This window comes from Macrotis lagotis, chromosome 3 (assembly GCF_037893015.1).
Source record: "Macrotis lagotis isolate mMagLag1 chromosome 3, bilby.v1.9.chrom.fasta, whole genome shotgun sequence".
In the NCBI taxonomy this organism is placed as follows: domain Eukaryota; kingdom Metazoa; phylum Chordata; class Mammalia; order Peramelemorphia; family Peramelidae; genus Macrotis; species Macrotis lagotis.
In genome coordinates this window covers 234173811-234750526 of record NC_133660.1, presented here as the reverse complement: position 1 = coordinate 234750526, position 576716 = coordinate 234173811, and the positions used below count along the sequence as shown (strand labels likewise).

At 39.0% G+C, this 576716-nt stretch overlaps 4 protein-coding genes and 1 pseudogene across 17 annotated transcripts in view; 2 read left to right on the top strand and 3 right to left on the bottom strand.

Annotated features, from left to right (window-relative positions):
• Positions 1-181623, bottom strand: part of SOX6 (SRY-box transcription factor 6) — a 640189-nt gene extending 458566 nt beyond the window's left edge. Inside the window, exons 1-2 of one of the 4 annotated variants that reach the window (XM_074230208.1) lie at positions 181472-181623; positions 71500-71570 (exon numbers count right to left, since the gene is read on the bottom strand). Coding sequence is in view for 1 of the 4 variants with exons in the window: in XM_074230205.1 (XP_074086306.1) it covers positions 40413-40423 (11 nt within the window). In the remaining 3 variants the exon portion in view is untranslated. Of the gene's footprint in view, positions 1-40412; positions 40831-71499; positions 71571-103563; positions 103619-177922; positions 177978-181471 lie in introns of those variants that run through there. The other 3 variants (XM_074230209.1, XM_074230207.1, XM_074230205.1) reach the window with 3 other exon arrangements.
• An 87747-nt stretch (positions 181624-269370) lies between these two features.
• C3H11orf58 (chromosome 3 C11orf58 homolog) lies at positions 269371-282341 on the top strand. Of its 2 annotated transcripts, none has more exons than XM_074230217.1 (5): positions 269371-269592; positions 272098-272181; positions 278790-278850; positions 280885-280994; positions 281852-282341. In XM_074230217.1, exons 1-5 carry the CDS (start codon positions 269530-269532, stop codon positions 282083-282085), a joined length of 552 nt encoding a protein of 183 aa, XP_074086318.1. In that variant the 5' UTR covers positions 269371-269529; the 3' UTR covers positions 282086-282341. The 2 variants fall into 2 exon arrangements, with proteins under 2 accessions (XP_074086318.1, XP_074086319.1); XM_074230218.1 differs by lacking the exon at positions 269371-269592 and adding an exon at positions 270082-270212.
• A 19962-nt stretch (positions 282342-302303) lies between these two features.
• On the bottom strand, positions 302304-542780 carry PLEKHA7 (pleckstrin homology domain containing A7). Of its 10 annotated transcripts, XM_074230191.1 has the most exons (29): positions 542692-542780; positions 542514-542590; positions 542296-542353; positions 398791-398874; positions 374596-374710; positions 372647-372748; positions 372007-372079; positions 368286-368386; positions 360884-361059; positions 351818-352303; positions 343516-344041; positions 341512-341598; positions 340959-341078; positions 336316-336369; positions 331182-331247; positions 330715-330795; positions 328816-328965; positions 327148-327252; positions 326425-326533; positions 325958-326211; positions 322554-322742; positions 322256-322373; positions 320179-320270; positions 317399-317599; positions 314223-314375; positions 309570-309703; positions 308738-308880; positions 304761-304863; positions 302304-303120 (listed from the first exon to the last, which is right to left on the bottom strand). In XM_074230191.1, the coding sequence occupies exons 1-28, from the start codon at positions 542778-542780 to the stop codon at positions 304772-304774; spliced, it is 4035 nt and encodes a 1344-aa protein (XP_074086292.1). In that variant the 3' UTR covers positions 302304-303120; positions 304761-304771. The 10 variants fall into 10 exon arrangements, with proteins under 10 accessions (XP_074086292.1, XP_074086294.1, XP_074086296.1 ...); XM_074230193.1 differs by lacking the exon at positions 304761-304863; XM_074230195.1 differs by lacking the exon at positions 340959-341078.
• Positions 542781-571065: 28285 nt separating this feature from the next.
• Positions 571066-572046, top strand: LOC141518304 (large ribosomal subunit protein eL6-like; annotated as a pseudogene).
• A 543-nt stretch (positions 572047-572589) lies between these two features.
• Positions 572590-575181, bottom strand: RPS13 (ribosomal protein S13). The gene is made up of 6 exons (XM_074230190.1): positions 575094-575181; positions 574955-575003; positions 574766-574844; positions 573586-573755; positions 572873-572973; positions 572590-572667 (listed from the first exon to the last, which is right to left on the bottom strand). Exons 1-6 carry the CDS (start codon positions 575114-575116, stop codon positions 572634-572636), a joined length of 456 nt encoding a protein of 151 aa, XP_074086291.1. The 5' UTR covers positions 575117-575181; the 3' UTR covers positions 572590-572633.
• Positions 575182-576716: the final 1535 nt, after the last annotated feature.

The window sequence follows — 576716 nt, the reverse complement described above, 5'->3', positions numbered from 1 at the left end:
ATTCAAGGCTCTACAGTGAATTCAGTAAAAAAAAAAAAAAAAAAAAATATATATATATATATATATATATATATATATATATATATATATATATATATGAGTTTCCCATGAAAGTCACAAAAGGATTTCTAGAGACAAGGACCTATATTTTCCCCAGCTATCTCATGTACTCTAAGCTTGTCTCTGAATACACATGCACTGATGTGAGAATATGTCACAGACTGGGGAGAAAGAGAATGTTCTATACTAAATATACTTATGTATCATCTTAAAAAACTCCCTTTCCAAATTCTAATTAGGTCTGACTTAAAAAATATCAACAACTAATCAAGGGGAGGAAGGAGCATCCTGGTGGGTGGTTTTTTTTTCTATAACATAAAAGCAACCCCCTAATCATTCAGGGATCTCTCTAGAACTCTGAAGATAAATGTAGTAGCCATGCTTTGAGACCCCAACTTAGTAGCCATGCTTTGAGACCCCAACTTATCACGGCAATGAAAGTTGGAAGAATCATCAAAGAACATAAGCTACATTCATACACATACATACACACAGAGTAAATATCAGTTAAATAAGGAGGAATGACACCAATATTTAGAAGGTTCAAGAAAAGCATCATATAAAATGTACTGCTTGAACTCCATTTTGAAGGAAGTAAAATTCTGTGAGGCAGAGATGAAGGAGTGATTTTCAAGTAGAGGAGACTAGGCCAAGGCAAAAGCACAAGGATAAGCAAGAGATAGAGTGCTGTGAATGAGGGGAAATAAGAGAGAAAACCCATTTGCATGATCAGAAGAATCGATGGCTGGATAGAAAGATGGATGAAAAAAATGATTTTACTAAGCAATCTACTACATGCTAAGCACTGTGTTCAGTGATGTAGGGATACATACAAAATGCAAAAGTGAAGGCAATACATGAATTCAAGAAGTTTGCATTCTACTAGACATAGGAGAGTATGGTGTTCAGCGAGGTGGCTATACCTATCAATATTCTGGTATTGAATATTACAGGTATAATCATTGAAGTCATAGTCTGACATATTTTTCCAGGAATCAACATGATATGTTTCCAGAACCGAAAGGGTAAAGATGATAAAAAAGTGCACATGAATACGTGCGCACACACACACACACACACACACACACACACACACACATGCATACAGCCAGTACCTGATGAGGAAAAATGTAGGGAACGAAGTGAAGCATAGCTGGAGCCCGGGGATACATGCTGTGAGTGTCTGAGGCAATAATCAATGAAGACAACTTCAGGGTAGGAGTTCCAGGCAGCAAATGTTAAGTCCTCCAGGGCTTAGTTTCTGGACCAGACAGCATGGAAGCGATGAGGAAAAGTCTGAGGAATGAAGTATGCCTAGAGTCCAGGTCTAGATATAAGGGTTGGGATGGGAATGGAACTGAGGTAATGACTAGGAGAGTTATGTATGAGACTAGAATGTAAGTAGGGCCAAGTTCTGAAGAACTTTAAATGTCTAAAACCATTTTTATTTTATCTTAGAGGCAAGTAACTGAACTTTAATGGGTAGGGAAGTGATATGGTCAAATTCAAGCTTAAGAAAAATCTTTTTGACTTGCTCAAGATCAAGTAAGAGGTTCATGGCAGAACAGGGATTAAAGTCTAAGGATTTTTACTCCAAATCCAGCACATTTTCCATATAAAGAAAGTAGTACAAAATATCTAAAGGACAAACTCTTCTCTTGAAGTTTTTACAATCCAGTTTTGGTGGACAAGGCAAAGTGTGTGTGTGTGTGTGTGTGTGTGTGTGTGTGTGTGTGTACACATATATACATATATATTTATGGAGAGGGGAAAAGGGAAGAAGAGATACAGACAAAGAGAAAGGAAGAAGAAAGAGAGACAGAGAGGAGAGGAGGGGAAAGGAAGGAAGATGGTATAGAATAAGTATCAATTCATTGGTAGAAAAGTGCTGCAGGATTTGAGAAGTGATCATCAACCAAAGACCAAAGGTAAATATATTGAATTTGGAGTCACAGGACTTAAGTCTTAATTCTGGCTCTGCCATTTATTATTGTACCTATTTAGTCTTTCAGAACCTGAGGTTCCTACTCTGAAAAATGAGGGAACTAGACTATTTCTAAGGGATTCCATCTAGCTTTAACCCATGACTGGAATGGTTGAAGAGCATTTCAATGAAGATGTGGGCCATTAAGTTCTACCCGAATAAAGTATTTCATTGCTGTGGGTACTCACTCCCTCAACAGAAATTCACACTATACCTTCTGATCCTATCTACTACTTGTTGAGGTTCTCCCATAAATCTGTTACCTATCCTTGCTAAGCATGGCTCTCAGCTTGCTCTTCTTCCCTCTTAAGTAGTACCAGCCAATGGAAAATTTATAAAAGTAGTAAAGTTTTTATTTGAATATACTAGCTTTGTCTTTTGGATGCCTTTCCTCACACTCTACTCATAGAATTCTTTCCCCTAGATTATATCAGATTCTCATGCCACTTAACTAATTTCTCCCCTTAATAAAACTTGACCTTAGAAATTATCTCTGAGGTCAATCACTTATACTTTACTGTGAATTTGAGTTAAAAAAAACATATAAGGGCTGGAAATGATTTTAGTAATTGGCTAGTCCAACCCCATAATTTTACAGGTGAAGAAGAGACTTGCTTAAAGTAAAGCAGACATCTAATGGCATAGCCAGGACTAATATACAGTGTCCTGACTCTGTCTAATGCCTCTATTATATACTTCATATTACCTTTTGTTTACTTTCTAAGGGCTATTTGCATTTTAAGTCTCTCTTTACTTTTGGAATGGAAGAGGTTTGCCTCTACCTAGAAAATAAATTTAAGCACAGCACAGGTTCTGTCATCATTTTCATGAACCCCTATTTGCACTAGCAGGTTGTTCCCTCAGAGAGCAGCTATCTATATCTCCCCCTCAGATTTCTAGAAATAAGTTTAGGGATGATTTTCTAATGATATAGTTCATGAGCCCCTACCAGTGTATTCTCTCATTATCATTCAATCTCAATTAGTCAGTCAGACAATTAGCTTTTGGAAACAGCTATTTACTAAAGTGGTATTGCTAAAAATAATAGCTATTATAAATTCTCTACTCCTCACCCACTCAAACCAAGAACACATTCTCCCTCATATATATTATAGAATCCATGGAAAAGAGGATTCAAATTTATCTCAACAGACCTCTTATACAGCATCACTACATCTTATGAAATTATGCTCCTTCCAAATTTGTCCAGGTCATCTCAAACTTCATCCAATATTATTGATTAACCAATTCAATAGTGATTTTCTCATCTAATAGAGGTAACCAAGGCCCATGCCTATCTTTTTAGTTACTTGAATTACAAAGCATGATTACTTGACTCGACACACACACACACACACACACACACACACACAAAGTTAAATAAGCATCAGAAAGCAACCCAAGCTTCCCTTGGTGAGAATGAGCCAGAGAAATTTTGTCAGATTTTGATTTCCAAAATTACACCTGGGAGCTCATGTCAGAAGGGATGCTCTAACACGAGAATCAGGTATTGCAAAATATTATGGTATGTGCTGTCCTGTTTCCAATTATATTTCAAATAATGATAAGCATTTAGCTGACCTCAAGAAGTTGTGGGGTTTATCTTCAAGGAATTGTCTCTGAAGATTCCAAAAATTCTTCTCTTTTTTGAAAAAAGATACTTTGGAATTCACCATATTCTAATTACACTGTAGATCTATGGTAAAAAGTTTAGTTATTCATATGTTTTAACAGTTTTGATAAACAAATAGAATTAAATTCTATATTGACTAGCTTAGGTAGAGAAAAGTGTAACCAGGAAAGGCACTGTGCAAAAAGCACTGGCTTGGATGCTCAAAGGGAACTGAGTTCAAATTCTCTTTCTCTGACATTTACTAGCTGTATGTTCATGACCAAGTCATTTAACTATTTGAGTTTCTGTTTTTGCATATATGAAATGTTTATAATACTTGTATCATAGGGTTGTTCAAAGAAAGGTGCTTTGTAAACTTTAAGGTACTATAAAACGAAATTATTCAATACTGAAAGAGCCCCTGGTCACCTGCTAGCTCAAAAAACCGTAATGCATGTATCAGACTTATTCACAAAATTTGATATCAAAATCTACTCCTGAACTGGCATTACCATGGAAATGAAAAGTACTTTCTCAAAAGTCCATCAGTCATTGATGTCATAGGATTGAGGTAAGGAGGGAAAGAATCCAAATCAAGAAGTGGATCCATCCTGATGACATGCAGACTGTGCAGAGCAATTGAACTCTTCTGTACCTTCTTACAAAGACCTTGCCAGTTTCTGTTCAAAGCCCCCACTGCCAGAGAAACAATCAGGGTCCTTGCCATACTGAGATACTGGCACAGATTGAGCAATGATTGAGTGAGATGACCTCCATCTTGCCCTCCTTGTCTCAGAGTTGGGAAAGATACTCCTACTCTGTAACTGATAATACTAGAAGTGAACAGTTCTGGATACAAGTGGAACACACATCAAGTACCTAGATGAGGTATAAAGTCGCGAAACTAAAGAATGATTATCTCACCTTTAGGGTAGGAGTCACAAAGCTGTGGGCTGCTCTACAATTCTTTTCCTTGATCATCTCAAGATGATAAACAGGAGAAGAAATGAGCAGGAAAAGATTATAAATCTGATAAGAATCAAAGAAATTTCCCTAGATTACTGGATAAGATATTTTGTAAAAGGCACAACCCTTAATGGCATCTTCTGTTGGATGTACATATCCTTTGATTTCCTTCCTCTCACTCCTGCATTTACCCTAATGATTCATAAGACAAATTCCCTGTAACAATCTTAGTAAGAACCTTTCCATTAACATGGCATGTGAAGGTGGTTAGAAAGTGAGGAATCATTCTTATCCATTGATATCCATCAACCTGCATTGTCTCATATTGGGAAAAGGAGGGGAACCTGTCTTATTTCTATACTATAATTCATGTTCTTGTTACAATTTATTACAAGATCATGGTGTTAAGATGGTCAGTTCCTAAGGCAAAGTGATACAGTGAAAAGGGCAAAGTATTTGGAGTTAAGACAGCTAAATTATGGAGGTACTACTTACTACCTCCATAACCTTAAGCAAGTCATCAGATCATAGATAGCAAACTGGAAAGAGACCTCAAAAGTCACTGAATCCTGAAAAAGTAACTAGAGTCCCTGGAAAGTTCAGTGACTTACCCCAGGTCACTTGGCTAATAAGGAACAGAGCTGGCATTCAAATTCAGTACTCTGCCCAAGTCACTCTTTTCACCTTTTTAAATACATGCTATAAAATTATGACTTGTCTATAATCTATAAACAAATGTCTTAAGGTCAAGATCATGCAGAACAGGTACCAACTAAAAATTTGCTGCTAATGATTAAGTTTTACTATAATCTAATGTGAGGGTACAAATTTTTTATCACTTTCAAGTATGTATAGGTGTTGAAGGAGGAGAAAAGGGGTTAACATATAATACTTTGGGGGAAATACCAAAGTAAATGAAGCCAAAAAGCATAGTAAAACTCAGACTTAGCCAAGGGAAGAGGAATATGAAAGTGGAACTCATTAATGTGAAGAAAAAATGGTAGCAGATCAGGGTCCATTTTAACTTTTTAAAAGACATTGTTATTATCCCCCTATTGAGTCCATTGCTTATTCATAGAATCAAACAACTGGAAGGGGGATTAGAAAGGATCTCATATATTCCCTCATTTTTATAAATAGTGAAACATCCAAAATTTTTATGGACCTCAAGTTTGCAAATATACAAGCTCAAGTTGACATGAATAAAAAATGTATCAGATACTGTCCCAGGTTGTATAGCTAGAAAGTGATAGGTGTTGGCTGAGAGTACACAAATATAAAGCAGTTAATTTTATTAGAATTCAAATCCAGGTCCTCTGACTTCAAATACAATTATTATTCTATTCTGACTCCAATCCAACAATTTAATCCAACATTTGTTAAGTACCAGTTGTTTACTGGACACTGGAAAAGATGTGATATTTAAATGAAGATGTCATTCTGACATGTCACAGACATACAAAAAAGACTTCATTTCTATACTGGAAATGCACTTATACTAAAGAGATATCCACAGGACAAGAGAAGAAAAGTCTCTGTGCAGATGGCTACAACATTAATAGCCTGTTAAGACTGTGGCTAAAATGTTGAGGGACCTTGTTTTAACATCATATGTCTTTGTTCCAGCAATGACAATTCTGCAGAATATCAAGCAAATGGACTGTCCTTGAGTTCCTTTCAATCGTTACATCAATGACCCCTATATTGTGCAGAGATGAGAAGGGGGAAGGAATTCTCAGGCTCACGCTGATATCACTCAGCAGTTGCTGCTTATGGTGTTAGATGATGCATATTTTCCTCTATGGAATTCACTGCCCAGAGAAGCCAAAAGGGCAAACCTTTTTGTCAGTTGGTGAAGTCTGGTGAAGCTTAAGGATATCATTTTTTAAAAATAAAAGTTACAGTCCTTAAAATCTGGGCCCTAGAGTAGGAGAGTTCTACAGCATCCAGAAACTTTTGAGAGGAGATTAATTAGAAAAGAAGTTCAATTGGGTGAGGGTACAACATTTTTATCACTTTCAACACTTAGGTGTTGAGGGAGGAGAAAAGGGGCAGTTAGATGCAGGCTTCCCCCCCACACTTTGGGGGGGGAGGGTCATTTTGCACAGATTTCTCTGTGGGGAAAGCTGTGAAAAAGCATATTCTAGATAGAAAGGCATCAATATCAATGCCACAAAATTCTTTTCCCAGACTTGTTACTAGACTGGGACCTTCCAAAGTATAGAATCTCTTCAGGACTTGGTCTCATTCTCAATTATATTTAAAATAAAAATTGTTTAGTTCAGCCTTACAGAGAATTGATAGTTACATTCCAGTGTTTTCTAGGTGGCAAAACACCTGACAAACATTATTTTCTTTACAACAATTTTTTCCTCATAACAAACCTGAGATAAGTCATATGGACATTATTGTCCTAGTTTTGCAGATGAAATAACTGAGGTTCAGTGAAGTTAATTGATTTTTGCAAGGTCACACACACTAGGAAAAATTATGGCTAAAGTATATAGATTTTGTTTTAACTGCATATGCCTTATTCCCACATTAGCTATAACCAACTATATTTGAAGAACCCAGATTTGAACCTTGGACTTCTAACTCAAAAGCAAATGGCCTGTTCATTACATAATAGCTGCCTCTTTAGTATGAAGGGGGAAGACTGGAGACATGTAAGGTCAAATACATTCTCAGGCAAAATAGTTCCTGGATTTCTTCAAACTTCCCAAATACACAACCATTCTCTCTACATGCTATTTCAGTCAATACTCAGGCATATACAACATGTAACATTATCCTGATCAGTATAAGTTTGCAATTTCACTAACATATGATTAAATCTCACTGTGACATCATAAAAACTATAACATCATTCATAACAGCCTTCCTATGTAACTAATTCTCCCCATTATGTTATTCTCCCAACTTCATGTTTCCATAGAACCAAGCAATCAATGGGATCATGTCTTTGTAAAAGGGATATAAAGAAATAATAATGGTATTAAGTAAATACTTTAAAATTTGCAAAACACTTTATAGAATACTATCTCACTGAGTCTCAAAAATAAACCTGTGAAATAGGTACTAAAAATATTTTCATCCCCATTTCACAGATGAGGAAATAGAAGTTGAACAAGGAAAAACAACTTACATAGCTAGTTACATAGCTAGTAATTTTCAAAGGTAAGATTAGAATCCAGGTCTTTCTTACTCCATGACCAGCACTATTCCATAGTGCCTCTAAGGACTAATCCATGACTTAAAAGAAAATAACTTTTCAGAAATATCCTTTAAACACTGGTGTTGGGGACAAGGCCAACACCTGTGCTTTCTATGTTACAGTGAGAGGGTTACACTATACATCATTATGTACACAAGGGACATAATTTAGCCAATGGTGTAACAGAATCCAGGGTACAGCCAGGACCTTTATAACAGGGTTTTATTGTACAATGATGGTATTCCAGAATTGGGTTATTTTTCATGTCTACATGACTCTCATGAGAGTCATAAAATACAAAATGCCCCCAAAAATGCCTAATAAAAGCAAATTTCAAAACTTGCCTTGAATTTACTCCTATGATTTGTATATGTTATTTTTTCCATACAGAAAAAGAAGGGCAAAATTCTCTCAAGTAAAAACAAAGTAATTCTTTCTTACTTAGTAAAAAAAAAAGAAGATCGTCAAAGTTTGAAAGGAAAGCACTGTATAGTCAAAACTTGTCAGACTCCATAAAGGAGACCAAGAAGATTCTCATTCTGGTCAGTCATTAGCTCTATTTCCAAAGGGCTGAAGACCTTTTTTTATTATCATATCTCAGAAAAGTTCAAATTGTTCAGGTTACCCTGCATGCAGTTAAACATACAAAAAATAAAAATAATATTCTTTTGAGATAGCTTTAACTCTTGACCCCAGCTACGGACAAAATACAGCATAGTATCAGAGGGGCAGATCAAAAGTTGAAAGAAATCTCAGAGGCCCTGTAGACCAAGCTCATAACCAGACAAGAAGCTCTTGCATACAGCTAAAGAAAGGATTCAGGTAGACCTAAGCACATCACTAGCAGCACAGATAGATCCATCCATTCATTATTCATCAAATATGAATTCAACAAATATGTAATTGATATTCTAGTAATTGTCACTGTGAAGAACATAACAAAAATAATTGAGGGAAATAAAAGCAGATTTTATTTATTAGCTCTCCACTAAAGTTGTTCTCTAATGCCTTACCTAGGTCGGTAAAGGCAATACTTTCAGAGCATAAACTTTAGGAGGTCTTATAAAACTGGAGAAGTTTCCAGAATGAGTCTAGCAACAGACTGCCAAATGAGGACCTAAGATCAAACTAAAAGAAAAGAAGCTACTCATCAAAACATTGGTCAGAACTAACCATCAGGTTCTAGTCACTCTAATGCATAAACATATCTATGTCATGGAATACATACTCATGTCAATTATTTCAGAGTTGAAAGATTTCTTCTAAGTCCCTTAACACACATCACTACCAAATCCTAGCCATTCTATTCGTCCTTTATTTAATGATTATCAATTTGATTATATTTTCCTCCACCTTTCCTATTCCTTCTCAAGTTACAGCAATAGATAAAGCAAACGATAAAGATAGACAAGAGTATTACCTCACTTCATTTGGGAAAAAGTTCTGAGATCCACCCAGTGACTAAGGTTCAATGAAAAGCATTTGCCCACCATTTTAAAAAGCTCTTTAAGAACACCGGGAACACTATGTTCTTAATTCAAAGGCACATGCCAAGTTAATTATGGTCTTATGCTTTAACCAAAAGTAGATTTGTGGGATTTTCTGTCTCTAAGTCAAAGGATTCAAAAGTAATTTATGAATGATACTGAAATAATGTTCGAATTAGCTGCTCACATGCTGGTACTTTGGAGAGTTTGAAACAACAAAAAAAAAGTACTGGAAGGTTCACTTTTCAATGTCATGGTTGTTTTAAAACTCCTTAGCTACACAAACTACGTTAACCAAAGCTTTGATTTTCATTCTTCCTATTTGTGTAAGATTTCAGCTCTTCACTAAATTTCTTATCTATACAGATCACATACCAATTGTATGCTACTTTTTTTCAAACTTCAAAAAAAAAATTCCACCAAGCTAGAAATCTTCCACCTGGACTTTATATCCCACTTTAACCAGAGAGCTTTAAAGTTGGAAGAGACCAGAAAGATTATCCTTCTGGGTTAATCTCCCTCCTTTTACAGAAAAAAAAGGCCAAAGTCAATCAATCTATCAACAACCATTTGTCAGTCCACCAGTATTTAATAAGTTCTTATTATGTGCCTGCCATTGTTTCAATCACTGGGGATACAAAGAAAATCAAAAGAGAGTCACAACTATGAAAGAGCATAAAACACAACATTCCAAGCACTGTAGTAAGGACAGGTACTTAGATTCTAATAGTGACATGTACGTAAATGTATATACTCAAAGTTCACATAAAATAATTGGAAAATAAGCTTAAAAGAGTTCATATGAACATCTGAGGGTTTCAGGAAAGGCCTCTTGAAGAAAAAAGTATTTAGTTGAGTCATGAAGGAAGTCAAAGATCTTAAGAGTAGAAAATAAAAGAGGAGAGCATTCTAACCATAAGGGATAGTGCAAAAGCACAGCCATTGAAAATGAAGCCCAGTGTGTGAGAAACAGCAAGCAGGACAATGGAATGTGTGAATGGGAATAATATGAAAAAACTTAGAAATACAGGAAGGAACTAGGTTATGAAAAGCTTTAACTTTCAAATAGAAGAGTTATTAGAGTGCAGAAGCAATAAAGAGCTACCAGAGTTGATTGAGCAAGTTACATGGTCAGACTTCTGCCTTAGGAAAATAACTTTGGTAACCATGTAGGAGATGGACTAGAGTGGAGAGATTTGATACAAGGGGACCAATTAGGATGACTTATGTGGAGAGATAATTTGGGACTACCTAAATTGAGGTGGTAGCAGTCTGAATGGAGAGGTGAACATTTTTAAGAAAAGTAGAAATAGAAATGACAAGATCTGACAACTCAATGGATAGATGGATGAATGAAAGTAGAGAGGAAATGAAGATGGAAACAAGTTAAGACAAGCTGGGTGAAGATTGGTGATACATTCAATAGTAATAAGGAAAGCCAGAGAAAAGAGTGGGTTTAGAGGAAAAGAAATTGAGTTCTATTGAGTTCTGTATGTTGGGATTGAGATGTTTCTGGGCAATTTAGCTAAAATGTTCCATAGGCAATGGTGATACTACAGAAACTAGAGCTTTATATAAATCTAGGAATCATCTCTCTGCATAGAGATGATAACTAAATTCATGGGTTCTGATGCAGTCACCAAGTGAGAAAGTATTTTTTTAAAAAGATGACCTAAGACAGAGTCTAAGGCAATACTCAAGGTTAGTAGAAATTATATGAATAAAAATCTATCAAAGGAAAATGAGGAGGAAGGAGTCAGACAAGTAGGAGAACGGAGAAAACAGAATCGTGAAAACTTAAGAATAGGAAATATCCAGGTACAGAAGGTAATCAAAAGTGTCAAATGCTGTGAAAAGTTCAAGAAGTATTGGAATTGAGAAAAGAGAGAGTCAATGAGACAGACAAAGATAGAGACAGAAATAAGAGACAGCAAAAGAGAGACAGACAGACAGAGAGAGAGAGAGAGAGCAATTTCAGCAGAATAATACCAAGCAGAGGGTTTAGCTGAGTAGGGAAGAACTATAGGATGATAGCTAGTAGAGAAACCAGGATCTAGTGAGGAATTTTTATGGATAGAGAACCTATCTTATTGCCATATAGCTAGTTTTTGAAAGATTGAGGACTAGAACCTAGATTGCCTCACTCCATTCCTGTATTCTCTTCACCTTACCAAGCTTCCCTCATTCACTACACATTTGTTACTTTGATGTCAAATTATTTCATTCAACAAGCATTTATGGAGAGGTTCTTAATTATCATAATCTACTGATGATTTAGGAGATTGGAAAGACAGAGAACCTGCCCTTGAAAAGTTTATGTTAGTTAAAAAAACAAGCATCACAAAAAAGTTATAAATCATTCTTATAACATTACCACATAAAAATGGAAATGTCCTGACAAAACTGAAAGGCTTCATATTTTAATCTGAAAACTTACCTAGATTCAGACACTCATCACCAAAAGCTTTACCACCAATTTGATTTGACTTTTTTTATCCATGATCCATAAAATGATTTACTAAATTGTGGAAGAGTTTCCATCTGCATAGGTTTAAGTAAAGACCACATTTCACAGGACAATGAAAGTACTAAAGAATTTAAATATGCATAAAAAACAATTATAACATTCAATCACAAACATTTTTATTGATTAATATTAGAAGACATTAATCTAGGTATAAGAGTTCACTATCTAAAAGATGATCCTAACTGAGGCAGCTTTGATGTATGTCTTAAAACTTTTATGCTGTCATTCTTTTTTTTCCTAATATCAAAAAAGTAGATAATTCATTTTTGTTCCTTATTTTTAGCATAATGTATTGTCAAGCTTATTGAAGGGTCTACACTTTGTGGACATTTTAATTACTAACTTGTAATTATTAATTTTTTGGACATTTTGATCGTACAAGTAGCATCTCTTTGACATCTTTCTTTTCTTAACATTTTTCCTCTTCTATATTTAGCACTTAACCCTTTCCCTAAGTTCAAGAAGACTCACTAAGGAACTACTATTCTAAAGTCATATTCCTTCTTCATGGAGTAATTTAAAGAAACATATTGAGACAGAAACTAGATTGAGAATACTGAACTTTCCCAATGGTAATAATTATAAACATAGAACTAATTAAATTTATGAAATTTTTGATCCCTGCCTCAGAAGAGGTTTTATATCCAAGTAATGACTATTCAGAAACAAGCTAATATTGAATATTAATCTCCAAGGCCATCTAATTTTTTATAAATATCAAAAAATATCCCAGTAAACATAAAAAATTTAAGTTTAGAAAACTTGTTCCCAAGAAAAATTAAAAGGTGTGTTGACACCTCAGATATCCATTGTCTACTTATAGTATAATGGAAAGAGTACTTGGTTAGAACTCAAGCAACTTCAGTTCTAGTCCTTGCAATACCAGTAACTAGATATCTGACCATTACCAAGTCCCTTCATATATCAGTCTGCTTATCTACAAAAAATGGAATATTTGTACTAAATGATCATCAGGTCGTGCTGAGCTTTAACTTTATGGTAATACATACTACATTGAGCATCAGATATCAGCTAGATACTCTGCACATTAACCTCTTATGAGACAACGGAAACAACAGTATTGGGATAAAAGATATCTATTACAAATTGTCATTATTCAGTGTGTAAAAAAATTGGAACTACTCATAATGATTAAAACTCAAAGTTATTATCAATCGAATCTCAGCTGCACTGCTAATGAAATCACAAGCATTATTTCTTTGATGTTTGGTTGCAATAGCATAGAAAATAACTATTGATTATAAATTAAGATACAGGAATACCAATAAATATGCAATGTGTTAAGGATATGCATATGCATATTTTCTGTTAAATCATATGATTTTAAATGTAATCAAAAATTTAATTTCTTCTGAAAACAGTTATAGTTTGGGGAACTGAAAGGATAGCCTTAGAACAAATTTAATCACTTGCTTTTTCCAAATTTTAGGTATCAAATTTAGCCCAATATGTTTTCCTATATTACTACATTTATGCAGATAAACTTCTATAAAAGTTTTCATAGAAACACAGAGTTAAAGAATTTTAGAATTGTAAAGAAACTTAAGAACACTAACTCATATCTGAAGAAAAATGCCCATTCAAATATAGTGGTCATCTAGCCCCTTTTTGAAAACTCCCAATAAAAGGTAATCCATCATCTCTTTAAGGTAGCCTATTTCACATTTTTGACAGGTCAAATTCTAAAAGATTTTCTCTGACATCAAACCTAAATCTATCTCTCTGTATTTTCCACCTATGATGCTTCACCATGGAATAGAGGTTACTGCTGGTTATGAATGATGATACCAGTGGAGAGTAAGCTCTAGGAAATGCTACAAGTTGGAAAGGCTTTGAGTAATGAAAGGCTGTCATATGCATAGATAGACACTAATAAAGCCATGGACTTTTTAAAGTATTCCAAGTATTCACATCAAATTTAAATCAAATTATTAAGAATCAAAGATCACATACATTCAAGTTTTTAAGCTATACCAAAACATAAAAATAAGGTCTGAATTAACTTGTCTATCAGAATAATTAGAATATGAGATAGAGGTCCTGAAAAATTTGGATAGTATTTTCAACTTCCTTTGCCTCAGTTCTATGATATCAATGACTGGTAGACTTCTGCGAAAGTACTTTCTCAAACTTATGTCATTATCCTTCTTTTCCTACTCAATAAGCTGAATTGGTTATTTGAATAGAATAAGGTCTATTGATTGATTATTTCTTTTTTTTTAGGTTTTTTTTTCTGGCTAGGCAATGGAGTTAAGTGGCTTGCCCAAGGCCACACAGCTAGGTAATTATTAAGTGTCTGAGACCGGATTTGAACCCAGGTACTCCTGACTCCAGGGTTGGTGCTTTATCCACTGCGCCACCTAGCCGCCCCAATTGATTATTTCTAAGATAAATATAGGAAAGGTTTGTAACAAGAAACACACCTACAATGGACTCAAACCAACTAGGAAAAAGAACTGTCAAGGAATCTCTGGTTAGCAAGTTATTGCTAATTTTGCTGGATCCAAACAAGGAACTGCTATTTTTGAAATCATATTTTTTCACAATAAGAAAATATTCTCATCTTCATTCCATTCTTTGCTATATGTAAAGGTTTACAAACAATGACCAGAGATGATTTGGCACAACTATAATGGCAAGCACTATGGTAGATTCTGTGGAGGATACAAATAATTCTAAAACACATTTCTATCCTTAAAGAAATTGTAGTCAAGTTGGAAAGATAAAATACATGTGCACAACGAAAAGTAATTCTACCAGCCAGTGTGGAACCAATGCCAAATTAGTGATTCAGATAAGTGCCAAATACTACATTTTAATAGTTATGGTTTAGAGAAGGAAGTACCAAAATAATTTCCTAGGTATTTCTAAATCAATCTATCCAGTAAATAAGGAAGCCTAACTAAGCAAGCTTAGTATCACCAACAAAAGGCTAACCACTAAGGGTTTTTATACACAACTCACAAAGATCATCTATTATCTTACATTACGAGAGCAAATAATAGTCATAATTTTGTATTGTTACTATATATAATAACATAAATCATACATCAATTTTACTCTGTTTCTCCTAAAAATTGTACTTACCTACTACAGAACTCATCAGTTAAGACTAGATTCACCTGAAGGTGAACCCAGTTCTGTATCAACAGACAAAACTTAATATCATTACCTTCTCAAACCTCCCATTTTATTCAGTTCATTATTTACTGTCAATATTAGCTGTTATTAACTATAATAATAATAATAATAATAACAGTAAAATATAATGGAAGAAAACCAGTCTCTAAACTAGGAATATTTGGTTCTAGTTCTGCCTCAGATTCATGCTCTGTGAACCCAGGCAAGTCTCATTCACTAAGCTCCAGGCAACTCCCTGAGGCTCAAATTGCTAAGAAGGTGCTGACCTGCACTGATAAAAAGAGATTCCTCACCTAAGTGTTTCCTAATCAAATGAAATCACAAGCCCAGTTCCTATTCTAATTATAACTTTCATTTCTACAGCATTTTAATGCTTACAAAATACTTCTTCATAACAACTGCAGGAAATAACTCTTACTAACCACTCTGACAATCATACATTTTAAAAGACAAGCTATAGAGTGACCTATTTTAAAAATGTGCCATCTAACTATCTTGTGACTTTAACTGAAGTTATTTTTAATTTGCCAAACAGTGGGCTAATTTCCAATGCCAGGGTGGCCATTTGAATCAATGAATGAATGAAAATCATTTATTAAATGATTATTGTGAGCCAATTTTTATGTTCAGTGGAGAATCAAGATAATCCCAACTCTCAGAAAACTCACACTCTAATTGGGGAGACAACACAAATCCAAGGATAGCAATGCTCAGGGCTCCTTAAAAGTGTAAAGTCTATAAAGGAGAGTAATGTGAGATAAGACTTCAAGGTCAATTCAGAGGCATAGAATGTTTTTACATAGTGGAGTGATGTGTTGAAAGTAATAATGCCTTAGGAAAATTACTCAGTGCTATGAAGAACGTATTAAAAAGGAAAGAAATGATACCATAGGAAGAGAGATCATTAATATTTCTGAATGTTAACATAGCCTATGACAATAGTCCAGACAAGAGGTGAGAAGAACCTTCACTAAAGAGATTGCACAAAAAAAAGAGAGATTGCACTTAGAGTGAAAATGAAAGACAAGATATGAAAAATATTATAGTAGGATGGACAAAATTTAGCTGTTTATTGAACCAAAAAAACCCAAAAATGACTTTAAAATTTGAATCTGGGTAACAAGGAGTACAGTGACTACATCAACAGAGACAGAGAAGTTAGTCGGACAGTTAAATTTTTGAGTGAAAGATAATGAATCACATTTTGTAGATACTGAGTTTGACATACATTGAGAGATATTCATAAAGTAGTTAAGAATTTGAATCTAGGAGAAAAACAAAAGAAAGAAATAGAAGAGTGATGATCTTCATAGAAGAAATTATTGAAACTATACTAATGTGAAAAGAGTGTAGAGAGGAAAAAAGAGCACCAAGGACAAAGCATTGGGAAACATGTTTAGAAGATGGGAGTAAGTCAGAAAACAAAGGGAGAAGCAATAAAAGGAAAGGTCATATTTTATTTCTTCAAGGTTCAGTCCTCTGTGATGAATTCCCAGCTAAGATCTCCTTGCTCAGCTAAAAATAAACCCATCTTCTTCAAATATCTCATAGCACTTTTTCTTGGTTCTCACCTCCAAGCAATCCTTGTGTTGACAAGCTAATATTTATTAGGTATAGATCTTCTGTAATTTCTCTTCCAGTATAAGTTGTTTTCCATGCCTATAGAGTTAAGTTAAAATTCCTTTGTCTGACAATTAATGAGACAAAATCTTTCTGGCTTGATTGAAAATTAATTCCTTCTATATGACCTTACAAGCTGGATTATTCTCCGTACTCCAAATATGTCCTGTACCTTTACATATACTATTCTCTCCCCTGTACTGCTCCCCTTCCTTCATATACTGACTACACTGTACATTAGTCCTGCAAGGTAGTCTTCTCTGATCCTTTCTTCCTCTATAACAAATCCTCCTCCTCCTCTACCCCCATCAAGAAAACCTTGTAGTACTTGAATTTATGCCTTTCTAATGTATTGTAAAATTGCACATTACAGCATTTTAAACTGTTGATTTCATGAAAAGAAGGGACTTCATCTCATCTAAACTTTGTTTTTCCCTATCTATATGTTAAGATCATACAAAACTCCTTATTGAATGTAACCACTGAAAAGACTTTGCTGGAGTGATCTTTTGATTTTATCAATAATTAGTAAGGTATGAAAGTAAGGTATAAAGGTAAGGTATAAAACAAACAAAATATGCATATACTTGATCCTTAGAGTGTACCATGGAAGATATGCTACAATATTCAAATAAGAAGGAATTCTTAAAGGAACTCAATTCTCCAGATGTTCTATCATACAGAAATGATAACCACGGCATCAAACCAATAAACAGGATACACAGCCACCTAAAAGAAATCTGTCCAGTAATAAACACAGAAAAAACCAAACAAGATTGTTCTTCCTAAAACTTAATAAAACATTGTCAATATACTGCCTGGTGCAGTAAAACTATTATCTTCCTCCATATAGACATTATGCTTCCATCAAAGAAGCCTCAGATCCCATTAGGTTGGAAGGCAGAGGTTGTCACAATATATTGTTGACTCTATTGAGCTTTCAATCCCCTGAAAACTCTAGGGGCTTATTTTTTATTTCAATTATTGTCTATATATGCCTTCCTCATCATATACTTATACAGCTGATTTTCTCCACACACATATAGAAAGGTGTGTTGATCTATATTAAACTTCATCCAATGCCATACAGCCCATAAGTTCTGTCAATATATTAACACTAGGGACTACAATCCTTCATAGCACTCAGAGAATTATCTGTACTCAAGAGCTCACAGCACATGGAGATTATAGATAGATAGATAGATAGATAGATAGATAGATAGATAGATAGATAGATAGATATAGATAGATAAAATAAGGCAAATAAAAAATTGGCTCCAAAGTCAGCAAGAAATGAAATTAAGTAACACTTGTGAAATGTTCTGGTAGGGTCATCTTAGACAAGTCATCTCAGGGTTCCTAGGCTCCCAGATGACAAATTACAGACTGCAATGATAGAGGTTGTTTCCTAATCAGGAGTTCCCTATAATGAAAATCTCTGGTCTGAACAAATACACAGTAGTATCCAGTCACAGAATCAGAGAAAACTAATATGGTGGTTATTCCTTTTGCAGATGGGTTGGATTAGATTGAATAAGGTCCCTTTCAATTCTCAAATTCCTTGATTCATGGTGGAATGTTAGAACCTGGAGGAATTTTAGTGGTAATCTAGTCAAATACTGTTTTTTAATAGATAGGAAAACTGTGGGCCAAAGAGGTTTTAAAAAATTTTCCTTAACATGCAGTTTGAATGAAATAATATTAATAAATTGTACATATATGTATGTATATATTATAATAACACAATTCATATTAATATCCATAGCAGGTAATACCAGTTAACAAATTAATGAATCAGTGTTCTTCCATTGTTAATCATCTTTTTTATTAGTATACAAAAGACTTTATATCTTGATTAGAGACATCAGTATAAAAACTCTCAGATGAAACTACATTAATATACAAAATGTATGTGACATTCAAGCATGTTGCAGAGAATTCAACTGGCTTCATTTGCTCATGGTTATTAAAGGTCTTTGTGAAGGAAGAGAACATTAAAATAAAAAACTGTAAATAGAACCTCCATTAATGAATTTGTTTATTGTTTTCCTTGTTGCTGACTGAATAAATGTAGGCCTTTGTACAAGACTACTAGGGGAAGTATGACAAACAGTTTTTTAAAAAAGTAATAATATTTACAATCTTCTGATTAAAAAAAGTTATACCTTTCAAAGAAGTCCAGATTTAAGGAATATCACAAATATTATTTAAAATGATTAGTATTTGTGAAATACATTAAATCTGGGGCATTTTGCTAGATATAACTTAGAAATAATAGATTTTTAAAATTAACTGATCATAAATTCCACTGCACTGTTAAGATTAATTTAAGTTTCAAAGTCTGAATATTTGCCTCTTCACATTTATTGTTTTTATTCATTGAAATGTCCTATAATCTATTAGAGGAGAATGAATAGTTAGTTTTTCTTTTTTTTTCCTCCAGGAAAAAAAAATGGAACTGTTTACATGATCTGCTTTGCAGCGTTCCAGGGTTTTGGAGATCAATATGATCTCACAAAGATTTCCTCTTTTAACTTTGTATCTGTTTTACACCTCTCTGATAGAAATTTTTTATTCCCATCACCCCTAAACCTTCTCTTTTATTCCAATATTTCTGTGGTTAAAGTGAAGAAAATGGATCAAAAAAGAGAACGATTAAGGGAAAAGCTATTTTTCATTCATTCACTCAGAGTTTAACATGCAGAGTTTTAAAAATGTCTTCATATCACTTCTGGGGGCAGAGATAAGATAGCAGAATAGAGAAAGTGCTAAGCTAAATTCTCTCAATATTCTCTCAAACAATTTTAAAATAATGCCTCAAACAGAATTTTGGAGTGGCAGAGCCAACAAAAGGTCAGAGTGAGACATTTTTTTTAGCACAAGACAACTTAGAAGTATGAAGAGAGAAATCTGTGATACCAGGGTGGAGGCTGGCCCAGAACCAATTTGGATGAAAGATCAATGGTGAGATTAGGTGGTGGCAACAGAAGCAAAAACAGTTTTAGGAGCTACCAAGTCAGAGATGGTAAGGGGACCTATCACATGGTCAGAAAAGACTATAGGGAAACTCTGTACTAGCACTGAACATAGGGCCAGATGCTATTTGGGAATTCTATTGCTTATGCTCACTTCTGGATCATAGTTCAAGGGAAAGAAGGAACATTTTTGTCCAAGTGGGAGTCAAAGCCCTGAGCTGCAAGATCACTTCCAGTCCCAAGAAATTAGTTATCCCGAGGAGCAGTATTGATTGCAATCCCAAAGGAAAAGAAGCCCTTTCTGAATCAGGACCAAATACAGACTAGGAGTCTAGTGACCACATCTCTACATCTCTTGGAAGAACCCAAAAACATCTAAATCCCAAGAACTAATTATGAAAACAGCAATATGAAAAAAAGTATATGGAAATAAAAAAAGCAAATCAATGAACTGGAAACTTGGAAGTCTTTTGCTAAGACAAACCCAAGGATTATATGAAAACAGTTATTAAACAATTTTGCACTCAAATAAAGACAGATCTAAACAATCAGAGTAAACAAACTTGTATTGGCTAAGAAATAGATGGATAGATCAGTGGAATAGATTAGAGACACAATATTAAATGACCAAAGTATCTGATAAACACAAAGATCTAAGTTTTCACAAAGATCATTATTTGACCAAAATTGCTGAGAAAATTGAAAATCATTTTGGCAGAAAATAAGCATTGACTAACATTCATACCACATACTAAGATAAAGTAAAACTGAATAAATTATTTAGACATAAAGGGTAATTTCACAAATAAATTTAGGGGAGAATGGGAAAATGTGCCTGTCAAATTAATGTATAAGGGAAGAGTTCATGACCAAATAAGAGCTAGAGATGAAAAAGGAAATAAAGTCAAACATATTAGTTATATGAAATAAAAAACAAACTTTTGCACAAACAAAACTAATGTAGCCAAAATTAAAAGGAAAAGATGAAACTAGGGGGAAGGCAAATTATAAGAAGTTTCTCTGATAAAAGTCCTAATCTCATAAAAATTGAGAACTGGGCTAAATTTATAAAAGATAATAGTCATTAGGGCAGCTAGGTGGCACAGTGAATAGAGTACAGGCCCTGGAGTCAGGAAAACCTGAGTTCAAATGTGGCCTCAGACACTTAACAATCACCTAGCAGTGTGGCCTTGGGCAAGCCACTTAACCCTACTGCCTTGCAATAAATAAATAAATACATAAATGAATAAATAAATGAATGAATAAACAAACGAATAAATAAATAAATAAATGTCATTCCCAAGTTGATAAATGGTCAAAGGATATGAACAGGAAGTTTTCAGAAGAAGAAATCAAAGCTATCAGTATTCATATGAAAAAATACTCTAAATTACTATTGATTCAAGAAATATAAATTAAAACAACTATGAAATACTACATCACACCCTGGCTAACAATGACAAGAAAGGAAAATAACATATGTTGGAGGAGATGTAAGAAAATATTTTACTGCTGGTTGAGTTGTGAACTTATCCAACCATTCTGGAGAACAATTTGGGACTACACCTAAAAAGCTATAAAACTGCATTCACTTTGACACATAAGTAAAACTATTCATCTGTATCCCAAAGAGATCAAAAAAAGAAGGGAAAGGATCTTTTTATACAAAAATATTTATAGCAGCTCTTTTTTGTGGTGACCAAGAATTGAAAATTAAGAGGATATCAGTTAAATGGAGAAAGGCTAAACAAGTTGTGTCATGACTGTGGTGGAACTCTATGGTGCTATAAGAAATGATGAGCAAGATGATGTCAGAAAAACCTGGGAAGATTTATAAGAACATGTGCAAAATGAAGTGAACAAAACCAGAAGACCAGTGTATATAGTAACAGTAATTATTTAAGAATGATTGGCTATGGAAGACTTAGCTACTCTGATTAAAACAATTCCAAGGGACCCATGATGCAAAAGATACTATCCATCTCCAATGAAAGAACTGAAGAACTCTGATAACAGGGTGAAGCATATTTTGTCTATTTTTATTGTTTTATTTTGTTTTTTCTTTAGTAACATAACTACATATGTTTTGTTTGTAAAACATACATGTAAAACAATATCAAACTGTTTGCCTTTTCAAAGAACAGGGTGAGGCAGGAAAGAGGGAGGAAATCTGGAACTCAAGATTTTTAAAAATTAGTGCTAAAAATATTTCAATGTAATTGAGAAATATTTAATGAAAGAAATAAAATATTTTTAAAAATTTCATAACCCCCATACAAGCACTGTCCAGGAAAAGACATGCCTCAAACTGCCTCTATCCTCACCTGACCACCAGAAATCTTGCCTGAAAAACTCAAAAAAGCTCAATATCAGAGGGATTGCCAAGGAAAGAATTTCCATAGGTTGCCATCATCTCCTATCATGATGAGACATGAGAACTTTGCACTTTATGAGAGTTATCATACAGCTAGACAGAACCATTGTTCTCCCTGCCACCCTTGGAAGGGTCAAATGACAGAGAAAATGTCAAAGATTTCTGGTTACTTTGTTCCACTCAAAGGATTCTGAAACAAGAGATGCCATGGCAATGTAAATATGGTCCCCCTCTCTATGAGCTAAAGCTGAGAATAGGCAAGCACCAGACTGATGGATAGTGAAAGTAAATCTCTAGCAGCTGAATAGTTGGCAGAACAAATATGGCTCATATTAATGCTATTCAGCAAACTGATTATTTGACCCACCCCACCCCCTCCTAGTGTCAGCCTTAACTGTACATCTAAGTTACATCTTTGGCATTGCTTAAGCATAGCATCATCAAATTAGATTTTAAAATTGGCATTTGAAACAAAAATACAAAAACAGATCAACAGCAAGCCTTTATTACAGCCTCCCTCCACTTTCCTCAAATCTAATTCTGTTTCTTATGTTCTAAAGATTTTTTTTAATTTGTCTCTTCTTAACTTTAAATAGACCTCATCTGTTTATTTTTCTTTTTTATCAACTAATGGTTATCCTTATTAGCAACTATTTATTAGTGAAATAAAAACATTAGATTAGTGCTAACTCAATTGATTGATTTTATTTAGGAAATATATTCACTATCCACACATAAAAGAGTACAGTTTTTTAAAAAATTCCCTAACAATCAAAACTTTTCAAAAATGTTATCAATTTCATATGGAAATAGTGAGGTCTTCATCTTTAGAAGTCCTCAAGTGAAGGACAGATGACCACTTTTCAGGGATATTATAAAAGGGATTCTTGTTCTAATACAGTTTGATTTAGATTTTTCTAAGACTCCTTATGATTCTGAAATTCTGTGAATAAGTAGCAAGAAGTTTTTAATCCTCTGTGTTTTCCAGGCAGTCTTAGAATAGAAAGACACTTGCTTCTTTACCAGAATAGAATAACTTGGCCCTAGTTATGCTTCTGAATTGCCAAGGTTTTTCTATTCATTAATTCAACAAATATTTATTGAGGACCTACTATGTGCAAGGTTATTTAAACATTAAATGTTCCTATAAGAGAGTATTGAACTTGCCTAAACAAGTAAATCGTCAACTTAAAGGGATTTTTTTTTTTTACTAAACTTCTTATGCTATGGATTAAAAGCATCTCTAGTATTATACTAATTGCTAGAACAGTCCACACGATGGTATGGTCCTTGGGTCCATTCCAGACATCAAAATCACCTAAGAGATATGCCCAGCAATACCTTAAACTAACAGAATTAAGAAATCTCAGAAATAGAAGGGAGCTATGGAATAATAATCCTGTTTAACATTCTCAGAAATCATACAGTCTCTACTTGAAAATCTTAGTGACAGGGAACTCACTGCCTCCCAAAATGGTCCATTCCACTTGTGGACACCATCAAGAAATGTGCCCTCCTATCAAACCTTAATCTGACTCTCTTCACCTAAATCTCTTCCCCAGCTACTTTAACCAGTTGTTCTATGGCATGCTGTCAATTCCTCTCACCATTTTGGTCACTGTCCTCTGGAAATGGTGCATCTTGTCCATGTCCTTCCTATGACCTTGTGACCTGTTAGGCATGAAAATATCCATGTATATAGCACTTTGGGCTTTGGAAAATGCTCTTCCAATGCTAAGTCCGTGAAGTGGGCAATGCAAGTAATACTACCCCCCATTTTACTGATTCTGAGAATTGGAGCTATCTGTCCAAGATCACCAGTGAGTGAATGACAACAGTGGCACTTGAGACAAAAATCTCATAATTTCAAATCCAATACTCTACCCAACTATACTATAGCCCTTCTCTACTGACCACCCATTCCTTGATGGAGCTCAAAACTTAGGCTGCTACTCACTCCACAAATTGATTTCCCATAGCAAAGTCACATTCTGTTTCAAGAAACTGAGTTTTTATAACTGAAATTTATATCAGGGCAACAGAGAGCATAGTCGTCTGTTCGCAGCCAGACTATCCCAATAATTCCTCCACTATATAATTTCAGTTAAAGCTGCTAACTATAGTCTATAATTAAGTTAACAGTCTAGACCTGGATGCATATCTCTGTCTCTCTGTCTCTCTCTGTCTCTCTCTGTCTCTCTGTCTCTCTCTGTCTCTCTCTCTCTCTCTCTCTCTCTCTCTCTCTCTCTCTCTCTCTCTCTCTCTCTCTCCCTCTCTCTCTCTTTCTTCTTCCTCTTTCCTTCTTTCTTGTAAACATCATCTGGTCACAAGTGGTACTTCCAAGGGGAATGGCTTCCCTCTGACTCCAACCTTCTCTACCTACACTATACACATGTTAAGTTTTTTATTTTGCAACATGAAAACCAAAGCATCCAAGGAAATAGGAAACACTGCGCTAACATGACTATAGTATTGATGAATAAAAAAACATAACCCCCAGGCTAAGCTGCCAAATAAGTAGTGAATTAATTTCCGTAAAGTACTCCAATATTACAAAGGTGTGTTGAAAGGTGTCTGCTCATGTTTCAAATTAAACGCACTGCTGGTCAGCATTAGCACCTCGGCTTTGAACAGCAGCCATTTGCCTCTAACACTTCAGGGGCTGGGAAAAACGGATTTGCCGTTCACACTGGAATAATTAGAACATGTCAGGAAGAATTAATTTCCTCATTTTTCAAAAGGATACACAGAAATTACCATGTTATTATATGACAGGGTCCCTTGGAGAATTGTATTAAATTTAATTTCTAGCGCAGCCCACACAACAAATTAAAGTCATAAATAAGATGGAAAGAAGGGGGACGCAGAGCATATGTTTATGGCGATGAGTGAAGCCAAGGGACCAGAAACAACTATCTTCATTTCATTTTATTTAAATCAGCCAGACACTGTGTATCTGAATGACAGCACTTGTTAATGGTGCTGAGATTATAGGCTCCTTAATTTCAGAATACAGAAGCAGTCAGTCAGTATTTGAAATGGTACCATTTTCTACAATGCAAAAATTAGTATAAATTTACTTCCCTTTCAAGGCAGCTTCTTTTTGCCCTGCAGCAAGTTGGACAAAGATGAACTTATTTTTAATAATAGGATGCCTTGCCATTTTCATTCTCGTTGGGGGAGGGGGAGGAGGTTATGTTCTTTGGGAAAATGAAGGGGGGAAGACATAGAAAGTATCATCAAGTCAGCTGATGTTTTAAGCAAAGGGTTTGGGCTTAATTTTCCAGGAATCTGAGACTGGAAGAGAACAAATTATTTCCAAAAAGAAATAGTTCCTCACACTAAATAAATGCTAGGAAGTTTACCCTGCTTATCTGTTTGGGGAGGCAATTTGAAAAGCAAGAGTTAAATATAATCAATCAGCTGGAAATATCTGCTCTGAAGTGGTCACCAAATGCTAAAGCCCACAACACCCAACCACCCACAAGCTGGGGGAGTCACAGGTCTTCTTTACTCAGCCTTCCAAGTCTTTGCGCAGCATGGACATTCATGTGCAGCCTTAATCCTCACTTGCACAGAGTATGGCCACTCTCACTGATGGTCAAATCATTCAACACTAAAGTTGACTCAAGCTCAATTGAATGACATTAATGAAACTTTAATAAACACATTATAAAATATTAATACTGTCTGAAAACTGCTTCTCCTCCCCTCCCGTATACAGCCCTACATTGTTACTTGTACAAGTTATAGGCTAAAATATTCAAACCAGATGAAATTATGTGCAACACTTGAATAAACTATAATGGGCTCAACAATTTATTATCAAAAACATGAATTAGAAATGTTTTCTCTCCTTAGGGGTTTAGAATAGCAACTTATTATTTTTAGGGGGTAGAACTCAGACTTGCTTTTTCTTTGGTATAAGGGGATTCCTAGGGTGAAAACTCCTTCTACCCATGCTGACAGGCAACTCCTTTGTAATTGATGGAGTTAGAGAGTTGCCCTGAGGCAGTGAGAGGTTTAAGTGACTTTGCCCAGGGTCATACAACCAGGATATGTCAGTGACTGGACTTGAACTTTCATTTTCCTAACTCCAAGGCCAACCCACTACCAATACATCACACTGTCACTCAAAATATATTTATTAATACATTTCAAAATCCATTATGATCACATTTATTTAATCTGATCCCTTTTTGTATTCTAAAGGAATTGTGATAACACATTAAAATTTTTTTATTAAATACATCTAGTCATAGGATCATGAATTTAAAACTGGAAAGGACCTTAGAAATCATCTATTCCAGTCCTATTGTTATACCCTTGAGGAACTGAAGCCAAGAGGTCCTACCATTGTCTCTTATCTATAACCCTCTCCTGTAAGAGCAAATTCCAACCACAAGAGTAAAGATCACTAAACTATTTAGATTTATCAAGGTAAACAAATTTGGGGGGGGGGAAGAAAACACAAAAATGAATGGGCTTGTTTACTGACCATTTTTTCTCCCTGATACAAACTTTAATTTTCATAAGAATGACTTTTGGACAAGTTCAAATGCTTAAATTTCAGTTTTATGACACAGACTTACAAAGATTCCAAACATTCTCCTGCTTATGAGGCTGAAGAAGACATTTACAAGGTGAAAAAAAGAGTTTGAATACTTTAAGAAATGACTGTCAGGAAATAGAGCCCTCCCTTGGGGGCAGCAAACTTTAAATAATTTGTGAATCAATTAACTGGCGACTCCCTACATAACACAGATTTCACACTCTCAGGTCACTGCATTATCAGTCTGATACGAATCATAACATTTTGGAGAAAAGTTCATAATTGAAATCATTAATTAATTTAACAGGACTTTTAGTTATGCATTGCATTACACAGCTGTAAAGGAGCAGAGATTAATTAGTTGTTTCTCTGACAATTTTCACTGCAGTTATGACTTGGTTACAAACTTTTCAACCTGTGAAGTATGTCATGCCAGGTATCATTTGGAATTGACCAAGTAAAATAAAGTTAGCTGTCAGAAACTAGCATTTTTCTCCATATGAGAAGGTTAATCTTTGAGATATTTCTCTACAAGTCAAAACGGTAAATATTTTAAACTCTATCCTTTAGAAATGAAATGAATATTGCACAGGAATTTATCCTTAAAAATACAGCTAACAAAAGTGGAAGATGTCATCAATTCATCCTCTCTTCTACAAGCTGATGGAGAAAATCTGAATTCAAGTTAGTTAGCATGTTCAGAACCCCAAAGAGGAATGTGAAGGAAAAAATATTTAATGTTACCAAAAACACCTGTACTGTACAGCTCACCTCCAACTCTTAGAACTCCTGGCTTCCTTCACTCAATTCAGGTGCCACTTTCTAATATAAATTCTTCCTCCACCCCTTAGGATTTGAGCTTTCTCCCTTGTCCTCAAATCATCATGCCTATATCTGTGTGTTCTCAAAAAAATGTAAGTTCCTCACTAGCAGTATCATGGTTTATGGGTTTTATCTTTATATTTTCCAGTAAGGAATATCATGTCTTATACAAAGCAGGCATTTATTAAAAGCTGTTGGATAAGATTGAATTGAATTAATCAAAGTTTCATAGTTTAGAGAACTAGGCATTGATGGCTTGTTTAGCAAAATAAATCAGTTAAAGTTTAGGAATAAATTAAGAAAATAGCTCAAAAAATGTAACCTACCATTCCAAATGAACCATTTCCATTCTCCTTCCCATCATGTCACATCATGTGTCATAGCATTGTGGTATCTTTTTAACAGATTAAGTTCTCATTTATTATATTCTAGGTGCCAAGATATAGACAACTAAGATGCTAATAAAATGGGCACTTTATTATTTTTCTAGGAAAGTTTTATGACTGGATTTTACTGTATGCAGCTGGTAGAAAATGAACTTTTTTATTTCAGAAGCATGTCAGAATGTGCCAAATTTCATTTCTCCAAACCTTTCAGATTCATTATTCTTTCTTTCTATCATTTTTTCTAAAATTTTCTACCACTTCAAATTATATATATATAGACATATATAATAAATGATATAAATATTAACTATAAAAATATATTATCCATAACAAGATCCTACATACTCTAATCCTAAACCTAGTACCAAAAGGCTAGAAAGCAATACAACTACAGAAAAGAGACCTCAAAGATCAAATATTCAATGTGCATATGAGGATAGAGAAGCCCAGAGAAGGCAGGAAGCTGTCCAAAATCCAACAGGGAATAAGTGGCAAATTTGGAATTCAAATCTAAATCCTCTGACCCCAGTTCCTAGACTCCATTAAATCATGTTGCTTCTCACGTTTGAAGATGGCATCTATTCTAGACCCTCTATTTAAAAAAACACAACAAGCAGAGGGCGGAGATAACTATTAAAATGACCAGCACATTTGGGTTAAGTTCATTGTTGTTGTTCCTTCGTTCTCAAAGAGAACCATGACATAAGGGAGGTGATGCCATGATATATAAGCGAATTGGGTTTAAATGAGGGAGGGTGATCTAGGACCCGTAGCAAGGTATAGATCAGGATGAATGGAGATGACCCTGGATGAGGTGAGACAAATAAAGTACACTTATAGAGTATTATTAATTTGTCATTAAGTCTTCATCTACTTCTTCCCAGGGGCTCCATTAAATACAAATAGTAGCCACAGCTTTGATTAGGGGTTTTCCTTGTGCTCCCTATGTTATCTAATCTACATTAAAAAATATCTTAGCTGGGGCAGCTGGGTGGCACAGTGGACAGAGTACCAGCCCTGGAATCAGAAGGACCTGATTTCAAATCTGACCTCAGACACTCAATAATTACCTAGCTGTGTGTCCTTGGGCAAGTCACTTAACCCCATTGCCTTGCAAAAACAAAAAAAAATAGATTAGCAACAAAATTGCTTTACTTCATCTCTTTCTTCCTCTTCACAATTAAAATATCCTTATCATCCACACAGACAATAATCTCCTTCTTTATCATCTTGTCTTTACTTTCTGTCCCTCCAATCTACCTTCAACACTACCTCCTAAATACAGAATTATGGTCATGTTTTTCATCTATTGAAAAATCTTCAATGCTCTCTACCACCTACCAAGGAAAATTCAAATTCTCTTCAGTATAGTGCTACCCTCCAAAGATAGATTTATTTCATATTACCCTTTTGACATAAATAACATGCATATGACAAATTACTCTCACTAACCCTACTTCAAATATGCCCTATGACATAACATTCTCTGCTTGAAATTTCTTCCATCTTTATCTTTGGCACATTGCATGGCACACTGAAGGCAATTAATGTGTGTTGAATGAATGAATAATGAATCTCTGTTTTGCTTTGTGAGTTAGAATTAGGAGTGTTATAACTGCTTATCAGGGTTCTTTCCATTGCTTTTTTCCCCATTAGACTCCCCATTCCCAAAAATATACCTATAAAATTAAGAAGAAAAGTGATGTGCATCTCATAGGAGCCACAGTCTCCTCCCAAGTGATATATGTCTTGAAATGAATTAACTATATATCAAACTCTTAGTTTAAATTGTTATGTATGTTGTTGTACAGTGGAGAGAAAAATGCATTTGGAATCAAAAGTCCTGGGTTCTAATTCAGACTCTGCCATTTACTATCTGGATAACTTTGGGCAAGTCCCTTCTGTTCTTAGGGACTCATTTTCTCTACTTGTAAAACTGGAGATTTGAATTAAATTATTTCTAAGGTTCCTTCAAACTCTGACATTCTAGGAGTCTAGGACCACCAAGGTTTTGAGCTAAGTGCTATAGAACCTGAGCACATGAGCTATTATTGTCTTTCATTTGCTCTGACATGGTCTGGGAGGTGATAGGAGGAAAGGGAAAAGTCAGGGAAAGAAGAAATAGACCTCCATCATTTCATCCATACAAGAAAGCCGCTACTACCAGACATGGTGGTAGAGGATTCTCTACCATTGCACATGAAGACCATCCTAAACCATCAATTCTTAGTTACTCAGTTAACTAGAGCATTAAGCAGTTAAAATAATTGGTGTAAAGTCACAAAGTCAAAGACAGTATGTATGTAAATGTCAGTGACTGGTCTTGACTACATGTCTTCTTGACTGTGAAGGCAGCCCTTCATCCTTCTGTCATACTGTTTCTCTGTGAAGCCCCAAAAGTCTTGACAGTCTGAGTCTGATTCTAATATATATTTAAGAGATGGCTTCCCTGGTCCACAGGCATATAGACTAGTAAGAGGGGCAAAAAGAAAAGCCAACCAGCTAAAGAGCAGAGAGAGTTATAACCTTGTGACTTTAACCAACTGGTCTATCAAGTAATAGAAAAGCACTGGTAATCTCCTTAAACCTACATGGAATTAAAAAGTAGAGCAGAAGGATTTTAGATCAGGGATTGTGGGTTTGAATCCCATCTCCATAGTGCATTAAACAGGGTGTACCACAAATCTTAGCAAAATTTTGAACTATAAATCTTATCAGTTGTTAATGTTTAAAATTCCCCTACAATTTTTTGGACACAATGCATATGTGAGGTTGAGTTAGCTACTTACCCCCTCAGACCATCATTTGAAAAATGAGTGAGTTGGGCTAAATTGGAGGTGCTAAAAATGTTACCTTTGAACCACACCCATCCCACCACACTACACCCTTCAATCCAAATTAGATTAAAATGTAATTGGGAATTGGCAAAACTAATGATAATACAATAAAATATTGATGATGTCAACATGTGGCTTTCTAAGTCAATATGCCACCCACAGGAATCCTTTAGGAAGCCTTGGTTTCCTTTTGGTGACCACTGGACTAAAAGACAGACTCTAATGTCCTTCAAACTCCAAATCTAGACAACCCCCCAAAAAAATATTCTTTGATGTCTCTTCCCAGAGTCTTCTAGTTATAATAGGCAGCTAGTTGGTGCCCCAGACAGAGTTTTAGACTTAAGATCAGCAAGACAATTTCAAATCTCCTCTCATAAACTCAATTTTCTCATCTGTAAAATAGGGATAAAATGCCCCCTACCTTTCACAATTGTTGTGGAATCAAACAAGGGCATGCATGAAAAAAAGATTGGCAAACTTTTAAGTTCTAAGTTAAATGCCAGTCATGATTATTAGTTCCTAAAAACTGCCAGTAGATAAAAATCTCTGGTTGGTAAGTTCTTCCAAGCTGAAAAGTCTTTGAAAATGGCCCCAGTGAAGGACTCATATTTATCATCCAACCCGGCTAGGTACAGAAAGGCCTGCTGCTAGGAGGCTGAGCACCAAGTGATGTGGCCCCAGTAACTCCTGAAGATTAGAATGGGTGATATCAGAAATCAGAGGATCAACTCTAAAGAAATCACTGATCTTGCACTGTTTCAAAATGCCATAAAAACAAATAACTGGATGTTGAAGTGGATAATATACTGGGCTTGGAGTCAGGAAGACATGAGTACAAATCTGGATTCAGATACTTTTTAGCCATATAGCCCTGGACAAGTCACTTAATTCTGCCTCATACTCATCTGTAAAATGAGTCAGAGAAGGAAATGACAAACCACTCCAGTATACTTGCCAAGAAAACCCCAAATGGGGTCTGAAATAGTCCAGTAGGACTGTTAACAACTCAACAACAACAAAGACTTAGAGCTTATTCAAGTCTTAAGATGTAAAAAAACTGAATTTTAAGAACTCTTCCTTGTATTGGTTTAGGACAGTGAAGTCCATGGAATGGAGTGGTTTGAGTTTTCTGGAGGAAGCCTATTCCACAGATGACAATGGCAGACTGATCATTCAGCAGTCTCCAAATTAGTCTCCCAGTTTTGAGTTTCTTATTTTCCAATTTATCCTCTGCACAACTGCCAAAACCATTTTCTTAAAGTACAGGTCTAACCACATCAACTCCCTTGATCAGAAAATGGAAGTGCCTCCCTATTGCTGCTAGGATAAAATACAAACTCTTTAGACTGGCTTTTTTTAAAAGTTCTCCATAAAGTTTCACCAACCTACCTGTTCTGAATTAATTTCATGTTACTCTCCTTCACGCACACTGCCTGCTAGCCAAACTGGCCTAATTACTGTTCCCAGAAGTCAAAATGCCATCTTCTTGTATGCCTTCTACTTAAGGCTCCAATACACTGCCTCCCCACTGCTAAGTCTTAGAATTTTGAGTTTCCTTCAGGGATTAGGTCAGAAACCAAACCTGAGTGCAATCTTTTGTGGTCCATTATGCAATTGTATTTTTACTCTCTTCAAATGATCTTGTATTTACTTATTTGTATAGAGTATAATCTTCTTGAGAGCATGAACTGCTTTCCTTTACTTTATAGTCCTCATAATTAGCATAGTTCCTTGCACAAATAGGAAGCTTAATAAGTATTTGTTCAATTGAACTGAATCATTTATCTTCATATATGATCACTTTATCTAAACAGCATTTGCAAGTGCTTAAAGTAATTCTTCAGAGAATTCTAATAAAGAAAACTAAAGGAAACAAGAATAGAAAAATTTGGTCTACTCAATGGGTCTTGGTCTGGGAAAGATGGCACATTGGGTCTTAAAAGCATGACTTGCTTTCCTTTTTTGCTTTATAGTCCTTATAATTAGCATAGTTCTTTGCACAAATTGGAACACACCATCACTGCCAATTTGGCAGATGTCTAAATTTTGGAATGGAGGTAGGCTTTGTACATAGTCAATTCATGTGTCAATAGCTGGCATAAGAATGACCTCTGAGCTTGAAAAAAACCTGAGGCAGAATTTGATCTATGGTTTTCCAGAACACCCTATAAATGGGGGCAATACCAAAGAGAAAGATTCAAAGGAATACTTCCTCTGGCACACCATAAAGCAGAGATATTAGCCAAAGGAAAATTTCACCTGATAAGTGAAGACTCCCTTGCCTTCATTTATGCAATTTAAAGTTTGTAATCCACATCAAAGTCTGTGGGGAAGTAGGTAGGATCACAAGCCCAAGTGAATCCATAAAGATTCTATGAAATCATCCCTCTCTCAGAAAAGTGAAGAAATATTTAACTCTCATCTTTTTCAGTATTACACGAATATATATACACAAATATACATTTGCAAAAGACTCAGCCCTACACCAGAACTTACATGCAATTTCATGACCTCCAAAAATAAAGTGCCTTCTCCTACATTCAGCCTTTCCTGATTCCCTCCACTGGGAAATATTCTTACCACTACCCCACCCTGAAAGCCTTTGTATTACCGTTTTGTACATGGAGTGAAAGGAGCTACATGTATAATTTGGACTCAACTTCTCCAGTTGTTTCCCTCCATTAGAATAGTCTCTTGAGAAGCAGCAACTGTCTCATTTTTACCCCCAGTATGTAGTCTTGTGACCAGCACATAGTAGGCACTTAATAAAATATTTATGAACTAAATGCATATATTTGGTTTATTTCTAGGGAAAGTATACCAAAAGTCTTAGTGCATATGAAGGGGTTTTTTAACAGAAAACTGCACTAAGACTTCTGGGCCACACATACACATATATGTATGTGTACATAATTACACACATGCACAATTATACATAAGCATGCCCATATATACATATGTTTTCTGACAGAAAACTGCACTGAGACTTCTGGGACATCCCTTTTTGTACATATATGTATATGTGCATATATATATGCACACAAATATATACATGTGTGAATATGCCCATAAAAGTCTAATTTCCTTGTTCATAAACAATATTCATTTTATATGGTAAAATTACATAGGATAGAAATCACATCACATTCATACACATTCATTTATAACACTTAACAGAGTACAGAAAGATCTAGAAGCTCTGGAAGATGTTATCAAGTCTTTTTTAATGACCTAAACATATGGCTTACAGCAACCATATTATTTTTAAATGAACATCACTATTATTATAATTCATCATAATAGCATCTATCTTTATGCAACATAAAGGATTTTTATCCACACTAGACCTATGAGTGCAAATATTATCATCCTCATTTGACAGATGAGGAAATTGATCTCAGGCTGTGATTTACCTAGGACCTTATAACTAGTAAGTGGTAAAGTCCAGACTAAAACCCAGGTGTTCTGACAATCATTTCAAAGTTCTGAACCACTCTGCTGCAACCTTCCTGGCTTTGGAATAGTTCTGTGTGAAAATCATATAAATACATCTTTATCTTTCACCTTATTATGAGAATTGTTTGTGAGTCCTGACCTTGAGTTCAATGAGGCTTGAATCTGGCACACATGCCCACTTTTAGACTCTCCTCTGGAGTAGTATCACATAGTGATTACACGCTTATGAGGAAAACTTCCTCCACTTATATCAGTGTCCATGGAAAGATATGTTTATACTCAGTGTGGCAGGAACTACCTGGACCAGTATTAGATTTGGGTTTCTCATTGATGGTCATACAATGAATAAAGATTCAAAGTGGTTTGATGTAAAAAGTATGATTTTTGAGGGAAAAAAAAAACATTTAAACTAGAGGTTCTAAACTGGGTCTGTGAACTTGTTTTGCTTTGATTTTAGATATTTTTGATAAGTATTTGTTTTCTTATAATCCTAGGCATTTTATTTTATGCATATAAAAGCATTCAGAGAATAGATCCAGAAGCTTTTCCAGACTGCCAAAGGGGTCCTTGACAAAAAAATGGCTAAGAATTATCCTTTAAACCCAATTGACATCTGCCCAGGCAATCAATCTTCGACATAATCCCTCAATGACAAAAAGAGCTTTGAGAGCCTAACTTAATACAACTTCAGACAAAGAAAAAGATGACTAGGTTTCTTTTTACAAAGAAGGAAGGAAGGAAGGAAAGGAGGAAGGGAGGAAGGGAAGGAGGGAAGAAAAAGAATAATAAGGATTATTTCCTTAGTTAAACTTTTTGATAGAATAGATACAAAACTCATTGAGATCTCTCCCAGTTAACATAAACCTCATTCATCTAGGAATGGAGAGAAATCATGTCACTACAGTACTCAGTAGCATTCAATATCTCCCAATTGACTCCCTTAGTCTATATTCCTCAGAGTAGCACTCAAGTTATGCCAGGGACTCCATGCTATGTCCCTCAACCACCTTTTTTTTTCCACTTCTCTCCTACACAAATCCCATGTTCCAGACAAACCGGCAATGAATACTTTTCAAATTCCTACTTGGTCTTCAAGTCCCAGATCAAATGTCACTTCTTCAGGAATCCTCTCTGATCACACAACCTCTTCTCCTCAGGGGAATTTGATCTTTCTCATCTCTAAATCCCCAATACTTTGTACCTCTCTTAAGACACTTTATACATTCTTCCTTATATTACAGTTATGTGCCTGCCTTATTTCTCCTACCAAATTGCAATATTCTTGAAGTCAGAAGCTCTGTATTATTTCATTTTATATTCCTAAGAGTTGAATACACTACTTTGTGAGTCCTGATGTATAATAGATGTTTAACAAACATTGGTAGAATGAGTGAATGAATGGATTTTTAATTAATTCAGTTTCTTGCTGTGTGCATATATGTATATGTGAATGACTTGGAAAATCTGTCCAAGATTCAAGCTAAATCGTCCTGCATAAACTCTCCTTACTAAAAATACTTTTTCTTTTTTCAGAAGTCTTAAAGGGGGGGGCTAGGTAAACTATCCTCACAGAGACTCATTCATATAGAATGGTACATAGTCTTAGGCAGCTGATAGCCCCACATCTTACCTAAGATGTGGCCTAAAATTTTCAGTGGCCACATTTTTGCATGGTCGAAATGTTCTCAAACAATGTCTCCAATGTCTGACGCACATAAACAAGTTTTTCTTCAAAACCAGGCATGACGGTCATTTTTTCCTCCTTTTTCTCTTCAACAAACATAGTTATTGTAGAAAACGAAAGGAAAATTCCACTCTTCATTCATGTTTGAGCTCCTCTGTCCCACTAGAACATCACATCCTGGCCAGTAATGTAGCATAAGATGTAATTCTACTTATATCTATTTTATTTTCTTTAAAAAGGAGTCTGTTTCAAGTCTTTAATGTTTGCAATAGAGTGTGTGCTCTTTTCTCTCACTGTTTTGATCTGGGTTTTTGTTTTGTTTTTGTTTTTCTTGAAAGCAAACAAGGATTTGATCAATAATCTCAATTCATATTAGTAGAAATGTGCCACAATTGATTCACAATTGCAGGCATCTTTTTCTTTACCTTTGGGTTGTATAGTTGTAAGTTTCTTTTGATGGTCATTTCTTTCCTGGTCCCAAACTTAAAAGTGTTGCTAGAACTGAGGCAAAGGGTGAACAGTTCAGAGCATAATTCACCAGAATATCATTATGCACAGGACTTACCTTCCTAATGGTCTCATGGAGGCAAGCCCTGGGCTTTATATCCTGAAGCATAAGCTTAGTTCTTCTTTGTAAGTCAAGGTGACAATTTCAGCTCCTCCTCCCTCCAAAACAAAGAAACAAACAAATGCTTTCTCTAATGGAAACCAGAAATCATGAATTGATGGAATTTAGTAAACTGAACAGCCATCAACAACCTTGGCCCAGACAATGGTTTTGTTATTTTGGGTTTTTGTTTTTCTTTTTCTGATTCACAAAATCCACTGGCATCTCCTGAGTTACATCACACTTATTGAATTTCAAGTCAATTCAACTCAATTCAGAAAGTATTTAAGACACCAACTATGTACCAGACATTGCTAGATACTAAAACTGCAAAGACAAAAATACAAAAATTAAAACTTTTCTGTGCTCAAGAAGTTTATATTCTTGGGGGAAATGCTGTGTACACAGCTAAGTAAATCCAAAATGAATACTAAGTAATCGAGGAAGGCAAGGTTAACAAGGGAGGAGGGGAGGAAAGGCTGGTTAGCAGAACTTAAAAAGTGGTAGCTATACCCACCTATCAGAGACTTTCCAAATTAAAGACAGAATGGAATATACCAGATAGCTGCTTTTTTTTTTAATGATCCCGCTAGAAGGCTAGGATTCTATGAATCAAGCAGTGATTTCAAATGAAGAAAAGAAAAGTTAATCCCATTAATAGGGTTGAATACATCTTCCTCCTTACATTCCAGAAATTCAGGTTCTTACAAATAGGAGTCTCTAGAAGATGCCGCTGGAAATGTCTGTGATCCTGACAGCTCTTCAAGTTTGCCAAGTAGAGGGAAAGGCAGGGTAAAACCCAACCACTTAACTTTAGTACTGGGGCCTTCTGTGGTGTGAGTCAATCTATTTCTTTCTTCCTTTTTGGAGTGTGGAGGGTACAGAGGAGTAGAGATGGAAGAACTCACAGTGAGCATCCTGCTGCAAATCTAAGCAATTTGGTGGTTCAAAGTCAGTCAATCTAAATGAATGGGAATCAGAACCAAGCCAGACCAGCCAAGATCTTATTTCATGGTACAGCCTCCAGCAATGGCACAGTAAAGATTAGAGGGATTTTGATAGGGCATTTATGATTTGAATTCACAGTTGGCTCCCAGCCAGAACAATGTACATTCTGGAGAGCCTTACTTGTCAGGTACCCAACTATATTACTAAGATAACAAAGTCATATTTTTCTCTTGGAAGGCATGAAGTCACCTAACTTTTCAGTTTGCCAAACTTTTTCAAACACTCTGGATTCAGAAAAAATATAAAGTTTATGTTGCCAAATACTTTTCCCCTCTACTTTCAGTCTATATGTGTTCTAGGGGAAACTAATTTCTTTCTGACTCATTTGCCCATAACTCATTAAACCACTGTTTTCTAACAGCCAACAGCCAAAATCTCTGGAGTCATTTTAAACCCACTCCCAGCCCTGGCCACAGTTTTTTTGTCCCCTTAGCAACAAAAAAATTCACTTTTCCACTGAACAAATCAGAATCCAAAGTGAAACATTTTGGTATGAATTATGTAGTATTTTAAAATACTATCAAGGTGACAAAGGGGTTTTCTCCATTCCTTGGTTGTCTCAAAAAGAGATGGCATATTGGGAAACAGCTCTGGGATGATGCCCTAAGTACTGGGGGCTTACTATCATCTTGGTCACCTGGTAAAAATGCCATCCTAATCATACCCAAATGAAAATATGTATTGGGCACATTTTTAAGTGATTCTCAAATAGTCGCCAGAAAGCCAGTTACTCTCACTACTGCTATAGTTTACCAAGGACAGGAAGGGGATTCTAGTTTAACTAAACTCTTTCCTCTAGCCCACAGTTCATAGATCCACTGGCCTTTTCCCATTCAAACCTGTGAATTGTGCTTGGCCAATCACTTTAGATTTGTTCGTGCTGAGGAAAATGTAGAACAACATTTTCTGGAAGTGGAAAGGGCCTCTAGGGGAATCACATGAGAGGGCTTTAGGGAATCTGAGTTCAACCATTCCAAACCTAAGGGCCTGGCCAACCATATCCAAAAAGCAGTTGCCAATTTGTTCAGATGCTCCTGGATTATTTAATCTAGCTAGGTGGGCTACTTCTGCTCTTTTTGTTTCATTTCAGTCAGTCAAGTTGGAATCTCAAGGTCCTTTCCATCCCCAAACATAGCCAACTAGAAACTTCAGTCAACAAGGCTACTTGGATCCCTCTGGTCATAAAAGTGTTACACCCAGAATGGGAAATGCTTGTCATTCTGTTCTCTCTCCAGTAATCTGGGAAAATAGCTGTGAAGAGTATTTATCTTCCTGAATGTGTAAATGATGAATGAGAATTTTCAATAGCTAAGAAGTCAATCTCTGTGTTTGTTTTGAGAGTCACAAATAATGACCAGGGTACTTTTCAGCTTGTGAACTGTACTGGACATATCAAATACATTTCCAAGTTTGTTGGTTTTGACTGAATCTCTTCAGGAATAGCTTCCTTCTTCTATTGAAGGTATGAAGGACCTGAAATTGGAAGACCATCTGCCTATCTGCCTTTCCTCTTTTAAATGGTACTTTTCCCTCCCAAGCTCATTGAGTCTTCTGGATCTACACATTAAACATCTATATATCTGTACAGCATGTTCTGTCTGGTGAATAACCTGAACACTAAGCTATAGCTATTAGATTTCACTTCATTTTAATGTTACAGAAATAATTTTGCTGCAGGAAAAAAATATATATATATATATTTGTTTACATTTAAGTAGATGTGAATGTATTCATATATTTACATATATACTGAGAATATAAAAGTTACCTGAAACAGTAGAAAGAGCTCAGAATTTATATTCAAAGGGCCTGGATTCAAATCCTGACTTTGTAAACTAATACCTGTGTGTTCCTGAATAAATTACTAAATCTCTCTGGGTCTGTTTCCTCATTTGTTAAAAAAAGGGGGGGAGGAATGTTGGACTTCTAAGGTATTTTTATCTTTAAGCCTTTACATCTATAATAATTCTATGAATATTCTTTCTCTACTACCCTCCCAGCTGCTGAGAGATGGATAATGATGATGATGATGACTATGTTATTAGCAAACATTTGTAAAGCTAATTGTATAACTCTTTAAGATTTGAGAAGTACTTCCCCATTATTACAGATGAGGAAACTGAGGAAGACAGAAGTTAAGTGTCTTGCCCAGGGTAACCCAGGTATATATGAGGCTAGATTGAACTCAAGTCTTCCTACCCTCAGGTCCAGTTCTCTATCTGCAATAAATCACTTCTGTTGTCTGGGTCGCATCAGAAGAGATGGTTTCTTGGATCCCTATACAAAAACTTAGAATTCATTTTCCCATAGGAATATTGTAAATGGTAATTGTGTTGAACTACAGTAGTTTAGCCTCAAAACTTAACCACTATGATACTTTTGTTGTGTAGAAAAAATAAACTCCAAATTCCAAACAACTGACTTGCAAACGTTTTAAATCTCTTTTGTGAATTATGGATGACTACCTTCTCTTCTAATATGTAAGTACCCTCACATGCATACATAAGTTTTTCAAGAGGAGTTTTCCATGATCTCAGCTCACATAACATCTGATTCTTCTCCCTAGAACAGTAGTCCTGAAGATCTGGGGCATGGAAATGACATCTGCAGGATTTAATCTAGGTAGTCAATCTTCTGCTTTCTATAAGTAGGTTTCATAGTAGTTCTAGTAGAACTTTAATAGAAAGTTTGACCACTAATAGTAGTGTTAAATGTGAAAGTTACCAATTACTGCCTCATTTGCTACACCTGTAGTCCAGGAAGTTTAAGTACTTGGGAACATTTTATAAGCTGAATGAATAGATAATTAACATTAGCCATGGCCTATTATTAATATGTTGGCAGTAAGGATGATTTCCCTATGCCAATTCTGTATAATATAGGAAATGAAGAAAATATTAACAGTTTCCAAGATGATGACTGCCTTTCCATCAATCTAAGTAGCTCAGATATCTCCTGGACCAAAGTGTCTAAGTCAAGAGCACTTGGGAAACTAACCCAGATTCAAGCTTATCCATCCCACATGCAAATATCAATGAGGTGACCAAATGCACACTTACCCATCTGTGCATCTCATTACCTTGTTTTCATCTATGAGTAAGACTGCATAGATCCATGAGCAAATCCACTGTGCAAAGCTTTTAACACCTGGCCCTAGAACTTTCCATGAAGTCACCATAGGCACTGGATTCCTAGGTGCCCAAGAGATATATAACAAATTCAAAGATTTAGAGCAAGCTAGTTCATCTTGGGAAGACTGACACTGTTGACAGGTTACAACAGGATCAGGAGGGAAAAGTGGATGTAAAGACGTGGGTGTTTGTGGAAAAGAAAAACCATAGGATTGCTGTCAGGAAGTAGAACAAAATTTCATTTGTCTAAAAAAGCTGAAAAACATCAGGACTTCTGATTCATGACTGAACTGGGAACCAGCTTGGCATCACTATTATTTTTCAAGAAAGATTTTGTAGCATTTAGATAGAAGAGTCCCAGCTAGCATTGTTTGCATCTTCACCTTCTTGCTGGTCTACCAGGATAGAAATCTCACAGCAGTTGTTGGCCCTGGTTGTCCCACTTCCAAAGACCTCTTCCCTGGATATTTGTGTTCTCCAACACCAGACTCCATGTCATTCACTCATCCTTTGCCTCTTCCTGCCACCTATCTCCTGCCATCATTAATCTCTTTTCACCAGATTACTCTGTGACTTGCAGTAGCCTCTAATCATAGAAGTTACAGGTTATAGTAACAGGACTGCCTATTACCACTTCTAGTGCTACTGAGGCCTCGGGTCCACTTGTCCAACTGCAACAATGGGAAAAATTCATCATAATGGGGAGAATACATTCTAACCAATTGTGACAGTCTCTCCTAGAAACTTGTACACATGCTTTGTCTGTGGGTATCGGGTCCATAACATCACTCGAGTAAGTGTTTCATGTAATATTGACTACATCTAATGACTCTGGCAGATTCTATACACACACTTTATGCATCCCAAATCTCAATAGGACAAGAGCTAAGGTAGTGGTAACTCAGAGTATAGAGTACTGAACCTGGGCTCAGGAAGTCCTGGATTCAAATATGGCCTCAGATACTTCTAACTGAGAAAATCACTTAACCTCTCCACCTCAGTTTTCTCATCTGTAAAATGGGGACAATAATAGCACCTGCCTTCCAGGTATGTTGTGAGGATTTATAAAGTGCTTTGTGAACCTTAAAGTACTATAGAAATGCTAATTAACTATTGATCATTTTTGCCTTAATGTATATCACAAAGACAAGCTAAGCTTTGGTATTATATACTACAAATTGTTTTCTTTGAATGACTGGGCTTATACGCAAAATAGGTCTCTTTCTAAAGAGGATTAGTCATAGGAATAAGACTATATTCTCTCTTTGCTTATACTATAATAAAAACCTTAATGTGAGTTCTGTGTAGAGCAGATAAATGTTCCATGTGGGAGCATTCCTACACTGTACCTCTTCACACCTAAAGATTGGCTTAGGTATTTGCATTTCAATGCTTTTTAATACCCTTTCCATTTCAAACAAACACTTCAAACAAAATTCAAAACTTGAGTTTTCCAATAAAGGAAAACTTGTGACCAGTCTTCTGTTCAGATCTTATCTTTGTCAATAAGTCAGACCACATTCTCCTGGGAGGAGTATCCTTCCCCAGAGAATGTAAATAAACCTAACATTGCCCATTTTAAGATAGTCTTCATAAGGGCTAAAATGCCCAGGCAGCAGGAGTTTGTAGCAGAATGCCAGTTCTTAAACCCTTGAGGGTCCATGGAGAGGTTTGAGGGAATCCATGAACTTTGACAGGAAAAAATGGCATAATTATTTTTACTAACCTCTCTGTGAAATTCAGCATTTCAATTATTTAAAAACTTTTTTTAAAAAATTCTAAGTTGAGGTCCATGGGCCTCACCGACTGTCAAAGGGGACTATGACACACAAAAAAAGATTAAGAACCCTATGGACTAGAGATTCTAGATAATGCAAAGATTATGTGAAATGATTTTAAGCAGGGATGCAATAAAAGTAGTTTCAAATGCAATGTGGAGGCCTTTTATTTTTTCTGAAACAGGGATAGAGAAGAAATTATTTAAGGGATTTGCTACATAGGACATAGACACAAAAAGATCAGCTGACTCACCATAAAGAAATTCCTGTAAATTAAGGAATTATGTCCCAGATTCGGTAAACTATGGAGACAAAATGACATAATGATTTGGAATCAGAGGACTGTTTGGTTTATTAGTTGAGATAACATGGACAAGTTCCTTTCTCTGCTCTGGGACTCAATTTCTACTCATCTGTAAAATAAGGAAGTTGGATTAGATAATCTCTTTTATTTTATTTTATTTTATTTAGGTTTTTGCAAGGCAAACAGGGTTAAGTGGTTTGCCCAAGGCCACACAGCTAGGTGAATTATTAAGTGTTTGAGACTGGATTTGAACTCAGGTACTCCTGACTCCAGGGCTGGTGCTTTATCCACTATGCCACCTAACCGCCCCTAGAACCACCCCTAGATAATCTCTTAAATTCCTTTAGCTCTAAAGTTTGATCCTTAAACCTTTGTGTGCGCACACACACACACACACACACACACACACACACACACTCCTTCCGAGGACTCTGCTTCTTTGAATATCCCCCCAAAAAACATGGAATGAGCCCTGCAAAAGTGGGAAATAAACTAAGACATTCCATGGCAGGTAAAGACATTTGCTTCCACTAGAATAATTCTTCTTCAGTGTCCTCATGACATAAGCAGGACAGGTGATGACATCCAATGAAATGCAGTCTTTATTCCCATATTCCTGACATCCAGAGATACATAACTCACTCAGCTCTCATGAATTATTTGCTCTGAAGTCATGAGTGCTTTATTTTTTTAGAATGTCATCACCAACTGTGCAGAACAGTTAAGTGACTGGGGTGGGGGTGGGGGTTGGGGGGAGGATAGGAAGGAATGAGAATGACATTCCTCAAGGCTACCTAATTTTATTGGAGAGCCCAGGCAAAGAGCTATCACATGAGCCAGGTGAAGAAGGTTGTTTCACTTCCATTTTCAAAAGTTAAAATTCTGCAGTTTGATTTTTATGCAGCACCTGTAATTGTACATGAAGGCCTATCTCCAAACCTCAGGCAACTTGTCAAGGACTTGCCCAGAAAAAGATGGAGGCATCACAATCCCATATCCTACCAAATAATTTCCCAACTCTAATTCATTAGTGACTTATTCCAAAAACATATGAATACTTACAAGATGGTTAATCCTCATTAAAAACTAAGATTACATGACATAATTACATGTAAATAAGAAAAATGAATTAAACTCTTACCCTTTCCTATGTCGGGCACTCCGTTGTGAATCATGTACACAATTAGAGTTATATTGCTAAGCTAAAAATATTGGTAAAGATCTAAAAATGACAAACAGTGCCTTTTAAATTAATGTCTTATTAGTTGAGTGAAGTACACTGACAAAGAATAATTTATGCTTATTCAAACTGCTCTCGACATCTTCAGGTGTTTCCAAATGAGCTCACAGAAGAGTGATTAAATGCATCTGATAACAAGCCACACATTGCTGAAATTACTTACCGCCTCATTTTATGATTAATTAAACATGTAGATTAAAGTTGCAAAAGAATTTAGATTAATGAGCAAGTTAAGTCTTGCTGATATAAGTGAATTGGGAATTGGATGCTCTGTGGAACTTTATAAACATGCATTTTATAATGAGTAAGACAAGGCTACATGCAGAATCCTGGCCACCAGGGCCTTTTGACGATGCAGTCTTTTTTAACATGGTTTGACAGCTTTCAAATAACATTCTACTATAGGCTTTAAACTTTGTGCATTGCTGTAAAACACGAGGCTACATAACTCATGTACCAGGAGTGCGATTATTTCCAAGCTCTCCAAGGTAATGACCCCCTGTAGCAGCAGCTGCTCAGAAAAATTACAAGCTCAATTGTTATTTTAATCAGAGATAGTTTAGTAGTTAAAAGCAGTTATGCAACTTGTAAAATTATATGACATTTCATCAGTAGCTTCTCTCCAACACGCCTTCATCCAAAAGAAAAACCACAGCCTTCCAGAGAACTTATTAGTAAAGCAGGGTGCTCAGTCATTCATAAAAAATTCAAAGCCATTTATTAGTGTGGTTTCTGTGCTAGGCAAGGTAATGTTTAAATTTATGACGACTCTTATCAGCTCCAAGAGTATGTCAAAATATCTGCTGGGGTTTGCTGAGTATCCAATTTTTCTCTTTTAAGATCAGCTTTACCTAATCCAAGTAGCTTAGTCAGTGTCAAAAGCCAAGTTGGACTTTATGATTTTCCAGGGCAAGAGCAATTCAGGTTGTTCATAGAGATGTAATGCAGTCTCAGCTGTGCAGGGATGCTCAGGTGGAAGTGAAGGAGTAAAAGTTGTTAAACTAGCTCATGGTTTAAAATACACAAGTTTTATTCCAGTACAATGCCATTTATTGTATCCAAGCTTTACAATATGCATGGCCTGCTTCACACTCCTTTGGTCCCCTCTGAAGGGCTCAATTTGCCACCTAAAATAGAACTGCAATTCCTTTCTTAGTTGATTCCAGAACCTCTGCATGATTATACTTTCCCAGCAAGAAAAACCTTTTCTATATCAAAGGCCTGTAAAGTGTGTGTGTGTGTGTGTGTGTGTGTGTGTGTATGTAACACATGTTTTGGCCCTTCTAAAGAACCACCAAAAAATAAAGTAAGGAGAGAAATATACAGAAAAATTGGCTTCATGACAAAGGCAGGAATTGAGGTTCATATCAACCTAATAGGTTTGTTTACCATGTGGACATAATGACCTATTTGAAATTTTATATCAATGGGAATACAATATCACAAGGAAAGATCTTAGAAAACCTTTGTGGTTTTCATTGGACTTGCTGATTAAATGTCACTAAAGTTATGAAAATACTGAAAATGTCTTTTAAAAAAGTTAAAACATGCCTTGTATAGAAGAGCCAAAACAAAGTACCAAACTCTCCCTTTTAATTTACTTATTTCCGCTTAGTTTTATTTAAGTCAATGTCTTTCACTGGGTAATCTAAACCACATTTCATCACCACAGAGAGTGACTTTAAATTTACAGAATTCTTTCCATGGATATCTAGGTGAGGAGAATGATAATGGGTCCTCAGTTTAAGGACCAAATAGGATGTCCCCTTTGGACATGTTTAAATTCCTTGTGTCAATTCAATAGATAAAGAAAAATAGCACAAGAAAATTTGCAAGAAACTAATGAAATTTTCTTTTCCAGCCTACCAGGAGAAAATTGGGCAAGAAGATTCTTAAATACTACTCTCTTGAGGCCATAAGTCTTATTTGCAGGCCCTCTAGAGAAGAGGACAGCTCAGACAGCTTCCATACTGGGAGCCATGTCTTTAACTCTAGCTATTGCTTCATCATTTCCAGGTCCCACTAATCACAGGGTGTGTCTTGGGTCTATTAATAATTTAATAGAAATTATGTTGTTCTTATGACACAGTCTTAAGATGCAAGGCAGATAAAATTACTTCCAGATGATAGCAATTCTTTGGTAATAATTTTAGATCCTCAATATTGAGAGCATTTAGCCAACATACATATCCACATTTTGAGTAGAATTATCTCATTTCAGATATTTTATGGGCATACTCATATATATTTGGTTATTAGGAATTAGAACTTTGTCAATGATGTGGTGAACCAAAAATAGAGATAATGTGATCAACTTGAAGGACAGAGGATGAATGACTTGTTCCATCTGCAACTAACGTTGACCAAGAGTCTGCCTTCATTCCACCTCTAATGATAAGTAATGATTCAAACGATAATTGCATGACATCAAGATGGTGGTTTCTTGTTATGTGTGCATTTTCTTTCTTTCTCAAAGTCATGCTTCTAAAGGGGGAGATGCTTGCCAATCTAAAGCGAGAGGTACAGTCCCTGGCTTCTACTCATAGACTTGGTAAGGTACCCAAATGCCCACCAGAGACTGAAATGAGACCACGAAATGAGACCACTAAACTAATTTTCACAGGTGAATCAGCCTAGGCTTGTCAAGGTGAAATGCGAGTGCATTAATAGCTATAGTGCCACCACATGCTGAATTATTAATACTGTCAGGTTCCTTTGCTTCGGTCCATGCCAGTTAGACAAGGAGTGTGCTCTGAGGTTCATCAAAGCTCAGCCTCTCAACACATTTCCAAGCATCCTGGAGGCAACATGAGTTGAACTGAAACCAAGCTGCCTCCCAACCAAGCAAATTACCATCAGGACCCAGACTGAGGCTGATAAATGCAAAAGAAGAGCCTGTCCACAGGGAAGGCAGAGCCTGATTGCCAGTTGCCACCCAATGGCAGATCTTTGCCAGCTCAGCAGCCAGCACAGCTGAGGTGCCAGGCAGGTGATGAGAGGTGGCTCTTCATTTGGCAGGAACAGAAAGACGTGCTGCACCTGTTTGCTGGGTGTGAAAACGCTTTGAAATATTCAGCAACAAAAGACAGTGCTGAAAAGTAGGTCCAAATGAAAACTGCTTCATCACTTGCTTCCTTCTTGACCGTGTAGGTTCAATAATTATTTTAACCAAATCAAAGGATTTAGCTTTCTATTAGAATCTTACCTTGCATTTTTTGTAAGAAGTACTTTCTCAAAATGTCCCATTTTCTACATTAATTACTGTGAAACCATTTTCAAAGCTCCTGTGAGGCCCAAAAATGTTTCAGAGGGAAGCATAGACTAATAGCCATCATCTATTACCTATTTGGGGAACCCAAGGGATGAACTGTTAAAAGCCAAATGTTGTCACATCTTACACTTGTGTTTATATTCCACAATTTCTGTGATGAGAAAAGGAAGGGCGTGAGGGAAGTAACAGGGGACAGTGGGAAAAGCATTGAATTAAGGGTCTAAAGTCTGTGGCTCCTATTTATATGACCTTCAGTAAATCACTTCACTTCCAAATCCTCAAGATTCTTCGGCTCTACAAGGAGAATGATAATACCCAAAGAATTATTATTTAAAGTCAAATGGGATGATAATATAAGGTACTTTGGAAACCTTAAAGTTCTGCATAGATGTAAACTGCCATTATTATTTTTATAAATTTAAGCACCAATGCAAGTGGATTCCAGTCAGTAGAAAACATCATTCTCTCTGCTCAATTTGCACAAGATTTTTGCTTCTTTAACATGTTATTCACAGAATTACATTCTTAAAATTCTTAATTAATAAATGAACCACAATACTAAAATAATTCCTGTGGTCTTAATCATAGGTAAATATGGAAGAACTCATGGAATACAAGTGCATATATGAGAATCCACCTTTAAGCAATCATAAAGATGCACAGAATTTCCGTTAAGAAGATGGTGTGAAAAGTCATAGAGGAAGTCATCTCTCCTACATATATATACTCTAGCAATGAAGAAAATAAGGCACTATAGTGAATAATAAGAAATCCAAAAAGATACATCAGTAAGCTTCTTTGTCCATCCTAAAATTATAAAAAAATGGCAGCAAGAAGTCACATATGTAGGAAGAGACATTCTATCAGGAAAGTTAGCATAAGATTTAGAATATAGATATCTCAGATTATAGATCAGAAGCTCTCTGAAGTGAGCTTGGACAAGGAAAGTCTCAAAGCAGGGAAGTCCCAGGAGGTATGATGGCCCAATGTAGCCTCAGATGAGACCAGTCCAGAGGGACTGTCAGACGGTAGCAATGCTCTGACTATAGACAACCATTCACAAAACTCTAATCGTGGGAGACATAGAAACCTACAGTAAACATCCAGGAAATAGAAGTCAAAAAGAAAAAAGAAAAAAAATAGATTGATTATTCTGTACAAGACTGGAAGTAGAGGGAAAGGATGAAGGGAGGAGGAAAGAAGATAACTTAGAATGAAAGGCAGAATATTTTACTCAGGTTATGGATGCCATGAAAATTACAATAGGTCAAACAATATTCAATGATTCCAAAAGACAACCAAAAAATTAAAACAATTCAAAAAGATAAAAAATAGAAGAGAATGTACTTTCAAAAACAAATGTCCTGGAAAGCAAATCAATAAGCAATCATATAAGAATCATGAAACTATCTGAAAACCATTACCAAAAAGCCTGAATATCATATTACAAATAAATTAAAACTACACAGATTTACTAGAACCAAAAGGGCAAAGTGAAAATAGAATTTATTGGTCACCTCCTAAAAAACAACAGGAAAATCAAAACGCCCAGGAAGATCAAAATCCAAAGGTTATAGATAAAAGAAAAATATTACATGCGTCCAGAAAGAATGATTCCAAATACACAAGAACCAAAGTCAAGATCGCACAAGATTTGGCAACCATTATTTAAAGGAGGAAAAAAATAACACTGAGAATACAGTATTTGAAAAGGCAAAAGATAAAACCATATCAACAAAAATAATTTACTCTGCAGGTCTGAGTATTATCCTACAGGGGGGAAAATGAGTCTTTCATTGAACAGATGACTTTCAAGGATTCCTGACAGAACTGAGATGAAATTCTGAATTATAAATTTACATAGATATCAAGAGCAACCTAGAAAGGCCAATATATATTGAAGCAATTGGAAGGGGCGTAATGATTAAGTGATTAAATTCTAATGAGGGAAAAGATACAAATATCTCCTTAATGTTCTAATATATTCAAAAGTAACAGAGGGAATTAAGTAGGACCAAAAAAGGGGCAGCTAGGTGGTGCAGTGGATAGAGCACCAGCCCTGGAGTCAGGAGTACCTGAGTTCAAATCTGGCATCAGACACTTAATAATTACCTAGCTGTGTGGCCTTGGGCAAGCCACTTAACCCCACTGCCTTGCAAAAAAAAAAAAAAGTAGGACCAAAAAGAGAAACTTAAAGTGGTTGTGTTCTGTTCTGATGGTCTTTTTAAAACAAAAAGGAGGGGGTTGGAAAAGGAATACACTGTTATCAGTCAAAAAATATTTATTAGACTTCAATGATGTTCCAGACAACAAAGTCACAAAAGAGGCAAAAATTAATAACTTCCCTGAAGATTTTCATAATCTAACTAGGAAAGAAATGAGAGAAAAGAGGTTACATGAGAAGAGTATATAAACATGGAAGAAAGGCTGGAGGAAGTATGCATCAAAAGGGCCTTACTCTTAACTGAACCAAAGAAGGGCTCATCACAATCATACACACACACACACACACACACACACACACACACACACACAAACATCTTGAGTTTGATCTAGTAATATACATTATCCTCAAAATAGAAACATATAGGAATAAGAAAAGGGGAAATAGGGATTTCACAGCAAGGTAACACCAGTGAAAGATTATATAATAATTGGTTCTTAAAAGAAGAAATGAAAATATTGACTATACAAAAAATGCTTAAATCACTATTAATTAGAAAAGAGAAAATTACAATTCTGGCATAATACCACAGATCCAAAAATTTGAAAAAAATAAAACAAAATAAAGCAGTGATTGTTGGGGCAAATACAAGAAGATAAGCATCAATGCACTATTGGTAGAGCTATAAATTGGTCCAGCCATTGCAATAAACAATTTTGAAACTATCCCCAAAAGTCATTAAGTTGTGCATACTCTCTGATCCAATAGTGCCATTATCAAACATAATCCAAAATATCAAAGAAAAAGATAAAAGAACTATATATTTAAAATATTCATATACATATGTAAGTATATAGTATATAATATATATATGTATATATATATATATATATAATAACTACCAACTAAGGTATAGAGTGCTCCTCAGTTGTGAAAAAGTTAATCAAATTAACAACATAATATATTGGATATAGAGCTGAACTTGAAGTCATGAAATTGCAGATTTGAATAATTTCTCAGATATTATAGATATGTGAATCTAGGCAAGTCACCTATCCTCTCTGACCCCCTTCATTTTTAGAATTAGGGACTGGACTAGATGATTTCTAAAACCTCTTCAAGCCTTAAATCTATGATTATTAATTATACAAGTTACTATTTTGATAAAACATCAAAACCTTGGAGACTCTGGGATCTCTAAGACATCATCATCGGGGCACAAGTTCTGTCAGGTCTTAACATGATAGAAGGACTTGGAGTATAGTTCTGGGAACAGACTGTAACTACTTTCTGAGGTTCAATCTTGCTAAGTAAAAAGAACTCATCACTGGTAGACTGATCACTAAGTGCTGGATTATTTGGTCAAGGTAAATGCAAAACTGATCTCCATTATATAAGGTTCATGGTTTTATTTTGTGTTGATAGTGGCCATGGTTGGGGAAAGGGAAGAAATTGCTAAGAAATCCATTGTTTAGACAATCTATAAACATTACCTTCACTGTTGGTATGCCCCATGTAAGATCCTTATCTAATAACCAATAAAATAGCATCCTACTAAAGAAAAAACTATTGAGTCATCTCAATATTAAAATTTTTTCTATAAATGAAATCAGATGTCAAAAGGAAGTAACAGCTCATTGATTTTTCTAATAAAGGCAATGGTAAATTTAAATTGATCACGCATCCAAAAGCAACAAGAAAAGACATTTTCATGGGGTTCTTGGTATCCCAATATAATAGAGATTGTGATTTATATTTTTAATATCACCCTGAAAATAAGTTCATATATTGAAATATATAAAAAACTGTTGTACCAAAATCTGATCTACCAAAAATTGTTACAGAAGATGAAGTCGAAGAAATCTAAGAATTCAATAAACCTCTATTAGTTAAATCAATGTATATGTTCACATTTGGTGACTTCAGTGCAAAGTTGAGTATAAAGAAGGATGGCAAAGAAAAATGTGTTGGAAAAATATAACTCAAGAGCAAGAAAACTGAAAAGGCCAAAAGCCCCTAAACTACAGGGAAACATCAAAACTATAGGCTACACAGATATTTCTTCAAAAAGAGCAATTTAGAATGAAAATGAGGAGGACAATATCGAATCATAAAAAATGAAATTTAAAAACAGGAAACTACTGGTTACTAATAAAAAGGTAGTCATATTTCAATCAACTGTGTATAGTTAAATGACCATTTTGCTGAAGTAAAGATCAAAATCAATGCCAAAAACAAGAATATATGTAAAATTAAAACAACCCCAATCCATTCTATTGAAATGATATTGATGCTTAAAAAATGGGAATAAAAATGAATTAAAGAACTGACACTTGCATAGACTATTATAATTTCTTAAAGAACTTTGTTGTGTATTAATCACCACAATGAGAAGACCAAGAGAATCTAACTATTATACAAAGATAATATTAGTTTAGAGCTTAAACTTATTTGTAAAAATCTTATAGGAGAATGATGGAAAATTATGACTAGTATTGTCTCATAAAATAGCAAGAAGCTATTTATAGATAGTAAAAGACATATAGATAGTAAGAGACATAATTAAATCAGAACACCCCAAATCAAAGAAGAAAAATGAAAGGTCAACAAACTTGAAAAAAAATCTGGTCAAATTATTATAATAAATTATTCTCCCCAATAAAGATAATGGAACTACCACAGTTGGACTCCAACATTATAGCTCCTAATGAGTATCATGTGGAAGAACAACCATACTAAACAAAGTATACAGAGAGAAGGGTCATGCTAAAGACAACTCAATTTTTAGGGTGCTAAGGGATCCAATCTCAAGATGTCTGAAAGAAGGAAGAATATCAAATCTCTGGGGGAAATACATATATTATACTATCAAAAAAACCATAGTGACTGATAACATATCAATAACCACTGACCCATATGCTTATATTGTCATGTTTACAAAATATGAGAATAAACTACTTATGTATCACAAACATTCTTGATGAAAGTATTCTAGTGACCACATATTTACATTCATACAACTGACTGACAAGAACAGAGAATACATTGTGTTCCCTCTTTATTGGTTATTTACATATATATATATATATTTACATATATATATATATTTGATTCAGTAGAGCAAAACAATATCTTAAAGGCTTTTTTCCAACAATGTCCTCCCTGCATAGTTTTAAATAACACAAAATTCTTTGAAAGACAGTAACAAAAGTGGCAACATTATTCACTGGAGCTCTGCTTAAAAATATCAAGTGATATATAAAACATATGCTCAACAAAAGTGGTTAATATGGAAGATATCTAAGGTAAAATCTAATTAGAGTAGGAGTTCCCTATAGACAGTGAGGTTCTCTGAGTACTCTGGTTTGCAGATGACACCATGCTAATTGCATCATGGCCTAGAACTCTGCAAAATCTCTTAATTCATGATCACTCAAGAAAATTCAGTCTGTCAATACAGTAAGTAAAATCCAAATGTACAAAGAAAACCTACCATTTCTAGAGTTCATTGGACAACCTATACAGATAGAGAGGATAAACTGGCCTCAGAACTGAATAGTAGAAAGGTGTTTTAGGAAACTGCTGAGTGCTTTTAATAGGTTCTCTGAGGCAAATTCTTCTAAACAATGATAAGCTTTTGGAGATGCTACTGACTGTAATTCATGCAATATATAGCCATCTCCTGAATTATGGGTCATACCAAGAACAATGGAGAGGTAGATTGTGAATAAGCTATGGCATACTAGCAATTTAGAACTACACAGGAGAAACAATTCAAAAGATATAATAAAAAAGTATTATTAGAAAAAGAAGTCTAATCATGTAGCAACATACCAGATGACCAGAACATATACTCCATTGGAATCTGCATAATAGAAATAGGAAGATTCTTAGAATTTGGGAAGCCTTTATAGGACGATATGAATTAAGAGTTATGTGAGATTAATCAGTTTGTTGTAATGTATACTAAACCATACTGACATTGAAAAGATCACATGAATAAATATTTCAGTACTTTGTACATGAAATAAGATTACCAAATCTTGATCAAAGATCCTTGTCCCCTCTTTCCAAAGATGATACTTCTAGTTTCCAGATGATTTTCAAGAGCTGTTTGGTTCCCAGGAAAGAAACTCTTTCCGTTAATGGAGATAAGCAAATGCTCTGAACTTATAGACTTGGGTGGATAGCCACTATGTGTTTGAGACAAAATTTAAACCCAGGTTATCCTGACTCTAGAGTCCTTCCTATATTCAATATACCAGGGAGGTCAAACTCAGGTAGAAATGGGACTGCTGATGGCCATATATTAACTAAGAAAACCACATATTCATATTAATTATAATTTGCAACATTTTTATTTATTCTGTAATTTTCCAGTTATATTTTAATCTGGTTCAGGCTGTACTCAGGAGCACACTACCTCTCCTTCAGGAATATATCCCCAATTTAACTATTTCCATAGTACTACTATTTTGAGAAGGAAAAAAATAAACTTTTTTCTGGAATGATTGGAACACGTTTCTAATCTAATGTATTATTTCTTACATTCTAAATATGGCTTTTCATATTTGCATAGCTTATCTTCCCAACTCAATTGAAAATTCTTGAGAGAATAAACCAAATCTTTCATTTTGTTTTTTATTATTATTATTATTATTGATTTTAATTTCCCATAGGAAGATCAGTACCTTACCTCTGAGATTATCTACAACTTTTAAATGTTTATATGCATATATATGCATAAATGTATATGTGCACATACATGTACAAATATATATGTATATGTGTGTGTCTCACTTGTATGTAATTGTTTGCATGTGTCTACTACATCAAACTTCAAGCTCTTTGTGGTTAGGAACCATCTTGCCATTCTACTTCTTGTATTTAGAATAGTACCACACTTAAAGTAAATGTTTAATAAATGATTGTTGACTTGACTAGACTAGGATCATGAATAAGCTTAGACAAAAAATAGAACTTTAAGTGTTAGTGTAATGAATGGATTTTGTGAGCATCCAAATTCCTGCTTCATAAAGTATTTCCATAAAGTGCCTCTGACTTGGTTCATTCTAGGATTCTTCAGCTTTTTGGTTTTGTGGATCTCTTGACAATTTAGTAAATCAATCCATCAATAAGCATTTATTAAATGCCTACTCTGTACCAAACATTTTTCTAAAGCATCTGGTGAAATCTAGAATTGTGTTTTGAGTGAATAGAACATTATAAAATTACATTATAAAATAAACCAATTGTATTGAAATGTCAATTTTTTTGCCAAATATTACCAAAGTATTTTTTTAAAAAACAAGTTCCTCGGTCCCAAGCTCAAAACCCTTGTGTCTAAGAGGAAACCAATGCTCCTTTAGCTGGTTGGCTTTTGAAATGAGTAACTCTTTTCTAACCTTCTTCAACAGATTGCTCAGCCTTTAAACAGAATGAGTATGAAGGATTTGTTAGTGACCCAGCTCCTTGCCAGGCATGATTTTCTCAGCTACATTCTGCTACTCTTAGTATCACTCTTTGGGCAAGGTCAGAATGTGACAATATAATGAAGGATCTGTGGCCATCACTTAACCTAAGAGAGTCTTACAAGTAACCAAGCTCTATCTGCACCTATTTTGCTGCTTATGGGTATCATGTGCTAAACACCATGTGAAAACCTCCTAATAGGAATGCCATAATCATGAATATTCTCTTTTTTGCACACATGTATAGGAGTCAAACTTTACCTTGAATTTTTGAATGAAACAGAATTCTCCCATGAAGCCTGAACCTTCCCATTTTATATTTAAGCTCTTCCAACAGTCATTTCTCATCCACCCTCACCATTTCTTCATGTTTAAGCACTTCCTCTAAATCCATAAAATTATAGTAATCATGGAACTTAATCTTATTCTTTAAAATCTTCCGCTGGATAGCATAAGCAAGTCCAGCAATAACCAGAGATTTAGATTTTCCCAATTCTTCATAAAAGAAAAAAATAAATAAAACTTTAATCTGAGTAAGTGAAGATAAGAGTGGGATGCCCAAAGATTTCAGGTTTACACACAGTATCACAGATTTGGAGCTAGAAAGAACCTTTTGATTTTAAAGATGATGAACCTGAGGTCCAGAGACTGGACCAAGGTCACAGAGGCAGAATAAGTGGTCCATTCAGGATTTCAATCCAAGTTCTCTAATCCAGTACTCTTCAGTTATATCTGCATTTATTTTTTAGATTTTTTTTTTATTTTACTGTGACAAGAAATAGGGAGTAGATAGAAGACAACCATCCTAGAAAAGAGAGTCTGCTACCAAAATGAATTCTCTCCTTGCTAGAAAAACGAAGATGAATCCCTTTGATAAATCAAGGCCAGGTTGGATCTTGAACTCATTTTGACAAAAGATCCTAATGGCGCTAGACCTTCCCTTAAAGGGGTTACTTACTATCTCCTATAAAGCCAAGTTACTCCTGAATTGGAATTTTCCCTGTGGCCAGGAGCTTCCAGGGTAATAATCTTGGCCTCTGTCCAGGTGAGAATGGTTATTGCTTCATGTTACATTAATCTGTTTCTTATCCCCTCTCACAGGTTTACATTGGACACTTTCAGCTGACCTCAGGGTCTAAAGATCCATGTAGCCAATATATCTTAGGGGAATAAACACTTCCTGTTGGTCCAAACCACATCTACAAAGCTACATATGTATGCCTTCGAGGCTACACAGTGGTGCTGAAAGCTGGGGAACAATGAGAGCTTTCTGCACTGTGAGATTGGCCAGACTCAGTACTTTACTTGCATGGGGTTCACATTTCCTCTCTTCCTGGGAAGCTGTATGGAAAGAAACAGCAAGTCTTTTTTTTTAAAGATGGCATCAGGAATGAAGGGAAATGGAAGTGGTCAATAATCCTATACAAAACAAAACAAAACAAAATAAAACAAAAAACTTCAACAATGAAATTGACTAAAGACAAGAAGAAAATCAATGAGCTCAACCAAATTGAGTAGCAAGAACACTACATGTTTGAACCAAGTCCAAGTGTCCTGCCTACAAGGCAGAAGACCTGGATTCAAGTCCCAAATATTCTAACCAGTTAAATAATTTGTCTGAGCCTCAATTGGATAAAGCACCAGCCCTGGAGTCAGGAGTACCTAGGTTCAAATCCGGTCTCAGACACTGAATAATTACCTAGCTGTGTGGCCTTGGGCAAGCCACTTAACTCCATTTGCCTTGCAAAAACCTAAAAAATAAAAAATAAAAAAATAAATGGTTTGTGGGAAAAGGGAGATGGTCCAATGCCAAGGGCTTGAAATGTGTGTATTTGTGGAGTGTCCCTGAGAGAAGGAGGTTGAAGTATTGTCACCAAATAGGAGAAGAAGTCAGAGAAAAAGGAGAAATTTTTGTCATAGAATTAACCACTTTTTACAAATTCTGGAGACAGAGCAACTTTGTGAAAAGAACATTGAAGGGACTGAATTTGAATCATTGTCTGCTGCTTCCTAGCCGGGTGATCTGGACAAGTCTCTCCCTAATCTGAGTGAAGCATTAGGACAAAGGGAAGGCAGCATGGTGCACTGGAAGGGGGGGGGGGGGTTAGATTTGGAGTCAAAGGATCTGAACTTGAATCTCATCAACTTTCCTAGTTGAACAATCTAGTTGAACAATTTAGCTTCTCTTGAGACTCCATTTCTCCTATCCAAGGCCTGAAAGGTTCAAATTAGGATCATTTATAAGAAATACTTTGCAAGCCTTCAAGTCCTACAGAAATGTCAATTGTTGTTCTCTGAGATATTTGTTTCTTGTGGCAAAGACGTCATAGATTCCAAACAAAATTGAAGAAATTTGATGTCTATGTATGATTAACACAGCACAGACCTCTCTAAGGCCTTGTTTAACTACTTGTCTAAAAAATATGCAAGCATGAAAAAAGTGAAAACTTTTGTTCCATAAAACATTTTATACTGGATTCTTCAGTGACTTGGGCAGGTTTGGAGACTATGGAGACATGGGATTGCAATACAGTTCAGAGACTAAGGAGACCAATAGTTTAATATCAAAGCAAAATCAGGAGTGATAGACTTGAATCAGAGGAAATGAGTTAGGATCCTAACTCTGCCACCTGAAAGTTGTGTGACTTAGTGGAAGTCACTTTACCTCTTTGGGATCCAGCTATCTTTAAAATGAGGAAGTGACTTAAATGACCTCAAAAATGCCTTCTAATTTTAAATTCCATGATCAAAGATTCTATGACTGACATTTAGAAGATCAATTTTGGAAAATTTGGTGGGGGGGGGAGTGACCTTTTCCATTCTAAGTAACAAATGGGTCTGTGGAATTAAAGTTAGATAAGCTAAATAAATTCATCAATGAAGGTGTTATTCTTTCTTGCTATAAACCAATATGCAGAGCTAACCACAGGTTGGGTACAAACCACTACTGTCTGTTATCCATCCAATCATCCTCTGTTATAAATACAGGCAAACACTAGAAGCATTGTGGGTGTTGTGTGAGAGGGGAAGCAGCTAGCACCTTCATGTTATTCCTTCAGAATGCTGCAAACTTGGCCATTTCATCAGCTTTCTGTACAAATTCAGCATTCATTAGATGGTCCTTTTCTTCTAGGCACATCTGGGTTTGATGTACTGTTTCAAGCTTTAGCATTACATTCATCCCCTAAATTCCTTCTTTTGTTTTATCCCTTGAAAACAAGTTAAACCATTCACAGGGAATCATTCTTCACCAAGAATCCTTAGTGAAGTAGTCACAGTCCTCCAAAAGGTCTGCAACCCACCCTTTTCACCCTTATCTCTCACTCTTTCCCACAAGATTTCCCTTAAGATTCTTCAGATCCTTCCAATCAATAATGAATTTTCCCATCTTCCACACAAACTTAACTAGTGTCTTGATTCCATGTAAGCATTTATCAAAGGAGCGTAAATATAGAGCTGGAAGGCTTCAAAGGTGATCTAATTCAGTGGTTCTCAAACTTTTTGGTCTCAGGATCTTTTTTCAAATCTTAAAAAAAAATTTATTGAGGGAAAGTTAGGTGACAGTAGAGAGAGCACTGGCTCTGAAGTCAGAAGGATCTGAGTTCAAAAGTGACCTCAAACATTTGATACTCACTAGCTGCATGACCTTGGGCAAGTCACTTAACCCCAATAACACAAAAACAAAAAAATATTGAAAACCCCAACTTTTGTTCATATGAATTATATCTAGCAAAATTTATAATATTAGAAATTAAAACTGGTATTACTATGAAATAATAAATAAATGACAGTGTTATATATATGCATATATATATATATATATATATATAATAGATAGATGAACTGGAAAAGGAAATGGCAAAATATTCCAGTATTTTTGCCTAGAACCCCTCAAATGAGATCACAAAGAGTCAGATTCAACTAAAACAAGTGAACAAAATTATTTTAAAAGTTTTGAGCTCATAGACTCTCTAAAAGAGTCTCAGGGAAAGGGGGAGGTATTTCTGGGCCACACTTTAAGAATCTCTGATAATCCAACCCTTATATAAGAGGAAACTGAGACTCAGAGAGATTAATGATTTGTCCAAGGTCATACACCTGTAGTAAACATTAGAATTGGGATTTGAATCCAATCCTCTGGTCCCAGAGTCTCTTTTACTCTTTTGGGACTTAAGTAAAACCTACTAAATATATAAATAACCATGAGTAAGTCATTCACTCCATTTATCTCAGACCTACTTGTCTCCTCTATTGAATGGAGATAATAATAATAAAGGAAGTATCTCATTCACAATACTGTTGTGAAGCTGAAAGGAGATGGTGTATAAAGCCTCTTATAAGTGCTATATATTGTCTGATATTCTTGTTAGATACTATGTCAAATTCTAGCTGACAAACTGATATCTACTTGAAATTTTGCATCTTCCCTAGCACCTTCCACAATGCTCTGTATTGAAGAAACAGTCATTAAATGTTTATCTTGTTGAATCAAATTATCACACCCCCAAGGCTTAGTATAGTACCATGCTCATGACAGGAGGTTCATCAATCTTTGTTGAATCAAATTAACTTTGGTAGAATTGGACTCAATTACATGGAGGAAATGAAGAGGAACATGGAAAGAGATGGGGTCTGTCTGATTGTAGGTTTTTAGGTATATAATATAGAACTGTGGCACATTGCCATACAGCAGACCCAGGATCAATATCTAATCCAGAAGACCTGAGTTCAAATCCTGCTCTGACATATTAGTGACATAATCCTAAACTAGTCACCTTGCCTCTTGGTAGTTAGTTACCAGCACCTCTCTAAAGACTGAGAGCTGCCAGTTTTTAATCTGCATCTGTGGAATAAATGTGTTCAGGTCATCTTGTCCTAGATTGGTGAAATCATGGGACCAAAAAAAAAGTAGTATACAAGAGGTCTTCTAATTAAAACCAATACATTTTTTAGTTATTTCCTTTTTTTATTCATAGAAGACAAGGTCATCTATATCCTTCAAATTCTATCAAATCCTAAATCAGCATTTAGTAGCCTTCTGGAGAAAAGTAGATTTTAATTTTGCTCAAACTATCTTATCTCCCGACTCAGAAGAGTAAAATTAGTTCCAACAATTTCTCAGATTCTTTGCACAAAATGAAGAGTAAGGTACACCGAGAAGGGTTTTACAAGGATAATACTTGGTATGGTGTTGCTATCATCACTTATCCAAAAGGGTGTCTCTGCCTGGGACTCCAGGCAGACAGGTGTTAAGGATCAGTTGCAAATGGGAAGGCAGAAGAAAGACAAATGGAGAATGACTTAAGTATCTTTTGTAGACAGCAAGGAGCATAGTACATAGAGCCCTAGGCCTTAAGTCAGGAAAACTCATTTCACTGAGTTCAAATCTGGCCTCAGACACTTACTAAGCTATGTGACCTTAGGCAAGGCACTTAACCCTGTTTGTCTCAGTTTCCTCATCTGTAAAATGAGCTGGAGAAGGAAATGGCAAACCATGCCGGTATCTTTTTTCAAGAAAACTTCAAATGGAATCACAAAGAATCAGAAAAAATTCATCAATTTAAAAAAACCCTGCCTTTTTAATATTTCTTAAAAAGAAGTAAGAAGTAGTAAGTAGATGACCCACCTTAGAGTCAGGAAGAGCTGAGTTCAAGTAAATTCTTTGACACCTAGTAGCTGGGTGACCTTGGCAAACCACTTAAACTTTCAATCATACCAGGCAACTGTCTGAAACTATATGTTACAAATGAGTTACTGACCTATCTCAGTGGAGATTTCCACATGCAGAACTCCCTTTGCTGATAAAATTATAGATCTGGAACAAAAATGAAATACTTGTCTATGAAAAACTAAAGTTGGGGATTACCCTAAAAGATGATGGAAAATGCATGGGAGGTCAAACAGGTTGCAACCATTATTAACTGCAAATCAAAAATGGCATAAAAGAGACCAAAGAAAAGAATGAACTTCAGAAAAGGAGAGTGGTTCATGTAGTCTGAGCAAGGGAGAACAGGGAGGTAGAAAGCCTGTGCATAGCATTGAGACCTTCATAATGTTAAGAGACCTGGAGGAAATCTCTCCAGGACTTTAGGGAAATATATGAAAGGGACAATGAGAATAAAAAACTTTCTGAAAAAGGCTTCCCAAAGGCTAGAATTCCCATTGAAGTCAAAGGGGGTCATATAACAAGCCTCAATTCTTCCTTCTCTAAAGAAATATTTAGATACAAGGACACAGGTTCATGGAACTATCAACTTCATGACACAGAGGATGAAATATTAAACTTGGAATCAGGAAGAACTGAGTTCAAACCTGCTCTCAGATAATTCCTATCTGTGTGACTCTGGGCAAGTCACTTAACCTCTGTCTGCCTCAGTTTTTCCTCTGTAAAAAATGGAGATAATAATAGCACCCATGTCCCAGAATTGTAAAGAAAAAATTAGATATTTTTAAATCTTTTTTATATAGATTATTATAGATTTTTGAGTTGGAAAATGGTCATCTAACCCAACTCTTTTATTTTATATATATGAAGAAACTAAGGCCCTCAGATTAAATGACTTGCCAATATTTATATAAGTAGTAAGAAGAAGGGATGGGATTTATATGCCCTCTTCTCTTTTCTCTCATATCCCCTTGATTAAACTCTTCAGCTCCTATGAGCTCAAATATCACATTTATACAGATGACTTCTAAGTCATTATTCTATATTATTTTTCGTGAATACCAGTCCTAGCTCACCAACTGCCTGCTAAAACATCTACACTTAGATGTCCAGTTAGCCTTCCAACTCAATTGTCATAAACAAAACTAATTATATTTAATTTCAAATCTTTCCACAAACATATTCTATTTTTGGTGGAAGGCACAGCCTTCAGACTCCAAATCATACTCAAATCTTACTCTTTTCTTTAGTCCCCTAGGTCCAATCAGTTACCAAGTCTTACCCATTCCACCTCCAGAGAATCCATCCCATTTGGTCCCTTCTCTCCACTCACAAGCCATTATCCTAGTTTCAATCCTTATACCATCTCACCTGGACAATAGCTACCAGATTGGTTTCCCATTCTCTCCCCTTTCCAATTCATTCTCCCCATTGTTACCAAATTCTCTTCAGTCAAAGATATACCCGTGTCATTCACTGTTCCAAAATCTTCAATAACTTCCAATTGTCTCTGGTATAAAATACAAATTTCTTAACAAGATATTTAAGCAAATTATAATAAAATTATAATAAATGAATAGACTACTATAGAAATGATGAACATGATGAATATAGAAAAGCACAGAAAGACTCAGGAACTGATGCAAAGTGAAGGAAGCAGAATTAGGAAAACAATACATATATATACATTATACATATGCATATATATACATATATAATATATATAGTGATTGCAACAATGTAAGTGGAAAATATAACCACCACAAAATAATCTGAACTGAATGTTGTAGAAGCATAAATGACAAATTTAGTCTCAAAGAAGAAGAGATAAGAATCTATCTTCTCCTCACTCCTTTGCATGGGAAGAAGGAGGGCTCACAAGTATGGAAAACTACATATAACATCAGAATTTTTCTATGGATGGTTCAGTTTTATTGATTTTCTTCTTCATTCTCTCCCTTTTTTTGGTCATTTAATTCTTTACTATAAGAAAAAACTGGGAGGATAGACAGAAAGGAATACAATGGGAAATCTAAACAATGTAAAAAGAAAATATATAACTTAAAATTTCTATTAAAAAAGGAATTACAATAAAATCCTCATTTATCTTGCTTTCTATCTTTCCAGACATATTTCATATTGCTCATCTCATATGCTCTGTTTTAACCACTTGCCCTACTTGCTGGGCCTCATCTCCTGTCTCTAGTCTCCATAATCGGAAGGCACTCCTTTCTAAAGTCATCTCTCAGAATTCCTAGCTTCTTTCAAGGTTCAGTTCAAATTGCAACTACTTAATGAAAACTTTTTCTAATTCCTCCAGTTATTAGTGTCCTCTCTAGCCAAAAATTAATTGGTATTTACTTATCTATTTATGTTTTATCAACCCAGCAAACTTGTAGAATCCTTGAGAGTAGTGATTATATTGATTTTTTCCTGATATCTATTTAGTATTCTGCGACAAACAAATATTTGCTGAATTAAATTTGAAAACTTGCTTTCTTCTATGTCTGCATACATTCTTCACTGAAATTAAAAGTACTGGTAGATTTTTTTCTGACAATTTCTTTACATAGCAAGGTCTATTTCCCTAGACCCCTGCAGTTTAATTCAATTAAATTCAATAAATGTATTATGTTCCAGGTCTTGTACTAAAACACGAGGGATACAAAGACAAAAATGAAACAATCTCTGCCTTCAAGAAGGCTACAGTCTACACGAGTATCATTTAAAATACATTTTAATAAAATAAAATTCAATAAACCACAGAGAAGGAAGAAATATAATATATAACCTTATTGAAATCACTACTTGACCCTAAACAGTATTTCTATATCACAAACTAGTCTTCTGCTCCATTTTTTGACTCATCAGACATATCCTACTTCAATCATGTTTATTTATAGCCATTCCCTTTCCTCCTCTTTCCCCAATCTCCATAGTCCACACAGATTCCTCTAGTAAGTTAAGAGAAATAATTTTTTCTTCTGCAATTTCACCTACATCCACAGATCTTGTTCTCAATATGTTTTTCACATTACTTTTAAAATCTTCAGCGAATTCCCTATTTCTTCTTAATGCAGATCACCACCCACCATTCTCTTTTCTTCTTCCTCTCTTCCCTTCCTTTTGTTTCTCTTCCACAAATCCTCCATCTGTAAATTCCTCTCCATTACCAACTACCCAGACTTGATTTCAGCTTCTTATGCCTTTCTTAAATCAACCCCAATCCTTGCTTTCCTCTTTCCATGAATTCCTAACAACAACATTTCTAGCTTCAATTCTTTAACGTTTTTAGTTATTCATTGATTCTGCACTTGATACTATTTTAGATGGGAAATTTGTGGAGACATCAGTTGCTATCAATTGTTTCATCTCTCTATTGTATGTAAATATGCACATTGGAATGTATATAAAATATATAGAAAGGTTAGAAAAGCACTACTTGTGGGAGGACTGACATCTGAATTCTACATTTCATTTTATTATATACTTTAACTCATAAAAGCCATGACAACAATAAAAATCCCAGCCAGCACTGTATTATCTACCTGCCACCACATAAAAAGAAATATCCTATTTTCATTTTTAAACTATTTTTCTGTCTGTTATAGGCAGTTATAAGGGCACAAACTTTGATTCCATTCCTGCTGTTTCTTAATTACCTGCCGTGCTAGATTTCAAGGGGGAAAATAATAATTAACTGTCAGACATACCTTTTTGTTGTGTTTGTGTATTCCAAAGGTAGAAAAGAGCCCAGAGGTGAATTAAAAATAGAAAAACTGCTTTTATTAATGGATTCATTCAACTGAGTTTAAATAAAACTATGTGAGCAGAAGAAAAAGAAAGAAAGAAAGAGAGAGCTAACTCCAGTCCAGTCTGTTTCCAAAGAAAACTCCACCCACATAAACTCTCTAGTAACATATCATGTTTTAAGCCTTTAGGGCAGAGACCATCTCTTCTTCTCTTAGTCTCTCTTCAACCGAGTGCCAAACTTTCTGTCAGTACTGAACAAATAATAATAATAATAACAGGCATTACATCATAAGAATAAACTCTTCCTAGCTGATTAAACTTTGAGGGCAAGGCCTCCTTGCCAGTTGTCTATGGAATCTCAGGCTTTAGAAATTAACCCTTTCACACCACAAGGGCTGCAATCACTTTTGAAAAAACTCCAGATCAAGATGCATACATATTTGATACCACAAAAGGCATGATTTCTACACTGGAAATATTTATTTCCATGAAAAATGGAAGCACAGTCCTTTTGCTTAAGCACCAACAAGGACTCAGTGGAGAGGGTGGAGGGAAAGGGAAAAGTACTGTGTTTATGTTTTAGATTAGACTATAAAAAAATGTTTCAGGAAATGGAACACTGAAGGCAATGTGTTGTAGAGCAACAAGGACAGTTGAATGTGTTGGTCACCAAGAGAATATTAACAAAAGGAATGCTCTGGCTAGAGAATATAACTTGGTTCCCAATTACAAGCACAGTACTTCTGTTCTTATGGACCCTTTCCTCATTATTTGCTGGGGAGGGATAGAAGGGAGGAATGAAAGAATATGTTACTTCAAAGAGGTCATTATCTCCAGGTAAAAAGCAATCTTCTCTTGCTGGAACCCTTTTACCTCTTTACTTCTGGGACCAGAATCCTATTTGACCACTGACTCTTTTTCTTTCCGAAACAGATATGTAATTCCGATAAATGCTAATGAGATTTATTTGAGAGTAAAGGAAGGAAAGCAGGCCACTCTGTTCAGTTAAAAAAAAAAGTTGAAAAAGCAGCTTTTGTTGGCAATATTCAAATTTATTAGTAGCTCTTATAAAATTGCCCCCAAGCCCCATATTGTATCCAATCTCAAGTTAAGAAGACTTTTCCTCCAAAGGGCAGTGAATCACTTTAATGTTGACTCTTGTGCAGCTTCACTCCACCTTCGAATGTAGCTAGTAAATTCAGCTTTACTACAGTACTATAAAAATAGTACTATAATAGCATCTAAAAAATGAGCTGTTAGCACTACTTTAGAGAAAACCCTAAACTGAATACTAATGCAAAAACCTAATGATACTTTGCCTAGCTTCCAAAAGAGTTGCAATAATTATTTTGCCATGATATGTAAGCTAAGCGAACCTGGAGGCTTATGACAACATTATCATGCAGCATTCAGAGTAAGTTCCCAAAGGGCTCCCAATGTACTTTCCATCCATTTAAAAAATTTGGACAAATTATCAATTCACTGGAGCCTCACTATAACAATCTCCTCAGGGTCAATGCCACAGAACAGTCTTTTGGGTGAATCCACTCAACTCCCTTGGATAGCATCCAAGATGGATCTATCTTCCACCAAGCTCTCCTCAACAATGAAGAGCATTCTTGTAAGGTTCCAATGTCACCTTTAGATAGGCAATAAGGCTTTGCTTCTCTTCTTCTTTTCAAGCCATTACAAGTTTTTTGACAGTTGTGAGGCAAACCAGGGTCAGATTTAGATATGATGCTTGAAAATTAGTGAAGATGAACCATTTCAACACCAAACAAAAGCTCTGATTTTAAGAGTAGGTTTTTGCCTTCCCTGAAATGCCTCGCTGTGTATTTTTATGCCTGCAGATACTGGCGTATTTCATATTTAAGATTATGAAATACCAACCTATTTTGAAATTTTTTGAATCTTCAAGTGCGCATGTGTCAAGTGCTTTATGACTATCACTGATAATTGAGCAATTAACTTGAAATTACCGAATGTGCTGGGGTAGCACAATATGTAGCATGCAACATGAAAGAATAAAGAATTCGGAAGCCTGGATCCCTGGGAGAGATTAATGAAGATTAAAAATAGATCAGAGCATCTATATTGGGTGACCCTTACCTAATGGTCCCATGCACTCAATGGGTACATCCTGTGGCAGTCTAGTCCTTCCTTTAATGAAGTTATTCCAACACATTGTAAATGACTGCTCTTTGGAGCAGTTCATTCTGATGCCTACTGGAAAGAAAGCTTCTGTCTGTCTGGTCTTGTGCAATCCTCAGAGCTTAGCCTGAGAGGTAAGTGTGGGAGTTTCATTAGGCAACCAGCACAAAACAATTAGGTTAGAAATCCTGACAGGCAGATTCCCATAGTTGATGAGCTTGCAAAAAAAAGGGGGGGGGGGGAGACTTTCAATTTTATTTTAAGGAGCCTGAAAAAGAAAACACAGAGTCCAGAGACTGGAAAAAGCATTCCAGAGGCCATCTAGTCCATCCCCATGACAAAAGGAATCTATGCCTCAAACTGTGATAAAGAGATAAGCTCAATCTATCTGTCTTTTTCTCAAATTTCTCATTCCCATGCTTAAAGACTTTCAAGGAAGTAAATTTCACAGCCTACATCCTACCATCCTAAAAATGAACAATTCTTCTATTACTAAGGTACAGAAGGTTTATAGGATAAAAAAAGAATTTGTCAGAAGTAAAAGGATATTCAATATCAATAACTACCATGTCAAATAGAAGAAGCTATCAGGAATTTCTTTTGAAAAGTTATATAGAATATATGTATTTAGCACCTAAACATCTCTGGGAGACTAAGAAAATAGCTGGGCTTTCAAATGAGCATAAATTAGAAACAGAAAGGAAGATTAGATAGAAAGAAGAACAAGTAGCCACAGACCCTAGTCTATAAAAGCTAAATGCTTAAAATGTAATAGCTATACACATTCAGATTAGCAAACTGCTTTCAATTATAGTAGATTTCTGGGCCCAGTTCACAAATGTATAGTAGCTGTGTATATTAATGTAGATACTTCAAATGTCAGTATATCTCTAATTAACATGAGCATACAACAGTAAAACTGAGAAGGCACAATTTTAAATTCCTTACATTCCCAGCATTAATGCTTTCATGGGGCAGTGCCCGTTGTCATGGAAAATGGCATTCAAGACCTATTTGTGGATTTTCACAGCTCATCTTTTTTATTTACCTGCTCTATGTCAAGATTATCCTAGAATAATATTTTGTAAAAGATGATGCACTAGGACTCACTTGTCTTTGGAATCACAGTCTTTTCTCTGCAGAATTTCTTAAATGAATTTCTTTTCATTTTAAAACACAATTTTTAAAGAGAGGATAGTTTTATTTTTTATATTTTAAAAATCTATGTAATTTTTAAAAGTTCAATTGGAATGCATTTTGGCATGCTTATAGTTATGGCCCATGTAACTGTACTGAGGAAGAAGAAAACAGTTTATTAGACAAGTGTTGTATCACGGGGAATAGAATGCTAGACTTGGGGTCACTTGGGACACTTACTGTGTGAGTCTGTACAAGTCATTTAACAACCCAGTTTCAGTTTCCTCAACTAGAAAATGTAGATGATAATAAAAACTGCCCCATAGGGTTGTTATGAGAATCAAAAGAAATATATCTGACAGGGGAGGCTAGGTGGCGCAGTGGATAAAGCACCGGCCCTGGAGTCCGGAGTACCTGGGTTCAAATCCGGTCTCAGACACTTAATAATTACCTAGCTGTGTGGCCTTGGGCAAGCCACTTAACCCCATTTGCCTTGCAAAATCCTAAAAAAAAAAAAAAAGAAAGAAAGAAAGAAAGAAATATATCTGACAAACCTTCTGCAAACTTTAAAGTTTTATACAAATATCTGTTGTTATTATCATCATCATCATCATCATCATTATCACAAGATGAGATAGTACAGAGTATGTGCTGGGGAAAGAGTAGTATGATGCACAAGAGCTGGGGGACAGAAACAGTACCAGAAAGAGAGCTTGAGATCTTGCCTGAAGACTAGTGACACTTTCCAGTTAGCTTTGGAATAAAGCAATAAAATCCTGGGCAGAGAGGTCTTGCCAAGAGCATTGGGGGTGATATGCAAAAATAAATGAGGAGTCTAAGCTTAAAAAAGGCTTTTTGAAGAGGAATCAGCTGTCAGATTGCTAGAATACACAGCTTAGTTCATTCTATAGAACTAGCATGTCTAATGAGCTATGGAATGTTTTACTGATCACTAGGTACTCCCATAAAAATGAATGAATGGAATATGGCTGAGCTCCTCTGTTTTTACATATATACCTGTAGTGCACAGTCATTGACATATAGTCCATTGGCTGTTTAATATTTTTTACATCCTTAAGAAGAAAGAATGTTTTAAGGAAAAGGAAAAATTAGAATCAGGTATAGCTCCTGAAAAGATAGCCACTTCCCTCAGTATATTTTCTTCTTCTGATCTATGTAGCTGATTTGAATTGCTAAGATGGTGATCAGCCCTCATACACCCTTGGTGTTGCCCATTCATTATAGATGTGCAAAACAATATCCCACATCCTTATCTCCTAGCCTAGCTTCTGCAGCCTTACTAAGAAACTTTCTTGTGCTCTGGGGTATAACTTTCTACCTTAGATCATGTAGCAGCTAAGTAGTTCCAGGCTATAGAAACTGAAGGCCCTAAAAAAGAAGCCAGGGTCATTGATCCTTTCAGATTGTCTACAACAGAGAGTCGATAAGAATTTGTATTGATGGAGCTGCCTCACCAGACTCTGTCAATGTTGGGCAGATCCCTCAGTAGCTCTGAGAATTGAGATCTCTGGAAAGTTCTTGGAGTCATGCTAATTTCATATGGTTGGTTAATCTTAAGGCTAGCCATGTTGGACCACTTTGATAGCTTGGGGAAGCAAATAGATCCCTTCCCAGAATATTTTAATTGTAGAAAATAAAATGCATAGAAATACAAAGGAAATTTATTATACTAAAATATTGTTATCAAAATATTTTTTGAAAAAAAAATTTTGATCTCTAAGTGAAAAACCCTTGCTTTAAAATATCCTTTTTTCAACCTCCCTGCTAAAAGGTTTTTGATCAAGATGCTACTTCACTAATTTCTCAGTGCTTTGTGAGAAGAACACTAACAGTTCTTCTTTGACACTAATACAGGGCTATTTTTATATTTAGAAAACAAGTTCTTTGGATCATTCTTTCTCCAGAACAGATACCACACAAGCATCCAGATGAAATTCACCTGAAGATTTAAAAAAAAAAAAAGAATCATTCATTCCAAGAAGTTTCAGAAGGGGAATTGATTTGAAAGTCCCCTTCTTACTGCTCTGAGTTTCTTAGTTATCAGGCCATGAGAAAATTCCCGGAGATAGATCTGAGGTATCATGGAAGAAGTTGGAAACACTATCTAGTCAGATTGTCTTTTAGGTGTTCACTCAAGTGTCCCCATAAAAGGAATAATGAGGAATTTGTAATAAGTTACTGATAAACACCATTTCAGCTGGAAAGCTAACAAATATTGTATCTTTTTAAAAAGGATAAAATCATCTCAAGATAAAAATTAATAAATATAAACAGATTATTAACAATATTGAATCAAAGTACAATAGAGGATGAAAAGAGTATAGTGGAAGAGAGAGAAAAAGAGACAGAAAGATAAAGATTGTATTTTTAAAAAGAAATAATGTAGACCAGGAAAGCAATATTTTCATTCAGTCAGATCTCTAAAACAAGATAAGCTCAAATCCTCAGAATTATCTGTTTTCAAGAAGAGCCCTTCAAAGATACTTTATCTACATTTATTTCTCCATCTACTTTGCTTCATAATCCTTGCCATGATACTGTGCACAAATTAAAAGCTTATTTTTAATCCAAATGCACCACATAGTTAATACAGCTCTATGTTTCCCATAAGAGTTGTGTCTTCAAACAATAAAATATAAGTAGTGAGTATTTTTTAGGAAAAAATAACAGTAAGTACTTGTTCATTTCTAAAAGGGCTTAAAACAGCAACTTTGGTAAAGCCATTTTAAATTTTCTTATCTATTATAAAATGTTGGTTCTAAAAACTTAATGCTAATATGAAAAATAAATCTTGCTCTGAATACATTTTGTTGCTGTATACTTTAAAACAGATTCACTTAAGCACAAGTTCATCACTTGATTTTTTTACATGAGAGAGACAAACGCTTTACTAAAAGAATTTTCTACTAAAGTCCTTTATAGCAGTGTACTAGCAGACTAATATTCCTGTAACTACTGATATCAATTGAAAAGAGCTTTTAATTTAACATCAATGCTCACACTTTAATTAAGCATATCTTAATTTTAAAATACTTGAACACATAAATATTATGTTTTCTATACTCATATTTATAGACACTAACTTTTGACATACTACCTTTTCTATTTTTGCATTAATGAACACATATGGAAATATAAGAAAGGCAATGTTACACAGAAAATCAGCTTTGGTGTCATGAAAGTCTGGCCCATCATACATATTAGTTGCATGACCACTGGCAAGTCACTTAAACTTTAAGTTTTCTAGTAAATCATTCAAAACTCTAAATTGTAAATGAGCTGTCTATGCATCAGTGGGGGTAGTTATTTATACTGATAAAATCACTGATATGGATGCATGTCCCCTTCCCAAAAAATAAAGGAAAAAGGGAAAGAAATTTTAATTACAATAATGAATTATTGAAAGGTGTCTGATTTTTTTAATGTTAAATGTATTTTCTTAACAAGTATCATAGGATACCAAATCATCCTTCTACCCCTAAGACAACTGTATTTTAAATCTGTTGTTAGATTATGAAGAAGTTAGAAGTCCTAAAGTTTAGTATACAAAATATTCATCCATCTTGATTTCCATGACACAAAAACATGAGGTAATGAAGACACATATCAGTGGGATCCTATGAATAAAGGCATGTTTTAACCTCCAAGACAAGATTACCAATGACCAATAGACTGTAGACATTTAATAAGGTAAATTAGTAGTGTGATAGAAAGCCCAGGCATTTTGAAAAAAAAAAATCCTTTCCTCTAAATGAGTTTTGGCCCTACATGGTAGGAAATCAACCTTTTAGTATATTATAATGTGGCCTGCTCCAAAGAGGTTCACTTGGAAAGGACTGAAAAACCTAAGAGTTTTCTATGTACACTATATTTCACTCAAGAAAATAAAATTTCTCTCTGAGTAAGAACTTCCACTTTGCTTCCCACAACTCCAAAACCTCCCAGTTTGACAAATAAAACCTCTTCTTCCTGAGGACAGCTTTCATTTAGAAGATATTAGTGGCATTCAGCATTGTGCTTGTCTACAACTTAAAAACCATTTCATATCAAAGAAAGGAAGGAAATAAAACCAATACTTACAAATACACAAGAAAATCAGCCCCAGCACCCAGAAATCACTGATAAGTTGCTTTTGAATTCATGAAAGTGACCTGAAAATTTAGACAGAAAAAAAAACCAAAGTGAAAAAAGGGGAGAGAAATCAGTAGCAGTCACATGTTTTGTTAAAGAAGAAATGCACTTTCTGACTACAAATTAAACTATTTTCAACTCACTGTTGTCGCCATTTGATCTGACAATTTTTTTTTCCAGGAAGTTAAAACCATGAGAAACAATTATTTCATTGTTCTACATCTACGAACACAATATCCCCATCTATTATGGCTTTTTTTTCTTTTTTAACAAACTGTCAGTAGTATAAGTAGTGTTCTATTTTTTTAAAGAAAAAACAAAACAATTTTTAAAACACCTCAAAGGACCAAAGATTATATATATATATATATATATATATATATATATATATATATATATATGAAAAACATCTTTAGTTTATTACTCCTGCAAGTTAAAACTTAATTGGATTAATAGAGTGACTTGGTGTGCTCAAATGGGAATATGTCTTAAGTGGAATTCATACAATAAGAAAGACTGAACTTTTTGTTCTACCTTAGGTTCACATCTCATTTAGAAACTCTAGGGAAGTACAAGGCATTCTGTATGAGGCACGATTCAATCCAACATTCTTTTCCCTGCATACCCCTCGGTTCTGGCTGAAAAGGTAACAGATGCAACTCAAACCCACAGAGCTAGCCTTATAAAATTCTTTAACTAGCACAATGAGTCACTTTATGCCTCTAAATACCCATGGTTTCCTCTCTCCAGAACCCCCATGCATTAGAAGGTAGTTTGGTAGTTTATTTTTATTGTTTGGTCTAAATACAGCACATTTTTAGTTCAGTGAAAACAAAGGAACTTTGTTGCAAGGGCTATGTTTTCTTTCCAAAATGTGGGGATGGATATGGGTAAGGTTCAACTGAAAATAATAATGGTGCTTGGACTACTGCTAATTTAGGTCAGAATCTGTTAGAGATGCTGGGGATTATCTCAAGTCAATTTTCATTTTTACAAAATAACCAGTATACATTTTTCCTTAGTTAAAACTAACCAAATTAAAATCATTTTGGTAAAATGTAATTTTTTCCAATATTAGCTTTAAAAATCATTGTCCTGGTTTATTTCGTATTACAAAATGACTTCCATGGTCCTAACATCACCAACTAAAGCAAGGAAGTAGATGAGGGGGCAGTTAAATTCATTCTCTAACTCATTTTAGGTCCCTCTGTCCATATATTTTCTTTTTCCTTAATTACTCAGATCATTGATTCAGTTTTCTGGCTTATTTTGCTAATAAAGGTCTGGTAATTTCAAGAAACTTGGTCATAGATGTTTAGCATACTTTTAATAACCCCTCCACATAAAAGCTGGAATAGTGGGACCCTAATGACTGAGGTCTCCCCACTGAAATCTAATTCCTTCATATTCATATAACACCAGCTCCCCTGGGTCCTGGAGTTCTGAGAGTATCCAGTTGGATGGAAGTTGATGACTATACTCATTGTGAGTTTACTCATAACCTTCCTTCTCTTCTGGTTCTCCCAACCTAGTACTAGGGTTCAAGAAATTGATTGTGTCATAGTCATCATCATCATCATCATCATCATCATCATCATCCTCAGATCATAGGTTTAGAGGTAAAAGGTCATTTGAGGTTAATTAGTTCAACCTCTCATTTTTCACATGAGTTAACAGAGACCTGGTGAGGTTAACAAGTTACATTTATATAGTACTTTCAGATTTACAAGGCACTTTCCTAATAGTCCTGTGTGGTATATATATACATACATACATATATATATATATATATGTATATATATATATATATTCCAAGTATTATTATTCCCATTTTACAGATGAAAAAAATAAGATTTAGATAAACGGAGTTACTTGATTGACTATGGCCATACAATTAGCCAAGACAAAACTGACCTTTAGGCATCCAAATCTGACCATACTGTTCCTTGTCAAAAACCAACAACTAGGCTTAGCTATGACAGACAATTCTCACAAACAACCCACCACTGAGCTGCGCCACACAGCTTCTTACCCCACCGTGACTCATCCCTCCACACCAGGATAAAGTCCACATCCTCATTTGCCACATCAACAAAACATTTTTTATTGTATTCACAGTAACTTAAAGCTCATTATCAACTCATCTGAGCCATCAGAGCACTGGAGCAACCAATTAAATAAGGACAAAAGTTCCTTGAGGTCACATTAATTAATTTGAAAGGGAATAATAACATCTTAGAGTTCTAGAGTTGGCAAAGGTCTTAGTGGTCCTATGATCCAATCCCCTGCCTCAAGACAAGTTCTCATATGGCTTCTTTTTGAACACTTTCAGTGACAGAGACTTCAATATCATAAGAGACAATCCATTCCATTTTTAGGCAACTCAAAGTTGGAAAATTCTTCTCATATTGAACCAAAATCTTCCTCCTTAGTACTCACTTTAAAAAGTCCTTAGTTCTGCCCTCAGTTGCCCATCAGAACAAGCCTAATCCCTCTTTCATATACTAGCTCTACAAAGACTTGACAGTTTCTTTTAATTCTCATCTTCTCCAGGTTCAACACCCCTCAACTCCATCACATTTTATACTTTCTACCCCCAATAAATTATCATTACAGGAAGAAACAAGCATCAACTTTCATATAGTAGGCACTAAATAAATGCTTGGTTTTATTTTTTTCAGTAGATTGATCAGGAATACCTAATGTCCTAGTGCCAATGAAAACTTTGTTCATTTTAATTGTCAGATGCAATGTCTACATAACCATGTTGACTCCTTTAAAAATTCCATTGGATATTATCAGCCTCAGTTTATGTCTTGGTTATTTTTTACTGAGCTACTGTTTCTCTCTTTATAAATTCTTTGTCTACATTAGACAGTTTTCTGGACAGGGAAAGAGAATAGCTATATTTGGAGTTAGTCATATAAAAACAAAAGATATTGATTTTAAAAGATTTAAAGAAAATTAATTTTAAAAAGAATTATATTAGAAAATAATATTGTTGACACTATAGAATACAAGATTCTCAGAAGCTCAGAGACAAAAAGAACTTAAGAGGGTACCTCATTTATTCTGTAAATGACAAAGAATCATTCCCCTCCACAACTTCTCTCATATACAGTAAATCAGTTGTTGAGATAGAACCTACTATCTAGGGGCACATCATTTCACTCTGAGATGGCTCTCACTATTAAGAAAGTTTTTCTTAAATTGAAAAATATACTTAAAAAACTGGAAAATTAAGTGGGAACCTGTATGTGTAGGGCCTCAATTCCATCTTAAGGAGTTTGTATCTTACTATACAGAAGCATAGGGAGCCAGTGATAGCTTCTGAGCAAAAGAAATACCCAAGTTCTGCCTCTCTGAATGCTGCCTGAGCCTGCATGAGAACTATGGAATTATTCTCACTTCCTCTGAGTTTCCAATGCCCAAATCTTTTTTTTTATATTTGCTGCTATCAATTTATGCCCCCCCCCCAAATCTGGCATTGTCAGTTTTAAACCCAATTATGAGTACAGTTTTCTCTTTTAAATTTTGTCTTATCAGAGTCAGCCCAATATCCCTGACCCTGTCATCCAGTGTGTTAGATAGTTATCTCTCATAGCTTTTGTGCCACCTGAAAATTTTATAAACATATCATTGATGCCTACATCAAAGTCATTTATAAGAAGGTTAAGTAGCTGTTCCCTGGGGCAACCAATAGAGATATCTTCCAAGGTAACATTGAACTACTAATCACATCTATGCCAATAACTCTCAGATCTATATATCCAACTCTAATCTCTCTCCTGAATCTTAGTCCCACTTCACCCACTGTCAATGAGTGTCTCTTGGACAGGTTAACTGCAACAAGTTCAAAACAAAACTCTGTATCTTGTCCCCTAGATTGCCCTCCTCCACATTCCTCTGTTTCTTTTTAAATTCTCCCAGCCATTGAGTTTGGCAACTTTGGAATCATCCTTGAATCTTCTCTCTCTCTTATCTCCCTTATCCAATCAATTGCTAGATCTTATCAATTCTACCTCCTAAACATCTCTTGTATTCATTTCCTTCTCTCCTACTCACTTGGCCATCATCACCTCCTAATTGTAAAACCTCTTGTTTTGATTAAAAACTTCTTGTTTAATAGCCCTGCTTCTAGTCTCTCCTCCTCTATAATTCATCCTCCTCACAGTTCCCAGGGGCAGCTAGGTGGCACAATGGATAGAGCACCAGCCCTGGAGTCATGAATACCTGAGTTCAAATCTGACCTCAGACACTTAATAATTACCTAGCTATGTGGCCTTGGGCAAGCCACTTAACCCCATTGCCTTGTAAAAAAAAAAAAAAACAACAACAACAACCCCCCCCCCCCAAAAAAGTCTTCAATTTGGTCTCTTAAAAAGAGAAAGGATGTCATGAGAGTGATATCATCCTCAGCAAATGCTTTGATAAAATAGAAGAATCATCAACTTTTAGAGCCTGAAGGCACTTTAAAACTCCTCTAGTCCAACTCTTATTGTTGTTATAGATGAGGAAACTGAGGCCCAGAGAGGTTAAGGGGCTTGTTCAAACCTCTGGTGCTGAAGGCAGTGCTGAAATTTGAGCCCGAGTCCTCTGGTGCCAAATCCAAAGATTTTTCCACTGAATCATTAGATGCCAAGAAATAGAATAATGATGACAACAATACAAATATATTCATTAAGTATTTTATGGTTAGAAAGTGCTGTGTAAATATATCATTTGATCTTTACAGTATCCCTGAGAGATAGGCATGGTGAACATTATTTTCCCCATTTTACAGTGAGAGACCAAGTGATTTGCTCAAGGCCAAACAATAAATAGCAAAGCCAGAACAAATATAGTTTAAAGAATAGTACCTTAGGTACAGAATTTAGGAACAGAGTAGTGATTCTTTATGCTGGTTTGAGCAATTAGGAGTGCAAGTTTACATCCACAATATCAGTGTTCAAGTACTATTTTAATGACTAGAAAAGCTAAGACCATGGAAGACAGTATACAAAAATGTCAGTGTTCACCTTGAAGCTCTGGGCAGTAGCACCAGTGAAAAAGCAGAGAAAGGAAATACCTGCCCAGTGACCCTGAGACAATCAAGGCCTGTTGTCCAAATAACACCTCAGAACTGGGAATTGGCTGCAGGCTGCCCCATTACATACTTAGTCAGGCTGAAAACAAAATCAATGGTCCAGTCCATTCCAGGTTATTGTCTCTGACCATATGGGTGACATTGTTCAGACCACATCAAGTCTACAAACTATTTTTACCTGCCCTTGATTTTACTAAGTTAAAAAGAACATCACTTATGACACATTCAAAGGAAGTCAACCAAATCTGTAGTAATAGACCATTAGTCTGGCAGCAAAACCAGAATATTAACATTAATGAACAAAACTCAAACCTAATTGAGGCATACATTTGCTTACTTACAGGACAAATTCAAACATGTGCTTTGACAGTAAGTGAAGGAAACAAACAGTTTCTGCTAAAGCGTGTCCCACTCTGCCAGGCTGAGGTCTTGTATCAAAGGTAAACAACATGGCAAATACACAAACACAACCACTCCCAATAATTAGATCTTAAAGATTACAGATTAAGGTTTTTGATCCTGCTCAAAAGCTCTTCCTCTAAACAATACCCTTTCTCTCTTTGACTTAATTTGGTTTAAAAAAAAAAACACAATAAAATGACTACAAAAAAGGACCTGTAACAGGAACTTCCCCCCTCCCTACCAAACTGAAAGTGCTAATAAAGCACCTCTAAAACTCAAGTGTTCAATAGCATTTATTTTATTATTTGTATTGATTCATTGAGGTTATACACACTGAGCTTGCAAGATGGAAAAATTAGCTCCAAGGCATATTCTCCTTTCAGAATGATAGCAAAAGCTGGTCATCTACATGATGACCAAAGAAAGAATATCAGAAAGGTTTTGTTTATTTTTTAAAGCAGTCTGCATGTACCTTTAGGTGACTTTTTCTTGAAATGTATTTTCATAAATAAATCTGTTTTCCCCAAATGCTGCATCAATGAGAAAAGTTCTTGTCTCACTACTATTATTGCTCAGACTGGTAAGAACTTTATTATGCCAAAAGGCAAATGAAACTGGAAAGTCTCTAGTTCTGATCCCATATTTTTACTTAATGACTAAGGAATTTTAAAGTTACTAAAAAACTAAATTGCACATAGCTTTATTTTCCAAGCCAACACTTGGAGTTGGATATCAAATTTGACATTTTTAACTTTCAAAGTAATTTGGCAAGTATATTTAAAAGAATCCATATAGCTGACCACCAAATTTAACTGACACTAAAATGAAAAATGAAGACTTGGTAACTTTCAGGCAAAAGGTGGTAGTAATTCTTAGCTGAAGAGAATGACCAATCATGATGCTGTCTCATCCAACACTTTGTTTCTAGACTAGATAAATTCTAAATAGTCAAAAAAGACAGGTATCCTTTCCTATTCTTCAAGTTCTCTAGAATAGAGCAATTTGGAACTATGCCCAAAGGACTATAAAACCATGTATACTCTTTGATCCAGCACCACTTCTAAGTCTATATCCCAAAGAGATCATAAAAAAAGGCAAAAGAACCCATCTGTACAAAAATATTTATAGCAGCTCTTTTTGTTGTGGCAAAGAATTGGAAATTGAGAGGATGCCCATCAATTGGGGAATGATAGAACAAGTAGTTGTATAGAAATATAATGAAAGACTATTGTGCTACAAGAAATAATAAACAGCTTTTTATAATGGCAAAGAATTGGAAATCAAGGGGATGCCCATCAATTGAGGAATGGTTGAACAAATTGTGTTATATGTATATGATGGAACACTAATATTCTATAAGAAATCAAGAGGGATAGGATTTCAGGAAAAGCGTAGAAAGCAAGGTGAAATGAGCAGAACCAGAACATTTGACATACTAACAACAACATGGGGTAATGGCTTGTTCATTTCAACAGTACAATAATCAAAGACAATTTATGATGGAAAACACTATCCATATCCAGAGAAGAAACTGGAATTTAAATAAAGATCAAAACTTATTATCCTCAGTTTTTAAAAGTTTGTGCATTATGTCTTTTTTTTTTATCTCTCTAATGTTTTCTTCTTCCTTTGGATTTGATTCTTCTCTCACAACATGATCAATATGGACCTACTATTTAGTATGTTTATAAATATAGAACCTTTATCAGATTGCTTTCTATCAGGGAGAAGAGGGAGGGGAGAGAGAGAGAGGGAGAAAAATGGAGAACTCAAATCCTTGCAAAAAATTGATTGGTAAAAATTACTGTTGCATGTAGTTGGAAATAAAATAAATTAAAAAAATATAAAATAAAAAGAAATGATGAGCTGGTAGTTTTCAGAAAAACCTGAACTTACATGAACTGATGCTAAATAAAGTGAGCAGAACCAGGAGAACATTGTACATAGTAACAGCAACAGTGTATGATGATCACTATAATAGACTTAGTTCTTTTCTGCAATACAGTGATCCAAGATAATTACAAAGACTCATAATGGAAAATGCTATCCACAGCCAGAGAAACAAATACTGTTTTCACTTTTTAGTTTTTTTCTTTCTCATGATTTTTTTCCTTCTGTTTAGATTCTTCTATCACAACATGACTAATACATTAATATGTTTGTCATGATTATACAATCATAACACATGTGCTAGCTTGGGGGGAAAAGAGAAGTGAGTTAGGGAAAAAATTGGAACTCTAATCTTTTTTTAAAAAATGAATGTTAAAAGCTAAAATGAAGGGGAAAAGGGGAGGGAGCAAAAAAAAAATCCCCAGAATCCTGTGAAACTCAGGGCCCAACACTGATGTTCAAAGAACTCTGTCTAGATCACAGGAGATAACAATTCCAATGTAGTAAATAGTCAGCCTACATCTAGATGCTGTATTCAGTTCTGACAAACATAATTTAGAAGAGACAAACTAGAATGTCCAGAAGGAAGATGGACAGGATGATGAGGATCTGCAAACTAGGTCAGACCAGAAGCAGTTGGATAAGCTTTAGAGCAGGGAAGAACTTTATAGATCATCAACCCCAACACCTTGATGTAACATTGAGGAAAGAAGATAGTTGTCTTCATGTAGTTGAAGTGCTGTCAAATATAAAAATACTAATTCTAGAGAGCAGAACTGGATAGAATATAACAGGGAGACAATTTCCAGTTTCGTCAGAGAGGATTTTCTACCTTTTAGAAATGCCCCATAATGGAATAGGACATCTCCAAGGGTAGTGAACTCTCTCCCATTAGAGATGTTCTACAAAAATTAAATAAATATTTCTGAGGGGTACTGGGGAAGAGATTCTTGCATTGAGAAAGAAGATGGATTATTTAACCTCTAAGATTCCTTCCAAATCAAATGTTATGATTCATTCCCACCATTAGAAAGTTCTTCCTAAAGAAAAATACCATTGCCAAGGAAAAGGGTTTTTGACAAAAAAAAAAGGAATAAAAAAGATCATAAAAAAATAAAATGGACCATTTTAATTGAATAAAATTGAAATTTTTAAAAACAAAATCAATATTAGAAAAGAAAAGTTAACTAGGAAAAATCTTTATAGCAAATTTCTATGATAAGGAACTGATAAATAAAATATATGAGAAACTGATTTATATTTATAAAATTAGAACCATTTTCCAAAAAAATAGTCCTTGGATATGAATAGGCAGTTCTCAAAGTCATCAATAATGTAAAATAAAAAGCTAAAACACTAATAATGAGAAATACAAATTAAAACAACTTTGAGGGCTTACATCAAACCTATCAAATTAGAAAAAAAGACAAAAAAATTAAAATGTCAATTGATTTGGAAAAGGAAGGACTGTTTGAAGACAGATCCACTAGTATATTTTTGATAAAACTGTAAATTGGTTCAGCCATTCTGGAAAAGAATCAAGTGTCACTTGGTAAAAGTGATATCAATATTTGTAGGGAAGGGAAAGTCACTAAAACATGAGTACACTTTAAACCAATGATGTTACTACTTAGCTTATACCCCCCAAAAGATCCAAGAAAGGAAAAAAAGAAAGATTCAAATATACAAAAATATTTATAGATGATCTTTTGGTCATTGCAAATAACTAGAAGAAAAAGATCTCCCATCAATTAAGAAATAACTGAACAAATTATGGTGAATAAACATAATGGAATACCACTGTACCAAAAAAAAATGACAGTTTTGGGAAACCTGAGAATACTAGTTTGAACTGATGCAGAGTGAAGGGAACAGCACCAGCAAAACAAATTATATAACAATAACTTTGTAGAGAAAACAACTTTGAAAGATTGGAGAATCAGTCCAAAAACCAACCACATTTCCAGAGCACCAATGATTAATCTCTCTACCTACAGTCTCACAGAGGTCTATGTGCTGAATAAGGCATAAATTTTTGGACATGGAAAATATATACATTTGTATTGCTTGTATATGCTTATTTGCCATGTTTTCTTTTTTTCATTGGGGGGGAAAGCTTTGGTGAAGACACAAGAACCATAAATAATGTTACCAAAAAGAAGCAAGAAAAGAGAGTCATAGAAGCATTTTTAAATGCACAGAACAGAACAAAATGAAGTTCAGAAGGAAACTGAAACAAATAGAACAATTTTGAAAGTAATTTGTTGAATTAATTATATATATTTATTTTAAACAAATAAACTCTGTATAATAGAGATTTGGGGTAGTTTTTTTTTTATTCTTTCTACATAGAAATGTTCATGTTTTGTTTGCTAAGTTTAAAGTAAAAAATAAAATTTAATTTAAGCAAAGTGTTTTTATTCCTTCTTGCCCCCTATGAGTCTTTGCTAGCATCCATTTTGATAAATAAGGAATAGACAAAGACTTCTTAATTCCTCCCACACAGCTCCACTCTTCAAAAATTTGTCTATAACCTATCATTCTGGATTGATTTCACATTGATTTTTCTCCTCCTCAGACTGGCCCACTTGTTATTGCCCAATCAGAAGATTCCTTTTTCTTCCACCATGTCTTTTCCACCTGCCTAGAATGTTCACTCCAGATCTCCATCTCCTATGATCCTTAGCTCCCTGCAGACCTCACATCAAGTCCCACATTCTATAAAAAGTCTTTCTTATCTCCCTGACATTCCCCCCCCCAATCCCAAAATGAGCTTGTATAGATTTTGTATTTGATTTATCTACATACATATTGCCTTCTCTCCCCTCACTGTAGAATGTGAACTCCATGAAAATCTGTTGGAGGCTTGTTTGGAGGGTTTGGGTTTTTGTTTTTTTTTTTAGTCTTCATATCTTCATATCTTCAATTCATGGCATAATGTAGTAGGCATTTAACTACATTCTGTTGATTTTCATTGAATTACAAGATGCTAAATCTTGGGAAGGCTTCATGAGTGCTGTTCTTTGGGATACCTTCCCTTCCTCTACCAACAGTCACAACAGAAATGTCAGTCTAGGAGACAGAGGAAAAATGACACCAGTTGTGAATCTTTCACAAGTTTAGTAGCCATTGTATTCCCAAGACAGAGGTTCAGATCAGATCCACACAGGAAAAATAAGTGCATCTTAGATCAACATTACCTCCTATCACTGTAGGATGAGACCAAAATAGACATCACTCAATTCCTAAAAAGTTTCCAGAGATACTACATGATTTGGTTGTGTGTGTGTGTGTGTGCGTGTGTGTATTTAACATTGGATGTCTGTTTTGGAGAGGGTGGGTGGAAGGTTAAGCAAAAGGCAATAAAATCTTACATCTTATGGTCCTGGCTGCAGAGCACAATCAAATTCTTCAAGTACTAATTTGTATAAATTAAACCATCCTCTTATTAGTAGGCTAAAGGAAAGCTGAGTAAACTCCAGTCAGTTCTTTGCTCTCAAAGAAGATACTGAGATACATATAATCCATCTTTTTCTTTCTTTTTTTTTGGGGGGGGGGTCTCCTCTTTCTCTATTCTATGTTCTGGTCACATTTATGAGTTTTGTGTGTGTGTGTGTGTGTGTGTGTGTGTGTGTGTGCACACATGCTTGTGGGCATGTCCAGGGCTTGCAAGGATCTGACTCTTAGACCATATTGTGACAAAACACAAGAGGGAGTTTGAGAAGCAATCAGTGAATAGAAGATAACTTTGGTAAAAGTGAGTAGATATTAATAATTGTAGGAAAAGGAACATTTTTGGAATACTTTCAGAATATTTGTTTTTTCAGGCATCAAAGACCAAACCTAAGGAAACTATATTTCTGATCCCTCCCCTCTTTTTTTTTTGCTTAATTTTAAACATTTAGAATATATTTTAACATTTTTGTTGGTCAGTTTTTACAGTTTTCATCAACATCTATACCATCCACAAATGAAAAGGAAGCTCTCTCTCTTAGAGAAAGAGTTGACTGCATCAAGAAGCTAAATGACCTTGTCCAAGGACATCAAACCAGGTCTTCTCAACTTTTAGAACAGTCTATTTTCTACTAATTTACACTATTGTCTGTATTTTTAAAAGACTTTTAAATGATATGGAAATATTTGTAAGACCGCCTTACTAACTAGAAGTTTCTGTTATCATGAACTATTAACACAAACAAGAACAGATAGATTACTGAAGATATTGAAAACTAGAAAAGGATAAAACTCTTAGTTGCTGTAATTATATTTTTAATTTAGTTATTTTTCCACCAATTTGCCCAACCCATGTGGAATGTCCATGGAACTGTGACACTGAATTAGTTCCCCTGGAGATAATCTAGAACAATAAATCACAGGTGTTATAAAATACTGCATAAAATTGGATTATAAGTAAAGTAAAAATGGCTATTACAATGTCAACATTTGCAAGATCTAAGAGAATCCAGAAGATAGCTGCCGCTGTCCAGTGAAGCAATGATGCAACATCTCACATGCCATCAAAACCTCAATCCACTTTTTTTTCCTTAACCAACTATTGTTTCACATGGTATAAAACAGAAAAATGATTGAAACAGACATTCCCTTTTCATAATACTTTTCTGCTCTAGCTATATAGGAGAACAAGGGAGAAAGATTCTAAATTAAAGTCCCAGGCTCATCACTCTTAAAAGTGGCTACAGTTTAATAGTCTCCACCTTTAAAAGTTCTTCTTGCTACAACTCCCTCAAATCCTTAGTCATTATTATTGACCTTAATTATCATGCTCTGTAATTTAAAGCATCAGGCAGCCAACCTCAAAAAGACTTAAGATGAGCAGACACCACCTATTGTGCAAATATATACTCAGACAATTATTAAAATACACTCTGCATTATCAACTGGATATAGACCAGAACAGCTTATTAGGGGAGGACAGAGTCAACATGGTATAATACTGCACTTATATTTCACTTTTTTTTTACTTTTTTAAGTATTTCTCAGTTAGAAGCAAAAATTAAGGTAGAAGCAAGGATGGACAATGTTGAGAGAGGAAATATGTTAGAAATCAGTCAACTCTCAGAACACATAGAACTTTATAGATGCTCTAACATGGAGTCAGGGATTCCAGAGTAAGTCATAACTATCCTACTATAACCATTAGTTAATGCACATCATACAAGTTGGGGAAAAGAAGACTTGGGGAAAGAAATGATATCTATCTTCAAGAAATGTGAAGGACTTTGAGTTAGAAAACAGTTTATACTGTTTGGTATATACTGATTGGTCTCAAAAAGGCAAAACTAGGAGTAATGTATAAAATTAAGAAGACACACTTTTTGCTTGAATTAAGGAAAAATTTTCTAACAATTAAAGCTATCCAAAAGTAGAATGGGCTGCCAGTGGGATGGTGGGTTCCTCCTAATTGGAGATGCCAGCCAAAGACTGGATATCATCCTGAGGCTATGCAGTAAAGGGAATTCTTTACAGGTACTTGTTTAGATAGAACTAAATGGTCTCTGGCATTTCAGCCAACTTGAAGAGACTGAAATTCTCATTCCTTCTCAACCTCAATGTACCTTACCCATGATGATCTTTTTTTTAAAGAAAGTTGAGTCCCTCTGTAAGCAGGCAGTCCATGAAAGTTATCTGGAACAGTTTGCAGGTTATCATCCTTAAGAAATAATCAAAAAGATGGAAGAGAGTCCTTCCATTCTTTAGGCCTCCTGCCCTCCCCCCAACAATGAAGAAAAGAATCAAGTAACATGAGAAGAAATCATTGCTTCTCCTGGGATGAGGTGAGAAGAAAAAGAAATATGAATAGAGACACCTCATTGCTGACCTAGTCTTCCTCTTCATTAATGTTCCATGCTTTTGCTCTGTCCAATGAAGTCAGTGCCTTTTCAAAAAAATTTCTGAGGGATAAAAGCATTAAGATTCCCTAGCACTCTATTATCACTTACAGCAATTCTGACATGGTTCTTCAAATGGTTAGGAAAAGTACATTCATTTATTCATTCATTCATTCATTCATTCATCCATTCATTCTCTCTCTCTCTCTACATATATGTATACATATATATATACATATATATTAAGTACACATACACATATACATTATGTGTATAATGCATATATGCATTATTATATACATCCCACACATATGTGTTGTTCTGCTGAGGTTGAGGGAAGGGAAAGAACTTGAGTGTCACACTGCCTTAGCCTACTTTTCTATACCTAGATTCCTATCATAAAACTTACTTGAAAGACCAGTGAGTCTTAGGACCCAGAACATTAGAACTCAGAAATTATCTCCCTTCCTTGGGTCAAAAAAAGCAGAATAAATCACCACAGCAAGGCAAGAGGACAGTACAATCCCAATTTTTGCAAGCAGTGAGACAGTCATCACTTAAGACCACACAGCAGAAGAGTGACAGAGCTAGCATTATGACTCAAAGTTTCCAATTCCTGGGCTTCTATCCATTATATGAGACACATAAATGACTCCGGTTACCTCATCTGTAAAATGGGAACAACAACATTGACTTCCCTCACAAGGATCTTGGAATTTAGCTAATATTACCACAGTGCTGAACCCCTAGAACAAAAAACACTTTGTAAACAGAGAGTGCTCAAATGGTTCTGTTTTTAATGCTTGGAGCTTTACTCAGGCAGACCTCCACTATAACTTCTCCCTCTTTGGCTTTCTGTTTGTTCTCCATGCTCAAAATAGGAACAAGCGCCTAGTATCTCAGATTCCAGACCTTTAAATAAGCATATTTCATGTTTGAATTATATAAAGAGGGAAAGAATAAGGAAATTAGAAAAACTGAGCTAACTTAGTACCTAAAAAGAAAAAAAGCAATTCCATTTTTAAAATACAAGATAAGAGAAAATGGGCATGATGAGGAGACAGATGAAAACACAATTGCCCAGCTCTGTTAGAGCTTATTAGAACTTATTGGAACTATATTCTTATCCACTGAAGTCCTGTTGCAATGTCTCATCATGTCAAAGAAGTGACCCTTGGGTTCCAGAAAGTAAATTTCAGGGAAGTGCAAATTCTAGAGGGTTCTACCAAAATTGTAAATGTTTTGATTATAGGTCAATTGGCAAACTATGTGTCAGTTTACTGAGGGCAACATAACCAAGTTTTGAGAGGTTCATTATTAGAAAGCTGACCACCAAATAATGAGTTTCAGTCATAAACAGCAACTTATCAAACCATCTATTCATGTATAAGAGTATTGGTAGAAGGAGAGCCTACACCTAAGAAAATTACAATTCTTTTGTAGTATGAAAGTATATACTAGATTGGGAAAGAAAGGCTAATGGAAAGAAAAAAGGAAGGAAGGAAGGAAGGATGGAAAGAAAAAAGGAAGGAAGGAAGGAAGGAAGGAAGGAAGGAAGGAAGGAAGGAAGGAAGGAGGGAAGAGAAAGGAAAGGAAGGGAAAAAAGTATTGTGTGTGTGGAATAGTAAGCTACTGTGAAGTACCCCTTTCTCTCCTTCCATAGCTTCTCTGGCACTTCTCATCTTGTCTGTATGTCTGTCTAAGCTCTTGATGGATAATTATATATTTCCACTGATTAAATGTGATTGTTCCCCATAACTCAGACCTAGGTATTTATCACTTCTCTTTGCATTCTCTTTCCTGGTAATCTCATCAAATCACATAAATTCAATGATCTCTATGCAGAGGACTCTTAAATCTGTATGTCTTCCCCAATCTCTCCCAAGAGGTCCAGGTCCATTTAACAAATTCCTGATCTCTACCTAGATGTCTCATTTGCATCAGATGTATGAGTCTCTCTGTGTCTTTGTATCTGTGTCTCTTCTCTCAGTCTTTGTCTGCCTACTTCTGTCTGTCTTTGTCTCTATCTCCTGTCTGTCTGTCTCCTTTCTTTCTCTTTTTATCTCTCTCTCTCTCTCTCTCTCTCTCTCTCTCTCTCTCTCTCTCTCTCTCTCTCTCTCTCTCCCTCTCTCTCAGCAATTTGAAGAAAGTTCTTTCTTACATGGAAAGAAAATTTGCTTCTGTATAACTCCCATCTAATTGATCCTGTTTTAGCCTATTCTACATACAGTCCTAAATAGTACTAGATTTAGAATAAAAGATCTAAGTTTCAGTCCAGGCTCTGTTACTTGTGAAGTCTTAGGTGAGTTATTTAATCTCTCTGGATGTCAGTTTTCTCATCTCTAAATAAAAATGTTGAATTAGACAACTTCTGAAGTGCCTCCTGGCTCTAAACCAATGATTCCATGATCACCTTAAGCCTTCTTTCTCTAGTCAGACCATTCTCATTCTCTTCATCGGTTGTTCTTATGAGTTGTGGACATGGGCTACTGTCTCCCTGATATATCCTAATTCCCATAGACAGATATAAGAAGTGCAATCAAGAGAAGAGACTATATTTTCCATATATGGTTTCTTCAGTACAGAATATAATGATATTATTTATTTCTATCATCAAATTACTAGAAGACTATTTATGCAATATAAGATTGTATTAGCTTTTTTAAAAAATATATTGTATTAAATTTTTATTTCAGTTTAACTTGTGATGCCTTATACAGGGAACAGTTTCAATAAATATTTGTTGAATTGATGATTTATCAATGGAAATGAATGAATGGTCAATTAAAACCTTTTCACATGAACTGCTGCCAAGCCAGGACTCTTTTTTTTTTATCATGCTTGTACAACTGCAGTTTTTTAATTTAAATTAAGGATTTTACATTTATCCCTGCTAAGTTTCATCTTGTTGGTTCCAAGCCCAGCATTCCAGTTTGTCAAATCCTTGTGAATCTTGTGCACTTCACATGCTGTATTAGCTCTCTCTACTAGCTCTATGTTATCTCTAAATTTAATTAGTGTAACTTCCATGTCTTCAAGTAATCAGTAAAAATGTTGAACTGTCAATGGCCAAGGACAGAGCCCTGTGGCAATCTATTAGCATATTATTTTCAAGCTGCCATATGTCTTAGTCAACACTTTAAGGGCACAATTGTTCAATCTGATTCAAATCTACTTCCTATCATCCTACAAGTTATATTTAACCATTACATCTACAAGAAAGATTAATATAACAGAGACTCTAAGTAGATCACAACTGTAACTATCAAAAAACTCCATGAATAAACATACAACCCATAGATAAGCCTAAATCAGCCAAAGCTAATGATAACTGACTAAGTGGTAATAGCTTCAGCTAATTAAAGTTTTTATAAAAAAGATCCTTCCTCTCAGAATTATGATTCTGAGGACACTGAACTCAAATCACTGTCAACTTTGATGTTACTGTGACCATCAAAAGGATAATCCACATGTTCCTTTGGCTACTACATAATATCAGGAGGACTAAAGAAAGACCTCTCACCATCTCCACACCCCTCAACATATTCCTGTCCACCCTTAGCACAATAGATGGTCCCTCTGCCCAATTGAGGTTTTGTGTCTATAAGAAAAAGAAAAGAGTCTCATTAGATGGACAGGTATTGATGGGTTATGACCTGTACCACTGGCGGGATGAAATAAATCCCTCCCACAGTGATGAAATAAAAAATCTACTCAAGTATCAAAGTTTAGTATGTGTAAAGCTAATGGGAGAGATGAAAGCTCACTTGTCTGACCAGAAGAGAGATGTTCCTAGCTTCCTGGATGGAAATGTGAGTGAATCTAGCTAAAGGGACTGAGACACTACCAAAAGGTAACCTAGTCTTTCATACCACTAGTATCTAGGGCACTAAGACTACATAATTATTATTGCCACTTACCTATATAGTTATATCAATAACAATGGCTGCTTCAGGTTCCCAGGGAAAGAAAAAATGAATGGCAGAAGTTACCAACACAAATACCCCCTTCAAAGGAGTTTGGCAAATTCAAGATACCCACTGTTCTTATTCTCATTTGGCTTTCATTCAGAAAGTTAAATATGGTTCCCAATCTTAATAACCATGTCTTCTACAAAACTGAAATTAGGAGTGGGGAGGGACATTCCAGGGAGCCATCAATGAGGCCAAATCTACTATAGCTGCTGGCACCATGTCTATGGCTGCTGTATTTCTGCAGCAGAACAAGTTCAGAAATGGATGCCAAAGAGTCCCAACTAGCTACTTTATCAACATAACCTCTAGAATGCAGGCTAGTTATCAAATTCTCCCAATTTATTTCCATTCTAATAGAAAAGCTAGGACAGGAAGAGTATCCCAAACTCCTATTTCTGCCAACATGGCCTGATACATAGAAATCTAGCCTTGGTATGTGTCCCCTCTGCCCTTTCATTTCATCACTGACTGGTTTGACTTCTTTTTGCATTATCAAGATTTGAGTTACCTGATGTGGTCAAACCTTTTATATCTTTATCATAAGTTTTAAACGTTGGTATAAAATATTATGTTCTGGATAAGCAGCTCATAAAGTGTGATCCAAAGAGACCCAGGGACTTTATAAGAGGAGATGATGAAAAAGCTGTAAGAAATTTCTCTTCTGACTTATTGAATGGAATAAATTCATTCTTGGAAAAATAAATGTTTTAAGAGAAAAACACAAAAAGCAGAATCCAAACCTGTGTCAAAAGATAAAAATAGATACAATAGTATTTCAAGAACGTTAAAGTATTGTTAGAGATGAATTATTATTATTATTATTATTATTATTATTATTATTATTAACCCATGAACTCAAGTAGCTTGAAGCAAGCAGCTACAGGTCTCCCTCAGCCTCAGATTCTCCATACAGTTTTTCATCCCAGAGACATCTAGAAAAATGAAACTTTACTCCAATGGTAGATAACATCTACATTTGCTACATCTTCTTACTACCTAGCTTGCATAGTTCTTTCACTTCTCCAAGACTGCAGATTCAGACCCCAAATTGATCATTTAACAGAGTGCTCTGTCATCAAAAATAGACCTACTGATTAAGGAAAAAAACTTTTGCCAGTTCATGCTTGGTTAAGCTTTAGGAAGGAAAAAAAAAAGAATTGATATAACCTGACTTCCTTTTTCTGGAAGTTTTCCCATGCCACTAGAATGCCCTTTGACAAGCAATTACTCAGTTTCTACTCAAATACCTCCAGTAATGCATAACTCTCTACCCTCTGAAGCAACAATCTATTCTACTCTGGCAAATCAGCAAACAGCTAAAATATCAGTAGGCTCTACTTCTCCAAGTTCTCAGAAATCACCATATCATAAGGCCAAAACAGAATTATATTCGAACTTTAGGTTACCCAAGCCTGGTTGGACTCAAGCTGTAGACCAATCACCCCTGTATCACCAGTTCCTTTTCCTTCTGGTTCATAGTAGAAACAACAGAAACAAGAACAAGTAATATAGTTCTCCAGAGGTGTGACATTCTCTAAAAGTAAAATGCTACCAAAGCACCAGCCTGGAGTCACACAAACAAATGCACACATGCACATGCACATGCACACACACACATACACACATGCACCCACATACACACACATATCCAGACACAGCTGAGTGCACAGCAATTTCATCTAGAAAATACTTGTTGTAAAAACAGACCTACCTCAGGCAATGATTGCCTCCTGTGGTGAACATCTCCTATTTACAGTCAGACACCAAATGCTGTCAATTTTTCTGTCTAAACTTCTCTCAGATCCAACCCTCCCTCTCTGTCATGCTGCCACTATCCTAATCCAACCCTCATGGTTTCATGGCTTTATTACTGTAATTGTGATCACAATCAGGAAGACTAAGCAGTTGATCTTTGGGGCAAGACAGCAGCAGCTGGTGCCAATAGTCCTGATGAGGACACCAGCCCTTCACCCACTCTAAAGCTGACTGCAGGCAGGAGAAAACAGTAGAGAGGACTCTGGTTTGTGAGCTACTGTTTTGGCTGGTCCATAGTATCAGAGTTAAGTAGGAAGTCTTCCCAAGTGGGAGTATAAAAAACCAGGTAAAGTCTTGTGGCATAGCAATGAGGGCTTGAAGATGCTAGTTACCTGGGTGCTTACCCTCTGTATTTCAGTTTCTCTTTGGGGGTCTCTATACTGGGTAAGGTCAGGGGAAATCTTGTACCTTAGTTATATTGAAATCTGTCTAAGACTTAGAAACCTTCAAAGGGTATGAGTGATTATCACTGTATCACAAGACCAATGGCAAATGTGGCCTTGGATATATCTATCTTAGAGGTCATGGACTGTGAGGCCCTTGCAAAGGCAATAGTATTCCTGTTGTTTTGCCATCTCTCCCAATCTATTCTGCAAACTAATGCCAGACTAATATTCCTGAAGCACCATTTTCATGTTATCATTCCCCAAACAGAAATGTACAATAGCTCCTGGCTGGACTGAGAACAAGGTTTTCAAGGTCTTTTCTAACCTATCTTGGGTATTGCTGTCTACTCCCTAGCAGCCCTCCAATTCAGTCAAGCCAATCTCCTTGCTATCCCTCAAACATACCAAGCTCCTTCCCTTTCCTTTGCTGTTGTTCATGCTGATCCCTTAGTTTCATATAACCATCCAGTCTCTCTTGTATCCAAATCCTACTCATTCCAGCTCAAGTCTTTCATGATGATTCCAACTCACATTGATTTCTTCTTTCTCTGAACTATTGTTATTGTCTCATTTCTATCACACACAATTTACCCCTTGATTATAAATTGTCATTGTCATTCACTAATGACTTCATTTTTTTCAGCCTAAAGAATATAAACTCCTTGAAAGCAAGGAATATATCATATATGTGTGTGTGTGTATATTTGTGTATACATATATATGTATATTACACCTCACAGAAGCTCCATACATAGCCAGTTTCTAATGGGTTTTGACTGATTGATTGATTCATTGATTAACAACAATCAGCCTGGATTAAGCAGCTAATTACATGTCATGTTCTATTCTTTGTAATACAAAAAGAATGGCAGAGATACCACCCATGCTCTCTTTTCAATGAGATGGGCCACCCGGAATAGAAGACAAACCATCCTAGGTTATCCTAAAAATCCATTGAACTGCACATTGTTTGAGAGTGTCATTGGGAGAAGACTATGGTTGCTTTTCATCACAGAGACATTAGGTAGAGACAGCAATTATCCCTTATACTCCCTTTTATAGACTCTTATGGATTCATCAGGAAGGAGTTTGACTAAAATAGCTTCTAAACCTATTCAAATTTTCTGCCTGTCCCATAATCTGAAGTGACATATCATATAGAGACATGCAAGATTTGAATTTAGGAAGTCAGGAGTTTACATATCCCTCTGACCCTTAAGGACTGGTGTAATTTCATCTCTCTGAGCCTCAATTTCCTCATTTATAAAATATAAATATTAATATCTATTATATTGTGGTGAAATTCAAATGAGATAATATATGTAAGTTTTTATGAATATATCAGATATAATAATAATTATCATGAATAACTAATTCCACAGGGCCCTAAGCAACATATCCTTCATAAGTCTGAAAACTATTGCATTCAAGCTTCTATGGGTAGTCTTTCAATATGGGATCCTATGAAGTGAAGAAGTCCTATATTTACACTCTCCATATTCTTTTTTTTTTTAGGTTTTTGCAAGGCAATGGGGTTAAGTGGCTTGCCCAAGGCCACATGGCTAGGTAATTATTAAGTGTCTGAGGCTGGATTTGAACTCAGGTACTCCTGACTCCAAGGCCAGTACTCTATCCACTGCCCCACCTAGCCACCCCATACTCTCCATATTCTTGCTAGTTTTTATAGACAGTTTAAAGCTGCATAAAGACTTTAGGGACACTGTAGATGGAGTACCAGTCCTGGAGTCAGGAGGACCTGACTTCAAATCCAACCTAAGATACTTACCATATTTCCCCATGTAGAAGACATACCCTTTCTCAGAAAATTTGAGGTCTAAAAACTGGGAGCATCTTTTATCCAGTGGTTGTAAGGTTTTTTTACCTGCATTTCCCACTTTTTTCATGCTTGCTTTTGAGCTCATTGTTTTGCATTCATTACCTGTATATTAGGTTATGTTTTGCCACTTTCTGCCCAGAAATGACTCAGCAAAGATTTTCATATAGTGCTGAATTAAAGTTCAAAGTGATCCAGTTTGCAAAAGTAAATGGAAATCGTGCTGCTGAACAAGTCAGTTTGGTCCTCCTTCAGCTGAGAAAACAATCTGAGATTGGCTAAAATGCCACAAGGAAGAAGGCCATGAGAGGCAGGTCAGCCAAATGGCCTGAGTTAGAGAGGGACTCGAAGAGATGGATTAAACTGCAAAGGGCCATTGGAATTCCTATGTCCACAAAGACAGTTCAGCAGGAGGCAAGAAGAATTGCTGATGAAAAAGAAGTGACTGATTTCCAAGGAGGACACAATGGATGCTTTAGGTTCATGAAACCAAATGGATTAAGCATGCACCAGACTTGCCTGGGGAGTGTTTGTAGTCAACCATGGACCAGAGCACAGGCAGGGGAGCAGGCAGAGCCTCTCCTAAGACAGTGATACACTATCAAATGCAGATGAGGACAAGCTTATAGATGTGAGTTTTGACAGTGATAAGGAGTTGTATGAATTTGATGATGACTAAAACATTTTTTTCAAATTTTGGTCCCCAAAATTAAGGTATGTCTTATACATGAAGAAATATTATAATAATTATCTAACTGTGTATGTAACCTAGGGCAAGTCACTTAACCCCACTGCCTTGCAAAAAAAAAAGACTTTGGGGACACTGGTATTTCAATCATAATCCTTTCCAAAGAGTCTTAATTTTTTTTATACTATTTTAAGACACATCATTCATTTCTATGATCATTTCAGTCACCCTTTTCTGAATGTTCTCAAATCTGTCCTGTATATGCTGTAGTGTTATAGTGAAAGCTCTTGAAAATGATTAAACTGGAAAATCAGATGATTGTTGTAATGCTGGGATTCGTAACCTTTTTTGTGACCCGGACCTCTTGGGCATTCTGGTGAAATATAAGGATACCTTCTCACAATGAGGTTTTTCACTGCATAATAAAAAAAAAAAACAAAGGAAACCAATTATATTGAAATACAGCTATCAAAATATTTTTAAAAGTTCACAGATTACTGGTTAACAACCCATGCATACATATATCTTATCTAGATTTTAGCAAAGCATTTCACAGCCCCTTGTGCTATTTTTGTGTGGATAAGATGGAGAAATGTTGGCTAAGTGACCATATATTTAGGTACATTAAGAAAATGATCAGGGGCGGCTAGGTGGTGCACTGGATAGAGCACTGGCCCTGGAGTCAGGAGGACCTGAGTTCAAATCCTGCCTCAGACACTTAATAATTACCTAGCTGTGTGGCCTTGGGCAAGCCACTTAACCCCATTTACCTTGCAAAAAAAAACTAAAAAAAATTATCAACTTGCTTAAACTCAAAAGCAGTATGCATGCTATGGAAATACAATGGTTTTAGAGTAGTTCTTCTATTAACTGATATCAGAAAGCTATATGTGCTACAGAAACTTAGGTGAAGAAAAGAACCCATTCCCTCTTTAAAAAAGAGACAGACCAAAAAGATAGCTAGGTCACTAGAGATACAACTGGAAGGGACCTTTTACTAGGTTAACTCCTTGTTTTAAAGATAAAAAATAAAACTCAGGAAAAGGGACTGACTTTTCCAAATTCTCTTAAGTAGTAAGTTGGAAAAGTATCCCTCAGGTTACATGGTTATCAGCTTAGTAGGTTTCAAATATAAGTATTTTTTTGAGTACCTACTGCATGCCAGATATCAGCCTCCACCCAAATATATACAAAATAAATACAAGATAATTTGGAAAAAAAGGCACTAGCAGCTAAGATTAGGAAAGGCTTTATTGAAGTTCTGAGCTGAGTTTAAAATAAAGCAAGAGATTCTAATACATTGGAGTGAGTAGGAAGTATATTCCAGGCTTGGAAAATAGTTTGAGCAAAAGAAGAGATGAAAGATGGAGGATTATACTAGAGAAGTAACAAATAGGCTGCTTATTTCACAGTATAAAATAAAGCTGAAAAGGTGGAATGGAAATAGGGTATTTCAGTGTCAAACAGGAGTTTTCATGGGATTCTAGAAGAGTCAGTGGAGTTTCCTAAACAAGGGAGTGAGATGGTTTGGCCTGTACTCAGGTATATCACTTGGGAGCTGTGTGTAGAATAGATTGTTTAGAGAAAAGACTTGAATTAAGAAGACAAATTAGAGGGCTGTGGCAGGAGTTCAGGCAAAGAGTGAGGCCATGTGAATAGAGAGAGTTCAGAGATGAGAAATATTGTGGAGGTAAAATTCAATTGCCAATATATTGGATATGTAGGATATGGGAAAGTGAAATAGGAAGGATGACTATAAGGCTATTGACATGTAGGATAGTAAGAATGGTGGTACTCTCAAGAAAGATTCAGAAGTTTGAATAGGTTTAGGATAGGATTTGGATAAGGGAGGATAGTGAGCTCTGCTATTGTTCAGAGTGTACAACAAGCATAGAGCTTTGCAGAAAAAAGATTAGGATAGAATATATAGATATGGGAGTCATCTGCACAGAGATACTAATAATATCCAAGGGAGCTGATAAAAAGAAGAAATAATAAAACTTGGTTCATGGGTTCAGGACAGAACCTTGGGATACACCAACAGCTAGGGAGCATGAATCAGATCACAATACAGCAAAGGAAAATGAGGCGTGAACAAACAGGTAGAAAAAAAAAAACAAGAATGAACAGAACAAAAAATTCTGAAAAGAGTATCCACAAAGAGAAAATGGTCAACAGTGTCAAATACTACAGAGAAATAAAGGATGAATATTGAACAAAGCGATATGATATGGCAATTAAGAGATAATTAATAACTTTGGAGAGATCAGGTCAGCCTGAAAAATAAGATGAGTGATCACCTACATGTGTGATTTTCCTCTCTTCTTAACCAATCCAAATCCAAACCATCCTTTCAAGGTCTACCTTCCTCATGAAGTCCATCAACAAGGGATAATGACAAACATAATCAAGTTCAAAGACGACCAACCTGAACAGGAAGTAAATCACAAAATATGTAATGTGAAGAATAGTTGAAGTAGCTGTGAAAGGACAGGTATTTTATAGAGAGGAAAAATCACTGACAGTTGAGAACCATGGAATAGACACAAGAACTTGAAAAATCTGATGCTAGAGACTTACAGACCAGAAAATATTTCAGTTATCTGGAAATTTCACTTATGTAGAATATCTTGAAATATTCTGAGTGATGTTTGATTAGACTATTTAAGTATAGTTCAATACCAAACCTGTATGGTATAATAAAATATATTTAAGATAATTCCAAAAGATTGTAGAATATTCTTCAGCAAAACAAAGAAGACTCTGCTATTTTGGCTTTGTTTTAATGAATACCAGAGTAAACACTATAGAAAAAGTCTATATAAGTGACAGGAGAACAAGTTATAACTACTCCCAGACAGGTCTATTGAAAATACTCCTCCTTTCTCTGCGATTTTTTTTATTTCTTTATTTTATTCTAGCCAGGCATACTTTACTCCCTTAAGCAAGAATGATTCCTTTTTTTTTCAGTTGCCCTTGCCCTCCTTCTAGCATACACACCCTTTTGGAATGCAGCAGCAACTTAACCATTTGTGCAGAAATAAAATGGTCACTACAAAGGAGGTCAAATCCACCAGGTCATTCCTTCTGGGTCACCTCCTTCCTCCATGATCGATAGGCAATGAATTTGACATCATTCCATGTACATTTTAACAGAGCTTTTCATTTTAATTCTCCTGAATCCTACTCAATCACCACTTTAATGAATATTGCCTTCATCGCAATTAATCTCATGCCCGTCTTTCTAAGCTCATTTGGCTACCTCTGCACCCCATTTTGTGCACAGACATCCAAGGGATGAAAGATTTACCAATCTTGTGTCACATCAGAGCTAACCAGAATGAATGACATCTGAGAAAAAGAAAATGTGCAGAAGGATGAAAGATTCAGAATGTGCTAATTGAGAGGGCTGAGCAAAAAGCAGTATGCTTGGCACATTTGCCCTATTCTGTGTATTTGGGAGAAGGCATACTCCTGAAATCACACTACAACCTTGCAGGTAGTTACTTGCCTCCCTATTTGCCAAGAGCCAGGGAAATTCTAAGATTCTGGACCAGCCAAAAGAAATGACTTTATTTATTTCACTTCCTGTGTGATACAGAAGGTAAGTTGAGAGAGAAAGGGAAGCTAAATACCCCTATGTCAAATGGTAAAAGCAAGAAAAGGTGGTCAGTCTTTCATGACATTATGATTTCACTCTTAGGGTCTCTCAAATCTCCTTTCTGGGAGTTCAAAGAGTCTTCAAATTATCATGTATATTGTCACTGGTTTACATGTTGAATCCTACCCTATACTTCACCAAAACAGAATATAAACTTGAGGGCAGGGACTATTTTGTTAATGTCTTTGTATCTCCAGCAGCCTAGCATAGTGCCTGATCAGAAAGAATAGCATAATTGGATTGGATTAGATTTAGATACCCCAATTCTCTTCCTTTAAAACATAACTGCCCTTTATCCTGTGATATTGGAATCTTGTCTTCTGTAAGGAAATGGATCAATTAATCTGGCACTAGTGAACCAATGGTAATGGGCCCATATGTTACTCCTCTCAGGTCAGATGTTTTCATTTAAAATGGCACTTTTTCCATTAACTCCAAGAAGTGTCCAATGATAAGAATGGCAGTATTTCTATGGTATGGTTTGCATATGGTAGGCATTTGGTCAACATCATTAACTGACCAAAGGTGTTCAATAATGGGAGGGAAGGGAAGAGAATAAACATTATATAGCATGTACCATATTCTACCAGACATTAGAAACCCTTTTTACAGTATTATCTCATTTGTTCCTTACAACAACCCTGGAAGGTAGGTATTGTTATTATTACCATTTTGCAGTTGAGGAAACTGAGGAAGGCAAAGGTTAAATGACTTTCCCAGCTTTACACAGCTAGTAAATGTCTGAGGTCTTCCTGACTGAGTTCAGAGCTCTATGTATTGAGGTGCCACCTAACAGTCTCATTAAATATGAGGTACAGAAAAAGAAAATGCTATAAGAACAAATAGCCACAATTTTTGAAAATCAGTTTACTGTGCATAGTGGGGCAACTCTTTTAAAAGAAGTATTCATAAACAAAAATAATATGCACTAATAATCTAAAGGCACAGGGTGGGGGGCTCTTGTTATAAGGGCAGAACAACACAAAGTTCTATCCCCTGGGTTGATCTTAGTTTGGAACCAAGACATGACCTCATATTGTACACTGTGGGGCAACGGAGATATATCAGGCCAGAACCGTGCCACTACTACTGTGGATTCTATTAAATTCTGTCCTTTCCAGAGTCCTTTCTCTCACAATGTTTCATTTACACTCACAAACTGCCAATGAGGAACATCAGAGAGTCATTCATGAAACCAAATAGACTTTCTTTCCAGAGGACTAGCATGAGGCAAATAGAGTTTCATGGGTCATTGTTACCAAAGATGTCATTAACTGGCAACAAGTCCTTTGTTAATGAGCTTCTCCACACAAAGAGAGCCTGAGATTGAAAGATAATGTAGAGCCGGAATTAAACAAATTCAGAACTGGCTGAATGACTAGAACCAGACTTGGAGTTTTTTTGTAGCTTTGGAAGGCCCTGTGAGGAAGGACCCTCTCCTCTCCTGATTTCCCTCAGGACTTCTCCTTGACCTCTTTGCTTGCTCCTTTGTTCATCAATATTGATCAACATGTTGAGCAATGCCTTGCAGAAAAGTATAAATGGAATACATCTATTGCACAGATGACCCAAACTTGGGAGGGGAAATAAAAACACCCTTTGTTTACAGATTCAAGATTCAAAAATAGTTGGAGTCATATCAAAAAAGAAGAAATTCAATAGAGACAGATGTAAATGAGTTCAAATAAACTCATGTTTACAAATACATTATGGGGCTAGCATATTAGACAATTACCATTGGCTACAACATCTTCAGTTGTGTCCAACTCTTCATGACCCCATTTGGAATTTTCTTGGCAGAGTTACTGGAATGGGTTTTCATTTCCTTCTCCAGCTCATTCAGTAGATGATGAAATTGAGACAAAAGGGGTTAAGTGACTTCTCCAGAATCATACAGCTAGAAGTGTTTGAGACCAGATTCAGACTCAGGAAGATGAATCTTCTTGACTCCAGATCCTATACTCTATCCACTGTGCCACCTAGTTGCCCATATTAGATAGTAGTCATCTGAAAAAGATGTTGGTATTTTCATAGACCACAAGCTTCAGATGAATCTGCACCAGAGTCTGGCAACCAAGAAAGTCAATGTGACCTTCATAAGGCATGTCAATCCCCAATGCTCTTATCAGGTTTGGACATCACATTTTAGGAAGAGCATTGTTAACTTGGAAAGTAGCCAAAGGAGAGAAGCCAACATGGTGAAGGACCCTGAAATCATGCCATGTGAGATTTGGTTGAAGGACCTGGAAATGCTAAGCTGGGGAAGGGTGAGGTGCAGAGGAATGCACATGATGGCAGCTGTCATGGGAAAGAGACTAGATTAGTTCTCCTTGATCCAAAGGGGTAAAACTAGGAGCAAGATATAGAAGCTCCAAAGAGGCAAATTTAGGTTTGATGCCAGGAAATACGTCTTAACACAGCTCCCCTCAAAGTTGAAATGGTATGACCCTCACTGCCACCCCCCCACCTCTTAATGGAGGGCTCTAAAGAAAGGTTAACTAATGACTTATCAGGTAAGTTATCAAAGGATTATTTTCAGGTATGAGTTAGACTAGATGGCTAGCAAGGTCCCTTCCAATTCTTACATTCTGTGATTTTGTGATTTTGTTTACCTCTAGGCCTATAATTAAAGAATACCTCTACTACTTGGCAGAACGTGCTAGAGCATGCATATCACAGGCTTAGCCTCCAAGCATTATGGGCCACCTCCTTTCACAATCAGAGCGAGCCTTGTCAAAGTCCTAAATGAATTTGTCCTACTACTCATTAGAATTTAATTCCTCAATAGAATGTAAGTTCCTTATGAGTAGAGATTGTCTCTTTCTTTGAATGCATGTCCCTATAAGGCTTCATCCCTATTCTAACAAACTATCGTACACAGTAGGTGCCACAGAGGATTATACATAAATATATATGTAAATATATAAACTATCTATGTAATTATATGAGAAAGAGATATTAACCTAGATACAGAAGCAAATTTTGATCCTAATGAGGCCAAAAACTGGGGAGATGATAATAGGACCAAGGAGAAAGGGTAATGAGAGGAAAACGTTAAACTTCCCAGGAAACCTCTATCTATACTATACTGGACAAACATAGTAAGTAGGAATGTCCCTTGTTCCTTCTTACACCTTACACCCTTGTTATATCTTCTTGGTGTGCAAAGACATTTGTGTCATGGGGGTATATATGTATGTATGTATATGTGGATAACCTGGACTCTTGCCTGAGTTTTTATTTTAACTTTAAAAATGTTTTTAATAGTCTGTTCCTCTGTGACAAAAGCACATGTTGCTATGGATGCTGATGATTATAGGTCTGTGGAGTTTACCACAGCCTCAGTCACCAGGGCTCCCACCCAGAGTGTCATCCTCAGGAACCATCTGGTGTTCCTTCTGCATAATTACCAAAATATTGACTTGGCACATGTACTCTAGAAAAATTTAAGCCAGGTTTAAAAGGGGGGGGGGGGTTCCAGCCCAGATGAAACAGAATTGTCATTCATCAAAAGTTTGTTTAAAAGAGATTTTTCATAATGGAGGCCTGTCGGCTGCAGCTCCTGAGTTCTTCTTCACATAACTCTGGAGAAGCGAATCGAGTGCCAGCCAAGCAGATGTTCCCCTCACCTCAACAGACTGGACGGTTGTTCCCAGCCTGGTTCTTGACTCCTGTCTGCCCTGATGAATCAGAGCAAGGTGACTAATGACAAGAACCACCACAAGTAGCTGACATGTGAAGCTCCCCTGGCCTTGTGGTGTTTGCTCAGAAAGCAGGCTGTTAAGCTCCCTCAATTTAAAAGCACTAGAGCTGGCCTTAATGCAAAGTAACATTCAGGGTGAGCCCTCTGCATCATAATTTCTCCCTAATTGTTTTTCCTAAAGCAGATGGGTAAGCCATCTGACACATGGCAAACACAAGGGAGGAGCCTCGGCTTGGGCTATCCCCTCGGAGAGCACTTCTGAGGGCACTTGGGGTATTGGAGTCATTGGAGTGTATTCATGAGGAAGGGAAGAGCCAGGACAGAATATGGCACAGCAGAATAGAACTATGAAATACTCATAATGTAAGAAACCAAAAGAGAAACCTTTATTTTTCTCCCCTAAACTTCTAATGAACAAATTCTTGACTAAGGTCCTGAGCAACTCTTGACCATCCACATCAACCCCAACCATCTCCTTAGAAAACCAAGGCTTAGCCATACAAAGAAATCAGATGAACATTAAATAAAAGTTAACAGTGGTAAATGGCAGTCAAGCAAAGATTCTATTTTTTAGCAACTAGGTATACCTTGAGACATTAGTAGCAAGTCTTATTTACCATAAAGGATAACAAAGTGATCCCAGTCTACTCAGAAGTGTAACGTTACCAGAATCCGAAATACAGTTACTATATTATCTTATGCTGAATACTTAGTCATTAGATCTGATCTTATATTTAGGTTAGAGCAGATGGACATGTTTACATGATGAAACCAAAAGTTCCAAGTCCTCCCCCTACCCCACTTGCCCTACAGTTCTACCATTAGAGTAGGTGTAGATACAACACTGTTTCCAAGAAACCCTGTTAAAATACTAAAATACAAGTGCGCTACCTAAAAATTATATATATATATATATATATACATATATATATATATATATACACAAACCCACAAGTTCCTATTATGACAAGATCATGGATTAGCTTATTTTCTTATCTGGAAATGTAGGAAAGGTACATAACAGCTCATATTTATATAGCATTTTCAATTTTACAAAATATTTTCCCCCAAAAAAATCATTATTTCCTATTTTACAGATGAAAAACTTAGGCTCTGATAGGTAAGGTAATTAGCCCAAAGTCACATGGCCATCAAGTACTAAATCAATGATTAGAACACAAATCTCTTCACTCCAAACCAAACATTCTTTCCACTACAATGCATTTCCTTCTTAATGGGAGGAGAGGAGAAAGTGGAGGTCAAAATTATACAACACACCTTCAGTGGAGCAGACCCAGGTGGGAGTACTCTATAATTCGGAGTTAGGGAACAGCCAGTAGGGAAAGTCTACTAAGAGAAATATTAAAGAGAAAACAAAGGAACAACAAAGACAAACTCCATCTCCTTCACAACTTTATCTGGGAAGATATTTTAATATCTTTTAAGATATATTCTGAGATTTTCATTAATAGAATACATTAGGGAGATAATGTTAATAGGAAATAAAATTACCAAAACCAATGATAAAATATTCAACTATTCACTTCTTACTGGAAGAGGTGATTGACTCAAAGTGCAGAATAAAACATATTTTTGGACTCAGCCAACATCAGAATTTATTGTGCATATCTAGGCATATTTGTTACAAAACTGCTTTTGGGTTTTTTCCCAATCTGAGACTCTGAGACTTCAGTTTATGCTTCTATAAAATTTAAGGAAAAGGACTAGATGATCTTTGAAGGTCCTTTCCGGCTTGACATCTATGAGCTCAAGACCACCTTCATTTTGTTAATGAAGTTCCCAACATCCAAACTGGGGATTGAAAGTCAGTAAATATAACCCATATCCAAATTAACCTACTCCAGTGCCAAATTAACCTACTTAGTGCCTTTTGTAAGGGAGTAAGTACACTAAGCACTGGAGATACAAAGACAAAAATACAATTGCCTTCAAACAATTAAAGGAATAGATGGTAATGGAGGAAATTGGAGGCACAGTGCCTAAAGTCAATGGACTTCTTATCAAAATAAAAATTTTAAATACATAAAATAAAATAAATGAAATTACAAATGAAACCAGTAATATAGAAATGCAATTATAAAAAAAAAAATTTTGGCAAGGCAATGGGTTAGTGATTTGCACAAGGTTACACACCTTTATCAAAATATTTTTAAACAAGTTCATGTTCCCCCAGTTGTGAGCTGCTGGATTTGAGAGTTCAGGAGATGGCCCATTAATTGGACCTTGGGTCAAACTAAGAATTCTAAGAGATCCAAGAACAACCATTCCCCCTTTACTGCCTTCTTAGTTCAAGTCAAAAAAGGTAGGGACAAGGAACAGTAGAAAAAAGTCAAAATAACTCTAATACCTATTAACATATGACTGATATCAGGCAAAGATTCTCTGAAAACCTAAGTGATGAGTAAGTAATTCAAAGGAAGAAACAAAGGAGTAGGAAGAGATGAGACAGACATGATAGAAAGCACTTTTGTCAGAGGTAACCTTGGACTAGGAGAAAATAAATCAGAAAAATTCCATGTACTCCAATAGGTAGAAAAATATGACTGAAAACACCATGGAATAAGGTTAGCAAGTGGCAGTGGCAAAGAGAAACAAGCATTCTGGTAATCTAATACACAGAAGTGGCCTTGTATTTTAAAAAAGCCTAAAGTTAGAGTGAAAATTAAGGACAAACAAAACAAAACATCTCACCCCTACTACTTACTATCTATATGACTTTGGGGAAGTCATTTCACTTCTGTGGGCCCCAGTTTTCTCCTCTGTAAAATGAAAAAGGTCAGGTTAAATAATCTTTAAGGTGCCATACTGCTCTGAAGTTCTGATCTGGCAGTCTACTTCCCAAAAGATAACCTAGGCTATGACTGATGGCTGATGGACCAGGCAGAGGGTTTTTTTTTTAATATTTATTCTCATTTTGTACAAGTAGTGGTTTTTTTACATTAATAAAATATTCTTGTTTAAGAGTAAATGAAATACCCCCTCCAGCCCATAAATATAAACTTGCTTGAGCGATCAAGTAAAGGGGAGAGAAAAAAATTAAAATTAAAAAAAATAATAGTAATACTTGTAGGTAATGGCCAGGTGGCACAATGGACGGAGCACCAGCCCTGGACCCGGGTGCTCCTGGCTCAGGCAGAGGGTTAAAAGGAAGTTAAAGTTTCAAGATTTTTATTCTCCCCCTTCCCCCAAACAAGAAAAAAATTACAGTTGGGAAAGGACCCTGTCATCACAGAAAATTAATCACAAGAAAATGAGTTCTTCCCCAATTGATAAATAGCCAAAACATATGGATAGGTGGTTTCTGGAGAAAAAAAAAATCAAAGTTATCCATAGCCATAAAAATAGTTCCAAAGAACTAATAATTAGAGAAATCAAATAAAAACAACTCTAAGACAATACCTCACATCACGTTGGCTAACAGTATTTAATAAAAGAAAAATTATAAATACTGCAGGAGCTATCAAAACAGGTCCACTTTGGTGAAAAGTCCATTCTGGAAAGCAATTTGAAACTATGCCCCCCAAACCATTAAACTATGCACCCTCTTTGACTCAGCAATTCCTCTACTAGTTCTATATCCCAAATTTATTAAAGAAAGAGAGAAAAGACCATATTGAGAGAAATATTTATAGCAATCCTTTCTGTGGTGGCAAAGAATTGGAAATTGAGGGGTTACCCATCAAATAGAGAATGGCTGAACAAGTTATGTTGCATGAATATGAGGGAATACAGTTTTACTGTAAGATATGAAGATGGAGATGGCTTCAGAGGGGGGAAAAAACCTGGGGAGACCTAAAGTAAAATGAATGAAACTAATTCAATGGCAACAACATTATAAAGATCTTTGAAAGACTTAAGAACTCTGATCAATGCAATCAGAATGTAGATTGAAACATTTTCTTCTCTTTTTTCCCTTTTTTTTTTACATGGCTATTATGGGATTTGGTTATCTTGCCTTCTCATTAGGTGGGTGGAAAGGGAGAGAGAGAAAAGTCAAGACTGACAAATAAAATTGAATTTAAGAAAAAAAAAGAAAAACATCACAAAGCAGAAGTAACAAATATACCTATAATTTGAAAGCAGAAGGGAAAGTGAAATGGAAGACGAAAGAGTGTTGGGAAAGGAGAAAAGTACTGAGAGAGAAGAGAAAAAATGTGGCAGACAACTCCATAATGTTATAGAATTCCTAACCAGAATGAAAACTGGGACTAAAACATAGTATTCACTGAAAAGTTGAAATGTCCTGGTAGTCACAAAGGATCAACACACAAGTTCAGATCCAAACTTGATGCTTTCCCATTCAAAGACATACAATAGCTGAGTACTTACTATATGACAAGCATGGTTCTGTCATGGACACCCAGGGTTGGAGTTGGTAGCACCAAACCAAGACTCTTTCTTAATATAGGAATGGAAGCAAAAAAAAAAAAGAAAGTCTGTAATAGACATATATTAACAAATTGCCCATCCACCCACCCCTGCCCATGACAAACTGTGGTGATTTTGTTTTTTTAGCTATTTAAATGACTCAGAGTCAGTCTGAAAGGAACATCAGGATATTTTATGAAGAGTCATGGGATCTAAAGGGGGTAGGGACCTATTAAATGATCTACTCCAATCCTCAGATATTACAGATAAGAAGTTGCAAAGATAGGAAATGACTTCCCAAGATGACAATTATGGCAGACAAATTAGTTTTGAATCCATCTTCCCTGGATCCAATCCTTGTGTGATTGCTACTCTGTCATTCAATTGCATTGAATCTGTATCAGACAAGGAAGAAAAGGTCAGTCCCTTTAACTAAACCCCCTCCCAGGAAAGGCATGGGTTCTTTTCTCATTCTCTATATCAATAAGGATCATGGGATCACAGAATTTGAGCTAGGAGAGACTTTAGAGATCATTTAGTCCAACCCCTTCATTTTTCAAATGAGGAAACTAAGGTTCAATTTCTTGTCCAAGGTCAAACAGGTATCAAGCCAGGAACTGAGTCCAGGACTCCTGACCTCAAGGAAGGCACTACTTATACTACATCTCACTTCCTCTCCACTTGTGTGATCTTAGACAAATAACTTAAATCTCCCTGTTCTCTCTCAGTTTCCCTGTTCATCAAATAGGCTTGATGATAATAACTGCTGTCTATGTCCTGGGGGTGGTTATATGGAGATAATGAGATAGTAGATAGAAGAGTGCCATACCACTGTAAGGTACCGTCATTCAATCTACTGCTGGGCCTCCTGTAATGTTGTAAAATCCAAGAAGGGTCAAGTACAACAGGCAATTAGGTGGCAGAGTAGAGTGTTGGACTTAAAACCAGGAAGATCTGAATTCAAATCCCATCTCAGACTGGACAAGTCATTTAACTTCTCTAAAATTCAATTTTCTCATCTGTGAGAGTGGGGATAACAATAAGTAACTATGTCACTGAGTCATTGTGAGGAACAAGTGAGATAACATATGAACAATGCTTTGCAAACCTTAAAGCACCATATAATATTAATATTGCATAGTTTCTATGATCCTTACAGATGACACCAACAACATGGAAAATAGTTCTCAATGCTGCCATCATAGGTAAAAAATGACATACAAGGAAATCATCAATCCAAATACCACATCATTCTCACTTCCAAAGATGGTTCAATATGCAGACAAACCAAACCCAGGAAAATCACAAGGAGAGTAAGAATATGAATACCTCCACCAGATAGGAAGCACTACACTTTATTATTTTAAATGACCTTCCTAAAATCCACCCTGTGGTATGCAGTGCCACATGATGAGAGGAAATCATTGGTCCACAGTCATATAAAGGGTAGACCCAGGCCCCAGACCCAGATCTTCAGTCTCCAAGCCCAACACGCTACAGTAAGTTGCCTCTGGAAACCTATGAAGCTTTGCTTCAACCAAAGAAGGCTATGTCTCCCTGGTCTTCCTGGATTTCCATTCACCACTAGTGGTTTTCCAAGAACACAAACAAGACTGTTCAAATAAATTGTCCTTGTTTCCCTGGCTTTACTAAAGTACAACACTGTTCCTTCCTATCCCTCAATTTTCAAGACCAAACTATGTGGATGTCATTGGAAAACTATTCCTAGAACATGCTTCATGAACAAATACTAATGTCCTTCAAGAGTGGGACAAGCATGGGACAAGAAAACAAATTCATCATGGTGGCAATCAACTTATCTGTAAATGCTTATTTGTTTTGAATTTAACAATCAATACATACACCAACATTTCAATATTCAAAGAACAATAAAGGGCTATATGGGAATCCATAGACTTAAGAAAAGTTTGTTTCATGTAGAATATATCTATGTATAACTTAACAAAGATAATAATGTAATTGTTCTATTTGTTTCTGTCCACTTCATTTCATTTTCTTTTCTTCTGTGCATATTTTAAATGTTGAATTGATACTTGTGTTGAGATCACCACTCTTTAAACTCCCATCCATCCCTTTAAATAGAAGCACTTCCTTATAATATGGTTAGCCAAGAAAAGCCATGTCCCATATTGGACCTATCTGAGAACACATGTCTCATGCTTCTCTATCACTTACAATGTACTTTCTTTCTTGTGTTTATTGTTATTGTTCCCCTACACCATGGTCCAGTCATAATAGCCTGCTTGTTTCTCCTCAGAAACAATGTCCCACTTCCCTTTTCTGTTCCTTTGTACAGTTGTCTTTCATACTCATAATATATATCATCCTCACCTCCATCTCTAATCTCCCTAGTTGCTAATTTCCTCCACCCTCCTTAAATATGATGTTGTATATATATATATACATACATACATATAAACATGTATGTAGAGATATATGTATGTATTTATACATATAAACATATTTAATTGTCTTATTTGTGAAGGTATTACTTCACAAATAAAATATAAATGCCTTGAGGGCAAAAACTTTTGGTTTTGTCCCAGCACAGTGTCTGGAAGTAAATAAATAAGTGAACAATTCAAGATCTATTCTTCTCCCCTTTCTAATCATCATTGCCTAAAACCTAGAACACCATTGTGCCTTTTCAAAAGGGCAAAATATTTCCTTGTATTTTCTATTGCTATGCATCTTCCCCATCATTTCTGGTCCGATTTTACCTCCTTTTCTTTGAAATCTTCACTGATCTTCCCCAACCAGAAAAGAATCTCCATCTCCTTGGATTTTTCATTGCATATTTCACAACCCTCTCCTAGGTACTTATCACATTCTAATATTAAATGACCATTCCATTCACTTGTGTGCCTATTTTCTCTCACCTACAGAAAAGCAGACTCAGGAAGGCAGAGACCCTGCTATTCATCTCTGTAGTCCCTACAGTGCATACCACAGTGCATACCACATACATAAAGTATGCATTCAAAAATTATATGCATTGAATTGAACATAAAAAATTCAAAGACAAAGACACTAAAGGAACAAGAAAAAAGAAGGAAACTAAGAAACTGAAGACTAAATGAGACAATAAGGGCTATCCACGTTGTAATGCTGTCAAGGTTCTCCTAGCATCCCTCTAAGTCACTCCAGCACCATATATGTAAAATTTCCATATTTGCAAGGCTGTTCAAAGAATACACCTCCATGCCAAACAAGCCAGAACCCCATGGTATGAACTTTAATGCTTCAGGGAGACACATACTAGGTCAAGAAAGAAGCTTCAGTAGTCAGAGAAATTTTTCTTTCAGGAGCCAAGCAACAATCACCTAGACAGGCCCCACTCAAGGCAACTGTCCTGTTGACCTCTTAGGTACTCAGAGGTCCATAAAAAGTCCTGGAGAACTATCAAGGTGTAACAAAAATCATTATCTGCACATTAGTCAAACTGAAAGGGTTCCTAGCCCAGAAGTTGCTCCTTAGAACCTTATCCTTGCTTGTGTCATAAAAGATATACAGATAAGATGGAGAAGTAGCCTTGGGACTTCCTGAAGATCTCAAGCCACTAACTTTGAACTATGCACTCCCTCACTTCCTCAGAGACTATCAGCAGCACACAGTAGAAGACTCTCTTGGGTACCTCCCCTTGCTCTTTTCCTCCTCCATGGTACTTTTCCCTTGCTTCCCTACCTCCGTATACAGTTCCTTCCCTTAAGCACACTTTACAATGAGGCACAGTTCCCAGTCCTGTAATAATCATCTGTAAGCCAGAGACCCTTTTGTAAGGACTGAGTCTGATCCTTCCTTGGTCACATAAGCCAAGAATTTCATGAAAGAACAGAAGCTCTCTTTCTGTTTTCTGTACTCAGAGAAGAATATAATTCTTAACCTTTACACCTTAGTTTAAGTTTAATGTTCATTACTTAGAATCAAAGATGTAGAGCTGGAAGAGAAAACCTTGGTGATGAACTAGTCCAAATTGCCCATTTTTCCAGTTGAGGAAACTGAGGTCCAGGGAGGTGAAGGAATCTACTCAATATCATCTCAAGTACAAAATACTAGAGTCAGGACTGGAACCCAGATTTCTGACTCCAAATTCTGTATTCTTTGCACTATTCCAACTCCTGGAAAAACAGGCCTGGGAGTAGAAAAGAAAACAGATATAAAGGACAAAAAAGAGGGCATGAGTGTGAGAAAGCCAACAATAAAAATCCAGAGGGGTATGAAGGAAGATTTTTTTTAATGGGCAATGGGAGAAGAACTGGGATTATACATCCTCACTCCTCCAGAGTGCTTTATGGAAAAGACTAGCCCTCGGGGAAAACATTTCAGATTCTGATTTCACAGGCTCAAGAAAAACAGCAGGGTGTTGCCCTTTCCTTTAAAAAGTTTACACCCAGTTTTGGGGGAGCTGACAAAATACCATCTTACTCTAACACACTGTGTACTCACTCCCCTGCCTTTTTGGGATTGGCGGATTATTCGCTTATGGGCAGCAAGTGCTTTCTAAAAATCTATGAAAAAACACCATTTCTGCTCTGCACCTGGTTAGACTCCTTTCAACACATTTAAGGAGTCATTTTTCGTCTGAGTCATGTCTTTGGGGCTCCCTCCAGTCTATGGTTTACTCTCTCTGCCAACTTCCATTGCACTTCTAATTCTAGTTGATATATTAAATATATAGCAATGCAACACCTACTGTGTTGGGTTTAGGTTTTTTGTTTGCTTAAAAAAATCAAAGATTCAAAGCTGAGTCTATGTCTAATTAGACTGGGGGGGGGGGGGGAAGGGGACTTTCTAACCACCAGGTAAGTGAGAATAAAAGCTGTAGAGCAGTCACAGGATGGATTACACTTGCCTCAGTGAACTGGAAAAGCTTAGTAAGCCTCTGAGCCAGTCGGCCAGACCACATTTGGAGGCAAGGATTCCAAAACGCCCCCAAACTCCACACTTGCTTGCAGAGGCAGCAATTTCAGAAAAGACAGAATGGCCCTGAGTGGTCAGCCCACTGCTTCTGACTAAGTCTTGTTCACAAGGACTCCATGCTGTTTCCTTTATATATTTATGAAGCCCCTGCTTAAACATTGCTTAATTAAAATACAAGGTAGGAAAACAAAACAGGGAAATCCTAGAAGGACAGCAGACAGAAAACTGGGACCTCATAGCAAAGTACGCATTTCTTCTTTTCCCACATTGTTGTGGGGATGTACATATACATCTTGACCGATATCCCTGCCTAGCTACTGGCTTATCCCCTGAAATGATGAAGCTATTTTTAACCAAGTTTACTGTGGGTATTCAGAATTGCAAGTCAATCATATGGTAAATTAAACCAGAATAGAATCAATTGATCCATAAATGATCAGGTTACAGTGAGCCATATCAGTCTCAGGAAATTATTGTGTTGTCCATATTTAGGCATTAGTATGTTTTACTGGTTGACACTAAAACCAGAACTACAGTTTCACTGGACCCTTTGATAAAAACACAAACAAAAACAAATACACACACACACACACACACACACACATCAAGATGGAAGAATTTCACCTCCATGGTGTTTACCCACATGTCTGTATACAATCTATTACAGATACACAAATAAAATATTTATGTATATTTATCATATTCATACACAAAAAATTTTAAATCATAAATGATCATAAATTAGAGTAGCAGACATGCCTATAAAATAAATTACCATAACGTCTCATTTATTTGTAGATCCCAAACTATGAATTTTTGCACCTGGAACAAGAGAGGTAGGTAGTAGCTCATTCACCCTGGATATAGTTCTGTGGGGTGTTATGGGGAAATGACACAGGTGGGAAAGAAGAGAAATCATTCTGGGCTGTCAGTTTAGGACAAGGAAAGGATTGTTCAGAGGATAGTACTCTTGGCACCCTTTAAATTTCATACTCTAGGTTAAAGCCCCAGTTATCCCACCTTAGTTAGAGTCTAGTCATTTGTACCTCCATAATTCAGACAGTATGATAAGGAAAACATGGTCTGAGCTAAAGGGAATGTTAAAAAGATAAATAAGAAATAGTGCTAGTCCTTATTGAGCTAGGAGTCTAGTAGACGAAATGTGAAATATATACAAATATGACACAAGAAAAATGCAGGATTCGATATTTTCAAAGAGGTGCAAGCAAAGTACTATGTTAAGGTTGAAGGTCAAAAAGTGACCAACTAGGGGAGTCAGGGAAGGTTTGAATAGGATTTAAAGGATGTATAGGAATTCAAAAGGTAGAACTGAGAGGTCCTTGAAGACTTCCCTTTGGGAAGAGCATCAGCAAAGGCAGAGGGGAAGAAGAAAACAGAGCATGTTTGGGAGATCAGCAAGTAGGGTCCTTGTCTGAAGCATAAAGTAAACAGCAGGAAATCATAAGATAAGATGGAACAGTACCAGAATGTGGAAGGCCTTGAATGCCAAGCAAAGAAGTTTAAACTTGTCAATTTGTTTAAAAGCAAACTCCTCATCTTTCCTTATAAATCATCTTCTTATTTCCATTGTTAACACAAAAATATTTTAAATCATTTAAATTCAAAAGATTAATCATCTTTATCTCTTTCCTCTCCTTCACCAGCAGCATTCAATTAATAGCCAGATTATCTACAAAACCTGGGGAACTCTCCCTTCTCCCATTCATCTAGGCTCTAACATAAACCTAATTATTAGTTTCATTGTCTTGTCTCTCTCCTTATCTTGTCCATAATATTCACATTGATATCAAAGTAACTTTCCTAATTCACAAGCTGATCATATCACTTTTCCCCTTAAAAGCACTGAATGAATTCATCCCTCTGATTAAGAGAATAGTATACAAATTCTTCTGCCTATTAAACCCTTCTGTAATCTGGGTCCAACCTTCCTGTCAGGTCTTCTTTCTCCCATTACGTTGCTTGAAGCATTCTACCTTCCATATCATCTAGCTCCTTCTGGTTTTCCTCTTGCCTTCCCTACTGACAATGGCTATCCCCCAAACCTACAAATCCTACCAAACCTATTCCTCATCTGTCTCTTTCAGAATCCTTTTCCTCCAAAATTCAAGTCAGGTACTACTTTTTTAGTATGGTTTTTCCATAGTATATCTTAGTAAATATATCTTAGTATATCACTTAGTGTATCTTAGATAGTAAATAGTAAGTTTTTAAAAGCAGAAACTTTTTTTTTCACTTTATATTACTAGCTACAGTTCCTGCTGCAGTGACTTTAACATAGTAGGTGCTTGATTAATATTAGCTGCATTGCAACTGATCTTTATTGGGTAGACTATAACGAACCATACATACATACATACAAACATCATAATAGAGTTCCTAATCTTTAAAATGATTAAATAACTTGAGAGAACAAACTTTTTTTTAGTTTTTTTGCAAGGCAATGGGGTTAAGTGACTTGTCCAAGGCCACACAGCTAGGTAATTAATACGTGTCTGAGTCCGGATTTGAACTCGGGGATTCCTGACTCCAGGGTCGGTGCTCTATCCACTGTGCCACCTAGCTGCCCCCGAGAACAAACTTTTAGATTAATTATTTACATAAAAATAAATGATGTACTGATCACCAAATACTCTTATCAGTTCTTCAAAACAGATATCCTAGAATCTATTCAATATAAGATTATAAAAGCCTCTTTCTATTGTCTTAAGACAATATTCATTTTGTTGTAGCTTTCATTTTGTAACAAAGTTCATTAATTGTGCAACTCAGGGATGAAATCTGCATCTCATTGGTTCTGTTATTTAATATGAATGCTGTTAAAGGACATGATTTATGGCATTTAAAGTATTTACTTATGACAGCAACAGTTTTATTATGTAAAAAATCAATTAACATATTCTTTTACCTTCAAAAAAGTGAAATCTCCAAACTTTAGAAAGTCAAAGTCTGGAAAGTACCTGATTGGGGATCTTTCTTTCTTTTTTTTTTTTTTTTTGGAGAGGGGGAGCTTTCTCTTAAAGATAGAAAAGTGGGAATATCAAAAGGAGTCAGACTCTTCACATACTCCTTTGAAAGAAAAACCAAACCTGAAGAAAAGGAAGAAAACAGAAATCAACCAAAATAGAGAATTAACAAAGTAAATAAAAGCATTTATATATGTATATATATATATATGCATGTAGATTAGATATAGATATAGATATTTTAATAATGTGGATAAGCTGAATCATCCAAAAACCAGAAGCAATGAAAATATAAAAAGGACTAATGCAAGATAAGCAAGAGATGCTCTCCAATAAATAAATAACACATTCAAAGAATTTAAATAAGAGCTGATGAGGGCCAGAAAATCATAAGACAAAAATAAAAGAGATAGCATGATACAATAGAAAGAAAACTGGATTTGAACTCAAAGGACCTAGGTTCAAATCTCAGTTCTGCTACTAGTTACCATCTGTCTGACCTTAAACATAACCTCTCTATACCTCATCATCTATAAAAAGGGCAGGGACAGGGGTTGAACTGAATGAACCATGCTTCCCCCCAACTCTAACTCTATGACCCATGTGAAGAGGGGAGGGGAACTCAATTTAGAATTAAAAGATGTGGACAAAAAACCAAAAGTAAATAGTGAAAACACTAGAAGTCTTCAAACAGAAGTGAATGAGCACTTAATCACTTATCAATGATGTTGTGGATAGCATTCACACGTTTTGATAAGAGTTGGAATAGATGGTATCTAAATTTCCTTCCAAATCTCTGCTTCTCTTTTTTCATAAAAATAATCAATATGGAAACTAAAGAGAAAGCAAAAAAATCCAGTTTTATTATAGAAGAAAATTGAATCACATGCAATACAAAACTCCTAGAAATATAGCCACCCCCCCAAAAAAATAAACCATAAGGGCTTTTTTTGAGATATTCAGGTTCAAAGCTGGAGAATAGATCATCATGCAGCATCCTCATAATTACTGAAATCCAAGAAAATTTGCTAAAATAAAATAATCTATTTGAGGGTAAAGCAAAACTTCCCTGAATAAGAAAAAACTAAACAGTAAAATATAATTAGGAAAAATCCCTGGGCCTCCAACATTAAAGAATTCAAAATTTAGCTCACCAATGCACACATTAGTCAAGTTTTATTTTGTCATTATAGGGACAAGAAAAAAAACCCTTTAAGCTGCCAAAACAAATACAGAAATATCTCTTTTAAAGAAAACAAAAGCATATTTCAGGATAACAAAAGATGAATTTAAGAAATTAGAATATAATAGAAAAAAGCTAAAAGCAGATATGTTTAAAATGCTCATATAGTACATCATGGTACTCATGTATAGGATCAATCCAAAGACATAGCCACCACAACAGTTGTTTTGAGAAGACAAGTATTGGTCATTATCACATTGTACTCTAAGGTGGGTCATGTTTTCATAGCCTGTAAGTAGTAACTAGTATCTAAGATAGTAACTAGTATCTATCTATATCTATCTATCTATATCTATATCTATATCTATATCTATATCTATCATCTACATCTATATCTATATCTATACCTACATCCATATCCATATCCATATATATATCTATATGCATATATATATACATATATAAGTGCTTTTATTTACTTTGTCAATTCTCTATTTTGGTTGATTTCTATTTTCTTTCTTCAGGTTTGGTTTTTCTTTCAAAGGAATATGTGAAGAGTCTGACTCCTTTTGATATTCCCATTTTTCTCTCTTTAAGAGAAAGCTCCCCTCTCCAAAAAACAATTGTATAGCATAAAGAGCTAGAAATTGTTGAATATTAGAGCTGGAATGCACAAAGATATAATTTGATATAGCTTGGCTGCTTTACAGATAAAGAAATAAAGGTTAGAGAGGAAATTAATTGCTCAAGGTCACAAAAATAATTTTTGTGACAGAGCTGAGACTAGCAAATGGAATATCAGAACCTGAGAGGGACCTTTGAATAGGAAATATAAGATGTCAGGGCTATAATCAGTCTCAGAAATCATCTAGTCTAGTCTTCTCAATTTAGAGAAGAAGACACTTCACCTACAGAGATAATGTGAATTGTCTCCAGTCACAGAATTTCATCTAGCCCAGGCCAGAGAAGAAAAGGCAGTCTTGCCACTGGATAAGAAATATGAAAGAATGAATGGATGAAGGATTTATTAAGCACTTGCTAAGTACCAAGTCATGCTAATAATATATAATTCTGCTTCTATTTGATATGTCTTAAATAGACTAGAAGGAAAAAATCCAAGACCGCATTAAATTCAGTCATGTCTTCCATATAATAGGTGCTTAACAATTATTTATTGAAGAAATGATTTAATATAGCAAGACTCCTTTATATACAGGAACTGACAAACTCATTCTTGGAAGTTAAATAAAAATGTCTGTGTACTCACAAAAAGCCTAGGAGAACAACAACTAAAAGAGACTCAGCATAGCATTTTTCAGATATCTCTAAAGCCAAGGATGAATAATATATCTGACATTAAGAAAATAGATAGGTTTATGTAATAAACCTCATGAAAATGGCAAGGGCAACATAGGTGAAACTGGTGAACAATTTTAGGCTATTAGCACACGCCTTTTCAAAAGCTGGGAAATACATGGAACATCATGGTTTTCAGGGTCTAAGTGAATGCACTGAATTGGTCTCTAAAAGCCCTCCTTTGCATTTGTTTCTCTCTCTGTGAGTCACCTTTCACTAAAAATTAAATTTGACCAATGGCTGATTCGGTCTGCCTTTGTGCCATCATCATTAAGTCCCAACACAGGTAAATGGGATGAAAGACCAAAGGGCACAACTTTAAATATTTTATTTATTATGAGTCTTCCTGACTCCAGACCCAGCATTCTGCCCAGTGTACCACCCGTTCCTCTCAATACGATAAGAATATGATGGTTATCAAAATATTTGAAGGGATATCTTATGGAAGAAGAATCAGATTAATTCTCTTTGGTTACCAATGAAAAATATTAAGAACAGTAGCTCTAAGATATAGAGAGGTTGATTTTGATTGAGTGCAGGAAAAGATGCTTAAAAACCAATAAATACATTTCTTAAAGACTCTCTAATAATTAAAGGCATCTAATATTTATTATTTAATTTATTCAATGAATTTGATTAACTATCATAAAACAAACAGTTAACTACCAAATACATTGGTCCCCGAAGACGTGAGTAATATCATTTAAAATTCTGGTGAACACAAACACTAAATGTTATGTTTGAGTTAATATAGACTGGGCTACTTTGGTAGAGCTAAATGGACATGTGTTCCACACTTAAAGATAACAAGCTATCCACACCTTAGGTTATGATATCTGTGAATGGTCATGACCCAAAGCACCCAACTTTCTGGTGATGAACTCTTCACACTTTGGAGTAGCTCAGAATCATCCCTGAATTCACTCTACATTAAATCTGTTTAATTTAGGAGAGTCTACTAAGCATTTGCACTCTGCTAGCCTGATCTTAAAGATTTCAAGATTACCTCCAAACCAGGAAGAGATATCAGAGGGCATGAGTGAAAACAATACCATCTTAGAGATGGACTCAAGGCAGCTTGGTGGTGCAGTAGATAGAGTACCAGCCCTGGAGTCAGGAGGACCTGAGTTCAAATCCAGCCTCAGACACTTAATAATTATCTAGCTGTTGGACCTTGAGCAAGTCACTTACCCCATTGCCTTAAGTAAAAGAGAGAGAGAGAGAGAGAGAGAGAGAGAGATCCAAACCTATGCCCCTATCCTTCATCCAAGAAGATGTCAATCTTACTAATGTCACATGACATTAGGAAGGCAAGATGCTAAGACAGTCATTTTACCCATCATATATAATGTCACCTAACAGTCATAAAACTAGTCAAGCAGGGGGTTTCTTGACAAAGATACTGGAGTGGTTTGCCATTTCCTCCTCCAACTTATTTTACAGATGAAGAAATTGAGGCAAACATGATGATGTGATTTGCTCAGGGTTACATAACTAATAAGTGTCTAGGGCTAGATTTGAACTCATCAAGATGAGTCTTCCTGACTCCAGGCCCAGTACACTACCCAATTTGCTAACCATCCCTCCCAATATGATATGAATAGCATAGTTATCAAACTTTTTGAAGGGATATCTTGTGGAAGAAGAATTTTATTAGTTCCATTTGGTTACCAAAGACAAAATTAAGAGCAGTAGCTCTAAAATATGGAGAGTTAGATTTTGAATGAATGTCAGAAAAAGATGGCTTTAAGTCAATAAATTCATTTCTTAAAGACTTCCTAATAATTAGAGGCATCTTATAGTTAAATGGGTTGTTACCACAGGGAGTAGACTTCCCCAATCTCCAATGGAAGGCCAAATGGATACTTGCCAATTGTTGCATAAGCGATTCCAACAAAGTCATTGAAGTGTCTTCCAGCTCTAATTTTTGACACCCTGAAAAATAACTTCTATCAAAGTTGATTTTACCTCAATTTTTAAATACATCTGTATTGTGCTAGACAGACAGATATAGTGAAGCCTTTGTGCTCCTATCAATGCAAATCAACTGTTCTTCAACTTATAGTCTTAGAGGAATGTCTTGGGAACTGAGAGATTCACACTGAACATAGTTCTTCTTGTCTCTCCATCCCCTTCGCCATGATACTTCTCTCTCCATTGTTGAAAGTACCTCTAAGTTTCATTATAAAATTAGTTGGAGTTCATCTATTCTCTTTTTATTTCATTTTGGATTTTTCCTCAATGATATCTTTATACCTTCTGGCATATAGGTCACCACTCTCTGCAGCCTACATGGGACCTCTAGAGGCAATGGAGGTGGATTGGTCATGTGGCAAGAATGAAGGATAAGGGGAAGCTAGGTGGTGCAGTGGATAGAATACCAGCCCTGGAGTCAGGAGGACCTGAGTTCAAATGGGGCCTCAGACACTTAATAATTGCTTAGCTGTATGATCCTTGGGTAAGTCACTTAACCCCATTGTCTTAAAATAAAATTTTCTAAAAAATGAAGGATAAAACTTGGACACATTGAGTGCTCATCTGACACCTAGGAAAGTATAAAAAGACAAGAAAGTAAGTCCTTCAACATATTAAATGGGTTCTTTGTGTAGGAGCTATGCAAGAACTTTGGCAAGAATCACATACATGAAAAAGGCCTAAATGTCTTCCAGTCCAGACCAGTAATAATAGCCAACATTAAAAGAATATTTACCATTGTGCTAGCCACTATGCTAAGCACTTTTAAATTATTATCAAACTTGATCTTCACAACAATCCCAGGAAGTAGGAGCTATTATTATCCCCATTGTACAAATGAGGAAATCAAGGCAAGCAGAGTTTAAATGATTTGCCCAGGGTCACACAGCTGATGAATAAAGCTGCCCCAGACTAGTGAAAGGAATACTAAAACAATGAGATTCCAGACCTACTCACATACTGACATATAATCTACTCTGATTCTATGAACACCAAGTTTGTTTAAAAACAAAAACAAAAAAAAGACCCTAGGAGCCTTGGAGTCTGAAGACCTGAGAACCAAACACAGGTCTGTCTCCTAATGTGTGATTCTTTTCAAGTCACTTGACTTTGTTCAGTCTCAGTTTCCTCAGCTATATAATAGAGAAAATTAACACCTTTGCTCCTTATCTTAGAGAGTAGTTTAATCAATTGATACTTGAATATCTATCAAGGACTGAATGAACATAAGCAGTTGTTTCTGCCATCTAATAGAATTATGAATTCTTATAACTGAAAGAGACTTAGAGATGGTAGAGTCTAACCCTTCATGGTGCAAATGAGGAAACTAAAGACCTGAGAAATTAAATTTCTTCAACAATCATGCAGGATGTGAGTATCAAAGGTCGTATTTAAACTCAGGGCTCTTTCAACTGTGCTATGTTGTCACTTTTTACAAGCCAAGTCAAATGGAGAAAGACAAATTGAAAAACCAAGTTCTAAATAGGTGTGCAAGCACAAAACATATGCCAAAGGCTGGCAGATTGAAAACAAAAACATGGGACCAAAAGATACTGTCTCTTATAAACAGGAATAATATGATAAACATAAGGAATTGCAAATACATCATTGGATTGGACCAGCAGTCATTATCTCTCTCCTCAGCTTCAGAAGCATTATGCCAAACAACAAACACTTACTGAGACTGAAATTATATAAGAACCTGCTATAGGAATCATATACAATAAAAAGATAAATCAAATACCTGTCACCCAACAACTTAGCATCTATCTGGAAAGACAAGACAAGGTCATGATGGCAGATATGAGGAGATGACTACATTCACCCATCATTGCAGCTGAGGCATCAGTCATCATAATGCTTTCAAGTTTCTTTCCTGTACTAGAAACTAGAAAGTCTTCCACCTCTCCAAGGAAAGAGGTCAATAGTAACTTTTGTCAATGCATACCAGAGCAGGCTCATATATACAGTCACAGTTGTGAGCACACAAGCACTTGAGAGGAAGGAAATTATGTAAACTTTCTGAACCTCTATCTCTTCCTTTCTAAAATGAGGATAATCCATAGCTGCACTTACCTCACAGTGCTGTTGTGGAAAAAAAAAAAAGGATTTCATTAACTTGAGCCATAAAGAACCATGGCAATGAACACCATGCCTTGAATGTACTCTTTCCTCAACTGTGCCTCTTGTAATCCCTAGCTTCCTTCCAAGTTCAGCTCAGAAGCCACCATTTTTGCCTTGAAAGGCTTAGAAAGGCCTAGATAAGGAGATGATCCCACCAAACTTAATTTGCTTTCTATTTACTGTGTATCATTTTGAAGGTACTCATGCATGTAGTAAGTGATTAACAAATGCTGATTGATGATATAATATAAATGTTGTCTCTCTCCTTCCCCATCCTCCCACTAAATGTAAGTTGCTTTTGTTCCCATTTTTTGTCTTTGAATTTCTGGCATCTAGCTTAATGTTCTATAAATACCTGTTGAATTGAATATGAACTATCATAAAAACCCTATGATGATGATGATAAATCATTCATTCATATACACTTTCTCCTTATGACTAATATCATGCAGCCATATAATAACTGGCTAGTATTTCAGGGGGAGACCAGATCCCAGAGGAGAGCAAAGTTAACTGATTCCCAAAAAGAGGCATTTAAACTTATTAACAAGATGTCAACTAACTGAATTACCTAACCAGTCTCAGTTTCACTTAAGTTAATTCCACCAAAATTCTCAATATGTTGACTCCTTATAGGTATACATTGAAGTGACAATCTTTGAAGAGCTAAGAAAGTTGAGTTACTGAGTTAATTCAGTCAGCCATCATCCTTTGGGACACAGCTACTGAATCCTGGGTCTAAAATTTTTTAATGACAAACTTTCCAAAACCAGTTCAAAACTAAAGTACCACACAAAAGCAGACATTTTTATTAAGATGTAATACATCTGATTAATATGTAGATCCAACAATATAAAATGCAAAGTCAATAATAATCTTTGTGGATATTATCTGCAATAGTAATCTGCATTTAAGAAATGAAGGCTGTCACTGTAAAAATTATTTTTGAAATCTGTGATGTCTGCTATTTTTAAACCCTTAGAAGGGTAAGACAGGATAGTGCTGGTGAATTACTAAGGTCAAAAGCACAGATTCAAAAGATATCGGAATTAAAAGGTACCTCAGAGATTCTTTTGTCCAACCCCTCTTTTAGCATAAGGAATGGGTGATGGTATTTAGTGATCAGGGCACTCTGCCAATCAGATCCAGAGGGAAATTGATTTGAACTAGAATCTCAAGTGATAATAAATCAAACCAAAGGAAGATGCTCCAAACACTTACCTATGAGACACTGAGTGTGTCCAATATAGCTCTCCCCAAAATCCAAGGTTTTGTTTTGTAGCTGCACAAAAGGTAAACTGATTACCTCCCAAATGGTACACACTCCCCCCCACACACACACACCCCTAGGACCCATCTCTATCTCTCTATCTAGAGCAAAGATTTCATCATTGTTCTCTTTGTAAGTAGTACTGATTGTATTGAGGATCAAAGGAATAGCTTAGCTTCTACTGGAAAATATGCCTCCACAATGTATGCCTATAAGGAGTCAACATATTGAAAATTTTGATGGAATTAAGTGAAACTGACGGGCTAGTTAGTTGGCATCTTGTTTAAGTGATTATGCTAATAACAATAACATTCTGCATTTATTTACATGCCACTTTTTTCTTTTATCAAATCATAAAATGTGAGAGCTAAAAAGACTTTTTGGAAAAAATTCTTCTTCATCCTTCTCATTTTACAAAGAAGGAAACAGAGTCCAAGAGGCAAAGTGATCTGTCTAATGTACTACAGCTGGAGGTCCTGGATTGGAGCTTATAGAATCATAGAATGTTGCAGCTGGAATAGATCTAAGGATAACTTCTTTTTGAAGCAGGAGGAAACTGAGGCTCAGAGAAGGAAAGAGAATTACTCAAGGTCAAATAACCAGTCAGTGGTACAAATTTTTTTTTAATCTTGACAAATTTAGTCAGTGTAATCATCCTTCACAGGTGAGGTATTCTGTTTATTCTATGGAGAATCATTTCAGTTTAAATTAAACTCTTTAAATGTTTTGATGATTGCTGGAATAAGGACACAACAGGGAAAAGCAAAGAGAGCATGCTCGTCAAGTTCAACATAATACAAATATAGCATGAATTTCTGAAAGAAATATTTTCTAGAAAGTAAAATCACCAACTAAAATTTCATTTAATATTGATGCTCTGTATCATAGAAAGATACTTAGGCACAGATTGCAGACTGGCATCAGCTTAAGACATAATGCTTAGCATACTAATTATATTCATTCAGCAAAAAAAGATTCATAAAAATATGCACCCTAAATCAAAAGAGTTTAATATCAGTATCTAGTAATAGAAACATAACTGATAACATTTTAAACTAGATGAATAAATACTTAATATTTGGGGGGGCATAATTTGACCTGTGAAATTAGGTTGGAGGCTAACTAGAGGTCTGAGGAGTTTCAAATCCTGATGTGGTGCCAGGAATAAGACAGGAATTTAAAGGAATACTTAATAGAAAGAATTAAGATCCATAGCATTTAAACTCTTGAATCTGTGCTCATATTCTTCCAAGAGGTCAAAAGTGAAAATGTATTTCTAATCATGTCCTAATTTACCCCTATCTTTTTTTATTTGTGGAATTAGGAATGATTACAAACTTTTCACACATAAAAAAAATGAGTGAGGTGATAATTTAAAACCATGCTGATGCTAGGGACAAAATTAGTCTTTCACATAAGGATAGTTAGCAATGACTATTATTTCTGTGACCTGGGGAAAGTCAGTTAATGTCCACCAGGGTTGTTTTCTCAGATATAAAATACAGGGCTCGGACTAGATGACCTGTTAAGTCCCTTTTAGTTCTAAATATTTTAGATCTATGATTCTACAGACTTTCTCATTTGCATTCTTTTTGAGGATGTTTTAATCTGCTTTTTAACTTCTTTTTGAAATAAGAGGAAACTAAGGCTCAAAGGAAGAATAAGTGGACACCAAAGCTGTGAAGGAGAAAAGGTACAATTTCATGGGAAGACCACTAGACTTGGAATCTTGCGGTTTGGTTTTGAATCTCTGATCTACCATTTCCTAGCTACTTGACCTTGAGCAGTTCCCTTGTCCTCTCTGATCCTCAGTTTAGTTTCCTGTTAGATAAAGGGATTGATAATCTCTAAAGTCCTTTCCAGTTCTAATATTCCCTCTTATAAAATACAATTTGGTGGCAATGAATAGTTTTAATTGTTCTTCAAAAACAAAAACCCATTAAATATCAGAAGCACCTAAATCTACATAATGTATATCACCAAATGAACAAAAATTTTAAAAATATGCTTCATCTCGATTTTCTCCATTGCAGTTTTGATAGATCATAGGTGGGCAAAAGAAATTAAATGGGAATTGTTAGGCAGTTTTAAAGAAGCTGCAGAAGATATACAAAGGCTCCTACAGTATATAGAAAAAGGTTAGGAACCCAGAAATGCATAAAAATATGTATAATATCAGCTTATTTTATCTTTTGATACCATAAGAGACTTTTTCTCTGATATAAAGGAGGGGCCAAAAAATTTAATGCAGTTTTTTTTTCTCTGGATTGAGAGAGAGCACTGTGCTTTCAATCACTTTGTGGAAAGGATAACAGTAGTTATGAAGCCATGGCATGATGATCATTTTCTAGCTACTATCAATTTTGAAAAAGTTAGCAGTTTCTCCTGTTTGTGAAAATGCATCTATGATGCAACACAAGAGAACACAGAAAACGCATGGCCTCAATGTTTCAGGTCAAAGCATGTTCAAGTTTCAAGTAAATACATAATTGGGCATGAAAAATTCTATTAACTCAGGATCAATAACCAACCATTTAAATCTATGCCCTATTTTTCATAATAAATTTTAATTTCTCATTTCAATTAATCAGCACAATATGATACAGATAAAAACCAACTGGCCTCCAAAAATTCCAGTTCATAGGCTCATTCCTGCTGCATTCTGAAATCTCTAACTTCCTTCAAAACATAACTCAGATTCTGATTCCCTCCCCCCCACTACACCCTAATTGTTAAATCTGTCTCTTGAAATTTCTTTACCTTATTGTTTATAGCTTCTATTAACTTATATGTGAAGGTTGTGTCCTTCTAGTAGGACTTAAGTGTGCTAGGGTGGATAGACTCAGAGAGTTGGAACCAGAAGAATTCAAATCCTGTCTCAGACACTTAGTAACTATCTGACCCTGGGACAATCACTTAATCTCTTTGAACCTCAGTTCCTTCCTTTTAAAAACGAGTAAAATGAACCCACCTCAGGTATTTTGGGGATTATCAAATGAGGTATCATAGATAAAGGATTTGTTTTTGTTTTGTTTTGTTTAGCAGTACACAATGATGCACACCTGGAATCCCTTCTCTCTTTTTTTTTTTTTTTTTTAGATTTTGCAAGGCAATGGGGTTAAGTGGCTTGCCCAAGCCCACACAGCTAGGTAATTATTAAGTGTCTGAGGTCAGATTTGAACCCAGGTACTCATGACTCCAAGGCTGGTGCTCTATCCACTGTGCCACCTAGGCACCCCCTTGGAATCCCTTCTTACCAGGAAGCTAAAGCTGAAAAGTCATTGGGGTTCTGGGTTCTGAGCAGCACAAGGTAAAGTGCAGGTATCTCTGCCAACTTTGACATGGATACTGTAAACCCCCAGGAGTGAGAGGCCACCAAATTGCCTAAAGAGAGATATACAAACCCAACTCAAAATCTGAATAGGTCAAAACTCCCATGCTGGTGAGAATGGAAATGGATCCAAGAGTAGCCCCTCTACTGCAGCTTGGGCAAGATAGGAAGATGTGGTTTTGTTTTAAGTGGTTTTTAAATTTTAAAATCTATATAAATAGAAGTTATTATTACTATAATTGAGAGCAGAAATTGTTTTGTTATTTTCTGCCTTTTCAGTCTCCTTACTTTGTGCAAAGCCCAACACATTAGCTAATGCTTAATAAATGTTTAATAAATTGACTTGAATTCATGTACCATTTTGATGATCATCATTGAATCACTAATAAACAAGTTGGACCAGCACTCTCATGTAACCATAAGAATCATTATAAACTAATAGGTCAGAGACTAGAAGATAAAACAAGCTTAGGCAAAAAAAAAATGGAAAAATGTTCAAACTAGGAAATAAAAACCTGGTTCACTATAATTCTTTGTTCCATTCAAATGGTTCCTCACTTGTCATAAGAAGGAAATAGATTAAATGACCAGAAGGGTCCTTTAATCTATTTCCTTCTTATGACAAGTGCATTCCAATATCCTATAATTATCTGAAATACTAAAAATCCCAAAAAAAGATGTTTTCCAGTATTTCCCTGGTCATTAGTGACTGGTGGTTCATCATATCTTCCTTTCACAAAAGACTATTACCTCATAATGTAACAGAAATGAACTGTTGCTCTAGGGGGAAAAATTGGTTAATAATTGTTTCTATGGGAAAATATGTTTCCCCACATGGGAGAATGCCAAAAGTACATGCCCCCCCAGGGCTTAGTATACCCCTAAGTTCCATAGTTTGCAGAGATGTGGTACTGGGAAAGTTGAGGCCATTATTTCCACACTCTCTTTTGTCTTCATCTCTAACAGCCTTTGCTCTACTCGTTGGAGCCTTTTCAGAAGGATGCCTCTGGTTCTAAACTTTAATCCCTTGCTACCAAAGCCCACAATGTCAGAAACTGTATCTCACAGGAGCCCCAGGAACCAGATTCCCCAAGATGGAATCAACGCTGATGGACATTCCAATGGGTAACTTCCAAAAGTGCTTTAGTCAGCAAAGGACCATGCCAAGTTCAAATCCTTCATAAATTAGCTATTCGTTATACATAGACTGCCTATAAATTGAGTTACATGTTGGAATTTAGTAGTAGTAAAAATATTTTTGCAAATATGTGAATTTATATTATAAAGGCACTATGCTGAGCAGTCACATCAGACTTATGAGCAGTTCTGGTCCTTGGGCAAACATCACAAAATATGACTGGTACAAATAGCTTGAAAAGTCATATGGGTAGAAACCCTGCAATACTCTAACACTATCACCAGAAGAAGCTCTAGAATGGGGCCAGATCAAAAAGTAGTACACCTAAAGTAGAGCTGCTATCAGTGATGAGAGGCAAAAAGAACTGTGTGCTATCTAGTATTTTCTAGTTTAACTATTTATTCTTGCTAACTAGATACCATCTTCTGAAGGAGTACAAGATCTGATAATATTCTCTAAATTTTGGTGACCATGGGCAAAACTCAGATCACTCATCCCTGATGGTGGTTCTTAATTAAATAATACTTCTTCAAGTTTACAGAATTAAGGAAATTTCAGGACTGTAAAGAACCTTGAAGATAAACTAATTTTAATCAGTTGGCAAGTAAGGAAACTAAGACTGGCTCATGACCAGTGTTTGCATCATTACTAGGACCTTCATGAGTAGAAAGTGCTAGGGAACATTTTGCAAAGTGGTGACAGGACTTTTAAATTTATCTCCAAATGCTTATGCAAGTCTTCTGTTGGCAGATCGCTATCCAGGTAAATGCAGCCCAGATGTGGTCTAACAAGCTAAGCCTGCAATGAACGCACATTCCAGCATCACATTTGCAATCTCTTTTTCAAAGGTGGTTTAGAAAATATATTCTGCTTCCTTTTTTTCTGTCAAAATAACAATTGAGCTACAAAATATTTTAATTAATTATTTTTTCCTCTTAAAAAATTTACAACTACCCACCCCCACCCCCAAATTTCCCAAACTTAGGTCTTCCATGTCATGCCATTAGAGGTTTAAAAATGACCTAATAATTCTATCGAAGAAGTCCTTTCCTTTTCAAGGGGCCTTATTGACAAGTCTTCCAAAACAAATGGTACAAGCCATGCATCTGAGACCATCTTCTCTCCTCAGAATATTTGGTTAGATAAGTTGTTTTTATTTCTTTCGTCTCAGGCCTGAACCAAAGCCATTTCTATTTCTGCAGCCTGAGTGTGTCAATGTTATTTTCCATGGCGCTGGCATGTTGTTATTCTCCAGATCACCCTCACATGAGGGGACTATTATCGATTGTGAAAGCACAACAGGTGGGTCACATGAGAGGTCACATTAGTTTTGTTCACAGGCCCAGACACAAGGTTTTCATTATCCTTAATAAAAACAGAAGCAAGTAATAAAAACATATCACTGCAATAACATCTTTCTCCATTCATAGGCAATAATCTCAGACATTAGAACCGACTGTTTCCAAACTTGGCTGCTGGCTCTAGTAGCACGATTATTTTTGTGGCGTTAGTTATGAAAATAATGGTATAAATCACGACTTCACAAGCAAATTTCTCCAACAATTGTTTGAAATGTTAAGTAAAAATGTCTATTACAAGAACCCCCCCCTCCCATCTCCACCACGCTTCAAATTCAGCAGGGCGCTCCTGGAGCACAAGAAGCCATGAGGGGGCTACAATTTTTAATAAGGCCGGTCCAGAGGGTAACAGCAAATCTTGATGACCTCAGACACAGCTAAGCACCACATTTCAATCCTGATGCCAAAGGAAAACAGAGGCATAACTCAGCCCTAACATAGCATGAACAAAAAATATGCAATCCTCACCCAGGGCCCCTGCTCCACACCATTTAAGCTGGGTTGGCCTTTCTCCACCCTGGTGTGACCAACAGATTTTACTGGGACAATTGCAACCAATTCCCTGTTTTGTAGCCCTTTGTACTAGGTCTCCAAAGCCAATTATTCATACTGTCCATAGGTACCTCTGCTCATTCAAATGATCTTCTCAAAAGATTGTTCCAAAAAAAAAAAAATCATAGTTCGCAAAAAATCACACATGGGCAAGTAGATAAATACATGGAGGACTAGACCTTACTAGAGAAGATCAGAATAACTCACAAAACATATAAAAAGGAATGTATATCTTGCTTGACAAAAAGATCTTTTACTTTGTAAAAAGGGGCCTTTTTTAATAGTGATCTCTAATGCAATAGGGGAAGCTAATCTTTATTTTTTCTTTTGGTTTTTGCAAGGCAATGGGGTTAAATGACTTGTCCAAGGTCACACAGCTAGATAATTATTAAGTGTCTGAGGCCAGATTGGAGCTCAGGTCCTCCTGACTCCAGGGCTGTGCTCTATCCACTGTGCCACCTAGCTGCCAGTAATAATAATATTAATATTAATTTTAATAGTGATTTAATAATGTAAGAAGTCATGATTTACAAAAATTCAATTTGCAACAGAAAAAAAAATACTAACTTTGGGGCCCAAGACCTGAGTTCAAATTTTAGTTCAGTAACTATTTGTATGCTCATGTATAAAAGGAGGAAGTTTGGACTGAATGGTTTCTAAGCTTCCTTTGGGCACCAAATCTTAAACCCAAGGAAACCTGAATATGTTAATAAAAATTTTCCATCAGGCTGGGATGTTGTTATTCTCTAGGCTGTCTTCATAAAAGGAGTGTATTCACGAGCAATTGTGAAAAGCAAGGTACGACTGCATTTTAATTGAGGCATTTTTTCCTCTTCTATATCTATAAAATCCCTTGAACAATAACATCTCTTAGACTCCTTTTTCCACTTGAAGGGCAACCATTTAGTCCCTTCTCGTTTTAAGCCAATATAAGCCTGGCTTTATTTATTTCCTTTCAGGCATTTGTATAATTGATGTTCCCAGTGATGTCACCATAAAAAAAGTTTGCTAGTTAACGTCCAAATTTCATGGGGCCAAATTCCACATTCGGCTAATCCAAGACCAAGTTCATATGTAAGGGAAATGGGCATCAACATCTCCACTCGAATTGTGACTTTTAAATACGTATAAATATTTTTTGAGTTTTAAAGGCCAAGAACAAATTACCTCCTACCTGCCCCAAGCAACATACAAACATTCGTGTCAAAAAACAAGAACAACAAAAAACCAATACAGTTTAATGGATAGAGTGCTGAACTTGGGGTAAAACCTGAGTTAAGAGGACAGCTAGGTGGCACAGTGGATAAAGCACCAGCCCTGGAATCAGGAGGACCTGAGTTTAAATGTGACCTCAGACACATAATAATAATAATAATAATAATGATAATGATAATGATAATGATAATGATAATAATGATAATAATTGCCCAACTGTATGACCTTGAGCAAGTCATTCTTAACCTCGTTGCCTTAAATAAATAATAAAAAAAAATCTTATAAAAAAAAAACCTGAGTTAAAATTCACCTTCTTATACTTATTAGCTGTGTGATTCTGGGAAAATCAATTACCCGCTCTGAGTCTCATTCTCCTCTATATGTGAAAATAATAATATCTCACTGGTGTATAAGAGGTTCAAATGGAATGCTCCACTGTATGCAAAGCATTCTGTAACCCTTAACATGTTTTATAAATGCCAGTTGTAATTATTTTTTCACACTCATGCATAGTTACAATACTCTCATTACCTTCACTTACTTTTACTTTTAAAGAGAAAATAAAAATAATTCACTTATTAATGTTTTCTTTCCTTTCACTTACAGAGAAGCACAATGGCAGCAAGCTATTGTTTCCATGATATAATTTATAATGGCAATAAAAACTCTTGAGAAATTTGAGTGACCCTCTGATAGTAAAGATTGAAGTCATTTCTAAGTGAGATCTATATGGAAATGCATGTATTTAAGAGCATTCTAAAGGTGGATGAAAGGAGAGTTAAGAGGGTGTCCTATTCATTTTAAATCAGAAAAGGCTCACCTTGATTCTTCTTTTGATACAGAGAAATTCGTACTGGGTAGTATTCCCCTATTGGTAGTAGATGCCAGAACATTTATAGATAATGTGTTAAGTGACAAGCGGAGGAATGTAAAAACCTTGGATGGGGAAAACCTCCCTGAAAGCAGAGCTTGACCAAACAGAACATGTTTTATGCATTCTGTGTTTAGGCTAAACATTCCAAGAGCTCGCTACAAGTATTCCAGTCGATTTATTTAACCAGATTCGTAGTTCACATTTATCTTGCACTTCAACAAATTGTTCTTTCTTTTTCCCAATTTTGCATATGGCATGGGAGCTGACCACCAGAGAGATGAAAGATCACAGTGACAACTCAGATTGTCTCGGACATTTTGGAAGTGAATGCATAAGGAAATCAGTTTCTTTCTGGGTTTGGTTTGGTTTTGCTTTGTTTTTCCACACACAAAAAAACTATTTTAGGTATGAAATGGTAAGAAAATGTTACTCGGGTTTCTTCTGAAGGAGTGTTAGGGGACCTGAGGAAATAGCTGGAATCTCTATGAAACACAAAAAATCCATTGAGTCAAAATAAAAACAGAAAATACATGGTGCATAGTTGACATTTTCCAAATAAAGTCCACTGGAAAAACTAAAATGTATGAGGTAAAGTCTCTAGGACAATAATATGATTTATGTAATTCACAAAGGTCAGTCTCATTTACCCCTTGAAAAAAATGTGTGCAATCAAAATATGACTTACTCCATGGGTCAGTGCAGTCTGACTAGTTTCATTCTCAAGGTTTTAAACTACTTACCCTTTAGGTTCTATACTATATACCTTAAACACCTGCTAATGTCAGTGAGTCAAATTTAGTTCACTGTGCACATGGGACCCATGAGGTCTATTGAACTGGCCTCTATTTTTAATAAAAAGAATTATTTTATTAAATGAAACCATTATCATTTCTCATAGAATTGAAATTCTTCTACAAATAAATATAACAACTAAGAAGGTTTTCCTATCATGATTTTGGTTCCCTTGAGGGTCAGCAAAGTATAAAAGAAAGAGCCCTAGGAGTTAAGGAGATAAGGACAGACCTTGGTTCTGTCACTGAGCAGTTGGGTGATGATGAATAGGTCACGTAGTCAAAGTGACCTTCTTCCTCTTCTTCTATCTCTAAATCCCAAGATCCAAGGAACTTCTTTGAGCTTCAGTTTCTATAAACTGGAATAAGAACAATTTCATTCTTTCCTTCACAGGGTGGTTGTCAAGACAGGGCTTTGTAAATGTGAGTTATTATTAGATACCCTAACAAAGGATTAAGTTCCTCATATCACACAGTCCTGTGAACTTTAGAAAGGGAATAGTCTCTCTGCATACCAGAGATTTTTATTTTAACAAGTCACACTACTCCCCCAAAGCAGAAAGACCAGGGATTCAAGTCCCAGCATGGCTACTAACAAATGTGATATTAGGCACATAGGCTTGTCTAAAGGTTCTTCATCTGCTTCTCCACGCTATGGAAGGATCCCTTCAATAAATTAGAGTCATTAAATTTACCTTACTTATCTCAGTGAATTGCTTAAAAGCAGTTAAAGCAGCATTTGGAAAGTAGTACCATATTTAATTTAAAAAATCTGGTAATCACTTAAAATGCACAAGGAATGTCACTAGTTACTATTAGGTTGTATATTATATATACATATATAATTTATCCCCTATAGAATATTGAATATATTTTTGCAAGGATCATGTTCAATATAAATTTGAATATTCCAAAGTTCTAGAACTCTTTCAGTGTGATTTTTCTCTGGTGATACAGATCTCAACCCTTTCATAAAGAAATAGAAGGTCTTCAAAAATTCATTCCCCCTATAGTAAATCTATTGATGGGCCTCTCCAAACTTAGCTAGGACTACTCAAAGGCTTTCCATCTTGGTAGGAACTGAAAAATTAGCCTTCCTCTCCACACCAGACAAGGATTTTAGTGAAATCACTTATCATGTATCATTAATAACAACAGTTATCAGTAACATCATCAGTGGATTAAAAATTGGGACTTTGAACCAGGAATTTATTTTCAATCTGAACAAATGTCTATTTTTTTTCATTTCTTTTTCCCTTTATAGGAATAAAACCAAATAAGAAGAGAAGGCATTTGATATAGCCACAATTAAAAAAAAATAACAGGATCAAGCAATAGTCAATATTTATTTAGTGCCCACTACCTGCTAAGTAGTGGGAACATCAATAAAAACAAAGATTATCACTGCCCTCAAGAAGCTCACAATTTAGGGGTGGCTAGGTGGTGCAGTGGACAGAGCTCTGGTCCTGGAGTCAGGAGCCCCTGAGTTCAAATTCGGCCTCAGACTCTTAATAATTACCTTTCTGTGTGACCTTATGTAATTCACTTAACCCCATTGTCTTGCCAAAATTAAAAAAAAAAGAAGAAGAAGCTCACAATTTAATGTGAGAGTGTCCTTAAGATGTATCCAGTACTCCTGGTGGAGACTAACTTTAAAGAGACTTGGATGCTAGATCTGTCTACCACAGATTGATGCCCTGAATACCTGAGCACAAATTTAGATCTAGTAACAGTGAATGGAATAGTGATCAGCACGTAGGAAGGTGAGGATGCTTATCTGTAGCCCTACCTTCAAGAGGAAAAAAAAAAAGAAATAAATGACTTCTCAAGGTCCTTCCTGGTCCTGTAGATGTAAAAATCCTTTCATTCATGAATATTAATACAAAATGAGAAAACTGTATCAGTCACTGGCCATCAAAAGTAATTCTCAGACTATGTGGAATGCCTTGGGATAATCATGAGAACACCTATCTAATAAGAATTATTAGTCCCCAATGTGTGGCTGAAACCAGCAAGGAGATGCAATAAGGAAGGAGAATGGTCTCTATGATCTGGAGCTTTAAGAAAAAATTGTATACATTAGTCATTATCATTGCTCTACTGAGAATGACATTATACCCAGTCCCATACATTCTAAAGCTACTTGAAAGAAAGAAAGAAAGAAAGAAAGAAAGAAAGGAAGGAAGGAAGGAAGGAAGGAAGGAAGGAAGGAAGGAAGGAAGGAAGGAAGGAAGGAAGGAAGGAAGGAAGGAAGGAAGGAAGGAAGAAAGAAAGAAAGGAAGGAAGGAAGGAAGAAAGAAAGAAAGAAAAAGAAAGGCTAAGGTCCTCAGCTAGTGATTATTGGCATGGGCTCCCATGTGACAATAGGCTCTCAGTGGCCATACCAATGAAGTCCAAGATCTATAATAAACTATCAAGCTAAAAAGGATCTGGAATATAGGCCCAACAATTGACTGTTTAAGGATTAGTCTAGAAAATGGGAAGAATCTTATTACTAGTGGGGTTGCTACCAAGAAATGAATTTTTCCAACTAAATAAATCATAGGTATAGAAAGGAGTGTGATCTGTGTTGGTAGATAGAGTTTTCATACTTAACAAGATCACAGAACCTGAAATTATTGAAGTAAAAAGAGAATTAAATCACTATGGACAGCTGACAAAATCTACTACACCAACCCCCCCCCACCCAGTGATTTGGGATTTTTTTTCCAGCTTTGTGCTACTCAGTGTGAAGGCCACTGCTGAGGATGAGAGATGCATTGGGAAGAGTCAAACACAGCAGAGTCAAACAGCTTTTCAACTTCCACTCAGGCAATTTCACACTGTGGCTCAGTTCTGCTTCCCCAATGGCAGTAATCGACAGATAATGAGATGGCACAAGGTCCATGCCCATTTCCCAAGAATTGCTTAAGGCCACCTGAGAGCCAACCCTCACTTTGTGAAAAGCAATGAGGACCTGGAGGAATATGAACCAGGCATGGGAATACTAACTTCTCTTAGCTCCTCTACGTATTCCTATAAACTAACTCCTAGAATTGTAATAGGAGTTTTTTTCCAAGGAAAGGTCAGTCTGAGCTGTTCCAGTGCATTCTACATGTGCTGAAAAACAGGAAGGGGGAGGGAGAGGGAGAAGGAGAAGGGGGCAAAGAAAAACCCTTTGTACCTGCCAAAATTCAGCAGTGGTGTGATCTCTTAAAAATCAGTTGTTCTGCACGTACTGATATAATGACAGGAAAAAAGTAATTATAATTAGGTGTCTATTTTGATTCCTCTCTCCATAGTATCAGTATTGAATGTCATTTGATTTTGGCAAAAGATAAGGTCATTTGCTGCTTGGAAGATGTGCCGGCTTACTTCTCTGAATGTTTCACATGAAACCACATAAATGTCTAAAAAGGAAAAACGTCTCAGTTTCAATCATCCCCCAGCCAACAGAGTGGTTTATGAAATTCTGCACCAAAATTTAAAATAAAATAAAATAAAATTGTGGTCTAAATGATATGAAAGAATTCAAAATTATGAAAAGGGAGAGGTTTTAAAAAACTAATCCTGTACATTAAAAAGTTGACAATGCTGTGGAAACTCATTAAATCTTTCAGTGTGTACACTTATTGAATCTAAATTACTACTAATTAGCTGATCAGCAGCAAAGATAACTATAATTATGTCTTTCTTTTTTTTTGCCCAGGTAGGATAGGAAATATAAGCTGCATATGTATTCTCTGAATAATGTATATTATTGTTATTATTACACAGAAAATCTTGTACAGATGAAAAATTAAACAAGAAATTCTCTCACTTGGAAAACCAAAACACTCAATGAGGACTTGGATATGATGAACACCTTAACCAAAAGAAGACTAGCCCTCCCTCTGATACTGAACTAGTGGAAGAAAAGCTGGAAGTTCAGATTTACCAGTTTGGAAACTATAATGTAAACAGGGAATGCAATCTGGATAGGCTGCTGATTGGGGATTTCTTTGATAAATGATGATAGAGTTATTAATATTATTTTGAAAACCACCTATACCAATTCTAATTTATGTCATTTTTTCATGTTTGAAAAAAGAAACAAACAAGGAAAGAGCCAAGGGACTTTAGAGATTAGCTAACTTCCACTTTATAGATGCAGATACAAAGAGGCATAAAGCTTACATGGCTTAACCAATGTCAAAAGATAATAGAGAGACAAGGTCTAAATGCAAGTTTTCTCACTCCAGATCCCAAAGCTTTTTTTTCCCCACTGTAGTATGATCTCTTGTTCAAGACTCAATTATCTAAGACAATTCAACAAATATTTATGAAATTCCTAATATGTGTAAGACCCTGAACTAGAAAAGACAGAAAAAAGAAAAATAGTGTCTGCCTTCAAAAAACTGACATTCTACTTGGAAGGAAAGAAAGAGAGGCAATGCATCTACGAGTGAGGAAACGTAAGTATATACAAATAAAAATAGCAAGTTAAAGGAGAAAATGTTAATAACTGAGGGAAACAAGAAAAGCCTCTCACACTTGCTCAAAAATATCATTCATAAAATTCTATTTTTTGAAAGTTAATACATCAAACTTCCAAGAAAAAAACTCCTTAAATGAATTCATTAAACTCCTTAAGGGATATATACCACTCTATAAGAGACTTCATTGACCAAAATGACTAAGGATATAACTTAGTCATGAAAAGCTAAGGTCTCTGTATAACCAGAGCCTGACAGTAGACAATTAAGAAATCATTGGAAGTTCAACTCATGTCACCTCCTCCATGAAATCTTTACTAATGCTCTGTCTTTCATTAGTCAATAATGATTTTCACCTTCACATAGCACCTTTATTTATACACTTATCATATAAGATTGCATATTATTATGATCTGTGTTATCTTAACCAAAAATCCAAAAATCTCAGGAGTAAAATAAATCTCAGACATCTGATACCCATCATCATGAATTCCCTCTACATTACCATAAGCAAAGATAATTTTCTTTTATTTGAAAAATACAAATGATGGGGAGCCTACTCTAACTTCAGATAGCCTGTTCTACTTTGACACAGCTCTTATTTCTAGTATTTTTTTTTCCTCCTGTCATGCAGATAGCTTCCCAATAAGTTTGCAACCACCATAAATGCATGGATTGTGTCTTATCTGAATTTTAATATCTCATATGCCATCTAATGTAGTACTTTGTCTTCATGCAGGAATCACTTAAACAGTGTCAAATAGCCGAAAGATCATATGGATTTTTTTGAATCAGAGAAGCTGGGTTCAAATTCAAGTTTTCTCACTTATCACCCATATGATTTTGGACATTGTCTTTTCCAGACTGCTGTTCTATAAAATGAAAAGATTAGATTAATAATAATAACAATAACAATAGTAATGATGATGATAATGATACAAACATTTATATAGCATCAATTTGTGAAGTATCCTATTTTTTACATACTATATCATTTAAAGCTCCCTTTGAGGTAAGTATCCCAGGCATCATTATCCTCGTTTTAGAGAAGATAAGAGAAAATTTAGGCTCAGAGGGATGAAGGGACTTGCTCCCTGATGCACAGCCAGTCTGTGATACTGATGGTTTTCCAGAATCCCTTACATTAGAGCTAGTCAAAGTGCAATGGACTGCCTTAGAAGACCCCCGATTTAGGGTCTTCAAGCACAGAATAAATGAATATCATTCCACAGGTATTCTGAAGAAGGGCAAGATGAGCTGGGGGCCTCTGAGGGACCTTCCATCTCTCAGATTCTGCAGTTCTGTGAAGCCAAGTCAAACACATTCCCCATATCCCCACAGTGTCTCTCCAGAGCCTCACGAAAGTCCTTTCCAGCTCTAAATCTATGATCCCTGGAATGAGAATTAGGTCAAGGACATTGTTCATATAGGACTTCTACATATCAGCAAAACTCCCTGGCCATCAGATACAGATGATTATAAGTTTCTTCTTTAAAAAATCCTTTCACATTTCCACAGGGTTTTTTGGTTGTGTGTATTTTTTAAGACTACCTGAAATGCTGGTGTAACATTTTTTTTTGTTCCCCATAAAAAAGTGACATGTCTGACTCCCCTAAGTGCTAAAGTAGAAGAGAACTTTTAGAATGCCAGCTACATCTGTTGGCACAAATAGGTGAACGCACCCGAAGCACACCTAACAACAGCCGCTTCATTCATGGGGACATTTCAAGTATGACCACAAGCCCATAGACAGACAGACCAAAAAAAAAAGTGACCACAATATTATTAGTTATTTAATCTGGCACAAAATAGTGCTGTAACACTTTCTTTGTTGATTTAATTACTCAACATTCCAAGTTGACCAAGGAGCAAGTATCAAGTTTCCTGTAATTTTCTTTAAGCATTATAGTCAAAATAAAGGAAAGTATATGGAAGGAAAAATATGGTTTTCATCATAATCATAAATAACCCTATTGGTTTTCCTTCCAATGAGTGCTAATCTATCTATATTTTATTATTCCTTGTTGTCTAGTCTTTTTGAATTATCAAATAGGATGGTGGATATTCATTCCCAAAAATAAATTGGCAGACATTCTAATCTCCAGTTGAGCAACTTAAGACAACTCACAGGTGTCAGCAGAGCTAACTTCTTTATTCAAGTAAGTTGCCTCATTCCATAAACAACTAACGACAGACATCCTCCCACCTATTACTCTTCCTTCCTTCCTAAGCTGTCCTAATGCCACACATTCTTCCTTCTGTGGTAGTTAAATGCTCTCCTTCCTGACCAAAGACTCCCAGCACTTCCTAAGGAACTTTCAAGATGTTCGTCACAGTGTCTATAAATTTCTGAATGCTGACCATTGAAAATGCATACTATTAAAGGCAATTTACAGATGAGGAAATCAAAGCAATCCATAGTCAAATGAAAAATTGCTCTAAATAATTACTCATCAGAGAAATGCAAATTAAAGTATCTCTGAGATACCTCCTCACACCTCTCAGACTGGCCAATATGACCAGAAAGGACAATGATCAATGTTGGAAGAGATGTGGGAAATATGGGACACTAATGCATTGTTGGTGGAGTTGAGTTGTGAACTCATCCATCCTTTCTGGAGACCAATTTGGAAATACGTCCAATGGGTAACAGCAATGTGCATACCCTTTGACCCAGCAATACCACTACTGGGTCTATACCCTGAAGAAATGATGAAAAAGGGTAAAAACATCACTTATACAAAAATATTCATAGCAGCTCTGTTTGTGGTGGCAAAGAATTTCAAACTGGGTAAATGTCCTTCAATTGGGGAATGGCTTAATAAACTGTGGTATATGTATGTCATGGAACACTATTGTTCTATTAGAAATCAGGAGGGATGGGAATTCAGGAAGCCTGGAAGGATTTGCATGAACTGATGCTGAGTGAGATGAGCAGAACCAGAAAGACATTGAACAGCCACATGGAGGTGATAATCAACCTTAATGGACTTGCTCATTACATCAGTGTAACAACCAGGGACAATTTTGGGGTATCTGTGATGGAGAATACCATCTGTATCCAGAGAAAAAATCGTGGAGCTTGAACAAAGACCAAAACCTATTACTTTTAATTTAGAAAAAAAAAACCTGTTATCTTATTATATAATTTCACTATCTCTTATACTTTATTTTTCCTTCCTTAAGGATATTATTTCTCTCTCACATCACATTCAATGTATACCATGAAAACATTCTAAAAACTAACAATCTGTCTTCTGTGGGAGGGGGAGGGAAAGGAAGATGGGGGGGGGGAATTGTAAAACTCAAAATATATAAAATCTTAAAAAAAGATAAAGTAAAAAAAAATTTTAAATCCATGCTATTATTTTGCCTATTTATGCCCTGAACCCCAATACACAGACAGAGAGTACATGTACATGCACAGATACATGTACACCTACATGGAAATCTTATCCAAGTTTCAAAATATTTTCTCCAGATCTCATTGAAGAATTTCAATGGCAATTGGATTGTAGATGTGGAGAAAAAAAGAAAGCCTGGGCTCTGACATAGACACCTTACTTCCACTTCTCTCCACTGTCTTTAACTCTTCTTTTCTCCTATTTAAAAATTCAAGAACTCAAATCTGATTAGTGCCAAAGCTTTCCCAGCAGCCCTGAGGGATTAAATGGCATTGGTATTATTAAGAGGAATCAATATTATTAGTCCATTTTACAGATTAGGAAATTGAGACTCAGAGAACTGAAGCAACAGTAAACCAAGTTCTCCAGAGAGGGAGACAGAGTTCTCACTCCCCTACTCCCCTACTGCTCATCCTCTCAACTTCTCCCAAGCAATAAATGTACCTTATGTTGATTTTATCTAACCATCCCATTGCTTCCTTCAATCTTCCTCTGAGACATATCCTAACCCTAGAATCATAATAAGTGGCATTTCTATATTGTTTTAAAGTTTACAAAACACTTAATATAATACTAACAACAATATTATATAAATACTAGCTACCATAATAATAACACCTTAAGATTTGCAAAGGGATTTGCAAATGTTATCTCATTTTGTTCTCACAACAACCATGGGAGATAAAAGCTATTACTATTTTCATTTTATATATAATAATATTGAGACAGGCAGAGAGATTAGGTGACTTGCCCAGGGTCATATGGAGTCTAAGGTGGGATATGAATTCAGGTCTTCCTGACTCCAAGTCTATCACTCTATAGAATCTACATAATAATGCTGTGAAGTAGATACTTACAATTATTATTATTATTCCTATTTTAAGATAAGAAACTGTCTCATTGAGATTATAATATATATAAATCTCATAATTATTATATGGTCCTTTATGGATATATTATTTTTATGTAAATTGAATTCAACTGCCTACCCAATTTTGTCTTCATCTATGCCATTTTGTACTCATCTTTAAAAATAATGCAAAATCCTATCATGACTGGCATATTCTTTCCAAAAATCTTCTACAGTACATGCTAGTTTGATATAATTTATGGGATGTCAGAGTTGAAGGAAGATGAGCCATTTTATAGATGAGGAAATGATAATAATGTTTGTCCTCCATCTTCTTTTTTTTTAGGGTGTTTTTTTAATAAGGCAAACGGGGTTAAGTGGCTTGCCCTGAGACTGGATTTGAACCCAGGTACTCCTGACTCCAAGGCTGGTGCTTTATCCACTATGCCACCTAGCTGCCCCTGTCCTCCATTTTCAAAGAAGACCATGACATCAGGGAGGTGATGTCATGACAAGCATGCGAATTGGATTGGAGTGAGGAGGATGCTATGCTAAGTTACCTCTCTTCCAGAGCCATCTGGATCCAGTGGCCAGATATAAATCAGAATGACTGCAGATGGCCTTGGATGGGAGACAATCAGGATTAAAGAGATTTGCCCAAGGTCACAAAGGTAGTAGGAGTTAAGGGTCTCCTGTCCCCCTGACTCCTAGAATCTCTTCCCACTGTGCTACCTAGCTAGAAATTAAGGCCCAGGGAGAGGAAGGAGTTTGCCCTGGGTCCCAAATTGTAATACTCAGAAGGTGGAGCAATGAAGTAAATGGAGAAGCATAGGGAAAGGCCAGTTCTTCTGGCATTCTTTCTCCTGTCTTTTCAGTTCTATACTTCAGTGAAAGAGAGAGAGAGAGAGAGAGAGAGAGAGAGAGAGAGAGAGAGAGAGAGAGAGAGAGAGAGAGAGAACCAGTTGTGAAACATAACCCTCATGGGCAAACTAGCCTGCTTAGCAATCCAGCAAATGTAGACGCTTCTGATTTTCCATATGGAGCACCAATTAAAAAATGAGAATCCTCAGCTAAATAGCAGCTTTTCTCTTTCAAAGTAAAAAACAAAACCCATCTCACAGTGCTTAAATTTGTGATACATCTGTAAAAAAGTGATTTTTTAGCATCAGAAAGCATTTTAATTGTAGTAAACGGAACAATGTGGAGATTGTTTGAAGACGAGATTAAATTTAATGAAATTCACAAACAACCCCTTTTAGAAAGTAACAACAATTTTTTGAACATTAAAGAGGAGCTCATTATATCAAGACAACTCCACTGTAGAAAGCAGTCTGACTTCAATCACTGCATATCTACATGTTAATGAACTTGCAGTGTGCAGCAGGGGCTGAGCAAAGAAAGTAATGGGCCAGGAGGCTGTCTTCAAGCCCCCAAGCTGGAGAAGAAAAAAATCTAAAGCAAACCAAACAAAACATCCCCTTTAATCACTGAAACACCTTTTCACTGGTCCTTTAATAGGAACTGCAATGACTTCAAATGTAACACAAAAGGAAGATGCTACTTAGTGATGGTTACCCGAAGCCCACCATTTTTGTGCACATTCTTAGAAGGTTTGCATGCTGTCAGTATCACTGCAGCCAAGACTTTCAAGTTCTACCAGACAGATACCGCCTAGTACAAAGTCTTTGTCATAATAATTTCAGAGCAGCCCCCTGATCAAACATCCAGACCAATCTAAGACTGAAAAGTGAGCACCAACCAGTGACCTTTGATTAGAACCACAGAGCCCAGGCTTTAATAAAATGCCTCATTCATTGCTCTGCTGTGCCAACAAGGAAGGTGTGTTAGAGCCTGAAAAGAGCAGTCAATATACCATTTACACCCATATAATGATTCTCATTATTCACAGTTGGAATCTGTGATTGTAGCAAGTGAAACACAGACATCTCAAAATAGCTAAATGAAAACACCCAAATGCAGCCTTCTACCTTTAAAATAAATAAAGTCACTCTCCCTCTGGCTTTTCTGTTGCCCGCTACTGGCTTTCGTGCCTTACTAATCGTATTGTAATAGTCTTTCCAAAACCATAATTTACACAATATTTGGTTTGTTGCTATTCCTTAAAGTGTAAGAAGTGCTGGCAATATTTACTTTGAACTCTTACTTTTTCCAGGCTAACAGTAAGCCATTCAAATGCATGACTGTAAAGCTTATTTTAATTAAAGCAAAAGTTTTGAAATTGGGGGTCATTTTGTTTAGCTAGACTTTTTTTGCACCTTTTTTTTTGGCTGAGAGAAAAGACTTCCAGAGGGGACCAGTAGGTGAACATGGTTTGGCATCAAATATTTCAAACTATGACTCTTTAAAAAGCTATGGTCCAAGGAAATATGATCTAAATCCATAAGTTAAACTTCTTGCCAGGGAAGAGAGGAGTTGAGAAGGAAAGAGGGGAACCCAAACGCGGTATTTTCCAATAAAAATAACAAAATATCACAACTGTATCAATCAAAATACTGGTCAGGAAGACAGACAGAGAAGAAAATGATGCTATGCAACTGAGACCTACCTATGGAGGATAAGTAGGTCCTCACAAGAAATAGGACATATGTTTCTTAAGTCTCTGCCATGTGCAAGTATGTAACAACAATGGAATGACTGTGGAACTTGTGGGTATTCCTCTCTCCCTGTCCCAGTATTCTGCAAATTAGCCTGTGATTCTCCAAGTATTACTTCAAGGCTTATGAATGACAGAGACATTAATTAGGGTGGGACAGTCAGAGTTTTGCCCCAGGGTGCAAAATTTAGACACTCTGACAGTGCTTCAGCAATATAGAAACAGCAGAGCTTAGCACCTGGTTAGCAAGAATAATCAGTTAAAATGGGAAACTACCAGATGGCACTGGGGGGGGGGGGTACCATTTCTCTTGCCCCACTCACAAAGCCAAGACTTCCCTACCCCTTCCCAAGTCTCATGCTTGGGTCCTGGAGTTTCTGTCTTCTTTACAACCTGGCTATATCCCACCCACATTCAATAAAGGGTCTCTTTTATATTGCTTGTCAAGGCTACAAAATCTCTACTTACACCTTTAGTGAATGATCTAGGCATGTTTGCCAAGGGTAAGATAAATTTTCCATACAACATGCAGATTTATGACAAATAGAAACCATTTCCCCTTGACCCTCACTATTAGGAAGATGTGAGATAAGCCTTAGAGGGTTTACTAGAGTTTTTTTTTTTTCAGTTTCAATATCACCTATACCACAGAAAAATATATCTAAGCTTCTGGTCTTTAAATTACTATGGAGATATTTTTAAATATGAAACTATGGGAAATGGCAAGTTTTGGAGAGTTTATCAATCACAAGAGAGAGAAAACCCCAATTGCCACTATCACCCCCCCAATTAGAACCCAATATGGAACCTTTTACAGGTCAGTATTAATAAGGAAGAAGCCACATGGAATAGTAGATGAGAAAGATGAGCATGGGGTCCTGGGTTCAAATACTGTCTCTAACTTAAAATGTGATTAGGGGCAAATATCACTATATTAACAGGAAATTCTAGGAGTATAGAATATTTTTTACCTCTAGCTAGAGGTGTCTGGGGTACAGTAGTAGAGAAGAAAAATTGAAGTAGGAATGAAGAGGCAAAAATCCTTTCCAGTGGGCAAGAATAAATAGCAAACTCAGTCTGGACACCAGCAAAAGTTTCCTGGAATATATTCATTGTTGCTAATAGAAGCCAGTCTCTCCTTATAACACCACTACAACCAAAAATATAGTGTCCCAAAGTGGAACAAAGGTCCTAAACAATGTGAATATTTCACTGATCTGAATAACAATTGACCCGACACCCATGATTTTTAACATGCATATTAAACACGCAGTTTTACTTTATAAAATGAAACAAAGCAAAACACAGGAGTTGAAATAAATACTTACATCATAGGTACTAAGGAACTAGATCAAAGGTCCTTAACCTGGGGGCTATAGCCTATTCCTCATCCTACCTCCATTCCCCCCAAAAACCTTGTGAACCTGGAAGGGAAAAAATTTACTAACTCTAACTAAAATGTAACATTTCTTTCCATTTTAAAGTTAAGCAAGACAGTAATATTAGTATTACCCAATTTTTAATCACCAGTAGAAATCATAGATATTTTCATATTACATTATAGTTGTTATAGACATCTCAAAATAATATTTATATATCATTACTCTGAAATTATTGTCATTATTATACCCATTGCTAGTTCACAGTGATCCCAGTCTTATATCAACTACTGGCTAATACAATATAATTCATTTGCTTTGTAATCCCCTACATTTTAGTTTATGTATTTAAAAGCATGAGTCTGTGAAGGGCTCAGGGGACTTCACCAGACAGACAAAGGGATTCAAGACACAAAAAAAGGTTAAGGCAGTAGATCCTTTCTCTGGAATTTGATCCTACTTACTAGTCAGAATGATTAGAAGTCAGATTTTAGAGTTGCATTTAGAGACCTAATTATCCATTTTTTGGTCACAGATAGAAAAAGTAGACAAGAGGCCCAGTGAGAGTGCAAGGCTTTACCTAGTGAGTTAGAATAGGATGAGAAGGTATTTATCTGTGCTATAATCTGTGGGAGTATGGTGGGGGAAGAAGCACCCCTCTGTGGGACCACTTATTACATGGCTGCCTCTAGGAGGCAAGTGACAAAGTCAGATGAAGGAGTAACTCAGAAGTGATATAGGATGAAGAGGGAGAGAGAAGTTGTACATATTCCATATGAAGCTTTCCTAGTTTAATTAGTCTTGTTAGTAGGTGCTAAATTCAATTATGCCTATGCTGAAGTACTATCAGTCCCATCTGCACCCTGAATCAAAGGCCTAATCACTCTGCTCTAGTTACGTTACCAGTTGCATTCAATTACTATGTACTCACTTAGGACAAGTAAGAGTTTACACCAAACAAGGTCTAAGGTCCTTCCTTAGTTTATTCATCAATTCAAGTGCTTGGAAATAGTTCAGTTGTTCAGGATTTCAGTTGTGTCCAATTCTTCGTGGCTCCATTTGGGGTTTTCTTGGTAAAACCATTGGAGTGATTTACCATTTCCTTCTCCAGCTCATTTTACAAATGAGGAAACTGAGGCAAAGAGGATTAAGTGACTTACAAAAACAGCTAGTGTCTAAGGCTAGATTTGAACCTAAGAAGAGTCATCTTCCTGACTCTAGGCTCAGCACTCTATCCACAACACCATTGGGTGGCTAAATGTTACTACTATCAGTCCCATCCTAGGACTTCAGGACTGGAAAGGACCTTTCTGATTAGCTAGTCCAATGCCTTCATTTTTGAAGAATGGAAACTGAAGCCTAAGGAGGTAAAATGTCTTGACAAAACTCAAACAAATGGAACCCCAGTTCTCAAACATCAAAGCCAATTATTTCTGCACATGGGGTGAGTATTCATTATGCCAATGAATCCCAGTTCTGGTTTTTCAATACCTCAGGGTATCTCTGATTATCTCAAAAGGGTCTTGCAAACTTCTCCCCCTCAAAAAAAAAAGTCAAGCCTAAATTAATTTTAATTCACTCTAATATTTAAAATAAGCAAATGTCATATATCACTTTTCCAGAAGACAGGGAATGAATCAGAATCAACCCACCCCCACCAAAAAAAAATAGAATGCTGCATTTCCAAATAAGTGAGACTATTAAGGGTCCATTCAGAAGTCCTTGAGTACTTGTCACCTAATGAAGAGAGTCTGATCTGGACAAAATGTGATTATAATGATCTCTTCTAGTTTCCATAATATCATAATATACTAAGATCAGATTAGTCTGAGCAACAGAAATTAAATAATATTGCATCATCCTTTTAACTGCATCTTCATTGATAAACAAATAAATGTATTTTTCTCAGAATCACAGGTTACTAGGACTAGAAAGGACTGAAAAAATTATATAGGCCCATTCTTTCATTTAAAAAGGAAAGAAACTATGACTTGCTCAAAACCACCCTGCATATCTCTCTACAAGGATCCACTTTTCAGAGACAAACAAAACTGGTTATTGCAATATTAAGGATAAGTTTTATTGACAGCTTTTTTTAACTATTGTCAAAAAAGAGATCAATGCTAAAGTATAAGGAGAAGCCAGAAAATCAGAAGTGTGAATCCTTAGCTCACACCTCAATAATTTTTAAAATTTTATTTAATTCAAGGATGAACTATTAGCCTTAACATTCGAATATCTTGGCATTCAGTAGTTCTATACTTATAATGTTATAAAAACACAATTTCTGGTATTGAATAGTAATAACAGTCTATGTTCCAGAGAATGGTGACAATTTGCCAAGAACTACATATTCCAATTTTAAGATTTTTCATATACAGATTTGAAACAGACTTATTATAGCATATTAAATGTGTTTTATTTGCTGGGGCAAAGCTAAGATAGGCATATCACTTCTCTGTAATCCTTTGGAGAAAAGTTTTTTTTTCAGGAGCCCAGTTGCCAAACAGGAGAAATTTGGGTATTGAACATTTATTTGCTATAAGAAGTTAAACAACTATATAGTGTTAGGTCTATAAAGTAAGATTCTTTTCCCCCTTGCAATTTATTTCAGTAGAAATAAAGATAGAGAATTAGCCAACAAAATTTTCTCTACTGAAAACCAGACTTCTGGGTTTTTATCAGGAAGTCTTCTAAAGGCATTTCCTTTCCTTAAATTCAATCATGACTCTGAAGGCAGATGAAAGCACAGCATAAAGAAATGCCCATAGCAACATAGAGAGCCCGCCTACCTTGGGATGCCCTCCTACCTCTTTCCCACCTACTCACGTCTGATACTTCCTTCAAGGCACATTTCAAGTGTCTGCCTCTTTAACCTTTTCTTTGTCATGGACCCCTCTGGCAGCCAGTTGAAACCCAGGGATCCATTCTCAGAATATTGTTTTAAAATGCATTTTAAAAAATACATAGAATTACAAGGAAAGCCAATGATACTGAAATACAGTTATCAAAATGATTTTAAAACAACTTCAGAGACTTGAGGTTGAGGAGTCCTTCTTCCACCATGAAGTTTATCCATACTAGCCCAGTCTAAACTATTCTTCACCTCTTTGAATTCCTGTAACTATTTATCCCATATTCTAACCTTTGATAACATATAGTCTTAGGTTATTCTCAAAGCATTTCAAGCATAGAAATCATACCTTCCCACTTAAATGCTAAAAGCCAAGAAGATGACTATGCTTCATTCTACTGACTGGCAGTTTGATACAATGCACAGGACAATAGGGGGGAGGTGATCATATGCTGGATCTCTAAGTCTGGCACTACTACTAAGCCTGGTGATATTGGGCCACTCACCCCACTTCTCATAACCTCTTCAGTTTCCTCCTTTATTAAATAGGGATAATAATAAAATTTTTACTCTAACTTCTCACAGGATTATCATGGTACAGAAAGTACTGTAGAAAAGAGAGTTATGTTTCCTTTTGCTGTATCCCCACCAGTCTAAAACAGTGCTAAGCACACCTAATAGATGACCTTAGAAGTAATCTAGTTCAGCTCTCTCATTTTTCAGATGAATTAAAATGAGGTCCAGAAAGGTTAAGATCACTTGAACCCATGTCCCCGATACCAGACACTGTCTCCTCTAATAGGCACCTAATAAATTGGAGAAAAAAAACAATATGACTTTTTTAAATAAAGAAATGAATTAGTTTAAAATATAAGATAGACTGGAATGGCCCTGTACAAATATAAAAGGGGGCGGGGAGAAGAAAGGTAGTCAATGTAAATAATTTCTTAAAATTTTTCTCAAATGGTTTTTCCTGGTATCACACATATACCCCACCCACCCCTTAATTCCCTCTGCATTTTTTTCTTTAGTATTCATTTAGCATTCTCTCGTTAAGGGCTGACTCTATCTATAATCAGACACTCCTGGGAGTATTAGAACTAATCAATAGCAAATGTTTCACAGCCACTGTAGTTAACTAGATCTTAAAGGCTTTACATACCAGTTCAAATTCGTTAGAAACGCTTGTACTTTCTTTCCACAATCCCAAGAAAAAGAATAGAATTCCATAGGTGTCCAATCTTTACTTGGTCCTTCAGCTAATGCTAAGAATACTATAAACTCCAAGTATTCTCCTAGAATGCTTTGGCCAGCTATAATCTCCCTAATGGAAATAGGGCTAAACTACAAGTATCAGGTTACCTTGCAGAATAGCTATTGGAACAATCTCACAGAAGTTTTAGACTGAGATTCCAACTTCTAGGTAAGTGGGGGATTAAAAAAAAAATTTACATGCTCTCATGCTTGAAGTTGTGCAGAAAAGGGAAAGAGGAAGCAAAACTGTTTGCTTCATTCAAGATATTTGGGCAGAATTTTCTCTAGGAGATCAGTGAATTTCTAACCTATTCTCCTCATCTTTTTCTGTCTATAAAACGCAGTAGAACTTCAGATCTTGGTTGATATAAGGATCATTTCAGCAGAATTAGGGGCTTCCCACATGGAAATTACCTTCTAAGGAAGACTCAGCTCTTGGTCAATAATTTATAGCCAGAGAGAGTTGCCCCAGGGATACTGAGAAATCCAATGACTTGCCCATGGTCACACAGTTGATGTTCATCAGAGAGAGGTACTGAACCCAAGGTTTCTTGACTATAAGGCAAGTCCTCTGCCCTCTTGGCTATCCCCAAAGCTGCTGTCCTACCTTCAAACTATAAAATGAAACATCTTTAAGTTCCTTTTATCCAGGTTTCAAAGAACATTCCTTCAGAACAATGCTTCACCTTTCCTAAGGTTGGTTGGAAAAGAAGAGACTTTTACTTTTCCCCTTTTCACCTACTTCTTTCTATTTCTGACACTGCATTTCTCTATCCAATGAAATAATTTTAAAGCAAATTATATTTGCAAATAATCTGTTTTATTATAGACCTGTATATAAAGAAGATTTTATTTGTCTATAATTAAATGCATTTCATGAGTATCTAATTCTGAACAAGTGAGATAAAAAGGACATAGATCATTAAGCAATTTCTTTTGGATTTTATTTTTTAAAATGGAATAGAAGGATATAGATATAGATACCTATGTATTTTTGATTCTTATGAATAGAAATGTAAGCTGCATGCCAAAGCACAACCCTTTAAATTCACTTCACAAAATGATTGTTTTCACAACTATTTAAATGGATTGCTTTGATCTAGAAGAAAATTACCTTGAAACAAGATCAAACATACAGGAACCTATAAAGAAAACTTTTTTTATTCAATGACTTTTCAACTGACAGTATCAGCATTATATTATTAAAAGCAAATTTATAGCAATATGCCTCGTTTATAATTGAAATAAGTGTTCCGTTTATTACTACTTTAGCCGAAAAGAGACCGCAACACAGAGGGTGTATTCACTGGAGTGGATGATTCAGTTGCCTCATCTTAAACAGAGCTAGCTGTTTCAGTAACACAGTCAAAAAACGCCCAGACCCTGAATCGTGCTTCTAAAATTAATTCCAATATTTCCTGTTACTGAACTTGCCTCATCAGAACATAATAGTAATTTCATAGTTACAGCCATGCTGATTTCACTCTAAAAGTATTTAAGCCAACAGTGAAAACCACAATGCTCAGGAATTTACTCTTCTTATCCAGAAAAACCTATAGGAGGAGGGTGAGCAATAAGCTGTATCAATATGCTTGTGACTAATCATATTTCTCAATGTCAGTCAGCAAACTCCAAACTTTCAAAAGAAACCCTGGAGTCTGGTTTTTTTTTAATTTTGTTATTTTTCCCACTGATTTATATGCCACCATATAAAGTTAAAAGTCCTTCCGGTTGCAAGAATTTTTACCTCTTTGCTTGCCATTGAAATTACGCTCCTGCTACTTTAATAAAGAATGTGGTTTGATCCTTTTAAGTGATTAGTGTATCAGCAAGAAGGAAGTCAGGCCATTACAATTATTGTCCACAGTTTAATTTATACCATAGATTCCACAGGTCAAGCTAAGCATTTTTATTTCATAAAAAGCTATTTTTTCTTTCCCCATAATGTCTTTCTGAAAATGATCAACTGCCGGAGTGTTAACATAATGACCATTTTTTTGGTAGCTGTAGAAATTAAAGGTAATAAAAACTGCCTTGGACAAGCTGGGCCAGAGAGGCCAACCCAAAGACGCATCACTCTTGCACCTTTCCTTCAGTTGGCTCCCATTTGCTATTCCGTTTCCTATCTCTCATATTAAGTCTGATCATATATATTTAATTCCATTCTTTAAAATTTCAGTAGACAACTACAGTGCTAACCTACAGCTGCCCTGTCAGAAAATCTTTGATGTCAAAGCATAATAGTTCCTGAAAGAACAGCACTAATACTTAATGTAACATGAAACCCAGGCCCTGCAGTGGGGCTGTCTGCTGTCAGGAACAAACAATTTCACTGCTGTTCCCCAGAAGCGACAGGGTTGGGACCTAACTGTGCGGTGCCTCCTCACTACCGATTGAGACTCATGTTGTCTTAGTCGCTAGGAACACTAGTTTCATGCACTGAAATAAAACATGTTCTACTTTAAGAAGAAAAGGCAAATAATGTTTTCATGCCAAACAACACACGAAGTTCAATTCTCTGTAGTGCCTCAGGTCTTGTAAGTTATTTAACTCCTGAATGGTGGCCTGAATGTATTAATATGCCAACTTGAATTGGCTTAATTTACCAACTGATGGGGGCAGAGGGGGGATTTAAACACCCAGGATAATCTGACTTCTTATTTCCAAGTTTTATATGAATCAGAACATTCCTATAACACATTGGGTTGAAAATGAAAATATACATAATATTCTAAGAGTGGGTCTGCTGGATCCCAAGATAAATGACCAGTCCATTTCAGGCAAAAAAAGCAATGTATAGGATCACTGCATAAAGAATGTACTTCATTTTCTTCTTTTGGAACTGTGACTTCATAAGTCATGGTATTTCACCCCCCCAAAAATTATGATTGCTTCAGAGCATCCCTTTTCCATCACTATGTTGAGCATTATTTTATCTGGTTCCTAAATATAAAGGCAACGTACATAAAATTTTGCTCCTTTGTTATACCATTAAGGTTTTAGGATGCACAATCAAAAGTAGAGTACATAGGCACAGTAAAATAATCACAGAATCACAGCATCAAAAAAAAAAAAGGTTAGAGCTGGATCAGACCTGTGAGAAGTGATAACACATTTCCCAGAGTGTCACATCCAGTTGAATTGAATTGAGAGGGCCATAACCAAAGAAATATCTAGGAAACTCGAAAAATGTTCAGAATAAAAAGCAACAAAGAAATAATACCCATAAGATAATGTTAAAAGGAACAGGAGTTATTAATTCAAGAAAATAAAAGGTTGAGGGACTATCAAATAATAAGAGAGACTTTTGCCTTAACTTTGTGTGTGTCATGGACACTCCTTTAAGCACAGGTAGTATGGATCTTTTATTAAAATAATATTTTTTATTTTATTAAAGTAATATTTTTTTAAAAATATTAATTGAAAGGAATGCTAATTTTCCATTGGAATTTAGTACAAATAATAAAAATGTAATTTTTCTATAGAAGTTCACCAACCTCCTGAAATCTCTCTTACCTAAAAGGATGGAAACTATTTGGAATGGCTCACATATGATTTTTCATCCCTAAACTTTTTTTTTAATATTTTTTTAGGTTTTTTTGCAAGGCAAATGGGGTTAAGTGGCTTGCCCAAGGCCACACAGCTAGGTAATTATTAAGTGTCTGAGACAGGATTTGAACCCGGGTACTCCTGACTCCAGGGCCGGTGCTTTATCCACTGCGCCACCTAGCCGCTGCCCCACTAAGGTTTTTTCATATAATAAAACCTCCATTAAACAATATTCTAAGGGAATGGGCTTGGGTAAAATTAGGACAGAAGCAACTGAGACCTAAGATTGCAGTAAGGAAGCTCTGTCTACAATCAAACCAACAACCTGAAGTTTTGCTAGGGTATCAAAGGACTTGACCACAGTCACAAAGTTAGAAATATCTAAGCAAATCTTGAACGCTGAATTCTCTGGCTCAGAGGCTGCCTCATTGTTAGTGTTGTCTTGAATTATTTGTTATTCAATAAATTGAACTGAATTTATGAATGAGAAAATATATCTCCTTTTATACATTGGAGAGGCAAGAGACTATAGGTAAGAACTGGCCTTGGAGGCAGGAGTACCTGAGTTCAAATTTGACCTCAGACACTTAATTACCTAGCTGTGTGGCCTTGGGCAAGTCACTTAACCCCATTGCCTTGAAAAATCTAAAAAAAAAAATTGTAAAAAAAAAAGAATGTTTCATGCACTGTCAGATCCCATATCTGTTTTGTTTAACTGTCTTTCTCTGTTACATGGGAAGGGCTCTCTGGGTGTAGGGGAGGAAAATAGATATTGAAAAGGGACCACGATGTAGAAATACAAAGCACATATCAACTTATTGCTAAGTTTTCATCTTTTCACATCTTGTCTACCCAGCTAATTGTATTTTTGTATCATTGTACCCCCCAAAAAAAATCTTTCATGGGGTTTAAGGGTTTTGTTTGGGAGATTTTACTTTTTTTGCTATTGAAAAAAACAATGCTTCTGTATCTTCATTTTGAATGTAAATTACTTCCATAAGCAACTACTGTAGATAAATAGCAGACCCTTGGCATTTGCAGGATTCTAAAGGTCCCTTGAGTAAGGAAATCCCATGAATACTTGATTGTACCAACGAATAATAAAGAAAGGGGCTGAGAGGAAGACTGTACTTATGCTTTTTTTCTCTTTCCTTTCCTCCCTCCTTCTTCTTGTTAGAAGGTCGAATTAGAGAGAATGAAGCAGTTTGGAATGGAGATACTGGGCTCAACCAGGATGAACCAGTCAAGGCTGACATTATGGAGTAGTGGAAAGAGCCTTGGCTTTTGAAGTAGAGGAGCTAAGTTCAAACCCTAGCTCTGCTCTTTACTACCCATATGAACTTGAGTGAATTGCCTAATGTCATTGAACTTCTCAAAATTATAGATTTAGAGCTAGAAGAAACCTTAAAAGTCATCTATTCAAATTCTTTCGCTTCATAAATGAGGAAAACAAATTCCAAAGGGACTTAGTGACTTATCCAAAGTGAAAAATTTAAAAAAATGGCATTAAAATACATTACATACATTATATTACTTGCAATTCAAACCCAGATTCTCTGACCCCAAACAAAATCCAGGGCTCTTTCCTGATTCCAGAAAATAAGATGGCTAGACTCAATCACAGTTCTTAGCCTTTTTCTGTGTTATAGTCCTCTTTAAACAATCTGGGGAATTTTATGAACCCTTCCTCAGAATGATGTGTTTAAATGCATAAAATACATAGGAATACAAAGGAAATCAATTATATTGAAAAGCAATTATCAAAATATTTTTAAAACAAGTTTAGGGATCCCAGGTAAGAACCTAGATGATTTCTAAGGACCCTATCCTCTATTTCTATGCTCCTGTGAAATTATGTTAAGCTTCTGTGGTTCTTTTGCATGTGATTATGATCTATTTAGAGGCAGATCAAGTGCCCTATAAAATTAGGAAATCAATATATACTAAGACATTAAAACAAGAACAAAACATTTAAAAGGAACTATAAGCTATGAAATTGTAATTATAATTGTTATTGTAATATGTGTGTCAATCTCAAGAAGCTATAAGGAAATATACCTCCCTCCTTTTCTTTGGAAAAATGAGTTACTAGGGGTGCGGATTGTGGCAGCCATTGGTCAGACCCTGGTCTGTTTTGCTCAACTCTTTTTCTGTGTTATATGGGAAGGCTCCCTAGGAGAAATGGGAGCACATAGGTATCTCCAAATGAAGATGATATAAAAGCCAATAAAACTTTTTATTAAATAAAAATAAGTTAGCCCTGATACAGTAATGCAGGCATTGGTGTATATGAATAATCAAAGTCTTAAGAAAAACCCACAAAATATCTCAAGTTTCTAATTGTCACTCCTATCTTGATTTTTGGGCCTTTCTCTTGGCTCTCATTTCCAGAGTTTTCACTGTGCACTATTTCAACCAGAGGTAAGCCCTGGCTCTAAAATTTCTACTTTTTCTCCTAAACCAAATAAAAATTTATCTGAAGTTACTAAAATATATATATAGATATATATAGATATATATATATATATATAACTGATTGCTAATTAGAGTAATTCACACTAAAGTATTAATGTCTGTCCAAGCCTAGCAAAGTGGCTTGCATGTAGTCATACATACCACTTAAGAAATGATTGTTGAATTAAATTAAATGTGGTTTTATCTTACTAGGAAGTCATATGCCTTTTGAAAGAGGATCTTGTTAACCCATGAAATGTTATTTTGTAGAATATATGAGACATATTTTTGAGCAACAGGCCTTTCCTACTCCTTACCTACTTCTCTCTATCATCATTCACTCTACAATAGACTATCAACTTCATCTATCAAAGAATTAAATTACTAAATTGACTATTATTGTTATATGCCATCTACAGCCTGCCCTGCCTTTACTCACTTTTGCCAGCCAAGCCCCACAGAGAGCAGAAAAAAAAAAGTTAGCACTCAGGGACCAAGAAATCTAGGAGAATCTATATGGCAAAATCAATAGGGCATTCACTGAATATCTGAAAATGTTGTTGAATTAGATTCAAATCAGAGACAAGTCATTTTCCTTATCTGAATTCAGTATCCTCTGAAAAAGAGGGGGTTGGACTAACAGATCATCTCTAAAAGCTGTTCCAGCTCAAATGTATTGTAAGTCAAATGAAATAGCATTTGTTCAGCATTTTGAAAACCTGAAAGTGCTATATTTCATTATTGTTGTTGTTGTTGTTGTTGTTGTCTTCTAAAAGAGCAATGCTAATTGCTAAAGTTCCCTGCTGAATGTTATCTTCCCTCTGGATAATGTGACTAATTTATTTTATACATAAAATGCTCTTATCTTTTAAGTTTTTTTTTAAAACCTGGATCCTAGAGAACTTGTATAGCGGGAACATATTACTATTCTGTTCACCAAAAAAAAAATCCTCCACTTGATCTAATAAGGAATGTAGAGTTACAATGGAAATCCACACCCAAAACTTTGCTATTAACTTTAGTAACAAAGGCTACATTCCAAAGATAAACTTCAGGAATAATTGTAATAGGTAGGAACAATATAGGAAATGTGCATAGGAACTCAAACCATCACTTGCCTTCTCTGGAGGGGCCCTGAAATGGGACAGCATTGTACCTCCTTCCTTACTCCTTTCTCTTCCACCATGATGGTCTCCTCTTCAGTCACCACTTCTGGTGCCAACACAGTGCAGAGTACAGCAGGAATTCCTCTCTATGGCCCCTGACCCCAAACTATATCCCTACCAAGTTTCCTTCCCTAATGAATAAAGTTCTTTCTCCTTTCTTTAACTGGGCAGATTTATTTATAAAGAAATATCAGGCTCAGAGGACTTATTAATCAAGGTCCAAGTTTAAAAGACTCTAGGGAGTTTGATTTTTTTCAAAGTTCACCAGGTTCTCTTAAAATAAGTCTCAATTCAAGTGCTACCCCCTACAGGAAACCCATCCTTATTCCTTCTACTGAAGTTGCTAGTAATCTCCATCCTTCAATCCATATACTCCAAATCATCCTGTATTTATGTACTGACCTCTACACATGTTAGCTCCCCCAACAGCAAAGAAGCTTTTTGAGAACAGAGATAGTTTGATTTTTTTTGTTTATTCCTAGTAACCAGTCCATTGTAACCATCTAATAAATGATTAATTAATTAATTTATGACTGTTGAATTAAATTGATTAGTATAGATGAAATTCTCAAGGGAAACCTGAAGTAGTAAATGACTGTTCTGATAGTTTTCACAGTGATTCCCAGCCTGGCTTACTTCTAGGACTTGGAATGAGAAAACCTGAATCTTAACTCTTAGACCCTACTCTCACTCTGTAACTCTTAACACTCTCTTTGTACTGTGTAAGGAAGGTAGTAACACTTCTCTCCTCCTTAGCAAGTCAGTAAAAGAAGTACAAAAAAGTGAGAAAAGAAAAAAAAAATACAAACATAGTCTTAAAAGGAAACCAGAAAAATTCAAAAGAGAGACAAATCAGTAGCAAAAGAACAATACACATTTTCTGAGACCTATAAACAGACAGTCTACTTCTATATAACTGGCTCCATAAAAAAAAAAGAAGAAAATGGCTTAAATGTAGAAGAAAATCAGAGCTCTAAGGAGAATATAAAATAAATGAGAATGTCACCAGAGTAGGATAATAATTTTGGAGTCAGAAATGACATTAGAGAGAATCTAGTCCACCCATTTCATTTTACAGAAACCTAACAAGATAAAGAGATTATTCACTTTGATTATTTCCATTTAATCTTGTTTGATTTTAATTGCAGTTGAAATTTATAGGATATCTTAAAGTTTGCAGAGTACTTTACATTATCTCATTTTATCCTCATACAAACCTTATGGGATAGGTGCTACAGTTATCCTCATTTCACAGAACAGGTTAAGTGACTTGCCCAAGTTCACAGAGCTAGTAAGTAGCTGAAGTGGGGTTCAAACCCAGGTTTCCTCCAAGTCAATGGCTCTATCTGAAACAGTATTTGAACTCAGTTTCTCCTTCTCCAAATCCAATGCCTCTTGATTTTCTGGACCATTAGTTCCTTTCTGAAACAAGCTCTGAGTCTTATGTCATGAAAAGTATCTGTATACTGTGCCAAGATCTTAGTAGGAGTAAAACAGACACAATCCCTCTAATATCTGGGGGCATACAATCTACTATAATTCAGCAACACTTTTCATATTATAAAAAAATGGCAAGAACTTGAATAGTATTTAAGATTTATAAAGTACTAAATATCTGATTTAATTTGCTCCTCCCTACAGTCCTGTGAGATACATGCTACTGTTATCCCCTTACTACAGATGAGGAAACTAAGGCAGACAGAGGTTAAGTGGGCAAATCCAGGGTCACATAGCTAGGAAATGTCTGAGAATGGTTCCTTATTTCTAATCTGATATTCTAAACTGATCTCCAGTGCCTTTTCCTGTCTGTTTCTGGAAGAAGATATGACATACATCATTTCAGAAGGAGGTTAAGAAAGGCATTTGAAAACCCCAGTTGTTTCTAGCTAATCCCACAAAGAGATCTATACATATATCTCCAACACATGTCGGCAGTGCTATGTCTACAGGGCAGAGAGGATTCGCTGGTAGCTAGCAAAAATGACATAAGATGCAATGCTCTCCTCTTAGCAAAGGGCAGACCCTTGGGAAGCTGAAGGGGCACTGAGGACTTGATTCATCAGATGAAGATCATCTATCTAAGCAGTCTAAGATAAGGGAAACTGAATAGCAAATCTATTTTTTAAAATATTTTATTTTGTCTTTAATTTTATGTTTAAGACAGATTAGAGCTCTAGCCATTAACTCAGCTGTTAGCAATACTAATGACACCTATTTCAACTGTAATAAGAGTGTAAACTCTTGATTATTTAGGGGTTAGTTATCCAGCCTGTATACTGGGCATGGATCTCAGTTCTCCATTTGCCTTTGAACCATTTCATTGTTCATTATTATCCCCTTCAGTGACTGCACAGGGAAAATTAAAGGTGAGAAAATCTGAAATGTGCTCACTTCCTTATTAGCAGCACTGATTGTTGCTAATGCCTGATGGAAAACAAGACTGAAATGACTGAGTATTAATTGGAATTTAGGATCATATGCATATCTTCATTTATTCCTTTCTAATAGTGCTGAGTGTGGGCTGTTTCATACTTCTAGGTCAGGTCAGATGACATGGTTCAAGGGCATACAGCTTTGCTGAAGATAATGGCCTCACACAAAGTAGTATCAGTCACTACTCCAAGACTGATCTTAAACATAAGAGAATGAGATAGATATAATAGGGTTCCATCTAGTTGCAACCCCCATTTATACCAGCCTACCATAGTATAAATACCTGACCCCATATTCTCACCATTAGAGATGCTGCTTTGAGTTAGAAAAGTAATTGAAAACATTGTCATTAAAATATGTGTTTCCAAGGAAAGAATTATGCTATTGTTTCCTTGCAGAATGACTACTACCTCATATTCCAAGACAGTTTCCCTTGCTTTGACCTGCTCCCTCCAGGTTCTCCTTCTACCTATTTAGCTATTCCTTTTTCTGTCTCTTTTTCTTCCAAAATATAGCTATTCTAAAGACCCTGTCCTGGTCCCTGTATTCTGCCTTGCATGTCATTTCTGAATCATCTCTTCCATTTCTATGTTTTCTATTTCAAGTTCTATTCAGATAACACCTAATATCTTTATTTCTGGCCCCAATATTCCCCTGAGCTCCAGGATCTTGTGCCTAACATCCATCTAGATATTTCTGTCTGAATATTCTACTAATACCTCAAATTCAAAACTGAACTCAACAAACTTAACCCAGAGCTACCCTTTCTCCAAATTTCCCTAGGAGTCACTCCTATCCTCCTAGTCAGAATCTACCAAACCACCCAGTTGATTGACTAATCTTGTCAATTCTGCCTTCAGCATCTCTCTCTCTCTCTCTCTCATGGATCCCTCTTTCTCACACTGCCATCACCATCCTTCCCACAATAACCTAAAAAAGTCTTTTGGATGCCCAGATCTATCAAGGCCGCAGTCAGCTAAGAAACCTTCATTGATTTCCTGTTATCTAGAGCTTGGACTCTTAACCTTTTCTGTGTCATGAATTCCTTTGGCAGTCTGGTGAAAACCATAGATCCCTTCTCATAATCATGTATTTATATTCAAGAAATAAAATATAGAGGGATTATAAAGGAAATCAATGATACTGACATTCAATTATCAAAATAAGTTGAGGCTTTTTAAAGTTCATGGCTCCCAGATTAAAATCCCCTGATTTAGAATATAGGCAGGAAAACCTCCTGTATCTGGTATATCCACTATTATAGGTCCAAATACCTTGGCAGTCCTTACACACTCTACATTGCAATCAAATTCAATCTTCCCTGATCTTGACCTCATGTCTCCTGCCTCCATAAATCTGAACAAATTGACACCTATGCCAGAATGTACTCCCTCATCATCTGCTTGTAATAAAATAATGCTAAAATCCTTCTCAGCTCATCCTCATATTTTAAACCTCCTCAGATTATCCCCATCGCCACACCCATTCTCTCCCTCCCCAGTTGAAAGCTCTCTACCAAAATAATCTTAGAGTTGCGGAAGTTTTTAACCTAAGAACCACAGCATCTTCATCCCCAACAATCATCTATGGATAGATTTCAGAGGGTTCTGTGAACTTGGATGGGGAAAAGGACATCTTTATTTTCATTAACCTCCAGCTGTAATATAGCATTTTCTTCAATTATTTACAAACATAATTCTAAGGAGGACTCACAGGCTTCATCAAACTGTCAAAAGGGTCCATGGCATAGAAAAAGTTAGAGAACCTTGACCTGGGCTCCTATCTTGACTATCTCCTACTGTGGATTAAACCTAACTTTGAATATATCAAGGCCCTCCAGATAGAGTATAATTTTTTTTCATGTGTTTACCCCATACCAAGTGGGATACATAGGTGTTTGGTCAATGAATATTGACCAATTTGATGATTGATTGAAGACAGAGAGTAAAAAAATTTGGAAAGTCCTGGGTGACTACAGTATCAACTAGGGTGTGTGGGAAAAGAACAGCACAGAAAACCAAAGTTACGAGGACCTTTGACATCACTGAGCTTATCATTTTAGAAAATGAGAAACTAGAAAGCTAAAGAGCTGAGTCGCATAACTATTTAGAGGCAGAGTAAGATTAGAACCCTGATCACCTGGCTTCCAGTACAATGCTTTTGTTACTATATAGCTTTGCTGAAGTTATATAGGAGACACCCTAAAAAGCTGGAGGAGGAAGAGACAGGACAAAAGAGAAAAGAAATGGGAAAGGCTAAGACATGGAAGACATACAAGCTTCATCATTTTGCCCATGACCAATCTTAATTGCTGCCTTACTCACCTTCCCCAGCTTCTGATCTGTTCTTATATGGATCCAAGGGAGGCTGAGAAGGTAGGAACACTAGCAACAAAGAGCCCTACCAGGCCTTCTGAGAAGCAGTGATCCTCCACTTGGCCACCTCTTCTGAAATTTGATAGACATTAATATGTAGCTATGTAATTTCAGTTAATTCTTCCATTGCCTCAAAAGGATTCAAAGTGGCTTTCTAAAAGGGTAACAAAGGCTAAAAGTGGCAACCTTCCTCAATGCAGGAGACACTAGATTTGTCCCTTCCTCACCTCCCCACTCAAGTGAATTGGCTGAACTCCAAGAGGTCCTCTGAGTCAGATCTTTAGTAACCAATCTCCAGTAGAACACCCTTCCCTTTAACTTACCACTCCACCCAAAGAAGTACCCTCACATTCAGTAGACAATATTATTCCTTCTATTAAGAAGTATTACAATCCTGATTGTTTTTTTCCTACCCAAAAAGTCTTTTCTTTCTCAGTTTTAGCCTTGAATCATGAATATACCTCCTACAAATAAATGTTCCCATCTTACGATCAACAAACACTTTTAAGTGTCTATTTACATTGGTACTGCGGATAGAAGCATGATAAATGGTTTAGTCCCAGCCCCAAGGATGTAGAATTCTATTAGGAGAAGATAGGACAGGTACACAGAAGAGTGTAATCCATGGAAGGGACGGATGATAGCAAAGAATAGATCCCAAAGAAAACACTATAGGAAAATCTAGAGGGATCAAGGAAAGTTTTATGGAGAATGTGGTCCCTGAGTAGAACTTTGAAGAATAAAAAGGATTCTGATATGAAGAGAAGGCACTCCAGATACCAGGGATTGACTACATGAATACTTAGAACTTAACATGTTGAGTTTGGGGAACAACTAGTAGTCTCATTTGGTTAGAATCATGGGAAATGAGGCTTTAAAGATGGGCTACAGTCCTATTTGGAGAGCTGTCAATGCTGAGGTGTGGGGATATTCTTTCAGGAGGAGTCATAAGCCACAGAAGGAGAACAACATGAACAGACCTGTGCATTACTCTTTCAAGGAAATTTGACCTTTGACAAGACCAGAGGTTAAGTAAAGAGATAAAAGACCAGGGCTGGCTGGAGACCAGATGCTGATAGTTATCTTCTGTGTCTTCTCCTCACATCTCAAACCTTTCACTGCCTAGCTACCAGGCAATAATAATAATAACAATAATAATAGTAATAGTAATAATCACTCATATTAATGCAGCATTTTAAGGTTAGTAAAATGCTTTGCAAATATTACCTCATTTGATCCTTACCACAACAACCTTGTGAGGTAAGTGCTGCTATTATTCCTATTTTTCAGATAAGGACTATTAAGGCAGATAGAGGCTAGGTGACTTGTTCAAGGTCGCAAAGTTAGTAAATATCTGAGATGGGATTTGAACTCAGATCTTCCTAACCCCAGGACCAACATTCTAGTCAATGAACCACTGAGCTGCTTCTGTCAAGCAGCAAGTCACTTCCATTCTTTGAGACTAAGTTTTTTCAGTTAAAAAACATGCAGGGAGGACATTGAAGGCCCTTGTCTCCTCTTGTCTTCTTTCAAGTCTCTCCACCTTGACCCTTAGCACTGAGAAATTTTCACACAGTCAAATTTTAAAAATCCAACCTGCAAAACTACTGTGTAAGACACTGAAGCAAACTATTCCTAACAGTAATTTATGAAATGAATCATAACAGCAAATGATTAAATCTAAATAAATGATTAAATCTTCAGCTGATGTCATTTAGGGTAACCAAATAATTTAAGCTATACCCCAACTAAATTTAATTAAAAGTGATTTGAGAATTAAATTTGCTTCTGAGCTGGTCTGAAAGTAAAAATCATCATGGTCACTTTTTTTTATTTTAAAGAAAAGGATGTAGCCATGAATGTCCTACTTTATTAAAAGGAGGAGAAGAAAAAACCTAGGAAACCAAGCAGTATACAAAGAGGAGTGAGGAAAATAGTAACAGACCCAAAATGAGGAAGTAAAGTAAGTGAAAGTGAAAAAAGTCTGAAGAGACACCAGAAAGGGAGGCATTTTCCTCTCCATTTTATAGACCTAGAGCCTGGTGACATTAATGAGCGTTCCATGTGTAAAGCCAGGGGAAATGAAAGCCCCAAGTTTACAACTAAGACAGGGATGGTTCTCCTGGCTATTTAGGAATAAGGCCCAGGGATGGCCAAAAATAACTTTAGTTTTAAACTTTGGTTTTAAATTAAATCTTTTTTGTAACATAGCTGTAATTATATATAAAGTGAATTGTCAATGGTTCTCTGGCCACTCCATATATAAGAATTAATGATGCCCAATTTTACTAGACCCCCCAAATTTAGGTCTATACCTACCTTAGAAAAAGTAAATCGCAAATGCTGAAAATAACTTTTGAAAATATAGACACCTTCCCAACCCACCTAAAGCATTTATTCTTTGAGTAACTCTATGCTGTTGGTTACAGACATAATCAATTAACAATTTCATAAATATATATTACTTGTCTTGGAGGCACTATAAGACACAAAGAAGAAGGAAAAAAAGGCTTAATTCGTGTCCTCTAAGAGCTTTGAAATCCAATGGAGAAAATGTGATATAATAAAAATAGCTTCTTTTTATGTAGGTTAAAGGTTTCTAACTTGCTAAGCACAATGCCTGGGACAAAGGAGGTGCTTAATAGATACTTCTTGACTTATCTTTGAATACATTGTCTCAATTGAGTCTCACAACAATTCTGGAAGGGAAGCACTATTATCTTCATTTTCCAGATGAGAAAACTGAAGCTGAGTGAGGTGACTTACCTAAAGAGACACAGCTAGTAAGTTGCTGAGGCAAGATGTAAACACAGGTCTTCCTTGTTCCACATGCAATACTTTTCTCTACTATGGCTTGTTATCTCTCACTCATAAGCTATCTACAGAAGTAGATGTATGACATGTTAGAAAATGAGATACGGCATAGGAGAGGTCCAACAGAAAGACATGAAAGATTCAAAGAGGAAGCTGTGGGTGAAAAGGTGAGCAAGAGAATTAGGAAAGGCTTCATGAAGGAAGCAGAACCTATTAAAACGTAAAGGAGGGAAATGATTTCAATGTAGGCAGAAATAGGGGTGAGAGACAACTAAGTGGCACAGTAGATAGAGTGTGAGGGTTAGGAATACCTTAGATTGGGATGGCTAGGTGGCACAGAGGATAGAGCACCAGCCCTTGGAGTCTGGAATACCTGAGTTCAAATACGACCTCAGACACTTAATAATGACCTAGCTGTGTGGCCTTGGGCAAGCCACTTAACCCCACTGCCTTGCCAAAAAAAATAATACCTGAGATCAAATCCTCCCTCAACTGTATGATCCTGGGCATGTCATTTAACTTCTTTCAGCCTTAATTTCTTAATCTACAAAATGGAAATAATAATATTCCTTACAATAAATAGTTGTCATGAGGATCAAATGAGATAATATATGTAAGTTCTTGGTAAGCCTTAAACTTATATAAATTGACATTATTATTCATATATCATCCATCCAAACATCCTCATCATTCATTCTTTCATTCCAGAGGAAAGCATGGTATACCCCAAGATTTAGAAACATAAAAAGTCAGAACCATGATTATTCCAATTTGGTTGGAAATAAGACTAGAAAGGTAGACTTTGAATGCCAAAGTCAAAAAGTTGATTATTCATCAAGTAGTCAGTGGTGAATCACTGATGGTTTTTGAACAGAGGAAGGATGTCATCAGATCTGCTCGTTATGGAAGATCTCTGAGGTGGTGGAGGATGAATTATCTGACAACTCCCTCAACCCCCCAACCCAAGTGTAATAATACTCTACCCATCTGATATCAGTTCAATTCAAAGTAATTCAACAAACACTGGTTAGGCATATGATGTGTCAGCCCTGGTCAGTCAACATTGTGTGGAGTACCAGGTACCACATTTTAGGATGTTACTGATGAGCAGGAGAATGTCCAGTGTAAGAACAATGAGGATGGTGGAGAACCTCAAGATTAAACCATATAGGAATTGGCTAAAGAAGATAAGGAAATTTAGCCCTGAAGAAGAGAAGGCTCAGCTTTAAAGAATTTATAAGAGCTGCCTTCTGGATTTGAAAGGTTATCATATGAAAGAAAAGGTAGAATTCTTTTTGCTTGCAGATGGTAACACTAGAAATAAGGGACTGATTTTATAGAAAGGTTTTCAACTTGACCTAAGTGTAAGCTTCCTGACAATCATAGCTCTTCCACAGTGAAATGGGTTGCCTTGGGAAGGGACGGATTTCTCCTTCCTGGAGCTCACTTGATGAGCATTCATGTCATATATTATTGAGAGAAATCTTGTTCAAATGTGGTTGGATTTGATGGACTCTAAGTGGACAGAAGGCTGAATTTTGATCCAGGGGTCCTGGATTCATAATCCCAACTCTGCCACTTAGTATTTGTATAATCTGAGCAAGTCATTAAAGTTCTCTGAGCCTCTTTTTCCTCATCTGAAAAATTCAGAATCTCATGATCCCATCAGACTTGGAGTGGTAATCATGTGAGTCAAGACATCAGAACAAATAGGAGAGAAAATGGGTGATCCAAGCACAAAGTATAGATCATATATTTAGAGTTGGCAGGTTCTCATTTTACCCACTCATTTTACAGATGAGAAAACTGGGACCCAAAGAATTTCAGTGACTTGCCTAGGGCCACACAGCTAATAAGTGTGGGAGGAAGGATTTGAACCCAATCTTCCTGACTTCAAGTCCAACACTTTAACCACTGGGTCAGACACAAATAAAAACAGTACTTGCTTTTATTATATAATCATATATTTAGTTTATAACATATGCCATACAATATTCTCTGAACATCTCTGGTTGGCTACAAAGCCCTTTAAATACAAAGCAGAAGGGCCTGACTATTCTCAGAGAAACTGACGATTTTCTTTAGATGGGATAGCGAGAGCAGCTAGGTGGTGCAGTGAAAAGAGCACCGGCCCTGGAGTCAGGAGTACCTGAGTTCAAATCTGGCTTCAGACACTTAATAATTACCTAGCTGTATGGCCTTGGGCAAGCCACTTAACTCCATTTGCCTTGCAAAAAAAAAAAACCTAAAAAAAATGGATAATGGAACAGCATCATTTTGAGACAAGCAGTCCATCGCAAAGAATTTAAATTTAACTTTGTATAGCTTTAGAGATTCTAGAATTAAAATATTTTTAATTTTTAGAAGAAATCAGCCCATCTATTTTCAGGAATCATTTTTTTATGGTAAAATTGGACAACTAAGAAATTTAATGATATTAAAATCTCTATCCATTACAAATTTCAGCCTTCAAAAGCTTCCTGAAACTTAGTTAACAGATATGCCTGGGCTCCATATTAAGAAAGCATTATATCCAGCTACTATATTGTCTCAGAATTTAAATATTTGTTCTTTTTTGTTTGGGGGTCTGGCTTATTGTTAAAGAACTCATCTTACAACATTAAAGGAAAATGTACTCTGGACCAAAAAGATGCATCATTGCTAATAGGATACAATGATAAGTGATCTTTTAAAACTATTTAATAGAACTGTTCTATCTATGCTGTCTTTTTTTTCTTTCCTCCTTTTCTCAGCACTGGAAACTCTATTGCCTTCTAATTTTCATCAGTGTTTTGTGGCATTATCAACACAGCAGGGCTCCTGCTAGTCAGGGCCCTGGTGAGGAAAATCATAGAAAAAGCCGGAAGGAGACAGAGAACCTGCAGTAGCTCAGTTTCTCCTGGCCATGCCATTGCTTAGGCTCTTTTGGGGGGGGGGAGGAAATCTGGGATAGGGAAAGGAAGTCTGGACCAGTGACTTCATTGGCATCTCACTCTCCCCCCACTCAAAAATTGTGGTTTCTTATTAATTCCAGGATCTAATATAAAAACCTTATTTTTGGCATTTAAAGTCCTTTACAACCTGATCCTTCCTAAACTCTTTCATTTGACTGAATGTATGGATTCTACAATCCAGGTACATTGGCCTACTTGTTGTTCCACACACACACAATCCTCAGACTTCCAATTCGGTCTTTTTACTGCCTGCATCCCCTCTTTCTCCTATCCTCCATCTCCTGGTTTTCTTCAAAACTCAGTTCAAATTCCAGCTTCTGAAAAAGACCTTTCCTGGCCCCCTGCTTCCCAGTCACTCTTCCAACTCCCACTGCTAGTGCTTTCCTGCTTTACCTTCCTGTATACTGCATATATCTTGGATGTCTACATTTGGACATCACGTACTCCAGCAGATCACACCCTACCTACAGACAGAACTATTTTATTACTTTTCTTTGTTTCCTTAATGCTTAGCAATGCCTAGTAAATAATAAGTGATGAATAAATGCTTTGTTGACTGATGGACATGCTCATTTCCCCACATAATATTTGCTCCCACAAAGCTTTGTTCCTCAAATAAGACCCTCCATCTCTCAGCTCCAGCCATTTTTTCTGGTTTTCACCCATGCCTAGACTTCTCTCCCTCCTTATTTCTGCCTCTTGGTTCCCCTGGCTCCTTTCAAAGTTCAAGTTAAAATCCCACCTTCTACAGGAATTCTTTCCCAATCCCTCTTCATTCGTGAGCCTTCCCTCTGTAGATCATTTCCTATTTTTCCTGTATGTAGCTTGATTGTTTGCATGTTGTCTCCCTTTTTATATAGAGAGCCCCTAAAAGGCAGGGTGTATCTTTTGCCCTTGTGTACCACCAGTGCATAGTTCAGAGTCTGGTACACAGCAGGTGATTAATAAATGCCCATTGCCTGACTAATCGACCACTCCTAGAATGCTCTCCATCCCTACCTCTACTTCTTAATTTCCCTGGCTTCCCTCAAGACTTAGCATGCATCCTATTTTCTACAAAAGCTAGTGCTTCTTTTCTAGCTGCTAGTGCCTCTCTGTGAGATTCCCTTTTATCTATATCTAATGTGTCCCTTGTATTTCTATGTTGTCTCTCCTATTAGAATGTGAGTTCCTACGCCCAAAAGGGCAACAAAAATGTGCATACCCTTTGATCCAGCAATACCACTACTGGGTCTATACCCTGAAGAGATGATGAAAAAGGGTAAAAACATCACTTGTACAAAAATATTCATAGCAGCCCTGTTTGTGGTGGCAAAGAATTAGAAATCAAATAAATGTCCTCCAATTGGGGAATGGCTTAACAAACTGTGGTATATGTATGTCATGGAACGCTATTGTTCTATTAGAAACCAGGAAGGATGGGAATTCAGGGAAACCTGGAGGGATTTGCATGAACTGATGCTGAGTGAGATGAGCAGAACCAAAATAAAAACAATGTACACCCTAACAGCAACATGGGGGTGATGTTCAATCTTGATGGGCTTACTTATTCCATCAATGCAACAATCAGGGACAATTTGGTGCTCTGTGCATTGGAGAATACCATCTGTATCCAGAGAAAGAATCGTGGAGTTTGAACAAAGACCAAGGACTATTACCTTTAATTTAGGAAAAAAACTGATATCTTATTGTCTGATCTTGCTATCTCTTGTACTCTATGTTACTTCCTTAGGGATATGATTTCTCTCTCATCACATTCAATTTAGATCAATGTATACCATGGAAACAATGGAAAGACTGGCAAATTGCCTTCTGTGGCGGGGGGGGGGGAGTAGGATTAGGGTAAAAATTGTAAAACTCAAATAAAATCTTTAAAAAAAATAAATTATTGACTTTCTGATTCAAAAAAAAAAAAAAAAGAATGTGAGTTCCTTGAGGGCAGGAACTCTTTTTATCTTTCTTGATATCCCCAAGTACTTAGCAGTACCTGATATCTAGTATCCTGAATGAAGACATGTTGACTACTAGTTGCCTGACCTTGCCTGACCGACTGACTCCCGGAGAGAAAATTTCCTCCATCCCTTTGGCTGATCGGCAAGTTGCATGAGAACATGGAGGGGCTGAGAAACTCATTCTAATTAGAATCAGAATTTGAACTCAGGTCTTCTTAACTCCCAGAATGGCTCCCTAGTGAGTCTATGTAATCAGAAAATGTGGCCACAAAATATGACTGTGCTACAAAATCACATATATTGGAACCATTCTCTGAAACTCTTTTTTGGTGAATTTTAATTTGCTCATCTAAAAATTCAAAATTTTCAGGCAGCCAGAGACCCAATAACTGGCCCCTATGGCAGAAGGGGAGACTACCAGAGCTCAGAAAAAAGGAATCAGAAAACTAACAGGAACTAGGGAATTCCAGATGACTTAGAAAGGGGGTTGTTTCAGGAAGAAGGATCTATTCATGAGGAGAGATAGGCAGTTTTTTTTGGTTTTTTTTCCTACAGCAGCAGTATCATTACAATAATAATACTACCTTGAATTTCTTCCAAGTAGCTCAAACTACTTTGCCAAATGATCTCATTAATTCTTACAATAACCCTCTCGCTAAGGGAGGGGCTATGAATTATACCACTTTTTAAAATGGAGAAGTTGAGCCATGAAGGTAGTATGCCTAAAATCAAACAAGTCCCTGACAGAGTCAGAGCTAGCACCCTACTCAAGAAATTTCCAAACAAGAGTTCTTTCTTCAGGCCCAGCCTTAACCATGCTGCTTCCCACCCCTCACCCCCCACCCAAATAAATAAATAAATGGATTTATAGTGAGACTTGCAAGATATTACCAAATCTCAGCACTGAGCCTTGGTTCATAAATTAATAAGCTCCCTTTTGCTATGGTTATTTGACGAGATTTGAGAAAAATAATAACTTATGCTCATTTCTGGTGCCTTTCAAACTCAAATTTGCTCAAGATGTCCCTGACCACAAAACAAAGAAAGAAAAATGGGAGGTTAAGCTGCTAGCTAGCAGCCACATCACATACACTGACAGACAGCTGTTGCTTCTCTGAAAGTAGCAAAGTAACAAGGATGTGATATTTCAGTTTCTGACCTACAGTATGTTGACAAGGATGTAAAAGAATGTTCCGCCGCATATCCAAAGTTCCTCCAAGCATTGGAGCCACAGACTCACTCACTCAAAAGACTGTAGTGTACAGTTCCAAGGTGCTTGGACTCAGAGCTCAGACCCTTTCCCTATCCTTGTTTCCTTCACCAAACATTCTTATGCTTTTGGATCTCCTCACTCAACTTCATAGATATTAATGTTAGAGGAAACTTCCAGATTGTCTAGTGGACTCCTATCATTCAATTGAAGGAGGAAATAATAATAACAAATTATAGAACATGAGTCCACAACATACTTATCCTAAAAGTATGAGATGGATGCCATTGTTATTCCCATTTTACATATAAGGAAACCAAGATAGAATGAGATGACAGGACTTGCCCTCTGAGGCAGGATTCAAGTCCAGGTTTTCCTAACTCCAAGTTCAAAGTTCTATCTACCAAGCTACACTGAGTCCCTAGAAAAGTTAGATGGCTTACCTAAGGTCACATAACTACTTTCCTTTTCCTTCAGAACATCTTTCATGATTCAAGAGCAATGGATCAACTTCCCATTCCTCCTCCACATTCTTTACCTGGAACATGCCACAAAAAAAAAAAAATTCCCTGCTCTTACATTCTTTTCTGTTTTTCAGCCTCAAGCCAATTTTAATCCTGCTTAGAATACAGAATAAATCTCCATATTGTTGGAAAAACACTATATAGCTAGCAACACAAATTGCTAACATTTCTGTAATTCATTAAGGCTTACAAAGACTTTGTGAATATAATTTTATTTAATGTTTAAAACAACCCTGGGAGGTAGGTACCTTTATTATCCCCATTTTACAGACAAGGAAGGAAGTCAGAGAGGCTAAGAAAATTGCCCCGAAGTGGTAGAAATAAAACCTAAGACAATAACCAATGTACTTGTTGACACTGATGTGTTGGGATCTGGAAGGCTGGACTTTCAAAAAAAGCATTGATGTAAAGCACCTGTGAATTCATACCTGACCCTGAGTTCAACAGCATATAGGCAGGTAAGAAAGACTCCAAAGTCAGGTCCCAGAAGAAGGCAAATTTTGTTTGGCACTGATACTGGGAGGGAAGTAAGTACCAGTCTTAATGCCTGGATAATGCTGCTGTCAATTTGTGTTATCCTGAATAGATGATTCAAGTCTTATATCCCTTGTAAAACTGAGAAAGAGAAGGGAAGAGCTAAGAGTAGAAGTGCTTTGGAACCACTGTTGTCAGTCAATAGTTGAAATTCCAATCTCATGGTCACCACAAAGCACTAAGAAATACCTGACAATACCTGATATCCTCTAAGGCCTAACTGAGCCTTATCTACAGGATATATATTCCTTAGTCTGATACTTAGGTTCTTGAAAGAATGACCTCAATGATATGATTATTCCCTCCAATAATATAATTCACTACCCATAAATATCCACAAGATTCTTATCCAGGCCTTTCATTAATTCTTCCACAGAGGGTCCATCCAACAAAGTAGCAGATTTCCTCTAGATCTTGAAAAAAGAATGTTGTGATATTTTTAAGAAAAGTTACCAAATAATTATTTGAGCATTCTCATTGAGCAGTGATCACCCATGGCATTCAGAGTACTTAGGAGTCCTCTAGAGGAGAGTACCAATAACAGATGAACAGTGGAATATAAGCTATTGGAGGGTAGAGACTTTTTCTAATAATAATTATTAATAATAATAGCTAGCATTTATGTAGCTCTTTAAAGTTTGCAAAACACCTGACAAATATTATGTCATATTAGCCTCATACTACTTTGGAAAGGAGATGCCATTCTCCCCATTTTACAGATGAGGAAACTAGAACAAGGAGAAGTTAAATAATTTGCCCAGGGTCACATAGTATCTGATATCAGATCACCTAATTCAGTTCCTGGAACATACTAGACTCTTTACATACACACACACATACACACACACACACACACACACACACATACACACACATCATGAATCGAATTGAACTTGATAAGTACTGAAGTACTAAGTACTAAAAGAAGCAGAGGAAGACTTACAGAGTATGGGCTGGATCTTCAGAGGATTTTTAGAAAGATATGGCTGAGAAGGGCTTGGTTTGAAATACCATGGATAGATTGTGATTTACAACAGAAGCAAGGATATTTCTGTGGATCAGATCACAAATCCATCCATGAATGGAGCAGCTCAATGTGAGGGACTGAGGCAAATTCCAAGTTTCAAATGAAGACTTATGAGAATTTTGAGAAACAAAATCTACTTAGCCTATAGAAGACAGAATGATGCCTTAACATAGGATCTTCATATAATTAATGAAAAATATCAGCTTCCTAAGACCGGAGCATGACAAAAGGGGGCTGAAAAATTCAGTATATAAGGAATTTTCTGATAATGACAGTTCCTAGTTTTCTGGTCAGTTTTCCAGGGGAACTCATAGAATCTTCTACTTTCCAAGCTTTTAAAACAAGGAAAGATCCCCATCTATTTAGAATGGGTTAATGTGAGCAGCCCTAAAAGAAAGGAAGAGTATTGAAATGACCTCTTGAAATCCCTTCCAATCCTAGAGATTCTGCAATTTTTTTTTAAATTTCTAAAATCTAGACTTCTATACTGTCCTTCTAAGCCCCCAAAAGAAAACTAATTTCTATTCCTCAGTAAGGTGACAGAGGGTTTCCCTTTACATAAAAACTAAAAACATGATCAGGTGGATGAAGTTCCTTCTCCTACAGAAAAAGCCTAGGAAGGTTACTAGGGGTACAATTCTTTAGCCCTTTGTAATTGCTTTCAGGGCAAGAGCATAAGGAATTCTCTTCTAGTGGAAGATATCATTTTGCAATTTTACTAGAAGCCCTTAATGGTGTCTTCCCTAAACGCAAGATAATAGTTTATTCATAAAGCAAGAATAATGATTAACATTTACATAGTACTTTATGGTTTCTAAGATTTTATATTATATTATATTATATATAATATATACATGTATGTGTATATATAATTACATATACCACAACAAGTCTGTGACATACTGTAAATAGTATTCATTCATTTTATGACTAGAGAAACTGAGGATGAGAGAAGGTAAGCAATGCCATGGTTAAAAGACTAGCCAAGTGTCAGTCTTCCAGGCTCCAAAGCCAATGTGATTTCCCCCAGACCTTAGAAACCTAATTGCTAAAAGGAAAGAACAAGACTTGTAACACTCTACAGAGAACCTGGCACATTACAGGTGCTCAATCAATATTACTTAATTATTTCTTTGCAAAGTACAAAAAGAAACACTTGCAACCGCACCTCAAAATTACTTTAAATTTACTCTTTTCCTTTCAATAAAACTTCAGTTCTATTTTGTTGTTGTTGCTGTTGATGATGTAATGGGCTCTTATCATTATAGGAAAATACAGATCTTTCATTTTCTTTTTCTAATTTTGTAAAGACAGAGTTTTTCCCCCAAAAATGGTAGGGGATGGGACATGGGGTATGAAACAAGGGATCTATCTATGATTAGTAAAGTTAAAATATGTGGAAAGAACTCTTGAAATATAACCAAAGCAACTCTCTGCACAGAAGTTAACTTTTATCTTTCCTATTAACTATTTTATCCTCCCTCTTTCTTTCACTTTATGATTTGACTATCAGAATACCTGTTTGCCCAGAGTCCTACAGCTTATATTTTCCCCAACAGAATTCCATTAATTAATTAATTAATTAAGACAGACACTCATGTATAAATAATTCTATCATTCATTCATTCATTCATTCCTTCACCATAAAAACAATATAACAGTTTCTATCATGGTGCAGTAGTAAATAAATAAATATATAAATAAATATAACTTCCCAATTTTGGGAATTGGGGTTCTGCCACTTAATATCTCTATATACCTTAAGTAAGTCATATGACCTAACTAGGTCTTAGTTCCCTTATCTGTTGAGTGAGGGAATTGGACCAGATCAACTCTCAGGTCCCTTCTAGATCTAACTCTTTGATCTTGTGTGCAAACTTTGTTATATGCAGTGTAGGAAACATAAATAAGAAGACATGTAAGCTCTTAGAGGACAGGCATCATTTCTCCTTTGTGCCTTTGGTATCCCCGGTACCTAGTGAAATGTATGGCATAGAGTATGTGCCAGTCAATTGAATTATGTCCCCTTCTTGGATTTTTACAATGAAGTATATTTCACAGATTCCAAAGACTAAATAAATTGTTTTTGAAAATCACCACATAGTCGTTTTCTCTTCTAAGAATTTTTGATTTTGTTTTAGATACACTTTAAATTGTTCTATTTGTATATCATTAATCCAGCTACCATCTTTGCTGTTTGTTCTTCTCTCCCTCTTGAAACCAAAATAGAAGGAAAGATAAAAATGTGTCTCAATGTGGACATATTACTTAAGCTTCTTCATAACAAAATTTGGGTTGACTTGCTTTTCAATGGAAAGATAAAAACTAAAATTTCATCATAGGGAATCAACACTCCTTGGAATTGCTAGGAATTTTATGTCATTGAAAGCAATAGGTGGTAAAAAGAGTATTTGGGAAGGCATCTTTTGAAAATTTCAAGGAAAGAAAAGATTGAGGGAAAAACTGGAACATGAGACAAAAATCCAGGTTAGAAAACAGAACCCTAGTTTATATACTACACTGACCATTTTATAATGCATGCTGAATTAACCAGGTATTGTATGTGCCTTTATAGGTTATGTCAATGACAGAAACTGTTCAGTATCAAGTTAATATGTTTAAGCAATTTGTTCCAAAATATTCGTCCCTTTTAAAGGCTATCATAATAGCACATGATGACTTTTATTTACCTATGCTTCCATCCCCCCAAAATCTCACAGGGCTTTACAGAATACCATTTACCAGGAAATGAAGCTTGGAACCGATGAAACACACCAACCAATCCCATGTAGACCATAAGTATTTTATGAGAGATGGCAAAGTAAGAAAATGAAATTTAAAAAAAAACCAACAGTAGCATGAAGAAGCAAATATAATTGCAAACTGAGAATCTAATCTAAAGATCAAGATTGATTACAAAAGGGACTACTAGGTATGAAAGTTTGACCACAATATAAGGGACTTTGGTTTTCCCATAGCCCCCATACTTAGCATTTGAGCCTATTTAATTTTCTCAAACTTTGTCTGATGTTCTATTGTGTTCTGTCAGAACATAATGGGGAGAGAGAGCAAACTCACAATTCCCATCAAAGGACAAAGAGACATTTTAAAGGGTTAGAATGAAAATTTCTCTATGATTTCCAAAGAATGCTTTCTTTGTAAGTTTGGGATTAAATGTGAAAATAGCATGAAAAAAGTCTAGCATATACTTACTACCTTTGCTAGAAGGTGATAGAAGGTATTGAGAGAATCTTGTCTGTTCATTTTAAAAATCTGAGTTTGGGGAAATCATATGCATGGAAATGAGGATTAGGGAATGTATTTGTATTGTCAAACAAAAGGAACTATGCCTAAGTATACCCTGTCGGTTTCTTTTTAATATGGTTTATTAGTTTATAATAGATTCTAATGTTGACAATTAACCTCAGAAAATAATTCACATTGTGCACCAGCACCACCCTTCCAAAATCAAATGCCATTTTTTTTTTGAAGAAAGGAGTAAAATGTGAGTGATATATGAGGGGGTCTCAGAGAAACAAGAAGAGATTCTGAATATAAACAAGCTATCATTCTGGTAAAAGGAAATACAAACAACCAGAATAAAAATAGTTGATGCACAAAAGCCATAATGAGGGGGTAGCTCAAAAAATAACTTCTACTTTGAATGGTTTGGATGAAATACAAATTATCCACAGAAAAGTGTGGACTGGCATAAATGTTTGTACAAAATTATAAGTGTATTTTGAGAAGTATGCAAGAGGCAACCGCCTGCATGATGCACAAGGTCCCAGCAACGCTCTGCCTAAGTGCTGGTGCAGAGTCCAAACCACTGCATTTTAATTACCATGCAGCCTCAGATATATTGCCTTTGATATGGAAATGTTCTTGTTCTCTCATCTTCACATATGGTCTCATGCACAGAAATCTTTATCTGATTCATAAAAAATAAACTAGAATCCAATCTCAACACCTGACCTCAGTGCTTAGAAGTTTTTTACTAAGCATGGTGTCACTATAAAAAGAATGGCTAATATTGGTGTAAAGTTGGATATTTTGAGCAATGATATTAAGGATTTGCTGTTAAGGACTGAATCAATACTGTATCTCTGAGGTTTGAGGGTTTCATGTTGCCTTATGTTAGACTACCACAGATAGGAGGAATAACAGACCAGCCCCTGTTTGGAGGTGAGGGAGTCAATAGCAGATTTAAATGAGATCCCATCTTCTGACCTCCACCCACAAAGCTTCCATGGATATTTTGCCTTAACTACAGTCAACGAAAGCTCAACACCTGAAAAGCTCCAAATACATCTTCTAGTTTAAGCCAAAAGGCAAATATTAAACTGAGTTGCCCTATCTAAGCAAAATAATTCTCTGAGAGATGGAGTTAACATTTGAGGAGATTAAGTCGTTCACCCTCTTGTACAGAATTGGGAAAATGAGTATACTGCTCCTATAAGTGGATAATTAATATATAATAAGAAACTTGTGAAAGGAATGAAGTTTCTTGATCAAATGCATATCAAAATAATTGATTTTCAGACCAAAACTGAGGGACCCCAGACTGAGAAGTATGCACTATGTGTGTAAATGTGTTTCCTTCTAATGGGACTTACTTTCTCATTTAAAAAAAAAATGAACCATGATAAGGTATAGAAACCTTTTTTTTTTTTTTTTTTTTTTTTTTTTAGAATTAAGTATTTTCACAGTCCTTAGAATGCTGGCTGTTGTGAAGGAAGGGAGCCTAACAAGTTCTGATTCTTTTTGAGGTGTTTTTTTTTGAGGGGGGGGAGTGAGAGGAAAGGAAAGACACTCCTTAAAATAATAAGCAATCCAGATCCAGGGATGTAAGATCCATTTCTTGCTCTAAGAGACAAGGGTTTTTAAAATATGCCCTTACTCTTCCTCAAAATTCCCACTGCATATCTGTTCACCCTGATTCTAAATAACCAATATAACCTAATAATTTTGAAATCACCAAGATTGATTTTAATATGGAATGATATGACCCACATAACCTCATGACAGCAGATAAGCCAGCCCATCTGTAAATCATCTTGCTTCAGGTTATCTGTGTTTTATCATTTCTAGTACCTGTCTGTGCCTGATATGGTACTCTCAGACACATTAGTCTGATGGAATGTTTCACCTGACTTCAAAAACGCCAATTGATATATGGGCATCTCATACTGTATTTAAACAAATAGCTCTTTGATAAACCCAATTTTCAGGCAACCTCACTTTTATGCAATGTCTAGTCTGTGAAGTTTACAAAGGCTGAAACAAATCTGAATATAATTCTGCTATGGTTGCTTTCTCTAGCAAGCAAAAGTATTCCAACTCAGAGGAAGAAAAATAGCCTGACAAAAATGAAGAGTTGAGACAATATAAAAAAAGGATGGCAAAAGCCAGTGTGTGTACTGACTCCTGTTCAAAAGGAAATTCATTTATTCTGTACCTATTGTACTAATTGAAAGAGAATTATTTAAAACTTCACTGACTCCTTGAATATAAGATGGATATATGGAGCAGTTTCATCAATACCAAATAACCCAGTGGCTCCTAAAAGAGGTCAAACTAGAAAATGACATGAAACAACAACCATGTCACGAACATTTATTATTTATCTTTTAAAGAAATAACATGTATCTGAAATCATTTTTAAGTCATAAATGCTAGTTATGGTAAGTATGTATCTAAAGTATTTTGTTTTTATGAGGGGAAAAATACGTTCTTTTCTAAAACTAAAGAAAAAATATATGTAATAAATTAGATATATTCACTTTCAATCATATAATCCATGGTAGCTTCAGTTGAAAGGTTCTGGCATCTGATATTCCTTTATTAATTTCTGGTTTTTATCAGAAATTAATGTTTTTACAATATAAATGTCATAGAGTGACTATGCAATGTGCAGTAATAGGATTGTCACCCCCACCCCACAGCTCCCCTGCAAAAAATATCAGCAAATTTTGCTATATTAAAAAACCAAACATATGATATACATATATATTATATAATATGTACACACATATAAAGCCTTCCCTTGTCTTTGGTTCATCAGTATAGTATCTTTATTACCCAGGTTTATCATTGTGTCTAAAAGAATAAGGGGGAAGGGGGATGGGAGGTGTTAGCAAGAGTGAGAAAGAGGCAAAAAAGGATGTCAGTTTGCTTAAGGGATTAAGGCCCTACCATTTGATGTCTGCATTTCTGGTCCCTGCTTTAGTAGTAATAAGCTGCATCCTAACTCCTGGAACATATATGCCTTGGAGTTTTTTCAGACTGGGCAAGGAACTACCTGAGATCCGATCTCCTAATTTATTAGGCCTTCATAAGCCTGGTGCCTGTGGCTCACATGGGCACAGGAAGATTGTCACGAGATCCCAGACATCACACGTATGTGGTATGGATGTCTGGCTGTATCTTCACCGGCCCATGAGAATCCCAGTGAAAACTTTTGCTTACTGTTCACTGCCATATAAAAATTATAATGGGGGAGGGAGGAGTGCAGCTCCTTGGTCCATTAGCATTGTAAACTGTCCCTCTATTTTAACTGCAATCTTCCTTAGCAGTGGAGAGAAAGGCCAGTCCCTATAGCTCCCCCTTTTAAAATGGGGAGGGGGGAGAGCGGAAAGGGGAGACACACGAACGCACAGAGAACCACCAGGAGCTCGGGAAGTGTGGCCTAGACACTTAGAGGAACTCAAGCAAGGAGGGGAAGGGCAAGCCAAAGTGTTGGCCCTCTTTCCAAGGTGCCTGAAGCGAGTGACCCGCCAAAGGTCACGGTCACGGTTACAGAAAACTACTCCTAGGTCAGACCCCGGAGGCTGGAAACTAAAGGGGGCGGGGCCCCGGGCCTGGGGAGAGCCAGGGCCACCAGGCTGGGTGGGGACAATGGGGACAAGCAGCTGCTGTTCCCCCCGTGCCAAGGAGGCCGGGGAGTGGGACTGAGGTTAAGGAATGGGGGGAATGAGGACAATGGGAGGAGGAGGGAAGGCTCGAGGCCGATGTGGGAGCCGAGGCGGCCCCGAGCAGGCTCGCAGCCTTTCTTCCCTCCCCTCCCCCGGCCCCACACTGGCCGCACCCGCTCGGCCTCGAGGGGGAAACTTGATGCGGCAATCAGGACAGCGAGATTTACTGGGACAGGGGCCCGCCGGCTCCGGGCGCATCTCCTGGGATGCTGGCCGCCTTGAGCTCGTGCCGGCTCGCCTGTCCTGCCCCGTCTGGAAGGCGTGCAGGGGATTCACCGCGAAGGGAGAGGGGCAGGGAGCGCACCCCAGCTAAGTCCGGGAGCTCCAAGTCGGGCCCTCCCCAGCCCCTCGGACTGCCCAGGCGCCCGCCCGGCTGCCTGCGGGGAAGTCCCAGGGCTTTTAGCTAGCGGCAGCCCCGCTCTCCGGGACTGGCCCGAGCTGGGAGGAAGGACACCTCCTTCCTGACGGGCTGTTTCGCTTTTTATTTCTTTTCTCTCCTCTTCCGTCTTTTAACCTGGACCGGGCCGAGGTCCGCTGCCCACCCGGCTGGAAGTTGAGCCGCTCCTCCTCCTCCTCCTCCCCGGGGCTCTTCCCTGCCCGGGGTGGGGGGGTAAAGGAGGATGGAAGCGGGCCGGCGAGCCTGGCCCGGCCGGTGGCTCTCCCGGTGCCCAGCGTGGCCGGCCCGGTCGGAGCGAACCGGACCCGCCGCAAGGGGCCGGCCCCAAGTCCCTCGCAGCTCTAGCCGGGGGGCGCAGGGGACTATGTGCTGAGTGCGCAGGCTAATTATATACGTGGCATTTGGGTCCTGGACAGCCCACGGCCACCTTACCTTATGAGGAATAGTCAGCCCCAGCAACTGTTCAAAACAAAATGCCATCGCGGGATCAGCTGCGCCCGCACCGGCCAGCCCGCCCGCCCGCCCGCCAGTCCGGCCGGCCGGCCGGGACCCGCTTCCCCCCCACACGCGGTCCGGTCACACTCAGCGCAAGAGTGTGGCCTGGGGAAACAAAGTTGTGGGCAGCGGCAGGGACCGGGACGATCGGGTCGGGCCGGAGCGGGCCGGGCCGGGCCGGGAGGCGGGCACACAAGCCGTGCCTGCCAGGTGGCCCGCTCCCTCCGGGCACTCTGGAGCCCCAGCCGCTGACCTCATTATTTTCCCCTAAAATCCACCTCCTATAAATAGGCTAGGTAGTGGGTGGTGGTGTTTTTTTCTTCTTGGTACTAGAATGAAATGCTAGGTATGGGTTACTATTTATAATGAGCGGATGATAATGCAAACTGAGACCCACCAAAGGGAGAAGGTGCGGGGGGGGGGGGGGGAGACGTCCACACCCCCTCCAGCCTAAGCGCAAAGCCCGCAGGAGACAGTGAGCAATGCCGGCGAAAGTAGTGCGAATGAAGCAGCCTTGGCCCGGGCTCGGAGGGCACAGCGGCGGCCGCCGAGAGGCTGGAATGCACTGGGAGGGCACAGTTGACTAGGAAACTGGTTGCAGTCTGAGCCCTCCGCCGGCCCAGCAGCACCCCCGGCAGCGCGGCCGGGAGAACTTGTCTGCGCCAGGGGAATGCCCAGAGGCTCCAACTTGAAGAATAAAGTAGCCTGGAAGGAAAAAGGATCCCCGGGGCTGGAACTCAAGCCGGCCTTTCCCGGACCACCTGAAACGTCCGGCCGTTTTAACAAAATGAAGGTTTTCAAATTAACCAATGCTCCAATAAACCAAAAAAAAAAAATAGCCGGAAACAAATTCCTCTCCTCTGCTCCAAACATGTCATTTTTCTTTCAAAAACAAAACAAAAACAAAAAAATCAAAGCCCCAAAATGTTGACCGGACAGCACCAGAGATCAACCAGAGCACGGCTGATCCGGCCTCTGCGGTACCCTTCTCCATCAACACCCCCCCCCCAACCCCCGCGCACCCAGACCGCTGCTCCCCGGCGCCCAGACACAACACTAACAGCCTTTTCACAAGCCATTTCCAATCTCTGTCCAGTTCTAGAAAAGAGAGGGAAAGCAATTCCCCGAGGAGCACAGCAGTCTGTTCAGCACCGGAGGAGCTGAGCTCCCCCGCCCCCCAGTTAGGGCCCCGAGGCCCTGCACAATTTAGCCCAGCCCAGGAGAACTGGGAGCAGAACTGGCTGCAGCGTGCAGCCCCGCAGAAGCCCCGGGCGACGGAGCCACGGGCTTTAGTCCCCCGCAGGGAACTCGAAGTGGAAGGGAGGGTAGAAGGGAAATGCCCCAGCCCCTAGCTGCTCTGCAGTCAATGTGTCGGGCCGGACCCCCTTTCCTACCACCATCAGACACACACGCGGCCAGAGGCAGCCACTGGAGAGTTGTCCCCTCCTCTAACATCAGCAGGCAGCTGTCCTGGAAGGACTTAGAAGAATTACCACCAATTCTGGATCTGACTTGTTTAGGGTTCGGTGTGTTTATTCCGGGGGAAGGGTAGCTCATGAATGAAATATCAGAAAATTGAGTGGGGGGCGATGGGGAGGGGGGGCAGGAGAGAGGAAGGGGAGCCAGAAAACTGGGAAGAAGCGAAGCGTACAGGAGGCAGGTTGCACCGTGTCCAGGCAGCTAAGGTGGCTAAGGCCACGAGGAAAGTGGGGTGGGGGGAAAAGGGGGAGGCATATATTTTCTAGCGATCCGGGTTTTCCAGAAACTCAAAGCAAACCTGGCTACAGATAAACCCCGGAGGAAGCTACATCACTCTATTTCTTATAGTAACCGCAAACAGCATCCCAAGTTTACAAACCAAATTGAGGGGGAGGGAAGGGGGGCGTCGATGGGGGGGGGGCGAGTAAGGAAGTAGAGTGATAAGAAGCAGAGAAGCCCAGCCCCTTCCTACCCGGCAAACACCAATGGCTTCCGCAAACTATACCCATGAACTCTGGAGGAGAAACATCTCAAAACTTTGAAGGAAAACAAAACCCCTAGAAAACTTATTTTTGTATTTAGTCTGTAATTGGGAAGGGGTGAAGGGGGGGGGTTGTTCACAGCTCACCCGGAAAGCCCGATTTGTCCAGGTTTGGGTATTGTCTACTTACTTTCGGATCAGCCCCAGAGAAAGGGTTTTCTCTTAATTTACGGCTTATGCATTCTTTTAAGGTCGATTTACATGACCTCCGGCTACAACTAAGGCAGCCCAGAAAGGCTCTGCAGCCGTCAGTCGGCCAAACCCTCAATTAAAACAATCTTCCCTCCCCCCCTTCTGCTGGTGTGGATGGATAGGCCTCTCCAGGGGTGAGTCTCTTGGTCTGCTTTGTTGAAGCTCGGTTTTAGTTTCGTTGAGATTGTTGTTACTGTTTAATATCACCGACAGGGATGTGGTATTAGTTAGAAAGTTTTGCAGTCTAACTTTCTCCAAACCTCTGCCTGCAGAGAGATAAGAAGGCTCCAGGCTGACAAAGCCCCCGGACGCTGCCCTCTGGCGGGAACACGAGGCACTGCCGCCCAGGGGTCCAGTCTGAACACAGAGGACACACGCACGTACAGGGCTGGCTGGCTAGCTGGCTACACCACACACACACACACACACACACACACACACACACACACACACACGGAACTACAACCGAGAGCTACGTCCTATTCCTCGATTAGACACTTGAAGGCAAACTGGGACGAAATCACCTACCTCAAACTTCTGGGAGACTTAGGAGAGAGGCACAGCCACCTGACCTCTTTTCCATATCATTTGTATCGATCTCTTTCCCATGTAGGTAAACAAATCCTTGCGGGCAGGGGAGCCGAAGGATGGGTAAGGGGGCCGGAAAGAAAGGACAGATTTGCAGCCGGATACTTGGGATGGCGATACCAGCTTTCTGGGGTCTGGGGTGGCCGGCTCTGGCTCTCTCCCTGCCCCTCTCCCTGCCCCTCTCCCTAGTTTCTTAAGCACAGTTATCCGCTGCTAGACCATGTGTTTTCTCGCGGCCGGGGATCTTAAGGGGGGGTGGGGGGAGGGAGGGAGGGGGGCGGAATAAGAAAGACCGAAGCCCGCCACACGGGTCTGTCAGCTCCTCGGAAACAGGGCGCAACTCTCCGGGAGGGAGACCCGGCAGCCCCCCCCCCCGCCCTCCGCCGCCCCAACTCCCCCTACCCCCCGCAGCCACCCGCCCCGCCGAAGTCCGGAGAACCGAGCTGCTCCGGCCGCCGCCGCTCCCCGCTCATCCCCACTCCGGGCCCGGGCAACTGCCCCCAGAGCCCCGGGGGAGGCCGGGGAGGACCGGAGCCGGGAGCGCCGAGCGGCCGGAGCCGCCGCGAGGCCCGGCTCGGCCTGGCTCCCCGGCCCCATCCCCCTCCGGCGCCCCAACAGGTAGCGAGCGCACAAAGAGGCCGCGCTCTCTGGCTCCGGCTCTTCCTCGCTCGCTCCGTCCCGGTTACCTGGGCGGGCTCCAGGATGGTACCGCACCGGAGGGCTCCTTGTGCGCTGCGCCTCGGAAGTCAATGGCATTAAGGAAAGGGGGAAAGAGACAAATAAAAAATAAAAAGAAAAAAAGAAAAGAAAAGGGGGGGATCGATGCTAAGTCAATTAGGCACACGCCCGGGGTGGGGGTGGGGGCGAGTAACCCTCCCCCCCCCCCGCGCCACAGCCAGCCCAGCCCGTTAACTCGAGTCTGCGGGGGGCGTCCGGGCCGGGAGCGGGGCTCACTGGCTGGCAGAAGTTTGAGAGCGGGGTGCCGGGAGGTGGGCGCGGAGCGGGGTTACTAAGGGCTTTTCCCCCTGAAACAAGTGAAGGCGATGGTTAGTGCTGTCAATCTTGGCAATCAATGTGAGCGGCCATGTCGTAAGTATTCAAAGCATTTCCCGTCGTGCAACATCAGAAAGTGAGTGGCCAGGGCATTGATCTGAGAGAGGGAGAGGAGGCAGGGCTCCCCTCCCAGACAACACAGGCAAGATGAGACAAGAGGCAGAGGGAGGGAGCCAGCCAGGCAGGCAGGCAGGCAGGCAAGCAGGCAGGCAAGGAGGGAGGGAAGGAGGGAGGGAGAGAGGGAGAAAGGAAGAGAGGGAGGGAGAGAGACACACAGAGGGAGAGAGACTGGGGAGGCGAAGGGAAGGGAGAGCCAGCAGGGCAGAGAGCGGCGGCGGGAGACTGCAGGCTGGAACAGGAGAAAGAGAGAGAAAACCCAAAGGGAGGACAAGGAGAAAATTAGAGAGTGAAGAGGTGACAAAGAGGAAGAAGAGGCAGGTTCAAGTGGGGCGGGACAGAGAAGGGGAAAAGATTAAGGAGAAAGGGGAGCCAAGCAGAATAAAGACTGTGAGAAAGTGGAAAAAAAACACGATCGAGTGCGAGAATAGCAAGCGTTCAACTGAAGGAGAGGGAGAAGGTGAGCAAAAAAAGAAAGAAAGAACAGCTGGAGTGGAAGAGGAAGGAGATGCCCAAACGGAGAAAAGTTTAAGGGAGGGGAGGGAGGGAGAAAAAAGTAAAAGGGAGCTGGAGACAAAGTACGGAGAAAGATGGAGAAAGAAGGAGGGCAAGGAATAAGAAGGGATTTGATTAAAACAAAAAAAGAAAAAAGAAACGTTAAGTCGTGGAAGGGAAAAAAGAGAAGGTACAGGTACAGATAAAAAGGAGGAGAGGGAAAAGCAACAATCAAGGAGAGGGGAGGTCAAAAGGGAGGAGGAAGGAAAAAGTAGAAAAAAATTGAAAAGGAAAAATAAGGAGGTAGAGGGAAGAGAAGGAAGATAAATAGAAGGAAGCAAGAAAGAGTCAGAGACAGAGTAAGAGAAACAAAAGAAAAAAACAGGCAATAGAGAAAGGGAATGAAATGTCAGTAAGGGGGATAGAAGTAAATGGGAAAACAGAGAGATGGAAAGGCTGGAGGAAAGAACCCAAAGTAAAGGAGGATTTGATGGAAGAGAAATCTAAGTATGGGCAAAGCATGAATCTGCATAAATTATGGAACTGACTGTACCCTGCCCTCTAGAAGCTTACAGGCTAAAATTAATCTCATAAGAGATATGCACAAATATATAACCAAGAAATTATTGTAAGCATATGGTAACAGCTAAATAGTAGCTTACTACTTAGAGTATGTACATGTTCTATTCTGTGAGAATTATGGAGAGGGGATAATGCTCAGATCTTATTTTAATTTCCTAAGTAGAAGGATTTTGCTAGAGAATAAAATAATGAAGTCTAGTTTTGCTCGAGAATAAAATAATAAAGCCTGCTAACAGAGTAAGCAAAAACAATTGAGTTTGTTGTAGGAAAATTAAGACTTCTTTGGGTGGATCCCAGGGTGCCTGCAAAAGAAATAAAGAAGTGAGGAAGAACAGGATGTCCTAGAAAAGGAGAAGCTGGCATCTGAAAGTAAGGAGTTTGATCTGTGAGCAAAAGGAGAAGCCACAACAGAGATAGGTAAGAAAGGTGACAGAGTGCAAAAGATATTTAGAAGCTAAAAAGGCTAGCGAGACTTTATGCCATAAATAAGAAAGTGGTGGTAGTCCAGATCCAAGAGAATGGCATATCTGACAAGTGAAGCTAAGACGAGGAGTCAAGGATGAGATAAAGTTTCAAAAAGTTGGGCCTGAAGTCACAGAAACTTTGAAGGAGGAGATAGTATTTCTTTGTTTAAGCTGATATGAAATAGAACTGGATATGAAATGAATTTTAGGTAGAAAGAAGGGGGGTCAAGCATATGTTAACCCAAGGGCAACACCACAGGTTAAATTGCCAAGAGATCACTGTTGAAGGAAGCAGTGGGAAGGAGAAAAAGATAGAGATTGCTTCATCTTGGAAGAAAGTCTTTAGGATGCACGAAGATAAGACAGAGGATAGAGTAGGCAAAAAAGGTTAAATGATTGTTTCAAATCTGGCTGAAACTGAATGCCAGGGATGATATAGGAAAGTGTTGGAAGATTGAAAAGAGCTGGAAGGTTGAAGAAGAGTTGAAACAGAATGGGGCAAGTCTTGATGAAGGAGGGAACAAGAGAGAGAAAGTTCAGCTAGTTGGTGATCACTTTCCTTTTCTCTTTGGACATGTGGAGTAAGGATTGGTCTAGGGCTTGTGAATCGACCAACCTTGACAGCTAGGGATCTCAATGCCCCAAGACTCCTCTGACCTGGGGTCTTAGGATCAGAGTGCCTGGGGGTAGAGTATCAAGGAAAAGGCTCCGTATCTTTCGATTGCCACCTAAATGAGAAGATATGGAACTCCCTCCTGCCACCTACAAAAACCGATGTTTTGAGGGAGGAAGAAAAACTCTTCTGTGCTCCCTCCCGAATGGAACTTTTAAAAGTTGTCCGATTTACAAAAGGGGTTGATGCCTTAAGGAAAAAAAAAAGTGAACAGGAAGGCTGGCCAGAGAATCCCTGGGACCTCTGTCGTCTGCGTATATGTGCATACACCCAGGACTGGGGACTGAAAGACCCCCTCTTGATCCGCTAGGCCTATAGTTCCACCTAACATTTAGAACCCAATCTCTCTGAACCAGTGTCCCTCCTATGTGTGTATTTATATTCCGTCCTTGCCAGAAAAGTACGATCTGGTCTGACCAGAGGCTGACCTCCTCCTGTTTCTGGCCCTCACCAGGTGCTCTCCTACAGCCCACAATGGAACCAGGGCACTTGGGCCCGGCGACAGCCCTCTTTTCTCAACCAAGCAGTTGAAAAGCAAACGGCCTGGTCCCCCCAATCCTTGGAATACAGCCGAGGGCTTAGAGGAAGGAAGGAGTGTGAGGTAGCAGATTCGGCCGGAGAGGTGAAACTCGGGGTGCCAGCCACACTAAGGGCACGCAGGCTTTCTTGCAAGGTGCTCAGACAGTTCTGACTTCCGAGTCAGCGTGTTCGCCGCCACTCGGCTCTTGAGCCGGAGGATGACTGGATGTGTCCCTCGGAGACTGGTGGAAGGGGGAGAGGAACAGGAGAAGTTACAAAGTCCACTGACTTAGGATCTGGGGAAGAGCAGGCTCTGATGGGCCCTTGACCCTGGCCAGAGGGGAACCTTTCTGGGTTTCGTCCTTTAGATTTCATCAGATAAATGACTAAGGCAGGAAAAGACCCCCGAGGAATTACGAAATTTTCCCTAGGGAGTAAAGAAGAGGGTCTTTCTACACGATCAGAATATAAGTGAGGTACAAAGGAGGTGATCTCCATCTCCTTGGGGATGTGTGTAGTTCGGGGGCACCTGCCCCTTGGTATCTGGTAGTGAGAATCCGCCGAGGAGAAAGAACGACCCCGCTTCTGAAGGAGAGCAAAGAGCATTGCGAAATTCCCACCCTTCACCCGACAGGGATGCTGCCGGACCTAAGCTATTCCGATTCCGTTTGGTCCCTCTCCCCCTCTCTCCTCCCTCCCGCTCTCCACCTCGGGCTGGCTGTTCAGGAATGCAAAACTGGAATGCCAAGCCTTTGGCCCAGGGAGGGCACTTTACCTGCTCGCAGCTGCTCCTGAGTTCGACACTGTGACAGGCGCCCCCACCCCAAGGCTAAACCAACAGTTTGACAAGGAGCAAAGAAAGGCAAGGTATCTAAGAAGTTTTTGCTTCGCACCTCCTCCGGAAGAAAAGCAAGAACCAAAAAGGAAGGCGGGTAAAAGGGTCCTGGAGAAGAAATCCCCCCCACCCCCCGCCCCAGGTTTGGCTATGACGAGTAGTGTTTTGTGCAAGAAATTAAAATGTAAGGCACTCCCCACCCCCAAAAGTACGAATCTCCCCCCCAGGTGGTGTCATTGTGGGATTCTTCTTACACCAGCAGCCAATTAAGAGCCATCTGCGACTTCTTCTCAAAGATAGTGCTACTCTGTCGCTAACTTTCCGCGGAAAAGGTTTTCGAGCTACTGTTACAAATAGAACGAATACAAATGTCATTTATTCCGAACTACTGGAGGTGAGGGGCAGGGATGACTGTGGCTGAAACGAAGAATGAGTGAGATTGGTGTGAAAGCCAAAAGGGAGGGAGTGGGAAACTTTCCATCTGATCCGCAGAAAAGTTTTGGGGGCCGTTTTACTGCAACAACAAACCGATAAACAACAGCAACTTGCCTGCACAGTTTACTCTGAATTCGCTCTCACCGGGTTGGGAGGGTGAAAGAAGTCGAGCTCCCCAAATAACTGCCCCCAGTGAGTGCCTCCAAGAGCGCGCGATTGTGTTTCAAGAACAAAAAAACAAACTGAGAATAATGCCCTGCATTCTTGAAGGAGACGTTTGCCAAAGGACGAACTATTGTCCCTTGAACGGAAATGGTTTGGGGAGGGGGGGAACCTTTAATTTCATTTAAATCTGCCCATCAGGCTGATAGGAAGAGAAAGCAGCAGCAGCAACACCACAAAGAGGAGTTGGGGTGAGAGGAGAGGGAAGTGACCCAAAAGCATCAACTTTTTCCCCCCAGGGAAAAATAAAGAAATCCAAAACAAGTTTCGCGGGCATGCTCTCCCAGTCTGGGAAAGTTCATTTTGTAACGGCGTTTGCTGGGTTTTGAAAGTGCAAACCCGAGGCTAACGTAGTGAGTGGCTGGAATCTGCATGCTGATAAGAGAAGACTGTTGTACTTACAGTGACAGAGGGCAGGCTGCGGGAGAAAAGCTGTTTGTGTTAGCCTGCGAGTCACCCTGGGTTGCAATGAGCGGAGCAGAGAGGAGTGGGAGTGCCAGGCTGCGTACACCTTCACCGCGTCTCATTACATCTGCCAGCCTCTCTCTCCCTCTCTCTTTCATTTCCACATTCCCTTTGTTCCTGAAAAAAAAATCTACACGTCACATCAGAGTCCCCAGATGCAGTCTACACCAAAGAAAAAAAAATGAATAATTCAATCAAACTGTGCATAGTCTCTCAGGCAATAAATCTATTGCACTTAAAGAAACGAAGGGTAATTACCGCTATGGAATTAGAATAAGGCCAAAGACCGAAGGAGTCCCAGGGTCTGGATGTAAACTCCACGGTCAAATAAAGTTTCATTTATTTAATCCTTCTACACATCTCAGAGGGAAAGTGAGAGGGAGCAAAACTGATTTCTGGAGGGGGGGGGGTCTTCCCCCGCTTTTCAATTTAAAGAAGAACGGGGGAATGAATCAGGGGAAAACAAGTCTATTTGCAACCCTGCTGGAAGAAGCAGGCGCGTGAACCCGGCCAAACCCCACGAAGAAGTCCTGTGGCAGTGGATCCTTTCCAGGGTCCATTTCTCCCCCACCCCACTCCACCCTACTCCACCCCCTAGAAGGAGCTGAGGATCGCCCTCCACTCTCACCGGCTCCTGCAGATCTGCACAAGTGCAGTTGATACCATGGACAACCTTACCTGCTCCAAGAGCTGAAAAAAGCCCACGCTTCCCTCCCTGCCCATCGCCGCCCCGAGCAGCCCTTAGGTGTGCCACCCTCCTCCCCACCCCCAGGTCCCTATAACCTGCTATTTGTTCCATCTGGCTAAAAGAAACTCTAAAAGGATTTTTTTTTTTCCACGATTGAATGGAAGCTCTGTACTGTACCGACTTCTGGATTTGTCCTGGGCTGAGTTTAGGGAATGTCTGGAAGGAAAGGGGGAGGGAGAAAAAAAAAGGAAGCAACTCGAGCCCTGATCCAAGTTAGTCAGAAGAAAGCGATTGTTGGTCAGGAACGCTCCTGCGGGAGAAACAGCTGGGATGTAGGATGGCTGCAAGGAGATCCCAGCCCGGCAAGCCCAGCCCTTTCGTCTCCGAGGTAAGATCACTAACTACCTGACTATCGCACGTTGATCCTGGGTCCCTCTTTCCCCACTATCAGCCTCTACCCTCCCCTGCACCCTACCCCGCTCCACCTCGGGTCAAAAAGGGTTCTCCGGGGTGAGGGGTACTGTACTCAGTGAGGTGGCACTGAAAGAGACCAAGTGTATTGTATCTCCAGCTACAGCTCTCTTTGCATCGGGATTCTCAGCCTCTTCTCAGGAGTGCAGACAGATTCTCCCCCCTCCCACCCCCGCCGCTATCCCCACCTTTCCACCCCGGGCTCTGAGCTGTCAGGGAGGGCACCCCAGAAGCCAGCTCGCTTTCATACCTTCCCCTCCCAGCCCCAACACACACGCACACGCACACACACACACACACACACACACACACACATCACACACATCACACACCCTGTTCTACAACTTGAGTCCTTTTAATAGTCAGTTCTTAGGGATCTGAAGCTGGCACAGAAAGAAAGCTCAGCTAGCTATTGTCATCAGGTAAACTCGAAAGCCTCTCGGCATCCTCAGTGGTCCCCTGCTTTGTTGACGTGCCTCAGACGCCACCTTGAGGTCAAGGCGGAGACTGCGCCTCGGGGCCAGGCAGTGGGCTCTGCGCTCGGCTCAGCCGGGCACTCGTTCTGGCTTTGCAGCTGTTCAGCTAGCCGCAAGGAGGACTGGGCCCGGCCAAGGAGGGGACAGTGAGGCAAGGGGCAGAAGGGAGGACAGGGGCCCGCGGAGCTTGCCTTGGCTTCTGGGTGGAGGGGAGGTGGAGATGCAAACGGAAACTCAAGCAAATGCCAGTGTGGAGAAAAAGAGGAGAAAGGGAAACTCTCCGAGGTTCCCTGCAGCCTCCAACTTCTCAAAGTAAACTTCCCCAGAGGGAGCCTTACGGGTTAGGGCTGGCCTCTGGGGCTCCTGCTCATCCTGGAGAGGAATTAGTGTCTCACACCAAGGCTTCCGAGATATCTCCCCTGGCCCCAGGAGGGATTACCTGGGCTGTATGCCAGTTCACCTCTGGACCAATTTGATGGGGGACAGTTATTTGAGGCCCAGTGTCTGTAAGTGAAACAAAACTGTGTCTTCAGCAGGACTCAGTTAAATAGGTCAGCTGCTGCTCTGACCTGGGCACTTCTGGGTCAATCCTCCACCCATTTTAAAGGAAATAATTGTTTCTAGATGCCAACCAACAGTTTTCAAGGAATACTGTTGTCATGACTGTATTGTTGCTATTATAATTGTTTTTATTAATTACTGTAAAGTCCTATTGTAATTTAGCTCTGTAGGGCCCTCCTTCCTACCTTTTTCTCTAGCCTCACACACAAAGAAAAGGATAGCAAGTCTAGGATTCTCTATAGCTGAATTCTATAATAATCCTCTTTTTTATTCCGGGACACCAGCACAGAGTCCTTTTCAAGATCCCTGAAGCCCCCACCTCCATTCTGCTCCTCCCCACCTCCCAAAACTGGCACACACCTACATATATACTAGTATACATACTTAAATTTCTGACATATAAATACATGTATAGACACAAATGCATACATCTTTATCCTTTCCCACAGTCGGCCCTAGAGTTGTCTCCCCAGTAGCCATTCAGGTGCTTCGACAAGGAGATTGTTTAAATATGGAGCTTTACAAAAGGAGAAAAATAGCTAGGTATTGCTTAACTGCAAAAAGACTCAGGAATAGTTCCATATATCATCCAGGGTTTTAAGCCTGTCCAAGCTGGTCCTAGTTGAAGCCACTTTACTACGTTACATGTTCAGAGAGGGAAAGTCTCAGCACTAATGGACAACAGGGAATGCCTGTTCAAAGAAGAGATGCAACAGGCCCCAAGCTATACCCCCATTCCCATGTTTCATACCATAGCCTAGCAAATTAACAGCGGATCGCTATTCCACTCATGTGGAAAGCTGAGTGTTATTGAATACTGAATTTTCCAAGGGAATCCCAATTATAGAAACACCTGTGCTAAGTAATGTTATTCTAATCCACTATGAAAACCTTAAGTGTGTAATAGCCCTCAAAACATCTCATTTCTTAGTCACAGTGGGGTGGGCCAACCTCATGGTGGAAAACTAGATGTTTGGAGAGCCCTATCTGAGAGATACCTTGGCTCACCTGCCTGTGTAATGCAATCACTCTCTGGGCTTTCAATACATTTAAAATGGGAGGGAATCGATATAATAACTCTAACTCAAGTAACATAAGCCAAAACTGGGTAGAAAATCTCACTTAGAAGAGAAATTAAATATAGGAAGCCAATGACTTCAAAACACATCTGCAAATAGGCAGTAATGATCCAATCTTAAAGGTTTTCTTAAGATTTTTCACTCTACAAAGTCACTATCTTACTTTATAATATGCAGGAATTTAAATTAAAATAACAAAAAAAGCAAAGGGAAGTCAAGCAGTCAAGCTCCAGTTTCTTCTATGTCCACCCAAAACAAAATATCATCTCAATTTAAGAGTTGGGGGGGGGGGGGAGTATATATGGTCTGAAATTCCATGAGATGACATGGGGGGAGGGAAGAAGATTTATTAGTAGAAAGTCTTATAGCCAAAGACTGTCTAAATTTGTCCATTTAAAAAACCAATGAAAAGCAAAATTTTTAATCAATCATTGAGATTATTTTCCAAGGATATTGCATCTGATTTAGGGATTTTTCTCCCTAACTAAATGTGATCTAGTTGTTTATAAAGGTACAGTACGCATATGTAGCACAAAGATTGAAGAAGGTAAAAAGTTGATGAGGAGTTATAAGGTAGTTCAATAAGATCAATGAAGTTCATCCTTTAGGATTAAAGGTGCCCAGCATTATGATGGATGCTATGACATTCTCCTGAGTAGTCATGTTACCTTTTCATCACCAAATAACATTTATAAAGCATTTATGTTTCTTCATCTTTGCCTTTCTCAGTCAGTTCATGGAAGAAAACTTATCGACCCAAATCTGTCCTTTATAATTCAATGACATTATTTCACCAAAACAAAGCATAACTCAACTATTTTAAAAGTAACAATGATATTACAAATATAGATCCATTTCTATTTTTAACACAAAGCAAACAAAGAAACAATTGAAATATTTTGGTAAAATATCTATCAATCACAAAAGAGCAACTAATATCTCTCTAGTATACTTTTTCCAAAAAAAACCCTTAATATTTTAGCTTAATTTTTCATTGTTTTTCATTTTTAAATTTCACTTATGGATCTTTAATAATGAATTTCCTTTAAAATCTCTCATTTGAAATTTGAAATTATTAAAGAATCTTTATTTGAAAATTCAAAATGGCATTTCTAAATTTTCAAAACTGAAAGCAGATCTGTACCTGAACATTCAAATGAGACTAGATTTTTTTATTTGTTTAGTTTTTTACATTTCCTTATTTTGTATGTTTATTTTGTAATTTATATTATCTGTAAATAAATAAAAAAATTTAAATTTCAAAATTTGAAAACATTATATAAACAAGGATTTTACTTTTGTGAATAATAAATGTGGTCAAAAGCCAACTGCATGTATATTAGTGACTGATTTTGTAGTAAACATTCTAACAGAAGAATTATAAAACATTCGGGATAATGAGAAGTAAAATATTATTTATTTCAATTTACTTAGCATACCATTTTAGACTATTTCAAGTTTTCACCAAATCTATTTTTTAACTTAAAAATAAACTATATTTTTTTAAAGTACAGTTTATTTTCTGATTAAAGATTATATCTAAAAATTTTTGTTTTGCAATAGTGAAACTCCATAGTTCTAAACAAACTTCCAGACAATGCATCTTTTTAACACATTTTGCAAGTATACCATTTCTAGAATCAGTCTCTAAATAATAACATTTAAGGTGCCTCCATATACATGTGTGTAGATATGTGAAATGGGTGTATATATATATGTGTGAAGACAACAGTTCTCAATCTGGTCAAAATTTCTGTCCCCTTCTCTTTACATGGAGTACCTATAAAACTAATATTTTATATCTATTAAAAAGTAGTATATCCTCAAAAAAGCAACAAAGTCGCCTAATATTCTCAAATATCCATATGTTTGAATCACAAAAATAAACCTAGGTGTTTCCTGGATCATATTTTATCAACATATTTTATATCATATCTAAATATAATATTTAAGTATTTGTATTAAAGTTAAAGGCAATATTCAAAAGTCTAATAATCTTGATGTTTATATATGTTCTTTTGGGGGTTATAATAATTTATTTTCCAATGAAATGCATAACACCTAAATCATAGAATGGCAATATTCTAGGAAACACATTTAAAATCAGAGCTCAAGTAAAAAATGACAAACCTCTTTAACCATATATTATTAACCTACTTCTAAAGATAGGACAAAGTTTAGTTCTAAACTGAATATTAAACAAATAAGTGTTAACTCTGTTCACTAGAATTAGCATATTTCAGATTGTAGTTTATAAATTTTTGAGAGCATCAGCATCATGATATGGTTGTCATAGAAACTGCAACAATATGTCATTTCAATTAATTTTGCATGCAGTGATAAGGCCTACTTCTGTATCACTTCAATACAACTTTGAAAAGTAAAAACTGAAAAGCAAAAAAAAAGATATATATATATAAGTTTCTTATTTCTATGAGTTTAGAAACTGATGAAAGTATAATGCTATTTTAAAAAATACACACATGTAAGTTGCACTGAAAGATAGCATTTTAATAAGTGTCTTTCACTTTCTGTTGAGAAATTTTTAATGACCAATGATCCAGATCTGTTAGCATTTCCAATTATGTTATTTATTTATTCTTGGTTGACAAATATATGGACTATTATCTACTTTTTAATTAGCAAATTATGAATGTTCTTTCTCTACTACGCATTTTAAATAGCAAATTTCAGATAATGATAGTGGAACTTAAACATTTTTTTAAAGGTAGAAAATGAAATCGAATGTTTTTGCATATAATGAAGATGCAATGTTATGGTAAAAGCCCTCTCAGTATATCACTGCCAGAGAGAGTCAGCTGATATTAATGGCTCAATAACTGGAACAGAAAAAGTCTATGAAAATGAAGGATATATTTCCTTAAGTATAATAATGGCAAAAGACTTGTAACTTGTGCTAATCTGATTTTGGTTACCAAATACCAGTTCTCTCTCTTGCATATTTTGTGAAATTATCCATTTTATCTATTTTTCCATAAGCATGACAAAGATAAAAAGCATTGAGAAGCTTTCAGAAAGACAGTAAAATGGTGTCTGCATATTTATTATGTACCTTTTAAAGAATATGCAAGTATACAACCCCCTTCTTATTCATTCAATGAGCTGCTACACAGTCTATCACATACAGTATCAACCAAATACATCTAAAATATTGAAATAAAAGAAGTTTTTAGAAAATGAATGGAGATTATAAGTGACCCCCAAAACTGAGTCTAAAGGACTCTGTAAGGGAGGAGAGATAAACCTATGCAACTATTCTCCTTGACAGGATTAAGGAGGGTTACAAAAGAAGGATTTAAATCTCCAGTTTTTCCTGACAATTAACAATGAAAAGCAGATGTTTACAAAGCTGTTTTATATGCTGTCTTATAAGATGCTCAAAGATGGTTTGTGGATGGTAAGAAGGAAGAGATGTATAACTGCTTGCCTGGTGTATATTTAAAAGCATTTTCATTGGCTCAGTTATTGTTAATAATGAAAGAAAACACTTTGTGCTACACACACTGTATGACTGTGACTATAGAAAACTGCTATCATAAAGTCCTCAAAAACTCTTAAGATGTAATTTACAAAGATAATAATAACACAGAATTATTTCACTTCTCTGAATGCTACACATTTGCATACCAGGACTGTGTACAATATACTCATAATGCACATTCATAATAACAAGGACTTCTTAACACTGTAACTACAGCACAAGTTCCGTGCATTAAACAATCTACTGTACCAAGTTCTTCTTTTTGGTTAGGCTCGTTAAGCCAGGTGTTAGCTGCCTACACAATTGGAAACCACATTAAATTCTACACCACCATTGTGCAAGAAAATATAGTGACAATACTGAAAATCACGGAGCATTGCAAAGCAACAACAGTACTAGCTAACCAATGTCATTCTAGAAAATGCTAATTTGCCTTTTAAAAATGTTTTGTGGAATAATTAAGAGACTATATTGCATGTAAAATTAAATATTTCAATGTTTTAGCAAATTATAAAATTGCATTACATTTCTATTTTCTAAAAATAATTCTTAAGAATTAATCTTCATAATGAGACTCAAGTATCAGTTATCACCTGTGTACATCATCCTAAGGATAACAGTCTTTGGTTTTCACCTTAGCTACTGACTAAATTCTAAATTTGGTTGGTGCCAACATTATCTGTTATTTATTCAATCATAAATAAATGCATGGCCAAAAATATAAATATGTTTTTACTATTATTAATATATATTGAATAGGTATTTTTTCTTTAAAAAAACAAAACAAAACAAAAAACTCCTGGGCTTCTCTGACAGTAAAAATGAGATAGTTTTTTTTTTTTGGAATGAAATAGAAAAATCTTTAAACAACATGTAGAACACCAAGATAACTACAACAAAAAGTCCATGGTGCTTTCACAATTAATTTTCAAAACTTATTTAAAGATTAGTATAACTTCTAGTATATTAAATATGCAACAGTACATCAGTACATATATATATATAAATATATATGTATGTATATACATATATATTACTATTAACTGGATTTCAGGGATGTTTCTGTTATCTCCAAAGATAATTATTATAAAATGAGAGTCATAAATTCATGGGGGGTGGATTTAAAAACAAAGGGTTAAAAATATGTAAGATGTTTGCTTATCTGAGCAACCCAATACAGATGAAGAGGATGGTTAGAATTAAAAGTCCAAATGTGAGAAGAACTAAAGGAAACTACTTTGAAGCAACGTTACTTGAGTTCATATTATCATGCAAGTTGGCAGCAATTTCCTCATTGCTGTCTCTTTAAATTTCAGGTTTGATATATTGTACAATAGAAAAAAATTAATAGTTATTTAAAATTTCAAAACAAATACTACTGAATGAATCTCTTGTGCATTTACTTTTCATGGACATTTCAAGATTTTTTATTCTGAGTCTATTTCTAGAGTGTAATATAAATTTAATTTAATCCTTAAATTTTGAAATCATTTTGTAGAGAGAGCAAGAGATTTGACTATTGATATATTCAAAGTAACACACATTATCTATCTGGAAAGAATGATGAATTTCTAGAATTTACAGGATGGCAAGAAGTAGAATCTTCTATGATCAAAAAGGTCAGGGGAGTCACTGAGACAACATGGCAAGATATAGTCAAGGTTTTCACTGAAAGTAAATAATTACATTTAATAAGACACTAGGAGGAAATAAGAGAGAATAAGCAGACTCCCTTCTTCTAAGAAATTATTCTGCATTTTCACCTCTTGACCTATAGGGGTTGTTTTGGAGGTTTTGGGGCATATAATTTAATTCTTAATATTTTTTAAATCAAAATATAGGGCCAGAAAAAAAGGATTTATTCAACTTCTTTGGAACTTTCAAATTAGTACATGTGATTCCAATCTGGAAGGAGTTATACAGTGTCAAGCTTACTCTGGGATTTTAAAAATTCATTTTCCATAATTTTGCCTCTTGTGTGGGCAAAAAAAAATCACATTTAATTTTGAAGTGTTATTCAGATTTCTTCTCTTCAGTGAGTAACATTGTTCCCTTTTCTTGTTTTATTAATTTTATCACCTGAAATGAGTCTTTTGTTTGTTTCATATGGATACACCCAGAATTTTAATGCAATAGCCCTGTGACTATGGATAAGTCTTTTAACCTTTCAAAGACTGTTTTCATAAGTAAGAAAGGGGATAAATTTTATTTGTAGAGGCAGCTCTACAACCTGTTTTGAAAACTGAAGATTGTGAGTGTGTGTGTGTGTGTGTTGTGTGTGTTTTCATTAAGAATCATAAATCTAGAATTAGAAGTGATTCTCAGAGATCATCTACTCCTACCTTTTCTGAAAAAGGAGAAAATTGAGGCCTAGGGAATATTAAGTGACTTGTCAAAGGTCACACAGATAGGAAACATCAAAAGGACCACTGATTATAAAGCCAAGGCTCTTTCTATTATACTACTTTGCGTCCTATAACATGCTTCCTAACCAAACCCTCAAAAGCTATTTAAATGTCAGATGTTATTGATGGTAATGGTGTTAGATAAATCTGGACACTTCCTTTGGGGGACAGGTGATGGTCTATAAGCCCCCCTACACATGGGTAGGTCTGGTCCTCCAGAGGGTAGTTGACCACTGCTCTCCTCAGAGTCAAGGTAAAACCTCAGAGGATTGAGTATCTAATACTATTGCTCAACCCCATCCCTCACTAGAATGCCTACCATTAATATCATTCAGCCATACCTCAACTGGAATTTTTTTTTTTAAAAAAGAGTATTTACCAAGATTACAGTACAGTAAGAACAACAGTGTGAGTTCAAAATATGCTAAAAGCTCAGAACTCTTCCACAAGTATTCAGCAGTCACTGGAACAGTGGATTCTTAATTGTAGAGAGCATATATGGTCAAAGGATAAACTCACAATTTAGTGCAAGTCCTTTCTTGAATCTATAGCTGATGCTTCTCTCTGATGTAAGAGATTATATTTCCTAAAGCTGTCTGTCTTTCTATACCTAGCTCTACACCTATCTCTTTTCCCTTCCTGTGTCTTTCTCTACTCTTGATTAGATACATTGCTTCTTACTGATCCAGTTTCTACAATAACATAGCCAATGGGGTTTTAGGAAGGAGACATAACAATCTTTCTATAATCACTTAGCCATATATTTGATTTATTAAGGCACTGGTAAATCCAGAGTTCTCTATGCCTGGATATGTCACTTCTAATCTCTTTCAATGGTAAAATCCTTCTACTATATAAACCCCCAGGGTTGTGCTTGGTTTGTTTGGTTAGCCAAATCTTGACTCAACTAAAGAGGAATTCACACCTTGTAAAGAGATCACAGAACATAAGCCATCTTGTTCACACATTTTAAACTTCATCAAATGTGACCAACCTTATATTTAGCACCTTGTAATTTCGCTAATTGGCCTATTTACCCAACTTCAACCCACATTGGGGACTAGGTCCCCAGAGAGTAGCTCCCCACTATTCCCATTCTTTTTAGGAGCAAACCTAAGGAGTTAGCTTTCTAGTACTATTGCTCATGAGCCCCTACCAGTGTGTTACTAATTGATTATCAGGCAGTAGCCTCAATTAGCTTTTAGAAAAGGGAATTTACTGAAGTACAAAACAACTTCCCTCCATGATACTCAAGGTCCCTGTGGAGAATGGGATCAAACTTAAAATAAAAAGATAGTAAAGCATATGGATAAGGATTACATATGGCAAAATACCTTGTATGTGTTGACACTGGGAGCTCATTTCTCTTTTTTGTGGAGTAATTATGTATTTCTCTTTAGGTACAGCTCTCTCCAGGACTCTGGTGATCAATACCTTCCTAGAATCCTATAGCTGATTCTCTTTACCATGAGGTAAAGAACCTGACATAGTCCTTAGTCTTTCCACATCTATATGCAGGGGCTTTATCTGTCAAGGGTCATTATCAATCCAGGAGTCACTGCTACTGTCTCTATTCAACAATAACACTTCTGACTGTATCCCTGAACACACACAGTCACTTGTGTAGGGACTCAAAGAGAGAAGTTCTCTCCTCCCGCTGAGCAATTCCCTCTCCAAGGCTTGACTAAAAACTCTCTCATTACTAGACTGGTCTAATCCTGGATGCATATTCCAAAATGGTATGTTGTTTTTTTGCAATGGAACGCAAGACATGGCTGATACTTTAAGTAAAAGATATTTCCTATGTAGCACCATTTTTCTTTATATGATAATCAAAGCTTTTATTATTCTCAAACTGACTAAGGACTTGTTCAGATATATAATTTGTTTTTCCTATTCTAACTTAAAGTTTGTGTTGCTCTAACTAACCCATGTTCTCCTTATTTTTTGACATGAAATTGAGACATAGAAAATGTGTAGGCAAGAAATGAACAAAGAATATTACAGCGTTATTGGACAAGGATAAGAAGGGAAAGCTGGGGCAGCTAGGTAGTGCAGTGGATAGAGTACCGGCCCTGAAGTCAGAAGGACCTGAGTTCAGATCTGACCTCAGACACTTAATAATTAAATAGCTGTGTGGTCTTGGGCAAACCACTTAACCCCATTTGCCTTGCAAAAACCTAAAAAAGAAAAAAGAAAGCTGGGGAAAGAGTAAGCCTATTTGGAGAAGTTTCTTTAGTCCTTGAAAAGGTGATTAAAATCAATAGCATCAATCTTCTATTCTAAAATGTTTGTAAGATTTACTGGCCTACTTTGTTCTTTCCCTTCCCTGCTAAAGCTCATTCCTTCTTTCAATTTTTTTCTTTCACTTTCTCCTTTGAGTTGTTGCCTCTATGCAGATCTCTTTAGCTTATTAAGTCCCTGGAGGGTCTATGAATGTCATTTCCCAGAAGCTACTTCTGTTGCTGCTCAATTCTTGCAGTCCCTACTCCTTCCTATCAGTTTGTCTCTTATAGACTCATATGTGTGTGTAAATTTGTGTCTTTTTAAGAACATCAAGGCATGACCCAAGTCTGCTCAAAGATCTCAAAAGTCCTAACTTGCTTTTAGAAATGAAAGGGAATGTTTGTTATTTTGAACTATAAATCTCAGAAAACTAGTCAGCTCCCCAAAACTTATTGCATTTCTCCCCATGGTTTAGAACTTTGCAATCCATTGGAAAATCAGATGCAGTATACTTTGGCATCTAGATATTCAAAACTGAATTTTCAGTCTAGTTTTCATATACAAACTTAAAAAAAAAAGCTAGGCACACCACAGCTCATGTCTTACAATTACATCATTATACTGAACAAAAACATGCATTTATGAAAGTACACCAGAAGAAGTATATTTTTACTTGTATCTTTTGTAGTATTCACAAGAAAATTAAAACTTAAAATCAAACAGATAAAAAAACCTACAAGGCCAAACTAGGTCCCATATACTTAACAGGATTAGTCAAAAAGTCATGATACAAAATTGATTCAGGAGGACTGATAGTAGGACATTTCACTTTTGCTTTCTTATGGTGTCCTAAGATGTTTCTGTTTTCTGTTCACTAGCTGTGGTGAATTAGAATACCTAGGTATTGATGCAACCATAGACAGACACAATGCACATCAGCCTCATGCAAAATTCACAAAATTATTCAATTACAAAATTTTATTTAGCTGTACAAATATTAGCTTGTTAACTTCTACTAACATCCTTCCTTTTTGATCATTACATTTCCCACCAATTTCTGCTTCTGTCTATTAAGAAAATATAAGCACTATATGACAGAAAATATTCCTCATAAAAACACAGGCTCCCATAAGCTTCAAATGAAAAGAAAAGCAGAAAACATTTCATTTCTTTTAAGCTCACAATCTGATTTTGATCTGTGATCTTAGTTCTTCTGACATAGGACCTAATTTCTTTTATCTATTAGGCAAATGGCAATTTTCACATACATCCATGGAAATTATTATATGATATGATTGGAGAGGTCATTGCATCCTCCTCTGCCTATAGGTAAGAATACATACAGTTTAATCACCTCAGTAAAAACAAAAAGCAGAATTATTCTTAAGGCTAATAAGGAGACTTCATTCCTTTATTTAGCAAGCTCTGCTGTCAGGAAATTTTTTGTTTTGTCTAATTTTAAATAACCCATGCTTCAGGATGAATTTTAGAGTGGGGGGGAAACCCTAGAGATCATCAAGATTCTATTTTCTCTTAGAACATCTGGTCACTAACTCTGCAGAACAGCCCTTTAGAGACTTTAAGATAGTAGTAATTAAGCTTTCTCTCAACTTTCCCCTTTCTGGACCCAATGATTTCTGTTCTTTCAACCTTGGTCTATAGGTTTAATCACCCAGATCTTTAATTACCCACATAGCTTTCTTCTGAACCCAATCCTCTTAAATCGTGGGGCTCAGAACTGGCTCTTATAAGGAACCAATAAATGCTCACTATAATAAGAGGATTACAGCATGATTCCCTTCTTATACATTATATAATTATAAAGTTACTATCCATAACCCCACCCCCTTTTAACAACCATGCTCCACTAATGAATTATGTTCAGCTTGTAATGCACTGACCTTAGAGCTTTTATAGTGCACTTAATACACATGACCAATCATTTTCCCGTCTTGTATCTGAACAATTTGTTTTTTCTTCTTATATGAGTTATTCTCCAAATCTCTATTAAATTTTGTTCTGAACACTTGTGACAAGTACTCAACTTACTAATGTAATTTTTATTCTAATCCTATCTTTTAAAGTACTAGTCATCTTTACCATTCTTCTGCTTCATGCCATCTGCAAACTTCATGAATGTGCAAACTGTATTGCATCATCCAAATCACTTAGGAAAATATTAAACAACCTAGGCTGAGAACAAGTGTTTTTGCTTAGACATGTAATATCCCTACAAAGTGGTAGGAATACATAATCAATCTCTGAATATAGTTCTTCATCCCACTATGTACCCATCTAATGGCATGTAGCTAATTGCTACCGTTACTGTATGATTTGTTTGTTTGTGCCTTTGTAAAATATTTCTGGTTGTAATCACCAAGTTCTAGAGATCACTGATACAGAAAGCTTTATGAAATCATACCTTATCACCAGTTTGGATTTATGCCAGAAATGCAGAGTTGGTGCCACATTAAGAAAATTATAAATATGAAATAGTATCTTAATAACAAAAACAATAAAATTATTGTACCAGTAGATGTACTGACTTACTGCCAATAGATTGCCAACACAAGAAAAACATTAAGAGAATAAGCATAGCCAAATAAGAAATAAAAACTTACTTTTTTGAAGATAATATGATAGTCTACATAGTGAAGACCAAAGGGTCAACTATTAAAACTAATTAGAGTAATAACTTTTGCAAAGTAGAGAATACAAAATAAACCAATATAAATCATCTGACTGAATATTATAATAAAACCCAGTAACAGGGGCAGCTAGGTGTTCAGTGGCCAGAGCACCAACCCTAAAGGCAGGAGAACCTGAGTTCAAATCCAGCCTCAGATATTTAATTAATTACCTAGTTGTGTAACCTTGGGCAAGTCACTTAACCCTATTACCTTGAAAAAACCCTCAGAAACAAATGATAAATAAATTGCATTCAAAAATAACTACAGAATGTATATAATATTAGGAAGTTCATTTATTAAGACCCAGGAACTAAATGAATATAACTACAAAGCACTGTAGAAATTAAAAAAGAATGAAATAATTGAAGAAATATTAATTGTTAGTGATTGGGCTGTGTTAATATAATAAACATGAAAGACTCAGACAAGATAACTGTCTAAACAAAAGCAAGCAGATGAGCTTCTCCATACCTACTCTAGAAAAACTCTAAAAATTATGAACCAAAAGAGAGGCAAAGCCAAGATGATGGAGAGAAGCCAGGAAATTCCAAGTTTTTCCCAGTTTCCCTCTGAAGCAACTTTAAATAAAAAATCTAAATAGATTCTGGAGTAACACAACACACACAAAAAAAGAAGTGAAATAATTTTCCAAATAGAGATATCTTAGAGGGATTTCAGGAAAGGTCTGTCTTGCTTGGGTAAAAAAGGAGAGCAGCCTAGTGCAAGCAGGGTGACAGGAAGTCAGGGGAGGCTCTTGGGCACAACCTTTGGTCCTGGTTCAGCAGGCCAGAGATACAGCAGACCAGCAGGGAGGGCCCCAGCCCTAGCACAGAAGGCATAGTGAGAGCTCCAAATACTGGTACAACAGAGAGAAAAACATTGGACTAGTACAGGAAGAAAGTCACCAATATCTGAGGTCCCGATGCAGAAAGTCAATGACCAGACCCTGACACACAGAATAAGAAGTTTGTGATTGTGCCCACTATGTCCTCAGAGTAGAGTTCAAGTTTTAAAAATGAGCAAAATATAAAAAAGAACCCTAACCATAGAAAACTACTATGACAACCAAGATCAAAATACTATCTCAAAAGAGGAAAACAGTGGCTATATACCTACATATGAAGCTTCAAAGGGGATTGTGAATTAGTATTGAAAGAGCTCTAAAATAATTTTTAAAATCAAGTAAGAGGTGTAGAAGAACAATGGGAAAAATGAAAGTTATGCAGTAGAATTATGAAAAAAGGGACAACAGCTTGGAAAGGTAAACAAAAAATTAAAGAAAAAAAACAGAATTGAAAAAATGAAAAAAAAACCTATTGAAAACAATACCTTTAAAAACAGAATTAGCCAAATAGAAAAAGAGATACAAAAGCTAACTGAAGAATATAAAACCTTAAAAATTAGAATTGGGCAAATGGAAGCTAATTACTATCTAAAACAAGAATCCATCAAATAAAATCAAAAGACTGGAAAAATAGAAGAAAATGTAAAGTACCTCATAAGAAAAACAACTAACCTGGAAAATAGGTCCAGGAAAGATAATTTAAGAATTATTGGACTACCTGAAAACCATGATAAAAGAAGAATTTATACACTATCTTTCAGGAAATTATCAAGGAAAACTGACCTAATATCCTAGAATGAGAGGGTAAAGTTCTTGAAAAAATCTACTAATTAATGCCTTAAAAAATCCTAAAATTAAAACTCCAAGGAATAGTATAGCCAAATTCCAGAATTATCACATCAAGGAGAAAGTACTATAATCAACTGTAAAGAAATAATTCAAATATCAAGGAGTCACAGTCAAGATTACACAGAATTTAGCAGCTTCAGTATGAAATGATGGAAGGACCTGGAATATGATATTCAAGAAGGCAAAGGAGCTTCAACTATAACCAAAAATCAACAACCCAACAAAACTGAGCATAATCACTCAGAGGAAAAGATGGACACTCCAATAAACAGGGAATTTTCCAACTTTCCTGATTAAAAGAACAGAGCTGAACTGAAAAAATTAATCTTTAAACATAAGATCCAAGAGATTCATAAAAAGTTAAATAGGAAAGGGGAAAAAACATATTATTCAATAAGATTAAACTATTTACATTGCTGAATGAGAAGATAATACTTATAACTCTTGAGAATGGTATTTCTATTAGGATAGTTAGGAGGCACATATTTAGACAGAGGGTTTGGTCATGATTAGTATAGATTATATCTGAAGAGGCACAAAGGGCTTATTACAATAGAAGAAAAGAAGGAAGGGGATAAGCACTGATTAAATCTTATTATCAATGGATTTGACTCAAAGAGGAAATAAGATTGCTTTAGAAAGTTATCTTACTCTTCAGGGAAGTAGGAGGGTAAGAAATGGGAAGAAAAAGGGGAAAAGACTGATAGAAAAGAAGGTAGAAAGAAGAGCAGAGGCAGGAGGGGAAAGGGAAAAGAAAAAGAAAAAGGACTAATAGAAGGAGGGTAGATTGAGATAGATAGTAATCAAACAAAGTACTGGTGAGAAGAAATAAGGTGAAAGAAGAAAGAAAAGTATACAGGGGAAAATAGGATGGAGGGGAAATACAGAGTTTGTAATCATAACTGTGAATGTGTAGGGGATGAATTCTCGCATAAAACAGAAGTGATCAGAAGAATGGATTAAAAAACAGAATCCTACAATATGTTGTTTAGAAGAAACACATTTGAAAAAGAGATATACACACAGACTAAAGGTATAAAACTGGAACAGATTATATTTTGCCTCAGCTGAAGTTAAAAAGAAAGCAGGAGTGGCAATCCTGACCTCAGACAAAGAAAAAAGCAAAAATAAACCAAATTAAAAGTGATAAGGAAGAAAACTACAGTTTGCTAAAAGGGATCAAAGAAAATGAAGCAATATCAATACTTATCATATATTCACCAAGTCCTAAGGCATCCAGATTCTTAGAAGAAAAGTTAAGTGAGTTACAGGAAGAAGTAGACAACAAAACTAGACTAGTAGGGGATCTCAATATTCCTCTTTCAGAATTAGATAAATGTAAACATGCACATGCATGCACACACACACACACACACACACACAACACAACACAACACAAAGAAGTGAAGGAGGTGAATAGAATTTTAAAAAATTAGATATAATAGACCTCTGGAGAAAACTGAATGGAGATATAGTGGTACATGGCACATAAATATTGACTATGAATTAGGGAATAAAAACCTCAAAAGGAAATATAGAAAGGCAGAAATATTAAATGCATCTTTCTCAGAGCATGATGCAATGAAAATTACATGTACCTTATTTTCCCATGTATAAGATGCATTTTTTTGAAAAATTTGGGATCTAAAACCCAGGAGCATCTTATTCAGTAGTTAGATTTTTCACTTGCATTTCCTGCTTTTTTGTGCTTGTTGTCTTTGAGCTCATTGTTTGGCATTTGTTACCAGTATATTGGGTTACATTTTGCTATGCTCTGCCCATAAATGGTTCAGAAAAGATTTTTGTATAGTGCTGAATTCAAATTAAAAGTGATCCATTTTGCAAAAGTAAATGGAAATCATTATGCTGAACAGTAAGTTTGATCCTCCTCCAACTGAGAAAAAAATCTGAGACTGGCTATGAGAAGAAGAAACCCTACTGAAAACACCCTGGCACAAGAAGGCCACAAGAGACAAGTCAGCAAAATGGCCTAATTTAGAGAAATTAAAGAGATGGATTGAGGAGCAAAGGGCAATTGGAATTCCTGTGTCTACAAAGATTGATCAGTATGAGGCAAGAAGAATAGCTGATGAAGATGAAATTACAGATTTCAAAGGAGAACACAAGTGGTATTTCAGATTTATGAAATGGAATGGACTAAGCATGTGTCCAAGCACCAGACTTGCCCAGAGAGTTCTTGTGGTCAACCACAGACCAGAGCACAGACAGGATAGCAGTCAGAGCCTCTCCTAAGACAGTGATTCATCATCAAACATAGATGAGGACAAGCTAATAGATGGGAGTTTTGACAGTGATGAGGAGTTGTATGAATTTTATGTTGAACAAATTGTATGAATTTTTATGTTGAATAAAACTTGAGTTCAATAACTTTATGTAATACATTTTTTTTTCAAATTTCAGACCCCAAAATAAAGTTACATCTTATACATGGCAAAATATGGTAATAAAGACCTTGGAAAGATAGAAGGGAAATTAACCTAATTCCAAAGAATGAGTGGGTCAAACAACAAATCATAGAAAAAATCAATTTCATCCAAGAGAATGACAATAATAAGACAACTTATCAAAATAAATGAGATGTAGTCAAATCAGTTCTTGGGGGGGGGGGGTTTTATATCTCTAAATTCTTACATGAACAAAACAGAGAAAGGAAATCAATGAATTGGGTATGGAACTAAAAAGCTAGAAAAAAGAACAAAATGAAAATCACCACATAAATACCAATTAGAAATCCTGAAAAATCAAAAAAGGAATTAATAAAATTGGAAGTAACTAAACTATTTAACTGGAAAATAAAACTAAGAGTTGGTTTTATGAAAAAACCAACAAAATACACCTTTGTTTAATTTGATTTTTTTTAAAAAAAAGAAAGAAGAAAACCAAACTACCAGTTCCTGAAAAATCAAAAAAGGAATTAATAAAATTGGAAGTAAGAAAACTATTTAACTGGAAAATAAAACTAAGAGTTGGTTTTATGAAAAAAACCAACAAAATACACCTTTGTTTAATTTGATTTTTTTTAAAAAAAAGAAAGAAGAAAACCAAACTACCAGTATCACAAATGAAAGGGATGAATTCACTACCAATGAAAAGGAAATTAAAGCATTAATTCAGTGTGATTTTTGCACAATTGCTTGCCAATAAATATGAAAATCTCAGTGAAATGGATGAATTTTCCAAATTTCTAAACTTCCCAAATTGGCAGATTAAATAACCCCATGTCAGAAAAAGAAATTGAACAAGTCATCAATGAACTCCCTAAGAAAAAATCTCCAAGGTCAGATTTACTTACAAGTAAATTCTACCAAACATTTAAAGAATGATTAATTCTAATACTATAACATTATTTGGAAAAACAGGTAAAGAAGAAATCTTACCAAATTCCTACTATGAAACAAATATGGTACTGATACTTAAAACTAGGAAGTGCCAAAATAGAGGAAAAAATTATAGATCAATTTTTTAATGAATATTGAAGCAAAAATTTAAATAAAATATTATCATAGACATTACTGGGTAGGTGGCGCAGTGAATAGAGCATCAGCCCTGGAGTCAGGAGGATCTGAGTTCAAATCCAGTCTCAGACACTTAATAATTGCTTAGCTATGCAACTTTGTGTAAGTCATTTAACCCCATTGCCTTAAATAAAATAAAATTAAAAAAAAAAGGCATTAGAGCAATTTATCATTAGGCTCATACACTATGACCAGGTAGGATTTATACCAGAATACAAAGTTGGTTCAGTATTAGGAAAATAATCAGAATAATTGACCATATCAATAACAACACTAACAGAAATCATATGATTATCTCAATGGAAGCTGAAAAAGCTTTTGATAAAATATAGCATTCTTTCCTATTAAAAACCCTAGAGAGCCTAGGAAGAAATGGAGTTTTCCTTAAAATAACAAGCAGTATCTATCTAAAACCATAAGCAAGCCTTATATGGAATGATGATAAATTAGAAGCATTCCCAAGAAAATCAGGGGTAAAAACATGGATGCCTGTTATCACCATTATTATAGTGATAATTATAATATTATGCATTATTATATCAGAAATGCTAGCTTTAGTAAAAAGAGAAGAAAAAGGAATTAAAATTGGCAATGAAGAAATAAAACTATCACTCCTTGCAGATGATATAATGGTATAATAAGATAATCCTAGAGAATCAACTAAAAAACTTCTTGAAACAATTAACAACTTTTTCAAAGTTTATCAGAGTTTAACAGAATCTTCAGAATTTCTAGATATTACCAACAAAGCCCAGAAGCAAGTGACAGAAAGAGAAATTCCATTCAAAATAACTTTAACAGTAGTATCTGTCAAGTATCTGGCAAGAGTCTGTTTGCTAAGATAAAACCAGGAATGATATGAATACAATTACAAAACATTTTTCATACAAATAAAGTCATATCTAAACAGCTGGAAAAATATCAACTACTCATGGCTAGGCTAAGATAATATAACAAAAAATAACAAATCTGCCTAAATTAATCTATACATTCAGTGACATACCAATCAAATGACCAAAAATTACTTCACAGAGCTAGAAAGAAATACTATCAAAATTTACTTGGAAGAACAAGGGAATTAATAAAAGAAAATGGAAAGGAAGGTAGTCTGGCCATACCAGATCTAAAACTAAATTATAAAACAGCAATTATTAAAATTATTTGGAACTGATTAAGAAAGAGTGATGGGGGCAGCTAGGTGGAGCAGTGGATAGAGCACTGGCCCTGGAGTCAGGAGGACCTGAGTTCAATCTGGACTCAGACACTTAAAAATGTGTGACCTTAAGCAATCACTTAACTACATTGCCTTGCAAAAAAAACCAAAAAAAAAAATAGAGTGATGGATCAGTGGAATAGAATTAAAAGTATCTACAAGTATATGAAAAAATGTTCTAAATCACTACTAATTAGAGCAATGAAAATTAAAACAACTCTGAGATGGCATCTCATATCTATAAGATTGGCTAATATGACAGAAAAGGGAAATGATACATATTGGAGGAGATGTGGGAACACTAGAATATTAATGCACTGTTGGGTTGGTTGTGAACTGATTCAACCATTCTGGAGAGTAATTTGTAACTATGAAAAAGGACTCTTTGATACTCTTTGATTCAGCAATACTACTCCTAAGGTTGTATCCCAAAGAGATCATTAAAAAGAGGGATAGAGGGGATGGAGCCAAGATGGAGGAGTAAAGGCAGGGACTCCCATGAGCTCCCCCCAAATGACTCCAAATACCTTTAAATAATGACTCTAACCAAAGTCTAGAATGGCAGAACCCACCAAAAGACTAAGTGAAACAATTTTCCACCCCAGGACAACCTGGAAGATCCAAGAGAAGGATCTGTTACACTGAGGTTAGAGAGGACCTGAAGCACAGCCTGGGTCTCACCAGAGAGAACCAACTCCAGCCATCCAGGAATAGACCTTGGTTCCTAACCTCTCAGCCCAGGGATGGCCAAAGACAACTTGAAAGGTCAGCAGGACAACTCTACTGCACCAGAATGAAAAATGGAGCCCAGTCCAGGGCAGGCATCAGAGCAGACCAAGTCCAAAGACCAGGAACAGGCCTGGGGTGGGGGCACCCAGTAGCTGCTTCCAGAGCACTCAGCCCACTATGGTAAGGGAGATTGCAGAGGTGTCTTTGCTAACCCTGAAGCAGGATATGTTGCTTTGTCTATTTATGTGATCTGTGGTGCAATCTGGGTCCCAGTCCCAGGAGGTAGAACAGAGGCACAAAAGAGCTTACTGACTGCAGTGGAGCAGGGACCCTCCTCCACAGTTCCAGGGCAGAGGGGAGTACTTGTTATCATCCAAAGACTAGAGCACAGACCAGGAGAGCAGTCAGAGCCTCTCGTAAAATACTCGAGAAATTAAGGTGTCTGGGGGGAGTGTCCTTGAAAAAAGCTGCAAAAACCTTCAAAAGCTTGGGAGAGTGCAGAGTCCCATCTTATCAGTCAAGTCTTAGGCTGAAGAAATGAGCAAATGATAGAAGAAAAAAAGTTCGACCACAGAAAATTGCTTTGGTTCTATAGGGGATCAAAATACACACTCTGAACATATCAGAGTCAAAGCTTCTGAATCCAAAGTCACCAAAAAGAATATGAACTGATTTCAGGCTAAAGAAGAACTCAAAAAATATTTTGAAAATCAAGTAAGGGAGATAGAGGAAAAATTGGGAAAAGAATTGAGAGCAATAAGAAAAGTCATAAAACCCAAGTCAGCAGTTTGATGAAGGAGATACAAAAAATACTGAAGAAAATAGTATCTTATAAATCAGTATGAGTCAATTGAAAAAAGCAGTCCTTAAATGCTTTAATGTCTTAAAAATCAGAATTGGCTACATGGAAAAGGGGATATAAAAGTTCTTTGAAGAAAATAATTCCTTAAATTGTAGAATGGAACTAAAGGGAGTTGATGACTTTGTGAAGAATCAAGAAACAAATCAAAACCAAAAGAATGAAAAACTTGAAGAATATGTGAAATATCTCATTGGAAAATCAACTGACTTGGAAAACAGATCCAGTAAAGATAATTTGAAAATTATTGGACTACCTGTAAATCATGACCAAAAGAAAAGCCTAGACTTCATTTTTCAAGAAATAATCCAGGAAAACTGCCCTGATATCCTAGATGCAGAGGGTAAAATAGAAATTGAGGGAATCCAGTGAACACCTCTTGAAAGAGATCCCAAAATGTAAACTCCCAGGAAAATTATAGCCAAATTTCAGAACTCCTAAATCAAGATGAAAATATTACAAGCAGCCAGAAAGGAACAATTCAAATATAATGGTGCTGCAGTCAGGATTACACAAGATTTAGCGGCTTCTACATTATAGGTTTGTAAAGTTTGGAATATGATATTCTGTAAGGCAAAAAAGCTTGGATTACCACTGAGAATCAACTACTCAGCAAAACTGAACATCCTCTTTCAGGGGATAAGATGGACTTTCAATGAAGTAGAGGACTTCCAACTTTCCTAATGAAACAGCCAGAGCTGAACAGAAAGTTTAATCTTCAAGTACAGGATTTAGGTGAAGGATCAAGAGGGTGGAAAGAAAGGGAAAATTATGAGGGATTTGAGGGTAGCTATGTGGCACAATGGACAGAGCACTGGCCCTGGAAACAGGAAGACCTGAGTTCAAATCTAGCCTCAAACACTTAATAATTACCTAGTTGTGTTATCTTGGGCAAGTCACTTAACCCCATTGCTTTGCAACCCCCCCAAAAAAATTATGAGGGATTTAAAGATGTTGAACTGCTTGCTTTCCTGCATGGAAAAATGATATTGATAACTCTTAAGAACCTTCCCAAGCATTAGAGTAGTTATAAGAAGCCTATCTAGACAAGGCTCAGGAGGGAGTTGAATTTGAAGGTATAATATATTAAAAAGATGGAGTTAATGGGGGATAAAGGAATATACTGGGAGAAAGGGAAAGGAGAGGTAGAATGGGATAAGTTATTTTACATAAAAGAGGCAAGAAAAAACTTCTGTTGTGGAGTAGAAGAGGGGGAAAGTGAGGGGGGAGTGAGTAAGCCTTACTTTCATTGGAAGCACCTTAGAGAGGAGATAATACACACACTCAAATGAGTATAAAAATCCATCTTACCCTAGAAGAAAATCATAGAGGAAAGGGATAAAAGAAATGGGATTAGGGGGAGGTGATAGAAGAGAGGGAGGATTGTGGGAAAGAGTAGTCAGATGCAACACATTTTTGAGGAGGGACAGGGAGATAGAAGAGAGAGCTTAGAATAAAAGAGAGAGTGGGGAGAATATGATGAAGGGAAATGCAGTCAGTAATAGCAACTATGGGAAAAATATTGAAGCAATTTGTCTGATGGACTTATGATAAAGAATGCTATCCATCCCAAAGACAGAACTGATGTGTCTGAATAAATAAGGAAGCATATTTTTTCTCACTTTATTTTTCTTGAAGTTTCTCTTTCTTTGTGAGGGGAGTAGATTATGTTTACTTTTACAACATGACTATTTTAGTAATGTTTTTCATGACTACATATTTTTAACCTACACCAAGTAACTTGCTTTCCCAATGGGGGAAATGGGTTGGGGGGAGAATTTGGAACTCAATGTTTTGGAAGTAAATGTTGAAACTTACTTTTTCATGTAGCTGGGGGGGGGGAAATTAAAAACAAAACAAAAGACCATTTAAAAAAGAGGGAAAGACCCACACCCACATGTACAAAAATAGTCCTAGCAGCTCTTTTTGTGGTGGCAAAGAATTGGAAATTGATGGGATGTCCATAAATAAGGGAATAGCTGAACAAATTGTGATATATAAATGTAATGGAATATTATAGCTTTATGAACAGGCAGATTTCAGAAAAAACTGAAAAGAATTACAAGAACTGAAGCTGAGTAAAGTGAGTAGTACCAGGAGTACATTGTACACAGTAACAAAAAAAAATGTGTAATGATCCATTATGATAGACTTAGCTTTTCTCAGGAATACAGTGATCCATTTCAATTTTAAATTCTAGAAAGCCTCTGATGAGAAATGTCATCCACATAGAAAGAATTATGGAGGTCAAAGTATACTATTTTCACTTTTTTAAATGAGATTTTCCCCTTTTATTCTGATTCTTCTTTCACATAATAATATGGAAAATGTGTGACATGATTACTTTCAATCTTAAGAGCAGGTAGGGGAGGAAATGTTGAAAACAACCTTTACATATAATTAGAAAAACACATAAATAAACAAACTGGAAATTACCCTATGGTTAAATAATGATCAAAAAATCTAATGACAGATATTGGTCAGTGAAATCTTACACTTCAGAATTTAACAGAAATTCATCCAAAAGCCCAAGGGAAACAGGAATAAGGGAGAAAAGCAAAACCAGCAATAGCAAAAACAAACAAGGGCATTCCTAAATAATTCAAGAGAAAGCTAAGAATGATGAAAGCAGAATTTCTGGTCTTCCCAGAAGAAATAGTTTGCAAAATAGAAAAAAACAAATCCACAGGGGCAAGTTTCTCCAAAGAAATGAAAAAGAGAACAACTGTGGGAATGTGAATGTATAGAGGTGAAGAACAATTTGGAAGAAGAGAAAGAAAAATGAATAATATTAAAAGAATGCATGCTCTTTGTACAAGCAAAACAGTGATTTTGATAAAAGACTACACAGAGAAAATTATATGTCCCACAGAAAAACATGACATTAAAAATCTAAAAATAATAATTCAAAAAATGATGCAAGAAAATTGCCCAGAACTTCTGAACACAAAAAACAAAATGCCAATGGAACAGATCCACAAATCTCCTCCAACTCTAAGATACACAGTGCTTAAATTTAACAATTCCAATGTCAAAAAAAATGCTGCAAGTATAAAATCAGTAAAAAGACTTTCAAATATAAAGGAAAGGAAATTTGAATAATAGAAAGCTATTTTTTTTATATTTTAGAAACTGTTAAAAGGAATAGAATAACATGTTCCTAAGAGAAAAAGAATTCAAGTTGCAATATAAAGTGACAAAACCTTCAAACCTGAGTTTAATCATCAATGAAAAAATATGGACATTGAATAAAAAAGGCATTTGAAGCATTCCTGGCAAAACACAAAGAAATAGCCCTCTAGATCTAAGCAGATTATAAAAATACAGGAAAAAATGAAAAAAGATATAGCTACCAAGAAAAGCACAAATGACAAACTAAAAGCAGAAAAAACCTAAAACCAAAACAAAAATTATGGGCCCAAAGAAGACTTAACAATTAAATCCTAAATAATGAGTAGATCAAAGAAAAAAAATCATAGAAATAATAATTTTGTGAAAGAAAGTGATAAAGATAAAAATATTAAAACTTCTGGGATGTAGCAAAAGCAATCTACAGAGGAAAAAATATATCCCTAATAATCTATATTAACAACATATGTAAATGTAGTTAACTAATATTCCTTTTCTATTTTTTTATTAAAAAGAATTCCTATATAAAGCTTGAAAACACTTTGTTGAATCATTTCATTTTATTCTTCAAACCATTGAGGACTGAATAAGAGAAGGAAGCTAAAGTTTGGTGAGCTAAGGTTTATCCCTAGCTCTTCTGAATCTAAATCAGGAGCTGATAAAAAATGGGAACCATGAATTTTTACAATTTAATTGTGATAACTATATTTGAATTAATTAATTTCCTTGTAAGCATATGCATTTTAGGTTTGATGCATTAAAAAACATCCTGAGAAAGGATGCATTTGTTTCACCAATCTGCCAAAGATATATAATACAAAAACAAAAGATTAAATATCTTAATCTAATCTAGTATTCTTTCAGCTATTATATCACATACCCAAATAATCAAAATCAAAATGAAAATCTCCTAGAATAACAAAATATTCAATACTCCAAGAAAACAATAACAAGCCTAATCTAGACCTCCCCCCAAGAAGTACACAGAGTTTGGTCCAAACATAAAATTCAAAATCTTATAAGTTGGAAGAATAAGCAAATAAAAAAATACTACATAAAGAGCTCTTACAAGAATTAAAATGCTCAAGCTATAAATCCAAAAGAGAATGATTCTAAATAATCTATAAGATCGAAGCATACTATTAGTCCTTTTTTATGTTTTTTTCTTTTATTCTGATTCTTCTTTCACAGCATGACTAATATGAAATATGTTTTACATGGTTTCATATATAAATATATATATATATATATTCTATAATAAATTGTTTACCATCTTAGGGAAGAGTGAAGGGAGGAGAAAATTTGGAAGACAAAATTTTACTTAAAATAAATGTTAAGGGGGTGGCTAGGTGGTGTAGTGGATAAAGCACCGGCCCTGGAGTCAGGAGTACCTGGGTTCAAATCTGGTCTCAGACATTTAATAATTACCTAGCTGTGTGGCCTTGGGCAAGCCACTTAACCCCGTTTGCCTTGCAAAAACCTAAAATAATAATAAAATAAAATAAAATAAATGTTAAGGGGTGGCTAGGTAGCCCAGTAGATAGAGCACCGGCCCTGGAGTTGGGAGAATCTGAGTTTAAATCCGGCCTCAGACACTTAATAATTACCTAGCTGTGTGGCCTTGGGTAAGCCACTTAACCCCATTTGCCTTGCAAAAACCTAAAAAAATAAAATAAAATAAACATTAAAAATTATCTTTATATTTATATTAAAAAATTTTTAACTGCAAGAAAAACCAGATAAGGAACAAATTCTAAAATTTTAAGACAAGTTTAAAATGTTTTATAAATAAAATGAAAGTATTAGAAGGAAAACTGATGATGATGATGTTTGTCCTTCATTCTCAAAGAAGACCACAACATCAAGGAAGGTGATGTCATGATAAGCACATGAATTGGATTTGAATAAGGATGGGCTGTGCTATGTCACCAGTCTTACTTTCTCCTCCAGGGTCATCTGGTTCCAGTGGCCAGACATGAATCAGGATGACTGGTGATGTTCCTGGATCCTATCAATGTTAAGTGACTTGCCCAAAATCACTTAGTAAGTGTCAAATGTCTGAGACTGATTTCGAACTCCTGTCCTCTTGACTCCAAGGTCAGTTCCCTAACCACTGTACCATCTAGCTGCCCAAAGGGAAAAAAAGAAAAAGAAAAAATGAGAAAAGGAAGAAAAAATTATCAAAGGAATTAACAGCATGGTCTGAGAGATACAAAACCACTTCTAAGTAACTCCCTGAACATTAGAATAATCCAACTAAAAGTTCCATTGGAATAATCTGAAAAATTCCTAAAACTGAAAAAACAGAAGAAAATATAAAGTATTGGGGCAGCTAGGTGGTGCAGTGGATAGAGCACCAGCTGCAAGAAACTTTAAAAAGAAAGAAAGAAAGAAAGAAAGAAAGAAAGAAGGAAAGAAAGAAAGAAAGAAAGAAAGGAAGGAAGGAAGGAAGGAAGGAAGGAAGGAAGGAAGGAAGAAAGAAAGAAAGAAAGAAAGAAAGAAAGAAAGAAAGAAAGAAAGAAAGAAAGAAAGAAAGAAAGAAAGAAAGAAAAAGAAAGAAAGAAAGAAAGAAAGAGAAAGAAAGACAGAAAGAAAGACAGAAAGAAAGAAAGAAAGAAAGAAAGAAAGAAAGAAAGAAAGAAAGAAAGAAAGAAAGAAAGAAAGAAAGAAGAAAATATAAAGTATCTCTTCAAAAAAAAAATTGCCCTGGAAAACAGACTGGTGAGAGATAATTTCATCTGACTACCTGAAAGCTATGACCAAAACAAGAGTCTAGATATCATATTTGAAGAAATCTTTTTTGTTATTGTTTTTATTTTTACAAGGCAATGGGGTTAAGTGACTTGCCTAAAGTCACACCGCTAGATAATTATTAAGTGTCTGAGGTCATATTTGAACTCAGGTCCTTCTGACTCCAGGCCAGTGCTCTATCCACTGCACCACTTAGCTGCCCCATTTCAAGAAATCTTAAAAGGAAATGGTATAAATTTCTTAGAACCAGAGGTACTAGTGGTAATAGAATTTACCAATTATATTCTAAAAGAAACCCCCCAATGAAAACTCCCAGGAATTATATAGCCAAATTCCAGAGATTACAGTTTTAAAAAAACCCATACAAAAGCATTCATTATATCTCTTTTAATAATAGACAAAAATTGGGAATGTCTTCCTATCGGAGAATATCTAAACAAATTGGAGTATATTAATGGAACAGAATACCATTGCTCTATAAGAAATGATGAAATGCTGAGCACATTTTTTATTATCTGAAGCACATTTATTATTATTATTATTATTATTATTATTATTATTATTATTATTATTATTATTATTATTATTATTTTCTGCAGAGGTGGGGTGCAGGGCAAATGGGGTTGGATGGCTTGCCCAGGGGGTGGTTGTTGGGTGTCTGAGGCCGGATTTGAACTCAGGTGGCTCCAGGATCCAGGGCTGGTGCTCTGTCTACTGTGCCACCTAGCGACCCTTATCATTATTATTATTATTATTATTGTTGTTGTTGTTGTTGTTGTTGTTGCTATTGTTATTGTTGTTATTATTATTATTTTATTTTATTGTTTTTTTCAGGGCAGTGGGGTTGGGGTGGCTTGCCCAGGGTCACACAGCTGGGTGATTGTTGGGTGTCTGGGGCCAGATTTGGTCTCGGGTGCTCCTGACTTCAGGACCTTTGCTCTGTCCACTGCGCCACCTAGCTGCCTCTGTTATTATTTTTCAATTTTAATTTTAATTTTTTCTTTATTGCTCATGAGGCTCTATTTTTTAGAAGGAGGGGGTATTATGTTTATTCTTAAACAAGAATATTTTAATAATGTATAAAAATCATTTGTACAAAAAATATAATTTAGAAAGGAAAAAGAAATGATGAAATGGACAATTACAGAAAAAACCAAGATTTAATAAACTGATACATAGTAGAATCAGAAGAACTAGAAGAACAATGTATATGATGACAACAACATTATAGATATAATTTTTAAAGACTTTTTAAAAATTCAATTTTATTTTATATTCATTTCCAAATTCCATTCCCTCCCCTCCTCTACTTATTATGAAAGCAAGAAAAATAAAACTCATTACAAATAAGTATAGACATTTTTTAAGCCATGTTCCAAGAAAAGACAAAGAAAAAATAGAAAATAATATGTACTCTAAGTCCATCAGTTCTCTTTTGGAGATGTTTCATTATGAATTCTTTGAAACTATAGTTGGTCATGTATTGATCAGAATTACTAAGCTTTTCAGAGTTAGTTATCTTTACAATTTTTCTGTATACATTGTTCTGGTTCTGCTTACTTTACTTTACATCAGTTTATACAAATCTTCCTAGTTATTTTTTGAAAGATTTTATAACTCTGATAATTACAATGGTAAACCATGAGTGCAAAGAATAAAGATTAAATGTAGGGGCAGCTAGGTGGCATAGTGGATAAAGCACCGGCCTTGGAGTCAGGAGTACCTGGGTTCAAATCCGGTCTCAGACACTTAATAATTACCTAGCTGTGTGGCCTTGGGCAAGCCACTTAACCCCATTTCCCTTGCAAAAACCTAAAAAAAAAAAAGATTAAATATATCATTCTATCATTCACCTCCTGAAAGAGAGGCAATGAGCTTAAAATACAGAAAAGAACACATTTTTAGACATGATTAAAGTAGAAAATTTTTTGCTGACCTATGTAAATATGAATTGAGACATTTATTTTTTGTTTTGTTTTGTTTTTGAATTTGGGAGAAGTGAAATAGTAGAAACAAATTAATTTTTTAAATGTACTTGATACTTGATTTTTTTAAAAATTTGACAGGGATAAAAAAAACTCTACCAGACTCCTTTTATAAGACAAAAGTATCCTTAATACTGAAACCAGGAAAAGATAAAACAAAGGAGAATAATTAACCTATATCATTCCTGAATATTATTCCAAAAATTTTAAATAAAGTCCTATCAAACAAATTATAGCAATTCATCTAAGAAGTCATTCATTCTAATCAAGATGATTTATTCTAAGGAAGCAAGGATGGTTCAAATATTAGGAAAACAATCAACATAATTAATCACATTAAAAGCAAAAATATTCAAGGCAGAAAAAGACTTTGACAAAGTACAACATTAATTTATACTAATATTCTACAAAATATAAGCATAGTGAACCCTTTTTAGCTATCATAAAAAAGTATCTATCTAAAACCAAAAGCAAGTACCATATACAATGGAAATACAATAGAAGCATTTCCAGTTTATACAGGAGTAAAGCATAAATGCCAATGCTTCCCACTGCTATTTTAAATAGTTATAGAAATACTAGCAAGGCCAATAAACAAGAGAAAAAGAATAAAGACAGAAAGGTAGACCAAGAGGAGATAAAACTATACCTATTTGCTTTTGATATGTTGTTTTATTTAGGAAATCCTACAGAATCAGCAAAGATAATAATTGACGCAATGGGATCAGTAGAATGATAGGTTACAAAATAAATCCACAAAAATGATGGCATATATATATATATATATATATATATATATATATATATACATATGTATATATATATACAAAATCCAAGATGAATTCAAAATTCAATAATAGGGAACTAAAATTCAAAAATAGTTATAAAACACATAATATTTAGGAATTAATCTGGAGCAGCTAGGTGGTGCAGTGGATAAAGCACAGGCCCTGGAGTCAGGAGTACCTGTGTTCAAATCCAGTCTCAGACACCTAACTGTGTGGCCTTGGGCAAACCACTTAACCCCATTTGCCTTGCAAAAAAAAAAGGAATTAATCTACCAAATCAGACAACATACCTTAAAAGATTCAGCTACAAAGTGCACTTTAAAGAAAAAAAAATAGCTTAATTAGAGAACTATTCAGTGTTAATGACTTGGCTAGGTGGATATAATAAAAAATGATAATACTATCAAAGTTAATTTACAATTCTATGCTATACAAATTAGACTATCAAAATGATACTTTATGGAATTCAATAAAATAATAATAAAATTCATTTGGATAAAAAAAGATACAGTCCATCAAGGAAAACAATTTTTAAAAGTAAGAATAATAGCATTTCCCAATCTTAAATGATGTTATAAAGAAGTAGACATTTTAAAATAAAGAAGTAGAACAATAAAACAGAACAAAACAAAGGAGAATCTGAAACAATGACACTCATACCAATGTTCAATAAGATAGAAAACAAATTATTTATAAATGCATTTCTTATTTGATTAAAAACACTTCTGGAGAGGCAGCTAGGTGGCGTAGTGGATAAAGCACCAGCCTTGGAGTCAGGAGTACCTGGGTTCAAATCTGATCTCAGACACTTAATAATTACCTAGCTGTGTGGCCTTGGGCAAGTCACTTAACCCCATTTGCCTTGCAAAAAAAAACCTAAAAAAACACTTCTGGGAAAATTGGCTATCAGTTTCATATTTTCTTAAATTCACTCACACATATATGTGTGCCTATATACATAGATAGATAGATAGGTAGATAGATAGATAGGAGATCCAAGCCACTTCCCAATAGATAAGTATTCAAAGAATATAAACAAAGATTTCTCTAAAGAAGTGCAAACTATTAGCAACAATGTGAGAGAATACTCCAAAGCATTAATAATGAGAAATGCAAGCCGAAACAACCTTCAGCTTTCACATCACACACTGAAAAGGTGACAAAAGATGAGAATAGTCAGTGTCAGAAAACTGGTGAGAAGATAGGCATGTTGATGTATTGTTAATGGAACTATAAATCAGAGCCACCATTTTAGAAAGTAATTTGGATTTATACAAATAAATCAACTAAAATGTCCTTATCATTTTACCCAGAGATTTTACTACTAGACTTTTATACCAAAGAAGTTATTAAGAAGAAGGAAGTTCCCATATGGCTGTTCATTGATTAAGAAAATGACTAAATAAACTGAGGTACATGAATATAATAGAATATTACTGTAAATGTGGAAATGATATTGTAAATATAGAAAAGCCTAGTGGACTTACATGATCTGAGGTAGAATGAAGCAGCAAAGTCAAGAAAACTAAGTTCACAAAGTCTCCAACAATGTAAATGGGAAACAAAATTACAAGACAATTCAAAGTTATTACTAAAGATACAAAGAACAAGCCTAGACTCAAAGAAGAAAGGCATATGAGCAGACAATTTCTCCTCACTCTTTTGTAGGGTGGGTAGTCCATGGGTTTGAAGCATTATATATTTTTTCAAACTTTATTGAAGTATTGATCTGCTTTGCTTTTTGTTTTTTCTCCTCTTCAGATGAAGATACTGGAGAAAATTTTAGTGATGTAGAAAACAAAAAATATCAATAAAATTTATTTTAAAAAACAAATCACGAAAAGGATCTCAAAACAAATAGATAATTTTGATGGCATGAAATATGAACGTTTTGGCACTAATCAAATAAATGCAGTTAAAATTAGAATAAAAAGATCATTGGAAAAAATAATTTTATTAAATGTATCTATTAAATAATAATAGCTAGCATTTACATAGCATTTTAAGGTTTGGAAAGTGCCTTACTTTATCCTCAGAACAACCTTAGAAGGTAGGTGCTATCGTTAATTCCCATTTTAAAGATAAGACAAAATGAGCCCAGGATCATACAACTGTCTGTCTGAATGAGGCCCCACAACAGGCCACAAATTCTAGAAAACTGAGGATGACAAGTCTCAGGATCTGTGCAGCAGTGGAAGAAGATGCACCAAAAAATAGAGGCAAAGCAGTGGTTAGAAATTTTAAAAAAAAGCTGAAAGTTCATGGGACAAAGCCTGAATTAAAACCTAGCTAATAAAAATGTAAACCAAAAGTGAAATTCATAAAAACAAAAGAACTTCCCAATTAGCAAATTATAAGATTGTTTATTTTTAAAAACTCCAAGGAATCAGCAAAGGAACTAATTAAAATAATTAGTTGCTATAGTAAAGCCAGATACAAAATAAATCAATATCATTTCTATTAAAATCAGGAAGAATAGAAGAGTAAATATGATTCAAAATAATCAAAAAATTCATAAAACTTCAGGAACTTGATTTTCCAGAACTTTCTCAAGATACATACCCATACACACACACATAAACACACACACACACACGCACACAAACACACAATCTGAAATCATTAACAATTATTTCTGAATCTGACCATATAACCCCTTCTGAATTCACGTTATAATCTAATCCACATTATCACCATTTCTACCAAAAGGATACAAGATAGTTTTATAAAAACTTTTATCAAAATCTAGTTAAGCTTTATCTACAATATTCCCCTCATCTACTAGTCTAGTAACCTAATTTAAAAAAAAAAAGGAAATGAGGTTAATCTGCTATGTCTTAAGCCACACTGGCACTACTTTCTAGGTGTTTAATGATCTTTTATAGTAGATACTCAGGAATGGAAGACAGGCTCGCTGTCTTTGGAACTTTTTAAGTTTTGTTTTCTTTACTTTTTAAAAAGCAGATAACATTTACCGGTCATTAATCTTGTGGGACCTCTCCCAGTTTCCATACTCTTTCAAATATGATTTTCTCATTATTATTCTTGGGTTTGTTTTGATTTTTTTTTATATTTTTAGTAACTCTGAATTTAGCTCTGGTGAGCCACTGGTACGACTATACAGACAGCCAACCCAAGGATAAGTCCCATGTAAATAGCAAGTCTTTTCCTGTCTGTTAAAATATACTCTGTTTTTCTCTTTACAGTTATTTAGTACTCACCATTTTCAGCACTTACCATTTGATCCTAACAACAGCCCTTTGAGGTAGGTGCTATTATTATGACCATTTTACATAGAAAAAAACTCAAGCTGAAAGAGAGTAACTTATTTAGGATCACACAACCTATATCTGAAGTACAATTTGAACTCAGATCTTCCTAATTCTCAGACCAGCACTTTACCCTCCAAGTCAATTTTTGCTCAGTAACTACTGGAGTACATGCAAACTTTCCTTTCTATGCAAAATCCTGATAAGTCATCAATACTTGAAGGCAGTCTCATGAGGGAACAATTTTGCTAGCAATATCCAAAAAGAACCTATATCCTTTCCATTTCACAATTAACTGAAGCTTATAAAACAGTTTACATTTAAGGTTTGCAAATAACTTTTTGTATATAATCTCATAGCATCCCATTGTGCTTATTGATTACAAAAATTAAAACTAAAACTGCATCCGACAGTCTTTTTTACATAAAGGTGTTTCTCTTATTGTAACAAATTGATTCAAGATTCATCAAGATTAAAATTGAGGAGATGCACATCAATTGGGGAATGGCTGAACAAATTGTGGTATGAATATTATGGAACACTATTGTTCTATAAGAAATCATGAGGGTGGGACTTCAGAATAGACTGGAAAGATTTGCATGAACTAATGCTGAGTGAAGTGAGCAGAACCAGAATAGTGTACACATTAACAGCAACATTGTATGATGAGCAACCATGATGGACTTGTTCATTTCAGCAATACAATAATAAAAAGACAATTTTTAAAAAAAAGGTTTTATTTATTTTGAATTTTACAATTTTCCCCCTATTTTTGCTTCCCTCTCCCCATTCCCCACAAAATGCAGTTTGTTAGTCTTTACATTGTTTCCATGGTATACATTGATCTAAGTTGAATGTGATGAGAGAGAAATCATATCCTTAAGGAAGAAAAGTAAAGTATAAGAGATAGCAAAATTACATAATAAGAGAACAGCTTTTACCCTAAATTGAAGGTAATATTCAGTAAAAACCTGGAAATTCTTTTGTTCTTCCCTAAATGATTCACTGTTGTGCTCACCACAAATTCCAATTCTCAAGTGAAAAAAAAGTAGGAATGAAGAAGTAATAGAACTATTTGGTATTAGTTACAAAATAAAAAAGTAAGTCAATGGAATAAACTCAGTAAGTAAAATGAGAATCAAATGAACTTAAAACCTCCTATAAAATAAAGTATTTGTGGAAATATTTGACAAGAAATTCTGAGAAAACTGTAGACAAATTTGGCATAAATTAAGTTTAGACCAAAAATTTGTAACATATACTACAATGGGTACATAATCTCAATATTAAAGATCATATTTTTTAAAAAAATAAAAGAGCAAGATTAGATATCTTTTGCAGTTCTAGCTAACAGGAGAATTCTTAAACAAGAGATAGAAGTAATAACAAAAAATAAAACAAATATTTTCAAATTGATGAAATTGAAAAGCTTTTGTACAAAAAAAATCAGAAGCTAGGATAAGAAAGCAAAACTGCATCCAATATCTGTTAAAGGTCTTTTTTTCCTAAGATATATAGGAAATTAAAACAATATATAATACCAAGAACCTTTCTCTAATGGATAGTCAAATGATATGAACAAACAATTCTCAAGAGAAATGCAGAATATTAACAACCACATCAAAAGTTGTTCCAAATCTTTAATAAAAACCAATTATTCAATCAACATACATTTTTCAAGCATCTATTATATATCAAACAATGCTCTAGGTGATAAAAAAAAAATGAAACAAAGACTGTACTGCTGATTAGCACTAGAGGAAACCATGTAACCAGGGATGTCCTGAAGCTAGCTTATATTGACTGGAGAGATTAAATTATTAAACTTTTATGTGAACATTTATACATTAAATATTGGTCACAGCTACAAAAAGTGTGTTATACTCAGAAAAATGATTGATAAAAATTTACAAACATACCCCTACATAACCCATGTTGTTTGGGGACACTAAAAGTATTTAGGTAATCTAAACTCATCCAGGTCTTCAGTAAAAGCCTGGAAATTCTTTTGTTCTTCCCTAAATGATTCACTGTTGTGCTCACCACAAATTCCAAACCTTATTCATTGCCCTGCAATGAGCTCCCTCAGAAACTTTCTACATCCCATAAACCCTTAATATTATCCTTGATTCTCTCCTAATTTATTCCAGTTTCTGAGAAGGAGCCCTTTACCTCAAAAAGACCAAGACCTCCATCCTCTATCCTGTCATCCTCCTCCATCTCCACCAGCATATAATTCTCATAGTCAATCCATTTTTTTTAATCTTCCATCTCTCCTGCCTTACTGGTTCATTCCCTGCTATTTACAAACCCATCTAGTACCCTTCAGTCCTAAAAATCACTTATTTGACCAACACACATTCTTTTAAACTGTAGAATATATGGAGGATTTATAATCTCCATTTCTTCTCTTACTCATTTCATATCTTACTGCAATCTAGTTCCAAACAAATCACTAAATCAAAACTATTCTCTCCAAAATTACCAAGAACCTTTAATTATCAAAATTAGATGGCTTTTTCTCTAGCTTCTTGGATACTCCTTCCTTCTTTTGATTTTGTGAAACTTCTTTCTTGGCTCCCTTTCTACCTTTCTGATCACTCCTCAGTCTCTTTTTGTTGGCTTATCTTCCATGCACTGCTTCATAACTGTGGGTTGTACTGCACTGTTCTGTCCTAGACCCTCTTCTGTTCTTTCTCTACTCTTTTGTTGACCTCATCAGCTATAATAATGCTACTGTTCTGTCCTAGGCCCTCTTCTGTTCTTTCTCTACTCTTTTGTTGACCTCATCAGCTATTAATAGGTTAAATTAGCATTCTATAAAGCAGATTCATAAATGTACATAGTTAGCCTTGACTTCTCTTCCGGATTCTTATCCCAAATGAAAACTTAGACATTTTGAACTCAGATGTTCTGTTTCAAACTAAACAAAACAGAACTCATTATCGTTTCACAAAAACCCACCCCTTCTCCTAATGTCTATTTCTCTTGTCTTCTACTGTCAATGTCCTTTTCCTATTGTCTATTTTTAAAGATGACACTAACATCTTTAAAATTAAACAAATTTACAGGAGGACCTGAGTTCAAATTTGACCTCACTTAATTGCCTAGCTGTGTGACCTTGGGTAAGTCACTTAATGCCATTACCTTAAATAAATAAAAAAAATTTAAATTAAACATTTAAAACCTTAGAGTCATCTCTGACTCTTCATTTTCCTCCATCCCATATATTTAATTCATGAAAAAGCTTTATTAATTCTACTACCATACAACTGTCTTCTCTCTTTGCTCATATGGCCAACACCCTAGTTCAGGATCTCATTAACTTTAGCATGAATCATTGCAATAGACTCCTAATATGTCTCTCTGCATTGTCTCTTCCTACTCAGTCTGTTTTCCATATAGCTATTGAAGTGATCAACCAAAAATATACTTGGTGGAGGCTGAATTACCTTATCCTATGGATCAATCACTCATGGCTCCCTGGGAAACTTTTGAGGATTTCAAAGACATAGTGTCTTGAGTCTTGAGTCTTGAAAGGATAATGAACTATTTGGATGCTCCTGGACCTATACTGGTCCAACAGAGAAAGAATTTGTCACTTTGTTATGGCCTAAAAAAACCCTGAGTAGTCCCTTGGTTCTTACCTGTCCCATAGCACTGGTTCCTTAATACTGCATGTCAGACTAATTTCTTTGAGAAAACTTTTTCAAGGTAGGTTATATAACTATTAAAATCTATTGTATTTCTATATCCATCATGAATATGAAAACTAATGCAATCAGTATGGAGTTGGCATCCTTGGGAGATTGGTTACTAGCAATTCAGTCAAGCATACAATGGGAGTTCATTCATGTTCTTTTTTTAAAATAATATTATATATACCTAAGAATGTTTGCTTTACTTTGACAAGAGTTCAGATCCTTTTAAACTGTAGGTCTATAAGATAAAATTTTCCTATTAGCCTAAAAACACAAAATTCTTTGAGGAGTTTCTGAATTTTTCTTTTTTTTTTTAAAGTAAGCTGCTTTCACATTCAATTTAGATCAATGTATACCATGAAAACAATGTAAAGACTAACAGACTGCCTTCTGTCAGGGGTGGGGGGAGGGAAATGAGATTAGGGGGAAAATTATACAATTCAAAATAAATAAATAAATTTTAAAAAATAAATAAACTAAGTTGCTTGCCCTAATAAAGGGTGATATCAGACTTCTAATTGGATTACCTGTAAAAGGAACCTCTGCAGGAGGAGGAGGAGGGAATTATCCTACAATCCCCAACTCCCATTGGTTGGGTAGCTCTGAAATGGAGTTACTAAAATAGAGGGCAACATTGAACCTTTAGGTTGCAGAGAAACACATATCAAATAGATAGGTCTACAGAAAGACCCAAGGGAAGAACTTCAAAAACTGAGCACCTTGATGACAGAGAACAAAGAAGGTCCTCGGAAAGGAGAAGATTCTGGGAATTCAGTTGTGCAACTGAATTGTGCAACCTACCCAGAATAGATATTTCACCTCAGGGGAACTCTGTAAGATCTCCCTGAGGAAGGAGAAGGACTTCCAAGCTCTACCAACAACCAGGAGATATGAATCTGTCACATTTGTAGCTTACATGTGATACCATTCTACTCTATTTAGAGTCTCTCTTTCCATGGATAACATGTATTTGTAAGAGAGTCTCAGGTTTAAGGGAGGAATGTTTTGCAAGTACTTTTCTTGCTATGCCATTTGGATAAATGACTTTATTAAGAGCTAATTGAGACCACTTGCCATTTGTTTAAGGGAAGCATTCCTTGGGGTTTGTGAAATATTATATTAGAATGTGGACCCACATTACACTTGGAATCTAAGGTAGCAGCAATCCTTGAGTGCAAGTGCAAATTGGGGGAGTAGTGCTCTCACCACAGTAGCTGTTCTGAATATTCTGGTCTCTCTTCAAGCCTCCCACAGCACTACCTATCCCTCACATTCTCAGCTAAGAATTTCACCTCAAATTCACCAAAACAATTGAGATCATTTGCTCAGTTCCCTTTTCTTCCTCTTTTCTCACATCAGTCAAACATCTTTCCCCTTTATCTTGTCCTCCACCCCTGTCTCATATGAAAAGGTAAACTTTCCTATTGCTTGGCAAACTCTTCAACAGTCACCCTTAATCCCATCCTTTCCCATGTCTCCAGCAAATCCCTTTCCCTTGCTTATCATACCTAATATACCTAATCTTCAATCTTTCCCTAATAGGGAAATATTTCCCTTATTTCCCAATCTATAAATGTTCCCGTATCTTTTTCATCCTTAAAAAAATATTATTACTTGATCCAACTGCCCCTGCTGGCTACTGTTCTATAGCCCATTCTTCTCTAAAACCTTTGACTCTATCAATCATCCTCTTTTCCTAGATACAATTTCCATTCTAGGTTTGTATGACATTACCTTCTCCTGGTGCTTCTCTTACTTGTCTGACCTTTCTTTCTAAGTCTCCTTTGCTCTATCTTTATCCAGGTCACTCTAACCACAGACATCCCCCAAGGAGTTGTCCTGGGCTCTTCTATTCTCCCTACTGTTTCACTTAGTGGTCTTGTCAACTTTCATGGGTTCAGGTATCATTTCTTTGCAGATAATTAACAACTCTATATTTCCACCCCATTTCTCATGAAATCCAATTCTATATTATCAACTTTACTCCATACTACTACCCTCTGGCCTTCTAAACTTTCTTATTTCTGTCAAAAGTACCACCATTCTCCCAAGTCATCCTAGATCAAAAACCTTGGTGTCATCCTCAACTCCTCACTTGTATTTACTCCAAATATCCAGTCTATTGTCAAGTCTTGTTTCTACCTCACAACAACTCTTCTATACATATCTTCTCCATTTACATAGCTATCAGTCTAATGCTGGCCCTCATTGCTTCATGTCTGGACTTCTATAATAGACTATTTTCCCTTACCACAACTCTCTTCAATCCAAACTGCATTCTGCTGCTAAAGTGCAGGTCTGCTTTTTCCTCATTGCAGGGTCTGATCATGTTAACTCCTTATTCAGCAAACTCCAGTGGCTCCCTTGTACCTCTAGAATAAAAATAAAATAATCTGGCATTTAAAGTTCTTCAAAACCTGATACCTTCCTCCCTTTCCAGTCTTATTCTTTACTCTTATCTTTGAACTTTAAGCAATCTGTGATGATGTTCTGGGTGCTGTACTCAATACCAAGAATAAAAAACCCAAAAATTTAATCAATCTCTTCTCTGGAGGAGCTTAAATTATACTAATAAAGTAACTAAAATATCCAGATCCTTTGGCCAAAAGATTCCACCATTAGGTTTATTCACTGATAAAGTCAAAGGCAGAAAAAAACGTCCCATATATACTAAAATGTTTATTTTATTATTACTTATGATTAAAGGCTGATCATAATATAGATATGAATGTTAAGAAAAGAACATAAAGAATTCAGAGAAGTTTAAAAAGACTTCTATGATGAACTGATATGGAGTTAAGTAAATGAACCCAGGAAGATGATAAGTACATATGACTACAAATCCAAGTACTACCTCAACAACCAATAGTACTTATTATAAAATTATAATGATTAATCTTGACCCTAGAAAATGTCTCTCTCTCATCCTTCATTGCATGGAGACGGGGGACAGTGAAAGACTACCAGTAAGAAATGTTATATCAACTGTCAGATATGATGTGTTAAAATTTTTTGGTTTTGTTATAAGAGATTGCTGTGTAGGAGAAGAATGAAATATTCAGAAACAAATGTGTTTAAAAATAATTCTATAGAATAAGAGATTTTAATAAACAATAACTCATACTTACATAATACTTTAATGATACAGATCATTTTCCTTACATCAATTTTTTTTCAAATAGATTTTGTGAATATTTTTATCCCCATTTTACAGATGAGGTCACTGTGGTTCATAGAGGTTATAACACATAGCTAATAAATGAAGGAGTCAGAATTTAGACTCAAATCTCTCCTAATGCAAGTTTTCATTGCATTATGCTGCCACCAAAAGGAAAGACATTCATATGACACTTTACAATTTAGAACTTGCTGTGCATACCTATTTCCTTTAATCCTTGCAACAACCCTGGGAGTTTGATCCTATAGAGATCACCAATGTGAGTTCCTATGCTATCAACAAGCAAAATTAAATTTTGGCCCAAAGGATAGAATGTAGACTTGGAATAAGAAATAATATGACCTGTGTGATCAAGGGCAAGTCCTAAATATCTGCATCCACACAAAAGAATATAATAATACTTCACCAAGAGCTGAGAACTTCAAATGAGATTATAAAGCACTTCATAAATTTACAAGCCTGTCAGTTGGGGCAGCTAGGTGGTGCAGTGAATAGAGCACTGGCCCTGGAGTCAGGAGAACCTGAGTTCAAATCCAACCTCAGACACTTAATAATTATATAGCTGTGTGACCTTGGGCAAGTCACTTAACACCATTGTATTGCAAAAACCTAAAAAAAAGGCCCATCAGTTACTGTTATTATTTTTGTTATTCAGTCCTGTCTGACAGTTTTGCTGGCAAAAATATTAGAGTGATTTGCTATTTCCTTCTCCAGTGTGTCCCCATTTTACATCTGAGGCAAACAGAGGTAGTGACTTGCCCAGGATCACACAAGTAATAAGCATCTGAAGGCTTATTTGAAATCAGATCTTATTGATTTCAGGATGAGGCGCCCATTGTTATTATTATTACTTAACCTTTCATCCTTGGGGATGCCTGTAGTTAGAGTGAGTGCCCTGGATAAAGATGTAGCAAAGGAGACTTAGAAAGAAGGGTCAGATAAGTAAGAAGAGTACCAGGAGAAAGTAATGTCATACAAACCTAGAATGGAGATTATATCTAAGAAAAGAGGTGCATTGATAGAGTCAATTCAGAACAGAGTCATTCAGAAAACAAAAAAACATATCTGCAGATTAAAATAAAATATGAAATTCTTTAACTCCATTTTGAGAAGATACAAAGATGAGTAAGACAGGGCCTGCCCTTAAGGAACTCACAATCTAATAGGCTTAATAAAAACACTTTAACTAGACATGGAGTCAATTGATCACCCTGAAACTCTTCAGGTCTCTGGAAATTACTATATGGCCATATTGCCATGATAACCACTTTTACCTATTCTCTTTACCTTCCTTAACTGTATGTAATTTCTTCCTTCTGAGTGATTTTAAAAAACTTATTTTTACTGTTAAAATTGTACTTTGATTCTTCAAAGTCTGATCACTTATATTAAACTTAAAACAAATAAAAAAGAAATTGAAAACTGATTCTAATAAACAAGATTAATCCAGGGAGATAGTAATGAGAGATTGAACCTGGTATTTCATTAAAATAGTTAACTCCCAGGTAAGGAAACTCCCTCTATCCATATAGGTTGGCACCTTCTCTGAGGACATAATCTTAGAGGGTTGCCTAGGATACTGAGAAGTTAAGTGACTCATCCAGTTAGAGATAGGAGAATATGGATGTGAAGTATCATATATATATATATATATATATATATATATATATATATTGTGAGACAAGGTCAGTGACTAATTGGTTCTATTGAACTACCTTTTCCCCATCTTTCCTTTTTTAATTTTTGTTATAAGAGATGGTTCATTACAGTAGGGAAATAAGGAATAGATTTAGAAATGAGAGGTAAAGAAGAACAAAAGATATGAATAATTTTTTAAATTGCTTGAATGGATTTAAAGAATTATACATGAAATGTTTTAATTTTGCAAAGAAAAGAAGCATTAGAGTCTAACCACTTACTATCTCCTAACTCACAAATTTTAATTTAGAATCATTTTCTTAAATGTTACATATTTCTTCCCCACACTGACTTTCTTTTTGTTTTTTTTTTTTTGGAAGGCATTAAAGGATTAAGTTATTTTACCAAGATCACACAGCTAAGTAATTATTAAGTGACAGAAATCAAATTTGAACTCAGGTTCTCCTGACTGTAGGGCTGGTGCTCCATCCACTGTGCCATCTAGCTGTCTCAGCACATTCTGAGTTTCTATTAAACATATCAAAATTAATTTCAATTTTACTCCTAAATCTTCTGGTCTATTGTAAGGGACTGTTGTGTGTGGGAGTACTGGCCTGAGGAAGTAACCCTTTATTACCTGGTGTCCTCAAGTACCAGAGCATTGTTTTACTGGCAGGGGAGTGCCATGTAAGTGGGAGTGGACTAGGGACTGGGGAGGATATTTAAGCACTTGTATTTGGTTTAATAAATGGAGAACTTGCCATCTTTGTCTCCTGCCTCTTCAATGTTCGCCTGAGAACTTGACTACAGCTGAACTGAGTCAAGTCATAGTTTATAAATAAAGGATAAGCTAGCTGATAGGCACACAACAGTATGATGATGTAAGAAATTTAATTTTGCAAAACAAAAGGATTGTTACATTCATTATGATAAACAATCAGTTCTAAACTGGTTCAAGATCAAAAGCTCTAGTTTGAAATGGAAATTATTTTATTTGGTTGACGGGGTTTGTCTAAAAGCAAATGTAGAAGAAAAATATTTCATAATCTTGTAAAATTTTGGAAAACATAATGATTGGCAAACAAATGGAAGCTAAAGGTAATGACTGATTATAGGATCATAGGGTTTTCTTACAACCTCAGAATAAAGTGTAAAAGAAATTCCTAAATCAACTTGAGATAATTATAGGGCTTTGGTCATTGGATGAAGGCAACTGACAATGTACTGAAAATATCTAGTAGCTAGCTGAGAGAATAAATCATACTTCATGGACCCATACAAAAAAAAATCAAGACTTCCAGCAGTTCTAGATGGCTATTGAGGAGAGTGCACACCGAGAAGGTACCCTTCTCTCCACTAGCCATGGAGTATAGTATGAGAACTATTTGCTCAGAAACAGTCCAATCCAGTTGAAATGTCAGTTTAAACTAACAGAAGAAGAGGAAGTAAACTCCAAAAAGGAAATCAATCTTAAGAGGGGAACAAATGGCTTTTTCCTTCTCCTCCCTTTTGTCCTCTTCATTCATGTCCAGTATATCCAATTGGGAACTAAGATATGTTCTCCAGACAAACATAAGTAAGTAGTCAAAAGAAGAAACAGCATCCAAGAGCAGGACAATTAGCTCCAGAAAGGGAAGTCAACTATGGACCCACAAGAGAGCTGGCTCTTTCAGCTAACACCTAGACATCAAAGGACACCCCCCCAAAAGAGAAAGGACTTCTAGGCCCCACAATAGCAGCGTCATTTTAATAAAAGCCCTTTCTTTGATCTAGTTGAGTCTACTAGCTGACTGCTAATGGGAATCAGATTGGTAGAAACTCATGTTCTGTAGTTCTGAAAGAATAGTGTCATAGCCTATAACATGGGGTAGCACACACCCAATCCAGGAGTGTTAGAGTCGGGGTAGAGGGGATATGAGAAGAGAGAGAGAGAGAGAGAGAAAAGCTAGAAGACCCCCTCCTCTTACCCCTTATACAGGCACTAAGCTGAAGAGGCTTAGTTTCTCATCTAAAGGTGAGGTAATGACTTTTCATTAGTCCAGAATCCCAATTCCTATGGAGAGAGAGGCACTGTTAGGGATTACACTTTCCTTCTGCAGCAAAGAAACTTGATTTTGAGAGAGAACAACATAGAGTAAGTGATACAATTGCATTATAAATCTAAACATGGCAATGCTAATTTTGAAGTGAATTCTCTCAATTTTGGAGTTACTCGTCTATGCAATAAAATAAAATTCTTCTGTAAGATAACAGAATGCTGTAAATAATAAGTATGCTACTTTTAGAAGAGAGGGAACATATGTAAATACTGAAAAATAAAAGCCATACAAATGATTTCCTGAGTCCAGACACTGGCATGTACTTCACTCCACTCTACAAAGAGTCAGAGTTCTAGACCCCCTCACCTTCCTCCAGCCCAAGGGTACGGGCTAGTTCTTTGTCATTTCTCTGCATTAATCTAACTCTCTCACCTCCTTGCCCCGTGGGCAAGGAAAAGCTAGAGGGCCCTTCTTCAGAGCTCACTGGACAGCTTTCCTATTTTACTGAATCCCCAATCTTTTGAAGGTTTTTGATGTCCCAGCGACCTTCAGAAAACCAGCGTTGCACTGTAATATTTTATGAACAAGGAAGAAGAGTCCTGAATATTGTATTTTACATTTCAACTGAAATAGTCAATGCCATAGAAACTACCTAAGCAATAAACATACATATATACATATGTTTGTGTATATGTTTGCATACATATATTAAAACCTTTCTCTTAATCTGTTTATGAAATAGATTTCCCTTTGAATATACAGTAAAAATCAATTAGAATAAAGCTCCAAATCCAGGAAATTCTAAATTAACCACAGCGTTTTAATACAAGCCTATGTGTTTGCATTATGATAGGGTCACAATGTTTCAGTATATGATGAAAAAAACACTAGGGAATATGATATACTATTTGGATAATATATAGTACACAAATACAGATTAACCACTATGCGAGTACAAGGAAATATTTCACATACTAGTTATAAATTATATTACACTGTAAACTGACAAATTACACTGGCAAATTTTGAGAACATCAGGTATTTTTGATGAAAAAGATGATTCATATCAGAGATATGACTAATTACTAAGACTTAGGTCTCTTAAAAATAAAAGTCAAATGCTCATTTTTACTCTTTAGTGTTCAAATATCTTTTGTAATAATATAAACTTCATTCTCATAAAGGAACAGATATTTAGATGGGTAAAACACTTTTAAAGTAGAATTAAACCTTGAGTTCTATGATTTTTAAAAAACTGATATTAGGGGCTGCTAGGTGGCGCAGTGAATAGAGCACCGGCCTTGGAGTCAAGAGTACCTGGGTTCAAATCCAGTCTCAGACACTTAATAATTACCTAGCCATGTGGCCTTGGGCAAGCCACTTAACCCCATTGCCTTGAAAAATCTAAAAATAAAAACTGATATTATCCCCCAATAACAACATACTGGAATTCTTTTTTCTATTATAGAAATGTTATTTATTTTAAAATTTATTTATATAACTCTTTACTCAACAGAATTTATTCAAAAAAGTATTATTTATGGAATAATACTTCGTGTTAAGTTTTGACAGAAGGAATATTATCACTTATCAATAAATCTCTTTAAGGAAGAGTCTGGCTGTCATAGATCCTGGCAAATAGTTTTATCCTTATTTCTCAACTAAGGTTTGGGGGATATGGGAGTAGAGGTACAGATATAAGAGAAAGCAGATTTCATTGATAGAAAAATACAAAATTTATTTTTAAAAAATCAGGAAGTGTAGTCAGCCTTTTAGCATGTAACTACCTTGATCCTGAATGGCAAAACTGAGTCAATGAGGATTTCTAACTGAAGAATCTGCAGCATTTATGTTTAGCTAGAATAAATCTTAAAAGTCCTAGAGAGGGGTTCTTAATCTTTTTGTGTATTATAGAACTCTTTGATAGTCCAATAAAACCAATAAAAGCCCTTCTCAGAATAATGTTTTTGAAATGCATAAAATTAAATACATAGAAATATAAAGAAAATTAATTAGATTATAATATTTATTTTAAAAAAATTTTAAGTTCACAAACCTCATGTTAATAATCTCTATTTAGAAGAACCTTGACTCCACTAAGGAGCATCAGAGAACTTTAAGTGAGATTATTAATCACCAGATAATTAAAGAGTAAGACAATAAATACAAAGCAACAAATTAGTGGTAGAAAAATGGGCTAAAAATATTCAATAGCAATATTCAAACAGATTCTCATAAAAATAAAATTTAAAAGCAATAAAGATGATGGTTGAAATATATTACATTTCCTCTTGGATCGGCAAGCTGATTCTCTTTCGACTTGCCCCAAATTCTTATAGTCATTGGGCACACAGTCCAGTGTTTACTTTCCTGACCACTGTAATAGCAACAGAATATACAGAAAATATTTGGATAAATTGTATGACCTTTTCTTTGGCAGTATTGACCTGGAGTTAGCACAAATCCAAGTTCAAGTAAGAGTCAGAGCATCTTCCTTCCATTATAATGTATTCACTAAGTTCTTAATCACAATCAATCAGCTGTTTCTTTGAACCTACCATATACAAAGAATTCTCCTGAGTGCTGGCTGAGAGATACAAAGAGTCTTTGCCTTTAAAGAGTTTATAATCTAGCTAAGTAGAAAAACATAGGGGGCAATTGTGGTATAATAGAGTACAAGATCTGAAGGAAAAACTGCTTTTAAATCTATATCAACTACTTATCCACCTACATGTTCTTGAGTAAGTCATTCAACTTCGAAGGATCTCAGTTTCTCTATAAAATCAGAAGGTTGGACTGGAATACTTCTAAATCCCTTCTAGCTCTAAATCCCATAATCCTAAAGATAAAACAAGCAGCTCACTATGATTCCTTATACATAATAAACATTAATTGAATTGAAATGCTCATTGAATTGGATAAAATATGGTACTATATAAATGTCAGATAAATTCTATAACAATAAGTACTATGAGAGTTCTGAGAAGTTAAGGAAATATAAGAGAACACTTCATGGAAAATTTAGGAATTGGGATAGTACTTGAAGTCTAAGTAGGATTCAATAGAAAGAAATTATAAAGCTATTCCAGGAAGGGAACCATGACAATGTCTATGTATTCTGGGTTTGCTGGATTTATTCTTTCATTGAATAAACCAAGGGTCAATCTAATTTATGGTTAAATAAAAATATTTATATTCTTCATAGTCTGAAAGAAGCATTTCAGAAGTTATCTCTATCTAGCAATTCCAAGATGATATTGGTGCTTCAGAATTATTCTAACTTTCTATCAAAATTCTTATATAACCTTTGCAAAATAAAGGTTCATTTTTTTACATATAATCTACATGGGAAATCTTATGAAACTATCATTAATTTAATCTGCTTTTCATTTCTCACAAGTAAAAAACTATTTTTATTTCTTGATTCCTAAGAAATCCAGACACTCTAAGCATGATAATAAAATTCTCTAATGTCTGGTTCTCTATTATTTTAAAATTTAGAGAAAAGAGCTTTATAAAACATAATACATTATATTTTATATTTCAACTCCTGAGGAAACCAGGAGGAGAAAGTATAAAGAAAGTTGGTTTCATGTTGGCCAATAACCTCTTCTGGGAACCTCTGGTATATAAAGAGAACAAAGACTAGAAAACTTCTCCCTGATAAAAAGCAAATTGAGGACTCTTTAAACATACAGAGTCTATGATCTACCATACTCAGTAAAAAAGGACCATACCCCTCTCCCATTTACAACTCAGACTTATATCTATCTATCTATCTATCTATCTATCTATCTATCTATCTATCTATTTACCTATCTATCTACACTTATACACCCATATGTTCTTTTTTTTAGGTCTTTGCAAGGCAAATGGGGTTTAGTGGCTTGCCCATGGCCACAAGGCTAGGTAATTATTAAGTGTCTGAGATCGGACTTGAACCCAAGTACTCCTGACTCCAGGACTGGTGCTTTATCCACTGCACCACCTAGCTGCCCCGTACACCCATATGTTCTAACCCTAAATTTCTTCTTACCCTTCCATTTAATAATACACCATTGTGTGAATAAGTTTACAGATTCCTTTTCATGAAGGATGGTCTAAGGTACCTGGAAAACTATGAAAATATTCTGAAAAGGGGAAAAAAACAGAGATCCAGGGATGATAGTACACACTTCACAGTTTTGCTCTAACCAAATATTTACTTTCTTAAACACCTGCTTGGTCCTCCTTCCATTCCTTATTCACTTCTCCATCAAAGTCTTACTTCCTGTTCTTCTCAAATATCAGTTTTCTCCTAACTCAACCTCTTTGTATCTCACTCACAAACACATTTATTTTAATTTATCTAATTACAATCTCCCTAACAAAGAGCTAGTCCTAAATTATAGGATGAAGTAGGTGAAATTTGTCTTTAGGAGTCTCAGCCTCTTTTTATCACCTGTTACCCTCATGCTGTCTAATCTCCTCTGCAACACTACCAAGTTAATGTCTTCTGATCCAAATGTCTTCTGATCTTGGAAGATTAGAAATATAGTATATCCAGTCTTGAACAAATTTCTAAATATATTATTTGATATTCTCAATCTCTCTTGCCCTATCAATGTTATATTCCTATCCAAATGTAAATTCCTCAAACTTACCTATCTAGTGTCTTTGTCTACCCACCTCCCTACACACACACACACACACACACACACACACACAACCCTCTGTAAAAGGTAACAACTATCTGATTTGATAAAATAAACCTAATGTGACAACTAATACTAAGTAGGTCCTCATCATCAGATAAACACATTCTCAGACTTCTCCCTTCCCAGATATCATCTAATTATTTAAAATACTATAGACTTCTCTTGCCAATATCCCTGCCCTAGTGGCTCAAAGAAGTAAATTTAATGGTAGGAATTTTAGGCCTCTTAGGTGGGAAAGTACTCTGACATATTTTAATTGATAGGGGGCATTTCAAACTACTTTGCTTATGGATTTTTTAAAAAAAATTGTCTATTCGTTTATATTCTTAAGTACTATATAAATGCTGTTAAAATAATAGAAACTCCATTTACCTAGTTCCCATCAGCCATATATCTATCTTCTTTTCAATGTTTTTTTTTCATTTTCTTTTTTTACTTTGTCTACTTGTAGGTTATTACTTTCCTTATGGCTAGCTTACTTTTATCCTATGTATCTGGTACAGTAAACTGGATTCAAAATCAGTTGAATGACTAGCCCCAAAAATAATGCTTAATGGATCAATATCAACCTAGAAGAAAGTCTCTAGCAGACTTCTACAAGGCTTTGTCCTTACACTATTCTGTTCAACATTTTTTATTAAAGTCTTGGATTAAGACATAGATGGGATACTTAGATTTTCAGAGGACATGAAACTGAGAGGGATAGCCAATATAGTAAGTAAATGAGATGAATCAATATCGAAAAAATCTTAAGAGGCTAAAATGATGGTTCTAATCTAATGAGATGAGATTTAGTAGGAATGATTATAATATCCTACATTTAAATTCATAAAATTATCTACATAAATATAGGATAGGAGAATTAAAGCTAGACACTGTCTCACTTGAAAAAAGATTAGTGGCTTACAAATTTACTATGAGACTTTATGAGTGTGACATGGTAATACAAATAGCAAACAAAATCTTATACTGAATTCTTAACTGCATAGTGATCAGAAAATGAGAGGCTATAATCTTGATCTGCTCTGTTCTGGTCAGATTGTTCAATTACATTTTAAAAAAGAAATTGAAAAGCTGCAGAAAGACCAGATGGAAGACAACCTTAACAGTAAGAGAGATATAAGGATGAACATAAAAGGATTAATTAAAAGAATTGGGCATTTTTGGGCTAGAGAAGAAAAGATTTAATATGCAATGAAAGCTGTCTTTGAATATCTGAAGGATTTTAGAAGTGGTATTAGACTCTTTTGCTTCATCCTGAAGTACAGGACTGTGTAAAAGTTTCAGAAGGATAGATTTTGTCTTGAAAGAGATGCCACCACATAAAAGGAAAAACTTCCTAAGAATTAGAGCTATCCAAAAGCAGAATGTTTTGTCTCTGGAGATAATGAATTTCCCAATCATTAACAGTCTCCTAAAAGAAATAAGTCTTCTTCTCAGGAATGTTGTAGCAGAGATTCTGGCTTGGGTATAAGTTCAAGTAGATAAACTATGAGATCCCTTCTGACTGAGATTCTAGGTTCTAACCAACCACCTGGTAGAAACTTATTACTTCACCTCATTTTTTAAACCTCCTTTTTGGGATCTTTATCACTGGATAATAAAATGACAAAATCTCAGAGTTCAAAGAAGCCACTGAAGTTGAAGAAGTTGTATTCATTTATCCAGTTTTTACCTTTTCTTTGACCCAGCATTTCCTCTAAGGGTTTGAACTCAACTTCTCAAATTGTTTCTGAAAAGCATGCCAGACCAGCTCTCCACAGAAACTGATAACATAAGCCAAAGACTCCATTCATTCATTCATTCATCAGGTATTCAGTAAATATGCCAGACACTAGGCATACAATGACAAAACTACAAATAGCCCCTACTCTGAAGGAGTTTCGTGGGTACCTTGGCTTCTAGACAGGCCAACTATTCCTTCCAGTATTCAATCTCTCTTTCTCTTTTTCTTTTCTGTCTCTGTCTCTTATCTCTCTTTCTCTATCACAGGCACACAAATATACACATACATATACACATACTTATCTGAAGCTGAGTGTAAGCAGGGAAACACTTTAGGTTCCACAATCTTTTATGACATAATGAGAGTGAAGAAAACTGAGAAAGGGAGATACTGATTGATAACTATTATAATCAACCATTATGGCTCCCAAGACTATATCTAGCTATTTGCATGACTATGGATGGATGAATATTTGGGTTTAACAAATTGTGTTTAACAAAAATATAAGATAATATAAAAACAGTTCTTTCTTTTTATAAAGAAAATTTGCTTCAAATTGATTATATAGTGAAACAAGTTTTAAATTCAGTCCCCAGACTGATGAGACTTGATTCATAAATTCCTTAAATATTCTAGAAGAAATAGTATGGTCTTCTATGGATTCCAGAGACAAGCCAAAGGGAAAAAAATCCTCATTGATGACAGGGTTCTTCAAATGATAATTACTCTGTATCAAAACTTTTCACTGAAAGTAAAATAAATTGAAATCAATCATACAGAAATATCCTCAGCAAAGTAAGAAATGCCCTTGAATTCATCTTAATCCACAGTTTCAAGTTTATTTATTTGCAAGCTGCATCTGTTGGGGAGACTGATAAAGGTCAGTGTTCAAACAGAGAATTAAACCTAAGGGGAATTTCAAAATAACTCCACAAAGGGTGAAAAGGATTGGCACTGCTAGTTTTGTGAGATAACCCTTTGCCACACAGGATCCTAATACATGTGCTCCACTACTTTTGGACTTCAAATTTGAGCCCAACCTCTTCAGGACTTTGTATATGCAAGGTCAAATAATGACTCAGTTTGGAGGGTCAGTGTGGTAGAATATTTTGAACCACCTTTTTTTACTCTACTATCTTAGTAAATAACCTCTTCTAAAAGTTAATTGATGCTATTTGCTGATAATCACACTAATGGGTGTTCAGAAAGAAGCCATAAACCCTCAAGATTATCTCCTAGAGGGGTGGCTAGGTGGCTTAGTGGATAAAGCACCCGCCCTGGAGTCAGGAGGACCTGGGTTCAAATCCCATCTCAGACACTTAATAATTACCTAGCTGTGTGGCCCTGGGCAAGCCACTTAACCCCGTTTGCCTTGCAAAAACCTAAAAAAAAAAAAGATTATCCCCTAGAACCTAGATTTTGCAAGGCAAATGGGGTTAAGTGGCTTACCCAAGACCACACAGCTTGGTAATTAAGTGTCTGAGGTCAAATCTGAACTCAGGTCCTCCTGACTCCAGGGACAGTGCTCTATCCACTGTGCCACCTAACTGCCCCTACCCCGCCCAGAACCTTGAGGGAAAGAACAATCAAATAACATCTGGGGATGCAGACTGCCTGTACTCTGCATCTGGGGAAGTAGCCCCCAAAGGGATGCTATGATTATGTGTGTAAATATATATCTACATATATTCACATATGCTTGTACATGTGTGAATATATGATAGGCACTTTTTTTTGGACAATAACATAGGCCCCAAATTGAATAAGAGAAAACAGAGAAAGACTTCATTTGGGAAATTATGCAATATTTTCAATGAACCCAAACTGCTTGATACCCCATAAGCCTGTCTCATAGAATCATAGATTATTAGAACTGAAAGAGACCTCTGAGACCATTTAATTCAACTCCCTTCATCATAATTAAGGTGGGGAATAGGAACAATGAGACAAAATGACTCTTTAACAATAATAACCCTCTAATGATGCTATACCACTGCAGATCATTGAACCTGATTGTTTCAGAAGAATCAAAGTTACATGTAAATCCAAAATTAATCAAAAAGCATTTTATGAAAGATGTACTTTAAGTCAGACACTTTGTTTAGCACTGGGAATACAAAAAAAGACAAAAAAAAATTCTTGCCTTCCAGGAGTCACATTCTAATGAAGAATATTATATGTGAATGATTATTCATATACAAAATATAAATCAAAATTAATCTCAGTGGGAAGATGCTAGTAGTGGAGTGGGTAGAAAAGAGAAGGGCAGAGGATGAGAAAAAAATCTTGCAGAAGGTAGGATTTGAGATGAGTGTGGAAGAGTAAGAAAGGAGAATGTTTCATAGTGTCATTGTAAGGAACAACAAGTAGACTAAATATGTTAGTCTATAAAAGTATGTGGAGGAGAGTAAAATCAGGAAAGAGAGAAAGAGTCAGCTTGTAAAGAACTTTAAATTCCAAGTTGGACATTGTATATTTGATCCCAGAGAGATAAGCCATTTGAGCTTATTGAGCAGGAGTCTGAAATGGTCAGACTGTGCTTTACATAAATTGCTTTGGGAGATGAATGGGAGATTAATAGGAATAAGAAGAGACTTGAGGCAAAGAGACCGATAATCTATAACAACAGTGTGATAGAGAGGCAATGAGGACCTGAACTAGAGTGCTGGTGAAAATAAGACTGGCAATGGATTGAGTAAGAGAGAGAAGAAGATTGCTCAAGAAGATGGTGGTTCCCTAAATAGAAAAAGGAAAGTTTAAAAGAAAAGAGGGGAAACCATTATAAACTCTGTTCTGGACAAAATGAGTTTGAGATGCTAGGGACTTCCAGTTCAAGATGTCTAAAAGTAATGTGAGATGGAAGTTCAGAAGGGAAGTTAGGACCAAATAGCTTGACATCTCTGAGAATTCATTGCATAGAGAGGTATGGTGGGTATAAGTAGGCTACAACATATTTTCAATAATGACTTCAACATGCAAAGTGGCAAAAAAAATGTTATTGAGATGTTTCATCAGAAAAAAAAGGTAAGGTAGTCTTGTCAGAAGAAAGAGATAAGATACAGACAGCTAGAATGTCACTTTGGTACCTTCTAGGTACTAATAGGCACCAGAGGCTTCCAATGTGTCAGATATATCCTCTATGGGGAATTCATAGAAAGTCATGTTTAAAAATAGCACAGGAAAAGAAACTCAGATGAGCTACTGTCTACTTTGGTAGACAGAGCACCCACATCACTGAAGTTAGGAATTCATTAAAAAAAATCAAAGTATAAATAGATATATTGTACAGTAACTAAATTATTCCAAGATACAAAAATTTAAATGAATTATTTGTAGTTTAATAGTTTACTATTTGTAGTTTAATAAATTACTTTCTTCCCATAAACATCACTGAAAAACCTGAGTAGCCCAACCTTTTCCTCCCAGGTAATGATGCTTTCTTACTCTCTATTCTATTTGTCACTTTTACAATCATTCCTTTCTCAATAGATTTAGTTTATTTTTTTTTCTTGTTGAGATTTCTTTTCTTGCTTAGGAAAAAGCTAAACAGACCTTTCTTTCTTTAGCAAATGTGCCTCTTCATAATACCATTGTGTCTTAAAAGCAAAATTTTGAAATAAAAGCCCTTTCTTAAAGTGACAGTGGTGAACTTCCTGTTTGTGAAACAGTATTTTACTTTTTCCCAGTACTCTCAAGTAGGTGCCAAATAAAATCCTTAATATGGAATTTCAGCCTAAATGGTCACAAATTAAGCAAAGAGAGCAGTATTTTATTTGAAATAATTTACTCACTTTTTCCATTTTTTGGTTTCTACCATAAGAAATGAGATACGGCTAATTTTAAATGTAAAACTTTGTACACTATGCAAATCATGTCTGTGTGTCAAAGAAAAATAACAAACCTAATGAGGAATGTTAAAAAAGCAGAACCCATTAGTTTAAAGATACATGGGAGCAGCCAAAGATGACAAACATGCATAAAATTCAAAACATGGTGGGAAAGGGAATAGGCACTGAAACACATAAATCAGTGTTTTGAATTCTTTTTCTCTGTGGGTATAATTGTACCTTAGTTTCCTATAATGATTTATTGAGGTAAATATTCTGTATGGTTTAACAGCTACAGCTTCAAAGTGTCAGGCACAGGCTCTCCTTTATTCATGAGGCAGCTGAGTATTGGGATGTGAATTCACTTCTGTATTCTGGGACTTGGCAAAGTTTGTTTTTAAGGTCCTTATAAAGAATTCATGTTGATGCAGCCTATTCAAATGTGAAAAACACTGTGCTATAATGAGTGAAATAGAAAACCTTTATAGTAATTCTGAAGAAAAAAGTAAATAAATTGAAATAAGCCTTAAAGAAATATCTTCAGCAAAGTAAGAAATGCCCTTGAGTTAATCTTAATCTACTTTTTTTAAGTTTAGGTACTCTACAAACTCCATCTTTGGGTAGGACTAACAAAGCCAGGCACTGGATTTAGAATCATTACCAAAAAAAAAAAGTAAAAATCATGAAAGAGAAAAAAATTTTAGTTAGCAATAGAAAGAAAGAAAGAAATTCTTTTGAAGATTTTAACTTTAGAGTTCATAATTATTTGGATGTAGAAGAAGTGATTTTACAAACTCACTTGCCTTGTATTGCTTTTATCCATAAGTATTATTTGGAACAGAACTTCTACATGAATTTCCATGATGTGGAAGACAATGTGAACCATGAAAATCTCTGAGATGACCTATATCTTGGATCAGGTTCCTCAACAGGAAGTACAGATTTTCCCTAGATCCACATGTGTCATTGATGTGGACCATGAACCAGACAATGGTTCTTTACCATACCCATGCTCCTGCCCCATGCCACAGGGGTTCAATACTTCTCCACAAGATGCTCCACCAAGGTCAGGACACAGGTGCTAATTAAAAATGAGTATAATATAGTGAAAAAGAGCCTGGATTTCTGTAATAAAATACTTATTACTAAGTAAGAAATGCTGGTAAAGTTCACAAACTTTGCAAAGAAAACTGTTATTATATTTTTCAAAATAATAAAATTATGTATTTCATAATAAATCCCTTTTGATTGTACTTTTTACCTAGACCCTGTCCTTGATTGAAACTGTTGTAAAATTATAAACAAATGAAAACACTTCTTTAGAAAAGTATGGAACATACACTGTCTTCAGTAAACATATGAGGATTGATTTCCTACCCACAATCATTATCAAGTTTTTTTTTAATTTTTTTTTTTTAGTTTTTGCAAGGCAAATGGGGTTAAGTGGCTTGCCCAAGGCCACACAGATTGGTAATTAAGTGTCTGCGGTTGGTTTTGACCTCAGGTACTCCTGACTCCAGGGCTGGTGCTCTATCCACTGCACCACCTAGCCGCCCTATCAAAAGTTTCTTAAGAAATTGAATTAATGCCAACACCAGAAGAATGTAGTTTTCTGCTAAAATTAACTAGTCAATATCACTGCTCAAGAGCTAAATAACCTTCTTCCACCTTGGATAACATAGAAGTGGGGGAGGGAGAATATTATAATCTACTCAGGACTGCAAACATACATTCAATCACTAAATTTGGCATGGAATTTTTTATCGTTTCAAAAGAAAAGTCTGGAAATCTAGACAAAATTTTTCTCTATATCATATCAAACATTGATTTTGCAATTTGAACATAAAATTCTATTCGATAAAGTCAACAAATTTGGATACTCCCAAAGATACCATACATTGTCCCTAAAAATTATCATACTTTTCAGTAAGTTAGACTATACTTTTTCCTTCAATATTAAAGGGTATGAGGTCCAGTTTCAAATTCTGATTAATTTGAGATATATTGAAATATATTTAAGAAGATATCTATAAGAGGTAGGAGGGATGACAACTCAAAATCTGGGAATAGATTAATGGAAGAACACAGGTATCACCCTATCTAATAGAAAGTTTTCTGAGTCTGGGCCTTCAGAGGAAGTTTACTTAGTCGTATGAAATTTATTCAGTTCAAAAAACACACCTACAGGTTAGGAACAGCAAGGGTTACACTCGGTTTCCTTTTCCTCACCTAGCTAGAGGCCACACCAGAGAGAACTAAGCTGCCCTGGATTTATGACATCTCCTGCTGACTAGCAGTAGAAAATGTTTATCCAATATCTTTTTCCAACTTCCTCTTATTCTCTTCTCTGTATCCCCACCCCCCATCACTTTCCTCTCTCTTTCACCATTTACTGTATTATTTTTCAAAAGATCTGTGGTTTTATCAATAAGAATACTACTCCCTCCCCTGATCCAGATAACAACACTTCTATATCTTAATTTCATGAGCTGTCATGGCCCCCAAAATAATGACCTAGTGACCCACCTTTGGTTGATGAGCGTCTCCTAATGTGGATAGGCTGGTCCTTGGACTGTTAACAGTCTGTGGCCTGGCCTGCATTCCAAACCTCTTTAAGTTGATAGTCTACATTAGAGCTTCCTTCTGGCACACCACAATGAAGTGATAGAGTAGGATGACAACTCATTTCATTCCACTTTAGGTAATCTCTTCTATCAACACAGAAACTCAATTTATTGTTTTTCTTCTTTTCTTTTTCCAAAATCAGGAAAATCTCTATTCTTCCCTTTATTTTTAAAATAATGATAATAATAATAATAATAATAGAAGTCCACATTGATAGCACCCCTTTTTTCTACTTCCCCAACTTGACCTCGTTGGTTTGGACGATGGATCCAGAGAGGTGGCTACTACCAGAAGGGTTCGAGGATACAGTCTATGGGTTCTGTATTTCTAAAACTACAACTTGGTGAATATATCTTGCCTTGGGTTAGTCAATAGACAAAATCATGTCAAAACAAAGATATTTTGTAGGCATGATAAACATGTTAAGCACAAAACATGCTTTTCATAGATCTGGTGAACATTATCCTATAAACATATAGAAAAGTCCACACTTAGAATCTCATTGAGATAGAGATAACACTTAAGGACAATATGACCATTTCTACTCATGCATATGGTAATACAGCAGTTTCTCAGTGCCCTTGCCTTCCTGCGTGGAGCCATCTCATACCACTCTGCCACTTGGGCACAGGGTCTCCATTCAGTTCTGGGTGAACCATTAAAATAGAGTTCCAGTCTGTTCTTTTCTGAAGCTCAGCATTTAATGGCCTGGGTTAATTATTTCTACCCCAGAATGGGCTGGCTCACTTCTCTGCAGATGGAAGTCTCTCTCTAGGAAGCTGCTTCCTGTCTGGATGATGAGGATGTTTGTGTCCTTCATTCTGGAAGAGAACCATGACATCAGGGAGATGATGCCCCAACAAGCACATGAATTGGATTTGAGTGAGGAGGGACTGTGCAAAGTCACCAGTCTCACTTTCTCCTCTGGAGCCATTTGGCCAGATATGAATCAGGACAACTGGAGATGGCCTTGGAAGGAAGGCAGTTCGAGTTAAGTGACTTGCCTGAGGTCACACAGCTAATAAGTGTCTGAGGTTGGATTTGAATTCAGATCCTCCTGACTCCAGGGTCAGTCTCTACTCATTGCACCATCTAGCTGCCAGGATACTACTCCTGTCAATGTCTGCATCTCCACTGGCCCCTGGATGCTTCTCATCCCTGCTGTGCCTCCCAGGAGGTCTACTGCAAAGCACCATGGCTAACAGGAGCTGAGGGAAAGGAAAGAGAAAAATTCCCACCCAGCTTCTGTCCCCAGGCGAAGGGATAAGGATCACTCTCTTTGGCTGCTCATTCCAGAGCTGCCTTAAGGGCTCAACTCCCAAGCCGGTGCTCCGAGGTGGCAGACTGGTAGTTTAAAAGCCCACCATGAAACACGCCCAAACTTTTCCTGAGCAGTGGTCAGATGCCCTTTTAATTCTAGCAGAGTTTATTTACTTTGTAAAGGGATACAGGATTTCAATACCTAGTTACAGTTTATATCTGTCTCTTACTATCTATGATTACAACCTGGACTGGGGGGTTTGAACTAGCACCAACTCCCCACCCCACTTTAGGCACTTCTATGTAGTTCTTTACAGCAAATAAAACTTTTTCTTCATAGTAAACATGTGAAACATGTGGTGCAAAGGTTATTAGCTTTATTTTAAAGTTGAGGAAATATAACCCAGAGAGATTATCTTGTTCCTAGTCACATAACTGACAAGTATCAAAATCTGGATTTGAACCCAGGTTTTCTGACTTCAGGGAAGCTAGGTGGTGCAGGAGATAGAACACTGGACCTAGAATCAAGAAAAATCATCCTGAGTTCTGGCTTCATACAGTTACTAGATATGTGACCCAGGGCAAGTCACCTTATCCTGTTTACCTCAGTTTCCTCAACTGAAAATGAGCTAGGGAAGGAAATGGCAATCTACTTCAGTTTCTCTGCCAAGAAAACTCCAAATGAGGTCATGAAGAGTCAGACACAAATGTGAAAACAACTAAAAACGTTTCTGACTCCAGATCTGGCTAGACACTTTTGTCATGACACATTCCTTTTATTCTATTTGTGGATCCAAAAAAATGATAGTGATAAGCACCAGAACACTATAAATGATGATGATCTTTTATCATAAAAAAGGAAACCTAAATTTAGGAAGCCAGAAGATTTGGTCTCCAGATTTGTTAGAATTTAGTTATGTGACTTTGGACAAATTCCTTCAGTTCTGTGGGCTTCAGTTTTTCCACCTATAAAATGGTAACATCGGACTGAAACACTTCTAAAGTCCTTTCTAGATCTGTAAAATTATGATTCTATGAAATGAGATATAATAAAGAACTAGGGTTCAAATCTGGTCTCAGACACTTAATAATTACCTAGCTGTGTGGCCCTGGGCAAGCCACTTAACCCCATTTGCCTTGCAAAAACCTAAATAATAATAATAATAATAATAATAATAATAATAAAGAACTAGTTTCATTAGCATCTAAAAACCATGAAAATGTCTAGAAATCCCACTTAGAATCCTCACATATTTAAAGTTAAAATAGATTTAATCAAAAGAGAAAAATAGGGAAACTATGCATGTGTTAGCAATATTAGTCAATATTGGTTTAGACCATTTAAAATAACTAGACAGTATAAAATACCTGACAGTTTACCTGCCAAAACAGGAACAGGAACTATATGAAATAAACAAATATTTTTTATATAAAAGGTCAGATCTAATAATTGGAACAATATTTATTGTTCATGAGGAGGTAAAATCCATATAATTTTTTAAATCAAATTTTATCTAATATTTTTATTTAATATCATGCCAATTAAATTACTAAAAAAATCTTAATGAGTCAGAAAAAATAATAGCAAAGATCATTTGGAAGAACAAATGAAATCGGGGGGGGGGGGAGATGTAAAAGAAGATTCAGTTGTATCAGACTTGAAACTATATTACAAGGTAAGAGTATTTTTGAAGTATAAAATAGATAATTTTGGTTATTTTAAATTGAAATTTTGTTATATAAATAAAACTAATATAACCAAGAATAAAAGGAGTGAAGAAAACAGGGGAAACTTTCATGGAAAATATCTTGAATAGGATGTAATTGTGTTAGAATATTGCAATGGTGTAGCAAGTGATGAGCTGGTTAATTTAGAAAAACATGGAAAGAATTGGACATAAGAAAGAAGACTCATTCTCTCCACCTCCAGAGATAACACAAATGGAAATATGCATAAAAGGTCTTACTTATATGTATATGAGTATATATGTATATATTTATAGATATTTATGTACATACACATATGTGTTTAATTGTAGCCTTCTTTAGGGCGGAGTCAGGGGAATATAGTAAAAAATGCACAGCAGAGAACAAAAGAAAATGTACATGAAACAAAGTAAAGCTGGGTAGCTTTGAAAACTATGTGTAGCATTTATTATATAGCTTATTTGAAATGGAAATTTATTATTTTATATTGAATCCTTTCTTATGTTCTACTGTATACATTAGCAATGTTCTTTCTTTCTCATTGATTTTAAAAAATAAAAAATTTACAAAAAAAGTGTTGATGATATATATAAAAAAAATTCTCACAGAAATTTCCATCTATCACCTTCTAATTAAATCCACTATTCCTGAAGGGTAAGAATTCAAGATAACATCCTATTTATTAATTATACTTTCATTTTCCGTTTCCATCTACCTTTCCATCCCGTCAGCCAGTCTAGGAAGTTCTGTGAATCACAGGGATTATAGATGTCTCTGTAGTGAGGGAAGAAGTTAAAAAGAAAAGGGAAAAGGGGCTCTCAACTCTGTGGGCACAGGTATCATTCTGTTCTGTGTCTTTTAATGTGTAAATAAAATCTATTCTATGCTTCCTATATTGTTGATGATCTGGTGCTGTGGGAGTTCTTGACACTCAGTACAATCTTTCCTCCCATATCATTGGGGTACCTTGGCATTCCAGCAATGCCAGGCAAAGTGCTAGCTTGTGATATCTGGTGACAAAATAGCAACCCATATGAGGGCCACGATGTTTCGGCAACATAAGTCTGCAACAATATGGCCAATACAAACCTGTCTTTTGATGGATTAACCCTCAGTACAGCCCTTACTCTCAACAAGATGTAAGTGACAATTGCCACTCACAGGTCTCTGTGTGCTGCTTGGTTATTATACTCCCCTGAGTCATTGGATGCTTCCAGAACCTAGATTCTCCCCAAGTCTCAGGTCCCTCTCTCAAGCCAACCCATTAAAGGGGTTCTTTGAGTTCTCATTCTTTTTAAAGGGTAGGGCCCCCTAAGAAGTTAGGACCAAGCACTCGGAGGTCAAGTAACTAGCTAACACACTAGCATCTCCTCTTTATCAGAATTAACCAAACAAATCACTCCACCAACAAAAAACAACCATGACCACTGGCAGAATCAAGGAAGAACTATCAATCTGTCAATCCTTTCATGTCCAGAACAGGTGATATTTCCCGTGTTGAGTCAAATTAAGCTACAGACTCCACTCCTGCTGGTGCCCTTCCATCAATTCCTTTAAGTTTCAGCTTTGCAGAACCCAAAGACTTTGGTTTCCTAGAAGCTGAGCAGTGGATCGTGAGAATAATACTGGACTGCTAGTGGCATTATTTATAGTCAGAACTACAACAGTATCTGAGCATCTTCCAACCTCCATCATTCTTGATTAGTGAAAAAATTCTTAGCAAATGCTTTCATTTAATCCATCTTGCTCAGTCTAAGAATTCCACCTCTAGGAACACATATTAGGGAATGGATAAGCAAGTTATGGTATATGAATGTGATGGAATACTCTAGTACTATAAGAAATGATGGAGGGGGTGGTTTCAGAAAATTTGAAAAGGTTTTTGAAGAAGAGTCAAGTGAACAAAACAAACTTAGGAATGTAAGATTAAAGGCTTAGGAGCCTCCCAATTTTATCTGTTGCCAATAGGCTGCCTGCTTCAAAAAAAAAAAAAGCCTTTATGCTTTTGTATTAACAGACTGCAACTCCTGCTCTTGGCCCCTAAAGTTCCACTGATTGTGATATCTACTATAATCTTTCTTACTCACTTCAGTAAATCACTTAAGAGGATTACTGTTAACGAGAGAATTTAGTTAAAAAAATAATTTCCATGCAGGCCATAAATTTAGCTGTAATCTGAAGCAAGATATGTCCCATGTGTTTCTCTCATCTTTACAATGAAAGCTTACATAGAGAACATTATACATGTCTCCATTACCAATGCTATTAGTAGGGATCAACTATATTAACCTACCTAGAATGCTATTTTGCTTAAATATCTACAGTTAACCAGAAACTTCTATTAATTCCCTTGATCCACATTCTTTTCCTTAAAAAAAATTATACAGCTCCACAACCCTCACTTTCACATTCATGCAGAGATTGAAACAGGATTATCTGAAGACAAATGTACATTATGTTGGAACATAGCTGCTAAAACATAGTCATATCTCAAATGGCTAACTAATTTCCAAAAGTATAACTGGAAAAAAAGTACAACAAATACAGCCACAATATTGATTCTTGTTTAGACTATGACTGAGTATCATGTAGGAGGCAAGGTCCCAAGAATTGATGCTTTGAATGAAAAATAACTAGAAGAGGTCAGTGAAATAGAGAAAAGGATAGTGCAAATTTTGCAATAATTTGCCTTCTTCCCATTCAAAAAAGGGGGCACTATTCCACTCAAATTCTGCTAAAGGAATTTCCTTCTCTAAGTGCTAATTAGGAAGGAAAAAATACAAAGGAAATAACATATAATAAATAGTCCAATAAATTTTAAGATTTTCTTTTCTTCTGGCATTCTCAATTCCCTAAAGATGTTCTAGTCACCAAGTACCATGGCAATATTACTGTAGTGTGTCTGTTGTGTTCAAGGCCCTGTGCTAAGCCAGTAAACTACTCATATTGCAAAGCATAAATGGTTTATTATAAACTACTTTTCTTCCGAAAGGTTTAACTACCATTACCATAAGCATGAAGGGGCAATTCAAAGCCCTTGGTTATAAAAGAATTTTGTTGAATCAAATATTGTTCACAATGAAATGAATACTATATAAAATATGAACAACAGTATTTTCTGGGGTAGGAAAGAATTTGAAACAAGTATTGCCCATTGTGGAGTGTGTAAACAAACTGTAATATTTGGAATAATCGGAATATTATTGTGCTACAAGAAATGATGACTAGGAAAAATTCAGAATAACACAGAAAGACTAATGGGAATTAATGAAGTGAAATAAACAGGAATCAGGAAAACAATATTGAAATACCTCAGGCTTCTGATTGGGTGACCAATTGTGGCTTCAGAGATCTGTTGTGAAGCATTTTTTTATTCGTCCTGGTAGGGAGGCTTTGGTGGACCCTAAATGCAGAATGGGGAATAAAGCCCACATTACTTATGACAAAACATGTTTGTTTTAACTGTACTTTGTTGTTTGAAAAGGAAGATTCTGGGTGGAGCAAGTTAATTGGGAAATGACAGCAATGTATTTTCAAAGTATTAAAGATTTATTTTTAATCAATAATTAATAAATGAAACCACTTAGAACTTGAAAATATTTTTAGTGTTTAGCTTTTTGTCACTGTTACATTTGTTGATGGGAGATTTAAGTCATATAATATCCTTGATGTTAACTAGGTAGAAATAAAAAATGTTTGAAGTTACAATCCAGCTCCTAGAAAGATTATTGAGACTTTTCCAAGAATTAAAATTAAGAATACAGATCTGCAGACTTCTGGGGCAGAGCCAAGATGGCAGCGTGAAGCTAGCTAGCATGTTCTGGGAGTTTTTCCCTATACAACGCTAAAAGAAGGCTCTACAGAGACTTTAAAGCTACAGATTACACCAAAAATTAAAAGACAAGATTGAAAAAAGTTTTCAATTGTAGACATTGTGGAGGACCGTCAGTGAAAATCTGTATCTTCCCAGGAAAGAGAAAGTAAAACCCAGCAAGTTGGGAGAGTGAGAAAGCCAGTAGGAGTCTTTTAGCCACAGTGCAGTCCAAGACCCAGCAGCTAGCTAGCAAGTCAGCAGGAAGGGTCCTAACCCCAAACAAAGTCTGAACCCTGGGTACCCTGGGACAAAAGACACTGGGTTGGGAACAAACCACTGCATAGGCAGAACCTGGACATAAAGGAAGAAACAAATCTCTGCAAAGGTAATACTTGGAATGCATAGACAACATTTTGGCCAACAAAAAGCCAGGATCAGACCCCAGCCCTAGCACAAAAATCTTGGATCTATACTCCCTACTCCCCAGGAGCAGAGCTCAAACAATCAAAATGAGCAAAAAAAGCTGAAAAAGCTCTAACCATAGAAAGCTACTATGGAGATAGAGCTGATAAAAATGCTACCTCAGAAAAATAAAGCCGTGAAAAATTAACCACATTGGAAGTCTCAAAGGAGTCTATGAATTGGACTCAAATCCAAAACCTCATAGAGGAGCTTTAGAAAGAATTTAAAAACCAAAGAAGAGAGAATGAAAAAAAATGGAAAAAAGAAATGAGAGCCAGGCAGGAAAAATTATGAAAAATTGACCAAAGAAATCAACTCCTTTAAAAGTAAAAATAACCAACTGAAAAAAGAATATAACTCTTCAAAAAATAAAATTGATCAGCTGGAAAAGGAATGCAATTCAACTAAAACTTCAATCGACCAATTGGAAAGGGAATGCAACTCAGCAAAAAGTAAAATTAACCAACTGAACACAAAAGCTAGTTGAAGAAAATAAAACCCTAAAAATTAGAATTGGAAAAACAGAAACTTTAAGAGTCTACAAGATTCCATCAAACAAAATAAAAAGACTGAAAAAAATGAAGAAAATATAATTTTTAGGAAATACAATCAACATGGAAAATAGATTCAGAGGAGATAGTTTACAAATTATTAGTCTCTCCTAGATTGAAAAAAGAGCCTAGAAAATATCTTTCAGGAAATTATCAGGGAAAACTGTCCAAAGCTGCTAAATCAAGAAGACAAAATAGCCATTGAAAGAATACACAGTGGGTGGCTAGGTGGCGTAGTGGATAAAGCACCGGCCCTGGAGTCAGGAGTACCTGGGTTCAAATCCGGCCTCAGACACTTAATAATTACCTAGCTGTGTGGCCTTGGGCAAGCCACTTAACCCTGTTTGCCTTGCAAAAACCTAAAAAAAAAAAAAAAGAATACACAGAACCCCTCTAGAAAGACTCCAGGTTAAAAACTCCAAAGGCTATCATAGTCAAATTCCAGAATTCTCAAATAAAGGAGACAATACTACAAGTAGAAAAAATGAAACAATTTACTTTTTTTTAAGGTAATGGGATAAAGTGACTTGTCCAAGGTCATACAGCTAGTGTCTGAGGCCAGATTTGAACTCAAATATTCCTGACTCCAGGGCCAGTGCTCTATCCACTGCACCACTTAACTGCTCCAAAAAAGAAGCAATTTAAATACAAAGGAAGCATATTCACATTTACACAGGACTTATGCCTTCAACACTGAAGGACTGGGGGACCTGGAATACCATATTCCAGAGGGCAAAGGACCTTGGATTACAACCAAGAATTTACTACCCTGCAAAATTCAGCATCTTCTGTCAGGGGAAAAGATGAATATACAATGAAAAAAGAACTTCCAAAAATTTTCTGAATTGAACAGAGAATTCAATAACCAAATACAAGACTCAAGAGATGCATAAAAAGATAAACAGAAGGGGGAAAGCAAATGTTGGTCAAGAACATTAAATTGTATACAATCCTACAAGAAAAGATATTACTCAAAACTTTTGAGAGTTGTGTTTCTCTTAGAAGAGTTAAAGGGTTGAATATAGTTGAAGAGACTGAATTTAGAGGACATAGTATAGTTGATTCTTGTCCTTCTACTGAACCAAAATGAAATTAGCCCAGGTGAAAAGCTGGGGTGTTTACTCTAAATTTATGTGTCTCAGCTTCCTTTGACCTAGTTCAATTCTGTCATGCTCATGGAACTCAGCACTTTCTCTGATGAGAGCATCCTAAACTGGGTGGTCCTAAACCAGTGTCTCCCATACTTTATAATGTAAAGTTCTTAAGAGAGACTTTTAGATCAAAGTAACTTCAGACAATATAAAACACCCGGGAGTCTACCTGTCAAGGCAGACTCAGAAACTTTTTGAAAACAATTACAAAACACTTCTCATGTAAATAAAATTAGATTTAAATAACAGGGTAACTATCAACTGCTCATGGATAGCCCAAGCAAATATAATAAAAATGACAATTCTACCAAAATTAAACTACTTTAGTGCCCTACCAATCAAAATTCCAATAAATTACTTTAATGAGTTAGAAAAAAATTGTAAGTAAATTCATATGGAGAAATAAAAAGTTGAGAATCTCCAGGGATTTAATGAAAAAGGTACAAAAGAAGGTAGCTTAGCCCTACCAGATCTAAAATTATATTATAATGTATCAAAACTTTCTGGTATTGGCTAAGAAATAGAGTGGTGGATCAGTGGAATAGACTATGTGTAATAGCAGGAATTGATTATAGTAATCTGCTGTATGATAAACCTAAAGAGTCCAGCTATTGGGATAAAAACTCTCTCTTCAATAAAAACTGTTGGGGAAAATTGGAAGTTAGTATGGCACAAACTCGAATTAGATCAACACCTCACACCCTATACCAAGATAAGATCAAAATGCATACAGTATCTAGACATAAAAAACAGTATTATAAGCAAGCTAGAAGATCAAGGAATGGTTTATGGGTCAGATCTATGTCAAGGGAAGCAGTTTATGGCCAAGTAAGAGATGGAGAACACCATTAAAAATAAACTAGACAATTTTGATTACATTAAATTAAAAAGCTTTTACACAGACAAAACCACTGTAACCAAGATCAAAAGAAATGTAGTAAATTGGGAAACAATTTTTACAACTAGTATTTCCAACAAAAGACTCATTTCTAAAATATACAGAGAACTGAGTCAAATTTAAAAAAAAGACAAGCCATTACCCAATTGAAAATAATACATTGTTGGTGGAGCTGTAAACCCATCCAACCTTTCTGGAGAGCAATTTGGAATTACGTCCAAATGGCAACAAAAATGTGCAAACCCCGGGGTGGCTAGGTGGCACAGTGGGGCGGCTAGGTGGTGCAGTGACTAGAGCACCCGCCTTGGAGTCAGGTGTACCTGAGTACAAATCCAACGTCAGACACTTAATAATTACCAAGCTGTGTGGCCTTGGGCAAGCCACTTAACCCCATTGCCTTGAAAAAAAATCTAAAAAAAAAGTTCCAACCCTTTGATCCAGCAATACCACTACTGGGTCTATACCCTGAAGAGATTATGAAAAAAAGGATAAAAACATCACTTGTACAAAACATATTCATAGCAGACCTATTTGTGGTGGCAAAGAATTGGAAATTAAGTGAATGTCCTTCAATTGGGGAATGACTTAACAAACTGTGGTATATGTATGTCATGGAACACTATTGTTCTATTAGAAACCAGGAGGAATGGAATTCAGAGAAGCATGAAAGGATTTGCATGAACTGATGCTGAGTGAGATGAGCAGAACCAGAAGAATTTCGCATACCTAACAACAACATGGGTGTGATGATCAACATTAATGAACTTGCTCATACCAACAAGGCAACAATCAGACACAATTTTGGGGTATTTGTGATGAAGAATGTCATCTGTATCCTGAGAGAGAATTGTGGAGTTTGAACAAAGACCAAAGACTATTACCTTTAATTTTTAAAAAATGTTATCTGAGGGTTGGCTAGGTGGCGCAGTGGATAAAGCACCAGCCCTGGAGTCAGGAGTACCTGGGTTCAAATCCAGTCTCAGACACTTAATAATTACCTAGCTGTGTGGCCTTGGGCAAGCCACTTAACCCCATTGCCTTGCAAAGACCTAAAAAAAACAACAACAAAATGTTATCTTATTATGTAATTCTGCTATATCTCATGCTTTATGTTTCTTTTTTTTCCTTTTCTTTCTTTTTTATTTTCCAGGTGAATTGGAAAAGAAGGGAGAGTGTGAACACCAAGTAAATCCTATTCAATAGATTGGACCCAGAGAGGAAAAAAAAACTCAATTGAGTTTAAAAAGTGTGGTGGGGAAAGAAGAGAGAAGGAAGGGAAAGATAAGGGAAGAAGGGACTGATCAAAGGGAAGAAGGTAGAAGTGAAAGTAAACTGAAAGTTAAAATTTAGAAGAAAAGTTAAAGGAAAAAGGGAGCAAAACATTGGTGAGGAGGAATAAGAGGAAAGGAAAGAGAAAAGTACTAATGGGGAAAGATAACATGGATAGAAATAAAGAATTAGTAATCTTCACTGTAAATGTGAGTGGGATGAGCTCTACCATAAAATGGAAATGGATAGCAAAATGGATTAAAAATGTGGTTTACAACAAACACATTGAAGTAGAGAGATACCCATAGGGTAAAGATAAAAGGTTGGAGCAAAATATATTATGCTTCAATGAAGGAAAAAATTCAGGAGTAGCAATCTTGATCTCAGAGAAAGCAAAAGCAAAAATAGATCTCACTGAAAGGGATAAGGAAGAAAACTACATCTTCTTAAAGGATACCATAGGTAATGAAGTTATATCATTATTAAACAAAATGCACCTAGTAATATAGTATCTAAATTCATAGAGGAGAAGCTGAACGAATTACAAGGAGACATAGATAGCAAAACTTTAATAATGGGGAACTTCAACTGCCCTATCTCCGAACTATATAAATCTAATCACAAAACAAACAAAAATGAAGTTAAGAAGATGAATAAAATCCTAGAAAATTTAGATATGATAGGTCTCTGGAGAAAAGTGAATGGGAATAGAAAAGAATATACCTTTTTCTCTGCAATACATAGCAGCTATACCAAAACTGACCATTAAAATAATCAAAAGCAGAAAAGCATTTACAATCTGCATTTATAATCCAATGCAGAAAAGCAGAAATAATAAATACAAACTTTCAGATCATGATGCAATAAAAATTATATATAATAAAGTATCATAGAAAGATAAATCAAAAATTAATTGGAAACTAAATAACTTAATTTTAAATAATGAATGGATCAAACAACAAATCACAGAAATGATCAATCATTTCATCCAAGAAAATGATAACAATAAGACATCATATCAAAATTTATTGGATTCTTTCAAATCAGTTTTTAGGGGGAAATTTTATATCTCTAAATGCTTACATGAACAAAATAGAGAAAGAAGAAATTGGTGAATTGGGTATGCAACTAAAGAGCTAGAAAAGAACAAATTAAAAATTTCTAATTAATATCAAATTAGAAATTTTAAAAATCAAGGGAGAGAGATTAATAAAATAGAAAGCAAGAAAACCATTAATCTAATCAATGAAACTAAGAGTTGGTTTTATGAAAAAAACTAACAAAATAGATAAACCTTTGGTTAATCTGATTTAAAAAAAGAAATCAAATTACGAATATTAAAAATAAAAAGTGAACTCACCACCAATGAGGAGGAAATTAAAGAGATAATTTGGAGCTATTTTTCCAAATTGTATGTCAATAAATTTGATAACCTGAGTTAAATGAATGTTTACAAAAATACAAACTACCCAGTTATCAGAAGAGGAAATAAAATACTTAAATAACCTCATTTCAGAAAAAGAAATTGAGGAAACCGTCAATAAACTCCCTAAGAAAAAAGTCTCCAGGTCCAGATGGATTTATTTTTTTTTAGATTTTTTTGCAAGGCAATGGGGTTAAGTGGCTTGCCCAAGGCCACATGGCTAGGTAATTATTAAGTGTCTGAGGTCAGATTTGAACCCAGGTACTCCTGACTCCAAGGCTGGTGCTCTATCCACTGTGCCACATAGCCGCCCCCAGATGGATTTATAGGTGAATTAACAAACATTGAAGGAACTATTAATTCCTATTCTACATAAACTATTTTAAAAAATAGGAGGAGTTCTGCCAAATTCCTTTTATGATACTAATATGGTGCTGTTATCTAAACTAGGAAGAAACAAAACAGACAAAGAAAATTATAGACCAATCTCCCTAATGAACATTGATGCAAAACTCTTAAATAAAATTTTAGGAAAGAGATTACATCAAGTTATTACTAGGATAATATACCATGATCAGGTAGGATTTATACCAGGTAGGTAGGGATGGTTCAATATTAGGAAAACCCTCATCATAATTGAACAAATCAATAATAAAACCATCAAAAAATCATATGATTATCTCAATAGATGTTGAAAAAGCCTTTGACAAAATACATTCATTCCTATTAAAAACACCAGAGAATATAGGAATAAATAGAATTTTCCTTAAAATAATAAATAGTATCTACCTAAAATCATCAACAAATATTATATGTAATGGGGACAAACTAGGAGCATTTTTAATAAAATCAGAGGTGAAACAAGGATGCCCATTATCACCATTACTATTCAATATAGTATTAGAAATGTTAGCTTTCGAAATAAGAGAAGAAAAAGAAATTGAAGGAATCAGAATTGGCAATGAAGAAGCAAAGTTTTCACTCTCTACAGATGACATGATGGTATACTTAAAGACCTGAGAAAATCATTTTAAAAACTACTTGAAAGAATTACCAAATTCAACAAAGTAGCAGGATATAAAATAAACCTACATAAATCATTAGTATTTCTATAAATAAACCACAAAGCTCAAGAGCAAGAGATAGAAGGAGAAATTCCATTTAAAGTAACTGCAGACATTAAATTCTTGGAAATCTAACTCCCAGACAAACTCAGAAATTGTATGAACACAAGTACAAAATAATTATCACCCAAATAAAGGCAGATCTAAACAATTGGAAAATGGCAATTGCTCAAGGTCAAGCTAATATAATAAAAATGAGGATTCTACCCAAATTAAATTACTTATTCAGTGCCAAACCAATCAAACTATCAAATAACTTTTTTATCAAGGTAGAAAATAGTGACAAAATTCATATGGTGCAACAAAAGATCAAGAATATCAAGGGAACTGATGAAAAAATGTAAAGGAAGGTACTCTTGCTCTACTATGGCAAAATCTATGTATAGACCCACATCTCACACATTATACCAAAATAAAGTCAAAATGGGTACAGGATTTAGACAAAGGGTGATACCATGGACCAATGAACAGATCAAAAATATTCTGTTAGATTTATGAAAAGGGGAGAAATTTATGACCAAATAAGAAACAGAGTACACTAAAAATTTCAAAATGAATGATTCTGACTGTATTAAATTAAAAAAGGTTTTGCACAATAAAACCAATGCAGCCAAGAATAGAAGAAACACAGAAAGCTGTGAAACAATTTTCGCAGTTGGAGGTTCTGATAAAGGTCTCATTTCTAAAAATATGTAGAGAATTGCATCAAATTGCATCAAGGTTACAAGTCATTCCCCAAAATTGATAAATGATCAAAGGATATGAACAGGCAGTTTTCGAATGAAGAAATTAATGAAAAAAAATGCTCCAAATCATTACTGATTGGAGAAATGCAAATTAAAATAACTATGAGGTTCACCTCACACTTATCAGGGAAAATGATCAAAGTTGGAGAGATTGTAGGAGATTGGGACATTAATGAATTGTTAATGGAGTTGTGAACTGATCCAATCATCCTGGAGAACAATATGGAACTATGTCCAAAGAGCAATAAAACTGATCATACCTTTTGATTCAACAATATTAATACTAGGCCTATATCCAGAAGAAATCATAAAATTGGGAAAAGTCCCACATGCTCCAAAATATTCATCTCAGCTGTTTTTGTGGTGGCAAAGAACCGGAAATTGAGGGGATGCCCATCAATTGGGAAATGACTGGACAAGTAATAGTATATGAATGTTATGGAGTACTACTGTTCTATAAAAAGCCATGAATAGTTGGACTCTAGAGAAGCATGGAATGAATTACAGGAACTGATGCTGAGTGAAGGGAACAGGACCAAGAGAACATTGTACACATTAACAATATTGGGAAGTGATCAACCTTGATGGATACAACTTCTCTCAGCAGTTCAGAGAGCTAGGACAACACTAGGAGACCTGCTATGGACAATGCTATCCACGTTCAGAAGAAGAAAAATAAAACAAAACAAGCCTACAGAATCTGAACGAACATTACATTCACTTTTTAAAATTTCTCTTACGTTTTTCTTTTTCTCTTAATTCTAGTTCCTCTGGGGGGGCAGCTAGGTGGCACAGTGTATAGAGCACCAGCCCTGGAGTCAAGAGAACCTGAGATCAAATCCAGCCTCAGACACGTAATAGTTGTCCAGCTATGTGGCCTTGGGCAAGTCACTAAACCCCATTGTCTTGCAAAAACAAACCAAAAAAAAAAATCCCAATACCTCATACAGAAAATGACTAACCTGTAAACATGTTCAACACAAATGCGTAAGTACAATATGCACCAGACTGTTCACCACTGAGGGGAGGGAGTTGGGAAGGGGGGGGGTGGAAGGAAATTATATAATTTAAAAATATGTATATGCATGTGGATGAATGTTGAAAAACTTTCATTACATGTAATTGGGAAAATAAAATATCAATTGAAAAAATATAGGGGCGGCTAGGTGGTGCAGTGTATAGAGCACTGGCCCTGGAGTCAGGAGTACCTACATTCAAATCTGGCCTCAGACACTTAATAATTACCTAGCTACATGGCCTTGGGCAAGCCACTTAATCCCATTGCCTAGCCCCCCAAAAAAAACCTAAAAAAAAAGAGATTTTTAGGTATACCTCCTTAAGCTTTCAGTAAAGATGGAGACCTGCAAAGATGCCAAAATAAGAGGGAGCAATATAGCTTCGCATATACACTGCAACAAAGATCACAAAATAGCACCAGACCAAGTAATGATTAGAAAATCCAAAGGGTAAACTCTGGCCAAGGTGGCGGAAAGAAGGCAAGAACTTTCTTAATGTTTCCTGAGTTTCATTCAGAAATGACATTAATTAAATCTCTTAACAGATTTTGGAGTCATAGAACTCACAAAAGAATAGAATGAGAAATATCTTCCAGCGGGGAGCATGAGTGTACCCAGGGCATAAATCCAGTGTACCTATGGCAGGGTTAGATCCTCTGCTGTGAAGGAGATATTAGTGGAGGCTTTCACAATTCAGACTCGGTGGGTCAGCCGTGCTGTGAGCAAGCTGGAAGGTCTCCAACATGGGTTCCCAAGTGGGTGTTAAAGTGCAGACCAAACCAACACAGCCCCGGGTGTTTCCATGTTTCTCAATAAGATGGTCCAGAGAGAGAACTTATGGCATTACTTTCCCATAGGTCCACTAACCAACTGCCTAGAGTTCCTAACATTGATTAGAGATTATTAGGGTTTATTGAGTCCTTTTCAGTGCTTCTCACCCACTTTTCAGTCAACTCTCACCTGTCATTCCAAGAAGCTGTAACTACACAGCTCTACCTCACTTAAATCCAATGCACAGGTAAGTCAAGACATCACCCCATGGACAAACAACCTGAACTCATAAAGATTTCCACTTAGAGAACAGGGAATGAAAAGAAAACCCCAAATGAAAACTACTAGGAACATCATAGGCAAAATCTAAAGCTCTTAGTCAAAATGAAAATATTACAAAGAGCCAGAAAGAAAAAGAAACTATAGTCAGGATTACACAAGATCTAGAAGTTACTATATTCAAGAGAGAAAAGCTTGGAATATTTTATTCCAATAGGCAAAATATATAGGCCTACAATATAGAATAACTTACTCAGGAAAACTGAGCATAATCCTTCTAGATGACTTGCAAGTATTCCTGATGAAAAGACCAGAGTAGAATACAGAAAAAACTTTGAAATGAGAACATAGAAGAGAAACATAAAAAGGTAGTTATGTTCAGCAATTAGAAGAGATGATACAAGGATGAAGGGTTTCCAGGGAAAAAAGAAATAATAACAGGCATCTTAGAAAAAAATTAAATAATTTTGATATGTTTTATGGATCTTAAAAGAAGAAAATAAAGGGGGAAAAGAATATATTAGAGAAGAAATGAAGAATGGGTGGATGATTTACCATCTCATCATTTGGATATATAAATAGAAAATTAGAAAAAGTAGGAAGAGGTAGAGAAAGCAGGTATGAACCCCATTTTCATATGAACTGGTCAAAGTTCAGATATAAATACACATAGACACACACACACACACACACACACACATGCAATGTCTCAACAGAGAAAAAGGAGGGAACTTGGATAAAGGAGAGGGATAGTAGACTTCAAGGAAGAAAACAAAATCCATTCTCAAAAGGAGAACAGTTTAAAAAACAAGTTTAAAAGGAAAGAAAGGGTAAGAACCTGATTTGTGTCTGGGTGAGGGAAAAAGAAGAGGGGTAAGTGGAATGGCAATTGCACCAAGCATAGATCACTAATGCTGAGCACACTGCTGCTCTTTCATAGCCCCATTCCTTCTAAAGAAGGGGTCTGCAGGCAAAGAAAGAGAGAGAAAAAAAAAACCAGATCAGCAAAAGTGAGCGTTACAAAGGGCAAAGATAAAGATAAGTGAGAGATCCTTTCAGAAATACCTGAAGTGTTCCATAACTTAAAGAGAAGTTAATGCATTATAAACTCAAATTTCTAAAACTGAACTTATCTTCTTCTCTAATCCTTCCCTTTTAATTTAGAAAAAAAATTGGTATCTTATTGTCTGATCTTGTTATCTCTCATACTTTATGCTTCTTCCTTAAGGATATGATTTTTCTCTCATCACATTCAATTTGGATCAATGTACAACATGGAAACAATGTAAAGACTGACAAATTGTTTTCTGTGGGTGGGGGGAGGGAAGTAAGATTGGGGGAAAAATTGTAAAACTCAAAATAAATAAAAATCTTTAATAATAAAAAAAATCCTTCCCTTTTATCAGACTTCCCAATTTCAATACCAGTATTTTCTTTGACTATTGACTCTCACTCACCACATGGACTAAGTCAGTATCTTTTCCTTAATAACCCATTTACTTTGCAGAGATGAAGATTTGGACAATGTATTGGATACTTTTTTCTTTCCCAGGTACATGACCCTTTATTTCATCAGAAATTAAGGTCAGAGAGCTCTCAACAAGGGAACCTAGCTCTGAACCAGGAAGAATATTCAAAAGGAGCTGATTATACTTCTCCAACCTCCTACCTGTGAGGTGATAAACCTCAAAACTGAGGCCCTGTGGGAGCAGAACTAGAGAGACTTCCATTCTAAAATAGCATGGTAACACCACAACCAAAAAAAAAAAAAAAAACAGAGCAAAACTCTTCAAGCCTGAAGCTAGGAGACAATCAATGAGCCTAGAAGTTCAAAAAATTGAGTTGTTTAGCACAAATATAATTTCCTAAAGTATCAACTCAAAAGTCAAGTGATATGCCTAGCCCAGCCCAGAGGAGCAATGGATCTACCCATAGAGCAAAAATGACATACCCTTTGAGAAATCTGTCTAGAAGAGAGGTCAGCTCACATATAATGATGAATTTCATGCCCTGATATTCCAGTTGTGAATTTCCAGAGCCATAAGAACTCCTTTGTGGGGAGTTGTGCCTCAAACTTAAACTCCATCATCATGGATTACTAATGTGATTGTACCATGATGCACCCCAGGATTTGGGGGTAGGGGAAACATGTGATAACTACTGTTTCTACTATTCTGATTGAATAAGTGCCTTTTCTGAGAGCTAAATAAGTGTACTGTATGATTGATCATGGGAAGCACAAAGGGGGGTGGGCGGGGAAGGAGGGGTATGGGAATGCATGAACTACAATGAAGAGTCCCTCTGGGTTACTCATAGAACCCAAGGCATCAGTAGTTCCTCTGGGGAATTAGATTGCCGATGTGACTGCAAATTTGGGACAATAGCTCAGAGGAGAAAGATGCATCATTGTACTGGTATTTGAATGTCATTAAAACTATAGAATTTAGGTACCTGGAAAGGGCACACAATATCATTCACAAACCTCTGTTTCTCTCATTTTTTTCTTCCACTTCAGCACAAGGCTAAGTAGAAATCAGTCATACCTTGACCTCTTGGTGGAGAGTTGTCAAAAAAAAAAAAAACCCTGTTATTTTGTTTGAAACTTCTGCTAAAAAAAACTACTTCTGTTTGAAGGTTGCATCTGTCAGTATTCAACTAAATATGTCACAAAAATGTCATTTTTTTATCACATGGTTTTCTTTCTTCAACTATGTTTGTAAACAAGTTCAAGATTAATGGATTCCTCCTGGAAATGTACCATGATTTGAGCTGCCCAGCAATTCAGAAAATTCAAGGAAATAAATATTTGCTCCCTTTGTTTCTTTCATACTTTAATATTTAAGACCTCTTCTTTTTTGTTCAGTAAAATAAATGATTGTTCTTTTGACTTGTAAGTATATCTTGTATTTACGATTTTAAAAATGTTTTAGTTTTAGGGGAGGATAAAGATTGTAAGAAAGGCTTTTATTAACAGGTTCAAAAGTACAAAGGCCATTTCAAGCTCCAGACATTTGTAGCCTTTATTTCTTTAGTCCTTGAAAGGGCTTTTTAAATGTTAACAGTCAGGACTGCTTTCCTGCGCTAATGCTTCCCAGTCTTTTTTCCTTTGTAGTTGTAGTGGGGGATTTTTAGTTTTGTTTTGTTAGGATTTTTTTTTTTTTTTGCCTCTCTCCACCTTCCTTAGCTTCTTTTTTTCAAAACAAAAGCTATCATCCAAGGCTTTAACTTCTAGTTCTTCATGACCTGGATAGCTGTGGGTTTCTAAGCAAATGTCCTTTATAAAAACTCAGAATAAAAGAAAATTTTAAAGAATCCCCAGAAGACATCCAATCTGAAAACTAGGCCTCAAATACAACTTTTACTTGATTTTCCCATATTTGATGAGTTTTTATTTTATTAATTTTAAGTATTGATAACAAATATCTTTAAAAAACAAAAATACTCAGGATAAATTATCTCATAGATTTTTTTGGCTGGCTCTCTTATCTCAATCTTTAGAAAGATTATATTTGATATAAAGATGTAATTACCAACTTTGGTCATGTATATGTCTCTGTACAATATTGTTTATATAGTATTTTAGTTAGCAGCAATCCAATAATATATTTAGTGCAAGTATTATTATTCCCATTTGTGGAATCCAAACCTGTAATTTTCTTTGTACTGGGACTTTTAGTGAGGTTGCGACTTGCTCAGGGACACACATCTAGTAAGTGTGTGAGACTGAATTTGGCCTTGCAGCATCCTGACACCTGACTCAACATTCAAGCATCATCTAGCTAAGAGAATTCATTAACCTCAGCCTGTGAAATAATAAAATAATTATGTAACTGTATTTAAAATCATGTTTAAACTTTGGTGTTCTGGTAGAATGTCCACTCATGGGAGGGGGGGGATGGTATTAACCTTCTTGTCAATCATTTTTAATCACTATGTGGAAAGCATTGATTTAGATCTGGTCACATAGGCTATTATTTATATTGTTTATTCAACCTCTTGACTGGTTTTACCTCTCTGCCTACTTCTGAAATAACTGTCTCAAACTATTTTTTTTCAGTCTTAGACAAGAAGCCACAGATATATCAATGCAGAACAAATACCTTAAAGCTCTTGTTTCTTCTAGAGGTATATTATCCATGCTCAGTTCAAGGTGATGGTCCCTGTGAACATTACATTAGATATTCAGTTTCTTTTGTTAAATCCTTCTCCCTCATTCTGCACTACGTAAGAATACACTCCATCTGCTCCATTGTCTCAATTTACCTCACCTGGTCTTCTGTGTGAGGCGGATAATGAGATAAATTGTTGACAGTTACATTTTTTCATATGTGACAGTTTAGCATGTTCTCTTTTCATGATTGCGCAGGCAGGTTTCCACAATTCTTTTAAAGAGGGTAACAGAGCAAAACTACTGATTTCTTAATGACTTAGCTTTCACCTGTTGGTGACTTTAGAACTATTTAGGACACAATTAAGAGGATTTTTTGAGGGGTGATTATTTTATTATTAGTATAAAAGTATGTGGGAAAGTCCTTAGTTTAAAAAGCCCAAAGTCTCCCACTGAGCCCAGGGCCATCATCAGGCATCCTGACACGTCTTATCCCCAGACTCCAATGACTCTGGAGGAGAGAGTGGGGCTGATGACACTTCCAGCCCCATCCCACTTCCACTCAAGTCACTTGCAAGTCAAAACCTCACCTTTGTGCGTCTTTGGTCCTCCAACCACAATAACAACACAAATGTATAAAGAGCACTGCCATGAAGGGAGGCCTGGGTGTTTGTCCTGGCTCCTGTCTAATTGCTTGTCCTTTGGCAAGTGATATCACCTCTCAGCACCTCAGTTTCATCATCAGCAAAGTGTGGATAACAATACTTTTAGTCCCTTCACCAGTTGCTGTGAAGTAAATTGTAAACCTTTATATATGTATACACACACACACACAAACACACTTTTACTCTTTCAATTCATCCTTCTAAGGCTCTTTTGTTGGACTTATTAGTGTCCCATGAGGCTTTGTCACTCTTGGTGAATTAGGTCCAGTCACTTTGGTTTTCTTCTATTTCCTTGCTTGAAAAATGGAAGTGGGGTGGAGGTGGGGTGCCAGGAAGCGCTTAGATTTTATCTTGATGTTCATATCAGTTTCATCCCTGTGCAGATGATTCTCAAGTCTATAAATCCTAATCTTTCTCCTAAATTCAAGGCCAGCCCAACCCCTACTACTAGTTCAGGCTCTCTTCAACTCTCACCTAGACTACAATAATTGCCTCCTAATTGGTCTCCCTGCTTCCAAACTCTCCCCAGTCCCATACATCTTTTTTTTTATATGCTGCCAAAGTAATCTTTCTAGCCCACAGGTCTGCCCTGGCTCCTGGTTCCCACTGCCAGAAGTCCCCTCTTTTTGCCTCCAGGACAAAATACAAAATCCTCAGCTTGGCCCTTAGGGATCTTCACAATATATGGCAAGATTTGTTTTATGTTATACCCTTTGATACATATTTCCAGTTAAATAAACAAGGAAAATATTTAATTTTGCATCCCACCTCACCTCCTTTCATGAGAGGACACTGGATTTGGACTTAAGGGAGATCCTCTGATCTTATTCCCACCTTGCTTAGAATGAATTTCCTACTTGATTCTTGTCTTTTAGAAACCCTAATTTCCTTTAAAGTTCAGCTCAGATTCTACCTCCTACAGGAAACCTTTCCTGATCCTCCTGCTTGTTGGTTCTTTCCCCATCCTCAGATTCACTAGTATTTATTTATGAATAAGGGATATTCCATAGTAGAAATAAACTCCTAAGAGTTTAGTATTTTTCATTTTTGTCTTTATCTTCTGGTTTCCTTATATATAAAATGGAGATAGTAATCATCTCTATCTCACAGGACTACTAGTATGACTAGAAGTGATGATTCTGCATAGTGCTTTCCATTCCTTAAAATGTTGTATATTGAATGGACTTGCTCATTCTATCAGTACAACAATCAGGCACAATTTTGGGGTATCTGCGATGGAGAATATCATCTGTATCCAGAGAAAGAATTGTGGAGTTTGAACAAAGAGCAAAGAATATTGCCTTTAATTAAAAAAAAACACATCTTACTATGTAATTTTGTTATCTCTTATACTTTATGTTTCTTCCTTAAGGATATTTTTTTCTCTCTCATCATTCAATTTAGATCAATGTATACTATGCAAACAATGCAAAGACTAACAGACTGCCTTCTGGGTGGGGGGGAAGGAAGCAAGATTGGGGGAAAATTGTAAAATTCAAATAAATAAAATCTTTCTTTAAAAAAAATGTTAGGACGGCTAGGTGGTGCAGTGGATAGAGCACTGGCCCTGGACTCAGGAGTACCTGAGTTCAAATCAGGCCTCAGACACTTAATAATTACCTAGCTGTGTGGCCTTGGGCAAGCCACTTAACCCCATTGCCTTGCAAAAAACTAAAAAAAAAAAAAAAAGTTGTATATTGATTGTAAGGAATTGAATAAGGTCATATACAAATATAGCCTTCAGGTCTCAGCTCAGCTTTAGTGATAATGAACATCTCTTAAATGGTGGAGGACAGTTAGGGAGTCTGAGAGAGAGAGTACATCCCAAGGATTGGGGGAAAGGTAATACCAATTTCAGGGTAGCTAGGCAAGTGCAGTGCATAGAGTAAGGTTCATCTTGCTGAGTTCGAATCTGGTCTCAGACACTTACTGACTAGGAGACTCTGGGCAACACAAGAAACTTTCGCTTCACTTTACAGATAACCTGTAATATGAGCTGGAAAAGGAAACGGCAAATTACTGTAGTATCTTTGCCAAGAAACCCTGGGGTCACAAAGACCTGGACAGAACTGAACAACAACAAACAAAAATACCAATGTCAGTAAAGAACAAGAGGGCAGCTGGGCAATTTTGTAAACAGAGCACTAGTCCTGGAGTCAGGGGGTTCTGAGTTCAAATTTGACCTCATACACATGATAACCTTGGGCAAGTCACATGACTGCATTTTTCCACTAAAAAAGGAGGGAGGAAATAACAAGCCAGTGTGGCATGAAAGTTGGTCTTGTGAAATAGGCCTGAAAATGTCGGCTAAAGACAGATTGTGAAGACTTGGCTTAGCTGAGGAGTTCGTATTGGAGACTTTTGAACATACTATTATGGCCACCAAATTGAGGTGAGGAAAGCCCTGAATCTGACATCAGAGGTTCTGCTTTCACTTTTTGGCTCTGCTACTTACTCCCTGGCTCCTTGGAAAAGATCTCTAGCTTATTCGGAAGTTTTTTAGTTGATCTCCTGAAGCCACCTCCAAACTGCCTTCATCACAGTTTGTCAAGTAAGATTCCTATAAACACAGATCTCACAGGTCAGGCTTCTATTCACGAATAGAATCCTGTTTCCTCGGGGATAAAATTCAAACTCAAAATTTAGGAATTGAAGCCCTTCATAACGTAGTTTATCCTTCCAGGATGATCATATATCATCTTGCCCCACCCCAAACCCATGCACCTTACTTTCCTGATGAACTGTCCTGCTTGCTTGTCCTTTGCTCTGGCCATTCCATGGTCAATCTCAGTGACTTTCCCCAGGTTATCCCTAAAGCCTAGATCAAACTCCTACTTTCTCCATGCTTCTTAGAACCCCTAGCTTCCTAAGGTTAGCTCAAGTGCCACCTCCAGCATGAGGCCTTTTCTTATTCCAACCCCAATTCTTTTGCATTTATTCTGTATTCTCTTCTGCGCTTAGCTGTTCTCTTTCTCCAGCAGAATACAAGCTGGGCTCTTTCCATTTAGCACTTAAAGCTCCTATATTTATGGAGACCTACAGCTTCCGCCCTGCCTCACTCAGACTCTTGGATGATTCTAGGAAAAGTGACTCGACCTGTCTCCCCAATTGCAAAATGAGAAGTAGATGAAATAACAGGCCGATTGCAACCATTCAAGAAAACGCTATCCTCATTATTGTCTGCACAAACCCCGAGACCCAGCAGGGCCTTGGCGCCTGCGGATTATTAGCTAAGCAGCTAGGGGGGCAGCAGGCTACACCTGCTCCAAATTCTAGGCTTTCTGTGCCTCGGTTTCTTCATTTGTAAAGTGGGAAGGCGACGGCCCCCTCCTTCCAGAGGCAGAGGATGAAGTTTAGGTGATATACCAGGGCGGTTTGCACACTCTAGAGAGGTGGAGGAGATGGTCCCAAAGTCAGATGCTATTAAAAGCGAAAAAGAGGGCGTCATCCCCAAGGGGGCCTTCCCGCGGCACGAGTCTCTTCGGCCTCTCCGTCTTCGGGGCTGAGCTGGCACCGTGCCCTTATGGGCAGCTAACATTTGTTGCTCCGTGCCCCCCGCCCCGCCGGGTCCCCGGGCCCGCACAGCCGCCTAGGCCACTGTGGGGCCGGGGCTCCGCAGGTCAGGAGCCATTTTCTTTCTTTAAAGCTTTTCTCCGGGGCCCCTGAGGATGAGCGTGTGCCGCTGAATTTGGATCCCGAGGGACCCATAACGACAAGCAGCGGCGGCCGGGGGCACGGCTCCGCCTTAAAGGGAGAGCGAGGAGCCGGCTGGGGCGGGCACGGAGCAAGTCCCAAACCTCCATCTCGGGCGCAGCCTCGAGAATGGCCGAAGCGGGAGAAGCTTCCGAGGGCGCTCCCGGCGCTCGGCGCGCTCCCGCCGCATGGCTTCCTGGGAGTTGTAGTCCCTCTCCTCGCCGGCCCCCTTTGTTCCTGTCACAGACGATCGAGCCGGAGAACTACCATTCCCAGAGCGCCTCGGCCGGGGGGGAAGGGAAAGGAAGAGCGTGGCGTGGGCGGCGTGGGCGGAGCGCGGCGGCGACGCTCGCGGAGGAGGCCCGCTTCGGCCCGCGTTCCCGAGCGGCGCTGAGTTGGGGCTGCCGCGGCCGGCTCCGGGGGCCGGCGCCAGAGGAGGAGAGCGGTGGGCGGTGTCGGCGGGAGGATGAGCGCGGCCAGGGAGTCCCACCCTCACGGGGTGAAGCGCTCGGCCTCCCCTGACGACGATGTAAATAACAATGGCGGGGGAGGGGAAGGCGCAGGCCGGCGAGGCGAGGCGAGGCCTACCCGGCGGTTCGAGGCCGGGGCGGGGGCTGAGAGAGCGGCCTCCCGGGTGGGGGTGGGGAGGTGAAGGGGTTCCCCGCCCCGGCGGTCAGGGGCCCGGGCGCGTGCGCCGCCCGGCTTCCCCGTGGTGGGGGGGGGGGGGCCGCAAGCACGAGCCCGGGACGTTGCACCCCGGTAGTGAGGCCGGGCCGGGGCGGGGCGGGGCGGCCCCGGGGGTCGGCGCTTGTGCGTGCAACAAAGGGCGCCCAGAGCCGGGGCGGGGGGCGGCGGCGCTGACCTCGGCCCGGAGTCGCGGGCACCCGCAGCCCCCGGGCCCGGCAGCTCGGCCTTTCAAAAAACTCGTTTTTAGAAGACCGTTTTGGTGATTTTACAGCTTGCTCCCAAAACTCTGAGCAGTGAAGCTTCATTTTTTCCAGTGTAAATTGGTATAAATTTTCCCACGCTTCAGACTAGCCCGGCTTCCCTGTTAAAGAAAGCGTTTCACCGTATCTCCTCGGTTAAATATAAAGTGACCGTTGAAATATGTGCTATTCCCTCAAGTTGGACGCACCCGGAGAATTGGAGGTTAACTCAGAAAATAACCATGGGCAAATGCAATACATATGATTTAGCAGAATCTTGAGAGAGAGTCAAGTCAACAGACGTTTATTATGCAGAAAACAAAAAAGTTGGGCTGTGATACTTAAGAGGATGTAGGCCTGGGATCTTGCCGCACAAACCTAAAGTTTGATATTTAACGACTATTATGTATACCATAGAAATGTCTAAACTTTTTAGGAAGATGGATTCTTGTTATTTGATAGAATATATGTTTATCTTTGAAGGAACCTTAACCAAAAAGTTGAATTACTAAAGAATGACAACGTTTACTAAGTTATTTGATAGAATATATATTTATATTTATCTCTTAAGGAACCTTAGCCATAAAGTTGAATTATTAAAGAATGACAGAGTTTACTAAGTTATTTGATAGAATATATATATGTTTATCTGTTAAAGAACCTTAACCAGAAAGTTGAATTACTAAAGAATGACAACGTTTACTTAGTTATTTGATAGAATATATATTTATCTCTTAAGGAACCTTAACCATAAAGTTGAATTACTAAAGAATGACAGAGTTTACTAAGTTATTTGATAGAATATATATATTTATGTTTATCTGTTGAAGAACTTAACCAAAAAGTTGAATTACTAAAGGATGACAACGTTTACTAAGTTATTTGATAGAATATATCTCTTAAGGAACCTTAACCAAAAAAGTTGAATTACTAAAGAATGACAAAATTTACTAAATATAAACATATTCTTTAAAACATGTATTAAAATTAATTTACAATTAATATCAACCAGGAGTTAGACTACATCAAGGTCAACAGTTTTTCTTTTGATTGAGTGCTTATTGCTTGTTATTGTAAAAGATATCAGAATAGACCCAAAATAGTTCAGCCACATATAAATCTAGACGTGCTTGCTGTTGGAATATGGAAGTAGAGGGTGACTTCCAGGTGAGTTTGAATAGGTCAGGGAACTCCCTCCTTATGGGAGAGAAGATATTTCAGTAATGAAATCTTGAATGTCACACTATTGGTATGAGGACTGATGAGACAGATGGTCGATCAGCAGGAGGAATTTGAGTCTGTATAATAGTCAAGTGAAATATTTGGAAGTAACTCGTTTCCAAGAGGAGTTGGATTAAAAGTGGCAATTTATATGATCTTGAAAAGTGTACTAGAGAGATGAGTATCTGCATTGTGCATTTCCAGTCAGGAAAGTAAATAATATAACACTTGGAGTGAATTCTTGCTGTTGATTCTGAAAGATTGCAGAGTTGGTGACAGTTGGATGACATGAGGTTAAAATTTGAAGATTATTCCCAAAGAAAGGATGTTGATTCTGTTCAGGGAAATGGGTAGTTGGAAGGGGTCATAGTTTAAGTTATGATACTTATATTTATATATATGTATACATATTCTTTAAAACATGTTAAGCATTAGGTTTAGGAAAAGTAAAGGATCAGAAAAAAACATCCAGGAGCTCATGTGGGGATAATAAATTTAGGAGATACCTAAATCTAAGTGGTAGTCAAAACCATAGGAGTAGATAAACCCTTCAAAGAAAGGTTAAGAGCAAAGAAAACATCCATTGCATATGCAGTAAAACAGAATCATCAGTCAAAATTTAGTTTTGGTAATATTTTATTGAGTGACTTATGTGTCCAGCCTGGAAAAGAGAAGTGTAAAATGGTAAATGGCAGTCTTTTCTCATGATAATATTTAAAAATATTTGATTTTAAATAGTGATGTTCACAATAAATTTAGTTATGGTTTTCATGGATAATAAAATACATAGAAAATTTAGACTATGTAAATTTTTTATTTCCAAGTACATGTTGTTATCCTTGCTCTACCTCCCAAAAAAGGTCCTAATCTGGTTATTTCTTGTCTAGATTGGATCTAGCAATTGGGAGGCAGCTGATCTGGGCAATGAAGAGAGAAAACAAAAGTTCTTAAGACTAATGGGAGCTGGAAAGGTGAGTAATGGCAGTGAAGGAGAGGGTGAAAATAACTTAATTTTTTCAAAAATATTTGTTTCATCAAAAATTTTTAAAATATTACAAGGTGAAAGCAATTTGCTCAAAAGGAGAGAGGACTGTTGTTCTCCATTCCATTCTTTTGTGTCATATTAGTTAGTCAAAAATGTTATAAAATTTGGGGAGAAAACTGGCTGGCCTGGGAATACCTTATCCATTCTCTCTATATCTCAAATCCTGAGATTATTTTATTGATAGAGGATTTGACAAGAGTCTACTTCTCTTTCCCAAGCAACAGATCATTATATTTTGTGAATGAATATATACAGGTATATTTCATATAATGATGTTATTCAGCCATTATGGGGGGCATCCAAATTGTATGACAGATGGAATCCTGAAGACCCACGCTATGTTCAAAGTCTGCTTTAGATGCTTAAAAGACATGTGACCCTGGGAAAGTCTTAACTTTATTCTGTTTCCTTGGGGGGGGGTGATCATAACATGTACCTCTCAGGGTGGTTATGAGGATCAAATGAAATTTTATATGTGCATGTGTACACAAATACACGTGTGTGTGTGTGTGTGTCACTGCAAATCTTAAAGATGCTAGAGAAAGAATAGCTCTTTTTGACACATACCTAAATCCTACTGTAACACTACCAGTCAGACAAATTAGATGGTGCTAATTTTACAAAACAGAAAGCTTGAAAAAAAATTTCTTGCTTTACAATCATCTAGAAAGTCTCTCCCTAGAAAAGCTTCTCTGCACTGAAAGTAGAAACACATCTTGTCAGCCTTGTGGAATGTCCCATAACAAAGCCAGTGCCCCACCTACCCCATCATGTTCTGTCAAGAAGTTAGGTTTTGTGACTGACCTTCCCAGGCCAGCAGTGATTGCAGAGAAGTTCTGTTTAGCACTGCTTTTCCTACTCCCAGACTTGCCTCTGCTTTCTCACTGTCTTGCAAAGCAGGTAGGAGGAGCAGTAATCAGAATCCCAACTACTTCTTTCACATTAGTGCTCTTAATTTCTCCTCAGAGGAAGTAATGGCTCTGCATCTCTTAACCTGCTTCTGTCATGGCATAGCAGACGACAAGTAGGGCAACCAGGATTGGGAGGACAAGTTGAATCGGAGAATTGGGTGGTATATAATAGATTTGTGATAACAAGTGGTGCAGATAGATAGATTAGTACTCTGGAAAATCTAAGATTGCCTCCCAGAGTTCAAAAAGCCCATAAAATAATGGGTGTCCCAACAGCTAATAAAGCAACCAGCTATGGAGTATTCTTCCCCTCCCATCCTCCAAAAAATTTCCATCTTAATCATATTTTTAATAAAAAGATATTTACTAGCCTAAAAAGAACTTTGAGCTAATTGTTATCTATAATATTTAGCAGTTATCCTCTCCTGTATATCCTTCCATCAATTTCTGAATTTGTGTAAATTGAATGGCTGTGTTGTCATATATGTTGGAATTGTATATGAATGTGAGACACTGTTTCAAGAACAGTTTTTAAAAATAGATATGGCAGCTTTTTATACTTGAGTTATTTGTGTAGTTTTAAAATACAATCTATAAAACAGTAAATTCTAAAGCATATCAGTTCCCTTCCTGTTTTGATCAGGAAAATCTTTTCAATATTCACATACAATTCTAAAAAAAATTATTGAAATGATAAGCTAGGCTTTGGGGTATTGTTTATTCCATTTCAACTTTGTTTTTTCTGCTAGTTGCTGATACCATCTTATTGGGGGAGGGGGGAGCATGGAGAATGCAATATCTGTGGTGTTTACTTTGGGAATCTTTTTTTTTTAAATGAGTAATATTCAAAGTAATCCTTGAGTACCTTTAGAATTAGGTTGTAGTAATCAGGTTTAGTCTCTTCCCGATTTCATCTTAAGTATTGTGCTTAGGTGGTCAAGTCTACTTGTGGTAGTTCACTGTTATCATTGAGTTTGGTCAAGGCAGAAACATTGGAAGATGTGTCTTATTTCATATCTTGTTTGTTCTCCTTCCAGTATGTTAATTTTCTGTGGTAAGCTCAATTAGATCTCAAAACCAAGTCTTATTCTTTTTTAATTAAAAGATTTTCCACTATCTAATGAATATATTGTTGATAGTCTTATATCATTTTCCATTTAATATTTTAATTATTGATATTCCATAAATAGACGTGACTTTTAGTTCCTGTATTTTTCTATTCTGTATGATAAGGAGGCTGTTTGTTCTCAAAAGCAGTTTTCAGAACTTTGAGCTGTCTTAGTTTAGCTGCTGTTTTCTGTTTATTTCTTTTTGAGAAATGGTTAAAAATTGAGTCTGTATTTTACCATTGTCCATTTCCTATTTTTTAGTCTTATTTGGAGCTGCTAATGTATCAGCTCAAATTCAAAACATTTTCAAATTTGGTTATTTGCTTTGAATTTTGCTCTAACCTAGTCAGTAATATTTATAGAGACATAACTGATTCACAAATGACTGCTCTATATAAATTCCATTTAGCTATAGCTATAACTTTTATGTCTAATTTATAGCAGGATATTTGTAGATGAGAGTCTAAGATACAGTCGTTTTCATTTTTTTATGAAGCTTAATTGATGCTCGTCACATCAGAACTTTTTTTGTAAAGCAGATCTTGATGGTATAATGCAGTGAAGCTTCTGAATAGTCTGCTCATCTTTTGCTTCTTTGATGTCTTAATATCAGATCTTATTGTAGCCACAAAGATTTTTGCTATCTTCTCTTGATAGACCTTGTTGAAAACCTCTAGTATCAGGCTTTGTGTTAGTTCAGTTGGGTGCCTCTTTGTGAGATCTTCTCCTTAATTCTCTGCAGTAGATAATAGCATATATTGTAATTATATCTTAAGATATATTTGCTTACATTTATCACAAATACCATAAGACAAGATGAGTAGATGTTGTTTGAAATAGTTCCTTGTCTTTGGACAAACTCCTTTATTTGCTTCTCTTGAGGAAAACTGAGAAGTCCTTCTCACCGATCTGTAACTTGTTTATGTATTCCAGTTTTAATATGGGGGGGGGCTAGGTGGCACAGTGCATAGAGCACTGGCCCTGGAGTCAGGAGGACCTGAGATCAAATCCGGCCTCAGACACCTAATAATTAGCTAGCTGTGTGGCCTTAGGCAAGTCACTTAACCCCACTGCCTTGCAAACCCCCCCCCCCCCCAAAAAAAGATAAGACCATCAGTATGGATATAGTTTGGTTGCTCATGGATATAGTCAGTTGTTGGTTTAAAAAAATTACACATTAAGGGTATAAATAGTAAAATTAATGTTTTTAGGCTATAACTCAGCACTTTTTGCCCCCCTTTTTCCCCACTGTTACTTCAGAAGCATAAATAGGCCATGAAGATCAAAGCCTATTTTGTATTTTTATCCATTTGTGGTTAACCATGAAAGAAAAAAATAATCTCCTCTTGGTAAGTCTTCTTGTAGATAGTTTTACGTTAGCTATGTATTTGAAACTTAGCTTGGTAAAACCTACCAAAACTTGTACTGTGGCATAACCTTCAAAAACCCAGGGTCATCTCTGTCATTTGAGGCATTTTTTCTAGAAAGGAAAAAAAAAGATAAGTAAAAGTGCAGAACCACATTTAAAAAAAAACCCTAAAAACCCCAGGATGGGGGGAAATGTGGTAAAGCAGTGATTAACAGACCAAGCCCTGAGTGGTTTTTTTCCCCCTTTTCTTTTTTTAACTTAAAGCAAATTGATTAGTTTTACATAAGGACAACAATATAAAAGATTTGTGCAATAGGATAAAGGAAGCTAAAGTTTAGATTGATTCTACAGAGTTTCAGTGTATGGTATTGATTTTAAGGTCTAGCGAAGACAACATTAAAAAAAATTCTTACATTCACAAGTCTTCTCATTTTTACCACCATTTAACAAAGAAGTAGAAATATAAGCAATCTCATTAAGTCAGGGAAAGAATTAGATTAACTTTGGGAATGAGATCAAAATATTATCTGCTAGTGTCATAATTGCATACCTAGAAAAATCAGTATTGTTTAATAATAGGTGAGTTTAGCGAGATTGCAATATTTTTTAAAATCATTCAGATACCTCATTGATTGCTCTGAGTTCATCAATGTCAGTATTCCCTCCAAAGGCCAAATCACAGCCCTTCAATCCCATTTCAGGCTGAACAGAATTTGTCCTGACATGGACAAAATCCTCTACCACTCACACACCATTATAGTATATCTTTTGATAATAGCATGAATGTGAATAGAGCACTCTCCCTATATATCATTGACATTTTTAAGTAATATTTTCCAATTAAGGAAAAATGCATTTTAGCAACAAAACCAGAAGACGTTAAAAATTAGAGAATTAACTGGCACACATATAATGTAACTTAAATCCAACAAAATCACAAATTTCTGTTGTTTAACCAGAAATATTTATCACTCCCATATGGGGCCAGTATCTGATAATAAAACCTCTCTGCCAGAATTTCTGCTTGATGGTAATTACAATGTTAGGAAAGGACTCCAAGGGTGTTACAGAAAAGGTGGGGGGGGGGATTATTCAGTCAAAATGTTTTTTGTAGCAACAGTGCTGATAATAAAAAAGAAAAAACCCTGACAGAAACCTAAATGTCCATGTCCTTAAGAGTAGGAGTGAAATAACAATACATTATTTGGATTAGAATGCTGAGATAAAACTGGTAAATGGAAGGAACATAATAAAAAGTATATTGTTTATGAAATAAGAAAATAGAATGAGAATAGTATATGCTATAACTATATTAAAAGAAATATGGGAATAAATGAACAAAGAAATATGGAGAATAGAATCTTGGAGAAGCAACTGAAAAATAGGTATTATAGTAATAAATATTAGCCCTTCAGAATTTGCTGAGTGTTTTAGGGTACATTTTCATTTGATCCTTACATTAACCATAGCAGGAGGGAGGTATCAAAAGTACTTTCCCAACTTTAGAGATAAGAAAATTATTGAGAGGTTGTGATTCATTAGGTGGCAGAAACAGGTTTTGAACACAGGTCTTCCTGGCTACAAATCTAGCAAACTAAACTACTCCATTGACATTATTATTATTTTAAATTTATTATAAGCAAACTATCAAACAAGACTGACAATCAAATAAATACATAATACTGAATAAGAAGTTGTTGCTTAGTTTGTAATGTTTGGTTGGAAATTAATGAGACCTGACTTCAGATCTGATCCTTATACCTAATGAAGTACCATTATGTGATCCCCTAAGGTAGAAAAAATGTAAATAACAAAAGAAGAAAAGCTTAGTGTTTGTCATAATTTCCCTTAACCAGCATTGAAGGAAGTAAAATGTTTTTGATTATTGAAAGTTAAACTGTGTAAGCATTTGTCTCCAGAAAAAATCAAAGTATAGATAGCATGCCCAGTAGATTAATATCTTATCATCCAGGTTGGCATTCCTTCCAAAGAAGCATCTTGAAAATAAAAGACTAAGATATGGTAACATTAGCAAAGTAAAATAAATATGGAAAAAGAGAAAGAGGAAAACGTTAGATGATTAAAAAGATAGGAATTTAAAAACACAAGTAACTGGTAATAAGAATTTTGATGATGTTGAATCAAAGTAATTCTATAAGGAGATAAAAAGAATGTCAGGAAAACTGTAAATCAGATGTTTTGTCTACTTAGTTGTGTTCCCAACCTGATCTCTGCCTATTTTTTCCATCTTAAATCTCTCTCCTTACACATAAGGGCTCCATCCATAACTTCACTGATGACGTGCCATCTCTACCAGCTGCTAGTGCACTCTCCTAACTACCTTTTTTTTTCTTTGGGGATTCGATACATTGTTTGGCATATTCCTATTACTTTCCTCAATAGAATCTCAGATTCATTAAATTAGGGACATTTCATTTCTGTTTCTTTATTCCCTGCACTTAGTGCAGGGCCTGTCACATGGGCACACTTAATGAAGTACAAATGACTGGATTGAACTAGATGATTTAAGGTACCTGTGAAGGGGGAAGGGAAGAGAACAAGCATTAAGTGTCTGCTATGTACTAGGGACTGTTCTAAGCACTTTACAGATATTTCATTTGGTCCTTATAACAACCATAGGAGGTAAGTGATCTTATGATCTCCATTTTACAATTGAAGAAACTAAGATAGACAAGTGAACTCAAGTTTTCTTTGACTCCAGATCCAGTCCTCTGGAGCTATGACTTTAAGAATAGTTTGGGAAATCGTAGGGAAAATCATTATGTTTAACTCTTATTTAATACTCTCTACTCTTAAAACAAAAGATCTAACTTTTGGTAGATTTAGCTAATCTGCAGATTTTTAGGGTTCTCTAGGCTTATTTTATGACCAAAATTCATTTTTGAAAGTCTTGCAAAGTGGATTTGTCTTGTGAGTCTGAAAACTAAAAATCAAAACTTTAGTTATTTTTTTTGAATGCAAGTTTTGGGGACTCCTGGCTAATCAAGAGGCTAATTACATTGGGGTCCTAAATGATTTAAGATTAAGAGCACAGTTATGGACATCAGAAGCTTTTTAAACCACATAGGACATCTGTGTGTAAAACTATTTGACAACTTATAATTTTCCATCTTTTTTAAAATAGAAAGAACACACTGGCCGACTTGTTATAGGAGATCATAGATCAACATCTCACTTCAGAACAGGTAAGAATTGCAATAAATTTGATGTAGGGATGTTTAAATGTTAAATCAAAAATCTGTGAATTAATTAACCTGGTGACCATGGAATGTCAGTCAAAGTAATGATAACTTTGATTTTTAATTTAATATGAAAATGTAGGTGTTGGTTATTTTTCAGTTTTGCTTCTGTTATTTTGCCATTGGTATATTTCTCCTTAATAAGATCGTGTTACTGTTGATTTTACTTGTATAAAGATTTCTTTTGCCATTATATTAGCATCTGTAATTATCCTAGTCATAATCAATTAGTAAGGTCACACATTCAGAACTGGCAGGCACCTTATGAACCATCTGGTCCAACATGAAACTACCTAAATCCAAAAAAAATAAAGTGAGTTGCCCAAGGTCACAGAAGTGTTATATAGTGTTGGACCCCAGTTTTTCCAATGAAACCTTTCCATCATGCCATCTGCCTACCAATAAATTGAAATTAAATCTCCTAATCAGAGTCCAGAATTAAGGTCTAAAGAAAATGCCTGAAAATTCTCAAGAAATTAATGTGATTTTCCAGTTGCAGAGAAAAATGAAAATTGTAGCATGAATTTTAACGAGCAAAACTGTATAGGTAGGAGACTGAAATATGAGGGTGAAAGAGTAAAGACAGTTCATGCTTTATGTAAGTGCAGCATTCCACAGGTCTTTATGTAAAGCAATTTTTACATAATGGGAATTGCCCCCAGACATGAAAAAAGAGGGAATGGAGAGAGTTAGGAAGGGATCCCACAAACACATGGATGAAGGGGCTGCATGTAGTTTAAAGATATATGGGGCCAGGGACAGAAAAGCAAGAGCAGGATGAGGAACACATTGGAGTCCCAACACAGCCAAGTGGGAGTAGATATTATTCAGAGGGGAGGGGAGGCATTCAGGGGCCCTCTCAACTCCACAGTATGAAGCACCTCAATTCTTCTGCTTTTACTTAGGGTGGGGGTGTGTGTTATGGTTTAGGTGAGTATGGGGGGGGTTAATTATTTTGAATTTTGTTTTTATTACTGACATTACTTTGAATCCTTGGTCCTACTTCTTATACATATAACTGGGACCAAATCATTTAGCCTCTCTAGACCTCAGTTTGCTCATCTGTAGAATGAATAGGTAGAACTACATGATTTCCTAAATGTTTTGTAGCACTAAATCCTGTGATTTTTCTTATTTAAAATTGCTCTTTAAATAAAAGAAAACTTTGTTTAACTTTACACTGCAGAATACTTGAGTCCACAGTATATTTTATGGATTGATAGGCCTACCCTATTAGTTACCTACTCCTGAACTAAATTTAAATTTTTTGTGGTTTAACTGAAAAAGTTCTAGTTCTTGACTCATCTAGAAGATACAGGGTTTTGCTGCTAATATTCTTTTAAATTGAGAACTTTGTGAATCAAACAAATAGTAACGACACAGTAAAGTTGATTGTTGTTTGGGTTACTAAAGGTTGAAATTCTTTTTATATAGTTTCATATATAAAAATGGGTATTAGTAAATATATTAACTTACCATAATAAATTTTCATGCAGAGGAAACAAAAGGAAAATAGAAGGAATTTTGGAGTTTAGGGGATGTATAAGACAGTTTATTGACAGTTGAATTTTCAAAAGAAAATACAAACAAAATTAACTTCTTGCCCTTACCTCTTTCATTTTTTTAATCAAAAAAAAAAGGGTAACCACAACCAATATTCTGAGACTGTACAACCTTATGATACCTGATTTGCCTGGTTAGAGTTGTTGGGTTGAACACTTTTTTGACATTGAGAATGCTGATTCAACAATTAATCATAAGTATAGAAAAAAAAGTTCTTTGATAGTTCAATTTGAACATTTTGGTCTATTGGGTAAATTCTTGTGGAGTTCCAGTACATCCATGAATTTACAGTTATTAAATCATTACTTTTAAAAATCAGCCCTGTATATTATAGCCATCTGTATTATGGTTGTTTTGTGTAATCAAATGTTTTTATTAATTTGACTGAAACATAACCAAAGTACACTGGACATGCAGGGGAAGAAGATAAGAAAATGAATGAAGAACTGGAGTCACAGTATCAACAGAGTATGGACAGTAAATTATCAGGGAGATATCGACGACATTGTGGACTTGGCTTCAGTGAGGTAGTGATTAACTTATTTTCATTCATTGGGAAGACAGCAACCAAATAAAATTGATGAGTGTTAATTAATACTAACCTGGGGATTGTTGGCAATACAAAAAAAAAGATTCAGCTTGAACAACCTAATATGATGAGAGGCTACATATATTTAAAAAAAAGGGTTCCTGCCCTCAGATCATCTAGAACAGTGATGTGAAACTATTTGAAATGGCCACTATACCATAGTTACTGATACCAACAGGCCATATATTGACTTAGAAAACTACACACTTCTATATAAAGTTGCATTTTTAATCAAGTTCAGGCTTCACTCTGGAGTATTATGGGATCTATGTGACCCTTTTGGATTTGATACCTTACCTAGGATTGTTTTATAAATAAGATACCTTAAAATTGGACTTTCCTTATGCTGAATTCTGCTTTATCTATATTTCAAGTGCTTTCTAAGAGTAATCCTAATATGATATGTTCTAGTAATTTTAAAAATTGGAACTGACTATTGAAGGGTCCATTTTTTTTTTTGTCCTCATGTCACTTTGGGTTCTATATTAATCCTTAATATTATTTTAAAACTTGGAATTGAATAGTGATAATCCATTAAGGTTTCATAATTTATTAACTACCAGAAAGTAATATTTTATGCATAAGGTCTCGTTATAAAATAATTAAGCTAAAGTTGATTTTTTTTTTTGTCCTTCAAAACATGTAGACTGGGATAATAACGTTGAAAAAGGAAAGTAAGTTAAATCTTTGGCAGAGATTACTTTACCTTACTTCTGCCAGGCTTTTCAGATTCCTGTGGTGAGTCTTCTAAAAGAAGATAGCATTATGAAAAGGATGTACCTTTTTTATTTTTAGTTAGAGGATCCTGATGGGGAAGGTGATGCTGCTGGAAATGATGACGATGACGATGATGATTCACCTGACCCTGAAAGTCCAGAGGACTCTGAGAGTGATTCAGAGTCTGAGAAAGAGGAGTCTGCCGAAGAACTACAAGCTGCTGAACAGCCAGAGGAAGTGGAGGACCCCAAAGCTAAGAAGGATGCAAAGAGCAATTACAAAATGATGTTTGTTAAATCCAGTGGTTCCTAACTCTGAATGTGTGATTAGTCTTTGTATTCAAAGTAAGCCTTATTGTTATAATGCACAGTGGAGGACTGCTTCTCTAGCACAGACCTTTGTATTATAATTTTAAAAAAGGCCCTTCTTTTAAATAATTACAGAGTGTTTGCTTTCAGATGCCATGGATTACAATTTTATGGGCATGATTATATCCATTTTTGTAAAATATAAGAGTTACATTGTACAAAAGACAAATAAATATGATTCCCAGCTTCCTTTCACATTATCATCATCTACCCTCTAACTCCTCCTCCCCCACTTTTTTTTTTTAGTCCCTTCTAATGAAATTATGTGGGGAACATTGTTGAAACTTCTTAGTGCTATTTTGTGGGTGTTTCTGTTTTTGACAGCTGTATGTTCCATTCTTTTTATTTTTGTCCCTAATGTTTTATCTTATAAAAGTTAATTTGATAATGTGATGGTGCGTTTATGAGAAAAATACCTCTTTAATTATAATACTTTGATGTAGTAGAACTGTTCATCATGGAAATTTCTCCTGGCATTGATATATTATAATTATTATTATTAGCTGGCAAAAAGACTGGGTCTTTAGTTTATTGTTACTTTTCTAGCTCTACTTTTGGGCCCAAAGAATCGTGGCAGCAGATACTTATTAGGATGGAAATCATAGAAGGAAAAGATTTATTTTTATTTTTTTATTTATCCACTATTTTCTTATCCCTCTGTTGTCATTCTAAAACTTAAAAATATCTCATAATTTGGTAAAACTATCAAGAATGAGGCTAAAAAATAGTGTGTCCTCTTCCAATTCCATTACATGAACTATTGTTTGGTTAAGTTCTTTTCTAATTTCATTGTTACTTCTCTTGTGAGATTAGAATACCCTAATTTAGAAATAATAGTTTGCATTTTTTTGTGCTTTATGATTTGAAGAAGCTCTTTGATATAATCTTATTTGCTTCTTGAAATAATCTTGTGAGATGGCCAATATAAATATTTTACATCTAGAGAAAAGTAAAACCCAGCAGAGCAATTTTCCCCACTTGGAGTAGCTTTACCATGGCCAATAATAAATGAGAGGTCAATCAGTATAATGAGAAAGTAGCTAAGACAAAATTTTTTAATTGTCTGTTTTCATAACAAGGTTTTGGCCTTTTTTTAAGCTGAAAATTTACCTTAACAATCCAGTTGAGATTATATTTTTATTTCACTGTCACTTGGGATACTTAGGAAAATCCCCTCTCCTCTTAATCTCTTTAGGTGAGATATCTTTACTAGTAAAACATAAAATTCTGTTTTCCAACTTGAGTTTATGAGCATAGTTCCTATCTCTTAGTGACTTTTTTCTATTTTCCCCCTAGAAATTTTCTGGGTGGCACAATGAGTAAAATTATAATACACCTAAGTTCAAACCTATCCTCAGATACTAGTTGTATGAGCCTAGGCAAATCACTTAGTCTTTGCCTCAGTTTCCATATCTGTAAAAAGGATGGCACTTAAGTCCTAGGGGTATTGTGAAGGTCAAATGAAATAACATTTATTTATAAGCACTTGGTACACAGTTGGCAGTTTCTAAATGCATGTTCTCTACCACCACCCCCAACTTGCTGAATAATCTTGGTGGGACACCTCATTTCCCTGGTCTCTGGTGTCCCTCATTTGTAGAATGAGGTAAGGTTAGTTAGTAGTGTCATACTCAGAAAGGCAAGGACTAGGGTTCCCTGACAATCCCATATTTGTATTGAAAGCCACATATTAGCATTTTTTAAGAAACTGTTTGCTTATTCCATTTGAATGTGGTTATGGGAAGGTGTGTGTTTGGCTACCCTGGACTAGATAAGACTCCAAGGGTCCCTTTCAATTTTAAAGTTCTGTGATTTACTTTTCACACATTTAAATTTCAACACCATTATAAAAAAAGTTCTTTGTACTTGAAAACATCTATGCATGGTTTGATCAGTATAGTTTCTCCTGCCACTGACAGCTCCTTGCCCCTTTATATGTTTTATGAGTTGATGTTGCTGCTGCTAAGATTTTGGGGGTCACCAGATAAGCATAAGAATTTGGGGGCCACTGAAAAGCAAAAGAATTTGTACCTTCTCTGGGATGTTAAAGCTGCTCAGGATTTTATTATGGAAATATAACAAAGTAAACAGATAAAAGAAACTTTTCCTCTGGAAGAGTCTACTAGCACTTAAGACAGAATGAATAACAAAAGCCTGGTTGCTTGGTAGGCAGAGGGGGAGAGAGATGAGGAAAGACAGAGGGTGGCCTGTAGCTGAGGTTCAACTCTGGTTTTATAGCCTTGACCCTTCTCTGGGCGCATAGGGCAAAAGAATCAATAGAGGTCGTCTTCGATTTGGGGGTTGGAAATGGGACTGGATTCAAATTTTACATTAAACAATAAGAGTCAATTTACATCTCAAGAGCAAAAAGACCTTTCCATACCCTTAACAAGATTCCCTGATTTCAACAGCATTAAAAGATTACAGATTTTGTTTTTTGCTACAGCCATAATTCTCTACATCAATATGACCAATGCCCCTTCCTCTCAGAAGTCACTTTGTAGGCAATCCTATGCTTGTGGTGGCTGGAGAACAGGCGCCATCCTTGAGACCCTGGTAGCAGGACCTCAAAAACTGGCCATCCATTGAGTCAGCTTTTCTAAACCACATCCGCACTATAAAAAGCAATCTTTGGTGAAGGTCACATAGCCAGTATGACCTTAAATGTAGGACCACTGGCCTCTGCTGTTTTTCCTAGACCATTGTTGGTCACTCAAACAGAATCGATGAGATAGCTGCTCCTAATGAAAACCTGGAAGCTCTAGTGACCTATAAACTCAGTATGGGCTTACACAGGCACCCACAGTGAGGGAAGTGGTCATCCCTCTGTGCCCCTGTCAACACATTTAGAGTATGGGGTAAATTCACTGAGTGGAATTTCAAGAAGAGGTTTTGACAGGCCAGTCTGGGTGGGAGGGCTTGTAGACAGGACTGGGAATGTTATCCTTGCTGTGGAAGGGGGTTGGGAGGATTAAATGTGATGTGGCATCAGTAGACTGAAATAGGCTCCTTTGTGTTCTGAACCACTTGGGTAGACTAGTGAAGCCTTTAAGACCCCCTTCTCTGGAGTTGGGATAATACTAAATTCAGATCCCAGGGTCAGAACTGTGGCTGTCTGTCTTTAGGGAGCTTCCCATCAGTAAGGGAGGTAAAAGGCAGAGCTGAGATCCAGGTTGTAGGACAATGAAGAAAGAAGGAGTAGCTAGGTGGTGCAGTGAATAGAGCACTAGCCCTAGAGTCAGGAGAACCTGAATTCAAATTCATTTTCAGATAGTAATTAACCTAGCTTGGGCAATCCTATTGCCTTAAAAGAATAAGAGAAAAAAGGAGAAATAGGCTTCCTAGGAAGTACTGAACTGAGCAGCCTGAGGGGATGTTGGCGAAGGAGCTGGGCATTGGAAGCAGACTTGTATGGAACCCATGAAGCTTCTCACAGAGCACAACCCTGGCTTCAAGGTGACTTACATTCTGCTTGGGTTCTTCCAGGAGTGGTTCCCAAGGGGCAGAGTCCTCCCTGTATGGAGTGACAGCCAGGACAGCCTTGTAGCCCTGTCTTCATCTTGAAAGGAACTGGACCATTCATAGGCTTGATGGTGATGGGCAAGAGAAAATGAGACAGGGACCTCCCTTCCTACAGTGGAAAGAGCTCTCTGGCTCACCTTGGACATGAAGTGACCTTGACCAAGTCAGTATACCTTCCAGGGCCTCTGTTTCCTCCTCCGTATCAAGAAGAGGTGGATCTAGAATGGTCATGTCCCTTCCAGCTCTAGGGCCAATGTACCAAGCAGAAAGGTAGTTGGGGGCTGTAGCTGCTCCAGAAGTCAGGGACACTGTTTCAAGTCCTGACTGAGAGGTTCTGGCCAACTGTGTGACCCTGGGTTCTGGTACCTTTGCCTCTATGCCCCCAGAAAGCACTGACATACATTGGTAGAGGGAAGTTCTTTAACCAGAAAATCTCTTACAAATGAAGCCACAGCTCATCTCATCCCTATCATGCGTTCAGCATTGTTAGGCAGTGAGAATACAAAGATGAAATTGGGCCCTTGCACATAAGAAACAAAGACAGTTCCCTCCCCATAAAGTAAATTGTAGGCTAATGGTAAGGAAAAGACAACTAGAACATAGGACTGAATGGGAAACCCAGATCAATGAGGCAGCTGTCTTGTCTTGGTTAGATGAGGCTTTTCTGAGTTTGTTCTTGGGAGAGAAACCAGTTGTTGAATGGGAATGGCCTAGAGCCTGAGAGCAGTCTCAGCCTGTGGCACTGCCAAGAGTCTCCAACTTGCTCTGACCAGAGGTGACTCCTCCCATGTTTCAAGGCATCATCTTAGTGAAACTGCAGTTTATAAACCCCAAAGAAAATTAAACAGTAACGGCATTTTGCTCAAATTGGTGTAGAAAATAGTAATAACATCTGCCCCATAAAGCGAGCTTCCCTGGCCCATACCTGTCAAAAGCCTGAGTACAAACAGTACAAGAAGTGAGGCAACTTATTCCTAGATGTCTCTTCATTCAAAACTGGCTTGCTGTATGGGACAATTTGCTCAGCTGGGCTTACTTGTTAGTGGACAGGTTCTAGCATCAGGTTCAGCCAGAATCCTTGGCTGGGCTATTAAACTGCTGTACTCTGTAAGAAGGTTCAAGGAATTGGAAGTCTCTCCAGTTCTGCTTCCTCGGAGGCTTGACTTTGGGGCTTGTCATCTCCCAGGCATCAAGGGAAAGTAGACAGTCTGTGCTTTTGACCGAAATTCTTGGCTCAGGGTTGGGTCTTCTCAGTAAGCTTCACCCTAACTTAAGATGACCCAGTCTACTTACATCCCAAATCTTCATCTGTAAAAACTAGGCTATAACCAGACAAACAGATCTGGGGATCAGAATTCTCTAGTTTTTTAATTCTAAAGTTTCATCATTTGGTATATAAAAATCAATGACTAAGCTTTTTTGCCTTAGGGTCAAGTCCATTGTCCCTGCGGACTTTTTCATGTGTAAAGTAAACTCAAAAGTCTCATCCTTTTGTAGGAATAGAATTATCCACTCAATTCTGAAGAACCTCATGGCCCAGAAAAAGACAAATACTGTCTGAGTGGAATCCTCCATAATTTGCCCTTTAAAAACCTGCAGATTTTCTAGTCTGAAAGGGGTACATTCTTACAATTTTAACTTTTTTGTAATATAAATATTCATAGTTGATGTTGTTTATCTATTAATTGAATCAATTGTGGGGGGGGGGGGTGCTGAAGAGGAATTCCCAAGACAGCATTTTATTATTAGGTGCTGAAGTCCTCTTCCCCACACTTCATTCTAACAAATTCATGTGCCACTTCCTCCACATAGCCCCTCCCTGATTCCAGCCCAGGCCTAGTTGCCCTCATCCTAGGGAGATGGTTTGCAGCTGCTGCTGTTGGTGCTGCAACCATATCTGCTAAAAACCCTCATCACCAAAATCTTTAACTAGAGTAAATGCTTCAGCATTATAAACTAAGGAGATTTAATCAGTGGGAATGACATTAATGAAAGGAGACATTCCTATCTGCTTTGTGGCCACTTAAGATCCAGGTAGAATCTTTCTGTCTGACCTACACTAAAACCTTCCATACATATGAGTTATCTCCCCAGATTAGATTGAACTCTTTTTTTTTTTTTTTTTTTTTTTGCTTTTTTGCAAGGCAATGGAGTTAAGTGTCTTGCCCAAAGTGACACAGCTAGATAATCATTAAGTGTCTGAGGCTGGATTTGTACTCAGGTCCTCCTGACTTCAGGACTCATCACACCACCTAACTGCCCTAACCCAGCTCTTTGAGAAAAGAAAACTTTTATATTTATATCCCCAGCACTTTGCACATAATAAGGGATAATAAATGCTTTTTCATTCTTTTAATTCATTCACTGCAAATAAATAATACTCTTCTGGTCTTCCTGGACCATCCATAGCACTTTATTCTGACAATGTGAGTATTAAGAGTTTTCCTTACTTGTATCTTTACCCTCACCTGGACTGTAAGCTAGGGGCCGTGCCTTATCCAAATATTGCATTTTCCCCCAAAACTCATCACCAGCTTATCAATATTTGTTGCTGTTCATTTATGGCAAAAAAAAAAAAAAAATAGAAATAGTGTCCTGTGCCAAAGACTTGTATTTCTCTAAGCTGAATCTGAGCCAAGTCTCCTTGGTCCTCCAGATCCTACATGTTCCTGTTATCACGAAGTACTGAACCTCGTTGAAATCCAAAGTAAGGAAGGCCCTGGATGCTCTTCCACTGTTGGGTAGCTCCTGTTCCTCAGTCCAACCCCCAAAGGAACAAGGCAGGCCCCAGATTCCTTCTTGAGATTGGCACAGTTAAGAACAATGCCCATCTGCTGTCAGGGTTTCTCTGAGGCCCCGCTGCGCTCAATCTACACCAAGTTTGTGTCACAAAATATGTCAAAAATGGACCAGTCCCTGACCTCCAGGAGCTTATAGTCTATAAAAGGGCAGTGGATTTGGGACAAGTGAGTGGAGAGAGGGAGGGAAAGAATAGTGTAGGACCATATTAAGGGGGTTGGCTAGTGCTTACTTTTTTTTAAGGTTTTGGCTTTTTTTTTTTGCAAGGCAAATAGGGTTATATGGCTTGCCCAAGGCCACACAACTAGGTAATTAGTAAATGTCTGAGACTGGATTTGAACTCTGGTACTCCTGACTCCAGGGCCTGTGCTCTATCCACTGTGCCACCTAGCCGCCCCGAGGGCTTACACTTAACACTAGATTCCCCAGAGGGCCAGGACCAACATTCTCCGCTCACTGGGTGCAACTTACAAATGGTAGAGGAACTGAGATGCCATCATCCTTTTTTTTTTACAATGCCCCTCAGATTGGGAGCTCTTGCTTTCCACCCCTTCCCCTAGTCTGTTACACAAATACACGTTCCAGCATCCTTTTATATATTCTTTCACCATTAGAAAATAAGCTCCGGGGGGGGGGGGGGGGATTGTCCTTCCAGGAGGTGATTGAATGATGAATATGTAAATTGGATTTACGGAAGGACGGCTGGGCAAAGTCACCAGCCACCCTTTCTGGTCTTCTTTCCAATCTGACTAGAGTCCACCCTCACTCAGACCTTATCTAGTTCTGTCTAGTCTTATCTCCATTTCAGCCTACTTGAATGGACTCTGCCATTTCTGCGAACTGAAATCGTCCCTTCTAATACTAAGTTCAGATACCAGCTCTTCTCTGAAATTTTTCCTGAACCTAGCTAGAAGGATAGAAGGAAATAAGCATTTAACAAATGCCTATTATGTCATTCAATCTGTGAATAAATATTTAGTAAGCTCCTACTGTGACCTCTGTGCTATGGATATAGATACAGGTTCCTTAGTTCAAGGAGTTTACAATCTATGATGCCTGACCTTGGGCAATGTTCTTTTTTAAAAAGTTATTCCAACTATGTGTTTGAAACATTCGTCTTTTTTTGTAAGATTTTGAGTGTTATAATTTTCTCCCTTCCCTTCACTTCCCTTGGCAGTGAGTTATACATCCAAAACTATGTTAAACATATTTCCATATTCATCATGTTGGGAAAGAAGAATCAGAACAAAAGGGAACAAAAAATCGTGAGATAGCAAAAGAAAAATGTTTTTTAATGGAAAATAGTATGTGTTGGTCTGCATTCAGATTCCCTAATTCTTTTTCTGGATGTGGATAGTATTTTCCATGCCAAGTCCCTTAGAATTATCTTTGATTATTGTACTGCTGAGGAGAGCTGAGCCTATCATGGTCGATCATCACCTTGGGCTAAAGTTCTTTTCCAATCTGTAAGGTAGGAGCTGTTACAATCCTCATTTGTACCAGTTGAGGAAACTGAGACAAATAGGTTAAATGACTTGCCCAGGGTAACCCAGCCAGTCAGCTACAGTGGAACTCGGGTCTTCTTGACTGCAGGCTCACTGCACTGCTTGACTTACCTATGATGACAGGTAGGTGAAGGAAGAGAAGAAGGGGTGGGAAATAAGGCAGGGAGAGAGTGGGGGAAACGATTCTAGAAATAGTGGGTCCCCTCCCCCAAGGAAGTGGCAGCAAGTGAATTCGGGGGCCACCCAAGCATCTGCAGGGAAAAGACTTGAAAAGGCTCCCCCAAACTCAAAACTCAATTAAAAAGGGTCAGTGGTTTTTCCACCCCCTTTAAATGGAAAGAATCCTTCTAGGTCCCAGAAAGAATTATTTATCAGGTGTTCCTGACTTTCTTCAACAGCTTTAGAGGTGCACCGTGGTCCATCCACTCTGTGAAGGAGGCAGACAACTTTATTTCTGAAAGCTCAGTTTATAGGCCAGCTTCAAAGCTCCCAGTCCCTCCGAGCCCCCATGGAGGCGCTGGTTTGGGATTTGACATCAAAGGGGACCTGCTCCTGTTGTTCTGATGTTGCCTGGACGCTTGGGAGAGGCCTCTGTGGATTTCCTCCCGTCCCTGAAACTCGGGGTGAATTATGCACTGAGGTTGGCTCTGCAGGCCCGAGGAGACAGTGGGGGCGGGGGAGGTGGCACTGAGACCCCTGCAAACATCAAAAAGCCCCCGCCTGTCAGCACTGGCAGCAGCAGGGGTTTGGTGAGAGCAGAGGAAGGGCAGTGATCAGACCCCTGGCAGGGAGCAGACCCTGGTCAGCGAGCAGACCCTGGGCAGGATCAGACACCCCCTCACCCCCCCATCAGGGATCAGATCTGGGGCAGCCAGCCTTCTTGCACACTCAAGCCCCGTCTTCCCCTATTGGGGGGGCGGAACGCTGCAGTCTCTGAGCACTCACTGCTCAAGTGGAAGGTTATAGGAAGAGCCCACCCAGGCTGCAGAAGGAAGAGAGAAGGACCGCTTAGTAAACCCATACTATGTATCGGCATGTGCAGAATTCTGGAGTTAGAAATAAAAAATTAAGATCATTCCCTTACATGCAAGCAGGGTCTACCCTCCCCATGGATGGCCCTGGACCCCTCCCCTCCTTCCTCACCTCATTCAAACTTTCTTGCCCTAAATAAGACCATTTTCCTTAAAACCAGCTCTCCGTCACCTGCAGGCTACAACATTTAAGGGCCTGCTTACCATGTGCTGAGTTCCGGGGCTAGAAACAGAGAAGTGAGACAGTCCTTGCTCATAAGGTTCACACATTTAGGGAGGACAGCATAGGAGGGTAAATGGGAAAGCCCTATGCTACTTAGTGTCATATGTGTATGTAATGATCCATGTGTGTATGTGTGTGTTTATATTTATACACATAGGCATATGGATGGGCATCTAGATGGTGCAGTGGATAGAGAGCACCAGGCCTCATATCTGAGTTCAAAACTGGATGAAATCTGTGTTTGCCTCAGTTTTCTCATCTGTAAAATGAGCTGGAAAAGGAAAAGGCAAAGCATTCTTGTAGCTTTGCCAAGAAAACCCCAAATGGGGTCAGGCACAACTGAAAACAATTGAACAACAAAAGCATCTCTATCCACATTGTGTGTTTAGGGATCTCTATACATATTGAATATGTGTGTGTGTGTGTGTGTGTGTGTGTGTGTGTGTGTGTGTCCACCTATTTATTTAAATGTTGCCTTATGCCCACCCCTACCCCTCAAGGGTCTTCTCAAGACAATGTCAAGATAGAAATTTTAGGCACTAGGGTTGGTTAGTAGGGATGGATGCTATCTGTGGGGATAGAAGAAAATAGGAAGACAAATGTAGTATAGTTAGCTCCTTGGGCAGCTAGGTAGTGCAGTGGATAGAGCACTGACCTTAGATTCAGGAGGATGGGAGTTCGAATGTGGCCTCAGACACTTGCCACTTACTAGCTGTGTGACCTTGGGCAAGTCGCATGTGGGTCAAACATTACTACTTATCTCCTAGAACACCACTTGTATCCAGTTTATAGCTAAACCTGGGCTCAGCCCCTCGTTAACCTTTCCCACTGAGGAGTCAAGAAAGTGAGCAGATTGAACATTTGTGGAAAGGCTCCCTCTGGTTAAAAGGGGCATAAAAGATTGGAAACCACAGAAGTTGGCTGCCCCCTCCTCACTTGAACTCTTATTTAGGGAGCAATGTAAAAGAGGTTGAGGAGGGAGAAGGGAGTCTTCTTCTAGGAGGAGGTTGTCTTTGGTATCTCCCACTTCTCTCTTTGTACCCCATCTTCCTCATACTGGTTCCAAGTATATCCAGACAGGGTACATTTCAACTTCCCAGATTAATATGGTGACAACATATTACTCTTTCTTATCCTCTTTCCTTGGATGGGCAAAGCTGTTAGGAAAATAAAAACCAGGAGTTTAAGTCCCTGGCTTCTGGGATTTTATCTTCCCATTCTGAAAATGAGGCATCATTTCGGGCTGGATGGAAGCCAGAAACCATTTCCTGAATCCCAGCATAGCTTTGGAGAGATGAAGAAGAGGAAGAGCCATTCAGGGCTGTACAGGAACTCATTCAACTCATTTCAGAAGTATGGCCATGCATCCTTCATGGAAGAATGAGGCTAGGGGCAGCTAGGTGACATAGTGGACAGAGCACCAGCCCCTGGAGGCAGGAGGACCCGATTCAAATCCAGCCTCAGACACAATAATTGACTGGCTGTGTGACCTTGGGCAAGTCACTTAACTCCATTGCCTTATAAATAAATAAAATTTTAAAAAAAAGAAACAAAAGAATGAGGCTATTGTAACATGGTGGCATCTTTGAATTAGGAGAGATCCCAGGAGTCAATTGGAGCAAATGCCCCAGCGCAGGAAGTTCCTTCTTCAACACTCTTGATAAACAAGGTTCACCAAGAATGGGAATGAAACACAACATCAGCAATGGCAGCAGCAAACACATTATGCAGATGTAGCTCAAACCCCCCAACCAGTCCATTCTCTCCCAACAGACTAAAGAAGAACCATAAGTCAAACAGTTAAATATTTAATGAGGACAGAAGAGCAAAGGACAAAGCAAGAGAAAACGACAGCAGAATTATAGAGCTAGTCCTGGAAGCAACTCAGAATCTACTGCATCCAATCCTCTCATTTTGCAGATGAGAAAACTGAGTCCCAGGAAAGTTGTGACCCAAATTCAGAAAGGGAGAAAGCATCAGAGGTGGTGCTTGAACTCAGGTCCTTTGATTGTTTTTCCACTGTGCACAATGTTGCCTAGTGGAGTTATTCTACCATGTTAATAATAAATAGTATATGACACTTAAAGGTTTTCAAAGAACTATACAGATACCTTATTTGATCATCACAACAACCCTAGGGTGTAGGTGCTTTTATTATCACCACTTTACATATGAGGAAACTGAGGCCTACAGTAGCACATGACTTGTCCAGGGTGTGTCAGGGGCCATTCTTTGAAAACATATTCACCGCAGCCATATAGTTGTCCTATCTAAAAAACCTTCACACATGAATCCACAAGCGGGAGGAAATAATTCCTAAACAAGTGATTGTCCTAAAGTCTTGTCTTTGCTACAGTGCCTTCTTGGAACTGTTTCCCAACAACTGGTCATAGCTCATTGCGAACTCCACTCTGCCTTTAGGTGATTCTTAGGCTTATCATCATGTATTGCTTTTTTGCAAAGTTGCTATCCCCTTCTGCCACTTCTTCCTTCATAGGTGGAATTATCTCTTTTGTAAGCTTGCCCAAGAGAACCTGCCTGGGGACTAAACAACCTTTTTATGGGGGGGGGGGTTGTCTTTGGTTAATCAGGTCCAAAATCCCCAAAGGGCAGTGTCACACTGTCTGTCCTAACTGGAGACCAAACACACTTCATTTTGCATGTCCCCAGTGTAAAGTTCCCCAAGCTGTCATAAAATTTCCTTTTGAGGAGGCTAAGGGTCCTTGTCACTGTATTTTTTGTCTTAATAATTAGTTTTTTCCAACTAGATGGAGAAATGTTTTCAATATTCATTTTTTCTACCAATCATTTCTTGTCACTGCATTTTGACAAGTTGGAATATGTCCAGAGGTTTTCAACTAGGGTGAGAAGAGAATTGGGTGCCATATTCCATGAACAGAAATTGAAGGAACTGGGGGTTGTTAGCTTGATAGACAGGGGTCTCCAAGAGTCAGACAATCCTGAAACACAGCATCACCACCAGCAGCAACAAACAACATTATACAGATGTAGCTCAAACACCCAACAGTCCATTCTCTTCCAACAGCCCAGAAAAGAACCCTAAGTCAAATACTATGGTATTTGTCACAAGGTCACACAGCTACCAGCAGAGCCACGACATGTGCCCAGGACTCATCTCTAACTCAACTGTACCTTCAAGGATCACTACTAACTATTCTGCAATCACAGTAAACTTGCTTAGAATTTGTTCAAGTTGGGAGACTTCAGTTGCTTGAGGTTCAAATACAGCCTAATCTATCTTGACTTCTATCCACATTTATTCTGCTCAGTCCAGGCTTCCTTCTAACCACCATTCTCCTTGGGAAAAAAAAGACCAAAGCCAGTCCTGGTTCTGCTTTCACTCTGCGGTCTCTGAGCCCTCCTCTGTCCCAGCAGTATGTCTAATCCTGCCTTGTTCCCTTCATGACTCTAAACAACTTAGAAACATAGATCAAAAAATACCGTGTGTATGGACCATCTCATCCAAGGCATATTGTCAGCCTCTGTCCTTTTAAACATAAGTTAGGGGGAAGGGAGAAAGGGAACCTTCTGGGATTTCTCTGATTCCATGACAGCCTCTCTGGCTCTGTGTCCTGGAGGAGGAGGAGGAGGAGGAGGAGGAGGAGAAGGAGAGATGGTTGCAGAATCACTCATTTTAAAAACAGCAGACCAAATAATTGGTACATATGCTTAGAATGTAACTTCTATCTTAAGCTGGTCCAGGGCCACACTAACTAGGCCACTTTACACTTTCTTATCCTTTTTCTATGACTGGTCAAAGATCTAGAAAAAAGACAAATCACTGGGCTTCTGGGATATTATTCTCCCTTCCCAATGAAACATCATTTGGGACTAGATGGAAGCCAAAAACCATTTTCTGAGTCCCAGCATGGCCTTGGGATTCTTAGAGATCCAAGGAGAGATGAAGAAGAAGAGCCACTCAGGGCTGTTCAGGAACTCATCAAATCATCCCTGGGCAAATCCAGAAGGAAGGCCAGCCATGCATCCTTCATTGAAAAAATGAGATTGTGTCGAAGCATATGAATGCATGGGTGATTCCTCTCCTGGGGAAGTAAGGAAGGCCACATCGCTCTAGAACTTGTCCTGTTGGGGTGGCTAGGTGGCACAGTGGATAGAGCGCCGGCCCTGGAGTCAGGAGGACCAGAGTTCAAATCCGGCCTCAGACACTTAATAATTACCTAGCTGTGTGGCCTTGGGCAAGCCACTTAACCCCATTGTCTAGAAAAAAAAAGACTAGTTATAACTTGTCCTATTGGGGTAAGGAAAGCTGGAGCAGGGAAATGGAGGAACAAGCATTGTGCTGAGCACTTGACAAATATTATCTCCGTTGATCTTTAAACAACCCTGGGATGCAGGTGCTATTATTAATTAGTAACTTTTATATTAGTAATAATAAATGGCATTATTAATAATTATTATTTTTAGTTAAAGAAACTGAAGCAGACAGCAATTAAGTCAACTGCCCAGGATCAAGGTCGTAAGTATCTGAGGTTGGCTTTGAACTCGTCTTCCTGATTCTAGTTTCAGGACAATGGATACACTTGATCTTAAATTCAGTATTGCATTAAAGGGATCATAACTCATAGCTGTTGGTTTTTTGCAAGGCAGTGGGGTTAAGTGACTTCTCCAAGGCCACACAGCTCGGTAATTATTAAGTGAACTGAGGTCACATTTGAACTCAGGTCCTCCTGACTCCAGGGCCTGTGCTCTATCCACTGAGCCACCTAGCTGCCCTATAACTCAAAGTTTTAAAAATTTTTACATGTAACGATAATAATAAATAAATAACAATAAGTAACAATAAAATGCTAAATTAAAAAAGAACAAAAAACCCCCCAAAAACAAAAAAAACTATCATCCTAAAGAGGGGGGGCAGCTAGGTGGTGTAGTGGATAGAGCACCGGTCCTGGAGCCAGGAGTACCTGGGTTCAAATCCAACCTCAGACACTTAATAATTACCTAGCTGTGTGGCCTTGGGCAAGCCACTTAACCCTGTGTGCCTTACAAAAATCTAAAAAAAAATCCCAAACAAACAAAAAAAAAACTATCATCCTAAAAAAATAACAATTTCTACTTGTAATTGGGCAAAAATTTAAAAATAAACTAAAATATACAGATGTCTATAAACATGTATAAAGGATCATATATCAAAGATATGTATATATTCATTTACAAATATAAATCCATACACATATATGAAAGGTACCATTCATCCCTTTATAATTGAAGGAGTTAAGTTCTATAAGAGGTTAAGGAATTTAACAAAGGCTACATAGCTAATGATCAGCAGAGGCAAAATTCGAACTTGGGTTCTGTGGCTTCGATTTCAGCACATCTCACACCGCCCTAGACGGCTTGTTTATCAGCATCTCTAAGATGAGGATCCTGGCACTAAGAGCCAGTCACACCGCACTGAGTTCATCCCCCCCCCCTTTTTTAGCAGGGTTACTATATAGGCAGATACTTCAGCCTTGGCTTGCATAACCTTTCAGCTAGGTTTGCAAAAAGTCAAAATAAAAAAAACAACTTTCTCCTCTCCTCCAGCCTACTGCCCCCTGCACCTGTACACCAGGGACCGGTTTGCCGAAGGTCATTCGCTACCTGCCCCACAGATTCTACAATGACGGCATGAAATCAGCAGCCAGGAAGCCAGAGTTTTCAGGGAGAGGTGGAGCTGGGGACAAAGGCCTTGCTCACAAGGTCATAGACTTTTGGGGAAAAAATCCCCCAAGGTCTTCCAGGACACCTTAAGGTGAATGGACATACCGATGCTCCCTCTAGCTAGGAAATGGGGTAGATGAGGGGGAATTCTGTTACCCAGATTAGCAGCTATCCTGGCTTCCTATAGCTTAGGGGAAAAAGTAAAGGAGAAGGGTATACTCTTCAATTTTTTAAAAATTTTTATTTATTTAAGGCAATGGGGTTGCTTGCCCAAGGTCACACAGCTAGGCAATTATTAAGTGTCTGAGGTCGGATTTGAAGTCAGGGACTCCTGACTCCAGGGCCAGTGCTCTATCCAACGTGCCACCTAGCCACCCCATACTCTTCATTTCTAAGGTAGCTTAAGGTATGAATTTCAGCAGATGGAAGTCCTTGTCTATAGCAGGAACTTGGTCCACAGGGAAAGAAGTCTAAATTATTGATTTTAAAACAGGAGCAAAGAAAGAGAAACAGGACTCAAATATAATATATATATATATATATGTATTGAAAAATTTACATAATAATATCCCTGTAAAAATGAAAAATTTTAAAAGATGCTGAAAGACTGAAAAATGCAATGAATGTGGAGGATTAGGGATGAAGGATGCCATCCTTTTCAAATTTCACATGAATGAGGCACACATATTTTTGGACATCCCATCGATGTGGGAATTTGTTTTGCTTGACCATGCTCAATTGTCTCAAGGGTTCCTGCCATCCCCATCATTCTCCATTTGGGAGAAGAGAGAAGACAAAGGGGGAAAAAAATAAATGCTTGTTAGTAGAAAAAAATAATTTTTAAAAGTAGAAGCAATCAGTGGTTGAAAATTGCAAGAAAGCAGACCAGTTTAACATAAGGAAAATATTTTCTAACAATTAAAGATGTTCAAAAATGGAGTGAGAAATTGGGAGATCCAGAGTCACAAAGGTTCCTCCAATAAAGGTGAAATGAGCCCTTGAGAAAGGACTTCCTGCCCTCAGTGGTCCTTGCCTGAAAATTCATATTCTACTAAAAAAAAAGACCATTTTTTCCCCTGGTGGAAATGGGGGTGGGGAGAGAGATAAGAAGTGGTGCTCCCAGATCCAGGGAGCAAGAATCAGCAGTGGGGTGGGGGGTGGGAGGGTAGGTTCATGCTTTAGGACTACAGAAAGATCTACCATTCCTGATTAGGGTGTATTTGTAGGCTCCAAGAGCTGTACATTTTGCACTTTTCCCCAAACTGCCCAGGACTGAGGATTTTTCTTGGTGCTTTTTGATGGTCTGGGCGACGATCAGCCATTCTCTGCCTTTTCAGTTCAACCGACTACCTCTGTCTTTCCAGGTTTATGAGGAATTTAGCATCCAAAGTGGCAGAGCATCCTTCGGCAGGCTTATATTAAAAATGCCCTTTAAAATTCCAAAGCTTTGAACTAAAGAAATACCTCAAGAAGTTTTCATGGAAAGTTCAGACCCACCAGTTCAATTCACTACACTTAGATGAACCTTTTCAAATAATAGGAAAAAACTGTAAAGGGGTCAGCACCAATCAATACGCGTGTTCAAACAGAATTCCGGGGGCTGTGATGTACGTGCATTTTGTATTTTTCCTTTGTACCGCACCCCTCTGAAGAAAGGTTTCTTTTGCTAGGAGAGCAATGAGAATGTTAGCCTTTTGAGTAGAGCCAGCTAACCAATGGCGCTGTTTACCGGTGGAAAGGATATTGCCATTTTTTCATGTTTCTTTCCTGTACATGGCTTTGTTCTTTTTATAACCATGAGCAACCCACCCAGGCAAATTCTTTCACATACTCACAACATTAGACATTAATCAGAAGCAGAGGGACCAGGGTTTTCAAGTTCCCAGTCTCGGGAAAATTTGGTCAGAGGATTCAAGGAATAACCTTTACTCATCAGTGAATTTTTCCTCAGTTGTAAGAAAACCCCAAGCCTGAAATGTTACTTTGTTGGTGAGTTATCATGAGGACCTGGAAAGAGAGACCCAACACAGGTGCTGCGGTCAGACAACCAGGTCAAGGATGGCTGGGACCTTGAGACTGAGGCCTTATTAGCTCAGTAAAACTCAATGCAATAGCTAGGAAGGGGCCTGGAATCTTTGAACCCAACAAAAGGTCTCCAATGCCAAGTTGCCCCAAGAGGTCAGCTAATATCCAGTTCTCAATATCTGGCAAGACAAGGCAAATGATATATCTGGAATATACATGCATACATAACCTCAACATGATAATGAATGGATTTAGGGACTCTGTATTGCAATAGAATATTTGCATAGAATAGAAATTTCAATAGATTAGGCAAAGCTATTAAATTAAAATTTTTCATTTGAGATATTTACTTTTGGTGATTGATGAAATTAGCCACTAAATATTATTCCAGATCTTAGAGTTGTTAAGAACCAAAGCCAAGCTCCATATCATTATCCAGGCAGTGACTATTACTAACTCATGGACTGGAGCCATATTTTCTCAACAGTCGTCAATTGGAATCATTTGTTTTACCTGAGGTTTCTTTAGGTTGATTACAGTTTTCACCAATTGTTAATATGCAACACCCTTAATTTTCTCAGTAGGCATGACTTGCCATGGTCTCATTTCCTTGCCAAAGAATCAATTTCATCTGGATTTTCATAGAATGACAGTGGTCAGAAAGGTATAATCATGCTTAAATTAACAAATGATTAATTAGACTAACACTTGTAAACAATAACACATTACAGGGGTGGCTAGGTGGCACAGTGGATAGAGCATCAGCTCTGGAGTCAGGAGGACCTGAATTCAAATCCGATCTCAGACACTTAATAATTACCTAGCTGTGTGGCCTTGGGCAAGTCACTTAACCCCATTGCCTTGTCAAAAAAACCCTTAAAAAACCAATAACACATTTACAGACCCCTGATAATGATCACTAGCCCAACTTAGGCAGACCCTAAAAATATATGTGCATATGCACACCCATGTAGATTCATACATACACATTCACATTCCATGGGGCAAAGTCAAATCACTGAATTGAATCTGTTATTTGGCTGAAGTGTGGACAATAATTCACACGAACATAGGGACTGCTTTCTCCTTGAATATGATTGAGCAAGAAATAAGGAGAAAAAGGGAAGGGAAGAGAGGGGAGGAGAAAAGGAGAAGAGAGAAAGGAGAGGAGGAAGATAAGGGAAAAGAAGGGAAGAGAAGAGAGAAAGAGGGAAGAGGGCAGCTAGGTGGTGAAGTGGATAGAGCATCGGCCCTGGAGTCAGGAGGACCTGAATTCAAATCTGTCCTCAGACACTTAATACTTGCCTAGCTGTGTGGCCTTGGGCAAGCCACTTAACCCCATTGCCTTAAATAAAAAGCAAATTTAAAAAGGGAAGAGAGGAGAGGAAAGGTAGAGGAAAGAGGAAGTAATAAAGAAAGAGGGAGAAAGAAAAGAGATGGGAGAAGAAAACTAGGAAGCAAACGGGAGAGAAAGGGAAAAAGGAGGGGGGAAAGGAGAGGGAGAGGGGGGAGAAAGGAGAGGAAGAAAGGAAAGAGTAAAGAAGCGAAGAGAAAGAAAGAAAATAGGAAGCAGAGGGGAGAGAAAAGGAAAGAGGGAGAGGAAAAGAACGAGGGAGAAAGATTATAGTAGAGAGAAGGGAAAAAGAGACAAGGGCATGAGAGGAAAAGACGAGATAGTAAAGAGGGAAAGAGAGAGAAAAAAGGAAGAAAGAAGAAAGATCAGAGACATATAAATATATGTCCTAGAGTTGTATCTGATGAGTTGCCAGCAGAGGGCTCAAGAACATTAGAAATACTAACAGGCAATGAAAAGGGTGGCTTGTGGTGTGGTTCTTATTTTTCAAGGTCATCTCCTGACTTTCTTCTTTAAAACTGGCTTCGAATCATGGATACGGAGAGACTTCACCAAGAGCAACTTGAAGTCAGGCTTACTTCCATTTTCCCCCCCAGTCTTAGCTCAGAGACCTAAGAGAGTAGCCTCCTGAGTTTATTAAACTCCTTGGAATCTCATTTCCCCACTTCAAATAGTTGGAAGATCACTTTGAAGCATTGGCGTTCAACTTGGGATTGATCCTCCTTTAACATTTCATGATACCTTGGTTCCTGAAGCATTTGGTAAATGCAAGCAAATACATATTGTTTGTGTGTGTGTGTGTGTGTGTGTGTGTGTGTGTGTGTGTGTGTGTGTGTGTGTATGGGATTCTTGTTTTCTTTTGCTGGGGTTAAAAAAAAAAGCCCTCCAATCTTACCCCAGTCTTCAGTGTTCTTAGCATCCCCATTTGATGGGTCTCCAGGATCAGGTCTGGAGTGAGACCTGCTTCTCCTTGCTTCCTGCTCAGCTAAAAAGAGCCTGTTCTCAGAGTGGCTTAGCAGCTGCAGAATGACCAGTTGAACCCTGGGAACATGTGTTTTTTCTACCCCTCCCCCATTTCTTATTAAACTAATATCAATAAATTGCTAGGAGGAAGGGGTGCCCTCTAAGGCTGAGTCAAAGCATATGGGAGGCACATAACATTAGGCTGACAGAGTAGATTTCAAAATATGTGGAAAAATCCATTAACAGCCATTTACTAGGATTCCCAGAAAGAGCCAGGAAACGTGTCTGGTTAATATTTTAATCTGTACATACTTTTTTTTTTTTGCAAACCATTACACTTTTATTTAAATTAACTTTTTCTTGCAAAATATTCATTTCCTTTTTTTCCAACAAAATTTTTTATAAAGGCAAAAATAAAACCATTTCATTTTGGCAAGAGTTACGAAGTTGACACTGGCAGTAACTGGAGTGAGTTAAAAATAGACTACATCTTCTAAATAGCTTCAAGAATAATTTTTTCTGAAAAAAGTCAAAAAAACAATAGGAATTTTCATATTAATCAGCAAATTGTAGTTCCACTCACTAGATTTTTTTTTAAAAAAACAACTTTTTTTTCAATTCAGGAAAACATAACTGGAACACGTTAACAGTTTTGCAAAACACTGCAAACATCTTGGTGACCTGCTCCCTCTTCTTTCCGGGTTGACTGCTTAACCCAAAGTCCTGATGTATCACTCTGACTTTCATTTCTGTAGAAACCAATGTATTTATTCTTTCGCCAATGCACTAATATGGTTCCTTGGGAGTCCAGTGGCCTGCCTTCATCAATTGACCCAAGATGACCACCCAAGGAGGAGAGGCTCTTGAAGCAAACCTCAGAGTGAAGGTCGAGGCCCCAGAACCATAGGGTCTCTGGCAGGACATCAAAGGCCCATTAACACCCCAGCAGGCCATATCTCACATTTGAAGACAACTGAAGAGAAAATCAAGATGGTTGGTCAAGTATCCCCTGGGTTCAGTTATTGCTTACTATACAGTTTGAATTGCTTCTCTCTCCATTTGGTATTTCCAAATGTTATTTATTCATTTCTTAAAAGTGATTAAAAAAAAATTCTTGTAGAAGACCCATTTCCTTCTAAAGGTACATACATCGCTACCCAGCCAGGCAGAATCCAGCCTCTGCACACCTCTGACCCAAGGGCAACTAGAGTCTGGGGCCTCTGCTAACAATACTGGCTGCTCAGCATAAAGGACATTCAAGGCGGGCTGTGGTCCTTGTCTCCAGTGAGACAGTCTCCTCCTCGGAGAATCCTTTGGGGTCTTTTGGCTCCAGCTCCCAGAAGCTAAATTCTCACCTGGGTTCACCTCAAGCATAATGTGATATTCAAGCATTCAACAATGATTGGTGATTCCATCCCTCCCCAACTCACCCCCCCAAATGTGTACCTGAACCTGTGTGTGCCCCCCCCAAGCCTCCTACATCTGTATAAATACCTTTCCATCCACTCAGCCCTTGAGATTTGTTAAAAAAGATATTGTTTCTAAAATACAGTGTCAATATTTTACAGCATGTATTAAAAGTGCCTCTTTATACAGATATAAAAGTCAGAGCTAAAATAAAAGAGTGTGTGTGTGTGTGTGTGTGTGTGTGTGTGTGTGTATGTGTGTGTAACTAGTCTACAGTGATTCATTCACAGGATGATTGAGAGGGTGGGAGTGTCCTTTCCCCCCTTCCCCCTTTAGAACACCTCCCCCTGGGCTCTTGGAATTTCCTTTGGGGAAAGGACGCGATCTTCTCCAAGGGCATTGGCTCCATGGGCTCTCCTCTCCTGGCCTCTCTTCGGGATACGGGTCACTGGTCATTTACTGCTTGAGCTGGCACAAAGTAAATCAGAATACAGTTAGGAGCCAGGAGTGGTCAGTGCCATCGGACGCAGGAGTAGGGCGAGAAGCAGGTCTGTGACCGTGAGCACCCACATGTGCACACACACACACGCACGCACACGCACACACACGCACATGCACACGCAACAGGAGGGTCAGCAGTGATAGTGACATGATGGGTCCCACAAGCGGGGGTGGGGGCTGGATGAGACCCATTCATCCACGGCTGTGACCCCCAGACTCCCGCCTGGTCCGGCTCCCCTCAAGTTCTGGGCAACTCCAAAGACGTTGGCCCCTGGAGTGGAGCTAAACCTTGAGAGGGAGAGGGATGAAGGAAGACGAAGATGAAAAGGCATCAAGAGACTAGATTCTAAGTTACGGCATTGCTCCTAGATATCTGTGTGATCTTGGGTCAGTCTCTTAACCCCCCTATGCCTCAGTTTGCTCATCTGGAAAATTAGGATAGATGATCTCAAATGTCTTTTTTGGCTCCAAGAATATAAATCTATGAGTTAAAAAAAAGTGGGTCATAGTCTTGGATGGACCATGAACAATCTGTGTGACTTTGGGCAACTGACTTCATCTCCCCAGGCTCAATTTCCTTCTCTGTAAAATGAGCTTAGCTGGCCAGCCATGTGGCCGAGGCAGAAATCTAACTTTTCCTTCCCTCCTAAACCTAGGGAACAACAAGGAACCATCCTCCAAGCGATCCAACCTTGCTGTTAGACCCGCAGCCTCCGGCACCTGCTTATTAAATTGAACCTGGGTTATTAGGAAAGAGACAAATTCAGAGTTTATAGAGTTTTCCAGGTGGTAAGAGACCATCCACAGAGATCTGATTGCATCATGCAATAAGACCCTACTGGCCTTTCCCATTTATAGAGCACCGAACTGAGTCGGTGGCAATTCCTTTTCAGGCATGAATAACACCGGACAAGTCACTGGATTCCCTTTGAACTCTGAGATTCTGTGACGAATGTTGGTCTCAGAGGATAGAAGGATGTTTTTTCTCATAGTTTTCAAAGTGTTTTTCTCTGCTACTGACTTATTTGATCTCTGTGACAACAACCCCGAGGGTTTGCTAGGGCTGGGATCATCATTTCTCTATTTTTTTTCCCTGTCTTTTTTTTATGGGGTGTGTGTGTGTGTGTGTGTGTGTGTGTGTGTGTGTGTGTGTGTGTATGAATGTGTGTGTCAGCATGTGTGTGTGTATGAATGTGCAAATGTGCTGAGTGTGTATGAATGTATGAGCGTGTGTGAGTGTGTGTATGGATATGTGTGTTCTGTGAGAGTATGTGTATATGAATATATGCAAATGTGTTGTGTGAAAGTGTATGAATGTGTGTGAGAATGTGTGTGTGTGTGTGTGTGTGTATAAAGCTTGGCAAGGTTAAGGGACTCACCCAAAGACACAACTAATAAGGAGAGGAGCCTAAAGAGACTAGAGCTTTCTCTCCTAGCTATGGTCCATCTCACCAGGAGAGAAGCTTGGCTCCAGAGAGTTCACTACTTCGAGGAGAAGCATCTAGAAAGAGCCATGCTCCACACTGCAGGGCAACGAAGCATCCAGAACAGAGGCACCACAGAGGCCAAGCCAGGCACGCCAAGCAGACGCAATCATTAGTGCTTACTTGGAAGGTGCTTAGACAAACGTGTAGTGAAATCCATTGCTTAAGGGGGGCTGTGGTACAGAAGGTGAGGGGAGGCCCTTGGACAGCAAGGCTGACTGTTGAGCTAGACACAGGAATTAAGCAGCGTGTTAGACATAGGATTGATACAAGCTATCGACACAAGTCCCCAACAATCAACCGGACACCCCAAAGACTGGCGTGGGAAGGCAGCAAGCACCAGAAGGGTAGGATGGGTGACCTCACCAAGGCCACCTGGTCTCAAATCCCAGGGCAGTAAGGGGGTGGTGGGAAGGGGCAGTGAGGCAGGGAGTCACCTCCAAGGTTGGCTCCTTCTATTGGGAACCCCCGTGCCCGCTGGGGTCAGGAAGCCCTGAAGGTGGCCAAGGACAAGGGTAGCGGATGACATGCAGGAAAGACATCGGAACATTTCTTTGTCCATGCTAGCCCTGGTCCAAGTGGACTTTAAAATTAAATGAGTGGCAAATATTCAAAGCACAGGCTAGAGAGGGAATAAGAATTCTCCTCACCCCAGTCTTCCTCATAATTAGCCCTGTAGCTCAGCTTCCAGACCAAATAGCTGTCTAATGCAGAAGGTGTCTGAGGCTGTAAAGCCTTGGGAGGGGACTGGGGCAGTGGTGCGGGAGCATGGGTTGGGAGAAACATATCAGGTGTGGGTAGTCCTGGACTGGTAAAGGGATGAGAAACCTGAGGATTTGGGGCCAAATTGGATAAAAAAGAAATTTAATAGGAATGAGGGTGAAGTCATAGGCTTGGGTACCCTCCCCCCAAAAATCAACTATATAGATATATGGAATTCATATTGAAAATCTGGAAGATTTTAATAGATTGAAAGTTCAGTGAATCAGAAATTTCTCTGCATCCACTACATCTAATGGGATCTTAGGTTATGCAAAGATCTCTCTCCAGCCTGAATTCCCTCCTGTTAAAGACTTTGGATTCAAATTGAGACCTGCACGATTTCAGATGCCGTGGTCACTGGAAAGTCCTAGCTGGGAAGGGGTTTGTTCACACTAGGACGGAGAAAGGTCCCTTCAAATGATACAGATCCTAGGTTGGTCAACATTTGTGGCCATGAGATAGATTCAGGAATTAATGGCAGTGGCTGTCAGATTTGCAGATGACACCAATGACCCAGTAGAAGGTTAGCTCCTTGTTCACATTTGTCTTTGTCATCTCCCAACATCAAGCCTTGTTCCTTGAGCATAGAAGAACCCATGTTGAATCAAGGAAGAAGAACTAGTTTTGGGGTTTTTTCCCTGCAAGGGTTAAGTGGCTTGCCCAAGACCACACAGCTAGGTAATTATTAAGTGTCTGAGGCCGGATTTGAACTCAGGTCCTCCTGACTCCAAGGCCGGTGCTCTATCCACTGTGCCACCTAGTTGCCCCAAGGAAGGGTAACTAAAAGAAATCCTTAACAAAATATTCTAGAAGAATAATAAGAAATCTAATAGAATAAAATTTAATAGGAATAAATGTGAAGTCCTAAGTTCCAAAAAGAAAAATCAATTGTGAATAATGAGGTCCATATGAAAAAAGATCAGGGGGTTTAGTGGACCCAAAGCCTGATATGAGTGAGCTGTATAGAAGGCCCCCCCCCCAAAATCTCACCATGAAAACTATCCCTCTGCTTTTTTTCTGATTCTTCTTTCCCAACATGGCTAATATGGGAAAATGTTTAACACAGATGTATATGCATAAGCTATTTCAGCTTACTTGCAGTCAAGGGGAGGGTGGAGGGAAGGGAGGGATGGAGAAAAATATAGAACTCAAAATCTTGAATGTTGAAAACTATGTAACTTGAAAAAATAAAATTAAAAAATATGAAATAAAAAAACTAATGGGACCTTATGTTGCCCTAAGGGAAGTGGGGTGGTGGTGGTTCAGAAGTAGGGAGGTTTCCATCATTAGATCATGCCTTGAATATTATGTTCAACTTTGGGTCCACAATTTGGGATGAAGATTGAAAAACTGGAGCATGACTAAAAGGACTACGCTGTACCAGGCTCCCTGGAATAAACCATGTTTGTTCAGCCTAGAGTAGTGGTTGTCAGATTTTGGGATCTTATATTCCTTAAAATTTTTCCCCTTCCCTGCAAAGATCATTTGTTTGCAGAGGTTATATCTATTGATATTTACATATTAGAAACCAAAACGTCTGAGTATAATTTTGAAGAGTTTAGATCTCACTGACCCCCCCACTCCGGGAATATTTTGAAAATCACTGACCGAGAGAAAAGACTTGAAGGGAAGAGGATGGTCCATGATCACTGTCTTCTGATATGTGAAAGGAAGTTCTGGGGAATAGGGACTGACTTGGCCTCAAAGGGCAGACCAAGAAACATCAAGTTGAAATTGCAAAGAAGCAGATTTTGGCTCAATGTAAGAGAGTTTTTTAGCAATTAAGACTGACAAATTAATGGGCTGCCATGAGAGGTAGTGAGTTTGACATAGTGGTGGAAACCTCATAGAAGGGATGTCTGCTCACACAGAGGAGACTTTAGAGTACTTCCAGTTTTGAGACTCTAGGATTCTACATTCTGGCCTTTCTGCCCTTCACTAGCCTCTCCTGAAGCCCAGGGGACAATTGTCCAGCAAGGTCTTCTCATCCTCTCGAACACTCTGGAAGCTGTCTACACTGGCTTCCCAAAAAACCCATCCCAAGGAGCCCAGGAATCATTAAGGAAGACAATCTAGGAAATGAAGGCCGGAGCCTTGGACGACCGCAGCACCTGTGGGGCTTCAATATGGGAGCAGAGAGGCCCAATGCTGAATGATCCAGGTGTCCTAGAATGAATAACCTTCTTCTAGATTCTGTAATCCATCTCTCAGGAAGAGAGAGGCCTCATTTCTGGCCAAATAGTATTTAAGGAGCTGAACAATGTTCACAACGATGGAATTGTTCCAAGGAAAAAGTCAACATTACTTTTGGAATAATTTCCAACTTTCTCTCATGAATGTGTTGGGGAAGGATGGGGTCATCTACATAAGGGGTGTTCACTCAAAAATATTACTAACTCATATCTAAGGATGCCGCCAGGCCATATTGGCTCAGAAAAACCACATATTAACATCCTGCATGTTCTGTTGTGTTTTTTATGTACTCTGTTAAATATTTCCCAACTACATTTTAAACTGGCCTTGACTTTCAGGAGTGCTGCCAGCCCCAATGATGCTGAATGTTTAACAGCTCTGATCTGTATATGGACAGTCCAAAAGTGCTGTTGTGGCCACCACTGTGGAGAAGGAGGTAGAAAAACTAGAAAAACTCAGCTTTAGTGGACAGAAAAGGAAGTGTCTAATCAGGAACATTATGAATGGACAGGCATTCAGTAGGCCAAGAAGTTATGGCCTACATCAGACAAGGGACAGATGGGCAGGTAGCCCACCTGCTGGGCTTGACCCCTTTCCTCCTGCTTAGCCCCAACAGAGAGTCTCAAAACACTGTCTCTCCAGTTCATCCATCATAAGCACAAAATCCCATAGTTCACCGTGACAGACCCAGAGACAGAACTAAAGTTTTAAATTTTCCTTTTGAGAGCAAAGTTGACACACTGATAATCTCAGTAAGAGGTTGAAAAATGCTCCATCTCCTCCCTCCTCTCTGCCCCAACCACAACCCCCTTCCGTGCTTCTCAACTCCCTCAGCAAAACAACCCTACACCACCCAATACTTGAGATTGGCAGATATATTACTTGATTATTTCTTTCTTCTCGGGAATAAGTCTGGCCTAGGACAGTGTCTTCTTGCCTTTTGTAAAGAAATGAATTCTCCCTTGGTATAAAGCTCATGTCCCCAGGGGAGAACACCCCAGTCAGGGGCTCTCTGTTCTCAAGAGAGGGTGGTAGATACAGGATGAGTGGGGCGACATGTGAGAAGCCAACCTGGCTGGTTCTCAGAACTCAGGAAGGGGCCCGGCCATAAGTGGTCCCTTGGGAAGGGAAGCGGTGAGGCTCACCTGCCACCTGTTTGCTCCGTTGGGAGGCTTCAGAAGCCAGGGTGTGGGAGATGTGAAAGATGCGTTCTTGTTCCTGAAGCTGGGAGTCCAGGTCCATTGAGCGGTGCCTGTCCTGGGTGGTTGGAGGTTGGAGGTTGTGCATGCTGGAAGCCAAGAAGTAAAGGGAGCTGATCACCTACCCGGCAGAGAAGCCCCCTCTCTCCATAGCCAGATTTCTTTTTTTTAATAGATATTTTATGCTCATGCCAACAGAGGCAGGTGGAGGAGGATGAAAAATAGGGGGTGTCTCTTAGGCTGCCCTGGTTTAGGGTCTATATATAAAACTAATTGCCAAGCTGCCCCACCATTCCCCATAAGAATCTGGGTATGACTCAATTTTGATCAATGTATGGCATGGAAACAATGTAAGGATTATCAGACTGCCTTCAGTTGGGGAGGGAAGGGGGGGAAATTGTAAAATTAAAAAATTAAAAAAATGATAGGTAGAAACTACTATTGTATATAATTGGAAAACAAATAAAATATTTTTTAAACAAAATAATTCCTACCTTAGAAGTCAACCTCTCTGAAATCAGTTAGTAGTCTTTGGATGACCATATGGTGCACTCTGCTTTGAGAGAATTTGCCCATGTGGGTCTTCTGTAAGAAGAGCCTCTTAGGACCCAGGGACAACTCAACAAATCTATCAAGGCAGTGGAGGAGTGTCAAGGCACTTCTTAATGTTGGGAGGATATGTGGAGATGGGTCTGCAGTCTGAGGCTCCCCTCATGTTTGCCTGACCTGGACATAATCAATATGTGGTTGGGGCTGAGTGTGAGGATGAGGAGCTGACCTTGAGCGGGTGAGGAGGTTGCGGATCTTCTCAGCTTTGCGGAACCTCGCCTCTAACTCTTCCAGGCTGAGCGGCTCCTCGGGCTCCAAGTCCACATAGCGTTCGGGGATGGACACCTTATCTGGCTTGGACAGCTAGATAAACAGGAGAAATAACGAGAAACTCTGAAGGCGGGCGTCTGTCCCCCACTGCCTTTCCCTCTCTGGTTACTGTCCATCTACTAGCACCATAGCTGCTATTTATGGATTTTTGTACACCCAGTGTCTCTCCTTCATTAGAATGTAAGGTCCCAGAGAGCAGGACCTAGCTTTTGCCCTTCCATCGTCTCTCAGGATTAGCACAGTGACTGAGATCTGGTAGTAAGGACTTGATGCATATTAGTTTATTGGTCAGTCATATCTGACAAATCCTTTGTCTATCTCAAGACTAGGAGTCATGATAAGAAGGATGACAGAAAGACAAGGGGGAAAAGGAAGGGAGTCAGTCCAGGGAGGTTCTAGCCTAGAAAATTAATCTCAGGTATTAATTGCTAAAGTCACTCAGCTCACACTTGATACATTTCTTTAGTCATGACCCCTTATATATTCTGTTGAGACAGGGCAGGTAGAAGGGCCACACTTGTGTTTTGATGCGTATAGGCAACTCCCTGGGGTGGAAAACTCCTTCTACTAATAAATACCACAATGAATTCTTTTGGAGAACTTACAGAAGCTCTGAGAGTTTTGATTTTCTTTCTTTCTTTTTTTGTTTTTGTTTTTGCAAGGCAACGGGATTAAGTGGCTTGCCCAAGGTCACACAGCTAGGTAATTATTAAGTGTCTGAGACCAGATTTGGACTAGGTCCTCCTGACTCCAGGGCTGGTGCTCTACCCACTGTGCCACCTAGCTGCCCTCGATTTTGTTTTATTTTTAATTTTCATTTATTTAAGGCAATAAGGTTAAGTGACTTGCCCAAGGTCACACAGCTAGGCAATTATTAAGTGTCTGGGGCCAGATTTTAACTCAGGTCTTCATGACTCCAGGGCACTCTATCCATTGTACCATCTGGCAGCCCCAAGCTCTGAGAGTTTTAATGACTTGTCCAGAGCCAGTACGAGTCTGAAATTGAGCTTGAACCCAACTCCAGTCTCCAAGGCCAGTTTTCTGGTGACTATTTCTGAATTCTGAATATTTTTTCCCCTCAGGAAAAAAGCTCCAGGAAAGACACACTGAGGTTTGCTAGTATTTTAGCAGAGGGGGAAAGGAAAGAGGGGGAGAGAGATGGGAGCAGGGGATCTGGGCAGCTAATGGGCAGTGGAAGATGTATTAGAAGATTAGAAGATTAGAAACTGAGGTGTGGCCAGGGTGTGGAACTGGAAATGTTTTCAAGCAGCAAAGACAAAAGCCATAGAGGAGATTTGGGTTTGAATCCTAGCTCTGATAATAATTACCTACAGAACATATCCCACAGCAAATTATTAAGCCACTCTGAGTCATCTCCTCCTCATTAGTAAAACAAAGTGAAGAACACCTATAAAGTTCCACCTCACGGGGATATTCATGCAACCATATTTTGAGCTGAAGAGATCCTAGAAATCATCAAGTTCTCATTTTACAGAGAGGGAAACTGAGGTCCAGAGTTGGGAAACTACTTGCCCAATATTGTTAAGCCAGGTTTGGTTGTGAATTCAGATTCTCTTACCCAGAACTTTTTGAGGATTAAATGAAGTAATATTAATGAAGTGCTTTGTAAAAATATCACCTGTTATCCCCATCATTATAATTGTTTTTGTTGAGATAGGTAGTTTCAAAGTCCTAAGCTATGGGTTCAAATATTGACAGGAAGACTGAGGAAAAGAAAACCAGGGGCCAAGGTAGGGAGGGGTTTCTTAAATTGGGAAGAGACTTGGAAGAGTGGTCCAAATCACATTATTATGATTTTCTGGGTTGCCCGGAACTGGAGAGAATCCTTCCAACAATGGGTGGAGTCATGGCAGCCACAACTGAGGACAACAGCCCCAGAGTGGGAGGCTCATCCTCAGGTTGGCTGGTGAGGAGCGATCCAGGATAGGCTTAGCGGGCAGGTTTTTCCTTAATCTTCAAAGAGTGAATTTGATCATGTTTGAACAAAATTTTTAAAAACCAAATTAAATCCAGCTTAAGGACACAGTTAGACTTTGATTCCTAATTGTTACCTTTCTCCTGGAGGAGAGAGTCAACAAACTCTTCTCTGTTTCTAATGGGGCCAGATGGAGAGGAAGCGTGACTTCATTACCACTGGAGGGATTTAGGGTAGAGATAAGAAAGGACTTCCTGACTGGCAGGACTATTTGTGAATGACAGCAGACTGCCAGGACAGGATATGGGAGTTTGTTTCCAGAAGGGCACCTATAACTGAACAAGCTCCTGGCTGTCTCAAATAGCAAGAAGAAAGGCTCCATGGCCAGGGGATTGGCCCGGATAACTCCTGGGGCCAGTGGGGCCTGGATGTAAATGATTCTGCCCAAACACTGCTCTATTGTTGGGTAATTCAGTGAACTGGTCAATAATTATAATCATAATGTCGCACGCAGTTGGCGGTTTGCATAGTGCTTTCTCTATGACCGATATCTCATTTGATCTGTTGAACAAACCTTCTTTGTTGAGTTCTGATTGACTCTTGGTGACCCCAATTGGGGTTTTCTTGGCAAAGGCACTGGAGTGGTTTTCCACTTCCTTCTCCAGTTCATTTTATAGATGAGGAAACTGAGGCAAACAGGATGAAATGATTTGCCCAAGAATACACAACTAGAGTTGAAGGCCAGATTTTAACTCATGAAGATAAATCTTCCTGACTCCAGGCCTGGTACTCTCTCCATTGTGTCACCCAGCTGCTGATCCTTTGAGGTGGGTCTTATTATTTTCTTTATTTTACAGATGAAGAAAATGAGAATTGGAGAGTCCAAGTGACCGATGAGGATCACATAGCTAGTAAATGTCAGAGATTCAAACCCAAGTTCTTTTGACTCTATACCAAGTCAGTAGGGGCTTTTCTCCTCACAACAGTCCTGTGAAGAAGATGGCATGTGTATGTGTGAGGTATTAGTATGTGTATGTGTGAGGAGGGACAACCAATATGGTCTTGGCTCAAGATGAAGGATGTAGCAATTCTTTTGGGGGGAATCTACTTACTATATATATTTAATACTGGTCATTCTTATATATCATTTAATAACTTTTATAAAATATCATTTAATAACTTTTATAAAATGTTATTTAATAATAATTACACATTTCACAAACACTAATGGCTAGTAAATGTTATTGAATCATGTAATTATTACACAGTATCAACTCATTTTTACATAGTATTTGAAACTTTGCAAAGTACATGTTATTTGATCAACACAATAACTTTCTGAAGGGTTTAATAATATTGAATATTATTTAATGATTGCATATTGCTTCATAATTACTAAATAACAGTCAATAAGTGACAGCGAATCATTTAGGATCTAATGATAGTAGCTCATATTTATAGAGTAATTGAAACTTTGCAAAATCCTATATATATCTTATTTGATCTTCACAAAAAACCCTGTGAAGGCTATAATAATATTGAATGATTAATAATTATTCAATTTTGTTTAACTATTAAATATTCTCATTTAAGATCCCCTTTGGATGAATAATTTCACTTTAAAAGGATTAGAAATGTGGAGCCACATATGAAGTTATATTGGAGCTGCCTCTTTCATTTGTTCATTCACTTTACCAACACTAATTAGGTACCCATTCTATATAAAAAGCACTATGCTTAGTTCCAGATTCAGAAAAATTAAAACACCTTGTTCAGCATCAAAAGAACTTGTACCAATGAGAACTTATTATCTTGCCCCCTGGGCCCACTCTTCATTCAAATGCTCCGATTTCCACTGAAGGCATCCTTCTGGTGACCCCAGGGTAGGCTCAACATCATCCTTGTCTCCTCATCATCTCCATCATCTCCACCTTCTCGCCCTCACCCCTTTTCCCAGAGGTATTGCAGAAGCCCCTATATGGTCGCTCTCTTTTCAGCTTCTTCTTCCTCTTATCCAGATCACTCTTTGGCTGAACAATCTTCAATGACTTCTTATCACCTTCAGGGCACCTTTAAATCCCTCTATAATTTAATTTTCCTCTCCACCTTTCCAGGGTGATTTTACATCATTGAGCTCAAATCTATCTTCTAACCCGTAATGGTTGTACAATAATCTTGGACAAATAGCAAAGGGAGATAGAGAGCTGAGCTGGGAGTCAGGAAGACTTGAGCTCAAATCCAGTCTCAGACACCATGCAACCATAGGTAGTTCACTTAGCTTCTGTCTACCTCAGTTTCTCTGAAGAAGGCTGTTGTGAGGACCAAATGAAATTTTTGTAAAATGCTTAGTTCCCCCAATTCAAGGCATGCCTCTAGCTTTGAACTGGAGATCATTTCTTTGAAAGATCTTGAGTTGACATCTCCTCTATAGTAATTTCTGTCCTTATGCCAGCTTTGAGATACTAGGTTTATATTTGGAGCCAGACTTGGTTCTTTTTTGTGGGATTATCTGGGAAATACTTTATTGTGACCTACACCCAGTCTGAGAAGACCCTATAGAGAAGACCATGGAAGATGATGCTTCCATCAGTGAGGTGACAGTTTGAACAACTTTACCTCTCTGTTGATGTCTATGTCATAGTCTTGAGGTTCTAGGTCCATTTCCATCATGGGAGTAGCCTGTACTTTCAGCCATCCATCCTCGTCTTTCTCTCCTCCTTGCATGGCTCTCTCAAGTAATTGCAAATCAAACTCCTGTTCTCGCTTCCACTGGTAACAGACAAAAAGAGTTAAAAAGTGGTCACTGCCCCCTGCCAATTGAACCCTTCCATTCCTTTTGGGGGACCCAGGCTGCTAGGAGTCATTATTGAAAAGCTCCAGAGGAAAATGAAAATCTCTGACCCTTTCAACAACAGCCTGCTTCCCAAGGCTTAGCGTCTTAAGTAGTAAATAGCTGATGCCTATCTGAAACCCTGGGATTAACTACATTTATAAAATGCAACTGGAGCCACGGCTAGACCCAAGGGATGTCTGTTCACTCTAGGATCCCGACTCAGAGTCATTCACCTCTGCTGGGATGAGGGCAAGCTGGAAACCCTCAGCCAGGGACTTGATCCAAATCTCCCAATCTGCTGTTCTGAATAAGCACCTTAGAGGATTGCCAGCTGGGGAAGCTAACAAATGTGGATTGTCAGAGTGATATGGTAGAAACAGTGATGACTTTGGAGTCTGAGGACATAGATTCAAACACTGACTCTGCTTCTTATTATACATGTAAACCTTCACCTTTCTTTAGACCTCAGTGTTCTCCTCTACAAAATGAGGGAATAGAATTAAATAACTTCTAAGGTGCTTCTTTCCTCTAAATCTTTGGTGCTATGACAATTTCTACCAGGCCATGTGGGTCCATGGGCTCCTTTCTCAATGAAAGGATTGGACTTGAAAATATATATTGGTCTTGGAAATAGGGAAAAACAGAGATCTTCACTGATCTTTTGGTACAATGGGGATATTAGGGAATTCTTTCCTTATATGAGAGCTGTTAAGATCAACTCATTAGACAGGCCCATGGCTAAGCCTACAGAACCCTAAGGTAGCTTTGGAGCTGAGTCACTTTGAAATTAGAATGAATCCATATTAGAATCAGCGAGGCCGCTTTTAATTCGATGGCAAAACCACAGGCACCTTGAAAATTATGCCCAATGTGAGTTTCCTAATAATCATCTTTCTGGATGAAGGTGAATCTCCTCAGAATGTATAAAGCATAAATATCAGAGAAGCAAAGGTCAGTTTTACTCCTTGTATCCTAAAAAGTGTTAACACTGACTGTAATTGTGAATTGTGAATAGGGCTTCTCCATGCCTTTCCTCTATTAGTCAGTAGCCCTTCCCCTCTCCCCTCTGCTCATCCATTTTTCAGATACCCAAAGAGTCCTGGGAACATCTGTCAACAATGCTAATGACAAGAGTAATGAAGCTCAAATCAGCCAATTCCAACCCATTCATGCACAAGTTCTCCATACTATATATCATCGCTCTCTGGTGAATGATTCAGAATGTTTGAAATGATTGGATGTTGAAGCTCCAGTGATAGAGAAATGATTTAATGATCCACCAAGAAGACATACAGTTTCTTCCAGTCTTGGAAGAGTGGCAGCTATTCGTGTTTAAGCCAGGCTTGATTGTTTCCATAAAAACAAAAGGGTCACTTTATTCTATGGTGCGGTCTAGTAAGAAACACATCAATCCATTATTATCAAGCAACATTTTTATTGATGTCAGCATAGAGACTTGTACATGTGTTTCTTCAAAAAAAAACAACAATAAAAAACCCACAAGAAGCTACTCAAGAGTCACTCTGTATCTTTCTACATTTTGAGACATCTGGTTGCAAAAAAAAGGAAAAAAAAAGAGAAGACAAGGTAATGTTATCTTATTTGTCAGTATCCCACACACCGAGGCTGAGAGAGCCAGTGCACATCTGCAGCTCTGTACACATCAGTGTCCTGGACCTCTCTGGCCACTAACTAACTACAGACAGGTTGCTTGACTATAGGTGGGGGGGAGTGTTTTGATATTCACTCCAATCATTAATTCTTGTCAACACAACAACAAAAGGTGTCATTCAGAAACTGTGCATATACTGGATGAACTAGAATGACAAAAAAAAAATACTTAGACTCGGCGTAGCTTACTGGAATGTGCAAAGATTGTGAATATATTTATACTTTCCAGGGTGAAGGATTTCACTCAGATAAACGTGTGATGCCCAGCTCTCCACTAGCATTCCCTGGCAGGGAAGAGATCAGCAATGCAGAGACTAGAGACAAGTGAACCACAAATCAGCATTACTGGGCTGGGGAGGAGAGGAGACTAAGCGGGACGGATGGAGAGGGAGAAGTCACATTTGGGGTGGGGGTTTGGCTAAGCTAGTAAGGCAGAGCTGCTAACACAATGAAGCCTGGTCAAAACAGAGTAGGCTAGTTATGAAATGTCCAACACAAATTAAAAGCTTCTGTAAACAAAACAGGCAGCATTAGAGACATGATGAGCGATAATGCTAAAGCAAGAAAACTTGTGCAATGAATTAGGTAAGGAAGAATCAGGCTAAACATCTAGGAAAACACATTATTAAAGACAAAACAAGACAACTGAATTAAATTTTTTTGGTGGGGGGAGAGAGAGCGCAAGAGATATCTAATACTAAAAGAGTGCTGTTTGGACTCCCTTTGTTAGCTCAGCTCTGGTCAGCAACCCGGGGGGAGCATCACAGACTCACACATTCTATGCTTGAGCCCAAACCTGTTCTGCCTTTTGAAGGAACCATCCAGATCCTGACTCAAGCCATAGTTCATAAAAAGAGTCCCTCCTGGGACACACATTTTGGTTTCCAAGGATGGTTTATTATGCTCCTTCTCTAACAAATCACTGGAATCCCTCTTCATCCACCATACAAGACCAGTCATAAGATTCTGAAAGGCTGGTAGATAATTCCTAGGACAGCCTCTCCAAGGGATTCTTGAAATGAATTCTAGACCATCTCTAGACATCTATCTACTGAGAATCTCTCTCTCTCTCTTTTTCTCATTCATCTCTCTGTCTCTCTTTCTGTCTCTCACATCCCCCATCCCATTCTTTGACTATCTTTCCCCGGCTCCTCATTTTGAGGAGAAAACCCTAACTAGCACTACCAGCCTCAGCTCACTGAGGCAGAGTTGAGAAAACCCTGCCTTAAAGTGCGAAGGGGGAGGAACCACAGCTCTCACACCCAGCCCAGTCCTCCTAGTAACATACTGAGCCAAGGTCTCCAGGGCTGGGACGGCTGAAGGTGTGGGACGAGGCCATGCTCTGTTTCTCGCCTTGGCTCAGCGTCCTCTTGCGTTCTCGGACAAGGGCCTTCTGGTGACGCTTCATTCTCTCCAGTTGCTCTTCGGCACTCATCTTACCCCTCAGGTGGTCTCCGGAATATAGGCGTTCCAAGGCACTCTTGGGTCTCTGGGAAAGAAGCATCAAACAAACAGAATATCCCACCTCAGTGACTGGACCTAAAACCCAAAAAGACTCAGATGGCTTCTTCAAAACACTTTCACAGAGAATAATCTCAGGACTGGAAAACAGTTCAGAGGTTTTATAATCCACTTTAGCAAGCCTTTATTAAACACTAATTAACAGTGGAGATAGAAGTTAAAATTCTAAAAGGCAGTCCCTATCCTCATGGAGCTTACATTCTAGTGGGGGAAAATAACTCAACAAAACAAGCTCATGTATGATTATTTGAGGAGGATGAAGCAAACATAAGAACTAGGGGAAATGAGGAGAGTCTCTCTCTAAATATTGGTACAAGAGCTGAACTTGTGGGGGGAGAGTCTAGGCATAAGCATGGATGATGGGGAGCTAAGATTAAGGACAAATAGGTAGGTCAGTTTGGGTATAATATGGAATGTGGGAAAGAGAAGTATATGAAATAAGGCTGAAGAGATTAGCTGGAACCTGGATATGAAGGGCAGGGGAGAGAAGGGCATGGCATGGTTCAGCTTGTGATAGAGGGAATTTATTTCAGTAGCTGTCTCGGGGATGGTTTGGACCCATTTGTACCCAACCAGGGAAACATCTACATTATGGGAAAAAAAAATCAAGAATATGAAGTCAACTGAAGAAGGAAATGGAAAACCACTCCAGTATCTTTGCCAAGAAATGGGGTCATGAAAAGTCAGACATGACTGGAAAATGAGTGAACTAAACTAACTCAAAATACCATTATTGGTGCAGATGATGAGGTAACACAACTCATAAATCCCAACCCAGGGAGATATTCATTAGATTTATAGTGTTTCTTAATCTGGGAACTACATTGTGGTAACTTTTTTTTAATGTATTTGGTTTCTTTTGTAATCCTCTGCATTTTATTTTATCCGTTTTAAAAACATTATCCAGAGGATAATAAAAAAGGTTAAGGACAGAATTAGAATTTGCTGGCTGAAAAAGAATTATGGTTGGGTCACATAAACAGATAAGGGCCTACTTGCACTTCTACATAGCTTCTCTCTTTTGCAGACAACAGAGAGGCAGGATGGTGAAGGAATTAGCTATTCTTCTGTCCCACACTCACTGTGGCACCCTGGGTAACTCTCAAAATCTCAGGAAACTAATTAAAGGAAGGTTTAAGATAATTAGGTTTTTTTAAAGTATTTGTTCGATGCTTACTTCCTTTTTTTCTTTAAGGTGTTTACAAGGCAAATGGGGTTAAGTGGCTTGCCCAAGGCCACACAGATAGATAATTCTTAAGCGTCTGAGGCTGGATTTGAACTCAGGTACTCCTGACTCCAGGGCCAGTGCTCTATCCACTGCAGCTACCTAGCTGCCCACTCAAGATGCTTACATTCTAATGGGAATGATAACCCATTAATTTGTAATTCATTCTTTTTTTTTTTAGGTCTTTGCAAGGCAAATGGGGTTAAGTGGCTTGCCCAAGGCCACACAGCTAGGCAATTACTAAGTGTCTGAGGCCGGATTTGAACCCAGGCACTCCTGACTCCAAGGCTGGTGCTTCATCCACTATGCCACCTAGCCGCCGGTAATTCATTCTTGAAAAAGACCATGACATCAGGGGGGATTGCAATGATATGGAAGTGAATTGGATTTAAATGGGGGAGGGCTGTGCAAATCACCATCCTCACTCCCTTCTCCAGAGCCATCTGGGTCCAGTGACCAGATATGGATCAAGAGAAAGGCAGTCTGAAAGGAGAAGGCATGAGCAGCCAGGTAGAACAGGAAAGGCTTGCAGAAAATGGGATTTAAATTGTGTAAAAAAAAAACTAGGGGTTGGGGAAGGGGCAATATATTTTGGGCATCAGAAGAAAAATATAGATAAGCATTGGTGGAGGAAGGCTATCAGGAGTTATCTGAAACAATTAACCATAAGTCCCAATCTGTTCCCCTGTATCAAATGTAGATAGAGCAGACTTGCCACAATCTGGGCCCCATCCTGGACCAGGCAAGTAGGTCATCTAGAAAATTTCATGCCCTGAACCCAAGTTCAAATGAACCTTTTCTACTCTAATTCCCACAACTGGGAAGTCTTGGCTCCCAGGAAGTCTTTGGGAGATTTTAGGGCTGGGAAGGCAGAAGGAGAGAGTGAGAAGTTCCCTGACTTTGGAATCAGAGGACCTCTCTTTAAATTCTGATCCTATTAACCTTGTGTCCTCTGGCTTCTTTATCTTTCTCAGTTTCTTCATCTATGAAAAAATGGTATATAAACTAGGTTGCCTTGGAGATGCCTTCCAGCTTTAGCTCTATGAGCTTGTGGGTTTTTTAAAAACAATTTTCATTTTTAAAAAGTCTTATAGTTGTTCTTTTTTCCCCTCCATATCTATCATTGCCCACCAACTAGTCTTCTGATCTTAAGAAGGTTTTCCCTGCCTCCAAGGAGGACCCTATCTTAGATAACCAAGAGAGGGTTTGGATGATGGTTCCCCCAAAAGAAATATGATTAGAGCACAGGACAAGGAAAGTGAAAGCCCTGATAGGGCCACAAGCAAGTTTCTGACCACTCTGGGTCATCCAGCTGAGGTTACCTTTGAGCCATCTGCATTTAATCCTCTCCTGAGGGTCACGTAGGAAGGAATGGAAGAGGATTGCTGGAGCCTGGAGGTGGAGCCGGAAAAACCTTTATGATGGAAGGAGAAGGAGAAAAAGAAATGGGCTTGGATGCCCTGGAAAAGAGGAATTGTACACAGACAACGTGCCCACCCATCCACTTTTCCTAAAGCCCAGTCCAGATCTGCCCTGGAGCAGGAGAAGCTGATGGAGCTCCAGCCAAGGATTCTCCCTCTGCCCTTCTTCCTCTCATTTAAGAGTCCTGCAAGTGTCCAGGAATAACCTGCAAAACCTATACAGTCCGGTGTGGTCAGCGGCTTACCCTTCTCCACATGGAAGGGGGGTCAAAAGGAAAGGACAGGCAGCCCCAAATAAATAAATATCCTCAAGAAGAAATACTATGACTCAGTGGGAAGAGAAGCTGATGGGTGATGAAAATCCCTGGTTTTTCATGTTAGGGATGCCCCTAAGGAGTTATGTGTCTTTGAGCAAGTCACTTTTCTTCTCTTTGGGACTCAGTTTACTTCTTCAGGAAAAGATGCAGAATCAGTACATTTGAGATGCCTGACCAATGGGATCCACCCAGCCTCTCTGGTCACAGTTCACAGCACCCTGACTATTTTGTATGATTTCATACGTATAATTGATATCAAATCACTTGCCTTCTCAAGGAGGGAGGAGAGAGAATTTGGAACTAAAACATTTTTTAAATGATTGATAAAAAATTTCATGTAATTGGAAAATATGTCTTTATAGACAGAAAGAGATAGATAGATAGATGGATGGATGGATGGATGGATAGATAGATAGATAGATAGATATAGAAGGCCACTAAGGTTCCCTCCAGTTCTCTCATTTTAAAGAGAAATAAATAAATAAGCATCCAGGTGTCTACTATGTTTAAATATTCATATATTTAAATACTCATCTATCAATAGATAGATAGATATAGATATAGATAACCACCAAGGTCTCCTCTAGTTCTCTCATTTTTGAGAGAAGTGTCTACTATATCCAAATCTACATGTATTTAAATATTCATCCTTGGATAGTTCTCTCATTCTAGAGAAAAGGAAATTAATAAGTAAGTCTATTTCTTTTTTAGCTAAGTGACAGAAACTGTGACTCAGAAAGCTTAGGAGACTTTTGAATATCACACAGGTAGCTAATAGTAGAGCAAAGACTTTAAACCAGGACATCTATCTCCAAAGCAAATACTCCAGGTGTGTATGTGAGTAGCTAGGAAATTCCTTAATGGACTAGACTGGGAGGCAGCCCCTAGGATACTTGCTGCCAAATCAGCTTTTCCCATGATGGGGGGGACCTTTCTTGGGTTTCACATTGATGAAGGAGAAAGCTTCTCTCTCAACTCCTGGCTTGAACCCCACTCTATGGCTTTTATCAAGTTCCATTCTCAGGGGAATTCAATGAATATGTCATAGAGGTGGGGGGTGGGGGGGTAACTCTAAGGCCAAAGATCCTAGACTGGGACCTGGAGTTAGAAGAAGAATTTCTGAACCCCTCAGCTACATTCTATTGCTATGCTTTCAAGTCCCAAGAAAGTTGATGTCTTAGACGTAGAAGATAGCTACCTTCACTACCCAGACAAAACTTGAGCCTGCAGTGGAGAGGTCCAGGTGCTGATCCCAAATATCACACAAATACATATATACACACCCCTACCTTTCCCCAAACCCAAAAAAGGTTTTTGCCCAGTCCAAAAAAGGGTATTAAATATTTAACAAAAGGAGGTAGCTACATGGGATAGTATACATACAAAGTGCTGAGCTTGGGGTCTAGAAGACATGAGTTCAAATTCTGTCTCACATACTTAATACCTATGGATTCTGGACAAGTCTCAAGTCTTAGCCTGCTCATCTAAAAAATGGATAGCATAATAGAATCTGCCTCACAGGGTAGCTATGAAGATCCAATTAGATAATATTTGTAAATTATATTTCTATGCAATGTTAATTATCATCATCATCATCATCATCATTATTAGAAGGATGAAAATTAGCTCTCCTCCCCACCAATAACTCGGGGTCACATTACCTCTCCCAGGGAGGGTCTGGTAGCCACTATCTGGGCCCACAAATCCAAGGGAAGGCTGGTTCATGTCACCACTGAGGGATGCCAGTTCTGGCTCACTCATATATGAACGGAGCTCAACCTATAGAAAACAGATGCAAAGCTGCTCATTCCTAAGCTCAGGGTTAATATAAAGATCTTAACAAATGTAACAAGACCCATAACCCTCCAATTCATCCCCCAGAGCTTCTGTTGTCTGTCTCTTCTTGGCTCCCAGATTCTATTGTGAGTGGCCCGGGTCCATCTCCTATCCGACTCTCACCTTGGAATCCCCATTCACACACTGCCCCAGCTCCCGGTCTCTCTTTCTCTCGTCAGACTGCCGCTTGAGGCCCCTCACGGAGGTGTGGCGGATGATGGTGGCTTCCCGAGGAAGAGGAGGCACGGCTGGAGGTGGGTCTTCGGGGCTGTATTGCTCAGGAAGGGGGGGTCGCGGTGGCGCCTCATCTTCCTGCTCAGGAGAATAAAGGTGGAATAATCACTTGCTATCCATCACTTGAAAATGAACCACTCAAGATGGGCCAGGAATTCCTTTTTCCTCCTCTCATTTCAGCAAACATTTATTTTTTTTCTCCGTTCCACCTTGGCACCCACCTCCCATTTAAAACAAATTCTCCACAGCAGCCAAAGCTCACAATATATACCTTGTTCTACCTCTCTACCTCATTCTACCCCTGAGTTCATTCCCTTTCTGTCAGGAGACAGTCATCCCTGGAATGTCCCCCTGTAATCACGGTTGGTCAGTGCATTGGTCAGAGCTCTGAAAATTTTCAGAGTTGTAAGCCTTGTTCTCCTAGTTCTTCTCACTTCACTTTGCATCAGTTCCTACGAACCTTCCAACTGCCCCATTTGTTATGGAACAATAGTATTTCATTTCATTCATATGTCGAAATTGGTTTACAATTTTCCTTTAGTTTTCAGTCCTTGGTTACTGCAAAAAGAGTTGCTATAAATATTTGGGCTTAGGAATTCAAACAATATAAAAGAAGGTCATGGGGGGGCATTGTCATTAAAATAGAAAAGCATCAATACTCTGCCTTTCTTCACCACCATCCATGCCAATCCAGTAATATTTTATGCCAGGATATTTACCTTTGGGGGCCCAACCCCTCCCTAATGAGGTATAAATAAGATAAGAAAACTCAAGAATCAGAGAGAAATGGCTTAAACTCAGGACACAGGATGAGTTCATAGCAACCCCAGGGCTGAGAGCCGACTGAGCAAAATGATGCCTTATTCCTCTCATCTACTCTCTTCATGATGACCTCCCTAGGGTAGGGAACAGATCAGCAAATCATTCCCCCTTATTAAAAAAAAAACTTAGAATACCATTTTATGAAAGATCTCTAGCCAACAGCCTAGGTCCTTTAGGATGTAGGCTCCCTGTTATTCCTAGAACAGTAAATCTTTTAACCAGCCTTGGTGCAATGTGCAGCAGGGGATGGATAAAAAGTCTCTAGGTCTTTGCAGGGTCCTGGTCTTTCCCTCTGCTCTGTGTGTGTGTGTGTGTGTGTGGCTACAAACCTTTTTGTGATCCAGAGTCTGTGGGTTGAAACTTCAGCCCTTGTGGGTGGCTAACAACACACAAACTGGACATCCCACATTTTCTGATGTGAATATGCCTGCTTTTCCTAAAATGCTCTGTCTACGGTATTTGATGAGGGCTGTGGTTTCTTGATACATCAATGAAACAACAGTTGGCTGCCACAAAGGGTCAAGGTGGGAGGGTTCTTCCTAACCCCCGGGATCCCCCTCTCCTCCCTAGTCTTACTTTTCTTTCTCCTTTGATGGAGTTCTGCCCCGTTCAACACAGGAATCTGGAGTCTCCCTTTGCCTTGCTTACTTCTCTGATGCTAGCATATTTTTAAAATTTATGGGATTAAAGTCCATATTGGAAATGATTGCTTCCTTTCTTTTCCAATAGCTCTATGGGTTATGATTTAAGTGAGGACAATACATCTTCCTGAAGAGTTCTTGAGAAGATTTTGGCATCAACAGTGCCCAGTCTGGGGACATTCCGAGGACTGTCCAAATGATATGGCCCTATCGGTCACATCCTGGCAATAGATTCAGGTCTTTTTCATCATGGTGTTCATTTCAACCTGTTTCCAGGCCAGGTTAATCTCTGTGTCATCCAAACCCATGGGCTCTGATCCATATGGGTTCTGTCTTCCAGGCCCTCGTTCTGGAGGGACTTCACCTTGACTACATGTTGAGTTCAGTCCTGAGTGGAAGGAGCACCTCTGTAGTCAGGAAGGCCAGAATCATCCCCATGGACATGAAAGATAACTATTTCATGCCATTTTTATGACTGTCTATGACTTCACAGATGATTCAATGGGCAGTAGAGAGATATATATACATCATTAAGTAGGTTAGAAGACCTTACCAAGGATGTCCTGGGCATGAGAAGTGTCCTAAGAGATATCATTAAGTGTGGAATGGCAAAAAATAGGCTGGATTTGGAGTCAAAAGCCCTGGGTTCTAATATTGATTCTTCCACTTAATACTTGTGTGATCTTGGGATAATTACTTAAACCTCTTTGAGGTTTCTCTATTAGATGGTAGAGGGGATAGACAAGAAAGCCTTTGAGATTCTTTCTAGCTATTTATGAGCCCATGATTCTCTAACAAACAGAATCAGAAATGCAGAAGGATCAGTCCTGTAATGAAAGTGAGGACCAGCTCAACTGGTACTCCATTGGTTCCTCAAAATATGAGGAAGGGTTATGGGACATTTGGTGGGTTTTCTGTGGAAGAGTGATAGGAGGACAATGGAAAAGAATTCCATGGAATGAGAAAGTGCTGAAAAAGTTGCGAACTCTCTCAACAGAGGAAAGAGGCTCATCGAGGAGATCTCTGACCCCATCACCTAGATTGTTAAGTGAAGGAGGCTATTTATCATTGATTGCCTCCCAGTCAGCTGGAATTTCTACTTCTGATCCATGTCTCACATTTCCCCATAGTTTTAATCAGAGAGGGTAAATGGGGCCAGCAGCTGAGTAGCAAAGGTGTGAAACATAAGACAGTAGAGCTCAGTCCTCAGAATATAGTAAGTGCTTAATAAATGCTCACTGACAGCCAGCTTGGCCCCAAATAAGAGCTATAGGAAGACACCTGCTCCACTCCTTTGCAGAGGTGGGAGGAGAGAAAAGGATTGGACCCCTGAATATAATATCAGATCTTTTAAATGTATTAGGTTACTTTGACTGAATTTTTCCCCATTTTTTTTCTTTTTGATTAAAAAAAAAGCAATAAAGGGGAGCATCTAGGAGGACATGAGTTCAAATCCAGCCTCAGGTGCAATGATGGCCCAAGTCTTGTTGCTTACCACAGCATTTACAAATGGTCACTTCCCCTGACCGTCTTTATGATGAACCAATTTACTCCTATGCCAATTAAGGCCTATTTTCTCCTTTCTGTAAAGATGGCAGACAAAAGAGTCAGGGAAGTGGAATCTGTTACCATCCCTTGGCTTCCTAACACAACGGACCTGTTCTTACTACCTGAAGCACTGACCAGGAAGGAAGTAGGTAACCACATGGCCATGTCCAACATCACTTGGAACAGTTTAACAAACGGCAACCATCTTATTTTAGAGAAGGGATGGATGCCCTAGATAAGGAGGACCAGCTGGTGGGTCAGCTCCTGGTCAGTCATACTTACAGCCTTTGGCGTCAGCTTTGTTGGGGACTGGACGGGAGAGGTCACTTTTCTCAGCTGTAGTGGATGGGTTCTGTAGGGCACATATGTCTGCAGCTGCGGAAAGAGGCGAACCTCCAGGGGCGTCTTGGCGGGGCTGGTCCACGGAGGGCTGTTTGGAGGGCTAGTTGGAGGGACTCGCTTGCTCTCTGAAGTGCTAAGAGACTTGAGGACTGAAGGCACAGGCGTGTGAAGGAACAAAGGCACTGTTTTTCTTTCTAAGGGACAAAGAGACAGACTGAGAAATAAAGGGCAGGGTTTTTCTTCCCAAATGTCAACCTTCATGACTCACTACTGTACAATGCCCCATTGCTTGCTAGTGGTCATCCCACACCTCTGAGGACCCTGGGCCCCCCTCCCCTCCCGTGCCTCCCATGCCAGCTCAGCCAAACCGGCTCCTCAGCAGGTCAGAAGGGGCACTTTCCTCCCACCTGGATTCTTGAAGGATTCCACTAAGATTTTGAAGTTTGCTTTATTTGTGCTCAGGCCAGCAGTGACATCTTCAATCCTCCAAAGATCCTTCTGTATCTGAGCTCTCTCCTGAAGATGAAAAAAAAAGGCTTGACTTTCCCCCATGAGATCTGACTTTTCAATACTACTTAGATATCCTTAAGAAAATGCAAGTGGCACAATAGATACAGAGCTAGACCTGCATCAGGAAGACCTGAGTTCAAATTTGACCTCAGAAACTTTACTAGCTGTGGGACCTGGGCATGTTAGCACCTTTCCCAGACTCAGTTTCTTCATCTATAAAAGGGAAAGGAATAATAATTTATGCAGTATCTTCTATGTACTTAGTACTTTTTACAAATAACATCTCATTTGGTTCATTCCACACTGCTGTTATTATCATCCCCATTTTGTAGTTTTGTAGTTGAAGAAACTGAGGTTAAGTGACTTGCCCAAGATCACACAATTAGTAAATGTCTGAGGCCTGATTTGAATTTAGGTCCTCTTGACTCTAGGTGGTGATAGATGGGGCGGGGGGAGAGAGAGAGAGAGATAAACGTGCATCTATGTCTTCCTGAACCCTGGGTGCCCCAGAACAGTGACTATGGTCAAAGGGGAGGTTTTCAGAGGAAAGCAGACTATGAAGGAAAAGGTTTATTCGGGGGAGGATAATTAACTGGTAGCGGACTTCGCTGGTGGATCACCTGAGGCAGAAAGAAGGATCTTCGACTTTGCCTCTGTAAAGTTTGTTTCAGCTGATTAACATCATTTTCCAGCTTCAGGTATTCATTCCAGGCATTTTCCATTTCCTGGTGACAAAAGGAAATGTGGTCAGCTGTTGTCAGGACACACCCTGGGCCTAACTGAACCAATGGGTTGCAACTAGACCTGTTTCCAAAGAGGGAGGGGAACCTGCTAAGGGAGGCTTCTGTTTTTATCAGATGAAACTCTGGTCAGAGGGATGCTCTGTTGCACCTGGATTCAGTCATTACATAAAAAATTTTTAAGTACTAACTATGTACCAGATCTTTTGTCAGATACTAAGGATACACAGATAAAAAGTATATTACACAATTCTGTTGCACTGAAGAAGGAGGCGAAAACAACTTGTACCCAGAATAGATGAAGTCATTTCAGGGTATGGGGGTGGGTAGGAAGGAGGGCATGACTGACTGGGTGGGTTCCATCAGCTTTGAAGGAAACTTAGGGTTTTGTGGTATCTTGAGAAGGAAGTACATTCCAGGCACCAGGGACAGGGTGGAGGCAAGAGATGGGGAGAGAGAGAGGCAGAGAGAAACAGAGACAAACAGACAGAGGGAGACAGAGAGAAAGAAAGAAACAGAGAGAGAGAGAGAGAGAGAGAGAGAGAGAGAGAGAGAGAGAGAGAGAGAGAGAAAACAGGGGTTTACCTACCTTTCCAACTACTCTACTAAATGCTTGGAATAGCTGAGTCATGCATGCTTCACAAAAATCATAGATGATATCTCAACCACCCCAAACCTATCCCTCCATACACATCATGAATGGATAAAGAAACTCCAGTTTGTAGACTATAGAGTCTGGGCTCCCTTTCTTTTGGGCATTCCACAGTGCCACATAGGGTGCCAGTATAGAATAGTATCCTAGTCAGGTAAAGAAAAGAGAAAGATCAACCTCCCTCAGGAGGAGTGAGGTGCCATTAATTCAAATGAATTTGGAAATTCCCAGCTAATGGAGGGATAGTCTTTACCTTCTTATACATTACTGTAATCCTTGTGGTAGGAGACTTTCCAGTGACCCCCCACAACCCCCAAATATCACAATCCTTTGTTATAGACAAAAGGGACTGAATTCAAAATAATTTTAAAAGACAAAAGAAATATTTGCATTCCCTGGTTCTGTGCTTTGCAGAGAGCATATACTTAATAAATATATATTCAGTTGAATTCCATGAGTTATTTGCACATGTAAAACTAGGTGCTGTACTGAAACACAAAATCCTCAGGTGTGTTGTATACCCTGGTCCCAACCAAGGCTTTAAATGTCCCATTAGTGTCTCTGGGACATCTTCAAGGAAAGATCAAGGAATAGATTTGGAAGAAGAGAATATGACAGGAGAGCTGATGAGACAAAGAGATGATTGGATTAATGCCACAAGTCCTAGATCCAGCTCCTCTAAAGCAGACACAGAGTAATTCCCTGGGACTTTCGAATTCTAGATTGAAGACCAACAACTGATGTGTCATCATCACTCCTAGATGAATTCTTCTACTCCTTGTGACTTTTGAAAAGCAGTTCCCCTCTCAAATAATAGGAAGTGTGAGGGGGTGAGCAGCTCTTGATCTTTTTTCTCTGGTTTCTGTTCCCCCATATTCCCTCCATCCCATACATACTGTTGAAAGCTTGGATATCTCTGCTCGTATGTGAACAAGGTCCTCTTGCAGTAGCCTTTGTTGGTAAGAAATCTTTTCCAAATGCTGGGGCTGGTCTTTGTATTGTTCCATCTGTCTGTGTAAGACCTCCAGGACTGACTCCAACTGGTCCTGTTCAAAGGAGAATCAGGTTATTATAGAGACTCAAGTAGTAAAAGTCCTCCAGGATAACCTTTCAATGCAATAATGGTCCATGATTATTTGTGCATTATGGCAAAGTCCATGGACCCATTCTCAGAATAATATTTGATGCCTACATTCACAATGGAAGGAAATTATAAATTTCAGTTACAGGTTAGTGAAAATAAAGTCAATTTTTTTCTCTTATCCAATTTCACAGACCCCCATCCCCTTGAATTCTATCCAATGATTTCAGTTAAGAACTCATGCTCTCTAGGGGTGGCTAGGTGGTGCAGTGGATAGAGCACCGGCCCTGGAGTCAGGAAAACCTGAGTTCAAATCTGGCCTCAGACACTTAATAATTATTTAACTGTGTGGCCTTGGGCAAGACACTTAACCCCATTGCCTTGCAAAAAAAAAAAAAAACTAAAAAAAAAAAAAAGAACTCATGCTCTCCATCACCTCTGACAGTGTTTAGCCAACTTCTGCATGAATGCCTACAGAGATGACAGTGTCCTACTATCATGATGAAAGGAACAAGATAACAGACTCACAGGTTCACCCCTAGCATCTTCTTCTAGAAGGTAGTAGTAGTGATGGTAGTAGTAGTAGTAACAGTGATAATGATGATGATGATAACTAGTATTTGTATATCACTTAAAATTTTTTTTTAATTTATTTAAGGCAATGGTGTTAAGTGACTTGCCCAAGGTCACAACAGCTAGGCAATTATTAAATGTCTGAGGCCGAATTTGAACTCAGGTCCCCTGACTCCAGGATCGGTGCTCTATCCACTGCGCCACCTAGCTGCCCTTTGTATATAATTTTAAGATTTCTAAATCATTTTGCATATGCTAGCTCATTTGATATAACAACCCTTTGAGGTAAGTACTTTTATCATCCCCTTTTTACAAATGAGAAACTAAGATTATAAGAAGGTAAAGAATTTGTGGGAGGCTAGATTCAAACTCAGATCTCTTGATTCCAAGTTCCATACTCATCCACTGCACCCCTAGTCTCAAAAAAAAAACCTACCTGGGGGGCAGCTAGGTAGCACAGTGGATAGAGCACTGGCCCTGGAGTCAGGAGTACCTGAGTTCAAATACAGTCTCATACACTCAATAATTAACTAGCTGTGTGGCCTTGGGCAAGTCACTTAACCCCATTGCCTTAAATAAATAAAAAAAATTTAAATCTTTTTTTAAAAAAACCTACTTGCCTTTTTATTAGAAACTATGAGTTACACAATTAACTCCACTGATGTCTTCCTCCAATCTCTTCTTACCAATGCTCTCCCAAGGTCTGCCAGTGAAGAATAATCTCTGGGTGTTTCCAGTATACCAGTACCCGAGTGATACAGAAGTCTCACACTCTCCAGGTGAGAGTCTCACCTCTCCCCAAGAGCGGGGACTCCAGGCAAGCTTAAGATCATCGACTTAGACAGGACTTCAGGCTAACCCATAGGAAAACTTGAGAAAACTCTAAATTCCCACAAGTTATTAATAAATCTCTCAGGAAGAACACTCCTTGAGACTGCTGCGACATGTTTTAAAGAGATCCAATGCAGATTTTTTGTTTCAGGAAAAGTAAGACAAAAACAACAGAATGTTCACTTTCCTCTTACTGTTTAAAAAAATTAGGTATATATAATATATAAATATAGAGATAATGTATAATATAAACACACATTTATATATAAAGACATACACACACACACACATATATATCTTAAACTCTTACTTTATTTTCCTTGAGGGCTCTTATTTTGTCTTCTAAGTCCTGCAGGACCCTGTCTTGTTCACATAGAATACTCAGTTTTACCTATAAACAAAGAAAAATTAGATATAAAATGAAATCACATAAAAAGCTAGCATGTGATACCCACTGTCCCATCAAGTTTGCCCTCATCCTAGCCCTGAAATAACCTTGTCTTAGCTTTCAAAGGCTCAGTAAGACTTGACACACTGGAAATGGTGTGTGACTGGTGGCTGGGAGCAGTAGGCTAGCTAAGTCTGGTTATTAGGGGACTAATTTTTATAGCTTCAGAAATTCCTTAAGACTACATGCTAAGGTGTGACTGGGGATTACACACCTTTGAAGGAATGAAACCAGACCTTCAGACCTCGCAATGATCATTCTTAGACTTCTACTCAGCTTTGGGGAGCGGGGCAAGGAAGATGATGGGGAAAAGGTGGTGAGAGACTCACATCAATATCACTCTCAGCTACTTTCACAGGCTTCAGACTTCGATCCTTGAGAGTATCTCGGGTCATCTGCAAAGGAAGCAAATTAAAAGATAAGTTAGGAAATGAGACTGCTGAAGGTCAAGTCCCTGAGAGTAGACACACCATTTTTGCCTTAGCAAACATGAGAAGGAAAATTCACTGTCTTTGAAAGTATTGGGAGGTGGATGGGAAGGGGAAAAGAAATAGGGGGAAAAAATTGAGTGCTTTAGGTCAAGGGGATGTATTATATCAATATAATATACATGTATTACGATGATTATGATTACTAGTAATACTTTCATTACCTGCTTCATGAGTTTAAGGGGAACAAATTGCTTTAAGAACAAAATATTTAAAAAACATGAACAATTACTCTTGTTACTATTCTGACCATAATACTAATATTTCCCAACCCAGAGAAGGTGCCTGGGGCATGGAGAGCTGACCTTCAAAGTACTCCAAAGACTCAGAGAAATCGTTGCTGTATTTCCTTGACCTGAAGCACTCAGTTTCTCTCCCCTATATTTTTTCCCCTTCCCATCCCCATCCTACCTAATAGTTCTCAGACAATGATTTTCCTTCTCTAAACTGCTGAGGCAACAACTAAGAAATCTGAAGCCAACCCAGTCAAGTGAGGTCTGCTCATCAGACTGACTGACCAGGAAAAAAGACTTCCTTTAAGGACTAGATCCAGTACAAAAGAGTAGCATGTGTCTAAGATGTCTGACAACTTTCCCTCCTGGCCACTGGATAAGGCTGATGACAGAAATGTGATTTTATTACTCTAAACCTGCCCTATGCTGGAAGAAAGAGTCCAACCACATCTCAATAAACTAGCACCAGATTTCAAATTCAACTTGCTGAGGGTCAAAAGATTTAGATGATCTAAATCCCTTATGGAGCTCAGAGAAAAGGCTTTGCCTTTTGGTTGTAGTTTCACAGAATTCATAGAATCATTGAATTTCAGAAGGTAACAACATCAGCAAAAATAATAGCAATGGACATGGTATCTAAATGTGTGTATTCTATATTTTAGATAGCACTTGAAATATAACAACCTTGGAAACCATTTATTTCACTATTGTGCTGGAAGAAATGAAGAACAGGAGAATTTCAGAAAATCTTGGATTTACATGAACAAATACAAAGTGAAGTAAGCAGAATCAAGAGAATATCGTACCCAATAACAGATGGCAAGTAGTAGATGTGAGATTTGAACACAACTCCTAACTCAAATCAAAGCTTTTCCTTCACTACTTCATTTCTCAAGACCACAGGACCCTAGATTTTGAACTGGAAGGTACCTTAGATATCTTTGAAGCCAACATCCTTGTTTTTACAGATGAGAACACTTTTGTTAAGAGACATTAAATGACTTGTTCAGAGGAAAAGAACAGGATTTGAGACTCATATCTTTCCAACTCCCAGACCAGAATTCTTATCAAACGCATCAACTAGTTATAGGACCAGGTAGAGTTCTACACTGATGTAGCAACTTTCTACTGAAGGAAATTTCCTAGAGACAAAGACAATTTCCAGGAAATCCAGTTCTTATTCACCATTCCCATGGAGCAAGTCATTTATTAATGCAAATAAAGCCTAGTTACAGTTACCCAGCTATCCTGCAAACAGTGAATTCCCAAACCCTAGGGTCTGTCCAAAGCATAAGTAGGCAGACCATTTTTGCAGCAAAAAGTCAAGTTCTCAAGGATGATGAAACTCCAGGCTAAGCTTCTTCAAAGAAAGTACCTCGCAAGTTGATATTCCCCTGCTTTTCATTCTGGTGTTGCTGTGAACAACACCATTTAATGACCTGTTGGGAAAGCCAAGTGTTGGACAGTAAAGTGCCTGGGCAACCTAAGGCCATTACTCACTGGACCCTCTCTTGACTCTAGTTTCATAGAATTACAGAATTTCAGAAGGTAACAACAAAAATAATAATAGCAATTGACGCAGATAGGAGTTATCTATATATTATATAGGTGTTTTTATACTTGAGATACAACAACCTCAGAAATCATTTATTCTGACTCACATCTGAATAGGAATCCCCCTGAAAACATCCCCAAATTATTATCTAGTTTTCACTTGAAGACTTCCAGAGATGGAAACACACTATTTTCTGAAATAGCCTATACTACTCTAATTGTAAGAATATCTTTTCTTATGCTGAGTTAAAATATAATGCCTATACCATTCACTAACACATTTTTTAAAATTAAATTTATTTTATAATTTATGTTGGTTTATTTCTGGCACCTTACTATACTGGTGTCAGCCTTAGTACAGAAACACAATGGGGCTTTAGTCTAGGTAATTCTCCAGTCTCAATTTCCCCAAGAGACAGGGATTATAGTCATGCCTATTACAGTACCTAACATACAATAGGCACTTAATAAATGCTCACTGATTGATTGTGTCTCCCACATAATGCAAATTCTTTGAGGGCAGGGGCTATTTCATTTTATTTTTTTAGTATCTCAAATACCTGGGACAGGAACTATATTGAACACTTAATAAAACTTGTTAATTGATAGATTTATGTTGTCTCTTCCAACAGAACATAAGCTCTCCTTAAGAGAAAGAATGTTTCATTCTTATTTTTATAAATCTGGGATCTAGCATAGAGCCTGGCAACTGTCAATCAACAACAAATGCTTACAGGTTGATTAATGAAAAGGATAAATTCTTTTGGCCACAGACCCATAGGCAGTCTTCTTCCTTCCAAGCAAAGGAAACATTTGATGCCCTCATGGGGCAGACAGTCCTGACTATCCTAGGTATAAGGGTTTTGCTATTGTTGTTTTTAAAAATTTCCCTTGCATTGAACTGATGAAATACTGCATTGATAATTTGAACAATGAATTCATAAAAATGCAGGACAAACACTCAAGAAACTTCCAATGAGCTTTCTCCAAGAAATGGGCTGGAAGGCTTGGAAAAATTCTTTCTTCCCAACCCCTCAAGGAGAATGCTAGAAAAATGTCCCTGGGAATAAGAAGTAACAGTGAAAATACCCTCTATGGTCTGTTACAGCTGAAAAGAAAAGCAAGAAATGCTACAAACCCAATGAAAATATGAGGGTTAACTATTTCAGTAAACAGCTGTTTTAGGTTCCATGAAATGTAACCACTGAAGGCTTCAGTAGGTTGGTTTGTCATCAACTGAGGCTTTCAGCAGGACCCTGAATCTTTTGGGGAGGTCATCAGCACCATGGACAGGTAGCATGCATTGAAGATTAAATTAATATGTCACATCCTTTTGGGGGACTTCCAGTCTAATTGGATCTACCCAGTTAAGACTGACATTTTATCTTTTGAGATCATTCTCAGTTACAAGAATATTTTTTTTTAGGTTTTTTTGCAAGGCAAATGGGGTTAAAGTGGCTTGCCCAAGGCCACACAGCTAGGTAATTATTAAGTGTCTGAGACCGGATTTGAACCCAGATACTCCTGACTCCAAGGCCGGTGCTTTATCCACTACACCACCTAGCCGCCCCTACAAGAATATTTTAATGAAAGATACAATGAGAATATTATTAATGGCACTAAATTTTGAGAAACTGCTAAAAACCAAGCTCATCTTTCTTATTAATCATGCTATTATGATTATTATTTTGTTAAAACTATAAACAAAATGTTTTTCAGGAAACATATGCTGCTTTATCTTTATTATATGTTTAAGATTTGTTATAAAACCTGTATTAATATTTAATTGTATTTTAATTAATTACACACTAAGGAAATTACATAGATTATCTTATGAAAAAGGGAGAGTTTTTTTAAAGGCAGAGGTTTCTGTTAAAGTTCAGAAACTACAATGTAAGAGATTAATGCTATTACTATAATTATTATCTAGCAGTAAATAATTGCTGACTCCCTGACCTCCCTCCTTCAGAAAAGATAAAGGGTAGGCAGAGCAGCGGATGATTACTAGGAGGTGAGTGGCAGAGGGGAGGCTAGCAAATGATCACAGGTTATACTAAGATTCTAACCACTCTTCAGTGACTGCCATCTGAACAATAGAAAGATTTTAGGGAATGGAGGTGGAAAAAATCCTATTCTTTTCTTTTCTTTTTTGCTTTTTTTTGCAAGGCAAATGGGGTTAAGGGGGCTTGCCCAAGGCCACACAGCTAGGTAATTATTAAGTGTCTGAGGCTGGATTTGAACCCAGGTACTCCTGACTCCAGGGCCAGTGCTCTTTCCACTGTGCCACCTAGCCGCCCCTAAAAAATCCTATTCTTACTAGAGGTGTTTATATTGTTCCCATTGATATTTCCTTAATGACCAGTATCAACCTCACTAACAAAACAGAAAAAATGCAAATTACTTTCACAAGAAAATTTGTGGGAGGGTTGGGGATTCTTAGGAAGATGTTACACAAACCACAGTGATTACGAGAGATTACTTCCCATTTATCATGTGTGTGTATATATATATTATTTGCACAGGGTTTTTTGCATATATTGTATATGATTGGTACTGGCTAAGAAACAGCATGATGGATTAGTGAAAGAAATTAGGGAAAAAAAGAAACAGTGTTAATCTACTGTTTGATAAAACCAAGGACTCTGGTTAAAGAGTTTACTCTTTAACAAAAATTGCTAAGAAAGGCTGAAAATAGCATGGCATAGAAATACTATTTCCAGGGTGGCTAAGATAGAGCAGTGGTACAGTACTGGCCCTGGAGTCAGGAGGACCTGAGCTCAAATCTGGCCTCAGACACCTAATAATTGCCTATCTGTGTGACCTTGGGCAAGTCACTTAACCCCAATTGCCTTAAATAAATAAAATTATATAAAAATAGCATTTCCTTAAATCAGTTGTATTTATTACACAGTGAAAAAAATTGCAAGTGCCATTTAACAGATAAGCAAACTGAGTCTCAAAGATGTTAAGTGATTGGCCCATGGTTCGGAAGAATAAGAGCCATATCTTTCCATTTTTTTAACTCTTCCATGTTGCTTCCAAATAAAAAGGAGAGATAAATACAAAAACATTCAATTTATCTTTCTCTTAGCCTTCAAACCACTGGGACTGACAGCCTGTAGGCTGAGAAGTCATAGAAAAGGATAACAAGGAGGGGATTGAGTGAAGTAGGTTCTGAATCTGCTCACCTTTAGGTCTAGATACTCCAAGTCTTTCTTCAGTTGAAGGTAGGTATCATCAGCCTTTAAGGAAGCAAGAGAAAAAAAAAAGTTATACACCAAGGATCTCCTCACATCCTCTGACAAGTAGCAGCAGCGGTAGCAGCAGCAGCAGCAACAGGTCAAGGCTTCTTGGATGATTCGGCCACATTGCACATTTTCACAAAGAAATGAGAGAAATCCAACACAACAGAAGCAGCTCATGTTTCTCCTGCAGCAAAGCGCTAGAGACATGATCCAATGGGAGATGTCCATGAGGGACTGGGGGGACTGTCATATCTCATTTACTCATTCTCAGATCACAACAGGATGTGATGCTGACACCCAGAAGAAGCTCACCCTACAACCAAATTCTATAACTGTTGATTACCCTGGGCTAGATCTGGAGAGCTGTTTCAGAGGAAGAGTCTGCATCTGGCTCTTCATTCTGACAAAATCCATCAATGAACTTGGGACATAAGCAGAGAGTGTGGCTGACTTGGATTCAGCAAGATTGGGTTTCAGATCCCTCTTCTGACACTTACTAGCTATGTAACCATAGGCAAGTCACTGTGCTTGACTTTTACCTAGCTTTCCCCATTTGTAAAATGAGGGAAAATCATAGCTCCAGGGTGATAGTGAGGCTTGAATGAGATAATATCTGTTAAAGGGCTCTGCAAATTTTAAAGTTCTGGAAGCCAACTCCTATTTACAATCCTGAATCCCAAAGGTGCCTAAATGGAAGGGGTAGGGAAAAGAGCTACCCTAATCTTGCCTCCCTCCCCTTCCTCCTATGGTCACCCTTTGTAGATAAATGGAAGTCTCCCTGACTTTCCCTTATTGTGGCTCTGTCACAGCAGTTCTGGTGACAGCAATGCCATTTGAACCCTCATTCCTGAAAGAGATGAGATGTCTTGGAAGACAGAATAGTGAAGGCTGGATTGTCCTGCTTTCTTTACCCTACCTCAACTACAGATCCTGACCTGACCCCTACTCTATGAATACTCCCCTATCTGCTTATTTTATGACCCGTTTCCTCCAACCTAATTCAATCCTTGTTCCCTGGATCTGAATTCATGTCTAGAATCCCCTGGGCTTCTTTCAGATTTGTAATCTGGAAGTCATCCATGACTCTTCACATTCCCCATATCTAATCTGTTACCAAGGCTTTACAATTCTACTTTCTCCACACCTCTCTTATCTGAACCCTTCTCTCCATTCACACTACAAACAACTTAATCTGGGTCCTTAGCACTTCTCTCCAGGGCTGTTGTAATAGCTCCTAATTGATCTTCCTGTATCCAGTCCTTCACTTTACCAAAGCATCTTTCAGATAGTTTCCAGATGGATTTTCCTATAACACAGGATTGACACTGTTATGCCTTTGACTGAATTTCAGTGGCTTTCCATTGCTTTAGGCTAAAATACAAATTCTTCAATCTGGCATTTAAAGCCTTTCACAATCTAGTTCCAATCTATTTTCCCAGACTGATCACACATGGCTCCTTTTCTAGAGCTCTGTGCTCCTAACAAGTCTGTACTCCCTGTTCTGAGTATGAACCATTCCTTTTCCTGCTACCTTGGTGCTACTACCTAGGTTTTCTCTCCTCAGCTCTACCTCTTGGAACCCCCGGATCTTTTCAAGGTTCAGCTCAAATTACTGTTCCAATAACTTCTGACTGATAACCCCAATGGTTATCCTCAAACCTAAATAAGCATAGTTCAGTGGAAATATCAAAGGTTATGGAGTCAGAGAACTTAGATTAAAATCCCATCTCTGCCACTTAAAGAACCTATGTGACCTTGGATAAATCATTTGAATCTCAGTTGCAGGAAGCTCAGTTTCCTTATCTATAAAATGAAGGGGTTGGGCTAGATGTCCTCTGAGTTCACTAGATCTCTGATTCTAGGATCTTCTCTTTTTTTTTTCTGTGATTATGTATTCCTTCAAGTAGACTGTAAACTCTTAAAAGTGGGCTCTTCCTCTCTTCCAATCTGTCTCCCTATTCCTACCCCTATTCTTTCTCCCACCCCATCCCCTAGGTAGATGGATAGATAGATTTCACTTTTATATTAGTATATTAGGCACTGCTAGAGACAACTAGGTGGCTCAGTGAATTGAGCAGTGAAACTATTGTCAGAAATACCTAAGTTCAAATTCAGCCTGGGCAAGTCACTTAACCTCTGTCTGCCTTGGTTACCTCATCTGTAAAATGGGGATAATGATATCGCCAAGATTGTCATGATGATCAAAAGAGGTAATACTTGTAAAGAGCATTATATAAACTCTAATTTCTCTTCATCTTCTTGTCCTATGACCACTATAACCACTACCACCACCACCACCACCACAACTACCACCACAATTACTAACACTACCTGAAATGGCAGGGGTGGGGGGTGGGGTGGGGTTCATACCTGTGATTTCATTGCTGTCAAGAGCTCTCAATACAAAAATTTAATAGGTGCTTATGGAAAACTCCTCTGTAAGTTAAAACCTTATATAGCTGCTAGAGGCAGGGACAGGTTAAATGCCTTACCCCTGATCAAATGGTCAATATGAGTCAGATGCAGGACTTGACCCTGGCTTGTCCTGACTCCAAGGACAATCCTCTACCTACTACAGCACTATGACAGTTACTGTTATTCACAAATTTTTGAGTGGAAGCATAATAGAAAATGAGCTACTTGATGGTTTGAACATATTCTTATCTGAAAAGAAGAGAGTGGGCTAACTACCCCCCAACTCCCCCAGGCCCTTGACCAGGTCCAGGCTTGTAAAATAATCACTCCTCCAAAGCTTCAAGAAGTCCCTTATTCAATGCCCATTGTGCTGCTCAGCACTAAGCCTGGGTTATGTGTCAATGGCTAAACCCAGGAAATCTGCTCCCACCAGGCTTATCTCCTGGGGCTTCAAATAAAACCTAGTGGCATCTGCAAAAGTCAGTCTCACTCACTGATAGAATTATCAGGAACAGGAAGAACCATCATCCTCTGAACTGAAAAAAAAGGTACTCTGATTTCTGATAACTGGGAAAAACAGTCATCTCCCGGCAGGCACAGCAAGGGTGGGTAAGGACATGAGAGAAGTTACTAGGAATCTCAGCTTCTACATTCTCTGCAGCCAGAAACATTGTCTGGGTGAGCAAAGCATAGCTGAGGAGGAAGCTATGGGTGAACCAGATCCATGTCAGCTGTCCTTTGGAGGACCAAAACCCTCCTAAAACACATAAGGTCTTGGGGGCGAAGCTCAGAAACTGTTTAGGGCCATAGATCAAGGGTATGAAGGAAGAAGAGAGGGTTTTTGGAGGTCCATGTCCTCAACCCAGGGAACAAGAGGAACAACACTCTGGCTAACAAGTCTTTGTCCTGTTCAAACTCAGGATCCCTAAGATGTCATTCTTCGACATTAACTCTGGCCCTAATTATTGTCTTCTTCCCAGAAATAGGGTTCTCCACTAGTCACTTGAAGAGCTAACCTTTTGGTAAGGGATGACCACACTGTTCCACCAAAAAACCCCAACAACAAAAACCCCGAAGGAGACAAAAGAGATGCTTCTCTTTGGCTTAAAACAAAACAAAAAACAACATCCAAATTTAGCCCTTATTTAAAAATTTACATACATTCCCCTAAACCATATTTCACTAGTTATCTTCCAAAAGCAAATGATTCTTATCATAAAAGAAAGGAAAGATGAGGCAGTTAAATGGTCTCCATCCTCATCAGGAGACCTAATTCTGTCATCACTCACTGTGTAACCCTAAGCAGATGACTTCCTTCTTCTCTGGTACTCCGATACCTCAGTGGTCAAAGGGCAAAACCAGGCCCTTGCCACTTCAGACTTCTATAATTCTATCTCATCCAGATCACATGGACAGAACATGGTCTCTGAAGTCAGAGGATTCAGGTTCAGACTCTTTGTGACCTTGGGGAAAATGGCAGAACCGAATTTCCTCATTTATAAAATGGGGGGGGAACCTTGAGGGTCCTCCCAGCTCTGCAGCTTTGAATCTATGACCTTGAGAATTGAGAGATACTTTAAAGAGCTCTAGTCCACTCTGAGAATTCAGAGAATGACCACCACCTCTTACAACTGATTGTTTTCCAGCCTGGGCACAGGTTGATGAGCTATATACTAAAATGCCACCTGAGGAGCCTCTACAAGCAATTCAAGCCATGGGAAGGGAAACAAGCCACCCCTCACTAGCCAAGCCCATGGATTATTAGTCTGTGTGGCACCAGTGCCTCATAATCTGCCCAGCTGGGCTTTCCTCCAAGAGCTCTGGGGCACTGGTGGCAACATCAGCCCTTGGAGACTCGAGGATGTCCCCACATTGACAAGGCTCCAGAATGCTAGCCATTCCATTCACTCAGGAGAAGCAGCCCCCAGCTCCCTTAGCTCCACATGCAGCCCCCTTCCCTTGTGGCTGTCCCTTGCCAGGACCACTGGGAAGCAGGATAGCTAGCGCTCTATGACATTATAGGGGTATGGAGGACAAGCTGGAAAGAAAGCAAAGCAAATCAAGAAGGCTGGCAGAAGAAGGCATATTGCTCCAAGCATGGCACTTCCCAGCTCCCGGGTGGATCCCCACAAGATAATGCATGGATTAGGTGGGGCCCATCAGCAGCTGACCTGGTAGGTGGGAATTGTTGGCTCATGTTGCAGTAATTGGGCGATTGTGTAATTTCGAACACTAGCCAACTTAGCCTGATGTCTCCTTAATCGAATGAGAAGTAATGTTAACTCTTCAGGCTGCGGGTATGTAGACACATTGTAAAGAGGAAATTAGCCACTGCATGCAGCAAGGATCACCATAATCACGCTCTCCACCGCAGTACCAGAGAAGCATGGCACTGGATGCCATTAAGCAATTACTCATTAATTCTAACATTTAGCCCAGAAGAGTGCAAGAGCAGATAAAGAGGTTGCCTGAAGCCCAATGTGAGGCTCAAAACCACCAGCCAGTGCACATGGCCAGAGAGTCCACAGTTAATGGTAATTTGAGTTAGAGTCAAAGGAAGAAAAGTTTGTGACCAAAAAATACCACAAGCTCTTAAGAATCTGCCCTGGGAAGAGAAATCAGTTCAATTTTGCAATTTCCCCTTCACTCACCCCACCAACAACATAGGTTTCCACTGGCATTCCCCACTCCCCAACCAGCTCAGCCCCATATATAACTACTCACCGACTTTCCATGTAAACTGGGAGCACTAACAGTGTGGGTCATATACCCCATGGATGGCATAGAGCGTCTATCCACATGGGAGGAATTCTGTAGAAGGGAAGATGGGGAAATCACACAGAGAGCAACCCTAGCTATAGGAAAAATGTAATGTCACCGTGTTGGGCGGGGGCAAAACAAAGCAGTACTAGATTAGGAATTGGGAGATATGGATTCTCAGGAAGAAAGATTAGGATTGGAAGGGGTTATTCAATCCAATCTCCTCACTTTATATGAGGAAAGTAAGGGTCAGAGATATTTAATGACTTTCCCAGATTCATCCAGCTTATCAAGGTTATAGGAAGGATTTGACCCCAAGACTTTCATCTAGCTCCAAGTCCAGCACTCTGTTGTACCACAATGCCTATCTACTCTTGCCTCAGTTGTTAGTTTGTTGTCTACCTTTGGAAAACTGACTTCCCCTCTCTGGGTCACATTACCTTCATCTAGAAATTAAAGATAATCATCATCATATATATACTTTACAGGGCTGCATATGCTGCAGAAATGAAATAGTAAGATATATGACAGCCCTCTAGAAGGACAACCCTAAGATAGGGTCATGATTAAAAATAATCATAAGCCTCTACAAAAAGCAGTTCTTTTTATTCATCTGTTTGGTGGAACATAGAACATTAAATAACATCAGGACTGCAACTTGTCCCAGAACCACTTCTAGTGGAGCTTCATCAAAAAAAATGAAATAACCAAATTACAAAATAAAGAGCCATGATGTTCACACAAAGTATCCAATCTTCTGAAAAATACCTCCTTGAGGATAGAGGTTCTAAGGATAATATCAGTGAAATGCAAGCACTAGAAGGGCTTACTGAGTTAGAAAGATTTTAATATGGGTCTGGGGGTAGACTGCACATCTGCTTTCTGAAAACCAGTCTGATTCAGTACAAAGAAGGTCATCACCAGATGGGTTGCGGGAGGATGAAACATTCAACCAGAGAAATCATTTAAAAAGTCATGGGGGGGGGGGGGGCTTCAATCCATATTGGTGAAGGGAGCAACTAAGCCAGTGAAACAGCAGATCTGTGGAGCAGGTTGTTAATATTACTAACAATAATTGCCTTTCTTTGCTTTTAAAAAATTATTAATATACTTATTTTTCCAATTATATGCAAGGATAGTTTTCAACAATCATTTTTTTAAATAACTGCCTTTCTTAAGAATCTCCCTAGTTGGGGCAGCTAGGTGGTGCAGTGGATAAAGCACTGGCCCTGGAGTCAGGAGTACCTGGGTTCAAATCTAGTCTCAGACACTTAATAATTACCTAGCTGTGTGGCCTTGGGCAAGTCACTTAACCCCACTTGCCTTGCAAAAAGAAAAAGAATCTCCCTAGTTCCCTGCTATCATCTCCAATTAACCTGTCTAGATTTGTTTGCATGCTGTTTCCTCAATCAGTCCCTCATACACCTTGAGATCAGGGCTATCTTTTGCCTTTATTTTTATCTCCAACATTTAGCTCCCAGTTGGTACTTCATAAATGTTTGCTAATTGATACCACACATGATTTTATTTCATCCTTACAAGTCCACGAAATAGGCAAAAATTATCATTAAGTCAACAAACATTTTTGAAAAGCCTACCATGCAGTCAGGAAGTGGGTTAGATACTGGAGATACAAAACCAAAAACAATCCCTACCCTCAAGAAACTTCCATTTGGCAAGAAGAGAGAACTATATGATGTTTCTAATACAAAAAAGTAGAAACAAAACAAATACAAATCATCCCTGTTTTATAGATAATGAAACTGGGGCTTGGAGAAGTTATTAACTTGTTCAAAGCTAAGTAATCACAATACTATGATAGACACTCTTTTTTTTTCAGTGGCTCAAACCCTTAGTCCACAAGGGTCAATGCTTTCAATTTCCAGTTTACCCTCAGCCAGAGGACTGCATAAATCAAAAGGGATAAGAGAGGGGCTGCAGGCTCTGTAGAGGTTTCCCTGCTCTCACCTTAAGAGTGTGGCCCCGGACCTTCCTGGGTGACCCCCCTAGGGAAATGTCCACACTCTGTCTCTGCTCCAGTGGTTTCACAGTGACCCGATCAGCTGGCGTGTGTGGCCTCCGTGTTGGAAAGAGTCGGGGTGGGCCTAGGGGAGGGATGTCTGATGGAGAGGGTGGTACAGAGATGGATCGAGGCACCTCCAACATGCTTTTGCTGCGACCCTGGTCGGCAAACTCTGGGGAGCCTGCATAGATGGGAGCCGTGGGATTCCCATGCTTGAACTGCTGCCTTTGTTGCCATTCATATAGCTGCCAGACGGTGCCATCTCGGTGTGCCCGGCGCTCCTCATTGGACATCTTCAGGTGACTGGCTCGGTCCTGGGCATATTTATAATCACTGGGTAAGTTGCGGAGTGGAGGTGGGGAACTGCCCGAGGAATGTCGGGTGTTCTTGGGCAGGGTCTGGTAGTTCTCTGAGAAGGATAAGGACTGGCCAGGACCCTGCTGGAGGTATCGTATCTGGTCTGAGACAAGGCTGAAGAGAAGAAAGAAGGGATTTGTCAGTCAACTTTATCACAGCTGTCAATCAGAGACTTGGAAGAAAACAGACAGAAATAACCATACAAAGGCATGTCCACCATAAGAATGTTGTTTCATTCTTATACAGTCTTGCATATTAAGAATTCAGTCCTGCAGATCAGAATTTTAGTGAGATTAAAACCCTAAACCCATGGTCACTTCTTTAGCCTTTTTCTTCCTTGGAAGCAACTCCAAAAACTTTCTCCAATTCCATAAAATAAACATTTATTAAACATCTACCTTGGGCAAAATCTCTCTCTCTAATTCCATTAATTACACATTTATTTAGTACCTGCTATGGGCAAAATCTTTCTTTCTCTCTCTAATTAAAAAAAAAACATTTATTAAGCACCCACTATAGGCAAGGAACCAATAAAAAATAACAAATTCTTCTGTGTCTGTGTGTGTGTGTGTGTAAACATATATATACAAGTATGTGAAATATGAAATGAGCAATGAAGAAAATGAATAATTATTCCCAATAAGAAGGTTTGAGAAAGGAGAGATCACTTTAATGGGTGGGGAAGGAGGAATCAGAGATAACTTCATGAAGTCAAGAGTTAATGGAAATGGACCTTCAAGTCAGAAAGATTTTTGACAGGCTGAGAAGAGAAGGGAACATGATTGAAGAATGGAGTGACCCCCAAAGGAGGGAGAGGACAGGATGAGACCATGGAGGGATGAAGAGTCCAGTTGAGCTTGAACACTCACCCTGTAAAGACAAACAATGAGAAATCAGGATGGAGCCATTTTGTTACTCTAGGTTCTTTCTTACAGGGATTCTTTCTCTGGTGCCACCTATATCCTCACCTGCCGGTTAAGTATTTCCATTTGAGCATTCTTCGCCTAGTCTCCTGCTATCAGCTCATGTTCAATGAATAAAACTGAATTCAGTATCTCCCCCTACCCATCCACTCTTCCTCCTTATCTTGGATTAATGGTGTCACCATTCTGCCACTCAATGACACCTCATAATCACCTCTGACTCCTTTCTCATCTCTAGCATCCAATGAGTTGCCTGGTACTCTTGGACTCAGTGTGGGGTGGTGTATAATGCCTTGACTTAAAGTTAAAATAACTAAGGTTCTTGTTTTGACTCTATTGGTAATCATTTGATCCCTCTGGGCCTCAGTTTTTTCCTTCTGTAAAACGGGGATAATAATCCCTTTACTCTACTTATTGCTATAAAGAAAGTGCCTCTTTTTGTATCCCCAGTAATTAGTACAGTGGCTGATACATAGTAAGTGTTTTATTAATGTTTATTGAATTGAAAGTGTTCTATGAACTATTCTTATTTATTTTCAATTCATGCCTTCCTTTCTTTTCTGTCATTTTCCTAATTCAAATCCTAATCAACTCTCAGACTATTCCTAATTGTCTCCTTTTTTCCTAGTCTTTTTTCAACTCTAATCTAAACCACTAGAGTAATCTTTTTCATTTATGATTTTACTGACCTCACTCTGCTGCTCAAAACTCCTAAGTGACAACCCACTGCCTAGAGGATAAAGATTAGGAGAAAATAGAAAAGAATAAGGGAAAATAGAAAGGCTAGCCTGGAACTCAAAACTCTCTGAGGCTTGGATGATACCTCTCTATCTGTGCAGAAATGTAAATCAGAACATAGAGTATGGATGATAGATTGGGAGAAGAGGGAGCAATAGAGAGCCTGGTGGTCATAGTGGAATAAAGAAAAGATTGTTAGGAAGAATGAGGCAAAGGGAGACATTGCAAGATAGTAGGTCATAATCTCTCAACCTTGCTTTTCCCCTATTCCTCTTAAATGTTCCATTCACTTTATCCAAGCCCATCACTTCACTGCTTTGTGTATACTCTTTGCATCTTGCCCCCCCAAAACAGCATCCCTTCTCTATTCTTTGTGAAATTCCACATACTCTTCAAGATCTCGATGAAATAATACTTTGTCAAAGAAGCCTCTTTTGATAGTTTCATTCTTCCTTCCACTCTCTGCCCTAATACTTGGCACCTGCAGCATAAAGGCTCAAGTCATTTTGAACCAACTGGCTTCCCAACTCGACTTCCTAAACTCTTATGATCTCCAACTTTACTCCATCTCAACCATATAGTGGGATGGTCATAGACTTGATTCAGTCATTGCCTAAAGTCAATCTACCGCTATGAATAAGTTCCACTTTGACCTACTACCTTGTCTCATTCTTCCTAACAATCTTTTCTTTATTCCCACTATGAGCACCAGACTCTCTATTTCTCATTCTTCTCCCAATCTATCATCCATACTCTATGTTCGGTCTTACATATTGACCATTTTAAATAATGCATTACTTGTCCCAATGCACTATTGGAAGTTTCATCTTATCAAACCCTAACCTATGGTCTCCCCCACCATCTGCCTTCTCTATTTCTTCTCTATAGCTAGAGAAAGCCACACAAGCCCCCAAAAATGGGTTCACTACATATTTGTTACCAATTTTAAATGGATCTTCATTAATCTGCACCAATCCTTTTTATTCTTCCCTAAATGATTCTCTCCTTCTCCACTTTCTCCTTCACTTGTTTCTTATCTTATCCCCCCCCTTATTTCTTCCAAGGTTTCCCCCAGATAACTCTTATTCTTTGTCTCTCGTTTATCTTCAGTCTTTCTTTATCTTCTGACTCCTTTCCCACTATCTACAAAGATCCTACATATTTGAAAAACCTTCACTCAACTCTACCATTTCTTCAAGCTATCTGCCTATCTTTTTCCTTTCACAGCCAAAGAATTTTCTACACTAATTTTCTCAAGTCCTACATTCTTTTTAAACCCTTGAGATCTGACTTTTTACTCCAACATTTGAATTAAACTGCTTTATCCAAGATATATTCAATAGTTTCCCCCACCCCCAGTTAATATCCTTCCTAACCCAACTGTTGACACCACTGTCCACCCCCTTTGGCCTGGACATCCTTTTCTCCGTTGGTTTTCATTATACTGATCTCTTTTGGTTGTCCTCAAACCTAGCTATTTCTTTTCCTGACTATTCAAGTACTCCTGTACTTCTTCCTGCTGCCCACTAAATACTGGCATTCCCCAAGATTGTTTTTCTGCCTACATTCTTTCCTTTGGTGATCTCATTAACTCCCCAAAGTTTCAATTATCATCTCTATACAGTTAAGTCCTGAAACTATATGTGTATTTTCAGGCTGTCTTGAATTCTAGTTCCATATTACCACTTGTCCCTAGACATTTCCACCTGGATGTTCTGTGGGTATATCAAACTCAACACATCCAAGAACTGAACTCATTGTATTTCTCCCCAAAGTCATCCATTCTCCAAATTCCCCCTTTTTATGGATAGCACCTCCATCCTTCCAGTCAACCAGTTTGAAACCTTAGTGTCACCCTGAACTCTTCTTTCTCTCATTCCCTATAACTAATCAATGTCTATTTTCACATTATCTCTCTCACCTGCCCTCCTCTCTTCACTCACACAGTCACCATTCTATTTCAGGTCTTTATCACCTCTCTCTCAGACTGTTTATAAGAGGCTCCTAATTGGTCTTCCTGCCTCTAATCTCTTCCTTTTCTGGTTCATCCTCCATAGAGCAACCAAATTAATGGTTCTCAGGCACAAGACTAATAACATCATTTCTTAGCTCAAAAATCTGGGTATATTTCTGTTCAACACAAGGAAGAATCTTTTAATAATCAGTTATCCTACAGTAGAATTGACTGCATTACTAACTAGGGAACTACCTGAAACTGTTCAAATAGGGGCATATGACCACTCATCGAAGATGAGATACATTTTGGGGTAGAGGTTGGGAAGAACGACCTCCATGATTCTTTCCAATTTTAAGGTTATACTAGTTAATAAATGCGGATGATGAACAGAAGAGAAAAAAATCACTATAACTAGGTTGGGGAATAAGCAATGAAAGGGAAAACTTCTCAGAACTTAGGAGCCTCTCCACAAGGCAGCCAATACAGGGCATCCAAGATACCCGATTCTGTACTAGGTCAGCTCAGAAATGACATTGATCCTACTGACTCTTAGTGTTGCTATAACTTCAAACCTAGGGCTTATGCAATAATGCTTAGAATTGAAGCAATTGAAATGGGTTGTGCAGGAACAGTTTTGGGCTCTCTGCAATGGAGAATACCATCTGTATCTAGAGAAAGATTTATGGACTTTGAACAAAGACCAAAGACTATTACCTTCAATTTAGAAAAAAAGCCATTATCTTATTATGTAATTTTGCTATTTCTTATACTTTATTTTTCTTCCTTAAGGATATGATTTCTCTCTCATCACATTCAATTGAGATCAATGCATACCATGGAAACAATGTAAAGACTAACAGAATGCCTTCTGTGGGGGGTGGGGGGGAGGGAAGCAAGAACGGGGTGGGGGACTGTAAAACTAAAAAAAAAAAAGAAATGGGTTGTGGATATGTCACTCATTCCCTTAACCACCAATAACTGAGACACACAAACTCAAAGAGGAAAAAAGGGTGAGATTCAAACTAACCTGATTAGATACAGGGTTGACACTATGCCAGAGGGCTCAGGATGAAACATGCTGCCTACCTCCTCATTTGAGCTAGAGCTCGGCACAGAGACAGACATATTTACAGCATCTGTATCCCATCAGCCAACCCCAGGGTTGTTGTGAGATTCATGCAAGATAATGTATAGAAAGGTTTCAGCAAAACTTAAAATACTTTAAAAGATTAACAAGGAGAACCTATCCTTTTTTGCTGAACTCAGCTGCCTACCACTAGATGGTGTGGTATGCTATTTAAAAAATAGTGGAATTACATTTCCCTCAAAAAATTACACTAAGGGAAGCATCTTTGTGGTTAGAAGAAGGGAAGCAGGGCTCCTTAACACCAGCACCAAGAGAAGCCAAAATGACCTGACAACAATTGGTATGTTTCCCACACTGAGAAATTTATTAACCCAGACTTTTGTTAACCATCATTCTTTCAGCCCTTAGGGAAAACTGGGAAGTGTAGGAAGCCTGTCTGATGCCCTCCCACCTCCCTATTCAGGGAAAAACTAGGCTGAGTCTGTGTGAGTTTCTTTTATCCCACAGACACTTCTTCCTCTGACTTTCCTCTAAAGAATTTTCCTTGCAGAAAAAAACCTAATGGGTTCAGAGCATGGGTTCTGGGGGCATGAACTCTGATATCAAAGATGAGGGAAGCCACTCTGCCACTGAAAGAAACCAATTGGAGAAAGTATACAGATAATTTCAGAATGGACCAGGTGTGTCTAAGGAAGGAAGGGCCTCTCTCAATTGTCCTCCAAAGCATATCTTTCTATATCATCATCAGCTTTGATCACTAAGGTGGGCAGGTAGCAACAGGGGAGGAAGGTGCTGGACACCAATGAACATCCACTTTTTTCCTAGGCTGAAAGAGAAGTCTAGATGCTTGTGATGAATTAAAACTGGTTCTGCAGCCCAGAAGGCCCTTGGCAAGGATTGGACACAAATGTGCTCCGGCCCTCTGTGGTGAGAGATACTAGAAGGAGGAGGAAGGCAGGGTTTCATCAACCTGGTCCTGGTCTCAGTTCCTGCACCTGCTTTATGAGGAAGCAGGGCTGGGCCATAAGGACTCAGTCTGCTGAATCACCTGGGGCAAGTTCCTAGGAATTCCATTCCAACAAGTACCTACCATGTGCCAGACTATGTATTAACAGAAGCTAATTGACCACCTTGAGAAAACCACAGAAAGGAAGACCTTTGTGGGGTGGGAGGTTAAAACTAGCTGATCTTTAGGGTCCCTTTGGTTCTGAAATTCTATGATGATAAACATCCAGTAAAATAAATACTGAATAAAGTAACATGATAAGTCAACATGATGGTATCAAACACGGCCCAGCAACTAGATATAAAATCAAAGGAAGTAAAATCTCAAAAGGACCTCAGATCATTTGGTCCAATCACCCCATTTTCTAGATGGGGAAAAACTGAGGCTCCAGTGGGGCTAAGGCATATGTGCAAGGTCACATAGCCAATAAATGCCAGAACCAAGATCTGATCCAGGTTCTCTATCTCCTGTCCAGTTCTCACTACTCCAAACTGTCAGTCCCCCAAATCAGTCCATCATCAGGAAACACTGTTCCCCTTAAGCCACCAGGCAGACTCATGCTTTTTCTATTTCAATAAGAAATATGACTTGAGAGAAGAACAGGTCAACAGTCTAGTAGCAATATTAAAAAAAAGAAATCTATTAAAAAACAAACACACCTAATACCTTTCCTTCTCCTTGTGTCTAATCTGCCAACAACGCAGATATCATGAGATCATCCTCCCACCTCTGGCACCTGAAGCCTCTGAGATTGACCCCTGGGCTACTGGCTGAAAGCACCAATGGACACTCATACCTGACCCTCTGGTTTGTTCCCTCTTCCAAGGAGCTCCACTGCCTCCAAAGAGGCAGAGGAGACAGGGTTTATGAATGCAAAGACTCAAGGATGCTTATTTAAAATGTTTTCATCAGGCTCTGCTGCCTCTCTGAGTTCCAATACCAGCTCGCCAGCCTCCGCACCCCAGCGGGACTTGTAGGCTGGTGTGTGAATGAACAATGACCACATTTTCTGCTTTTTCTTTCTTTACTTGTTTTTGGAAGTCCATTTGACAAAAAAAAAGAAAAAGCTGAAATGAAACCAAAAAGCTGTGCAATTACAACAATCGAGCCTGGCCCCCAAAAGGACAGCAGAAAACATTCCCCCACCCCCACCTCCCCGCCTTTGCAGGCTGTAGCATATAGTCAGACTCTGCGTGGTTGGATTACTTTTTTTCCTCTTTTTTTTTCTTTGTTACAAAAGATGGCTCCATGGGGAGTGTTTGGAGGAGAAATATATTTGAAAATGAAAATGGAAGAATGAATGGTATCAATAATATTTAAGAAGCCTGTTTGATTGGAAAGGACTGATTTAATTGGGAATTTGTATTTTATTTAACTACATTTTTATCGATATATTTTGTTTTTCCATTGCTGAAATTTCCCCCTTTAGCCTATCTTCTTTTCACTCCAGAAGTCATCCCATATAACAAAGAATATTTAATCAAGGTTCTCAAACCTAGGATCTGAGAACGTAAAAACATTTTTTATAATTTTTGTGTTAAAATAATTAGTTTTCTTTGAAATCTCATGCATTTTTACACATTAGTAAACATTATTCTGAGAGGAGGATTCACCAGACTTCCCAAGGGAGGCACCCATGTCACTCAAAAAGGTTAAGAAGTTCTGACTTAAATTGCCTGGGGAAAGGTGCTGTGGTACCGTCTCATCCATTCACAACTCAAATATAGACAGATCTATTTCCCCTCAATTTGGGGGGGGGGAACAGGGAAGGGGGAGAGAGAGAGAGAGAGAGAGAGAGAGAGACCCAGAATTCCTTGAATTTAGGAATAGCTTCTAATTAAACCAAAATGTTAGAGGTGGCACTTCTAAAACCTCAAGTGTTATATGGATTTCTGAATTAATTAAAAAGAGGCTGGCTGAAGAGACGATAAGGTTTAACGTAAATATTGAACAGGCATTTCCTTCTTTCCAGGCTGCTAATGAAAAAAAGGGACAGTATTTACTTTAAAAGATTCCAATATTTCTAGGCTATACAAAGGCAGTACCTTGAGAAGGTAGGGTGAATTGAGATATTTGCAGCCCTCAAGGCTCAGGAGGGGAATCAACCTCAGAAGTAAAATGGTTCGCTGGGGGTTGGGGGTGGGGAAACCATGGCTCAAAGCCCTGGTCTGTTACTGACCTTTTGCCGTCTCCTTTCTGTACCTTCACCCAGTTCTCCACCTGCGCCATGTTACTCCTCCTCTGGGCATGCTTTTCGGGGTTGGTTCGGGGATGGATTACCCTCTTATACCCACCAGTCCCATTCTGCTCCCCAAGACCAGAGCCCCCACCAAAGGAACTAGGCAACACGCCGTTCCTCTCCATTAGCTGAGGCTGGGCAGACTGAGCCCTGGGACCACTGGGTAAGTCCACAAAGAAGGAGTCTGCCTCAGCTGCTGGGTAGGGGGATTTGGACTTCCCCCTTTCCCGCTTCCCCTCCAGAGGGTCCCTTTGGAAGCCGTAGCGTTCCTCATCGTCTTGCTCAGGCCCATCAACGCCAAAGGCATCATTGTGGGCTCTCTGGGAGCAGTCCCTGGTATGTCCAGGGCCCATGCGACCACACTCTTGACAGGGCTCTGTATGGTTGGCTTGTGGGACAGCTTGCCGCTCTGTCCTCTCGGCATCCCTATAATGATAGCACAAAACTGGTCTCAGTGCATGCAGGGTCAGAAGGCCAGGGACTGGCCAAAACTGAGCCCAACCTCAGAGGATCCAATTGTCAGCGAAGTCTTGGTTGGACGTCCATAGATATCAGCACAATTTCTTCATTTAAAAGCTACTCTTCCAGTTGTGGCCTAATATCAGCCCCCTGGACCTGTAAATCGTCTATATTTTACATTTCTGTTATGCTGTATATATATATATTTGGACTATGTGCATCTACCTGGGTCAATCCTTGCTTCCTTATCTGTAAATTGGCAGGGGGAAGCAGATTTTTAGAAGCTGCATTCCAGGGTTGTAATAAGTTTGGCACAAATACAAGGCCAATGATTAGGAGTCATGCAGTAGCTCAATATAAGGGAGGCAATGGCATGATAATAGGAAGTTAAGTTTTGGAATCAAGAGTTGTGGCCATTTACTGCTTCTCTGACCCAGGAAAGCTGTTTAAGTTTCCTGTACCTCAGTTTCTCCTTAGGCAAAATGAAAAGGTTAGACTGGATGACCTCTAAGGTCCTAATCTAAATCTATTCTCCAATGAGTCTAAGGAACAATTTATGGATAATCAATTTTTCAACAAGCAAACGAGCTTCCTTGGAAGATAGAGAGCTCCCCAAGTTTTAAAACTGGATGACATATAGAGAGGATTCATTTTTCCGAATAGGGGTTCAACCTCTCTAACACTATGATTCAGCAATTGTGACTTTAAGAAGGAATCCTGGAAAGTCCTCATTCTCTTTAAATTACTGGCCATTTGGATTGGATAAACTTCCAAAGATTATAATCCATAGAGGATTTCTCAGACCCATCCCAGCAGTAGAAGGTTAGATTAGAAAGAAATCTTTCTTCCCAGTCTATTAACAGAAACTGTAAATGAGAATACACGGACACACCCTTCACAACCCAATAAGTGCATCATGGTATGGTAGAGAGAATATTGGCCTTGGAATCAGGAGAGATTTGAATTCAAATACCACCCCTAACATATACTGGTTGTGTAACTTTGGGCAAAGTATCAAACTTTCCCAAGACTAGTTTTTTGCACCTGTAAAATAAGGAGAATAACATGCTGTAGGGATCAAATGAGATAATATAGGCAAAGCTCTAAACAAACCTTAAAGTACTATACAAGAAGAAGGAGGAAGAGGTGGCAGGTACATGGAGGCAAAATGGAAAGACTTGAATTCAAACAGAAAACATCAAATTCAGCTACCTACTTCTGACTGTGATTCTAGTTACTCATATTTTTGTCTTCTGTAAAATGGGAAGGAGAGCGTCTACCTCCAAAGGTTTTTGAGACCATAAAATGAGATATTTGTAAAGTGCTTTGCAAACCTTTTGATTTATACCATATCAAATTTGCTGATAATAATAACAAAAGCTACTGAAAACCTTAGAAAGCTGATAATAAACTCCAAGGAGAGGAGGAGGAGGTAGAGAGGAGGTAGCTTAACCTTGGGAATTGTGGCAGGTAAATCTTCAGCTTCTAAGAGCCAGGTCAATGGGTGGGATATTCATAATTCTCAGAGCCAGGAAGAGACTTGTGTAAATAGACTGCAAGGAAAAGAAAACCAATTTTTTTTTTTGCAAGGCAATGGGGTTAAGTGACTTGCCCAATGTCACAAAGTTAGGTAATTATATTAAGTAGCTGAGGCTGCATTTGAACTCAGGTCCTCCTGAATCCAGGACTGGTGCTCTATCCACTGTGCTACCTAGCTGCCTCTATAAACACAATTCTTGTCAATTTTGAATATGTTGCGTCTTTGTTTATTTGTTTTTTTTTTAAACTAATGGGAGCCCTAAGCCAGGCAAGGCAAGTTTAATCAGCCTTTAGTATTTGAGAAAGGAGGCAGCTAAAGGGAGAGCAGGGTGTTGATTTATTCTTTTCCCTGGAGTTAAATAGAGCAGGCCCCTTGGGGCCAAGGAGGAACCTATCTGCCACCTCTTCTACTGTCTGGTTTTAAATTAACATTGGATGTCATGACAGTTCTGAAAATACACACTGACAACCCACCAGCCCACCCGCCTGCATAGGAAGGGGTAGCTTATAAAATGAGCCAGATTGCCTCTGGGTGCTAGACAACAGGCCAAAGCAATTGCTAGTTCTTTGCAATGTTGGTTTGAGTTTTATGGTTCAATAAAGTTGATGAAGAAGAACTGAAAGGGCAAAGAGGATTCATTGGCACAGACTGGGGCTGCCTCCCTGGAGTGGCTCAGACAGTCTCCCCAGTCTAGGGCACTTGTCCTTAACCCCTCTATCTATACTCATCCTTCAGGGACTAGTTCACGTCTCACCTCCTCCAGAAAACCTGGATAAGTAGTCTCCCATTTCTAGACTATTGTCTCAACCAAAGGGTTTAGCCTTTATAATACACTATTTAAAAAAGCAATCAATATTTAAGCAGCAGGTTATGCTAAACTCTGGAGATACAAAGAGGCAAAAAGAAGCCCCTGACTTATTTGAAGGGCTGTTGGATGAAATATTCTGCCCCAGAGGGTAGAAGGCAGAGTAGTGGGAAGGAATTGTTGAGAATTGGAGCTGAGGTAAATACAAAAAGTACTTAACAGTTAAAGCTAGGTGGCAGCTAGGATGGAGCTAGGATTGGGCTTGGAATCAGGGAGACTCAACTTCCTGAGTTCAAATCTAGCCACAGAGACCTGGGCAATTCACCTTAACCCTATTTACTTCAGTTTCCTCATCTTTAAAATGAGCCAGAGAAAGGAGTTACAACTTTGCCAAGAAAATCCCAAAATGGGGTCATGAAGAATAGGACTCACTAGGGGAAAAAGAAAAAAGGAGGGGCGGCTAGGTGGCGCAGTGGATAAAGCACCGGCCCTGGAGTCAGGAGTACCTGGGTTCAAATCTGGTCTCAGACACTTAATAATGACCTAGCTGTGTGGCCTTGGGCAAGCCACTTAACCCCGTTTGCCTTGCAAAAACCTAAAATAAAAGACCAAAAAGAAAAAAGGAAAAAGGAAAAAACCATGGAATGGGGCTGCCTCAAGATGACCTTGGGACTCTTCAGATGTGGGAGAAGATGGATCCCCCCTTACTGGACATCTCTAAGTCAAGGAATAATAACCATCTGTTAGCTAAGGTATAAAGGGGAACCTTGTTTAGGTATGGTCTACACTGGATGGTCTCTGAGGTCTCATCCTACTCTGAGATTCTAGGACTCAGGACTCTTCTGAATAATCGTAATGCTCGGACTTTCTGTGCTCACATTCTGCCTTGATTTCTACTTCTATCACACGAAGTCTTAGCTCAGTGCAAGTGAAGAGAACAATATCAGCTAATAAGTATAGTACCTGGGGCTTAGTGCTCAATAAATGTTTACTGATTAACTAAGGAAGAACTAGAACAAATTTGACCTCTGACAGTATAGTAGCTGTTGGGACCCTGGGCTAGTTACTTAATTATATAGCATCCCCCAAGACCACAAATCACAAAACAGTTGCTAATTCCCTCTCCTGATCAGTCAATAGGAGTAGCAACCTGTTCCTGTCTGCTGTTCTCTCAATGTTCTTGATATTAGGGAATGGGTTGGTCTTAAGGGATCCAAGAATATATCTCTTCAACCTTATTGAGTTATCCCATTCTTCAGACACAGATAATGAAATCCTAAACAATTAGGTCAAAGACCCCAAACTCCACTGAGCCTCATTCAGTCCTTCCCCTAAGTGCCTCAGACTCTCCATGGGTCTCAAGGTTTCTATTCCTCCTTCAATCCAAACTGGGACCTCAGGAGGGAGAAGAAGCAGAGCTGCATCTGTGCCAAACCTAGAACTGGTTTTCCAAAAATAAATTCCACATCCCAGCTTGTTTATTTGTCACCTTACTCTTTTGTCAAAACTGAGCAGCAGATGGGGGCCAGGCAAAAATAAATACAATTCCCACTAAATGAGATTTCCAGGCATTTGGGGGATAACCGAACAAGCTGAATGTAGTGAGACTTGGAGTTTGGATCCCATTCAGAAGAATGAGCTTTTCCCTTTGGCTGGATGATGTTGCTGACCTTTATACTAAGAGATATTAATTTCTGTACTAACCCAGTCCCTCTGCGGGGCATTCTACTCTTCAGCATTTCTAACTTTCACTTGTCCTAGCTTGCAAACTGATCATAGATTTAGAACTTGAAGGGGTTGTGGAGAACAGGAAATCCAACCCTCTCATTTTCTTGATGAGGAAACTGAGGCTCCAAGAGGTTATGATTCAAAAAAATCAGAACCCTTAGAAGTGCCTGAGGAAGGATCTGAACCCTTTACTAAAGGAGTAAATCCCAAAAGGGCAGGGATTACATCTAATTTATATTCATAGTTCCACCCTCTCCTCATCTTCATCTCCCCTCTACCCCAAAGTCCTGTGGAGCAATGAGTTCTAAAATATAGTAGGTGCTTAATTAAGGTTGTGAAGACAATCCCAATGACTCCCTAAAAGGTCCATTTTACTTTGGGATAAAAGGTCCATTTTTAGCAAGTTTTTCCTTAAATTAAGCTGAAATCTCACACCACCACCACCACCACCACCACCACCACCACCACCACCACCACCACCACCACCGTCATCATCATCATCTCTAGCATTTATACAGCTATATAAATGTGCTTAGTTCAGAGTCTGGTGATATAGTACACTTGATTCCTTCTTTCTTTTTTTTTCTTACTCTTAGAGAGTTTGAAGATTTGCAAAATACCTTACATGTCCTCTCATTTCATCCTCACAACCACCATGGGAGGTAGGTACTATAATGTTATTAGCTCCATTTTACAGATGAGGAAAATGAACCTGAATGTGGCTAAGTGACTTGCCCAGGGTCACAGGATGTTGGAGACAAAATTTGAACTCAAGTCTTCCTGACTCCAGGTCCAGCACTTTAAACACTACATCACCTAGTAGCTGAAGCTTCTCTTCTGGGGGATGATCCTCCAAATGCTTGAAGACAGGGGTCATTTTCCCCCAAGTTTTTTTTTCCAGGCTAAACAGCCTAAAGCACAATCTCCCCAACACAATAGTCATTGTCTTTTGCAATAACTTCAGTTGGCCACAGTCCTTCCTAAAACTATCATCCAGAACAGAAAATAATACTCCAGAGGCCATCTGACCAAGGCAGAGGATGCCAAGACTATGATCATTTTCATCTTTCTAATAATGTAGCCTCGGATGACATAAGTTTTATTGGCCACCATGTCATAAAATTGACCCATCTGTGGTTAACAAAGGCCATAGTCCTTATAAAAATTAAATAATGTCTAGGCACACCTACATCATTTCTGTATTTGTGTAGCTGATTTTTAAGCCCAACTGTAATATTTTACATTTGTTGATATTAAATTTTATCTTATTAGAATTAAGAGAATCATTAGTGGAAAAAGAGAGCTGGTCACAGAGTCAGAAAGACTGACATTCAAGTGTATGCTAGCTATGTGATTCTGAGTCATTTCTTTAACCTCTATCTCAGTTTAATCAACTGTAAAATGGTAGGTACTATTAAAATAATTAAATATAATTTAATAGTTAATAAATTTGATAATTTAATAAAAATAATAGTCATGGGCTGTTGTGGGGGTCAAAAGAGACAATATTTGTAAAACACCTAACATAGTGATGGTCCATAATTGGTGCTTCAGAAATGCTAGTTTCCTTTCCTTCCCCATTTTTCTTTTCCTTCCCCTCATTCCTGATTCTGCTATCTCGGAACCAAAGGAGTCTGTCTAACTCATCTTCCACATGAGAGTCCTTCAAATCCTCAAAGGTGGACCATTCCTCTATCTTAAGATCATGAAAACTCTTTAAGATTGTACCATGGGTTAACCAAAAGTAGGAACCTGGGATGTTTAAATGGAGAGAAGAATAACTATGGGAACCATTTTCACTATGTTCAAGCACAGAGGGAGTTAATTATCTGAAGGATAGTTATGGATCCAGTCATAGATGATTAAAAGATGAAAGGCACTTAGAAGTCATTCAGGAGGGAAAAGAACAAATATTCATTAAATGCCCACCATCACTTTTCAGTTGTATCTGATTCTTCATGATCCTATTTGGGATTTTTTTGGTAAAGATAGAGGAATGGTTTACCATTTCCTTTTCCAGTTTTTTTTAACAAATGAAGCAAACAGGATTAAGTGACTTATAAGTTAGTAAAGTGTCTGAAACCAGATTTGAACTCACAAAGATGATTGTTCCTGACTTCACACTTGTCACTCTATCTGCTGGGTTGCCTAGGATATCTGATTTAATTCAACATTCTTATTTTACAGTAGAACAAACTAAAACCCAAAGTCACATGGAAAAGAGATTAAATTTGTTCTCCTCAGTCTCAGAGAGCAGAAGAACTAGGAGTAATGGAAACTACAGAAAGACAGATTTAGATTTGATATAAGGAATCTAGAAATGATAAAATGGGGGATGGGCTACCTCAGGTGGTACAAGGTTTCCCTAACCTGAAGATTTTTGCTCAAAGACTGAATAAAAGCAATATAGATGTGTTGGACCAGAGGACTTCCAAGGGCCATTCTAGCTTTCAGTTTGTAGCTCCATCTCTGACCATTATATCATTTGTAACTTCCTGTGATCATGGTCCTGAGGAAGGACATCAGTGGTGTAAGGGTGGCTGTAGCTCAAAGGGGTGAACCATCAGCAGGGATGACACTCAGAAAAATGATGAAGTAGCTCCATTTCACATCATTTTTTCACATCACTTTTGCTCATCTCTCATATCTCTTGCCTAGTGCATTCAAGTTGCCCTGACCTCCCTCTCTCATCAAAGGGAAAACTGATCTGTCAGTTTGCAGGATACAATAGGAAAATCATTGAACTTGAAGAACGGAAAGCCGGATTTCAATTCAACAAGAAATGTTTATTATCTCCAAATATGGAGAAGACAGTTTGCTAATATAGTAAGGTGCTCTAAGGTTTGCAAAGTGTAACAATATTAACTGATTTGGTCCTCACAACAACCCTATGAAGAAGAAGCAATTATTTCATCTGTTTTACAAATAACTTTTTTCTACTTACTACCACTCTTTGGGGCTGACCATTTATCCAGTTCTGAATCCCCCATTTTACAATCTATCATTTGGTCCACAAGGTCAGCCTAGGGAGGGAGCAGGACCTGTGTTATATAAAGGAACTCAAATAATGGACCTACACACCTGCCTTTCCAGAATCACAGAACTGAAAATTGGAAGGACCTCTGAGGCCATCCCTCCCATCCAGCCCATTCATCAAAAGAATCCCCTTTATCTATAGCAAACTCAACAGGTGATGAGGAAACTGCAGCTGAGAATCATCTGCCCAAGGTCACAGAGCTAGTGACTGCCTGAGGCAGGATGGGAATATGGTTCTTCCTGATTCTTAGTCTACCTTTCTATCTTCTATTTCTTTCTTTTTTTTTTTTTTAGGTTTTTGCAAGGCGATGGGGTTAAGTGGCTTGCCCAAGGCCACACAGCTAGGTAATTATTGAGTGTCTGAGGTTGGATTTGAACTCAGGTATTCCTGACTCCAGGGCCTCCTGACTCCAGGGCTGGTGCTCTATGCACTGCACCACCCAGCCACTCTTCTATCTCTATTTCAACTGGCCCTCTAGATGTTCTGGACCAAGGGATGAGTTAAAAACCTAAAGGCATCTTCACCTATAAGCATTAGAAGGTTTACAAAGCACATCACAAATATTTTCTCACTTTATTCTCACAATCATGCTAAGAGGTAGATGCTGTTTATTATTATTATTATTATTATTATTAATTATTATTCCCATTTTACAGTTAAGGAAACTGAGGCAAAACAGGCAGGAGATAAAAAATCCAGCTCTCCCTACCTCATATGTGAAAATCATAGGTTATAGCAGCTGTGAGTTTCTAGAGAGCAGGGACTGTTGTTTGTTTGTTTTTTATTTGTTTCTCTGGATCCCAAACTCTCAGCAGTGTCTGATGCAAAGCAGGTTCTTAATAAATGCTAATTTACCAACAATAAATGTGCTTTGTAACTGAGGAAGTACAAATTTCAAAGGTTTTTTTTATAATTACATTAAGATTTTAGGAACTTGATGCTTTAATGTCTGGGGCAGTGAGAATTGAGGGTGGAAGGAGAAGGGAAGGGAATAAGGATTTATAGAAAGGCTACTACGTGCTGGTGCTCTGCTAAGCCCTTGTACGAATATTATCTCATTTGATCTTTACACCAACCCTAGGAGGAAGGAGCTGTTATTATCCTCATTTTACAGTTCGGGAAACTGAGGCAATCAGAGGTTAAGTGACTTGTCTAGGGTTACAGAGATAATGAATCCTTGAGGTAAGATTTGAACTCAGGTCCTCCTGATTCCAGGCCTGGCACACTAGCCACTGTGCTATCCATTGTCTGCTGGGAGGATTTTTAGTTATAAAAAGGAATTAAGGGAAAGAAAGAGGAAGGCTGACCATGAATGAATGAGGGATGGGACTGAAATCCTGTTTCAGGAAAGGGGACTATTTGGGTGCCAGAGAGGCAGAGACCTATCCAGCCCCCACATAAAGTTTGACCCAAGAGGGGTCGCATCTAAGCACTGACCGCTTCAGCGTTGCCCGAGACTGCAGCTGGGCAGCCTGGTTCATGGCTCGCATCCAGCCGTTCATGTCTTCCACAGTGTCGGCGCTGAAATAGTAAGTCCTCATTCCAGGGTGATCCGCTGGAAACTCAAAGCCAGAGCTGTGGTAGATGTGGGCACGCATGCCATTGTGGACAGCCTGCAAAAAGATAGGGGAGCGAGATCTATGTTAGAGGGAGGAACAGCCAGGGGAATGCATAACCTAGGGGAAGGAAGGAAGGAAGGAAGGAAGGAAGGAAGGAAGGAAGGAAGGAAGGAAGGAAGGAAGGAGGAGAGAAAAGAAAGGAGAAAGAAAAAGAAGAAAAGGAGAAGGGGAGGAAGGGAAAGATGGAAAAAAGAGAAAGGAAGAGAAAGAGATAGGAAGGAAGGAAGAGGGGAGAAGAGAGAAAGAGAAAGAAGAAAGGAGAAAGGAAAGAGAGAGAGAGAGAGAGAGAGAGAGAGAGAGAGAGAGAGAGAGAGAGAGAGAGAGAACGAAGAAGGGGAGGGAGGGAAAGAGAGGGAAAGAAGGGAGAGAGATGGAGAAAGAAAGAAAACAATGAAAAAGAAAGAAAGAGAGAAAATGGAATGATCAAAGAGAGGGAGGAAGAGAAGCAGAAAAGGCAGAAAAAGAAAGTAAAAAAAAAGCCTGCCCATCCCCTGAGTTCAGGAGCACAGCACCCCTAACACCTCCTGTATTTCCATAGCCCTGAATTACTAGAGGCCCCTCTCAGCACATAAACCCAGTGACAGACATTTGTTTCCTTCTAAGAATCTCACAGTCTGTTATGTCTGTTTGTATTACCTCTTTCCAGACAACTCATCGAGGGTCCTGCAGATGAAGTTTATGTGAGAACCAGATTTTTCCGCCCTCTCCCCTCAGACAGCAAACCCACTTGGGACTTGCCGATTCCGGGCTCTGCTGGAGCACATTCCACTCCCTGTTTGGTTCCCATTAAACTGAGGCCCAGAAATCTGCTGCGCTGAAAGAAGGCTTGAAGCTGACATCATGGCAGATGGCTGACATTTAAAAAGGGCTTTAAGGTTTGCAAAGCACTTTATATATATTATCTCAAATAATAAAAATAACAGCTAACATTTATGTAGCGCTTACCATGCTCTAGACACTTAGTTTTCTCATTTGGTCCTCCCCAACTCTGCATGGTACAGTTTACAGTCGAGGAAACTGAGGCAGAAAGGTTAAAGAATTTGTCCAAAGTCATGGAGCTAGGCATTATCTGGGGACCCATCTGAACTGGGGTCTTCCTGACTTCCATTGCCTTACAGCTAACAATGTCTAGCTGTTCAAATTTGGAGCCATGGCCAGAAGCAAAGCACTTTGTCTACTTCCAAGGAAGGGAGTGGCAAAAATCTTTCTAGGGATGGGCTGCTAGTTCTGGACAACAGGTCAACTCAATCGATAACCCAACAGGTATTTAAGCAGCCACTTCATGATAGGTCCTGGGTTAGGCATTGGAGACAGAAAACTTCACGTTACTCTAGGTTCTCAGTTTCCTGAAGAAAGAAACAGAGACTTTAAGTGGCCAAGAAAGGGATGGGCTGAGGGCACAGCTTGCCCATTCTTCAGTTAGCCAGTCCCTGGCCAAAGGGGTCAGTGAGTCCTGAAAACAACCCCACATGAGTACACTGTGCCCCAAGAACTCTGGAGTGTAATATGCAGAACGTCTTGTGTGGGCTGTCCCTTCCAACTTGGCCCAAAGAGGGTATAGACATATAGCACCCTCAACAAGGATGGCAATGCCAGTAGATGTAAGCTCATGAATTAATGACTGGATGGCAACCCCACTGTCCCCAGAGCTGGAACAGCAGACAGACAATGAAGCTGCCTTGTTCCTCCCAGGGGACTGAAGGACAGGGGCCTGTTATTCCTTTTTTATTTATTTTTAGCATTTCTATGGCTTGTTTATTTATTTACTTTTTTGGTTTATTTATTTTATATTATTACAATGATCTTGTCATAAGAGTAAACATAACCCCCCCCCCCAAGAAGATGAGAAACCTCAAGAATAGTGAGAAAAAAAATGTACTTCAGTCTGTATTCAGATTCCAATGACTGTCTCTGGGGTGGGCCTGTTATTCTTAACAATAACAAGGAGAGTGTTGGGAGTCACAGCAATAAGACACATGGCTAAGAGATTTCTAGGAGAGAATTTCATTGACTGGCCCACAATAATAATAATAATAATCAATTCACTCTTAGAGCTTAAAGGTTTCCAAACTCTCCCCTGACAATAGCCCTGTGAACCAGAGGTCAAGTTTAATCATCCCCTCTTCTCTTTCAGAGAAGTTAAACACGACTCATCTAATATCAGATACCTAGTAAAGGGCAGAGTCTATCATAATCATGAGATGTCAGAGTTAGTGGGGACCTTGGACAGCGTCTCCAAGAAGGGCTTCTTAGCATTTTCAATGTCATTGGACTCTTTTAGTTACCTGATAAAGCCTATGAAACAATATTTGTTGCCTATGTTCATAACAAAAAGAAAGGCTCAATTTCAGTGGGAGATTAGTGAAAATGAGTTTTCCCATCTAATTTCAGAGAATCCTTGAAATCTAGCCACAAATCCTGAGAGGTCCTGGGGACCCAGGTTAAGAATCCCCTGATCTAGACCAAGGCCAACATTTTATAGATATGAGAACTTGAACTCAAGGACATTACAAATGGCATAGGTGTTCAAATGATAGAGCGCTGATTTTGGAGCCAGGAAGACCTGAGTTCAAATCTAAGCTCAGATATTTATGAGTTGGTGGAATCCTGAGCAATTTACTTAACCTCTGATTACCTCAGTTTCTTCAACTGTAAAATGAGAGTAATAACAGCATCTACCTCCCAGGCTTGTTATAGGATCAAGTGAAATAATATTTGTAAAGTATTTAGCAGAGTTCCTGGAACACAGTAGGAGTTAAATAAATATGTATTCTTTCTTTTTCTCCCTCCTTTCCTTCTTTCCTCCCTCTTTCCTTTCTTTCCTTCCTCCATTCCTCCTTTTCTACCTTCTTTCCTTTCTTCCTCCCTCCTTTCCTTCTTTTCATCCTTTCTTCCTCCCTCCTTCCTATCTTCTTTCCTTTCATCCTCTCTTTCCACTACATCATGAATACAAAGAACATTAGCAGCCGCATCAGCTCTTTTGGGACAGGAAGCACACCTCCTTATCCTATAGTCAGACACCCACACAGGGCTTGCTAGACTCCACCAAGATCTCAGACACACCCTCTCCACCTCCAGAACGTGTGTTTTGCAACAGAAATATCATAACCTGTTTCTGAAGGTTTACTATGGGATATTTTTATGGTTACTTTTATCTTCCTCTCTCTCTATGCTGGAATGGCCATTCTTCCTTTGTTCTGCCTATTAGATTTCTACCTTTCATTTAAAGCCCAGCTCAAACATCACCTCTTCCAGCAAGCCTCCCTGATTTGTCCCATCTCAGACTTCACATTGGTTCTCTCTAAATACACTTAGCATGTAATTTTACATAGAATAGTCATTTGTGTCTTATACCCAAGATTGATAGTGGGGAGCTCTAATCCCCATTGCATCAATGGTCACTGGGTGGTATCAATTTCTTGGAGGGGGAAGATTCACTTTTGCATTGTGGAGGTCTCTAGCATAACTGATAAGATACTCTTTTTAATAGAATGTCTAATATCCAGCTCCTCCTTTCCACCCTGAGCTTCTCCCTCTCCCCTTCCCCATCTTGAATTGAGGGACACTCCCTTGATGGACAAAGCTAGAAAATAGCTTTTCGGATTCTGCCTTCTGATGGAGAAATGGTTTAAGAATTCCTATCCAAAACTCCATTGGGTGGGGGGGGGGGGGAGGACTGGCTTTCTAACTAGGTCTCCCAAGCATGCCTGCATAATCAGCAAGCTTAAATATTAATAAACATGGATGCTAACCTAATTCTGTTTTGTTCTTCCTTGAGACCAAACTCTGGAGTTTAATACATGTTTAATTTAATACTTTTTTTTAAGCCAAACTCACAGAGGTCAACAGTAACAAGATTCATAAGGATAAGGGACCATTTCTTTATTTTACATTTTATATATCTCCTCCCTAATATCCAGCACAGTATTCCAATTAAGTACAAAGGTTCTTAATAAAATGTTAGCTGATGATTAATTCAGAAAGATAGGACTGCTGTCATCAGACTGCAGAGAACAAAGCTCTAAAGTCAAAAGTGCCAAGATATCCTTTCAATACCTAAAAAACTAAGGGTTCAGTGAATACTCTTGGTTGAGTTTTTCTAAGAAAAGCTAACAGAGGGAAGGAGTGAGGGACAGTGGAAAAGGGCAGGAAGACAATACAATGAGACTTTCCTAGAATATATTTTTCACACCTTTTGATGAAGTGTTAGCATATGGTATATAGAATCTTGGGGAATTACTTTGGAATGCTCAGGGTGTTATAAAAAAGGTGGTTGAACTTAATTGAATTGCTGAAATCTGTCCATAGATATTTGCTCTCTGAGGGAATCAGGAGGAAGGTTTTCTGGCTCATAAGAGGCCTGCATTTCTTGAAGAGAACTGTCCCAAACCAATATGATTCAAATCAAAAAACAATTTATTAAGAGCCAATTGTGCGCCCACCTAGTGCTAGATGTTAAAGATACAAAGAGAAGACCATGCCCTGCCCTCAGAGTTTATGTAGTTGCCTTTATACCAGACCAAGGAGGAAAGCTCCCTGAGGAAAGGCAAGGTGTTTCCTCTTTCACTTCCTTCCTAGAGGGGGAAGACTGGGGGCAGGGGGAGAGGAGGAAGGGTTTTACAATAACCGAGGAGACAAATTATAGGAAACCAAAAAGATAGAACTGAGTTTTAAGCAACCCAATAGAGAGAGAGAGGTTCTAAAGCACCAATTCCTCAGGTTCAAAATCCTGGCTCTGCTACTCATTTCTGCAAATAGCAGGAATTTGGCTGTCATTTCTAGAAGTTGGATTACTCCTTTATAAATGGAAAGGGTGGTATTAGGTGATGTCTAAAGTTTCTTTTAATTTTAAAGCCTAACTGTGTTCCATCTGTAAAACAAAAGGTCTAGATTAGATGGCCTCAGAGGTCCCTATCACTGTAAATCAATGATCCTATGTTGGGGAGAAGAGGCCCAGGTGTCCACTTCCATACTTTCAAGGTAATACTGGGCAGGAGAGAATATTAACAATTGGGGTAGTCAGGGAAAGCTTCCCAGAAGAGGTGGAAGATTAGGAAGCTGAGAATGAGGAAGGATTTATTTCAAGTCTGGGAGGCAACTTGTAGGAGTATATGCAGGTAGGAGGTAGAAAGGAATGTAGAGAGTATGAAAGAAAATCATGTAAAATAAGACTGGAAATGTAAGTGGGTGCCAGACTGTGAGAGCCCTAAATGCCAAGCTGAGGAGGCTGTATTTTTATCTTAGAGGCAGCAGAGATTTTCGAGCAGAGGAGTAAAATGATCAGACCTGTGTATTTATGCATATACAGGTGATAGATAGTGGTGGGGGGATAGACAGGTGGGGATGAGACCACAGGGAAGACACTTGGGGGTCTGTTGACAAGAGGTGATGAGGGACAGCACTAGAGGAAAATGGATACCTGAGGGGACAGGAAGACAGAAACAAGACTCAGCAGTCACTTGCATATGTGGGAGGAGGGAGAAAATCCAAGATATCAATGAAGATGCAAACCTGGAAGTGGGAGAATGGCAGCACTCTCAACAGAAAGCTGGGGAAGAGTTAATTTTAGGGGAAAAGTTGATGAATTCAGAGTGTGGGATCCCAATAAACCAGTGAAGTAGAAATGACCAATAGACAGCTGATGATGTGGACTGGAATGGAGAGAAAAAAATATAAAGATTTTTGCAATCATCTGTTAAGAGATGGTCTTTAAATATGGGTGAGCTGCTGAGATGACTGAGGAAGAAGGTATATAGAGAAAAAAGGTCCCAAGGCAGAACTTCCAAGGATACCCCCATGCTTAGGGGACAGGAGATAAATGGTGAACCAGTAAAAGAAATGGAAAAGGACTATAGAAGAAAAATCAGGGGGAGTGGGAGAAGGAGAGAGAAAAAGGAGAGGGGGAGAAAAAGGAGAGGGGGAAGACTGGGGGCAGGGGGAGAGGAGGAAGGGTTTTACAATAACCGAGGAGACAAATTATAGGAAACCAAAAAGATAGAACTGAGTTTTAAGCAACCCAATAGAGAGAGAGAGGTTCTAAAGCACCAATTCCTCAGGTTCAAAATCCTGGCTCTGCTACTCATTTCTGCAAATAGCAGGAATTTGGCTGTCATTTCTAGAAGTTGGATTACTCCTTTATAAATGGAAAGGGTGGTATTAGGTGATGTCTAAAGTTTCTTTTAATTTTAAAGCCTAACTGTGTTCCAATCAGTACCACTCTTTTCAAATAGAATATAGGAAAATGGAACATGGTCCAAACATATATTCATGGGTTGGGAAAGATTGCAGATGAGAGTAGGGGAAATCTCTCCTTCCAGATGATAGGGACAGACCACTCATTCTGGTGTATGTGTGAATGGGAGGCAAAGGAGGACCACAAAAAATGGTTACTCTGTAATTTGAGATGGGGCAGTAACCCCAACAAACAATGAAGAATGAAAGAGACCCTAAGCCAGGTCCTCAGCTCTAGGACCCCAAGTAAGGAATACTTCCAGGTCTATCCCACAGAAAAAAAGAAACTGGAAAGAAAAGCAGTCTGGTTTTGTGATAAGAACAAATTAGTTTCATTCCAATCCTAAAATCAATGTAAATTGTAATGTAATTAAAAGTCTTTTGTGGACAAAGGAAATAACTAACACCCATAGGACTCCAAGTAAAAGATGACAGGAAACTGAATTTTGTTCAATGGCCATACTTTCCACATCCATCCATTATTCATATGTACCATAAAATTAGGTGATGAGACAGGATCTGTACCCCAAACCCCACCTTCTGTGACACATTTATCTGGATAGCTATTGGAGGGGGAGGTTCCAAATAGAGATATTCTAAAGAGATAGTCCCCAAGGAGATCTCCTTGAGAAGCAATTACAACTGTCTATAAATGGTCCCAGAGTCCCCAGCTCTGAATCCCTAGGGCTAGCATGATCAGAAGCCATGAAACTCTTCTTCTCCAGCGTCAGTGATTGTGACAAATGAATAGGAGCCTGGGATCTACCAAGCTTAGATCCAAGTTTTATGGGGAGCCCCTGGCTTATAAGCAGCAGGACAGAGATCCTAGAAAACCTAGGGTCTAAGTTCTTCCAAAATGGAAGCTTCAAAGGCATTTTACTTCACACACTATCGTGAGACCCAGAATTACTTGATTGAATTAACTTTCAAAACTATTTTAGTTAACATTCAAAAATATAATCCAAAGAAACAAATCTCTCCATTTATACCTTAAAAGAATACTTGCGGTTTATTCGGTCTTCGGGCCCAACAGGAGAGATCACATACCCGGGCAGTGGGATGCTCCCTAGGACAGCCTCTTCTCGACTGTCTTTGAACAGAAGAAGAAAAAAAATATCAGGATGATCCATGGATTTTCACCAAAAGGAGGAGAAAAGCACAAAGTCAAAAAATATACATTAGGAATATATTTTATATAAAATCTTGTCCTAGATATTAGAATATAAATATGAAAAACAACATACTCTCTGACCTCAGGGATTGGAACCTGAGAATCTCAAAGCTCCAAGAGACCTCAAAGGGGATCTAATCCTAATCATAAAATAGAGGGAGTCTCCTTTTGAGCATTTCCAGCCAATGGTAATCAAGCCTTGCCTTGTCCTGAAAACATGCACTGTGCTTGTGTGGAGATATGCAAGGTAGCTAGGATGGGGTAGGGGACAGAGAAAGAGCCAGACATGGTGCTCTAGAAAAATCAAGGCAGCTGGGATTATCTTCAGCTGGGGGGGGGGGGGGGGGAGGAAAGGAAAAGGGGGATAAAGAAGAAAGGGGAAGGCACATAGAGGTAAGGTGGAGGTGGCACTTGGGCTGATCCCCAAATAGAGGAACAAGTTTCAACAGGTGGAGATAAGAAGACACAAAAGATGAACGTTCTGTTTCAGAGAATAGAGCCAAACAACAGATTACAAAATGAACTGATTAACAATAACAATAAATAGCTGATACTAGAGAGAATGCCATCATGAATAGGGAGCTGACGTCAAGAGCAAGTGAATTTGGGTTCAAATCCTCCTTCTGATATCTACTGTTTGTGTGATCCTGGACAAGTCACTTAAGTTTGGAGTTTACTGGGAAATTCTGTAAGACTACAAGTTGGCATTTCAAAATCCCTTTTTACTTCTAGAATCTTCTTTTATCTTAGTTCCTTCCCTGTCCACTCGAATTCAGAGACATCAACCTCCTTGCTATTGTTCATAGAAGACAATCTATCTCTGGTGATCCTCAATGTCTAGCACTCTCTCTCTTCTCATTTTTGCTTCCTGGCTTCCCTGTATTCCAATAAATCTCAGCTGAAGTCCTACTTTCTGCATGAAGTCTTTCTCATTCTCCCTTAATATCAGGACCTTCCCTCTGGTGAATATCTCCAAATTATCTCCAGATTGCATCTGGTCTGTACATGATTGCTTGCATGTCATCCAATATCCATCTTCCCCTTTTTGTACTTTGGATCTCCTTGGGAGCAGGCACAGTCATATCTGGTTTTTTGAATCTCCAGGACTTCAAACAGTGCCTGGTCAATAGTAGGTGCTTAATAAATGCTTATCAATTGACATTGCAGAAAAGTTGATTAGCACAGGGGAGGCAATATGGTGCAATGGGAGAGCATAGAGTTGGGCATTTCAGGGACTCTACTTCTGATGCTCTCTACCTGAGTGAGCTTGGGCAAATAATTTCGCTTCTCTGAGCTTTGGTTTCTACTTCTGTAAAATGAGATGGTTGAACTAAGTAACCTTTAAGGTCCCTTTTAGTTCTAAATTCTACAACCTCATGGTACACATATTCCCCTCATGGACCTGGTCTGCAAAGTTGCTGGCACCACACTTACTCCAATCAGTCAGCACCTCCACCATCTGTGGAAAGTTACTTCAATTCTCTAGACTTTAGTTCCTCATCGATAAAATGAGGGATTAAGATTTAATGGTCTTGGGGGAAAGCTAGGTAACGCAGTGGTAGAGCACCAGCCCTGGAGTCAAGAGGACCAGAGTTCAAATCTGATCTCAGACACTTAATAATTACCTAGCTGGATGATCTTGGGCAAGTCACCTAACCCCACTGCCTTGCAAAAACAAAACCAAAAAGACTTAATGACCTCTATAGCCCAGTCCAGTTCTATATTTAAGATCCAAAACCTTGGTAGAAGGATTTCCTCACTTCCCTACACCAATGAAATAATTTTTAAATTGTTTTCAGTCATGTCCAACTCTTCATGACCCTTATGGAGTTTTCTTGGGAAAAGATACCAGAGTGGTTTGTCATTTCCTTCTCCAAACTGAGGCAAACAAAGTGACTTGCCCAGGGTCACATAGCTAGTAAGTGACTCCAGGTCTGGCACTCTCTCCATTGAGCCACTTAACAGCCCCAGTCAAATCACAGGTCTAGTTAAAACAACAACAACAAAAAGCCTGACAGGTCTTCAAAGCATTTCACATTTCCTTTCATTTGATGCTGATAACAACTTTGTGAGAAAGCTGCACCAGCTATTATTTTTTCCATTTTACAGATTGGTAAACCAAGGCACGGAGCTATGAATGACTTTGCCATAATCACACAGCAAGTCCTTATTAGGGTCAGTATTTGACTTCAAAAGCCATATTCTTTCCGGCATATCAATCTTGCCTCTGAACAGTAACATTTAATAAGTGGCAACACCAGGCAGGTCTCTGGCAATAGGCATGAGGGGAGACATTAGGTAAAGCTATTAGATAAGGCAGGTCCTTACCCTCATGGAGTTCCCATTCTACTAGAGAGATGAGATGCTTCAGATAAGACTATAACACATAAGGTAACTGGAGGGGTACAGAATTAAGTATTAAGTGAGGTTGGAGGGGGAAAGGCCAATACAGATCAGGGAAGCCTCATGAATGGACAGTCTAGTAGCTGACTATTAGACAAGAAGTTAGTTGAATTAAGCTTTAAACGATGAATGGGATCAAAGGGGCCTACATTTGAAGGTGGATAGGACCCTTCATCTAGGAATGCCCAGGAGAAGAGATAGAAACATATTTCTCCTAGATGATAAGCTCCATAAGGGCAGATGCTGTCTTAGTTCTCTGCCTAACACAGTGCTCTACAGCCATGTGCTCAGTATATAATTAAGGGCACTGAATTCTTTGATTCATCTCCTCTTTCCAATTTGCCTGAAAAGTTCCCACACCACTTCTGTGTCCACAAAGGGAAGGGATTGGGGAAGTCGATGGGATGTGTTAACAACCTATACATGAATTCAATTCAAAATAATTCAGGTGCTTTCCATAGAAGGGATTGCCTCTCTTTCCGCTCTTTGCTCCCTCTAAGATCTAGTCAAGCTAGACTTCTCCCATTTTCAGCTTGCCATCTCCCATATACCTATGCTTTTGTTCACCCCATCCTCCCTGCCTCGGATAGGCTCCTCCTTTCCCCTCCTCAACTAGTTGGTTAAAGTTCTTCCCTTCAGTCAAAAAACCATCCCAGAAGCTGCTTCCTCCAGAAAGTCTTCCTTGACTCTCTGGCCCACCCAGGAAGGGTCAACTCTTCTGCCTCTCATTTCATGGTGGTTTAAATTTGCACTCTCTCTCCTATAAAAATCATTTACGAGCCTGTCCTTGCCAAGCTGGTTTATAAATTCCTTGACAGCAGGACCTGGGTCATCTCTTTCTTATGAAGTAGGTGCTTCATAACAATTTGTGCTGAACTAAATGGTTAGGGCTCCAAGAGTCAGGAACGGAGAGCGAACCCTTCCAGGGGATGTGGTTTCAGAGACCTGCAGTCAGCTAAATGTAGGAACAAGATAAGAACAGAAACTAAGATCCCCCAGAACAATCTAATTTTATCAGACTTGGAGACGTTTAGGTGAGTCAGCAGTACTGGGCACCTTGATGACACTGGAATACCGACTAAAAAGATGGGGCTTCACACCCATTTCTTTCTCTGCCAGTGAGAATGTCTGCTCACCTTTATAGTAGAACAAACAGAAATCGGAAAGCACAAACCATCTTCTCTTCCATAATCGCATGCCAGAGCTGTCCTACAAAGTAGAACAAGCCAATTCAGAGGGACCCTTGCGTACAGCCCGCCCCACCCTACCACTGTTGTACTATTTGAATTGAGTAGGTAAATGAAGCCTCACTGTAGTCTTTGTAATAAATATAATACTAACACATTTCTATGGGACTTGAGTTTATAAAGTGTCCTCTCAATCCCTGGCAGGATTGGGGAATGATTAATATATCATACCCATCTGATAGATGAAGAAACTGAGGTTCAGATGGGTTGACCAGCTCCTCCAAGGGAATGTTGCTTAATGCTCTAGATAAATGCAAGATTATGCAGAGATATGTTCCTGACCAAAGCCAACAGGGTTTTCCTGTAGTGGGTGGGGGTTTGTGTGAATCTATCACTTGGTGGCCCCTTTCATCACTGATAGCATATGTCTCTCTGAAGAAAGCTATGAGGGTCCTCAGGAAATGTTTTAAAATAATATGTCTGTTACATGGCCATCTCACAACAGAAACAATTTCTGAAATTTTTTTTACTTTTTCTGGGGAAAGATTTCTCATCCCTGGCACCCCTTCTCATTGTCTGAAGTCCTTACCTGCTTGTGTAACCAGCCTCTCACCACCACAGGGACATTGGGGTTCCTTCTGATAGCCTGGTCCCTTTTTCCAAAGCTATGAATTTTGTTAGACTTGATTACCTGAGGGAGAAAAAAAATTCTCAAAATTTTAACTACAACATTATGATGGATTTAGGTTTGATTCAAGAAAGAATGTCCCAAAAGCTGTAGTCCTCCTCACTCTTTTTTTTTTTAACAACAGTGGTATCAGGGACCACCTTTTGAACCAAAAGCATAGAAGACAGGACAGTGACTTCCAAGTGCTAGAAATGTATGGTCATAGTATGAATGTAAACCAAAGAATGCTATTTTCACTCAAATTTTTTTTTTGCTTTTTCTTGTTTGTGACCTTCCCTTTTGTTCTGATTCTTCTTTGATAACATGACTAATAAGAAGATATTGATTAGACACATACAACCTATATCAGATTGGTTGGGGAGGGTTGAAGGAGAAAAATTTAGAACTCAAAATCTTATAAAAAACGAATATTGAAAAAAGAAAAGAAAATCCAAAATTAAAAAAAAAAGGGATTGGACTTGATGTCTTAAGGGATCCCCAGTGCTTAACATAATGTTTTGTATATAGTTGTCAACAAATGCTTGGAACCTGAATGATGATGCTCTACCTTATATCAGAGTTCAGTGTGCCCATATTTTATCTTGTATACTTTTGTATAATAAGTTCTATTAAGGGTAAGAGTCATTAAAAAAAAAAGACAGAAAGGGGCAGCTAGGTGGCGTAGTGGATAAAGCACTGGCCTTGGAGTCAGGAGTACCTGGGTTCAAATCCAGTCTCAGACACTTAATAATTACCTAGCTGTGTGGGCTTGGGCAAGCCACTTAACCCATTTGCCTTGCAAAAAAAGGAAAAAAAACCTAAAAAAAAAAGACAGAAAAATCCATAGCTGCCACATGCAATGAATGTAAGAGGGAATGGTTATGAAAAAGAGAAGTGGACCAGAGAGAGGTTCCAAAACCCAGGAAGATGACCCCAAACAGACATGAGACTTCAGGGAATTTCACAGGATTTATGGATAGAAATTAGAGCTCATCCATTCTAACCCTCTCATTATACAGCATGGGAAACTGAAGCCTACAGAAGTTAAGGAACTTGCCTAGGCCACATTGATAGCAATAAGCCAAGTCAGTCTTTAGACTTTAGACTCCAGAAGGACAGCTAGGTAGCACAGTAGACAGGGAACTTACACAGCGATTGAATAAGCAGACCTTGCAACAAATCCTATGTGTCCTTGGGCAAACTGCTTCCCTTCTCTGGGCCTATAAGTTCTATAGAGTTGACTTCCTGAGGTCCCTTCCAGTTCTGAACTCCTATAAGTCTGTGGGATTTAACTTCTGAGTGTCTCCAGATCCAATGTACAGGATAGCGTCCATAAATACAGGGGCTGAAGGTGTTACCTACAGTTTTGGGGTTGTGCTGAATCCAAGCTCTTAGGGACAAAGGGGGAAGTACAGATACCCTCAGTCTTGCTAGAGTGAACTAGAAACCCAAGATATGAATTCCAGGCTGAGACCTGAACTGGGGAGTTTTAAGCTACAATGCGCTAAAGCTGATTAGGAGTCTGTATTGAGTCTGGCAGGACCACATGGTTGCCTAAGAAGGATCAAACCAGCCCAGGTGGGAAATAGAGAAGGCTCAAGCTTCAGAATCAGATAGCAGTGGGGTTGAACCTATAAATGGTCACTGTACTTCTAACCTGGAAAGACAAGGAGACTTAGTCTCAATAAATGAACAAATAAATAAATGCAATCAATCAACAAAACTAAATAAGAAAATGAAATAGGATGATAGGTGAGAGAGTTCTCTGAAGAGTATGATGCAAATAGGAGGGATCTTTCCAAAGTTTTCACGTGAAGTCTGACTTTCATCAGGACAGACCATGGTCAAGGGACCAAAAAGAAAAGAATTACCCTTGATCCCGATTTCATATCCAAAGTGGATGTAGTTCCAACTGTGGATGTCTCACTGACCATGCTGGAGGGTCTCTGGTTCATAAACTCTTGCTTTGACATATGCGGATTCGGCCTAAAGACAGAAGGGAGAAGGAACACCATTAAACATGAGAAATCCGGAGGCCGAGGGCTTCTGTATGAGAAAAGGTCAGGTCCACAGCAGGCATGGTATAGGTTCCATTATACCAGCATTGGACTGGGCGTCAGAAGAATACTACATTTGTCATTGCCTACTTTCATGACTTTCATGACCTTTAAACTCCAAGTTCTCAGTTTTCTCATCTTAAAAAAGAGGGGGTTGGACTAGATGACCACTAAGGTCTTTTCAAGTTCTAGAACAACGACCTATGGTCCCTGTGAACTGACCATGGCCAACTTTCTTCCATCAGCTTCTAAAGCCTAACACTCTATCTGTCCACCAGTACTGAGCTGATAGCGAATACACGCGGGCTCTTCAAACTCTAGGTCTGGAGTGGTCAAGAACTTCAGAGACCACGTACTCTAAAATTTTCATTTTACATACAAGGAAGCTGAGGCTCAAAGAACCTTGCCCAAGGTCTCACAGATTCTAACAGCAAAGAGGCAAGATGGGACCCTCTTATACTGAACAGCAAGGACATGGAGGGGCAGAGTCACTCCATCCTAATGTCTCCACCCCAGTCAGACATCCAAGGGATCCAAGCCTCTCTTCTCCTCCCCTTTACATGCACATCCCACACTTCCAGTTATCCACTCTAGTCAGTTCTTGGCACCCAGGAATCTACTCCTTACACACACACACACACACACACACACACACACACACACACACACACACACCTCCATCTGCCCAGGATTCCAGAAAAAACAAAACTGTTTATAATTAGTAACTAGAGATGATTCCTTGCTCCCTGCCCCCCCCCCCATATACACATAGATACAGAAATGCTTACATAAACGCCTACGGGGCCCACATCCCAAAATAGATCACATAACAAAGAATTCTATTCTGAGAACACTTGGTTCTCCCCAAAAATAGAGCCTGCAAAGATGCTTAACCCTTTGTATGACACCTGGGAAAGAAGGTAGGGACACTAGCCCAAAGAAATCTCTGGACCAGGAGAAAAAAAAATGATTCTGCTACTTTCTATTATAGGGCTTCACTCAAGAAAGCCCACCCAGCCCCTTATGTCCCCTTCTGAAATCATCACAAGAGCTGGCATTGAAGTCCTCCATCACCTGCCTCTGAAGTTCCCCGACCCTGGTCCCTATTGTGGCAGTTGAAATTACGGACGGCAAAATGCCTCTACAGAAACTTCAGTATATGTTCACTAAAAAGCAAAGAAGTTAGTTCAGATTTCCTCCCCAACTCACCAGTCCTCCTGTGTTCCAGAGAGAAATCCTCCCTCTAAGCGGCAGAGCTCAAGCTCCGATAGATCCTGGATTCTTGTTTACCGCTTGCCCAGCGAGCAGGCAAGGGATGCTCTGAGCCAAACTGAGGCTCTCCACCTTGGGGCAGGTGGAAACTTGATCTTGGAGTCAGAGGGGGAGGCCGCCACACCCCTCCATGGCCTTGGAGGTTCACAGTGAAGAGAGGTGCTTTGGCTCAGCCATAACCTGGGAAGACTGTCCAAGAGGAACCCAAGAGAAGAGTCCCAAGCTCCAGCCCAGGGTTCTCAAAACAATCGCTGGGATTAGAACAAGAGCTCCTGAGCCCCTAAGGACAGAGCTGGGACATTCCCCAGCTCTTCAAAGAAGCAGTTTGTTCACCCTATTCACCGAACAATGGCACGAGTAGGTAGGAGACTTCTGGAATGGCCAGGGGGCCAGTTACTGCTGGTATTGGGTGGTAGGAGGCTTGCTTTCCACTAGGAGGGGGGAAAAAAAACTCAAACCAAAAAAGAAACCCACAAAAAAAACGTCATTGCCTTCTTATCAGCTGGAGCACAAGCTTCCCAGATTCCCCACCCATTTTCTCCTTCCTAGCCAGTCTTTTGGTTACTTCTCTCCACTAAGAAAATGTCACTGAGCCCAAACCATTCAATTTGGAGACAGGCGGTGTTGAGTGGAGAAGCTGGCACAAAATCAGGAGGTGGGAGGGTGCTGAGTCTGTCCCCTTGCCTCTAGGCAGGGCTGCTTCAATAATACCTTATGTGGGTTTCCTCAATGGTCCCCTCCATCCCATAAGAGCCCCAAAGTGGGGAGAGATGACATATATTTGTTCTACAGTCTTTCAGTTACTTTACTAACCTTGGTCTTTCTAGTGTCGGCAGAAACCCATTCCCTCTCCCATCACTAGACTCTAGGAAAACTAGTTAGTGTGATCTGTGAAAAACTGAAAATCTTTCTTCAACTGGTTGGGGGTGAGGAGGTGGGTGATGGTCCTCTGGAATGGCTTCTCCGCTCCCCACCTTCATCTCTCCCTTCTCAGTCAGTGGGATGCCTGGGGCTCTCATCTCTCCCACACTAAGTTAGGAAAGGAAGATGGAAGGATGAATGAATGAATGCTATGGTTTGGCCATAAATCCAAATAAAGAAAACAAGTCCAGGGTATGGAAGTTTCAAGAAAATGTAATAATAAAATATTTTATATTTCTGCAGTAGGAAGTGAAACAAAGAGGGAGTGGCGGTAGATATCATTGAGTCTTATTAAGCCAGTCTGTGCTGTAATCCAAGCTAGGGAAAGAGAGGTGATCACTGGCCCATAAACTCCAATAACTAAGTGGCTTAGCAAGAACCAGTAGAATATAGGGGAAGTTGTGGTGGCATCCCACTGGGTTCATATCCCACTTTGGTCATTTACTAGCTCTGTAACTTCAGACAAGTCAAGACCTCACTGTACCTCAATGTCTCCATTGGTCAAATAAAAATGTTGGAATAGATCCATCCAGCTCTAGATTCAGGATACTATTAAACAATGTCTGTCATCCAAAAGTTGAGAAATCTTATGGGTAAAAATCACTTAATCTCTTCTTTTCTCATTTTTTTTTTAGGTTTTTGCAAGGCAAATGGGGTTAAGTGGCTTGCCCAAGGCCACACAGCTAGGTAATTATTAAGTGTCTGAGACGGAATTTGAACCCAGGTACTCCTGACTCCAGGGCCAGTGCTTTATCCACTACGCCACCTAGCCACCCCTCCTTTTCTCATTTTTAAAACAAAGTGGCTGGAATAGATGGGATTTCAATCTATGACTCTATGACATCAGCTCTGCCCCCAATGGTATCCAAATTCACCAGAGTCAGAGAATCGGGTTTATTTGAAGTGAAATGATTTTCTGCTCTAGTTGACTCTACTTCCTCCTATCTAACACTTACTCTTCTTGCATTTTCTGGAAATTTCCATACCCTGGGTTTGTTTTCTTTATTTGGATATAAATCCCTAGCATTCATTCATTCATTCATCCTTCCATCTCTATGGCATATACCTGAGTGAAAACTTGCCCTTTCCTATTCTAGTGTGGAAGAGATGAGAGCCCTAGCCATCCCCTTGACGGAGTAGGGAGAGATGAGGGTGGAGAGTGGACCATATTCCAGAGGACCATCACTCATTCTCCCCATCCTCTTCCTGACAATCACTGCCCTGAAGCCCCCTCCCTCTGCCCATGAGATCCAGCTGAGCCTTAACTCCCACTCCTTGTTCTCCAGGGTCCCATCCCAAAGAGTCTCAATTTAAGCCCGAGACTTAAAACTTTCATGCAAAAACCCTGAGTCTCATGTGAAAATTCTCTCTAATATCTTCTAAAAGTGATGAAATAAAATGCACTACTAGGGATCCTAAGCAAACTCTTTAGCACACATAGGTCTAAAAGGTCTGAGAGGAGACTTATCCCAAGGCAATCAACTCCATCAGAATGAGAGTTGCCCAAGGGGAAAGACCATGATCCACCTGTCTCTTGGTCCAGGGGATTCCCCACAGCTTCTCATTACTTTAAACCATCATGAGACCGGTTAGCTTTACCATGCTGTCAAAAGTTTGTCACCATAAAATTACCATACTGATGATTAGACCATCAGAGATGGATTAGTTTGTTGCCTGATGATTTCATACCATCAAAGAGCCTAGGCAATATGGGAAAGACCTAACTCCAAGAGGTCAAAGTCTCCCACTAATCACCAACTGTTCTGATCTTACTATGTCAGATCATGAGCTCCCATGGGATAGTGAATCTGTGAAAGTCATGGCATCCTTCTCCTGATGTCATGGTCTTCTTCTACACCAAAGGACAACTACTACCACTAGCAAACAGCAGGGCAAGAATTTAAGTCTACATGGGGTCTTAGAGATCATTTAGTTCCAATTCCTTAATTTTGCAGATGATAAAACCGAGGCTCAAAAAGTTAAGCAATTTGTCCCAAGTACCTTGAGGCAGAATTTAAAATAAGATTTTCCTAAGGCCAGTATCTCATTCTCTACATCATCTGACCTCACATTGAAATGAGTATGGCCTCCCAAAGTGACTTCTTTGAAGGGACTAGCACCCCACTGGATATCTATTCTAACAGGTTTGGTGGCCCAGGAAATAAAATGCTGAGTGTGGAGTCATGAGGCCCTGAATTCAAATCCAACTTCAGACATTTACTAGCTGTGTGAGGCAAATCACTTAACCCTGTTTACCTCAGTTTCCTCACCTGTAAAATGGGGATAAAAATAATACATAGTCAATGAAATTTTATTATGTGCTAGATACTGGGATAAGTGCTACAGATACAAAGAAAGATAAATGGTAAACCCTTGGTCTCATAGAGCTCACAGTCTATCTCCTAGGGTTGTTGTGAGAACAAGATGAGATATTTGTAAAGTGCTTTGTACACCTGAAAGTCTATATAAATACTAGTTATTATTAACAATGAATTTGCTTTGCTGTCACATCTCGTAGGCTCACTCATTCAAATCAATTCACCTTCAGCTGTTTTGGAATGGAAACCGTTCACCTCCCTGGTTTTAACAGAGAAACTTCCCAGTCCCAAAAGAGAGAAATCTCTTGAGCTGAGATTAACATCTGTGGAAAAACTTCACAGTTTATAAGCATCTGTAGACAGCCCACAACACATGAGTCAATGAGTTCCCCAAGAGGGAAGAAAAGACAAGACAGCAGGAAGGGCCATCGGGAGTGCATCTCAATGTCGCTAAATCAAGTCCATTCACTTAAAAGCCCATTTGATGGGTTTCCCTGCTATGAGATTCCTGAAACACAGTGGGATGATACAAACAAAGACTTCTCTTTCCTTGTCTTGGGTAATAGGAATGTTGATTATTTGTTTGGTGGGTCGTGGGATGAGGATAAAGAGTGAGCCAGAAAGTTAACTCAACCATCTTCCCACTAAAAAGAGGGGAGGGGAGAAGGTTATTAGAATGTATTTGTCTACAGAAACCAGCAAGGAAAGGGATTCGAAGCCTCCAAACCTAGGTTCTGGTCCTGGCTTTGCCAGTGATCTCACATTTGACCAGATACAGGTGACTTGGTCCTATATTTTCCCATCTATAAAGAAGGGTGACCTTTCTGAATTTTTACTTCTCAGTAAGTAACTAATAGGAAGAGTAGATGAGAGACTTCAGGAAGAAGAAAGAGTAGAGTCATAGACCTTCAACAGGGGTGATCTAGAGTCAGCTCAAATTGGAGAGGGAGAAGAAGAGAGACAGAGACAGAGAGACAGAGACAGAGAGAGACTGTTAAATTGTGAGGGTGAGTACGCTTTAGAAGTCAGCAAAAGCTATAAATTGAGGCTTGATTGTTGTGTTGTCTGGACTCAGGAAAGTGATAGAAAAAATATTAATAATGCAGATTACTTTCCCTCAGAGAATCAGGAATTCAACCATTTCCCAGCATATCACTGCCTTCAAGGTCATCCTTGTACAGATGAGGAAACTGAGTTTCAGAGAAATGACATGACCTATCCAAGGTCACTCATGTCAAAAGGGACAGTAAAATTTAATCAATAATTAATAAAACTAATCTAAATCACAGGATATTTGGTTAATTGTTTTTCACCCAGAAGTGATGATAAAATAAGATAAATTACATAATATGCTTTGTAAATACTTATTTTTAAATACTTTTGAAATTTTTAAAATACTTTAAAAATAATTTTTAAAAATAATTTTGACTCATGGTATTGCCCCCAACTACATAAAAAGGTCTCAAGCAGCAAATCCCAATTCCATCTCCACACCCCAGCTCATGAAGACCCTCCAGATCTGGAAAATACATCTCCTCCATCTGGTCAAGTTCCTTTTCCTTCAAAATGTTTTCTGGGCCTGCCCTCCTGCCCTTCTCTTCAATTTTTTCAAATGCTTCACTTCCATCTCTCCTTTGCAATGAACATGTCATAGCAATTTATCCCCATGTCTGTATACATCAGAATCACAGATTTAGAACTGAAAGGGCCCCTTCATTTTGCAGAAGAAACAGAGGTGACTTTTTTTTTCTTGTTCAAACACTTATAAGCAGCAGAGAATGGAAAAGGGGCTAGCTGGATTTAGAGTCCAAAGACCTAGGTTTGAATTTGTTCTACTATTTAACTATCTCTTGGACCTAGCATAAGTTACTTAACTTTTCTTGGTCTCAATTTGCTCATCTGTAAAAATAAGAGAGTTGAATCAGGGAATTTCTAAGATCATTTCTAGATATATTGTAGGAGGGCAATGTGCTCAGCACAGGAAAAGAAAGGTTGATAACATAGAAGTGAAAAATAAAACAGCCTGTGTCCAAGAGGACTGTCAGTCTCCTGGGGGAGAGGAGGCAGGACGTGTGTGGGAGTCTACATCTCTGAAGTTCCAGGAGAGAAAGGTTTGAGACCTTGAGCACCTAACACTGTACACTGAACTAAAATGAATCTCTATCTAGTATAGGGGTTCTTATCTGGGCATCCTTTTTTTAGAAGATTGGATCTCCCTCTCTCACACAGGCTGGAGCACACTACTATTGGGCACAGGATCATGAGCCAGTTCACTATTCCATTAGGCAGCTTCCAAGGGCTTGCCATATTGGTGCTAAACTTGGAGCAGACATTCCAATCCCACTATAGTTCAGAACTCCTAAACTCAAACTATCCACCAGTTTCAGCCTCCCCTGGAGTTGAATGGATAGGTGTGAACTACCACACAGGGTCAACTTGAATTTTTTCCCCTTTAATATTTTGATAAATCTTTTAATATCATTAATTTATTTTGTGATTCTATACATTGTAAATATATTGTAAATATTATATAAAATATTATATTTTTTATTTGAAGCATTTTAAAAATGAGAAGGGTTTACCAGACTGCCAGAAGGAGGATGGGACCTAAAAAAGTCTAGCATCATCCCTGGGGGAATCTACCTCTTGGAGGCCACACCCAGCAAACACAGATTAGTGATGCTACTTGAGTTTTCATCCTCTGAAAGCAGGAGGCTAGATACTCACACACATACAAACACATGCACACACATGTATATGCAGGCTTGCTATTAGATAACACTACCAACCAAACTGTACTTGGAGACTCCAGAATTTCAATTAAACTCATGGTTTGTTTAATTTCCATGGTATCCTCTCTTCAGAGAATTCAAGCTGTCTTGCAATTAACTTCAAAAAAAAAGAGTCAATATTTTCTATAAACAGTTCCATAAAGCCTTTCCATGAGGCTTGTTAGGCTGATAAGCAGCTCCTGGCTGGGGGGCTCAATGATGTCCCACCATGGGGTCCCTAGCACAGAACCATCCCATTCTGGCCTGGGAAGTCAAGAGAAGGGGAGGGGGAGGAAACCAAGGAAGCATGAGGACCACTTAAGCCAAGTGTCATTAAAACACCTGTAGCTCACCAATGCTCAAAAAAAGAGGCTCACACCTTCATGCTTCGTGTTATGGGAATCACACACAGCTCAGTTAAAATAACTGAGACACCGGGGGAGGGAGAGGAGGGCAGAAAACCCATAGACAAACGACACTGACTTCTTTAAGGTGGTTCAAGTATGTTTACACCCACTGTTTTAAAGGGTTTTGGAGAAAAAGAAAAAGGAAGATAGAATAAGCGATAAACAAAAGAGGAGGTAAATGTCCCAGATCCAGACACTAGACTGCCAACGCCTCCTTTAAACTCCCAACACCCTGGGGGAAACTGTCTGATACTGGGTCCCATTCACCATAGGCCCCCACACTTATTACTCAATTCTCACTTTCGGTGTGCCATCTTCTCTTCCCCACCCTCCCAATTTCTTCTGTATGTCTGCACTGTCTTTGCCTTCCTGCTTCCCTCCCCCCCAAACCCCTGCACACACACCTCAGCCCTCTGGGGAGAAAGCCAGTCCAAACAGCACCCCCTCATTTGGCAAAAACAACATCTGGTAGGCAGTCAGCTATACACGCCTCTGTCAGTCTGGCTCCTCTACCCCGTCTTGGGAAGTTCAGTTCTTTTTCATGACCACCCCCCACCCCAATGGATCCTATCCATTCATTTTCTGGGGTGCATCTAAGTCAGAGGTTCTTAACCTTTTTACAGCTATGAACACTTCTAGAAGACTGGTAAAACCTGTGGACCCCTTCTCAGGATTGTATTTATAAAGGTTTACAATACGCAGGATTACAAAGAAAACCAATTAATATTGAAATATAGTTATAAAGATATTTTTTTAAAAAAACCAAATTCATCATCATGAGTCTCAGGCTGAGAATCTCTGACCTAAGGATTAGCTTTCATTGGAGAATATAGCCAGCACTTTATCAGAACAAATGGAAGCTCATGGGACGAGGGGAAAGCAGGATTCCACTTGCAAGAAGCCCCTCCATACAAAAGCAGACAAAACGGTGAGCTTTTTCACCCAACGCAAGAGTGAGGTTTAGCAGCCATGAAGTAGCTGACGTGTTTCCCTAGTGATCTATCAAGGCGGCCACCATCAAGGACCATACCCCCAAAACCAAGCCTCCTCTCTGAACAAAACACCACCGAAAACCAAGCCAACACCCCACCCGGGTTCTGAGCCAACTGGGCAGCGCCCTGTCTTCGGCTACCTACCTGTTCATTTCATTAATGCTGCCACCTTCTCTAGGTAGGAAAACTCAACGGCTCAAGTTTCTGCATCTGCATCCCAGGTGTCTCAGTTTCTCCCCCATTTTCTTGCTGCCATGGTAACCAAATGCAACAGGCAAAGGCAGCCCTAGACTGACTGTCTCGCGAGGGCTGCATCAGCCACAGTCACTCACAGTCCCACAACCTAGCAGGAAGGGATGCTTATACTCTGAGCTGGTCTTGTATTCTGTTCAACCCCACAAGAAGCCATTGGAAAAGGCGATGACTCTGTCTGGGCTCAAAAGTCTGGTGCCAGAACTAGAGAGTCACAACATTTAGCAACTTCTAGCAGAGGTCACCAAAAACCCACCAGCTTCTCCCCCTTGGCCTGTCACTCCAATATATCTGTCCAGCTATTGTGCAAAAACACACATACATTTCTGCCATCCTATTGCCTTGCCTGTGGAAGTAACTGGATTATTTATAAATATTATAAAAATTACTAAATCAGCAAATCTATCCCTTCTGCTAAAGAGACCAAGATCTTTAAAATTTTTGTATCTCACTGTCCTGAATAACACCAATGACACTTTCAGTCAAGAATAGGAAACTCGGCTTCTTTCTCAGTATTCAAGTATGGAAACCATTGGCACAGATCTCAAACAGAAGGTCCAAATGTGGGGATCTCAGAGCACTGAAGAATAGGCAGACCCAGCTGCCTCCTTGCAGAGAAAGCTCCAATATGATCATCCATCCTTTTAAAAAGTCTTTGTGAAAGACTCAAGCACATTTTTTGTTATTATTATTTGGGGGAGGGTGCAGGACAAGTGGGGCTGGATGGCCTGCCTGGGGCCACATAGCGGGGTGATCTTTGGGTGTCTGGGGCCGGATTTGGACCCAGGTGCTACTGGCTCAAGGGCCAATGCTCTGTCTGCCACCCAGCCACCCCTACTATGATTACTATTTTATTTTATTTTGGGTCTTTTTTTTTCTTCTTTTTGGTTTTTGCAGGGCAGTGGGGATCGGGTGGCTTACATGTCACATAGCTGGGTGATTGTTGGGTTTACGAGGCTGGATATGGACTCGGGTGCTCGTGGCTCCAGGGCTGGTGCTTCATCCATTGCGCCACCTGGCCATATCTACAATTATTACTATTATTTTTTTATTTTAATTTTTTTCTCTCCCCTCTACTTTTTTCGCCCAAGCAAGTCTATCTATATTCATGGGGGAGGAGGGGTATTTTGTTTACTTGTAAACAAGAATATTTTATTAATGTAAAAAAAAATCTGTACAAAATGAGAATAAAATATAAATTAAAAAAAAAAGTCTTTGTGAGAAAAAAGAGCTATGGAACTTCATGAGCACATGATACCAACTCCCAAGTCTCCCCCCACCCAGCACCAGATTCTCCCCAGAGCTTGGGGAACACTCACTGTACAATCACTCCTCACCCTGTGTCATTGCTCCAAGCTTTCTCCCCTCTTTGCTGAGGACTACAGAGATGTCTGTGATCTGCTCCTGGCAGAAATGTCTCCAGAGCCTGTTAATGAAAGGGCTGCATACTCAAGCAATGGCACAGGGAGTGACCCAGTGCCTCACCTCCTGCTGAGGTTTCAACTCAAAATTTCAATCTCCATTTTTATAACACCCTTAATAAGGCTTCCTGTAGTTCTTTCCCTCTCATTGTTATTAAGAAATACACACAAACTGAATGATGCTCCAAGAATTTGATGACTGGTAGTATTCTTAACATAGTCTGGAGTGGGTAAGGGGTAGTGGATTAGAATTCAGGCAGGAAATTCTTCCACAAAAGTAATGAAGCAGAGAAAAGAAGGGAGAAGTCCCAAGAAAGAGGCAGAATCAGAGCAGTATAAAGTCCAAGTCAGGATCAGGAAAAAAATCTGCAGTGTGGGAAGAGGAATACAGATAGAAGCCAGGATAAGGAAAGGGGAGCAGAGAAGCAGCATCAACCTACATTCCAGGCTGTGCCTTAGGGGAAAAAAATAGAAGAGTCACCAGAATAAGAAAGGTAACTGAGGAACAAGAGCAGGACAGGAAGATGTTTATTTGCTAAGGACTTGGGGGCAGAAGTTGTCTTTCTCCAAGTCTACCTTGCCCACAAAGGGCTGAGGCGCCCCACCAGACACTGACACCAAGTCCTTTGTCCAACAGTTCTCTGTCCGGTTCTGGGCTCACAATTCAAGACTGTAACAGAGAACTAGGCCAGAGGCCAGAGAAGAACCACAGAAAGGATCCAAGCACGAGAAAAACAGGACCCGTGATGAAAGAAAATCTGAAGGAATTGGGCTTGTGTAACCTGGGAGGGGGGGTGACCATAGCTTATGTCCCAGGAAAACAAATACATTTAACAGTAAAAAGTCACGGGCTAAAACAATAGCTTTTTATTTGATACAACAACATTCCAGTATTGTCAAAGAATTTGGATTGTTCCCCTTGGAGATCAGTGAAAGGAGATCTACTCCCTGTGCTTGAGGATGCAAGTTTGTGCCTAGGCTCAAAAAACAGTACCAGGGATGACCCTCTTTCCATTCAAAGAACTCTTAGAGACCAAATGACTTCAGGAAATTAGAGGACTTCTTTCCTTCAGATAAGAGAAGGAGCTTAAGGAAAGTGGGTCTGCAAGCTCCAGGATAGACCCAGATCTCTCCAGACCACTTTGACAAACAGAAGAGCCTGGCAGTATACACTTATCTACCTGTAGACTGACTTAATAATTAAGCAACTATGTTGATTCTTCTGAAATCATGAAGGAACATAAGGAGACTGGTCAGAAGACAGAAATTTCCCATAATAGCTATTTCACAATATGTCCTTTCTCCTCAGACCTCCTAAGCTTTCCTGTCACCCACATTTTCAGCAGATGCCACTATTTTACTAAGAAAAACTTGTTTAGTCATTTTGGTTTTAATCTAACTCTTCATGACCTGTTTGTGGTTTTCTTGACAAAGATAACAGAGAGATTTGGCATTTCCTTCTCCAGTTCATTTTACAGATGAGAAAACTGAGGCAAACAGGATGAAGTGACTTGCCTAGGGTCTTATAGCTACTAAATGAAGTAATATTTGAGTTCAATCTTCTTTTACTCCAGGCTCAGGGCTCTGTTCCCTTGCCACCTAGCTGAAGGCATCACTAAAAATAGCTCCCTCACCTGTCTACTTCTTCAAAACCTTTGGACATCATCCCCTACAGTCATGGAAAAAGAGGCATTCCTACTCTTCAGGCAAGTTAGTCCCTCAATCCCAAAGCCCTCTCTAATGATCAACCTTTCTTTCCCCAAATGTCCAGTCTCTCCTCTTCTTCGTTGGTCCCATCTAACAAATCTTATTCTAAAAAAAAAAAAAAGGCTTTCCCTTGACTCTTCTTCATTTGTTCTGACATCTTTCTTGTTCCCCTCCTTGTCAAATTTCTTGAAAAACTTACCAATAGATGATCTCCACATTCTTACTACTCCGTCCTCTCTTTTCTTAATGCAACCCTGTGGTGAAGCTGCTTTTGTAGAGATCAACAAGAAGCCGGTACTCATCAAAATCAATAACCATATTCCCCTGCTTCTCCTATCACTGACTGTTCGCTCTCAGACTTAATCTCTTAAATTCACAGCTTTCTGTAAGGTTTTGCCTGAGGTCTTTTCTTGTCTCTCCCTTGAGTCATTTACTCCAAAGACTTCAGTGATTATTTATCAAATAAGACAATATTTATAAAGCACTTATTACAGTGCCTAAGTAATAAATGTTTGGTCCCTTCCCTTCCCCTGTTTCTACATAGATGACTCCTGAGTCTGACCTCTAGTCTGAGCTCCAGACTGGATAGGACTTATTCACCATAAATCTCTAGGGACACCTCAAACTCAACACATCCCAGAAGGAATTTCTTATCATTTCTCCTAAACCCGCTTCTCCTCCTGACCTCACCACTTCTAGAAGAGGTACAACCCTTCTCTCTGCCTTACCTGTCTAAAATCTTGGAGTTATCTTTGGTTACCACAGGGATAGAGAAAGAAGAGTCAATTAATTAGGAAGTCCCAATGACTCTAACATTACAATATTAATAACATGCATATTGCAGATCACCTCCCTTAGTAGAGTTAGTACCCTGAGAACAAGGAATATTTTTTTTTGCCTTTCTTTGTTTCAACAGCACTTAGAAAAGCTCTGAGCACTCAGAAGACCCTAAATAAATTCTTGTTTTGCTGATTATTGTCACTGCCATCATTCTAACAGATGTCTTTATTACCAAGGCACAAATGGACTTATTGAAATAGCTTTTTATCACCTCCACACCCTTCCCCTATGGCATAGACTTTTTTCTCTTTATCTAATTTTTCTTTTGCACAAGTGCAATTAAAATCCAATAAATCAGAGAAACAAAAAAAAATCAGAGAAACAAATAAAAATAAAGTAATAAAAATATTTAATTACTCCTTATTGCTTTTAAAGTCAAGTCTTAAATTTTCACCTAACATTAAAGGTTTTCCTCATCTTGTTGCTATTCCACTTTTCTAGCTTTATCTCATATTATTCCCTTCATACATTCTATGCTATGGTCAAAGTGGATTATTTGGTCTTCCAAGCACATTTTGCACTTTGCCATCTGCAAACCCTTATTCACTCTATTCCTTACACCTGAAACATTCCTCCCCCTTCACCTGTTGAAACCTACCCCCCATTCTTTGATGCTCGACTCAAATACCACCTTCTCTACAAAGACATCTCTGATTTCCCTGAAGATAATGATTCCCCTTGCCCTTGGACTACATATAACATTTTTGTTTTTCACTTTGCTAATATGCTTATCAAATATTCTTATGTATAATTATAACTACAATATGTTTCTTATCCCTCTGCTAGACTATAAGCCCCATGAAGGTAGGGATTTTATCTTATATAAATTTTGCACCCCACATACCTTGGACAATGCCTCTATATAAAACAGGTACTCATTTGAATGGAATTCTAGCCACAATGAGATCTAGGAATACAAAGTCTGGTCAATAGCATACTAAGGAGATTCTCTATGTATTACACAGAAATAAATGACTGTTGATGCTCATTCCTGATTTCTAGCACCACATTTCAAGTATGGTGAGAGGAGGGAACATTTTATTAAGCTTTGCTGAACACAGTGCTATTATCTCATTTGATCTTCACAAGACCCCTAAGGTGTCATTATTATCCCCATTTTACAACTGAGGAAACTGAGGCAGGCAGCATTTAATTGACTGGCCCTCAGTCACAGAGCTAATAATTATCTAGGGCAGGATTTGAATTCAGGTCTTCTGGACTTCAAGATCTACTGAATTGGAAGTACAGCACTCCAATTATAACACAATCCTGTTTCTGTATTTAAGAGGCAAGAGGATAAATTGGAGGAGGGCTGATCATTGTTATCCTAATGAAAAGAACAGAGCCAGGGCCAAATAAATATCTGTTTGGAAGGAGGATGACTTCTAGGGCACAAAAGACCCAGAAACCATGGCACTTAGTTTCATCCAAGAGTTATTGCATGTCTGTATGTGTGTGTATATGTGTGTGTGTGTACGTGTTTTCCCTTAGCAAATTCTCAAAGAAGAATGAGGAGAAAAGAGCCCATTTTTCTTCTCCAGGGAAAGATCTTTAGCTTGACAGCAATTTCATATGAGCTCAAACTCCAACCTCAGCTTTTTATCTTTTCCATATAATATATTATGCAATAAAATTTAGCCATTCTGAAGGGACAAGCAGGAATCTCCATCAAGACATATATAAAAAATGCAACAGAATGAATTGTGGACAGGGGAAATCATTCATCACTAGCCCATATGAGCTCTTCGAGGGAAAAAAAAAATGAGCAAACAGGCAAAGACATCTCAATGTATGTAATTGGTCTCAATCAACCTCTTGGAGCTTCCCAATTTAGGGCTCCCATTAGAGACAAACTGAATCTATTCCCTGTTTTTGAGCCAGACCACATATACATTCCTGCCTCCTTCTCTTCCCTCATGTCATTTCTCTGCCTCTTAAACTTTAATCCCTGCTTCTCATAATCCTGTAGCATTCCCTAAAGTTTAGTTAAACTTCCCCTTTTAGGAGAAGACCTCTCTGATTATCTCTGTCCAATCCTTCAGCTACCTTTCCACTTAAGTGCGGTTGGTGATATTTTTTTGTTTGTTTTTTTAGGATTTTGCAAGGCAAATGGGGTTAAGTGGCTTGCCAAGGCTACACAGCTGGGTAATTATTAATGTCTGAGACTAGATTTGAACTCCTGACTCTAGGGCCGGTGCTCTATCTACTGGGCCACCTAGCCACCCCTGTCCTTTGTTTTCAAAGAAGACCAAGGCATCATGACAAGCATATGAATGGGATTTGAGTGAGGGGAGGCTGTGCTAAGTCACCGGCCTCACTTTTTCCTCCAGAGTCATCTGTGTCCAGTGGCCAGATAGGAATCAGGATGACTGGAGATGGCCCGGGGTGTGATGCAATTAGGGTTGAATGACTTGACCAAGGTCACACAGCTAATAAGTAGCTTGTGATTGGATTCAAACTCCAGTCATCCTGACTCCAAGATCAGTGCTCTCTATTCACTGTGCCACCTAGTGTGGCTACCACACCTTCATTATCTTTCTTTGTAATTGTCTTCTCTCTGAATAGACCTTCCTTGAGGGTAGGCACTATTGGACTGTATCCTCTCCTGGCATTCTTTACTGTGTATGTACTTTATATAGGCATAGAAACAAGACTTGACTATCTTTTAGGCCTCTTTTCCTCCCCTACTTAATATAATGCCAAAGTCTTGTGAACCCCGAGCTATAGTCTGTGGTCCCTAATATAGTACAGAGTATGTATTTCCCCATCAAAGCTTTTTATGATGTTCCCTAGGTATTCATGCTCTCTCCTCCCCCAATTTTCCTCAATTACACTCCTCTATAATGTTGAATCTTGCCCCCATGCAGAATGTAAGCTCATAGAGAACAGGAATTTACTATTCATTCTGTCTAATACAATGCTTTGGGACACAGTATTTAATAAATGCTTGAAAAAGCCTCTAGCAAAAGTAGTTTTTTAAAATCTAAATTTCTATGAGATAGGAAAAAATTGATCATAAGAATCTATTCTATCAAGTACAGTTAAGAAACAGGGTGAGGGCAGCTAGGTGGTGCAGTGGACAGAACACTGACCCTGGAGTCAAGAGGACCTGAGTTCAAATCCTACCTCAGAAACTTAATAATTGTCTAGCTGTATGGCCTTGGGCTACTCACTTTACCTCATTACCTTAAATAAATAAAAAAATTTAAAAAAAGAAACAGGGTGAAAAGAAAAGAGATGTTTCTATTGCACACAATGACCACAATAACAGAAAGGAAAAGAACATTATATATTAGAACTCAGATCAGTATAATCAGTCAATCATTTTTAAGTATCATTATGATAGGTGTGGGAGCTACAAAGACAAAAATAAAAGACTGTCCATCAAAGAACTTATATTCTAATCAATATACACATTATAAGTATGTACACAATACCTGTGTGTGTGTGTGTGTGTGTGTGTGTGTGTGTGTGTGTGTGTGTGTGTGTGTAAGTTTGAAGATGGAGGGCATTATCAGCCCGGGGGATCAGGAAAGTTTTCATGTAGAAGGTCATATTTGAGCTGAGTCTTAAGGGGAATCGGGAATTCTTAAAAGAGAAGGTAAGAAATACAGAAATACCTAGGTAGAGTCATGAGGACAAGAGGAAAATAGAATATAGGACTAAATAATGGCTAGCAGAATATATGGAAGAGAGTAATAGGTGAAAAGATTGGGAAGATAGAAGGGAACAGGTTATGAAGAGTTCTGAATGCCAAAGAGAGGAATTTTAATTTGATTCCAGTGATATTATGGAGCCAATGAGTTTTTTTTGAGGAGGATCATGGAGGGGAACAGTGACATGATCTGACCTGTGTTTTAGGAAAATCACTTTGATGGCTTTGCAGAAGACAAATTGGAATAAGGAGAGGATTGAAGAAAGGAGACTAAATGGGAGGCTATTTCAATAGTCCATGTAAGAAGTGATGAGGACCTGAACTAGGGTGGTAGCTGTGGGAGTGAAGAGGAGGGGACATATGGGAGAGATGCTATAGAGATAAAACTGGCAACTGATTAAATGAGTGAGAAATTGAGGATGATGCTGAAGTTTCAAATGTGGAAGACTGGAAGGATGGTGGTCCCTGGATAGTATTAGGACTCAAGATGATACACACATCCCTTCTCTCCTTAGAGATGAGGGTCATGGGTATGGAACAAGCCATATGCTGTCGGGAATGACTAATGTATTGCTTAGCAGTTACTTAATTGTATTTTGCTACAAAGGAATTTATACAGTATTTTGAGGTCTGCAAACTATCTTTTTTTTATTTTTGCAAGGCAATGGGGTTAAGTGACTTGCCTAAGGTCACACAGCTAGGTAATTATTAAGTGTCCAGGGTCAGATTTGAACTCAGGTCCTCCTGATTCCTGGCCGATCCTCTAAAATTTGTGCCAAGCAAATTATATCTTTACAAATATTATCTCATTTTATTTTTACAACAACCCAGTGATAATGATAAATGATAAAGAAATTAAAGTAGATAGAGGTTAATTGATTTGTGGGCTCAAACAGCTATGAAGTTCCTAAAGCTGCATTTGAACTCAGGTCCTCTTGACTCCAAAGCAAATGGTCTAAGCCATTGTATCAATTAGTTATCTCAGAGGATGGTATTATTACAGGAAAGCTATTGGAAAATGACAGTAATTATTTTTAAAGCATCAATAAAACTTTACAAAAGAAAAGAAAATGAGTGTTTCGAGAGAGAGAGGTATTAATATTCCAAGGAGATCAGTGTTTCTTAATGGTCAAGAAGGAGCGATGCATAGCAAATACAACTTTCAGATGATATGAAGTTGTCCCTCTTTTGAAATGACAAAAGTAACAGTGGACCAAAGTGTAGGGCATAAGAGCCTAGAGTCCTTGGTTCTAGCCATGGTCCCATCTCATGACAAGATGTGTGGTCTTGGGTAGGTCATCACCCCCTTTACAATCCTCAGCATTTTTTTTTTTGATTCCAGTAAAATGAAGAAGATGAATTAAATTATTTCTAAGGTATTCCAAGGACCTAAGTCCAATTTTTAGCTTTGCTATGAGCTAGGTAATTTGATTTAGGTTTAATGACAGAGAAATTAGAACTATCTCTGGAAGCAGTGGGCTTGCCCCTCTCTAAAGATCTTTGAACAAAAGCCAGATAGCCACTTTTTAGAGATGTTGGAGGAATGAACCTTGGTCATGTACAGGATGGACTCTGCTGTCCTTTCTCACAATGAACTTCTGTGACTGCATTTAGAGATTCAGATAGACCTTTGATTTCATCAAGGAAGGAACCCTTTAACCCTCCATGTCTTCTCATGCTCTGCAGTTTTTACACAAGTCAGCATGGGCCTCAGTTTCCTTCTCTGTAAAAACTATGTGACCTTAAAGGTATCATCTCGCTTGAAATGTGGTTTTTTTCTTGGTAGTAAAAAATCAAGAACAAGTTTCCCAGAAGATATGTAAGAATTTAGAGACCATCTAATTCAATTCCCTTATTTTACAGGTGAGGAAACAGAGGCCAAGACAGGAAAGAGGACCTGCTGAAGTGAAAAAGACTGGTAAATTACTGGTAATCATAGTTATAATCAAAGTTTTTGAGACTGAGTGTAGGCAGAGAAGTGGCAGATGAGCTGCTTTTGTGTCAGCAAGTGGAAGGTGAAGCATTCAGAGGGAAACAAGACATGCTAAACTGACAAGATGATGGGCTCAGCCCATATGATTCCACAGGAAGGAATCATCCAGAAGGCTGTTGGAAGAGCAAATATTCAAGGTGTTTCAAATTTCATTTTAGTTTCTGTCTTCCATTTGAAAGTGATCTTTACTCTGCAAATTTTTCACAAAGTGCTTTATCTGAACCACTGTTCTTTACCTGTATCACACTATCCCTTCTTTCATACTTATCTACATACATGTTATATTCTGTTCTCTACTTATCCTATCTGAGGGCAGGGATTATATCTCTCACCTTTGTAAGTAGAACACAATTCACACATATAGTTATTTATTAAATGCAAATTTATTTTTCCAGATAGTTTTCAACATTTATTTTTGTTAAGATTTTGAGTTCCACGGTTTTCTTCCTCCCTCTATTTCCTCCCCTCTCCCATTGATAGCAAGTAATCTGATATCAGTTATGCATGTATAACTATTGCATATAGTTCCTTTTTGGGGGGAGATGAATAGCATTTTTATCATAAGTCCATTGCGGGGGATGGATAGCATTCTTTATCATAAGTCCATCAGAGAAATTGCTTCGATATTTTTTTCTACAGTTGCTATTGCTAGCTGTATTTCCCTCCATCTTATTCCCATTGACCCCCATTTTCTCTATTCTCTCTCTCCTTTTACCCCATCCTTCCTCAAGTATGTTACACTTGCTAATCTTCCCTCTCTTCTATCCCTTACACCTCCCTCCTCTCCCCTATCCCCTTTCTCCCATCCCTTTGTTCTCCTACGTTCCTCTAAGGTAAGATAGATTTCTATACCCAATTGAGTATATGTTATTTCCTCTCTGAGCCATTTCTGATGAGAGTAAAGGTTCACTCACTTCCCCTCACCTTTCCCCTTTACCACTCCATTGCAAAAGCTTTTCAGTTCCTCCTATTCTACCTCTCCTTTTCCTTTTTCCCATACATTCCTTTCTTGACCATTAACTCCACCTTTTTAATATCTTATACCTTTAAATTCAACTCCCTCCTGTGCCTTGTCTATATATGCTTCTTTTAACTGACCTAATAAATGAGAGGGTGCATATGAGGCATATAATTACTAATAAACATTTATTGAATTGAATCAAACTTAACTTTTCAGATGAAAAGACCGATCTAACACACTGACACTCTCACCTTCCACCCCAGAGAGTTTGAAACACAAACCAGAAAATATTTTCCTTCCAAAAGTAAAACCAGCAGCTAGCTATAAACACACCTATAACCCTTCAGACATTCTGGTTGCTGCTGCATCTCCCAAAAGGCAAAAGAGTTTGGGAAGTTCCCAAAGAGAGGTTTCACTATGATGATACATTTACAAAAAATAGAAGTCTGCAGACTGTAGGACTGAAAGCCCAGAAGGGATATGACTTACACTCCTGGAACTATAAGAGGCAGAGAGAGAGAGAGAGAGAGAGAGAGAGAGAGAATGGACCCAATTAGCCAATAAATCCTAGAACAACAAGAGCTAAAGAGGATTGTGAAAGCCAAGAAGAGCTCATTTTAAGAGCAAAAAAAATAACACATCAAGGAAAAAAACTTGAGCAAGTTGTTACTATTAGAGTACTAGAGGCCAATAATATAAACAGGCTCAAAATGGGTTTAGAAAAATGCATTCTAAACTAAAGCAGCATGATACCTCTGCACCATCTCTGTATTTCTTCAGCATGAAATGCTGTTTTTACAAAAGGAGGACTGGGAAAGAATAAAGAAAATAGAGGGCTTAGAAAGGTCACCAGATTTGGTGACTAGGAAGTACAGAACCTGAGAGTGGGAAGGGGCAAGTCCAAGACTACCAGTGAATGAGCACCAAAAATGAGATTTTGTTTATGGTAAAACTCTAGAACACATTAAAGAGATAGTTTAGGAGCACTGGGAAAAGGAAAATGACTACTAAAAACCAGTCAGGAATCACCAAGAATAGGCCATGACAGATTCTTCTCCCTTTATTATTTTTTTAACATTATTACTAGATACGGGGTAACTAGCTGTTACAGCAGATAGAGCATAGGCTGTGGAGCCAGGAGCACCTGTGTTCAAATGTGATCACAAACACTTAATACTTACTAGCTATGTGACTTGGGCAAGTCACTTAACACCATTGCCTTATAAAAACAATAACTACAACAACTGTTACTAGACTCACAGGACCAGAGAATTGCCCTATCCCATAGAATACTTGAATTTCGATACTTCATTTAACAAAGCTTCTCCCAAAAGGCAGGACGAACAGGATGAAGAAATGTGGGCTAGGGGACAGCTGAGTTCAATGGATTCAGAAATAGCTGAACAATCAGATTGAATGACCAGTGATCACTGTCAACCAGAAGCAAAGTAGCTAAGGAGAACGTTACAGGGATCTATCCTCGGCTCTGATTCAGAGAAGGAAGAAATGAGAGGATGACAGATTTAGAACTGAAATGAATTGCAGAGAAATGCAACCCCTTCCATTTACAGACAAAGAAATAGAGATTCGGAAAGTTAGTGAGACTTGTTCAAAATCACTGGGGTAGAATTTAGACCTGGGTCCTCATACTACAAATCCAGAAGTCTTCCATCATTTCTGCTGAATCTTTTTATCAAGGACTTAGATGAAAGAATATCACACAGGCATATTAAATTTGGAGAGGATTGGGGCGGCTAGGTGGTGCAGTGGATAAAGTACCGGCCTTGGAGTCAGGAGTACCTGGGTTCAAATCCGGTCTCAGACACTTACTAATTACCTAGCCGTGTGGCCTTGGGCAAGCCATTTAACCCCATTGCCTTGCCAAAAAAAAAAAAATCTAAAAAAAAAATTTGGAGAGGATATAAAATTGGAGGGATTAGCTAACATGCTGTATGATGGATTTGGGAGCCATAAAGATCCCAGCAGGCGAGAATGGTAGATAGAATCTAACAAAAAGGTAAATGTTAGTAATAAATCCCAAGCACAAGACTTGAGTTCAAAACAACCACTGTAGAAATAGAGTATAGAAATTATGGCAAGATGTGGTTGAATAACAATTAATATGGAAAGAGCCTGAGTATTAAATTGGGCTGCAAGTTCTATGAGCTAGCAGTATGCTAAGTACTCTATTAGCTAATAAAATAATGTACTAATAATGGAAATATCCATAGGATTACAAACTCTCTGAGGACAGGGATGCCTTTTGTCACTTTTTTATCCCCAGAACTTAGCACAACACCTAATACAAGGAAGAAACCTAATAAATGTTTAGTGATTGATAGATTGAAGGTAAAATTCTTTTGTACTTTATCTCAAAATCTCTGTTTGACCTCCAGTGACAGGGAACCACTTTGAGGCTATTCAGCTCTAGATGCTTCAAGGTTGCTTGCCAAGACAATGGGGAAAAGGAGCTAGAGGAGAATGGGGGAGATGTTTGGAATCTGACAGCAGCTTCTGCCTGCCTTTAGCAACTCTTCTAAACTTGGTTATGTGGCATTTTGTTTATATATGGGATTTCTGGTTATGAGCAACTTTAAAATTTGAAATAGGTTCCTTGGTTTAAGGAATGGGAATTAGACTAAATGACCTACGGAAGATCCTTCCCAGGAGGAGGAAATAATGAACAAACTGACATTCCAAAACAGAATCTGGGAATCTGCCTTTCATCCCTTACACTTTAAATAATGTATTTTTTCTACTTGGAAACACAAACAACCTTAGTGTTCACTTCTCCTAGTTCTAAGATAGTCTTTTTTGGGGGGTGGGGGAGTGCTAGGCAATTAGGTTTAAGTGACTTGTCCAGGGTCATACAGTTAATAAGTATATCAAATATCTGAGACCACATTTGAACTCAAGTCCTCCTGATTTAATAGCTGATACTCTATCCACTGTACCACCTAGTTGTCCCTCCTCTCTTTTTAAGAAAACAAAAAAAAAAGTCACTTGATAACGTTTAGAGACTGAGCCCAAAGACTGAGGGGCCTCTGGTCTTATCCTCCCCTCTTCCACAAGGGGCTACCTGAATGGGCTACTGTATTAGAACTGATGCAAAGCCAGTGAAAAAAAGCATTTTCCATCACACAAGGGCTCTTGATAATTTTTTTTTTTGATCCCCTCTGGTAGTCTGGTGAAGACTATAGACCCCTTCTTGAAATCATATTTTTAAATGCATGAAATAAAACACATAAGATTGCAAAGAAAACCAAAGCACAGTGAAAATAAAGAGAGCATTTTTTTTTGAATCAACCAAGTTCACAGAATTTCAAGTTGCTATTGATGGGCTCTTGCCAGTTTTATGATGCTAGACATGTTCCTTAATCTCTGTCTGCCTTTGTTTCCTCCACTGTAAAAATAGCACCATGCTTCTTTGGGTTGTTGTGAAGATCACATAAAAAAATTTATAAAACTCATAGAACAATATCAGGCATAAAGTAGGCACTTAATGCTTGTTTCCTTTCTCTTGCCCTCCTGCCCTTCCTCTTTCTCTCCTTCCTTTAATTCCTCCCTCCCTCCTTTCTTCTTTCCTTCCTTCTCTCTTTTCTTCCTTCCTTTTTCTCCTTTCTTTTCTTCTTTTCTTCCTTCCTTCATCCCTTCTTTCCTTCCTTGCTTCCAGTTAAAACTCTTGCACTAGTAGAAATGACTAAAAACTTATCCTGTGTTCATAGGCTAAAAGATTTAAAGTTGACCTCAGAGGTCACAAAGTCCCATGTCTTCATTTTACAAATGAGTTAACAGGTCCACAGGGGTTAGATGCCTGCCTTGGGTCAAAATCAATGAGCATCTGAGGCAAAAATCAAACCCAGGACTTCCAACTTCAAGTTCAGTGCTGTAGGCATTAAATCTACTGTCTCCTATTCTCTTAAATAGCTAAGAACAAGGACTTCTAAGTATGATCAGCAGGCTTGACAGGCATTTAAAAAACTTATGAAAAAATTAAACTATTTAAAATAACACTTTTCTAGCAAATATTCTCAGTTGTGTATTGGTGGGTCATTGAAAAGTAGGTTAAGATTTTTAAAAGTTATGAGATCAGTAATATTAACACTACCTCACCTCACCCCCCCATACACACACGCGTGCACACACACACACACACACACGCACACATGTATCCCTGGCATCACCCCCCAACTCCCTTCTGAATTTATTAAGATTTCTACTTTCGCTCTTTATTAATTGATTCTATCCCATTTTTCCCAGAGAGAGAGATAGAGAGAGAGAGAGAGAAGCAAACAGATTTTGTTTTGAGCTATTATCAGCAACTCCAAGTTGTAATCAGCACCTCCAAGTTGTTGTGGGGATCAGGGGATCAGGTTAGAAAGTATTTGTAAAGTTCTGTTTTATGGACTATATGTGCCTGTCTCTTAATTCTTGTTTTTTTCTTTCCTACAAACTGATGGACCATCCTGAGATAAAGGGAAGAGAAAAATGGTACTTACCCCTCCTGAAGAATGAATTCAATATTTTCTGGAGAAAACTGTCCAGTCACAGGATGCCTAAAGGCAGTGGTCTGCTGGTTGTGGCTAGGGAGAGAGAGAGAGAGAGAGAGAGAGAGAGAGAGAGAGAGAGAGAGAGAGAGAATGAGAACGAATATGAGCAGGACTCTGGACTGTGAAAAATATGTCTTGAGACGAGTCAACATTTCCAAAACACCTCCATATTTACTGAAGTGCTCCCCCTTACCACCGCTTCTTCCACCACAGTTGAGGATTGAGCCCAGTTCCGGGGGGAGCATGGGGTTTATTGCCCCCTCTATCGTTCTCTCATTGCTGTGTTGAATGTGGCAAGGCCATGCAGGATTCATGAAGCAGACCACCACCCAGGCTGACTCAAGCATCAGGCTCCCAAAGTAAGGAAGACAGCAGAAATCAAATGTGTTCTCGTCATCATGAGAATTCACAAAGCATTCTTTAGAAGGAGAATATGAAGATCATATTCAACTCTCAATTCTTAAAATTGAGAATCCTCATAAAGTCATTTTCAAACAACATGAACTAAAAAAAGCAAGGACCAATAGGATGAAGCACATTTTTTTCCTTTTGGTAGACTGGGGGGGAGGGCAGGTATATAGAATACTTGCATATTTGCCCTCTCTCCTTTTTTAAGCACAAGATTTTTTTGGTGGGTGGGGGTTCATTAAGAAACAATGTTGGGGGGGGGGCGGCTAGGTGGCGTAGTGGATAAAGCACCGGCCCTGGAGTCAGGAGGACCTGGGTTCAAATCCAGTCTCAGACATTTAATAATTACCTAGCTGTGTGGCCTTGGCCAAGCCACTTGGGTTCCCTTTACCTTACCAAAAAAAAAAAAAAGAAAGAAACAATGTTAGGGCAGTTAGGTGGTGGAGTGGATAGAACTCAGGAGGACACGAGCTCAAATGTGACTTCCAACACTTACTAGGTATGTGATGTTAGCAAGCCATTTAAACCCCAAGGAAGAAGAAGAAAGAAGAAGAAGAGGAGGAGGAGGAGGAGGAGAAGAAGAAGAAGAAGAAGAAGAAGAAGAAGAAGAAGAAGAAGAAGAAGAAGAAGAATGATGTTATGGAAGAAATGATTTCAATAATTTGCTTGCTGTTCGGTTGTTTCAGTCATGTCTGACTCTTTGTGACCCTCTTTGGGGCTTTCTTGGCAAAGATACTGGAGTGATTTGCCATTTTCTTGTCCAGCTCATTTAACAAATGAGGAAATTAAGGCAAATAAGGTTGCCCAGTGTCACAGAGTTATTAAGCACCAGAGGCTAGATTTGAACTCAGGTCTTCCAGACTCCAGGCCTTGAACTGAACTATCTACTATGCCACCAGACTTCTCAGTATCAATAATACTTAAAACTTAAACAGATGGGAAAAGGACTAGACTTTATTTCATTGATATAGAGAACTTCTAGTGGACAAAACTCTTTCCACATTCAAAGCTTTCTGCATCATAAAAGTCTTAGGTAATAATACTAATACTACTACTACTAATAATAATAATATGATTATGAAATTATATGAAATAAATTTGAAGAATTCAATAAAGTCTAAGAATCTGTCATTCTGCAAATTTTGTCTACTTCAAATTCTTCTGTTTTTCCAGTGTTCTAACAGAATGCCCCTTTTTCTTAAGTCTAAATGTGGGGAGCCTCTACCATCAAGATAATTTCAACCCATAGCATTGTCATCCCCTGCAGAAAAGTGAGCGTACAGATATTCCAGGGTGCAGTAGCCCACGGCAGGTGCTGTTTTGCCTTATTTGGTCAGCTTCAATACAACCATTGGTCTCTTTTTTCTCATACAAATAGCCACTTTGTTACTGGTTGGAATGCAGTTAGACATAGGGAGTAGGGATCGGGGGGAGCAGGCCCAAGGGAGAACAGGAGTCTCAGAGCAGGAACAGAATGTGGGAGGCCCCAAGCTTGGGAAATACTCTCTCATGAGCTATGTTTAACTCCAAAGGGTTCTTGTTTTCCCCACCAATAACAGTCACAGAGATAATAGAGATAACAGCTCCTTAGTGGAAAGGAGGTCTTCTAATATAACCTGTCCATTATAGAGATGACAGAACTGAAGCCTAGAATGGTGACCTGGGTAACAGGCACCATTAAAAGATAGAGTTGGGATCTGAATCCTGTTTCTGGGCTTCAAATAAATGAATGAATGAATGAATGAATAAATAATTAAATAGACAGACAGACAGATAGATAGACAGACAGACAGATAGATAGATAGAGAGACAGACAGATAAATAAATAAATAAGTACAAATTCAGTTCATTTTCAAGACCCAGCGTGCCATATAAAGACCAGTAGGTTAAAATCCATGGAGCTGGGAATTAATCATTTTTGCTGACTCAAAACGTGGGAAAGTGAACAAGTCACTTAACCTCTATCTTAGGACTCAGGGCCCCTCATCTGTAAAATGGGATAATAATCTTTACATTCCCTACCTCGAGGGGTAGTGATGAAGTACTATGTAGACTGTAAAACTCTAAAGAGATGTGAGCTGCTTCATTAACACTGTTATTACTGTTCTGCCATAACCTGAGGGTGGTACCTTCCCAGGGAAGACATTCTCACGGGATTTTACTTATAATAACAATTGCAGTTGATATTTCCGTAATACTATGAGGATTGCAAGGCACTAAAATCTCATGATATAAATAGTAGAGGTGTTCTTATTCCCATATTTTCCAGATGAGGCAATTGAGTCAAAATTCAAAAACAGATCTTCAGACAATACTAGTAAACCAATTTGACTAGTATGGAAATATGTTTAATAAAATTGTACATGTATAATCTATTTCAGATTATTTGCTATCTTGGGAAGGAAAAGGAGGGAGAGAGAAAAATATGGATTTCAAAATCTAACAAAAAATGAAAGTTGAAAACCATCTTTACACGCAATTGGAAAAAAAATAAAATACAAAAACAAACAAACCCACAAAGAAGGATCTCAAACTCAAATAGAAATGAATGTCTATTGACTTAGAAAACCACAAATTAACATTATCTGTGTTTTACTGGGGTTTTTTGGTTAAACATTTTCCAAATACATCTTAATGAGTTTCAGGCCACATTGTGGTTGTAGTTTTGTGTGTGGTCTGTGTTGAATACCTCAGGACTACATCATACTGCATTTCATTAATTTAGCTTTGCAGATTTACAAGGATAAGCCCAGGACTTCAGAGCATTACTAGGCTCCAAATCTGCCTGAATCCTTCTTATATTGGCTGTCCATCATCCTGGAACCCTCTGTAGTTCTGTGGATTGGGGAGGGAACTAGTTCATGTGGAGGAGTTCAGGTCCTAACAAGTCAGGTGTGAAACATGTAAAGCCACTACCAGTTTCATTTCTCAGCTTTTGGGGCTGGACAAAAAGTAAGAAACAAATCATAGGTTTCAAGTAGGCAAGAAGAAGCCCTGTGATAATGACATCTCCACTGGGCATCCTCAAAGGAAGTGTTGGAGGACCCACAGATATTGCAACTGTGGTTCTCATTTAAGGTGACAAGCATTGACAGTCACGCCAAGTAGAAATAAATGTCTGGAAGATGCATGAAAAATACTATTTGAGATGTCTATGCCCACCATATCCATGGCTCCCCATTCATGCCTAGGATCCCAGGATTCAGAGCCAGGTTGGGACCACTGGGGTCCTCTTCAATTCCTTCCATTCAGATGAAGCCTGGAGATATTTCTCATCAAAGGTAACAGAGTTATTAAGGAATGAGGTTGAGATTTGAATTCAGGATTTCCAACTCCAAGACCATTGCACATTCCTCTCTAGGTTCAACCCTTGAGATATTGGTACCTTAGACTAAGCATACATTTATTGGTGCCCTTGGTCTTTCAGGTATATCAATTTGGACAGCCCCTAATACAGTCCAGGATACCACCCAGTTTAATAAGGCCAGCCCTGGACTGCTGGAAGGAGTCAACTCTTTTTATTTAATATTTTCCTGGAGAACATAAATACAAGAGGCTCTAAGTCTTCCAGCCCCAGTTAAGGGAATGCATTGCCCCGGTGGACCCAGGAGAGACTTCCCTTCCATAGACATTAGTGATAATGACATCTTCAATCGGGCATCCTCAAAGGAAGAATTTTGGAGGACCCACAGATTTTGCAACTGTGACTCTTCTTTAAGGTGACAGGCATTGGCAAATAGGTCTCTCTTTCAATGTTCAATTTCTTTTTTGGACAAAATGTGCAGTTCCCAGTAGAAACTTAATAAATACTATATTATCATAAGCAGCAACTACTGGCATCCAGTAGCTCAAACTGGCTTAGGCTCCAGTATCAATGATGGCTTCAAAGTAGGTCTTGCTCTCCAACATAGTTAAATGTAACACTGGAAGAAACGAGTTAAGAGAAGGTCATTTGCTCATTTGGCAAAAGATTGGTGGCAAGTACCTGGCCTCACCTCTGTAAAAAGGCCAGTTTTACTGCTACTCAATACTAAGTTACCAGCAGACACACTCTCAGCCAAAAGCAATACTAAGCCATAACAAGGGCAAGACAACTGGGGCTTTGACCCAGTTTGCCAAATTATTTAAAGGGTGTTGATAGCAATCCAACTCCTTCAATAGGTAGGAACAACTAAGATGAGCACTGTGTCAGCAAGAATACTTAGCTAAAATAAGAAGCCACTAGATATCACAGGTTTTTAATTCCATAGATTCTTAGGTCTTAAAGTTCTGGGTTTCACTCTTATCCTCCCCTCCCAACTGAATTTTTCTTGCCCTGGGCACCAGAATTGCTAGTTATAGCTCTGCTGAAAGCACAAACACCCATTGATTCTTAGAAACATAGAAATAGAATAGGTTCAGAAAACATCTAGTCACTTTAATGTGAAGAAAATTGAGGTCTACAGAAAATAACTTATCCAAGGTCACAAAACAGGACTCAAACCCATGTCTCCTGACTTTCTGGTTTGGTGTTCTTTCCATTGCATTGTGTTTTCAAAAATCAATTTTGGACTGCATAGTTCTAATCTTGTCTGCATATAAGTATGCCCCTAACAATCCAGGGCCCCCCACAGATGCTTCAGCCTTTTCTGTTTCCTGATACTTAAGTTGAACATACTCAACAAGCCTGTCTTGGGACATGAAGAACAAGCACAGACACATCTGCTGAAATACCTGTTTCTGAACCTGTGCTGCCACCCTCTTCCTTGGCCAAGAGGGTCAGGCTTTGAGCCAGGTGAGTGTTTCAGAAGGAGAATAAGAGTTCTCCCTCCTTAGGAAAAAAAAAAAGACACGAAGTCCCTCCTTTGTCATCCTGGAAATAAAATTCCTAGGAGAAAGCAAAACTCAACCCGTCAATTCCCACATGTCACTACTTCCATTCCCCTGAACACTGCACACTGGGTGCTGTGGGAGATGCAAAGTTGAGTAAGACCAAGTCCTTTCTTTCAAGAGCTTAGTCTAGCAAGGAATATAATATGGTATAAACAACCATGGAGCCAGTACAGGATCTAAGTGCATGGGAATGGTTGGAGGGGGCATGAGAATGCAGGAGGGGGAAGCATTTTCACATGTCTGTTCTATTTCAGGACCTGTACTACAGTGAGTGAAGGAAGAAAGCCCTTGGGGGAGTGGGAGGTGAGGAGGGACTCATAGAAGACTTCATGGAAGAGGTGGCATTGGAACTGAACCTTGAACATGGGTAGCTCTTTAACAGAAACAGGCCTGAAGGAAGAGGGTAAATGCAGGTCCATTCTAAACACAAAGATGGGAGGGGGAAATGAGCCAGGTTGAAGAAATAATATCTATTCCAGTTCACAATGGGGGGAAGTGAGGAGCAAGGGATGCCAGGCTTACTGTAAGAGAAAACATAAAGAGAGGTGGAGATTACTTTATAGGATAGCTTTGAATGTTAAGCCAAGAAGCCTGGCCTGTGTTCAACAGACAATTGGGAATTATTCAAGATTTATGTAGACAAAGCAGTGACCTGGACGGATCTACACATGAGGATTCATTTGGCAGCTACAAAAGATGGCTTGAAGGGAGGGTGGGGGGAAGGTAGGGTTGAGGTGAGGAGAGCAGCTAGGAGCCTGCTGTGATGAGGCAGAGGTGATGGGGGGGGCTAGACTAGGCTGGTAGCCCTGGGACTGGAAGAGATGCTCTGAATACCTCTGTTAAAAGTCATAACCTTCAAGCTATCACCCAATCCCTGTCACATTAAAGGACAGTGCCAGACAGATACATCAACTGAATAAGTGAATATGTGAAAAAGAACCTTCCTGGGAGAAGATTCTGAATAGTGGACAGCAGGAGAGAGAGAGAGAGAGAGAGAGAGAGAGAGAGAGAGAGAGAGAGAGAGAGAGAGAATAGAGAAAGAGGAGAGCTATTGTGGTCAGTTCCCCTAAATGAAATCAAAAAGATTTTATTTCATTTTATAGTAATTTTTACAAAAATATAAGCAATCTAGAAATAACTTGGATCCAGCCAAACAAAGCTTTCTTCCTGGAAGGCAGAAAACAGTGATAACAAAGAAACTATAGCAATACTCCTCGGAGATCTGGGGGAAAATGTGTCCCATCAACACTTTGTTCTCATTCAGCCTCAGGCTACTTTAAAATAAAGAAGAAAAGACTCAACTTAAAAGGAAAAAAAGACAAGTATCTGCTCTAGTGGGCTGCCTAAGAATACCCTTCACTATCCTTAATTGCCCTGCTTCAGGATCAGTCACCTCTGAATGTTACTGAAATCCAAACTCCAGCTTGCTGCAAACTGCAAATTCCTGTCCTGTTTGTGGATGAGCTGAATGTAAAATATCAAAACCTCAATCAGAACAGACATCAAGGAGGTTGCTTTTCTGTCCCCTTAGACCATAAACCTCCCAAGAAAATCAGTTAGAGAATGGTTTTCTCAGGAAGATTTAGGCTTGCTATTGGGAGAAGTTACTTAAGAGTCAGAATTCTCCCAAAGGACCAAGGGCTACCTTTGGAAACACAGTACATAGACTGGATGGATTCTCAGGAGGTGAAATCTAGAAGGGATGCAAGCTTCAGATCAGAATAGGACCAAATGGTTTCTGGGGTCCCTTTCAAATCAGTGTCACAAAAATATTCCAGGAGATAAATGCTAGACATGTAAAAATTCAAAGAACACAGTATAGGAACATAATGAGACTATCATCACTTAGGAAGAAGGCACTGCTCCAATGGGCAAGTGGATTCTCTGGGGGACATGGAGACCCTTCTGTGTCCTCCTAATCTTAATAATGAAAGAATTCAGTCTCAAGGATCAGAAGGAGTCTTGAATTAGGAATCAGGAAAATGAGCTCTAGATATAGCTTGGCCACTGATTTGTAAATCAAGTCCTTTCCTTGTCTATATCAGTTTTTCTGACTAATAAAATTGGAGGAAAGGAAGACCAGAGACTGGGTAGTCTTAAATCCCTGGCTCTGGGGCTAGAGCAGCTTGGTTCTACTTGTGTGACTTTGGACAAATCACTGAACCTCTCTCAGTTTCCTCAACAGTATTTTGAGGGGATTGGACTACATGACCTCTAAGGTTCCTTTCATCACCTCTCACCTTTTAGCTGGTCCCTTTACCTCTGCTCTGTCTGCTTCCTCCTCTTCTTTTGCTTTTGTTTTCTTTGCCAAGGAGAATATTCATTAGGTTGAAGATGACAGAACAAAAATGCCTAATTAGGAGTTGATGTCCAAGGTAACTAAAGAGATAGCAAAAATTCTAAAATGGGTCATTAAAGAGATGGTTGATAAAGATTAAGAAAAGGAAGCAGAGAAGCCAAAAAGTTATCATGGCTTCATCAAAAACAGATCAATGACAGACTATCCTCTTTTCCTTTTCTCCCAGGATTACTAAATCAACAAAGAAGAGAAAGTTTTTGGCCAAGCTTTTGATAAAGAATCCCATAATATTCTTGTGGAGAGGATGAAAAGATATTAGATGATAATATAGCCAGGTAGATTCGATCTGGTGAGACAGACAACAGGTACAGCTATCAATGGTTCAGGGTCAATGAGGCAGGAGGTCTCCAGGGATTTTGTGCTAGAAGCAGTGGTCCTTTTCAAGAACAAAAGACAACAACCAGCTTCACCTTGTGCTGTTAAACATTCTAACTGATGACTTGGATAAAAGTACAGATGGTATGTTCACCAAATTTGCATTTAATACAAAAGCAGGACAGAAAATTAACATATAAAACAACAATATCAAAATCCAAGACTCTTGACAGGCAAGAGAACCAAGGACTGAATCTAATAAAATAAAACTTAACAGAGGATCAATGTCAAACTTCACACTTGAATACCAGAATTCAACATCTAGGGCACAAGATGAGGGAGAAATGCTCAGACAGGAGAGGCTTTCAAAACAATCTGGGGCTTTTAGCAGACTTCAAGTCAGTGAGTCTCAGCAGGATGATGTGGAAGTCAAAAACACTAATGCAAACTTGAGAAGCACTGAGAGGAATGGCTTTTAGGTACAGAGAGATGACAGAATCACTGGGCTCTGCCCTTGTCTGATCCCATCTGTGGTACTAGATTCAGATCTGGACCCCACAGCTAACAATGTCCATAGGAAAGTAACCAGCACAATGAAGGTTCACATCATATGAGAAACAGGTGAAGGCCATATTTAGCCTGAAGAAGACTCAGGAGTGGGGAGAGAATGGAGCATAATATCTGCCTGAGTATTCCAAGGCTTGTCATGTGGAGAAGGGATTAGTCTTAGCCCCAAAAGACAAACCAGAAGCAATGGGTGAAAGTCTCAAAAAGCCCAACCAAGGCTGAATTTCAGTAAAAAACTTCTCATCAATTAGGGCTGTCCAAACATGAATGAATGAGACAATGATGCAGACCCTCTCCAGCTTAATAAGGTTGAGAGTCAATGTCATTCTATGATGCTCTACCAACTCCTTTCTACATTCACACAAAGCAATGGCACAAGACCCCCATTAACTAAAAATTTGGAGATTCACTACACATAGTAGGTGTTTAATAAATGTTTGTTCAATTGGATTGGCATCCAAATGCCACTCTGCCAATTTGTAGACAGATAGTCTTTCAGATGATAAACAAAGTTAAAGAACTGAAACCTCTCAAACCCCAGGGTGAGGGGAATCTGCCAAACCCCAGAATGAATTCTTCCATCCTCATTAGTATAATTAAAGACCAAAGAAAACAATACACAACCTGTCTTTAACAATCCATTAATATCTCAGCACACTGAAAACATTCAGATCTCACACCTCCCTCTATAGAGAGGTCCTCATTTTTTTTCAAATCCTGATTTCTATTACTATAACCTTCCTTCAAATTGTCCTGTTCATCTCAGTTCCATTCACTAAGCTCTGGTCCTTCCATTGATTTTCAGTCAAACCGGAGTTTTCAATGGGATGCTGGAGGAAATAATTTTAAGCCAAATGCATGTTCTGATAACAATAACACTGCCAGCTTAGATTGCAATGACACTTTAAGGCTGGCTAAAAGTTTTTGTCCCAATCACCTTTGCAGAATATGTTTGTGTGACTATTTAATATCTCCATTTTACAGAGAGGGAAATCGAGACTCAGAGACATAAAGTGATATGCTCAAGGTCAGTGCCAGCATATGAACTCTGTACCTCAGACTCTAAGACCAATGCTCATAAAGGATATAAAATAAAAAAAGACTTCATTTCATAGTATTGATTCTTTTTAGAAGTTTATGAGATTGAGATTCTAGCTATAAAGCTTTCTCCAGATATAGAGTTCTACATAACCAGTCCCGGAATCCTAAGAAACATTTTCTTCTGGGCAAGTTAAGGTACCATAAAATTAAGTTCTTATTTTAACATCTAAGAACTCATCTATGGGGTTAAGTAAGACAAAAATCAACGTGAAACCAACATCACCAGGTATAACATTTGCAAAGCACCATTACTGAGGAAGTAGGGCTACCAAATATTAATTCCTTGATGATGGTAACCACCGCCTTAAGAAACAACATTTTAAAGCTGAAAGAGATTTCAAGAAGTCAGCTAATCCAGGGTTTAGTTTTTTGGGTTCCCTCCCCCATCATGAACTCGGGCAATTTGAGTTACTCTGTGGAATGCCTCTCAGAATAATATTTTAAATGCAGAAAATAAAATACACAGGATTACAAATGAAACCAATTATATTGAAATATGTATGCCTTTTTTCCTAACCAAGTTTGAATACCTCCTAAAATTCACAAGTTAATAGCTCCTGATATAATTTAATCATCTCATATTATGAGGAAATTGAGACCCTGAAAGAGTTAAGGGACTTCCCCAAGGTCACAAAAAGTCCTAAGTAGCAGAGCTGGAATTTGAACTCAGAGCCTTTGTCTCCACATCCAGGGCTCTTTCCACTATAACACATTTATAGGAAGCAATGCGATGAAGAGTCAGGGTTAATTTTCTCCAGAACCTTAAAAAGTATCAGGGGAAACTTCCCAATCTCAGAAAGCACCAAGTGTCCTCCACCCGTTTAAGACTCTAAAACAGGGGCGGCTAGGTGGCGCAGTGGATAAAGCACCAGCCCTGGAGTCAGGAGTACCTGGGTTCAAATCTGACCTCAGACACTTAATAATTCTCTAGCTGTGTAGCCTAGGGCATGCCACTTAATCCCATTGCCTTACAAAATGAAAACAAAAATAAAAAGACTCTAAAACAGAGGGGTCCAACATGTCACAGGTAGGCAACATTTCTAAGTGCCACACTCAGATCAGACTAAAGTGTAATTGAGAAATATTTGGCAAAATAAAAACCCAGATACTATTATATTTTAAAATTAAGTCAAAATGCACTTCACTGGACTCCTCGTGTATGGATAAGTGGCCCCTGTTTCTATCTGACTTTCCACACTATTAATCTAAGGCGGCTGGTAGTCTCCATAGTTTGGGCACCAGTCCAGGAATCAGGAAGATCTAAGTTCAAATAAGTCCACAGACACCAGCTGTGTGACCCTGGGCAAGTCACTTAATCCCTGTTTCCCTCAGTTCCTCACTCGTAAAATGATCAAGAGAAGGAAATGCCAACCTACTCTACTATCTCTGTCAAAAAAAAACAAACAAAAAAAAATCAAGTGAGGCCAACATGACTGAAACAACTCAGCAACAACCGATCTAAAACAAACCAGATGCCTTTTCCGTAGAAAGGAAGGAATTGGACTACCGGAGGGACCATTGCTTCCAGCTCTGACATAGATTTGAACCTTGAAAGGCCCTTGGGAGTCATTGAGGCCAAGCCCCTCATTTCATTGAGGAGAAAACTAAAGCCACATATGTGAGATGGTCAGCCAGATATGAAATCACAGAACTAAGAATTGCAGCCAGGCCCTAGGATCCTGGAGTCAGGGCTCTTTTCACTCATCTTCTCCGCCTCCAGCCTAAGAACCAGTCAGCTCTGATGCTCTCAGTTCTCAGGTCCCTCCCAGACCCGACATTTCGATAGTCTATTAACTAGGAGTTTCTCAGTTCCAAGGTGTCTCCCCCTCCCCAATACCCCAGTCTAATTCAGCTGATGGCAGTCCCAAAAGGACTATTTCCCCGGAATCCGGACCCCCGCCACAGAGGCTTCTGCTTTGATTTCACCTGCCTCCAGGTGAGTGGGTCCGGGCTTGGGAAGCTGCCCTTTTCCCCGCTAAGCTGCGGTTCCTTCGTTACCCAGGAGCTGCTAGCCCACGAATCACCCCCAAGCAGTCTTCCCTTGCAGGAGATGTTTCTGTACCCCGTTTCCCAGGTCTGTTTTCTCCCTGAGCCTCAGGGGTGGCCCAAGGGGAGAAGAGGGAGAGGAGGGACGGACGCTTAGGACTCACTGCCTGCTCGGGCTCCATTGCCCGGGTCCGGGTCTCTCCGGCGGCGGAGCTTCGGGCGGAGAGGAACCGGGCCAGGCTCCTGGGCTCCCGGGGCTGGCACCCTGTGGGGCCGGCCGTCCCTCCGCGGGCTACCTGGGCTGCTTCTCCCTCTCCCCGTCTCCCTCCCTCCAGCCTGCTCTCTGTTTCAGTTGCTGAGCTCCCGCCTCCTGCAGTGTTCCAAGCCCTCCTTCCAGCTCATTCATTCCTCCTCCTCCTCCTCCTCCTCCTCCTCCTCCTCCCTCTCCGAGCTGAGCTTGGCAGAGTTCCTGCCCTGAGTCACCGAGCCAGGAGAGCTCCGGCGGCCGGGACTGCCAGGTCCGACTGACGCGCACAGTCGGGAGCGCTGGTCTACCAAGCAGGCGCCCTGGCTTTGCCTCAGTTCTGCTAATTGCCACTGGCCACTGCCCTGGCTCTTCTGGGCCTCAGTTTCCTCGTTTGCAAAAGTGAGCGAATAAACTGGATGATCTGTCAAGTGCTCCTCTGCTTCTGTTTCTACTATCTCTATTGTAGACCCTTCCCAGGAATAAACCAGCCCTAGTCTAAGGTCACATACAGACTCCTCTGCCATCATTCAAAGCCCTCCACAACCTGGCACTATCCTCCCTTTCCAGCAGTATTATGTATAAATTACCCTTATGGTCCAACCAGACTAGTCACCTAATTACTATTCTTCACACTTGATCTCCTGCCTAGTTCTTCACCTTGGCCTGAGCAGTTCCTTATCTTACCTCTGAGCTCATTTAATGTCAGCTTCTCCATGATCTCCACCAAATGATGGCATCTTTCCTCTCCTACCCTGCAGATACTGTATGTCTACTTAGTTGAATGTAAGCTCTTTGAAGACACGGACAGTTCCATTATGGTCTCTCTATTCGCAGCTCCTACCAAAGAGTAGGTCTTGCTGGTTGATTGACTCTATTTTATTCATTCATACATTCTTGGGAAGTGGGAGGAAAGGGGAGAAATGATCTGCCTCAGTCTGCCTAGGCAGACAAAAAAGGATTGAGGAAAGGACACATCTTTCAGATTCCACTTCTCAGAGTTAATATTACTACCCTTGTCAACTGCCCTGTTATATGAAGCCCCTGCAGTCAGGTTACAAGAAAAGCTGTTCAGTCTTGTATGAACTGATGCGAAGTGACCCAAGAGAACAGTGTACACAGTAACAGCAAGATTGTATAATGATCATCCGTGAATTAGCTCTTCTCAGCAATACGATGATCCAAAGACAATCCCAAAGGACTCTTGATGAAAAATGCTATCCCCCTCCAGAGAGAACTGATAAACTTTGAGTGGAAAGTGAAGCATCCTCTTCTCATTTTCTTCATTTTTTTTGGTTACTGTATTTCTTTTTACAATATGAAAAATTTGGAAATATGTTCTGCATGACTTCACATGTATGAGTGACACTATATTACTGGCTTTCTCAAGGGATAAGTAAAGGGCAGAAGATAAATAGAGAATTTGGATTTTTTTAAATGAATGGTTTTTTTAATGTGATTAAGAAATATTTAACAAAACAAAATATATTTTTAAAAAAGAAAAAAAGGCTGTTCAGACTCAAGACTCAGAGATGGAATTTGGTCCCCCATACACTACATTCCTAAATTGTGTGGCCTCTCTACCACTCTGATTTTCGGGGCATAACAAAACTGGCATAAAACAATCTGAGTATAGATACAGGTTAGCTGATCACAATTTAATTAGTATAGAAAGTTAGTACCATTAGGAAAAAACCAAAACTTTCCTTGGTTTTGAGGACATTTAGAATGTAAATTTCCAGAAGATATGGAGCTTACAAAGGATAGGAATGTTATGAGTTGGTTTATTCTAACTCTTCCTCCAAGGATCAGCAGCCCATCCGATGCATCAATTATCTGTTTATTCACTCCCTTCTAGTGGGGCCAGGGTGGGGAAAGGAGCAAGCAGAACTGGCATCAGCTAACAACTTCATTATCAGTTAAAGGTATAAGAGGCATTAATAAGGTAGAATAGGGCCCAGGAGGGAACACCACCCCAGCAGCCTTCTAACTCACCTATCTGGCTCCTAGTTTCTGAAGGTGGTTGAGCTCTTGGTGAGAGACAAGACATGAGACTAGCAGTAAAGCTTCCAAAACAGGCTTAACCAAAGGAATACACCTTCAGGCCAATGAGGAATGTCCCTCCCTGATTCCCATGATCAGACAGGGATGGATCCTTCCTTCCTGGGAATGCTCAAAACTTTGGACCCTCATGTACCTTTCCTACTCTACTTTGCATCATTTTTGTGCTCCTGTCTTAGGTGTAAGATCATTTAGGGCAAAGACTGTTACATCCTCCTCTTGGCACTCCTATCAGTGCCCACCCTAAACACGGTATGTGCTCTCACTAAGTGTCTGCTGAACTGAATGACTGAATAAGAAAGCAGATGTCAGAGACACTACAGAGGGACCAAGGGAAGCTTCCCTGGTGACCTGAAACACAATGCCCCAGATTCAACCCCAGCTCGAATGAGCATGGAGGCAGATCATTTCAGGATGCACAAGCAATCCAAGAGAACACACCCCACTACCACTTCACCGAGCCTGCCAAGCCAAACATCAAGCCTGCTGATTTTGAAGAGGCTTTTCCCAGCTCCTAAGGAGAGCCATCTTTGATAACAAAGGCTCACTGAGCAAGGGCAAGAACCTACTAGAAGATCGCCTTATCTTACATCTCCAAGTCATAAAACATGGCAGGAGCTTTTCTCCCTGACAGCATCCTAGAAGAATTTGATGTTCCCCTATAGTCTCTCTGGGGATCAGCAAGGAAGGAACTAATTAAGGAATGGAGGTGTCATAGGATCATAGCTTTTCAGCTAGAGGGAGCTCAGAGACCATCTAACCCAACCCTAAGGCTCAGAGAAGCCGCCGTGTGCACAGCTAATAAGAGTCAGAGGCAGGATTTGAAACCAGGTTCTCCTGACTCCAAGTCACTTCTCACCATAAAATCCTTTAGCCAGGAGCTTTTTGGGTACAGCTTTTACTAGTACTATCTCTTAAAATCCCATAGTGTCTCAGGTGCCAGGGTCCACTAGAAATAGCCAAATGTCTGGAAAGACTTGCACAAACTGTTGCTGAGTGAAGTGAGCAGAACCAGAACATTGTACACATCAACAACAACACTGTGAGATGACCAACTATGATGGATACAGCTCCTCTCAGCAGTTCAGTGATCAAAGACAACCCTGAGGATCTGCTATGGAAAATACCATCGACGCGGTATTTCGGAAAAAAACAAACTATCAAGTCTGAATGAAAGGTGCAGTATCCTATCTTCATTTTTAAAAATTTTCTTTATGTTTTTTTCCTTCTTTCTCATGGTTTCCCCCCCTTAGTTCTTATTCCTCTTTCACAACATGACTAATATGGAAATATGCTAAATACGATTATACATGTACAATTCATACCAGGTTCTTTGCTTGCCATGGGGAAGAGAGAGAGAAAGGTAGATGGTAGAAAAATATGAAATTCATAATCTTGTAAATGGATGAATGTTGAAAACTACCTTTGCATGTAATTAAAAAAAAAACCCTTAAATTATTTATTTATTTTTTAGGTTTTTGCAAGGCAAATGGGGTTAAGTAGCTTGCCCAAGGCCACACAGCTAGGTAATTATTAAGTGTCTGTGGCCAGATTTCAACTCAGGTACTCCTGACTCCAGGGCTGGTGCTCTATTCTCTGTGCCACCTAGCTGCCCCAAAAAATTTAAATTAAAAAAAAAGAAATAGCCAAATGCATTTCCTAAAAGGAGAGGAGTTCCAGATAGAAAACAAGGGGTCAATATGTAACATGGCAAAAGACAACAAACTTTGCTATAAAATCCTGTTTTGAAACTCAAGACTTCAACAAGAGAAGTTTGCAGAATATCCTTGTTGGAACACCACAGGATTGCTCTGCTATACAGTAAGCACTCAATAAATGTTTATTAACTGACTTACTCCAGGGGCTGCCTGGGCTGAGCAGCTTTAACTAGGAGCATCCAAATGATAGGATGCTGTCACTTTAAAAGTCCATAAATGTTCTTTCTTATCCAAGGTATTATATGACATCATACCTTGAGTGCCATTCTACACCACAGTGATGAACGTGTACAAGGAGGGTTCACCCAGTATCCTAATCTCTGGGTGTTAGGGTGTCACATATAACACCCTAATCTCTAAGTCTTGCCAATGAAAAACAAAAGGACTGAGTTGCTCATTACTTATGAATGACTGTCTGCTTAAGCAACATCTACAAGAGCCGTCCAATGCCTAACCAAGGTCCCAAGCTGGATTAATATTGTCAGTTTCCTTTGCCTTCCAGAAATCAGAACATACATAAGCCCTGCCCCTGGGGTGGTTCTATTCCAGAACAGACAGTCAGGACATAAACAGATATATTAAATGGACATGGCAATTGCAAACACGCAGCAGGTAAAACTGAAATATATGTTGATATATTCATCTGGAGACAACTGGGACCAATGCTGCCTTGGAAACCTCTCTTTTCCTACCTAAGGGGAACCATACTTTATATCCAAAAAACAGGATTCACCCCTTCTCTGGGCCCTAAATTTCCCAACTGAAAAATGAGGGTTTAGGCTATAAGATCTTAAATACCAAATGTTCTGATATTCTATATTCTAGGATGCTAATCTAATCAAATTCCTGCTATTACATGATTGGGTTCATGACAGTGGGCCTGCCATACTTTGGTGGTTGTTGTTAGTGGTCTAGCCTTCATTTAGCCCTTTAAAGTTTGCAAAGCACCTTATAGATGCATTTAAATTTTACAGATGAGGAAACTGAGCCCCAGGGCTAAGTAAACATCTGAAGCAGAATTTGAACTCAGGTGTTCATGTCACTAAATCTCATGTTGCAGCTGTCTTACTTTTGAGGTGGTAACTTCTTGATTTAAATTTATAAGGTTGACATAGCAGCCATGGTTCACAGTCATAATACGGCTTCACCAGAAGCCAAGCTGAGGCAAAGAATTGGCTTCACAAGCTCAGTAGCAGGAGCGCACAGCTTGGAGTGACCCACATAAATTCTGACATTTTCAAGCCTTTATTTGTAAAAAACCAGGGCACTGCAGCAGCCCATCATTGCAAAAATCAAGGGGTTGACAGGGCCAACAGCAGCAGGGGAACGCCATGAGGAACTGAGGCACAATACCATTTAAAAAAAAGAAAAAGAAAATGAAAACAGAAAAAGAATTGAGAGTGAGGGGAAAGGGAAGAGGACCACTGGCCCCATTATAGCAGGAGACACTGTCACTGTCCCCACCACAAGGACTGTCTATGCCACTCCCCTGTCATTACTACACTTGACAAGATGAATAGCATCCTACCTTATATTTTTAACCATAATAGCAGTTTGAATTTCTAATGCTTCAACATGCAAATTGTTTTCATCACAGCTGAAGGTATATCAAGTAGTTTAAAGAATATTATCTACATTTTAAGTGTGGGGAAACTGAGGTAAGTGCCAACATAGTTTGACTAAAAAGTGCATGCTGTGAGTCTAAAACAGTGTCATGTGAGGCAGATCTGTGGACCAGGCAAAGCCACAATTTCCTAATCACTAGTTTCATCCATTTCCAGGACATGACCAGAGTTAACCCAGTAACCTCTGTGTGATCTTACCAAGGAAATGAGACACTCTGAGAGAAGGTGATACTGGTCATGTCAACCAGGAGCTGTTGTACTAATACAGCTCCCCACCCCAGAATGCTCAACGTTCTTTATCACTGACTCTGAATCTCGGCTTAGACTCTGGTCTTCAGGCTCCTGGCCCATTTCCCCAACGTCAGAACTATGCAGCAAGGAAATGATGGGGCAGAGAGAGTTCAGATAATTTTTCACTGGTGGTGACCCCCATTTTGAGGTGTGGGGAAACATCCTTCTGCAATCACACAACCATCTCTTAATTTATGGAACATAAAAAGGCCAATGAAGGTGTGGAAGTGGAGGTAGTATGGGGAGAAATGGGATATCTTCTTCCTTCTGTGCAAAGACTGCTGAACCCAACACAGGGGTCAGGTGTTCTCCTCAACAGATATCAAACCACACTGGCTGAGTATCATGGAGAAATTCATTCTTACTGATTATCTGGGGGGGGGGGGGTAAAATCAGCCTTTCTCAGATTTGAAGTTCTGAGGTCTCATTTCTTAGGGGAGTTCTACTCTGTAGAAAGTTAACACAAAAGGTAATGGACAGCAAGTATGTAAAGAATGCTGAACATGGAGTCTGGAAGACTTGGGTTCAAATCCTGATTCTAGCTGAACAAACTGGATATCATTTTACTTTGATCTGCCTCAGTTTCCTCATCCTCAAAATGGGGATAATAATGACATCCATTTCCTAGGATTGTTGTGAGGATCAATTAAGGTAACGTAGATAAAGTGCTTTGCAAATCTTATATAAATGCTGGCTATTTAGAACCAGCTGAGAGTGGGTGAAAATTCTGGTGAATGTCCTCCTTTCTAAGAGAGGCTAGGTCTCACAGAAGAAGAAAATTGGACTGACAGAAGACTTGGATTTAGACCCAATTGCTATTGAGCAGGGTGATCCTTGACACATCTACAATAATCTCAATTATTGTCATTACAGGTTGTTAAATATAAAGGTGGCCACAGATGAAGTTTTAAATACACGAATGGGAGAATTCATACCCTGATTCCTTTATGAGGTGTGGATCTCTCTTGGTCTGGGGACAAAAGGGCCTATTAGGGTGGGCCAACCCAACCAGAAATCTCGTTTTAATATCCACTCTAAGTGGCAGAGGCATTTCAGTAATTACTCAGTCCTGTGTGAAGGAGGCTGGTAGTGGGATTCCAAGAATGAGGCAGACCCTGGCACTTGCATAAGAGGGAAGCAAGAAGGGAATAGGGATTGATTCCAGAGGGAGTGTTACATTCCTGCCCTCTCCCATGTCCATGTCAGTGAGTCAACTAGCATTTAATAAGGAACTGTATTAAGCACTGGGGATTCAAAGAAAGGCAAAAGACAGTCCTTGAGGCCCTCAAGGATTTGGCCACCTAAAATGAGGGCAACAAGATGCAAACCTGTATGTGCAAACAAGATATATATATATATATAGAGAGAGAGAGAGAGAGAGAGAGAGAGAGAGAGAGAGAGAGGGAGGTTAGCAACCAAGTTCAGCAACATGATAAATTTAATTGGGATGCCATAGACATACAGCAAGACAGAAAGAAAGCCAACAGAGGGAGGGAACAGCTTCTAAGGCCGTGGTCTCATTACACTAGGGGAAAATGGTGGCTAAGGATTCAAGAAAGATCCCTGAGTGATCAGGAGTTGAGAGTTATCCTTTGGACACTCTTCAGAGTGTGAATTGGGGAAGCAATGGGACATAGAGAGGTGAGTGTTACATACTTTATAAGTGTTGAATTTCCTAATCTGAAAACTGGGGATATTAATATCTGGTCTATTTAACCCCCAGGACTGTTGGGGGATCTAATAGGGCAACATATAGGAGAGTAACTTATCAACTTTGACTCGTAAGTGAATAGTACTTGTTTCTCTGGTATTTAGCTGGACTTATGATTTCATTCAGGTGGGTATCCACTCCACTGACAGATTGCAGCCCGTTGACATCTTCTCCTTCTGTGTTGAATGTACAGAAAGCCTGCCTCTGATCCCTTGCTCTAAATCCAAGTGCTAGAAGAGCCCTCAGGCTTCCCATCTATAACCTACTGTTTTTCATTTTATTATTAGTTCACTTCCTTTTCTGGTGATACACATCCCTCAAGCAGAGACAAAGGCCATTTTTCACAGGTAAATCCCTGTGACACCTCATGGTCCACCATGAGTCTTTCTATCACCTTTTTTTTAAGGTTTTTGCAAGGCAAATGGGGTTAAATGGCTTGCCCAAGGCCACACAGCTAGGTAATTATTAAGTGTCTGAGACTGGATTTGAACCCAGATACTCCTGACTCCAGGGCTGGTGCTTTATCCACTATGCCACCTAGCCGCCCCTTTCTATCACCTTTTGAGTTACTTGGGAAAGGAGAGAAAGAAGAAGGAATAACTAAGAAAAGAGAAGAAAGGTAAGTAGGAAGAGATAGAGAGATGTGGAGAGAAAGGCAAGGGTGAAAGAGAGAAAGATGAAAAGGGAGGGAGGGAGGGAGGGAGAGAGAGAGAGAGAGAGAGAGAGAGAGAGAGAGAGAGAGAGAGAGAAGAGATATTTCAGAATTCACAACCATAAGACACTAGTGGGAGGATGCCAGTATAAAAGTCAGCTTTCTGCAGCAGGAAGTGGTTCAGCATCACCAACACTCTGTGCATACATTCCCATTTGAGCTCCAACCTGATCTTTTACTCCTACTCAATTCTGGCCCCAGCTCCTCATCTCTCTGGGCTACTTTTCTAAAGTAGCAGCAGAGCCTAGTGGACTTCAGAACCACGCATCCATATGGCATCTTTGTTCTTCCTACACCTGCCCCTTTTCAACTCCCTTTTATTGGTTATCTTCCCCATTAGGAGGAAAGTTCTTTGAGGGAAAGGACTGTCATTCTTTTTGCTTGTATGTTTTACCTCAAGGTTATTTTACCTCTCAGTTTATGAGTAGAAAAGTGACATGATCAAATCTGAGCGCTTAAGCAAAATGGTGGCAGCAGCTGCAGAGAGGATAGACCAGACTTGAGGCAAGGAAATCCAAGTCAGAGATATTGAGGCTTGGAACTAAGGGGGCAGCTCTACAGATTCCACAGAGAGAAGGGGAGAGGAGTTGTGTAACAGAAATAGCATGCTTTGGCAGTAGTATGGAGGATGGGTGGAATGAGAAAGGACTTGAGACAAGGAGATCTAATAGGAGGCCACTGCAATGGTTCAGATGACAGACAAAAACTTTAACTGTGTGAGTGAAAAGGAATTGGATATAAGAGATGTTGTAAGATAGAAATGGCAATATTTGGCAAAGTGTGTGTGTTTGAGCAGGTAGGTATGTGAACATGTATGTGTACATCTGTGACTTTGTGTATATGTGTATGAAATGAAGGATGTTGATGAGACATGAGATTAAAAAGTAGGAGTATGGAGTCTCAACCAACAGGGTATATGTGGGGAAAGGGAGAGTGAGTAGATGACAATACCAAATTTATAAACCTAAGAGAACAAGAGATGAATGGATGGATGGATGAATAAATACACAGACAGACAGACAGACAAACAGATAGATATAGTAGTGAGCAAAAGAGAGAGGAGAGATAGCTGGCTAGACAGAGAGATCAACCTTGTGTGTTGTTTCATCCATTTTATTTTTCTACTGTGGATGGTTAGCCTGAACTCTTTCATTTTACTATGGATTTTACCACGAATAGTTTTGAAGTGATGGAATAGTTCTGAGTAGTGTTTTGAGGAATATCACAACATTGGCACAGTGGATAAAGAGCTGGTCTCAAATTCAGATACAATTAAGTTCCACTCCTGACTCTCACACAATTGCTGTGTGGTCCTGGCAAGTCATTCAACTTGCTACAGGCAATTCTTGAAAACTATTAATTGCATTGGTAGTTGGTCACCAAGAGCTCTCTTTACCCATGAAATCACTGGTCTAGTCCCATCCATCCCCATCCCCATCAGGTAAAGCATTTACAGATCCTTCCCAACAATTTGGAATCTTGCAACAATTGTCACTTTACACATCTTCCATGACAGTGGCAAGTAGACAGAGCCATAACTGGCAACTTTAGTGCCCGGGCCAACTATCATAAAATACATTGAGGGCAAGAAGCATGGAAGTCATTTCCTATTCATAACTAGCTCCTTTTATAAAATAACTAGTTCTGAAAGAGAAAAGTGCAATCAGCACCCTTTAAAACTCAGCACCCTGGAGCACAACCCTGGTTGTTCTACCCTAGTTATAATCCCTTCTTTACAGAACCAGCATCCATTTCCCTGTTAGATTAAAAAGCAAGCCACAATTTGATTATGAGAATTAAAAAAAAAAACAACCCATAGCTCTCGCTTCCATGTTGAAATGGTTTTCTCCAAGCTATTTAGAAGGAGAGAAGAAAAGCTAGTTATGAGTGGCATCACTTAAATTCACCATGCATTAAGAAAGTGCTGTTTTAAATGGGATACCCTGCTGAGATCGCTAAAGAAAAACGGCTCATTTCAGAAAAGCATGTGCATTTGTGAGTGGAGGGGGAAGGAGGAGGTGGCAGGGAAGGAAGGTCGGCGAGACACCGAAGGGCCCAGCAAGCTGGCATTGCTGCCCTGTGAGTGGTTGGTAGTTTCTAATTACTTCCCTGAGTTTTCATGAACAAGTCACATATACCATTCCACCGCAGGGACACAAAAGCAATTAGAAATAGGAATGCAGCCTTTATTACTCTACCCATGACTGCAGTCCAAGCCACACTCAGCGAGCACTCCCCAACAGAAATATTTGGTTCAAACATGACTTTAAAAGGTGATTAAGGAAATGTGCCCACCTCTCTTGGGGAAAGATGATAACTGCTTATTGCGAAGCTGTAATCACTCCCTGATTTCATGCTGTCCTTCACATGTCACCATGACAACCACCCAAAAGCTTCTTTCTTTCTCATAAGGAAGAAAATGGATATTTTAAATGCAACTATTACTGTTTTCTGGCTGGTAGCAGAACTGGGTTCTAGCTCCAGCCAGGTCACTACCTAGCTGCTCTGTGACCTTGGCCAGGTCATGCCCAGCTCTGGTCTCCTGTAAGGTCTAGGGAGTCCTCTAAGAACTGGGAGTCAGGAAGATGCAGGTTCTGGTCAAGGCTCAGCCTTGAATTTGCTATGTGACCTTGGAGAAGTCCTAGCTCCTCTCTGGGCCTCAGTGCTTTCCACCAAAGGCCTGGTGGTCCCTAAGTTTCCTTCTCGCTCCAGTGGTCTACTGCTCTCGAGATGTCCTCCCTGTACATGATCTCAGAGTAAGTCATCAAGCATATCTGCACAAGGGTCAGAGATAATCCACATCCAAATCGTTACTGCTTTGCATGTGTATGAGTGTGTAGAGATGTATCTGAATATAATGTGTGTGAGAGATGTATACGTGTATGTATGTAGGGGTGTGGATATATACATGTGTGAATGTGAATGTTTGTGATTTTGTTTGTATTTATATGTATGTGTGTATATATGAGTATCTACAAGTGTGAGTTTGTGTGCACGTATGTGCCATGTACCCATGTGAATGTGTATATGTTTGAGCGTGTCAGTGGTGAATGTGTGTGTTTATATCTGTGACTTTGTGTATCTGTGTATGAAATGAAGGACATTGATGAGACATAAGATAAAAAAAGTAGGACGATGGAGTCTCATGATGAGTGAAGACATTCACCTTTGGCCAAGTGTGCAGGATGCTGTGGGAAGTGAAAAGGATATGTGTACCATTCTTGTCTTGAAGGAGTTTTCAGCCTGGGCAGAAGAATTTTGAGTTTACAAGGTCCTACACTAAGCACTAGTGATAGAAAGAAAAAAATGAAATGGTCTTTGTCTTCCAAAAGTTTATACTCTGACCACAACAATAACAATTATAACCTTTAGTGATTTAAGGTTTGCAAAACACTTTACAAATCTCATCTCATTTGATCTTCACAACAGCCCTGGAAAGGAGGTATGATTATTCTCTCCATTTTACAGATAAGGCAACTGAGGCAGGCAGCAGTTAAGTGACTTGCCCAGGGCCACACAGCTAGTAAGTCTCTGAGGCTTTATTTGAACTCGTGTCTTTCTGACTCTATCCATTTTGTCACTTATCTGCCATATTTTACTGTGGAGCCTGCATTACATGTACACAGGTAAGTAAAAGTGACATAATTGGCGGAAGTCCTAACAACGTGAAAGAAGATCAATTATATAGGAAAGCTGGTAGCTCACCTGAGCTTTGGAGGAAGTTTAAGGATTGTGGGAGGTGGAAATGAAGATAAAGCACTATCCAACTAAGGGGGCAGGATCATATACCACCAGAGAGGGGGAAATTTCAGTTTGGCTGGGAAAATGTTTCAATTTACTAAAAATATCACTTACACAAAACTTTTCGGAAACGTACCTATGTGAGCAAAAAATTCACACCAGTATATTTGGTAAGTAACAACAGAATTACCTGGGGAAGAGGAATAAAAGGGGAAGGGAGAGTTAGTCAAGGAAAGTTGGAGGAAACTTAAGTGTAGGGCAGCTAGGTGGATAGAGCACCAACCCTAGAGTCAGAAGGGCCTGAGTTCAAATTTGACCTCAAAATCTTAATAATTACCAAGCTGTGTGCCTTGGGCAAGTCATTTAACCCCACTGCCTTGCAAAAACCAAAAGAAAAAAAAAGAAACTTAAATGTATTAAGTGCCTACTGTGAGCCTGCCCTCAAGGAGCTTTACATTCTAGTAGGGAGGAAGGGTAGAACACATAACACCTACATGATTAAGAAAATAATACATGCCTCAGTCAGATGGAGATACTGGGAAAATCTTATCATGAAGTTGGAACAAAAACCCAAATTTCCCCATGAAACAGAGCTACCTAGAGAAGGCCAGAGAACTGACAAAGTCATGGCTTCAGAGCCTAGAAAGGTCAGTCTTCTTAGTCTTAAAGTTTTGCCCTGAGGCTAATGAAATAGGGATGCTCTCAGAGCTGCTGAGAGGAATCAGGGCAAGAGTAGTTGTGGAGAGAAGGACCTGCCAGCAGCCAGAGAGGCTAGGGAGGCAGAAGTCAGTGGGCTGATGTGATCAGGAGAGAGAGAGAGAGAGAGAGAGAGAGAGAGAGAGAGAGAGAGAGAGAGAGAGAGAGAGAGAGAGAGAGATGAAGAGGGACAGAGAGAGAAATAACACCTCAAAGCCATCCTTGAGACACACCAATGCAAAAAAGATGTCTAATTTATCTTTAGATTTTGCCTAAAGACTATAGAAACTACTGACTGGGGAAAGAAGAAAGGCAAATATCCAAAATGTGTTTTTCATTTAAAAATGAAATTAACTGGTGCTCCCTTGGTTACTTGGCATCTGACTACATCCTACCTGATTCCCCCAGATTTCCATTTCACTAGGTTTTAATCTTGAAAATGTTTTTAATCCAGATTTAATCGAACAGATAAAGCAGTAGATAGGGAAAAAGCAATGGAAAACTTCAAATGACCTCTGATTTGGAAGCTCCTGAGTGGGGGAAAAAGAGGAGGTCTTCTTTTCTGCAAGAGGCCAACATAGTCTTCTAGCCCACTCTCCCTTTTAAAAAAAAAAACTTTTAGTTATTTAAGGCAATGGGGTTAAGAGTGACTTACCCAAGGTCATGCAGCTAGGCTATTATTAGGTGTCTGAGGCCAGATTTGAACTCAGGTCTTCCTCACTGTGTCACCTAGCTGCCCCATGCACTTTTCCTTTTAATTGAGGGAATAGAAAGCTGAGAGAGCCCTGAGGTGGAGGGAACACAATGGTACTGGACACTAACCAGGGCTCTGATTCTTCGAAAGACTGTGGGTGACTTTGACATTATTTCTGCAATCCTCTTGTTTTCCATTATTTGCTCCTCTCTGTAATGCAGCTGATCCTCACATACTAGAAAATTGCCCTTGGCATGGCTCTCAGAAGTGGGTGGGACTTCAGCCCCCTCCGTGTAGGGACAGGAGGAAAACCATCACCATCTAGGGTTATACTTTTATGGCCTATGGCCTTTGAGCCCACTGCAGTTCCCTGTAATAGGGGGCTAATGGGAATCTAGAGGCCTATACAGCTGGTTCTGTCAAGCTGTAAATTTGTAGTTTGACTTTGATAGCTGACAGCAATCTCCACCTTCAAGAAGAAAGTGAAATGTCAATAAATCTCACATCAATGATCCATAAATCCTATCCATCCTGTTAAGCACCACACTACCAGCTCAAGCCTTACCTTAGACTGAATAACAAGCCCAAGTTTATTGGACTAAGACTTCATAACTTTTAAAAGCTAGTTTATAAGTTAATGGTGGAAAGAGGCAACCCAAGCATGAATGACAATAAAATGAACAAATAGCATTACAAGGGGAGGTATAGCCACAAATGCATGGAGGTCTATCTAGATGTTATTCGCAAACAACTTCTCTCTCTCCCTGAGCATTTGGATATAACCAGTCTTTTCCTTAGCCCTATTTCAAGACATCTTTATCTTTTTTCTCTGTCAGGAAAGCTATAAACATACCACAAAGTCCCAGAGCAAGAATACAGTGATACTATGATAAATGGTCAGACTGTAATAATATACTAGTCCAGAGAGAGATCAGAGCCATGCCACCATAGAGGAATCATAGAGATTGTCTACCAAAGAGGATACCCTCCATAAGATCTTCAAGTAGTGATGCAACTTTGATCTGAAAACCCCCAGTGAGAAGAACCTACTTTGGTCCATAGATCGATATCTATATTGCCCTAATAGCTCTCCTGAACTACAGTCTCACATTCCCAATTGCCTTTTGGTTATCTTGAACTGGATGAGCCTTAAGACATCTCAAACTCAGTATATCCAAAACAGAATTCATTAGATTTCCTCCCCAGTCAAACCTTCCCCTCTTCTGAACTTCCCCATTTATTGGAAACAGTACACGCATCCTCTCAGTCACCCAGACTCATGACCATGATGTCCTCCTCAACTTCTCTCTCATATTTATCCCATATATCAAATCCATTGCCACATCTTGTAGTTTTGACCTTCACAACATTTGTCTTCTATGTCCTCTTCTGTTCACAAGGTGATTTAATTTTTGACAATAATATAGAAAGGTTCAGAAAAGCAGGTAGTTTAGGAGGAGGAAGAAGAATGAGTTCTATTTTGGACATGTTGAGATTGAGAAGCCTTATGAGACATCCTTGGAACAGGCATCCTTGGCACAGGCTCTCATTCACATTTCCTGCCTGGACTATTACAAAAGTCTCCTGGCTGTTCTCTGTGACTTCAAGTCTCTCCCCACCTCGATTTCTCTACTTAACTGACAATGTGATTTTCTTCAAGTGTGGGTCTAACCTACCCCCTTCTAAATATGACATACTAGTTATATCATCTCCACCCCCTTCTAAATAAATTCTATTGGCTCTCTATTTGATCCTCCAGGATCAAAGGATTTTAACATCCTTCAAAAACATGTTCCCCACCTCCTTTTGACCTTTCCAGTCTAATTACATTTTACTCCCTTCCATGGACTTATATGTAAGCTCAATGAGTCAACAGTATGATATGGCAGCTAAGTGAGTAAATTCAAACTGAGGCTACACATTAAGAAAACATAAGGAATAAGGCCATAAGGTCCTGGTCAGACTATAACTAGAATACTGGGATTGTGTACTGGGCATCACAGCTTAAGAAAGACATTGATAAACTGAAGATTTCAAGTGGGCAACCAGGACAGGAAAGGGTCTCATGTTCATATTAGAGGAAGTTTAAGGAACTAGGGATATTTTTCCTGGAAAAGAAAAGATTCATAGATGGAGATGGGGATGCTATGTGTCACTTAAGCATCTGAAACTGTCCTATGAAAGAGTGATTATATATTTTGCTTGAAATCAGAGTGCACAGCACCAGCTCTAGCAAAGCAAATTTAAACTTAAGCAAGGAAAAAATACAGAGAGGCTCTGAAATGGAAGTGCTCAAAAAGATCAGAGAAAGAGGAAAAGGTCTTTTAAGAACAAAAATATTTACGGCTGCTCTTTTTTTTATTTTGGAAGAGAAGAATTGGAATCTGAAGGGTTACCCATCAACTAGGGAATGGCTAAATAGTTACAGTAAATAAACATAATGGAATACTATTGTGTTAGAAAATATTAAAGGGACAGTTTCAGAGAAATCTAGGAAGAATTGTATGATCTGATGCAGTGAAGTGAGCAGAACCAGGAGAACAATTTATACAATAATAACAACTGTAAAGACAAACAACTTAGAAACTCTGATTAATCAGGATTCTGGAGAACCCATGATGAAACATGTTCCCCAGATTTGAGCTCCTTGAGGACACAAACTGTCTTTTGTACTTTGCATTTAACACTGTACCTAAAACATATTAGGTGCCTAATAAATGTTTATTGATAAGCTGATAGGTGATAAATTCAGAATATACACTGAGATATTTTTATTTGGAAACCAACAAGATGAGAATTATTTTTTGTTTGATTTAACATATTTGCAACAGGAATTTTGTTCCTCTTTCTTCCTCGATGTAGGGGTGGAGAAGAGGTAGAGGGAGAGAAGGCAGATTTTAATTGGTTAAAAAAGCAAAATTTAGGGGTGGCTATGTGGCATAGTGGATAAAACACTGGCCTTGGAGTCAGGAGTACCTGGGTTCAAATCCAGTCTCAGACACTTAATAATTACCTAGCTGTGTGGCCTTGGGCAAGCCACTTAACCCCATTTGCCTTGCAAAAACCTAAAAAAAAAAAAAAAAAAAAGCAAAATTTAGTTTAGAAAAACAAATCAGGTTGCCTTGGAGATCGCGTTTGAGATCTTTAAGCAAAGGATGGATGACTTTTTTATTAAATATGCCATAGCAGGATGCTTTTTTTTTCACATATAAATTGGGCTATATAGTTTATGAGACCTCTTCCAACCCAGAAATTCTGATTCAGAAACAGGAAATGAAAAAAGCAAGGAAGAGTGTAGCTTGAGTAGAGAAGAAGAAAGAGATGGTGGTAAGTGAGTTATCTGATGGAGCTATCATTAGCAGTTGGTGAAGGGTTCAATTCAATAAATATTTGTTGGATTCCTGAAGCCAGTTTGCAGATGAACAAATGGAAATGAAGGACAGAACCTGAGAGCTTCACCTCCAGCAAAGATTTACTTCCTAGAATATTTTTCATTCCTTTGCTCAAGCAAGAAGGATTAGAGATTCCAGAAGAATCTTTCTTTATTCATTTTTAAATAGGAAGAAGGATCCATTTTCACATTTCAGATTATAGCTTACAGCTAAAAGAGGAAAGTCAATGGCTCTGAATTCAGAATAAAGGTAGGTGATTATGCACAGGCACACATCCATCAGAGAAGTCAAGAAAAAAAAAATGAACAGCTTTTAGTGAAAGTTTAGCTATTTTTTTTCCCCAGGCATACTTGAAAAAAGGACCGAGATGTTCACAAGAGTTAACCCAAGACAAAATGTTCTGTGGGTTAGAGGGAGGAATCACTAATTGGCAAGCATTTATTAAGGTCCTATTTTGTGACAGAGATGATGCTGGGCACTTGGGACACAGAAACAAAAATGAAACCATCCCTGCCTTCAACAAATATATTCTCTCAATAAGACACACATGAATTTTATTCTTGTTCAGTCATGTCCAAATCTCTGGGACCCCATTTGGGATTTTCTTGGCAAAGATACTGGAATGGTTTGCCATTTCCTTCTCCAGCTCATTTTTAACAGATAAGGAAACTGAGGCAAACATGGTTAAGTGACTTGTTCAAGGTCACACAACTAGTGTCTGACATCAAATATGAGCTTAGATCCTCCTGATTCCAGTCCAGAATGGTAGCTGTCCAACATGTGACTATATAAGTATAAACAAAAAGGCAATTTCTTGGGGAGGTATCAGCAGCTGAGGAGATAAGAAAAGCTTTCATATAAGAGGAAATGATTGATCTGAGTTTTGATAGAAACTAGGAATTCTAAGAGGCAGAAGTGAGGAAGGAACTCATTCATTATAAGAACAAAGTCTGAAGGTGGGAGATAAACTGCTTTACTTAATACTAAGATGGCTAGTTTGGCTGGGGATCAATAAATAATAAGCCTAGAAAGGTAGGCTGAAGCCAGGTTGTGAAGGGTTGCCTAAAGGAATTCATATTTGATCCTAGGAATAACATAGGTAATAGAGTTCATTTAAGAGAGGGACATGGTCAAATCTTTTCTTTAGGAAGAGTCTTTGGAAGCTGAGTAAAGCATGAAGTGGACAAAGGAAAGAGTTGAGTCAAGGAGATCAATTAAGAGGTTGATGTAATAGTTTCATTTTGAAAATGTGAAATTAAAAGATCTCATGGACCATCCAGGTAGACATGTCCAGTGGGCAGTTGGATACACAGGATTAGCGTTTGGGGAAAGACTAAGGCTAGAAAACATCTGAGGGGAAGTGATAAAAGAAACTATAAGGGTAGATGAAATCACCAAGAAAAAAAGTGTGTAAAAAGAAAAGAAAAAGTATCTTGGGAGCTTCAGATTGAAACAGACTGGAAACACAACAGGCCAAAACCCCCACATGGATTAGTAATAGAATTGGGCTTGTGAATAGTCATTATACTTTCACCTAAGTGAGAGACAGAGCTGTAGGCACACAAAAAATAAAAATTAATTTAGTTTTTAAGAGATTAAAAAGAGAAAGTTATAACTTTAAGTTTATATTTTCATGAAATCTTTGTTATCATCTTGAGAAAACTTGCCATAAAATGAAATTGCTTTCAAGGTCCAAAGGTAAAGAAGGAAAGAACTAACCTTGCTGAGACAGTGACCTGAGGGAGATATCATAGATTCTAAGCGAAGAATGATTAAATACTAAACTGAAAGATTTGCTTTATGGGCAAAGACCACACAGGGAGCACACAGACACTCAGACAAATAACTGGAAAAGAGTTCTATGCTCAGCACTATATACTATAATTCTGGAGAAGAACAAGTTTTGGTAGAAGTAACAAGACCCAAGCTGTTAGATCAAATAATCCCAGTGGGGGAAAGACCCAACTATACCAATCAGAGAGAATAAGCTCCCCTCAGCACTAAAATAAATATCCTGGGAAACTACTGCTGGAGCAAGTCTCTGCTCTTTTAGAGCTTATAGTTAGTAAAGAAACACACTAGAAACACACACACACACACACACACACATATATATCTATATAGATATAACATATAACACACATATAGCGTGTATGTCAATGCCCTTCCTGACATGAAAAATCTGATTCACTTTATCAATTTTTCATCTCTCTTGCCCCCATCCAAAGGGAAACTAGAATTTTAGTATCTAGTAACTCCCCCTTCACACCCCTTACAAGCATTCAAGCTCATAAGGCTTCACAATCCATACAAGTTTTACTTACAGAGAAAGGCTTTATATCCAAGGCTAAACATCAAGAGACTACCCTGACAGTTGTTCAGTCTCCATGACCTATAGGCTCTGACTGTCCAAAATAAGTGAAAGGACTCAGGGTTCATAACTTCACCTAAGCGATCTCTGTAGTCATGTTCTTTTGTCAGGTGTCTGTATTCTATGTCTCTGCTGTCTTTAGTTTTAGATCCTGGCAGCTGTGTCATGGGTCCTCATTATTATCATTGTCCTATGTTTTGCTAAGGCTTTCTACCCCAGGAGATGATACCAGCTTTCAAGTAGATGAAGAAATTACACTCTCTTGGCAACCAGTATTGCAAATCTGTCATGTCTGGGGGGCAGAATTCTTCTAATCCATTTAAAGTTCAGTGTTTTACTCGGAGCCCACTAGACACACCCTATAGACAAAAGTTCTCTTCAGGTAATGCCCTTCTTCTGGGTCAGCTCAAGGTGAGTCTATTCTATTTACTTCCTACCTCTTTAAGGGCCTGAGAAATTTATCTTCAGCTTAGGCAACTACTTCTATTGAGTTTTGTGGGTTCAAAGGACACTCCTCATTCTCTCTACTTGTCTTTTTACTTTTCTCATTCTCTTCCAGAATAACTACATTGGATCACACAAATTAGCCTCCTATAATCTTTAAAAGGGATGTGGGAAGAGCTCAATGAAAGCTTCCCAGGGTAAGCATTTGTGCCAAGGTATCTATTTGAAACCTTGGAGGAGAAAGATTCAGTAACAACATAGTATCTGGTTCATTCTAAGTTATCATATAAATGGGATGGTGATGATGATGATGATGATGATGATGGTGATGATGATAGTAATAATGAAAATGATGATTATGGTGATGATATGAGGTTTTGGAGGGAAAGCTCTAACACCATGAATGTCTGGAAAAACTACATGGAGGAGATGGCACAAGACTTGGACTTTAGAGAATGTGAAGGATTCAACAGAGGGTCTGCTTTTGTACAGACTCTTACCGCTAACAGCCCCATGTTGAGGCCATTGGGAAGATCATAGGAACATAGAGCTAGAGCCAAAAGGACCTTTATTTACAAATGAGGAAGCTAAGGTCTCAAGAAGGGACCAGTAAGGTTAGACAAGGTCATAAGTCGTAGAGGTAAGATATGAACCCAGGTCCACCGACTCCATCTCAAGATCCTTCCACTATATTATGACTCTCCTATATTATAGGGACAAGAAAAAGTCAGGAAGAATCATCTTCCTGCCACTCTCAGCATGGAGTTGGACAGGACAGTTTTCCAAACTCTGATATTCTGAGTCTATGAGCCCAGTCATAGGGATAAGAAAGCAGAGAAATTTGTGAAACACAAAAACAAAGTATGTCCAACTCTGAGAATCAATGGATTGAACAGAAAAAAAAGCCCCAAAGGAGCCATGAATTAGAAATTCGAGGAGGGCTGGTAGGGAGGATAAGGATCACAGTTGAGTTAAGTCAAAAAAGGGAATGATAATTTTTCAACTGTGTTGGGAAACCTGGAGACACTAGTAGAATGTACCCATTCACACCACACACAATGACCTCCTCCTTCACCACTCAATGGCTAGAAGGCTGACCTAAAATTCTTAACAGTGAACTGAAACAAAGTCTCTGGGGACACTGGAGATACTTGACCCAGAGACAAGAGAGTGTGCTCGGGAGGGTTTGGGATAGTTTACCATAAGGGCCTGTCCTCAAAGAAGCCAACATTTCTTTTGGTCAGAACCCTATCCTTTACAGGACTAATTTTCTGAGCTGGAAAGGACCTGAGGAGTCATCCAATCCAGCATTCCTCTTTCTGCAGATAAAGAAACTAAGGCCTAGAGAAAGGGAATCATCTACCCAAAGTGATACCGTTAACAAATAAAGGGAGCAGGATTTGACTTGAGGTCCTGTGCTCAAAAATCTTGTGACCTTCCATTACATACCAAAGAGGCAAAGAAAAGTGCTAGTATAGGTACCAAATTATAGCAATATAAATCAAACTCCAGTTCTTTATACTTAACAATGAGGACCCATTAGCCAGAATGGTATGGGTTTAATAAAGTCATTTGTTTAATTAAGGGGATAATTATTAAACCTGTGATTTCACTGGTAGGGATGAAAAAGCCACCTCCACCCATTCAGATTAGCACCTTCTCTAGAGTGTTAGAGAGGTAAGTGATTTTCCTTGGTTGATGTAGACAGCATTTGTCAGAAATGGAATTTGGACTCAGGTTTTCCTGGCTCTGAGACCAATCCTCTATTCACTGCACACCAGAGTTATCAAACAAGAATCCAGCAAAACTCCCAAGGGTTGCCCAAACCAGACTAAAATCTAAGTACGAAAGAAGACTTTGGGCCCAAACTGTAGTCCAGACTCAACCACTAGCCTTCTGTGACCTTGGACAATTCATTCACTTCCCCGAGACTCAATTTCAAGGAAGGCAGTTGGATGTCTGCCGCAGTAAAGAGTGGGACCAGACTTGGAGCAGGAAGAGCGAAATACAAATCCTGCTTCAGACACTCATTAGCTGCACAATGCTGGGAAAGTCACTTAAGCTTGCTCAGCCTCAGTTTCCTCAACAGCAACATAGGCAAATAATAGCTCCTCCTACCTCACAGAATTGTTTTGAATAAATGAGATATTGTTAAACAAAGTGCTGTGCTAACTTTAAAGCACTCTGTAAATGTCACAGTCATTACCACAGTTATTACCATCATCACTACCATCATCATCATAACTCTATTCCCAAAACAAGTAAATAATACATATACTGCTTCCCTCACAAAGTGGTAGTGAAAAAGAGCTCTGTAAGGGGCAACTACGTGGCTAGGGCATCAGTCCTGGAGTCAGGAGGACTTGAATTCAAATCTGACCTCAGATATTTAATACATGTTGTATAACCTTGAGCAAGTCACTTAATCCTATTGCCTTGCAAAACCAAGAGAGAGAGAGAGAGAGAGAGAGAGAGAGAGACAGACAGACAGACAGACAGACAGACAGACAGAGAGAGAGAGAGAGAGACAGAGAGAGAAGGAGGGAGGGAGAGAGAGAGAGAGAGAGAGAGAGAGAGAGAGAGAGAGAGAGAGAGAGAGAGAGAGAGAGAGAGAAGGAAAGAGAAAAAGACAGAGAATGTGAGGGCGAGAGAGAGGAGAGAAAGAAATAGAGATAGAGGGGGAGGGAGAGAGTAAGAGAGAGAAATGTGTGTGTGTATATAGATAGAGAGAGAGAGAGAGAGAAGAGGAAAGGAGAGGAGAGGAGAGGAGAGGAGAGGAGAGGAAGAGGGAGAGAGAGAAAGGAGAGGAGGGCAGGGGAGGGGAGAAGAGAAAAGTGCTCTAAAAGTCACAAATGACTGTAGAAAAAGGAACTGTCATTTTTATCTTGGGGTTGAAAGTGCACCATCTATAGAAAACAGTTAAGCATGTCCATGAGCAAAGATTTTTTGCTTGTATCGGTGTGGGCTGCTTAGTACCACTTGGGAAAGCCCAAGTAAAGGGAAGCATGATGTATATGAATACATTTACTTCTACAGGACCTTGGGGGAATGACTAATTAGGGACACGGTACCCAAGGAGTGAGAATCTATGTACAGGTTGCTATTTATTCCAGGTTGATCTGCTCCTCTCTTAGAACCAGCATTCAGTGAAACTGTGCCTTCCAGAGGTGAACCGCCTTGCTAGAAGGCAGCAGAGACATATTCAACACAGCAGTGTGCTTAGGATAATAATGAAGGAAGGTCTGGGGACTATCCTCCCCCTGTCTAAAAAGAGAGGGGGAAAACTCTCCAATGCACTCAGATGTTTAAAAATTCTTTTGAACCAAAGGAGAGAGAACTCAATCACAGTCAGCACAACACAGCTTCTGAAATGGTCCTTTCAGTCCATGTATATTTTCCCTGGTTGACCCCTGGATTAGGCATTTTGGTGAGATCCAGAAATAATGAGAAAAAGGCATGGGGTTCCTGATCTCCAGGAATGTGTTTTGAGAGGAATATAGCATAGGGAACAATTAAATCAGAGCCAATGGCATTCAATAGTAAGAGGCAAAACTGAAGATAGGCATCCAAAGAGCCAGAGAGATTCTGAGACATAGAAACAGAGAGAGACAGAGAGAGATAGAGACACCTAGACAGACAGACAGAGAGAGAGAGAGAGAGAGAGAGAGAGAGAGAGAGAGATACTCTGTGACTAGGCTTAAGGCATCCCATCTTCTCAAACTATAGCTGGTCTCGCTCTCTGATCCCTAGATAAGTGCTCTGAGAATCTTGAATTTCTACCCTTTGTTTTCTGTTTAGTTCAGTGTACCCCACTAATCTTCATGAGCCAGAGAGACTATTTTATTATTTATCACATGGGGACACTTCCCAACCATAAACTAAGTCTATTCATTTCCTTCCCAAATTAACATTTCATAACTAATCAAAAACCAGAGCAATAAAACTGTCATTTCCCAGGAAAGAAAGGTCAAATATGCAAGGAGCCCAAGTTTCTCAGAATGTGGCTGGTGCTGGGGATCATCTTTTTTTTTTTTCCTGCAAGTCACTTTTTTTTGTCTCAGAAATGCATTCAAATACTCATCACTCCCTGTACTCCACCACCACCATCACACCCTTGACCAATGGGCTCCAGACTGAAGCACAGCTAATCCCTGCTCCATCCACTTTTATTTGGTGTTAGGAATTTGATAAGGCTGCAGTATCAATAAAAGAGCACCACTCTGAATGCTAATTTCCCCAATGACTTCTGCAGAGGGTGCAATATACCCTGGCCCCTGAGCAGAATCAACAGCATTCTCCACCTCTGAAACCCTACCTGGCCCGGTCAGCACCACGGTGAGTCCCAAGACGCTGCCCTGATCCTGACACCAACAACCAGGGGCCCCCAAGTTTCTTCCAAGAGAACATAACGTTAGTGGGTCGGCATGCAGGTTCCAAAGTCTAGGAAGCATGGAAACACAGCCCATGGATGGGACCCAGGTCCTCTGCAGTGCTACCAAGAAAGCTTAGATGACAGGGTGTGTGGATTTAAAATCCAGCAGATGAGATTTAGGTTAGATCCAAGAAAGGACTTCCTGACAGAGGGCTCAGTCCTGGAAAGGTTTTTCTGATTACTTAAATTTCACTGTGGCGTCACAAGTGACTGATTGTATTGTCAGCCAGGAAACTCAGCAGGGAGGGAGGAGTCGCTTGGCATAATGGCAACTGAGGGCCATCTGAAATAAAGCCAGGGATGGCCAGAGCTACAGATTTTTCTTTTCTTTTTTTTTTTATTTCTATGTTTATAACACAGAGTACAGCCCGTCTATTGAAGAATAGCAGTGCAATAAACTCATTTTCTTGAACAGTTATTGTCCCCAGACTCAAGCTTGTCTTTGCCAAGGAAAATGTAAAGTGATTTCCCAAATGGTTGAACTCCCTTGCTCTCTCCCTGCAAATACTGCTCATCAATATAATACTTTCAACCTAGAAAGTATGGTACTTTCCCCTCCCATGATTCATGGCCATTCTATTCCCAGGGCCAGACCCTCATTTCCCATCAAATTCTGAAGTATAGAAATGAGTCTGAAAGGCAATAAGGAGAATAAAATCAACCCTGAATTCTGCAAAGAGCCAAATTCCTTTCACTGAAGCCTAAACACCATTTAGTTCTAAGATTAGCTAATTGTAGAGATGTCACACTATCACTCAAACCTCTCAGTACAGAGTTCCATCTCAGAAAAGGAATCCATCAAGGGAAATGAGAGCTGGAAAATATTTATTGCAGATTCTCTTACTTTATAGATGAAGAAACTGAGGCAGAGAGAGAGATTGAGTGACTAACCAATGGTTGTAGAGAGAGGAAATGTCAAAGCTGGGATTTGAACCCAGATAGTCTTATCTCCAAATTGAGCATTCTTTGGATCAGTACAATGCCACTCAAAGGATTTCCAGACATCATCAAGGCATCTATACCAGGAACACTTTAACCAAGTCAGAATACAGGATGCCATGAAAGCCAATCAAGGAATCTTAGAATAAGAAGGATTATAATTATCAGCTTGTCTCCAGACCTTCAGATTTACACATTCCTATATAAGATGGCATCCAGCATCTTCATCATTCTGGTTGCCATCTCCTGACAAACCAGAGTTTATCAACATACAATGGCATTGTTGACTCATAAAGAATTCACAATCCAAATCTTTTCTCCTAAACTGTTATCTACTCACATCTATTTTTTAAAAAATCAGTGGTACAATTGGGAGACTTGGCACCCATATCTAAATACCTTTCATCTTATTAAATACAGCATATCATTCTAATATACTAAGATCTTTTTGGATCCTGGCTGTTCCTTTGTTGTTGTTGTTCAGTCGTTATCAGTCATGATTGACTCTTTGTGAGTCCATATGGGGTTGTCATGACAAAGATGTTAGAGTTGTATGCCCCTTTCTTTTCCAGCTCATTTTACAAGAGGAAACTGAGGCAAACAAGATGAAGTTACTTCCTCAGGGTCATACCATTAGCAAGTACCTGATGCCAAATTTGAACTCAGGATAATGAGTGTTCCTGTCTCCACACCCAATGTTCTATCCACTGTACTATCTAGCTATTCCAACAGGGACCCCTTTCTAAGAGACCTGCTTCCTTTCCCTCTTTCCCTCACCAGTCTAGTGAATATGCCATTAATTACCTTTTGAAACCAAACAATGGACCCTTAAGCATTCATTTAGGATAAATTATATGTATTAGAAAAAGTTGTTCATCAAAGTTAAAGATCTCTAAGATTTCTGACATGGATTTCTTGCTCAGGATAATGTTTTTAAATAATTAAAGGAAATGCTAAATTCTATTTATATTTTAGTAAAAATGAAGATGCTATTTTCCCCCCACTCACATTTACAGACCTGTCCCCCCACACCTCAAACCTGAGGTCCCCAGACCCCAGGTTAAGAACTCCTCCTCCAATACAAGGAAGGGTTTTATTCTGACTTGAGTCAAATAATGAAGCTGAGGAGCCTATGACATTTTAATGCTTAGGAAGTCTTGCATACACAATACCTCCTTTGATTCTCAAAATTATTAAAAGAGATTTAGTAAGATTCTCCCTCCCATTTCCCCAGAGGGTGGACTTGCTCAGGGTCACACAGCTATTCAATGTCTGAGACAGAATTCAAAGTCATTTTCCATACTCCTTCAATGACTCCACATTGCCCTTCAACCCTCTTTGTTCAAGATCTTCCTATCTAGTTATATTTAAGAAGGTCTGAAAGATTTCTGGTCTAGGAAAGAGAGCTCTTTCTAGTTCCAGATAGAATAGAGATTTCTTAGTATTCAGGCCTGAATTTACCTGGTCAACCACAAGTGATGAGGAGGTGGGAAGTGGATGTTGGAACTCAAATCTCAACAATGCAATCACATGGGTCATGTGTAGATTCATCTGAGTTTCTCCTAGTCATAAAAATATAAATGCTAATGCATTTATTTTTTTATATTTATATTCTTATATAGCTGTCTCAATAAAGTTGGCATGGTAGAGCAAGTACTGGACTGGAATCAGGAAGCCCTGAGTTCAAATCCAGTCTCAAATCCAAAGAAAGTCGCGTGATCTGTTTGCTCCTATCTCCTCAACTGCAAAATGGGAATAATAATAGCATTTGGCTCTCAGAATTGCAGTGAAGATAAAAGAATATTAATAAAGCATTTGAAAATCCTTAAGCTACTATATAAATGTTATATAAAAATAAATATCATTTATTCCTGCCTTTTCTGAGGAAGTCAAACTAACATGGCTTCTGTCCTCTAGAAGCTTCCAATTGGAGCCAACAACGTGCCAGTCATCTGAAATCTGGGCAAGTGGGGCCAGAACTCCTAAGACAAGATCCTGTCACTCACCACTCACCAGAATGAGTCAGGGTAGATAAATACAGAAGGCACATTCTTTGAAATCCTATCAGAACCAACCCTTAAATTAGCTAGCTACCGTGGCAACCTAGAAGCCCTGCCAGCTCTATCTCTCCTTCAGCCAGGTACTTGGGGCAAGATAGGATCAAACTCCAAGGAGGAGCCAGAGCCTCAGCAGGAAAGGAGGAGATGGAGCTTGGAGCACATCACAGCTGTCACCAGCCTCTTTGACCAGAAGGACTGAGCGGGAGGGAACATAAGCCCCTTTGGAAAAAAAAGTCAGTTTGACTGTGGCCATACGGATGGCAGCCTAGTCAGACGTTTTTGCATTCCACCAGCAGAAGGGATGCCTGGCAGTTTGACACCTTGAGATGCCATTATAACTTTATCCTAAAAACTCTGCCTCCCAAGAGGTGATCTGGATGGGGGAGGAGAGGAGGCAAAGGAGGAAGGGAGTGGAGGGAGGAAATATGGAAGGGGGAAGGGGGAAGAAGAAAAGAGGTGAGGAAAAAAACAGGAAAGGGGAGAGAATAGGGAAGAAGAGAAAAGAAAGGAAGGAGAGAGAGAGGAAAGAAAGGGAAATTAGAGTAGAGAGGAAGAGGGAGCCAGAGGGAAAGAGAGAAGTAAAGGCTGGGAGAAGAGAGGGGACTACAGGTAGCCAAAGGGTAGAAAACGGAGGGTGGGGGTTGGCAGAGAAAAAGGGAAGTGATGGGATAGAAGGAGAAAGAGGAGGGAGGCTAAAGGAAGAGAGAGATATGGAGGGGCTAGAGAGAAGGAAAAGGTGGAGGGGGCTTAATATATGTGGTTTTTAAAAAAGCTTCACAAGATATAAGTGCAATGTCAATCTAGAATCCAACATTCCTTTAAGAGGGCTGTAAAGGGAGCAGGGAAAAGAGGCCACGGGAGGAATCCAGGCCTCATACCAGTTAAGGCAGCCTCATTCCCTTACTATAAGATGCATGTAATTACTGATGAAGGCAAAGGAAGTTACTGGTAAAATTCCCAGAGATAGTTTTCTGGAGGCAACAGATCCCACTGTTCAAGAATAGTAGTAATAATAATTGACAACCATGAAGACTAGACTCATTATTTCATTATTAAAGTATATTACTAGATGTGGAAATTCTCTCTAGCATTTCATCTTTCATTTATTTTGAATTTTACAATTTTTCCCCTAACCTTGCTTCCCTCCCTCACCCCCACAGAAGGCATTCTGTTAGTCTTTACATTGTTTCCATGGTATACACTGATCTCAGCTGAATAAATCATATCCTTAAGGAAGGAACATAAAGTATAAGAGATAGAAAAATTACATAATAAGATAATGGGTTTTTTTAATTAAAGGTAATAGTCTTTGATCTTTGTTTAAACTCCACAATTCTTTCTCTGGATACAGATGGTATTCTCTATCATAGAAACCTCAAAATTGTCCCTGATTGTTGCACTGATGAAATGAGCAAGTCCATTAAGGTTGATCATCACCCCCATGTTGCTGTTAGGGTGTACAATGTTCTTCTGGTTCTCACTCAGCATCAGTTCATGCAGATCTTTCCAGGCTTCCCTGAACTCCCATCCCTCCTGGTTTCTAATAGAACAATAGTGTTCCATGACATACCTATACCACAGTTTGCTAAGCCATTCTCCAATTGAAGGACATTCACTTAATTTCCAAATCTTTGCCACCACAAACAGGGCTGCTATTAATATTTTTGTACAAGTGATGTTTTTACTTTTTCCATCATCTCTTCAGGGTATAGACCCTGCTGGATCAAAGGGTATGCATATTTTTATTGCTCTTTGGGCATAATTCTAAATTGCTCTCCAGAAAGGTTGGATGAGTTCACAGCTTCACCAACAATGCATCAGTGTCCCATATTTCCCACATCCCTTCCAACATTGACCATTGTCCTTTCTAGTCATATTGGCTAGTCTGAGAGGTGTGAGGTGGTACCTCAGAGGTAGCATCTATCTTTCAACAATGCTGTAAAGATAAAATAAAATAAATTTAGAAGGAATTGGCACAATAGATAGAATATTGGGCCTAGAATCAGAAGGTCTAAGTTCAAATCCATCCTCAGATAATAGTTGTGTGACCCTAGGTAAGCCACTTCAATCAGTTTCCTCAATCATTAAATAGTAAATAATAAATACCACCAACTCCAGGATTATTCTAAGCATTAAATGAGATAATATTTGTAAAGTGCTTAGTGTAGTGCCTGGCCCATGATAGCTATTTCCTTCTTTCCTATCAATGCCCCTTATCACCTTTTCTGTAGCTTTTAGTCACATGCTAGTCACACTAGTCAGACACACAGTTAGAGTATATCAGAGGCAGGGCTTAAACCCAGATCTTGGTGACTCTGAAGCCAGATATCTGTTCCTGATATCATACTGCTCTCTGTTGTTGTCTAATGACATTCTATGATATAATTATCATTATTACTATTATTATGACTGACATAATATATCATTTTTAGATTTACAAGTGCTTTGCAGGGGCAGCCAGGTGGCACAGGGGTTATAGCACCAGCCCTTTGCAGAGTCAGGAGGACCTGAATTCAAATCTGGTCCCAGACCCTTACTAGATGAATGACCTTGGGCAAATTACGCAACCCTTCAAAGAAAAAAACCAACAGCAACAATAAATCACAAGTGTTTTGCACACATTCTTTCATTTGAACCTCAAGATAAGTCGCAATAGGAATTTTCATCCCTATTTCATAGATGAGGAGCCAGGACTGTGTTTTGCCCAAATCACAACACCAAGAGAGTTATCATCTGTCTGCCTTCCTGGATACCAGACAGATGGATTAGATTTTGTAAGCTATATTATCTCTAGGGATTCTTAACTTGGGGCCCATGAACTTTGTATACATACGTGTATGTGTATAAGAGTATATATATAGATAACTATTTTGGTATATATTATTGCAAAAGATAATACCCATGTATTATATTTTATGTATTCAAGAACATTATTCTGAGAACAATAGAATTCCCAGACTGTCAAAGGACTTCATGACTTAAAAAAGTCAAAGAACCCTTGATCTAATCCAACCCTCCCCATTTTATTTTATTTTTTTTGTTTGTTTTTGTTTTAGGCCCCCCTTCCCCCCCCCCCATTTTAGAGAGAAAGAAGCTGAAGCCAGAAGAGAAGGGAGTTTGCTCAAGATCACAGACCTAGAAGTCAGGGCAGAAAACCCAATCCCACTGATCTACTGCCAAGAAAAAGGAATGAGGGGTCCCCACACACTAATTAAACCACAAGGTAAACTGACCTAGCTTCCAAGCAGGACATCCTGCCACTGTGGCTCAGAGGAAAGCACTGCCCCATTATCCTGGAATGGATGGGGAAATGACTAATTCTGGGAACTCCCTAGCAAGCCCCCCCAGACTATTCATTTCCAGTGCAGCCCCAACATAACCTTGGCTCTTCACCCACTTTTGAAGAAGTCTGTATTCTGATTTTAGGGAGTGAAGTATATTGGGGAGTCAGGGGCCAAGCTCAATCCAGTTCTGTCTGCCCTATAACCCTCAAGTCCAGATCACCTCTCCTACTAACAATAATGACTGTAAGAATCAGGATAGAAATAAGAGGGCCAAGTGATTTACAAATTGGGAAGTCTGAAACCTCTGGGAGCCAAAGACTGCAGTGGTTTCTTCCAGGGGCATCTATCTCCAAGAGGCCCTTTCACATATTTATGCTGCCAGTCTTTTATTGAATCTTTATCGAACTCTCATATATGCTGCAATCTTTTACTCCTTCTAAAATGCCTCAAGGGTAATTAGAAGAACAAATTTGGTGCCTGGAACATAACTCCCTGTTAATAAACAAGACTACCAGGTACCAGAGTCTCTAAATTTACCATCAGCCAGTTTTCAAAAGCCAAGACTGTCTTCCCTCATTAAAACCCCCTCATTTCTCATTATCTCCTTGATACTCAGGACTTTGGCCCTTCCCCAAAACTCATTTCCAACCTAATGATCTTTAAGGCCCACTCTGGCTGTTCAAATAAGTAGGAGGGATGACCAGTCACTGGCATTTTCGAGTCAGCCAGGGTTAAGTGACTTGCCCAGGGCCACACAGCTAGTAAGCATCTGAGGCTGGATTAGAACTCAGGTCTTCCTGACTCCAGGCCCAGCACTCTATTCACCATCCTGCCCAGCTGCCCAAAACTAATATCTTCTCTGTCTATATATAGTTTGGGGTTATTTGACTGCCCTCTCTTCCTAAGTAGAATGTGAGTAACCTGAGGGCAGGGGTTGTAGTTTTGCCTTTTTTTTTTCAATCTCCAGTACCAGGTACAGAGTAAACTCTTAGCAAATGTTCTGCAGACCTATTTAGTCCACCAACAGGTACTTTCTGATACCAGACCATGATGGACATTCCATACATTTGGCCATATCCTGACCGTCACCCCATAGTTCTGTATATATAACAGGGAAGGGGAGGGAGGCCAGGCCCCAAGAGTCTCTTCTTAGCTGAAAGATGGGTGAGCAGAGTCATCTAAATAGAAAAAGATGCAAAAGAATTTGGAATTACTCAGCAACCAGATTCAGCTAGATAGAGGTCCCATGATGAGGAGCAGAGTAAGGGAAAACAAGGGCATTACCAGCTTGAACTCTATAACCCCAAAGTAGGGTGGTCGGCAGAGGGCAGAGGGTCTTAAGTGTGGATCTAAGGAACTTCGACTTGTTTTGGTAGGTGGTGGAGAGCTCACAGCAGGCATCAACATCATTCCCCATTCACTGTGTGAACAATGTTAGCCAGCTAGGTGTGACACACAGACCCAGTCTCACCCAATTTACCAAACACACGAAAACAACCCCTTCATTTCCTCCCTGCCTCACCTCCTCCCATAATCCCACAAAGACAGTTTTGCAGGGGCTACTCTTGCCCTCATAATTTCAGTGACTCCCCTCTCTGCTGATGCCCTATAATCCAAAGAATATCAAAGAAGGAACTTAGCAACTCTTCTGGAGCTCCCTTACAGTTTTATCTAATCATATTTGTGAATCTAGTCTTCCTTATTTTACAGAGGGGAAATGATTTGCCCAAGGTCAGATAATTATTAAGGGTACAGGTAAGAACTACCTCAGACTGATGACAGCCCTCACCCCTCTCTCCTTCATAGATGCTCCCTTCCACTTTCTTTCTCTTTTTTTTTAAAGGTTTTTGCAAGGCAATGGGGTTAAGTGGCTTGCCCAAGGCCACACAGCTAGGTAATTATTAAGTGTCTGAGACCAGATTTGAACCCAGGTACTCCTGACTCCAGGGCCGGTGTTTTATCCACTGCAACACCTAGCCACCCCACCCTTCCACTTTCCCAGAGGTTCAGACCCTCTCTTCCCAGTAGCTTACAGTAGAAACCACTTCCAGAGGTCCCAGAGATCCCTTACCCTATTTCCCCAAGGGCTTTTTTTTTATTTCCTGGAGGCAGCTCCAGCCCAGAATCAATGAATATTCAGCTACAACAAAGAGGTTGCAGAGGTGAACAGACATTAGATGGCAGCCTTCCCATAATAGAAAGAGGATCTCTTTAGTAATTGGGTCCATCTCCGCTCTCACAGACCAGCGACACCACAGAGAACTCTAGCCATGAGTGTGGCCCTCCGAGGGCAACAAGGAAGGATGAGAACGATAAGCCTCCACACACAGATAGGTATCCAGTTACAAGAATGAACCCCCAAACAGGTCTCCTCCACTCAGGGTCCTAGAATTTTCCAGCTAGAAGGTAATTTCAATCCCAGTCACTCATTTTACAGAAGGAAAAAACAAGGCTAAGGGCCCAGAGAGAAGGCCACTTGATTAAAGTCTTCTAGGTCTCTAGTCATTATGCCTTCTTCCCACTAAGGCCACAATGGCTCATTTCCCTAACAGAGTGAGATCATTTTTTTTTTCTGGAAGATAGTGGCTACTACTCTAGTAACCTGCAGATCAGGGTGAACAACTAAATTCCAACAACCACACCCTCCACAGGGAGGGAAGGGAGGTAGCTGCAGGCTTCTGGGGCTTAGAGCTGGCTGGAGGAATGCTCCCTCTAAACTGGATTTCCAGGAAAGTGAGGCCAGGAAACAAAGGGAGGGAGGGAGGGAGGGGGACAGAGGAAGGAAAGGCAGTTTCTTCCTTCCCTCCTCTCCCTCCCCACCTCCCCTGGGTCAGACACACACTCCACTCTTCATGGCCCCAGACACAACCAAAAATCAATCCAAAGGCTACCTCTGGGCACTTGTGGGGGAGGATACCAAAACTGCCCCACCCCACCTGCTGGACAGGTGCCAGTCAGGCCTGAAATTTCGTCATCCTTCCAGGTCCAACCCTCAGGGTGTTTCCTGTCTCCAGTCACACCCACCCTACAGATCCCTGAGCATACCCCACCACCACCCCCAGTCACAAGGGTCTAGGTTTTCCACCCAAAATTCAAGACTTTAGGCTAGGGGCCCCAACTCCCATTGTCCTCTTTTGTCAGGGAGACTGAAGTTGGCACAGTACCCTCCTTCCCTGCCCTCTCATCCCCCAGTTGGCCTACCCTGCCAATTCAAGCAAAGGTGGGAGTGGGGGTGGGGGGTCTTCCCTTCCCACTTTTAAGGACTCCACCCAGAAAACTTGGGCTGGATTAGGACCAAACCTCTGATCTCCAGCCTCTCAGGGACCCCACTCTCTATCCAGCAAAGAACATGTGAAGGGAGTGGGGGCAGAGCTCTGGGGACAAGCAGAGAACAAAGCTCAGTCCTTCCCCCCCATTCACTTGTTCAAATTTCACCTCAAACCAAAAACTCCAGATAGTAGCAGCAACTTTAGGGTCACTTCCACAAAGGACATGAGATCACTCAGGAGGGCTTCCCACATAGGTTCTGAGGGAAGGGGGGCAGAAAAAAATACATCTTGGGTTGTTTACTATTTGAGCTGCGTTGGGAAGTATGCCAAGGATCTAGAAGGTTCAAATCCTGCCTCCAATACTTACTAGGTAGGTGTGTTATCTTGGACAGGTAAATTAACCTTTGTCTATCTCAGTTTCCTCAGCCACAAAACAATGATGACAACAGCAGCTACCTCCCAGTATGACAGTGAAGATTAAATGAGCTAAAATACGTAAAGTGCTTTGCAAAACTTTAAAATGTTATAAAAATGCTGACTGTTACCATTCTGATGGTAGCAAAAGATTTTGGGGGAAAAAGGAAATAGATACTGGAGGGGGGCAGTTATCCTGAAGCAGCATGGTGAGATGAAAGAGCTCCGGAATGTGAATTAGAAAACATGGGTCTAAATCTTGGTTCTGCCATTTAATCATCTGTGATTTCATAAACATTTATCGATTACCTACACATTAAGCAAAATGCTAAGTTTGGGGGCTACAAAGACAAAAGACAAGTGCCTACTCTCACTGTCAATGATTAGGCAAGTCTTTCTCCTTCTCTTTGGTTCAGTTCATGCTCTTTAATCAGGAAGTAAGGTGGTATAGTGATTAGAACAATGATCCTGAGTAAGACCTGAGTTCAAATCCAGTTCACTTACTAGCTGTATGATCCTGGGAAAGTCACTTAACCTTTGTCTGTCTCAGTTTCCTCACCTGTACAATGGGGACAATAATAGTACCTTCCTCTGAAGAAAAGATGAGTTATTCATTGCAAAGCCCTTAGCACATAGTGCCTGGACTTATATAAGCAGGTGCTATGGAAACTAGAGTTAGCAAGGTGGCACAGTGAATAGATTAGTCTAGAGTCAAGAAAATTCATCTCCCAGAGTTCAAATCCGCTCAGACATTTACTAGCAGTGTCAGCCTGGGCTTAATTCTGTTTCCCTCAGTTTTGTCATCTGTAAAATGATTTGGAGAAGGAAATGGAAAACCACTCCAATATCTTTGCCAAGAAAAATTCAAATAGGCTCATGAAGAATTGGACACAACTGTAAACACACTGAACAACAAAATATAAATATTAGCTTTTATTATTAGGTAATAAGCTAATTACCCAATAATATTATTAGGTAATAGGACATAGAGATATAAAGACAAAAATAAAACTGTCCTTGCCCTTGTGGAACTGACATTCTATGGAAACATATGAAATATGAATTCCAAATGAGGGCATTAGTTACTGGGAGAATTGTAAGATACGGGCATTCATTGAGCTTTAAATCCTAAGACCCTATGACCCCTGTGATGGGGTGACAAGGTTTGTCCTTCATTCTCAAAGAAGACATGACACTGGGGAGGGGATGCCATGATAAGCATATGAACTGGATTTGAGTGGGGGAGCTATGCTAAGTCACCAGCCTCACTTTCTCCTTCGGAGCCATCAGTGGCCAGATATGAATCAGAAAGACTGGAGATGGCCCTGGACAAGAAGCAAAGTAAAGTGACGTCCTGAAGGTCACAAAGCATTAAGTGTGGGATTCAAACTCTGATCCTCCTCCTCTTATCCACTTTGCCACCTAGCTGTGCTGCTCCCTGTGCAGTAAGACTGGGAGGCAGAGCCCGCAACAGGGTCAGGCATAATGCAGTACAAGCTTAGCTCTGTTTCTATCTTCCCAGCCTTTCTGATGACTGGGTAAGGGAACTAACAAAGCCCTCCCCCTCTTCCCCAACTCTATGATCAATAGGAAATGTCAGCTCCAGAGAACTACCCACCCACTCATTTTATGGAATAGGAAATAGCAGCTTGAAGCAAAGTGATTTGCTCAAAATCAGGAGTTTAGGAGTGAGTGGTCCATCCAAAGCTTGGAGCCAGGTCCCAAGTAATGCAGCCAGGGGACAGAATCAGGAAGAGGCAGGCCTGAGTTGGCAAGGCCTTACTATAGCTCAGAGTGATTAACACCCTCAAACTAGTTCATGCTCCACCCAGGGGTGTTTGTAAGGAAAATGCTTAGTAAACTGGAAAGGCCTCCAGAAACGTGTGCCATTGTTCCCTTAAGTTTCACTAAAGGAATTTTAACCTTTATTATCCCGTGTGTGAACTTCTGTCCTGAAGCCAAAAAAAACCAAACAACCCTCAATCCTCCCTATTTCCAGGCTTGCTTTCTCCGCCCATTCACATTAATAATTAACTTCCCGAACACATTACTCCTCAGCATCGCCATCCAGGATGAGTAATAGCCCGGCAATCCGGGGGCTCCGGGTAGCTGTAGCTTTGGCCTTTTGTTAGGCAAGGGACTGGTACCCGAGCCTCTCCAGTCTCTAAACAAAGGCTCCACATTCCTCCAGGAAGGTGTGCCGGAAACTAGATGCCCATTCAGGAGATCAGGAGACCGGAGGCTTAGCCCTCACCTGTCCCTCCACCAGATACTGGGAAGTGGAGGGAGAGGGACAGAAAAAAGGAAAGGGCAGAGAGGGAGGGCACTCCCAATTTACACACCCAGATGGCAGGGGGCAAAACTGGGGTCACAGTCCCCATTCTCCAGAGGGAATGCCTGGGGGAGGGTAGATTTCATTTTCTCCACCCCTCACCCCCAGTCCCAAATTATTTCCCAAGACTGTATCCCCAATAACTCCAGGGCCCCCGAGTTTTCCCATAAAGCTGCAGAATATTGCAGAGAGAAATGATAGATAGGGCAAAGGACCATCTTCTTCCTGGGGGGGGGGGGGCTTTTCCAATTAACAGCCCATCTCAGACCAGATAAGGAAGGAGCTCTCCCCTGCCAGGCTGCTACCGCACCAGAATGAAGCTCTAACTCAAACTGTGGTTGAGCTCGCGCTGAGAAGGGTCCCCCGCCCCCTTCCCCTGGAGCCTCCAGCCCCCAAAGGGAGCTGTCCAGGAATGAGAGCCGGTCCCGAGCCACGCTTGGAGGTGGACCCCAGAGCACCCAGCTCCTCTAGCCGCAGGCAGGGCGCCCCCCCCACTCCCGAAGGCACGTCCCTCCCCCAGAGCCCCCAACACACACACCTGCAAGCCACCTGGCGTCCCCGCGAAAGGGAGCTGGAAAGTCGGGGCTGGCTCCACATGGCGGTCCAGGGATGGCCCATTCGGGGGTCAGCGCCCCTGCGCCCGGGGGCTTGGGGCTGCCAGAGGCAGGGGCCAGGACCCGGAGCGGCCACCGGCGAGCGGGAGAGGGTGCGGCGGGGCGGCGGGGCCCCTGCGGGGCATGGTGCGCGCGGGGGCTCGGCGGCCGGGCTCTGCCTCAGTGCCCACGCGCCCCCCAGCCCCCTGACATCACAGCCCCAAGGGCACCACCGGAGCCTGCCGCCGCCGGGGCTGCCCTTCAGCGGGGCACGGGCGGCACCAGCTGCGGCAGCAGCAGCGGCGTGCGCGGCGCGGCTCGGCTCCTCCTGGCAGGAGATGCTGCATGGATGCGGGAGGGAAGAAGGATGCTCGGAGGGAGCCGGCCGGCGGGGCGCCTGGCAGCCAGCGGGGGCAGCGCGGGGCCTCCCCCCACGACCTTGAAGCTCGGTCCCCCCAATCAGCCCAGGAACGAAGGCAGCGGGGCTCGGCCGATCCCGCCGAGCGGGCAAGGAGAATGAATGAAGGAGCCGTCCGGGCCGTCGGCAGGCAGCCAATAGCAGCAGCCCACTCGCCGCTGCCCAGCCACCTCTCCGCTGCCCAGCCACCTCTCCGCTAGCCTTCCTTGCCTTCTAGGCTCAAGCTGAGGGTGGTGGTGGTGCCACCACCCAACCCCCAAGAACAGCAGCCGGTTTCATTCCCCCCTCCCAGAAGCCTTCCCTGACTAGCTCCAGGGCAAATACTCCTGGGCATGGAAGGACCTATGGGATCACATTCCATCCCGCCAGCTCTTCTTTCTCTCAGTTCATGGGCAGAGGCTGCTCCCTAAGCCTGGTACCCCTCCCCAAACCCTGAGCTTCTCTCAAAGCTACTCTCCTGGGTCACATCTTACAGTTAGCTAATTTTGAATCCCCTCCCTCAACTGCCATGCCAGACCACCCACCCGCCCACCCACACACACACATTATTTTCCCCAATCAAATACTAGTTACTTAAGGACAAGAGATTTTTTCCTTTATATCCCTAGATTGACATATAATTTCAAACACCCAGAAAATGCTTAATAATGCTAATTAAATTAATCATATGGTTTCATATTGAGAAACAGCATGGCCTGGTGGATAGAAAGTTCGCCTCCAAAAAGAGCTGTGTTCAAGTCCCATCTCAGACATATATTGGTTATGTGACCCTGGGCAATTCCTTCTCTAAGGGTCTCCCAAGCAATGCAGTCTCTATATTGCAGAATATGGCGCATCTGCATTGGCAGAGGCAATGTTCCTATTGAAGTTCCCAACACCAATAGGATCAAATAGAGGAAAAATGATTTCTCTTCTACCTTGGCATGTCATTTCAAAACTGACTTCCATAAGGAAAGCAGCAGGTACTACTGAGATATCAGTCCAATCTGGGCTCTTCCACTATTTGTGTGATCTTGGACAAATCCCTTTCTCTCTTCAGGCTCAGTTTTTCCATTTATAAAATGAAGGGAGGAGGGGCAGCTAGGTAGCACAATGGATAGAGCACCAGCCTTGGGGTCAGGAGTACCTGAGTTCAAATCCAGTCTCAGACACTTAATAATTACATAGCTGTGTGACCTTGGGCAAGTCACTTAGCCCCATTGCCTTAAGTAAATTTTAATAAAAAGGAAAAATGAAGGGGGGCAGCCTCTATGGTCCTTCCAGTTCTAAATTTATAAACATTTGACTTATCTTTTATTGTTATCCCTTATGTACACCTCAAACTTACTTCTACTTAAGCCCAATCCTATGCCTGGAATTCAATTCGGTAATCATGAATTAATTATCTCCTCCATGCAGACAGAATACTATGCAGGGTGCTTGCTAGGAAAGATACAAAGTTTGCTTCCTCCACCTACTGAATTCCTAGCCAGCTTTAAAAAGTCTACCTGAAATATCACCGCCTCCATGAAGCTTTTCCTGCTCCGGTAATTAGTAATAACCCCTTTGTCCTGGACCGAACACTTTTCATCTGCTTATTATGTGTTACTTAAAAATAGTTATTTTTGAATGCACCACCAGAAAAGGAGTCGACTTAGTCAAAGTGGAATGGAGAGTCCTTGTAGCCAAGCAATGTCAAAAGAACTAAAGTTGAAGTTCTTTTCTTAGAGTTCATGGAGAAAATTTATGGTGTTTGTGAATATAGTTGGGGGGAACTAAAATTGAGCATTTCCTTTAATTATTTAAAAACAGGACTCTAAGAATGGGTCCATAAGCTTCACCAGGTTGCCAAAAGGGCCCATGGCAGACTAAAGGTTAAGACCCCCTGCCCTACTTTTGAGGAAGGTCACTAGCAGACAATTTACAGAAGAATATAGGTTTCACACATAATGGATGGATGGAAGCCTGGATGACAGAAAGGGAGCCTGGATGAGAAGTCATCAGACTATAGGGGCAGTTATATGGATGGAAGCCTGGGTGACAGGAAGGGAGATTTTTTTGACTATTTGGTCCCATTCCTCAGGCTCCAGCACGCATGTGGCCAATTCAATGAACATTTTCTTGATTTCCCCAGCTAAAGGTAGTCTCTTCTTCATAAGATCTATTAGCATTCCATCTTCTTCTTATGTTCTCCATACTAACTTGTATCATACTGAATTTTCGATTTCTCCAAACTGAAAATTCCATGAGGGCAAGAACTATAGTTTATAAATTTGTTAGTGTCCCCAGGACAAGTTCTTGCACAGAATGGATATCCAATAAATAGCTGCTCCATGAATTATCTTATTCTTAATATGAGGACAGGGACCAAGCCTCTTGCCGGAGGTCCTCAAAGAATATTTTCAGATAGACTGACACTCTCCCATCTAAGAAATGTTATTCGTCTAAGTCACATCAAAAAGAATTTACTAAGGGCTTAGTGAGTGCCAGGCATTGGCAAGGGATTCTTTGTTCAAGGAACGCACAACTGAATGGGAGAGACAATATGCAAACTATATGAAAACAGAGAAGCTGGAAATAACCTCTGAGGGAAGGCACTAAAATTGTGGTTGACTGGGACAGGCTTCTTGCAGAAGGTAGGACTTTAGCAGAGCTTGCAGGAAGCCAAGGAATAATACTATAAAGGTATAGTGCCCTTTCTTTCAAAGTTTTCTTTGTTGTCTGCAATAATAATTATCTCTATAATCAATTACAACCATATTATATTATTATTATAGAAGAAAATGGAGACCTCTAAAGGATGACCAGTCCAAAGTCACAGTCTAAATGTCACAGACAGGTCCACAATCCAAGCATCCTGACTCCCAGACCCTTGTTTTCCCACTGGCCCATGCTTCCCAGATCTCTATTTGGATCTAAATAAACCAGTTTTTTTTCCAAATCTATAAAAGCATATATGTCCCTACTGCAGTCATGTCTACATAACCAATTAAATGTTACATCAGTGTCAGATTCCTTGCTAGGAAACAAACCCTTGGCAAGAGGCATGTGTCATTCTCCATCTGTTTTGCTTCCCCTTCTCTAGCAGTTCCCACTTCACAGAGCCTTCCCGAGTCTTTCAGAGGTGGCTCTGAGTGGGGCAACAATGAAAGGCATCGGCCAGGCAGACTGGCTGGAATGGAGTGGGCTTTCCCTACACCAGCATCCCAAGCTGCCCATCACAGGCAATCCTACAGTATACAATACATGCATAGTTCTTAGTGGAGAAAAGAGAGGAAATGTCTGCCTCCCATCCTCTTCTGTCAATGGATGGAAGAGAAGTAGACGAGCTTAATAATAATGTAGCTAACATTTATATAGTGATTACTATATTGCCAGACACTGGGCCAAATACTTTACAATTATTATCTTATTTGAGACTCATAATACTCTGAGTGGAATCCCTATTTTATAGATGATGAAACTGAGGCAATCAGAAGTTAAATGACTTGGCCAGAAATCACCCAACTTCTAAAGATCTGAGGCTGGATTTGAACTCAGATCTTCCTGATTCCAAGACCCAGTGCTTTAAGTCCTCTGTCACCTAGCTGCCCCTTATATATAGAAGTGATGAAACTCATCTTCCTTCCCGCTTTAAAGCTCCATTTATCTATACTTTTGTCACTTAGTATAGACTGCCCTGCTTCTTAACCACTTCCCATTCATTCATCCATTGAAAAGTATAAGAGAAAATAGGAGATTGTAGTAATAATTGTTCCAACCCTGGTAGTAATCAGTGGCTACATCTCTGAGGCTCAGTTTCCTCCTCTGTTAAGTGAAGAGGTTTCAGTATAGCCAGTTATTCAGTCCATCAAGAAGTTGCTTGTTTTTGTTTTTTTTTAATAGCACCTACATTGGGCTAGTTACGGAGTTAAGCACTTTGGATACAGACAAATGCATAAAGATGATCCCCACCTTCAGAGGGCTTATATTCTAGTAAGGAAGAGACCATATAAACAACTATGTATATAGCAAACACCAGCAGGATAAATGGTGGGGGTAATCTGAGGGAGAAAGCACTAGAAAGAGATGGGGACCTGGGAAAGACCCCTTGCAGAATGTGAGGTTTGAGCTGAACCTTGAAAAAAAATGAGGATGGGGGATGGTGATCAACCTTGATGGACTCACTCATTCCATCAGTGCAACAATCAGGGACAATTTGGGGCTCTCTGCAATGGAGAATACCATCTGGATCCAGAGAAAGAACTGTGGAGTTTGAACAAAGACCAAAGACTATTGCCTTTATTTTTATTTATTTTTTAGTTTTTGCAAGGCAATGGGGTTAAGTGGCTTGCCCAAGGCCACACAGCCAGGTAATTATTAAGTGTCTGAGGCTGGATTTGAACTCAGGTACTCCTGACTCCAAGGCCAGTGCTCTATCCACTGTGTCACCTAGCTGCCCCTATTGCCTTTAATTTAGGAAAAAAAGTTATCTTATTATGTAGTTTTGCTATCTCTTATACTTTATTTTTCTTCCTTAAGGATATGATTTCTCTCTCATCATATTTGACCTAGATCAATATATACAATGGAAAAAACATAAAGACTAACAGACTGCCTTCTGGGGGGGGGGGGGAAGCAAGATTAGGGGAAAAATTGTAAAACTCAAAATAAATAAAATCTTTCCAAAAAAACAACTAGGATATTATAGAGACCCCAAACCATATATGAGAATCAGCTGGAGGAAATGGCGATATTTAGTTTACAGAGGATATAGGAAGGACATGTCATCTTTCTTAAACTATATGAAAGGTCATATAGGGCTAGAAATAGGACTAATGGGAGAGGGTTAGTTTATGTTGGGGCAGATTTAATTTTATTTATATAATTATTTTTCTTAAAACTGTCCAACAATGAAATGGGCTGCTCATGGTCATGGGAAATCTTCAACAGATGCTGAAGGAGGCTTATGTAAGGTTTACCCAGCAGGAAGGATGGGAAGGAGATTTCTTGTCCAGATGGCATTCATGTTCCAGGACTCTAGGGTTCCCTTCCTCTAAAGTCCACAATCCCATGACAATTCAATCATGGCATCCCATCTTCATTGAGAAGTCAGCTTCTAGAGTAACTCTTATCTACAACAAGGTCTCCTTTCAAAGTTTCAAGAAACACTTTCTCTTGAGGATACCTTGGATAGAGAGCAGCTTAGACTGTGCTAAGCCTATGCATTTCTTTTGGTCTGAACCTAGGATTTCGTCAGTGTGGAAAGTCCAGTACATGTCAACAGCTTCTCTGCAACTTATAACAGACTCAGAAAGTTGAGTAGAGCACAAAAATGCCAAATGGCTCACCCTTGGGTGCATTGCTTGTATCTTGCCTGTGCTAGAAGGAGTCTTCTGGACTCTAGGGTCAGCTTTCTATAATACAAAGTCTCTCATGCAATACCAACCCACCATATGGAATTATACTATTGAAGACTACAAAGAAATACAGGAAAGCACAAGAAGCAACACAGTAGTCAGGAAGAAGGACTGGGACAACAAAACAAACTGATAATGTGATAAAGACAGTAACAACAATGAAATTCCCATACAGAAAGAGAAGATGCAAGGGAGAAGGGGCATTTTGTTATTCTCTTTCTAAAGCTATTATCCATTTAAAATTTAAGTTGCAGAAGAAGAATGATTTCATTGTGATTTTTATTTTTGTGTGCATATGAGAGTATTTGTTTTTGTTGATTAAAGTTTAGAAGGCAAAAGAGAGAGATAAGTATTAGAAAGTTTTCCTTATAGGCCAGCAAAAATTTACTTTTCTGCATTACTCCCATTTCTTTTCTCCAGAACCAAGAAGAACCCAATGCCCTTCAAGTACATGAAGACATTGGATGACACTCAATCAAACACTAAATAAATAGGAAAAAATTATAGTTCACATATCTATCATACTTTCTTACAATAATAACCTGTGTGTTGGGTGGTGAGTTCAAGTATCATTATTCTCATTATATAGATGACAAGAGGTAAATTATCTGATCAACATCACTCCATAACAAATGTCACAGGTAGGATTTGAACTCAAGTCCTCTGACTTAAGAGACAATGAGCTTTCCTCTGATGTTCCTCTATCAAGGAAAGCTTTTTTAAAGAAGTTGATGAATATACCCCATTTAGAAACAATGTTGGAGTTGATTTGATCTTGGTTCATGGTTCCTGAACTAGAGTGGGGAAGAAAAGGAAGGAAGGAAGGAAAGAAGGAAGGAAGGAAGGAAGGAAGGAAGGAAGGAAGGAAGGAAGGAAGGAAGGAAGGAAGGAAGGAAGGAAGGGAGGGAGGGAGGAAGGCTTTATTAATAATTTAATATTTAAACTTATTATATATTAGGCACCAAACTAAGAGTTTTACAAATAGTTTAATTTGATCCTCACAACAATCCCAGGAGGTAGGTGATATTATCATCCCAATTTTATAATTGAAGAGGAGACAAAAATATAAGTGACTTGCCCAGGGTCATATAGCCAGGAAGTATATGAGGCTGGATTTGAACTCAGGTCTTTCTAACACCAGACCCAGTGCTTTATCCAGCTGCAAAAGGAAAGAAAAGGAAATGAAGCTGGTGCACAGTAAAGATGGGATAAAAGAGCATTAACCATCTTATCCTCAGAAGGTAACAGGAAGCCACAGACCACAGAGGCAGGAAGAAGCAGGGAGAACAGTCACAAGCGATTCCCTTGAACTGGCCCTAAGTGACGGGGATCAGGGGCTTTCTTGAAGCAACATTCTTTGGCAAAAAGCCATTTTCTCCCCCCCACCCCCAGTTTCTGCTTAGCACCTGCAGCTGAGCCCCTGGGAATGGTGACCTGAGATGCTGGAAGTGGAGTGGCTTATCAGGAGGCCTGCCGGTGGTGGCTGACTTCTTCCGGCAGCGAGCCTAGCTCCCACTTGAGCTTTCTCCTTTTTTTGGCCCTCCTATCAGCAGACTTCCATTCCGAGGACCTGAGAGCTGGTAGTAAGCACCAGGGTTTCAACACAGTGATAATGAAGGGGTTTTAAAAATAAGCCTCCCTTATTAAGGCTGACTGGTGCTGAGGCAGGAGTACTTCCAGAAAAAAAGTTCAACTTCATTTGATAAAATATTTTCAGTATTGATGCTTCTTGGCAGACAGGCATGGATTGGAGGTTACATACAGATTAAAAAAACCTCTCTCTCTCTCTCTCTCTCTCTCTCTCTCTCTCTCTCTCTCTCTCTCTCTCTCTCTCTCTCTCTCTCTCTCTCTCTCTCTTTCCAACCACTTAAAATTTCAACAAAACACCCAGAACATCAGGGAGAACATCTTTTTCTCTGAGTTTTCCCAAACCAAGAATCCAACAGAAGAGATCTCTTTCCATGAGGCCACAGGCCTTGTGATTTCATGGGGACACAGGGCTGTCACCCTTGTATTCATTAGACTTCTGACTCGTGTCCCTGATATCATCTGTCAGTCAGAGAGACCTCCACTCTCTGGCTGACACAACCGGAATATTAAGCAAAATAAATCTGAACAATGAGGTATTGCTTTCCAAGAATCCTGATAATTATCATCCTAGACGTGGGCTCTTGTTGTTTGCTGTTGTTGTTTTGCAGTCTTTTGATTGCCTGAACAACTTTCCATGGAAAGGCTAGGTTGAATTTCCCATCGTTTGTGCCAGAAGCTGGCAGGCCCTGTTCACTGAACACATCAACCCCATAACAGTAGTTTTCAATAAACAGCCTGCTCTCTAGGCTAAACAATGCTTGCCAGCACTACTGTATAGAAATTGGAAGAAACTTTATCCTAAACCTGATACAAATAGATTGGTGAGGTATCTCATCAGATCTGTCAGAATTTGCTAGATTTGCTCTTTCTTCCCCACTACCTGTCTTCTTCCCCAGCAGTGGTGGCAGGAGATCTGGGAGGATCCTATTAATATGACCCATGGTTTAAAAGATACATTCACCACGGAGTGTGTTTTAGAATGTATAATGGATAAATAGCCAGTGATAGTCAATCATCAGTCAATAAGGCGTTATTAAGCATCTCCTGTGAGCCAGTACTGAGCAGACATTGGGACTACAAAGACAAAACTGAATCAGTTCTTGTCCTCAAAGAGTTTCTATCCTACTGATCTACTTTGAAATCATCCATGTTAACTGACTGAAATTCTGTTTTCTTTTTCTCATTGGTAAAATAGGATTAATAGGACCTATAATTCCTATCAGTTCTTACTCTCATCCAAGGAAGGCTAAATTCAATTTCATTGTTTTTCAGTTTTCTTTAAAGGTATAGTGGGCAGACCCACCACACCTCAGTTGGTGAGCGTTGTAAACTGCTTGTCAAAATTGAACTAATATCACCTCTTCCATGAAGCCTTTCCTGATCGTCCCCATTCCCCAAATTCCTAATGGATTTGTTCTGCCCATCCCTATTCATGTACATGTTGTCTACCTGGCTAGAAAATAAAGTGCTAGAGGGCAGACACTAGTTCACATTCAGTTTTTGTATCCTCAGAGCTTCTTACAGTGTCAGACACATAAAATGATGCTTTGATTGATTGCTTTTCCCAATGAATTCTCTTCCCAATGAATTCATCCCTTGGTAACCAAGCCAGTCTAATCTTAGTTATGCTGATTCCTGGCCAACAGAAGCACAATCTGTCACTGGTCCCACACTCAAAGTTTTTCTAGTCTGGTAGAACCTTCTGCAGCTGGTTCCCTCCTCTCCCCACCTCTGAAAGTCCAGAATGAACTTCCACACCACCATCAATCACCAAAGGGAGCCTTCAGTAAGACTATATAGATTAACTCTTAACTTTTCAGAGTATTTGATCAAACAGAGGAGCCCATTCCCCAACCGTACTGCACAACAGAATCTCTGTAATAACAAAATACATACTTGTCTTCAAGCACAACAGAAAAAGGATCCTGGCATCCACAGTAATAAACGCCCACCTGACAGGTTCAGAATCATGCCGATATTTAAATTCACTCTATAGCAGATTGATTAGTTCCTACCTCTGATCTCCCAAATCTCAGGATAAAGACAATCCTTAGTCCATAAGGCACCTGAATTGTTGCCTCTTCTCTCTCTCTCCCCAGTGGCTTTTTTTTTTATTAAATAATATCCTCTTATTTTAATGTTTGCCCTCTGAAGGAGGCAAAGCTGGGAACTGGATAAACAGGCTCCCAGCCCAAAGAGCACAAGAAAGGGACTCCCACCCCCCTTGCCAGAGACCAACCTGCAGCCCCGAGCTTTCTTCCCCAAACTCGTACAGGGTCTGGAATGTGGTGACAGACATCAGGCAGCAGCAGCAGCAGCAGCAGCACCAGGAACAGCCTGTGCCACAGCGCCCTTGCTGGAATGTCCTTCTTGTTCAAGGAGAAAAACGCACAACTTCCACACAGGCACTCATGGAAGCACCAGCTTCAAGTTATTCAGGGAGAAATGAATGGAACCAGAGTTGGTCTAAGGGAACCTTCCACACCTGGGCACCTGCACAGAGCCTCTGGGAACAAGCAACATGAGGAACCCAGGATCCAATTTTTCATCTGATTAGGGAAGATGGAACCCCCTTTGCTCAGCATCCAAAGCCCTTCTCCCATCCCCTCCCCATGTTATTCCTCTACTTTTCTGCCTTATATTACTCCTGTCCGTGCCTTCTAAGTTGGGTCAAGAAGACCCAAGTTCAAATTTGATCTTTGAGACTTACAAGCTATGTAAATTTGGGCAAGTCATGTATATTTTGTCTGCCTCAGTTTCCCCAACTGTAAAATGAGGATAATCTTATCTCCCTCCCATGATTATTATGAGAATTAAATGGGATAATAATTGTAAAGAACTTAGCACTGTGTCTTCGTCATAGCAAGTTAACAGATTATTTTGTCTTGGTTTTTTTGGCGAGGAAATTGGGATTAAATGACTTTCCAGGGGTCTCACAGTTAGTAAATATCTGAAATTAGATTTGAACTCAGGTCCTCCTGACTCCATGTCCAGTGCTCTATCTACTGTGCCAGTAGTTTGCTTCAGGTTAAAAGATTGCTTATTTCATCCCTTTCTTCTTCCTTTTCCTTTCCCCCTCTGTCCTTTCCTTCTCTCTCTCTCTCTCTCTCTCTCTCTCTCTCTCTCTCTCTCTCTCTCTCTCTCTCTCTCTCTCTCTGCCATCTCTCCCTCTTTTGTCCTTCCTTACTTTTCTTCCCTCCCACTTTTCCCTCCTCCCTCCCTCCTTTCTTTCCTCTTTCTTTTCTTCCTCTCTCTTTCCCTCTCTTCCTCCCTTCTTTCTTTCTTTTCTTCTCTCTCCCTTTGGTCAAAGTGAACCACTCTCTTTTTAAGAAATATATATATTAAAAATTGGCACTGACTTTTTTTTTGCTGTTGTTATATCACATTTATTTCTAAATATCTACCTCTCCCTTAAAAGGGAGAAATTTTATCTATAGATTTGTTTACAGCAAATTGTGGCCACAAAAAGTTCTAGTATTAATATTTTAGGGGTAACCTCACTTTTTGTCCCTGATCTCCTTAAAGTACATGTTCGGGGGTGGCTAGGTGGCGCAGTGGATAAAGCACCAGCCCTGGAGTCAGAAGTACCGAGTTCAAATCCAACCTCAGAAGCTTAATAATTAGCTGTGTGACCTTGGGCAAGCCACTTAACCCTGTTGCCTTGGAAAAAAAAACCTTTAAAAAAAAAGTATATGTTCAACAATAGAACAAAAGGGACATATTTCTTGTCCCTTGAATGGACATCTCTACATTTGTAGGGAGGTCTTTGCAATTGTGTAGCCCAAACTGCCCCAGAAAGGGTTCCCAGCTACAACCCATTCTGCAAATAGTCAGTCTCTGCTTGAACCCATAGCTTCTTGAGGCAACCTCTTGTTCCCTAGGTCTGCAGTTCCCTCCCTCTCTTAATTTATTGGATTCCTACCCATCCTTTCAAGGAAAATTCAGGTGTCAGATTCTCCTGGAAACTTTTCCAGTTCCTCAGCACCTGCTAATGACCTGTTCTCCCCACTTTTCTTATTTCACAGAGCACGGTACTATAACTTTCAAACCGACTAATGTATTACACTGCATAGCAATTATCCGTTCATGGGATACAACTCTATGAAACAATGAGTTCCTTGGTATAACTCCTGTGTCAACCTGATCACAGAACCCCAGATATTCAAGTCGAAATGTACCTTAGAGTTCATCATTTCTACCCCTAAATATCAAATATGTACAGTGAGTAAGCATTTTGAGTGCCATAAAAATGTCAGCTATTATTATTGTCATTACTAATCTGCTCTCAACATTTTTGATGGAAACCATTCCCAGACAAACCACTCCCCAATTAGGAGATACGGTACATAGAGTCCGGAATGCAGAGTCGTGAAGACCTGAGTTGATAAGCCTGCTTCTTGTACTTAATGAGCACTGATCTCCCAGGGTTATTGTGAGAAGCAAATGAGCTATCATATGTAAAATACTTTGTCAGTCTTAAAGCACTATTATAAATTCTAGTTATTCCTCTATAATCAATTCTCTTGGAGGCAGCTAGGTGACACAGTGAATCAAGTGTTGGATCTAGACTGGAGAACATGAGTTCAAGTGTAGCCTCAGACACTCATTAATATTATTCTTTAATTATCAATTAATTATCAATTTATTAATTAATAAATACTAATATTACTACTATTAATATGCAGCTCAGGGACAGCTAGGCGGTGCAGTGGATAGGGCATCAGCCCTGTAGGCAAGAGTTCAAATCTGACCTCAGACACTTAATAATTACCTAGTTGTGTGACCTTGGGTAAGTTACTTCATCTCATTACTTGCAAAAAAAAACCCCCAAAAAACATAAAAAAAAATATGCAGCCCAGATGAAAAAAAAAACAACTGCTTTGTATAGTATTTAGGTATAAACTCATCCTCTTAAGGTTCACTAAAAGCATCCTCAGGACACCTCCATAGTAGACAGGACAACAGGCAAGAGATGACCCTCATACTGTTTCCCTGTGATTTTGACTTTCTCTGTGGGGTCTCTACATTTTGAAAACTTTTCATTCCATTTAGTTCAGAAACTATAAGTATTTGGTAGGGAAATATCTATTTCAAAAAGACCATTAATTTTTATGAATTATTATTATTATATTATTATGATTATGTTTATTATCATCACTACTACCACAGATGGGAAAAGTGAGGCCAAGGAAAATGATATAATTTGATCATGAAACTCAAACTCAGGTCTTGTGACCCTCCAATCCATCACTCTTTTTCCTCCAACATATTTCCTCATGAATAATTTCCTTGTTTGTTTTTTGCTCAAGGACAGACTGGGACTTATTTTGAGAGGGGGTTAAAGTTAAGCCTGTATTCTAGAGAGTAGGTTGAAGCCTTCCCCAAATGCAAGAAAAAGGAAGGCTATAAAGAGACTCCCACTCAGGGATAAGTACAGAGCCTCAGGTCCTGCTATCAGCATAGTTGGGGGCCAAGAGCTAAAGACTGATGAGTTGAGGGACTTGAGATGGAAAGAGATGTCTGGTGAAAAAGCAGAGATAATACAAAGACCAAAATCAGAGAGTGAGATGGCAAATGAGGAGATACGTCTCTGTGTGACAGGGTTCAATATTGGAATAAGTAGGAAATCCCACTATTTCCCCAACTTGTTTGACTCATCTTTCTTTCTTTCTTTCTTTCTTGTTGGGGAGATAACTGAGGTTAAGTGACTTGCCCAGGGTCACAGAAGCTAGCAAATATCTGAGGCCAGATATGAACTCAGATCCTCCTAACTCCAGGAGCAGTGTTCTATCCATTGTGTCACCCAACTGTCCCTTTAAAGTCAAGCAAACTAAATCAGATTGGTGAAGTCCTTGAAGTCAGGTCAAGGGTGGGGGATGGACTCTGTATTAGAATTAAGAAATGTCACTTTTTTTTGTCTGGATTTGAGATTTCGTAAGGATAGGGAGAAAACTCTACCAGAAAGGATGTTTCAGTCAAAGAAAGACCTATTGAGTTATAAAGGAGGGTTCTATTTGGGGGGGGGGGGGGGGAATAGATGGTGGTGTTAAAAAAAATTAATGAAACTTAAAAAAAACTTGGAAAGATTTCTTAAAGGTATAGTATCTTTTTTTAAAGCTCTCCTTTGATAACTCAAAGGCCCAGAAATGACCCTGGGTTTGCAAAGGGTATGCCACAGGACAGTCAGACACTTGAGAAGTATTAGAGTTGCTATCTATCAAGGAGCAGCCCAATCTGAGAAGTTCCTGAGGCAGGGCATTCATCCATCCATCCATCCTCTCCAGTCACCAGCTACCACTTAGGAAATTGGTCTCTAAGGCAGTGATAAAGACTCAGTACTGCTTCCAAGGGGCTTAAATTAGTCAGGGGATACTTTCTCACCCTGTGGGATGGTTGTCACTGTCTGGGGGATATATTCTGTATTAGAGCTAGATAATTCTGGCCTCTGATGGGTAATAGCAAGGACTCCCACCCCTCAGGGACAATCCCCAGCCATCAAACACTTCCACTTTTAAGCAAGGGGCAGGCCAAGGAATAGCCATTAGCTTTGATCGCTCACTGGACACCAAAGGACCAGACAGTCGACACTGATACCTGTCACCTGGAGTAACTCACTTAACTTCTCCCACTTCTAGTGATCTCATCTGTAAAATGGGGATAGTAATCCTTATACCTCCCACCTTATAAGTAGAGTTAGAGTTGTAGTTTCTTGGGCTAGGAAACCTTGGAAGGAAATCTGGTCAACCCCCTCATTTTGCAAGAGTAAATTGAGGTACAGAGAAGTTAAAAAGGTCGTGTGTGTGTGTGTGTGTGTGTGTGTGTGTGTGTGTACTGTAAAGTTCCATAGACATATAAATAATTATTAAGACCACCATTTGCTTTATCTTAAGGTGTCTACCTGTTCAAAAGTTTGATGGATCCCTCCCACCCAGGACCTCAGTCCAATTCAGATCATATTCTTCACCAATCAGAAGAAGGAGAGGGAGAGGAAGCCATAAATATAGTTGTGCTCTCTCCACACCCAAACAATTTCATCTCAAGAATGACCCATGATCTGTGTTACCATAAGTAACAGGAACTATAGAAGATAGTCTAACAGGAAATTTTTAGCTGTTCTTCTCTTTTTGGCAAACTAATCCAACATCTTGAAATATCAACTAAAATTTCCTTTGCAATATCACTTTAAATTATCCAGTGTTTTCATATCTATGATCTCATCTGAATCCTCAAAGGCAGGAAAGGTATTATCACTCCCCATTTTACAGATGAGCAAACTTCACATTGATAAGTAGATGAATCAATTATCCCGGTACAAGATTGCCAGCATCATGTTCTTGGATAAAGGAGAGAGAGTAGGGGGGTGGCAATGGGGAGGTTCAGGGATGGGGCAGAGCCATGATGACAAGAGGTAACGAGCAAATTCATTTGGTTTCCCAGCAGTGGAATCCCAAGTTAACAGTTAAAAAATGAATTGTAGTTTCCATTAAAAGCTATTGTCCTTAAGGGCTCTGGACTCCTGTAGCAAAAATTCAACCCAGTGGAAAACAATTACTCCACTTGGAAACTTTTCAAACAAGTCTAAGAACAGTATTCAGAAGTGACTTCTGACACCACCCCAAAATGACATCTAAAATAAACACAAAACTGTAAATGTTCAGGACCAAGTTCAACCACACTTGGATGAAATGTCATTGAGATTTTCCTGAAATGAGAAACCCTTAAGCCTGAGTGACCCCAGGTAAGTCACTCCATCTTTTAAAGGTTTAATAGACATAAAATAATGGTGCTGTACTTGATTAGGACTAAGGTTCCTTTGACCTCTAAGATCCTAAATGTTGACAGCTACTGGAAGCAGTGAGATTTTTAACATGAAGTTGTAAGCCGGGCAGATCTTAGAATGCAGATTCTGAGTCTGCAATATAGTATTCGTGTGGAAGTCAGCATCAACCCTGAGAAGGACCATAAAGAGACTAGAGAGAGAAATCATTTAAACTTTTCACTCAAGGAAATGAAAAAAAAAGAGAGAATATGGCACAGTAACAGGGCACAAGAGCTGGAGTTAGGAAGCTATCAGTTATCTCTGACTCTTTGTGACACCATTTGGGGTTTTCTTGGCAAAGATCCTGGATGGGTTTAGCATTTCCTTCTCCAGCTCATTCTACATTTGAGGAAACTGAGACAAACAGGGTGAAATGACTTGTCCAGAGTCACACAGCTAGTAATCTGAGGCCAGATTTTAACAAAGGAAGAAGAGTATTTCTGAATCCCAGCCCTGTACTCTCTCTTCTGCACCACCTCATCAATTTATACAATCTCTTATTAAAGGAAGGAGGAAGAAGATTAACTAAGATTTCTTGATTTCATTCTTGAGAACTCATTTCCAAATTATGCAAAATGAGATTGCAGCAAAGAAGACAAACTATCCAAGTTTTTTATATAAAATTTAAAATGGATATGTAAAAATAGATAATTCTATTAAGTCAATAAATTTAATCTTAAAAAAAAAGATTTGTTGATGTCGATCCATTGTCAGTTTCCTTGCCTATCTTTTTGAGAAGGAAGGACCCTAGTTGAGCTGGAGTTCAAGGGCCCAAGTTGGAATTCTATCCCTACCCTGTTGATCCTGTGACTTTGGCCAAAGCCTTCTTATTTCTGAGTTGCTCTCAGAGGTCCCTCCAGTCCCCAAACCCTAATTGTGGATATGCCAAAAAAACCAGGTCTTTCTGCTCAGCTGACACAGAAGAGAAGCTTTGGTCCATGGGGACATAATGATTTTCCATCCATGTCCTCAGGGTGGCAGCAGGCACCGTCTTTAGCAGCCTGCACACCCACCCATCCTACCACTCCCGCCCAGTTCTCTTTCATAATTTAACAGATGTACCTTTTTTTCTGGATGTCTTTCCTTTCTTCCAAGTTCTATAGAGGTGCAGTCTGGTTCACCTTTATCTAAGAAAAAGGATCAGGGGCCAGGGGAGTCCCCAGTGTGTCTGTCCAGGCAAGGCCAGTAAGATCTAAGATTCACAGGCACTGATCCAGGGCCCAGAAGGGACTTAGACATCACCTCATCCAACTTGCTCTTTCTCATTTTGAAGAAGAGGGATACAGTGGATTGTTTAATGCCACACCAGTAGTGACAGTGGAAAAGTTGAACTCAGCTCCTGGGACTTCAATGGTCAACAAGATACCTATTTCTCCTTCATTTTCTTTTTTTTTTTTAATTTTTAATTTATTTAAGGCAATAGGGTTAAGTGACTTGCCCAAGGTCACATAGCTAGGCAATTATTAAGTGTCTGAGGCTGGATTTGAGCTCAGGTCCTCCTGACTCCAGGGATGCTGTTCTATCCACTGCACCACCTAGCTGCACCCCCACCCCATACCCTCCAAAGAGTGAAAGCAGAGAATCACTTCAGATCACATTAGAATTAAAGGAAGCTTAAGGGGGTGTGGGGAACAGACATGAAATCTGATCTCAAGTGGATTTTCAGCTTTGGGGATTATTGGGTTTTTTTTATCTGTTTAAAAGGGAATTTTATTTGGGTACTTCCAAGAAGTTTGAGAAGCTGAGATAAAGGTCCCCTTGTTTCACAAGTTCCTTAGAATAGCAAATGAGTGGTGAGGAAAGGTTCCAGTTGGGAAGTCAAATTCCCACCCAGTCCTCATTTACAGACAGGTTCTAACTTGCCATGAGGGGTAGCTTGCAACAGAGGGAGCATTCTGTTATAAGACGACACTGCCAATAGAGGAGAGGAAAAGAGACCTCTTATCTCAACTGTCCCTCTCTGCCCACTTCAACAGAGTACATTCGTATTGTAAGGATGAAATCGGGGACAAAAAGAGAAGGGGAAAACGTTTGCCCTAGACTAGAATGATTGAAAATGTTGGCACACACGGATGCCAACCCTACCACTAACTTGTGCTTGGACTTCAGAAGCTAAGTGGCATCCCTTCTCTGGGCATCCATTTTCTCAATTTTGAGAAATTTGGAGATTTGGTCTCTAAAGTCCATTATAATTCTTAAAATCTGTGAATCTGTGATTTTAATTTTTTGAAGGAGTATTCTTTTATGATGAATATGAAGAATTCTGAGGGGTTATAGAAAGACCTATAAGAACTAATAAAGAGTGAAGAAAACAAAATCGGGGGAAACTAAGATAAAACAACTACAACTCTGTAAATTTTTAAAAACTGATATTGTTAGGGACAGCTAGGTGGTGCAGTGAATAGTATACCAGGCCTGAAGTCAGGAGGACCTGAGTTCAAATCCAACCTCAGATACTTAATAATTACCCAGTTGTGGGACCTTGGGCAAGTCACTTAACCCTACTGCCTTGCAAAAACAAAAGGAAAAAGAAAAGAAAGAAATTGATATTATTTAATTAGTATGATCAAGAAGTTTGGTCCAGGAGAAAAGTTAAGAAAACTCATTTCCTGCTGTTTTTTACAAAAATAGGGGACTATGGGCATAAAATATTGAATATACTATCAGACTGAGTTGCCCTATTGTTTAGTTTTGCTAAAATACTGCTATTTTTAAATTCTTTGCTTTAAGGGCTAGCTCTGGAGTAAGGGAAGGGGATAGAGATATATTTGGAAATAAAGATATGTAAAAACAAAAGAGGTTGATAATTTCTGAATTATTCTTTTGCCCAAACACATGGATTCCTGGATGACAGCATAAAGTTATGTTGGTCACATCAGTTTCATTGCCCCAAATACCCACAGTCATCATGCCAACCAGCATGATGCCAAGATACCCAGAACTCCTCCTGATGTCCTCGAATGCCTTGTTTACCCTCGATCAATTTTTGACCAAGAAGGTAGAGGTGATGGTAACCATAGTAACTACAGTCTGGAGGAGGGAGGGCAGCTACCGTGTAGATATAGAATATCTAGATGGAATGGCTGACTAACAGAAAAATATATGGCTGAAGGGAGGGCACAAACATACACACACACACACACACACACACGTTCGTTCTCTCTCTCTCTCTCTCTCTCTCTCTCTCTCTCTCTCTCTCTCTCTCTCTCTCTCTCTCTCTCTCTCTCCCCCCCCCCCCAAAAAAAAAGTTGACAGCTGCTAGGAAAAAAAAGTTTGTACTTGTTCATTCCCTCAGGGAATGAGGCTGCACTTAATTCACATAAAATATTAACTAAAATGGAGAATCCTCCCCCTCCCCATTGTCCCCTTCAGTTCCAGAATGCAGAATGAGATAGCCCTTGAGGTCCAAGAAAGGAGAAGATGTGATCACAAGGAGTCAGCATGGACGCAGCAGGAGCAGGTGGCTCGAGGCTAACCTCACCATCTTTTTTTGACAGGGTTACTAGACAAGATCATAGACCCTAGTGGCACAGCGAGGGCTCCAAGGGACCTTCGGGGACCAACTGCATCATTTCATAGATGAAGAAAAAAGACCATGGAGACAGAAAGCAGAGCTGGTACACCTGGATACCCTGCTACCCCTCAGCTTGATTTAAAGGTGGAAAAGGGAATGTGGTTTGGGACCCAGAGGGTTTTGTGGATAAGAAATGTGTTGGGGAACATGTTGCCCACTTCCCTGCATACATAAATATCTATCATCAAATTTAATGGCACACAGTCTTCTTAGGAAGACTATCCTCATTTAAAGATGGGGGAAATTGAGTGTGACTTGCCCAGGTCAAACAGGTAGAAAACAGTCGATTCCCTTGGCTTTTGGAAAGCACATGAACCGGGAGCCAGGGGTCCATGTGTCAGTCTCCACTCCCATACTCCTTAGCCTTAGACGGTGGGCACAAGCCACTGAAACTCTTGGAAGGTGCTTCCTAAGCAGTAAAACTGGGCTCAGGAGCCTCGAGTGCTACACTGCCAGCACACCTCGTGGGGGTTTATTCAAGTAAAGAGCTAACTGTAAAGCGTGAGATAAATGTGAGTTATTAGGATCACTATTTAGAGGGCTAATTTGCAAAGTGCTGTAATGCAGATAGTGTGAAATGAAACACAAGTCGCTCTCTAAATATTTAATTAAAAGGGAGAAGGAACTCTTGCTAGGACCAAAGACCTGTGGGTAGAACTGGGTACACTAGGATATTGAAAGGAAAGAAAAAACAGGAAGGGAGGGCATCAGATGCCAAACTGGTGCAAGCTGGTCCTACACAGCCTGGGTGCCCAAAGACCAAAGAGGCTCAGGAATCAATCCTGAAGACTGAAACAAGCTCTCAGGGTTGGAGAAGACCTCAGAGCTCATCAGTCCCTATAAGTAAACAGAAATCTTCTCCCTGACATCCTCCATAACAGGCCATTGGCCATCTATTCAAGAACAAAGAACTTCACTCTATTTTGGGGATAGCCCTAAGTGATAGGAACAATCTGTCTCCCTGAAACCCCAGTCCTCAATCTTTCCCCTTCACTCTACCCCATACTGTCTTAGTTCAGCCCTCCCAGGCCCAACAAGAGAATCCTATTCTCTCTTCTCTGTAGTAGTCTTTCCAGTATTTGAAGATCCCTTTCATGTTCCCCTTCTCTTACATGGTACATAGGCTTGAAAAATTTCTATTAAATGAATGAATGAATGAGCTAAATGTGCTCATGCCTGGCTCAACAAGCAGCTGCTTCTAGTCAATAATAATGATGATAATGTTACTGATATAATGAGAAGTGATCTTCATGTAGTGTTCTGCAAACAATAAAGTACTATATATTTTATTTATTATATACATTATATATGATTAATATAGTATTTATAATATATTTATTAAATATAATATTATTGTGAATTATATTATTATATGTGCTTTAAAAGCTTAAAACTACCCTATGACTTTTGGGTCTCCCTGTATATTGATTCTTGCATTATCCCTCTAGCAGGTTCTACCAGTATTATTTTAATCCCCATTTTTACAGGTAAAAAAACTGAAGCTAAGCAACTTCTCAACTTCAAGCACCTTATTCATAAAGTCTCCTTCAGACAGACCTGGAAATAACTCCTACCTGGACAGATTCCAATTCTATTCACTCTATAATCAGGGTACTTGAACAGGATGCCTCACTTTTATGACTTTCCTCCCAATGCTCCTTACTTATCTAACCATATCAAGTTCATACTCCAAGATTGTTACCTCATCTGAGAGGAAGTAGAATGGAGAAGACACGGGACTTGGGAGTTAGAAAAGTAATAATAAATAAATGAGTTCTCTCTCTCTTTCTCCACTTATTAATTATGTGACTTTGGCTAAGTCACAACCTGAGCCTCAGTTTCCTTATCTCTAAGTGGAATAAAGGTTTAGGGAGAGAGGGTCAACTTTAGAGGCAAGACAATGCCAGCAATTCTCCAAAAATTAGGGATTTGCCTCTTTGAAGGGAATTTCCAACCCTGGGAGTTCTTTTACACTGATGAAATTGTTACACTGATGAAGTTGTTAAATCCAAGATTGGAACCCAGGCTCCCCTCATTCTAAATCCACTGCTCTTTCTACTCCATAAAGAATTATATAAGGGGCAGCTAGGTGGCGTAGTGGATAAAGCACCGGCCCTGGAGTCAGGAGTACCTGGGTTCAAATCTGATCTCAGACACTTAATAATTACCTAGCTGTGTGGCCTTGGGCAAGCCACTTAACCCCATTTGCCTTGCAAAAACCAAAAAAAAAAAAAAAAAGAATTATGTAGGGGGCAGCTAGGTGGCACAGTGGATAGAGCATGGGCCCTGGAGTCAGGAGGATCTGAATTCAAATGTGACCTCAGATACTTAATAATTACCTAGCTGTGTGACCTTGGGCAAGTCACTTAACCCCATTAACTTTCTTTTTTTTTTTTAGGTTTTTGCAAGGCAATGGGGTTAAGTGGCTTGCCCAAGGCCACACAGCTAGGCAATTATTAAGTGTCTGAGATCAGATTTGAACCCAGGACTCCTGACTCCAGGGCCGGTGCTTTATCCACTGTGCCACCTAGCCGCCCCTCCCATTAACTTTCAAAAACTAAAAACTAAAAAAAAAAAAATTATATAGAAAGTACTACTCAGGGGCAGCTAAGTGGCGTAGTGGATAAAGCACCGGCCCTGGAGTCAGGAGTACCTGGGTTCAAATCTGGTCTCAGACACTTAATAATTGCCTAGCTGTGTGGCCTTGGGCAAGCCACTTAACCCCATTGCCTTGCAAAAACCTAAAAAAAAAAAGTACTATTCAGAGTGAATTAAGCAACCTCATATACTTCACCAATAATAATATAGACTCAATAACAAAAATTAAACTGAACACCATGCAATTAATTATAATGACCAAGCTTGTCTCTGAAGATGAGTTAAGAGATTGTACCCCCCCTTTTCAGAGGTGGAGGACTACAGGTGTGGAATATGTCATTTACTGATCCAAATAGTCCTTTGTATTCATTGGTTCTTTATTATTGGTCAGTCATTTTTCAATCCCATTCTACTATTTGTAACCTATTTTGGGCTCTCTTGGCAAAGATAATGGAGTGGTTTGCCATTTCCTTCTCCAGTTCATTTTACAGATGGGGAAATTAATACAAACTGGGTAAAGTGACTTGTCTAGGGTCACACAGCTTGTAAGTGTCCTGAGGTCAGATTTGAACTGAGGAATATGACTTCCCGACTCCAGGTCTGGAACTCTGTCCCATTGTGCCACCTAGTTCTGCCTCCACTGCTTCTGCCAAACTGTTTTTTTTTCTTTTGCATTCTTTGTTCTAAGGGATAAAGGATAAGAATAAGTTATATTCAGAAGTGAAGGTGATATAAAAACAAAGAAATTCATATAGTCAATATCAGAACAGAATATCAAAAATGTATAACAAAAAATCAATAAAGTATTTTTAAATAAAGAAACTTTTTTAAAAATTAAAAAAAGAAGATGCAACCAATGGGGGGAGGGGGGAAAGGCTGCCCTTTATGTAAAATTGGAAGCTTTAATAAATTGTAAAGTTCTGTGCTCTCGGCATTATAGCCTCCCCAACCTTGCAATCAATGATAAGACTCTCCTGTTCAGGCCAGGCATCTCTATGCTGTCCTCATTTTACTTCCCTGAAGAGAATTGCCTTTAATTGCCAAGTCATTCTGATTGCAAGGATAGAAGATTCCTTAGAAAAGGAAAATTCTATAGTTCCCTCCCCGCCAGGATGTCCTTTTCCCCATCTCAGGTGAATGAAATTCTCTGAGGCTCAGCTCAGATGCCACCTCCTCCTTGAAGCTTTTCCTAATGCTCTGTCCATGCTGTAGGGCTCAGAACAAAGACCTGGAGTCACAACGGATCTGGATTCAAATCTCAGTTCTGCTATTCAATCTCTGATGTCTTTGTAGACAAGTCACTTAACTTCTGTAGGTCTCAGTTTTCTCTACCTCTAAAATGGACAATCTTTCTGTCTCTCCCTCTTCTTGATACTTTGTACCACTTAGATGACACCTACCACATTGCCTTTTTGTTTATTTGTGTCCCCATCTTATCAGTCCTTAAAGAATTATGAAATCCTAGGGCTCTTCATAGCTGAGAATCCTATACATAGCACATCCTGCTCAAGGTTTGAAGAATTAAATCAATGAATTAACCATATCCTGTCAACACTCATGATTGGGATTGGGCAACCCTTTTATATCAGCAAAGAACCTGAATCCCTGAAGATCTGACAGTCCCACAAAAATCTACACTTAGAATAATGACAAAGAAAAATCAAGTCAATTCAAAGATCAACCTCTAATAGGCCTGACTCTAGTATGTGGACATACAGGCCAAGATAGCAGCTACATGAGACCTCACTGTCCCCACATGGCCCACACTTAGCCTTGTCAAAGAGGAAAACACTAAGAAAATTACATTTCCACCGAGTGTCTGGCAGGCTCTTGTCTCTTTGGAGTGATTGACTTTAAGGCCTGTGTAAACAGAACTGAACCCAAGAGCTAACTTGGGCTTCCTGTTAAGGGTGAATTCACCCAGTAGATGACAGAAGGATATAACCGCTTTCCCCCTTCAATGACTGGTTTCTTTCTTCAAAGAAATAACAATTCTGTTTTCTCCCCCAAGAGAAAACACCATTCATTGCACAAGAGATATATTCATTCTTTGTGGAGCTGGAGAGATTTCATGCCCTCAGCCCCATCCCCCTATTATTCAGGGTAGAAGCGTCTAGATGAGGAAGTCTTAACCTTTTTTTTTTTGGTGGATCCTGAGCTCTTTGGGCAATCTGGAAAAATTTCTGTACCCCTTCTCAGTTTTGAATGAACAAAACAAAATTCACAAGATTACAAAGAAATCCAATCATATGATAATGGTAATAATTGTGATGGCGATGACAAAAATGATCATTATTATAGTTAGCATTTAAGGTTTGCAAATTGTTTTACTAATCTCATTTGATCCTGACAACCCTGGAAGACACATGTTATTATTCTCATTTAATAGATGGTTAAACTGAGGTTAAGTGATTTCTCCAGGGTAACACAAGTAAGTAAAATATTTGAGGCAGAATATGAACTCAGGTCTTCCTAACTATAAATCCAGGGCTCTATCCACTGAGCTACCCAGTTACCTCTATTTTAAAGCAGTTTCAAAGTAGATTTTTCTAGACACTAGATTAAGAACCCTTTATTTAGTGGCCCAGTGGCCCGTAGTCAGAAAGATCTGAGTTCAAATCCAGCCTCACACACTTATTATGTGATCCTGGGCAAGACATTTAACTCTTTTTCTTCAGTTTCTTCATCTGCCTCACTTTCCTCATCTGAAAATAAGCTAGAGAAGGAAATGTCAAACCACTGCCAGCATCTTTGTCAAGAAAACCCCAAATGGGGCCACAAAGATTTGAACTCAACTGATATGACTGAACAACATGGTCTCAATGAATAATGATTTATATTTAAAGAGGAAAAATGATTTTCCTCAGAACACCCTAGTGAGGTGGGCAACAAGTACGAGTTTTACTCTAGAACCATGGTTGGAAGTTCAGGGAATAACTGGTTCAGCCCATGTTTGGAACAAGGATTCCCAACAAATGACCAGTCAGACTCCTCCTGAAGATCCCCCTAAGATAGGGAGGCTAGCAATATCTTTCCAAGTGACCCAGACCATTTATGGACATCTCTGATCTTTCAGAAACATCCTTAATCTTTAGCAGAAACCTATCTCTGCAACCTCCACCCAAAGCTCCCAATCCTACCTCCCTGAGGTCCAGTAGAGTAAGGTTTTGATCCTTCTTCCACGAGGCATGTTTTCTGATCCTCAAAGACAGCTTTCATTTCTGCCCTGAGTCTTCTCATCTCTAGGCTGAACAACAATTAGTAGTACCTTACACTGATCCTTTTTGGGGGCAGACCCTTCAGTTTCTTCTAAATGTCTACAGGTTATCACCATTCTTCCTAAAAAATCAGGGAGCCAGAACCAAATGGCATTTTCCAGATGGATCCCCATTTTACATAGGAGGAAACTAAGGTTGAAAAAAAAAGGTGAAGGACTTGCCCATTAAGGTTACATATCTAAAAAAATGACAGTACTGGAACTTAAAGTCAGGTTTTCTGATTCTATGTCTAGACTGCAAATGAGAACTCAAGAGAGCCAAGATGGCAGCCTTCAAGTAGATACCACTTGTTCTTCTTGGCTGTGGAGGACGGAACCAGGAGCAACCAATGGGAGTTACAATGAGAGAAATTTGGTCTTGATCTTTGATTCAAGTCCATAAACACTTATCAAACACCAGACACTGCTAAGGAAATCAAATTTCACCTTGGTCACTTATTACGTTGACCAAGAACTTCATCTTTGTGGGCCTCAGTTTCTTCATCTGTAAAATGAAAGAGTTGGACCACATGATCTCTCAGTCCTCTTCTAACTCAAGTCTTAACATCAACTAACTTAAACAATCTGGTCCTGTGAGTTTTTGTGGGTTGTTTTTTTTTGTTTGCCACCCTCAGCTACTGAATAACTTCAGGATCTCACACTGCCTCAGGGTCATCCTGGTTAATAATAACTCACATTTCCACAGGATGTAAGCTTTGCAAAAAAGAGCCTTCCTTCCGACAGCAAGCTATCTAGGAGATAGTACAAATTATCTCATTTTAAGGTAGGAAATTTGAGCCTCAGAGAGTATCCGTATCTCAATATCAGAGAAGGGATACAACCTGCCAAGAATCACACAGCCAGGAAGTGTCAAAGTCATAATCTGAACCCAGAACCAGTATTGTGCCACAACATCTCTGATACAAAGTTAAAAGGAAATTTTATTTCAATGCTGCAGATCAACTTAAGGAAGAACTAAAACATAACAAAATAAAACCAAAAAACCAGTGTGATACTGAAAGAGCCCTAGAATTAAAGTCAGAAGATCTGGATTCATATCCTGGCTATGCTCCTTGCTGCATGTAGGACCACACATAAGCTACTCAGAGGTGTGCTGGTAAATATTTAACAACAGGCCTTCCATATGAAGGGGGGAGGATTTCCTTACAAAACGTATAATTTTAATTTGCATTATTAAAATTTTTTCCAACACTTTCTTAAGTTTAGACAATCATCAACAACCACAACAACAAAACAAGCCCTGATGTTGAGCCTCTGCCAATTTCTTGCAAATTTACCAATTGCTCTCTGGTGGGAGCTAGGTTCAGCACACATATGAAGTTACTTCTTCTCACGAACAAAATGAAATGGTTGGAGTAGGGAATCTCTGGAGTCCCATTCAGGTCTAATTCTATTCTATGGTTTTCTCATGAGAAAGAAGTTCTCTGTGATAGAATTCTGGAGAAAACAGCTCCATCCCAGAAAGGGAGTGCTACCCAGTTAGAGAGCTCTGACGGAGCTCACCCACAAATGGGAGAGGGGTGCAGGTGCCAAAGGAATCAAATATTTTTCTCTCAGGGAGGAATTCAAGGTTTTGAAGATCCTCCTCTCCCTCCTAACCTTACCCCATCCTTCACCGCCACACCCCCCGCCCAACATCAAATCTAAGCTTGTAGAGGAGAGGGAAAATGAACTAAAGAAAGAGCCAGTTTCACTAATCTTAATGACACTAAATAGCAACATTCTGAATGATACAAGGACCAAAAAACAAATCATAATAATAATTACTTTGATGTCACCAAACCAGGGATGCCCTTAAATCAGTTCTCAGAGGACAACGCACATCTTAAAAAACTTATATTAACCAAATAGAAAAGGAAAGAATAAATGAACGGAGCTAGCAAATGAAAGGACCGGGCAATAAACAAATCAGCAACCCTAAAATGAGGACAAAAGAAGAGATCTTAAAGATCAGAATAGGGAGAAACTTTAAAATAATTAACCAAACTTAAAGCTGTTTTGTAAAAGACTTCACAAAATCAATAGACCATTAGCCAAACTAATCAAGAAAAAACAGAAATGCAAGAAAATAAAATACAAGAAAATTAAAAAGGCAAAATCACGATAAATAGAGAAAATAAGAAGATACACAATGACATGCAAACAAACCTGAAATTCTAAGGAAGTGAATAAATATTTACAAAAATATAAAAGGTCTAATCAAACAAAACAAAAAATAGAGAACTTAACCCAATCTCAGAAAAAAAGCAATCCAAAGAGTCACAAGTAAAGTGCCAAAGAATACCCAGTTTCCCTGGGGCCAGCCAACAGTAATGCTTTCCAATTGAGAAATAACACTGGACTAGAACAGTCAAAGGACTTTGGTTTAAGTCTTGGCTCTCCTATGAACTCCCAGTGTGATCCTGGGAAAGTCCCTTCTGCAAAGGGGATCACCAAGAGAAACTAGGCAAAGGTGTAAACAGTCCCATTGAGAGATGCCAAGAAAAGAGGAGGAGACACAAAGGCATATGGTCCATGGTTCCCTAGAGGAGACAATTACTCATGGAGAAAGAATTATGAATCCAATGGTCCTCTCATCAGCCATGGCACCCAAATGCAGAGAAGGAAAATCAAGTGAAGAAACTTAAATCCTCTATGTTGAAGGATTTCGTTTCCAAGAAGAAAGTTGAGGTCCCGAAGTCATTTTTTTAATTGACAAAATTCCCAGGGACTAAAAATGCCTGCTCCTAATTGATATTCTTAAAGCATTAACCATACTCCTGCTCCAGAACCTATTGTGGCTCTCTTTTTCCTAGGATAAAATATAAAATATTGGGATTTAAAGTCCTTTGAAATTTCCTGTCTCTCTCTCTCTCTCTCTCTCTCTCTCTCTCTCTCTCTCTCTCTCTCTCACACACACACACACACACACACACACACACACACACGCATGTTACTACCTATACCACAAAAGTAAGGAAAGGGTAAGAGAAGAGACACCCCACTGCTGAACCTGGGAAATTTGGGGAAATGATTTGGACCTTTGTAATTGGAAGACCTCTTCTGGACATTTTCTAGTTTTCTAAAATTTGGCACCTAAATTTGATTGTAGAACTTCAGATTGAGGTCTGACCTAAGCAAGGTATAGCATAATGATGTCCCCTCCTTTGTCCTGTACCCATAGATTCTACCCAGATCCTAACCCATTCCTTAGATATGAAGATCCCTTGGTGAGGCTCAGTATTTTCTTTATCTGAGATAGGAAAACATCAAAACACAATTCATTTACTTGGAATTGGACAAATTATACCTTCTATTCATATTTCCCTTTGTCAGTTTTCAATTCAATGTATTTGGCACAGTGGAAAGAGAATGAATTTGCAGTCAAAGAATCTGGGTTCAAATCTCAGTCCTGCCTTAGGAAAGTCATTTATTTAACCATTCTGGGTTTCAAGTTTCCCTGTCTATAAAATAAGAGTATTGAACTACATATATATATATATATATATATATATATATATATATATATATATATATATATAATCTTTAAGATTCCTTTTAGAAATATAACTATTTGGTCAAAGCTATATTACTACTACTACTACTACTACTACTACTACTACTACTACTACTACTACTACTACTACTACTACTACCACTACTACCACTACTACTACTACCACTTAGTCCAATGATTAGACAGCTAGGTGGCAGATTGGATAGAATACTGGGATAGGAATCAGGGAGACTCATCTTTCTGAGTTCAAATTCAGCTTGAGACAGTTACTAGCTGGGAGACCCTGCCCACATTACTCAGCCTCATTTGCCTCAGTTTTCTCAACTAAAATGAGCTAGAGAAGAAAATGGCAAACCACTCCAAGAAAACCCTAACAAGGTCACTAATAGTCAGACATGATTGAAAAACCTAAATAATAATCCAATGATTAAGAGGCTATTTACTAAGTTCCATGCATCATATCTGACACTGGGAATACAAAGAAAAAAATAAATAAAAACTGTCCCTGCCCTTAAGGAGCTTGCCAATTCACAGCTTAAAAGTCTGCAAATGACTGATGCTGAGTCAACCTTATCCTTGAAAAGTAGACCATTTAAAATGGAAAGGACCTTTAAGGTACAAAAATGTTTACAGCATCATTTTTTATTGCAACAAAGAACTGGAAATGGTGGCAACCATGAACTAGGTAATTTCTAAATGATGGGAAACAAATGTAGTGAAAGACCATTACACCATGATATAAATGATGAATATTGAGAATTCAAAAAAAAACTTGAGAAGATTTAAAGAAAAAATAGATTTAGAGCTGAGATGTAAGAAATGATTGGGATCAACCTCACCTCTTTATTTTTATATAAGTGAGTAAACTGAGACAGGTTACATGACTTGCCCTAGATTGAACAGTTTATGTTAGAAGCATGTGTTGAATCTTAATCTTTTTTCCACCCAGTCATCAGTGACCCATCCACTATGCTGGATACAGATGGAAGCAGGATAACAATTGATGAGATGATCATGATAATAATGTTTAGAGACTCAACACTGAAAAACACCAGAACTCCAGACCTGACGCCCATATTGACTTGCTTTGTCTTATTATACAGGTTTCAATGGAGGTGTTTTTTCTGGGAAGGGAGCAACAGTCAAGGGAAAGAAAAGCAATAAAACACTTTTTAAATGGAAAAAAAAAGAAAGTCTGAACATGCTACCTCTAGCAATTTCAGCTGACTTATGAGGCATAAAGTATATGAGGCCATTGTGATATTATTAATAATAATAATAATGCTAGCTCACCATTTATATAAGCCCTTAACGGTTGCTTTCCTTACAACAACTCTGTGAGGTGAAAAGTACAAGGATCACTCTCCCCAGTTTACAGAAAATAATTGCTATTGTTGAATCATTTCAGTCGTGTCTAACTCCCTGTGACTTCATTTGGGATTTTCTTGGCAGAGATACTGGAATGGTTTGCCATTTCCTTCTCCAGCTCATTTTTTACAGATGAGGAAACTGAGGCAAAGAGGATTAGGACCCTGTGATCCCTCAGTGAGTACCTGAGGCCACATTTGAACTTAATACTCTATCCACTATACCACCTAACCGCCAGATAATAATATTGTAGTAATAAAAGCTAGCATTTATATGATATTTTAAGGTTTGCAAAACACTTTACAAATATTATCTCACTTGCTCTTTATAACAAACCCTGGGAGGGAGGTGTCCAATTTACAAAAGAAAAAAACTGAGGGAGACTATTTTCAAATGACTTGCCCAAGGTCACTCAGTTAATAGATATCTGAGGCACAATAAGTCACGTTACTTGCCCAAAATCACTTTTAGTAAGAAGCAAAGGCAGTATCTGAACTCAGATCCTCAGACCCCAAATATAGTAGTCCTTCTACCAAACTATATTGCCCCCCCCCACTAGGTCTGAATGCTGAATTCTTTGGGCTATGTATCACATTGCTTCAGGTTGTATTATGGGGCATCTGTGCCACTTGGTAATCAATCATTCCCTTTGGCAGTAGAGGGAATATCATCAAAGGAGCCACATGGTGGCCTGAGCCTTTCATCTTCAGCATAGAGTAAAAGACTTCCCACAGGTTTAGAAGCAAGGTTCAAATCAAGATATACAAGGACCTGCCTTCCAGGATAGCCCTCAGCTGGAACCACACAGTCCCAAACCAGGTTTTTCCAGGTGGGCAGGAGACCATGGCACACAACCAGAATTCTCTGGGCGCACAGCCAATCTCAGATGACTCTGGATAAGAAAGCAGGATGGCTTACTGCCTTGAGAATCAGGAAGACCTGGGTTCACACCTCACCTTTGACATTCATCATCTATAGGACCACTGACAAGTCAGGAAATCTCTCTGGGCTCAGTTTTTTCATCTGGGAACTGGGCATGATAATAATAGTTATAGCACCCACTTCATTGGATTGTAGTAAGACTCTGATGAGATAATGAAGGCAAAGTGCTTGGCAAAATTTAAGGCATTTTATGAATCCATTGATGAATTTATTATCATTATTCCTCTTGTTGCTTATTACTATAAAGGACTCAAGGTTCTAGTCTGAACTTTTTGTTTTTGTTTTTGTTTTTTTTTAGTTTTTGCAAGGCAATGGGTTAAGTGGTTTGCCCAAGGCCACACAGCTAGGTAATTATTAAGTGTCTGAGGTCGGATTTGAACTCAGGTCCTTCTGACTCCAGGGTTGGTGCTCTATCCACTACCCCACCCTAGCTGCACCAGATCCAACTTTCAAAAAATGGATTCCACAGATGAATTCATCTACATTCTGTGCAGCAGAAACTGAGAGATATTAATAAACATGAAACTGGAAAAAGAATCCAAAATCCTATCATTTTTGAGCCAGATTACTTTTGCAAACCAAAGAAAACAAAATAAAATGTGGGAGAACAAAGGAAACATGCCTTCATGGCAGGTATGCTTCTTCCTTACCCAGGCACAAAACCCTACGTGGGTGGGGTCTGAAGGGGCACCAGCTAGGTCATAAACCAAGATTGAAAAAATAAGAAGGGGCAGCATCATATATAATGATGGGGATATAGGCACATATCAAAATAGTAACAAGTCAACTTAATGATGGTGAATTAGCTCATTGAAAGAACAGTAATATGGAAACTGCCTTGATTAGGAAGGATTATGCAACAAAAGGCTCATTCAGTTGAAATCTAATCTCTCTTAATTAACACCCCCAAGAAGGAAAACAATTCTCCATGGGTGTATTTCCTGTTCTTGAGCCAGAACACTTTCTCTCCTTCTTGAGTCAAACCTGTAGAAGCTCACACCCATAATATAGAAGATGGAGATATCCCTTCAGCAGACTTGAGTACCCTACACCTGTGTTCAGAGACCCCTACCTTCCATGACCTCCACCCTGGGGACCCCAGCGCATGCTGGGCTGCTTGTTCTTGGTGGAACTGCAAGACTATCCCAGTAAAGTCAAGGTGAAAACAGGGCAGACACTTTGTATCGTTCTCTGGCCCAGGAAGTGCTCATCCAGGCTTCTCTAGATGTCCATTCATAAGAGAACACCAACCATCTTCCTAAGAAGCCTTTAACTTGACCCTCAAACTCAAACCTGACTTCCTGCTATTCCTATGCTTTGCTCTTCAAGCTGTACTCCAGAGCCAAGTAGGTGAAATTTAGTTTATTCCCTCTAGGAATGTTAGGAGAGATCAATACAAATCCCAATTCTAACCCAGTGTTAACATATTGCCTTATTATGTGAGAAATTATCAGAAAACCTGGGCACTGATCTGAGCTGTATATCCCTAGTCAAGTCATTTAACTTTAGTCTCGGTTTCCTCATCTGTAAAAGGGGGATATAATCATATTTCTACCTATTGTGAGGATCAAATGAAATAAATAAAACCCTTAGCAAACCTCCAATTATTCCATGAATGCTTAATCGTGAGCTATAGATTAATATTTTTATATGTCTTCAAAGTGAATGTGGAAATTGCAGGTGATAGCAGGGATGGGAAGACAGAAAGACTATATGGAAGGTAAGAGATTTCTATTTAACAATAGCAGTCAGGAGGCATGGACTTCAAAGAAAGAAAAGATGAGAAGTCAGGAGACCCACAGTCAGAAAGTGATAATGGGAGCCAGAGGAGGCCAGCTCTTCCTCCTGGGGCTTGGAGTATGAGAGAAAGAATTTTTTTTCAGAATCCCAGAACTCATGTCTTTCTTGGAGATTTAGCTCCAGGAATACCTCCCTTCCCAAAGCCTTCCCTGATCTCCCTTCCTCAATCTCTACTTACCTTCCACTCTAATTATTCCTGTGCATGTTGTATCCACCCCAGAGGATATAGTTCCTTGTATCTGCAATTTCTGACACAGCACCTCTTGAATAAAAGTCAAGGGGGTACAGCATAAGATGGCTAAGTGTATGTGGGAAAAGGGGTGAGGGAGCTAATAGGGAGTCTATTGACAACAAAATCAGGTTCTGAAGGACCCCATGGTGAGGGTGGAAAGAGAGATGAAGAAGGAGGAAGGGCAAAACAGGAATGCCAAAGAATGAGAAGATAGGGAGGGGCACTTGGGGAAAGGTTAGGTTTAGGGATAGCCTCTAAGGCAATGGTTCTGGATAACAGGAAGCAATTATGCCATGACTCAGATCACAGCTCCTGCGGTAGAGAACTCACTGGACACCAGTGCTGGAAGGGTGCTTAATCTTCTCATTTCAGGAGAAACTGAGGCTCTAGAAGTATAGATAAAATTCTGAAGTTGTCATTAGCTGGTTAGTGGCATACCCTAGATCTCTGGATCCCAACACCAAAGTATCTCTTTATCATATAACCCCCAAATATACATATACACAGTTTCTTTTAGTAGGTATGAACCAGCATAACAAGGAAAACAGCAATATTTGACAATAATTCCTCTCAGCTCACCTAAGGTTAAAAAAACAAACCACCAAACAAACCCATTTTCCCTGAGCATTGAGATTCCTCACTGGGCTATATGCTTCCCAAAGCATCTGTACTCAGGTATCTAGAAGACTTGGAAGAGACCCCCAAAGATCACAGAAGTCTAACCCAAAGCCAGAAATGACCAAGGATTCTTTTTAATATTCGAAGCAAGTGATCATCCAATCTTTGGTTGGTTCCTTATGTAAAACCTTCCATCAGACCAGAGTGACCTGATCATCTAAGGGGGGGGGCAGATGAGAAGTAAGAGCATATTATCCCTCGAGTCAGAGATAAGGAAAATGAGGCATAAAGATGCATCTACTTGCAGTACCTAAATCAGAATTTTATATGCTAGAACCTACTCTGAGGGTCTTAGGATCCTATGCTTCAAACTCAGCCTGGCCAGGAGCAGGAGATTACAGAATCCTTCCCACAGTCCTCCCCTAACCACAATCACCCCACATTTGTTCTACCTTCCCACCCAGGGCCTTCTTCCTCCCCACCCATGCCTCCACTGCAGGGGTCTGGCCAGGACAAAGGACAACAGCTGCCTCTGGGGCATCTGGGCAGAGGAATAAAAACAGTAGGAAACTATTAGAGAGGAGAAGAGAAGGAGGAGGGAGGAAAGGACAAAACTCTTTGCTAGAGGAGCCTGTGTTTCCTTTTGAAGGGTAGAATCTTCATTGCTTAATCACCCCCCCACCCCCAGTTTCTTCAGATTGTTGTAGCCAGAAGGGATTTTAGAGACAATCTGGACCAGCATGCTCATTTTACATAGGATTAAAGCCAATGTCTAGGGAAAACAAATGAGCAAAAATGGAACTTAAACCCAGATCTTCTGGCTAAAGAAAAACAAACAAACAAACAAGTAAGCATTTATTAAGCACCTACTCTGAGCCAGACCTATGCTAAGCCCTTTAGAGATAGTATTTCATTATGCCATCTAATCTTCACAACTGTGGGAGTTGTGCTCTTACCATAATTTTACAAATGAGGAAACGGGTACAGAGAGGTTAAGTGACTTGCCCACAGTCACAAGATCTCTGCACTAAGAGATTGAAAGACCTCATTCAGTCATTCATTTCCACTTACAGCTTCAGAGAACTGATGATTTTGAAACAGAAGGAAGTAGGCGAATCTTCTGGGAAGAATAGGCAGTCTCAGCAAGAAACAGGAAGGTACAAAGATAATGAATATTTGTATAGAGTTTTAAGGCTTGCAAAGCTTAACCTATAACCCCATGAGGACAACGCTACTACTCCCATTTTAGAAAAGGAGAAACTCCATCTGAGAGAAGCTAAGTGAATTGCTCAGGATTATCCAGTTAAGGTTCGAGGCAGGATTCAAACTCAGGGTTTTTAACTATTAATCTTAGTTCAAAAAAAAAGGAAAAAAGGCATTAGGACAGTTGAGTTTGGAGTCAATAGACCAATGCAAGTTACAGCTATACTCCTGAGCCCTTTGGAATAATTCATGACCTCTCTGGGCCTCAGTTTCCCCATTTGTAAGCTGAGAACTACAATCTAGATCTCTCATCCTATAACTTCCTACTTTGCCTAAAAGCTCCATGAGATCCAGGCAGTCTTATTCAAATCTTCTAACTTCCAGCATCTAACAACACAGTAGGCATTAAATTCATGTTTGGCCAAAGAATGAATGAATGAGACAATTTAAAGGAAGTAGTAAACCAACTTGTGCTGAGATACCACTCTTGATAAGCCTCTCTCTCCTGAGGCTAAGGCAGAATAACTATTTGGCCCTTTTTAGTGTACTCTTCAGAAGGAGGGGGGGTATGAAGTGAGATATCCCACTGTCAGGAGCAGGTACCACCAGAAACAAGAAACAGTCTTCCATCATGGGTACTCTGGGGGAAACAATACTTGACTTGGATTCAAATCTGGCTGGATACTTAGCAGTAAAATCTATTTATCACAGAAGGTGCTTAATAAAGGTTTATCAACATCTCTAGGTCTCAGTTTCCTCAACTGCAAAAGGAAGGAAATGCATTTGAGGTCTAAATTTGTGAATTTGTGAATCTGTTATAGGTTAAGCTTTGCAAGCCTTAAAGCTCTCTACAAATGACAGGGTCAGTTTGATACCAACCAAACTTCCTTGGTCCTGGGTAGTCCCAAAAGCCAAACAAACCCTGACCTCCCAGCATCCTGACCCAAAAGCTACCTCTTCTTCAGAATAAAAGTAAGCTAAGTGAACTAATCAGAGAGAAAGAGAGAGAAGAGCAGCACTATTTTTAACTCCTTTTTAGAGAGAGGATACTAGGATTGATGGTATGGGACCATTGAGTCCAACCCTCTCATTTTAAAAATGAGAAAACTAAGGCCCAGAATGGAAGTAGCCAAAAGTCAGAAACCTAGGTCATTAACCACTGAAATCAGGACATAGGAAAACGTGGATTTATGCTTAAGATAAAATCTGAGCAGGCCGTAAGAAGGAAGAGAAACAAGGCTTCTGTCAAAATAGGGTCACCTCAATCCTCCTTTGCCTGCTGTTCTCCAGAGGAAATTCCCTGGACAGTCTCCAACTCTGTGAGTTCTGCTCCCCATGGGCAGAAGGGACAAAAGTTTTCCTTAGTTGTAGTCTATTGATTGAGAGGGCTGCAGAGTCATTGATCAAGTCCCCCAATTCCATTTGTACACTAAAGTATTGTGATACCAGGATTTATTTTGTTCTGATAAAAGAAGGCAGCATGTCTTAGTAGATTAAGTAGTTAAGACTATATATATCTTCTGTAGACCAAATAAATATCTCCAATATAAGTAAAAATACTATTTTTCAAATCTACATAGCTGTTTCTGTGATTGATAAGGTACAAATTTATTTACAAATATTTTTGGCATCATTTTAAGATTGAATATTTTCTCAATTTCACAAATGGTAATGATATAGCTACTGATATGTGAAAATCTGAGTTGTTGGTTTGTTTGGGGGGGTTTTGGGAGCCTGAATCTCCCAGTCTTAAGTGCAGACTAGAAGAATGGTGGCTTCTCAAGGGCCTGATTCCACACTTTGAAGAGCACATTTTGACCAGTTATTTCCAACCATGGCTAATACCCCTCTCTAAGCAGCCAGATGGCACACCTCTCTCCCACGAGCTCTCCATAATGGTGCCAGACTTAGTCTTGATACCTGATCAGCTTTAGTCCTACTACAACTCAGAACTCCTGAGCTTGGATGATTCCCCCAGCCTCAGCCTGTCCAGTAGCATGTCTGGTTCTGAGAAGTTTTTTTCACATTAAAAAGGCATCTTCCTAAAGCCCTATCTAATTATCTATCTATAAAATACACACATATATATAATATATTAAACATACATATGAAGGAGGAAAGGACTTGGGTCTCAGCTATGAAACCTGAGAGGAGCCCCTTTTGGGGACCAGTTTCTTCCTTGTAAAATAAGGAAAAAATTTACAATGAGTTGCAACCCAAAAAGGAGTAATTTAATGATTCCACATCTCCTTGGAAGAAAACCTCCAGGAAAGTACTATGGGAATCTGCACTTGGCCCTGTGAGATTTGATAGTTTTCTCAATGATTTAGATGAAGGCAGAGATGGCACAGTCATCAAATATGTGGAGGAAACTTGTAGTGATGGCAACAGTAGATAAAAAAGTCAGATTCTAAAGTGATCTTGACATCCTGGAACCAAATCTAATGGGCTGATATTTAATGGGGCTAAATATAAAGTCTCATACTTGTGAAAAAAAAACCATCACAACTCAGACAAGATGGGGAAGGTATAGTTAGACAGCAGCTCACCTGAAAAAGATGACGGATTTTAGGAGACCAGAACCTCAAAGAGTGAAAAGTGTGAAATGGGAGACAAAAAGGCTGCATTAAGACAGGTACTAAGAAGTTGATAATCATACCTGTTATATTCCAACCTACCTAGAGGTAGCTAAGTATTGTAGTGGGTCTCAAGTCAGGAAGACTGCAGCTCTAATCTGGCCTTATAATTGAGTGACTTAGCTACTGTCTACCTCAGTTTCCTCATCTGTAAAATAAGGATAATAGTACCAACCTCCCAGGGTGAGGATCAAATAAGATAATATTTGTGAAGTATTATGCAAACCTGATAGCACTATGTGTTAGCCATTATTATTTTTGTTAATTTTTATACCATTATTATCTGAATCAAAGTCCTCAAAGTTGATGACCTTTGTTCTGTTATATTGTAGAAGGCATCTTAATTTAGATACAATTTGGCTTTTGAAGTTCCTTCTGGCTTTGAGCTCCTGAAACTATCTTATCTTTAAGATCATTCTAATGTTCCATGATTGAGAGACCCAAAGTGGAATCTTGGACTTGTGTCCCCCTAAGATCGCCTCAGGATCATGCATAATAAGGGTCAGGTTGGGAAAAGGTATAGGGGAAGAGACACTGGGATTGCTCCTTAGGGTAAGAGAAGGACAGAATGAGATGAAGGATGGAGGACTGCCCAGATAGTATGGGAAAAACAGACAAAGAGTTCTCAAGGCAAGTCCAATATTAAAGTTAACATTTATATGATGAGCTTTTTTACAATTATCTCATTTAATCCTCACAGCAACCCTTAGAAGTGGCTGCCATTAACCCCATTTTACAGATGAGCTAACAGGCAAACAGAGCTTAAGTGACTTAGCTAGGATCACATAGTTAGTAAAAATCAGAGGCTGAATTTGAACTCAGATCTTCCTTACTGCAGCTCTGGTATTCTAATCACTGATCCTTCTAGACTCTCTAACATAACTTGGATGTTCTTCTTTCTTACCTCTTCCTCTTAGAATCCTTAGTTCCTTTCAATCTCTCTTCAAAACACCATATCCTAGAGAAAACCTTTCCTGGCTTGGCTAAGTTGTTAATATTCTTGCTCTGTTTTGGGGGGGAGACAGGATTGAAGAAGTGAGTAAGCACTGAGAATACCACTGTTTCCTTATCATACCCTTGGGATGTCCCTATTTCAGCCAGCCCCCCACATATGTTACCAAATCATACACTGAACTGCTTACCCAACATTCAGGAAAGGACACAGAAATGATGCCAAGGCATTCATGCGATGCCCTATTTTTTAAATTCATCTTATTGTTCAAGCTAGAGGCTAAGCATTAGCTACACAACCCAGAAGGAGCGGCACTGGCTGGCAGAAACTTTCCTGGCTTGAACTAAGGCGGTCCGGACCAGAAACAAAGCTATACTTTCTATGAAAATGGGACATCCCCAGTAGCCTGTCCTGATCTCTCCTATGTCCTCCAAAAAATAAACAAACCCAGAAACCCTAATCAGTAAATGTAGTAATAGTACTGAGTTGTAGACCTTCTTCTGCAGAATACTTCTTATGAATTCTACCTTCTCTCCAGCCCAGTTCTTCCTGAATTAAGTCCTTGAAAAAAAAAAAGAAAAAAGAAATCAGGTGATCATAGACTTTGAGTTGTCTAGGGCTTTGGAGATATCACGCCCAGACTCTCATTTTATAATTGAGAGAGCTGAGATATAAAGGAATAAAATGACTTGGGACAGGTAGATGGCCCAAGCTCATCTTACTGAGCTTGAATCTGGCCTCAGACACTGGCTGTGTGAGACCCCTGTTTGCCTCAGTTTCCTTGACTATATAAAATGTCCTGGAGAAGAAAATGACAAATCATCCCAGAATCTTTGCCAAGAAAACCCAAAATGAGGTCACAAAGAGTGAAACCACCAACAAGAAGGAAATGACTTGTCCAAAGTCAAATGGTAAGTGTCAGAATGGACTTTGATCACAGGACCTCTGATGCAAACTGAAGGCCCTTGTCACTGGACCACTAGGTAAAGGCTGCCCAAATCTGATGAATAATAAATAGCACTGGATGATAAAACCTACAATTCTTTCCTTATGACAGCCTTAGGAAGCAAGCAGTGGAGGAGGCTCCCTGGGGATTAGAGAAAGTGGTTCCTGATGATGGATGGGATGATTATACACACAGACCCGCTCATATCCCTTAGAGTCAAATAACTAAATTCATGAATCCTTGGGGCCTCAAAGTCTCCCCTAGACATATCCCTATCACCCCCCATCCACTCTGATGTACAAAGCCAGGAAAAAGCTATTCCATCTTCTCAGATGGCAAACCATTTCTGGACCAGACAGTCAGACAAACGGATGAACACACACACACACACACACACACACACACACACACACACACACACACAAACACACATACACAAAATCCCAAATGATATTTCCCTCACAGAACACACTCATGCCCCTTGCAAATGATACTCACTGGTGAGAACGTAACCAGGACTGATCTCCTTCTGCATGTCACCTGCTCTGGGATTGTCTGAGCTGAAGGCTGGGTTTTGGATGAACAAGCTTTGGTGGGAAACTTCAGCTTGCCCTCCCTGGCCAAGGGCAATCCCCTCCAGGTCCATCTGCCTCTGATCGCTGCCAGTATTCCAAAAGGAGGTTAAGTCATCTAGGGTCAGACCCACCCCCAAGGAACCCAAGTTATCCTCCCTGAGGGCGGCTCCTGCCTACCCCCTTCTGAAGCGCTTCTTTGTATTTTTTGTTTGCAAAAAAAGAAAATTGTTTTTGTATTTGAATTTTACAGCCCCACCCAATACCCTGACAACCCACTGAGAAGCATCAATGGGATTCCAGGCCTGAAAGCACCTACATCTCTAAACTTTGGGAAGACCCTCCAGAGACCCTCATGGAATCAGACTCCCTCTATTTAAAGGGGTTTCTCCCAAACATCCTGTTTGTTTCCTTTCTCTCAGAAGCCAAACCCAATCAGAAAACTAAGAAAATGTCTAGTTTTCACAGGTCCTTAGAGGAAGATTTTATATTTTCTGTCAACCTCAGTTCAATTTTTTAAAGCCCCAGTAACCAGGTAGTCAGATGGTCCAATGAATGGGGGTCTGAATTGGGAGTCAGAAAGACCTGAGTTCAAATCTGACCTCAGATACTTATTAACTATGTTATCCTGGGCAAGTCCCTTAACCTCTGTTTGCCTCAATACTCTGGAGAAGGAAATGGCAAACCATTCAAGAAAATCCAGTATGGAACACAGGGTCATGAAGAGTACTATTTGACTGAACAATTGAACAACAAATATGCCAGATACTGTGTTTGGTGATGAGAATATAAAAATATAAATTAAAATTAAAATAGTTCCTGTCTTCAAGGAGGTAATATAGACCAAGAGAAAATGGTCAAGTGACTTAACCTTGGTACTAGTAAAAGTAGCAGAGCCAGGACTCCCCCTTGCCATGCTATCATTTCAGGGCAAAAAAATGAAGAGTAACGCACCAACCCTCACCACTGTGTATTTATACGGCTGCCTCCCTAGACAACTGCCAGACCATCCATGCGGGTCCCCTATCTTAGATAAGTAATACAACTCCCTCTCCCAAAAAAAAAAAGGAGGAAAAAAGAGGGAAATGGAATGACCATTTATTTCGTACCTACTATGTGCCTTTAAACATTTACAAACATCTTATTTGACTCTTACAACTACCCCAGAAGGCAGAATCTATTATCATAAGCCCCATTTTACAGCTGAGGAAAAAGGCAAACAGAAGTTAGGAGACTTGCCCAGGGTCACACAGTTCATAAGTGCCTGAGTCTGGATTTGAATTCAGATCTCCCTGACTCTGGGCTCAGTGATCTAGCCACTGCAAAAAAGAACATACCAAGTTAGAGCTAAGTTTTCCTGCAAACTATATCAGTAGACTTTCCTGATGTCCAAGATTGTGAATACTGATCAATCACCAGAAAAGAGGTTCCAAAAAGAGCTTTTCCCTTCTCTTCCCAATATTAAGAAAGCCAGGTCTCCACTGCAAAAGAAAGTGACTTTGTTCCTTCCATGGGCTCCCATGGAAAAGTTTCCTCAATCTGCATTTTTTCCCCGAACTGTCCAATTGGCTCAAAGGGCTTTCTCCCTGGTCTCCCTCTAATAAACCCCCACAACCTCCTACCTGGCTGTCTCTCACCTGATAACTTCCCCAACAGCCACAAAGCACCATGGAATAAGAACTGGCTTCAAAGTCAGGGCACCTGGATTCAAAGTCTGGCTTGGTGACTCTATGTGACCAAGTTATTTATCCCCTCTGGACCTGTTTCTTCATCAACCAAATGAAGCGATTGGATTGATGACCCCTTAGGTTGTCTAAACCTTAGCTCATGATCCAATCAGCATCAGTACCAAGGCATTCTATGAAAGCAGTCCCTGAATGTCTCTGGGTCTCAGTTTATTCATCTGCAAAATTAGGAGATTTAGATTGGCTGACCTCTTAGATCCCTTCCATCTTTAGAGCTAATGAACCTATGACAGTTATCAAACTGTCCCCATGTTAAAAATTTTATCTTCAATGGCTGCTTGCTTTGTAATCCAGTCAGATGCAGCACATGAAACGACTGATACTAAAATTCTTCCTATTTCAAGCCATTCACTGTACAGTCTTCTGTACTTATACCTGGAAATGGACTTAATGGAAAGAATACAGAATTTTGGACAAGTCCTGGGATAGAATTCTGTCTCTGATGAGTGATCTTATGTGTATTATTAACCACACAATTCACCAAATCTAATTTCCTCATCTATAAAATGAGAATAATTTAAATATATGTGAGAGCCAGGAGGGAGGGGGAAAAGGAAGCAGACCTACTATTTCTCATATGTCTTCCCCTAGCATCTAGAGCAGGGGTGGGCACAAAATAACCTTTTATTAAACACATAAACTTTCTGGAAATTTTAAAATCATGGAGAATTTCACATTTTCAAGGCATAGGATTTGAAGAAAACTCGAAAAATATCCATATTTTTGAATGTCCTTTACCATCTAAAGTAATTTTGCTAAAGTTGGTTATGCAAAAATGAGTAATTGTATATATATATATGCTCATACCTATTTTTATAGAGATACCTTATATATGTACACATATTTTATACACCATATAAAATAAATCATATGTAAGTTTAATGCATAAATAATATAGAATAATAGAAAATGCCTCTATTATATGTCTCCCTTCCCCCAAAAGAATGCCAGTTTCTTAGGGGCAGGGCCTATTTCTGCTTTTTCTTTTAATGTACAACACTTAACACAGTATCAAGTCCTTAGCAAGAACTTCATAAATGCTAGTTGGTTGATTAATATTTCATTTGATCAGTTCATAAAATTGCACGTTTAACTTAAAATTTATTCAGGCAATTGATGCAAATTTACTTAAATTAGGTTTCAAGTCTTGATAGATTGTGTTACAACTGGGGCTATCAGTTTCTGAATTTGAAGCAAGTTCGTTTCAGTTTCTGGCAGTCAATGAGAAGCAGGCCAACCTTGAGAATGAAAGAAATCACCAAGAGAGAAAAGTTCTACACTTTCAGGACTTGGCGTCCTTCCATGTTATCAAACAGATAGAAAAAAATTCATGTCAGAAAAGGAAGGGAGAAATAATGGGGAGGAGGGAGAACCTTCCAGATTTATTCAATCCAATTTTTATTACATGGAACTCCACCTAATCAGTCTCCTTTATTAAGCTGCCATTATCTGCAGTTTCTATCTCTTTGGGAACTTCAGAAAATTGAAGCTTTGGTCACTTTGCAACACACTCCACAACCCATTCCTACTTTGGTAAGGGAGGTTTCCAGAAGAACCAGACAGATTCCTCTGAAAGGAAGAAAGGATGACAGGCGCTGACAGGAAAGAGTCAGAGGGCCCATCCTACAAAGGCCTCACTCCTATTTTCAAGTAGAAGGAAGGGGCTAAGCAGGTTCCCCCAGCCTGCAATTCTAGACTAAAGAGCCTCAGCCTCAGCTGCATTTAAAAGTCATTTTCAACAACATATCTTCAGGGCTCCTTGGTTTGTGGTCTTGTCAGATGTAGTATAATAAAATTCCTCCTGTTTCAAGTCATTCCCTCTACATTCTTTTCTACTTTTCCCTGGAAATGGACTCAATTTTGAACAAGTCCTGGTAATAGAATCCTGTCTCTGCTGTGTGATCTTGGGTGGATTCTTAATCTCACAATTCACCAAACCTCAATTTCCTCATCTGTAAAATGGGGGTAATTTAAAACTTACGTATCCCCAAAGTGCTATTGAGAAGACAGTAGATATTTTGGTTATCATTCTTGAAAATGGTTGGGGGTATCTGGGTCATCTGATAAGAAATACTTAAAGACATATTGTATTATCTGGGCAGATGAAGTGACTGCTCTAGTTAGCTGTACCTAATTTTCCTGACAGAACTTTCAATAAATCTCTTGGAGAGGAGGGAAGTCAGGGAGACAATATTTCCTAAAGATCTTATTCACCATTTAAAAATTCATAATGTAATTTTTCCTCCATTTTTGCTTGTTGTAAAGAGACTTCAGAGTATATGTGTATGAGAGAGAGAGAGAGAGAGAGAGAGAGAGAGAGAAAAGAGAGAGAAATAAGAAAAGATTTATCTATTCATCTGCCTCAATTGTTTACAATTTTTTCTGGGTCTTGACATTTCCACTGTTGAGTAAATAAATATTTGCAAACTGACTCCATCTTAGAGTAATGGTGTCATAAACAACTTTTTATAGCTTCTCTTTTTCTATCCTTTAGACCCCAAATAAGAAAGAGCTAAGCCCCTAGCAAGCTCTCCAGCTTGTCGAGACACCAAATAAATTGAAAGAACACTGAATTTGGAGTTGAAAAGCTTGAACCTGATTAATTCCTGACTTTTCAGCTCACCACCAGTATGACTTTGAGCAAATCCTTTCCATTCTCTGGACCTCAGTTCCTCGTTTGAAAAGTTGGGACTGAGGGGGGTGGTAGAGCCATGACTGATCCAAATAATCTCTAGTCCCTTCCAGTTCTAAATTCTGTGACAATATGAGGAAGCAAACCCCAAGGCGATCACCATACACTAAGATAGAGCAGTGTATGTTTAAAATCTGTATAAGTGACCCTCCTAAGCCTGAAATCCTTTACACCAGCCAGAGACATAAAATCAGATAGAGGCTCCCTTCTTTGACACTGTATGCTCCCAAGAATGAACAAATTGGCATAGCGTGAGGCTACAAGTAAGCTTTCCCCTTCCTTGAAGGAACAAGTTGGGGTGTGTGTGTGTGTGTGTGTGTGTGTGTGTAAAAAGACTTGGAAAGAACCTGCCAGTCTAAGAGAACCCTTTCTCTCACCAGCTACTGCCTCAGGAGAGACCGAAAAGGAGGCCAGAAACAATAGCTTCCAAGTTTTGGGGTTTTGGCTTTCCTCTCTCACCTGGCAAGGTACCCGGGCCATTAAAAAAGCCACAGGTTACAATTATCAGAATTAAAGGCTCCAATGATCAGTCAGTTAAGACACTAGCTGCTAGAAAGTCCCCAAAGTCAGTCAGAATAGGGGAGTGCAGCTGATTGTCTAGAGGTTTGCTAATTTCTCCATATTTTCACAGAATTTAAAAGTTATCTGGGTCATCCATGGATGAACACTCCCCCCAGCCTCTGTTTTACAAGAGAAACTGAGTACCAGACATTGGAAAGGATTTGTTTAAGGTCATATAAGTAAGAGTCAGGAATTAATCACACACACACACGCTACTCTCTCTCTCACACACACATACATACATACACGTACACACACACACACACACACACACACACTCAAAGGGAAGGGAGAAGAGAAGAGACTAATTAACAGAATGTGGTTCTTCCCACACAGTCCATTGCCAAAGCTGCTGAGGATGGTAAAACTTCCTTCTTCCTTCAGGGAACATTTGACTGGAAGTTTCAATGAATTTGGAACTATTACAACCCTTGGAATTTTCTGTGGACTTTCTATCAAAAGGGGATTTTAAAACCTTCTTACAGTGATTAAAGACAGATGGAGTCAGGTGTGGTGCTTCAACCAGACCTTGTGCTCTCTGAGATAAGTTAAACAGTCCTGAGGTAAAGGAAGGAGGTCTTTACTAAGAACTCCTAATTCTTGCAAGTAGTCAGAAGCACAAAATGTGAAAAACAGAAAGGCCATTAGAGACCTTATCCATCCTTCTCATTGTACAGAAAAGAAAACTGAAGAATGGAAAGGAAACACACTAACTGCAATACAACTCAAACTGCCCAGCAATGGCATATTCGACTTCTTTTCACATCACTATCACAGTCATGGTCATGCCTTCATTTTACACATGACTTGCCCAAAGTCAAACTGTAACACTCAGAAGCAGAAGCTGAATCCAGATCTTCTTATTGCCATAATTATTTCCTTCCAGACCACTTTGTTCAGAAATGCTGAATGGTTCCATCGAAAACTGGAGGGTGCCAAAAATAGAAATTGCAATGTCTGAAGAGGAGCAGAGAGAGACATTCTACAGGCAGTTTGGACTTGGGTTTAGAATGCAGGTCTAGATAAACAATCTTGGGAATAATCTGTGTAAAAGTGATAGCTGAAATCACAGGAGGAAGGAGTCTGACAAGGGTGATAGGAAGAAAAGGAGAACCCTTAAGGAGATGGAAAGAAGAAAGAAGCGTTATTTAGGGGAGTTAAATGGAAGAAAATGGGAATTTCAATATCTCTAAAGCCAAGGTTTCCCTGAGGGAGGTATCAATGCCTTTATGGGGACTGAGAAAGGTCATTGGATTGGATGATTAAAAGGTCACTGGTGATCTTTATTTTAAATTTTTTACAAATTATTATTGCTACATTTTCTTTTCATTGCTATTTTTTCTTTAGGTGACCTTTAATAGAGTTTCATCCTCTCTAAGAAAAGATGGATATGTAATATTCAGACAGGCATGGAAAGACTTAAAAGAAATGGCACAGGGTAAAAGAAGAACCAGGAAGGTGATAGATACAAACAAAATATAAACGGCAGAGAAACAACCATATCTGTGGAATAATTACTGAGCCTGGCTCCAAGGAAGAGAGGAGAAAATGTACCTTCTCTACAGAAGTGGGGGACTATGGGGAGGAAGGAAGTATTGTTTATATATGATCAGGCTCCATTTATGTGTTGATTACTTTTAATTCTTTATTAAAACAGATAGCTAGAGAGCAGCTAGATGGCACAGGGGATAGAGCACAGGTCTTGGAGTCAGGAGGACTTCACCCCACTGCCTTGAAAAAAAAAACCAAAAAGTTTTTGTTTTACTTTACTTTGTTTTAAAGAGAATAGTTTCAGTTCAGAGGTTGAGACAAATGTCAAATTATGAAGGGAGGGAGGGAGGGAGGGAGAGAGAGAGAGAGAGAGAGAGAGAGAGAGAGAGAGAGAGAGAGAGAGAGAGAGAGAGAGAGAGAAGTAAGGAAGTAGAGTCATCATGTCTATGCTATTTCAAGAGTTCAGGAGTGAAGTGGAGGAGACAGACGAGATGGCTGAATGCAGTTGAAGGTAGATAGAGATAGGTGTAGAGGCTGGGAACCAGAGACAAAGCACATTCAAGATGTCCCAAAAGTCTTAGTGCACTTTTAAAAACTATTAAAGCTTAGCAACTCAGTAAAGCATGAGAAAAAAAGAAAGCTTAGCAGCTAACCAACCTTAACAATCAAACTACTGAAACCTGACAATTATATAGCTGTATAGGTTTTCCTAAATTCATTTAGAGCTGAAAGGAATCACCTGATCCAAACTCCCTTATATTACAGGTGGGAAAGTCAAAGCCCAAAGAGAAATGGCATGCTTGATCACACAGGATTGGTGTTAGATGTAGAATCTGAACTCAGGTCTCTCTCAAATCCAAGTCTGTGATTGTTCCACTATATTCCAGCAGCCCTGGAAGAATTATCTCATACTGGCTAAAATATACCTATGACAAAATTAAATTCCAAAGAGGAGGCACTGCCCTTAGTATTGGAAAAGTAAATGGGTAGGATCTTTTCAGAGAGTTACCTAGCAGGATCCAGTAAAACAGTTACTAAAATTTGTCATCCCCTTTGACCAAGTGATCTCATTACTGAGGATGTAATTAAAAAGAAAGAGAGAGATTCGCCTATTAGGCAACCTTCGTAGCTGTGTAATAGGAGCCAATCACCAAAAAAACTGAAAGCAGCATATATTTCCAGAGGGAATAGCAGAACAAATTGAGGTATGTAATGGACAATTATTGTGCCATTCAAAGTGACAAAGATCAGGTATATGATGAAATCTTGAAAAGACAAAGTTTAAAAAAAGGGAAGAGAAACTCTTTCACAACATGACTAAAATGGAAGTAACATAGTTATTCATATATAACCTATATCAAATTACTCGCTGTCAAGGGGAAAAGGGAGGAAGAGGAGAGAAGGAGAAAAACATGGAAGTCAATGAAATCTTGAAAAGAAAAAAGGTTTAAAAAAGGGGAGGAGAAACTCTTTCACAACAAGGCTAATATGGAAATAATATAGTTGTTCATATATAACCTATATCAGATTACTCACTGTCAAGCAGAAAAGGGAGGAAGAGGAGAGAAGGAGAAAAATGTGGAACTCAAAAAATGAATGTAGTTGGAAAAATAAATTTATTAAAGAAGGTTGGAAAGGAAGGACTAGAATAACTGAATATACTTTGCAACTATATACAGAATTTTATGCATTCACAAGTATATGAGAATAGATTGCAAAGGAATATAAAGAACTAAAATTTTTATCACAGAGAGCTTGGATTACATGTTCATGTTAAGGTTTTAGAATGGTTTTTTGTTTGTTTTATTGAAAATGTTAGAAGTTAATCATTTAAAAATATTTTATTAATATATATTATAATATATAAAATATAAATATATGTTTTTAAAATAAATTTTTAAAAATTAAAAATAAATAATTCATTAAGCATTGATCTCTAGCCCACTCTTTCAGTCAGAACTGAACTAGGTATTGAATCCCAGTGTTATGTCCCATTGCTTCCTCATCTAAGGCCAGACTTCCCAAGAAGAAAATGATAACAGCAGTGGGGAGCTATCTGGTCAGAGCTGGTTTGATGAAGCAAGAGGGAAGGAAATTATACTACTAAAACAAAAATCACAGGAAAATTGTTAACCTTGGGTCCTCCCTGTTTTCTAAGTCTCTAAAATTTTGCTTAACTGTATCTCTTTATCTGCTTCTCAAAGATTCTGACAAAAACTGGACTCTGAACGTCTGCATTTCTGTTAACAGATCCCAACACGCCCACCAATCTCTGTACCTCTGGCCCCTACCTACCCCCCCCCCAGATAAAAAAGCCTTTGCCCCTGTCAGGAAGAGTCTATAACCAGCCCAGTCCTGGGTCCTATATCTGTCTTGGGCTGTGAGCAATTAAAAATCAGATTTAGGGCCAGAAAGGACTTCAGTGGTTATCTACTCCACCTAACTTACAGATGAAGAAACTGAGTCTTTATAAGGTTATTACATAGCTAAAGTTACACAGAGCAGTTAGCAGGTGATGGAAGGTCCCATCAGGGAACTTTAAGTATTTAATAAACTTTTGCTGATTGATTGAGGATTAAGGTATTCAGGTCCCCTGACCTCAAATTCTGTTCATTCTCATCACTGCTCCCTCTCAAGACTATTTAAATTTGGTTGCATCCTCCAAATTTACCTAGTGATCTAGTCAAACGGCAGTGGAGAGAAATAAGCTTTGGATTTGAACTCAAGGTTTGTATCATCTCTGGTACTTACTACCTATATGTGTGACCTTGGGTGAGTCACAGACCTTCTACAGCTCTCAGGTAGAAGATGAGAAGGCTGAGCTAAAGGATATCTCTAAGGTCTATTCCTTTCCAGCTAGGCAGCAAAGCACTGGACCTGACATCAGGAATACTTATGTCTGACTCCAGCCTCAGACACTTCTTATGTGTTTGACTTGGGGTTAACACTTAACCTTTGCTTGCCTTGTTTTACTCAACTGTAAAAGGGGAATAATAACAACACTTACCTCCAGAGTTGGTGGGAAGAACAAATAAGAAAATAATTGTAAAGCACCTTTAAGCTCTTATTATCCTTCCTTCCATCCATCCAAACAGATCCTCTGCCTTTAAACCTTTGTTCACAGGGGTCAAGTCCCCCACCCTCACCCCCACTTCTACCTAGTGACATCCTATCTATCTTTTAAAGCTCTGGGCAAGGGTCACCTCCTCCAGGAAGCTGTTCCTGATTTTTTAGACACCTCTAACTTCCAACCAGTAGTATTTTAGATTCCCAAGGCAGACTGTGCTTATCACAAGATATACCAGGGTATTTTTACCTTGATTTAGTCAATGCGTCCTAGTTGCCCTACTAGTCTCTGAGATCCTTTAGGATGGGGACCCTGGATCTTGCATCCTTCATCAAATCTCCCTTCCAGAAATGATCTTCCATTTGTATTTGGGTCCTCTGGCATAAATAAAGTGCCTCACACACAAGCTGATTAATGGAAGCCTGCTCTCAACTGGCCAATACTGGCTTGCATGGTATCTTGCTGTACTCTCAATGTGCCAAGTGTCGTCTTCTCCATGATCCCATCCTTGCATCTCAGCTGCCTCCTATCTGTCTCCAATGAGATGTCTCTTCTAGTACCTTAAATTCACTACCTAAATTCTGTCTTCCACCCTCTCTTTTCTTCCCAAATTTCCTGTTTCTGTTGAGGACATCATGATCATCTTTTATAACCCAATGCAAGCTCTCAATTTTCTTTTCTCTGTCCCCAACTTTCTTCCCAAACATCCAGAGTTAGGGCAGCTAGGTGGCACAGTGGATACAGCACCAGCCCTGGAGTCAGGAGTACCTGAGTTCAAATCCGACCTCAGACACTTAATAATTACCTAGCTGTGTGGCCTTGGGCAAGCCACTTAACCCCATCTGCCTTGCCAAAAAAAAAAAAAAGTGTCCACACCTCCAGAGTTCAGTTCTGTTCATTTTCCACAACCCTTTCTCCCCATTCACACAGAAGCCTAGTTCAGAACCTCATCACTTCTCACCTGATCAATGGTAATAACTTCCTAATGGGTCTCTGGGGATGCAGCCTCTCCAACCTCCAATCCATCCTCCCCACAGCTGCTAAAAATGATCTTCCAGACTTGGATGAAATGATGCCGAGTGAAGAAAAGAGAGTTCAAAAAACGTTGTATGAAACTGCAACATTGTAAATACAGTCGACATCGCGAGAGGCAGTGAAACTGGCTGCAGATAACAATGTTGGCACCAGATTTTCTAAGTTAAAGGACACAACCTTCCCTCCTATTAACAAGTGAGAAATAAACTGTTTTCAGGGAATGTGTTTGGTAAGGACAGTTTATTGGGTCCAAAACAAAACTTATCAACAAATAAAAAAATCTCCAGAGAATTTCAGAGAAGCATTATGTTACTAAACACACACACACACACATACACACACACACACACACACACACACACACACACACACACACACAGACACAGCAGAATTAGAAGTCATCTAAAATGTCCAGTAACGTGAGAATGATTCAAGAGCCTGTAATGGGGAACTATGAAGCAATTAAATCTACAAGTGTGAAGACTATGAAGAAAATTGAATGGACTTTTTAATAGGAAAAATACAAAGTAAAAAAGAAGAAAATTAGAAAAACTTTTATAGACTATTGCAAAGCAAAACTAAGAAAAACAACTACACGATGACTATGATCATATGAGAAAAAGATGAATGTGAAGGGACAAAAATGGGAACTGAGTGGGAGTCATTCCTGAAAAAAAGATACTGTGATTTGAATTTCATTTATTTGTAGTCACAAAATAGTTGTGTTATTTGCATGGATATGTAATGTTAGGTTTCTTATAGAAAAATTTAACACAAAACCATCATAATCATAACCAAGTTACTTTCCTGACTAAAAGAACCACCATCAGATGCTTGCTTTGGCATTTGAGACCCCTCACAGCCCAGCTCCAACCCACATTTTTCATCCTTAGGTTTCATTCTCCAAGTTCTAGTCAAATCAGTGACTAGCTGTTCTCCAAACTCACAATGTCATCCACCTCTAAGACAATTCCCATACCTGAAATGCCTTTCTTATCTTCTCTACTGGGCATTTACACATGGCCAATGAGTAAAGGCATATTTCTACAAGGATTTGTTTCTCTTTATTGTTTAACTGATAGGGAAAGGGAGGTGAAAAAGAGAAAAAAAATGCTTATTAATTTTAAGTTTAGGGGTGGCTAGGTGTGGCGCAGTGGATAGAGCACCGGCTCTGGAGTCAGGAGTACATGAGTTCAAATCTGGCCTCAGACACTTAATAATTACCTAGCTGTGTGGCCTTGGGCAAGACACTTAACCCCATTTGCCTTACAAAAAAAAACCAACTAAAAAAATTTTAAGTTTAAAACAATTTTCTAAGAACTTAAAAAAATCTTCAAAGTTCAGCTCAGGTACCATTCCATCTCCATGAAGTTTTCCTTCACTCACTGCCTGCCCCCATCCCACTCCTGCTGAAAATATTCATAGGTGGCTGCTAGACTCAATGGTGAAAGAAATCTTAGAGGTCATGGAGTTCAACTTTCCCACTTTACAGATGAAGAAACAGGCCCAGAGATGCTGAGTACTTCAATTAAGGTCACATTAAGGAGCCAGGATTCAAATCTGGGTCAATTGACTTCAAATTTAGGGCTCTTTCCCTACTTGAATCTTCCTCAAGGACTTTGTCTGTTTGCTGTTCTTTGCCCCAGCCTAAACTATACATAGGATTAGTATATTTATTTGTGGTATGTTATTTCCCCCAATAAACATCTGTCTCCCTAGTGATAAGTAAAATATGCACAGCAGTGCTTACCAAAAGTTTAAATGCATGAATACATGCTTCTCATCACAAGCCAGTGACACAAGATGATTGCTGTAGGCTGGTCAAACTCAGCTCTCCTCTCCTCCCCCCAAGACCAACCCAAGCCCCATGCTACTTCACTAAGCCATGTAGAGAGAGAAGGGGAAAACAGAACAAGAAGAGCCAAAGATGACTGGTGAACCCATATAGTGGGGCCATAAGGTACCAACCTTGTATGTCAATTCAAATTCACAAAGGTTCATTAAGTGCCAGACTCTCTGCAGAGCTCTGGGGATACAGAGAAAGGCAAAGACTGTCTCTCTGTCTTGGAGTTTGCAACTTAAAGTCTGTTTTAATTTGCCTGTGATTGGCATGTTCACACACGTGCAGGAATTCCACTTCAGACAGATGCTTTTACAAAGAGTGTCAGCTTCTTTTGTCTATTAGAGAATACAGAACGGTGCCAGCTCCAACTTTCATGACCTGTTTTCAATCAGCCTGCAATCAGGACTAAGACAAAACTGAGCCTCAAAGTGCCAATGAACCAGGCTTGGTAGAGATCTATATCTAGATCTTTCCTTACTGAAACTATAAAAAAATAAAAGGTTATTTAAGGTCAGTTTTATTTTCTATAAAGTGTAGGGTTTTCTAGAAGAGCTTTTGTTTATTTTCCCTAAGAATTTCTAATACAATGTAAGATTGATTAAGCATATTTCAAAGAGGAGGAAACTGAGGCACAGGGGATCTAAAAGGTGACAGAGTGAGGAAGGGGCAGAGCTTAGTATTTTCAGTATTCAGTCCCCTCCAGCAGACCACCAACACGCATGGCTGTCTCATATCAAGGAGGCTTAAGTCTTTCTCTACTCATCACATTGCCTCCCTGGAGTTTAAAACAGAACATGGACTTTACTTGGCAAAGTTCTCTACACTTTTCAAAGCACTCTTACACACATTTCAGCCTTTGAGAACTTGGCTTTGATGAGTTAAAAAGACAGAAAAAAAAACAACTAGAGTTCATTCCCTCTTGGGCACAGGATCTTGGAGTTGGGAGAAACCTCAGAGGCCAACAAAGTCCAACTCATGTCTGATCAAGAATCATAGAATTATAGATTTAAAGCTGGAGGAGACCCTAGAGAGCATCTCATCTGACTCATTCATCTTACTTCAACCCCCTAGTTGGGAAAACCAAGGCTTACAGAGTTGTAAGTGACTTGCTCATATGAATAAGTAAGAGATAATACTCTGACCCCCAATTTTTTCTGTCATCCCACACTGAATTCCCTCCACAATATTCCCAACAAGTGATCATTCAGCCTTTACTAGAAGACTTTTAATAAGAAGAAACTCATACAAGTATTTATTAAGTACCTACTAATTCCAAATATAATTAATAAAATCATCCTTACTCAAAAGAGACTACTCTTTAACAGGAAAGCAAGAAAATATACAAACATATACAGGATAAATATAAAGAAAATATAGATAAATATGAAGGAGTTCAATATAAGGTCATCCAGAAGAAGGGTCCTAGAGAAACCTGAGAAGAATTTTCTAATCTGATGCAGAGTGAAGTGAATAGAATTGGGATGGGGAGATGGGAGGGACAAAGAGAAAGTGGACTTTTATTGATTAAAAAAATTAAAACTTGATGTTTTTTAAGAGGAAGGGACCTAGGGACAGGAGGGGGGGGTGAGGGGCGGGTGAGGAGTGATGATGGCAGGATCAAAAGAAACCTCATATAGAAATGGTGCTAGAGCTTATCTAGAATGAACAGAGAAAGATTCTCAGAAGTTGGTAAGGAGGGAGTAGACTCCAGGTATAGGAAAAACCAGTGCAGAAAGGCAAAGAGAATATGAAAGTGCTATGTCTGTGAGAGAGAAGGCCACAGTTTAGCTAGTTTGCAGAGTACAGGAGGGGGCCGACAAATACAATGAGGCTGGAAAGATGGGTTGGGGTAAGGTTGCAAAAGGATTTAAAAGTTCAATAGAAAAGTTTATACTTGTTCCAAAAGCAAAAGAGAGTCACTGGAGTTTATTGAGCAGGAGAACAACAGGTTAGATAAAACACTTAAGAAAAAATCACTATAGCAAATGTGTATGTCCCAAGGCAGTTCATTCCTTTTCTTAATACAATTCAGGAAGTTTTCCCTTGTATCCAACTGGAATCTTCCTCTTGGCAACCTCCAAACATGGTACCTGGTTCTTTCAGGTAATTCCAAGCAGTATAAACCGAATCCTGTTGGTTCATACTAAGAGCACCAGACTCATAATTGGAAGAGTAAGAGGAGAACAGGGTTCAAATCCCAATATTTATTATCTGTGTGACTTTGGGCAAGTCCCTTGAAATCTCTGAGCTTTAATGTCTTCAATTGTGAAACAGGGAGAGCATCTAGAGCACCTGCCTCACCAGGTAAAGATCTCATGGGACTATTCTACTCTCTAAAGAAGTATAGATACTATGTGTGGCAGTAGGATCAAGGGGGAGCAACTCTGATATAAAAAAAAAAACAAACAAAATCAAAAAGCATTCATTAAGATATTTCTAAAATTTTTTAATTAAATTTGACCTTATTAGATTCAGATTACAGTTCTAGTCTGTTGAGTTTTTTGGTTTGTTTGTGTGGTTTTTTGGATCCTGATCATTTTACAAAGCACTGACTAGTCTGTCCCAGTTTTGCTGCATCTGCAAGTATGATAAGCATGCTGTCTATATGACTTCTTCCAAGCTCTTGATAAAAACAAAGACTAGAATAGGGCCAAGGACCAATTCTTGAGGGATGAGCCACTAGAGTTTCTTTATGAGTTACTGTCACCTGAAGTTCAAACCAAGAATTTCACCGATAATGAGTGGCCTCCAACGTGTTTACATTTGGGAGGATACAGTTGTCCCTACACAGAGAAGCAGACCTGTCTGCAAAATGGGCTTGCCAGTGCCCAAGGACCAAAGCATCCATGATATGGGGAGGGACCCTGTTTGCTATAGTCTTGCCTTTTGTACACAAATCTTGATCAAAAACAAGAAGCCACATTATTTCTGACAGTGGAGCAGAGTGTTGCTTCTGAAGTCAGAGGAGTGGGTTAAAATCCCACCAACTGCAGGACCTTGGGCAAATAATTTTAATTTCCTAAGCCTCAGTTATTACCTCCCTCATAATCCCTTCCAGATCTATAAGCTTATGAGTTGAACAAAGAAAGATAATGTAGTCTCTTAGCTAATGTCCCACAGTTAAAGCAGGGAGGCCTTACAGAAGGACAGTCCTGGAAAAATGCTACCTTCTCTCTACAGAGAACTTTGGGCCCTATGGGAGAAGATAGCTCCGTTGTGTTCTCATTACCAGGTTACTACTTGAGATAGACAGATGGACCAGGTGGAATTCAATTCTTTCCTGTCCCATGAAATTGGTTTTGTTTCCACACCCCCTACATACACAAGGAACTTCCAGGCTAGATGACAACTGATCTCCCCTAGTGCCACCCATTACAGAGATCCCGTAATTCTTTTTTTGTTAGTTTGTTTTTGCAAGAAAATGGAGTTAAGTGACTTGCCCAAGGCTGCTAAGTATCAAGTATCTGAGACTGAATTTGAACTCAGATGCTCCTGACTCCAGGGCTGGTGCTCTATCCACTGTACCACCTAGTTGTCCTAATCCTATAATTCTTAATCTCAATTTCCCGAGTCCCCATAAGTGGCATTCTGTACCAAAGGTGGGAAATACACTATATACATCAGCATTGTACGGCTTTTACAGAAGGGGAGTTTGATTGATTCCTGTGTTTGAACCACAGGCTGAAATCCGAGGGTCTGGGAACCCTTAGCATGATGATGTGGTTGAACATAGAGAAGGTGAAGAAAGAATCTCTAGATATATTTGAAGAATGGCTCGAAATACCATCAGTCCTCTTGAAAGGCACAGACCAGAATTAATCTCCTCATGTTTTTCTTACTTTCCTTTCCCTCAGCACCCAACCTGGATAAGTCACACTATATGGGAATAGTAGATAGGTCTCAGCGACCTACCAGATACGTGGGGTGAGGAAAGAGAAGAAGCAAATATGTCTCTGAGATTATGAACCAGAATGACTGGAAAGGGCATGGAAAGGAAATGGGATCTTAATGCCTAGACACAAGTTTGAGGAGAAACTTTAGTAGGAAAATTCATTCTGTTTTGAGTATATCATTTTTGAGATGCCAATAGGAAACCCAGGTAAAAATGTCTATCTGTGAGTTGGCGATGATGGACTAAGATTCAAATGACTAAATAAGGTTTCATCTGTGTAGAGATGACCATGGAATCTGTGGGAAATGAGCTCACTTAGGGAGAGGGTAATGAGAATCCCTGGAAGATGCCCATACCAGGGGAAGAGGGAAAAGAATCCAGCAAAAAAGAGAAGGTAAGAGAACCCAGAAAGAGCAACATCACAGAAATCAAGGGAAGAGATGTATCCTAAAAGAGAAGGTCCATGATCTAAAGATAGCACCTACCTATATTCTTTTCCAAATTCCCATTGCTCCCCAAACTCTACTTTCTCCAGGAAGGTTTCCTAGGTTGAAGTTGATAAAAGTAAATGGTTTTCCTGGTTTTTCCTGCCTAGATTTGGGAGCCTTCAGCTCCTAATCCCCCTTGCAATTATGTCCTTCTGTTTGCCCCTCAATTCCAAAATGTTCTCACCCTGAACATGTGACAATATTTTCTTATTCTGGTTAAATGATGATCTATTATTTTAAAATGAGAGTATTTGAACCTGTTGTGTCAGAGACAGTTAGCCCCTAGAGGCTAAAGTGTCTGTGGACGTTTGAGTGTGTATGTGTCTCTGTGTCTATGTCTGTGTGTGTGTGTCTGTGTTTGTGTCTGTGTGTGTGACAGTCTATTTGTGTGTGTGTGTGTCTGTGTCCCATAGCCTTCTCCAACCACACAGCCCCACCAAGACTATTTAAGTGCATATTTTATCTCAGCTTTGGGCCCTGGCTTTGATCCTGTCTGTGGGAGAAGATAGCTCAGTTGTGCTCTTATTACCAGGTTACTACTTGAGATAGACAGATGGGCCAGGTGGAATTCAATTCTCTCCTGTCCCATAAAATTGTTTTTGTTTCTACCCCCCCCTCAGGGAACTTCCAGGCTAGATGACTGGTCTCCCTTAGTGCCACCCAAGCCTGCCCCTCCCTCTCTGCTCAGGTATGGGCACCCAGATTCTGTTCCAGGTTGCTTCACTAACAACTTTCACTTTTCAGAATCTTCTATTCTAACCACCCCAACCCACTCCAGTTCACCCCACCCTCTTCCTCTGACTTCCCCGGGCCTCAAACTATGACCCTGATGTCTGAAAAGCCCAGGCAGAGTGGATAGGTTTTATAAATATCCAAGAACCACAATTCTAGCCTCAAAGTCACAGCCAGACTAAGATCAACAGCACTTGGAATCCTAAAGTTGTAGAAAAATCTTAGAATTTGGAGAATTCATTAATATGGTTGCCACCATCTTGATCTCACAGACATCTCTCCTGAAGGGGTTATCAGCTTCTTTCTCTAGTAGGTGTCAAATATCTGAACCCATCAGTACTGGCATCAATACCACTCTCCCCATTTCTACCTTCTCTTCATAACCCTGATATATTGATAAAATAAAAATCCCTGGTCCTGTTTGCCTTGAGTATTCCAAGATCCACTATCTATCCCCAAAATTAGAATTCAAACAAAAAAGAAAAAACAAGGGGGTGGGGTTGGAAGAAGAAAGAGACCTAAGTATTTTGCTCTCAATTTGGGGGTGGGAAAAATAGGGAAATGAGGAGAAGATGAATACCATAGCCCTGAATTTCAGGGTGAAAAAATTCAATTAAAATTCATTCTGCTATAGCACAGCAGTGGTGTTTCAACAGTGCCCCATTGTCTCCATCTAAATACTCTGCCTACAGACCTGTGAGCGGGAAGAAAGCTGTCGTCATGGTGCTGGAATGTGGGGTTCTGCCCTCACCAATGGCCAAGAGGAATGCCACTCACTCTCTGTCTCTCTCTGTCCCCATGCAGGTTTTGCAGGGAGGGGAGACCCACAGGCAGGTCCTGAAGATGACAGAGGGTTATGAAAAGGAGCCCTCAGAAGGGTCAAAGCTGCCAGGTAGAAGAGGAAGGCCAAGGTGCAATGAATTTATTCAGATCTAGTTAGGAAGGACAGGTGTCTCTGAATAATTGGAACAAGAATTTATTTTTCAAACAAATAAAATGAAAATAAATTGCTACTCCCATTGGGGACCAAGGAAGCATATTGCCTATGGAATGGGGTTCCAGGCTCCTTTATGCATACTTTTTCTACCTCTAAAGAGGTTTGAAATATTTGGCTTGGGGCCCTGGGCCCGGCCAGCATCCCTTAGAGCTGGTGAGCTGTATAATTGAGGCCCCAGGGAACAATGGCAGGCCCTCTGAGTTGAACTTCTCATAGGAAGGAAAATGACAGGCAGCAGAGGGACAGAAAGAAAGGACGGCTTTTATGGTGTGTGATGGGGGGTGGGCAGGGGCGTCAGCCAAAAGCCCACACCCCTCCTGGAGGACGGGTCATCCCACATAAACTCATAGGAGATCTGAGGACTTTTTCAGCTCTAAAATGCCATGAATCTCCTAAGACTTCTCCTGGGCCAGAGCCCAATCCCACCAGGAAAGCTGGAGGAGGGACAGACAGCTTTTTTAAAATACAGACTGGTTTATTCTGGGGTATTTCTAGTCCCCCTCCTCTCTGTTTTACACAATGCCCCCTCCTCAACCAAACCTCCTAAAGTCAGCTGCTGCTCTGATTCTCCCACTCTCTAACCCAACATTCAAGGTCTGAAACTCTATGACTTTAGTTTCATCTCCCACTACTGCCCTAACACTAGTCTGCTGCAGGGATATTGGACTAACTTCTTGCTCCTCCAACACAACCAACCCCTGAGGATTTGCCTGGACTTCCCTTTCTCCCCCATCTCTACCCAATCTTGGCCACTTTAGCTCCAAATACCACTGACTCCATGAATCCCTCCCCATTTTCATCCCCCAAATGACAAGGGATCTCTCCTTCTGAACTTCAATAGTCCTTAATATGACCTTCATCACATATTAGTGCAAAGGAGAGTTATTTCTGTGTATGCTTTATCTCCTCCCACCAGAATGTAAGTCCTCTGAGGGCAGAAATCCTGCTTTAGATCACTGGCTCCTCTCTGGTGTCCACAGTAAAGGGCCAGTACCCAACAAAGTCGCTCCATATTCCCTGAATTAAACCGGGGGGGGGGGGGAGGGGAGCAAACCCCCAACAGGCAGTTCTTAATGGGAAAGTTAATAAGTAATCTGGAGAGGCAGATGACTGGGGTCAGCTTGGGTGAAAGGAGAGAGCAGAGGCAGAGTTAACCCCATAGGCTCTGATCTGCGGCTAAATCCATCTTGTGCGTTGGGGGTCACCTTGTTATCCTACTCAAAAGGATACCCACAGAGGGAAGGAGAAGCACAGCATTGGAAAGGACTGTCAGAGGTCCTCCAGTCCACCAGTAAGGGGCTCCTTATCTTGATTCTCACAGCAACCCTGAGAGGAAGGGACTATTATTATTATCCCCATTTTACAATGAGGAAACTGAGGCAAACAAGTTAAGGGTGACCCAATTACGAAGTGTCTAGAGTCAGACTGGAGCTCAGGTCTTCCTGACCCCAGTCCTGGTGCTCTATCCACTGTGACATAGTGGCTAGCAACCATAGGCATCAGCTGCTGGATTTGCACCCAGTCACCTACCTTCTCCTCAAAGTCTTCCAGAAACCCACTACTAGCAAAGAGAGCCCACTTCATGTTTTGACCATTCTGATGGTTGGGAATCTCTCCTCTATTAGTCTGAAATCTGCTTCTTTACATCCTCCTCCTCCTCCTCTTGTGACTACTTATGGCCTCTGGAGCCAGTCAAAATCCATTTTATCCTTCTGCCCCAAGACAGTTCTTTCCATTCTTGTAGGCATGATTCTGCCCCCTTCCCCAGGAGTCTTCTCCAGACTAAACATCTCCCAGTTACTTGGGTGATAAAGGAATCAGATAAAGCCTACAGGTATGGAAGCATATACCGGTGCAGGGAGAGAAGGGAAGGGAGTAGGAATAAGCATGTATATGATGCCAACTATACTCCAGAATCTAAGCTAATAAGCATTAATCACAAATATTATCTCATCTGATCAGCACAACCTTTCAAGGGAGCACTGGCCTTGGAATCAAGATGATCTGGGTTTACATCTGGTCTCAGATTTACCTGTGTGACCCTGTGACCTAGTTTCTTCATCTATAAAAATAAGCCCCTCAAATATTGATTTTTCCCAGTGGAGAAATTGAATATCTGAGCCAGAGTTGAAGATCAAGAAGAAAGGGAAGGAAGGGAAAGAAGAACCAGTAGGAGAATAATCCTTTCTTCCCATGCCAGGACTGAAGTGCCAGTCAGTGTCAGGTCTTGAACATTTTTCCATAGAGAGACCTTGGGATCTGCTGCCAATGGCCTGTCTCAGGAGCAAGAAAGGGTCACTGAGGGGGCAGATGGGCTGAGGACTCCAGGAGAGGAATTTCAGTCACATCAGAGGAGAACTCCCAAACAACATTTAAGCAGCTACTTCCCTCATTTGCTGGGTGACCTATGCTTAGTGGCTTAACCTTTCTGTTCTGATAATTCCCATCAAAATTAATCTACCCAATTCTTATTATGTAATCTGCAGTTATTCATATGAGGCTTGGTAAGTTTTCACAAGTATGCAATGGTTCTGTCTTCAGTTACAGTATGAGATCCTGAAGACAGTGATAATGCCTCATGTCCAGTAAATATCTGCTTCCACTCCTTTGTCTAAAATATATCATTGACTGTGTCCCTAGGCAGCCAGTTGGCACAGTGGGTAGAATGCTAAAGCCAGGAGGACCTGAGTTCAAATCCGACCTCAGACACTTACTAGCTGTGTGACCTTGGGCAACTCATTTAACCTTGATTGCCTCAAATCTAGGTTATCCTCAGTCATCCTGATTCATATCTGGCCACTGGACCAGATGGCTCCAGAGGAGAAAGTGAAGCTGGTGACTCAACACAGCACCCCCTCACTCAAATTCAATTCACTTGCCTGTCATTGCATCACCTCCCTAAAGGATGTCATGGCCTTCTCTGAGAAAAAAGGACAAACATCATCACCATTATCAAGGTGTCCCTGCACTGAAGTGGGATAGATAGGAAGAGGGAAAGAATTTTGAACTCAAAATTTTAAAAGAAAAAAATGCCCCCCCCAAAACGATTTAAAAAATAAACCCTCAAGGAGCTGACAGTCTAACAGGGAAGATAAGTCCTCAGTAGATTATTCCATGACAAGCTAGCCCAAGGTAAAAGGAGGGAAGAAGAGAGAATGCATGGCTAAGCTAACAGTTCCCTACAGTGTCAGTAGGAGTCTTCTAAATATAGTAGAATTATGATTATATAATTATTAATAATATGATTAAATCATCATAACATCGTAATTTGGAACTAGGAGGTACCATGGAGCCTGTCAGTTCCAATCTCTTCATTTTTCAGATGAGGAGATTGGAATACAAAGACATTAAGGAATTATCCAGGGTCCTATAACTCAGGAATGTCCAAGGCAAGATTCAAAATTAGGTTTTTCCTAACTTCAACACTATCCCTTGCACCATCTATCTACTTCAAATAATGTTTCAAAAAAGAAGATGCTTTCTTAAAATGCTGCATTCCTGTGAGCCATTGCTATTACTGTTATTTTTTTAAAGCAATCTGAAGACATAGAAAAATTTCATTGAAAATAAGATAATGGGGCAGCTAGGTGGCACAGTGGATAGAGCACCAGCCCTGGAATCAGGAGTACCTGAGTTCAAATCCGACCTCAGACACTTAATAATTACCTAGCTATGTGGCCTTGGGCAAGCTACTTAACCCCATTGTCTTGCAAAAAAAAAAAAAGATAATGTAAAATACTTTGGAATCCACCTCCCAAGACAAACCCACATTTCACACCAAGTCAAATCTAAACAACTTGAAAAATAGTAATTGCTCATGGGCACAATGAGTCAACCTAATAAAATAAACAATTCAACCTAAATTAATAAATTTATTCAGTGCCACACCAATCAAACTATCAAAAAAATTTATAGAGCAGAAAAAAATATTAAAATTCATTTCAAGGATACCAAAGGAGTCAATATGAAAAAATGTGTAAGAAGTTGACATAATAAATAAAATCAATGCAAACAAAATTACAAGGAAAGCAAAAAAATGGGGAGAAATTTTTATAACATGTATCTCTGATAAAGACTTCATCCTTCAAATACAGAGAACTGATTCAAATTTATAAAAATAGAAGTCATTCTCCAATTGATGAATGATCAAATGATATGAATAGAGTTTTCAGATAAAAAAATCAAAGTTATTATGATATGAAAAAATATTCTGACTCATCAATGATCAGAGAAATACACATTAAAACAATTCTGAGATAAAACCTTTCACTTATCAGTGCCTAATATGACAAAAAAGGAAAATGCTAGAGGGGTTGTGGGAAAACTGAGACATTAATGCATTGTTGGTAGAGTTGTGAATTGATCCAACCATTCTGGAATACAGTTAGGAACTATACCCAAAAGGCTATAAAACTGCCTACACTTTGATCCAGCAATTCCACTGCTACGTGTTTATCCTAAAGATATCCAAAAAAAAGGGGAAAGTTCTATTTGAACAAAAATGTTTATAGCAGCTCTTTTTGTTAGTTTGTTTTGATTTTTGAAAGGCAATAGGGTTAAGTGACAAGTAGCTCTTTTTGTAATGGCTAAAATCAAAGGAATGCTTATTAATTGTGGAATGACTAAACCAGCTATGTATATGACTATGAGAATATTATTATGCTATAAGAAATGATAAACAGGATGGTTTCAGAAAGACCTGAAACGACTTAGGCATGTACTAATGCATAGTGAAGTAAACAGAACCAGGCAGAACGCTGCATAGTAACAATAGAGTTTAAGGAAGAACTGTGAATGACTTAACCATTCTCAGAAATACAATGATCTCAAGAAAATCCCAAAAGATTAATGTTGAAGCATCCTCTCTGCTTCCAGAGAAAGAATTGATATTGATTGAATATAGACTGAAGCATGTTATTTTTTAGCTTTTCTTCAATTTTTCTTTTAATCAAATCTCCTTGTACAAAATGATTAATATGGAAATGTTTTGCATAATTGCACATGTATAACCTTTATTTGATTGCTTATAGTTTCGGAATAAGAGGAAGGGGAAAGAAGGGAGGAATAGAATTTGGAACTCAAAACTTTAAAGAAAAATTTTAAAGGCAACTTGAGTAAGCATTTGTTGAATGAATGATTGAATGAATAGACAAGATTTTGACACTGTCTGGAGGCAGCTCAAGAGAATCTTAGGCTAGAACCAGATATACAATCTCCTCCCCAAAGCCTGAGGGTACTAATGCTCTGAAACCCCCAGCTCTAAAAAAAGGATGATTTTTTTTTTAAAAAATCCATCAAATTAATTGTTCCAAATGGGAAATTTACAAGGCTTCCTATCGACTCCTGCCAAACCAAGGGTAGCGAATAATCTCTTTGGGGCCCTAATCTCCTGAGAAAGAATGTGTACACATTAATCCTTCTCAGGCCAGTTGTTCTCCCTGGGGAACAGGCCTGGGTCATTCCATGCTTCCCCCCAGGGCCTAACAATCTGAACCAGTAGGGAAAGAGAACTGAAGGACCCAACCCTGGTAAACAATTTCCCCTCAGAGACAGCCTTCCAGAACAAACCTGAGTCAGGAGAAAAAAGTGATGCCTGTGCCAACTCATAACTTAAAAGTGAGTTAATCTAATTTGGGAAGGAGAAATGGAGTAAGATGTATCCTCTAGGCTAGACTCTTGGAACAACCTAACTTTCCTATGAATAAAAGAGAGTTGAGTTTAAAATATCAAAATATTTTTTAATAAATTAAAAAAAAATATTTTACTAAAATTAAATTAAATTAAAATGTTATTTGGAGAGACTGTCATGTGATTTAGAAAGATGCCTCCTATGGTCATCTCATTCTATAAACCCCTAAAAGTCTACAATCTCTGTTTACCCTCTCTTTTCTATCAGAGTTCATCCTCATACTTTGATTTAAATTATTATGTCCCAAGAAAGTGGGTTGTAAACTTTGTTTTCCAATACATGTAAGACATCTGGGAAAATAATAATAATAATAACTAGCTTTTAGAAAGCATTTTCATATTCGCAATGTATTTTACAATTAGTATCTCATTTGATTTTCACAATAACTCTAAGAGGGAAGTGTCATTTTTCTGTTTTACAGATGTTAGTCAATGAGCATGTATTAAGCACCTTCTGTATGCCGAACTTGTACTAAGTACCATAGATACAAAGAAATAATAGAAATAGGTCTTATACTCTCCTGGGAAATCAACAAAACACTCACACATATCCATTTTTATGTAACACAATTTAGCAAAGATAAAAGGCAGTCCTTGCTCTAAAGGAGGTGACAGGGGCTGCTAGGTGGTGTAGTGGATAAAGCACTGGCCCTGGAGTCAGGAGTACCTGGGTTCAAATTCAGTCTCAGACACTTAATAATTACCTAGCTGTGTGGCCTTGGACAAGCCACTTAATCCCATTTGGCTTACAAAAAAAAAAATCTAAAAAAAAAAAACCTAAAGGAGGTGACAGTCAAATGAGGAAAGGCATGAGCAGGCAAATAGCTATCATGCACAAAAAAAGAGAGATGCAAGGTAAATTGGAGAGCACCAACCTAGGGGAGGCTTGACAAGTAGAAAAGACTGGAAAAAACTTCTCGTAGAAGGTTAAACTTTGTCTGGGGTTTGAGGGAAGTCAGGAGACAGAGGTGGTGAGGGAGAGAGCTCCAGACATGGGGGATGACCAGACGAAATGCCCCTAGTCTGGAGACAGAGGATCCTCTTTGAGGAAGACCACTATATCTCAAGCTAAAGCTGAGAAAGATCAACTGAATTTTCCACTCACCCTGCTAATAATAACTGTCAGAGGCAAAATTCAAACCAGATCTAGCTCCAACTTCAATCTATCAGCTAAGCTGCCTACTTGCCTCACCTTTCTCCCTACCCAAAGTCCAAAGCAGAGAGACACTCCTCCCTCCATCCCTGACACTCAAAGAAGTTTCCTAGAAGTTTACTGTAACCAAGGTCCACCTTCCTTAAACACACAAGAGCTCCCAGGTGTCACCTGATAGATTAACTTTTGATCCTTTCACACATACAATGCAGAAGAGATCAATTGGAGGGACTTAAGCAAAAAGCTTAGGCGATCTTCAGCAACACAAACAGAAGTGTCTACAACTGGAAGGAACTTTCCCTGGTAGGAAGGAGACAAGCTCCTTGAGGACAGGAGATGTGTTATTTTGGTTTCTGTGTCTTGAGTAGGGAAGAGACAAGTCGGCCTTAGGGAAATTGCTTTGGCAGCTAGTGAAGGAGAGATCAAGGTTGGAGAGAAACCAAGGATGCTATAACCCACAGCAGAGAGGATCAAAGTCTTAATAACAATAATATTAAAAATAACTGACATATTTTGCAATTTAAGTTTTGCAAAGTATTGTATATGCATTTCAAGAGGGGCAAGTGGATGGATACAGAGATGCCATGGAGGCAGAATGTATGAGGCTCGGCCATCATTTACTAAGGGGGAGGGAAGGGGGAGGATAAAAGAAAACCTAGGTCCTTGAAGAACTGAAAATAAGCAATAGCTCTAGGGAGGTCAATCCAGTACCCACACCCACACCCACACACCCTTGGAACCATAATTCAGTCAAGTTTGCAGAAAAGCCTGGTCAAAGGCCAAGGGAAGGAGGTAAGCCTGAGAAACTTGATCAAGCTTTCCCAAAAACATGCATGGTACTTCTGCTCACTCTTCATGGACTTAGACTCAAAATCTAGAATGCTTTTCAGGGTTCTACACTTTGAGGTTTTCCAGGTACATTTTTCACAGCCCCAAGAATTAGCTGCTGTGGATCAGCCAGTGGATAGAGCACTGGCCTTGGAGTCAGAAGGACCTGAGTTCAAATGGGCCTCAGACACTTAATAATTACCTAGCTGTGTGACCTTGGGCAAGTCACCTAATGCCATTGCCTTGCCAAAAAAAAAAAAAAGGAATTATCTGATGCAATTTTTGTTATTATTGCATTTTGCATATGAGATAACTGAATCTTTGAGAGGTTTAAGCAATTTGCCCATAGGTCCAAAGCTAGTAAATGTGTGAAGATAAAGCCCCGCAGCAGGGCTCTGTTTTCCCAAGTCCAACAAATTTTTCCCATGACCATCTTGCAGGATTTTATTGAGGAGATATCAACCTTGTACAAATAGTTATATATTCCAACATAGTCCTAAAGCTTCTATTTCTTCCTTCTTCCCTGGGCCTGAGAAAGTACTCCATAGTGCTTCAGTTCTTAGTAAATGGGAAAAAATACTTATCTGAGAGTCCAGAGACTTGGGTTCAAATCTTAGCTGTGACATTAACTTCCTGGTGATACTTGGAGAAATAACTTTTCTCTTTGCTGTTCAGTCTTTCAGATGTGTCCAGCTCTTTATAATCCCATTTGAGGTCTTCTTGGCAAAAATAGTAGAGTGGTTTGCTCTTTCCTTCTCCAGTTCATTTTACAGATGAGGAAACTAAGGCAAACAGTTAAATGACTTGCCTAGGTCCACACAGCTAGTAATGTCTGAGGCTGGGTTTTTAACACAGGAAGATGAATCTTTCTAACTCTAAATTGGGTATTTTATCTACTCCACCACCTACCTGCCACCTTTACCTTCGAGCCATTTTCCAGGAAATCCTAAACCAGGTTTGGGGACTACAAAGAAATTTTCTCTAAGTGCTCTCACTTTCTAGGCCATCGATTGTGAGACAATAAGTAAGCAATTATGGAGGAGTTCTACTATGTCCTCAGGTGGATGTTGGATCTTGGAAAGACAACAGGAGAGACAACATAATCCATCCTGAAGGAGCTCCCATTATGGTAGAAGAGACCAGACAAGCAGTCTATTTCCAAATACTAAGTTGTGTGACATAGACCACAGAGATCAAAAGGAGGGAGGGCAAATCACTGTGGGCTGAGTCCTCAGGAGAGCTTCCTAGAAGACCAGCTGGGCTAGAAAGGCTCAACAGGGTTTGACCTTGGGAAGGGAGGGAAGGAGGACAGAGATATTTCCATTATGAAGAACAGGTGAAAATCAAAGCCTGGAGGAGAAGAGGGGAGGAGGCTTTTCCTTCTCTCTTGAGGAGGAATTAAGGAGGGTCAGGTATGTCTTTGTGTATGCTTTCTGTTTTCCTGCTTGGTTCTAGAGACTGCTGAGGCTTTGAAGTGTTTAAAATGCAGCACCTTAATTTAGTCTTGAAACAAGCAGTCAGAGGAGGGGAAATTTTAATGGAGCTCAGGGGAGTCCAAGAGACAGGGCTCTGGGGGATCTTCCCATCAGCCCTTTCTCCCCAGCCCCATGATGATGCTGAGAGGCATCCTCTCTCTTCAGAAGCAGGGGCATTTCTCCAAGGGTTGTGGCCCAGACCTAGAGCCCACTAGCTCCATATTATTCTAGGACGTTCTACAGCATTATTTATTAAGGGTTTAACATCCTGGGCACTGAGAGAGATTCAAAGAGTAAACATGGCTTAGTCCCTACTCCACCAAGAGCACTCAGCTAGTAGAAGAGAGGAAAAAACCTAAGGGAGACAATTAAGTAATCTTGAGTAACTAGATGTTCAACATAAAGAAGGGGGCAGAGTTAAAGAGTGAGTAATGACACTACCTACAAAGAGACTGAAGCAATAATAATAATAATAATAATAATAATAATTTTTAAAAAGCAGGTTTGAGAAGGAGGTAAACTCCTTCTGGTCCCACTGAATTTGATAGTTAGATTACAATGCATAAAATTAAAACTGTTAAATTCTTGTGTTTTACAGAAGTTTGAAGAGGCTAGAGTCCTGGGCTGGGAATCAGAAACACTCCTATATTCATGAATTCAAATCTTGTTTCAGACACTTATGTGACCGTGGGCAAGTCACTTAGCAGTATTTGCCTCAGTTTCTTCATCTGTAAGAAAGAGAAGAAGGAAATGGCAAACCACTCCAGTATTTTTCCAAGAAAATCCCAAGGTCGGGAGTCATGATCAGCAGCAACAGAAGTTTGGAACAATCTGAAACAGTAGGATCCTAGAACATCAAAGCTGAAAAGGATCCCTCACTTTACAAATGAGGCAAGAAACAGACCCAAAAGGAGGTCAGACAGAGAATGAGACACCAAGCCTCCTGGTTCCTAGTTTTTTCTTTTTTTTATTTATTTAAGGCAATGGGGTTAAATGACTTGCCCAAGGTCACACAGCTAGGGGATTATTAAGTGTCTAAAGCCAATTTTGAACTCAGGTCCTCCTGACTCCTGGGCTGGTGCTCTATCCACTGCAGCACCTAGCTGCCCTGGCTCCTAGTTTTCTAATAGGAGACAGCTGGGAGACAATTAGAAAATCTGGGTTCAAATCCTGCCCACAAACTCACTAACTCTGTGAATTTGAGTAAGTCTTAGAAATTACCAGGACCCAAGTTTCCTAAACTGTTAAAGGAGGCGGTTGTATTACACAGCATCTCACTCATCTTGCCTTGGCTACTAAGTGGTACAGCAGATAAGCCCAGGGCTTGGAAAGGGGAAAACCTGAGTTCTGTGTCTAGCCTCAGACACTTAAATAGCTTTCTAACCCTGCTTGCCTCTGTTTCCTCAAATGTAAAATGAGAAAAATAACAGCCCCTACCACCACAGGATATACTATTCATAAATAGTAATTAATAAATATTAATTCCCCTCACATCTTCCACTTATGAGATTTCTACTATAATACACTGTCTCCGCTTTTCAAATTACAAAAATCAGAGACAGAAATAACATTGGAAGCATAGAGATGAATAACAAAAAAGCTCCCCAGATGAGGCAAGCTATGGCTCCCCAATTCTCTAGCTGAAAAAGGGACTTCTACTTCTTCCAGGATGACCCTAACCCAGTGATATAGAAACCCAACCCAACCAAGGCCTGGGTGGCACCCCCACTTTCCCATTCTCAAATGGATGGGATTTACAAATGCTCCACAGTATTGTCCTCAACCCCAGCCAGTTTTGTCCATGAATGGTCTCAGTCACTTCTATATGAATCAGAACTTGCTTCAATTCCCTCCTCACCTAAAGCAATGTTGGGAAAAGAGATAGTTTCCAATCAATCAATAATGTACTGGCCACTCTTATGTATTTTTGAAGCCAAGTCCAGTCAGATCAGGCCTACAAAGATGGGTATATCCTGTGTATATATTCAGGGCAGAGGATTTATGCTTTTGGGACTCCAGGACAAAATGATCTCTTAAAGAAGACAATAGAAAACAAACCCCTTCCTAAATAGAGAAAATCACAAAGTCTGCATGTGTCTATACCATGCCTCACTCATCTCTTCATGATGTTCAGATACAGAGAAAGGTTTTTTGGAGGGGCATCTCTCAAGCCCCAACCAAGAGCTACCTTCCTCACAGTGCTCTCCTATCTAAGGGCCAAGAGAGCCCCAGGCAGAATTCAGTCCCATGCCTCCCATCTACCTCTCCTCCAGGCCACCTCGGAGGGCCCAAGGAGCAGAACCCAAAGTCACAGAGTCAGACAAAAAAAAAGTTACTCTTCACTTCTTCCCACCCCTATCTCACCAGAGCCTAAGCCACAAGACAGCAAGTAAGAGAACACAGGTTCCCTAATTTTAGGCTTCTCTTACCCAGACATACCCCTAGGTAGAAGCTTTGTAAGCACTGAAAAGCCTATTTGACAAGGAAAAATCTGCCAGTTTGGAAGACTCTCTGGCAGTCATATCTCTGCCATCCTGCCCCAGGCAAAGGCCATCACTGGGTCTTAGGATTGGAAGAAATGTTTTTTGTTAATGTGTAGGTGAAGGGGAAGCAGGGACCATTTACCTCCCACAGACCAGCCTGACAGGTACCAGGGATGCTTAACAAGCATTGCTGTCCAGCTTCCTATCCTCTACCTATGCCAAGAGCAGCCTGAAAAACCTTTTCACTTAGAGAAATGACTTTGTAATGGCACATAGAAGGCCCCAAATAAATATTGATTGATTGACAGATTGAGTGATAGTAACTTCTTAATAATGAGAAAAGGACTTTTTCTTTTTTTTTTTTAAACAGTCAATTCTGCTAGCCTTGGGATTCAGTTTCTCATCTATTATGTTCCTTAGCTGAAACCAAGACAAAAGAGACCAGGAAACTAAAAAGTGTTTATAGTCTAGGCTCTATATAAATTGGCTTCATTTTTACATTCTGGGTCCCAGGCTCCACTGGGGTCATCCATGTCCTGTGATGACCTGAGACAGCCAGATAGAGAATACTTTCATATTGCTGCCTGTGTTCTCAGACTAAGATCTGAAAGAAGGTATGGGACACAGGCAGTGATGTAACAACAGCTGTCCTAGACAAACAGATGTTGTTATAGCTTCTACTTACAGACTATCTGCATTAGGAAGTTAATATTCATAAGCATCTACAAAGTCTCTGCATTAAAACACCCACAGCAATTCATCTGCATCCAGTGTCTAAGAGGTGACTAAGAGAAATTGGGGGAATAAAGGGAAAAGAAGGCAGCAGGCACTCGATAAATTTACTGCCTTCTTCCCCTTCTGATTTATTATCTGTTATCTCTTCTCAGCTGTGAGGGGAAGGTAAGGGGGGGGAGGGCAGGGCTGCCACCTAGGCCAAGGCAGCACTAAAAGGGAGGGACAAGTGAGTGGATGATACACAGAAGCCAACTGGTTGTCAAGGTCCTGGGAAGGGAGGGAGGTGGCTGGAGAGGAACTGGGGAGAGGTTTGAACTTTGGAAGGGGGTTAAGTTTTAAGTAGGACACCCCGATGGATGTCATTATCTCCATCCCTTTCTATTTTTAAGCCAGGAGCACTGCCAGCCTCCGGTATGAGTTACGAGATTCCTTATCGTGATATGGTGAAACATCACTGGCCATCAGTCCTTTCTCTACATCTGCTCCCAGAACAGGTAGCGTTGGGCCAGGTCCCCCCCCCCCCCGCCCCCCGCCCCAGGCTCCAACCTACTTTCTCTGGGCAAGCCCCTGGAGACACTCATCCTGAGCTGGGGGTCACTCATATGTTCACTCCAATCTTCAGTTTGGGCTTTTCTTACCACAATGATGATGTCACCTAACCACCAATGCCCCCTTCACACCCTCAACCCCAAAGCCCCCCGTTCAGGTTGGTCTCACTGCTTAGAATGGCTTCCTGGAGGCCTCCTACAAGACCTATCCACAATTAAAAGTCCTCTTCCAAAGAAACTTCCATGACTCACGAGGGAAGACTTCATAGGGAATACTGTTCTTTGTAAAGCACAGGGAGGGGGCATGGAATGAAACCTCCCTGTTACCTCCCCCCCAAAAAAAGTCTGGGCTTCAGTTCATCTATTAAAAAAGAGGAGGTTGAATCTGATGGCCTCTAAAAGCCTTTCAAGATCTCAAACTATGATGCTAACAGGATCCTAAAGCGCTAACTTCTAGCAAACAAATTACTGGTTAAAATAACTTCAAATATTCAGTTGCGGACAAGGTCCCTTAGTCCAAAGAATGATTAACTTCTCCCCCCTCCCTTCTCTTTTCTTTTTAAAGTTGTAGCTGACATGGGCTTTTCTCAGTACCCTTCTGATCTCCAAAGTTTCAGCACTTTGTCCCCAAGCCTGGGCAAGCCCAGCCCCCCACATGGAAGGAACACACACACACACAAACACACACAAACAGAAACACGATGGTTTGTTGACTAGCTATTACCAACTCTTTTTTTTTTTAAATCCCCCTCCTGTGGGCCCCACTTGCTAGCCAAACACATTCTGGGACTGTGGCTGAAAAGGTTTTTTTTCCCTCTCCCCCAGGGTACCACTGTACCCATAGTCAACCATGCTACTTCAGAATGATTCCATCCCAAAGCTCCTGGGGCAGAAGAAGTGAGGTCACTAAAAATGGAGCAAACCTCTCCAGGGGCCATTTCACTCACCACCTTCTCCCCTCACCCCCTCCAGTGATCCAGATGTGAGACAGTGAAGGTGGATCAGGTCCAATAAAGGGCAGCTAACAGCTGGAATTCTTTATCTAGAAACCCTTCCCTCTCAGTAAAGAACCACACCCAAAAGGCTCCAGCCTCACCCACTATAGTCTCTGCCCTACCCTCCATGGGGGCAGAGTCCCCTCTTCTCTAGGTTCAGGGATCCCACCCACAAAAGTTGCCATCAATTTCTCTGGGTTTTTGTTAGTTTTTTTTTTTTCTGAGACTGAAGAAGGGCAGCCTTTTTGGCTGCCTCAGAGAAATCCCAAAGATATGGATGGCCCAGACTGTGTGAGGTATCCCAGAAGGGGACAGTCTCTGAACCCACATAGGTTTTTCCCTAATTTTTTATGATCATGAATTAGAAAGGAAATGTGAGACATCTAATCCAATTTTACTTGTGTTCTCTCTACAACACATTCCCAAAGCTGCCATCCAAACCTTGAACAAATAAAAAAAAAAATTTAGGAAGAGCCCAATGTATGTTTGGCATTATGCTAATCATTGGGAAAGACAAATATAAAAATGAATAAGTCCCTGCCCTCAAGAAGCTTGCATTCTAGCAGCAGAGACAATATAAGACAGGGAAACAATAGCCGGAGCAAGTAGTTTGGGGAGAGCCATTGTGAATGGAATCATTGGGGACCCTCTTCCAGTAGCCTTCCATTAAAATCCTCCAATCAGAAGGAATTTTCTATTTCCAGAGGCAACTCATTCCACTTTGGCATAATCCACATATTAATTCTTGAGTGAATATACACACTTACACACTCATATAAAACATAATATATATATGTATATATATATATATATATATATATATGAAAACAACATTCACATACTGGAACATTCTATAAGCACTATTTCTTAAAGGCTTACTATGGGAGACAGAGATAGATGCACACACACACATACACACACACACACACACACACACACACACACACACACACACACATACATTTATAGCTTTTCTGCTTTTCTCTTTCCTTACCGGGATGACTCTTTTTCTATTCCTTGTGGTTTACTGCCTAGTTAAGAATGGGAAAAACTGCTCCCAAATAACCCCACCCATTCACTCTGTTTGTTATCTGACCAGAGAAAATCCCTAGATACCGAGAGGAGGTCAAATCAAGAAGCATTCATTAACTATAAAGAAAGGCTCTCAAGGGGTCTCCAGTCTAATAAGGAAGACATGCCCACAACTATGTAAAAATAAAATATAGACAGGGTAAATCTGAAATAATCTCACAGGGGAAAAAAACAAAACCCAGAGCTAACCAGTTCTCTCCACAATCTCAAATCCTGAGCATCACATGAAGGGTAGAGGGAAGGAGAATGTCCCAGGTCATGTACAATGGGGAAAAAAGAGGGGAGGCAGCTGGCATAAGGAACCAAGAGCTCCAACAGAGTGGGTCCTCTCAGTTACCAAGGCATACTGGCACCAATTTCAGTAACAGTCCCCAGACTTCCAAGGCAGCAGCTCTTATAGGATGGAGGCTGCAGGTCTGCCCAGAACCTGAGAGCAAGAGCTCCCACAGTCCATGGCAACAGTCTATTACCTCACAACCATAAAGCCCAAGTCTTCCCAATTTTGGGAAAAAATCTCTCCCAAGAACCTCACACATGCATACTCCCTCACCAAACACTCTGGGTTGAATAATTTATTAGTCACCAAATATTTTTTTAAAGGGCTTACTCTGCCTCAGGCACTATGCTAAACCCTGGGGGAGAAAAAAGAAAGATAAATGTTCCTTTCCCTGTCCTCAAGGAACTCACATTCTTATTGGCAATACAAGACATACAGAATGAGTAGGTAGTAACCTTAGAGGAAAAACTAACAATTCCAGGCAGAGCCATAGGAAATGAGCATAGAAGAAAGTCCAAGATTCTAAGATGGAAATGTAAATAGGGATTGCATTTCATCCTAAGACATGGAGGTAGTAGATGGAACCTCATATGTGAAGAAGAGCAAACTGAGCAGTAGGCTGGATGATCCAGGCTGGAAGGGAGATTGGAAGGGTAGGAAGGATTGTAAAAAACTCTAAAAGCCAAATGGAGGAGTTGGTCGAGGTAATAGGCTGCCATTTGATGTTTACTGAGTAGAGACTGACATGGTTAAGCCATCACTTTAGGAAAACCATTTTGGTAGCTAGATGGAAAATGTATTTATAATGAGTTAAGACAATAGGCAGGAGGATTAGTTGTGGAATTTAAGGGACTAAGGCAAGTAATCCCATATGGGAGGTAATGTAAGTCCACAAGTGGATGGATGGATGGATGGATGGATGGATGGATGGATGGATGGCCTAGTGAAGGTAGAGAAGAGGATATATGAGAGATGTGTTGTGGAGAAAAATTACAAGACTGACAATAGATTGGCCAAAGGGATAAGTATAAATGAGTTAAAAATGACAACAAGGCTGTGAAACTGGGAGACTGAAGAGATTCCCTTTGAGAACAGGGAAGATTTGTATGAATTGACAAAAAAATGAAGGCAGCAGAACCAGAGAACAATTTGGCACTCTGATCAACACAACCATCCCCAATTCCAGAGAATTCCTGATGAAACAAGCTGCTCATTCTCTAGATGGAGAAGTGATTTCTTTAGAATAAAGACTGAAGCATATCTGAGAAGGGAGTGGGGAATAGCTAATTCAAGAGTTTGTTTGGCTTAACTATGCATTTTTGCAATGGATTTTGTTTTTTTGGCTTTCTCAATGGGTGGAGAAAAGGGAGGAGAGGAAGAGGACTCAGAACTGAGGGCAAAATGGAGTAGAATTTTGTTTTATAGAGTAATCAGGAATTTCAGAAATAGATTTGAGGGAAAGTGTAGCAATTTATACTCATTTTTCTTATCAGAAATATGTTCCGTCTCCTTGGAGCTTCCACTCAACCAGGAAGAAACACTACATAGACAAATACATCAATACAAGATGGATCCAAAATGAACACAAAGTAACTCAGGGAAGGGGAGAATACATACCTCTGGTTAGGTCCTGAAAGGTCTTTTGTAAGAGGTGACCCCAATGCTGAGTTTGGAAGAAGTAGAGGTGAGGAAGGGGTGGTATGGGAGAAGCCTCAGCAGAGCCCTGGGATCAAGAGATCAGCCTGAGGGTCACTATTCTGAAGGGGAGATGAGGGAGATTATATGTACATTACTGTGGTAAAGCTTAAGATTTTTTTTATCAGCATCAATAAAAATGCATTTTTGCTTGAGAAGGGGAAGCAAAAGAAGCCTCACCAGGAGACAAAAGGCAATAAACTGGCAGAAAGGCCAAGGCAAGACCTGGGAGATTGGCACCAAAGGCAAATGTACAGATAAACCGTTTCTTGACAACATTGACATAAAGGGTCCTAGACCTCAGAAACTTTCTTGTCTAATCCCTCCATTGCCTAGATGAGGAAAACGGGGCTTAAGGAGATTAAATGAATTGCAAGTGGTCACACAGGTAGTAAACTCCAGAGGTGAGAGTTGAAGACTCATCTCCCTCCATGGCCTGTGACTTCAAAGTGCTGATGGAGAAACGTACCACCCTCCCTCAGCAGAGAGACGTGATGGACTACCAGTGATAGCAAGTCACACATTTTCAGACTTGGCTAATATGCTATGTTTTGCTTAACTATACCAATTTGTTACAAGGGTAAGAGATTTCCAAGGTATAAATCTTCATCCTGAAAACTGAACAATTTAGTGTTTCAGAATCAGGTGGAGATGGCTCTAGCACTACTCTGCAATCCACCCTTCCCCCCCATATATAAAATATAAAAAGACAGAAAGAATGAAAGGGAGAGGGAGAGAGTAAGGAAAGGGGAGAGAGGGAAAGAGAAGAGAGGAAGAGGGAGGGGGAGAGAGAGAGAGAGAGAGAGAGAGAGAGAGAGAGAGAGAGAGAGAGAGAGAGAAAGGGTGGGGGGGAGGGAAGGAGAAGGAGAGGGAAAGAGAAAAGAGAGAAGAGTGAGGGAGACAGAAATGGAGAGAGGATGAAGGGAGGGAAGGAAGGAAGGACGGGGAAAGAGGGATGATGAGGGGAGAGAGAAGTAAGGAGGGGGGAGGGAAGATAATAGGGAGGGGAAAAGGAAGGAAGGGGAGGGAGAGAGAAAGAGAGATGTGATAAAAGATGGACACTAAAAGCACTGGCTCTCTTGTTTGGGTATAAATCATGCTCTCCTCCATGTACCCTGGGACAGCACCCTATCTCTTGATCCCAGGTCTCTGCTGAGGCTTCTCCCAAATCATCCCTTCCTTACCTCTATGTCTCCTTCCAAATTCAGCATTGGGGTCACCTCCCACAAGAGATCTTTCAGGACCCAAAGGTATGTGTTCTCCCCTTCCTTGACTTACTTTGTGTTCATTTTGGATCCATCTTGAATTGATTTATCTGCCCATACATTATTTCCTCCTGGTTGAATAGAAACTCCCAGGAGGCAGGACATATTTCATTTTTTTTTATTCTTCAGACACTTCGAATAAACCCTCAATAAATTGTTGAACTGAATTATTGAGTGGAATAGTCTCAGTTTCAATTTAATTTCTATCTGTTCTCAGTACAGGAAACAAGAAATCCTTATTTTTCTAAAGAGATTTAATCATCACCTCCATGTTCATAAACTATTCAGTGCCAAATATGTAAACACTTCCACATATTTCAGGTAAGGTGGGTTTGTAACACACTCTGAGCAAAGCCTAAAAGTAGAGAAACAGGAGGCACGGCCTGCCCTACCCCCTCCTCCATACACCCACACAGGGAATGAAAAATATATCAATGCAAAGCATCAGGAAATTATGCCAGTTTTCTTCATTCAATTTAGAAATTCACTAAAGGGTATAAAGATGAGAAATGTTTCCTTTCCTATTATGTGGCTACCTTAAAAAAAAAATCTCCAAGTTAGAACATGTCCTTTAAAAAAATTCTAAGAAACAATTCTACAGGAGGGAAAGGACATTTTTTACTCCTCCTTCCCTGCCCCCCATGGATCTCTCAAATTTATGTCATCCCTGGGGGTTGTTCAGCTAGAAAGATTAGGTGTGTTTTCTTTGGCCCCAGAGGGCAGCACTAAACATGGGAGATGAAACTATGCAAGTTACGGGGGGGGGGGGGGGGGGGGGGCAGATTTCAGGTTAATATTAAAAAAAACACCTTATTAACAATAAACATTGTCCAATAGTGGCCTTGGATGACCTTGGGGATGGAGGAAGGAAGGTCATGAATTCCCTTATTACTAAAAATCTTTAGGGAAAGACTGATACCTTATATCCCTTTCATCTCTATTAATAATCTTTGAAATATCTCTCCCCATTCAAAAGGTAATCAAGCAATATACCCTTTGATCCAGCAATATCACACTAGTTCTGTATGCCAAAGAGATTATAAAAAGGGGAAAGGACCTATATGTACAAAAATAATTGTAGCAGTTCTTTCTGTAGTGGCAAAGAATTGGAAATTGAGGGGATGCCCATCACTTGGGGAACAGCTGAACAAATTATGATATATGAATGTGATGGAATTCTATTGTTCTATAAGAAATCATGAGCTGCCAGACTTTAGAGAAGCCTGGAAAGATTTGCATGAATTGATGCTGAGTGAAGTGAGTAGAACCAAGAGAACATTGTACACATTAAAACTACAACATTGTAAGATGATCACCTATGATGGATGAAGCTCCTCTCAGCAGTTCACAGCTCAAGGACAACCCCAAGAGACCTGTTAAGGAAAATGTCATCCACATCCAAAGAACAAACTATAGATTCTGAATATGGAGCAAAACAAACCATGTTCACTTTTTAAAACTTCTTTTACATTTTTTTCTTTCTCATTTTTCCCTTTGGTTCTAGTTCTTTCACAGCTTGACTAAGTGGAAAATATTACATATACAATCTATATTAAATTGTGTGTTGCCATGGGGAGGGAAATAGGAAGGGAGGGTGATGGAAAACTATAGAATTCAAAAGCTTGCAAAAGGATGAATGCTAAAAACTATCTTTTGCACATAACTGGAAAATACATATACATACAACAAAATAAATGGGGGGGGGGAATATCTCCCTTCTTCTCACCTGTATTCATTCTCTTCTTTTCAATTATACTATTAACCTAGTGACTCTCACTACCTCCACCTGGGCTTTTTTTTTTTAAGTTTTTGCAAGGCAGTGGGGTTGAGTGGCTTGCCCAGGGCCACACAGCTAGGTAATTATTAAGTGTCTGAGACCAGATTTGAACCCAGGTACTCCTAACTCCAGGGCCGGTATCCACTGTGCCACTTAGCTGCCCCTCCACCTGGGCTTCTGCAATAGCTTGCTGGGGGTGTCTTCCTGCCTCAATCCTCTCCCAACTCCATTCCTAATCTTCCTAAAGTAGATCTTTTTAAAGCCCAGGTCTATCTTTATCAGCCCTCATTTTCAATCAATTCCAACAACTTCCTTTTATTTCTAGGATCAAATATTTTAAATTCTCTATTTGGTTTTGAAAGTCCTACAAAACCTGGACCCCTTCTACCTTTCCAGTCTTCTTAACATCTCATTCCTCACCACTTACTCTAAGATAAGTCACACCATCTAGAGACCCCATGCATTTTCCCTAGCTGTTCTCCATACCTGCAATTTTCTCCCTTGTTTCTATGGATTCCTTCAAATCCCAGCTAAAATTCTGCCTCCTCTAGAAGTTTTCTTAAGGCCCTCCCTCTAACTGCAAATATCCCATAATGTCTCAGTTAATTATTTCCAATTTGTTCAGTATGTTTGTATATCTCTACCATTAAGGCTGAGAGTTTGGGGGCAGCTAATACTGAAGTCAGGAGGATCTGAGTTCAAATTCAACCCCAGACATTTGATACTAGCTGTATAATCTTGAGCAACATTTAATCCCATTGCCTTGCTAAACAAAACAAAAGACTGAGAGTTCCTGGAACTGGTTTTTGACTTTCTCTCTCTATCCCCACAATTGGTACATAGAAGACACTTAATAAATGCTTCATGACTTGACTGGCTGTCAAGCAAAAAACAATCAAAAATAAAAATTTGAAGACCCATTTTTAGTCAATTGGTTATCCAAGGGCATTATACAATCTTTCTCTATAATAAAAATTAAGAGGTTTTGGCTGCATTTTTGCTCTTTGGATAAAGAGGCATTAGCCAAATCATAATCTAATGGACAGTAATCTCTTTTCAGAGAGTCAGGGCAATGTAGCAGAAGGAACCCAAAATTTAAGAGTCTAGATTTGACTCTGCTACATAATGATAAACAATTGAATACTTTAAGGTAAGTCTAAGGAAAGAACGGTAAAAATTGTCAATGCAGCTTGTGGCAAGACCTTCCCTGGGTGTCACCACTGGCCAGAAGAACCAGCTGAAGTGAGGGGAAACTGATGGCATAAAAACTCCCATGGGACCATTAAGAGGAGCTAAAGAATGGAACTTAGAGGAACACAGATTTAGAGCTGGGGGAGATCCCCAGAGGCCATCTCTTTGGAGTCCACCATGACCCCTACTCCACCTATGTGAAAGCAGACACTCACATTGCCCAAAGACACACAAGGGCCAAGCAGCAGTCAAAATTCAAACCCAGGTTTTCTGATTTTCAACCAATCTCCTTTTCTTCTATAATACAATGACCCCCTTATAGGAATTTGGATCAGTTGAAGGTCTGGAGTTAGAGGACATTGGTTCAAATTCCCCTTCTGCTAGTTAATTCCTTCCCATTTGATTTAGGGAAATCATTTACATTCCCTGAGACCTCTGGTTCCTCAAATATAAAATGAGGGAGCTGGCCTATGAAGTCCCTTTTATATCCAAGGCAATGAGGTAGCAAAGAAGTGTAGAATAGGAAAGATCTAAGTTCAAATCCTGCTTCAGATACTTTGGATGATAGTGGCCCTTAGTGGCCCTAGGTTCTCTTACCCATTTTCTTTAACACCTCAGAACTCTGCTAGTTCCTTTCTAGGGATGATCCAAGCCTAAATCATTTCTTCTAGGAGGCTTCAGTTTAGAAACTTCTAAGGTGATTAAAGTAAAGACTGCAGAACCAGACAGCCAGCACTAAGAAGATCAGAACAATGGGGCTAGGGGGTTACAAACTCCATGAATTTAGTGTGGCAACATAACTAAGATGGAAATGTGTTAAACATGATTGTACATATATAACCCATGATAGATTATTCACTGTCATGAGGAAGGAGCTAGGAAGGGAAGGTGGTAGAAAAATGTGGAACTCAAATTCTTACAAAAAAATCAAAGTTGAAAATTATCATAACATATAACTGGAAAAAATTTTAATTTAATTTTAAAAGATAGGTGGGTCATTTAGTGGGCCAAATTTATTGCTTCTAAGTATTCCAAGCAATGGAGCAAGTAGGATGTAAAATTCATCTCTAATTATAGGCTTATTTATAGAAAGTTGAAGGACTTTAGAGTTTATGACTCTTGCAATAAGGTTTCCATGCTCTTCCCTCACCAACATTCTGTGAAGTGGAGAATAAATAAATAAGGTAACATTCACATAGTGCGTGCTATGTTGCCAGGCACTATGCCAAGCATTTTACAATTATTATCTGGTTTGATTCTCACAGTAACCTTGTGAGATGAGTGCTGTTAATATTATTATCTCTATTTTACAGATGAAAAAAACTGAGGCAAACAGAGAGGAAGGGAATTGTACAGGGTCACTCAGCTAGGAAGTGTCTAGGGCCAGAACTGAACTCAGTTCTTTCTGTCTACAGGCCTGGCATGCTATTCACTATGGCATCTAGTTGCCTTAGAGAATATAGATATTATTAGTTCCATTCCACTGATAATGAATCTGAGTACCAAAGCAGTCATACAATTTGCCCAAAGTTATCACCCAAGTAAGGGGGTTAAATTAATCTGATTCCAAGAGCCTGAGGCCCCTTCCCACTAAAGGACATTCTTTTTATTGATGGGGATCACCAACTGTAGCTTAGAGATTTAAAGAATTTCCTGGGGGCACTGAGATTGAGTCTTGCCCATAATCACAGAACTCCTATATACCAAAAGGCAGAAGTTCCTGACTCCAAGGCCCTCTGTCCATTGGGCCACATGGCCTCTCTATTTATAAGTTCTTTTCAAAAAATAAAAAATTATTTTGGATTTTAAGACTTTAACCTTCACTATTAGAATGCTGGTGTTCTTCCTATTCTCTCCAAAAGCAGTTGATAGTAGTTTCAAGCAGAGGAGGACAAAGGGCAGGAGTCATCATCCTCTTTCATTTGCAGTTTGCAGAAAAGGTCAATTAACCAATCCTTGAGGTATTCTCCCATAGATCATCTAGAGTAGGATAGACTTTTCTAGTATTATAATTCCCTCAGGGAAAGGGACTCTTTTTAATCAGCACTTACAGAACAGTCTAGCAGTTAGGTGGCTCAGGGATAGAGGGTTGGACTTGGAGTTCGGAAGACTCCAGTTCAAATTTGACTTCAGACACTTAGTAGCTTTATGACCCTGGATAATTCATTTAACCACTGTTTACTTAACCCACTCTAATATCTTTATCAAGAAAATCCCGTGGACAGTATTAGCATGGTCCACAAGGTCATATAAACTCAGACAGAACTAAACAACTGAAGAACAAATAGAACACCTAGATGGGAAGAGAACTTCAATTTTGTAATGATCCCAAATTATAAGGAACTCCAGGGTTCATTCACACAATACAAGAAGGATTTATTGTAGAAGAAAGAGTGTGGAATCAAAAGACCTGGGTCCTAATTTTGACTGCCAAAAACAAGCTAGGGACTCTTGAGCTAATTGTTTAACCCCTCAATTTCCTCATTTGTTAAAAGGGGATTAAAAATACCTACTCTGCCTACCTCAGAGAGCCATTTCAAGGAACTTATAAAATAGTGGATATGCAAATACAAAATGATCTTATAATAGGTCCTTGATTTAGGGACCTAGTCACCTATGCCCCTAGAAACAATCAAATTTTCCAGGAAAAAAAATTAGACTGTTCCTTTGACATGAAGTACAAAGAGAGCTCTCCACTAGAATTCTGGTACTGTACTTATCTTTGTTCTAGGTAGAGGCAGAGACAGGTTAAAAAAGTACAGAGTTGGAAGAGACCTCAGAGGTCAATTGGATCTAACCCTACCTGAACAGGACCAACTTCACTGATAAGTGGTCATCCAGTTTCTAACTTTCCTGATACAGCCCATTCCATTTTTGGACAACCTTAGTTACAATAAAACTACCCACTGTTATTAGTTCTGACTTCAGGGACCAAACAAGTCTAATCTTCCCTATGAAACCCTCCAAATACTCTGTTTTTGCCTTTACTTCCCCTAATGAATCATCTTCCCAAGCTGAAACAGCCCCAGTTTCTTCAACCAACCCTCCTTCCACATCCTCTTCACTTCAATCCTCCTTCTCAAACCAAACTGACTGCTTTACTCTATTACATATAAATCACATTATATATCAATGTCCCTCCTAAAATGTGTTAAACAAATAAAAACACAATGCTCCATAGAGGAAGTGACAACAGCAGAAGATAACAGGACTGGACACTATGCCTCAGTTAATGAAGTCTAAAATTATGTTCCTAGTTTTTGGCTGCCATATTAGATCAAGCCATGAAAATTTCTCATCTGTTTCATATTGACTGTTATCTTACCATACCGCCCTCACTCATTATTCATGTGACTGATTTTTTTTAAATGTTTGATTAGAAACTTGGCATAGAACACCTGTACTAACAATTGAACTTGCTAAATAGCTTTAATTTAATTTCAACACATGAAACATCATAACATTATTTCAACTGCTTCATCTAAGCAACATATAGAGGGTATTGTGTTTGCTCATTCTCATTGACTTTCTGGTACATTCTTGTAGTTAGAATTTACTCCATTTTTGCAGATCTAGGTAACTGAGTTTTTTAAAACTAAAGTGTGGAACTTTAACATTTATTTCAATTAGTGCATTATTTCTATTTCATCTCGGTAATATAATGCTGCCTATTTATCTACATCATAAATCCTTCCATTGTCCATTGTTCAACTGGTAATCTTGATGCTCCTGAGTTCATGCTCTATACAGTCTATATTTTATAGTCTTAGAGAATATTGGCTTCAAAAATAATGGTTTTGGCAGCAAAAAGCTTCCTAATCACTGAAAGTGTTATACAATATACCAAATGGAATCTGGATGGCTCCCCTCTTCCAATATGGTTCTGGATCGAGCTCATCACATACCTGCAAGACCTCTCTGAGATGTATGCATTGAAAGAATAACCTGAAATTACCTGTACTCTCTTTTCCTTGGTAGAAAATTCAGAAGCAAAATTAGCTTCCTTTTCCATTTTCCACTGACAAAGTCATTCTGGAACAGCAAAGTAGGGTAGTAGATAGAGCATGCATTTTGGAGTCAGGAAGACCTGAGTTTAAATCTTACTAACTGTGTGACCCTGGGCAAGTCATTTAATCCTGATTACTCAAAAACAAACACCCCAATATCATTCCATTGAATCTGAGCCATAGTCCTGTCCCTTTGTTAATTTACTTCTTGTCCCTCACATAAGAAAGGACAATAAAAAGTCCTTTTGGTTGTCTTCAGCATTTATAATAAGCTTGATGAAGTTCAAGCTGAGATTTAGGAGTTTGGAAAATATTTTTATAGCAACATGCAATTCATTCTCAGGCACCCGCCTTTAACTCCAAAGGGACAGGACAACAAAATTTTGCATTCTGTAAAATTTAATAGAATTGATATACATATATGTCCATGTATGCAGAGACACACAGACACACAGACACACACACACACACACATTTCAAACTGTAGTATCACCAGAAATATACAGTCATGTAAAACTTCACATAACCTACTTGGCATCCCCAGTATTTTCAGCTGTCTGTGCCTGGTCTGGCAACTCCATTTTCTGCAGGATTCTCTATAGGTTCCCCAAAACTGAGGAGGCATTTGTCTTCCTCCTCAGCCTGATGTTGATTGCCTTCCCCTCCTATTTCATAAGATACAAACTAATCAAGCTATGAGTGACCGAGAAGAATGAGGTCTTCCTGATGGGTGCCCAGTGAAGGAAAAGACAAGAATGATCCACTTTGATGGAAGATCTACTCCTGTCCATCGAACTTTTCAAAATACAGTATGATCACATAAATTTTTTCAACCTTAATGGACTTGCTCACTCCATCAGTGCAATAATCAGGGACAATTTTAGGGTATCTGCGACAGAGAATATCATCTATATCCAAAGAAAGAACTGTGGAGTTTAAACAAAGACCAAAGATTATTACCTTCAATTAAAAAAAAAAAGTTGTCTTACATACTATATAATTTTGCTATCTCTAATATTTAATTTTTTCTTCAAGGATATATTTTTTCTCTCAACACATTCAATTTCGATCAATGTGTAGCATGGAAACAATTAAAGATTATTCAGACTGCCTTTTGTGTGTGATGGGGAAGGAGTGGGGGGAAAATTGTAAAATTCAAAACCTTACAAAAAATGATAGGTAGAAACTACTATGGTATACAATTGGAAAACAAATAAAATATTAAAAAATAAATTTTGAAAGATAGTTATATTTTTAAATTGTTATTTAAATGTTTTTGCTATCAGTATTTGAGGCTTATTGCAAGAGTCAGCTTCAGCATTGAACTTTCAAGATGGAATACTATGTTTAACTCATTTAAAAAAAGTTGTATTGATGTCAATAAAAAGAAAACTAATTCTGGAGGCAGAAGGCTTGGGTTCAAAATGAGTCTTTGCTACTTATTATCTTGTGATCCCTGGCAAATGAGATAATATTTTTAAAGGGCTTAGCATAGCACCTGATATGCAGTAGATACGTAATAAATATTATTTCTTCCCTTCTTTAATCTATATTCGTCTCAGTTCCCTCATCCATAAAATCAGAGGGTTAAATGACCTCTGAGGTCCCTTGTGTCTCTAAAGCTATAATTCTATGATATGTCCCTTAAAAATCTAATTTGTTCAAAACTCCATGTATCACATTGATCTCTTTAAAATAGAATGACAACTCCCTCTTTTTGTTATCAGAATTATTTTTACCTGTGTTATCAGAATTTCTTTTGAAAAGCTTCACACTCATCTTGAGATAGTTTTATTTTCTTTGGGGAGGGAGGGGAGGGGAGGCAATTGGGTTTTAAGTGACTTATCCAGGATCATAAAGCTAGTAAGTTTTTGAGGTGGAGGGGGTAACAAGTTTTCATGTAGTAGTTCAAGACAAGACTCCTTAAAATCCAAGGATCTATAAAATGAAACTCTAGTTTAATTCTCTCCTGGCTTGGAAGGTTCAAGTCTGTTATTTGGGACTCAGTCCACCATGGCAGAATCAAACTTTGGATCTCCTTATATTCAGTTTACATTCTCTCCCCCTGGTTCATTTCTTTTTTTTTTCTTTTGGTTTTGTGAGGTAATAAGGGTTAAATGATTTGCCCAAGGTCACACAGTTAAAGTAGCAAGTATCTGAGACTAGATTTGAATTCCTGACTCCAGGGCCTATGCTTTATCCACTGCACCTAGCTGCCCCTTCCCCTGGTTCATTTCTTAAACATACAGTTGGTTGGCACAGAGGATACAGCAGAGTGTTTAGAGTTTAGAAAATCTAAATTCAAATTCAGCTTCAGATATTTGCTAGCTGGGCAAGTCACTTAACACTATCTTCCTCAGTTTCCTCAACTGTAAAATGGTGGAAAAGAATAACACCTACTTCCCAGGTTGTTGCTCAGGATCTCATAGTTCTTTAAAAGAATCCTGGGAAGTAGATATTACTATTTTCCATCATTTTACAGTTGAGGAAACTGAGGAAGTTTGCTTAAAGACATACATCTCTGCCTCAATTTCTTTAACTTTAAAATGTAGATCATAATAGCATTTATCTCCCATGGTTTATGTGAAAATCAAATGAGACAATATTTGATCCTCATATTCCATTTAAAACCATTTTCTCTCTGGATCTGTTAAGCTAGGTCTTCTGCTGTGATGTAGTAAAACATCATCATTCAGTTCTTTGGTCCAGTCTTTATCTTTGTATTTCCAGTACCTGGTACAGAGGAGCTATAATAAATGCTTACTGGTTGGTTGATTCAGTTCATAAACAGATCTGAACCATTTAGGGACATTTGAGAAAAGAGGAGTGGAAGATCCACATTTTTGCCATTTAAAAAACTCAGAAAGCTGAGACAACTCAGAAAGAAGCAAACAAATTAACCTCATTACTCAAACCAAGGATTTAATTCACTTAGAAAATTTCCATCCCTCCTGTTTATTCTCACCTATCTCCATCCCTTCAAAAGAGTTTTCCCATGGACCTTCATCTCCCTCATAGAATACAACTCAAAAATCATTCATCCTGATGAGGGGGGAAAGATTATAATGGGGAAGCACTGGTGCTATTGGATGGAATGGCTTTTTTATTATTATTTGTGCATTTGCATCATTCATTATCACCCCAGCACTACCACCAAGCTGCCTATTCTCTAGATGGAGTGAATGAGTAAGAGGGAGGGTTGGGAGGCTTGCCAAGCTCTCCTGGAAGACAGGATGTTTTAATTACAAACTGCCAAAACATGATAGAGTACAATTCCCACTCTGGCAGGGAATACCCCTCTCTCCCTGCCCTCCCCCCACATGGAAAAGCAGCAAATAGTTGCTATGACGGTGGAAACACTCATCTGGCCAAACCCAAGAGGACCATGAAAGCAGTAAGAGGCTTAAGAGGCACCTTTCTTTCCCTCTAAGCTTCAATCAGCTGACCAGTGGCCCAGGCAGTGCCTGAAGGGGCAAAGCTGGAGCTGGCAGTCGGGACCTCTTTCCTGATGCTGCATCGGACAACCATGGCAGGGAACCAAGGCAAAGGGAGTGGGGACTTCTGGGGAAGAATCCCAAAAGAGGTCTTCCCCAAAAGCCGGCACCTGAAACTGAAGGAAAAACTGAGGGACGGTTCAATATCCCTCAATGCTAGGGGATTCAGAAGATGGTGAAGGGAAGAAAGCATCATTTCCACTTGTTTCACTTCACCTACTGGTTAGTAAAATTATATTAACTTGTATTTTCTCTTCCATCTTGGTAGGGGATTCTTTACCTCCTTTGGGACCATCTGTTGGAGCCTATGGACTCCTTTTTCAGAATATTTATAAATGCATGCTATAAAGACAAAGGAAATGACTTCTATTGAAATTCAGTTATAAAGAAATTAAAACCCCAAAACACCAGGTTCACAGACCCTAAATGAAGAACTGGTTTATGGAAAACAGAACTAAGATCAGGATAAGATGCAGATTAAGGAGACAGTTATCTGGGAAGCATGCTAAATGTTCAGGAAACAAAGTCTAGGCTGCCCATGATCCAGACCAAGTCCCCATCTGATGAACCCTTCTTGGCCCTGATGAGCACTCCACAAGATTAGGCCACATTATTTTTGGCTTTCTTGGGAAAGCCCCCTTGTTTGTGTGTATATAATACAAATGTCCTATCCACACCTTGTTTTAAAAATAATATTACTAAAAGCTCTTTTCTGGGCACATTCCTGATCCAAATAATGACTTCTAATTCACATGCTACAGCACAAATGTTTCCAAGTGATTTACTAGAGAGAAGAAGAAAAAAACCGACTCTCCATAGAGCAAATGTGTCCTCTGTCACTTATAGCCATCCCTCCACTGCCTAAGAGCATCACGAAGGTGACCTGGAACTCTCAGAAGCTCTATAGTAATGAACACAAGCAAGTTAGAAAGGTTCAGAGGACAGACCCAATGATGACTGGTTAGCTGCTGTCAGAAGACCTATCCCCCTAAATGTGGAGAGGTCCAGCACCCAGTAAGTTGGCTTGCAGAGATCGAACTCTTTGGGCCACACTAAATAGTCTCCTAAGATGTGGAGAGACTATATATACACAAATAAGGGGGGCTATCACAAGAAAGGTGAAAGTAATACCACCCTACCTTGGGATATCCATTCAGAATAGACAAGGGTTGATCAGGTAAGGACTAGGTCTGAGCCACTTGTTCCCTAGACATTTAGCATGCTTCCCAGATAATTGCATTAGTCTCACTGAGTCACACCTTAGCGACATCATCCATCCCAACTCTCACTTAAGCAAGAATTTCCTCTAAACTTACCCAGCACACTTGTCCTCCAAGTTCTACTTGAAGATTTCCAGTGTGAGGGAACTTATTCCCCCCAGGGACAGCCTCTTCCACTTTTGGGCAGATCTACTGGGTAGGAAACTCTTCTTGCCCTCAAACTTAAATGAATTTCATTGCACCTTGTGGCCATTACTACTATCTGTCCTCTGAAGCCAAGAACAGCTTCACTCCTTCATGCAGGAGACAACTTGAAGACAGTCAGCTATCATGTCCTTCTCCAAGCCTTCTCCTTTCTAGTCTCAGCATCCTTATTTTCTCTATCCAATGCACTTGTGAATGAATCCAAGCCCTTTTAACATCCTGTCCACTCTCCTCTGAACACTCCTTAACCCTAAACATGCCAGCCAGAACTGAACTCAATATTCCAGGTGCCATCTGACCAGAAAATAGTCCATAGGCACTGCCACCTGCCTAATCCTGGACCATGACTCTCTTAATACAGCTGAAGATTGGCCAGCATCTACAACATTACAAATCTCTCAAGGAAGCTGACTGGCAAAAAAATACCAAGTGAACAAAGGATACTGCTATCAAGGGAACTAAAAATTAACTTCAGACATAGCTTCTTACTCAAGAAATGCTCGACTGAAAAATTTCCAATAAGGTACTAAAAACTGACAAGGTAAGAAGCTTTCATTTCTAGAAACACATTATGGTTATAATTCACTTTTATAGACCTGTGATGGAAAACCCCATCCTCATCCAGAGAAGGATCTGTGGAATTTAAATGCAGATCCAAACTTACTATCTTCAATTTTTAAAAGTTGTCTTGTGTATTATGTTTTTTCTCCATTTTGATTTGATTCTTCTCTCAAAACATAACTATGTTAGTTATGTTAGGATCTATGTTTAGCATGATTGTACATGCATAGCCTATGCTGTATTGCTTTCTGTCAAGGGGAGGGGGGAAGGAAGGGGGGAGGGAGAAAAATGTAAAATTCAAATCCTTGCCAAAAAATGATTGTTGAAAACTACCCTTCCATATAGTTGGAAAAATAAATAAATAAAATATTTTAAAAAACAATAATAATTCACTTTTATATTTCAGATCTCATCAGACCCTCCCAATACCCCATTTTGCAGATGAAGAAATAGATACCTGGAAATTGGGCAGTGATTTGCCCATGATCATACTACAGATCCATGACAGGACTAGAAACTTGATCTCAAGTCTTCTAATGCTAAATCCAAAAGCTCTTACCACTACCTGATGCTACCTCTCAGGAAGTTACTCAGTGTTCCAGAAGAATAATGGGGTCATCTAATCTAAGCACCAGAAAACAGTTTATTACAGTGCCTTAATTTAGAAAAACCTCTAATGTACTTCCATAGGTAACAAGTTAAAAACAGATCTTGTTCCCATATGAGGAACTCCCCATCTCCTTGTGAGGTGCCAATTCACAGCCCTCTCCCCAACATCTGTCTGCCCTGAAATACCACCCCACCTTCAGCAACTACCTTTTCTTAAAAACATTTTCCAAGTGTTTTTCTGGGCTGGTCATTAAGAGCTCACTGCACATATCCAAGCTTCTTAATCCTCCCTGTCCACTTTCTACCTGGCAACGTGATTGTGTTATTCACAGAGCTCTGCAACCTAACATTTAAATCTATAAACCAGTTTCCTCCTTCCCCAGCTGCTAAAAAAAACAGGAAGTGAAATTTAAAATGCCAAACTGCCCGGGCACTGGGAACCTTGAACCTAACCTTGAGTCATAAAAAAAAAGGCTTTCGAATTACTTGGTTAGGTTGACAGCACAGTGTGGGGGGTAAGGGGGTTTTGCTAGATTTACCACTGAAAGACTTAAGTTCAAATCCTGATCTTGCCACTCATTGCCTTGGGCAATTAATTTAATCTCTTTTGGTTAAATTTAACTGGGGGGGAGGGGAAAGAAAAGGGGCAAGAGTTTGGGACTCAAAATTTTTTAAAGTAAATGTTAAAAATAAATAGATTTTTTAAAAAAAATTAACCCTGTTTTCTAAGCTGTAAAATGAGGTGGTTTAACTAGATGATCTTTAAAGTTCTGTTAAGCTCTGGATCAATGAGCAGAGGAACCTGGTCTGACAATGTTTCCAAGAAATGATTTCAGATCAGAAACATCATCTTAGTGACCATCTTTCTCAGTCAATGATAAGCAAGGTACTTAAATTTCCAGACTTCCATGTTTGAAAATTCAACCTTAATCAATGTTCTTAGGGGAAAAGTGTATTATTAGACACACTTTGGAAAATTACTTTTCCAAATTTGTAGTTTAAGGACATCTTTCCAAATAAGGGGTTAGTGGGACTTTGGGAAAGGAGCACACAGGCCCATATACCTCAAGGGTTCTCAAAGGGTGAGTGATGATGACTTAAGACTTAAACATTTTTTTTTACAAAATATTCTATTCCCACCTCTGTAGGCCACTATTTCTACTTCTCTTTTCTCCTTCTAATCTCAGGTGAGGAAGGAGGATCGCTATCCTTAGCCTTACTGTACAACAGTTGGAATATTTTTCCTCTTGGAAAAGTAGCAGCATCTAGCACCTAATGGGTTGTATCCCTCCATTCTCCCTTTTTTTTGAAAAACCAAGCATTGGGAACTTTTCATTGCTTAGTGACAAACACATGAGACATTGACTGGTTGTCCTACCTCCTGCCCTGGATGGCCCCAGATCTAGAAACTGCTGCCATTCAAACAACACCAAGGGCTGTGTTTTCAGGATAGGGAAGCTACCCAACCTGCCTAACCACTAAGCAGTTAGTTACAAGTTTTGCTTTCTTGGGATCTCTCACTAATCACTCAGAGCAACCCTCTGGGCTCCTCCAAAACCTTCAAAGTGCCTGTAGAAATAACAGATCTCAATTACTTTGAATAAGGAATACCCTAAAGTAGTGGCATCTATCACTATAACCCTTAGAAGGGAATTGGCCAATCATTCTCCAACCCATACAAGTCACAGGCCAAATTCAGCAAGAGCATCCCAAGATTGGAGGAGAAGGAAATGAAGCTGTTCAGGAGAATGTAAGCTACTCCAGGGCAGGAAGCATATAATTTTTGTCTCTGAATCCCCAGAACCTTGCACTACACAAGGAGCTATCTAAGTAGAACATAGGCAGGAGGATAGCATAGTGGCACTAGGAGTCAGGAAGACTCCAGTTCAAAGCCTGCACTTACTAAAGCTAGGACCTTGGGCAAGTCACTTAATTTCCAACTTAGTTTCCTCATTTGTAAAATGGAGGAATAATTATAACTCCATGTTACTGTAATGATGATTCCAGCAAAATGACAATTACACACAAAACATGTATTTTGCAAACCTTAAAAGAACTGTGTAAAAGCTAGCTATTATTGTTGGCCAGTTAAATTGAAATGGAGAGAGAATGAAAAGAATTTTCAAATCAGAGAGGACCTACAGATCAAATCTTCTATTTTACAGATGAGGAAAATGAGGTTGAATGAAGGAACAAGATTTACCCAAGGTCACAGTGAGCCAGTGGGTGAACTTGGACTGAAATCTGAATCTCCTGACTCGGGAGTCTGATGTCCTTTTCTCTGCTATTTCCCAGTAAGAATCTGCTACTAGAAAATCAAACTACCTTATGTTAGCAAAAAAAAGCATACAAATATCCTGGCCACATCTGAGGTAGAGCAGGTACCTGCTGTGATATTATCATGGGCCATGGCCCTCAATTCCAAAAAAGACTCCGTGTTGACAGTTGAAGGACCTGCTCTAATCTACAGGAGAAAATTGTATCATGTAGAACACTCATGGGGGCTAGATGATGGGGTGAGTATATGAATTTAATTCTCCACTTTCAGCTTTACAACAGAGAAGAATTTTAGAGATACCACATCAGGTATTACACTGCCCAGCTAGTGGTAGTAGCTGTAGTTCTTGAATCTCAAAGACCATGACATTATGACTTTGCACATCAGATTGATTAAAATGAGGGGTTTTGTGCAAAGATACCATTCTCACTATCTCCTGTGAGTCAGTCATCAATAGGAGGCCTAACCTTTTAAAATCAGGTCTTTCCTATATGACCAAGGCTCTTCAGCATACAATATTATCAGTATTATTGACAGTAGGGTCAAGCTAACCTATCTCTCAGTAGCCTGAAAGTCATATCAGATTTAGTCTCTTCCAAATTCCCTAGCCCCATTAGGGATCTCCTTCCAATCCAGCTTGGTCCTCTCTAGTGTACAGTCAGAGGTCTGGGAAGAAGGGAAGGAGCCAGCTCCTTCCCTGGTCATAATCCTAGTGTCTGCAGCATCACTCCAGGACAGCCCAGCTCCAGTGAATTTAATATTCACTGGGGGCTTGCCAAGACACATGTCCGGCCCTAAGGCAATAACAGGGAAATCTGGAGTCAGTTCAAAGAGAAGGAGAGCAGCTCACTCTGTCTCCACACCCCATGGTCAGCATGTCCACAGGTTGCCTCTGAAGTCCCATAAGGCTTGACTGTCCTATACTAAGGCCTATCTCAGTGGGCCTTAGTCCTTTCCCTTACCAAGGTTTACTGGCTTACTCTTTAAATATCAAGTGATCAGAGACACTTTTTGCTTCCATGGTGTTCATTAATTATATTGACGAGGGCAAAGCAGAAAAAAACTAGGCTAGAAAACACAAGACTTCTAATTCAGTCTCAACACTATAAAGACCTGCTGTGCGCACACAAGAAAAATTATTTCACTCCTCTAGGCCTCAGGCAATGTGGTATAATGGAGAGAGAAGAGCCTTGGAGTCAGGAAGAGTTGGGTGCAAGTCTCACTCCTGACCACTACTGCTGGACTCTAGATAAGTCACTTAACATTTTTCTCCATTTCTAAGTTTCTGAAAATATTGAGACCTATAAAATAGATGTCACAGAGTTGATGTGAGGTTCAAATGACATAAAACACATATTAAGTAATATTGTTACCAAGGAAGATCTGCTAAAGGAATCTGGATAAAGCTTACCAATGCCCATCAAGCCCTAGGGCATCTGCAATCAGTATGGTGACAAATCCAAACTGAACTGCAGATAGTTCCAAAATCAGACAGAAACCCACATTATGCTGGTCCATTACTACAACTAGATTCCAGAAACTATTTCCACATCTTACTCTATGCCCTGAAAACCAATTCCCCTTTCCAAGGAGAAAAGTCATAGTTCTTCTTCCTTCCCCCCCAATCACATAATAATAACTCACATTTCCACACATCACTTTAAGGATTATAAAGCCCATTTCATACCCAGTCTCATTAGATTCCCAAAACAATTCCATGAGATTAATGCAACTATTATTATTATTTCCATTTTATAGATGAGGAAACTGAGACAAACTGTTTAAAGGACTTTCCCAGGATCATATAGTCAGAAGACCATCCTCTACCCCAAGGCACCTACACAAGCACAGATATTATCTGCTTTTTACCTAAGGAATCCAAAAGATTAATTTGGTAGAGTTAGGTGACTTAACCACAATCATTCAGCAGGATCTTCAGATTTCACTCAATTGTGAGATAAGTAGAACCAGAAAAACACTGTATACCCTAACAGCAACATGGGGTGATGATCAACCTTGAGGGACTCCCTCATTCCATCAGTGCAACAACCAGGGACAATTTTGTACTGTCTGCAATGGAGAATACCATCTGTATCCAGAGAAAGAATTGTGGAGTTTGAACAAAGACCAAGGACTATTCCCTTTAATTTTGAAAAAAAAAAGCTGATACCTTATTGTCTGATCTTGCTATCTCTTATACTTTATGTTTCCTCCTTAAGGATGTGATTTCTCTCTCATCACACTCAATTTGCATCAATGTATACCATGGAAGCAATGTAAAGACTGACAAATTGCCTTCTGTGGGGGGCGGGGAGGGAAGTAAGATCAGGGGAAAAATTGTAAAACTCAAAATAAATAAAATCTTTAGTTACAGATTTCACTCAGTCATGGATAAGAAAATCCAAAAAATGGGTAAGTAAATAAGAGCTTAATAAAGAATTCCTGGGGGGAAGGGGGTTTATGTTTACTCTTATAACACATTCAGTTGACATCAATGTATGGCAGGGAAACAATGTAGAGACTGTCAGACAGCCTTGGGGGGGGGGGGGGATTGAAGAATTTAGAGCCTTGCAAAAGTGCTGGATGCATATTACTATGGCATAGAATTGGAAAACAAATCAAATGTTCAAATTGAAAAGCAAGAACTCCCCAGAGTTGCCATGGAAAAGTTAGCCACAGACTAGAGGAGGGGGAGAAGAAGACAGTATCAAAGCTTCGGAAGGGGAAATTAGTTCGTTCACCAGCCAGCTGGAAGCTGGAGCTGGGGCAGAGGGTGGAGGAGAGGGGCAGGAAAGAGGGGGTGCATTCAAAGGAGCGACCAGGAAGTTTACTCTAATGACTTTACGCTCGGATAATCGGGATGTGATAACTGAGCTAGAGACTAGGAAAAAAGCAAAGGGAGGACCCCCTCTTGGCCACCAGCACCCCTCCCAGCACCCACAGACAGGAGAGCGGGAATGCTCAGCCGCAGTGGGGGGCCGGGGGTCAGCACCCCGGACACTTCCCCACCCGACCCGCAGGGATGCTTCAGAGGACTCAAACTTGGGCGGAAGGGGGGGAGGTCCCGAGAGGATGAATGCCTTCTCCAGAGCGCCCCGCGCCCCCCGCCCCCGCCCCCCTAGGCTGGCTCCGAGCACCTGGGCAGTGCGCGCCAAGAGCCCCGGAGCCGGGGGCGGGCCCGGGCCGGCGCGGCCCACCTGAGGCTCCCTCGGGCCCAGGGCGCCCAGGTGCGGGCTTCACCCCGGCCCGGCCCCCCTCCCGGCCGCCCCGCGTCCCCGGGACTCACTCGATGAAGTAGCTGGCGCCTTCCTCGGAGAAGCCCTCCTCCCAGCCGCGGGGCAGGTCTGCGGCGGCCCGAACAGGTGGAAGGGACCGGCAAAGAGACCCAGAAAAGTCGGCTCAAACTTCTGCCCCCGGCCCGGCCCGGCCCCCGCCCGGCCCCCGCCCGGCCCAGCCCGGCCCGGCCCGGCCCAGCCCGGCCCAGCCCGGCCCCCCCGCGCCCACCTGAGCGGATCATGTGGCCCGAGTTGACGGGCTCCCCGGTGCGCGGGTGCAGCCAGGTGGTGCGGCGGCCTCGGTCACTGCGGGGGGCGGGGAGAGACGTGCACCTGTTAGTGCGGGAGGGAAACGGGGTGCGGAGCCGCCCGCCCCGCCCGCGCCCCCCGCCCCGCCCGCCCCTCACTCGATGAAGAAGACGCGGCCGTCCCTGCAGACCCCGTAGGACCAGTGCTCAGGTAAACTGTCCCGCTCGACCCCCGCCGCCGCCGCCATGTTGGCCGGGAGTGCGCCGGGAGGAGGAGGAGGAGGAGGAGGAGGAGGAGGAGGAGGAGGCGGGGCGCGGCCCGGCCGGGGCTCCCCCCGGGGACCGTCCCCCCAGAGCCCTCGGACTCGCCCCGCCGGCTGCAGCGGCCTCCGGGGGGGCTGGAGACCCTCAGCACCCCGGCTCCGGCGGGGGGGGGCCCTGCTCCCCAATTCGGCAACTTTCCCCCTCGGGGTCTCCCCCCGCCCACTTCCCAAGCGCTGGAACTGGAGAAGTCCCGAGGCGGCGGAGGGTCCCCCGCGCCGGGCGCCGGAGGGCGGGAGCGGCCTTTGTCCTTGGTCCTGCCTCCCGGCCGGCCGCGGCCGCCCCGGCTGGCCCCTGCCCTCCTCCCCTCGGCTTCCATCCGACCACTGAGCCGCGGCCGAGGGCCTGGGGGCGGCCCTCGACCCCCACGAGCCCCCTCGGGCCGCCGGGTCCCGGGGGGAGGCAGGGGGAGCTTGCTCCGTCCCGCACCTGAGCCGTGACCGAGCCACGCCACCCGCGGCCAGCAGGACTCGAATCCAACGCCTGAGTGTGCAGGACAGGAATTGCCTTCTGCCTTCCAAAACAAGTGAATGCCTTCGGTCCGGGGGGGTGTATGCAGCCGCCCTGGACTGGCCTGCCGGGAGGGAGTGTAGCAAGGGAGGCCCGAGATAATGGGGGTCATTAAAGGCAGGCAGCTGTGTGTTGTGGAAAGAGAAGCAGACTGGCATTCGCAGGAGATGGGTTGGAAAGCACATGTCCTTACACACTGAGGCCAAAGAGCCTCAGTCCTCCTCGGAAAGCAGGACTTCTGCGAAGACCAAATGAGACGATGTATGTAAAGCAGTAATAGTCATATCTATGTGTAAAATATCTCCTCTCCAGACAACGAGATCATTCTGGATCTCCTCCTGCCGTGGACAAGATCTGCCCGGGAATCCAGATCCCAGATAGATTCTCAATGGATGATAAGGTCCTCAGGTAGCTGGAGATTGTGCTACATTATACCAAGACCCATAAAAGCCTTTTGGAAGAAATCCTTGATCCCTCAAAGGAGTTTGGCTTCTCTATCCACACACGAAAGACCAAATGGATGAAAGACATCTATCGCCCAGCTCTCCACGTGTACTTGAATGGCAGTTTTATAGAACTTGTCCAACAACAGTATGTCCATCTGGGATAAAGCAAACAATGAACCCATTACAGAGTTGCCAAGAAGGAGCAGAACAGGCTGGATTGCTTTAGGGAAATTTCAGAGCATTTTTAAATTGCCATGGGTTTTCTTTGAAAGCAAAGACCCGGTTTTTCAATACTAACACTGCTAATATGTCAGTTGACATGGCTCATTGCCTCTGAAGGAGACAAGAGATGATATGTCCCCTGTGAGTTAAACCACCTTCTTTCAGATGCTGATGGATGTAGTCTAGGACTCTGAATCTAGGGATCCATGGAATGAGGACACCCCTCAAGACCACAGGCTCTTCTTTCCAGCACATTCCCTGTGACAACCATCTGGTGATTTTGGCCTTTTTGTGATTGAACCAGATAACTTCTTCTGCAGGTGCTTCAGCTTCTGCCTCCTATTGCCTCCCCCCCCAAAAAAAAACTACTAACAATGAGGGAAGAAATCCTAGGTACTAAAGTTCTTAGTGCTATCAAAAGACATGACATCATGAATAGAATATTCACAGTTAGAAGAACTGCTTCTCTCTTTAACATGAGTCTCCATCATCATCTTCCTCCTCATTATAAATGAGCTTTAAAAAAAGTGATTATGTCCCTGTTGGAAGTGCTTGGGACACAAAAAAGCGCAGAAACCTGGTGTTTACCTTCAAGGGACTCCTGTTCTAATGTCACATGCTTTGGATTAGGGATATAAACTATAAATACAGAGGAGATGGGAGGTCATGTGGAGGGGAGGCCTATGTTATCCAGATCATGGGTAACATGGATGGATGCTCTACAGCCCCTCCTGGCCCCACAGTGATAGGGTTGCTTAGCTTTCTACCAACATTAGATTTTTCTTTCCTTTTTACTGTGGTTAGTAGTAAATCTCTCCTAACTATAGGAAAGATTCTATCTCTAATTTTTATTTCTTTATCATTGAGACTTTTTAAATTTATTTTTCCAATTATAAGAGATAATTTCCAATATTTAATTTTATAAAGTGTTTTCCATCCTATCCTTCCTTATCCCCACCCAAGGATAGCAAGTAATCTGATAAAGATTGTGTTAAACATATTTTCCCATTGGTCATGCTGTCAAAGAAGAATTAGAATAAAAAAGGAAAAACCAGGAGAAGGAAAAAGCCAAAAAACAAAATTAAGAAGGTGAAAATAGCATACTATGATCTGCATTCAGATTCCATACTTCTTCCTCTGAATATGAATGGCATTTTGCCATCACAAATCTTTTAGAATTATCTTGGATTGTATTGCTGAGAAGAGCTAAATCCATCTTAGTTGAGCATCACACAATATAGTTGTTACTGTAGACAGTGTTCTAGTTCTGCTCAATTCACTCAACATCAGTTCATGTAAGTCTTTCTAGATTTTTCTGAAGTCTGCCTGCCCGTTATTTCTTATAGAGCATTAACATTCCATTGTATTCAAATACCTATCCTGTTCAACCATTCCCAATTAAAGGGTATCCCCTTAGTTTCCAATTATTTGCCACCACAAAAAGAACTGCTGTTCCTATACAAGTGAATTGTTTTTCCCTTGTCATTGAGCCTTAAGGAACCTAGCATCATATTTGGATTGCAAAGTTAATGAACCTTCTTACCTGGAATGTTCTCCTTCCTTTTGCCTCTGCTCTAGGCTTCCCTGGTCTCCTTCAAGAGTCACTGATCAAATCTCACTTTCTATAAGAGGCTTCTCCCAGTGTCTCTCATGCCCAACTCTTAAGACCCTTCCCTTTTTATATTGTTGCCCCTCCCCTATTCAAGTATGCACTCCTTGAAAGCAAGGACTATTTTTTAAAATTCTCTATGTACATCCCTTATATGTAATTTATACAGTATTTATATTAATTTTTAATTAAATAAATGATTGTTGACTGAGTGACTGCCTGAAATCTGTGCAGAGATTCAGTTCAGAGACTCAATTGGTCTTTCCTAGGGAGTATCACATCATTCTTAGTCATAATAGCAACAATAATAATAATTAATATTTATATAATTGCTAGGCACTGTGCTAACTGCTTTACAGTTATCTGTGAGACAGGCTAGTATGTTCATTGTGGTAGAACAAGGTTACTGTATTGGCCTTGTAAGTCATCACATCAAAAAGCCCTTACTAACTGGCCATCAACAAGTTAGCTGTGCAGAGAATAGACTAGAGCAGGAAGACCTGAGGTGGGGAAACCAGATATGAAGCTGCTAATACAAATGAGAGGTGACAAAGGTCTGTTCAAATAGAGAGAAGAGGTGGAAAATGTCAGATGTTATGGAGGTAGAAGTGTTGAGATTTGACATCTGATTGCAAGGTGATATGCAAGGTGAAGGAGAGTATGAAGTTGAGGATATCATGGTTACCAGACTGAGAGATTGGAGATTGGTGATTTTATATATATATATATATATATATATATATATATATATATATATATATATATATATATATATATATCTTCTCTAGGAATAATAACATTGTCCTTCATTTTAGAAGAAAATGACATCAGGGAGGTGATGCTATGGCAAGCACATGATTTGGATTTGTGTGAGGGGGTGCTGGGCTAAGTCACCAGTCTCACTATCTCCTCCAGAGTCATGTGCATCTAGTGGTCAGATATGAATCAGGATGACTGGAGACAGCCCTGGATTTGAGGCAGTCAGGGTTAAGTGACCTACCCAAAGTCACACAGTTAAGTAAAAGTGGCAAGTGTCTGAGGCCAGATTTAAACTCCCATGCTCCTGTATCCAACACCAGTGCTCTAGGCACTGCACCACCTAGCTGCCCTTCGAGGAATAGAAAAGCTTGGAAGAAGGGTGTGTCTCCAGAGGAAGACACTTGGTTCAATTGGAGATAGCTATTTTTTTCCAGTGGTAAGAGGTAGCTGATGATCAAGGAAGAGATAGTCATTGGACTTGGGTTTGATGGGTGTTTGATGTGTACTGATAGACAGAAGTGGGTGTCCATGGAATAGCATATGAACATTATACTAAAGTAGAAAGTCTGGGAGTCCTGACTTCTTTTTTTATTCCCCAGCACCCAAAGTAAGAAGGGACTCAAATGTTATCTAGTCTCATATAAGGCAGGAATGCCCAGTGAGAGGCATTCCTGGGTTTGTTTACTTGTTCTGCATTCCTTGTCTTATATCAAGCAAAATTGCCTATCATTTCTTTGCCATTTTATTAGTAACTGAAGATTTTAGCAACTCTGATGGTACAAAAATGAGGGTTCAAGAAATTCGCCCATCTTAATTGTCCAAATTAATGGAACAGGGCATTTAAAAAATTATCTCAAATATTTCTGTCTAACTCCCCATGATCAAATTAGAAATTCAAGAGGACATGTTTATCATTACCAGGAGTGTCTAGGATCCTTTTACCTTGAATCTTAAGATTCAAGGTGAATTTAGTACAGATTAAACAAAGCAGTTCATAAGTTACATGCCTTACCAAAAATTTCTAGTTTATGAAGTTAATGGTTCAACAGATAGGTGGGAAGAAGTGAGAAAATGGATCAAACCTGGCTTATTCCTCTCTTTACTGTGAAGTTCAAGAATCTATTATTTAGCAAATGGTATTTTTATTGATGCATTTTTGTTGTTATATCATGTTCATTTCCAAATATAAAACATTTTTAGAAGGGTGAGGGGAAGCAGTCTGGATAGGCAATGTTCCATACCCTTCCCCCATACCTATACTTATGCAAAGAAGAGAGGTACAGACTGTCCATTTTTTTTTCCTTCCCTCTTGGCAGAGGCTAGATGAATGCTTGTCCAGTATATTGTAGTGGTATTTTTTTTTAAGGTATGGTGTAATCTGAAGTCCCTTCTAACTTTCCAGATTCTCTGATTGTCTGAAGTCAAGCTTGGTCATTATAATTATACAACATTCAGAGCAGAACCAGAAAAACATTGTACTCTGTGTGATGATCAACTATGAATGACTTTGCTCTTTTCAGCAATACAAAGATCCAAGACAATTGCAAAGGACTCATGATAGAAAATGCCATCTATATCCAGAGAAAGAACTGATGGACACTGAATGCAGATTGAAGCATATTATTTTCACTTTCTTTACTTTTTTCATTTTTTTCCCTTTTGGTCTATTTCTTCTTTCACAACTGTGGTTAAAAATGGAAATGTTTTACATGATTACACCTATATAACTTACATCAAATTGTCTACTATTTTAGGAAAGGGAATGGAGAGGGAGGAAGAAAAAAATTTGGAATTCACAATTTTGTAAAAATGAACGCTAATGGTTATAAAATATAGAGCTTATATCAGATTGCTTTCTGTCAGGGAAGGGAGGGAGGGAGAAAAATTGTAAAACTCAAAACCTTGCAAAAAAATGATTGGTTAAAAACGGCCATTGTATGTAGTTGGAAAAATAAATAAATAAAATAATAAATGTTTCCATACCACTAAACAATGAATGCTAAGAATTATCATTACATATAATTAGAAAGAAATAAAATATTATTAAAAATAATTATACAACATTCATTTTGTTTTATTGTTTTGTTTAATTCATCCTTAATCAGTTCATATAAGTCTTTACCATGATTCTCAAATTCTCTATATCTCCATTTCTTACAATGTAGGAATATTCCATTGCATTCATGTATCACATTTTGTTTAGCTATTCTTCAATTGATACCTTTTTGGTTCCCAGTTTTTTTCCACCACAACTATTAATAAATTACTATAATTAATATTCCTCTCTCATTTTGAAAAAGGAGCTCTCCTTGGTGCACATGCCTACCACAAGAATCTCTGGGTTAATAGAATGAACTTTTTTCCCCCACCAAACTTCCTAATTACTTTCCAGAAATGACTGAACCAATTCAAAGCTCTATGGCATGTTTTAGAAAGATGAATCTGGCAGACAGTGGCAGATAAATTAGAGAGAGGAAGAATTGAGGCAGAGAGAGACCACTTAAGAAGCATCTGAAAATCAGGCATGAGAGGATCAGAGCCTGGACCAGTTTGGTTTTCAAGGAAATGCAAATGAAGGGACAGATGGGAGAAAGATTTCAAAGAAAGAACAGATAGAACTTGGCAGTTGTTGATGAGTTGTGGGGATTGAAAGAAAATGAGAAACCCATAGATGACTCAAAAGTTCGGAGCTAGGGATGTTTGGAGTCATTAAAAAAAAGTTTGGAGCCTGGGATTCTGGAAGAAAGATGGTGACACTTAAAAAAAAAGAATTTGATAGTCCCTGAGATGGCTGTAATCATTCTGTCTGTATCCCCTTCCTTCTCCCTCCTATTCCCTTGGGCAGAGTATTGGGAGAGATGGGAAGAATAGATGGAAGGTATCCCAAGATTTTCATATTTGCCATGGAGCTGAGCAGCTCATAGGATTCCCTCATTCTGGTTTTGTTGGTAGTCCCCTGGGATGCGGATGATGAGGGTCCTGAGGCAGAAGCAAAGTTGCCAAGGACATACTTGGCTTTATAGCTTTGCCCAGGGTTAGCATTATTGAAGGAACTATCTCCTATCTCAAAATTACATTGCTAACTGAGAACATGAGGTACATGGTGCTCCCATCACACACACACACACACACACACACACACACACACACACACACACACGTTTGAAAACTTTTATTGGAAACTACCCTCTGAAAAGAATAGAGAATATAACTATTGTCTTGAGCACCTTGAGTAAAAGTGACTCATTCAGAGTCATGCAACCAGACTGTGTGGCCTTAGTCATGTTACCATCTCATTGTGAGCCTCCATTTCCCCATCCATAAAATATGATTGAGATTATATGATACATTAAGACTCTTTCAGCTCTCTAGATTGGAGCTAAAGCCACATTAACTGCTATCTGACTCCTCCCTCTGTCCTGATATGAAGCTGGCACTGATCTTTTATTCTCTGGGATTTTTTCTCCAGTCTTGTGGGGTTTGGGAGGTGATGATGGTTCTGTGCATTAGATTCTCCAGATGAGTTGTGGTAGGAAAAGAACAGGATGTACAATACCCAAAAAAGACTTCATAAAGAAACAAGCTAGATATGATTTCTCTCTCATCACACTCAATTTGGATCAATGTACAACATGGAAACAATGTAAAGACTGACAAATTGCTTTCTGTGGGGGATGAGGGAGGAAAGTAAGATTGGGAGGAAAATTGTAAAACTCAAAATAAATTAAAAAAAGAAATAATCTAGAGACTGACAGATCAATTAGAGCTTTGCTACTCTTAGCAGAGATGGAAAGCCCGTCTTTTGTCATAAAGTGAAAGTAAAGCAGGAACCTGCGTGTTCTAGGAGTTCTAGCTATTTTATATCTACATACACACATATGTTATTAAGAGTGTTGTGCTTAGTGGGAGCTATCATTTTTTTTATCATTTTTGTAATTAGGTGTCTGCACCTGTGATTTTGTTAATATAGGTACTCCTAGGAGGGGAAAATCCTTCTGCCAATATAGCTAAGTCCGTATAGGCTTAAAGAGAGCTACCTGGAGCAGAAGGGCCAAATACTTGACTCATAATGGCAATATATGGTTTTCTAAGTCAATATGTAACCTTGCATGGATCCTTACATATGCTTCAGTAACCCCCCATTTCTATTGTCTTGAGTACCTTGACTCATTCAGAGTCATACAACCAGTATATGCCAGAGATAGGACTTGAACCCTGGTCTTTTGATTCCAAGGCCAACATCACACCATGTCTTGTCTTTCTATTAGTACCACAACTGAGATGCTCTCCCTTACTTTTGAGTTCTTAATGGCATTTGAATTTATCTTATTTGAGCTTCTACCTCTGAGGGCGACAGAGCAGAGATTGTTATCCTTATTTTATATATAAGGAAACTAGGATACTTAGAAGTGAAGGGTCACACAGATAAGTGGCAGGCTTATGCCCAGATTTCCTAACTATGAATGCATGCAGGTAGACCTGGGTTTAAATTCTAGCTGTGAGCCCAAGGGCAAGTCATTCTAACTTCCCTTAGTCACAGCTTTGTCAACTCTAAAATGGAAAGAATAATACCAGTCATAGGGATATTGTGACATTTGAGACAACGAACGAATGATTGAATGAACAATAAACAAAAAAGAAAATAGAGGTCATTTGTTAAGCATGTACAAAGCATCATACTAAGTCTTGAGAATACAAGTACAAAAGTTAAAACAATCTCTGATCTCCAGGTGCTCACATTCTCATGAGGAAGATAAGCTACAAATCAAGTGGAAAGCTCTCTAAAGCAGATGGCAATTCATTTTTTTATTGATGAAATCAAATATGATTTTGATGTTGAAACATTTGACATTCCTAACGACTCTGGTAATAAGAACTTTTATTATTATTATTAATAGGTAGCTATATGGTAAAGTGAATGTGCCATGAAACTTGGTGTCAAGAAGACTTGAGTTCATATTCTGCCTCATATGCTTATTAGCTACTTGATCATGAGCAAATCATATCATCAGTCTGTGCCTTGGTGTCTGGATCTGCAAAATGGGCATAAGACTAGTTCCTATCTCACACAATTATTACAAAGATCAAAAAACATCTGTGAAACACTTTGCAAACCAGAGCACTATATAAATGCCAAATATTATTGCACTGTAACAAGGTATGAGTGGCAGAGAAGAGCTATCATTCAATCACCTTAAGTTGAGTCTGGGTGCCCATGTAACAAAATGAAATCACAGGTCATATAGAAGCCTAAGGAATTCTTTTGTTTTCTTAAAAAAAAGAAGCATCTTGGGTCAGGAAAGGGCCTTCCTCTATCTCCCTCTAGCTGGAGAGAGGGACCCATTATCTTTTGTGTAATGGGGGAAATATCAAGAGGCTATTAGCAACCCATGAATGAATATCTAATGTCTCTTAAAAGACTCCTTGAGGGCAGGGACGGGGTAGCAGAGCTAGTTTAATATTCTCACAATACCTAGCTCCCAGTCTTAACACAAGATTAAAGCATACTTTCTCTCCTAAAGACAGTAATTTTTATTGTGCTTTGCAAACATCATCTTATTTGGTTTTCACAACAGTCCTGGAAGGTTGGTGCTATTATTATCTTTACAGATGAAGAGGACAGAAATTAAGTGATTTGTCACAGAGTTGGTAAATGTCTAAGATAGGATTTGAACTCAGGTCTTCCTGACCCCAAGCCCTACACTCTGTCCACTGATCTACCTAGCCATCTATAAATTCTTACTGCACTTGCTGCCTGTACCTTCATATGACACTATAGAGTTTTATGACGTTACTTATCTTTTCATGCATCCCTCCTCATTTAGTACATATTTATTTTTAATATAATTTTTTAATCAACAAAAGAATGTCTCCCATACACCTTACATCTCCTCTCCCCATTGAGAAAGCAAAGAAACAAAACTCCTGTTACGAATATGTATAGTTAAGCAAAACAATTTCTTTATTGGCTATATCTAAAAAATTATGTCTTATTCTTCACTCTGAATCCATCACCTCTCTATTAGGAAATGAGTAGTATTTTTCATTGTAAACATTTCATTGTGAAGTGGTATTTTTCATTCATTTCATTCTGTATAAGTTGATACAAATCATCCCAGGTTTCTATGAAACCATCCGCTTCATCATTTCTTACAGCACAGTAGCATTCTGTCACACTCATATACTAAAATTTCTTTAGCCATTCCCCAAATAATGAACACCGCATTCATTTTTCACTTTTTCAGACCTACAAAAAGAGCTGCTATAAATATTTTTGGTACATATGAGTCCTTTTCCGCTTTTCTTTGATCTCTTTGAGGGTTTGAGCTGAGCAGTGGTATTGCCAAATCAAAGAGCATGTACAGCTTAATAGCTTTTGGGGCAAGGTTCCAAATTGATTTCCAGAATGGCTGGACTAATTCATAGCTCTGTCGATAGTACATTAAAGTACTTGTTTTCCCACAGCTCCTCCAGCATTTATCATTTTCCCTTTTTTGTTCATTTAGCCGATCTAAGGGGTATGAAAGGAACCTCAGTTTTGTTTTAATTTGCATTTCTCTAATGATTAGTGATTTAGAGCATTTTTTCATGTTATTGATAACTTAGATTTCTTTGATTGAAAACTGCCTATTCATATCCTTTGCCATTTGTCAAAGTATAGCCTCAAAGGAACAAGTTCCTCTGGCCAAGAATTTCCTTTATGCCAGGAAGAACACTTGAGGAGTAGCTCTAATTCTTATAAATTAAATCAGTTTTCTTATATATGGTTAAAATGACATATTTATCAAAGAAAATTATTGCAAAGGTTTTTTTCCCCTGTTAACCTCCTCTTCTCATTTTAGTTGCATTGGTTTTGTTTGTGCAAAACTGGCACATATTTATAACTTTATATGATGATATTTATCCTTTGTTCTTAAAAAAGACCATGACATCAGGGAGGTGAGGCAATGGACAAGCAAGTGAATTGAATTTGAGTGAAGGGTTGTTGTGCTTTCACCAGCCTCATTTTCTCCTCCAGAGTCATCTAGGTCCAGTGGCCAGATGTGAATCAGGATGACTGGAGATGACCCTGGATATGGGGTAAACAGGGCTAAGTGACTTGCCCAAAGTCACAGCTAGTAAGTGTCAAAGGGTGGATTTGAACTCAGAAGACCAGTGCTCTATCTATTCTGCCACCACCTGCCCTTATAATATATAGCAACACTGTGTTTAGTATTGGGAAAGATATAAAGTTAATATAAGGCAAAGTTCCTGCCCTCAGGGATCTCACCTATGCTACAGATAAGGGGGATATACAACATTCTAAATAAAAACATAGCAAACTACAGTATGAGAAGAGGAAAGATTTCTTGGAAGGACAAGGCAGCTGAAATAAGCTTGGAAGAAAGAGAAGGATGCAAGAAGGGAAGAAGGGAGAAAGGATTCTAGGGGCATTGATTCAGGTAGAAGAAGTCTCCAAAGCCATCCATGGAGGTTATCTGACTTGCCCAAAGACACATCATAAGTAAGTATCATAGGTCAAATCTTCTGTTTCCAAAGCCGGTGAGTACCTTTCCACACAGCATGCTAATATTTAAGAAATCAGGAACATGAGGCTGGAGAGAATAAGGTGAGTTCTTTGGAATACAGTGTTGCTTGTCCTGAAGAGATGGTTGAATGGAGAGGGTGGTAAGGTCGGAGGAGACATGACTTTTCTTGAGAGAAGGGAAAGTTCATGACCAAATAAAGGACAAAGAGGATCATGAGAAATACAGTTTTAAAATTTTGAACTTAAATTTTTAATGTCAAAGTATTTTTTCTTCATAAACAAAACCCATGCAGCTAAATTAGTTGGGAAACATGATTGGAGAAAAATATTCTTTGCAGCAAATTTCTCTGATAAAAGTTATATTCAATAAACACAAAGAAATTATTCAAATTTACAAGAATACAGAATCTTCCTTCCATGAAAGATAAATGTCCAAGGGATGTGAATGGAGAGTTCATTAAAAAATTATGATACATAACTGTGATGAAATGCCATAAGAAATGATGAAATGGACAGTATCCAAGAAACTGGGAAGAGCTGTATAAACTGATGCTGAGTGAAGTAAATACAACCAAGAGAACAGCTATACAAAAATGACAGCATTATGAAGAAAATTAACTTTGAAAGAGTTCAAAATTCTGATTAGTGGAATGAAAAAACCAAGATTTCAGAGAACTGAAGGTGAAACATGCCACCTTGCTTCCTGAAAAAGAAGTGATGGACCCAAGATGCAGAATGAGATAGTACAATTTTGGACACGGTCAGTCACTGGAGGAATTTGCTTTTCTTGACTATGAATATTTGTTTACAGCTGTTTCTTTTATCTTTTTTTTTCCTTTTGTGTGATTGGGGGAGGGAGAGATTGGGAGAGTAAAGAAAGAAATAGTGATGAAAAAATAAAATTGAATTTTAAAAAAACAGTACTAAGAGAAACAAATAGAGGAAAAAACAAGCTTAACAATTATAACTTTAAACTTGAATAGATTAAACAAATCAATAAAACAAAGGGAAGACAAAAAAAAAAGGTAGGGCAGTCAGATCGTAAAGGACTTCAAATGCCCTTTAGTAGGAGAGAACTGCAGAAGCTTTCTGAGTAAAGAAGAGGCTGGTGTTTCTGGCCTCATGGCCCAGTCCCATATGATCACAGGATCATAGATCTAAGACTGGAAGCACTTCAGAAGTTATCAGATCCAACTCACTCATTTAATAGATAAGGACATTTAGTGACCTGGCCCATGGAGTCAAATGGCTACAGTCCAGATAGAGTCTGTTGCATTCCAGGGGTGTCAGACCTCAAAGGGAGAAAAGTTCCCCTGGCCAATGGTTTCCATTAGGCTAGGGAGAGCTCTAGTAAGCTAGTTGGGGGCAGGGGCGGGGGCGGGGGGAGATGAAGTCTGAGACTGCTGGAAAGATGATTCAGGTATGAATCATGAGATTGAGAGCTGGAAGGGACCTCAGAGACCCTTCAGTTGAATCATTCCCACTCTCTTCCAGTTTGAGGTTCCATATTTAATAGCAGCAAGTTTCTTGGACACTTCCACGCAACATACATGCACACACATGTATCTTTTAATTGAGAAAGAACAAAAGTTACATATATGCTCAATAAAATTTTTCCACAAAAAGTGGATATTATTCTTCACAACAACAGCCACATCCACTTGAAAAGCAAATGTTTGTGTTAGTCACTCTTCAGAAGGCCTAGTTAGTTCTCTATTCTACAGCTGTGTCATTTAATGAGCTGGCCTCAGCAGCCCATCTTCCTGGGACTCATGCCTTACAGGTCCACTGATCTAGATCATTTCCCTCATTTTAGAGAGAAAGAATCACACTGTGATACAGTGGCAGAGCCTGGAGTATAATAAGTCAGTCCAGTGTTGTTCCCACTCAGTGTTGTGGGAGGGAGGGCTGGCCATCTCTCTCTCTGTGGGTTGGAGCTGACTCACCAAGGTAGTGAGCTATGGTATTAAGCCAAAGGCTCCCTTCCCACACAACTACATTCCTTCTTACCTCTACTTTCAACACCACCCCTCCTAGGACAACCCCCCAACCTCCCCCCCACCTTATACACTCACTAAGGTACTTGATGGTAAGGTTGTATGGTCTTACTCACCCAGGGCTTTAGAAGGTCCTCTAAGAACAGTCCAATATTCAGTGTTCTAACAGTACAACTCTATGTACTGTGACCAATTGATAAGAGGGATATTCCTATTTGGGAAGGTCAGTAGCTCTTGACTGTTATTCCTCAATTATCACACAAATGAATTGAGCCTAGTCCTATCATCCTTCCTATCTCCCATATGATTTGAGAGTCGCGGAAAAGATCCACGAGCAGAAGACAGTGAACTGTGCTTATTGCACAGAGGAGAAAATTATTGTTAAGAAACTGGGCTGGGGATGGCTAGGTGGCGCAGTGGACAGAGCACTGGCCCTGGAGTCAGGAGTACCTTAGTTCAAATCTGGCCTCAGACACTTAATAATTACCTAGCTGTGGCCTTGGGCAAGTCACTTAACCCTACTGCCTTGTAAAAGCTAAAAACAAAAACAAAAACAAAAAAACTTGGGCTGTTCTTGAGGTCTGAAGGCAACTCTAGTAGGGAGTGTAGAGAGGATCAAGAAAAGGGACGGGGGGGGGGGGGGGGGGGGGGTATAGAGAAGGTGAAGAAAGGGGATGGCTTAGAATAGAGGAACAAAATAAGGTGTGGTCCTGATTCACTCACCATGGTCTCTCTCTCTTTAGGAACATTAGAGAGAATGGTGAGGTGATGCAACCCTGAAACTGCAAGATCTTCAAATTCGTGGAGATGCAGAGAACAGAACTCAAGAACCTTAGTTCTCAAACTTATTTCTAGGCATTTATTCCTCTTCCCCAGAACACTAGTAGGATCTGTGTTTAATCCTAACTCTGTGTGACCTTGGGCCTTTCTAGGCTTCAGTTTTTCAGCTGCACAATGTAGGTTAGACTCTTGAGGCCCCTTACATCTCTAAATATATTCGGTGACCTGAGAGAGAAACAAACACATCTTTCCCAGCATTCCAGGGCAGCTTTTCCTTCAGTCTTGCCCTGGGGCACAATCCTTCCTTCACTCAGTTTTGTGTACTGTTTGGATTTCTATTATTTCCTCAAACTTAGTGGGTCTTGTCCTCCCAGTATCTCTGCTAGGTGAGGTAGTTGGAGATGATGACTTCCATTTGACAAAAGAAGGAACTGAGGCTCTGAGCGGTCCCATGATGGGAAAGTTGCCTCACCAGGAATGATTTCTTTGTCCCCACAGGTCACTGGATCACAGGATTTATTGCTGGAAGGGACTGTTGAAATCATCTAGTCCCACCCTCTCACTTTACAAAGGAGATAGTCCAAAGAATGGACCCAAGGTGTTATGGTGCCACCATTTGACAGAAAACTTTCTTCTCCCTCTTCCCCTTAGTTGTTAAAGCATGCAATTAATTCAGTTGCCAATAATATGCTTATATTTAAGATAAATATCTAATGTCTCTTCCTTTAAAATATCATCCTTAAGAACTGGGACAGTTCTACCTTTTTGTCTTTGCATTCCCAGACTTAGAACTGTGATGGTATATACTAGGACCTACTTTATAAGTGTTTGCTCATCTGGGATCAGAACTCAGGTCTTCCACTCCCAATTACAGCTGTAGAGATGCCTCAAACTATTCCATACATACTCATACACATATGCACATATGCCTTTATACACTTCACATGTATATTTCTCCACATATGTTTATATGTATACACATGCATACACATGTAAGTATGTATATGCGTGTGTGTGTGTGTGTGTGTGTGTGTATCCTAGGATACACTCAGGGAAGACATCAATTGTCATCCCCTTCAGAACGTAGAGCCCTGGCTACTATCTGAGTCCAGGAGAAAGAAGATGGAAGAAAACCCCTTATTTCTCCCAGATCCATCTTATTTTTTAAAATTGTAGCCACTAGCTTATTTTATTCTGCCACATTAGCTATTTTAAAATATTTTATGGTCTCCCAATTACATGTTTGAACAATTTTTATGTTTTTTAAAGTTTTGAATTCAAAATTCTATCCCTCCCTTCTCTCCCCTTCCCCCTACTCTGAGACTGTAAGCAATCAGATAAAAGTTAGACATGAGCAATCATTTAAAACATTTCCATTATTAGTCATTTTGTACAAGAAGACTCTAATAAAAGAAAAAAAGCAAAAAATTATCTGCTTTAGTCTGCTTCAAAAATTATCTGCTTCAAACAATATCTGTTCATCCTCTGGAGGCAAATAGCATGTTTCATTATTAGTCCTTTGGAATTGTTTTGGATCTTTCTGTTGCTGAGAATACCTGTCATTCATTGTTCTTCATCAAACAATTGCTATTACTGTGTTTTCCTGTTTCTGTTCACTTCACTTTCCATCACTTCATGTAAGTCTTTCTAGTTTTTTTCTGAAATCATCCTGCTTGTCATTTCTTATAGCTCAGTAGTATTCCATTATAATCATATCCCAAAGCTTGTTTAGCCTTTCCTCAACTGATGGGCATCCCTTTGATTTCCACTTCTTAGTCACCACAAAAAGTGCTGCTATAAGTATTTTTGTACAAATAGGTCTTTCCCCTATTTTTTGAATGCCAGACTCACCTTATAAAAAGAGATGAGAAGATGTCAGAAAAAAATGTTTTAAAGTACAATATTAATACTGGCAAGTAGTAGATTATACTGTTTTCCTACAAGTTCCTTCTGGAAGGTGAGAATAGACTATTTAGGGGTATGGGGAAGGTAATGGGCCTGAATTGCAGGAAGTAAGTTAGGATCAATTTAGCTTATAGGGAAAAAGGAAGAACCTCCCTTTTGCCTTGGGGGAAAGATATCAGGATAGAACAGGAAGTCTTAATCTTTTGATTGGGGTAGGAAGACTTTAATTGCATGTAATCTAGTAGCAGTTCTAATAACTACAGTCATTTCTTCTCTAATTGCTGAAGCTAACATTTATAATACAATATTGAATAAATAATAGAACTACAGTCATTCCAATGCAGGGATGAGCGTAAAAGTTATTTTCATATACCTATAACAACTGTATAATGATCTGAAAATATCAGTAAATTCCATTGATGATAAAATCATAGGTTCTCCTAATACTATGTTGTCTACATTCAAGATTAAAAGAAAAGCAACATTTCAGTTAGAGTTTATGTAAAAATAAATGTAAAATGTAAAATCCCCCTCCCCATTTAAGTTTACCTGTCCCTTGAAATCTATCCATCAATCTGTGGATCCTGGGTTAGGTACCTCTGGAATAGAGGGGAAATTTCCTCTTATAGCCCTGAACTACTGACTCTTTTCTACAGGGGAGAGAGAAAGGGGACAGTGAAGGTCTGAGCCTCCAATCTTATGTTTGGGAGTGGTATCTCCCTTCCCTCAGGACAGAGGAAGATTGGGAGGCAAAATAGGAAGAGGAAAAGGATATTGGGCAGGGAATCAGAAGATATAGGCTAAAGTCCTTTCCTGCTAGATTAGGAGAGTCATTTCTATTCTTTGGACCTCATTTTTCTTGCCTATAAAATGGAGGGAGTGGAATAGGTGTTCTCCAAAGCCCCTTCAAATTCTGAGAGGTTGTGATACTAAGAGAACCTAACACAGAGAAAGGATCCATCCCTGCCTCCTAATCAAAAGTCCCCTTCCCATGGAGGAAGGGGGAGATAAAAGGGTAACTTTCAGATCTAGAATCCAGCCTGCCTGGATGTTTACCAGCCTCTAATTGGCATAAAAGATAACCACTGAGCTCATAGGGCCCAGGTCAGTCACCTAGAGGAAAGAAATGAAGACTTTCTTTTAGAAATCTAATCTAATACTTTGCACAGGATCATAAATTTAGAGCTGAGAGCATTTGCTGCTGCCAGACCAGGAACCTTTGATGTCATTCCAAATGATCCAATAGAAGTATTGCATTGTAATCCACAGTATCAGTTTGTTCATTCCCTGAGGTTAAGGTCCCAGTCTAAAGCCTTCTGGACAAAGGAAACCTGGTCAACAAGTCCAAAGTCAACAGGAAAAAAAAATCTTCTAACCAGAATAGGGTATTATAAGAGATGTAGCCCTTGAAAGTGTAACCAGCACAGACCCCATCTGCAGAGTAGAGGGTATCTCCTGTACTTTATGTTTCTTCCTTAAGGATATGATTTCTCTCTCATCACATTCAATTTGGATCGACGTATACCATGGAAACAATATAAAGACTGGAAAATTGCCTTCTGTCGGGGGTGGGGGAGGGAAGTAAGATTAGGGGGAAAATTGTAAAACTCAAAATAAATAAAATCTTTACATAAAAAGAGAGTAGAGGGTAGAGAATTTGGAGTTGAAATGAATTGAGGTCAAAATCCAGTTTGGGGGCAGCTAGGTGGTGTAGTGGATGGAGCACTGGCCTTGGAGTCAGGAGTACCTGGGTTCAAATCCGGTCTCAGATACTTAATAATTACTTAGCTGTGTGGCCTTGGGCAAGCCACTTAACCCTATTGCCTTGCAAAAAAAAAAACCTAAAAAAAATCCAGTTTGGCTTTTTGTGGTCTATGTGACTTTGGGCAATCCCCTCCATCTCTCTGGCCTCAGTTTCCTTCTCTGTAAAAGGAGGGAATTAGACAAGATGACTTATAAGATCCCTTCCAATTCTTACTATATATGATCCTTTATCAGACAGTGTACCTTATTAGATTTTCATTCCCTGTAGGCAGGGACCATGTGCCACTTATTTTGTAGTTCTCTCCTACTTCTCCCTTTCCTTCCCAGTGCCAGATACAGTGTTAATCAAATTTCTATGTACTCAGTATTTATTCCATCAATTAAAAAGAATGTATTTAGCACCTAGTCTATGGCAGACATGATGCTTCTAGGCAGAAGCCTCAAGGACCTTGCATTCTACTATAACATATAGCTATAAAAATATATAAAAATAAATACAGGGTAATTTGAGACCAGAGGAGATTGACAGCTGGAGAAATTCAGTGGTGTTTGATCCTAGATTGGAAGGAAACCAGGGACTGTGGAGGGGGATGATTCATGCAAAAAAGGAGAGATGAAAATATGTAAGAAATAACAGGTCAGTTTGGCTAGATTAAATTGTGCCTGGAAAGTTGGTGCAAGATTGTGAAGGGCTTTAATTAGCCCAAGGAGGAACTTAGAACATCCTAGAGAGAACAGGGAGCCACAGGAGTTTATTGCTCAGGGAAATGGTTTAGAAATAGAATTTTGATGATGAGGGATAGTTAACTGGGTTGGGGGGTGAGGAATAAGAGGGATACAATTCAGAAATGAACAAAGAGGAAAAACCAGAAGATATTATTAACACTTAAATAATGCCATTTTGGCAGCCATGTGAAAGATGAATTTGCTAAAGTGCAGACCTGAGGCAGAGAGAATAATTAGGAGAATGTAGCTATCATCCCCATGACGGGCAATACTAGGTGAGAACCTGAATATTAAGGAACAGCTGCAAGAGATATGGCAATAATGTCAATAAAATTTGGCATCTAGTTGGCTATGGGGATGGTGGTGGTGGTAAGAGATGGTTAAGTAGTGGAGGCTAGGGAGCAGCTAGGTGGTGCAGTGGATAGAGCACCGGCCTTGGAGTCAGGATGACCTGAGTTCAAATGTGACCTCAGACACTTAATGATTGCCTAGCTGTGTGACCTTGGGCAAGTCACCTAACCTCATTGCCATAAATAATTTTTTTAAAAAGAGTGGAGGATGATTCAAAGATGGCAAATCTGAATGAATGAGTGAATGAATGGATGCAGCCAAATAAATGCTTCCTACTGAACGATGGCTAAAAATAGGTAGCTTATCGTGGGAAGGAAATGGGGCCATGAGGAAGGGTTTGATGTGTGTGTCATCAAGGACAGATTAAGGCATTTGTATAAAAGAGCCAAGTATCTTTTGCAATAATCCAAGAGCTCAGGAAATTGTAAAAAACTTTCCAGGTTCAGGCTTTTGGACATCATTATTACTGATAGCAGCAGCTGTTGGTGGTCTTATGATGATAATTTTACATAACTATTTTAAATATACACTGGAAGTAAACATTTCCCCCAAGGGAAAACAGGTACTTTCTCCATGGCCACCATTTGAACACCAAGACCTTCAATGACTCCCATTCTGGACCTTTCATAATCTGGCTCCAACCTTTCAAGCCATATTTCATTCTACTCTTCTTCATGTATTAGTCTACATTTTAGTCAAAATATCTCGTCTTCTTGTCCATTTGTTTCCCACCTCCACTCCTTTGCTCACACTCTCTCCTATGCCAAGGATACAGTCCTCCACTATCAAGCTCAAGTCTCTTGAAGTCTCTCTTCGAGATGAGTGCCACCTCCTCCCTGAAGCCTCCTAGGATTCCTCCAGTTGACAGTGATCACTCCCTTCTCACCTTTTTGGGGGCATTTTGCTGAACCTCTGCTCTACACTTACCTTTTCCTTCTTTTAGCTTCTGGGTCTTCTCTGTTTTTGAATCCTCAGAACACTTACTAAATGATTTGGGTGGGGGGGCAGAATAGGACAGCAATGTGTCTGCAATTTGTCAATTTAGAAAGTTTTTTTAGGAATTAAAAGATTAAGTGACTTGTCGGTAATTATATAGCCATTATATGTCAGTGGTAAGACTTGGCCTTAATCCACTGAATCACTGAATCAATGATAACTGGCATTCATATAGCTCTTTAATTCATTCTTATTGAATTGCTAACTGACATTTATATAGTACTTTGAGGATTACAAGAAAATTTGCTTACATCATCTCTTTTGGTCCAATAGCCCTTGTTGGAAGTGCCAGCATGATTATCCCCATTTTACAGATAAGGAGCCTAAGACTGAGGTCACACCACTAATGGGTGTCACAGCATGATTTGAAATCCCTGCCTCTACTGACATCGTGCATAGCATTGTCTTAACACTGCCTATCACTGGCTGTCTATGCAGAATCAATGGAAGCCAATGTGGTTACATCTTGGGAGTTTAATTTCTATCATCTATCTATCTATCTATTTATCTATCTATCTATCTATTCTATCTCTATCTATCCTTGATTATCTGGTGTGGAAAACAGACTTATTATTCTAGTGTCAACCCCTAGGTGAAGCTTCTTCAGTAATAAGTACAAAATCTGTAGGGGAAAAAAAAATCAATGTAATACTTCCTCCTTTCCACCCTCATGCCCATCTTATGCAAATAAATCCATCATCTGCAGTCATACCAAGACAACGGCCTCCTCTTCTCACAAATTGTTCAGATTGAGTTTACTTGGGGCTGAGTTGCCCAAGCAGGAACCCTGGGAGGGAAATGTTACCAAGAAAAGAGAAACTTGCTTTCTATTTAAAATGTGCAGCAATTGTATCGACCTTGGGCAAACTTTGCCCATACTTGAGACTGGTTGTTTGTTTTTCAATCCCCAGACTGACCCCAAAGCTTGGTTTTAGGATGTTGCTGATTTTGGAGTCAGAAACCTTAGATTTCTAATCCTGGCTCTGGGACTTGCACTTTGGCTAGATAACCTCTCTGCACTGCAGTTTCCTCATCTATTAAAAAAAAGGGGGGGGGTATAAATGACCTGCAAGTCCCCTTCCAGCTCTAGGCCTAGTCATGATATGGGTCATTCAGCTTGCTCCTGGGCAAGAGAACATCCTGCTATACAGAAACTTTCTCCTCAGATGGGTTTGGTAATCCTGAAGCTTATAGCCCTTTTGGACCAGCAAGGGGGGTGTGCTCAATATTTTGCATTGCAAAGAAACTGGCAGCCAAGTGATGCATGTGGGTAGATGTCTTAACCACTCATGAAGACATGAGTCCAAGTTTGACTTCACAGTAGCTGTGTCCCTTGGCAAGTAATTTAATCTCTCTCTGCCTTAGTTTATTTGTAAAATGGGAATAATAGTAACTCCCTTCTAGGGTTATTATGAAGCTCAAATTAGAAAAACTTGAAAGTATTTTGCAAACTTTAAATACTAGCTATTATTTTGTTTCTAACTCCCTGGGTCCTGCTGTAAGTCTTCCTGGTGAGAAGTTCATCCTAGGCTAATACCTTCAAGGATCTGCTTGGGTTGCCTTCTTGACAGGGGCAAACCCAAGCTTTCATGAGTGACATCCTTCTGTCCTCCATGATACACTGTCTCTCTGGGTCCTATCTTCATCATTTCCAAATTGTAAAGTGTATAGAAATGTGAGTTGCTCTTATTCTTGTCTTATTCTCATCTTTTTTGAAGGAGTTGAACTAGAAAATATTACTATTATTTTATATTTAATGTTCTGTAGATTATTACTCAGGAGGATAAAATTTTGTAATGGAATAAGAGTACTGGAATGTCAGCCCATCTTCTGAAGATTCAGGGAGTGTATCCTGAGGACAATAAGACAAACTGTAATTCCTTCTAATCCCACATGTTCTTAGTTTCTCCTACTCCATCTCTCTATTTTGGGTCCATGGGTGGTTATTCCACTGCTATTGTTGTTATTTGTCCTTCATTCTTTTTTTTAAATTTTTTTTAGGTTTTAGCAAGACAATGGGGTTAAGTGACTTGCTCAAGGCCACATAGCAAGGCAATTATTAAGTGTCTGAAACTGGATTTGAACTCAGGTACTCCTGACTCCAGGGCCGGTGCTCTATCCACTGCGCCACCTAGCTGTCCATCCTTCATTCTTGTTGCATTTTTTTTTTAGGTTTTTGCAAGGCAAATGGGGTTAAGTGGCTTACCCAAGGCCCCACAGCTAGGTAATTATTAAGTGTCTGAGGCTGGATTTGAACTCAGGTACTCCTGACTCCAGGGTGGGTGCTCTATCCACTGCACCACCTAGCCACCCCTGTCCTTCATTCTTTTTTTTAATTTTTATTAAAGATATTATTTGAGTTTACAATTTCCCCCCAATCTTGCTTCCCTCCCCCCACCCCCACCCCACAGATAGCTCTCCGTCAGTCTTTACTTTGTTTCCATGTTGTACCTTGATCCAAATTGGGTGTGATGAGAGAGAAATCATATCCTTAAAGAGAACAGAATTCTCAGAGGTAACCAGATCAGACAATAAGACATCTGGTTTTTTTTGTTTTTTTTTTCTGAATTAAAGGGAATAGTCCTTGTACTTTGTTCAAACTCTGCAGCTCCTTATCTGGATACAGATGGCACTCTCCTTTGAAGACAGCCCAAAATTGTTCCCAATTGTTGGGCTGATGGAATGAGCAAGTCCATCAAGGTTGATCATTGTCCCCATGTTGCTGTTAGGGTGTACAGTGTTTTTCTGGTTCTGCTCATCTCACTCAGCATCAGTTCATGCAAATCCCTCCAGGTTTCCCTGAAATCCCATCCCTCCTGGTTTCTAATAGAACAAGTGTTCCATGACATACATATACCACAGTTTGCTAAGCCATTCCCCAATTGAAGCCCTGTCCTTCATTCTTGAAGAAGACCATGACATCAGGGAAGTGATGCCATGACCAGCACATGAATTGGATTTGAGTGAGGGGGACTGTGATAAGTCACCAGCCTCACTTACTCCTCCAGGGCCACCTGAGTCTAGTGGTCAAATATGGATTAGGATGGCTGGAGATGGCCCTGGATATAAGGCAGTCAAGGTTAAGTGACTTGTCCAAGGTCACCTAGACAGTAAGTGACAAGTGTCTGAGGGTGGATTCAAACTCCAATCCTGATGACTCTAAGGCCAGTGCTCTATCCACTGCACCAACTAGCTGTCTGTCCTGCTGGTACCTGCAGGATATTGGGAGAAAGTTTCAAGAGAAGTGTGGACCAGTCTCAAGGGATGAACAAGCATGGATGGAGATTTGGTCTATCACAAGAGGGAACTTCCAAATCAGTGAGATATGGAATATTTCATTCCGTGAACTTAGGAGATGAGTATTTGGAATGATGGCATCTGTTAATATATTATACTTTAGTTATAAGCAGCTTTTTTCCCAGTCATAATGCTTCATTTCTGATATAATTTATTATCACTCATCTCAGTATTGCTATTTGCTCATCAACTTGATATCCTAGAAAAAGTATAAGTCCTGAAATCATGAAATATACACTAGTTCTCTCAGCTTTTGCTCTATGAGCTTAGACAATCCTTTCCTCTCAATGATCTCTAACATTTTAAAATATGATGATGATGGCAATTTCCACAAAATCAAGATGGCTAATCATATATATATTAGAGAGAGGCTGAAAAAACACTATCCAGGTACCCAGGAAACTGAAGATTTTCTATACTTTCAAAGGAAACTATAAATTCAATTAGAAAAAATACTTTTTTTCCCCTCCAGAGAGACAAAATTCCTAGAATAGGGGAAGTTTTAAAAAGGTCCTCCTGTTTGGATTTCTACTTGCATGATGGTTCTACTTACCTGATAATTGCACACATTATGACGATGTTTGTCTTTTATTCTCCAAGAAGACCACAACATCAGGGAGGTGATGCCATGACAAGCACATAGATTGAATCTGAGTGAAGGAGTGCTGTGCTAAGTTACCAGCCTCACTTTCTCCTCCAGAGCCTTCTGGGTCCAGTGGCCAGACATGAATCAGAATGACTGGATATGGGTGTGTGATGGCTCCTTTAGGCCACCCCCTTAAGACTTTCAAATGGCTAGGATGGTGGTGTTCACCATGTCAGAGGTTGGCAGCACTACCAAGGAGCGCTATCTAGTGGCCACCCTAGGTAATCGCGCCTATGCAATCATTAAAATCATCAATTAATCAAAAAACTTACTATGAACCAGGCTAAGCCCTGAGGATACAAAAAGGAGCAAAAGTCAGTGCCTGTCCTCAAAGCGTTTACTTTTTAATAGCCAGAAAGCTGGCCTGTATAATGTTATCTCATGGGATCCTTACAAGCCCGGGAGATAGGGGCTATTGTTATCCTCCAGCCCCAAAAGGGCCCCCTCCTCAAACTAGACCCAAACTGAGGTATTCAGAAGTTAAGTGACTTGCCCAAGGTCACACAGCTAAGAAGCCCAAGAGATAGGATTTGAATCCAGCCCTTCTTGATTCCAAGTCCCAGGTTTCAGGGATAAAGGACACAGAACATTTGGCAGTGCTTTTTATAGACGCTAGAGTATTTAAACTCAAGGAAGAGGATGAAATTATACAAATTGCCCAAAGGCACTTGGCCTGTTCAGGGGGTTCTGAACTGGAAGCATTTGTCCAATGAAGATGGAGCAGCCATCTAGGGTTCTACGAAAGCAAATAATATCAGAGGGGAAATAAAACTGCGTCTGAGTTCCTTAGAAGAAAAGTTCCTAGGAACATGGATAAAAATGGCTTAGGCATGAACAGGAACTTTAACATTTTTTTTTTTTAAACAGGAACTTTAGCAAGAAATTATTCAGAAGCTATACATACACTGTTGAAGAAATGGAGATACCACAGACTTTCCTTGGAATAAATAGCTTCATCTGAGGCCCATATAAGAGTAATGGGTACCCAGAATCATAGGGCTGCTCCCCCCCCCCCCCCAGATCGACCTCTTTGCTGTATTGGGACATAGGAGAGCAATTTCAAATACAAGATCCTGACAAGGTTAGCCCCCTACCTGGATGAGGGACAGGAGATGTGGTATCTGAAGGGGAATAGCCTGAAGGAGCAGGGGCTATGTGGATTCTGGGTCTCAGGGAAACAACCTTTTGGCAGGATATTCTCACATTAAATAAATTGAAGATTACTGGGAATTTTAAATACAGATCTATTCTTCAGTGCACATGGAAGCCCAGTAATTCACTTTCTGATTCAACTAGGGAAAGATATTGGTTTATTTGAGTCTGTCTCCTGACCCTGAAAGGTAAGGGACTAGAGCCCCGATTCCCTTGGGGAGAACCTTTACACAAGCAGGCAGACGCTTCCTCTGCAGCTTATTCTTAGAATTGCCTCCTGAACTGAGAAGCAATTTTGTCCGGGGTCACATACAGGTGCTAGAACCTAGATCCTTCAGACTCCATCAACTCGAGGGTCCCTGCTTCTCCTTCAGGGCTCAGTAGGATCCTGAATTTGTAAAACATTGTACTAAACACTAGGATACAAAGAGAAAAGCTCATAATCTCTACCCTCAAGGAGCTCCCATTCTAATGGGCAGGACTACACAGGTGGAAGGTGTTGGGGTGATCTGTTGGGAAGGCCTTAAGGTGGGAAGGTCTTAGGATGTAGCAGCAGAGAATGTGATGATACTCCTTCTTTCCTGTCATTTCCACCAATAAAATCCTTTCCTTTTCTGATGCTGAAGCATTTGCTAGGGCTGAGGATTCTGATCTTTGGTATTGGTGCCTGGGGGCCCTTTTGGGGCTGGAGGCAGTTTTTCTCCATTTGCTCAACCCTGTAGTCTCTTTCTGTGGAACATAGGGTCTTGAGGCCTGAATCCTTTCATTGCTTTGGGTCTGTGTCCCAGTCCTAGAATGTAAGTCCCTACTCAACCATCTCATTGTTTCTATTATCTTAGGTGGTAAGGGGCCTTTTAATTTTAGGGTTTAAAATTTGGAGGGTTTTCCTTACCTAGCCTGGAAAGCAAAAATTAACCTTACAGAAAACACAAATTGAAGGTCAAAGAAAGGGCTTTGGGGGAAGGTTGTTTAGGATATTGCAAAGGGCACCACACTTGATGTAGGTCCTGACTCTGCCACACTGGCTGCCTGGTCTTATGGAAATTAACTTCCCCCTCTCTGGATTCGTTTCTCATCTTTAAAATTATGAGACTGGAGTAGATGGCATGAGGTCCTTCCATCTCTGACAGACTGTGATTCAGAGGGTCTGGACTAAGGCTTTCTCCTCAAACTAGACCCAGGCACTTCAGGTCCCTCAATAGCCCCACCTAGTGTCCACTTTCACACCTAGGAATGCCCAGTAAAAATCCTAAGAGAGTAATTTAGTAAACTGTTTGGAATCCAAGGAGTGATAATGTGAAATAATGTGAAAGTCAGCCATATTTACCTCCAATTTTAGGGGGAGGCTGGCAATCAGGGTTAGGGTCTGGATTTGAACTCTGGTCCTCGTGACTCCAAGGCAGTACTTGCTCCACTGTCCCACCCAGCTGCCCCTAGTAACTACAATCTTGATCCCCTGTGGAAATCTACATGTGGCTGAATGTACCATAACATGGGTTTTAATATACTCTTCATCAATTGTTACATTGATAGCATTTAAATGCAAAATCACCAAGATTAAGTAAGACCTGCACCAAAAAATAGATGATGAAATTTCTAATAATGAAGGCTGGTAATAAGTCTTCCATCCAGAACAGGGTGAGACTGTGGTGCCACTGGTTCAAACATGAAACCTGTGTGATCTTGAATAAGTCACACTTCTCCCTGAGCCTGTTTTCTAATCTATAAATGGTTGGATTAAATGGCCTCTCACTTCTCTTCTACGTCTAATAAGATCCAACAGACTAATTGAAATAAATTTCAACTAAACAGTTAATACTTCTTAGTTTCTCTTTATGACATGGATCACAGGTCCTCTGCTTTAGAACAGTAATTTCCAACTTTGGGGGGCAGGATCCTTTTTTTATATTAAATAAACCTACCCATCCCTCTAATTTGTACTTAGTAGCCAAATATGATCACTAGAAGCACTCTTACAAGTTCAGTGATGGTTTTAAATTTTTGTATCTAGTCACATTTGCATATTTAAAAAATAGTAAATACCTTTACAAGTTAAGTAGATCACTATCAGAGGAGACAAGAGCTGGACTACATTTAGGAAACATCTTTATTTCTAGTTATCTTACCCCAGTATTCTACTGGTAATACTTGAACCCTCCAACATTGAAAGCTATGTATGTACATTGATGCAATTGGGAATGGTACACTAGACTAAAATACCCATAACCTTTAGCCCATAAAAATCTAACTGGAAGTACATACCTGGAATACATGACAAAATGGTTCCATATACACCAAAATATTTATATTTTGTGGTGTCAAAGAGAAAACTAATTAGGTGCTCACCCATTGGTAAACAAAATGTGGAACATGAATGTAATAATCCTATTTTTAACCTTAATTCTGAGGGAGCTAGATAGTATAGGAGATTGGAGTCCTGGACTTTGAATTCAAAACTAGTCTCAGACTAGTTACATAACCCCTGAATAAGTCCCTTAATCTCTATCTACCTCAGTTTCCTCATTTCTAAAATGAAAATAGTTCCTACTTCCCAGTGGCAGAGAGAATCAAATGAGTATTTACAAAACATTTTGCCAAAGAAAATTCTATTCTATGGCTGCAGGTCAGTGAACATCAGCAACTGAGGTGCCTCCTGGTCTTGCCTAGTCCTCTGCACCTGAATGTAATCGCCACATTTAGCTCAGAATCCCTTTAGGTGGGTGGCCCTTTCCAACTAAAAAGCATTCCAGTTCTATACCACAGAACTGTAAGTGAACGCCTCAATTCTTCATCTACCAAAAAAGGATGTAGACGATCTTCATAGTTTTCAGGTTTAAATCTTTTTGGACTAGGTTTCCTTTATGTTGATCACATAGTTAGTTAGGCTACAACCAAGATCACACACAAAATTAAATTTTAAAATGCTTAAACATTTGATGTGATTTGACCAAGGTAGTTAAGTAATGTGGTCACTTAGCTGGAAATCTCAAGCTTGTCCCAGGGACTACTAAGGTAGAAACTTAATCTGAACACCCTGGACAAAAGGGAGCATTATTCCAAAATACCAAAAGGGAGGTCAAAGGCATATGGTTCAAGATCAAGTCTAGGTAGGCACACACATCAATGACAATAAAGGCAAAGAGGGAAAAAGGATGCCAATGTGGCATTCTAGAAAGGACTCAAATTTCCATCAGGACAAGAGCTGCTGGAAAGGATCATAGGATAAAGAGTTTTGTCAGTCAACACCTTCATTTTAAGGACAGGAACTCCATCCAGGAAGGTGTTATGATTTGCCCAATCACATAAATAATTGGCAAATTGAAAGGAAAAGGGAAGCTAGTTCTCAAATACTTAACTACTGAAGTCAGGTTTATCTACACACTACATTCCTATAAAGATGCTTTTATTTCCACCTCCAGTATCTAGGGGTTTAGCTATTGACAGAAATACAAAAAGGACACATGGTGCAGTACTTCACTTGAGATTATTTTTGGAGGGAAGAGTCTTTGTTGTAGCAGATCAAGAGTTGGCAATATGAAGGTTAAGAGCTTCTGCTTAAGAAAAACCTCAGCTCTTTCCTCTTTCCCCTTCTCTCAAGATGGCTGACAAAAACCCCCCAAAGCCTCTAAAGGAAAAGGTCAGAAAGGAAAAAAAGGAAAGGAAGGCCAAAAAGGAAGATGGGGCTGAAAAGGTGGTGAAAGAACCTCGAAAGCATTGCAGTCGAAACCCAGTCTTGGCCGGAGGGATCGGCAGATACTCCAGGTCTGCAATGTATTCCCGCAGAGCCATGTACAAGCAGAAGTATGCTGCACCAAAAACCCGGATTGAAAGGAAAAAGAAAGACAGGGTGCCTGCTACTATCTCAAAGCCAGTTGGTGGTGATAAAAATGGAGGAAACAGAGTAGTAAAGATTCGCAAAATACCCAGGTATTACACCCTACTGAAGATGTGGCGAGAAAACTCCTAAGTCATGACAAAAAAAAAAAAAACCCTTCAGCCAGCATGTGAGGAAACTTCACTCTAGCATCACCCCAGGCACAGTTCTGATTATGCTCACTGGCTGCCACAGGGGCAAGCCTGTGGTTTTCCTGAAGCAGCTGGCTAGTGGTTTGCTACTGGTAACTGGACCTCTGACCATCAATTGGGTTCCTCTACTACGATTAACCTTTCTGGTGTAAAAATTCCAAATCATCTTACTGATGCTTACTTTAAGAAGAGGCTCCGTAAACCCAGACACAAAGGAGAGATTTTTGACACAGAGAAAGAGAAATATGAGATTACAGAGCAGCGCAAGGCTGATCAGAAAGCAGTGGACTCTCAGCTCCTGCCCAAAATCAAGAAAATTCCTCAGCTCCATGGCTACCTGCATTCTGTATTCTCTCTCTCCAATGGAGTTTATCCTCACAAATTGGTGTTCTAAACGCCTTGCAGAGAACTCTTACTAAAATATTTGGAATAGTGAGAAAAAAAAGAAAAACCTCAGCTGTGCTAGTTAAATCATTCCATAAAAACGAATAGAAAAATATGGACAATAATGCCAAAAAGGATGAAAAGATACCAAAGACATCATACACAGGGATTAAAAAATCTTAAATTTTTTGTTTCATGAAAGCTTAAAAGGTTTGTGAATGGGTAAAAGAAAAACATTCAAGGTATGGACTAATGAGGTAAATACAACATGAAATTCACCAGTAGTGGAAAAAAATTTAAATACTAAAAGTAAATATTAAAAATAGAGATGAAATAGAGTCTGGAGACCCAACCAAAAAGGGGCAGGAAAAAACAAGGAAACAAGGGAAATTGCAAGTTTATATCAGTAGTAGCAAGAGGGAGCCAAGCTATGGGAGACTAAATTAAAGGCCACATGAGAGAAATGATTCAAGATACTACTGCTCAGTGGCCCCTGGCAACAACCCTCGGGGAAAGGAGCTTTATACATCTATCTATCTATCATCTATCAATGGATATAAGTTTGGTAACTGAGGATTAAGAAGTCGATTACCCCCAAGTTGCTTTCTCTGTAAAATGAGACTGACCAGACAGTAGGCTGAAATCAATGTAATTTTATTATTTTAGTACATAAAACCAAAGTTTATGCAACCAAAGCAGAGGCTGTGGATGATTCACTGCAAGAAAGGAAAATAAAAAGGTGTTAATTTTGGCCCTCAGTGCCCCCCACACAAAAATAAATCACCACAAGTGCAACATCAAGCAAGGCATTTAAACCCCAAACTAACTGAACCCACCCAAGGGTGCAGGATTCTTAGGTCCAGGGGAGAATATTCTTGAGATGTGTCAAAATATCCATAGAAAAAAAGGATCATTACTTACTATTTCCAATTGGGTGGAAGCACTCTCTTGGTCTTGTAGTACCGAGCCAATCTGTGAATTCGGCTCTCATTAAGAATCAGACGAAATTTAGAATCCTTATCCTAAAAATAAAGCCATCAAAAAAATCTCCCAAAAGAACATACAACGTAATAAAAGTATAATTGCTGAAACAGCTGAGAATTAAATAGCTCCTGATGAACTTGTCTACATTCTAGAGACACAATGTATGTAAATCTTTACTTCCCAGTAGACATAAATATAATTATAGTGCCGAATCAATCAACAAAGTCACCTAATGCTCTCCATATCCAGAAGTCCAGGCTTATATGTGATTTGGATCAAATAAAATCTATGGAAAGTTTACAGTTGTGCTTTCTCCACCAGACTAACAATCCAGCATCCAAGGAAGGTTTGTCAATACTAAGGAAAAAGTAGGAAATGCTAAGCTGTTTGGCCAATTTCAAAAGACTCTCTACATATTCATTCAACAATTTTTTTAGTGAACCATGTATGCTCAGTCACTCAGTCTTTTTTAGCTGATCAAATCACTTCATGCAAGTTGAGGATACTGAAAGATAAAGTTAATTGCTTTTCCTAAAACATTTCAAGAATACAAGGCTATTCAACTAACCTAAAAATTGACAAGATTTGTCTTATCAGCCAAAACATTCTTAATTGCTTCATCTTGTCAGACAAGATGAATTGCTTTTTACCTTTCTGTTTCTTTCCAGATGCTTTCGAACAGCTACGGCTTTCTTGATCAGGTGATAAAGATCTTCAGGAAGATCAGGGGCAAGTCCCTTAGACTTTAGAATTCTCAAAATCTTGTTGCCAGTGACAAAGCGAACTTGTGCCACTCCATGAGAATCCCTCAGGATAACACCTGAAAAAGGAAGCCCAATTAATCTACTAAGTCAGAACAGTTGAAGGTTTGGCCTAGGATTTTTTCAGAGATATGGTGATCAGAAGTGAGTGCTGGGCATAGATTCAAGAGTAGTGGCCCTGCCACTGGGTACTTGTGACTTCAGTCAAACTCAACTTTGGGGGCCTGTTTTCTCTCTTTTTCTTAATGGCTTTTCCATGGCAATGGGGGTCAAGTGGCTTGCCCAAGGCCACCCGGCTGGTAATAAGTGGCTGAAGCCACATTTGAACCTAGCCATCTTGGCCCATTTTCTCAATTGTAAAATGAGTAAGTGTCAAAAGTAACTTTCCCAGTGATTTTCTCAACAGTTTCTGTCCCTCAAAAAAATGCCCATGTTTGGTTACACACAGCACAGGCACCCCCTCACACACACACAAAGCAGCAGCACCACACAGCAACCACCAACAACCCAGGTTCCAGAACATTCCTCCAGAACGGAGCAAATCTCTGTAACTGGGCAAGTTTTCCCAAAGCTCAGTTCCCCATTTGCAAAAATGGAAAAAACAGGGACAGGTGGTGCAGTGAATAGGACACAGAGAATGGAGAGATCCTAAGCAGATCACGTTGTTTACCATTAAAAACAATGCACCTGGGGCGGCTCGGTAGTCCAGTGGATGGAGCACGGGCCCTGCAGTCAGGAGGACCTGAGTTCAAATCCGCCCTCAGGCACTTAATCGTTACCTAGCTGTGTGGCCTTGGGCAAGCCACTTAACCCCATTGCCTTGCAAAAACTAAATAATAATAGCAACAACAATGACAACATTAGCCTTTCACTTCAGTCCCCAGGCCAGCCCGCGCCATGGCCCTCGGTGCTTCCAGCTCACCCTCGGCCCGCGCCCACGTGGGCCCGCGCCCCCGGGCTCCCTCCCCGTGCCAGCTCCGCGCCGCCTCGGCTCCCCCGCCCCCCGGGCTCCCTCCCCGTGCCAGCTCCGCGCCGCCTCGGCTGCCCCATCGCCCGGGCGGGCACTCACCGATCTGCGAGGGCGTCAGGCCCTTCTTGGCCAGCTTGTAGATCTGCTCCTTCACGTCGTCCGAGGTGAGCTTCAGCCACTGCGGGCGGCAGGGAGGAAAGCTCGGGGTGAGCGCCCCCCGCCCCCGCGGCGCCCCCCGCCCCGGCCCCGGCGCCCCCGGCCGCCCCCCGCCCCGGCCCAGGCCCTCACCGTGGGCACGCTGCGGCGGTACGGCAGAGCCGACTGGGACAGGCCCTTCCTGCGGAGACAAACGGAGGGGGATTAGCGCCCGCCCCGCGCCCCGCGCCCCGCGCCCGCCCGGCGCCCCGGCCCGGCCCGGGCTACTCACCCGGGAGCGTGCATGCGACCCATGATGGCGACGATCGGGCAGCGAAAGAGAGAGGAGCTGCGCGCGCAGGGTAGGAAACCGTTCCAGTCGGAGGAAGTGACGCGCTCTTGCCGCCACCGGAGGTGACGTATGGTTTATGGAGCGGCCTAGGAGGCGGTCCTTCGGGGAACTACAAGTCCCGGCGGGCAGCTCCCTCTCTCGAGGTTCTCCTCCGGGCTGAGCGCGGCTCGGCCTGACCGGACTACGGATCCCGGCATTCCCTGCGTCTGCCCGGGGCGGGGCGGGGCCGCTCCACGTGGTCGTTGCGGCGGGAGGGCTCGGGAGGGAGCCGGCCTCGGCCCCAGCTGACCCGGCTGCGCCCGGAATGGCTAGAAGCCCCTCGGGGGCGCCCCGCCTCGGCCCCTGCGCCCTGCCCTGGGAGACCCGGCTGTGGGAACCCGGAAGAGCGGAAGGGACGCCTCCTCCGCGCAGGCGCGGGGCTCAGTGGCCCCTGGCAACAATCCTCGGGGAAAGGAGCTTTATCCATCCATCCGTCCATCCATCCATCCATCCATCTGTCCATCTATCTATCTATCTATCTATCTATCTATCTATCACCTGTATCATCTATATATCCATCCATATCTATCAATCATCTATATCATCTATCATCCATATCTATCATCTATTTATCAACTATCACCTATATCACCTATCATCTATCACCTATATCATCTATCATCTATCCACATACACACACACAGAGTTGAGGAAACTGAGGCTTCCCCACGGCAGGCCGCTGCCTCCTGGGGTGCCGCCCCGCCCCTCCCCCCCGTGGGCCTCTCCCCTCCCCCCACAACAAACTCTCCCTCCCTGCGGGGGCCCAGCGCAGGGGCGGGACTGCCGGGGTGGCCACTTCCGCCGGATGTTTTGATGGTGAGGATGATGGGGTCCCAAAGCCGCCCCGTGGGAGCGAGGCCGGGCCAGGCCTGTGAGCGGGCGGAGTGAGGGGGCCGCGCTGTGCCACCGGCCTCACTGCTCCTCCTGCTCCCTGGGCCCGGGGCCCGGGGCCGGTCAGGCACCGGGCGGTGGCCCTGGATGTGAGGGGTCGAGGCTGAGCCACTCGCCCAAGGCCACACAGCTTCTAGACTGGTCCTGAGTCTTAAGGCCCGTGCCACCCAGTTGCCCTTTGCCACTAGCCACGTAGCCAAGAGGAGTCTGTTTCCTCAGCTGTCAGGGTTGTAGGGAGGCTGAAACGCACGATAAAAAAAGATGCTCTGCAAACCTTCCAAGAGGCTGTCACAGTGAATGCCGGAATGGCTTTGGTGGCCAGTAGACTCAACTTCCCTCAGGAGGACCTGGATTCAAATCCCACCTCTTGGCTACTTACTGTTGTGTGGCCGCCACGGGTAAACCCTTTCAGCTTTCTAAGAATTCCTGTAAGATGAAAGGAACTACATAACCCCAAAGTTCCTTTTAGTTCTAAATCTAAAATTGGGTCATTTTCTCAGATAGATTGGATAATCCAGAAGGATCAGGAGGACTTGATTGCAAATCTGGCCTCAGACACTAAGACACTGACAAGTCACCAAATGCTCCTTGCCTCAGTTCAGGGCCGTCTCCATCCATCCTGATGCATATCTG

Coding starts and splice junctions, on each gene's coding strand:
- C3H11orf58 (XM_074230217.1), top strand. CDS start 269,530: ATGAGCGCGGCCAGGGAGTCCCACCCTCACGGGGTGAAGCGCTCGGCC. Junction 272,182..278,789: donor GACTAATGGGAGCTGGAAAG/GTGAGTAATGGC, acceptor TTTTTAAAATAG/AAAGAACACACTGGCCGACT. Junction 280,995..281,851: donor GTGGACTTGGCTTCAGTGAG/GTAGTGATTAAC, acceptor TTTTATTTTTAG/TTAGAGGATCCTGATGGGGA.
- PLEKHA7 (XM_074230191.1), bottom strand. CDS start 542,780: ATGGCGGCGGCGGCGGGGGTCGAGCGGGACAGTTTACCTGAGCACTGG. Junction 314,376..317,398: donor GCCCTGGAGACCTTGGCTCA/GTATGTTACTAG, acceptor GTCTGTTACCAG/TGGAAGCGAGAACAGGAGTT. Junction 309,704..314,222: donor ACATAGACATCAACAGAGAG/GTAAAGTTGTTC, acceptor CTGTTTATCTAG/CTGTCCAAGCCAGATAAGGT.
- RPS13 (XM_074230190.1), bottom strand. CDS start 575,116: ATGGGTCGCATGCACGCTCCCGG. Junction 573,756..574,765: donor CCTGACGCCCTCGCAGATCG/GTGAGTGCCCGC, acceptor TTCCTTTTTCAG/GTGTTATCCTGAGGGATTCT. Junction 572,974..573,585: donor ATCTGGAAAGAAACAGAAAG/GTAAAAAGCAAT, acceptor CTTTATTTTTAG/GATAAGGATTCTAAATTTCG.